This window comes from Furipterus horrens, unplaced genomic scaffold (assembly GCF_987537825.1).
Source record: "Furipterus horrens unplaced genomic scaffold, mFurHor1.1.pri manual_scaffold_3, whole genome shotgun sequence".
Lineage (NCBI taxonomy): Eukaryota > Metazoa > Chordata > Mammalia > Chiroptera > Furipteridae > Furipterus > Furipterus horrens.
The window spans coordinates 168,214,882-168,734,462 of NW_028327173.1; the positions used below are offsets into that span (position 1 = coordinate 168,214,882).

The 519,581-nt window shown below is 45.3% G+C and overlaps 3 protein-coding genes, 1 non-coding gene and 3 pseudogenes across 4 annotated transcripts in view; 3 read left to right on the forward strand and 4 right to left on the reverse strand.

Moving 5' to 3' along the window:
* Positions 1-4,289, reverse strand: part of DENND4A (DENN domain containing 4A) — an 85,571-nt gene extending 81,282 nt beyond the window's left edge. Inside the window, exon 1 of the mRNA XM_090270798.1 lies at positions 4,215-4,289. The gene's annotated coding sequence lies outside the window, so the exon portion shown is untranslated. The remainder of the gene's footprint in view (positions 1-4,214) is intronic.
* Positions 4,290-68,205: 63,916 nt separating this feature from the next.
* On the reverse strand, positions 68,206-68,726 carry LOC150016662 (ferritin light chain-like; annotated as a pseudogene).
* A 5,283-nt stretch (positions 68,727-74,009) lies between these two features.
* On the forward strand, positions 74,010-74,508 carry LOC150016663 (myosin regulatory light chain 12B pseudogene; annotated as a pseudogene).
* Positions 74,509-107,409: 32,901 nt separating this feature from the next.
* TRNAQ-CUG (transfer RNA glutamine (anticodon CUG)) lies at positions 107,410-107,481 on the reverse strand. The gene has a single exon. It is a non-coding gene; the product is annotated as a tRNA-Gln (tRNA).
* A 294-nt stretch (positions 107,482-107,775) lies between these two features.
* Positions 107,776-130,042, forward strand: RAB11A (RAB11A, member RAS oncogene family). Its single transcript, XM_090270799.1, has 5 exons — positions 107,776-107,964; positions 117,053-117,248; positions 117,530-117,723; positions 118,587-118,667; positions 128,313-130,042. Exons 1-5 carry the CDS (start codon positions 107,925-107,927, stop codon positions 128,450-128,452), a joined length of 651 nt encoding a protein of 216 aa, XP_090126925.1. The 5' UTR covers positions 107,776-107,924; the 3' UTR covers positions 128,453-130,042.
* Positions 130,043-137,205: 7,163 nt separating this feature from the next.
* Positions 137,206-361,205, reverse strand: MEGF11 (multiple EGF like domains 11). Its single transcript, XM_090268354.1, has 25 exons — positions 361,106-361,205; positions 356,752-356,853; positions 352,616-352,716; positions 308,109-308,201; positions 212,408-212,654; positions 210,919-211,039; positions 203,283-203,419; positions 198,350-198,562; positions 191,250-191,424; positions 168,352-168,472; positions 167,345-167,508; positions 166,332-166,434; positions 162,158-162,304; positions 161,680-161,814; positions 156,239-156,367; positions 155,128-155,256; positions 154,502-154,630; positions 153,891-154,019; positions 152,182-152,418; positions 150,573-150,691; positions 148,241-148,307; positions 147,533-147,634; positions 145,090-145,146; positions 138,014-138,220; positions 137,206-137,366 (listed from the first exon to the last, which is right to left on the reverse strand). Exons 1-25 carry the CDS (start codon positions 361,201-361,203, stop codon positions 137,206-137,208), a joined length of 3,423 nt encoding a protein of 1,140 aa, XP_090124480.1. The 5' UTR covers positions 361,204-361,205.
* On the forward strand, positions 339,795-340,251 carry LOC150016667 (eukaryotic translation initiation factor 4E pseudogene; annotated as a pseudogene).
* Positions 361,206-519,581: the final 158,376 nt, after the last annotated feature.

Sequence of the window (519,581 nt, forward strand, 5' to 3'; positions counted from 1 at the left end):
TTTGTTCTAGGTCTGTGAAATATGTCACTGGTATTTTAGTAGGGGGTGCGTTGAATCTTTAAATTGCTTTGGGTAGTATGGACATTTTAATGATGTTGATTCTTCCCATCCATGAACATGGTATATGCTTCCATTTATTTGTATCTTCCTTAATTTCTTTCTCAGTGTTATGTAGTTTTCCAAGTACAGGTCTTTTATCTCTGGTTAAGTTTATCCCTAGGTACTTTATTTTTCTTGTTGCTATAGTAAATGGGATTTTTTTTTTTCTAGTTTCTATCTCTGATATTTTATTGCCTTCAATTTCTGAATATTGATTTTGTAACCTGCTATTTTGCCAAATTCACTTATTATTATGTGTATTTTCATTTAAACTTTATGGATAGCACAAAAGAACAGAAACAAAAAGAAATTCAACAATCCCATACACAATAAAAATATGGTTTATATTTGACAATGTTTCCTAGTTTCCTTAGAGAGCAGAAAATATCTTTATCTTCATGCAGTTATAACATAAAATATAAATACTTATCTTTTTATTCATTTAATAAGCATTTTTCCAAATGGCTATGGTATTCATAATTATACTAAATGACTACATAATATTCCATCAAATAGAAATAGTATACACTATAAACAGCGCCCCATTCTTCCATTCCCAGTTAGTCCCGAAGTATGCTAGATAGATGCTTAAAAATATATTTATTAAATGAATGAACAGTTCACTTTATAATCTTTTTCAAGCACGTTATAGTAAACATGACTTTTTTTCTATAATTCAGAATCAATTTTCTGAACTTGGATTTTTTTTTTCAGACACTTCTTTTTTTTTTTTTTGAGCAGCAAAGTGAGGCCTTTATTCACGAGTCTGCAGAGCCAGGCGCATCCTCACAGCCAGGAGAATGTGCGCTCAGACACTTCTTTTGAACCATTTCAGATCTTTTTTTTAAAGTACTGTATATTTTACTGATTATGCTATTACAGTTATTCCAGTTTTTTTCCCTTTGCCTCCCTCTGCCCTCCAGCAATCCCTGCCTTAGTTAATGTCCATGGGTCCTGCACATAAGTTCTTAATTACTGTACCTTTTACTCAATTCTCACCCTTCCCCCTCCCAGCTGATAACCCTCCATATCTATGACTCTATTCCTGTTCTAGTTATTTACTTTGTTTTCATTTTTGTTTTTGGTTTTTTAGATTCAGTTGTTCATAGTTGTGAGTTTGTTGTCATTTTAATGTTCATAGTTTTGATCTTCTTTTCCTTAACTAAGTCCCTTTAACATTTCATATAATACTGGCTTGGTGATCATGAACACCTTTAGCTTTACCTTGTCTGGGAAGCACTTTATCTGCCCTTCCATTCTAAATGATAGCTTTGCTGGATAGAGTAATCTTGGTTGTAAGTCCTCAATTTTCATCACTTTGAATACTTCTTGCCAGTCCCTTCTTGACTGCAAAGTTTCTTTTGAGAAACTAGTTGATAGTCTTATAGCAACTCTTTTGTAGGGAACTGTTTACTCTTCTCTTGCTGTTTTTAAGATTCCCCCTTTATCTTTAACCTTTGGAATTTTAATTGTGATGTATCTTGGTGTGGACCTCTTTTGGTCCAACTTGTTTGGGACTCTCTGTGCTTCCTGGACTTGTATGTCTATTTCCTTTGCCAAATTTGGGAAGCTTTCTTTCACTATTTTTTCAAATAAGTTTTCAATTTCTTGTTCTTCCTCTTCTCCTTCTGTCTTCCCTATGATTCGAATGTTGGCCCATTTGGAGATGCCCCAGAATCTTCTTTTTCTCTCCTCATTTTTTTGAATTCTTATACTGGTTGACTGTTTATTTATTCCTTATGTTCCAAATCATTGATTTGAACCCTGGCTTATTTCCCTTCACTATTGGTTCTCTGTGAATTTTTCTCCATTTCACTTACTGTAGCCTTCATTTCTTCCCTTATGTGTTTGCCATACTCAATGAGTTCTCTAAGCATCCTTATCAGCAATGTTTTGAACTCTGCAGCTCACAGGTTGGCTATGTCTGTTTCACCTCTTTTTCTAGAGCTTTGATTTGCACTTTCTTTTGGGTCATATTTCTTTGTCTCCTCAATTTGGCAGCCTCCCTGAATTTGTTTCTGTCTATTAGGTAGAGCTTCTTTGACTCACTGTCTTGGTGCACCTGTTAAGTTTCATGGGGTAGAACCTTAGGTACTTGCCAAGGAGGGGCAACTAGTTTTACCGGTTTGTGGCTTGTATGTGGGGGAGGGGTCAGAGAGGGAACAATGCTGTGTGCTGGGCCCTCATCCTGTTTCCAGTCACTTCACCTACTTTCTGTATGCGACTGGTGCCTTTCTAGCTGTTGCCTTGGTAGTAGTCCCAGAGTGGGTGGGTTTGTGTATGTTCTAGGACCATGGGGGCCTTCTAAACAGATTCTCCTAAGAGATAAGCAGTTTATTCCGTTGCCCCAACCCCACTGGTTTTCACAACTAGAAGCTACAAGGCTTTATTTTCCCAGCGCTGGAACCTTAGGCTGTGCAGTCTGGCTTGGGGCTGGAATTGCTCCCCAGATGTCCCTCCCAGCTTTTATCTACCACACATGAATGTAGGATTTCCCGTTCCACTGCCTGCTGCTACTGCTGCTGTCCTACCACTGCTGTCTCACTGCCACCATACCATGTCCTCTATGCCCAGCTCCCTACCTCTGCCTCTCCTACCCATCTAGATGAATATTTCTTCTTTAAATCTTTGGTTGTTGCACTTCCATACAGTTCAATTTTCTGGCAGTTCTGGTTGGTTTTCTTTTGAGGTTAGTTGTGATCCTTCTTATGATTGTGCAAAGAGGCAAAATGTGTGTACCTATGCCTCCATCTTGGCTAGAAGTCTGATTATTTTAAATACTGTAGTTGTTTAATGTAGAATAGACATAGAGAAACTAGATGATGTGAATCTAGTAACCAAAAACAAAAACCATCAGGACCTTAGGCAAAATCAGAAACTTATTCAAGAAGTAATTGATTCATTCATTGAATTAATTCTCAGAAATACTTAGTAAGATCTGACACTATTCTAGGAGCCAGTGATGATACACATGAAAGCAACAGCCTTTGCCTTCAAGGAGTTTCTTATTTAGTTCTATTTTTCCACATCTCTTTCTATACTTTTATTCCACCTCTAGCCATCTTTTCCCCTATCTCCCTTCCTGATTCCAAAAGTTTCCCTCCAAAGCCCCACATGCACAAATGTGATGATTCCAATTTAACATCCCTTTCTCGGTCTCCATTCTATGGAAATTTTGAAAAGAAAGAAATCTTGTTTGTATATCATATTTAAGAGTAGGTTAACTTTCTTATTTATTTATTTATTTATTTCAGGGTGGGGTATTAAGGAGGTAGGAAGATGGAGATGGGTGGAGAGAGAGAGAGAGAGAGAGAGAGAGAGAGACTGATTTGTTATTCTACTTATTTATGCATTCATTCATTAATTCTTCTATGTGCCCTGACTGGGGATCAAAACAGCAACCCTGGACAATCAGGATGATGCTCTAACCAACTTAGCTATGTGGCCAGGGCAAGAATAGGTTAAGTCTGTTTTGAAAATGTTAAACCAACACAAGGCAAACTTGACTTTGTGGAAAAAAGTAAGTTTTATTAACCCAAATTGATGGACTATGTGGAGCAAACTTCTGAGCAAGGGAGGTTTACCTGTCTTCTAATATACTTTGAAAGCATCTCCTCTCTCAATACCTACTCCCAAGCAAAACCAACAACAAAAAAAATCAAAACGTAACTGTGTAATTTGACAGCACCCTTGTGAAAGATCATCAACACTCGATTTTTAAAAAAAGTTAAGCAAGGAATAATGGACATTTAGAGGGGAAGAGATCTTCTTATTAGTCATAGTTTAAACCTTCATTTTATAGTCAAAGCAAAAAAGGTGGCTTACCTAAGGATACCTACCTATTTAGTGGCAGCCTGGGCAAAAACTCAAGTCTCTTAACTCAGTGTTCTTTACATTTGAGGATGTTTTTTCTAATAAATAGTTATTAATTCCAATCAAGGGCACATCTAAAACATCTTTCAGTAAGTTCTATTGTGTCACTTGTTACTCATAATCATTATGTGGCAAATATATGCCAAATTCTGATTAAGAAATCTGGTAGATTAAACTTTCAATGTTTAATACAGAAAACAGCTAACAGAAATAAGTCAAAATGAAAAACAAAAACTACTTACACATTACTGCAGGTCTTTCTCTGAAAAGAATGCCAGATCACAATTTGTGAATTCTGTAAGCCTCAGAGTTTGAGAAATACTGTATTGAAAAGAAGAATTGAACTTAAATTAATTCCAATCAAATATTTCCCCCTATGATGTCTTAAAGTTCTATTAACAATAATTTTCAAACAAAATGCTTACCTATATTGTTTTCATGTGGTTAAGCACCAATAAGTAATTTTCAAACACAAGCTGTTCCAGAAAACACTTTTCATTCAAGAATAGATGCACACACAGACATCAAACTACACTACAAAGCCACTGTGATCAAAACAATCTGGTACTGGCATAAAAACAGACATATAGATCAATGGAACAGAATAGAGAGCCCAGCAATAAACCCAGGTCTATATGGTCAACTAATATTCGACAAAGGAGGAAGGGACATAAAATGGATTGAGAAAAGCCTCCTCAACAAATGGTGCTGGGAGAACTGGACAGCGACATGCAAAAAAATGAAACTAGATCACCAACTTACACCACACACCAGAATAAACTCAAGATGGATCAAAGACTTAAATGTAAGCCGTGACACCATAAAATGTAGGGAACCACTCCTTGTGGTTTAGGGAATTGTAGCCCCAGTCTGAACATGACTGCTGCTGGCATTCTGGCCATGCCTGTCTTTAAGTCTCAACATAAGGCTGTGTGTGATACATGACTGAAAACCACCCAGAGGGTTTCTGCGGGAATTGGATTTTAAAAAATGGTTATTATGCTTTAGAACTTGCTCTGCTTTCTTTATCATTGATGTAACATAAACAATCTCTAGCAAGGAATGTATGAAACCTTGCACCTACTGCCAGTGTGGCATCAAGATGTTTGATAGACCCTGACACAGACTAGTCACTGTACCCTCTGTACTAGTACATGTAATCTGTTACTGTCAACTGTAATCCTAACACCTCCAAACTACTGATGATTCATGAATCTTGACCTTGTATCTCTCATGTGGATCTTCCTCAATAAAAGGCATGAGGAAAGAAGGTCTAATGGCTGTTCTCCACTAGAGAGAGCAGTCACCTTCCTTCCCCCAGACATAATAAAGTGTCCTGGGTAAAAGTTTGTTCCACCGTGGTCACGAAGCCTCTGCTGGACAGAGCAACTTCCAACCGAGCCTAGGGTGTGTGAGGCACCACCGCCATAATAAAAGTCCTAGAGGAAAACATAGGTAGGAAAATTTCACATATCCCAGGTAGCAATATTTTCACTGATACATCTCCTAAGGCAAGGGAAATAAAGGAAAAAATAAACAAATGGGACTACATCAAACTAAAACAGTTTCTGCTCAGCAAAACATCAGCAAGATGAAAAGGGAAACAACCACATGGGAAAACATATTTGCCAATGATAACTCAGACAAGGGATTGATCTCCAAAATACATAAAGAACTTACACATCTCAACACCAAGAAGACAGACAGCCCAATTAAAAAATGGGCAAAGGACCTGAACAAATACTTCTCCAAGGAGGATACACAGAGCATCCATAGACACATGAAAGAATGCTCAACATCACTAACCATCAGGGAGATGCAAATAAAAACCACAATGAGATACCACTTTACACCTGTCAGAACGGCCATCATCAACAAATCAACAAACAAGTGCTGGCAAGGATGTGGAGACACGGGAACCCTAGTGCACTGTTGGTGGGAATGCAGACTGGTGCAGCTGCCATGGGAAACAGTATGGAATTTCCTCAAAAAACTAAAAATGGAACTGCCTTTTGAACCAGCGATTCCACTGCTAGGATTATACCCAAAGAATCCTGAAACCCCAATTCAAAAGAACTTATGCACCCCTATGTTCACAGCAGTGCTGTTTATAATATCCAAGTGCTGGAAACAGCCTAAGTGCCCATCTGTAGATGAGTGGGTCAAAAAACTGTGGCACATTTATACAATGGAGTACTATGTAGCAGAAAGAAAGAAGGAACTCCTGCCATTTGCGACAACATGGATGGAACTAGAAAGAATTATGCTTAGTGAAATAAGCCAGGCAATGAAAGAAAAATATCACATGATATCACCTAATATAGGAGACTAACGAACAACACAAACAAATAAACTAAATTGAACAAGGAACAGAATAACTGCTATCGGGGGGAGGGGGAGGGAGAGAAGGGGGATAAGTAAGGGAAGGGTTTAGTCAAAGAACATGTATAAATGACTCATAGACATGGACAATGGGGTGGGAATGACTGTGGGAGAAGGGGTGGTCTGGGTGGGGGGGAGCAATGGGGGGAAAATGGGACAACTGTAATAAAAAAGCAATTAAAAAAAGAATAGATGCACACACATAGAAGATAATGGGGAGGAAAACGGAAAATAAATGAATAATGATATAAACAAGTAAAGATACAGAAACAAGGTATGTGAGAAAGAATAATATTCTACTACTGGGGCATTATATATAGTATCTTATTCCTAGAGGAAAAACATATACATTTAAGACTAAATCTAATAAACTCAAGTAATTTTAATATACTTAACAAGTTTCGAAGAAGTCAACACCCGAAGTATTTTCCCTTTATTACCAATTACTTATATTAAAATTGAATCACTATATCAAATCCTTAATATGGCTACAATTTCATCAAGGAACCCAGGTCTTCTATCCAAGATAAGTGATGTTGTATTATGGGATTCAATAAGCCATTATCATATTTTTCTTAAAGTTGAGTAATTTAGTGAGTTGTAGTTATAAATAATTTTAATACCAAATGGAAAGATGATGCCACTGACAAAGTCTTAGAGCAGCAATTTTCAACCTTTTTCATCTCGTGGCCCACAGAAACTAATTACTAAAATTCTGCAGCACACCAAAAACAATTTTTTGTAGATCTGACAAAAACAATAGGTATAATTTTGATTCATTCATACCAGATGGCTATTGTTGTATTAGCTGTTGTCATTGTATTATCTGACAATCAAAGGGAAAAGAGGTCAGTGCCCCTGGCTAAATAGTCAGGTATTGCATGTTTTAAAAATTCTCAAGGCACAACAGCTGAAAATTGCTGTTTTAGAGTATAACGAATTCAACTGTATTGCATGAAATCACTGTGGGTTAGCTTTATAATGCTGAAGACACACATGTAGGAGTTTCAGCAAAAGTTAAAAGCTTTTGCAGGAAAGCAAGTTGAAATGCAGTAATCACAAGCACATCAAGAAGAAGAAACCACAGCTTTAACCAATATGTACTATCTACTAATGACAAGGAAACAGCAGCAGCAACAGACATCAGATTTACCTAACTTGGTTGGTCCTTGAAATGTGTTTGTGAAAAGGAGAAGAGAAGGATGGAAAGGGCCAAAATTATTTGAGTCAAAATTTGACAAAGTGCCACCCTGACCAGTGTGGCTCAGCTGGTTGGACACATCCTGCAAAGCTAGAGGTCTGATTCCTGATCAGGGCACAGGCCTGGGTTGCAGGTTCAGTCCCTGTTCCAGGCACCTATGCGAGGCAACCGATAGATGTTTGTCTCTCATAATGATGTTTCTCTCCCTCTTTTTCTCCCTCCCTTACCCTCGCTCTAAAAGTAAATAAGTAAAATCTTTAAAAACAAAATTTGATAGAGAAAGTGTCTTGGAATGGAATGGAAGGTGAAAAGAATGAGAAATAAAGTTAAATACAATCTTGTTACATTTGGACCACTAAAACTGGTCAGAATGAATATGACTTAAACACTAGAATGCCACTCTACCTCAGAGTCATGGAAAAACTTCAGTCAATATAGATGGAGTGGTGTACCTATATATATAGTAATCTGCTGAAACATTTAAATTCAACACCATATTATCACACAAATTTTACAGTTGAAATACTCTATATAAAAGTACTTCTAAATTTTCAAAATTACAACTCTTGTTTTATTGGTAACTATCAGGCTTATTTAGATGCAATTATGAACCATGATTATGCTATAATAAATTCCACATACATTTTCTGCTACATGAGTTTCTTAATATAGTAAGAACATTTTGGGGTTAATAATTCTTTTGATCCACAAAAGTTAATCTTCATTACTCAAAAAACAAATAGTATTTTCTTCAAAGTTGATATTTTAGATTAATTTACAGTAGCATTTGCAATATCAAATATTTTACCTTTGACAGAATAAACTTGATTCCATGAATTGTATGAACAAAAATAACCCATTATTAGAATTAACAGATTTTCTATTACACAGAAAATGAGACATAGACAATTGGCATCATTTAAGTGTTTATCTAAAGTTCTACTAATTAAGACAATGCATCACAACTACTTCTTCACTTTCCGTATATTCATAAGAAAACTTGGAATAAAAAAATGGGTAAGCTCTATTTAGTGCAGCATCCTTTGACGTAAATGGAGAGTCATGATCCACAGAGTAATATAGCAATACACTTCCTAGAGCTACGTATATTAAATTACTTTTCAGCACAGGCTTCTTTAAATTGCTTTTTACATATATACTATATTAGTTTCAGGTGTACAACATAATGCAATATTTGTATATATTGTGAAATGATCACAATAAGTATATTTACATCTGTGTCACCACAGTTACAGAATTAAATTTTTTTTCTTGTTTTGAGAACATTTAAGATCTCTCTTAGCAACTTTCATTTATGCAATACAGTATTATCAACTATAGTCACCATGCTGTACACTACATCCTCATGACTCATTTATTTCATAACTGGAAGTTTATACCTTTAACTTGCCCTTCAGGCATTTTGCCCATTCCATATCCCCTACTTCTGTACCACCAGTTTGTTCTCTGCATCTATGAGCTTGTTTTGTTTATGTGTTTTTGCATTCCTCATGAGTGAAATCATACAGTATTTGTCTTTCTCTGACTTATTTCATTTACCATAATGTCTTCAAGTTCCATCCATGTTGTTGCAAATGGCAAGATTTCACTCTTTTTTAAAATAGCTGAATAATATTGTACCCCCCTTCCCTCCAGCAATCCCACTCATGTCCATGGGTCATGCATATAAAATCTTTGGCTTCACCCTTTCCTCTATTATTCTTAACTTCCTCCTGTCTATTTTGTACCAACTGATTATGCTACTTACTCCCTGCACCATATCCCCATTTATCCCCCTCCCCTCTCCTAACTGATAGTCCTCCAAATGATCCCCATACCGATGATTCTGTTCCTATTCTGGTTTGCTTACTTGGATTTTGTTTTTATTTCTTAGATTCAGTTGTTGATAGTTGTGAGTTTGTTGTTATTTTAGTGCTCAGAGTTTTGATCTTCTTTTTCTTAAGTAAGTCCCTTTGACATTTCATAATAATGGCTTGGTGATGATGAACTCCTTTAGCTTTACCTTGTCTGGGAAGCACTTCATCTCCTCTTCCATTCCAAATGGTAGCTTTGCTGGATAGAGTAATCCTGGCTGCAGATTGCCTTTCATCATATTGAATACTGCTTGCCAGTCCCTTCTTGTCTGCAAAGTGTCCTCTGAGAAATCAGCTGATAGTCCTGTAGGCACCCCCCTGTAGGCAACTCTCCGCCTCTCTCTTGCTGCCCTCAGGACTCTCTCTTTATCTTTCACCTTTGGCATCTCAATCGTGATCCATCCTGGTGTGGTCTCCTCTATGTCCAGCTCGCCCGGGACCCTCTGTGCTTCCCAGACCTGTATGTTCATCTCCTTCGCAAAATTTGGGAAGTTTTCCTCATTTTTTTTCAATTCTTGCTTCCTCATTCTGCACTGGGTGACTGTTTTTTTCTTCCTTATCTTCCAAATCATTGATTTGAACACTGGTTTCCTTCCCTTCACCATTGGTTTTGTGTGGATTTTCCTTCATTTCCCTTAGCATAGCCTTCACTTCTTCTCTTTTGCGTCTGCCATACTCAAACATATCTGTCAAGGCTGTGAACATCTTTATCACCAGTGTTTTGAATTCTGTGTCTGTTAGGTTGTCTATCTCCTCGTCGCTTAGTTCTCCCACTGGAACCTTGATCCGTTCCCCTTTTTGGGCCATACTTCTCTGTCTCCTCAATTTGACAGGCTCCTGTGTTTGCTTGCCTCTGCGTCCCAGGGAGAGCTGTCACTCCTGTTACATTGTAAGGGGCGGAGCCTTAGGGTTTTGTCAGTATAGGGCGACCTGTTTCACCACGTTGTGGCGCTGTATGTGTGGGAGGGGTCTGAGAGGGAACAATGCCACCTGCCCAGCACTCGCCCCTTTTCCAAGCAACTCCCCACTTCTGTATGGAACTGGCACCCCTCTAGCTGCTTCTCTGGCTGTCGTTCCCAGAGTGGGTGGGTCTGCAGACATTCTAGGACCATGGAGGCCCTTTAAGCAAGCGGACTCTGCTGAGAGACTGGCAGTTTCTGCCTCCACCCCAACCTCCACTGGTCTGCACAGTCAGAAGCAATGAGGTTTGATTTTCCCCGGTGCTGGAGCCGTGAGCTGCGAGGTCTAGTGAGGAGCTGGAAACGTTCCCCAGGTGTCCCTCCTGACTTTTTAAAACATGTGACTGTGCTTTTCTGCTGGCCTGCTGCTGCCACCGCTGCCCCCGCCACCACACCGCATCCTCTCCGCCCTTCCTATCTGTCTGGATGAGTATTTCTTCCTTATATCTTTGTTTGCTGGACTTCCATGCAGTATTACTTTCTGGAACTTCTGGTTGTGTCTAGTTTTGAGGTAGTTGTATTCCTTCTTTGTTGTGGAGGGAGACGTGCCTGTCTACGCCTCCATGTTGGCCGGAAGTCTGTTCTTTGATTTCTTTGATCAGTGTCTTATAGTTTATTTTTCTACCTTATAACTTTTTAAAATTTTTATATTATTTTTCTTTTTTTATTGTTGTTCAATTATAGTTGTCACCATTTTTCCCTCATTGCTCTTCTCTGCCCCGCCTCCCGACTCCCATAGTCAATCTCCACCTTGTTGTTCATGTCCATGGGTCCTTTACACCTGTTCCTTGATCAGACCCTTCTACTTTCCCCCATTATCCTCCTCTACCCTCCCCTCTGGTAGCTGTCAGTTTATTGTCTTAGTTTTCAGTGTACAGGTCTTTCACCTCCTCTGGTAAAATTTTTTTTAAGTATGTTATCTTCTTGACACAATTGTAACTGGGAATGTCTTCTTAATTTCTCTTTCAGACAGTTTGTTACTAGTATATAGGAACACAACACATTTCTGAACATTGATTTTGTATCCTTCAATTTTACTAAATTTATATTCACATAGTGATATGTCAATGTGCTCCCTGTGGCTACATATGTTAAATTATCTTCAGGAAGACTTCTTTAAATAACAATTATTTTTAATTGAAACTTTTTAAAGATAATTGTAGGTTCACATTCAGTTGAAAAAATAAGAGATCTGGTATACCTTTTATCCACTCTCTCTCAGTGGTAACATCTCACAAAACAATACCACAGTTGAATATTGTATTGATGCAATTTACCTATCTTATTTTAATTTCCCCAGTGTTACTTGTATTCATTTGCATGTTTGTGTGTGTATTTAGTTCTGTGTAATTTTATCATGAGTAGTTTCATGTATTCATCAGCAAAGTCAAGATACAAAACAGTTCCATCACAAGGATCCCCTAGTGTTGACATTTTATAAGTCCTGTCCCCTCCCCACTACTGTCCCTAATCCCTGTGGAGTAGTATGTATATATGTACACACACACACACATATTTATTTTATTTTATTTTTTTGCTAGAGGACACATGTAGCCTACAAAAGGAAAATATTTCTCCAAAAGCAACAGGCCCTTACAAAATAGATACAAAACCAAAATGTCTCCAAAAGCAATAGCCCTTTACAAAATAGGTATAAAAACAAATCAAAGAAAAAATATAAGCATATATAGTGTGGAAAGACTTGTTAAGTCACATTTAATCAGCCATCTGGAATATTATATATGAACATGAATATACAAACATATAAATTCACAGACATATGTATGCACACAAAAGATAAGAAAAACAGTGAGTGATCATCTACTAAATCACAATGAAGAGCAATCTCTTTAGCTGTGAGATAAATTTTTCTATCATGGTTAAATTCTGACTGAATCAAGTGAACAACATAAAATAATGCTACAGAACAACTACAGTGATGATCCCTAGATGTATAAGAACATAAAAAGGCGTCTTTTACTGTGTTCAGGGACAAGCCTGCCACTCATGGAGAAATTAAGTTGGAACTAGAGTAGTTGGTTGTCCCTTGGGAATATGGATCTGGTCTGGACTGAACTGAAACAAATTGGAAATAACAAATTGTTAACATACAGATACCTCTTGTCTGTACAGGTAGACTATAAATAACTGAAAGGCAGAAACTCTGTCTTTTGTTTCTTTTGATTCCATCACATAAATTATAGAAGTTAAGAGCACATGGTAGGTATATAAATATTTATTAAATGAATAAGGTCAGCATAGTGAAAAAATGGGAATGTTAAGACACCACAAAATAAAAGGGTTTTAGAGCTAGAAGAGTAGATGGATACTTAGTTTCAATTCTTTTTATAATGGAAGAAATCGAGGCATATAAGTTAAACATCTTGCCTAAGATGAAATACATCAATTAGCAGCTCAATGCTCATCTGATTTGGAGTTCTATTATACCATACTTCAAGAATGAAAGAGAAGAAAGCAATTCTCTGGGAAGACCTCTGTGTTAATTAGTGTACATGGGCTTTGACAAAGAAAATTTACAGGTAACTGGGAGACGTGAAACAGGTTGAACTGAGTGGTGCAATTAACAAGTAAGAAAAAGAATGGATGACCAGACTTCTGGTCAAGATGGAAGCGTAGGTAGATATGCTGCATCTCCCTCCACAACTAAGAAGGAATACAACTATCTCAAAACTGGACACAACCAGAAGTTCCAGAAAACTGAGCTGTAAGGAAGTCTAAAAAAAGGAAACAAAGAAGAAATACTCATCCAGACAGGTAGGAGGAGCAGAGCCGGGGCTGAGAGGACATGATGTGGAGGCAGCAGTGGCAACAGTGGCTGTGGCCAGCCAGCAGAAAGTGCAGTCATACATTATGAAAAGTATGGAGGCACACTTCGGGAGTGCTCCCAGCACCAGACCAGACCGCGCAGCTCATGGTTCCTGCACTAGGGAAATAAAGCCTCATTGCTTATGACTGTGAAAACCAGTGGGGATTGGGGCATTGGAAGAAACTGCCAGTCTCTTAAGAGAGTCCGTTTGTTTAGAGGGCCCCCACAGTCCTGTAACACCCACAGACCCACCCACTCTGGGAACCATGACCAAGGCAACAAACAGTCCCATATGGGAAGTGGGAGAAGTGCCTGGAAAAGGAGCGAGTGCTGAGCAAGTAGCACTGTTCCTGTTCAGGCCCCTCCCCCACATAGAGAACCACAGCATGGTGAAATGGGTTGCTCTGTACTGATGAATACCTAAGGCTCTGCCCCTTACAGTGTAACAGGTGTGACAGCTCTACCTAAGACACAGAGGCAAACACAGGAGACTGGCAAGTTGAGGAGACAGAGAAGTATGGCCCAAAACTGGGAGCAGATCAAGGTTCCAGTGGGAGAACTAAGTGAAGAGGAGATAAGCAACCTAACAGACACAGAGTTCAAAACACTGGTGATAAGGATGCTCACAGACTTGACAGATATGCTTGAGTGCGGCAAATGCAGAAAGGAAGAAGTGAAGGCTATGCTAAGTGAAACGAGGAAAATCCACACAAAACCAATGGTGAGGGGAAGGAACCCAAGGTTCAAATCAATGATTTGGAACATAAGGAAGAAAAAAACAGTCAACCAGTACAGAATGAAGAAACAAGAATTGAAAAAAATGAGGAGAGGCTTAGGAACCTCTGGAACAACTTTAAGCGTGCCAACATCCGAATCATAGGGCTGCCAAAAGAAGAGGAAGAGCAAGAAATTGAAAGTTTATGTGAAAAAATAAAGAAGGAAAAGTTCCCAAATTTAGCAAAGGAAATATACATACAAGTCCAGGAAGCACAGAGAGTCCCAAACAAGCTAGACCCAAAGAGGACCACACCAAGACATATCATAATTAAATTGCCAAAGGTTAAGGATAAAGAGAGAATCTTAAAAGCAGCAAGAGAAAAAGCAGAGTTACCTACAAAGGGGTCCCTGTAAGACTATCAACTGATTTCTCAAAAGAAACTTTGTAGGCAAGAAGGGACTGGCGAGAAGTATTCAAAGTGATGAAAAGCAAGGACGTACAACCAAGATTACTCTATCCAGCAAAGCTATCATTTCAAATGGAAGGGCAGATAAAGTGCTTCCCAGACAAGGTAAAGCTAAATGAGTTCATCATCACCAAGCCATTATTATATAAAATGTTAAAAGGGACTTATTTAAGGAAAAGAAGATCAAAACTATGAATGTTAAAATGACAAACTCACAATTATCAACAACTGAATCTAAAAAATAAAAACAAAAACAAACTAAGCAAACAACCAGAATAGAATAGGAACAATATCACAGGTATGGAGATTATTTGTATGGTTATCAGCTGGGAGGGGGAAAGGGGAGAAATGGGGAAATGGTTCAGGGATTAAGAAGCATAACTGGTAGGTACAAAATAAACAGGGGCCTGGCTGCTGTGGCTCAGTGGATTGAGCATTGGCCTGGGAACCAAGTGTCGCTGGTTTGATTCCCAATCAGGGCACATGACTAGGTTGCACGCCAGGTCCCCAGTTGGGGGTGTGTGAGAGGCAACCGCACATTGATGTTTCACTCCTTCTCTTTCTCCTTTCCCCTCTCTCTAAAAACAGATAAATAAAATAAAAATGACAACAAATTTACAGTATTAAAAAAAAAGTTTTAAAAAATAAATAAATAAAATAAATGGAGGAGTTAAGAATAATATAGGGGAGGGTGAAGCCAAAGAACTTATATGCACAACCCATGGACATGAACTAAGGGGAATGGAATTGCTGGAGGGAAGTGGGGTACTGGGTGGAGGAGAGCAAAGGGAAAAAATATTGGGACAGCTGTAACAGCATAATCAATAAAATATACTTTAAAAAATTTTTAAAAAGGGATGACCAAAAATAACAGAAAAGAATAAAATAGAAAAGGAAGAAAGTTAAACAAAGAGATACAGTAAGAAAACAAATGAAAAAGACAGGGGTATAAAAGTAAAAACAGTGCAGAAATGGGAAAAAGTGTGAAGTAATTAAAGAGGGATGGGGAAATGGTATCTGGAGAATTTTTAAAAATCCTCACCTGTTGATATGTTTATCGATTTTACAGAGGGAGGAAGGGAGAGACAAACGTATGTGCCCCAACAGGGAGTGGAACCTGCAACCTAGGTATATGCCTTGACTGAGAATTGAGCTCAGATCCTTTTGGTGCACAGGACGATGCTTCAAACAACTGAGACACCCAGCCATGGCAGTATCTGGAGAATTTTTAATGCTATTTACATTCTTTTAAAATAAAGAAACTATGTGATTTACCATTCCTACAGTGAAATCAGATTCCATATCAACTAACATTAACAACAAAAATCAATGATCAATCTTGTACTGAAAATCCGTTCATATTCAGCACTGTATAAGAAATGCAAATACAAGGTGCTTACCAGTCTAGAGTGAAAAGGAAGTCCAGTTTTAAATTTTCTCTCTTGCACCATCTTTTTCTTACTTAATTTCCCATATATATATACACCACTCCCACATAGCAAAGTTCTTACTTCCTCTTTGAATTATCATAAGCATTTGTTCTGGTATCTAGAATGAATTGCTGCCTCCACCGGAATCATCCCAAAACTTTCTCTCAAACACACAATATCTGGTTTTTCTGCTGTATTTCACAGTCATACATATAAGGTACTTGAAATAGTATTCATGAGGTAATTTAAAATATATTTATATAAGACAAGTAATCTAAAATTCAGCTATACTAATATATAATAAAAATGAGATACACTGGTTAAAAATATCTTTTTTAAAAAGTAGATATATAAGATTTATAGTTCTGTTATTTGATTAATGCTTAACATTTCAATTTCTTAATTTCACCACCTATTTAAAGATACTTTACACCTTTTAAAAAACCCCTTTCCACTTTTCCCCACAAACTGTAACAAATAACAAATGTATTTGTTAATAAGCACCTGAAAAGGACTTTGAGAATTAATAAATAATTGAAAACAACTTTAAGAACTGTAATTCTTCCAGTTAATAATGATAGATGTAATTTTTTTATTTGTAGGACTCACTAGATGATCAAAGACTACAAAGTTCATACACAAGGAAACCCAAATATTAACATGCTTGGAAGAATTGTTAACCTTGCAAATAATTTTTAAAAATAAAACTTGAGGTATTTCATCATATCCAGTAAATTAACAAATATGAATAATAAAATCATTAAGCCTAATGCTGGTCGGTGGTGCTGTAAGAAAAATAACACATTTAAAAACTGTTAATGACACTGTGAATTAAAACAGTTTTTTTGAAAAGTAATCCAGCAATTACTTAAAACCAGTTGTACTCTTATCAACAACTTGTTCAGCAAGAATAATATATATTTTTAAAATCAAACTGTTGGTCTAAATTATTTATAACTGTACCCTCTTTAAAATTCACAGAATTTTAGAGAAGAAAAGGACCTTAAAAATCTTTTGATTCAATCTAATCCTTTTGCTGATGAGTAAATTCACATGTGGAAAGGCAAATATGATTTGCCCAGTCCAAAGTAACACAGCCCATCAGTACAAGAGTGGGGCCTGAAACTCCTTACCCCAGATCTCTGGCTACTAGACCATGTAGCACATTCCACAGAAGCCTGAAACAATAACCCAGAATTGGCAATAACCTTGATTAGCTTAGTGAAGCCAGATGACACATGGCTCTTTCTAAACCTTCTGATAGCCAGGACCAGCCCAAGACAAAGCATAACTTCTATTCTTTAAACTCCCATAACCTACTTTTAGCAATGAAACCAGCCTCAATGATCATCCCTTTCTTAATATTCTGCCCCCCCCGCCGCCAAAAAATGTGTTAATCCTACTAACTGCTCTCACTTTTGAATTTATATCACCAACCATGACTCTCTATTGAGATCCAAAAGGCCTACTTGATAACTGTTATCTGTATATCAAATCGTCAAAATAGAACTACTTCTTTGGCAAATCTCCATCTTTAAACCCACTTCTAAACCCACTTCTCAGCCACACAAACACTTACACTACAAAAATCCACCAGGAAGGGCATAAATTTGAACCTGGGATTTTGCTGTACATATTATCAATCAAGGCAGTTGATATTCTCAAGAGAATATGGGTTCCAGGAAAGAAAAAATAAACACTGCAGGAGTTCAAGTGAGGGGGGGGCAGGGTTGGAAGAAGTCCATGAACAGAACCACCAAAGCAAACAGAATTTAGGGTCCGCACAGAACATATTGCTTAAATAAGCATTACAAACATCCTCAGAAAACTAAAACAGGATACTCAGAAGACAATAAGGAGTCATGAAGAACCAACTAGAGATCTTGAGTATTAAAAATATAATTGAATTTATTTATTTATTTATTGACATGTATCCTGACTGGGAATCAAACCAGCAGCTTCTGGCTTTGTGGGAAGATGCCCAACCAACTGAGCCACCCTGGTCAGGGCAATAACTGAAAAACTTTAAATCAGGTAGGTTAAATAACAAAATAAATGTCATTAAAAATAAAATCAAGGAGTAGATGATCAGAATGAGATTTTAAGAAAGCATAAAGAAACTGAAAAAATATATATTATAAAAATAGTTTTAAAATATGGAGACTTACGATAATGAGAAGACAACACACAGACTGGGAAGAAATACAGTATTTGCAAAAACACATACCTGATATAGGACTATTATCCAAAATACAGGGAAAGGCAAAGGTAGGTTTACAGCTGTTCATAAGAAAAATAAGACAGTAATTAATAAATACAAGAATAAACTCTTGTGTTTTGCATACTCACAACTGTAAACCTACTTTTGCCCCACCCTGTGTATGGCATTTTGGAAAAGGCAAAACCAAAAGGTAAAAAAATCAAAGGTTGCCTGTGATTAGGGAGGAGGGATAAATATGATGAGCACAAAGGATTTTTAGGGGAGTGAAACTATTGTGGATATGTGCCATTACACATTTGTTAAAACCCACAGAATGTAGAACACAGAGTGATCCCTAATGGAAACTATGACTTTGGATGATAACACTGTATCAATGTAGGTTCATGGACTGTAACAAATGTACCCTCTGGTGGGGGAAACTGATTGTGAGGGAGGTTGTGTCTGTCTGGAGCAGGAGTACATGGGAACTCTCTGTCCTTTCTGCTCAGTTTTGCTGTGAGTCTGAAACCGCTCTAAAAAATAAAGTGTATTTAAAAGGGGAAAAAAATTAGCTCTGCACCCTCCCCAAATATGAGGGCTAGAAAAATTAATCAATATCTAACTAACAGAACTTCCAGGGGTAAGGAAAAAAACAAGTGGAGATAAATACTCGAGAAATAATCACCAATAATTCCCAAGAATTCAAATAATTTTATTTAAAATTTAACAATCAGGTATTAAAAAAAAAAAGAACTTTGATGATTTTGCTTATCTTTTGCTTATTTTGTGGTTTGGAATTGATTTTCTTTTAGATTACAGAAGAGGCCCCATAATCACTTCAATGCTTGATAATGTAAAGGGTTAGAGGCAGAAAATTACAACTGATTTTCTCATTCATTCATGTAATAAATATTTATTGAATGTTTTATTTTCTCATTCATTGACCTAATATTTATCTAATGTTTTTTGAAAAGCATATGTGTCAGTTTTTTGTTTATTTGTTTTTTACTAACATCTGAATTCGCTTCCTACATTTCGAGAATCTGCCACTATGTGTATTCTGGAACGATACTGGCTGGGCCTTAGAGTCAACCATGGGAGCCAAAAAGACCAGATACTTGCTTCCTAATTTAAGGACCAGGCACATAGGTTAGTCAATGACATACTTTCATACAGAATTTGAATCGAGCTAAAGATGCAAAGACAATTTAAAATTCATTCTTACGACAGTGACATACAGCACCCATATCAGTGTTCCAACAACAGCATCCTGTGTCTTACAGAGGAGCAATAGTATCTTAAACAGGAAAAGGATAGTTCTGTGGCATAACTTTTGTTATGGTCTAGCAGAGAGGATGGCTGGTTGGTTCGTTTCCTACTTGTTCTCAGAATCTGGTTCTCTATAGTCTTCAAGTCATTTCTGTAAGCTGACTAATAACCTTCCAATAAATTCCTTTTCTTTCGCTTCAGTTAACGAGAATTGATTTTTGTTGTTTGCAACCAAAAATCCTGAAATGGTAACCTCAACATGTGTCAGGCGCTATACCAGGCACTGGAAACACAGTAACAAATAAGGTATGGCCCTGCCTTATAGGAGTATAATGGAGAATGCAGATAAGTGAACAAGTTACAATAAATGATAAGTCTTTATAATGTGAGTGGTCACAGAAAGTCACACAGTTTAGGCTTGAGGAGTCAGAAAAGAAAAGGATATCATCTATAACTTGAACTATGAGTAGAATAATAAGAGAGATAGAAGGGCATTCCGAAACAAAAGGACGGACAAGTAAAAGGCCTATAAACTTTTCTGTGTTCATTACCTCCTTCTTACACAGTGTATCAAAAGCATATTTGAAGGACAAAAGTGATGCAGACTGACAGGTTTGTAGAAGGGGGTGAGAAAGGGTCACAATTTGTGACCTGAGTAACAATGGTGGTATTTTTGAGCTTGCTATATGCTCACCCACCACCATTACTGCTGCAGCCGCAAAGCTGGCCACAACTGCCTCCCTTTTTCTCTCCTCTCACCTACCTTCAGTCACTTCTCAAAACAGTCAACTATGGAGCTCTGGGTTTTAGGGAGTTTTTTCACTTGGTTGGTTGGTTATTTGTGCATTGTAGGAATCATGAATGAGTGGTTAAAGAAATTGAAAAGAGAAGTAAAGGTGTTAATCAACTGATCAGAATCATGAAGCACAGAGTTTTCTGCCAGTTGCTTAACACTAATTTTCTTTAAAGGCAGGTACCATTTTCTAGGAGAAGAAAAAAAAAAAAAAAAACTGATGTAAAATAATATTTTACAAAAGTGTGTGTGTATGCTCTTTCCTCTAAAATTATAAAATTTCAGTATTTACATAGATTATCTCTAGACATTTGTATGTTAAAATTACATTAGGCTTATACTACATACTGTTTTCATTGTTTATTTTTATAAAAACTTGGATCTTCATAAGTTTTATAAGTTCTAGCATTTTCAGTCAACCCCTTATGAAGTAGTCTATGGCTGAACAGGAAAAATTACCATAAAAGTAAATTAACAATCAACCAAGCAACCAATCACTATTTGAAAAATTTCATAAAGGAGATCGAAAGCAAATGATCAGTAACAACTTGTTCTCAAAATGACATCAATATTAAAGAACAAAATTATTTGAGCAGTCTAAAATCTACAACCCTTTGGAAAAAAAATAGTGTTCACTATCACGTGAAGGACAGATATGAAAAAATAAGTTTTCATTTCAGTTTCATTAAATTGAATGGTGAAAAGTTTACTTCAGTCATACCAAACTCCACAACACCTTTGCAAATTCAGTTCTGTGAGAATGCCCCTGTGTAATCTTTGAGACCTGCTTTTTGAAACCTTCTCTAACCTCTTACCCCAGGACAGGCTGTCATTCTCTTGTCTTACACTTCAACAGTAACCTATACATATTTATATTATGATTATCACATTAATACTGTACTCATTTCTGTGAACATCTACTCTTTGAAACTAGATTAGGAATTCTTTGAGAGTAGACAACATTACATTTCTAGCTCTATAAATATCTGTTTTAGCATAAGTACCTAGCAGGGTAAATGCCAGCAGTCAGTAAATGCTTCTTGAATAGAGAATGACATGATGTATTAATAATGATATTAACATAAGATTACATGTATTCATACAATACCATGATTCAAACTTCAGATTCTGTATGTAGAAGCTAAAAAATCGGCTCTACTGTTTTTTATTTGAAAAGGGGAGATATTTTTACAACTTTCACAATAATCACCTATGAATTGGGGATGAAATAATTTAAGTTCTTTACTACTATACAAAGGCCATTAAGTGGTCTCTTCTTTTTTTCCTGAAAAATATCATAATTTTATTTCATATTATTTAGTATTCCTTTGTAATCACCACCTTTTCGGGTATTTATTTGGCTACATACCTCTCCCTCTGAGAGTTAGTTGTATGCTCTGCATTCACTCTTCCACCATAAAAATGGAGCCTGAAATGTTCTATGAGACCTTAGCTTCATCAGCTATAGCTGACTGAACCAGACATAGACACTTGCCTCAAATTGAATTTTCTCCCAGCGGTTTAAATGGGATCATAGAACCATGAGCGAATATATGAATTTAAGAGTTAGAAGACTTGTTCAGCCATGCACAGTGGTAAAAGACAACATGCAGAGAGAGAACAATGAAGTGGGCAAATAGGGAGAAGCAGAGAGACCACGCTGCCCCAAGGTGGTGAGAAAATAGCAGCCTGAGTTACTGATAAGTTTCCAGTTCCTGGTTCCCCTCCCCCTCGTGAAGCCTGGCTGTTATTTCTATCTTTAGGTACTGTAAAATCCCCAGAATCCTTGCCATTAACTTTAATTCCCTATTTTTTTTTAAGTTGGTTTGAATGTGGTTTTTAGTACTTAAAAACCAAAGAGATTTGATTTTAAAAACCTCAAAAAAGAAAAGGTCATGTAGGAATATCAAAATGTCAGTAAATCAAAGGAGGGGAAAAAAGCCTTGTTAAAAAACGGCTGGTATTTTGGTATCTTCAGGTATTCCTCAGCATAAGAAAATGAAAAATAATCACCACCCATAACAGGTTCAAACAACATCCTATAAATCCAACTTCAGCATAGTGTGAGTCAGTATGAATAAACTTCTATTTCAAAGTTCAGAAACAAATGAGAGATTAAGGGATAGTGAATCTCTTAGAGCTTTTTAGAACAAATTATTATGTTTTTACCATTGTTTTAGATATTTTATTTCTTTATTGTTGACACTATTACAGATGTTCCCCATTTCCCCCTCTTTTGCCTGCCTCCACCTAGAATAAATAATATTACTTACTATAATCTTGACCAAAAAGGGATTGGGGAAATGTTTTTATCTAGTAATAATAGCCAGTCCTAACAAACAAGCCTAAATCCCATTGCACAGTTTTTCCCACCCATCTACATCATTTCTCTTAAAAATATGCCACTTCAGAGTCCTCAACTAAAAGACTCAGAGGCAGAAGACAGTGACCTATACGAGTAAAATAGTGGCCAATAGAATAGTCATTACATGACATTAGCTTCTAAAACAAGACTGATATATTAGGTTTTCTATTTTACTTGGATAATTTTTAAGAAGTTTCCTTTTTCAACTCAAACTATAAAAACTGTTTCTTTAGTAAGCTTTCAAATGACTAGTCCAGAAGAATGAATACCAGTAACTTGTACAGCTCCTTCATTCAATACAAGGCAAGCTTACATTTATAAGAAAAACTGACTAGTTTGTTTCACATAATAAAAATTAGGAAGACCAGGAAAATCTAGTAACAGCAAACTCAGAGACTGAAAAAAAAAAGTACCTCTATCAAATTCTGGTATTCAAAAAAAGGGGGCAGACATTAAATTTAGGGTAAAAGGAAAGGTTTCTGAAAAATTAAATAGTGCCATAAAAAACATTTTGTTGTTATTTTCATTGATTTTAGAGAGTGGGTAGGAGAGAGTAACATCAATAGCTGACCACACCCCCTTATGTGCCCTGACCAGGGATTGAACCCACAACCTAGGCGAGTGCTCTGACTAGGAATCAAACCCACAACCTTTTGATGTATGAGATGACACTCCAACCAAGCTACCAAGCCAGGGCTATAAAAAAGATTTTAAGTAAACAAGTCTCAACTGTTTATAATAATGAAAGAAGGTAGACGGACTGATAATTTTTAATGACTTATACTGCCCCTAGAATGTTTACTGAAATTACGTTTGATTATGAGTGTCTAATATTCTGAGAATTTTACTTATTTATTCATTTTTACCTTTTATGATTATTTTAGTTTATTTTTATTTGTCAATTACAGCTGAAATAAAATATTATTTTTATATTAGTTTTAGGTGTCCAGCATAGTGGTTAGGCATTTATATAATTTACAAAGTAACCCCCCCAATAAGTCTAGTACCCATCTAGCTCCAAACATATTTATTACAATATTACTGATTACATTCCCTATGCTGTACTTTACACGCCTGTGGCTATTTTGTAACTACCAAGCTGTACTTCGTAATACCTTTACTCTTTTTACCCATTCCTCCAACCCATCTTCTAAGAATTTATTTTAAACCAAAGTGAAAGGGTACTGTGCAGGTTTGGCTCAGACGGAGTTGGTAAGTTTTCCAATTTCCCCATTCTGTCCCCTTGTTCAATCTTTCTCTACAACATGCTTCATTCAGTTTACCTCCCAAATTAATAAAAAGTATAATCTTCACAGAGCTATCACCACTCACACTAATACAAAATAGGAAAGACTGGTTAAATGCTATAGTACAGGCTATGTGAAGATTAAAAATAAATGAAGGGCATCCCTAGAGTTTAAACAGTGCTATTAATAAGAAAATTGTGCTGAAATTTAAGTAACTGATTAAGAAATGCTAATCACCATTAATACCAATTTCAAATTTGTGACAGAACACCAAAAGTTGGACCTACTACAGAGAAAGTTAAATGGTCAACTTGCCATGACAGCCTCAAAAGTTAGGACTGACCCTGGCTGGTGTGGCTTAGTTGGTTGGAATGTCATCCCATACACCAAAAGGCTGGGGATTTGATTCCAGTCAAGGCACATACCTAGGTTTTGGGTTTGATCCCCAGTTGGGGCATGTATGGGAGGCAACCAATTGATGTTTCTCTCTCTCTCTCTCCTCCTCTTCTTCTTTCTCTAAAATCAATAAATATATTAAAAAAAATTTTTTTTTTAAAGCTAGGAATGTATCTTTCATTTTAAAACCCGAAGTTAGCCCTGGCTTCTGTGGTTCAGTGGGTTGAGTGCTGGCCTACAAACCAAAAGGTTGCTGGTTCTATTCCCTGTCAGGGCACATGCCTGGGTTGTGGATTATGTCCTGTGAAAGGCAACCATTTTCTCTTGTACACTGATGTTTCTTTCTCTCTTTTTCCCATGCCCTTCCTATCTAAAAAAAAAAAAAAAAAATCTTTAAAACCCAGAGTAGTTGGTTTGTTCATTCATTCATTCATTTTGAACTAGCAGGCAGGGGACACAAATACATAAATTAAAACATTCTAAGGGCAATAATAGCTATTATAGGTTACTTACTGAACATTTACTACGTTGTCAGTCACTGTTTTAAGCGCTTTACTTGCATTAACAAATTTAAGCTTCATAAGAATCTTATGAAAACATAACAACAAAACTAGATTTCAATCCCAGACAGTCTGATGAGAGCCAGGTTTCTCACTTTTGGAGAGAGGGGTAAGGCTAAAAGGAAACATGTGGTACTGAAGTAAGAGTCAAAGATATCAGTATGAACTCATGTTTAGCTTCATATAAAGATGGATAAACAGAAAAGGTTGTATGTTTGAATATATGAGTTAGTATATATTTCCTAAATTTGTACACTGAGAGGGCCTAGAATCAATGATACCCCAGCAGCAATCCACCAGTGCCCAGATCTTGGTTTCTAGTGTCATTCTCTAATGAAAGTAACCAGGGATCTTTGGAGAAATGGTTGTAGGGCTGAAGTAGGAAATATACCAGATGAGCCTGGAGCATCTTGTAGTACCAAAAAGTAAGGAAGTGCTCAGAAAGCAAATAACTAGTTATGGTCAGAGGATGCCAGCATGAAAGATGTGGAACAATTTGAACAACAAAATATTGGATAAATAAAATAGTATAGGATTATAACCCAAAGTTATAAAATGAATATCCATGAGTCCATACTGATAATAAATAAATGATTTAATAAATAAATGAGAAGAGAAAAATCTCTCTTACAGAAATTCTCTCACAGTGGGTGTTTCTTGTCCTTTCTCCCTCCCTTACTCTCTCTCTAAAAATAAATTAATGACATCTTTTAGAAAGAAAGAAAGAATTCAGAAGAACCCAAATTGAGGGACATTCTACAAAATATCCGACCTATACTCCTCAAAACTGTCAAAGTCATCAAAACAAGGAAAATCTGAGAAGCTGTCATAGCCCAGAGGAGCCAAAGGAAACATGACAACTAAATATACGGTGGTATTTTGGATGGGATCCTGCAACCCAAAAAAGACATTAGGTAAAAACTAATGAAATTCAAATTAAGTATGGACTTCAGTTAATAGCAGTGTTCCAGTGTTGGTCGCTTGGTTGTGACAAATGTAACATAGAAATGTCAGATGTTGCCCTGGCTGGTGTTGCTCAGTGGATTGAGCACTGGCCTGTGAACCAAACGATCACCAGTTCCATTCCCAGTCATATGTCTACATTTTTATTCCTTAGTTGGTAAGCACTTTAGGAGCAAAAAAATTCTCCTCTAGCAGGAGGCGACTCAAATTTTGTACTAAAACAAAATTGTGGTACTAATTACATTAATAAAAATTCCACCTGGTTTTTGAGTACACAAAGTTTAAGTAGTTTTAGGTAAAATATATTTACAGTACATTACTGAACATATCCTCATAGTTTCAGGAGAGATATGTAACTATATATATCCTAAGAAAGTACACTGGGAAGTATACTAATGAGGAAGACCTGGCTGGTTTGGCTCAGTGGATTGAGCGTCGGCCTGCGAGCTAAGTGTCGCTGGTTCGATCTTCCAGTCAGGGCACATCAGAGAAGGAAAACTCTGACTCCAAAAAACCTCCGCTGCCTTGCGGCATACCTCTTCAGGGGAAAGGCTAAGGGAGTAAACCCCGACAGAAAATCCGGAGCCGGAGTCCCTAAGGCGGTTTGACGTTGTAGTCAACACCGGCAACTCCTGCGGCGCACCTGAAGCCAAGCTGTATTGACTCCGTCTTTCCCTTGGGCCCTTCAGCTGCGAAGAGAGGGGGGGTCTGCTGCATGGGCAACAGCAGACCCTCCATATCACCCTGCCCAGGCTCTGTAGCTTCAGCTTCACTGGAGAGGACACTCCAGCGTCATCGCAAGATGTCGATTCAACACGGGAGGAGACAGATACCGTGTCACTCCCGAGTCGGACTGCACAAACATTCTCGGCGGTGCAGATAGACTCTTAAGAAGCTACACCATCGTCTCTCGAGACGGACGGCTGCCGACGACGACACTGGGAAGTTCACTAATAACAATATACTATAGTGGAAAATGCACAATAACTTGGTCCATAATGGTCATTGTTCAAGAGATATGGAAACTTCAAAAAACAAATAAAACAAACTTCACTAACATTTGTAACTATCTTGAATGTATTTAAGAAACAAACAGAAAACCTCTTGTAACACAGCGAAATGCTTGGACTCTCTAACTCTATCATGTTGAAGCCAGTTTTGTTCCCATAGCCATCAGGTTAATAGCTTCTTGTATATGAACATGCTAATCATTAGAGGAATTCCACTTGCAGCTCGAGTTTTACAAAAACATCCCTTTACCAGAAAGTGCCTCTTCCTAGGGGAAAAGGGAAGTATATATATTGTTTGTCAAAGATTAACAGGAACCTCATAACCAGACTCACATCAGCTAGGATCAACAGACTAAGCACAATTTCCTCGGACCCCTGATAGGTGCCCAGATATCTGTGGTAGTCAATTACCTCTTGCCCCTCCCACTTCCCCTTTCCCTGAACATAAAAGAAGCCTGAACTCTGTACTTGGTTGAGATGGATTTGAGGTACCACTAAGTCTCCCATTTTCTCAGTTGGCACCTTCTTGATCAATAAACCTTTCCTACTCCAAACCCTGACATTTTGAGTTTTGGCCTTTCAAAGTGTGGAGCACACAGACTTCTTACAAATCATAAGAAAAAGACAGCCCAATAAAAATGTAAAGAGGAAAAGTATAGTCAAATCACTGAAGAGATAACAAAAATGCCCATACATAAGAGAAGATGAAGGGAAATAAAACAGAAATAAAACGCCATTTCATACCTATCAGATCAGGAAAAAAACAAAGAGTCTGACAACACTAATTGGTAAAGATAAGAAGAAACAGAACTTGTTTGTCAATATCCTATAAATACCTTGTAAAAGAAAAAAATGCTTATATCCTAGAATGCAAAAATTTGACAATAAGTATATGACCTGGAAAAACTCTGGCATGTTGCTTCAAGGGATACAAGGATGTTCATAAAACACTGTTTATAACAAATAAGAAATAAAAACAATCTAAATGCTCATCAACAGAGGAAATAATAAATTGCAGTATATTCAGTGAATGGAACATTACACACCAGTCAAATGAATGAACTAGACCCATAGGGACAAAAAATTGGGTGGGGGTGGGAGTGGGTGGGAGGGCAGAGTAAAATTTAAAAAGCAAGTTACAAAATATGTATACCATGACACAATCAAATTAATAGCTACTTAAATTTACCAGTACATTTTTTTAAGTTCCTGGCATAGTTTTAAACTAATTTACTTTTTACAACAACCTTTTGAGGTAGACACTTTCATTATCCCTGTTTAATAGATGAGGACATGAAGGCATGGAAATATTTAACTACTTTCCTAAGGTCAAAGAACTGTTAAGCAATAGAATAAAGATTTAAACCAAGAGAGTAAGGCTCCAAAACCACACTTTTCAAAAGCATCCAAAGAAATGTCATGTACTGTTTATATACATAGTTTATTAAAAGGTAAACTGTAAGGATACACATCAAATTTATCATAACAATTTCCTCTGGGAGAAATTATGAGGGAGGAAGGAGAGAAGGTGATATGAGGGAGAACAAAAGAACAAAAGGGACTTTAACTTGATCAGCCAATGTTCAAGTGAAGTATAAAGTTATATACAGCTCTTTTAGAATTTATGTGACAACCATAATATATATATTTCTTTTACATTACACATCTATCTGAATCAAAAATGAAAAATGTTAACACTTTGCATGGTGTGTATGTGCACATTCACTATTTTTATAATTTTCTATATCTTTAAAACTTTTCAAAAATAGTCTTATCTATAAAGAATATTACAAAACTAAAAAATTTCTTATTAAAATTAAATTTATTGAAATGACACTGGATAATGAGATCATATAGTTTTTTTAAGTATATTTTATTGATTATGCTTTACAGTTGTCCCAAATTTATTTCCTTTTGTTCCGTTCCGCCCAGTAACCCCATTCCCTCCAGCAATCCCATACCTCTTAGTTCACATCCATGGGTCATACATGTAAGTTCTTTGGCTTCACCCTATCCTAAACTATTCTTAACTTCCCCTTGTCTATTTTTAACCTACCAATTACACTTCTTAATCCCTGAACCATTTCCCCATTTCTCTCTCTTCCCCCTCCCAGCTGATAACCCTCCAAATGATCCCCATACCTATGATATTGTTCCTATTCTGGTTGTTTACTTAGTTTGTATTTATTTTTATTTTTTAGATTCTGTAGTTGATAGTTGTGAGTTTGTTGTCATTTTAATGTTCATAGTTTTAATCTTCTTTTCCTTAAATAAGTCCCTTTAACATGTCATATAATAATGGGCTGGTGATGGTGAACTCCATTAGCTTTTCTTTGGGAAGCTCTTTACATGATATCTTACCATTCTAAATAATATCCTTGCTAGATAGAGTAATCTTGGTTGTAGGTCCTTGCTTTTCATCACTTTGAATACTTGTTGCCAGTCCCTTCTTGCCTGCAAAGTTTCTTTTGAGAAATCAGCTGATAGTCTTATAGGAACCCCTTTGTAGGTAACTGCTTTTCTCTTGCTTTTAAGATTCTCTCTTTATCTTTAACCTTTCGCAATTTAATGATGACGTGTCTTGGTGTGGTCCTCTTTGGGTCTAGCTTGTTTGGGACTCTCTGTGCTTCCTGGACTTGTATGTCTATTTCCTTCACCAAATTAGGGAAATTTTCCTTCTTTATTTTTTTGTATTAAGGTTTCAATTTCTCGCTCTTCCTCTTCTCCTTCTGGCCCCTGATTCAGATGTTGGTATGTTTAAAGTTGTCCCAGAGGTTCCTAAGCTTCTCCTTGTTTTTTTTCAATTCTTGTTTCTTCATTCTGTACTGGTTGACTGTTTTTTTCTTCCTTATGTTCCAAATCATTGATTTGAACTCTGGTTTTCTTCCCTTCACCATTAGTTTAATGTGGATTTTCCTTCAATTCACTTTGCACAGCCTTCACTTCCTCCCTTACGTATGTGCCATACTCAAGCATGTCTGTCAAGTCTCTGAGCATCATTATCACCCATGCTTTGAACTCTGCATCTGTTAGGTTGGCTACCTCCTTGTCAGTTCTGACTGGAACCTTGATCCATTCCTGCTTTTGGGCCATACTTCTCTGTCTCCTCATCTTGTTTGCCTCTTTGTCTTAGGTAGAGCTGTTGCATCTGTTACACTGTAAGGGACAGAGCCTTAGTTATCATTAGTGCAGGGGTGAACCATTTCACCACACTGTGGCACTATATGTGGGAGAGGGATCTGAGAGGGAACAGTGCTGCTTGCTCAGCACTCGCCCCTTTTCCAAGCACCTCTCCCACTTCCCATATGGGACTGGCACCCTTCTAGCTGTCGCCTTGGTTGTGGTTCCCAGTGGGTGGATTTGTGGATGTTCTGAGACCATGGGGGCCCTCTTAACAAATGGACTCTGCTGAGACGCTGGCAGTTTCTTCCACTGCCCCAACCCCCAATGGCTTTCACAGTCAGAAGCAATGAGGCTTTATTTTCCCTGGCACTGGAACTATGAGCTGTGTGGTCTGGTCTAGGGCTGGGATTGCTCCCAGGTGTCCCTCCAGGCTTTTATAATGTGTGGCTGCCCTTTCTGCCCCAGCTCCACCTCTCCTACCTGTCTGGATGACTATTACTTCTTTATATCTTTGTTGGACTTCCATGCAGTTCAGTTTTCTGGTAGTTCTGGTTGTTTTTAGTTTTGAGGTAGCTGTATTTCTTCTTATGGTTGTGGAGGGGGGCAAAGCATCTCTACCCACGCCTCCATCTTGGCCAGAAATTTGAACTTTTTTTTAGATCGAATACATTTCTATGATACATAAATAAAAAGAAATTTAAGAAATTTCCAATTTCCATACGTCAGCTTTTATTTGGAAATGAAAATAGCTAACCTGTGAGTTTATGTATGTATATACATTAACATACATATAGAAAATGTATTTTTACATGGATCTAAAGAGATACTAAAACTATAACAGAAACATTATCTCTTATACATTTTGATGACACTATTCTCAGTGAAAATAGTATGAGCAGGAAAACTCCCTGATATGTTTCTACCTCATTTTTCTTGATAGTTTGTCTCTGCTCTGTTCTCTCTACTTGTTTGCTTTTCAAAAGAGGAAGCAAAAAGAAGGTACCAAGAAACTGTCAAACACTTTAAAAATAACAATAATATCTACAGATGAACACATATGCAACCTCTGAGAATATAAAATTCCATAACATACAATCATGCAATGTTCCCAAATGTACTTATAAATTGGTTGTCTGGAACTCAAAACATATTTTCCAATTAAAAAAAGTTAAAAAGGGATATATAAACACCAGGAGAAAGATACTGCCTGAAGTGCCAGGCCATGAGCAGTGAAACAGGAAAAGCAGAATACATAATATGGCCTGACAGTCCAAAGGAAAAAAAGTGTTTTCAACCACTATTTGAGGACATAAATGATGTCTCATTCATCTTTGTATCCTCAGTTACTCACAAAGTACAGCTGACTCTTGAACAATACAGGTGTGAACTTTATGGGTCCATTTATACACATATTTTTTTCAGTACATACTGTGAATGTATTTTCTCTGCCTTATGGTTGTCTTAATAGCATGCTTTTACTATATTGTAAGAACACAGTGTATCATGCATATAATATACAAAATATGTGTTAATTGACTATGTAATTGATAAGGCTTCTGGTCAACAATAGGCTATTAGTAGTTAAGTTTTGAGAATCAAAAGATATACACGGATTTTTGATTGCACAGGGGATCTGAGTCCCTAACCCCCATGTGTTCAGGAGTCAACTGTACCTGGCACCTCATTACACCGTCCACCAATAGGTGGCACTATCAACACAGAACAGTCTGGATGTAAGACCCAAACAGAAAAGAGGTTGGAATATAACAATGTGCATTAATGCCAGCATCCACACACTTAAAGCTATTACCAGGTTGGTGCTATTAACTAGGAGAATGCCTTCACCTAAATTATTAGCTGTTTTCATCATTATATACTGCATAAGCACCATATCTTGAGTAATTTTCGCTGATATGAATCATAAAACAGTTTCTCCGTTGGAGCAGTGGTCATGTGGAATTTTTAGGATTTCCTCCTATGACCCCAAAAATATTTTAATGTCATTTTTGAGGTTATTAGGGTAATATTATTTAAAAGACAGAGCACATAAAATAATAAACAGTACAATAAAAATTACCTGTAATCCTATCATCCAGAGATAATATGTTAACATTTTATATATTTTCTGCCATTCATTTAGTCATATGTGGTATTTTATAAATAATAACACAGTATATATTTCCTTATATTCTAATTTTTTTCTCAACATATTGGACTTTCTCATGTTAGTAAATACTTCTCAATATACGACTTAATAACTGCATTCATCACATGGATTATCATTAATTTCACTATCCCTCTACTATATGGCATTTTGACTGTACAAGCTTTTTGCTTCTATAGTAACACACTATATAAATTAATCCTTTCCTATGTATAAAGTTCTACACTCCTGTTTTAGAATTCAAAGTGGTAATTATGGTATACAGTAATGAAGTGTGGGGCGCTTGACTTTTCTCCAACCCACAAATTCTACTGAGCAATAACCTGTGACATTAAGAAAACAAAGAAACAAGAAAGGAAGAAATTTTTGTCAACTTTTCTTCAGTCACTCTCTTCTTCCGCATCTGGGAGGAAAAAAGAAAGTCCCACAAAGTCTCTGACATCAGAGTGGACAAGTAGAACAAGTCAGTTGTCCTGCTAGAGCCACTTCTGCTTTCCACTCAGAATAATAAACCATCAATTTAAACAGGAATAGAACAGATTTGCAATAGTATATAAAATTCTCTATCTGTATCAGTCTTAAATCTAGGCTTTCATAGTAAGCAGACTTCTTAGAAAAAAAATTTGCAAACAAAAAAGATAATGAAACTAATATCACTTAATAAGAAAATAATTTTTCTTTTACAATTCTGCTATGATTTTTGTTGTTTGAATAAACTAATATCATAAACTATATATCTTCCTTCTAATAGCCTTCTAATTATTCCAAATATTAAACTTGCCATAAATAGGCCAACAGCTCCAGAAGCTTAAGAATCAATAACTATTTAAGCCAGTGGTAATTCATGTAGAAAAATTCAGAAAAATCAGCATCAGCTTCCTGTCTCTCATGCACAAACAGAAAATTTATATCACTTCACCAATTTTCAAAAGTATGAACTTGTGTACATAAATTCAAAACTCAGGTCAAAATGGACTTATATTTGTTTCCAGTAATGGGATTGTGTCAAGATCAATTAACTTCCCTAATAAGTACATTCTTATAAAATTCCACAATGAAGTAGGTCTGTTTAATCATTCAGAAAAAGAAAATTATGTAACAGTATATATAATGATGATGATATATGCTATTCTGAACTCCTACTGAGAGCTTCAGTTTGAAGGGAAATTGTGAAAATAATGTAAAAGTTGCTCAAAATGTTTAATTCCAGTAAACAAACAAACAAACCCCAAAACACCGAAGTTCTTATAAAAGAAGCCAAATACAATCTTGTGTTTCATTATAAGTTCAAACTGGGTTCAAATGGCTTAGAAATTCTGTATACTTAAGTTTCAAAAACTGAATCCCAGAACTATCTACTCTAAACATAAATTGAGTAATTTGCTCAATAGTCCTTACTTATTACCTAATCTGAGGTCTCCCAGAGACTACTTTTTACAATAATCTCAAATGTACTACAATAGATTAGTGTAACCTGGACTACACTGTTTACAGGTGTCTCTGCCTCTTTCCACTAAGAGAAGAGTAGACTAGGGCAATCAGAAAATAGAAGGAGACTATAAGCACCAAACAATAGCTTGTAATCTTGTAAAACTGCTTTTTTGACATTTGGGCTACTATTTTCGTTAATATATAACACTTTTTCAAGAATAATATATTCACGGAGTAATACAATTTCTGCCTTCACGGGTCTCTAGATGACTGACACGCGTTTTCTCCCTAAATAAATACAAGCCTGTTGACTGATGCCTTTCCTGCTGCTGCAAACAAGAAATAACTGTCCAGTAAAACAAAAACCCTTCTCTACGGCTCCAGGCGTAACCATACATTTGCATTAAAAGCACAGAAACAATAACAAAAATCTTCCCGCACATCCGTCATTTAAAAGCACGATAATGAAAAGCTGTCGCCGTGACCCAGTTTTTGGTCTGAAGGTTTTTTTCTTTCTCCTCCCCCCAGAATGCGATAAACTTCAAAGGGAATGGTGACGACCAGAAATTGTTTCACTCCCCCCACCCCACAAAAAAAACAAGACTAGGAGGTAGGAAACTGGCCAACTTAGACGCTGACCTAGCTCACTCTGGCCGGGGTAGACTAAGCAGACCCCCGGGAGGGAAATTGGGCCTCTAGGTCCCCGCCAAGCTCCCGCTGCAGCCGTTTTAAAATACCAAGCAGGTGGGATTCCGAGAGGCCACCTCCGTCTTACGTAACGGGCATGTCAAAATCCCAGCTACAGGATCTCCTCTCTCACTGCCCCGGTCCCCACCCCCACCTCCCAACAACAAGAGCCCCAGGCCAGCCTGGAATAGAAAATCCAAATGAAAAAACTGGAGCCCCCGCACGCGTCCGACGCAGAGGCGCGGGTGCTACTCTCAGCCCTGCCGTGCCATCCCGAAGCCGACCGAGTCCGCGGAGGACTGCCGGGCTCTGGGAACCCCCAGGGAGAGATCGCGGCCATCCACGCCACCTCTCCGAGCCCCGCCGGTCCCGCTCCCGCACCCACGGCTGTCACCGCTCTGGGCTGTGACAGCTCCATATGCCACCGCTGTCTGCGCTGCCGCCCCCGCACTCACCTCACCACTGGCTCCCTCGCGAGCAGCGGGTTGAGTTTGGAGAGCGGTGCACGGTTCTTTTACGAGGGGCGGCGGGACACGAGGGGCTGAATGCAGCGGCGATCTGAGTCTGCTTAGCTCATCCCCAGCCCAGCGCTCCGCCCTGCGCGGCACCCCCGCCCGCGCAGGCCTGCCGTCTCAGTCAGACGGGACTCCCCCTCCCCTTGCGGCTGTTGCTGCCTCCGCCTCCTTCTCTGACTCCAGCCACCGACGCCGCTGCGGCTGTGACCAGCGCCATCTTGGCAGTGACGGAAGAGACCGGGGCGGTGATCGCAGTCCTCAAAGGCCAATCGTGGACCAGGTCTGGCCATAGGGGGCGGGGTCGTAGCTCCTGAAACTGATTGCGTGAGAAAGTAGGCGGGGCTCAGCTGGTGATGCGCTGTGTTGTTGGGAAAATACGCTGTGCTTCCCCTGGAGTCGGGAGATCCCCAGCTTGAGGCAGGCGTGGGCGAGACACACCTTCCCTTCTCCTTTCACCTCCGTGAGGCTCCGGGATCCGTCTTGGGCAGACTGACCTGTTTCCTCCCTTCTCCGCAGAAGCCCGGGGAGTTCTGACAGTATCTAGCCAGAGCTCCGTGCGTCTGTCAGAGAGGCCGCTCCTCCACCAAGTGCACTCAAATTCCCCAAGAAACCCCTTAAGGGGTTAGCAACCACCTAGTAAGTTTCAGGCCCAAGGTACTGAAGGTCAGGTAAAATGGGGGATTCTCAGTGGGGTTCTCTGAAAAGTGTGCAGATAAAACACCTATTGTTGACCGAAGGGGTATAGATTACATTGAATTAATGGGATATGGCCTATTTAAACCTAGCTATGGCTCCACCATAAGTGGCTTTTGGCAAGTTGCCTCTGCAAAAATTAGCAAAATAAAGGTTGATTACCGCTACAGTGTGCTCCGAGGATTAAATTCTATAATACAGGTGAAGTGCTTGGCATAGTGCCGAAAGTACGCAATGAACGTCAGATATTATTCCATGGACAAATGAGGGAAGAAATAGGACCCTAAAAATCCCTCTGGTTTCAAGTCAGTTTTCCTAAATTGCACAAAATAGGCATTAATCTCTTTCACTAACCAAGTTTATAGCTCGATTTCTTATTTTTATAACTTCCATTGCGGTCATGCAGTCAGCTCACCAACATCCATTGAAGTAAACACTGAGGGGACACAGTGGTAAGAGAAACAGAGAAAGCCTACCTTCATGGAGCTGACAGTCTAGTGGGAAAAAGAGGGACAACACATGCTTATCACATTTTGGGGGGAAACATGGTACAGAAGTTATAGACAGAATCTGGGCAGTCAAATAACAAGGGAGCTTTTTTTAAATTTAAAAATATATATTTTAATGGAGAGAATGTAGGGAAAGAATTTTTAAAAGCACACTATATGTAATCTCAGAAAACTGGGTATTAAGAAAAGGCACTGATAGGCTTTATCTGTTCTTGCTTTTGTCTTTCATGCTGGAGGGCCTGGTTTGGTTTGGCACTTTTCTCCATCTCCTTCCTTGCCAAAATAGCTTAGCCAGAGGCAATGAACCTTACGCTAAAGCAGGTGGGTGTCAGCTCAGGAGGAGGTTCAAGGGGTGAGAGTCAATGCACAGGAATGGGCATGTCAAAGACAACCACACAGGTTGGAGTCTGCCTGTTTATACTTTAATATAACTGGTATTCTGAAGCCTTGAGTTTTCTTTATCTCAGTTTTAAGGGTTGTTGATCCTGGGCTCAAGCGGAGGGAAGGAAGAGAGGACTAGAGACGCTTGGGAAGAATTTGGGGTGGTGGCTTTGAGGGGAGAACTGGGGTAGCAGCCGACTGGTTCCCAGTGCTGACTCAATCCCTGTGCTGCAGGGAGACCATTCCCCTCCAAGTCAACGAGAGCTTTAAAAAAAAAAAGTGGTGAGGAAAGGACCATCTGAAGGATGAGAAGGAGCCAGTCATTTGAAAAATGAAGAGGGAATATTTAAGGCAGTGGGGGATGGCTGTGCAAAGGACCTGTGGTAGGAAGGAATGTGGCTATTGACATGGAGTGCAGTCCATGGTGCCTGGGAATGCATAGTGCAAAGAAGGACTTGGCACTGGACTGGAGAGGTGAGTCAGGATCCATGCCCACAGGGCCTAGGAAGACATGGAAGAAATAAGATTGGATTTTATTGTAATTGCAACTGAAAGCCGTTGAAAGGTAGGGAGTGACTAGTAGAGCAAGAGAGTTGAGAACAGTGATATTTGCAGTCTGACAAAGCAAACAACAACAACAGAAAAACACCTGGTGTTGAGCCTCTTCAATACTAAGTTGGTCAAGTTATATGTGCTGATCTTCAGTTACCTTGTTAAAAAAATGTGTGTGTATCACATAAGACTGTACAGAAGAATACTACTGTCAATAAAAATTGTTAAATAATGTAAGTTGTTTCTAAGTATTTTGTATGTTTTGTTAATGTTGTGTATAGTTGCCTGATCAATGCTATTTGATATGTACATTTTTTATTGATTACAAGTAGTAATCCAAATCAGTTATTTTTACTGCTTTTTGCACAATGTGCTACTAGGGAAGAGAATAGGAACTGTTATAGATGTGTAGTTTCCTTTTTATTTATTTTTATTTTATATTTATCTTATTCATTTTATTGAACTTATTGGGATGACAGTGGTTAGCAAAATTTTTTTAAAGAATCTTTTAAAAAAATTAATTAATTTGTTTGCTTATTTATTTATTTTTAGAGAGAGGGGAAAGGAGAAAGAGAGGGAGAGAAACATCACTGTGAGGTTGCCTCTCACTCGTGCCCCCAACTGGGGACCTGACATGCAGTCTAGTCATGTGCCCTTACTGAGAATCAAACCAGCGACACTTGATTCGCAGGCCGAAGCTTAATCCACTGAGCCACAGCAGCCAGGGCAGCAAAATTTTACATGTTTCAGGTGCACAATTTCACAATACATCGTCTGCACACTGTATTGTGTGTTCACCAAACAAATTAAAATCTCCTTGCATCATCATTTACTACCCTACACTCTCCTCCCCTCCTCACCCCCCAATTACCACACTGCACCAAGCTCCCCAAAATGTTAAATGGCCTTGGTGATTAATAGAACTATTTGCTCCCATTGAAGGATTCAATGGACCATACCATATAAGTTTGAAACCACCACCAAGAAATAAGTATTAGTGTAAGTGTTTAGCTTGGATGGCTAACACATCATCCGAATATAGGATCAATTAATTTTTAGCACTTAAAAACTGTGTTCCATGACAATAAAATGTGCTCTATGGTCATGTAAATGTATACTCCAAAATGGCCCAGACAACTTGTTCCTCTATTTATGTACAATTACTCTAAAGGCATATCTTTTTAATGCTATTAATTTTCATTTAAAAGTAAGTGATTTCAGCCCTGGCTGGGTGGCTCAGTTGGTTGGAGCATTGTTCTGTACACCAAATGTTGTGGGTTCAATTCCCAGTCAGGGTATGTGCACAGGTTGCAGGTTGAATCCCCAGTCAGGGCATGTAAGGGAGGCAACCAATTGATGTTTCTCTCTCACATCGATGTTTCTCTCATTCTCTCTTTCTCTCTCTCTCCCTTCCTCTCTCTAAAATCAATAAAACATATTATTGGAAAAGGATTTTAAAATAATAATAATAAGTGATTTCACCTTTGGGTAAATTTTAAAAATTACTCTTTTGTGAACAATAAAATATAAAGGGACAAGAAAGAAGAAAGCATGTTTTTTCACCACATTCCAGATAACCAAGCATTCCATAAAGTTTTGAGGTTCGAAGGATCAAGATTTTGACCTGAAAATACTAAGTTGATAATTTTTTTTTTTTTTTAAATACATTCTAGATGCCATATTTTAACTCCAAACAAACTTTTTTTTTCAGGCTTGACTCTTCTTCCCCTTTTGCCCATGTCATCCACAGTGTTGGACATGGCCATAGTCAGTGAGAGATTGCAAGGGATGGGTGATGGCCTAAAAGGGCATAAAGCAACGTTTGGGGATGAAGGATATGTCCACTTTCTTGTGCTGATGGTTTCACTGGTATGTAGATATATCCAACTTATCAAGCTGCGTACTTTGCATATGTGTGGTCCTCTGGATGTCAGTTATATCTCTACAAAGCTGTAAAAAAAGTATTAAAAGTCCAGTTGGGAACCTCCCATTCCTTCCCCATTGGATGCAGATTTAGCCTTTCACTGGTTTTAGTTGTTGGAATACCTACCAGATCAATTCCTCTTTGAGAAGTAGCTTGGTAAATCAAAACATTTGACCAGCAACAAAAAACACACTCTTTGAATTGGCCAACAAATTCAAATATTTTCATCTACATTACAACATAAAAATTAAAAGACTGTAAACATAGTTGCAAGCATAGTTTACAGGATGGGATACTAAAAAGTTTCAGAAGTTGCAAAAGTTTGAAGTTTTTTTTTTATCTTAAACACTTCTGGGGGGTGGGGGGACATTGAAAAGCAGTAGAAAACAGTAAGCAGTACCTGACTGCCTGCTCAGGAAGTGCCAGTAAGTACCTCTGAGTAACTTAACAGTCATTTTGTGAGTTCTCTCAGCATCCAGGCATATGTCAGTATAGTCCCAGTTAAACACACTTAAAATCGTAGTGAGATTTGGGCAAGGGAGTCTAATAATGCAGATATGGGCCTTAGAAATTTGGGCTCCATGCCATTTTTGAAAGTATGTCATCTTTTACACCTGGAACTCTATATGGCTATTTCCTAGACGTTATTCTTAAATACTGAGGTTTGAACAATGCATGAAGGAAAATGTATGAAACCGGTAACATTTTAATGTACTGGAAGCTCGAGCTGTTGTGCAGCCTAATCCTCTCCACCTGTTAAATCTAGTCACCTTAATTGCTATGCCAGAAGTTTCCCAGATCTTTAAATAAAAACCAGGAGCCTTCTATAAAGCAGTTTTTGATATCCATACTATGGGTCTTCCTTATGGGTGAGAAAGCCTTCTACCAGGCATTTCAGGTCCTTTAGAAATTCTTTGAATGTGTACCAAGGCAGAAGACACGTTGCCAAATTCTATTCATTGTGAAATAGTATTAGAATGTCATTCCAAAGTATTTAACCAACAAACTGAAATTTGTTGACAGTGCTGTCAAATTATCAATTTATTTCTTCACACAAATCTGATGAAATACTTTTGAAAGACAGATTATCTGAACAACTTGCAAGAATGATAGTGAGAAATGTCATGTTGCAAGTGATAAACTCTAAACCAGATACTTGAGAGGAGTATCCAGGGGCAGAGGGGCTGCAGCAGTGTGAGTCACTGCTGTCTATTGTTTTGGTGGCCGGTTGAGGAGTCATATCTTTGAGCACTTTTTCACAAATTTGGAAATTATCACATCTCAACATCCTTCTCGAGTGACTCCTTTTACCTCTCTCAACAATTCCTTCTAAATTCAATTTTTAGTTTTTAAATGATCTGAAAAAGAAAATTATTTTTACATAGTGTATCTTTTTAACTATCATTGATCATAATCAAGTTATGCCCCTTGGGTTTTAAAAAAAATGATGGGACAAATTTTATAACTTTTAACAAATTCACTTCAGTCAGTATTTACACAAAGTACTATGCTGAGCAAAGAAGGAGAACAAAGGCAAGCACCAGGCATGTAACTAATAAAAATAAGACTATTAAGTTCTACTGTGGATGAATGAATTTGTTGCTGGGGAGCCTTGGGGAGCTGAGTGATTAATTCTGATTGTGTAGATTGAAGGTGACAAAAAGATGAAATCTGAACCAGTCCTGAGAGAACCTAGACTTTTTATGAAAGGTCAGCATGCCATTTCTTGGAGTATGGTGGTGGTACAAGACAGTAGCAGCTCTGGCTGGTGTGGTTCAGTGGATTGAGTGCCGGTCTGTGAACCAAAGGGTCACCGGTTTGATACCCAGTCAGGGCACATGCCTGGTCCCCAGTTGGGGGTGTGCGAGAGGCAACCACACATTGATATTTCTCTCCTACTCTTTCTCCCTCCCTTCCCCTCTCTCTAAAAATAAGTAAAATCTTCTTTTACAAAGGCAGTAGCAACTTTTCTTTCTTCTTTTTTACTCTGAATCTTTATAACAGTCATATTAGAATTCTTCTCAACAAATGAAAGAGATGCTTCTAAATTCTTTCAGCACTTTCACTCTCTTTGGGAGTGGCAAAAAATTCAAGTAACTTGGAAGGATGGATATCTGTGCTGACTTGCAGGAAATATGAGTCAGCTTTTCTCATGTACTCATTACTGTTACTATAGCTAGGATATTTGGAAACATTAAGCTGAACAAATCAGACACCATAAGTCTTTTCTTTTAATGTATTGATTTGAGAGAGAGAGGAAAGGAGAGGAAAGGAGAGGGGAGAGAGTGAGAAACATTAATTTATTGTTCCGCTATTTTTATTGGTTGATTCTTGTATGTGCCCTGATCAGGGATTGAATCCACAACCTTTGCCTATCAGGACAGTGCTCTAACAAATTTAGCTGCCTGTCCAGGGCCTAAGTCTCCTCTTTTTATTAATTGTCCCAGATATGCATCCTGCAAGGGTAGAAAGGCCTTTTTATTGTCAGTGCTTAAGGAAACCTGCTGGCAATGGGAAATACCTGCAATCGAAAAACAAAAACAAAAACACTTCAAAATAAAATACTTCTGTTTTCTATATAATCCTTCAGAGTAGGAGACAGACACATTTTTGGTCCATACCTCCTTCTACATTTGCTTCAGGGTTGTATATTCAGCTGCCTCCAGACATCTTAGTACCAAGTGAAGCTGAAACTCAACATTTTTAAAGACAAAATCATTATGTTTACTCCAAACCTGTTTCTCTCATATTCTCTAATTTCTTGACCATGCACTGGTCACAAACATCAAAATAACAAACTATTAGTAATAGAGTTTTAAAATGAAAAACAAGGAAAGATCTTCAAAGCTGCTCCTAAGGCTATTTTAGGCTCTCTGGTGTCAGCATCACTTTACTATCTCCTAGAAACAGATATCCTTCCTCTACATTCTCTGCTTATAACCTTGCATGTTTTCATATTTTGTTGTAATTATGTTAACAGCATTTTTAAAATTTCATAAACATCACCTTATTGATTCAATAGAATTTAGATCTTGTAATAGTAACTACAGAGTTTAAATTTATGCTAAAAGGGAAGCAGAAGGAAGTTGATATGAAGCTTTTATCTGAATGTATTGGAACTGAAATGGAAGAAAAGCTTTTAGAGATAGCACAGTAGGGCCGTGCTGGCAAGCTCCTGTCTGCCTATGCAATCCTGTCTGGAAGGCAGCGCAGGGTACACTGGAGAAAGGAGATCCATAGACTGCTTGATGTTGGATTGAAGAGAGTATGTAATGATACAGCTCATATTAAATAAACTATATGATGAAAGAGAATTAGTGAAGTTATGAAAAGAGACAAGAAACATATTCTTCTATTTCACATTCTCCTGATGATCACACAGTGTAAGGCTCCATTTGCTACAAGGTTAGGAGCAAGAATTGAAATACTAAAAGTAGTAAAAATGGTTGTTGGGTGCAAAGGAAAATCTCAAGGGTGGAGTTCAGATAACATGTAGGGAAATTGGATAAGGGTAGGGCTAAATGGATGGGATTATAGAGCAATTTAGGTGGGGCAGGCAATTAGAAATGGCTTTAAAATGTATCTTCTGACCAACATCATGATGACTTTATGGGAATGACACTTTCGTAAACTTGTCTTTATGTTTCTCTGACCTACAACAAAGAGTTTTTGAGCAGGAAAGAAACTTAGAGATCATCTGGTAACCATTTCATTTTCTCATAAGTGATCATTTGCCTACTTGTGATTTTTCTGAGGTCATATGCATCCAATAGTGGTAGGAGAATTAGGACTGGAATCCAGCTCTCTAGATTCCCAGTTCTTTGATTTCTACACTACATAAATACATATCAGTTTCAATAACTCAGTATTCCGAAGTTCCCATGAAATATGCCAGACATCTTTATTTTTGAAATGAAGGAACTAAGGATCACAAAGATGGAGTGAAAAATAGTCAATGATATTGTAATAATATGTATGGTGCCAGGTGGGTACTGGAAACATCAGGGGGAACATTTTATAAAGTGTAGAATTAATTGTCTAACCACTATGCTGTACGTCTGCAATGAATACAAAATAATATTGAATGTAAACTGTAACTGAAAAAAACTTCTTAATGAAAAAAAAGGAAAGGTGGAGTGAATTTACCAAATCACATGGGTGGAGTAGAACAGAGCCCAGACCTCACAATTCCTGGGCCAGTAGGCTTCTACCAAAGCACACTGCCTCAGAGACTCAAAACAGGTGAAATCTTCAATGCCACGGGCCTAATGCACATTTTCTCCTTCAACCTACAGATACTTTACTTTGTACTGTTATATGTTATACACTGTGCTAGGTGGTCCAGCAAAGATTACAAGACTGAAAGATTTATTTTGTCAGACTAGATTTCTATTTTACAAGACTAAAATTGAACGTCACCTAATTATCAGGGAAATGCACATGCCTTTTGGTGGTTGATAAGCTAGCTGGGAGTAAGTCTTGGTGTACTACAATATTGGGAAGGTTTCACTTTCACCAAAGGATGGGTTTCAGACTCTATACTGTATTAGCCCAGTAATACATCTATCAGATGGTAAAACACTCAAAAGCCTGACATGACCAACAGTTATTGAGAGTGTAGATAATCTGAAGTCCTGGCTGGTTTGGCTCAGTGGATTGAGCGTCGGCCTGCGAGCTAAGTGTCGCTGGTTCGATCTTCCAGTCAGGGGACATCAGAGAAGGAAAACTCTGACTCCAAAAAACCTCCACTGCCTTGCGGCATACCTCTTCAGGGGAAAGGCTAAGGGAGTAAACCCCGACAGAAAATCCGGAGCCGGAGTCCCTAAGGCGGTTTGACGTTGTAGTCAACACCGGCAACTCCTGCGGCGCACCTGAACCCAAGCTGTATTGACTCCGTCTTTCCCTTGGACCCTTCAGCTGCGAAGAGAGGGGGGGTCTGCTGCATGGGCAACAGCAGACCCTCCATATCACCCTGCCCAGGCTCTGTAGAGGACACTGGAGAGGACACTCCAGCGTCATCGCAAGATGTCGATTTAACATGGGAGGAGACAGATACCATGTCACTCCCAAGTCGGACTGCACAGCCATTCTCGGCGGTGCAGATAGACTCTTAAGAAGCTACACCATCGTCTCTCGAGACGGACGGCTGCCGACGAGATAATCTGAATTCTCATGCTCTGCTAGTGGAAATGTCAAAGGACCCAACCCTTTTGGAAAGCAGTTTGGCAGTATTTAATAACATTGAAAATGCATATACCCTATAATCCAGCAATTCCATTTCTGACTACATACTATAAAGCAGTTTTTTTTTTGAAACTGATTCATGACCCATCAGTGGATTATTAAATCAATGTAAGGGTTACAACAAATATTTTTTTAATCCTTACCTGAGGATAATGTTTATTGATTTTAGAGTCAGAGGAAGGGAGAAACAGAGAAAGAGAAACATCGATGTGAGAGAAAAACAGATGTTGGTACAAGCCCTGACCAAGGATCCAACTTGCAGCCTCGGTGTGTACACTGACTGGGAATCAAACCTGCAACCTTTTTGGTGTACAGGACAACTCTCCACTAACTGAACCACCTGGCCAGGATAACAAACATTTTAAAAAAATGAAATAGCACTGAAAATATCAGAGCAGGGATCGTTTTGTGAACTTTTGTGTGCCACTTAGATTCTCCCTCTCTAGGACTGAGGTGTTAATTCACCCAGATTCTAGATTTGGCTACCAACAACCTTTAGCTGATTCCCTCTCCAGAAAGAGAGCTACTTGCTGAAGGTCAGACCCTCTTCCTGGCTCAGCTGTATCAGTGCAGGTATATAAAGGCCTGGTCCCCTTGCCCCAATTCGAAATTACTCTGAGGGATCCCCACAGCCAATGCAGGATCATCATCTGAAACCTTTGTACTCACTTCATTAGATCCCAAACTCCCTCTGCCCATTTCTGCTTCCTTCACTCCCCCACAGGTACAGCTCTTGGTACACTCCCTAATAAACATCCCACACACTAATTTTTGTCTTAGACCTGCTTCCCAGGCAACTCAGCCTATGATGATATATGCATATATGCATGTATAGGACCTGAATGTAAAATTACTTCTCACCATGCATATTGGCCATAAAACCTTGAAAACTCCTGCACCTAGAGAAAATCTTGCACATATGCACCAGAAGACACTATATTTTACCTCTGGAGAAGGAGCTTGGGAAAGAGGATGAAGTTGGGACTTCAACTGTAGCATTGTATTGCTTTTTAAGAAACATCTAAAAAAAAGGCAAAATACAGCGTTTGTTAAATTTATACACAGTGGGGCAAAAGTAGGTTTACAATTCATATGGGCAATAATTAAATAATATTATAAAAATAAACTGTTTTGCATACTCATAACTGTGAACCTACTTTTATTGTACCCTGTATGAGTACATGGGTTTCTTTTTTCACTTTTCTATATGTTTAAAGTATTTTAAAATTAAATTTTATTCAATGAATTATAATTGCAGTAAATCTATACACAAAGCAAAGTATTTTTACTTCATTTTACTATCAGGAAGTAGTGAAAGGACAGTTAACAAGGTCACTTCCTCTTATACACAAAATTTGGCCAAAATGTAATGGCTCATGAAATACAGACATACCAGTTAAAACTGTGTTGTTGATTTATTGTAAGTTGTGTGTTTTTTCTTTTTCTTCCCCTATTTTCATTGCTACTAATTTCCATGTAATAAGAACAATACTAGAATCTTTCAAGAGTTCATCAAATTCTATGGACATTCTCCTTTAAGAGTTTTGCAATAAGTGAGTATGAGGAAATACAAATTCCTAGGTACAAGGGGCAAGGATAGTCTTCATGATTTTCCAACATTTTCATAAAGATTTTTTGTGTAATTTTTGTAAAAGAATAAAGATAAAATTTACACACAGTGCAATAAGTTCTTCTAAACTGTACAGTTTGTTGAGTTTTGGCAAATGCACACAGCTGTGAACCACCACTATCAAAATATAGAACATTTCCATCACTCTAAAAAGTTCCCTCATGCCCCTCAGTAGTCAATCTCCCCATCCTAGACCTTGGGAAACACTGATTGGATTTTCATGCCCATAATATTGCCTTTTCCTAGAGGAAAAAATAACAGAATCATTCAATATGCAGAGTTGGGCAAAAGTACCCTGCACCTAGAGAAACACAGTTGTATGTGAAACACAAAACTTAATCATTCTATAATTTTCCATGCAAACAACTGTGAACCTACTTTTGACCCCACCCCCACCCCCTGTCACACACACACCATATAATCTTTTGGGTTTTATTTTTCACTTAGCATAATGCATTTGGGATTTGCCTGTGTTGTGTGTTGCATACATCAATGGCTTCTTCTTTTGCATTGCTGAATAGTATTCCAACCACAATTTGTTTATTCATTCTCTAGTTGAGGGACATCTGGGCTATTTCCAGCTTTTGGTCATTATAAATAAAGCCTCTATAACATTTGTACACAGGTTTTTGTATAGACATATACCTTAATTTTTCTTTGGTAATACCTAGGAAGGGGGTTTGCTACGTCTTATACTGAACATGTTTATAAGAAACTGTTAAACTGTTCCTCAGTGTGGCTATATCCTATAGCATTTCTACTAGTAAAGCAATATGAGAGTTAAGTTGCTCCTAGGTATTGTCAGGTTTTGATTTATTTGGTGGTTTGGTTTTTTTAAGCCATTCTAATTGGTTTAAATGGTATAATGGTAACTCATTGTAGTTTAAGTAAGCTTTCATAAAGTTTTTACTAAGTCATCTTTTCCACACTGGAAATGATAGAGGAAAGGTTCTGTCAACTTCTCAGCTCTAAAACTGTTGTATTCTGTAAAGCCACACACACACACACACACACACGCACACAAAGGTTGTATTACAAAACAAAACAAGCAGGGGTATATAATTGACTATATATACCATTACATTCATAGATCTTCAGGACATTGTCTTTTGTACATATGGGGCACTTAGAGTCCAAAAGAAATTGGACAACTTACATTAGAAACAGGAATTCAGTAGTAGTCAGTGTAATTATCCAAAAGCATATATAAGGGACAGATCTAAGGAAGAAACTAAAAAAAGTAAGCAAAATAAAAGGGTGGCCAGTAATGAAACTCTAAATTAGGGTAAGAAGTGGTTGTGGCTTTGGGAGAGTCTTTGCTGGATTGTTGAGTTTACCCTGTATTTTACTTACTTAGGTTGAATTTTATCTTTCTACAGAACATGTGCAAAGTGATCAAAAAATTTAATTCAGAAGCTTTATTAATGTATCAACTAATGCATATATTTAAGGAAAAACAAATTTTAGAATATTAGTGTGTTGTTGTTGTGTTGGCAGCCGTCCGTCTCGAGAGACGATGGTGTAGCTTCTTAAGAGTCTATCTGCACCGCCGAGAATGGCTGTGCAGTCCGACTCGGGAGTGACACGGTATCTGTCTCCTCCCGTGTTGAATCGACATCTTGCGATGACGCTGGAGTGTCCTCTCCAGTGAAGCTGAAGCTACAGAGCCTGGGCAGGGTGATATGGAGGGTCTGCTGTTGCCCATGCAGCAGACCCCCCCTCTCTTCGCAGCTGAAGGGTCCAAGGGAAAGACGGAGTCAATACAGCTTGGCTTCAGGTGCGCCGCAGGAGTTGCCGGTGTTGACTACAACGTCAAACCGCCTTAGGGACTCCGGCTCCGGATTTTCTGTCGGGGTTTACTCCCCTAGCCTTTCCCCTGAAGAGGTATGCCGCAAGGCAGCGGAGGTTTTTTGGAGTCAGAGTTTTCCTTCTCTGATGTACCCTGACTGGAAGATCGAACCAGTAAATCCCACATATAAAAACAATTAATAGAAAACAAATCTTCATACCTAGAGATGAGAACACAATGAGTCTATTTGTAAGGAACTTCAATACTGAAAAATAGAGTCTAAATAATGATATGTAGGAATTTCCAAAACCAGAGAGAAGTTGAAACAAGCACATTTGAGGGTTAAAGTCTATGAGAAATAGCTGCAGATAAAAATTTAAGGAAGAATTGCTTATGCCCACCTCAGTTCTCAGAACTAAGAAATTTGAATATCTAGACCGGAAGCTGATTCAGAATATCATCTAGACCAGCAATTTTCAACTGGTGTGCCAATAAGAATTTTTAAAACATGCATTACCTGACTATTTAGTCCAGGGCACTGACCCCTTTTCCCTTAGATTGTCAAATAAAAAAAATGACAACAGCCAACACAACAATAGCCATCCAATGTGAATGAAATAAAAATCATACCTATTTTTTTGTCAGAGTGGCAAAATATATTTTTAGTGTGCTGCAGAATTTTAGTAATTAGTTTATGTGTGCTGAGATTTTTAAAAAGTTGAAAATCACTGATCTAGTCTGAACATATCTACACTGCTAACTAGAGTGAGTCAGAAAATATCTTCCAAAATAACTTACTCTCGTCACTGCTTCGAATTGTCAGAAAAAGATTTATGAGTTGAGTGAGTACACTATGAAACAAGGTTTGTTCTGGATGTTAAGCACATGTAGAGTGAGATACAGTATGTCACTTTCTGGAACTAGAACAGAAAAGATGTCTGTGATACGTTTTGTTTGTGAAAAGACTCTGACTTTGGATAGTAATTATTAGCTTATAGTTCTAGGGAAACTTCATATCCAGGGCCTAAGAAACCTCACTCAATATTTTTCTTTTTGGCCTAGTTAAGTTCCTTAGAATGGGCAGTTATAGTGCTAATTTTTTCAAGAATTGTGAAGATGCCTCTGAGAAACTTTTGTTAAGGTTCTTTTTAAAAAAATCTATAACTTTACAGGGACCAGGAAAGGCATTTTTGTGTAGGATAGGACTAGAATAGGAGCCCCAGGCATAAAGATATCAGCAAATCCTAGCCCATTTGGGGAATACTGGGGGAAAAATCCTGACCTTTAATTTTCAATTAACTACCTCCCTTCCATTCCAAGTACAACCCCAACTGCATCTTAATCATTTCTTCCTTTTGTATATTTTATTATCATGGCTATAATTGTTTGGACCTCTCAGATCTTTCATCACATTGCCTATCATTCATTTTGTGAATATATGTTGTCCCATTTATTAATTATATAGCTTATAACAATCTATGTATTTGAATAGAATGATTGTTAATTATCATCATTATTGAAAACATTCAGGTGTCTCTTCACACAAGTAGACATTTACGAAAGAAATTCCACAGACATATTCCCTTTCCTCCATCAGCGAAAAATAACCTTAACACAAGATAATTATTTCATATGATGAATTTTTGATCACCCACTTTTGTCCCTAAGCCCCATCTCAAACCCTGAAACTTCAAAAGATGAATTAAATAGAAGTACATACCTTTTCAGTACTTGATAAATGATGATCAACTGTTGTTATTGTATTGATCTTCATAATCCTCATAAAGATGACATTTATTTAGATGATTAATTGTCCTTAATCCGGTTTTGTCCTAAACTTTATAGAGTCTCTGCAGGAATCACCTTAAACGTTAGCAGAAACAGGATTCATTCAGGGTAGAAGCTTAGAGAATTTAGAATTTTTTGTTTTAAAAATCAGTTACCTACTATAAGACTTTCAAGTGAAAAGTTATATGGAGTATCCTTTCCTTTCCTTTTTTTTTTTTTTCTGACCTCTGTGGTTTACAACAGACAGAGCTATGTTAAAACCACACAGCAAAGTTTTGCAATAGAATGGCCTTGAAATAGAATACTGCCCAGTTGAAAACTTAGGCAATCAAAATGGAATAAATGAAACCACGTCTGCTAGGCTTCAAATGGTGCTTCTTATTAGGAAAGCTTCCACCTTTTCCAGAGAATATTATTCTTTAAGTGACCCTGTACCCTGTCTATATTATTCTCAATTGCTATAATATTTAGTATAGAACTGTATCTAAGACATAACCCTGTTATCTGCAAATGCTGCTTTAGTCACCAAAATGCATCTTCTGAAAATAAGTGCTACTACGTGATAACTACCATAGTGTTTCTCATTTCTCATAAAAATTGGTAAAATCACTGATATAAACCCTTTAAAACTTTACTGTAAATGTCTATGTGCTTGAGCTGCAAGAGCAAATGAATTAAACAGCTGCAAAAATGCTCTGAAACCAAAGCCTGCTTCTCAAAAATGTGTTAGTCTCTCTCTCCCCCATTTTGTTTTGTTTTAGTTTTCTTTTTTTTTTTTTTTCAAGAGGCCTCATTACTTTGGCCATAAATGACTTGCTTGGGTTTCAAAGTTTTCTTTTCTTTCTATTTCATTTCTGATATGAAATTGAAGTGACAACTAGCAACATGTGGACCACTCTGATAGACTGAAAATTCTCCTTAGGCTACATATGGCTCATGATAACCGTGCGATATGCTGTCATTAGAACTGCTTATCTGACCATCTCAAAACATTTCATAAACATGGTGTGTCTACTCGAAGTCAGTCGAATAAGAGTGACTTTTCCACATTTTTCCCCATTCCTACACACATAAGATCATTTTTAATGTGGAAACATGGAGAAAGGTTTAAATTTTTTTTTCTCCGTGTTCGTGGGTAAATTGTGAGGCTTCTTACAAATGTCACAAGCCAGTGGCCAACAATTCGGTAATATGGTTTCCTAACCACAGAAAGCTATGTTCAGCAAGTCAGTGATCTCATGGTCTATCTAACAGTTTTACTGTGTTACATGGAGCATTATTTTATGATAATTAGATGGTGCAAAAGCCTCAGAAAAAGCATGACTCTAGGACAATATAAAACACCTTTGGTCTTTTATTTTTTTCTATAGAAGTTTCTTGGGTTCTTGGCTGACTAAGATAACTTACTTTATTTTTTTAAATATATTTTATTGATTATGCTATTAGAGTTGTCCCAGTTTTTCCCACTTTGCTCCCCTCTGCCCAGTACCCCCTTCCCTCCAGCAATACCCCCCCCCACCCACTTAGATCATGTCCTTGGGCTGTGCATGTAAGTTCTTTGGCTTCTCCATTTCCTGTGCTATTCTTAACTTCCCCATGTCTACTTCGTACATACCGATTATGCTTCCTAATCCCTGAACCATTTCCCCATTCTCCCCCTTCCCCCGCCCAGCTGATAACGCTCCAAATGATCTCCATATCTATGCTTCTGTTCCTGTTCTGGTTGTTTGCTTAGTTTAGTTTTGTTTTAGATCCAGTTGTTGATAGTTTGAATTTATTGCCTTTATAATGTTCATGGTTTTGATCTTTTTCTTAAATAAGTCCGTTTAACATTTCATATAATAATGACTTGGTGGTGATGAACTCCTTTATGTTAACCTTGTCTGGGAAACACTTTATCTGCCCTTCCATTCTAAATGATAGCTTTGCTAGATAGATTAATCTTGGTTGCAGGTCCTTGCTTTTCATCACATTGGATATTTCTTGCCAGTCCCATCTTGCCTGCAAAGTTTCTTTTGAGAAATCAGCTGATAGTCTTATAAGCACCCCTTTGTAGGTAACTCCGCTTTTTCTCTTGCTGCTTTTAAGATTCTCTCTTTATCTTGAACCTTTGGCATTTTAATGATGATGTGTCTTGGTGTGGTCCTCTTTGGGTCCAACTTGTTTGGGACTCTCTGTGCTTCCTGGACTTGTATGTCTATTTTCTTCACCAAATTAGGGAAGTTTTCTTTCATTATTTCTTCAAGTTTTCAGTTTCTTGTCCTTCCTCTTCTCCTTTCGGCAGCCCTATGATTAGGATGTTGACACATTTGGAGATGTCCCAGAGGTTCCTAAGCCTATCCTTGTTTTTTGTTTTATAAGTTTTGTTGCTTCTTTTTGTTCTGGTTGAATGTTTAACTCTTCCTTATGTGCCAAATTATTGGTTTGAATCCTGGCTTTCTTCCCTTCTCTATTGGTCTCCTGGGGATTATCCTTTTTTTCCACTTAGTGTAACCTTCGTTTCTTTCTTTATATTTTTGCCATACGTGGTGAGATCTCTGAGTATCCTGATCATCAGTGTTTTGAACTCTGCATCTGATATGTTGGCTATCTTTGTTTTGTTTAGTTCTTTTTCTGGAGTTTTGTTCTGTTCTTTCATTTGGGCCATCTCTCTTTGTCTCCTCAATTTAGCAGCCTCCCTGTGTTTGTTTCTGTTATTAGGTAGAGCCTACTTTTACTCCCTGTGTTAGTAACATGGTCTATGTAGAAAAGGCACCTGCAAATTGTGTGGGGCGGAACCTTCGGTAATTGCCAAGGTGGGGCAACCTACTTCACCGCTTTGTGGCTGTGTGGGGTTCCTGGTTGTATTCTTTTTATGGTTGCATGAGGAGGTGAAGCATGTCTACCTACACGCCAATCTTTACTGGAAGTCCTGGAATAAGTTACTTTAGATCAGGGGCCCCCAACCCCAGGCCATGGACTAGTACCAGTCCTTAACCTGTTAGGAACCTGGCTGCACAGCAGGAGGTGAGAGGCAGGAGAGCAAAGCTTTGAAGCTTCATGTTACCGCTTGAGCTCTGCCTCCTGTCTCTGGTACCAAAAAGGTTGGGAACCACTGCTCTAGATGACCTTGGGGTTGATTGAATTATTCTATAAATTAAGATGTTTTTTAAAAAGTAGCTTAATGGAAACTCATTACTGAATAAGCTATTATCAACACTTAAATCCTTCCTCATACAGCACTTGGACCTGTGAGAAGTTACACAAAATTATCTTCTCTTAATCTATTTTGTTTCATAATTAATAAGTGAAAAGTCATTGTTCACCTGTGTAACAGGATGAAAAAGGTGGCCTAATTTTAACCTAAACAGTGAAGAATCTTTTGCATTTGTGGCCATGTCTGCATGATACAATGAAAAGTAGTGATTTTGGTCTGCAGTCAGTTCTAGTTATTTTGAGAAATGGGGAAAACTGGTATGGACTTTGTGGATAAAAGTATTTGGTTTGGGTCAGACTTGTTGGGTTTGACTCCCTACATTAAAAAAAAAAATTGCTAAAAAAAAAAACCCCAAAAGAAACAAAAAACAACCTTGTGGCAATGTGTTCCACGTTGCTGACAATTTCTGTCAGAAAAAGAAAGCAAGGGAAGCAGCTATTACAGTCTTTGGCAACAGTCCGCAAGCATATCCTTCTCATATGCATTACAAAACAAATGTAATCATTCAGCTTTCAGGGAAGAGGAATCCATCACACACTATGATTTTCATACTGTTTTTTATGGATTGAGAAAACTTTATTTGCAACTTAATTTTAATTTTACAATCCATTAATATTAGGAAGCTGGAATTCAACTCTTGTAGAAACTATGATTCTTTAGCTAAAAGTTTTGTGGCTTAGCCTTAGGTTTATGGTTCAGACCATTCTCAGGCTGCTGACTTGGTTCAGAAAACCAAGTGCCCTGTACAACTCTGAGTTAGAAGTCTCAAAAAAAACAAAACAAAACACAACCCTACTTTTTGTAATTACACTATATTTTATAAGAAGATTACTCTTTCTAAAATTAGCTCTCTGATGGCAAAACAGCTGGATGAAAAGTGAAAATGTCAAGGACTTAATTTGCTGTTTCAGATGATGCCTTTTAAAACAAATAGAATACAAAGTGGAAAACATTTATTCAAAACAAAAGACTGTAGACAGTAACCAAGCAGATTTTAAAAAATTAGAACTTCTAGAAATGAAACATATTAACTGAAATCAATAACATAGTGGCCAAAAAGATTCTTGATTCTTAGTTTCCATATGTTTTGCAGTTGTATAAGATACACAAAACTATGGTACATTAAAGTATATTTAACTCTGATGTGTATTGGTTTTTATTTCCTGCTTAGATGTTAGCAATCTAAAAATAGAAATACTGTTCACTTTTTAATGAGGTCTGGTACATATCTCATAGGAGTTTTCAGAATGAGAACTGAACTTTTTTTGTGAACAAAGTTTGCCCTTGGCCAACAGAGACTGTAAGACCCTACATTTTTACCCAGTCTGACAATCTTTTCTTTCTTTTTAAGTTTTTAACATATAATAAGTTTTGGCAAATGTATAGAGTGGTAAAGCTACCATTACAAACAAGATATGGAACACAACCCCCCAAATTTCCCTGTAATACCCCTTTGTGATCAAACCATCATCTCCCCTTTAACCCTAGGCACCCCACCAATCTGTAATCTGTTCCTATAGTTCTGCCTTTTCTAGAATATCACATAAATGTAATCATGTAATATGTAGTCTTTTGAGTCTGACTTCTTTCACGAAGCAAAATGTTATTGGGATTCATTCATGTTCTTGTATGTATCAAGAGTTTATTCCATCCTGGCTGGTATGGTTCAGTGGATTGAGTGCTGGCCTGTGAACCAAAAAATCACAGGTTCAATTCCCAGTCAGAGCATATGCCTGGGTTGTAGGCTAGGTGCCCAATTGAGGGTGTGTGAGAGGCAACCAATCAATGTTTCCCTCTCTTTCTCCTTCTCTTCCCCTCTCTCTAAAAATAAATACATAAAATCTTTTTTTTTAAAGAGTTTATTCCTTCTTTATTTCTGAGTAGTATTCCATTTTATGGATGTATTATAGTTTATGGACATATGGGCTGTTTCCAACTTTTGGTTATTATAAATAAAACTACTATAAACATTTGTGTTCAGGTTTTTTAGTGAACACAAGTTTTAACTTCATTCTGATAAATACTTAAGAGTGAGATTGTTGTGTCTGTGGTAATTCTGTTTAACTTTATAAAAACTGCCAAACTCTTTTCTAGAGTGGCTGTACCATTGTGCATTGGCTACCAGCAATGCATCAGAAGGTATGAGAGAATTCAGTTGCTCCATGTTCTTGTCAGCTCTTGTTATTGTAAGGTTGTTTTATTTTAGCCACTCTAACAAGTGTATGGTAGTGTCTCATATGGTTTTAATTTACATTTCTCTAATGACTGATGATGTTGAACAACTCTTAATGAAGAGTTGGATGGCTTATTTGCCATCCATGCCTCTTTGGTGAAGTATACTGTATACTCAAATCTTTTTTCCCATTGTGTTTTGGTTTCTTCTATGGTATTTTCTATAGCTTCTTGTTTTGAATAGGTGTTTTTCACTTTGTATTTTTTTTAAATAAAAATGTAGTTATTTCACTTTCTGTGTCTGATAATTCAAATATCTGAAGTCTTTGTGATAATTCTCTTCTGTTTCTATTGGATCTTGTTTCTACTGATTCTCACCCATAGTAACTTATTATTTGGGTGCTTAGGGTTTATTACTGTGAGCTAGTCATTTTCCTTGAAAAATAACTTGTGGATTATTGTGGTATATTCCTGAAGAGAAGACTTACATTTATTTCTTCCGTATACCTGGGGTCTCTTTAATTTATAGTAATGGCTTGAGGCTTTTTGTCTGGGGGTGCGGGTGGGGGGTCGGGATCTGTTTCAGCTCTAGATTATGATAAAATTGCATTCTTTCAGAGACAGAATTTTTTGGCCCTCAGTTTTGCTTAGCACCACAGAAATTTTCCTCGCAGTTGTCTGAGGATGAATGGGTATGTGGGTTTTTTATACTCACCTCAAGTGTCCAAACTTTATTGAGAGGAAGGTCACCTATAGGATTATTCAAGTGTCAGGCTTTTTCTTCCGTTGCACCCCTCACCCCTAATGAAGCCAAAGCTGAAGTTCACCAGTGTGAACAAAATGACCTCAGGGTCATAGGATTAATCAACTGCAATGGCATCATTTAGGTGCATAGACTGTAAATGGAGTCTCCTGGTGGTATACACCCGGAAAAGGTTGTCTGGCTTCCTACTTCTTGTTGAGCTGATAACTCCTTGCTTTCAAGTCCATGCTTTAATGCTTTTAAAAGGTTTAGGAATTAAGAAAAAACATCTAGCCTTGTTAAATAATAGTTTCCAGGGGGAAGGGCAATCTAAATGCCCAGCCTGCCATACACCTGGAAATAAATTCTCAAAACTCAAATTTATATACCCTGCAATTTATAAAGTATCTGATAGCCTAATTTATTTAAATAAAAATCCCTTTTTTCTGGCACTAAAGCTTTAATTAGGAATTGTTCAATGAAATTATAAAGAATCCATAGTCCCTGTACTTAATTATTTCCTCATGAATTTTACTAAACCATGTATTACATTTGCGTTGAAGTACCAAGGTAGCTCAAAGGTTAAATCATAACCACATTTTAAAATATTTCTCAGGAAATGAGTATATTAAGCCAGAATGATGTGTTTCAGTTGCATAGAGAGAGTTGCATCCCCATAGTTACATTAAACATAACACGGGAAATGTCTTTTGTTGGTTGATAAGCTGAAAGGAAGTGAGTCTTGTACTACAATATTAAGACTGTTTTGGAACTTTCATTTAAGAATGGAAGGTTTCAGATCCTCCTGTATTACCCCTTGCTCAAACATATGTAAATGTAGTTATGGAAAAAACACATGTGTGGTCAATGCTAAGACTCAGTGGATTGATATGTAGGGAAAAAAAAAACATGATGCAGAGATCCTTTTGTGTGGTTTATTTCTCTCTGTTATTTATAGTATTTGCTCTGAAATATGATTCAGTAGTTATAGTAATTAAAGGAAAGGGGAATCAGTCTTAGTCCAATATTATATTAGCCCTACTTCCCAAATGTAAAAAAATTATTTTATAACACATACCAAATCAACCTGGGAGACCACAGAGTCCATTTGTGCCTGGCATGTAGTAGATATTCAATAAATGTTTAGTCAATTAATTAATGGACAATATGTAATGGGCTGTTGTAAGGAAAGCATGCAGTGGTTAAAATGTTGTTTTGATCAAATTATGGGAAAAACATTAAAGAAGGAAGATGCCTGGGATTCAATCCCCTTTCTAGGGCTACCCTAGTGCTATAGCCTTGGGTAATCCACAAGCACTTTGGGCCCCAATTTCTTCATCACTTACCCTACTCTTGGGTCAGACTGCCCTGCCGCTCTTTGTATGTGCTGCATGATTTCCCAATTCAATGTCCTTGTCCTCACCGTTATCTAAAATGCCTTCCTCTCACTGCGTGACTAAACCTACCTAGCCATGGCATCCTACTTCTTAGTAATCCTCCCAATACAAATACTCACCTACCAAACCTTTTACACCACCCCAGCCAGAAACTACCTTTCCCTCTGATCTCACAGAACATTTTTTCTCTTTTAACTCAATTGTGCTATTTAATACTTTATAGCTTATTTCATGAGCTTTTGTGTAGATATTTGTACTGCGCTGCTTCTCTGCTAGGCTGGAAATTCATGAGGGTAGGACTCATGCTTGCTATATTTTTGTAGTTACCCTTTCATAATACCTAGAAAAACACATTAACAATTATGTGTTTAGTAAATATCTGCTGAATCTGAAAATAGGTGATAATAGTGCTTTCCTTGCTGATGAGAGAGGTATGTGACAGATGATAGCTTGAGGTCATTTCCAGCTTTTAAACCAATGATTGTAGAACACTGATGGGGAATGATAGATATAAATAAGTAAAAAAATATTATAAGTTATTTATCCTTTAATGGAAAAGGAAAAGAGAATACTTGGATGGATCAGAGCCCATGTAAAAGCAGAAATGAAGAGGAAAATTGATGATGCAAGAGTGGAAAGTGACAGGAGCAGTATAGATTATTCTATTCTAGTCATTTTAAAAAGTTCTTTTCCCCACTGCATTTTTTTTTAAACTACTTGTACCTGCCTACAGCTGGTATACAAGCCAGAAAGTGAATTGCATTTTTAGGACATAATTGACAATCTCACAGACATAATGTTGAATTAAAAAAAAACCAAAAACCCAACAATCCATTCTCTATGATTCTATTAATATGAAGTTCAAAAACAGAATTACAGTATTTGAACTTCAAACTATTTTCTGGTGATAGATGTTAACATAGTAGTTACCCTTAGAGAAGGCTACTGGTATGGACACAAGTGATGGTCAGATGTGCTGGTAATTCTCTGTATCTTGATCTAGGTGGCGGTTACATGGTATATGCACATGTACACATGTTTCTAGTTAATATAATTAAGATCTGTGCACTTTATGGTATGTAAGTTGTACCTCAGTTTTTTTTTTTAAAATGCAGTTAACAAATCTGGTTGCCCCATGTTATAACTAATGAGCAGGTCAAGGATAGATCCAAGCTATGCAGTGTGTTTCCTAGAAAAATGCAGCATCTTTTAAAATTCCAGAGTTTCCCCTTCAAACCTGTTACCAGATGGCTCTCATAAATAATGCATCAAAATATGGTTAGAACTAGAAGAATTTGTGATGTGTGATAAAATGACAACAACCAGTGATTGTATGGTTTACTGACTTTGACTTTCATTGTGACTTTCTGGAAGAGTCAGGATCAATAAATTGCCATGCAGTAAGAAGGGAATAAGTACTATATGAGGAGACCTGCTAGCTGTGAAACCTTGAATAAGTGACAGGCTTTCTGGGCATCAGATGCTTCCTGTTAAGTGGAACATATTTTATCTGTTCAAAGATAGTGATCTCTTAAGACTTCTTCCAGCTCTTAAAACCTTTGGCTTATAGAAGTTGAAACTAAAAGGGAAAACTCTGGTTAAAGCTTTTATACTATTGTAATTAAAATGGGAAAATGAGTCACTTTAAAAATCTGTAATAATAGGCAATAAAAAAATGTAGGTGGAATTTGGGTCATGCCAAGTAGTAAGAGATCCAGGCAGAAAACACATTTTCAGATATAGCCAGGTACTTGAAATAATTTGGTGGTGTTCCCTGGAGATATTTCCCTAGCCTTCAGCAAGAAGTTTACCTAATAGTGCTAGAGAGAGAGAGAGAGAGAGAGAGAGAGAGAGAGAGAGAGAGAGAGAGAGAGAAAGGGAGGAAGGGAGGAAGAAAGAGATGAAACACTTTTAGACTTCAGTCAAAGAACGTGTTGTATGGTTAAGTTTTTAAGTTTTTCCTTTTGGGGTTCATATTTGAGAAGAATAAATCCACTGCAGAGAATTGTATTTCATAAAATGTATGAGCAGAGAAGAAGCACTAGTCTAAGTTTAGCTTAAATAAAATCTCACGCCTATGAGGAACTGTAGGCATCATCTCTTCTTTCAATATTAGTGTGAACATCGTATTTATTTTTCTAAAGAGGCAACTGAGGGCCCCTTGAGGCTAAATGACTTGCCTAGGCTCAGGGAGCTGGGAGGAGCACAAAGTAGACAAAAAGCCAGTTGTCAGCCTTCTAGCTGATTGTGTCTTCAGCTACACCAGGCTGCCCCCTGTGGTCCCTTTTGGATGACTTGAACTCCGGGTAAAAGACTGGGAGGACTTCTACTGTCCATCGTTTTAAAAGCAGTTGAGAAAGTGGAAAGAAAGCTAATGGAACTGGGAGTCAGGAGACCTGAGCCCTTCCACTTATAACTGGCTATGTGACTCTGCAAAACCATTTAACTTTCTCTGAGCCTCAATTTTCTCACTGAAGTAGCACCTCACAATGTCACTGAGGCAGAGATCAGTTGAATTAACCTATGGGAAAGGGTTGTAAAAATTGCAAACCAAAATGTGATTATTAAAATGGGAAATTAAGGAGTTAGTAATTGCAAAACAACAATACCTGGTAACAATGCTCTGGGTGAATATATGTTAACAGCAGGGCTCTATTAGCATGTATAAAAATTAGCAGTCCTATATTTATTTATTGTAGTCTAGTGTAGTCACTTTTAATAAGTCTCCTTTCCTAATGTGTAGATGCTGGTTGTAAAAAGAACCTTTATATGAGGACACATGTCTCTAACCTCCTCCATACTTTACATTATCAATCTTTTAAAATTTTGAACCCTAAATGGTAAATATGGTATCCTATTGTTATTTTAATTTGTATTTTTCTGATTATTAGTGAGGCTTGGCATCTTTTCATCTTTTTATTGGAATTGTAAATTGATAAAGCTTTATGGAAGGCTGCTAGACAGTAAAACTTTAAGTGCACATATCCTTCAAACCTGAAATTCCATTTTTCAATAGTTCTCTTAGAGAAACAATGCTCACATACACGTACATAGAAGCATGCACAAGATTTTTCACTGTAGCATTGTCTGAAATAGCAAATAATAAAAACAACCTAAATAACCATCAACAGGAGGAGCAGTCAGATAAATTGTGGAATATTCAAATCATGAAAAACTATGTAACCATTGAAAAAGAATAAAGTGGACCTTCAGCATGAGAAAAAAGCAAGTTGCAGAATAATATATGTATAATAAAACATCATTTACTTAGAAAATAAAAATGAAACTATATATTTCTATATGCATGTAAATGATAAGCAAATGTCTTTAGTTACAGAACAAACTGAAAATAGGTTACCTATGAGGAGGAGACCAAGTGTGAACAGGGAAACTTTTGTATTTGTATTGCTTTGAATCTTTAAAACAAGAATGGCCTGGCTGGTGTGGCTCAGTGGATTGAGTGCTGGCCTGAGAACCAAAAGGTCTCTGGTTCGACTTCTAATCAGGGCACATGCCTGGGTTGTGGGCCAGGTCCCCATTTGGGGGTGTGGGAGAGAGAGCTGATGGATGTTTCTCTCCCGCTCTTCCTCCTGTCTAAAAATAAATTTAAAAAATTTAAATATAAAAATAAAATGAGAATCTATTTGTAATACACCAATAGAGTTTAAAAATTATACTGAACACTGAACTATAAAATGTAAAAGAAAGAACATTATTATTTTATCATTTGGTTTATTAAAATTTCTTGGTTTTCCAGAGTTGCAAGATAAGGATAAGTCCAACTAAAGCTGAGTTAATATGATACCTGTTATTCAGGTGAAGAGTATAAAGTGTTATCAAAAATCAAAATAATTAATCTATAGATATTTGATGTTACATAGAAATGGGCTGATTTTTCTTTCACTTTCTGCCTAAATATCAAAGAGACACAGATTGAGGTTTATCCTTCATGTCACTGGTTTTAATTTACTAAACAATTGTTGTGTTCCTCATTAATATTTTAAATTGAGCAGAGTGAGAAATGAGATCTCCTTTTTGGCATTGACTTTTTCCTCTGATCACAAAAGTATCATATGCTTAATTTATTATTAAAGAAAAATGAAGAACACTGAAAGTTAGGAAGAAAAAAAATGTAGTCCCATCATCAAAAAGAAGTGTTTTAACTTTTTAGGCATTTTCCCCTTTCATATAAGTGTTTGTGGAATTGAATTAATATTGTGTATACAGTTTTGTGTCTTTTTTTTAAATTAGCATTTTATTGTAAGCACTTCTACATATTATAACAGATTCTTCAAAAATGTTTATAATGGCATAATGATATTACAAAGTATGGATACACTATAATTTATCAACCTATTCTATTATAGGATATTTAGCTTGTTTTCATTTTTTTCCCTCTCATACTTAACTCTATGAAGAACATCTTGCATAATTATTTGTTTTCATCTTTGATTATGTCCCTGGGATATATTCCTAGAAATGTTATTATAGGATTGTGCTGGTTATTTGCCATTGCTAACCTCACCCCTTCTCTACTTTTCTTCATTCTGTTTTTATAGATTGCATCTTCAGGATCCCTTGCCCTTTGGGATTTGAGGGGTGCCGCCAGGAAGAGATTAGAGGCCTGAAAGAAAGTGAAGTCTGGGTCTTCCCGCTTTGAGACAGTGGCTACATGCCTCTCCCCATCTCCTGTCCAGCCTCCTTTCTTGGTGGTTCCTCCTCCATCAGTCCAGCTCTTACTGGATTCCATAAGATTATTTTCAACCTTTTTCCATTTACCTCTAGGAATGGTAACAGCTTCCCACTGTTCTTCTCTAGGTGCCTCAACATCCCTTGTTTACTCACTTAAACTGGCCTACCCATCTGTAAGTAGTTCTTTTATTGGTCTCTTCATTTGAACCATCCTGCGTGAAATCTCTTTCCTTTTGGGATCCTGACAGACATAAACTTTTAAAAGCATTCTTGATAGACACTGCCAAATTGCACTGCAGAAAAGTTATATCCATTTATACTCCCATTAGTAGCCTGATGAGATGAGCTCTTAAAGTTGCCATAGATTTTTTAAGGCATCAGTCTCCTGTTTATTATCTGGTGCCTTCCTCTCTGATGTTGCTCATAGGCAGGGAGTTCTGCCATAGGCCATCTAAAGAAAACTCATGCATGATAAAGATGAAAATATTGGGATAAGCAGTTGTGTATCACTTACAAACCTGAAATTCACTATGTAAGAAAAGACCTTCGATTGTATTATGGAAATGACCCCTTTGACTGACACCTATGACTAAAGAGGAACACATTCTGCTTGGGCACACAGATAGCATATGGTGCAGCTTGGGGATGTCAGCTCACATGCAGACAACAGCTAAACACTAGGCCAGGAAACCAGTGGGGATTCAGTGCTGCTGCCTATAAGGTCTTAGTACCCATTTTGTGGAAGAATTCCTACTTGGTCTTCCTAGCTCTGACTTTCATAAGAGAGAAGTCTGCAGATACATGGATTCTGAGGAGAACAATCCACAAAGACATCTTCTCCCCTTACCAAGTAAGAGGCAGCTACGCTACTGGCGTTTTACACAATGGTTGCTCGAAACTGGATGAGATTTTGGCCTATCTGACTCATGACACAGGTGGAAACGTGCTTTTCAATTTTATTGCAAAACAATGAGACACCTAGTGGGCACAACATAAACATGTCTTTATGGGAAATGGTGAGTCAATTTCTAGGTAAATGACATTCAATAACTGCCCCAATGCTTAATTCTACAAAAATAACCTTATTAGAGAAATACCTGGAGCCAGGAATCAGACCAACTATTGACTCATATTCTATAATCAAGATACATTATTATTATATATTTTGTAGTACTCAGTGGTTCTCAAAATCTTTTAAGTGTATCATTTCTTTCCATAACAGACTAATAGTCTCTACCACCAGGCTGTGGGCTCCCTAAAGGCAGGGGCCACACCGGTTTCTTCCCAACACTAGCTCAGTCTCTAATGTACAAGAAACAGGGGCTTGGTGAAAGTTTGATGAACTGAACTCACCTGACTGACCACCCGAAGAAGTGGGATAGTTTCTAATTTTTTTTCTAGGTGAGGATACAAAAAAATCAAAGACTGGAGACAGTGCCCTGCAGTTTGTTAAGTAGAAGAGCCAGCCATGAATCACATCCTGTACTCCTTGACTTTGCCCATGCCTAAACAGACCATGAGGGAAGGACCCCTTGCTTACATAAATGCCTGCTGGTCCTCCCTTCTGATTTAATTAGCAGTATCCACCTTTATTCCATTGCTAGGGATCCTTTTGGAAGGTCTAAGTATTTAAATCAGGGATGGTCAATCCATGACCCAAGTGAGGCCTGGATGGGAGGCCTTCATCAGAGAATTTTCCACATTAGGTTACCTGGTATGAACCTCCTTTTTCATCTCATTATGGGGCTTATGCATTTCTGTCTTCACAGATCACATGTTTAATCAACTACCTGGAGTGTAGATGGAGTAATTAGCTTTTGTTACCAAGGTTTAGTCAAGGGACTTGTAAATCCCAAGGTGTTCCTGGCCAGGCTTTGTCTTTGTAAAGCATTTTAGGAAAAGTTCTCACCACACAACATGTAAAAGAGTAACAAATCCTGGGAGATGATCTGTGCCAATGTTTCTCAAACCAGCGTTCATGGACACTTGGAAGTTCCACTGGGGTTTAGGAATTATCTATGAATATTTTTAATCTTAGGTATTCTTCTATGATCATCTAAAGTTAACATAAATGCCTTCTGGAACACCTGGCTAGCCACCTCATAAGTGAATCTGGCACTCACTGCCCCACATAAAATGTTTATCCTGGTACCCAGTAATCAACTAACATAATATCATATAACTTTAAAAAGTACAACCAAAATGTCCTTTGCTAGAGGACTGGATAAAGGAGATGTGGTATATATATACTATGGAATAATACTCACCCATAAAAACAGATGAAATCCTGCCATTTTGCCAGCATAGATGGACCTTGACAATGTTATGCTAAGCAAAATAAGTCACTCGAAAAAGCCTAAGAGCCATGTGATTTCACTCATATGTGGGATATAAAACTGACAGTCACAGACACAGACCACAGCATGGTGGTTACCAGAGGGAAGGGAATGGGGGAGTAGTAAAGGGTAAAGGGGGCCAAATATATGGTGATGGAAGATGATTTGACTTTGCATGGTGGGCACACAACACAACATACAGATCACATATCATAGAAATGTTTACTTGAAACCTACATGATCGTATTAACCAATGAACCAATGTCACCCAATAAATTTAATTAAAAAAAAAAAGCACATTACCCACTCAACACTACTTAACCTGCAGCCTTTCAAAATAGCAATATAATTTTGCATAGTACTTGCAGGTTTCAAAATGGCTTTACTAGTACTGAGCTTACTTTAAGATTTTTGTTAAGGAAACCTGAAAATAAAAATCATGGCTTAAAAGTCTTCCAAGGAGATTTTTTTTTTTTTTGTCTATGCTAGTGAGAATGGAGCTAAGAAGATAAACATTTAGTAGGCACTTGCAAAAGTTCAGGTGAGAGATCAGAGGGCTCAAACTAGGGCAATGTTAATAATGGTCATCGGGTCTCAAAGAAGAGGAGATATTTAAGTAGGAAGACTTGGTGGTGTTGGGTGATAATTCAATAAAGGGAATGAGGGAGAGGGGCAGGAATCTAGAATAAAGCCAAGGTTTTCAACTGGTGGCTGATGTTCTTATGCCTTATTATTAGTTACTCCCCCATGCTTACAGTTTCATGAACCACAAAGAAGTATTTTTTGCAACCCACATGTACCAAGTCCCAAAGCAGGGGGCAGAATCTCATGGATGGAAGTGAGGAAGTTCAGACCACACTGATGGAGCAGGACCACACAAGTAGTTAGGAGCAGTTTTTCCTCTCAATCATTCTGCCACTTCTTTGGGGGTATACTTTGCTGGCCTCAGCTCTAAGCCCCTACCCAGAAATCTGCACCATTCCACCATTCTAACGGTGGCTGCTGAAACCTGCATCAGTACTCCAGAGGGCCTCATTTACCTCTCACTTGGTGGTTTAGACTTCTAATTAGAACACCATTCCATTTCTGCCTTGGTCAAAGAAAAACAGTGACGTCCAATAGCCTGCTCAGAGTAACAACCCTAAGGAAAACTGGTACCATCCCAGGTATGCCATCCCCACTTTCACCATAGAATATATGAGCCTTTATACTAAAGCACAACCCAAGTCCTCTTTGAAGGGGACTTCAGGGAGGATCTGCTCAGCAGCTTGCTAGTGGTCACGTCTTCTTAAGTTAGTGCCATCCAAGTCAGTGAAGGAAGGGGTAATGTGCAAATAGCAGGGAGAGCTATTCCATTTCAACCTGACCTGTTGTTTTAAGCTCTCCTCCTCATAGGAGTTCATCGTATCAAGCCCTGAATGTTGATGGTTTTTAAATTTTGATCGTCAGCAATCGTGTGTGTAACGAGGGTTAAGAACAAGCTAAAATGACACCCTTTCTTTCCCATTAGAACGGAGTGAAATTCTTGTGATTACAGGTAATTTTGAATTCTCTTTATATTAAAATTGTTGACACACACACAAAATTGAAATATAATTCAAATACCATAAAATCATCACAAGGTTGATGATTCATAACCATCATAACTATATAATGCCAGAACATTTTCATCAGTCCCCCAAAGTCCCAATGCCCATTAGCAGTCTTTACCTATTCCCCTCTCCCCCTAGCCCTGGCAACTACTAATCTACTTTCAGTCTCTGGATTTTCCTTATTCTGGACATTTTATATAAGTGGAATAATACATCATGTGGCCTTTTGTGTCTGGCTTCTTTCATGTAGCATGTTTCCAAGGTTCATCCATGTTGAAGCATGTATCAGTGTAAGAACAGTGGCGCTCAGAGAACCATGAGGGCGCAGCGAGCAGAAGAAAAGAAGTTTATTTGAGGGAATTAGCAAGCGAGGTGGAAGCTGTGCCTCGAATGGCCCGACTCCGGGGTCCTAGGGAAGGAGGGGCTGTTTTATAGGGGGAAGAAAAAAAGAAACTATTGAACTCAGTCTTCATCTCTCAGCTGTGAGTCTGAGAGCTGACCAAGGCCAAACGGAGCTCAGGCTGATGCACCCCACTATCACGGGAAACTCCCAGGGAGCTGCAAGTAGGCAGGGGGAGGGGGGACCGGGTGGGAACTAAGGCTGTCAATCAGCACTTCATTTCTTTTTTATGGCTGAATATTTCTTCCAGTGTATACCATTGTTTATCCATTCATCAGTTAATGGACATCTGGTTTGTTTTCACTTTCTGGTCATTATGAATAATGATGCTATGAGAAACTTTTAAGTCTAAGTTATAAGATTTAAGTCTGTAAGTTTTCAGATGTGATCTTGGCATCTGTGACTTTACAAATTTGAAAAATACTGACCCAACCCAGTGTGACGCTATTGCTTAATAAATAAAGAAATTGATCAGGTCACACTTACAGAGCTAATGAAAGTTTCTGTGACTAGATTCAGAGCACAAGCTTATTGTCCTATGTGTAAGAGGTGGACTTCTTGGTTTGGGATCTTCCCAAGTCATCTGTTCCATTCTCAAATGGTGAGAGGCACCATCAGCAGTGTGGTTAACACTTAACTCATAACACCGGTGTATGTTGATCCAGCCCAGATGCTGGGCAGCTTTTAATTTTCCAAACCTGGCCTGAATGCTGATAATATTTCCTCAGGCTAAAAGCCAGCAAAAAGAATCACCTGGTCAAACATCCCCATCAGCCACTTTTCTTAGAGTGGCCTCCCAGAGGAGCTCTCTGGACAAACAAAGCTTGGCCCAGTTTGAAGTCCTGGAAAATTATCATGTGAGTCGCTGGGACAACAGAGCAAAGTGCTCGAATCTTGAGAAACTATAAGCACAGGCTTCCAGTGTCATTTGTGTCCCAATAGGGTAGGACTGGGATGCCCTAGGAGGCCTGCCACTTTTCACCCAGCTGCTCCTCCAAATGGTTTCCAAGTTCTCTCTATGTGGTGCCACAGAGGCCCATTTCTGTTTTCCTCCCAGGGGCTTTGCCTACAGCAGTTCAGAGAGTAAGGACAGCTCAGCTGTAGGAAACCAAAACAAAGCTGGATACTCAACATTTAGTGTTGTTTGGAGCAAAGCCCCGGACTTTCAATAGGAAGAAAGTGCTGAAGTAGCTACAAAAGTTTCAAATTAAAGACCAAGAATCCAGAGGCAGTATTTTAAAATAATACTCAAATGAGTGAGGCCAAGCCTTGCAAAAGAGCACCTCCATATTACTTAAGGAGTGTTTGATAATGTTCTGAAAATGCTATTTCCTAAATTATGCAAGGAGCTAGAGAAACGTAGCCAGAGAAGCAATGCCATGAAACTTGTTACATTTTGATGGGGTGAAAAGTTTGTGGCTTAGATGGTATGGTGTCAGCAAGAGTGCCAAAATCTTTACCAGTCCTCAGACAACTTTCCCAGGGGTATAAAGGATTTCTGGGGAAGAGTGAGTACCAAGGTGAGGACACAGGGATAGGTGTTGACAGAAACAGGTGAAATGAGAATCATCCATGGCATTCTTTTTTTTTTTTTAAGCATCCCCTCATTCTAACACTAATTCTAGGGTCTTTGTCATTAGGCGAATGTAATTTTAACACATAATTTGATCCAAGATTATATAAATTCATGTTTGATGGGTGTTTTAAGAGAGTGAGCTACTATTAAGTTTCTCTCACTACAGGAATGACACATGAAGTCTCTCTCCTTCATGGGTTTTATTTTCCTTCATGGTTTTGAAGGCCAAACTTTTGTGCCTGGAAGAACTAGCAGAGGACAATTAGATCACCAAGTTTTTAGTGACTATTACTACTTTCTTCCCCTCACGACATTTCTTACTTTCTCCGTTTATCCTTTCTGTTTCTGTCTACTGGTGACAGATCTGACAAAAATACAGCAGATTTGCAGAAACAGGCTGTTCACTTCCTGCACTGGTCCTGTAGTTGCTTCAGAGCAGCTGTCTCCAGGGCTTGGGCAGTGTTGCTATCAGCCTTTGTCTTCACAGTCCTGCCGTCTGCCCTGTGTGCTGGGTGCCCCACGGAGCCAGGACACCAGTCCCAAACCTGTCCTCTGGATGCTCGGGTAGAAGGCTGAAGGGGTACTAGAGAGAACACTCGGAATTAGGCAATAATGATAAAAGAGGGACCGACCAGGTAAAGGTAAGCATTTCATCTTCCTAACTGTATCTTCCCAATGCATGAGAGTCATATGCTAGCAGCACTGTCCATTAGAACTTCCTGTAATGGTGGAAATATTCTACATCTGTGCTGTCCAATGTGGTAGCAACACATGGTTATTGAGCACTTCATATGTGACTAGCGAGGAAATGGTTTTTATTTAGTTTTATTTTAATTAATTTAATTTAAAGTCACATGTGACTAATGACTACTGCAGCAATACTAGTGTGTTTTTTAAATTATTTTTCCGCTGCAAAAAGCTTTATCGCTTCCATTTGGTCCATAGCATGGGAGAGGACTCCAGGGTTATTAAAAGACTGCCTAGTGGCTGCAGGCAGAGGCACAGGCACGATCTGACACCAGGGAATGCAGAAGGGACCCTCAAAGGCCTCTGGATTCCAAAGACTCCAGGTCATGCTTGAGGGTGAGCCTTTCGAAAAGATACTCACCCAGCCTGGGGACCAGTCTGCAGAGGTTGTCAGGTGATTGCCCATCTTCTTGATGAAGTGGTTCTCCAGAAAGCTGCAGAGATGGGGGTCCACATGGGCAGAACCCAGAGCATACAGATCCGAAAGGGTTGGGTTCAGATTCTTCTCCATGGTCATAGCAGCTTCCATTCTGTTGTGGGGTTTACCCTACTCATCTTGGGATAACTTCTGCAAGTCTTGGAAGAGGATGTGGCCACCATGCTGGTTTTGCATCTTCAAGAGACACTGGGCACCCTTACGCATCTTTTTGGCCAACTCAGGGAAGAAGTGGCCCACACACTCCAGGGCCACATAGTCACAGTTGAAATAGCCCAGAGAGAGGTAGGTGTAAGAGGCCCATAGGTGCAGGTTGACCAAGTAGTTGACAGCGGCCTCCAAGTGAGTGGAAAAATTCTGAGGCGCCTGGGAGCTCATGATTGCCAGGCAATTGGAGTTAAGCTCAAAAAAATGGTGTTGGATGGTCCTGGAGGCAGAAGATGGCTAAGTGATTCCAAAGGTTACAACTGGAAAAGAGGTTAGAAGGTGGTGGGAGGCTGGAAGAAGGGGCGTCCCTGGGTCTGTTTAGTTCAAACACTGTTGAAGCAAGAGATAGATCTACAGGACTGCTGAGGGCACTGCTGGCATACTAGCATTTTAAAAGCAGAGGAAAGTAGGCCAGCCATTAGTGACATTAGTGTTTGAGTCCTGGGTTCAAATCCCAACTCTCCTGTGTTATTAGCTTATAACCCAAGGAGAGACACTTAAGTTTGTTGTCTCTTTTTACACAGCTGCAAGATGGGCTAAGAATGTCATGGTGTTGTTATGATAGGTAATGTGGGTGGAGCCTTGGGTGAGAGGAAGGAGTCATTTATCAGTGCTCTCAATCAGCAAAACTGGCCACAAGTACCTGGGAAAGGCAGAGGAGGTCCAGGGGACACCACCTGTGTTGCCGAATTGCTGCAGTTGCATTTAGATCTCACATTTATAGTTCCGTTTACATTTGCAATGCTTTCATTAGAATCTTTCGCTTTTATTCTGAAAAGCAGACAAGGCAAAGACTATTAATTTGGTTTTGCAGATGAGAAAACAGAGAAAAGAAAAGAAATTAATTGCCTCAAAATATTACGCTGAGGAGTTAACAGAGGAGAGGACAGTGGCCTCAGCGGGTCAGGGACCAGGGCTTACCCTGTCCCAGGCTGCAGAAAAGTCCTCAAACCTGCACGTGGTGCAAAAAGCCTCTTCTCTATTCTGTTCCCTTCACCTTTCCAATCAGCGGTTAGTGTGATATCTGTCCTGGCGTTGACCTATTCACAAAACTGGGTAACAAAACTGTTCTCTGGAAGGCAGCAACTGTAATCTTTGCCATCAGAGAATCCCTTACTTGCCTCCCACATGACTGTGAAGAAATGCTTTTGTTCTTCTGCTATTTCATCCTTTCTTTGGCTCGGTTTTTAAAAGCTTGCTCCTCAGGCACTGAGAATATTTCAGCAGCTCTGGGCTTTACTCTAACCTTGGCACACCCATTTGTCCGTATCTTCATGCCTATAATTATTTAATTGTTTTCTTTTAATGCCTGTAAATAAGAACTCTGTCATCTGAGAAAGGATTAAGAGAAACAGAACCATAAAACTAAAACACAGGAATACCATTTTCCATCTCCTGGTGTACAACCCCGCCCCCTATTGACTGAAGCATGACAGTTTAAAACCACACACAAAAAATTCTTTACAGCTTCAATGAGGAATAATTGATGTATCATAAATTGCACTATTTAAAGCATACAATTTGATGTGTGTTAACATGTGTATATGCCTTTGAAACCACTACAGTCAAGATAACGAACATTTACATCACAGACGACTTTTCCATTTTAGGATCAAACAGGGTGAATGCTCCTAGTTGAAAACTATATGGTGGTACTGACCCCTGCAGGGCCATCTTTATTCCGATCTCTGTTTTCATTGGAGAGGCAGCTCTCCCTTTGACCTCTACGTGGCTTTTCCTCCTTTCCCACAGTTACAACATTCCTCATTCTATTTAAGGCCAACTCTTTCCCGGTGCTCTGTTTTTCATTCCATCCCCACTTGCCAGACACTTCCACTATGGAGCAAGTATCCCCTTTCCCTGCTGAATCGTCCACTTCTTATCTGCAGGCTCTTTTCAATCTTAAAAATAAATAAAAACAAGAACAAACAAAAAATCGAATGCCCTTTTCTGCCTCCCCATTTCTTTCTTCAGTCACTCATTGCTCTATGTCCCTCCCGTCTTCTGCTTATGGCTAAACTTCCAGAAATAGGTGTCCAAACTCACTCTCTCCACTTCTTCACTTCCTCTCTCTCTTTTAGGCCAATCTCCTGCCCCCACCAGGCAGACACTGTTTTTGAGCAGGTCACTGACTAACAACCTCCCTGTCCTTATCATACTGGGACACAGTTGACCACTGTATCCTTCACAAAATAGCCTGGTTGTTTTTACAAAAATAATTGATGCTTTTTTTTTTTTTAAAGAATCAAACAATAAATGAAAGCAGGAGGTTCCTCCTAGACTCGCCCTCTCTCACTGTGGCAAGAACCTTCACTGCTAGACAGCCACCCCATGCAGCTGCACAATGCACAGAGCAGCCTCAGGAAGTCCCAGAAATCAGTCACTGTAGACTTTTAACTTGGGGGAAATCCCTTAGTTGCTCTTATAGATACCATAGAAGCCAAGAGATTGTTATAAACAAATGCATAAGCAGAGAAGGGCCTGCATCCAGTAACTCTTCCATTCCTTTCCTAAGAGTTGCTTTAACTACCCTCCTAGAGATGACATGGTGGCTGGTTCTACATGACTAGTCCCTGTTGGCCTCTCCAGGCAGGAAGCCTGCCTGGTATTACTTTCCTGATAGCCACCTATTGTTTTCTCCTTCCTAAGGCTTATAACTGGAAGAATGACAGAAATGAAGCATATCAGCTGACCCACTGGCTTTACTGTTTTCTAAAAAATTATTATTCAATTTTGAGAGAGAGAGAGAAACATTGATTTGTTGTTCTACCCATTCCTGCTTTCACTGGCTCTTTCTTGTATGTGCTCCAACAGGTGACTGAACCCAACTGAGCTCCCTAGGCAAGGCCTGACCCAGTGGCCTTAAAGGCATACAGGTTTTTAGACACATACGCACAAAATTGTTCTCATGACCAATGTTTTTACCCAAGATAAAGTACAAAACAGGAAATAAAAATCACCGCTAAAATCCCACCACCCCGAGCAAGAGCCATAACAATTTTGGTGAGCATCCTTTAGACATCTCTATGCAGTATAGACACATAGAGGTGTATATATACAGTTTCACATACATGGGATTATAATTTACATGCTCTTCTATAATGGCTTTTTTTTCACTCAGAATATGCAATGGATGGATATCCAAGTTAATAACTATAGACTAACATCATGATTGTTCATGTTTGCCAACCATCCTGATGATTTACTCAATCAGTTTCCTATTGTTGGGCATTTAGGTTGTTTGTATTCTTTTTACCATAAACTACACTATGATAACCATCCTGTGTTCAGCTTTCTGTGTCTGTGCAACATTCTCCTCAGGCTAGTTTCTAGGGTGGACTAGCTCAATTCAGTGAAGTGTACATTTTACATTTTGATATAATTAGGCTTACTTCCTCCAGAAACATTATACCAATTTATTTTCCTAGGAAGCTTTGCCCCATTATCTCTAATATTGGGCTTTATCAATTCCTGGGTTTAGATGTGGTTTTGTAGATGGATTCAGTTTGTTGGATCAATGTAAATATTTTTATTTAATTAAGTTCATCTCATTCATATTTATTATTTTAATTATTGTGTATAGTTTTAGATCTGTAAGCTTATTTTCTTTTCTATTTTTATGCTTCCTTGGCACCGCTTCATTTTTTTCTCTCTTTCAGTAGATTTTCTGTATTTTCTTTGGATTTTTTTTCTTTCTGATAATTTTGAGGGTATTTTGCCTGTTTTTAGTTCTATAATTGGGCATTTGTACCTTTCATTAGATATACCTTTCTCAAAGAATACAGTATTTACTGATCTTGAATAATAAGCTAATCTTTATTTTAGGTTTACTTTGCCCTTATAACAACCCTATAGTAAGTAGGGTGTTTTCTTTCCTTCCTCCAACTAGCTCATACCTCCAGGCCTGGGTCATCTCATCTGAGTAATATGTGTACCCTTAAAATTCCTTTGGAAAGAAAAATCATACCCTGGTTCAACCTGAGCTCAGAGAACTCCCCCTGTCCAATTAGGCAATACTGATTATTTTTGTTTGAAACCATTAAATGTCCCTCTCTCAACTGACAGTATCCCAAAGGCATTATTTTGTAACCAGTCCAAGCTGCTCTGGTATATAGACCACATTTTCACATAGGTGATCCCATTATGTCCTCAGAACAAGCCTGTAAAAAGGCCTCTGATCTCTTACATTCATGACAAGAAAACTGAGGTTTAAGAAAAGAGCATGTGTGATTTGTTTTTGTGATCAGTACTCTGTGGGAGCTCTCAGCTGGTGTCCTTTGACTGATAGTCTCATTTTTAAAAAAAGGAAAGAAAGAAAAACAGCCCTGGCTGGTATGGCTCAGTGGATTGAGCTCCAGCCTGCGAACCAAAGGGTTGCTGGTTCGATTCCCAGTCAGGAAACATGCCTGTGCTGCAGGCCAGTTGGGGGCATGAAAGAGGCAACCACACATTGATGTTTCTCTTCCTCTCTTTCTCCCTCCCCTCCCCTCTCTCTAGAAATAAAATAAATATAAAAATTTCCTTTAAAAGTCAGAAGCAAGACGATCCAAAACACCAAACTGAAATTCTTTAGGCCTTGGTCAAAGAATATACTTTTAACTGGGTGCTAGTTAACTCATCTCTCTATTAAAAGTGGTTATATTTATGGAAAATTGTTTGAAGTATATAGAAGTCCATCTATCTCTCTAGATTAGCATTTTCTAAAGTGGGTCATTTGGACTTTATGCAGGATGTTAATAAGTGTTATGTAAAAAATGGGTATGGTCAACTAATGAGGGAAAACACTAAGTTAAAGTTGCTCCCAGAAATAGCTCAAAGGGTTGCTTTTAAAAGACTAATGTGCAGCATGAATCTATAAGAAGATATCATATGCAAACTTATTTGACTTCTATTAATAGCTAATAGGATACTAGTGTTCTGCGGAACATAATTTGGGAAATAATGATAGGTGAGAAATGGTTTTGCATCAAAACCCCACTAATTATTAATGGATGAAAGTAAGTTCAGGTATGCTAAGTATAAAGCAAAGTTTTTGAAATAAATAGAAAATATTTTATTTATTTGCTTTCAAAATTAAGAACAAAGATCATAAAACTCTATTTGAATGAGAAGGTGAATGGGTGTTTATTGATACTTACTCAATGTTGGCTATTTCATACACTTTATCTCAGGAACCAGACAAGCCTAGGGTAGGCTTCATTTCTCCACTTCACAGGTGAGGAAACTGAAGCTTAGAAAGGATAATAATTTGCTCAAGGTCCACAGTACTTGGAAATGATAAACTAGGACTTGAATCCCTGTCTGTGTGATCTGAAGCCTATATTCTTTCCTTTCTATCACTTTTCAAATAGATTATTTAAAAGTGTTTTTCACGTCACGGCACAGTCCACTGCTCATGGGAGTCCCTCATCATGTCCTGTAGGGCAGCCTGGGTTCTGGTGTCTGGTGGTGAATTAAACAGCCACCATGTCAAGCAAAAAGGCAAGGACCAAGCAACCAAGAAGCGCCCCCAGCAGGCAACATCTAATGTGTTCGCCATGTTTGACCTGTCACAGATTCTGGAGTTTAAAGAGGCCTTCAACATGATTGATCAGAACAGAGAAGGTTTCATTGACAAGAAGATTTGTGTGATATGCTTGCTTCTCTAGGGAAGAATCTAACAGATTTGTGATGCCATAATGAATGCAGCTCCAGGGCCCATACATTTCACCTCATAATGTTTGATGAGAAGTTAAATGGCACAGATCCAGGCGATGTCATTAGAAATGCTTTTGCTTGCTTTGATGAAGAACCAACTGGCACCATTCAGGAAGATTACCTGAGAGAACTGATGACAACAATGGGAGGTGGTTTACAGACAAGAGAGTGAATGAGCTGTACAGAGAAGCACCTATTGACAAAAACGGAAATTTCAATTACATTGAGTTCACGAGCTAAAGATAAAGATGATTGAAAGAACTTTAGCTAAAACCTTCCCATTACTTTGTCTTATTCTGTTTTATTTCCCCAACACATCCCCCACTCTCATAGACCTGTTGCATTTGACTTAGTTTCTTGCACAGCTTTGCCTCTTTATTTCGATGTATTTATTCTAGACTTTCTGCCACTTAGCACTTCTATAATGAGAATGAGGATGAGGTTGTAAATTGTGTTGAAAAAGAAATTGCAAGTAAAAATCAACAATGTGAAAAAATGATTGGAAAGTTAAGGAAAAGAAATAGAGAGACGATAAGGAAACAAAATGAGGGAAGAAAGAAAAAGAGAAAGAGCAAAAAAAGGGAAAAGAAGAAGAGGAACCAAGAAAGAATGCCTTGGTTGGTTTGCTTTAAGACAGAGACATGGAGTGTACAAAGCAAAAAGGTACAGAAATAGATGTAGATTTTAAAATTCAAACACAATTTCTAGAGTTTTACACACACAGATACACAGAAGCTGATTTTTGCACTGAGATATTCATTCCTATTTTCAAAATGTAGGCCTCTGAGGAGTGGTGAGAAATATTCAAAGTGATGAAAAGAAAAGACCTATAACCAAAATTAATCTACTCAGAAAAGCTATCATTTAGAATCAAAGGACATATAAAGAGCTTCCCAGGCAAGAAATAGCTACAGGAGTTCATCATCACCAAATCAATATTATGTGAAATGTTAAAGGGTCTTTAAAAAGAAGAATGGGAAAAAAAGGTTTAAAATATGAACAATAAAATTACAATAAATACATATCTATCAACAATTGAATCTAAAAAACAAAATAAACAGGCAGAACAGAAACAGACTTATAGGTATGAAGAACATTTTGACTATTGTCAGATGAGAGGTGGGTTGGGGGGATGGGTGAAATAGGTGAAGGGGTTAAGAGGTACTAATTGGAGCCCTGGCTAGGTAGCTAAATTGGTTAGAGCATTTATCATCCCCATATGCCAAGCTTGTGGGTTTGATCTCTGGTCAGGCACATACAAGAAGCAACCAATGAATACATGAATAAGTGGAACAACGAATTGATGTTTCTCTCTCTCTAAAATATCAATAGTTGTTTTTTTTTTAAAAGTATAAATTGATTGTTACAGAATAGTCGTGGGGATATAGAGTACAGCGTTGGGAATATAGTCAATAATATTCTAATAACTATGTATGGTGTCAGATGGGTACAAGATTCATCAGGATGATCATCTAGTAAGTTATATAGTATCTAAACACTAAAGTATGTACCTGAAGCTAATATAATATTGTATTTATGTCAACTCTAATTGAAAAATAAGCGATTTTTTAAAACTGAAAAAAAATGTATGCCTTTGAGTTACTAATCTCAAAAGTAAACATAGCTAAAAATTATCAGTTAAAATATTTTTATTCCTATCTCAATTTGGGAACTACAGATGTTCTTCAAATCATATATTCCTGAATTTGGGTTAGAAAAATCTCTACTGTTATTCTTGGAAAATAGAAAATGTAACATCCCATGGGAGAAAATCATTTCTGCCCTGACCAATGTGGCTCAGTTGGTTGGGCATCATCCTGCAAAGTGAAATGTCGCCAGTTTGATTCCCAGTCAGGGCTCCTGCCTGGGTTGCAGGTTCAGTCTCTGGTGGGGCGTGTACTCTCCATGCTTCTCTCTCATATCGCTGTTTCTCTCCCTTTCTTTCTCCCTCTTTAGCCCTCTCTCTAAAAATAAATAAATAAATTTTTTTTAAAAAGAAAGAAAATCATTCTCATCTTGAGGGTTTTTATGATATCACTAATAAAGACTTTTAAAACCAGGTGCTATTATTTAGATTATAAATCATGATAACTCATCTGATATTTGCTCTGTATATTAGATGGAATTAGGAGCCAAATCTGGCCTGAGAGTGGAAAGAAATTCTTTTTTCCTTTCCTAAAATATTAGGATTATACCTAGATAATATGCTTTGTGCAGCACCCAGAATGGTATTTAAACTTTAGTTTTTCAAAATGAGACTGTTGATTTTTGTTGTGGAGCTAGTGGATGATACCTAGTGATTTGGCTAAAGACACGTTAAAACAAAAAATTTGATAGAAAATCATTTTATTAAAATGAAGAATTAATGAAAATGATATCTTCTCATTTGTTTATGTATTTGTAACTTCTTAGGCACCATGGGGTGATTTTACAATATTTGCCTCTTTTCTTTTAAAATTTTAATTCCTGCTATAATTTCAACTAATTATTCTTTTAAAACTATTTGCAGGTTTGACAATGTTTATTAGTTCTCTTGTTCACCATTGCTTTTGGCACCAACTGCTTCCTTCAGATTTCATTTCTTTCTTCCTGAGTATATCCTTTAATAGCTCTTTCAGTAAGAACCTACAGAAAGTAAATTCTTAGTCTTTGTCTGTTTGTCTGGAAATATCTTGACTGAGAGAGTAGAAGTGTCTGATATTCTAGTCCAGTGACTTTCAACCTTTTCCATCTCATGGCACACATAAACTAATTACTAATTACTAAAATTCTGCAGCACACCAAAATTACATATTTTGCTGATCTGACAAAAAATAGATATAATTTTGATTCATTCACTCCAGATGGCTATTGTTGTGTTGGCTGTTGTCATTTTTTATTTAGCAATCTAAGGGAAAATAGGTAAGTTCCTCCTGCCTAGTCAGGTATTGCATGTTTTAAAAATTCTTGCAGCACACCAGTTGAACATCACTGTTCTAGGTCATTGTCCCTCAGCACTTTGGAGATGATATTCCAGTCTTCTGGAACCTATTGTTGCTCATGAGAAGTCTGCTGTAAGTCTAATAAACAGTCATTCCTTCAAAGGTAAGCTTTATCATCTCTCTGGTAGTGTTAAGATTTTTCTCTTTGATTTTGATCCTCCATAGTTTCTCTCCAACATGTCTAGGTGAGGGTATACAGTATTCCCTCACTTACCGCAGGTATTACATTCTAGAACCCCTGTGATAGATGAAAATCCACGAAGTAGGAACCTTACATTTATTTTAGTATTTATATACATTTTAAGGCTTTATAAACCCTTCCCCCACACTTACAAACCGTTCCCAGCCCCTTATTAACCTTTCCCACTCCCTTATTAACCTTTCCCACTCCCTTATTAATGTTTTCTACACTTTTATAAACACTACTTATGTTCTTAAACATATTCTACACTCTTAAACCTACGTAACTTTAACAACATACGTATACAGTACCACAAAATCCCGCGATATAATGAAAAATCTACGATAAATAATTAAATATAATATTTGTAAAAATCCCGCAATACAGTGAGGCTGAGATAAGTGAACCGTGATATAGAGAGGGACTACTGTATTGTTATTTTTCCTGCTTGACTGGTGGGTTTCTTCAATTAAAAAAAACAACAGATCTTTAAAATTTCACCCATATATCTCCAAATACTGTCTCTCCCCCAGTTTCTTTGTTTGTAACTCCTATTGAATGTATATGGGATCTTCTCATTCTATCCTTCATGCCTCTGACTTATTTTTAAATGTTCAAATCTCTTTATCTGTTTGAGATGTATTTTTGATGATTTTTTTATATATAGTTTTCAATTCATTAATTTCTTTCCAGTTATGTCTGATATACTGTGTAATCTGTGTATTAAGTGTTTTTCCACAATGGCTATATTTCCTGTTTCTGAAATTTCTAATTGATCCTTTTATCCTATTGTTATTTTTATATATTGTCCTGTTTTCCTATAAGGTATCTATTCCTGAAAAATTTTAAAGAAAGTTATTTTAAAATCTCTTTAGATTGTTCTGTTATCTTGAGTTTTGGAGGTACATTTTTCCTGTTTGTTGTTTCTGCTTCTCCCTGTTTTAATCTCCCTCTTAGTGGTTTATTTCCTTATGTGATATGTACATTTTGACTTTGAGCTTATCTGCAGCAGGGTGGTTTCTCATGGAGCTGTGTGCTGTGAATTTTGAAGATGTTTTCAACAGGTCAGTGTTACAGTTTGCTGCTGCAAGCCCTGCAGGTTTCACTAATTGTGGGAGAGTTTTTATGTTGAATTTTTAGTTCAAGATTTCTGGATCGGATGCCAAATTGTGTGTGGGTGTGTGTGGTTTCCGCCTAAGGATATATGAATAAATTAGTTCTTTTTTTTGTTTGGTGTTATATAGGCACAGAATTAGTAGAATGGACTTCAAGGTTTTAAAATACGTCTCATTTTTCTTAAAGCTGCTTTCAGTTCCGTATTTCAATTTTGTTTCGAAGCAGTAAAAATTGAGCACTTACCTTCATTCACTTATGTTGTTGTAAAAGGTAGAGTGTGTTGTTTTAAGTTAAATCAACAGTTCAATACTACAGGAGATTTTTTCATGCCTCTCTATTCGCTGTTGCTTTTTTCTCCTCCAGGGTGGAAGGCACTGAGAATTGAAGGATAGACTTCTTGTCTGTAATTTACAGACTTGATTAGACAGCACTGTGAATTATCCTTGCCTTGAATAAATCTTAATGATTCATTGCTTGTCCGGGAATTAGAAACTATTGATTCATGTTCTGTCCCAAGAGATGTTGCTTCTCTCTGCTAAAGGTGTATTATAAGGCTGGGTTGGGCTTCCCACTCTGCCAACAGGCAGCTCATTGCCCACTTTTTAATCTAGGGTGAAGGGAAATCTTCTTCAGTTCTGGTAGGTAAAGTTTTTATAAAGAGTTACATATATTTCCACATTGTTCTTTCAGATGTTACCCAATTAGACCAAACTTCCCAGAGATGTGAGAAATTTCTCTGTTATAAGAGAATATGTTCAATCCCTGGCTGGTGTGGCTCAGTGGATTGAGCACCAGCCTGTGAACCAAAGGGTTGCCAGTTTGATCCCCAGTCAGGGCACATGCCTGGGTTGTAGGCCAGGTCCCCTGTTGGAGGTGTGCAAGAGGCAACCATACACTGATGTTTCTCTCCCTTTCTTTCTCCCTTCCTTCCCTTCTCTAAAAATAAATAAATACAATCTTTTTTGAAAAAAAGTGCCTCCCGTTAACAAAAATGTGGCTAACTAGAAATTTTAAAATTAGTTTTGTGGCTGGCATTATATTCCTATTGAACAGCGCTGCTATAGAGTCCTGTGAATGGAGAAACCTGTAAGCACTCTAATAAGAACTTTTTTCAGTTTGTTGTTTTTCTCTGTACTTTCATCTATCTTTTTTTTCTTCAATGTCCTGATTTTTGGTATGAGTTAATGCTGTGCCACCACAGTGCACCCAAATGTAAAGGGGGTTGTATCTCACATGGGTGAGGTTTTAAGGACAGCATAAAAGGTGAAAATTGAATATAGTCAAAATTACCCTTGAAAATCCTTTAGGAAGGTCTCAAGCTGTCCCTGATACGCCATCTTTTATTAAGTCCTACCCAATTTTTTTCCAATATTAAGACAGATCACTGTTTCTTCAGGGAGACCAGTTGACGTAGTTGGTTTGTCTTTGGTGCCATGTTATAGCAAAATGCAAATCTTAAAGCCACAGTCACCCTCAGCAAAAGAGCTGCCTGCCTGGGAGAGGTGGCAGGAAATTGGGGTCCCTGCGGGAGTAGCAGATTTACACCTCTTCCTCACTTGCTATGGGTGGGGGGTGACATGCCTGCTTTATTTATTTTTCTCTCACCCCCCATCCATCTTTCTCTATTTCTCATGATTTGTTAAGTGCTTATAGCTGAATGTGCATACCTTAGCATGTAAAGATCTCTCTCTTCTCCAGTTCTAATATTCTGTGGACCCATGATTCTAAAGGTTCATAAAAAGCCAAAATGAGCTTGTACAACAATGTGAATGTAATTAATGCTACTAAAGTGTACTCTTAAAATGGTTAAAGCAGTAAATTTTATGTTATATGTAATTACCACAATCAAAGAAAAAAGTCATAATGAAGTATAATTACATTTGGTGGGTGGGGTAAAAATGTGGGACTTTGGAGTCAGGCAGAATTGGCAAGCAGAGATGTCAAAAGTTGGGTTCTCTGGAAAGCAGCCTCTGAGACTGAGGTTAGCATTTAGGACATTTAATTTTTTTTTAATGCTCTTGGTGTCAAGACCTATGGGAGGGGTAGGTGGAGTGCAGAAGTAGGTGCAGGGAGAAGTTGGGCTGTGCTGCAGGCTTGTGAACAGTCTCAGTCAGCCTCACAGGGAGCCCTGGAGCAAAGATGACCCTAGAGAATTGCTGAGCAGGAAATTAAAAAGGTCAGGCCTTAACACCCCTACTTCAATGGTGTAGGCTGTCCTGAGAAGGGTATAACCGTGGACGATGTGGCTCTCTGCTGCCAAGGCAGTTGCTGAAAGGCTGACAGCTAACAGCTATCTCCAAACAACACTACCACAGGTGGGGCAACAAGTTCTTCCTTGAAGGGAGATTCGCACAGTGCGTTCCAGATGTCACCACAGAATAGTTGTTTTTTTTACCCCCCAGCATCCGTTTCACCCTTCAAAACTGCAGCTGAATTCTGAGGAATTACTCCTTTTACAGCATAACGTTTTTCTATGGGATAGTAAATTACATGCCCTGCCCTCCTTCTGAAGTTAAAGGTCAACTGAAGTCTCTTTCCATGGACTTTGAATTTTAAACAATATGAAAGGATGAAAAAAAAATTCACACTTTCTGGACTACAGGATGGAATCTTTCTTGTTGCCTTGGTTCTAGCTGTTTTCTCTAACATTGTATGCATTCTGTGAGTTGCTCAATATCCCTCTAATTAATGTTTCTCTTTATTAAAATTTTTATTTATTGATTTAGAGAGAGAGAGGAAGGAAGACAGAGAGATCAATTTGTTGTTTCACTTAACGATGCATTCAGTGGTTGCTCCTTGTATGTGCCCTGACTGGGGATCAAAACCTCAACCTTGTCGTATCAAGACAACACTCTAAACAACTGAGCTACCGGCCAGGGCCAGTGCCCCCCTTTTATTGATGAACTTAGCTAATTTCTTTTGTTTGCAACTAAATAACCCCAATTGATACTGGCTCCACCACATTGAAGTGTTTGTTCTTGAGCAAGTCTCTCTGAGTCTCGGTTTTCACACCTTCAAATTTAGTACAATAAAGTCTATTTTGCAGGGTAAGGGATAGTATATTGGACCAGAATTGTAAATGATAATCTAAGGGGTTATAAAACTAATGCCGGCAGTTTCTGGCCCTCTAGTCTACACTGCAAGTTTCTCTACTCAAATGTCAAATGCCATACATGGTAAATATGGGAATAATGAGACTATCTTGTTTGCCAGGTTTCTTTTTTGGGCTGAGTTTCACGTTTCCTCCTCTATAGTGCTCTTCCCTAAAGGTCTGAGGGGTGACACTATTCATGATACTGCAGCATAACTTAATGGAACGAGGGAAGGAGACAGTAATCTGTCTTTCAATGAATGTTGGAACAATGGATAATCAAATGGAAAGCTTAAAAAAAAAAAATGTCCAAAAGGGTTTATAATAAAATCCTTTAAGAAAGCTAATATTGGAGAAGATGACTAATAACTGCCACAGGATTTAGTTGTGTTAAATAAAATTTGTTTTGATGGATATCTTTCAAGTGTAGAGACACCATGATTCAGTCCATGTTATATGTGATTCAATGTGTATATGGTAGCATAAGTTCTATTGTACTTTATGACAAAAAGGATGGGTTAAAAAATGAAAAGATTGTTTAATAAGTTCTTCAGATTCTGTAGCTTTTAGACACTCCTCCCTTACCCCTCTCAATCAGTCCTCACTGCGAATACCAGAACACAAATAATTTTTTAGTTTAATTATTTATATCTTTGTCTTTCTTAGATTACAAGTCAAAAAAAAACCAAAATGAAACATTAAATGATTACTACTGAAATGTAAGAGGAGCGACAGCTCTACCTAAGACACAGAGGCAAACACACACAAGAGACTTATGGCTAAAATGAAGGCCTAGACTGACACTCTCCATCTCCCTCCACAACTAAGGAGGACTACAACTACTGCAAAACCAGAAATAACCAGAAGTTCCAGAAAATAAGTGGAAGTCCAACATATGAAGTTATTAAGAAGTGGTGCTCATCCAAACAGGTAGGAGGGGCAAAGCCATGGCAGAGAGATCAAGCTGTGCTGGCGGCAGCAGCAGTGGCAATGGCGGTGGGACAGCAGTAAGCACAGACACCCATATTTAAAGGGAAGTGAGAAGCACCTGGGGGGCACCCCTGACTACAGATCAGACCCGTCAGCTTGCAATTCCAATGCCGGGGAAGGCAGACCCCCATTGCCTTGGACTGTGAGTCCCGGAGTGGGTAGGGACAGAGGAGGAGGCTCCTGGTCTCTCAGTGGAGAATGAACAACAGGAATCCATCTTGGACCCCCACCCCCACAGAAAATGCCACAATGTGGTGAGAGGATTGCCCAGTTGTGATGAGTGCACGGGCTCCACCCTCTATAGCATAGGAAGTATGACAGCCCCACCTAGGAAGCAAAGGTAAACATAAAACTGTCAGGATGGCACAGATCATGATGGAGATCCCAATCACGCAGCTGACCAGACAACAAATATCTAATCTAACGAAGCAGCAGATAGGAAATCTTTCTGAGGCACAGTTCAGAGCTTTGGTTATAAAAATGCTTACAGACCTAACAGCAGATCTTAAACAAGACAGGGAAGGAATAAAGGCTAGTTCTGTTGAAATGAACAAAACACATATGAAACTAGTGGTGAGGGAAAGAAAACCAGGGATCAAATCAACAAATTGGAACATAGGGAAGGAACAGTCAACCAGTGCAAAAAGAGGAAATGAAAAGTGAGGAAAATGAGGAGGGGCTCAGAAACCTATGGGACAGCTATAAGCGGGCCAACATCCGAATCATAGGGTTGCCAGAAGGTGAAGAAAAAGAACTAGAAATCGAAAAATTATGTGAAAAAAAAAATGAAGCAGAACTTCCCTAACTTGGGGAAGGAAATAGACTTACAGGCCCAGGAAGCACAGAGAGTTCCAGATAAACTGGACCCAGGGAGAACCACACCAAGACACGTTATAATCAAAATGTCAAAAATTAAGGATAAAGAGAGAATCTTAAGAGCAGCAAAAGAGAAGAAGAGAATTATGTACAAGGGGGTCCCAATAAGACTATCAGCTGATTTTTCAAAAGAAACTCTGCAGGCAAGAAGGGACTGGCAAGAAATATTCAAAGTAATGAAAAGCAGAAACCTGCAATCATGCTTACTCTATCCAACAAAGTTGTCATTCAGAATAGAAGGGCAGAGAAAGTGCTTCCAGGACAAAGTAAAACTGAAGGAGTTCATCAGATTCAAGCCACTGTTAATGAAATGTTAAAGGGACTTGTTTAGGAGAAAGAGGATCCAAACTATGAACATTAAAATGAAAACTGTATCACAACAATCAACAACAGAAGCTAGGGAACCAAATCAAAGGCAAACTAAGTAGGCAATGAGAGTGGGAAAAGAATTATAGGTATGGGGAATATTATGGGGGGAGGTCAGCAGTGAGGCAGAAGCGGGGAAAGGGAGAGAGATGGTACAGGAATTAAGAAGCATAGTAGGAGGGAGTGGAGTAGACAGGAAGATGTTGAGAAGAACTACATGCACAACCAATGGGAATGGACTAATGGGGGGGACGACAACTGGAGGGAGGGGGATCACTGGGCGGAGGGTAACAAAGGGAAAAGAAATTGGGACAACTGTAACAGCATAATCAATAAAGCATATTAAAATTTTTTTTAAAAACTGAAAAGAATGATTACTACTGAAATATTTACAGATAGGAGGATATGATGTCTGGGATTTGTTTCAAAAAATGTGGGTTGGGGACAAGAAGCTGGTGATGTAGATAGGACAGGGTTGGCCGTAGGTTAATGTTTGGGGGGTAGCTGGGTAATAGTACATAGGGTTCATTATTTTATTCTGTTTACTTTATAAATGTTTCAAATTTGCCACAATAAAACATTTTTAAAAACTATATGATCACAACTAGTTCAAATATGTATACACAAAGCAGAGACTGGAAGAGAAGATAAAACTGAAGAGTTATGTTAGTTACTAGAATAGTTGATTTATCAATGAATTATTTTTTAAATTGTATTTAATATTATTTTAATTTTATGTTTCAATAAATGAAAACCCAAAGGAAAGTAACACACACACACACACACACACACAGCTCTTTGAAGGTAAGGAACAGTGATGTGTCAGAGCTGGCTTGTATCAGTTAGAAAGGACTGATTATTAAGATTTTAGGAATTTTGCATCCTGGTTAACATTACATGAGTATTGAAATTGACTATGGTGGGAATATTTATACCTTGGAAATCAACAAATACCAGAAATCTGTACTTCGAAGAACCAGTTGTAAATATTTACCAGTCACTGGTAAGGACTGTGTCATATACTTCCTTGCCTAGAATTATCTAAAGATCCTGAACTTAATAGGTAGGCACTTATTAATTTTTATTATTCTACACTATTTAACAAGGTCCTACCATGGGCAAGAAACTGTGTTAGGTACTTCGGGGATTCAAAGTATTATTTTAAAAAGAGGTAGATATTCTAAACTTTGTGAGATAATATATACATAAGAGATTACAACAAAAATATGGCAAAAAGTACAATGCTCAGTCAGCTGTAAGAACAGCAGCTAGCTGACAGCCTCCAACTGTTAGTGCCTTTAGGATCTACCTTAGTTTTCTAGGTGTACACTTTAATGGGTAGATTTTATGGTACATGACTTATATGTCAATAAAACTTATTTTTTTAAAAGGAAATATGACAAAGATGCCAGTCACTACTTTTATTGTTGAATGTTTTCTGGAAGGCCTAAATAATGCAGTAGAACAAAACAAATAAATAAAAGGTATAACTTTTGAAAGTTTTATGTTTTCAAAGAAAAAATAAAATTTTACTAAAATATATAAAACTTGAATAATAGACATGTTCATGAAAGGAAAAACTCAATATCAAAAATAAGTCATTTCCTCACAAATTAATCTATAATTGCACTGTGATTTCAAACAAAATCCCAATAGACTCTTTGGAATTTCTCAAATTGTTTCTAAAATTCATCCAGAAAACACAAGTGTCAGATAAGCAATACAAATTTTGAAAGAAAGGAAAGAATTGTAAGAAGCAACTGACACATGGATCAGAAAACTATCAATAGAACAAAATAGCTCTAAAGCAAATCCATGGGCTATGGAGTTTTAGTGTGCGGATTTAAGATATAAAGATGGCATTCCAAAACAGTGGGGAAAAATAGGTTATTCAATAAATGATGGAGGGACAAATGAATATTCATATGAGAAAAAAGTCATGCTAAAAAAACTTCTATATGGAAAATATTCTATTTAAAAATATAATACAAATAATAGACTGTGGGAATGGTCATAATATATCTTATTGAGAAAGACTTAATACCCCTAATTTTATAAAGAGCTTTTATGAATTATTAGGCAAACATATACCCTGGAAAACAAATGGACAAAAGATTTGAAGAGGCAATCCACCCACACACACAAAAGAAATGAAAATGGCCAATAACAACTTAAAAAATTTTAAATTTCACTTGCAAAAGAAAGCCCCTAATTACAATAAAAGTTAAATATTATATTTAAAGAATCTATGCACCCCTATCTTCATATCAGCATTATTTACAATAGCCAAGAGCTGGAAACAGCCTAAGTGCCCATCAGTGGATGAGCGGATCAAAAAACTGTGGTATATTTACACAGTGGAGTACTATGCAGCAGAAAGAAAGAAGGAACTCCTCTACCTTTCGCTACAGCATGGATGGAACTAGAGAGTATTGTGCTAAGTGAAATAAGCCAGGAAACAAAAGACAAATACCATATGATCTCACCTATAACAGGAACCTAATGAACAAAACAAGTGAGCAAAATAGAACCAGAGGCATGGAAACAAGGAACAGACTGACAGTGACCAGAGGGAGGGGGATAAACAAAGAAGGGGAAGGAACATGCAAAATGATCCATGGACATGGACAACAAAGTGGGGATTGACTGTGGGGAGGGGAGCAGGGCAGTGGAGAGCAATAGGGGAAAAATTGGGACAACTATAATAGAACAACAATAAAAAATAATAAATTTTTAAAAAATGAAAAGAAAAAATATTTTTATGTATTAGCAAAGATTAAAGTAATGGACAATACTCCATATCTTTAAGAATACAGAGAATCAGGAACTCTCATAAATTATTATCATTGAGCATAGAAATTGCTACAACCATTGGGAAGGCACTTCTAGAAATGTATTCAAAGGAAACGTGCAGAAAGGTGTTCACTACAGCATGTTTGTAATACCAAAACACTGAGAAGATCCTAATTTTTTTTCAATAGCAGATTAGTTAAATAAACTATGGTTTATATGTACAATGGAGCTCCGAAACGATTTATTTTTTAAAGTATATTTTATTGATTATATTGTTACAATAGTTCCAATTTTTTCCCCTTTGCTCCCCTCCGCCCAGCACCCCCTCCCCCAACAATCCCCCCCAAGTCCATGCCCATGGGTCGTACATACAAGCTCTCCTGCCTCACCCTTTCAGATATTCTTCTTCTTCTTTTTTCTAAATAAATAATTAACTAATTAATTATTTTAACAATAAAAAATAACAATCCTTCCCTCTCAGACTTAAGACCCTTTATAATCTTATAAAGGACAATGGGTGAAGGTCTCGAGCTCCTCTAGCTGCTTCAAGCTGGACATGGTCATCATCCTACCTACCCTTGGGTCCAGAAATCCCTAATAAGAGTGGCGATGTGGAAGGGAGGATGGCCTTCCCACATGGGGAAGGATCGTGCAAACTCCAGGTCAGTCGGCTGTCCCCGGACAACGGCATGCTTAATTTAACAGGCTGGCATCCTTGTTGTATTCTGGAGGCAACAGACTTGGCAACAGGGTTAAAGGACATCATTCAATCCATAACCATTAGATGACAAAAGACAGGTATTAATTTTTCAATGTCCCACATTAGGGAAAAGAAGGGTTTCTTTGGAGGAAGGTGTGCCAGGTACATCTCACCTGTCCAAAACCCTTTTGCCCATTATACTTAGTTTGGGCTGAGGGAAATATTTTAGGTTTCCCCCCTCTCAGGCCTCTGGGCTCTTTCTGTCCAAACCTTTAGGACAGAAAAGAGAAACCAGTTTTAAAGTGAAGCCCATAGACCACCCCATTCTTCACCAACCCAGCCACTTAGTTCAGCCAAACCATTGAGTCTCAGGAGGCAGCAATGCAGACAGGATTAAGTGAGGCCTATACGTACAGACAATCACTCAGGTAATGAGATCGTAGGCTTATACCCTTTGAAAACAGAAAACACATGTTAATTTATGTAACATAACCCACATACAAGTCTCTAAATCTGTAGGACTGTCTTATTGGAAAGACATCCAGTTGCAAGGCATTTGACATTCTTCTTGCCTGTAAATTAAACATCTTTGATAATGCCACAGACATAGTTTAACTTTCAAATGAAAACAAATTTTAAATGAAAAGAAACTTTAAAGACGGTTAGCTGCACTACTTTATAGTCTACCACTGGGCATTGTGATTTTCCTTGAATTGCGATTTTTCTCCCTAAGATTACCCTCCTTGTCATTAAAGGGACTGCATTAAGTCCATTTTTAATTTATCCTGTTCATTTGCATAAACACAACAAGAGCAGCAAATGATCACCTATGATCTTTAGTTCTGCTTTGCTGGAACTTACGCAAGGAACATTCAGGGTGACCTTCAGGCTGCCCTTCAAGGCACAGAACCACATACCTGGCATTCAGCCTTGCCTGTAAACATCTGTCTTTTCCAAGTCCTTCAGGTTTTCCATTGTGCCTTAAGGTCCCATCTAGCCATCTTTCAGGAAAACAACCTTCATTCCTTCCCTGGAAAGATTGCCATGGACCCTGCATCTATCCAAGGTACCAGGCCTTTTATCTCGTGGTTTTTTATTACCTTTGAAAGTCAATCCCAGTTCCTCAGGGCTCTTTGGTAACAACCAAAGCCCAAGCGTGTCTCCTTTAGGCATGACATTCCAGTCAAAGTCTTAGTTAAAAAAAAACACAAAAAACCTCTATTAACAACTGGTCTTATTAGTTTTATGCAAAGAAACTTATGTCATTACTTACTTCTTTAGAATGCTAAACTCTGGAAGGATCAGATAGGGAGAAAAATATACAATGTGAAGGAAAATCCTTGTCCTTCCAATATTCACTGAACTTGCATTTCCATTCTTTATATTTTTATTTTTTCCCCCACTAAAAATTTTTTTGTTTGTTTTTCCATTACAGTTGTCCCACTTCCATCTTTTCTTTTCTTTTCCATCTTCAGTTTTTCTTAAAGTGTTTTTCATATTTCTGACTCAGTTGTGTTAAATCTTGTTTTCTATTTACTCCCCCTTCCAGTTTCCCTTCTTTGTAGGCATCATTATCTTCCTCTTCTTCTCCTTCTTCTTCTTGTACTTTATATCATAATATTATTTTTATTGGGATCTCGTTGTTCTTTGGTTACTGTGTGAAACATAAACTATATATCCCTTTCTCTTATGAAATCTGCCAGGCCAGACTTCTTTTCTGAACTACTTAAACTAGTTTTAATTTGGTTAAGATGGAAAAATGAGTGTTTTCTGAAAAAGAAAGATGACAGCTGCAACATTTTGTTTTTATAAACACAAGTTTTCATCAAAGTATAGCAAGCATACAAGCAAGTACACCAGTCATAAGTTAGAGGTTGATTCATTTTCACATAATAAAAAACACCCATGTGACTTACATGCAGGGGAAGAAATTTAATATCTTTAGAAATGATGGGACATTAATTGGAATTATATTGAATCTGTGACTCAGTGTGCATAAAAACATTATACTGTTCCAATTGTTCCTGTCTCCATTAACATTTCTGAACAATTTCCCAGTTTGCTGTGTACAGATCTTGTACATCTTTCATTAAACTTATACTTCGGAGTGTGATTTTTCTGATGTTGTTGTAAATGGCATTTTCATAGTAATGTAATTTTTTAAATTACTTGTTTGTGGTATCTTGCATTATGCCTGATTTTTTTTCTTGAGCTTGCACCCAGTAATCTTTGTATCAATATGATAAAATACGTTTTGGCAACAATCTACCCAAGCAGCAAAACTTTTCTGTCCTTATTCGTTTAATGCACTCCAATTAAATTTTTTTTATTGATTGTCTAAATGTTTTTCCAGTTTCCAACAAGAGTCAGATATGGATTATGTGGTAGAGGTACATTATTGAGGTATAGCCTAGTGAAAAACAAACAAGTAAATATGAAGTACATTGTAGGTGATATGTTCTGCAGCAATAGTAATCAGTGTTAATTATGCCGCTTTACGTTCCTTCTTTCTTTCTGCTGCATAATATTCCATTGTGTAAATGTACCACAGTTTTTTAATCCCTTCATCTACTGATGGGCACTTAGGCTTTTTCCAGCACCTGGCTGTTGTAAATACTGCTGCTATGAACATAAATTCTTTTGAATTGGTGTTTCAGGGTTCTTCAGGTATAATTCTAGCAATGGAATTGCTGGTTTAAAAGGTAGTTCCATTTTTAGTTTTTTGAGGGAATTCCATGCTGTTTTCCATAATGGCTGCACCAGTCTGCACTCCCACCAACAGTGTACTAAGCTTCCCATTTTTCTGCATCCTTGCCAGCACTTGTTGTTTGTAAAAATAATTTTATCATTAAACTTTATTTGACTTGTTTAGTGTGACTACTAGAAAATTAAAGAATATATACATGGTGCACATTAGGTCTTTATTGGACATTGCCATTCTCGAATAATTGTCAAGAAAAGAGAAAATTCACAAAAGAAGAAATAAAAATGGTCAATAAGTCATGAAAAATAGATCTACCTCACTTATAATCTAAGAAATATAAAGTAAAACAAGATACTATTATTTTCTATGAAACTGACAAAATTGAAAAGAGAAACTCACGGTTGGCAAGGACCCCATTGAATGGGCATTCTCATACCATGCTGATGGGAGTATAAAACTGATTCGACCTCACGGTTGGCAAGGGCCCCATTGAATGGGCATTCTCATACCATGCTGATGGGAGTATAAAACTGATTCAACCTTTCTGGAAAGCCATTTAGCAATGTAAATCAAAGCCTTAAAACCACATATTTTTTGACTTAGTATCTCTGTTTCTACCCCCTGGCTGGTTTGGCTCAGTGGATTGAGCATCGGCCTGCGAGCTAAGTGTCGCTGGTTCGATCTTCCAGTCAGGGCACATCAGAGAAGGAAAACTCTGATTCCAAAAAACCTCCGCTGCCTTGCGGCATACCTCTTCAGGGGAAAGGCTAAGGAGAAGGGAAACTCTGACTCCAAACCTCCTCTGCCTTGCGGCATACCTCCTCAGGGGAAAGGCTAAGGGAGTAAACCCCGACAGAAAATCCGGAGCCGGAGTCCCTAAGGCGGTTTGACGTTGTAGTCAACACCGGCAACTCCTGCGGCGCACCTGAAGCCAAGCTGTATTGACTCTGTCTTTCCCCTTGGATCCTTGAGCTGCGAAGAGAGGGGGGGTCTGCTGCATGGGCAACAGCTGGCCCTCCATATCACCCTGCCCAGGCTTTGTAGCTTCACTGGAGAGGACACTCCAGCGTCATCGCAAGATGTCGACTTAACACGGGAGGAGACAGTTACCGGTTATAAGCTCATCCGATTGGCGAAGGAAACGAGCGCCAGGGGTCTCCTCTGACGGTGGGAGAGGTCATCGCACCTCACTGGACAGCTATCGCCCGCCTCAAGCTGGGCAGCCCCCAGCCAATTAGGTGCCGTCTCGCCATGGCTCACCTGCCCCACTGGGTGCATGGGGATCAGAGAGGCGTCTCTTGAAAAGTGGGCCACAAAACACTCGCACCAGGCAATTCCAAGCAAACAACAAGAAAGAAGCCTCCAGCTCTTCGCCTCGCTAGCTGGAACATCAGGACCATGTGTCCCGGACTTACTGCAGACCTTCCGTGGATCAATGGTGCCAGGAAAACCGCCGTCATCGACAGGGAACTGGCACGACTAAACATCGACATTGCGGCTCTACAGGAGACCCGGTTGGCCGACAATGGAACTATCAGAGAAACCAACTACACCTTCTACTGGCAAGGGAAGTCTCCGGACCAACCAAGACAGCATGGTGTTGGGTTCACTGTGAAGAACACGCTTGTTAACTCCATAGAGCCACCCACAGGAGGCACAGAGAGATTACTTACCCTCCGATTGTCAACAACTTTCGGCCCAGTCAGCATTCTTAGCGCGTATGCCCCAACCCTCTGCGCCACCACTGAAGAGAAAGAACAGTTCTACCATGCACTGGACGAAGCGTTATCCAAGATCCCCAGAAGTAACGCTCTTTATCTCCTTGGAGACTTCAACGCAAGAGTAGGAGCCGACCACATGGCCTGGCCCGGAAACTTTGGGAGAGGAAAGATCAATGAGAATGGTCAGCGACTGCTTGAGCTTTTGTGTCACCACGGCCTGTGCGTGACAAACACATTCTTCAAGTGCAAAGAGATCCACCAGGTGTCATGGAGGCACCCCCACTCCCGCCACTGGCACCAGCTTGACCTCGTCATCACCAGAAGAACGGATATTGGCAGCACCCTCCTCACCCGCAGCTACCACAGTGCAGACTGCGACACGGACCATGCCCTCGTGGTAAGCAAGGTGCGCATAATGCCGAAGAGGTTGCACCACTCCAAGATGAAGGGTCGCCCACGCATCAACACCAGTTGTGCCAGCAACCCAGTTAAGACCCAGCAATTCATCAACAGGATGGAAGATGCACTCGGCGAGGGAATGGCGGCAGACGACATTATTGAATCCAATTGGTCACGTCTCCGCGACGCCTTATACAACTCCGCCATTATTGCTTACGGGAAGAAAGAGCGGAAGAACGCTGACTGGTAGGAGGCTCACTGGGAAGAAATGGAACCCGTGATCGAGGCTAAGAGGAAGGCCCTACTGGCTTACAAGGCCACGCCCACTCCCAGTACACTTCAAGCTCTACGGGCTGCCAGGAACAAAGTCCAGAAGACCGCCCGCCACTGTGCCAACACCTATTGGCTAACCCTGTGCAGAACCATCCAGGAAGCCGCCGATATAGGCAACGCACGAGGAATGTATGAGGGTATCAAGAAGGCAACAGGCCCAATCCCCTCCAAGATCGCCCCCCTTAAGTCCAAGACAGGTGAGGTCATCACTGACCAGGAACAGCAAATGCGGCGGTGGACCGAGCACTACCTCGAGCTGTACGCAACGAGGAACACCGTAACAGACACTGCTCTTAACGCCATCCCAGACCTACCAGTCATGGAGGAGCTAGACACCCCACCTACTGCGGCAGAGCTCGGCAAAGCCATCGACCGCCTCGCTTGCGGGAAAGCACCAGGAAGCGACGGAATCCCTCCAGAAATCCTAAAGAGCGGGAAACCAGTCCTGCTACAGCCGCTCCACCATCTACTCTGTCTCTGCTGGAAGGAGGGTTACATCCCCCAGGATATGAGAGACGCCAACATTATCACCATGTACAAGAACAAAGGAGACCACAGCGACTGCAACAACTACCGGGGCATCTCTCTCCTCAGCGTCGTCGGCAAAGTATTCGCCCGGGTCGCTCTTGCCCGCCTGCAGACCCTTGCTTCCCGCGTCTACCCAGAGTCCCAGTGTGGCTTCAGAGCTGGCCGATCAACAGTGGACATGATCTTCTCCCTACGCCAGCTGCAGGAGAAGTGTCACGAGCAGCATAAACCACTCTACCTCGCCTTTATCGACCTCACAAAGGCGTTTGATCTGGTCAGTCGAAGCGGACTCTTCAGCTTGCTACGGAAGATTGGCTGTCCACCACATCTGCTTGCTGTGGTCATGTCCTTTCATGACAACATGCACAGCACGGTGTCCTACAACGGCGCAACCTCTGAGGCCTTCCCAGTCAGCAGCGGAGTAAAGCAGGGCTGCGTCCTCGCGCCTACGCTGTTCGGAATCTTCTTCTCCATGCTCCTCCAATACGCCTTTAAGGACTGCAGCGAGGGTGTCTTCATTCACACCAGATCCGATGGCAAGCTCTACAACCTGGCCCGTCTACGAGCCAAGACCAAAGTCAAAGAGGTGCTCATCCGTGAGATGCTCTTCGCCGACGACGCAGCCTTGACATCACACTCCGAAGAGGGACTCCAGCAGCTAGTCTCTTGCCTTTCCCACGCATGCAAGGAGTTCGGACTAGCCATCAGCCTGACGAAGACGAATGTTATGGCTCAAGGCACGGGGACTCCCCCATGCATCACCATCGACGGATACACCCTGGAAGTTGTCAACGATTTCACTTACCTCGAGTCCACCATCTCAAGCTCTCTGTCAGTCGACTTGGAGGTCAACCGGAGAATCGCCAGGGCAGCCACAGTTATGGCCAAACTGAACCAGCGAGTGTGGAACAATTCCAGCCTCACTGAGAAAACCAGACTGCGCATCTACCAAGCCTGCGTACTCAGCCCTCTCCTCTATGGCAGCGAGACGTGGACCACCTACGCAAGGCACGAAAGGAAACTCAACAGCTTCCACATGAGGTGCCTGTGACGCGTCCTGCATGTCGCCTGACAGGATAAGGTCCCCAACACCGAGGTGCTGAAGCGAGCCAACATGAGCAGTTTGCATGCAGTTCTTAGTGAGAGACGCCTCAGGTGGCTCGGCCATGTCAAAAGAATGGATTCAGGCCGTATTCCCAAAGACCTCCTCTACGGCGAGCTAGCAGAAGGCCAGAGGATGACAGGGCGCCCAAAACTGCGGTTCAAAGACATCTGCAAAAAGGACATGACACAATGATCCATCAATCTCAACACATGGGAAGTTCAAGCAGACGACCGCCTAGCCTGGAGGCTCGCGGTCAGGCAAGGTACGTCACGCGCGGAGGCTGCGCGCAACGAGGAGGCGGTCCAGAAAAGATCGAGGCGGAAGCAGCATCAACAGCAGCAACAACAGCCATCTGCCTTCACCTGTAACAAGTGCGGCAGGGATTGTCACTCCCGAGTCGGACTGCACAGCCATTCTCGGCGGTGCAGATAGACTCTCAAGAAGCTACGCCATCGTCTCTCGAGACGGACGGCTGCCGATGATGATGTCCCACTTCCCCCCCCTTGCTTCCCTGCCTCCTGCCCCCGCTTCTCCCACATTCAGTCCCCACTCATTTGCCCATGTCCGTGGGTCATTTATACATGTTCTTTGACTAGACCCTTCCCCTTCTTACCACTTCTCTCCCTCCCATCTCCCCGTTTGTTACTGTTAGTTTATTCCTTGTTTACATACCTCTGGTTCAATTTTGCTCATTTGTTTGTGTTGTTCATTAGTTTCCTGTAACAGGTGATAGCGTAAGGTAATTTTCTTTTGTTGCCTGGCTTATTTCGCTAAGCATAATTCTCTCTAGTTCCAACCATGTTGTTGCAAATGGTAGAAGTTCCTTCTTTCTTTCAGTACTTATGCATTGTCATTTTCCCCCTTTGTACTCGTGTTCCTCTCTGTCTCTCTCTGTTTCTTCATCTTCTTAAAGCAGACCCTTTAGCATTTCTTGCAATGCTGGTTTGGTGGAGATGTATTCTTTTAGCCTTCTATTGTCTTGGAAACTCCTGATTTCACCTTCCATTTTGAATGAGAGTCTTGCTGGGTAGAGTATTCTTGGCTGTAGGCCTTTGTTTTTCATTGCTTGGAATATTTTTTGCCATTCCCTTCTGGCTTTTAGTGTTTCTGCTGAGAAATGTGATGAAAGCCTTATTGGAGTTCCCTTGTATGTTATTAGTTGTTTCCCTCTTGCCTCCTTTAGGATTCTCTCTTTGTCTTTGAATGTTGCCATTTTAATTATGATGTGTCTTAAAGTGGGCCTTTTGGGGTTCATCTTCATTGGAACCCTCTGTGCTTCCTGGACTTGCATGACTCTTTCCTCATGTTAGGGAAGTTTTCTGTCATTAGTTTTTCAAAGAGGTTTTCTATCCCTTGCTCTTCTTCTTCTCCTTCTGGAATTCCTATGATATGGATATTATTATGTTTCATGTTGTCCTGCAGCTGTCTTAGATCCTCTTCAGTCTTGTTCAATCTTTTTTCATTTTGTTGTACTATCTGGGAGTTTTTGTCTACATTGTCTTCCAGCTCACTGATCCGATCTTCTGCTTCCTCTAGCCTGCTTTTAATTCCTTCTACTGTGTTCTTCAATTCAGAGATCGTATTCTTCATTTCCTCCTGGCTCTTATTGATAGCTTCTATGTCTTTTTTCATGCTGGTGTAATTCTCAGTAAGTTCCTTGTAGTTTTTCTGGAGTTCCTTGTAGTTTCCGCTGAACTCATTGAGCTTCTCCATAATCCATGCTTTCAATTCCATATCTGATAGTTGGCTCCCCGCTATTTCATTTAGCACTCTTTCTGGGGATTCTACCTTTCCTTTCGATGGGGGGTTGTTTCTCTGTCTCCCCATTTTTGTGACTCCTATTGTTTATTGGTGCTTCTTAGAATGATCTGCACTTCCTGAATCTGCCCCTGGTGGCGTCAGATCCTGTACCAGTCTGGGCCTAGGCAGCCTGTTGGAGACTTCCAGGGATCTACTGCCTTTGTTTGTCTTCTTTAGTTGTTAATCTTTTCAATCTGTGACTAGCCGTCAGGTTTAAGGACCGTGGGTGTGGCAGCTTAATTCCTGTAGGCAGGGCTTTTTCTTCCCTTCAGGCTGACGCCACTTGGAGGGGAATGGTCTGCCTGCAGTACTGGGAATGAGTCAGCACGGGGACCCAGTCGGCTGCTTCCCCAGTTCTCCCCTCAAAGCCACCACACCAAACTCCCCAAGCGTCTCTAGTCCTTTCTGCCTTCCCTCTGCTTGAGCCCAGGGTAAGTGGGGGCAAAATATTTTTGTATGTGATCCTCTTAAGCGCTCTTTTTCTCCAGCTGTTTCTTTCCGGCTAGCAAGAAACCCTGTGGCTTTTCGCTTTTCTCAGCTGGATACTATTTTACTTTCCACTCTGTTGCTGGGAAGCTCAGCTGGGGGTTTAGACCCTGCCCTTCTCAGGGGGAATCCCTGGCTGCTGAGCTGTTTCTCAGTCCCTTCAGCTGCCACTCGTGTGAGCCAAGCCAGCCCTTCTGCGTCTCCGCACTCCCTACTGGTCACGTTGTGATGTAGCGGCCTTTTCTGTCTCTCCGTGGTTATAAGACTTCTCTCTAGCTAGTGTTCGGTTGGTTATCCCAGATGATTTCTCCAAAATTAAGTTGTAAATCTAGACTAGTTCTGGGAGGAGGTTAGTGTAGCTTCCACTTACTCCTCCACCATCTTGTTTCTCCTGAAACAATTTAAGTGAGATCTATATTAATATTGAAAGTTGTTAGAGGAAAAATTAGGTTGTGTCATGGTTCCCCTGGTGAAGTATCGAGACTTGGACCCCTGGGCAGGCCAGGCAAAGGATACAAAGCCTGTAAGACCTGACTGGAAAACCGGGAAAGCTGGGTGCATACGTGCCTCGATGCTATAGCCAGCAGGCCCTGGTGGGAATCAGGCCATGAGAAAATGCTTTATGTCCTTTGAAGCTTGTCCTGTTCTTTTACCTCGCTTGATCACTTTATCATACCAGCAGCAGAGGTTTTAACTTTAATTCAAAATGAACTCACCCTCCTTATTTTACAGCCATCTGAAGTCTTTGTGTCCAACACACCCTGACCTGAGGGAGATCTCAAGTTCCTTCAATTGTTAACCCTGACCAATATCTGTTTTCTGTAATCAACACCGTTTAACATTGGTTGATGAGCTTTACGTGGGTGCTATATGCCCTTAAGCTTACTGCACTCAATAAAAGACCTTGGAGGAAGGTAACCTAGGCATCTGTCTCTCAGACATTTGCCGGCCTTCTCTCCCCTAGCACAAGCTGCCTGGGAAGTCTTCATTTCATCTGTGACACCAGGGGATCTCTGTGGGTTGGGGATCCCCAACAATGTCACTTAACAGTATATATGATTTCACTTAGGTAAAAATAAAATACACATTTTTACGTGTACATTAAAGAGTCTAAAAGGTGATCCACCAAACTGTTAATACTACAATATTTGAGGATAGAAGAAGAGGGTATCAGTTATTGTGTTTCAGCTGCAAGTAATAAAAGTTAGACATAAATATTCCCAAATAATAAGTGGACTATATCGGCCAAGTGACCAAAATGCTGAGAGGTAAAGTATGCTTTGGTGAAGAGCTGATGGCAGGGGTTTAATCATGTCATTCAACTGCCGGCTTTTCCTTCGTCTTGCCCTTTGCCTTTAAAGGTAAAAGCTTCTTGAAGACATTACGTCAAGTGAAATAAGCCAGACACAAAAGGACAAATACTGTAATGATTCCACTTATATGAGGTATTTGAAGTGGTCAAGCTCATAGAGACAAAGTAGAATGGTGGTTGCCAAGCACTTGGGGAGGAGGAGAAGGGGTTTTGTGGTTTAATGGTTATAGAGTTTCTTTATACATGATGAAAAGAATTCTGCATATTGGTGCATTATAATGTGAATGTACACTCAAAATGGTTAAAATGATAAGTTTTACATATTTTATCGCAATTTGAAAAAATAATTACATTTAAAAAAGGTAAAATCCTCATCTCAAGGCTGGCTCCCCCTGGTGGTAAAAGGGCTGCTGGCGCATTTGGGCCTATGGACTTCACTGGGGCCCAGCGGCTGGGTGGTGTCCAGGTCTTCTCTCTGATTGGACCACAATAGTATGGTCATGTGCCTGTTCCTGACTTATGCTTTATGCTGGCACCACATTCTAGGGACCTCTCTGTAAATTTAGGGTTGTAACAGTGATCGGGCCTTTAGAGATTGTGGGCCAGAGCTCATTCGATTTCTGATAATGTACAGGATAGTCCAATACATTACATAATTTTCTTACATCTTGAGTGACTTTTAATGTCCCACTCGACATTAATGTAGATTTATAAAACCTGTTTATAATAATCTGAACCTAGCCCCTAACTCAATTTTATATATAAACATGAACTATTTTTGTATGATCTTAATAGAACTAAATATAAAGATGTGAAAATCATGAGTGAATTGAGATAAAATAGTATTTTGTTTCACTTGGAACTTTACCAAGAATTGTTCACTGTTTCAGAAGATCATGTTTTCAACAACCAGCACCATTTGTGGTATTTGAGTCACCAGTTCAGCCCTGCATATTGCAATTCACACTGAATAGCGCAATTGACACTCATATCTTATCTCTGAAATAAGGATGTATCCTACAATCAAGGACATCTTAGATTCTATGGATAACAGTTTGTACTTGTAGCTGTTACACTCATTTTTCGCCTGGTTCTTGTAACAACCTCCCAACTGGTCTCCCTGCTCTCACCCTACAATCTATTCTCAACACAGCAGCCAGATTTTCTTTTAAAATGTAGGTCAGTTCATGTCACACTCTTTTCCTCAAAACCATCTAATGTTGCACTATTTTACTTGGAGTACAAGCATTATGATGTTCTATGAAGGCTCGGTGCAATCTGGCTCTGTTACCTCACAGACCAATGTCCTACTGCTTTTTCTTATACCACTCACTCCAATCAACGTTGCTGGCCATTTACAGCCCAACACTCAGCATAGGAGCTTCCACTTCAGGACCTTTGTAGTGGCTATTCCCTCTGCCCGGATACTTTCCCACTAAATGTCTACATGTTTCAATCCTTTATCTCCTTCAAATATTTGCTCAAATGTTACCTTCTAGCAAGGCCTGCTTTGACCACTCCGAAGCTGCAGCCTACTACCCGCTTCCCTACTGTTCTGAACTCTGGTTTGCACTTACCCTGTTGTACTTTCCCCTTCCCAACACTTATCACCTTCTAATGTGACATATCATTTACTGATATATTATGTTGATTGTTTGTTGTCTATATCTCACCACTGTATTAGTTGTAACCTCCATGAGATAGGGATTTCTGTCTGTAGCCCCACTAATAGAACAGTGCCCAACACATAGTGTTCAAAACTATTTACTGAAAGGTAATTCTGCAATTATCCAACTACTTCATTATGATTTCTATAATAATTGTGCCCAAGCACATATCATTTTAAAAATTATTTTCTTATTATTTCTCCACAGATTATAGTTAGAGCTTTGTATCATAATATAAGATACTGTGTTTTATAAGTCAGGATAGGAAGGCAGTGTTATGAAATGTCTGTTACAATATCTGGGTTTGGTTGTTAGGTTTGAAAGTCACTGGTTTAGACCATTCCAGAACCTACTCTTGAAGCTGTGGGTAGAGATAATCGCACCCAAACTGCCTGGCTGCTTCCTGGATGAGAGGAGTGTGGTGGATATTGGGGAGGCATCCAGAGTGTTGGTGACAAGAAGGAAATAAGCTTCACTTTGCAATTTTATTATGCTCTTATATTATTTATATTATTTGAATATTTTACCATGAGTATTCATGCCTTTTGTAATAAGCAGAACAAATAAGATATTTTATTTAAAAACTACCACAAAATATAGAAAATAGATAAGCAAAAGAAAAAATTACCTGTAATCCTACTCCCCAAGGATAACCACTGCTAACATTTTATTTTATAGCCTTTTGTTTTCAGACATGGGTGTAGATATAGAGATTTTCCAGTGAGGGCTCAGGATAATAGGAGTCATGTAATTGTAGGTATCCTTTGTCAAGATTATTCTGGCAGCCACCTGCCTGTTGGATTAAGCATAGAACTAGGATGTTACCTAACAATGGTGAAGGGGGATTTAGACCAGACCAGTGGGAACAGAAAGGGACACCGCTCAGAGATACAGTAAAGGAAACATGGAGTGACTTAATGTGTGCGAAAGCAGCAATGTTTTGTTTTTTTTTAAATCTGTGTATTCCAATCTTGCATTCAAGAATATTGGAGATATTCAGGGAGGACCTTTTGTCTGCTGTTTGCTCTCTGTCTCTCTTCCTTCTGTGCTCTCTCTCTCTTTTTTTTAATGCAGATTTAAAGTGTGAAATTTGACGTTTTGATATAAGTATACACTTGTGAAATCATCTCCACAAACAACATAACAAACATATCCATCAATCCCGCAAATGTCCTCATACCTTTTCATTCCTCTCTACCTTTTCCATTCTGTCTTTAGACAACTGACAACTGATCTTCTTCTTGTCACTATAGGTCAGTTTGCGTTTTTGTAGAATTTTATACAAATATATTCATACAATATGTGTTCTTTTTTCTCTGGTGGCTTTCACTCAGCATAATTATTCTGAGATTCACCCAGTTTGCTGTGTGTATCAGTATTCCATTACTTTTTATTGCTGAGTAGTTTTTCATTGTGTAGATATATCAAAATTTGCTTATCCATTTTCTGTAGGTGGACATCTGGACTATTTCCAGGGTGTTGTTTTGGGTTTGTTTGTTTGTTTTGCTATTACAAACAATTCTGTTATAAACATTCATATGCAGGTTTTTGTATGGATATACGCTTTCATGTCTTTCAGATAAATACCCAGGATTGGATTGACTGGGTCACACAGTAATTATTCCTCTATTCTAACCTCTGGCTCTATGTCTAATAGTGTCACCTTCATCTTCTTTTTGCTCATCCTGACCAATTTAGTATTGTGGTATTTTATTTTTAAATTATTAAAAGGTCTACTTTTTTCTCAAATAAACACCTGAGGGGAAAAAATCATGGTCTGCTAGGTTTTTCTTCTCTTATAAATAACCATACATGTGGGAAATTGCAAGGACTTGATTACCAAAGTCAATTCACTCATATAGGAGGCAGTAGTAAACACACAACCACACCTAGAAGTGCAGGGTAGGAGTGTGGGGAGAAAAGAGGGCTGGTAATCAGTACTTATCCAAAGAAATGACTTGGTAATGGTGGACTTTCAGAGGCAAAATCAGGTGTCATTTCTGGGCTGGATGTAAGTGAAAATGAAGAAGCTAACTTTGGTCTAGAAAGCAAGCCATCCCACAGAAATTCTGAGACGCTTTCGGGAAAGAAGCAAACAGCCCCAGAATGACAGGGCTCCTGGGAAGACAGTCTTGTGCCATTATCTATTCTTTTATCCTGACCTTCTGTTTCCTGTTTTTATCCATTTGAAAAATAACTGAAACTAAGATCCAGTTTCTTTTAGTTTTGTGTGTGCATTAAGATATACATAACATAAAATTTACCATCTTAGCCATTTTAAGTGGTTCAGTCGCATAAAATACATTGATATTGTTGTGCAACCATCACCACTGTCCATCTGCAGAATGTTTTCATCATTCCAAACAGAAAACTCTGTACCCGTTAAACAATAGCTCTCCATTCCCTCTGTACTTTCTGCCTCTAAGAATTTACTCATCCTAGGTACCTCATATAAATAGAATTATACAGTATTTGTCCATTTGTGCCAGGCTTATTTCACTTAGCAGAATGTTTTCAAGATTCACACATGTTGTAGCAGAAGTTCATTCCTTTTTAAGACTGACTGATATTCCATTTTATGTATATACCACATTTTTTTATTCATTCTTCTGTTGACGGAACTTGTACTTTTCCCACCTTTTGGCTATTTATTTCATTTCTTTATGAGACTGACGCGCTGCCTACTGCGCTAAGAGGGCACCTTTATTTTCAATTCTTTAAACAAGTATTTTTAATGATTAGTAATTAAACCTTAATCAAAAGCACAATGTGAATCTTTCTGGAACTTAATGTGTTTGCTTTACGGTTTATCTGAAAAAGAAAGTCAAAGTTTAGAAAGAAGAAACAGTGAATGAGAATCGCCATATTGAGTTTCACTTATCAAATACATATGGCTCCTACTGTGTGTAAGGCACTAGTCTAAACACTATACACATATTTATTAATTTAGTAATGTTAGCGAGTAAACAGTCCGTTGTAGTGCCAGGGGGTCTCCCAAAACAGCCAAGATGGTTGCAGGGGGAGCCATGCAAAAAGCTAGCAAGATAATTGGATAGGAAAAAGCCCTCCCCCCTTTCCAGTACCTGATAGGGGGTGGGACCAGGGGAAGGCCGGCACAAGCGCCAGGGAAGTCAAAATGGTACAGGGGGTGGTGTTTGACCAAAGAGGCCTCTCAGTCTAGCCTGGGGAAACACAGGATTGGTTGGGAGGTGGACCCATCCAGAGTGTGTGAAAGTTTGGGAAGTTACCCACAACTGGTCATTTTGAGAAAATATGTGGCCCACCTGATACCCAACCCAAGATAATGCTGGGGAACAAAGTGGCTCTGGCTTGTGGCTCACTTGTTTGCCACGTGCACCCACACGGTGCATTTGCTGTTTTCTCCATGGGTCATGTGGCTTTAACATCCATGTGGCTCATGGCCTCCAGGAGGGAGCCTCTCACTTTCTCTTGGCCACTTGGTGATGCATTAGCCCGTGTATTTGTGTCCTTTTTCACGTAGGAGAACATGACCACGTGGTCCAGGCAGCTACATGGCCCATGGCTGTGTAGGCTCCACATGTAGGCTCCAGGAGGGGCCCTGAAATGAACAGCAGCTGGAAACAAACTAAGCTACCTGGATGGAGTCTATGACTGCTTAGCAGCCACCTGCAGGCTCCAAAAGACTACTACTTTAAATTGGAGAAGGAACTCTGGACACTGGCTTTTTCTTGGCCTTGCTGGGGAGATGGGCTTTGAGATGGGAGTGTGCCATTTTTCCAGATTATGCAGCACTTGAATAAAACCTCTTTTTTTTTTTTTTTCACCAGTATCCGCCTCACAGGTTTGGCTATTGTGGTGACAGGCAGCTGACCCTTCATTTTTTTTGTATGGTTACAGTACCACTCATGAGACATCAATGGAAAGGTGGGCAAAAGAAGGCTTACAGTTGTTTAGGAGAAGACATGCAGATTATGATTATTACAATAGCTTTATTAACTCAAAAGAATGTCACAATGCAGCTGTAAACCTATTTTTGCCTGCCCTGTGTATAGTAATTAAAGCGGTGTGATGTCAACATAAAAATAGAAAACTTGGCCAAGGGGACTGTTTCAGGGTCAGGCCCTCCGGAAGCGGACACGAGATGAATTAGAAGTGTAAGACATTGGTTTGAGGAAAATGCCTGTGAAGGCCAAAACGAAGAAATAGGGCCCTCGGATCACAATTTAGGTTCAATATCTATGCAAGGAGAGAGGGAAGGAAGGAGGATTGGTTAGAAAGAGCCCAAGACTTAATGCAATAATGAGAACATCTCATCCAGGCCAATGGAGAGCTCCAAAGCAAAGACTGACCATTGGAAAAGCCCTATTTTGGACAGAACTGGTTCAGCTCTACTACCCTCACTGTGCTCAGTCATTGTCAGGGAATAGTCAGAGGGAGCATGGCTTCAGCATAAACATTGCAGTGGATCTTGGAGGTGTGGCAGCTGGAGACTGTCAACCAACTTTATTTCTCACAATAGGCTTTCTCCGGAAGGGACATCTGAGCAGTGCTCAGGTGCAGCTACTGTGCCCTGAGGGGTCTGGAAAAAGGAGATTACCCTGACATTCCAGCGGTATGTTATTATAGATGCTGAAAGACAATAGGCTCCACTGAGGTAAAGACTGACCTTTATCAAGGAAGATACTGGTCTAGGACATGAATAACTGCCATGATTTGACCTTAGTTAGGAAGTTTAATTTCATATCATCCTATGTGGTTAGTTTAGGTCCCTGAGTTTGTACGGCTTGATATATAGGCCTCCCTTGGGCTTGTCAGCTTTAGTATGTGGCCCCTTTCTTGTCCACATAAGGGAATTTTTAAGGGTGTGTGTGTGGGGTGGGGGCAGGGTGTAGTTCTCAATTTATTTGACCATGCAATCTTTCTTTTGAGGAAGACTACTGACCACCTCAGAACACACATTGAGAAACAATGACTTAAGGGAAAAAGTTTATAATTATACTTCTGGCATGAATGGCCTTGCTCAACATGTTCTTATCATCTAATTTCCTTCATTTCCCAAAATGAGTCCTTCCTTGCTTCTTCCTTCAGGGGTCAATGCTAGTTCTTCCTCTTCCAGAGAGTTCTTTCTAACTTCCATTATTTACTTTTTTTAGAACTGTCTAGTTATTGATATTCTTCTTGGGCCCATCTTGTGTACCCACCTGAGTAGTGCTAGGACTGTGTCTTATAAATAATCAGTCGTGCAAATATTTGGCTGCTTGTATAATATTGCACTTTTTTTTGAGGGGTAGGGGCTTGGATTATAATTAGATTAAAAATGGGTGAGGGGGTTACTTTTGTGTGGTCCTTGGGGTGTTAGGGTGTTGTAGCAGAGGCTGCCGTTTGCTCCAATGTTATCTTCTGCCTGTGGCTATAGGAGCTGTTGGTCACGTTCTGTTCTCGATTTTCAGTCCGACTGCTGGTCGTGAAGGTGGGTGAGGAGGAGGCTGTCCAGAGTCCAAGAGACGGAGCAGGTTTAGAATCCTCTCTCCAAACCTCACAGGACAGGGTTAGGAGGTTAACCTGGGTTGAGCTTCCACTGGCCTTGCTCCCTCCCCTAGTCTCAAGTCTCAGGAGGCTGGAGGAGAGGGAGAAATAGAGAATGTCCCCTTACACATCAACAGAATATTAGGGTGGTCTGTGATGCAGGCTGTGAAAGAAGTCACAAAGAGAATAAAGTGTAAAGTTTTTATTCACTCTCCAAGAAAGGAGAGGGTCATGGTGTGGAGAGATACACCAGCCTATTGTGTTTCTTTTTTAACGTGGATAATGTTCACCCTTGCACAAGGCAGTATCTAGACCTTAGCTAAACCTATTGCTTTATATTGTCACAGAAAACACTGAAAATGGTACTGTATTAGCTGTCTATTGGGGCTGAAACAAATTACCATAAACTTGGTGATGTGGTTCTCACTGAGCTAAAATCAAGGGTGGTGTTCCTTCTGAAGGTCTTAGGGAAAAATTCATTTCCTTGCTTTTTCCATCTTCTAGAAGACTTTGCATTTCTAGGCTCCTGGGCCCCTTCCTCCACTTTCAAAGCCACAAGTGCAGGTTGAGACTGTTAAAAAACGAAATTCAAGTGAGTAAATTTGAAGATCTGATTGGCTCTTTTAAAGCAATTCATGAATAAAGCAGCATCTCATCTAGCAACTAGAAGGGAGCTCTAAGGGGTTGTTCAAAATGAAAGACTTCTATAGGCAGAAGGGGTGTTATAAACAAAATAAAAAGGATTATTTTAAGGACACCTCACGTTCTTTTGGGAGAAGGAAATGGCAGGGGGTTTATCATGCAGATAAACTAGTATTGATCAGGATATTCCATACTGATTGGTTAAGAATTCTACTCCTGGGACAGGCAGAAACTGAAATTAGGTTAGTTATTAAGGTTTGGTAGGATCCCTCCATTTTGGCCTGTTGTTTCTTTTTTTAACAAGGCTGTTAACCTAAAAATAAAAGGCCAAAGTGAGAGGCAACAGGCCTTTATTTGAGATCCAAAAGCACAGATATTAGGGAAGGGCTGATTCAGGAAGAAACACAAATAGGGCTTTGATTAAGAGGTGAAGGCAAGGAATATTTATGAGAAAGGGAAGGGGAATAATTATATAAATAGAAGGAAGGAATTTCTATAGTGCAGCTAATTCTAAAGATTATCTTTAATTTCCAGTCCAGTGTTCATGTCTGCTAACCTGTTAGCTTTGCAAACAATTGTTTTGAGTACAACGATGTTTTAGGCCCAGTCCAAAGGTTATTTTGCCCAGTTTTAACATCCCCAGGGTTTGAGTAGTAAGGCATGCAAGGTAGTTCCTCTGGGACGGCAGCTCTGATTCCATTTTGAAGTGGTTCTGTTTATTATTTTTTACAAGATCACCTCACAAATTACTCTGACCTCTTCTGTCTTCCTTTTTTAGTTTAAAAACCCTTGTGACAACATTAGGCCCACCTGGAGAATCAGGATAATCTCCCTCTTTTAAAATCAATTGATTTGCAACCTTAATTTCCCTTTGATTTGCCACCAATGTAACAATGTCACAGTTCCCAGGGATTGGGAAGTGGACATCTTTGAGGGAGCCATCATTCTACTTATTACAGACACCTTGCTCAAAAGTCTAAATTGAGGGTTTGCAATAGGTGATGGGGGTAGCAATAAATGGGAAAAGCTTTTTGGAATAACGACTCTCTTTAAATACAGAGAGGTCCTGCTGCGTGATCTTAGTATCCATGTTTCAGCTAAAATGGAAACTGTCATCTTTGCTGTGTATTATACGAAATAATTATGAAAACGAGTTTAGCTTAGAGCTGTGATTTTCAACCTTTTTCATCTCATGGCACACATAACCTAATTACTAAAATTCTGCGGCATGCCAAAAAAATACATTTTTTGCCAATCTGACCAAAAAAATAGGTATAATTTTGATTCATTCACACTCCACAACGCTGTCGTGTTAGCTATAGGCATTTAAAAAATAATTGATAATCTAAGGGGAAAGACGTCAGTTTTCTTGACTAAATGGTCAGGTATATGTTTTAAAAGTTCTTGCAGCACACCAATTGAAAATTGCTGGCTTAAAGGATGAAAAATGCGGTTCAAGAAGTTCTTGATGAATCTTGATGAGGAGGGTGGGAAAATTCTCTGAATGACATCTGGAAATAAAGAGGAGAGAGTGAAAAGTGCCTGTCCTTGAATGAAGCTGGAGGTTGAAAATTCTAGCAAAAGAAATCAAGTTTCATCTAGGCATTTCAAATAAGGTTTAAGGACCCAGGTTAAACGGAGATGTGAAGAGGCTGCTTAGGAAACACCCAGGTGACAGAAAGTACAGGATTGAAGGGGTAAATTTGTGAGGTCTTTGTAGACAAAGGTTAAAATTTTATGATATTCCTTCCCTACTTAGTTCAAGGCCATACATACTGTAGTCGTTTGACAATCACATCGTGAATAAATAAAGAATTTAAATTGTTGGTTGGGAAAAGTGAGATTTTTTTAAAGACACAGGTTCCACCGAGATTTGAACTCGGATCGCTGGATTCAGAGTCCAGAGTGCTAACCATTACACCATGGAACCACCTCGCGTAAGTGCTCTTTTCGGCTGCCTAATTACTCCGCCCCCATCCACAGCCCATCACTGAGAAGCAGAGTTGGTTAGTTGCAGGATGGGGTGCGGGGAGTGAGGGAGAGGCCACTACGAATTTCCTGAGCGGTGCTAATAATGTGATGAGCTCGGATTCCAGAGCTGCTTCTCCTTTGAGCCTTTAGGAAGGGGTGAGACTTTGGAGACCCACGCGGTACTTCCTCAGACCGCCTTTCTGGCCTCGGGGGCGGAGGAGCCACCTCCCCGGAAGCACTTCCCCTTCGGGGCTGCAGTCCGCCGGAAGTGGCGTAGGTTAGGGAGGGGTTCTTCACCCGGTCTAGCAGCTGAAGCTCCGCGCTCAGGTTACCCCTGCAGCGACGCCCCCTGGTCCCACCGTTACCACTGCTGCTCCCGCCCCTTCACTCATCGGCCGCGCAATGGGCACCCGCGACGACGAGTACGACTACCTCTTCAAAGGTGAGGTCATGGGCTCCCTCACTCTCCTCCGAGTCCCGCTCGGGGGCCCGGGACACTCCCCGGGGCCCGTGTCGGGCTACCCCTGTGCTGAAATTGGTCTTCCTCTCTGTGTGGTCAGTACTGCGGTCTTCAGCTCAGCTCCTTTTCCTCCCCTCAAAAAGGCGGGGAGTCCTCGCCCTACACCGATCTCCTAGAGACCTCCCTGTAGGCCCTCAGAGCTCCTCACCAAGTGTCCTTACGGCAGACTGTCTTCTCCGATCATCTTCCTTCCCCGGGTTTTAGGGCCCCTTCGGAGGGGTCGCCCCTCCCACCATCTAGCTTTCGTAGTTGGCGCCCCCTCCCCCTCAGTATGCACCCGGTCGGGCTCACTCCCCTTCCTGTACCCCTTTGACCCGCCCTTCGTTTCGCTCCTCACCTGGCCTGGAGCAGACTACCTCTAGAAGTCTTTTTATCTGCTCCCCTTTCCCCTCAGGCGAGCCGCTCCGCTGAGTGCCCCCCCCCCGCCCCCCCAGCTCTGCTAGCCGTCTTCCATCCTGGGGCCAGGCCCTCATTAAAGTCTGAGCGGGCCGGTGGGATTGGAAGCTCTTTCTCTACTTTCCCCCCTAAGTAGTTTAGAGCTCTCGCAGGTCTTCTGAGCGACCCCGAGGGTGGGGGAGGGGGGTTAGGGCAAGAGGGATCGGCCGTGCCCCGCGCGCGCACTTGTCGCAGTGACCCGGCAGACTGATGTGATTTCCCACCTAGCCTTTTATCTCCTACTTTCCCCACCCAGCGGCCACCAGCCCGGGATAACTCTTGACTCAGCTCGAGAGCAGGGGTTGCGGATGGGTGGTGGCTGTTATCCTTGCCAGACCTGAAGGCCCAGTTCCTGAGCAGGAAAGGTTGTGCGCTGCACAAATACTAGCTCGCTTTATCACTGTGGACTGGTTGCTTCCTGCTGCAGCGCTGGGAGGATCCAGCCTTTCAGTGTTTTTAGAACAGGAAGGGAAGAGCCCTAGTGGGCTGCATACCTTTCCCAAAAGGTGGGGAGCGGGGAGAAATTATGTGCTCTTTGGTCAAATGAAATATCGCAAGACTGGGAAACATGTAGTGCCCTAGGACAAAACATATTGGAAGGTGGAGAGTGGATAGAAAGAATGCCTTATTGGTTAGTCCGGAAAGAATCCACAGAGATAAAGGGTCCAGTTTCCAATGAGAAGAGAGCCCAGTAAATGCTTTTTTTGTTCAGGAATGGGCTCTCACTCTGATGCTGTTTTCATTGCTCCTGAATTAGGAGGGCAGCCATCAGTGATGTGTTGAACAAAGATCATTACCAGGGAGGAAGAAGGCATTGCTATTAAAGATTTCCAGTTGGAGGGTGGAGTGTTTTTAGAAAAGAGTGGTAAGCATGGTGACAGTTTCTGACTTTGCCTTTGGGTGCTAAGAATGATTGACCAAATAAGGCAGGTCACATTTTTCTTTACTAATACTTGGCAAATCTGGGCATACTAGCTGATGATATACCCTTGTCACCACTTACTCCCCTGGGCCAGGATGTTCTGTTATACAGGGAGAATACCTTCATTATCCACCCCCACCCCCAATGAGGAAAGTCATTTCCGAGAAGAAGGTACTTAATGCATTTTACATATTGTTTGCTGAAGTCATCTGAGGTCAGGTGAAATTACTTAGTGAGACCTTGGAGACTGGGGTTTAACTATTAAAGGGATTTTTTTTTTTTTTAAGTGAGATGCAGTGGAAGTGGGCAGCTAACTATCTTTAGCTACCTTTGAAGTAATTTAGAACAAGATAGCAACTTTCAACCCTTTGGCACAAATAAATTAATTACTAAAATTCTGCAGCACACCAAAAAATATTTTCTGCCAATCTGACAAGAAAAAATAGGTATAATTTTGATTCATTCACACTGCTCAGCTGTTGTGTTGACTGTTGTCATTTTTTAATTTGACAGTCTAAGGGAAAAGAGGTCAGTGCTCATGAGTTAATAGTCAGGTATTGCATGTTTTAAAAATCCCTGTGGCACACTGGTTGAAAGTCACTCAGATAGACTGTCAGAGTATTTCTCCTGTTTGTTTTGGAACTTAAATATTGGTTATAGAAGCTATTTTTTTCACTAAGAATATTATCCTCAATTGGCTTAAGGAATTTTAAGATTAGAACATCCCACTAATAATAATGATTGAGAGCACAAGGCTTTGTAATCACACAGACTAATTCAAATCCTGACTCAGGTCTTAAATTTGCTTTGTGACCTTGAGAAAGTTAACTTTTTTGAGCTCTAGTTCCCTCATTTATATAAAAAAAATATGTACCTTGCAGGACTGTTGTGAAAATTAAGTGGGAGTGGTTGTAAAATTTTAGTTTTTGTGAGGACTCCATAAATGGTAATAATGTGAAAGAAGTTATTGTGATATTGTCAGACTTATTTATTTACTGACTGATCTCTCTCTCTCTCTCTCTCTGTCTCACTCCCCCCGCTCCTTTCCCCTCAACTTGTCGCTCCACTTGCTTATGCATTCATTGGTTATTGTATGTACCCTGACTGGGATCGAACCTGCAACCTTATAGGGACAGTGCTCTGACCATCTGAGCTACCTGGCCAGGGATGGAATGGTCCAAATGGGACTACAGTGTGGACAGAACAGGACAGTTACTCTACATTATGTAATTGTTCTTAAACATTAATCTTTAGTTTAACATTGAGACTTTTGGTGTTATTTTTATTTAAATAAATATTTATTTATTTTTAAAAAGTAGATTTTTTTCCCCCTTGCCAGTGTGGTTCAGTTGGTTGGAGTGCAGTCCAGTAAACCAAAGGGGTGTGGGTTCAATTCCTGGCTGGGTCACATGCCTGGGTTGCGGGTTTGGTCCTGGTTAGGGTGGATAGGAAAGGCAATCAATAGATGTTTCTCTCTCATATTGATGTTTATCTCCCTTCCTTCCCCTTTCTCTAAAATCAAGGAACATGTCCTCCGAGGAGGATCAAAACAAAACCTTGACTTTTTATTTTAAACACTTTTATTTTACAAGTATTTACCCACACACTGTGGTTAAGGCCCTGTGGGACACAATCAATCATAGTTCCTACTTACAGATGTTGTGGTAGACACCAAACCAGTCGGTTGCATTTTCTGAAAATACCTGGATACTTAGTCTACACCACTTTCTTTTTAATCTCATTGAAGATCAGTAGTAATTAACTATCAGCTGGTTGTCTGTGGAAATGATCATATGAATTTTGCTGTCTTGCATCTTGGTAGTTTTTCTTTCACAACTTTTGCTTGAGCAACTTAGATTCTGCTGAGTCTGGAAAAACATACCTAGACTTAAGCCTTATTTTAAATGCATTTTACTTTAAAGAGTCTATTGGAGATGTACTATGAATATATAGGGTGAGGCAAAAGTAGGTTTACAGTTGTTTGAATGGAAAATAATACAATAATTAATAAATGATAATACAAGAATAAACTGGCTTACTCACAACTGTAAACCTACTTTTGCCCCATTCTGTAGGTGAAAGAATAGAAAGATCTACATGTTTGTTTATAAAAACTAGTATGAAAATTATCAATTATTCCTTCAGGTAATAACTTATAGGTCTGATGTACTACGATTGATTGATTTATTGACTTATGTTTTTATTTTTTTTGAAGATTTTATTTATTTACTTTTAGACAGAGGGAAAGAGAGGGAGAAAGAGAGGGAGAGAAACATCAATGAGATTGAGTCTCACTCGCCCCCAACTGAGGACCTGGCTGGCAACCCAAGCATGTGCCCTGACTGGGAATCAAACCAGTGACCTGTCGGTTTGCAGTCCAGCACTAATCCACTGAGCCACACCAGCCAGGGCAAGTTTTAATCTAGTATATTAGTTTGCAAGGGAGTGTATAAAACTAAATGTGGTTGAATAGGTGCAAATTTTAATGAAATAACATAATATGTATATTGTTTTAATGGCATTTAGGAACCTAATATTTGATATATATTGAACCAAATTTAGTAAGAGGGGTTAGAGATGATACTTAAAATTCAGCAGATAAGGTTAACGAAATGGTAATAAATACTCTAAGGTTATTTTAGAAATGCTGTAGCTGTTTTCATATATAGATGCCGTTATTTATGTTTATATATTTTATATAGATGGCTATAATTATAAAATGTTCAAAGTTCTTTTTTCCTAACATACTAGTATGGAAAATAGAAAAGTCACTGCAAATTCCTTTCTTGAACTGTAGGATGTGATCATATAGTTTGTCATATTTAAAAAATACAATTAAATATTATCATCTTAATGAGAAACTGATTAGAAATTAAGTTTGTTTCCTTGGTTGGTTTTTTAAATTATAGCCAGTAAATTCTCTTCTGTAGCTTAGGTTATTTAATCTATTCTAGTTTGTTTATCTTTTTAGTGAGCCTAAATGTTTACTTCTTGGTTTGGTTTTTCATTTGACGACTGAATAGAAGCAGCTTTCCTTAGTGTGTCATTTCTCAGCATCATCTTGGCAACACTATTTCTTTTTCTTAAAGGTTAATGGGATAAGTTGCAGTCATGAGAAGATTTTCCTATTACTATTTAAAAAAAATTAATTTACTTATTTTTAGAAAGAGGGGAAGAGAGAGGGAGAGAAACACCAATCTGTGGTTGCCTCTCACGTGCCCTCAATTGGAGACCTGGCCCACAATCCAGGCATGTGCCCTGACTGGGAATCGAACCAGCGACCTTTTTGTTTGCAGGCCTGTGCTCAATCCACCGAGCCACACCAGCCAGGGCAACTTTTTTTCCTTTTTTTTTTTTTTTTTTGAATCCTCACCTGAGGATATGTTTTATTGACTTGAGAGAGAGAGAGAGAGAGAGATACAGAAAGAGAAATAGATGAGAGAGAGACATATGGATCAGTTGCCTCCTGTATGCACCCTGATTGGAAATCAAACCTGTAACCTTTTCCTGCACAGGATGATCAACTGAGCCACCTAGGCAGGGTGCAGCACCATTCTTAACCGTTATCTTATGTTTAATTTAAGATATACCCCTTTAACAAGTTGCTAGTCTTAATTCTGGCAATCTTGCCTATGTCTGGTTGAAGTAACTGTTTATATTGTATAAAGCATTCATGAGTCTTGAATTATTTTCTGCTAAAGGTGCTATTTTTTATAATGTTAAAATTAATTGGTTATATTGAAGAGAAAAAAAATGCCCTCACTAACTTACTTTATGATGGCTTAAAGATTGAGGATGAGGAGACAGTGAAGATAATTACTAGTGAAAGTGGAGCTCAAAAGGCAAGAAACCAAAAACTTGAAAGGGTTAGAGTTTTTGTGGGAGGGAGAAGGTATTATTTTATTTTCTAAAGGCATTGTCATGCTAGATGTCTTGCTCTTTGGCTCCTGAACTATTACTGATATCTGAGTGCCTATGAATAGAAACTTCAGTTTTTTTCTTCTTTCCTATTCCTGCTTCAAGTGAGGCTCTTATACCTCAGTGCTAGTGTGGCACTAGAAATGATTCAAAGGCTATTTCCTCAGCAGAACGTTCATTCATTCTCTTGCACTACGAGGCAGTAGTAAGTATCCTGTTAAGATGGTTAGATTCTATTACTGAAAACTGGGATTTGACCTCACGTTCAGAGTAGTGGACCTTGGAAACTGACACATCAACCAACTTTTCTATAAAATTGGAAGTAGATAATAAGGTCTGTCCAGAAAAACTCCAATCATTGTTAATAGAAGGAGAACAGTTAGTGCAACATCGGTGTAACCTGGCAGCCAAGGAGAGTGCACTGGAATGCAATGCACATGTGTGAAAAATGATGACATCACTGTACTAGTCAGTGGGGGTAGTAAATGCCGTTGAGTGAGCATGTGTACTGTGTGAGTAGAGCAATGAATTAGCATCACATTTTATGTTAAGCTTGAATACTCCTCTGTAGAAACTATTCAGATGGTTCAGAAGGCCACAACTATGGGCAACTGGTGACTGGCAGCGTCATCACGACAACGTGGCTGCTTATGCATCCACATCCCATGCAGTTTTTTGTCAAAACATCAAATCACCTAGGTGATTCAGCCCCTCTACAGCCCAGATTTGGGGTTCGGTGACTTCTGGCTTTTCCAAAATTAAAATCACCTTCAAAAGGGAACAGAGTTCAGACCTTCGATGAAATTCAGGAAAACACAACAGAGCAGATGATGGCAAGTGGGAGAACTGTGTGAGGTCCCAAGGTGCCTACTTTGAAGGGGACTGAGGCGTCATTGTCCTATGTACAATGTTTCTTGTATCTTCTTCAATAAATGACTGTTTTTTATATTATATGGCTGGATACCTTCTGGACAGACCTAGTATTCTTTTTGTATATTACTTTTATAACCTAAATATATTCTTCCTTGGTATCTAAGTTAAAACATTTATTATAATATCTGTGTTTGCCATGATACCTCTAATTGACTAGATAGCCAGAAATAACTACTCATTGTGCTGCATGGAATCACTGCTCCCCGGATGAAACCTTGCTGAATCAGCTGACAGAGGAAACCAGAAAGAAACACATTGATAATATACTCCCTCTCAGACTGTCCAGAGGCCAGCTTAAATCCGCTCTTGTGGCAAGGAAGGAATGCATAATAGATTCTCTTTGCCCTCTAAGCAGAATGCAGTGAACTCTCAGTTTTACCTCCCTCCCCACTCCCCCTTTTCCCCAAATCCCAATTTCTTTACTAAGGCATGGTCTTAATTCTTTGGTGTTACTCTTACATATTTGATTTTCTAGTCCTGGTGTCTATATCAATTAACTAGTAAGAAGTAAGAAGAAGCATTAGTAGTTCACAGTAGGAATATGTACAATATTTTCTGAAATACCTATAAAATTTTTACAAAGAAAAAATGTGTTACCAAGCTCAGATCCTATAAACTGGTGAACTCATTTAATTTTTTAAATTTAGATAGACATGATTTAAAATAAGTTAACTACCAATTTCCCCATTGTTTTTCAAATTTATTTTAAAGAATAACAATTATCTTTATTTTGTCCCATATAACCAATTTTGTTTGTCATCTTTGCCAGTATTTTCATGAAGCCAGTTATTCCTTAGTGCTTTATAAATCTTTGTTTACTTGAAACATATAACCTGTTTAGACACCTGTAATTTACAGTAAGTCAGAGTCTTTTTCATGAACCTATCTAGAGATATATTTGCAAATAAATGCATTAGAGTAAAACAGTGACTGTTTATAAATGACCAAATTTAAAATGACATGCTTATAGATTTGATTAAAATGCAATTGATAAAGAACTTTGCTTCTTTGTACAATATATTTCAATATGACGATTTCTTGATAAGTAATAATTACTATGAAATGACATAAATGAACAATATGAAGCCCAAATTTTTAGATTTAACATAGAATCTTAATATATATAAAGGCCAACCAGTATGCAAGGTTTTAAAACACTGTACAGGACTTATTGGAAGTGTGTGTTGAGCATTGGAAACAATTCTTATATTCCCAATGTGTGAGTTACAAATACCCAGAGTACCACTGCTTGATGTCCCCATAGGGAACCATAACTCGTGGCTTGTTTTGTGTCATTGACAGGACACCTGTTACCCTTGAGAGCTTCCTGTTTCAACTTGATTCTGAATCTTTGCAAGTTCTTCCATGGGGCAGGTTGAAATTTCAGTTGTTGGCTGTGAAGATGGGTGAGGAGGAGGCTGTCTGCAGAGTCTGGAGAGACAGAGAAGGATTAGTCCTCTCTCCAAACCTCAGGGACAGGGTTAGGGGGTTACCCTAGGTTGAGCTTCCGCTGCCTGCTATTCCCCAAGTCACAAGTCTCAGGAGGCCAGAGGAGAGGGAGAAATAGAGGAAATAGAGAAATGTCCCCGTTCAGGCCACCAAAATGGTAGGGTGGCTGGTGACGTGAGCTGTGAAGAAATTCATAAAGAGAAGAAAGTGTAGAGAATAAAGATTTTATTCACTCTCCAAGAAAGGCAAAGGGGCATGGTGTGGAGAGATACACCAACCTGAAATTCTTAAGTTTAGTATTGCCTTGGGTGAAAAAGAATCCTCATGTATTTAGTTAGTAAATAAACTGCCTTCTAATAGTAATTATAGGAAATAAATTCATCTAATCATAAACTGTCTTAAGGCCCTGGCTGGGCAGCTCAGTTGGTTAGTATTGCCCCCAGTACTCCAAGGATGTGGATTTGCTCTCCAGTCCAGGCACATATAAGAAGCAACCAATGAGTGCATAAATAAGTGGAATAGCAGATCAGTGTCCCACCTCTCCTCTCTCTTGCTCTCTCTCTCTCTCCTTCTCTCCTTTCTTCCCTCACCCGTCTTTCTAATATCAATTTTAAAAAGTTTTTAAAAAATTCATAAAATAGTAAGTGAGAGTATATGTTTGCTGATGGCTCTGAATTACTAGCTTTCTAGGGCCCCTGTAAAACTTAGTGGGTGGAGTGTTTGTTTTTGGAGGGGTCTCTAGGTTCCTACCACTCTGAGAAATGCATCTATTAAAGGGTCATTGTAATTTCTGTGATCTGGGTGACAGTTTATAAACCTGATTGATGCCTCATATTTTAAATATGTTTCATTCTGCCTAGGTGTAAGTCCTAAGATCAGACCCAGTCTTTGATGAGACTAAGTAGAACACAGTATTCATTTTTTTTTCTCTTTCCACCACCCACTAACATCCTTTGTTGTTTTCATGTCAGATACAAGTTAATATCACAGATTGTTCATTTGATTTATGATTTATTTTTCAAGGTATTACCTCCTAAGGCAGCGATTTTCTACCTTTTTCATCTCATGGCACATAAATTAATTACTAAAATTATGCAGCATACCAAAAAATAGTATTTTGCTGATCCAGCACCAAAAAAATAGTTATAATTTTGAATCACTCGCACCAGACAGCTATTGTTATGTTGTTAATTTTTTAATTTGACAATCTAAGGGAAAAGAGGTTAGTGCTCCTGCCTAAGTAGTCAGGTATTGCATGTTTTAAAAATTCTTGTGGCACATTGCTTGAAAATCACTGTTCTAAAGTAGTGTGTTTGTCTCATTCAACTGACATAAAGTTCTTTGTCTTTTCAGTTGTCCTTATCGGAGATTCTGGTGTTGGAAAGAGTAATCTCCTGTCTCGATTTACTCGAAATGAGTTTAATCTTGAAAGCAAGAGCACCATTGGAGTGGAGTTTGCAACAAGAAGCATCCAGGTTGATGGGAAAACAATAAAGGCACAGATATGGGATACGGCTGGGCAAGAGCGATATCGAGCTATAACATCAGCGTAAGTCTCAACACTTTTTAGGTTCCGTGAAATAGGCTGCCCTCAAGTGAATTAGCTGACTTTTGGTATTGGAAAAGTTACTGGTTTTTTCCTCCCGTTTCAGAAATCCAGTATTAGGATTTTGAAATTTACTTATAAATGTGTTTTTAAATATATAACATACACACACACACACATATGTATGTGTGTGTGTGTGTATAAATATGTATATTTAGTTCTTCCTGGCATTCCCTCCAGTTTTGTGGTTGTCTTTTAATAGTTACATACATTTCTGTTTTCAGATACTATCGTGGAGCTGTAGGTGCCTTATTGGTTTATGACATTGCTAAACATCTCACATATGAAAACGTAGAGCGATGGCTGAAAGAACTGAGAGATCATGCTGATAGTAACATTGTTATCATGCTTGTGGGCAATAAGAGTGATCTGCGTCATCTCAGGGCAGTTCCTACAGATGAAGCAAGAGCTTTTGCAGGTTAGTGATATAGATTTCATGTTACTACAGTGATTCTGTTTTTCTTACTGTTGTATCTTGCAGTTTTGATAACTCTTCCAGTGTAGATAATCCGTTACGGTAATTTCGGAAAGGTAAACATGAATGTAGAATGCTCAGCAAGGATTGTTTTGAAAGTGTGTGATGGCTGTAGGGGGCTCTTTTGCTTAATTTTGAGTCATTAAAACACTGTAGTATTTTGAATTTTTGCTGCTAAAAATTGAACATAAGTACCGTTGTCTTTTCTTTCCCGGGAAAGGGTAGCTGAAATAGTCCTATAACCAAAAGGCATTTGCTGCTGAGGAGTTAAAACTTTTTTAGCTTTGTAGGGGGTCCACCTATCTTTTGCCACTGCTCTGGAGGGGCATCCTGCCAGAAGGCAACATTGTCTTGGCTAGTGAATGTTGTGACTCTCCACTAGTGACTGTGCCATTGTCTATGACAGTTCTTTAGTTTTCCAGGCAAGAAGCTTTATTTCAAATAATATAGTTACGGAATTCTACGAATCACGTTTACTCATTCTTGTTCATACCATAGCTGTGTGGTTGAAGGGATAGTAAGGGATGGAAGTAGATGGGTAGTTGATAAGTTTAATACATTTTGAGTAGTGTTATTCATTCTGGTGATAGTATTTAGATATAATAAATATTTAATGATCCAATAAAAAGTTTTATGGTTACTTTTTATCTACTAAAGTGTAAGCAAAATGGTATCCTTGTTGTTTAAGAAGTTGGAGAGGTTTTAGGATTAAGAAAGGTCTTTTATTTTTACCTTTGAAGGCTTGGGTATATGACATTCCTTGTATCAAAATTTGACAAAACCGAAGTTTTTGTGTCTCCCTACAGAAAAGAATGGTTTGTCATTCATTGAGACGTCAGCTCTAGACTCTACAAATGTAGAAGCTGCTTTTCAGACAATTCTGACAGGTAAGACTTGTATTTTCAGATTATACCAGTAGGATGTAAAAGTTTTAGGGAAGTTTGTTTGTTTATAGAGCAAGGGAGGGAGGGGGATGGAGAGAGAGGGGAGAGAGAGAAACATTGATTTGTTGTTCCACTTATTTATGCATTCGCTGGTTGATTCTTGTACATGCCCTGAACAGGGATCGAACCCACAACCTTGGGGTATTGGGACAATGCTCTAACCAACTGACTTACCTGGCCAGGACCTAGGGAGGTAATTTAAACAAATTAATTGGGAAAACAAACTAGCACATTATCTAAGAATCACTGTCATTTGAGAACTACTATAGCAAGAGCTATAAAATTAGTTAGGGCCGTTGCTTGCTGAGCTTGAATCATCCTAAATCATCCGGTTTATAGTTGGAGAAATACTTTAAAATTATTTATTCACTTCTATTATTACCTCAACCCATGCAGTCTATAATTCATATAATTCATGGTTACAAGCACAAAGTAATGTTTAAATATACTTTCGAAGATAAATACTGAAATCCCAGCTATGGAAAGACTTACTGAAATTCAGTAAGGTAAAGACATTCTAGGTTCTGATGTGTTAAAGAAGCAGCTAGGGAAAAATATGCTCTTAAAAAAAAAAAAAAAAGTAAAATTGTTCCATGATAATATGGTAGAAGAAGCAGGATGTCACCTGTGTAGCAAATCAGCCAGTGGTTGCATGTAGAAAAATGTAACTTTAGTATACTGTAGTGGGACAGGAACACAGTTCATGCTGTTTTGGAATGTGGATGTGCATACCAAGTCAGCCTCCGGGATAAGAAGGCATTTTACTTGTGTTGATTCAGAATTACCCTGACTTTGTTTGAAAAACCAATTTTAATCAAAATATTAGATAGGTTGTTTTAGGTATTTTAAAATTGCATGTTACTTTTGAGAACTTACTAGTCTTACCACATAGTATAATCTTGTTCTCAAAAGTCCATATGGAGAAATGGTTAAATAAATGAGTTTCTAATTATAATGTTTCATGATTTTAATTTATTCTTTGTGTGTTTATATTAGAGGTTAAACAGATTTTAACACTAAATGTTGTCTTTTATTTTACTGTAAAAATGTAGGGAATAAGCCTAAGCCTAGGATTTAAGAGTATGGACTTGGAAGCCTGACTTGGGTTCTAGTCCTGGCTCCTCCACTTATTAGTTCTCTAATCTTATGTAAGTTACTAACCTTTTTAGGCCTTAAATTTTTTGTCTGTTAAATTTAAATGTTTTGTGGAGTTCTGTTATTTTCTTTTCGGAGAGGTTCTGTATTTATAATAAAAACCTACAGTATGATTTGACTCAACTGTATGTTGTGACCTCAAGGTTTTTGTCTCTATAACCCACAGAAAAGCATTGTCAGCCACTGAGACATCTACTCTAGACTCCAAAAGGAGTACATGAATTTGTGCATGTAAAATACATGGCTATCCCTGGTACATAGTGAACATTTGATAAATTAGTAGCTAAATAGCAGGTAAGGCAGGAAAAATATCTAATTAAAAAGAAACTAAATATTGGTAATTTGCATACCTATTTTATTAGAATTCTTTCCTGTTATCAGAAAAATTGTAACTGATGAGTAACTGGTACTGGGGTTGGATAAATAGTCTTTGGAACATAGTAACTTTAATTTAGAATCTTCTCTGTGTCAGTTTCATTGCAGAGCCTTTCAAGCAGGCAAGATTTGATTAAATATGCAGTATGTCTACAAATCCTACCTTTTTTTCTTTTTCTTTATAGCCACTTGTGTGGATTTTGTTAAGTCAATATGTAGAGTACTAAATTTAGACCCAGGAGTGGTAGGCTTTTACTTTTTATCACTTTGCTTCCACCCCCTGTGTAACTGAGATCACTGAATCTTCCTGGTCCTCTGATTCATAGTGTCTTAGAGAGTAAAAGTCATCTTGATAGTGTGAGTCTCTTAAGGCCTCTAAAAATGTCACTTCCAAAACTTTATTTAGTGAATTCTTTTTGTTGTGATATTTTTTATGTCCCATCATATCTCTATTATAATTCTAGCCCATTTATTCTGTTCTCAATTTCTACGCCATTTATTCAGACATTAAGTGAAGGTGAGACTAAGTCTTCCACCTGCTGTTTGACTGTTGTATGCATCATTTGTAACATTGAATTTAGGATGTACTCAACTTTCAACTAAAAAATAAACAGTGACATATACTTAAAATTGAGCTGTTTTGTCCTTAAAGATGAAGAACATCTGATTTTCTTAAAATTCACTCTAGATTAAACTTTTGTTATCGCTTGACTAATGTTGCTTGAAAACAAAGAAGACTTGAACTTCACTTACTGCCACTTTTCCTCTTCATATTCACTATTTCCTCAGCTTCCTGCATGAATGTCAGTGTTAATCTGTGGGATCAGAGATCACTGCATATGGCAGCAGACATCTGTGCTGTTGTGCAAGTGTTGGGATGTTTGTTCTAAACTTTCTTTTTCTTTCCTTCTTTTTTTTACCAGTGGAAGAATTAGTGCATTGAAAAACACAGGAAAGAGAAAAATACTCTCATTAGGCTTAATTCACCTTGAGTGTTAACAATGTAAAGGGAGCATTTACATTGTATTTTGATGTTGCTGTGAGAAAAAATAGCTTTTTAATTTTTAAGATGCAAAATTATGTATTATGAATTTTATCTTACATTACAACTCCAAAGTTAATTGTGTTGCTTGTTTTAGAATAGAGCCATGGCATTTTTGACATTCATGAATATTTTTCTTTTTTAATTTTTTAAAGTATATTTAATTTTATATTTTTATTTTTTTAATTTAAAATTTTATTTATAATCTACTCCCTTAATTTTTTTAAAAGTATTTTTTTTATTATGTTGTTACAGTAGCCCCAATTTCTTTTCCCTTTGCTTCCCTCCGCTTAGTATCCTCCTTCCCTCCAGCAATCCCGTCCACCTTAGTTCATACAATGGGTCGTGCATATAAGTTCTTTGGCTTCACCCATTCCTATATTATTCTTAACTTCCCACTGTCTTATTTTGTACCTACCAGTTATGCTTCTTAATCCCTGCACCATTTCCCCATTTCTCCCCTTTGCCCCTCCCTGCTGATAACCCTCCAAATTATCCCCATACCTATGATTCTGCTCCTATTCTGGTTGTTTGCTTTGTTTTTGTTTTTATTTTTTAGATTCTGTAGTTGATAGTTGTGAGTTTGCTGTCATTTTCATGTCCACAGTTTTAACCTTCTTTCTCTAAACAAGTCCCTGTAACATTTCATATAATATTGGCTTGGTGAGAATGAAGTCCTTTAGCTTTACCTTATCTGGGAAGCACTTTATCTGCCCTTCCATTCTAAATAATAGCCTTGCTGGATAGAGTAATCTTGGTTGTAGGTCCTTGCTTTTCATCACTTTAAATACCTCATGCCAGTACCTTCTTGACTGCAAAGTTTCTTTTGAGAATTCAGCTGATAGTCTTATAGGAACCTCTTTTGTAGGTAACTCTACTTTTGCTGCTTTTAAGATTCTCTCTTTATCTTTCACCTTTGGCATTTTACTTATGATGTGTCTTGGTGTGGTGCTCTTTGGGTCCAACTTGTTTGGGACTCTCTCTCTATGTATGTCTATTTCCTTTGCCATTTTTGGGAAGTTTTTCTTCATTATTTTTCACATAAGTTTTCAATTTCTTCTTCTTCTGTCTTCCCTATGATTCAGATGTTGACACATTTAAAGTTGTCCAGAGGTTCCTACGCTTCTCCTTGTTTTTTTTCAATTCTTGTTTCCTCATTCTGTACTGGCTGACTGTATTTCTTCCTTATGGTTCAAATCATTGATTTGAACCCTGAGTTCTTTCCCTTCAACATTGGTTTTGTGTGGATTTTCCTTCATTTCACTTAGTTTAGCCGTCACTTCTTCCCTTATGCGTTCGCTGTACGTAAGCATATCTATCAAGCCTTTGAGCATCTTTATCACCAATGTTTTGAACTCTATTATCTGTTAGGTTGGCTATCTCCTTGTCACTTAGTTCTCCCACTGGAACTTTGATCTCTCCCCTCTTTTGGACCATACTTCTCTGTCTCCTCAACTTGACAGGCTCCTGTGTATGCCCCTGTGTCTTAGGTAGAGCTGTTGCACCTGTTACTTTGTAAGGGGCAGAGCTTTAGGTATTCGTCAGTACAGGGCAACTCGTTTCACCACGTTGTGGCGCTGTATGTGGGGGAGGGGTCAGAGATGAGCAATGCTCCTTGCTCAGCATGCACCCTTTTCCAGGCACTTCTCCCACTTCAGTATGGGACTGGCGGCCCTCTAGCTGTTGCCCTGATTGTTGTTCCCAGAGTTGGTGGGTCTGCAGACGTTCTAGGACCGTGGGTGCCCCTTAAACAAGCGGATTCTGCTGAGAGACTGGCAATTTCTTCTTCCACCTGAACCCCCACTGGTTTTCACAGTGAGAAGCAATGAGGCTTTATTTTCCTTAGCGCTGAAGCCATGTACTGTGCAGTCTGGTCTGGTGCTGGCAGCGCTCCCCAGGTGTCCCTCCCTACTTTTTAAAACATGTGACTGTGCTTTATATAGACCGCCGCTGCTGCTACCACTACCACTTCACTGCTTTCTCTCCTCCCTGGCTCTGCCCCTCCTACCTGTCTGGATGAGTATTTCTTCTTTATATCTTTGTTTGTTGGACTTGTATGCAGCTCAATTTTCTGGAACTTCGGATTGTCTCTAGTTTTGAGGTAGTTGTATTTCTTCTTAGTTGTAGAGGGAAACGTAGCATGTCTACCTATGCCTCCATCTTTGTCAGAAGTCTGATATTCATGAATTTGACAGTAATTCCATGACATAATTCTGTTGATGGTATTTTTTAGAGGTAATTAGCTAGTACATAAGTGAGCCTGATTAGATTGCCTAGCCTCTGCTTTACAGTGTAGTTTTGTTTTCTTTCATCCTCAGATTCATTAAGGAATGTTATAAAATCCATACTTTCCATAGTCAATATTATTTATTTCTCTTTGAATTTTGACAATTACTGCCTTAAAGGAAAGTTATAATAATAGCAGGAAGAATTTGAAAATATCCTTCACCCATATTTTCCAAAAGTTGATATTTTACCATATCTGCTTTATTCTTTTTTCTACTTCTCTAAATATGTACATAGTTCTGCACCATTTAAAATGATAAACATGTTGCCCTTTATACCTTAGCACTTTTTTTGTGTGTATTTCCTAAAAATAAGGACATTTTCTTTCATAAGCATAGTACAATCCTCAAAGTCAGAGACTAGCTCTAAACATTAGTATCTAACTACAGACCTTATTCAGAAATTGCCAGTTGTTCCTATTTTTAGCAAAATAAAGACTGGAACCAAACCACATGTTGTATTAAGCTGTTTTATCTCTTTAGTTTCCACTAATCTGGAACAGTTTGTCAGTCTTCTGTTTATTGAAACTTTTTGAAGGTACAGGTCAGTTATTTTGTAATGTATCTCAATTTTGGTTTTTGTCTACTGTTTCCTCATAATTATATTCAGTTTATGTATTTTCATCAGGAATTTCACAAATGTGTGCTCAGTGCATATCAGGAGGCTCATGATACTGGTTTGTTTTATTCATTACTGGTGATGATGACTTTGATAACTTGGTTAAGGTGATATCTGCCAGGTTTCTCCATGATAAGTCCAAGCCATCTTTTTAGTATAAAGACTAAATCCTTTTGTGGTTGAAAGAATTTTAATTCACTTATCTGCAGTTTTATTTTTCTCAGTTTTACTTACCTGCAGTCAACTGTGGTCCAAAAATATTAAGTTCCAGAAGTAAACAATCCATAAGTTCTAAACTGTGCCATTTTGAGTTGTGTGATGAAATTTCGTGGTCCCCACTCCATCCTGCCCAGGACATCAGTCATTTCTTTGTCCTGCATTTCCTGCTGTGTGCGCTAGCCTGCCTGTGCCTTACTCTTGGTTAGGAGATGACTTTATAGCAGTGCTTGCGTTCAGGTAACCCTCATCCGTGGTTTTAGGCATCCACTAGGGGGGTTTGACTGTGTCCCCTGCAGAATCTCTTAAATTAGTGTGGTAGCTTTGTTCTTGGCATGTGGCAACTTTTAAATACTTGTCCGTATATCAAATGGGAGCATTTTTTGACCTTTGAGAAATTTACATGGTGGGCAGTGGGTTTGAAGAAGATCTAAAAATTTCTGACCTAGGCTGTAGTAGTGGAATAACTCAGAACTCTTCCATTTTCACAATTTTTGGAGGAACTGAAGAATTTTAGGTCTTTCTGTTTCCCAATTAGGAACAGTGGCATTTAATTTCCTTAGAATTTACTTTTCAACTTGATCCGTACTTCCATTAGAGTAGAAATAGGTGTGTCTTCTTAAATTTAACTTTTATCTGGTTGTATTTAAAGCTATCTTATATTAATGTGTTACTTCATATTTAGATCTATAAGAGATTCTTATATAAGAACAATAAAGTAGAATTCCTTTTCTTTCTAACTTACCTGTTCTTTGGACACCTTAAAAAGGGACTGCATAGGATTGGTATATCATATACATTTAGCTCTAAAGGAGAACATGCCCTTGAAAAATATTTGCATCTGGTTTTAGCAAGTTACTAGTCCTGTTCCCTTCCCCAACTTAAATAATCTTTTCTAATCATGTATGAGCTAGAAAGGTACTTGCATCCTATTTTCTTATCAAAGTTCCCTCTTTTTTTAGTGACATATCTAGTCTCAAGAGACATTAAGTAAATCAGCTGTGTAGCCTCTTGGTGCCCATTGTGCCTGAAAGAAAAATTTTCTCATAATTGTCTGATTAATACTTTCCTATTTATTTATTACCTTTTAAAATTATCTTTATTAGCAGACTTCTTGGTGACTGCAGCACATGTAGCAGTAAGCCATTTCTACAATTGTAGGCAGTTATACAACACTGCTCAAATTTCTTGCTTTGTAATGAGATCTCTTTAATTATTTAACTTTCTATGTTCTTGGAGAGTTCTTCCTTTTCCTCCCTATCAGTATTTGCTTTTCATATAAGAACCTGTAAAAAATTTTTTTGTTTTGGTTCCCCTAACATAATGTTTAATACAACTTGTAGAGAAGTTGAAATTTATAGAGGGTCACATTTAACCATTTGCACCTGAAAAAAGAAGAGCTAGCTATCCAGTTTGGAATTAGAGAGAAAACATAAAGAATGAAGAATGAATGGTAGTTTTTCAGTAAGTTGATGACTGTGTTTATTCCTTAGCCACTAGCCTGATTGAATGACTGTCTTTCTCTACCCTTGACACACTCCAGCCCCATCCCTTTTCAGTGAAAATAATCTAAGTGAAGACTCCATAGCCTTCGTTGGTCTTGTTTTTTAAAATTCTAGGTAATAGTCTTTCTTTATTGTAATCTTTTTTCTCTTAATGCTTTTTAAGCTTTGAGCCACTGTGAACCTTCTCAAATGGAAACTTTAGAACCACTCCTTCTCCCTCCATCAGTAGCTGTCAGTGTTTCTTTAGTTTACATATTTAGTTGACTAGAAGTACAGTTTGCTGTTCAGCTTTAGGGAAATTAGTTTTTAATTTGGAGAAAGTGTATTAAATCAGTTTGTGTATTTCTTTTCCTTTAACTTTTCATTATGGAAAGTTTCCAACATACTAAAGGTAGGATAGGACAGTGAACTCCCATGTAGCTGTCAGCCATCAGCTCATGGCCAGGCTTTCCACCACCTAATCCCTCTGCCATTATTGAAACAAATTCAGGGTTTCACATCACTTCATTTGTAAACATCTCATGATGTATATCTGAAAGAGTAAGACTTAAACCCATAACAACAAAACCACTTAAAAATTGGCAGTAACTTCTAATTGTCATTTATTATTCAAACAATATTAAAATTTTTTTCACTTCAAATTTGAATCCAAGTGATGTTTATATTGCAGTTGGTTGACATGTTCTTGGAGCATTTTGAAAACATGATTTTACTTTCTTTTACCCTATAAATTTATTTTTTAAATTTCCAAGTATTACAGAAATAATAGTGAACACCCTATACCCTTCATCTAGAATCAGCTCATCACATTTAGTTTATTTCTACATATCTATATATACTTTTCTTCTCTCCTTCACTCGATATTTGGAAAGTAAATTGTAGACATTGTAGAACTTTGCAGCTAAATACTTAAGCATCTTCTCTCCTAAGGACAAGACATTCTCCTGAATAATCACAATACCCTATCATATCCAAGAAATTTATGTGTATACTGTATTATATAATGTGCAGTTCACATTCAGTTTTTCCCACATGTACTAGTAATGTCCTTCTAGAGAGTTGGTTTTTACATTTTAAATCTAGGATCTGCTCAGTTGCATTGATGGAATTGTCATATATGTGTGGTATCAAATAGAGTAGCCACTGGTAACGGGTTGTTACTGAGTACTTGAAATACAGCTAGTGAACTGAGGAATTCGATTTTAAATTTTATTTAGTTAATTCAGATAGGTGGCTACTGTACTGGACAGCACAGATGTAGAATATTTATCCCCACTTTAAAAATTTATTTTATGAGAACTTTTTTGAAGAGTTTTTGGAGGGTTGTCTTGTAGAGTGTCCCTCAATCTGAATATATCTAGTTGTTCCTCATGATAAACTCATTTTATACATTTTTGGCAGAAATACGTAAGTGTCTTTTGTGAGAATACATTGTATCCTTCATAGTACGTCATAATAGGAGACATGTCAATTTGTCCCGTTTATAGAATTCACTTAGCTTTTGAGGATATTTGGGGTGGGGGGAACACTGGGAGAACAAAAATAAATAAGATATATAATCTAGTCAGAGGGAACTACTCTTAGGCAATACAGTATAAGACCAAATAAAATGTGTTAAAGATACTTGCTGTAGAGAATTTAGTAATGTTTATTCATGCGGTTAGTTACTTATCAAATCCCTACTATCTGCTATATTATGGAAATACACAGCAATGAATAAGGTAGACACGGTTTTGTTTCTTCAGAGTTTACATTTTGTGGAAGGAGTAGACACTAAACAATTAGTTTTGAAAAGTCATATAAAATCTTAAGTTGCCTGTTTTGAATAATTACTTAATTACAGTTTAACTTTAGTTCAGGAGGTACTGATAAACATCTTTCCCTCCTTTTCCAAGAGTCCTTTGAGATTTTGGAATGTTATGAAGTTGGGCTTCTCCCTATATAGCCAAGAAAAATACCTTAATGTGCCTGATGGTGCAAATTTATTTTTACTTTTCAGTGGCACAATGTCAGTGTATGTAGGGTTTTTTTGTTTGTTGGGTTTTTTTTGTTTGTTTGTTTTGGTAAGGGTATATGAAAATGGTCTCATGGTTTAATTTAGATCAAAGTCCATAAACTATGAAATCTCTTTAAACAAAGATTTATTAATTGGTGAATCTGTCCCTCTGAAATGGAAAACCTTTGTTTCTCTTCTTAACCTAAGGGGAATTATTAAAGTAATGGGTTGACTAATCACAGGCTGTTTCAAAGTAAAACTTAAATTTATGATTCTGTGTTCACTTTATTTGCAGTTTTTCATGCAAATGTACTTTCTACCTCTGTGTATCCTTTATGTCAGCTATTGATGGGTCTGTTCAGCATTGATGTTTCTTTTCTTCTTTTTCCACCCAGAGATATACCGCATTGTTTCCCAGAAGCAAATGTCAGACAGACGTGAAAATGACATGTCTCCAAGCAACAATGTGGTTCCTATTCATGTTCCACCAACCACTGAAAATAAGCCAAAGGTGCAGTGCTGTCAGAACATATAAGGCGTTTCTCTTCTCCCTTAGAAGGCTGTGTATAGTCCATTTCCCAGGTCTGAGATTTAAATATATTTGTAATTCTTGTGGTCACTTTTGTGTTTTATTACTTCCTTATACTTAACAAATGTTCCATGTTTTAAGTCTTTTGATTTTAGCTTTATAAAATTATCTGTTTGTCCCGAATGACTGCAGCTTTTTTTCATGCTATGGCTTCACTAGCCTTAGTTTAATAAACTGAATGTTTGGATTCCTTAATTATTGTTTACTTTTCATCATGGAAACCTGTCACTGTAGGACATAATAGAACTTGATCACTTGAAGCTCAAACCTGTTGGTCTTGATCAAATCAAATTAAGAAGACTCTAGAAATAAGCAATCATTTTGCCACAGAGCAGCTTATAATTCATACACTCTTCTCTCAGTGCAGTGTATATTTCCACAAATCTAATAATTGCCCTGTAAACATAGCAGGATTTTGAGAGCTTGAAAATTTTTCATTATTCTGGAAGTCACTTTCTAAAATGCCTTAATAGGATTATGTAGTTCAGTAATTTTTGTTTTTAATTTTTGTAAGCATCAAAATTGATTTGAGAGGACCCTTGTTTTCTGGACAAGAATTAATAAACACAAAAGACTGTATCGTGGTTTCAGTTGTGGTGTGGATATGGGCTCTGTGTTAAATGGTGCTGCCTGGCAGGCTGGGACCTGGACAGACTGGTGGAATTCCATCTGAGGTGCCTCCGTTGTAATGATCAGGCAGCCTGAGTTCAATGATGTCATTTAATTTATCTAATTTCCCAGCAGTAGATATTGTGGCATTTTATTGCTCAGGCAGTAACTGGTTTAATGCTCTTAGTATCAAATTGTGAAGTGTTAATTTTGTCTCAAAATCTTCCATTAATTAAAATGTAACCTAGTTTTATCACCATATTCATCAACAGGCATGAATAATTATTTTAACGATGCTGATTTTTGAGTTTTGCGGTATATTATGGAATATAGTCCAGTTAAATATCTGGTTTCAGTATGTTAAAAGAATAAGTGAGAGCTTAATTTCTGCTCAAGTGGTATCACTTAAAGGCATGTATTCTTTTAGTACTTAAGATGAAATAGTACTTTGAGTTTAAATAGAATGCATTTAGGCGATTATACAGACTTTCCGCTACATTACTGAAATCAATGGAGCAACTAGTTTCTCATTCAGAAATGTGCACACTAATATTTAGTTTTACTTTCTTGTGGATAATATTAAGCATTTATTCTGCAGTGTTCTGAAAGTTGTGTCAACTGAAGTGATACTATTCAGGGTGGTGGAATATCCCCAAAATATATGTGTGTGTGGGATTGCTCAGATTACTATGTTTCATAGTTAATCTCCTGTCTTTTGCGATGCTCATGATGTGTGGGGTGCACTGAAGGCATTGCTGTGGTCGGTCATTTTGGTTTTCTTATACATTTTAGTGTATTGGTATGAAGATTATTATCTATTTGTAAATCACTACTTTGTATTCTATGCATGCTCTGTAACTTTTTTTTTTTTTAGTTACTGATTTGGAATATATTTACATTCTAATAAACAGTTATAGGGAGACTGTTCTTTATGTTGTCAGATTACATTTTCCCTTTGCTTTGGATATAGCCATGGAGTATTTGATTCTGATGAATGAGAACATATATATAGGTCCTTTCATTACAGAGTAAACATTGAATTGGAGGCACCATTGTGTGAATTCAGCTTTGATTTTAGACACATAGTTCAATGATGCTTTTCTTGGAAAAAGTACTACCAAAAATGTAAGCGAAGTAATTACTCTCTGTATTTTCATACATACATAACCATGTCACTAAACCTAAGAGCAGGCCCCATCACCACTTATTTTACTGAAAATTGGTAGTAGTCAGTTTTTCACAAAATTATTTAAGAGGAGAAACTAGATCGTGAATTGAAAATGATAGAGTAACTGAAGTTTTATCAAGTATAGACTTAATGTTGCCTTGGGGATGGTTGGATCTTGGGAGCAGTCCAGGAAACCGGAAGTAATAGAAAATGGCTTTGATTGCATTTCAACAGGTGTCTTCATTCTGAATATTATCTCAGGAGACAAACTATCTCAAGTAAGAAACATTAAATTTGTGAAAACATGACAATTTAGGGCTCAAGGCAGTTTAGTAGAAGTATTTTGCTGTTTGACCTTGTTTTTCATTTAACTTTGATTTCTTAAAAAAATTGTTATATTCTGAAAAGTTGGTTAGCCATCTTGACTTGGTAAGCTTATATGTAAATGTTCTCACGGGCTGTCTGATACCTCTCTAATAGTAGTTACTACTCTGTAGGTGTAAGTTTTCTAATTTAGCCATTGTATTGTGGATGCTAAATTCTAAGAAGGAGTTCTAGTTCATGACTTAATCCAGAGGTCTTCTAAGTTCTGGATGGTTTTGCAGAAAGTTGAACTTCTTAAGGATTTGGATTGCCCATAAAGCTAGTCATACTTATTTTATCACTGGGAAAATTAACATTTTAATTTTTGTCTTTATTGATTTGTATTTACAAAATACAGATGCACTCAGTGGTTTGAGTAATTGTTGATAGTCTCTTCCATCTACCTTAAAGAGACAAATGTACTACTTAAACAATCTGACCAGTACCAGAAGTAGAATAATTCAAGGGCTGGGTGGATGATTAAAACTTTTTCCAAATCTGTTAGGTTTCAGTTCACATAGCTCTTTTAAAAGAGGAGAAAATAGAGGTTGTTTTGATGTTTCACATGCATCAAAAGCCTGAGAAAAATTTCAAAACAAAATATCAATTTTGTATAAGGACGGTGCATGATATCCATGCCCTGTGTGAGGAAAAGAGAACAAAGACCGTGAAAGGATCCCCTCCCACCATGTCATTAAAGGGTTGGCATAACATGCTAGTGCTGAAGACAAGAGGGCTATTTCTTTTCCTTCTGGTTGGGGCTTTGCTGGTGCCATACCCTTTTTCTGGAATTTGACAGGTCACCTTTTCCACTACCTATACAATGTGCCAAATAAATGAGTTGTCATTCTAAAGTTTTAAAGAATAGTTTGTGTTTCCCCAGACTGTAGGAGGCTGATGGAAACAATAAAGCAATACAAAGTACTGTTGTCGTTGGAGAACCATTAGTCTGAGAGATCATTTTAATTGAAGTATTCATTTCCCTGAAAATTGAATCAGAAGATAAAGACTATTTAAAAGGAACTTGATGCTAGGTAGACAGTAGAAAATATGCAAACTCTGTGAGTTAAAAGAAGTGGCAGGTGTAATAGATCACTGGACTGGGTGGCAAAGAAAGGGATTCTAGTCACAGCTCTTCTAGTCATTTTATCTTTGAGCCTCACCTTCCAGTTAATGAGGGGACCAGATTACATAATTTCTGGAGGGCATCCCAGCTCTAATTCAGTAATTCTGTGAATGAACCCTTTTGCAAGCCAAATTATTATTCATTCTAACTTCAATTTAAATTTAATAGCTAAGTAAAAATCAAGAGTATATTTTGCATGATGATTTTGGTTTTATCATCACAACTTGATTAGAATGTTATCTTTATTTCCATAATAACTCCATTAAATAGGATGAAAGCTTTCAGCACAGTTGCAAAATGTCAGTATCACAGTATGATATGCATCAAAGTACCATGTGCACCAAGAGGGGAGGAGCACTTGATTGGCTGCTATGTCAACTAAATTGGGAAGTGCTTGGTTTTCTTTTTGCTTTTGCTATTAAAATTACTGGCTTTTAATATATACTTTAAAATATATTCATATCTGGGAGAGAACTTTTAAAAACATACTGTGTTTGATTTTTTTATCTCTAATTGGAATCTACTATCAATATAATTGGATTGAAGGTAGATCAATCCACAGAGCTAGCTATCCAGTAGAACCAATGATTAAATCCAAGAATATAGGTTGATGTGTATGCACATGACATTAATGGCATTATTTGGCTATTAGTGTGGTAATCTAATTACTAGTAGTCTTAAATATTTGAATTCAATTGTTTAACATTATTAAGCATAGAATTGATAGGTCCTGGCACAAATGTCATGTATAATGGCTGTTAACTGCTCTGTTACCAGTACTAGTGATGGTAGTGAAAATTAGTAGGTAACAGGATTCCTTTCCTTTGTTTAAGTCAGTGGAACTTATTAACCCTACCTCATATGCAAAATCTTCGATCTTATTTTCCCCATCCCCATAGTAAGTGTACTACTGCTTTTAGCACCCATTCCCCTACTGAAAACTTCCAGTCTCTCAGCATACCATCTTCTCAGATCTCTCTAGGAAGTGGTATGGTTCCTTATCCTTATCTTTAAGAAGTTGCTGATTATTGCACTAGCCTCTATGCTGAAGCATTTCATCATATGGGCCTAAGAAGATATTATAGAAGGTCATGCCTGAAACAGGACAGTCTGGGAAGCCCTGGGAAGCAACAGTTTCTGTAAGGCTATCTTTGATATGAAAGCAGTTCTGGAGGAGGATGTTAGGATCCTCAGATACTGATCTTGGTTTGCATTTAAGTGGATGCCTAAATAACAGTACTTTGTAAGATTTCAGGTCCCCATGTTTTCTCTTACACAAGGCTTTGGAGGACCACCATCTGCTGGGCCAAACAATGACTTGGGAGGTAGAAACTTAATGAGGAGGGACTTTGGTAACTCTAGCTACAGACCAGAGCTTCCACCTTCTGTGGGTTGGGATTGCACCACTGCTCAGAGTCTTTCTAGCTTTGCAAGTCAGGGTAGAAAATTATAATCAGCACTCCACTAACTACCGGGACCTTCCATTTAGTCTTGCCCTTTGTAATTACTGCATTGTAAGATCCACAAGGACAGGGAATTTACTTTGTTCATATTTACATTCCTACTATCTATCCCACCTACAACCTCATGTCCATCTAAAAGAGTGAAGGGGCTCCCCTTAGGTTTCATTTTAGTTTAGCTTGGGAAGCTATAGTCTGACAATTATCATTCAGGTTAAAAAATTTATTAAAAGTTATAATGTAAGTAATATATAATTATTATACAAAATTATAAATGGTAGTATAATAAATCCCTTTGTTTCCATCTATCCCTTCTAAGAAAGATTTTCCATCTCTTTTGCCGTATACTGGTTAAAGGGGCCTATCTTCCCTCTGGTTAGATGAATGGGTAACAGAATGTATCATTGAATGTTCTGTATTGAATACACAACCTGCAGCCCTTGCTTATCATTTGTGGTGTCAGGTAGTATTCTGAACCTCATAAGACATAAACTATTATTCTCAGTAAATACCCTTAGCCTTGTAACTCATCATGTCTAATCTTTCACTAAGATGTCAAGCTCTAGCCCTTGAGAGTTGTCTGTTAGGAGGAGGGTCTTTTCTGAACAAATCTTAATCTCTAACTAGCAAAAATGTATTCTTAGTTAAACATTTTAATTAAATGGACTAACTTTTGAGTATCACATAAGCCTTGTGAACTGACAAGTTGAAATGTTTTAATTTGACAAGTATGTACAAACCTGTGAAAGTCTGAAGGTGAAATTTTAAACCTAACACTATGGAATACATTTAGTAAGCTAAATGTATTTTAGAATCCGTATTTTATAACAAATTAATCCTGCTTCTTTACTACTTAGTTCATATGGTTATGTCTTAAAAGGTCCTAAAACAGATGCACCCAGAGCACTGTACTGGGCGATAACTCCTACTAGTAGAAAGCTATTCATTGCTATTATGCAAATTAAGTGACCCTTATCCTTGCCTTTATTCCATTCCATAGAACCACCTTTGTACCTCTGGAACTGAGCACAAGCTATAATAATTGCTTTTGAGTTCAGATCTTTGTGAAAGCAGAGAAATTCTCTATTTGAGTATACTGATGCTTATGAACTATTTCAATAACTTTTGAACATTACTTAAGATGTAGCTTCCATTCATTACTTTAAAGGAAGAAACTCTTGTTATAAATTTGATAGAATTTTTTTACTTTATTTTCAAGCATTGTTGGGATAATTTTCACTTTCCCAGCTGTCTAAAGTGACCACACAAAATGTAGGTTATTTCTACCTTTAAATCTAAGGTATAGATTATAGACACATTTTTAGTTTGCAACACAGCACAACAGTAGGCATTCCTATAAATTAGTTTGAGAAATTAATTTTATTTTGTACAAGGTATCCCTCTGCACAGTGAACAAATATAAATCTGGATTGTTTAAAAAAGTATTGCCATTCATAGTCTCACTTATGCTATTGTACAATAATTGTGTTTTCTTTATTCATTTGAATTATATGCAGATCATTTTGAGTGAAAACTTAGTTTCCATAAAATAATTGAACAGATCTTTCCCACTTGTCAATACAATGCACAGTGCACATGTTTAGGCTGACCGTGAACTTATTTGCGACAGTGCTTGACAGAAGTTTCTCATAGTTGCTCGGTAAGATTGTAATGTCTTTTACCAGTAACTCCTAGGTAATGTGAAGACGACTGTTGCCACCATAGATTAATCACACCCTCTGTCTTTCCCTTTTCCTGTATTGCCTGATTTAATTTGCGGTGCATTTCTTTAAAGATCAGAATGCTAGAACTGAAGGGTTTTAGGGTTCCCTTACCCCTCTGCCTCTTTTTATTTTTAAACACATGGGGGATAAAAGAGCCCAGAGACGGCAAGTAACATTCAAACCTCCTGACCCAGTGCTTTACCAATTCCACCATGCCACCTCTTGCTGAAATTTGCCCAGAAGCTAGTTGGCCAAAAAGAGGTGAATCTTGAAACTTGAGCGATGGTGCTTGTTTGCAGCTTGCCAGGCAGCAGGTACTACTGTACATGCAGGGTAAGGGAAGAAGACAAAACCTGGATGGAGATGATGTTTCTCCTTTCTGATCTGACTTCACCGTGATTCCTGGTCCTTGCTTCACAAAGATAATTGAGCACTTGCTGCCTTGAAATACTGAGGTGAGTCTCTTATCTATTCTTTCTACATATGTATGAGAAGTATTTACTTGGGTCTACAAAGTAATTTTCTAGTGTTTATATTTAATAAGGCTTTTTTGGAAAGTAAATTTGCTATTGCTGATCACTTGCTCCCATGCACACATGCAGCATTCATGTTAAGTATTAGGTATCATCCCCTAACAACATTTGCTTAAGCCTTGGGCGAAGTGGGGGAGGGGCTGTTTGCTCATCATTTTTCTTTTGCTGGTTATTGCCCAAACTAATGGGTTCCATTGGCAGACTTTCAGTCTGAATCAAGGGTTTCAGAACTCCCACACTTCCGGTAGCAGCTATTCCAGCTTTGCAGTCATGTAGTTCCTCTTCCGTATACCTTTTGGAAGTATTTTTACCAGAGAGTATAGTGGCATAGGGATGGCCATTAGTTTTCTTTGCCCTTTCGGTCCTTAATTCTTGTGAGAAGGTCCTCTTTAGGGTTCGGGAGTTGGCTCCAGCTTGACTCATCTGAGCCCCAGTTTACCTATGAACATTAGACAAGGAAGGTATGGACGCATCTGAATACTGGGATCTGGAGCATTAGCTCATTAATTCAGCTTTGGCCATCTCAGCAGCTGGCGGGTTGAAGGTAGAAGGTAGAAGTAAGTACTTCTTATCATTATACGCCGTTTACTATGAAGTTTTTACATCCTGTTGTAGCAACTGATGACAGTCCATTCTTTGATCATTTCGATTTAGTTGCACCAAAAAGCATAATGTACTTTAAGTAATTTAAACTTGATATATCCTCTTTGTCTAATTTCCTCTACACTTTCAGGTTTCATATTACATCAAGCTCAAGATTTCTGAAGAAATGCTTGAGAGCACATACTCTTCCGAGTCAGTCAAGTAATGCCAACCAAATAAGTTTGAGAGGCCAAATAGCCATTTTTTAGGGATACTTAATTCTTATTAGCCTGTGACTGCTTGTTTACAGCATCATCTCAGAGTTTTATGTCCCATGGAATGGCAGGTGTTGGGTGGATGACAAGGCCAAGGGTACTTGCAATGTTCTGGAATATTGAATTGGTAAGATTTGGTAAAAAGCTGGCCTAGAAATACTGTCATAGACTGAAAGAGGCTGATGAGCTTTGAAAACTTTTTTTTTTTTTCCTACTACCAGCAGGGGCAGGAGAAGGGAAATTAATTTCTATTTATTTAAGCCTTATTTAAAAAAATTGAAGTTGTTAGCATTAGACTACATAATAAACTCTGTAATCTTGGCCATTGTAATTTGATGGACCATATACATATGATATTAACACAGTTTGTGTCGATGTACTAATTAGGTAATCGAACAGGTGTTGATGGTAACAGCAATCAGAAGTCCATATACATTTTAGGTGTTTTAAATTAATCCTCTGTCCTCCCCCCTTCCCCTCCCCCCCAGAAAGTTTTGTAAAGCCTATTCTACATGCTTTTTAAGCATCATGTTTCAGATAATTAAATATATAAATAAATATATTTAGCTATATTTAGCTGATGTTGATGAGTAGCTGCATCCTAAATGTTTTAAAAGATCGTATAATCCAGGGCCTTTGGGGTTGGGGTTGTGTGGGTGACAGGATTTGCCTTTGTGAACAGACCTTTTGAACAATTACCCCAGTCCCACTTGGAAGCTCTTCTTTAGTTTCAGGTGAAAATAATAACTAGCACACAGCTGGAGTCAGTCTGTACCGTGATTTCAAGTCAAGGGATTGTCTTCTTTCAGAGTCAGAGAATATTCAGCAGAGTACATTGCAAGAGAGAAGCTTATGCCTCTTAAGACTGCTTGTCCTGGGAGGGCTCAGTGGCGGGGCTCTGTCTTACTGGGAGGAGGTCATAATGACCAGGAATATGGCTGTTCCTAGGTAGGTCGTATGGATTCTGGATATAGCTGGAGTTATGACCACGGCCTTCTTGGACCACATTGACTGTGGGCTCTAAGGAATATAGCGAAAAATGAGTTCAGAGAACAGATTAGCTTCGGTTGTCTTGTCAGGGGAAGCGAGTTCTATTTAACTGGGTGGGGAGAGAAGCCAGGGATTTATAAATCTGTGATAAATACATGAGGGTTAGGACTGAGGCTTGCTCAGGAGATGGGAAACATCAGTGAGCATGCGCTCAGAATCCCAGGCTCTGGTCAAAACCAAGAGATGTAGACTGTCTTAGAAGTAGGGGTCTTACAAATGAGCCTAGGGACATGGGTTAAACTTGGAGATAGTAGAAGTTGGTGACTTAGAACGTTAATAAATGTTCTGTTCTGATTATTTTCTTTTTTAAACTGAGATTTGTATCAACAACCAGTTGAATTTTGTATGTGTGTGTTACCCACTCCCTACCCCCAATATTTCTGCTTCATACTAGTCTTGGTTTGTTTGTTTTTTAAAGCAGAGTTGGCACAAGAATTTACTTTCCTACATAAGAGAGGAGGGCAGTCCTGGGAAAGGCAGTGCACCTTGGATTCCTTAAAAAGCAACAAAAGAAAAGGTGTCTTTTCAAGACAGGGTGAGTGGACAGGGCTTGTTTTTTACTTCAGGTGCTGCACTATTGCCCTGATTTCACTAAGGTACTTATTTGAGACACCTACCAACTTCATATATATTTTTATTAGATGTCGACAAGGATGGCACATCTGTGTACGGAGACCCCCTGTGCACAGGCGACTTCATTTCTACATAGCTGCTTTCTGGAAGCTTGCAGGTGAGGATGGGTGGGTCCTTAATTGTGGCGTAAGGGTTTTCACTGCTATTCAAGGAACAAGTGCTAGAACTGCACACAGATTCTTTCATGTAATCTGCAAGGCAAGAGAGATTTCTTAGGACAAACAAGGATGTACCACTTAATTTAAATACCAGAGACGGATTGCAGTCAAGTTCACGTGCTTTCGGGATCCTGGAGCTGTAAAAGCTTGTGATAGTCCAAGATTTACTAATTAAATATGTTGAGTGTTTTCCTAGGTAGGCAGGAGTTTTTTTTTCCCCCCTTAAAAAGTCTTATGTTTTTGGAGGGATAGAAAGATACATGTTTTCAGTACTCAGGTGTAACACCAGAAAGAGATTAATTCAAGATATTCATAATCTACTTTTACATCTTTTATTACATTTTTAACAAAATTTTTCAAGGACAGTTAATACTTTGCATTGTAAAGGATGAAGGCCCAGAGAGATGAAGTGACTTGGCTAAGGTCACACAGCTCATAAATGGCAGTGCCAAGACTTGAATCTATGCCTCGGGACTCCTTGGCCTGTGCATTTCCTGTAATACCACTCTTTCGATTTTTTTTTTTTTTTTAATGACTAAGCGGCTTAGGTATAGAAGAAGTAGAGTGTGTATGTGTGTGTTTCGGCACAGGTGTCAGTAATTTGGCTTCAGCGAACTGGCTGCACCCCTGCTCTCTGAGAAGCTGGTGGTCAGAGGTGGGGCAGACGGAAGTGTAATTGAGGTATCAAAAGCACCTGGTCTCAAGCTAGCCTTTGGAAAGTTCCTGTTTTCTAGCAAGTCTGCAATGTATCCCCTGGGGTCATTTACCTCAGTTCTTGTGACTGCTAAAAGAAACCTATTTCAGTAGTAACTTTCTTTGACACTAGAACTCCACTTCCTCTCCTGCTGCCTCTCAGGCATGCATGATCCCTAAGACTTCAGGGCATGTTAGGGTAAAGAGATGCAAGCTACTTTCCAGATATGAAGCCAGGTAACTAGCTCCACTAGAGGAAGGAGGTTTTCTTGGTGACTGGCAGTCACAGGAGGAAAGGGGAGCCTTCCTCCAACCTCTGCTGCTTCCTGTAGATTATCTCTAGTGCGTCAGGACTTGCCTACCCTTACGCTCTGTAGCCTGGCAGCTGTGGTCCTCATCTGTCTGGGGCTCTGCCAGCCGGGGGTCTAGAAACAAGCACTGACTTGGAGGGGCTTGAGAGTCCAGAGTGATCTAAGTGGCCTCTCAGCTCTAAATTTCTACAAGTGGTAGCAGATGGTGATTCTTGGATGACCTTTCTCTAGAACTACCACAAGTTACATTTGTGCTGCTGTTTATCTATGCTTTCAGACTCCGACTTGTGAAATTAATGGAAATGTAAAAAAGTGAAAGTGAAATGTAACTCAAAGGGTGACTAAGGTAGCTGTACCTTGGTCCAGTGAGAGCAGAACAGAATGCTCCATGTGGCAGAAGTAGTTGGGGTGTGTGTGTGGGGTGTGTGTTACCTACCACAGGTAGTTTTTTACCCTAAGGGGGTGGTGGTGGTGGTGTGTGTGTGTGAGAGAGAGAGAGGTCTACTGCAGGTACATTTTTACCCTAAGAGATGGTTGGGAGGGGATTTACTTTTCTGTTGGTGTAGAGTTGCTGATGCCTGTTTCAGCAAGTGACATTTCCTCAATCTTGTGCAAAGGTACATTGACCCATTAGTTCCCTCAGGTGTTCATAACACCATGTGGTGTAGGTAAGAGCAGTACCCCCCCCCCATTGCTATGAGGAAATTGAGGCTTAGCATGGGGAGGTGACTTCCCCAGGGTCATACTGCTGGTCAGTAGCAAAGCAAGCTCCAGAACCAGGCTCAGAGCACTTTTTCATCACAGCTTAGCCCACAGTGGAGAGGAATACTGGCTTGGTTTCGTCTTAGATGATGGCCTCTTTCTAGCATAGAACCTTAGACAGAAGGAGGAGAAAACATTCTTGCTAGACAATGAGCAGTCCCTGCGAGGACTCTGGGACTAAAGGGAGGCTGGATTGGCCCAGTGGCTATTGAGGCTCAGTGGGGAAAGGCGGCTGCAGGTCCTGGGCCACATATATTTGCCTCTAGTGAATCTTTGTTTCTTAGAACAATCGTCGGCAGCCGTCCGTCTCGAGAGACGATGGTGTAGCTTCTTAAGTGTCTATCTGCACCGCCGAGAATGGCTGTGCAGTCCGACTCGGGAGTGACACGGCATCTGTCTCCTCCCGTGTTGAATCGACATCTTGCGATGACGCTGGAGTGTCCTCTCCAGTGGAGCTGAAGCTACAGAGCCTGGGCAGGGTGATATGGAGGGTCCGCTGTTGCCCATGCAGCAGACCCCCCCTCTCTTCGCAGCTGAAGGGTCCAAGGGAAAGACGGAGTCGATACAGCTTGGCTTCAGGTGCGCCGCAGGAGTTGCCGGTGTTGACTACAACGTCAAACCGCCTTAGGGACTCCGGCTCCGGATTTTCTGTCGGGGTTTACTCCCTTAGCCTTTCCCCTGAAGAGGTATGCCGCAAGGCAGCGGAGGTTTTTTGGAGTCAGAGTTTTCCTTCTCTGATGTAAGTCCAGGACCCCTGGCAGCATGGCTCACTGGTTCCACTTTGGGTGTTCTGAACTTACCAGCCAGGGAGTAAGGCAGTATGACTCAGTGGCTTGTTTATAAGCTAAGGACTGGAATTATTTAAAGAAGAGCTGTCTCCTGAGAAAAGTCCTAACGCTTCTCCTCGCCTCCCCTCCCAGATGCATCCTTTTACTTTGATTGGCAGCTGCCTCAGTTGTGTATTTTCTAGAACTTAAGGAATAGCTCTGTTTGTGTGGCACTTAAAACTAGTGTTTCGGGTGAGTGTTTGAAACTTGTTTCATCTGTGAAGGAGGCTGGGCAGGAAGGACTAGTATTACTACTTTAGAAATGAGGAAACTGAAGCTCATAAAGTTTGCTTAATGTTAGTAAGTAGTTAGGACTTAAGTCCTGTCTTCTCTGATAACCAATCAAGGTGTTTTTTCCTCCCATTAGTTTCCCTGTGCTCCTCGTGCTCCTCTGGTATCTAAATGCAAAGGCTATCTGCACCAGCTTCACCTTACCTTCAAGAGGAACAGTTCTACCTAAGGTTTTTTGTGGATGCCCCTGACTGAGTCAGTTACGCAGTGGGAGAGCCTTGGAGCTCTAGCTCAATACTTAAAAGAGCCTCAGGCAGGCAATAGTGCCCCTCTTTTCATTTCCACCAGAAAAGTCAGGGCTACTTCCAAGCTTGGGGTAATAAATTGTTTGCTCTGCAGCAGGGGATGCACCTAAATGGATAAAAGAGAAGTTGGGGTTATAGGGGGAGGAGATTAGTGTCAGGGAGAAGCTGTATCTTCCATGAAGGGGCCAGTGGTGAAGACAAAGAATGGAGAGGTGAGTGCGTGAGTGTGTGTGTGTGTGTGTGTGTGTGTGTGTGTGTGTGTGTTGGTGGGGGGAGGGTGTGGAGTTACGGAATAATCTGGATTCCTCTTTGGGAACTGGAAGCTGGGGGAGGGCTAGGCAAGCTGGGAAACTTCTGGAAGCTACTCTTTTTCTCCAGCTGATTCATCTACCTGCCTGCCCAAAGGGAAGGAGGACAAGGAGGGCGTAATCAGGGGAAGAACAGCCAGCTGCTCTAAGATACTTCCTCATCCTTTTAGAACCCCCCCCCCCCAATCTGCCCCTCCCACCCCCAGGCCAGTCCCTGCACTTAAGGGCATTTTGCAAAGAAAGGGGAAGCATCAGCCTAGGCTACCCAAACTCTGAGGAGTCTTTCCTCCAAGGCCTGTAATTAGCATTAGTACTCAAGGTTTAGCCCTGTAGTGCCCTGGTATTTGCTCTAGTTCAGATCTCCCAGAAATCATAGGTAGCCATATGCTGTGGGAGGCAGATGGGGCCTCTGAAGTGAGCTTGTAAACAAGCTGAAGTGAGGTTGTAAACAACCTCATTTTATGAAAGGAAGCAGCAAATGCAGAGGGAAGTGACCTTCCAAGGCCACCTTGTGAGTGGCATCTGCATTTACCAGGACTTTAGGTTCAACTGTCTAGTTAGGGCCAATATTATACTGCTGGGAAAAACCCAGGCATTGCAGTTCCATCTTAGGTGACTGTTATTATCAGAAGGCCACACTGCTTTTTCTCTTCCTGGGCCTACGTTAGCATCCTTCTCTTGGCCAAGAAACAAGGATATGGGGAGAGGAAAGGGTCGATCTCAGTCAGAAAGACAACTACATTAGCTGAAAAGTATTTCAGTGTCAGTGAGCTCCTAACCAGCTACCTTGGGACCCAAGGCGACAACAAGGAGAGACTTGGTAAATTACCAAGGGGCTTAATGTGGGGAAAGTGGCAGCCACAGTGGAATGCAGGATTTTAGGATCATAAAGGTGATGGAGAATATTAGGGAAGATTTCTTCTATAGAAGTTTGGAATGCCTGACAGGGAGTTGAACAGGAGGTTGTTTGTAGTTTGTTGCAGAATCATTGTGCTGAGCAGGGAGAAGCAGAATGAACAAGGAAAGGTGTTTAAGAGGTAACATGAGGTTAGCATAGCATGTGGTCTCACGTGACCTCCAGAATGACTGAGGGGAGGTCTTCAGTAAATAGTAACGGGAAAGGGGGAGTATTGACTGAATTAATGACTTTTAGAATATCAAACTGGAAAGGGCCCCAGAGATGGCGTTTGTACAACCCTGTCCTCCTAGTAGAGGGATGGACCTAGACCCAGAAAACAGCACTGTGACCATGTGAGCACTGCACAACACAGCACAAACTAGGACTAGAACCCAAGTCTTAACTCCCAGACCAGGGCTCTTTCCCACTGAGTTTAGAGAAGGCTTAAAACTCTTCATTCACTCTTAACAGTTTGTCCAGTAGCTTCAGGGAATAATTTCATTCCTGGTACAAACTAGTTTATTAAGTGTTTATTTTCCCAAATCAAGTTCAGCCAGTTAGTGTGGGTTCATTCCATGTCTTTCATAAGTACTGCTATAAAGTTTTGAACTGTCACATTCCATTTTCCTCCTTTTGAGTTCTCTTATTCAGCTGTGCTGGTCCTCAATAACTGCTGGTACATTTGCCTACACAGCCCCCTTCTCTAATTTAAAGGATGATTGTAGCCAGAGTAGTGAAGCAGAATCTGCACTCAGAGGCTCAAATACAGGTACATGACCCCACAAAACAGGAATGAATGATGCTGAGACAGAGACTGTGCTCTCCTTAGTTTTTGTTTTACATTCGGTTGCAAGACTGAAAGGAGCTACTCTGATCGCAATGCACAGGACAGGGAAGTGCATAGGGAAGTTGTGTGCTCATTTGTTGAGGTGTCTGGGCCTGTCTGAACTTACTCGCGATTGAGTCGTGCATATTCTCAGAGCTGGAAAGCCCTTAACAATATTTCTGCCCAATCCTTATACCTCTTTGAGAAAGAAACCAAGGTCCCAGCTCACAATGCTAAAGCAGTAGAGCTGTCTTTTCTGTATTGAGCCTTACCTGCTGTAATGGTGCTTGCCTTCATTGGGATGGTTTAAGTCAAAACTCACAGAAAATTGCCAGAATGATGCTCCCAAGGGAGTCGCGTCCTTTGGCTGGCCAGGAGCCTAGGGATGACCTCCTGTCCTCAGACCATTCTCTCGATCAGTGTGCATCCTAGCATGTGCTAATGGAGCCTTGCCCTTCCTGTTTTGCTCAGAGCATAATTCTCACCACCACCACCCAACCCTGGCTTACCCCATTTCTAACAGCCACCCTATCAAGGGCTATAGATGACTAGCTCTCCTTGGTTAGGAAATGGTTGTGTTTGTGTCTAAGGTTGAGTCTGAAAGACCAGAACAGTAATCTGGGAAATCTGGGTCAGTCTAAACCAGTGTTTACTAAATGTTAGTTGGGTGATAGCTGCATACGGACTCCCTGAGGTGCTCTGTGGAAGTGCAGTTCCAGGGCCCCACTCTAGATCTACTACATCAGAATCTTGGGGAGATGGGATGTGAACATCTGTAGTTGTAGCGAGCTTTTCAGGGGATTCTGGTGCGCAGCTAGATTTAGGGTATCCACTGGGACCTCTGCTGTCAGTCATCTCTCACTCATTTTGGCTGAGACTCTTTAAATAGACCTCAGAGACAGGACAGCCCGTTTACATTAATGCAGTCCCTTACAATATGCAAGAACACTTCCTACCTGTGATTTTATTGAATACTCTTGACAGTCTTGTTAGACAACAGGACAGGCATAATTATCCCAAGTTTGCAGATGAGGAAACTAGGCCTTGGAGAGCTCACAGTCTAAGGTCTCAGTTAATAAGTGACAGAGTAATGAGTGTCATGGTTCCATAGCTGCCTGTTTCATATATTCTGTCATTTAGACCTAGGGACTAAGCCCAGGGGCGGGACCTGACCTTTCATCTTGGCTTCACCCTTAGACTTCCTAGAAGGATGATCTGACTTAAGAGTTCCCATGTGTTGGGATTAGTCCTGGCATCCCTGTTCCTGGGGGCAGAGATCTTTTGTGGGTGGAGTGCCATATGATATTAGGGTATCATTTTCATGCCTTGTTCCCCAGAAGGCCAGCAGGTGCAGGGTGGCATTCCTTAGCAGTGAAATGACAGGAGGCCTCTGGGGCAGGTAGATTGACTTTATTTCAGATTTTTAAATCAATTTAACTCGTACTAATTGGTTAGATAATGACGTTCTACATTTCCGAAGATATTTAGTTGGCATCTATAAAAAACCCACAGCGTTTGCTAAGCAGGTGCAACTGAAATCGAAAGATGAATTCATTATTATGGTTGCTCCTCCTGGGCAGAGCTACCCAGCAGCCTCAGGTCCTGTGGCCTTTTAACTTTTGGGGGGGCTTGGGGGAAGAGGTGCACAGTTTCTCTCTGGTAGGATTTCTGGCCATTTCAGATCTGTACTCCTTATCTTGCTAAGCCCTTTCTAACGGGACGTCAGGATTGGATACTCTACCTTTGAAGCCTTTGTCCATAATGTATGTGTTTTGACGTCTATCCATTCCACAAGCACCTGCAGAAAGAGCACAAGAAAACAAGTATGGGGTGAGTGAGGTTTACTTGGACTGCATGTGTTGGCTTCAGGTTTTTTGTTTGTTTGTTTGCCTTTTTCTCCTTCTCTCCTACCCAGAAAATAAATAGTTCTTTAATACTAGAAAATTATTCTGAGTTTACTGTACTCTAGACCCTTTTGACCATATAGGACATTCTCAGAAGGCTCATAAGCATTCGTGGTGAGCTGCAGTGCCCCCTGGCACCTTCCGCTTGCCTTCTCTTTAACCCTCACTCTGAGGGGCGTGTTTTCCAGGAGGTGATCCAGGGCAGTTGTGGTGCCACCTGCAGTCACTATAGAGGAAAGTTCCAGGCTCCAAAGGTGTAGGATAAGGAATGAGTCAGAACCGTTTCTTAGCTTGGGACGGATGCATGACATTCCAAATCCCAGTTCTGTTGGATTTTAGGATAAGGTTGAAGACTCTTTCTTACCTCTCAGCTCTGGTCTTGCCTCTCCTCCCCCCTGGATTGGAAGCTTGACTGAGGGGACCCAGAGAGGGAGGTGGACAGGTGACTGAGGGCTTGATTAAACATCTTCACAGGATGTACAGTCATCCACATCCACAGTCAGCTTTCTTAGTTATTCTTTTTTGGGTGGGCCATTTATACCTAATTGAGAGCTGTCTTTGAAAAGTATTACCATTCTTTTTCAATCCCAGGGATTTGTTTTCTCCCTTTTAGCTATCACAGTAAACTGTGCATTGTCCTGAGCTCCAGCCACAGGCAGGACACACAGCTTCAGGAACCACGCTCAGGTTCTTTGCTGTTGTTGATCCCAGAAAAGAAAGAGTCTGGCATTTTTAGTTTGGGGCAATCATGACACTGGCTCAGAGTCAAAGCCTTTTTTTCTCTCTCAGGTTTTCACTGAGGACACAATACCAGGCAAGGCATGCAGCAAGTGCTTACTGAAGTATAGTTTGGCTCCTCTCGACTCTCATTAGTTTCTGATACTGAAAACCAACCTGTTGCTATTTAGATACCTCCCCATACCCTCTCCACATAAGAGTTCCGAAGCTGAGTTTATAGGAGTCTACTCCTGTCTGCCTGCCTTCCAGTGAGTGATAGGGCAGAGCCAGGTCTCAGACTTTGTCAAGTTTGCTCTTCTAATGGCTTATAGGTCACCTGTGCCCTTCAGAAACATGACAGCAGCACTGTGTCTCCCTGGCGTTAGTTCAGCACTTTATACAAGACAAGGGCTTCGTTTGCCCTCCCCGAGGGACAGAGGCTGGACTGTTAACCTTTCCCCTTTTCATCTAACAGGAAATAGAGGCCCTGAGAGGGGCAGTGACCTGTCTGAGAGCACACTAGCAAGTGAGAAGTTGAGTTGCAACTAGATCTCCCCAAGTATTCTGTCACCAGCCTGCGTGAGTGTAAGCCAGAAAAGGGCTGTGTGGTGGTGCTGGCTACACTGGTTGAAGAGTGAGGGCTCAGAGCAAGGAGAAGTCTGGGCTGCGCCCAGAGGATGCTCTGGTGTGGAGAGAGAGAGGGGATGGTGGTAGTGTGTGTGTGTTGGGGGGTAGTTGTTTTCGGTGGGGTTATTGAATGCTCTGCACACTGCCCAGGGGCCCCATAGCCAAGAACACAGCCTCCTGGGTGCAGACCCAGAGTCTTCGCAGCCATGCCTACTTCACCAGATGAATTTAGAACCTTCACTCTTAGTGTTATTGGACCCAGAGACCTGCAGTGTTTCTGGAACTATTTCCCTTGAGCTCTAGAAACCAACTAGAGCCTGAGCTTAGGCCTAGGTTGTCCAGTGTGCTAAGGTCCTGGCCTAAAGGGGCCACATCCTGTGTTCATTCATAACACTCACGCCTGTGACACCTGTAGCTTCTACCCACCATCTCTCATTGCAGGGCTGACTTTATGCATTTTGTCCAGGCCACCAAATTGGAACCTAATACATGAGTGCAGAGGATGTTGGTTGACACATCCTGTCCCAACTTACCCAGCTCCCTACACAATAACCCTATCCTAGGACCTGGGAAAGCTTAGCCGAGGCTGCTGGTGGGTTTGGGGAATACTGGGCTTTTGGGCCAGAGAGCCAACTGTTTGCCATCCATGCCCAGAGGGCCCAAAGAACCTCAGTGGTTTCGGGTTGTATTCTGTGGACTGTAGGGATTACAGTTACATTGTGTCCCCTTCACCTAACACCATAGTTTGTCCACATCCACTGACCCTGATAGGAGGAGGAGGGGTGAAGGGATCCAGACAGGTTTCATTCATTAGGGGACTGGGTTTGTAGACTAATCATGTTGGGAGGAAGGGGGTGTTCAATAGAGAGAGTTCTGGAACCCGTGGGGGTGGGTCAAGCAAGGGGCGGGAATGAGGGTAGGGCTGGGGGGTCTAACCTGGTGAGTGTGGCTCAGCGGGGTGGCTGAGGTGTCTAAGTTCAATGTAGAAGTCCTCGGGCGGGTACCTGGGCTCCAGGGCACTGATCTGGAAATGGGAGTCTATTGAGAGGAATGACAGGGAGGAGCCATTATTCCCAGGGCCCTGGTATGGCAGGGGAGGGGATGGGGGTGTGAGCGTCAGGGAAGGGCAGAGTAGGAGGAATTAGGGCCCCAATGTATAGCATCTAAAGGGGCTGCGGCCAGCAGGGCCATGGGGACGTGCTAGAACTGAGGTCATTGGCTTTGCTTCCCCACACCACCTACCCCCGACCCTTATAGGAATTGGTGCCCACCAGGGCAGTGGGAAGAAACCCTTGAAAGGGGGACTTTGGCAGGGCCTAGGTCAGACAGGGGTTCCTCTTCTAGATGGTGAGTGCCTCTTTTGCTTCCATCTGGGATTCCCGTACCTGGGGCCTAGTCATCTCCCTTGTCCCTGCCACCCTCTCCCTGTCCCCTAATATAGGAATGAAGAGGGTTCTGGGCTTCATTTGCTTATAAATCTGAAACAGGCACTTGGGTTTCTTCCCCACACCCCTTCTCCCTGGGGGAAACCACGGGCAGATTCACCTGCTAGCCCTCTCTGTTAGAGCTGTGACATGGCCCCTCTCAGTGCAGAGGAGAAGAGTGGGACACGGTTGCAGGGACCACACTCAAATCGCTACTGACCTAACACGTTCACATAGCTGTAAGGGGTCCAGCCTGCTGTCTCTCTGTCAAGGGACTTGTTACTGAGCTGTTCGGAGAGTAGGAGAGCCAGTTAATACCTAGTGCCCCAGAGGTGCCCCTGCCCAGACTTTGCTCTGCCCATCCTTGTGCACCCGCCTCTGATGATCCTGACCCGCCTAGGTCCTAGACTGTTGAGGGAAAGGGAGAACTAGGTGTTCATGATAGGCCACCATGGTGTGGCTGATTCCAGCAGCAGCAGAACATACCCCATATAAGCAGTCTGGCTAAAGCTGTAGGGTTCCCAGGCCTTTGGGGCAAAGGAGGGCAGGGGAAGGTCCTCCCAAGGGCCAAGAACTGACCTGAGCCTCTCTGGTCCTGATGGCATAGGTCCTGATAGGGGACAGGCTCGGCAGTGGCTCACCTGCAGCATAAGGCTATCTCCCGCACAGAGGGAAGTGCTGAGGCTGCCTGCAAGATCACTGTCCCCTCTGCCACTTGACCTGTACTTGAGTGAGTCTCCCTTTTAGATGCCCAAGGGAAAGCTGCAGGGTAGGACGTCCTTAGGATATAACCTTTCTTTTCCTGCATGCTCACATGTATGAAGCAAGGATGGTCGTCCGCATTTCACAGATGGGGACCTGAGTCCTGCTTGTGGGTCCTGCTCTTGGTTACACAAGGAATCTGGCAGAGCTGTGTCTACAGCTCAGGTCTCGGCTCCCAGACTCATCACAGCTGCCTGCCTTTGCCACAGGTGCCCTTTGCTGCATCTGCCAGTCCGAGCAGTCTTGGACCACACAGAGCCCCTTTGGGCCCCTGGGGTGAGGGGAGCCAGAGGGTTGCCAAGTGAGCTGCTCCACAGTAACTGCAGCACTTAACTGAAAGAGGGTGGCTGACGTTTTCCTATCAGAAGGAGACCAAGAATGACAAGGCCACAAAGGACCTTTGCCTCTCATCCCTGGCATCCTTTGACCTGCTGGAGCCTTGATAACGTGGCTCTAGTTAATCAAGGGCCTTCTGCTGAGAAACTTGATGCCTTTGCCTCAGCCTCCAGCTCCTCAGACAAGCCTAGAGCTGAAGCTGGGAATGGGGTTCTGAGCTGAGGAGATGAGAGGAGGGATCAGAACTGTAGGTCTGTGTGTGGGGCTAATGGCCGCAGACCTTGCTTCGAGGCCTCAAGGCCTCTTGTGTGTAGCACTCCCACTTGGAAAACCTGAGGTGCGTGGCCTTTGGGTGTGGACTTGACAGCGGTTGTCCTTGGAGTTGTACCGTGTCTGTTGTTGTTAGAGGGGTCACACTGCATTGCCATCAGTTCTGCGGCAGCAGGCATGGTCTGTGGGCCGATGGACATTTTCTGTGGGGCAGACAGGGAGCAAGGTGTCCCTGAGCTCTAGGGCAGAGGCCTGGAATATGACAACTTGCTCTGTCCATGTTCCTGGCCCAGGACGGATGTGACAGGGAGCCAGGAGTGTGGGCCTGCTATTGTGTATGCATACATGCTTAGGCGGGTGTCAGGAGGTATGTGCAGCATGGGCCTGTCAGACCGTGTGTCCCTTGAGGCTGTTCTTCCTCATTTCTGAACCTCCCACTCTGCCAGGTACAGGTCCTGGCACACCGGCCGGGCTCACTACCCGTGTGTTCTGAGACATCTCTTGCCCAAGGGCCTGTAAGAGGACATCTTGCCAACAGCCCAGGGTTGTGCTCGGAGCTGTGAGGGAAGGCTGGTGGGACTCGCTGTCAGTGAGAACACTGGTTGTGGCTGATGTTTGGGTTCCATGCCCCTTGCATTGGTTCTGATCACAACAGGTGGTTGTGGGTGTATATTGATGACAGATGGTATGTCCAGGTACAAGACATCGGGTGGTTATCTGAGTAATAGTGGTTACTCCATAATGTACTGGTTGCATACGTGGTAATAGTAACCTACTGCAGTGATTGATGGCACGTGGTGTAGTGCTTTGATTACATGTGCTAACGTGGCAAAAGTGGCTGCATGTGTACATGGTTCTGTGACAGGAATGCTACACATTATTACATGACCACATGACTTGGTGCCAACTGGCTACAGGATGTGGGGATATGTGTTACATTGAGAGGTGCTGTGAGCTGGTTAAGTGTGATGCTTGTTGGCTCCATGTAACCTGCAGGCTCCCTCTTACATGCTTCACAGAATGTTTACATGTCCCATGGACCACAGAGCTGTGTTTAATGTATTGGCAGTTGGTTCCACATGGACTCTCCAGGTGGGGGGCGGGGGGGCAGGCCCTTCCTGGGCGGAGGTGAGGGCTGAATGAGAGGACAGTGGGTAGGGACTGGGGAGTCAGGGGCCCGGTACCTTGGTGGGGCTGTTCCTGTCCAGAGTGCTGGCCTGGCTGGTGGCAGGCCCCCCACACGCCAGTGCGTGGTAGCTGGAATTGGAAAAGCACTGGGCATAGCTGCTACTTTGAGACAAATCTGGGAAGAGAACAAGGTGCCACATACCATTACACTCCTGCCCCGGCGTGCGATGCCCCAGTACTAATGCTTGGACTGGGCAGCCTTGAGAGGGCTCTGCAAAGAGAGACAGCCAATCCCCCAAGCTTCTTGGCATCCACTACCCCAACAGAAAGTTGTGGGGCCTGACTCGCCCCTTCCCTCATCGTGGCCCTCCCTGCAGCATGCAGGGTGCACGTTAGTCTTGCCAGTGTAGAGGGTGCCACCGGCAGCTGGAACATGGATGAGGGATTGTCGACTTTGACAGCCTCAGGTGTCCCTGAGTCACGTCTTGGGGCTGTGCTGACCCTCCCCTGCCTCCCCCCAAGGTTAGATCCAGTCGTGAGGCCCCAGACCTGCCCCCCTGTCCTGTGGATTTTAGGACCTCTCAACAGGAATTCCAGTGGAATGGCATGGGAAAACCTGGCCAGCCTTGCTCGTTACAGTCATTGAAGAAAGCCCCTAGATCTCTGTGGGCCTGGGCTTTCAGAGGACATGTGTTTTGGTTGAAACCTGGGGTGGGGTGAGTGGGGGATTTCAGGCCAGGAACTCTGAAGGTAAGATCTGCATCTGGGCCGCCTGTCTGTCCTGTAGCACCTGGCATGGAGCTGGGCACACAGCAGGCACCATGTAGCAGGAGTGGGCTAACGTGATGTTGGTTGGTAAGTACAAGGGTGTGGGAGGCTTCAGGTCAGCCATGGAGCCCGCTGGAGTGAGCTTCATCCTTGTGCTCACCCAGACAGGTCCAGCCTCCTGTGGTCCAGGGCTAGGGGCAATTTCAGAGCATTGCGACCTCTTCCATTGAACTAAATATGAAGCAGAAAGCCTTCCTTACTTCTATGGCAGCAGTCCAGGGCTCAGGGGAGAGGAAGGATCTGTCCCACAGCCCCACCCTTACTGCTCAGACTCCCAGACAAGGCCCATTGCAATCACCACCTCATTTGTGGACAGACTGGGTTCCGGCAGGCCTGGCCAGGTCTCCCCCAAGTCAGGCACCATCCCCTCCCACTGCTAACAGGGCCCTCCTAACTCTGAGAACTGGGAAGGGAGGGTTACTCTGAGACCCTCACCCAAGGAAGCAAAGTTGGGACAGGATCTGGACACTGGGCCCCAAGGCCAATCTCCTGAGGCATCACAGGCATCAGTCTGGGGAGTTTAGGAGAGTGACTGCTTAGTCTCAGGTGCTCTGTGGCTGAAGGACGGGAAGGTCTGGGGAAGTGGAAGGAGGCACCTAACCACAGGCCCTCAGTGCTGGGGGCCCAGGAAGTGACACCCCATGGAACTCCATCTACCTTTCCCAAGTAGGTGTCTGCTCTCCACCCCCATCATCTCTGGGGCAGTCAGCACCCAGCCACCACCCTGCAGGCATGGCCATCCACCTTCAGCAGTGCACTCGAGCGTTCCCACGGATACTGTGTGGCTCTTCCTGCGTTGTGTGTGTGAGGAGGGGATGCGGGAGGCAGAGCCCTTACCTGAGAGGGAGTAGTCAGTGCTGGTCATCCTCATGGCAGGTGTGTAGGAGACGCGGGGGGCCAGGTCACGGCCTTTCTCCTTCTGCCGGCGCCGGCGCCAGGCGAACAGGCCCAGCAGCACCGCCATGAGGAACAACAGGAGGATGATGCCTGTGACAGCGCCCACCGAGTGCCGCTCCGCACCCAGTGCTGGGCTGATCTTGGTGTAGGGATTCAACTCCTCCATCATGAGGGCAGCTGTGGGCGGAGAGAGGGCCTGAGCGGGTGAGGGTGGGGAGGGCGGCCCGCTGGCTTTCCCATCTCCTCTGTGGGACCTAGACCCCTAACATTAGGAGACCTGGGTTCTGGTCTTGGCCCTGTTCTTCAGTTTCTGTGATCCCAGCCCTCTCTGTGCCTTTCTGCAACTGCCTAAAGGGGGTGACATCCTAGGGGACTCCTAAGGAACAAATGAGATTGTGGGTGGGAAACAATGTTTATCAAGTATTTTACTCTGTTCTGAAAATGAGTTAACTCATTTAACGCTCCCAGCAATCTTATGAAATAAGAATTACAGTATTCCCTCACTTATTGCGGGTATTACGTTCCAGACCCCTCCCCCCCACGAAGCAGGAACCTTACATTTATTCTACACTCTTAAACCTACGTAACTCTTAACAACATACATATATACAGTACTGCAAAATCCCACGATAAATAATTAAATATAATATTTTAAAAAATCCCATGATACAGTGAGGCTGCGATAAGTGAATCACAATATAGAGAGGGACTACTGCATTTAATTATTTCTTTTTCACAACTGAGTCACTGAAGGGTTAGGTAACTTGCCCAAGATCAGACAACAAGTAATTGGTGAGGTCAGTTTTCTTAGGAACTGGGAAAAATTGGACCCAGCCCCCAAGCCCCACCCCCAGCTTACCAGTTAGGTTTCTTAGATGTGACTTAGTTCTCAGTTGATTCATTTGTAACATGGGGACAGTCCCACAGACTGGCAGTGAAATCTGAGTGCTGTTCCAGTGTGCCCACTCAGTGTGTGTGTGGACTGACCCCCGTCAGTGCAATGCACGGGGCTCTGGCCCCTGTTCTGTCGTGTGGATACCTGAGCCCATTCTTATCTCCTATCTCCTAGTACCAAGGGCAGTATAACCCCTTGCACGTTGGCAGCACTTTAAAAAGGGCTGTTATGCATACAAAACCGCTTATTAAATGCTCACAGGATCTCACCTTGGTATTCACCACTGCCCTGTGGGGTGTCCTCTGGCTAGACTTGGAACCAAGGTTGAGTCCCTTTGGGCTCCCTGGCTCCACCAGAACCTCGTGCCACAGCTGAAGACAAGGATCAGTCTACTCCTTCCACTTGGCGTGTGGGTTAACAGGCCCAGCAAAAAGAAATGACCTGCTCAAGGACACCTAGCAGGCTGGCAGAACCGGCATTTGGCAGATCTTCAGACGGGCTGGTGACCCTCCCACGCGCTAGCTTCGGTTCCCCTTGCTTGGCTCACAGGAAGCCGTGACCGAGGCTGCCAGCTGCCTCTCCAGCGCCTGGGCCCTCCTCCCGCCTTCCGCAGCCCACCCCACTCTTGCTCTCCTGCCAGAATGAAGTCACAGTGTCCTTATACAAGCCAGTTGTTTGCGCTGGGATCTCCCTGCTCTGCTCCATGGGGCCCTCTCCACAGCCCCTGCCTGAGGACGCTGCCACTGTGTGTTACCTTGGTCACATCTGATTCCTTTGAATCCAGAGCTGCAATAACAAGTACCGGTGACGTGGTCACAGGTGGCATTGTTCATGCACTCACATAGCTGCTGACACCCATAGCCGAAGGTCCCTGGGGCGCATCCTGTGAAACAAAGGAGAGCTGGGGTAGACAGGTAAGTGCAGTCCCACCCGCCCCTCCCAGCCCCTGTGTGGACACTGCCTCACAGTGAAACCCATTTCCCGGTAGCTCCCGTGGTGCCCTGACTTGGGGGACACCCGCCTCTATTTCCTCTTCACTTGGCACATGTATACAGCATCTTCCACATGCCAGGTCCTGAGCTGGGTGCCACAGGGGCTTCAAAGGTCTCCCTCCCTTTACTCCCTCAGGACCCACTCAGGCCTCTGCTGTGCCTCAGCAGTATCCCATGTCCACCTACTGGGAGGAAGAAACTCCAGACACCACTGCGGGCATGACCTTGAGCCCTTTTCCTTGGCAGTTTCTCCAGCAGTCAAGGGAGCAGGGTGTGCCGAGCCCTGAATGGGTGCATGTGGAAGGGGAAGGCGTCCCCTGTAGGAGGCGGAGGCCTGGCCCTGAGCCCAGGGTCAGGGACCTGGACAGCTTACTCTGCTCGCAGTGTCGCCCGGTGAAGCCCGTGCGGCAGGTGCACTTGCCGCTGATGTGGTCACAGCTGGCACCGTTCTGACACTGGCACACGCGCCCACAGTCCTTCCCATAGAACGCTGCTGGGCAGCCTGGAGAAAGGGAGGGGGGTGGGCAACTGCGGAGGTGCGGCCCGGGCCAAACCGGTCTTCCGCCACCCCCTCCAAGCATGAGGTGAGAACTAGTGAGAACGTGCGCCCAGGCCATGTCCACGCTCTGAACCCTCACCCGAGGGGGTGGGGAGGCCTTTGGACAAAGGTGCCTTGGAACCAGAAGCCAGGCTGGTGTCTTCTGGCTGTGTAGTAACAGGCCACTTGTCTTCGCTCTGGGCGCCACTGTCCAGGGGGTGGGGGTGGGGGTCTGGCCTTCATGATTGCTGGGGAAACGTAGAGCCCTGACCACCCAGAGCTTTGGGCTCCTCAACCCCTGATGAGGCAAGCTCAATCCTAGAGGTTAGGGGTGGGGGGCTCCCACCCCTGGGGCCCCGCCTCCTCCCTCCCTGGGCTGCAGCCCTAGACAATGCCCAAGGCAGCCAGTAGGCTGCAGCATGGGATTCTGAATAGCTGGGAGGCCAGGAGGTGGAGCTTACGCTGCGTGCAGAAGAGTCCAGTCCAGCCAGGGGTGCAGTGGCAGGCCCCATCCTCGGCGCTGCAACGTGCCCCGTTGTGGCAGCTGCATGTGTGGAAGCAGGCAGGGCCCCAGAACCCAGGTGGGCAAGCTGGGGGTAGATGGGGTGCAGAGGGTGAGGGCAAGGCAGAGAGGAGCAGACAGAAAGGGAGGAAGAGGAAGGGAGGGTACATGTCAGAGCCAAGATGCCAGGTGGCATTTCCTGGCTTTCAGGGGGTTTACCATATTATTCCCAGAATTTCTCCATTCATTTCTTGGCCCAGTCTCCCAGGATTCCCATTAGGCCCAGATCTTTGGCCACTCTCCCAGCTCTGGGGGCTCCTGAACCTTCCCACCCAGAGGACTGACTCATTTGGAATGTGTAGGTGTGTGTGGTTCACATTGCAGTTTACTGTGTGAACGCTGTGTTAACTTCCCCATGAGGATGAAAACTTTCCCAGGGTAGGGACTCTGCTCTTCTGGCTGGTGGGCTCCCTGAGGATGGCACCTGTGTCTTCATCAGAATGGAAGTCCCCTCAGGCCAGACCATCCAACTGGGACCTCCTGAAGGGGTACCTGCTGGGTCTCACCCTCAGCCAGGAGGCTACACAGGGCAGAGTGTGGGTCTTCACCCTTAGATTGGGGGTCTCTGTTACCTCCGTGCTATATCATCCAGGCTTATGGTGTCCAGGACATCATTCACATGGGCCACCCAGAAGATGCCCCCGTTCTTCTAAGGTGACTGCCCTCACCTCACTTCCCTACTCCCAAGCTCCAGCATGCCAGCCCCTGCCCCCTCTTCCTCTCCATCCAAACCTAGGGGCTACTCTTCTCAGGTGCAGATGGAGTATTATCAGTATTAATATTAATGGTATTACCAGTGATATCAATACATTGATACTGGCAGTTAATAATGCCAGTGATCAATCCTAATAATCCATCATGTTAGCTAGAGAGCTAAGTGGGGCTCAGGTGGACATGCCTATCGGCATAAGATTTCAGCCTTGGGAGGTAGAGGTACTAGGGGCAAGGAATGGGGTGTTTTGGAGCCCTACCCTGGGATTGGGGGGCAATCCCAGGAGACAGCAGCTTACCCTGTGAGCAGTCCTTGCCAATCCATCCAGGGAAGCACTGGCAGGAGCCATCGATGGGGCTGCAGGTCCCATTGTTGGCACAGGAGCAGAGCTGGGCACAGTCCTGCCCAAAGTGCCCTCCAGCACACACTGTGGGCACAGGACAGCCTGGCACCTACCCTCTCCCCAGTACTTAGACCACCACCTACAGCTGCATTCCCAGAAGTTCCCAGGCCAAAGCTGTGACCACCCTGGGGTCGAGGATCAGCTTAGGAGCTGCCCACCTTCTCCATTTGCACATGAGTGAGGTCCCCTCTTGTGCCCACAGCTGCACTCCTCAGAAGGCTCTATTAATGATCCCCTCTGACGGAGGAACAGATGGAGGCCCATGGGGTAGAATCCCTTGGCTGAGGTCTCACAGACACAAGTGGAGAGGCTGGGAGTCCCACCGCTGCACTCAGTCCAGCGCTCCCTGCAGTGCTCCGCAGCCTCTGCTTTCCGTTACCACACTCTTGCTGGCATCCCTGACCCCATAGCCATAAAGAAGAGAGTTGTTTGTAGCTGGAAGGAGGGGGACAAATGCCGGTGGCAGGTCTGTCTGCCGTTTACTGGAGGACTGGCCCCCAATGTCCACCGCTCCCCACCTGTTTCCTCTGTCTGCAGATCTGACTTGTTCTCAAGCCTCAGCTCGACCCCGACCCCGTCCTCAAGAGGGCCCCCCTGAGTCCACAGGGAGCCTCTTTCACTGAGCTTCCATGGTATTTGCACTTTGAGTCACTTGCAGGACTTTGGTCTCAGCCCCTCCTAGAGGAGTTACTCCTTGGGCCGTGGAGGAAGGGCTGGTTTCCTCAGCTGGGCTGCAAGCAACTTTAGGACTAGGGCTGAGTCTTAACTGAGCTCCTACCTTTCATTTCCCCTGCACTCCATCCTCCCCCTTCATATAGCTTCAGCACTCTAAAGCACTCCCTTGCCCTGCCTGGCATCCTCAGTGGCTCCCCATTGCCCCAGAATAAAATCTGGGTCCTAGAGATGAGTCCTTAATCCACCTCATCCACACACACGAGCTGCTGGTTCACACCCCACTTTCCAAACACCCCATGCCTCTATTTGCTCCAGCCGCTCCCTGACCCTCATGTCCAGCTGCAGAAATCCTACCCTGCCTATAGGACTCATCTTAAATGTCATCCCCTGCATGATCCTTCTGTAGGAGGTGGCTGGTCCTTCAATATTCTCTTCTTCCTTAGTCAAGTCATGAGTTTTAGTTGGGCCTGTGGCCACACGGAATAAAGACTTCATCTCTTGGGCTTCTGCATAGCTTGGTATGGGCATGTGACTACATTCTGGCCAATGGTAAGTGGAAATGCACGTCTCTCTGCCTGTCCTTGTTGAAGGACAATGTGGATTATGGATAAGAATTGTGGGTGACATGGCTAGAGCTTAAGGAGTTGTCTTTCATCAGACGTGGAAGCCATGTGTTAAGGATGGCTTAACAACCAGACACAAGGAACCTGGGTCTCTGACATCTTTGTAATCTGCCCTACCATTCCTAGTGGCCTACTTCTGGATCTACTCCCTGTAGGTCCAGATATTTTGAGTTTTTATGTCACCTCTAGCTGAACTTTATCTTACCTGATTCACCTCTCTTCTCTGTTCTGAGGGGCTATTTGTCCCTGTTTGAGCTTCTAGAACACTCTTTGAGTTTCTTCCCTGGCCTTCTGTTACTATAAGCCTGTTTCAGGCCAGGCCTGAGTTCCACCCATGTTCGTGTCCCCCAAAATGCCTGGTAGAACAACAGGCACTCAAGGTATGGTGGCTGATGTGTGGAAATACATTGGCCACCCCTTCCCCCCAACTTGGCTCTCAAGTTATTCTGGGAAAGACTGAGCTCAGAATTTCCCCCTCCAGACTAGAGGCTTGTAGGCAGCTTCCCAGCATGGTTTTGGGAATTGTAGCCGCCGCAAGCTAACCAACCTCTCCGCCGCCATCCTGCCCTAAGTGGCCGATAAGTCTTGACTGGAAGACCAGGAAGGCTGGAGGGAGGCATGACCCAAAAGCCCATTCAGGGGTTCCTGTGGGAATTGGGTTTAAAGAATGCAGATTCTGCTTTGAAGCATGCTCTGTTTTTCTCATCTCTTAAGTTAGCTATGGACCCTGTGTGATATCAAATACCTGGAAGGGGTATAAAGCTTTGCACCTGATGTCCCCATAGTGCCAGATTGTCTTAACAGACTGTGATGCAGAATGCTCACTCTGTTCCTTACATTGTTATCAGTAATCAGTGATTGTTAACAGTAATCCAAGTGTTTGAAATTGATTGATGATTTGTGTATCCTGACTATATCCCCTGGATACCCTCCTCAATAAAAGGAGCTTGGAAGGCATGATCGGGGCTCTTTTCCCCTAGAGAAATCAGCCACCTTTCCTCCTCCCAGACAAAATACAGTGTTTGGGGTACTCATTGTTTCTCATCTGCGATCCTGAGACCACTGCTGGCCAGTGAGTTCCTACCAAGCCGAGGACATTGGGGGTGATCCACCACAGAGGCTTTGTGTGGGCAGGGGACCTGGCTGTCCTGTTCTTTGTTGGGTCTGAGTGCCCAGCACAGTGCCTGGCATACAGCCAATACTCAGAAAATGTTGCAAAGTGGCCAGAATAGACCCTAGGAGCAGCGACCTTCCAGGGGGTTCCGCTGGAAACTCTTGTCCCTTTGAGTACCTCTCAGTTCCACATGCTCTCCTCAAAGCTCAGTTCCATCCAACTCTACTCCTCCAAGAAGGCCTCCTTGCATTCCTGGTACGGGGGAGGAGCTCCTGAATTCCTGAGGCCCTCAGTTAGTTGAGCCACAGGGAGAAGCATGGGGAGGTCTTGATTCTTGGAGAGAAGCAACTTCCCCAGGGCCCAGGTCTCTCAAACCTTGGGCTTCACTGTCCTTTATGCACCACTGCCTGGCACTCATACTGCCAGCCCTTCCCCAACCAGACTGCAGGCACCTGGTGCCTCAGTTCTGTGTCCACTCCTCTCAATTCGTGGTTGGGACAAATAATAAAGGCAGCGTGGTATACCAAGCTCTCCAGCTGAAAGCCTCAGGTTTGGGTCATAGTTTTACTTTTGTTCAAAGAACACTTTCATTGCACTTCTGTGCACCAGACCCTACTCAAAGTGCTTCATAAGTACGAGTTCAATTACACTTGTAATACTCATTATATATTTTCATTATTATGTACTCCCTTTTATTAACTCGACTTCAGATGAGGAAACTGAGGTTCTGAGAGGTTAAGTAACTTGACCAAGGTCACACAAGTGGGAAGTTCTGCCTCTTATTGGCTAAGTACCTTTGTGCAAACTACATCACTCCTCCCAGTGATCCCTCATCTTTGAAATGGGGGTGATAAGCCTCAATCACTGACTTCAAGCTGTGCATTAATAGCTATGGGCTGGCTGGGGTCTGTGCTCCTGGCAAAACCCCCAGCTTCTTCCAGGGCAGGTCCGCTGCCAGGAGGATGACACACATCTCACCTGTTTGAAACATAGGCTCTGGCTTCAGCTTCCTGAAAAGCATGTAGCACCACCTCTTCTGGGAGGTGCTTGATTTGGGGAACCCATCCCTGAGTCCTGACCAGAGCCTCTCCATCTACTCCCATCTCCAAAACCAACTCAGCTTCTCTTACAAGGCAGTCTCATCTTCGAAGTCTTTCTCACGTACACAAGACTGACAAATTCACCCACAGAGCTGTTAATGCGATCAGTCTAATACATTAATTGGTCGACTTCTTAGCTGAATCAAGAGTGAGGCGAAGAGAGGGGTGATGGAGAGAAGGGGGGCTGGTGAAAAGAAAACATCTGGTTGTATTTAATCTACGTTTAATGATTCTGCATAAGCAATGCCTGTAATTTGTAACTCGCTGGAAAGCTGGTCATTAGAAAGTGTCAGTTCAATTTTTTACAAGGTTTGAGACTTAACCAGGGCAGTTGCCATTAATAGCAAACTGTATTAGATCTATATGTGGAAAATACTCATTAGGCCAGCGGGTGATAAATCAGACATCACAGGATCTGAGAGTTACTCCTCGGGCTGCTTAGGTCTTAATTTAGATCCAGCCTATCTGTATTGATGGCCGGGTCTCTGATGTTTAATAAGTAAACCTCCATGTGTCAGGTTGTGATTAAACTGTCCTAGGAGGGCTGCAAGCAAATGAAACTGTCACATATGCTTCCCTGGGGCCCAAACTTCTCATGACCTCAAAGCATCATGGAGTAAACTTTTCACTCATACATATTAACGGCCCATGCACTTAGAAAAATAGCCCAGCTCAGTGGTGCTTACTTATCAAAAGAATCTCTTCTCTGGGAAGTAGTGAGCTCTCAGTAGAAATATTTAAGCAGAGGCCAGATGAGATTCTTGCACAGGTGACCCTGAAGTTGCTTTTAGCTTTAAGTTTACCTTTGTCTAAGGTAAACTTACAGGTTGGAGTGCAAATTCTGCAACCTTGAGTCCAAAGCTGTTCTGCAGGCCCTGACTACCTTCTCAGTCCCTTTCCCACCTCCAGCTCCTCCATCCCTCAGCTGTCCCTACTGCTGGACCGTCGTGTGTCCACTCGCCTGTGCATGGCCCAGCCTGCTTCCTCTACTCGAATGCCTTTCTTCCTTCTTTGCCTTTCAAGCTAAGACCCAGTGAAGTCCTGCACAGAATGGAGCCGTACCCCCAAACGCACATTGTCCTGGTCTAAGTAAGCAATGAGCAATGGTCTGTGCTGGAGCCAGCTTCTACCTTTGCGCTGTTGTTAGATATTCAGGATTTCTGTAACCAGCGTTAAACCACTGGAACCTTGGAATCAGCCACAGGTGGGAATATTGTATCATGGAAATTTGCAAATGTTACAGATCGGGCCTCTCCCCCACAGAGGGCCAGGTTAGCAGCACGCCAAAGCTAATAAGCTTCCTCTACCTTTTCAACTCCTGCTGAGTGGGAGAGGTTGGGAGTTGGTGTAGGACTCTGCAGCTGAGACAGGAAAGCGGAGGGTGTGGGATTAGTGGGTGACTTTGGAAGGCCTGGAAAGTTGCCAGTTCCCGCTGAAGCCAGAGCCCACTCCTCTGAGCTCCCACAGCATTCTCTGTCTTTACCACTTGGCCCCCACATAAGCCACGTGGACCCCACCTACACTTATTTCACGTTTCATCCATTTAGCGTGGGCTTTGGAGTCAGAATTTGTTTCTCGCCCGGCCACTTGCTAGCTGTAAGACCATGGAGAGATGATTTAACCTCTGTGAGCCTGTGCCTTTAACTGCATCACGGTTTTGTCTCATGCGCTTTGGTGCCCGGGTCTTAGAAAGGCAAGCCCAGGCCCTGAAGAGGCAAGGAGCTGTCTCTGTAGAGTATGAGGAGTTCCCCAAACCCTTCCTTCCTGCCACTCCCCTCCCAGGTTACCTCGCCTCCCCTGCCCCGTCCTGCCCTGAGACGGTACCTTGGTTGCAGAGAGCTCCAGAGAATCCAGGGAGGCACTCACAGGTACCGCTGGCGTGGTGGCAGGGCCCACTGCTGTGCACACAGAGGGGGCATGGCTGGGCGCAGCCGTGGCCATAGAACCCAGGGGGACAGACTGAGGGTGAAGCAGAGATGTGGTCAGAAGCCCAAGGGGCACCAGCCAGCCTGGGCACCACCACGGTCCCACACAGTGTTGAAGGAAAGCTCCTCAAAAATATAGGAGAGCCACGCCCACCCTGCTCCTTGGAGGGCCTCTTTCTGCAGAGAGGAGCTGTGATCTGAACCCTGAACTTGGGGACAGAAAGCTAGGGGGAGAGGGGTCTCGAGGGAGGTATTTGATGGGGGCCGACTCTGAGAACCCAACCTCTCTCAGGTCAGAACTAGTTCCAGCTGGGAAGGGGTGGGGAGGACGAGCCATTTGAGGTCTGGAGGATGGGGGTAGAGGGGCTCAGCCTTACTTCTCTGGCATAAAGGTCCTCGGAAGCCAGGGGTACACTCGCAGCTTCCATCCTCTGGGGAGCAGGAGCCACCATTCTCACAGTTGCAGGAGATAGAGCAATTAGGGCCCCAGCGACCAGGTGGGCACGTGCTGTCACAGCGGATGCCTGTGGGCCAGAGGCAGGCTCAGATCAGTGGTAAGAGGGGCGAGGGCAAAAGGAAGGACAGTGGGCAGCATGAAGAGGTGGAGGCAAACAGTGTATGTGGGAATGTGGAAGGAAAATCCCAGCCAAGGTGTGGCCTATCAGGGAGGGCTTCCAGGAAGAGGCGATGCTGAAACTGAGTCCTGAGGGCTAAAGGGAAACTGAGCAGATAAAGGAAACCTTCCATGCAGAGAATAGGAGGCAGGAGGGAGAATCATGCCTTGAAAGAAAAAAAGACTGCCCATGGGGCTGCACTGTAAAGTGTAAAGGTGAGATACAGCAAGCGATGAGATTGTGGGAATAAGGGACCAGTTCATGGAGGGCCCCCTTCATTTTTGACATATTAGCTGGTATCCAAGGTTAGGCTTGGGAGAAACCAACTGGAACAAGTGAGTGCTGCTAATTGGGGGAGGGGGGGTTGTTCCCCAAGCTAGGAGTGAGCTACATGCCTGTTCACGTTAGCCCAGGAGCCACTGGTTCTTGCTAGGTCACAGACAGCCAGCTCCTGGGCAGGGCCCAGAGAGTGGGTGGTATCTTTCCAGGTTCTTTGGACCACAGTCTTCAGTGCAGTATGTACTTTATATCATAAGTGCACATATATGCATAATAGAAACCAAGTCTTTGAAAAATAACTTACTGTGTATGATGCACTCTGATATTTTCTCTGCACTGTGATATATTCTATTCATTTAAAAGAAAGAAAGAAAGAAAAGCTAGTAGTGACCCAACAAATGGATTTAATGACCCTCAGTTTGCCAAAGGGCAGCCTATAGGGAATGGATGGAATTTCTCAATAAGAAAGAGGAGCAAGGCCTACACATTCTTTTTGAGCTGAGAGAGAGGAAGAATGTGTTAAGGGTGATTACCTCCAAAGGCTAAGAAGGAATTTTAAAAGGCCTGAGGCAGGAGGCCCCAGCACTGGAGTGGGGTTTGCTCCCAGGCAGAAAGGCTTCTAGTCTCAAATGTATTAATTAGGTGAATGGACTGGGTGGGCCCTGGAGACCTGTGTGGCTTTGGAAGGTGAATATCAGAAGCTCAGAGAGGAGCAGAATTAGTATAAAAATCATGCCTGCCTTGTTATAAGGACAGGGATTTTGAGAGAAAGAAAAAGGTAGGAAGACACTCAGGTCCCATGAACAGTGCTAGTCCTAGCAGCAGTGGGAGAATGGAGTGACCAATTAAAGAGGGAGGCTGGAATCATACAAGCCCATCCAGGCTGGTGGGGAAACGGCTGGAGAGGCGAGAGAGGAAGGGGAGGCAACAGGCTTCACTCATCCTCCAGTGCCTCACCCTAGCCCAGCACCCCACTCCCTCCCTGTCAACGCTCCAGTCCACGGCAGGCTTCGGGCCTCAGATGCTCCTCTCCAGGAACTAGGTCTCTATGTGGAAGGCAAGGGTGGGGGCTTCTCCTCAGGTTATGGGCTGTTTCCCCAGTGAGAATCTGGCAGCCCCATTTCACCCCTTGATGGAGGTCTCTCCCAGTGGAGTGTCAGGTGCACAAGCAGTGCATCTTGGATGAGCACCATCGGTTGACTGGACAGGAGCCTGGACGGGGAAACCACGAAGCTGTGCAGAACCAGAAGCCATGATCTGTCCCAAGGAACACTTTTGCCTATGGTTGTTGAAAACCCAGAATTCAGATTGCAGGCTGAGGGACACTGCTGTTCCTGAGAGGGCACATGGGACTAAGGTGGACTCCACCCACCTGCATATCCAGCATTCTTTGCCAGCTGACCAAGCTTGTGGATCACACGTAGACCCAGCTCTCCCCCAGAACTATATGCAGATGTTACTATGATTAATAAAACACACTGCTTGCAAAGCACCCTGCATAAAACACCCTGAATTTATGGCAGTGATTTGTTATTGTTTCCCCCTAAATGGTGTATATTAAAAGTACAGCTATTCTCATATGTGGGGTCCTTAGAATGTTTTCATGTCAGAAAAGGGTCCTCGTCTTGGAGATTAAAACCACAGGGACAAGGTGGTTACGCCCAGTTTGCAGGTGACTGCAAAGGCTCAATGGGTTATAGGATTTGGCAATTATTCTATTCTAGGCCTGGTTCTGTGGGAGTGGGGCTCACGTTTGAGCTTCTTTTATATCCTAAGAGCTACCTGGAAAATAAGACATTGGGACCTAAGCAGGGAGAAGGGCTTAGGGTTCCCACTGTGTGGCGTGCCCAATTCTAGAAGGGGACTTATTAATGTGGTCAAAGGGGCTGACCTTGGCCTGGGGCTAGGCTCTCAAACTACAGCTGATGAAGACACATAGCTTCATCAGCTACCTTCTCTAGGCCCTGTTTTCCCTATAGTTGAAGGTGGATAATAAGGTCCCTCCCTTCTAATCCCTAGGAACCCTCCACGCATTTATATTGGTGGGCTAAGAATCCACATATTGTGACCTCTAGTTCATGCCACAAGGCCAGCAGCAACTCAGCAGCCCCTTATCCTTCAGGACTTGCTTAGGACCCGCCTTCTCCAGAAAGCCTTCCTGGATGTCTTCCCAGGGATTCAAGCATCTAATTTACAATCACCAGCATACAGCTTTGTCCCCCACTATTATCTGAATGTTTCATACATGAGTCCTGTCTCCCCTGCTGGCAACCTGAAGACAGGGACTATGGTTTCCTAACACATTTGACCCTCCTTTTTTGGTGCTTATAATGGACAGGGATACGAGCTTGGTCCTTTTTGCATCTCTAGTGCTCAGCACAATGTCTGGTACATAATAGGTGCTCAGGGACTACTGCTGTGTGTGAGTTTTGCCGGGTCTGACACAGTGCTGGGCACATGGTAGGTACCAAATAAAGACTTGGTGACTGCTTGAGTCAGGAAATGCTAATTCAGTGAATAAAAGGCTCCCCCTGAAAATGCAATCCTGTGTCTTCCATCCCTTGTCACAAATTTCCTGAGAACTTGGGCACCTCCCTTTTCTTATCTGTCACGTAAACAGATTGAAGTAGATCATGTTCAAGGTCTCCTTAACTTTGGGAGGAAAAACCATATACAGTATATGGTTATAGGCCAGCTTATTTCAATTTATCTCAGTAAGTGTGTAGTAAGCACCTACTGTGTGCAGGGCAAGATGAATTAGACATGATACCAGTCATCAAGAAGCCTGTGGGGGCGGGGGGGGAGAAGAAGCCTGTTGTTCACGGGGACAAGGGGTAAAGACACGCACACACTGGGCCCAGGAAAACTGGTGTCATGCAAAGGTACAAGCAGTGTGCTGGGGGCTGGGGAGTTGGGGGCTGGGGGGTGGGGAGGACTCACTGGGAGGGAGGCTGGGGCTTGTACCCCATCCTCTCCCTACCTCTCCTTGGTGTCCTTCTGCATGATAAACCTCATGTCATCAATCGCTCCTTTGAAATGACTTCAGAACCATGTTTGGGGAAATTAGCTTTAGAACAGCAGAGGCTTTGCTGAAAGGTTGTCCATCAAAGACAGAATTTCTCAAGTACCAGATGTCATTAAAATCTTATCGGCTCACTTGAAATTAAGGCAATGAAAAATTAAAGTGGATTTCTATGTGGCTCCAGCTAAGCGTCTAGGGTGCCAGTGTACCAGAGGGCAGGGCAAGGGGGGCCAGGTTGAAGATGCTGCAGAGGAAGCTGTGTGCCTGGCCTTGAGCTGCTCAGAAACTTCCTGCTTGTGGAGAACAAAGGCTGCAGCCCGGCTAAGGAGGAAGTTCCTTGTCCCTCCACCATATCTTCCACAAATACCTACAGCCACCAGGTGTCAGCATCTGTTTGACTCTTTACCAGCGTGCCCCTACCCTGTAGAAGACAGCCTGCAAATAGGTGTTCAATAAATATGTGTTTTCTCGAATGGGATGGAATGGAGAAGTGAAGCCCAGGAAATAAAGGGGAAGGTGCCTATTTAAGGGAGCAAGAAGAAGAAGTAGTGATGGAGGGAGCAGTCAAGAGAAGAAGGAGAATACCAAGAGCCCAGTTTCCCAGGTCCTGGCTGGTGGGGATGCAGAAGGGGTTACCTGTCCATCCGGCCAGACAGCAGCAGTGGCCTGTGACAGGATCACAGCCATCAGCATGGCTGCAGTCACAGCGCTCACTGCAGTTTGGCCCAAATGTGCCATCCTGTGGACAGAGGGGAGAGAAATGATCAGATCTGGACCTCCAGAGCTTCACACACTTCTGTTGGATTTTGAAGACAAAACAGCCACTGCCCCACAAGGATGCAGGATGACTCGGGCTGGGACACAGTGAGAGCACTTTTTATAGTGGGACCAGCATGGCCGTGAATAATTTGCTGGCTACATTAACAAGAACATGGGATTTGGAAGGAGGGAGGTGATGCCCCTGCCCTGCTTCTCACGGGTGAGACTCAGAAGGCTATAATGGCCATTAATTAAAATTGTAAGTGAAAATGTGCTTTGCAAACTGCAACATATTGATCACATGTGAGGAATGAATGATTTATTCTTTGTTACTGTGGAAGAAGGTGGTACTCATGCAGCAATATCACATCAGTTGGTTTAACTTATTTGTATCTTAGACTGAGATCCAGTCATTAAGTCTAGGTGGTTATTGCCGAGTAGTACTTGGTTTAGTCCTCCCACACCCTGATCATAAAATTATAGACACTGGAACCAGAAAGAAGCTTGGACATGATCTGCCAAGGCATGGCAATTCTGATGATTAGTAAGGGCTGTCCTGTAGCACTGTGTCGTGAAGGATTCTGAAGCTGCACTTGGGCTCAGGTAAATGTGCCAAGTCAGCTCTCGGTCCTTTTCTGAGAGCTGCAAGGGGATAGGGCTGCCACACGGCCACATCACCCTATCTGCCAAGTATCTGCCACTTTATAGATGAGAGGGCTGAGGCCCGCAGGAGGAAAGTGACCGCAGAGAGGGGAGAACTGGGGCTGAGGCCTGAGCCGAGGTTTCCACACGGGCTCTTCTCTGTACGCCTCTGTGGACCAAGTAACCACAGGGAAAGGGGATGAGGGGACTCTGGGCCCACAAGGTCCTCTCCAGCCCTGGACACTCACCGGGCAGGGCAGCTCGCAGGCGTCTCCCAGCCAGCCGGGGGTGCAGGAGCAAGAGCCGTCTGTGGGGCTGCAGGCCGCCCCATTGGCACAGGTGCAGCTCTCATTGCAGTTCAGGCCCCACGTCCCGCTGGGACATGGCAGGGTGCAGTCGAGGCCCTGCCACCCTGAGGGGAGGGCAGGAGGCTGTCAGCTCTCCATTCAGGCCCAGCATAGCTTTCTGCTCACTCCCCCCAAACCCACATTTCTCCGATCGCTGGGTTAGGACCCACATACCACATAGAGTCCACTCAGAAACATGCGCGGCTGTTAAGGGGGCTGGAGCCAGAATGCGGGTCTCCTGCCTCCCAGTTCTCACTGCTTTTGCTGTGGGCTGATGACCCTACCTGGGACAGGGAATCAGCCCAGGTGCGGAGGGCTATCTCAGCCCAGGGTGCAGTCAGCCCGCTTCTCTCAGGGCCTTTGCTTTGGGGACAGCCTCCTTTCCCACCCCTGAGGCCAGCCACTGGCCTGTTTGCCCTCAGATCCATTTTTCCCCTTCCCCTGCCCTGTCTGTGTCCCAGGGGGCGGAGCCCAGCGGCTGCATGCCTGAGCTCCCCATCCCCAGCTCCCCGGTGGGCTCGTCAATGGGAGAGCTGGCCCACAGACTGGAGGGCATGAGCAGGACAGACACCAGGTTCCTTGTCTTCTTTCTCTGCCTCGGGCAGGGCCTCAGTGGCGGCTGAGTCTCCTTCCTGCACCAGCACTATGGTGCTGTCCCTCTGCCCATGTCCCCGCTCCCACCAGCTGGCCCTCACTCCTCCCATAGCTGCATTCTGAGTTCTCACCTACCCTTGTAGGCTCCTTCAGCCCTTCTCACACCATGGTAACAAATCCCCTTGGTAACAAGTCCCCAGCATGGGTTTCCTTGGCTGGAACCTGACATACAGGCCCCCTGTCCCCTCAACTGGTGGCCCCCAGGGCAGTGTGCACATCTGAGGGGTTTGGGGTAGGGAAAGAAGGCGCATTACCTTCCTTGCAGGTACAGGAGCCATCTACTGGGGAGCAGGTACCACCATTGTTACAGCTACAAACGGATGAACAGTTGGGGCCGTAGGTCCCTGCTGCACAGGGAACTGCACAGACCTCCCCCTGGAAAAGGAGGAAGTGAATTTTGGATCAGAGGTTGCCCCATGCTGGGCAGCTGTGATAGGCAGAATGATGAGCCCTACCTTCTCCTTACCCAAGACGTCCATGTTCTAATCCCTGAAATCTGTGAGTGTGTTACCTTACATGGCAAAGGGGATTTTGCAGAAATGATTAAGGACTTTGAAATGGAGAAGCTTGGATTATGCCGGTGGGCCCAATCTAATCTTACACAAGGCTTTAGAAGTAAACAATAACCGAAAAGGTAGCCTTGAGATGTCCTCCACCTGCCTGCGTTGACTTTGAGGAAGGCAGCGGCTTCTAGAAGTTAGGACCCACTCTCGTTTTACAGCCAGCAAGAAGAGGGGGACCAGGGTCCGACAACCCTAGTCACTGAATTCTGCCAACAACCTGAACGAGCAGGTAATAGATTCTCCCCTAGAACCCCCAGAAAGGAACACAGCCTGCCAACATCTTGACTTTAGTCCTAGGAGACCCACAGTAGACTTCTGACCTACAGAAATGTAAGATAATAAATTTGGTTTGTTTTAAGCCAGTAGATTGTGCTAATTTGTTACAGCAGTAGTAGGAAACCAATATAGTGATCCTCATCAGTTGAGGGAGGGTCAGGCTTCCAGACCACAGCTCGAGGATGGGCAAAGCCCCCAGGGAACTTGACCCCTGAATCTGTATTAGGCCATAGCAGCACAGAATTTAATCCTTTGCCTTTCAATTTTATTTGATTGTCACCAGCAACCCCATGATACAGAAACTAATTTCCTATCCCTATTTACCCGAATCTCAGAGAAGTAAACATAAGTAATAGTAGCTAATGCTTATTAAGTGCTTTCTCAATATCAGGCACCATGCATACATCATCTCATTTAATCCTTGCAAGACCCTCAGGAGATAGAAACTATTGCCTCAGCTTTATTCCTACTCAGTAGAACAACTTTATAGAGCAGTTACGTAACTCAGCCCAGGTCATAGAGCTAAAATGGTTGGCCTCTATTTGAACCCAGGCTGGCTGTTGAACCCTTCTGTTACCAGGTGTCATAAACCATCTTACCTGGGATTGAGGTTAGCGAGCCCTTGAGAATACCTGCTGTGAGGGCCAAGAGAAGCAGGACTGGGCGGAGGGAGAAACTGAACTGAGGTTCAGTTGCAACAAGGGCCTTAGCTGATTTGTGAGGAAGCTCTGGAGCTGGAATGGCCCTTGGAATTGTCCCACAAGGGGGAAGGGAGGGAGAGCCAAGCAGCCCCACCCACTGGCCCGGGAAGGGGCACAGCTTCCGGCCAATCTCTGGCTGAGGGCCATTTCTGGAGAGGGGCTCAGCCTGGAGCCTCTAAGTTCCCTGCAGCTGGGAGGAAGGAGTGCCTCCATCCTAAATTGTGACCTTGGGTGGTCCACCCCAGCACCCATCATGCCAGGCATTTTTGGGCAGGCTATTAGCTCCAGTAGGGAGTTCAGAGTGAGGGTGTTACAGAGCAGGGGAACCAGGGCAGGGACTTCAGAAGGCTTGAGGTGGGGGATGGGGGAGCCTTCAGTTAATCAGAGGAGAGTGCGGTCCAGGCCAACCGGGTGACAAGTGTGGACAAGAGTGCAGAGGAGTGTGAGAACTGAGGATGTCCTAGGGGCACCTGGAGGCAGGTGTTTTGTGTAGTAAGGGAGAGGGAGATATTTAAACTGGGAGTTGGAAGCCTTGAAGGTCAGGTAAGGGCTTTGTTCTCCGAGTCCCCCGGGACATGCTTCCCCACCCAGAACCCACTTTGGAGCTGCCCGTGCTAGTGCCCATGGTCACTGGATGTGGAATGCCCACTGCCTTCCCCTAGGGAGCATCTCCAGCCAGCTGCTCAGGTCTGACACAGAGGCTTACTGTGGGAATGCTGATGCTGATTGGACCCCAGACCAGAGCTTGTCTGAGCCTCAACTGGCTGTGTGACATTGGAGAGGTTACCGCCACTCTGAGCCTCAGTTCCAGCACCTGTGAAATGACTGACTTGGAGTAGAGGAGCTCACCTCCCAACTCTAAGGGTCCCACAGCTGGCCTCACCTCCCATTTAGGCCACAGAGAGACCCAAGTTTACAGGCCCTTGGCAGAGGAAGGCTCCTCTCCAGCTCTTTCCTCCTCCTGCCTCACTGGCGCTGGTTGGGTCAGGGAGGAGAGACTGGGGTGCAGAGTCCTGCAGCAGAAACCTCCATGGTTCCCACTCTCTCCCCTGCCAGGCCCTGGCAGGCCCTGACCAGCTGGAGTCTTGCCAGTGCTCCCATTACCCAGACAATTTTAATTTCTCCCAGACTATAAATAGCCCATAAGAATATATTTAAGCCCTGAGCGCCTTGGCCCAGGTGCAAACTGCATGCACAGTTTATGCTTTTCTCTGCCTGAGTTTACATTGAGGGCAGTTTCCCTCCTGGAGCCCTCATTTGTGTCCCCAGTCCCGGTCCTCCTGGGAGGCCCCAAGGGGCCTGTGTGCCCAGCTGAGGATCTGCCAGAGGGGCTCAGAGAGGACTCTCCACCCTAGGCCTGCTTCAGCCTGCTCCCCAGGATGCTTTACCTGGGCCCCCTTTTCTCCCAACACAGCCCATGCAAGGACATGGACTGTCAGCTTGGTCTTCTAACAGCGCTGGGAGGCAACCAGGTGGAAAGGACTTTCTGCTTCCCAGAGAAAGAAGCGGAGGCTCAGAGAAGGGCAGTGGCTTGTCCAGGGTCCCACAGTGTATTAGTGAGGGTGAAGGAGAAAAACCACACCTTCCTTCCAGATGGGGGCAGAGCCCATTGGTTAGAGAACGGACTCTGGTGCCATCCTCCTGTGTCACCTTGTGCAATTGACTAAACCACTTGGGGACTCAGTTCCTCCATCTGTAAAATGAGAATAACAACATCCCTACTTCATAGGATTGTTAAGATTAAATTAGTCATCATATGTGAAGCAGATGGAGCAGTGCCTGGCAGTCAGAAAACACTAGAGCTATTATTACTGCAAAGAAATAGTATCTCTTAGGAAAAGAAAACACAGAGTAATCCAAAGTTTCAGCAGAAGGCAGCTCTGGAGAAGGGATCCAACTCTCATTCAATGAACAAATTACTGGACCCTTTGCAGGAGAGGAGGTTCATCTTCCTGCCACTTCCTTGGCTCCCTGGTTCCTCTCCTCATAGATGAACAGGCTGGAACTTTTACCACCACACACCAAGGGCATGGTCTTGTGGGGACAGAATCAGGGGCTACCACGTGCAAACACTTTCTATTTGCTTGCTCCTAATAGCAAAACAAGTTCAAATGGGGAAGCAAGCAGTTTCTAAAGTGCACAGTGTGCCCTGCAGGAATGTGAGCCCAGGTCTGAGCACGCCCATTTTCACCTTGCTGTTCTGACCCTGACCTGGTTCAAACTCCTCAATAAACACAAGAACTATCAGTTAAACATTTTGTCAAATTCCCCACCTTCTGGCCTCTGATCTGAGGGCCAGGCCTGGTGTGCAGTTGATTGGCCATCTCTGTTAAGTGCCATGTCAAACAAGCCAATAATCAGCCTAACTGCTCGGGCTTAAACAAACAGCTCTGCCCACCTCAGGTGTCTCCCAACCTAGGTCTGGTGATTCCCAGGGTGCCTGTACCAACTCTCCAATACACAGGTCCTTGTTCACCCATACACCTCCCCAGTTTGGGGAACCACTAGCAGGCCTTAGTCACAATGTGGCATCGAGTCTACTGGGGTCATTATTTATGTCTACACATGCTTAGGTAATCAGTGTACACACCTGTGAGATGCAGTGTGTTCATTTCTGGGGGTAACTGTTTATACATCTGTGTAGATTCAGGTATAAATTTGTGACTCCTTCCTCGTCCTTCCCTCTTGGTGTGTTCCCTCCCCAGCCTCCCAGTCCTGCCCTGGTGGGAACTGGGTGCACACACAGCCACCGTGGTCCTAGCACACTGGGGTCCTGGTTGGCTGACCTGCCTGCCTTCATTCTGGGCTGTGAGCTCAGGAGGACAGGGATCTGATTTTATTCACATCTAGAGTCCCAGGGCTTGGAATCCTGCTCATACATGAAGGGCCCTCGATAAGTGTTGATTAATTGAAATGAGATGCTTGTGTGCACACACTGTCTTCTACTGTGGTCAGAACCAGAAGGACTGGGCACTGTCCTTGTGCCTTCTCTCTCATGCCACATAATTCAACAAATGTTTGCCGACTGGGGGCCAGCTCTGAGCCAGCCCTGGCCGTGGGTTCCAGGGGCGCACTGGAGCCTGAGACTTGTCTCTGTCTTTGGCAACTCCCGAGGCAATGCCCACAGCCACACACGTGCCTGCCTCCCAATGTGTTTATCTGTCCACTTATTTGCCATCTCCCTAGTTCAACTAGAAGCTTCACAAGAACAGGGCTCTCACCTGTCTGGGGTGCCCTGTAACTCTACTCAGAGTGGAGGTCCTCTATAAATAGTGCTGAACACATGAGTGGGGGGCCCGGAGGGCTGGGATTCTATGGCTCCTGCCACGCACAGGAAGCAGAATGTTATCTGGTCTAAGGATGGGTCCCATGCTTCCACACAGATGCTAGGCCTCCCTGCAGGCTCTTGTCAAAGAGAAAAGCCAGGCCCGACCCTGGTCTATGGTCCCACGCTGCACCCTGCCACCTCCTGCCCAAACCCTGCCGACAGGCTGAGTGTCGGAAGTACAGCCAGAAAACCACCCTGTTGGCCTCCAGTGTATCCACTCAGAGAGACAGGACCCTGGAGCCGAGCAGGATCTCAGAGATGATCAAATCCATCTCCTGCATGAGGAGATGGAAAGTCAGTGGGCGGAGCTGGGCCTTGCGAGCCAGTGCTCCTCTGAGGGCTGGCTGCAGGTACAGTGTCCTATCCGCCCCCTCCCCCAGCCCACACCAGCCCTGAATTCGTATCTGCTGATCTTTTCACACTCCTGAAAAAGGACAAGATGAGAGCCCAGGACTGTGAGCTCAGATCAGAGACCTCACATGCTTCACGTAGCTCAGCACCTCTGCCTATTCCCTTGGCCAGGAGTGTACCCAAAGGCTCTTTATTGAAGCTGTTCCCCAAGATTTCTATCCAGAATTTCTGTACATCTTACTGCTGGAAAACAGACTTCTCTTCTGGTAGACCCATGCTCATGCTCAGTAATAGGCCTTGGTGTTCCTATCAATTATATGTGGATGTTGAAATCAATTAGTCTCCCCAGCTTTCACCACCAAGAACCATTGTTAGTACCCACCCTCTCGATTTGAAAGACACTGCTGTCACTCTTTGGTGTCTACGGCCAGTCAAATTTTGAACAGGTGCAATTTGGTCAGTAACCACACGCCATGTGACTGATGGCAGCATCCTGTCTACCAACCATGACCTAGAAATGCCCATGATGTCACCTACAACCAATCAGAACTTCTGATCAGGGCACACTCACCTGGAATATCACACAGAGTTAATTTAATTCTAATTAAAAAGAAAACAGAACAACCTTGGTGTTTTAGTTAGCTTCATCACAGGTAATAGAAGTTTGCCCATATGCTTTGTGAAATGTTCAGAACAAGCCCCGGCCCCAATTAAAAAAAAAAAATCAAATATCCAAATTTATTGAGAGGAAAGGAACGTCATAATTATGTTTGCAGCCCAGCTCTGCTTCCTCCTAACTGTGTAATCCTGGCAACCTGCTGCAGCCTTTGCAGGTGTCTAACTGGGAACCATAGGCAGGCTCATCTCTAAGGACCCTTCAGCTCAGACTCTGAGCATCTTCTTGCCTGTAGTAGGGGTCTTAACCCAAAGGAGTGAGGAATCATGGGAATGCAAGCCTACATGTAGGAGCCCTCCTGGGCCTCTAAGAATCACACCAGCTGGGTGGCCACCTACTCTGCTAATGTACACCTGGGACTGGCTACACTCCCATTCCTAATGGTGGGGGAACAGCCCGTCGTGCCAGAGCTAGAAAGGATGGTGGGAATGACTTGGTTTACCTGCCTTGCTTTACATGTGAGAAGACTGAGGCCATGAGAGGGAAAACAACTTGCCCAGATCACACAGCCAATACTAGGCCGAGGTGGGTTTGGAACTCAAATCTCCTGGCTCTCATTTCAAGCACAGAATAGGGAGGGCCCAGATGTGGTGAAACTCTGGGCTAGCCCAAGCTGCCCTGTTTGTATTAGCAGCACATACCCCACCTACGCACACAACGAACGTCCAGACGACATGGCTTTGACCTTGAGGAAGGGCCGCCTGCCAAGGCCCAAATGCTTTGGCCCTCTCTCAATTCCATCTCACCTACACAGTGAGCGCACACCTCCAGCCCAGGAAAGGGAGCCCTCCACTTCCCACTTCTCACTGGGGAAAGCTTGCCAGTCCTGCTCCGTGTCTTCATTCTGTGAATGGAGGATGGATGTGAACTCTCCCTCCCATCCAAAGTCCTGTTAATTATAGACGCAGCATTGGCTATTAACATCCTGAACTTGATTTGAAAGAGCTACTGGCAGAATGGAACCCCCAGTGCTACTCCTGCTAACGAGATGCAAATCTCCCCTCCACCTTCCACCAGCTTCCTTGCACAACGTCCAGCCGCCAGTGGACAATGAGTTATATGTTCTATTAAATTTGTTTCAAATGCTGTTTATTGAATTTTCTCCCCTGCAATATGCTGCTTTGTAGTCTGGCCCTGTTTGGGAAAATTAATCAACAGCTGGGTTTCTTGTGTTGATCATCTATTTTCCTTGCAATGGGCAGGAGGTTAATGAGTATTTTTTGGAGTGGAAGGAGGAGGAAAATGGAAAGTGGCTGACCCCCCCTCACAGCAAAGCGGGAGGCAATTGTGCAAGTTTGTCTCTGGGTCCCCTTAAATATGTTCTATGGGTGGGAGGCAGTGGGACTGGAGTGGAACTGGGTTTTTCTAGATCCAGGCCAAGGTGGTGGGCGTTCTCCTGCCAGCCTGTGCGAGCTCAGCAGCGAGGACTCTGTGACAAGAGCCGGGAGGTCGCCCTAGCCCATGCTTCCTCTTGTTGGAGGAGCAGGGATGGTTTAGAGCACACGGGTGTGAGTTAAGCCAGCGCCCCGGCTCAAGGGGACTTGTCCTCACACGAGCACCTGTTCAGTGCACATCTGTGGAGCATCTACTACAGGCCGAGTACCGCGACAGTCTCTAGACTGGATGAGACCCCAGGTCCCTTTCAGCTGCCATATTCCTCAACTTGCTCCCTGACCTACCATGTCCAGAGCCTGTTTCCCTGTTACGTGTCCCTTTATGGCACTTACCACAATGGTACTGAATTTTAAAAAGTCAGCTCTCATCCCCTGGATTGTAAGTTCCATGAGGGTATGGAACTGGGTCTGTTTCATTCAGTCCTGCGGCCCTGGCCCTGCACAGCACCTCCCCGCCCACAGTCAGTGCTCAGTGCGTACGTAATAAATTAACTCGGTTGTTCAGCAAATGCTGTTTCGGCACTAGTACGGTCAGACACCATGCGAGGCCAGGTGGTGAGCAGAGCAGAGCCTGTCCTACCCTCACAGACTTCACTGTCTAGTGGTTGAGGGGCTGGGGCATGAGAGGGGCATAGGCTAGTCCCCTCCCAACTTCCAGGTGATCTACAGGCAGCCTTCAGTGGCCTTCTGGAACCCTCTGGTTGCTCCTGTTCCCCTCTCTCCCCTGCTATTCCTGGAGTTCCAGGGCCACCAATGCAGGCGGATTTCTGGTTCCAATGCCACCTCGATGCCAGCAGCGCACATGTGGAGTGTGCTTTACTGTTGCCAAAGCCCCACGCCAGGCAAGTGTCTGCTCGGCCACACAGAGGGCCAGCGCTGGGTCACTGCACTCCTCCCGCCCACCCTTCTCTGTCACCCCCATTGCCCAGCTCCAAGGGCTCAGGCAGTGGGATTCCCAGGAGGGGAGCCTCACTGTGGTTTTCCAGGGAGAAAGTGACACGGGATCCACAGGAGAACAGCCTGGACAGAGCGCCAGCTGCAGAGGCCTCTCAGTGCAGAGCAAACCTCGCCAGCCCTAATTAGTGTGTCACTGGTAAGGCAGCCACTGACCACGGATGCACAGTGCAGAAGGGAAACCACAGGAGGCAGGAGCAGCAGAGGGCAGAGAGCTGAGCGGGAGAGGGAAGGAGGCCACTTGTCACAGCCATCCCTGCTTCTTCCTCCCTGTGCTGAGGGGAAATGCCCTGGGCTTTTGTGTCTGAGCTGTTCCTTCTGGCTCCCATGGGGGAGGGCGGAGAAGGGCGGAGGGTTAGGCCTGGGACCCCTAGCTCTGCACAGAATCAGTGGGCTCTCAGGGACCTGAGGCTGCTCTGTACGGTGGTGCAGGCTGTGCACTGCACAACTCCGAAGGTGCCACTCATATGACAGCCTGGTTTGACGTGTGAGAGTGGGTTTGGTATCTGGGGTGTGACAACTGTGGGGTAAGCTTAGCATCTGCGTGCTGGACATTTGGGCTGATGCTGGCCATAGAGCCCCAACGGTGTTTTGATCATGATGGTTTTGCATGTGGCGTGCATGCGGGTGGATGTTGTGGGGGTTGGCTGTATGGGGGTATATATGCATGAGTATCTGTACTGCAGAACCCAGATCCTCTGGGGTGGTGGCTGGGTGGTGTGGGCCCAGGGCAGCAGCTGCAGAGTCAGCCAGTCTGACTACAGTGATGGTGACAATGTCCCAAATGGGAACCAGATTGTGAAGGAGAGGGTTCTGTGCAGGCCAGTGGGGTTGCTTACTGAGGTCCAAGCAAAATGTGGCACATGCACAAGTGAGGGTGTTACAGAGTGGGGGTCTTCAAAAATCCCCAGAGCCTGTGTGTTGGGGGATGGGGAAAAGGGAACAGCTTTTAAGATACCTTTGCATGACTATGGCTAGTAGCTAGTGTCTCAGTTATGCAAATATTTTTGGTTCTTCCAAGGCCCCAAGGAGATGGGAGGGAATTTGACTATGAAATGGTGCGGAAAGAGCACCCAGAGTCTCTGTGAATTTCTGTTAATGGTCAGAAGTGGTTGCCACGCCCACTGCGTCACAGGAGCAGTCAGGGATTTAAAAATAAGGTGGCAACCATTTTAGAGAGAGGAAGAGAAGATATCCACATGGTTTGCAGGAAGGAGAGAATACTATGCAGGTTTGAAAGGAAAGGGAGAACTCCATGCTGCTTTGAAAGGGAGGATACCACGCGGCTTTGAAAAGGACAGAGAGAACCTGCGTGATCCAGTGCAACATGGCACATGCTTTCCTGGACTGTTATACGGAGGCTGATGACATCGTACCCCAGATCCTGAAGGAGAGAGCTGACAGATAAGGGATGGGGAACTTCTGGGCATGTTTTTGGCTTCTAGCCTTTTGGGGAGCAAGGGAAGTGATGGGTCCCGTGGGAGAACAGGGCTCTGAGCTGAAGTGCTCACTGCCCTCTCCAGGTTGGAATGTTGTAAATAAAGACCTGTTTTCCTCAACACTAGTTGTTGGGTTTTACACCCAGGTGCCACGTGAAAGAACCCCCTTTCGCTCTGTTAGAAACAAGGTCATAGTGACTCCCAAACCAGTAGCAAAGTCATTGGTAACAAAGGGCAAATGTAATTAAAGGGTCTCTGAGAAGGGAGTGGACAGCATTAGCATATTCACAAATCACAACAGGGGCATTTAGATAATCGGGTTAGATTGTACCTCCGGAGTATCCAGTCATGGAGAAACGGGGAAGAAGGAGAGGGGAGGGGAAGCTAATCGCTCTCACTTTAGGGTGGAGAAAATAATCACTTTAGGGTGGCAATTTCAGGGTGGGGAAGCTAAGACTATAAAACCAGGTTCCTTTATCTATTTGGGGCGCACATTCTCCTGGCTATGAGGGTGCGCCCGGCTCTGCAGACTCGTGAATAAAGGCCTCGCTTTACTGCTCAAGTCCTGTGTCCCAGTTTTTATTGTGAGCGTTTCTCACAGCTCTGTAACAGTTTTGGCAACCCCAGATGGGACTAATGGGACCTGTAGCCAGGTTCCCTCTGTAACAAGAGGACTCTGCTAAACTCCCTGTCAATGAACACTTAGGTCACACTTTGTGCAGGAGACTGTACCAGGCCTGGGACTGGGTGGGGGTCAGGAAGGTGGAAGGATGGGGAAAAGGGTAGGGATGCAGGGATGGATCAGACAGACTTTCTGTTTCATAAAGCCCACAGTGTGCCACCAGAGTGGGTTGAGGGGCAGCAGGGGCACGGGAGCATGGAGTCACAATGGCCCAGCCAGGAAGACCAGGAATGCCAAGCTTCAAACTTTGCCCTTAAGACAATGGTGCTCCTGAAGAGTAGGCAAGTGTGTAGCCTATTTTAGGAAACCTCTTCTCCAAAGGCAGGAACCTTTCTGTTTTTGAGGCTGGGAGCCCAGATTCGAGCAACTCCAATCAGGATTGATTATGGAATCATTAAAAAAAAAAAAAAAATCATAGACTGAATACAAAGAAACCTCCAAAGCTGAAACCTGCGAGGCTGTCCCCAGGGAACAAAGAAGGAGTGAGAGAGGCAATGGTTGCCCCCACTGTCCACAGGGTCCCTCCCTTCCCTCCCGCAATTCCTGTCAATTATCTAAGTCTTCATAAAGCTGGCTTCCTTTGGATTCTTTGGGCTCCTGGAGGTTTCTCAGCCAAGTTCTCATAGAATGCTTTGCCACACATAATGGGGGCCTGGAAAGTGCTCCCAACTTAAGGCTCAGAGTCCTCAGAGGGGCTGGTTGGAAGGGAGCTTTGTTCATATCAGACCTCCCTGCAGCAAGGAACGTGGTGGCCTCCAGCCTGGAGCAGAGCCTGTCTTGGGGCAGATGGGGCGGGAGGAGTTCTTCCAGCATCATTTGCCTGGAGAGCGGCTCAGGGCTGGGCTGGAGCGTGGGGAGGGCGTGCTCAGAGCTGTGTAACATTGCTGAGCCTGTTTTCCTTGAGCATAAAAAGGCAACAGTGGCATCTGACCACAGAGGGCTGTGATGGGAATGAGAGCATTTTGTGTCATGGTACAGACGGCAGTCCTGGTGACCACTAGGTGCTCCCCCCCACACCATGGCCTGGGCTACCTGCCAGTTCAGCTCTGGTGACTGGAGCACCCTTGCAGCTGTGGCTAAGGTTTCATCCCAGTAATGGGCAGTGGGGATCACTCTGGGTGTGACCACAGAAGGGGCAGGTCACAGACAGGTGGCAGAAGAGCCTGTCAAGCCCAGGGACCCTGTAACCTGACTATTGGGTGCAGGTCCTGGCTCTGACACTTATGGGACCATGGGCAACTTATTTTATATTTTTCCAGCTTTATTGGGGTATAACTGACAAACTTTGGCGAGCTATTAAACTCTCTGTTTCAGTTTCCCTCTCTGGCATTATAGCAGTACTTTTCTCCAAGGGTAGTGGTGAAGATTGAGTAGGTTGCTATATTCTTAGAATAGTGCCTGGCCCAGAGGAGGTACTATACATGCTTTAGGCATTTTGAATACGGTATTACACACAGCCCAATAAGGGCCTAGACTCCCTGCAGGTATAAGAAAAGTGACTAAGATTTACCTGCTCTGGGCCACTTTTGTAGTGCTTGCCCTGTTTCACCCTCACAACTATCCTGTTCGGAGTTCTCCGGGAGAGGTGAGGGGTTCAGAGGTGACCTTCCCTCAGTAGCCCAGTTGGCACGCGGCAGGGCTGAGATTCAAACTCGGGTTTCCCTGACTCGAAGCCTTCCCAGAGCTCTCCCCACTCTGCCACGGGGAGCAATGGAAACCAGCATCTACTGAGCACCTACTGCATGCTGGGCTCTTAGGCTGTGATGCCAGCATCTCCCTGCACAGGTCAAATGCAGCAGCATTTTGTCACGCCCCTGCTCAAGACTGCGAGTGCTCCCTCTGGCCTGCAGAATTCGGCACGAGCCCCCAGCCTGGCGTGCAGGGCCAAGGCTGCTTTGCTTCCACTGTTTTCCTCCGCAGCCCTGCTCATCTGGGCCAGAAGCCTGGGGAGCCCTGGCCTGGGTTCCCTGTACCTGTCTCAGGAAACTGGCACCCCTCTTCAGAACTTTTAGGGCACACGGGAACAATTACTTAGTAGTGTTCTTGGAGGGAAATCTTGAGAGGATTTTGTTTTTTTAATTTACTCTATTGTTAGTTTTCTTATTAGTCCTACCTTGAAATAATTTATTCATGACCTTTTTTGAAACATCTTTCATTTTCCAGCATAATCACATCTTCTGGCAGGAATCCCTCCCCTCCTGAGGTCCGTAATTACTCCTACAGATGGGATTATTGGTGCTAATGACTCAGGGGGGAGGGGGCTGGGAGGGGCCATGCTGGAGTGGGGGTCTTGGAGCTTGAGTGGGGGGGGGTTAGCAGGAGGGGAGCAGGTTCTCCCTTTGTTCTAGACCTTCAGCCATGGTTGGGGGGGGGGGGGCTGGTCTTTGGCCCCTCATGCCTCTGGGTGCACACACCCTGGCACTTCTTTCCGTCCTTCTCAACTAGTTCCAGCTCAGCTTTACATCAGCCCCAGGACATGGGAGCAGGGTTTGGACCCCCATTCTGCAGAAGATAAAGTTTAACCACAGAGAGGTAAACTGACTTGGGCAAAAGCAAACAGCAAGCTGGTGCAGAGTCAGGGCTGACTCCCAGGTCTGACTCCTGCTGGCCCTCCCCCCTCTCTGCATCACTGTCCTGAGGGGAGTCTGGCCTTGGGCCCATAAGCCCTGGGTTGTGGGCCCAGCTCGATCACCTTAGACAAGACTTGTAACCACTCTGAACATCGTTTACCTCCTCTGCAATACAGCTAACAAGACTCAGCCTGCTTTCTTCGCAGGAAAGCTCTGAGGACTGACAGGCTCTCGTGTGAGATTGTTGAGCCCCAAAGTAAGAAGGGACATTGAGGATCCCAGCTTCCGCGCCCCTCAGAGACAAAGGTCAGGAGGTCAGTAGGCTCCAGATGAGAAAAGAGGTTGCCAGAGCTGCCCCTGCTAGGATGAGGCCTGAGGGAGCATCAAAGCCCGTTATTTACCATGTTCCACAGCCCTCTCCTCTCCAGGCATTTTGGTTAGTGACTAAGAGTACAGGCTCTGGCTTCACACAGCTACAGGCTCAGCTCCTGTGGCCACTTACCAACTTGGAAGGCTACTTCACTTCTCTGAGCCTCAGTTTCCTCATCTGCAAAATGGGGATCCCAACAGCCCTCACCTACAGGGTTGCTGTGAAGATTAAGTAAAACTGTGGAGAGCCCAGTGCCCAGCCCAGCGCCTGCTGCAGGGACTCGGTGCTCCAAGTGTGTGCCACCATCACACCAACCTGGCTGTCCCCTTCCTCCAGACATTTCAGGGAGGCCCCTTTGACTCACGGCCCCACTCTCTGGCATCTGTGGGGTGGCCAGAACTGGGCGCCGGTAGGGGCAGAAACACTGTCAACACCAGAGACTTGGACAAAAAGGAACTGGGAGCGTTTAAAGCATGGACGCTTCAGACCTGCGCAGACAGCTGCTTCTGCTGCAGGGAGACCGGTGCAGGCACCAGGACCACGGTCAAAGCCTCAGATTCGGGCCAGTAGGGCGGTGCTGATCAGGACAGGAGGAGAGCAGGGGAGGGTGTCATGACACGGGGCACATTTATATTTTAGAACAGAAGAGTCAGCAGTTTTCCCTAATAAATCCACAAACTGCAGGGTCCCAGAGGGGGAAGGCTGGACTCAGCCTAGAGACATAAAGCCAATTTTCCCTACTTTGCTCTGTGGATTAATTGCCAAAATGAGTTAACACCCTAGGGACCCCTCACCCCGACCCCATTCCTCTCTGCCCTGGGAAAACTGGTCGGGGTTTGCTCTGGGGTTGGCCACTCAGACGGAGGTGAAGGTGGAAAATGCATCTGACTGAGAGTGATGCCACCTGCTTTCCACGCCAATTCTTCCAGTGATTTGCTGTGTGACCTGAGAGATGTCACATTCCCTCTCTGGATCTCAGTTTCCTCCTTTGTAAAATGAGAGTATGCATGAGGGAAGGGGCTGAACTTTCTTCCAACTCTGCCATTATGAAGAATAACTCCTGTTTTGTGCTCACATCAAACCTGAAGGGCAGGCATTATTAACTCATTTTATGGATGGGAAACGAGATCAGAGAGGCTAAGCATGTTGTCTAAGGTCACACAGCTACTGAGCAACAGACTTGGGATTCTAATCCTAGCATGTCTGACCCCAGAGTCCATGCCCTTTGCCTTCAGTGTGTTGTCTTTACACAACTACATGAGGAACCTTGACAACCATTTATTGAGCATTCGCTACATGGCAGACTTTGTTCTAAACATTATACCTACTTTATCTAATTCAATCCTAAGAATAACAGTCTCACATAGTACCACTATTTACTCTGCTTTATAGGTGAAAAATTAAGACTTGAGAAGCTTAAGTAACTGGGCCATGGCCACCCAGCAGGTGATGGCAGAGCCGGGCTTTGGGTATAGGAGTCTGTGCGCGTGTGTGTGTATATTTTGGAGTGATTTCTGCTACTTTGCACTGCCTGTGGTCCTCTGCTCACATGGGCATGGCAGCTAGAGGGTGAATTCCTCATCCCCAGCACTGTATCCAGGAAAATCTTTTAGTATAATAATTAGGAAGCTACTCAATGGTGGGGAGGGGGAAGAGAAGTTGGTTTTCTACTCATAGGGTTAGTAGTCAGCAGACCGCACTTTGATGAACAAAACAATTAGAACAGGAAATGCACACACAGGATATACATGTCACCTGGCGATAATTTTCAGTCCACAGTCTCTTCTGGCCTCGCAGCTGTCCTGGATCCCTAGTTCCAGCTTAGGAGCCATGCAAGAGGCAGACACGCACTCTGCCCAGCTTGAGGGAGTGGAGATGGGCTTGGGGAGGGTAACGTCTTTAAAGGGCATCAGAAACCTTAGAGGAAAATTCAATCACCGCTCCACTGATCTGGATTTTTCTAATGCTCACCCCCTCCCACCTTCCCCAGCCAGAGCAGCGGAGGTTTGCGTGTGACCTGCCGACAGCATGAAGAAAGGGGAGAAAAATGTGGAAACGAGTTTGTTCATTTGGGTGATGGAGTGCCTGCTCCCCTCGCCAGCATGCAGGGTTCAATAACAGCAGACAGGGCTTCAAAAAATTGCAGCATAAATAGATGAGCCCTTTAAGGTAATAGAAATTCTGTCATCCAGGGGAGAAATATAGGCCCTGAGTCCCAGGGGAGGGGACACCAGGCCCCTCTCCTCCACCTCCCATGCTCGTCATCCCCATTATAGCCAGAGCTGAAAGGCAGCATCTGTGCTGAGGAATGACCAGAGGGCCCCTTATCTCCCGGCCACACAGGCTCCATGTGAGGAGGTGGAGGCTGGGAACAGCTCTGGCAGTGGCCTCACGGGCTGTTGACTCCAGGTGCCAAGGTGGCGGCGATTAGTCCCAGGGCAGCACAGGAGCTTCATCAGGCTGGCCGCCTGCGTGAGGCCTAATTAAGGAGAGACAGTCAGTGGAGGGGTGCGGTGGAGGGCTGAGAAACTGGTGTTCTCCCTGCAGTGATGCGAAGTCCATTTGTGATTCTGTGGCTGCCCTTGGGGACCCTGCAGCTCCCAGCCAGGAAGGAGTTTCAACTAACTCTGCACACTTTCTCTCACCCCCATTTCTACCTGTACCCTCAAACAGGGCACCTGGGCCAGGGCCGGTCAGCCTCTCCTGGTGGGAACCCTTGGGGTAAATAACAACAACAATAGCAGTGGCAGCACCAACGCAATAATGATAATAATAGCTCACACTTGTGTAAAGACTACCAACATGCCAGGCATTCTAAGTATTTCACAGTAGTAATTGATTTAATCAGCTCAATAATTGGATGGACTTCTTTATTATTTCCCTTTCACATGTGAGAAAACAGAGGCACAGAGAGGTAAAGCATCCTGCCCAAGGCCTCACAGCTAATAAGTGGCAAAGCCAGTATTTGAAGGCAGGGAATCTTGCTCCTGAGTCTCTTCAAAACCACTACATAGGACTGCTTAAGGCAGAACCCAGGGCTGATGGGAGACAGCTGCTCCAGCCCCACTGCAGCTGCCTGCTTATCTGAACTGCAGGGCCCACTGAGAAATGCCGTAAGTTTCTTTCCTATAAAGGTCAATTCTGGAAACTTCCGCTTTAAGGGCATTGCTCTTCCCAAGAATTTAATTTATTTTTAAAAATATTGAAAATGACAACAAACTCACAACTATCAACAAATGACTCTAAAAAACAAAACAAAAAAAAACCTAAGCAAACAACTAGAACAGGAACAGAACCATAGGTGTGGAGATCATATGGAGGGTTATCAGTGAGGAGAGGGTAGGGGGAGGATGGGGGAAGAGGTACAGGGATTAAGAAGCATAATTGGTAGGAACAAAATAAACAGGGGGATGTTAAGAATAGTAAAGTAAATGGAGAAGCCAAAGAATTTATTGCATGATCCATGAACATGAACCAAGGCGGGGATTGCTGGAGGGAAGAGAGGTACCGGGCAGAGGGAGGCAAAGGGGAAAAATTGGGACAACTGTAATAGAATAATCAATAAAATATACTTAAAAAGTATTGAGTGAGATTTTCACATGGCAGGCATGGAGGGAGAGGGGCAGGTGCAGAGTTGGAGGGAGACAGACTCTGAGTATGTACCATGTTCTGTGGGAAGAGAGAAGAGGGAAGGGTTAATTTTGAAGAGAGGAGTATTCAGGAAAGACTTCATAGATGAGGCAGCCTTTACTCTTAACCTGAAAGGTGGAGGAGGATTCTCATAGCCTGAGATAAGAATAGTGGGAGTGGGCTTTCTAGGAAGAGCACAAAGCTTGAGAAAAGGTGCAGCTGAAGCGTGGAAACAGACAGTGTATTTAGGGAAAAGTGCGTTATGTGTGGCTACAGCAGAGGTTTGTAGCAGGACTTAGCAAGAGATGAGGTTCAGCTGAACTCACTAGTTTTTTGTTTTTAATCCTCACTGGAGGACATTTTTTTGTAGCTTTTTAGAGAGAGAAGAAGGGAGAGAGGGAGAGAAACATAGATGCAAGAGAGAAACATTAATTCCACCACTGCCCCACCCTGTACGTGCCCAGACCAAGGACCAGACCCGCAACCCATGCGTGTGCCCCAACTGGGAATCAAACTTGCAACCTTTTGGTTACCAGGATGATGCTCCAACTAACTGAGCCACACCAACCTGGGCTAAACTCACTTGTTTTGAGGGCGAGTTACAAATGATCTGGGGTTTGAGCTTTATTTGGTGGATATGAGAAGCTGTGGAAGGGGTGGTGGGACTGTAATTGCCACAAGTCAGCTACTCCCTAGGTGGATGGGAAGAAGGGTCCTCACTTTCTGGATCATTCCTCACATGGACACTCCCAGGACTCTACCAGCCAGAGTCCCCTGGCACCCTCAGTCTCTCCCCAACCCCTCTCACCTCAGTTCACCCTGGTATTCTGACCAGGTGAGGACTCCAGGGTCTAACCCAGCCTAAGCAACCTGTCCAAGGTTCCGAAACAATGCCAGGGCTCTTTTCTGCTACCAGGCAGCCCCAATATAGTTCAGCACTGCATGCCCCGAGTGATCCCTCTTGTGCTGCCGCGCTAACACGTAAAACGCCCAGAATCTCTCCCACCTCCAAGTCTATGTCCATTTCCTCCAACACTGACAGGCATGTCCAACCCACAGCACCTCCTGAGCCCGACCATTTAGGGTGCTGCGGTAGATCTGCCTAGGACAGTGTCTGTGCGTGTTCATGGCTTTGCTCCAGGGGGACCCCTGGGTGTTGCTCATCCTCATCATCGTCGTCGTCGGCAGCCGTCCGTCTTGAGAGACGATGGCGTAGCTTCTTGAGAGTCTATCTGCACCGCCGAGAATGGCTGTGCAGTCCGACTCGGGAGTGACAATCCCTGCCGCACTTGTTACAGGTGAAGGCAGATGGCTGTTGTTGCTGCTGTTGACGCTGCTTCCGCCTCGATCTTTTCTGGACCGCCTCCTCGTTGCGCGCAGCCTCTGCACGTGACATACCTTGCCTGACCGCGAGCCTCCAGGCTAGGCGGTCCTCTGCTTGAACTTCCCATGTGTTGAGATTGATGGAGCATTGTGTCATGTCCTTTTTGCAGATGTCTTTGAACCGCAGTTTTGGGCGCCCTGTCATCCTCTGGCCTTCTGCTAGCTCGCCGTAGAGGAGGTCTTTGGGAATACGGCCTGCATCCATTCTTTTGACATGGCCGAGCCACCTGAGGCGTCTCTCACTAAGAACTGCATGCAAACTGCTCATGTTGGCTCGCTTCAGCACTTCGGTGTTGGGGACCTTATCCTGCCAGGCGACATGCAGGACGCGTCGCAGGCACCTCATGTGGAAGCTGTTGAGTTTCCTTTCGTGCCTTGCGTAGGTGGTCCACGTCTCGCTGCCATAGAGGAGAGTGCTGAGTACACAGGCTTGGTAGATGCGCAGTCTGGTTTTCTCAGTGAGGCTGGAATTGTTCCACACTCGCCGGTTCAGTTTGGCCATAACTGTGGCTGCCCTGGCGATTCTCCAGTTGACCTCCAAGTCGACTGACAGAGAGCTCAAGATGGTGGACCCGAGGTAAGTGAAGTCGTTGACAACCTCCAGGGTGTATCCGTCGATGGTGATGCATGGGGGAGTCCCCGTGCCTTGAGCCATAACGTTCGTCTTCGTCAGGCTGATGGCTAGTCCGAACTCCTTGCATGCGTGGGAAAGGCATCCTCATACTCACCTGGAAAAGGGTGTTGGGCTTGGGGAAGCCATGCTCCCCACTACACTCATCGTCGGCAGCCGTCCGTCTCGAGAGACGATGGTGTAGCTTCTTAAGAGTCTATCTGCACCGCCGAGAATGGCTGTGCAGTCCGACTCGGGAGTGACACGGTATCTGTCTCCTCCCGTGTTGAATCGACATCTTGCGATGACGCTGGAGTGTCCTCTCCAGTGAAGCTGAAGCTACAGAGCCTGGGCAAGGTGATATGGAGGGTCTGCTGTTGCCCATGCAGCAGACCCCCCCTCTCTTCGCAGCTGAAGGGTCCAAGGGAAAGACGGAGTCAATACAGCTTGGCTTCAGGTGCGCCGCAGGAGTTGCCGGTGTTGACTACAACGTCAAACCGCCTTAGGGACTCCGGCTCCAGATTTTCTGTCGGGGTTTACTCCCTTAGCCTTTCCCCTGAAGAGGTATGCCGCAAGGCAGCGGAGGTTTTTTGGAGTCAGAGTTTTCCTTCTCTGACTATACTCATAGTTCACTAATAATTACCATCGTTTTTACAGAGTATCTACTGTGTGCCAGGCACTGAGCTATAAACTTTCCGAATGAAGTTTTTCACTCTCATGGCCAAGTCTCCTCTCAATAGATGAGGAAATTCAGGCTTCAGCAGGATAAGGGACTTGCCTGCAGGCAGGGCGGGAACTGGAGGGCCAGAATATGAACTCAGACTCGTGTGGCTCCATAGGGACCTGTCAATCAAAGCCACGCATCTAACATTTGATAGTTCAGTGGCTCTCACCATTGCTGGCTTCGTGATCCTGTGCCAGGTGGGACTTGCTGCTGCTCTATATTCTTACGGGCTCAGGGGTGGGAGCAGGCGTGGCACTTGGCCGGCTCCAAGGGGCGGCTTTGCACTACTTCATCAGCACTTCTCACATTTATGTTGAGCCTGAGACCATTCTCAGTCTTCAGAGACTCTGTTTTCATTGAGCTACCCTAATAGCCTCCTTACAGAGCCCTTGGCAGAGAGCGCTCTGGTGGGGGGTGGGGGGGAGAGCTGAGGATGTGGCCTCACATCCATTACCATGTTGGCTGCTCACATCCCAGAGCAGGCAGGGCTGATGTGACTGCCATCTTATGGTGAGGAACTGAGGCCCAGCAAGGTGAAGTGACATGTCCAAGGTTGCAGAGCCTAGAATCAAGGTCTCCAAACACTCAGAAAAGGACTCTTTGTAGTTAGTTTTCTAATTAATTGCCCATCCTAAAAATCTTTTAAGGAAAAAGGCAGGCACATATATTCACAAACCAAACAGTAAATAAAGGCATTGGTCATTATTATTGACTGTGGACATTTAGGGGAGGGTCTCAGCCAAGTCTGCTCTGCTGATTGCCCCGATCCCCCACCCTCACCAGAGCCAGCTAATTGCAGGAAGTCCCATTCATTTGGAAGCTGGGGTGAGGGTGACAGTAATGACGCCCCCCCTTAGAGGATGGTGCGTGCAAGAATGAGTCACACTGGGTGAGAACAACCGACTCTTCCGTAATCACCTCCAGCATCTCCTGCTCCACACCTGACAGGGCCCAGAAAAGCCTTTCTGCGTATAATGAGGCTGGGCAGGAGGAGATGGATGGAAATTTGTAGGGCTCACCAGGGAAGGTTGGCTCACAATCTATCTTAGCCCCAAGCCCCAGGCAGGGGGAACTCCAGAGCTAGATGATTTCTATAAGTGCCAAGTCCCCCATAATTCAAGAGCAGGGAGTCATTTGCATCCAGTGGGATAGAAGCGAGGCAGTAGCCTGGCCTCCATACTGCTGGAGCTCCAGCCTGGGGACAGTGGGCACACAGACTCCTTAGGCTCTCCCAGCATCCCGACTTCCCCTGCTGAGGAGCAGTGACCAGGTAAATAGCTGGAGGTAAAGAAGGGGGGACAGGCCCATAGACAGTGTACGCAATCAGACCATAATAACCTCAATGACCACCCCCACTCCCACCCCCGCCCCGCAACATTCACCCACACATACACACCTCCTTGCTTCTATTTTACCTCATTTCCACCAGAAGGGTGTGTCTCCTGACTTGGAGTCTGCATAGGAGACCATCTTAGAAGTCAGTTCATCTCCCTCTATAAACTCATCATTTACAGATGGAGGAATCGGGGCCATGAATGTGCCCAAAGCCATAGAACTACCCCAGTAGCCAAGCTGTACAGGGGTCAAGATGTCCACTAGCAGTCTGGTGTGGTCAGTTCACTTCAGCTTCAGTCACCTAAGCTATGTGAGATTTCAACTCCAAACAACTCTTACCCAAATCCCAAACATGGGCCACTTCATTTTTCAATGGAAGTTATGGAAAAAGCTCACATTAATAAAGGTAAGTTACATTCAAAACCTGCAGGAGAAACAGACTTTTCTCTTTTGAAGATGCCACTGGAGCTAATTTTCACCCAGTTTATCTGCATTGGGGAGGAGGAAGAGGGAGTGGAACAGAGTTTTGTTCTATAGACCAGGGGCAACCTGCCCACAAGACACTGTCATCAAACCCACACTCCTACAGTGACAACGGCATCCTTTACTGGATATCCACCTCGGCAGCACACTGGCCTCAAACAGACCACACCCAGGCCAACTACATCTGCATCTCTGAGAGCAGGGGCCCGGGTATCAGTGTCTGTGATGCTCCCCAGGTGATTCCAATGGGCAGCTCAGGTTGAGCACCATCCCCTTCTTACAAAAGTGAGGCGACCGACCAGCAGCATTGGCTTCACCTGGGAGCTCATGAGACATGCAGAACCTCAGGCTGCTCCCGGATCAACAGAATTAGAACCTTCACTTTAACAAATCCCACCAGGGATTTCTAAGTTAACTGAATTCTGAGAGGAGTTGAGGCAAGATCCTTTATCCCATCTCTACACCTGACAGCAACTTTGCAAGGCAGGTGTCCAATTCCATAGGTAAAGACACTGATTCTGAAAGAGATTAACTTGTTGGCCCAAGGTCACACTGTCGGTAAGCAGGACAGCCAGGATATGACCCTGGTCTGGTTCCAAAGACCATACTTTCTGCTGCACAGACCACTTCCTACAGCATAATTAAAAAAATGGCCATAGGGGACCCTTGAGTTTTTGGGTCCTGAGGCCCACTGGGCACACTCCACCTTTGAACAGGATTTCACTTCCAGTGTCAAGTTCCCTCGAATCAAACTTCATAAAGACCAGCATAACTCATGAGGAAATGCAACTAGTAAACAAACACGTGATGAAAACGTTCACTCTCCTTAGTAATCAAAGCAATGCAAATTAGAGCAACATTGAGGAGCCATTTTCTACTTATATAATTAGCAAAAAAAGAAAAAAAGTTAGCACCGTTGTTTTGAAATAGGTACATTCACACACAGCTGGTGGCAGCCTAGATTGATATAACCCTTGAGGAAAGTATAGGGCAACATCCATCAAGAGCCATGAATAATTATGCCCACTGACCCTGGGAAGTTGCCCTAAGGAAATAATTCAATAGGAGGGAAGAAACCGTTTGTAGGGAGATGCTCATTGCGACATTGCTTGGAACACTGGACACAAGCCAGTATTTGTCAGGTAGGGAATGGCTGAGTAAACTGGGGGCACGGCAGCTCCTGCGATGTTATGCAGCCATATAAAGTGATAATTAAGAAGCCCAAGCAGCAAAAGTGGGTGAAAAAAAGCAGAATACTAAACTGCCCATGTGCACTGTGGTTATTGTGATGTAAAACTACAGGTGTTCCTTGACTTACGGTGGGGTGATGTCTTGATAAGCCCACTGTAAATGGAAAATAATGTAAGCCAAAAACGCACTTAACACCCATAACCTGCTGAACATCATAGCTTCAGCTGGCCTACCTTAAATGTGCTCAGAATGCTCACAATGGCCGACAGTTGGCCAAAATCATCTCACTATCATGGCAGGGTATCATATAGCATATCACTAGTCCAGGGAAAGATCAAAATTCGAAAAAGTACAGTTTCTACTAAATGCGTATCACTTTTACACCATTGTAAAGTCAGAAAGTTGTTCCACCAGGAAGCAGTAGGAGCTGGTCCCTCCTCTCCTGTGTGGGAGTGGGGGCACAGGAGCCACGGGAGATCCTTCCCATCTTACCATGAAGCCTGGGGCACAAGTGCAGCTCCCTGTTATACTGTGGCAGTCGGCTCCGTTCTGACAGGTGCACGGCAGCTGGCAGCCATCGCCATAGTAGCCAGCAGGGCAGGACTCGTTGCAATGGTGGCCTGACCAGCCCGGCTGGCAGGTGCAAGCTCCAGTTACTGGGTGGCAGCTGAGCAGATGAGAAGATGAGAGGAAAGTCTGGTCAGGAATGTGGGCATGCCTCACCCTGTACCCGTACCAAGTCTTAACGCCCCATTTGTTTATTAGATGGTCCCAAGGCCATGCGGTCTTATTAACCCCAGGAAACCAAGGCTCATGGTGGTTATATAATTTGCGTTAAGTCACATAGCAAGAAAATGATAAAATTGGGATTAGAATACAGGTTTCTGGACTCCCAAACAAGTGTTCTTTATAATAAAAATACACAGAGACCAAAACAGAAGTTAGCCTCTTCCGTTCCTTCCCTTATGGATTATGGGGTCTGGAGTGTCACCTACTCTGCACCCAAGACAGATGCCTGGTGGGGGGATAAGCATAAGAGAGTTGTCGTGAGACCCAGAGGCATATTGAGGGAACTCAGTGAACATTTGCTGAGTTAAAATGAGAGCTCAGGGTGGATGGGCTGCCCCCCTGTGGCACTGTCTGCATTGGAGGGGTACCCTCTATCTGTGTTTTGCCAGGGCTCCTTAAGAGTGATGGACATTGTCTCCATCCCCTATCTTTCTAGGTCAGAGAAAGGACCACTTGGATGCAGGCAGGAGCTGCCTGCTATGGCCTCTGGAGAGTGGGGCTGGCAGAGGTCTGATGCAACAAGCAATATCCACTCAGGATCAGAGGGGATGCAGGATGCCGTGACTGTCTTTCTCAGGGCTTCTGCAGGTGTGTAATTGACCGATGGCCCCAGCTATTGTGTCTGAAACCCATCACTGCGTTTGCTCAGAGGCCACACTTTCCCTGGCCTGTTTCCAGCCAGAGCACAGCAGGGAGAGTAAGGTCAGAGCACATTCTTAGAAGATCTGGGACTCCTCTGATGGGCAACTTTGGTTTAAAGACGTCCCACCTTACCAAACTTTCTTAGAACTGTGCTGCAGTCCAGGACTTTCCACCCAGTCTTCCTCCATTCCTTCTCTCCTTCACAGGGGTCAGAATTGCATTGCTGTCTGATGCTCCCTCAGTCTACCCTGTCCCCTCCCTATGACCCCTCACAGCTGTCTCCCTGGCAAATCTCTTGTACTTGGCAACTCCTTCTGGGAGGCCCGAGAAGATGCCGGATGGTAGAGACGAGCCTCTTAGGTTCCCCGTGTCACCTGCTTCCCTGCACCGGAGTCACCTACAAGGATATGGCTGACAGGAACCTGCTCTGGGCTGGCAGGAGGAGCCTGCGTACAAGTCTCAGTTCTGCTAAGTTCCACAAGGACGTGGGATTTGTCTCTCTAGGTCGCTGGTGGACCTCCAGTGCCTGGCTCATATTCACGGCCCCATAAATACTTGGGAATGAATAGTGCATTTACTATAATTATTTTCTGTGTCACCAGGTGACAGCTCCATGGGGGAGAGTCTTTTGTCTATTTCACCTCTGTATTGTACCCCAGCGCCCAGCAGGGCCCCTGGCGCACTGGAGATGCTCACTACACATTTGGCGGATGAGATAATGAACAAACTAATTGTGTGAAGCCCAGCCAAGCTATTTCTCTTCTGGGAGCCCTGGTTTTCTCACAGAAAATGAGGAATGGACAGGAGCAGACAGTTCCTGAATAGAAAGTATAAATGGCTAATAATCATTTTGTAAAATGTTGGATTATTAACTAGTTTCATTAATCATCAAATCAAAATAACAATTAGATATCACTCCTTCTCTATCATAACAATAAAAAAAAATTGTTTTAAAGGAGCAATATTCAATGCTGGTCAAGGTTTCTGGAAAATAACCTGGGCTATGTATCAGGAATCCTGCTAAAAATACTGAGACCCTTTGGTTTTGTGATTCTATTTCTAAGACTTTATGCAAAGGAAATAATCATAGTTGTAGGGAAAGATTTATGTACACATAAGTTCCCTGAAGCATTATTTATAACAGCGGAAAATGGAAGCAATTTAAATAATAAATAATATGTGACTAGGCTGTTAAAGCACCAGGCACTTTACACATATCTAATCATCACATAAACCTGTGGTTTAGGCCTTAGAGCCTCTGTTTTACAGATGGCACTTGGAGGTTACGTGACTTACCCAAGGTCACACAGCTAAATCAGGAGCAGCTGGGATTCAAACCCAGGTCTGTGCGACCGTGATCAGTCCACTGCCTCATGCTGCCTCTGACAACACGATACTGGTGAAGTGAATTATGACAATCCATAGGAAGGAATGTTAAAGAAGCATTCAAATGCTTTCCAAGTTACTTAATGCCATGAGGTTAAGTGAAATAAGCAAATTATATGTGAAGTCATGATCTAAAATATGCAAAAAAGTGATATAGACCCATACGGACATGGATGATGAATGAACAAATTACAACAAAATGGTTTTTGTGCTCCCCTCTGGGTTGAGAAATTGTAAGTGATCCTGAGTTTTTGTTTTTTTTTTTCCTTTAAATTTCTTTGTGTTCTCTGACATTCTCAAACTGAGCATTTATTATATTTATAAACACGGAAAGCAATAGAAGTTATATATATGTAAAAAAGAAGGAGTCATGTAAGAGATGAGTGTTTGAACACTTCCTGACCTGGAAATACTTCTGAAAGTATCCAGAAAAATTCCTCTCTGAGCCCCACACTGCAAGGGTAGAAAGGTGGTTGACATGGATGCCGTGGGACAGGACGCCCCGTCTGGTGGCTCCGACCCTCAGCCAGACGGGGTGGGGCACTCCTCTTTGTCCTAACACTGAGCAAAGCCTTCAGGCATGGCCTCCCTCAGTTCCAACCTTCCAGGGGCCTCCTCTGAGGTCTTGGTTCAGAGGGACTGGCTCAGTCACTGTGGTGGAGGCAGAGACCCTTGGACCCAAGAAATGACCGAGGCGGCAGTGCTGGCTGCAGTGATCGGCTCTCCCCACCCCGGGAGATTCTCAAGGGTCTCGGGCATCCTTCTGCCCTTCCTATGAATAGACCCTCTTATTGCAGTCCTTGCTCTTGTGGGAACACCCCCCTATAAAAGGCATGCTAGAAACCCAGTGAGCCAGCAAGTGTGGACGTCTAAGCACTGCTGTGTTCCCCCTTTTCCATCCATCACAGCTGTCAGTGTTTTGGCTGCTCAAGGGTGTGTCTTGGCATCAGTTTTACTTTTTACTCAGAGCCAGAGCGCTCCAACCCAAACCTGGAATTATTTCTTTCTCTCTCACGCCCCTAAAACTTTTATTTAAAAAGACCAAGACCTCTATTTTCTTAATTTGGTCACTTGTCATGTTTTATAAAAACTCCAAAATCTCTTTGAAAAGGTCGGGAGGGGGTGGTGGTGACCGCTGACTGTGACTGAGAACCATGATCACTGTGTTCTCGGCACCTTCTTCACAGGTTCCTCCCTTGTAACGCAGTGGGCAAGTGCCTGTCGGTTAGGCTCAGGCCAAAGTCACGAACCCTGGTGTAGGTTTGCTCTGTTTCTTCTTCCTCGTCTTTCTCCCGTTTTCCCCAGACATAGATTAATCACAAGTTAATGGGAGCCGAAAGCTGAACAATATAGGCATCTTTTCAGGGTGCATTTTTCTGCCTCTTTTTCTGGCTGCTCTGAGATTACTATCAATGCTGCATCTGTTGGCTAAATCCAATCTTTCAGAGGTAATACGTGATCACAGCTGCTAGAATTCGTCTATGACAATCCAATTGTGGAGGGGACCTGGAAGAGGCCCAGCACACAAGCACTCTCCCTCAAGGTCATTCTTTTATGAAGGAGATGGCTTCTTTTGTGTGCGCTACACAAAGGGAATGAAGGGATGGGGAATCTTTGCAGCCTCTTCCTTCCTGGCCACGTGGACACGACTTCCCTGAAGCAGCCTCTCTAGAGGGGCACAGAGCAGACAGGCTGGGGCTGGACTGATGAGCAGGGTTTGCTCTCGTTGGGGACTGCTAGTACTCGTCTTCCTAGTAAAGGTACTCAAGTCCTCACAAGCCGGCTTGGTGGGGCTCTGTCACCAGCTCTTACAACAGGAGGAAGCAGAAGCCAGAGGGGAATGAGACAAGACTTCTGGGGGCCCCGCGCTCCCTCCATCTCTCAGGAGTTGGATGGAAGCTTCATTTTCAAAGACCACAAGAGACCTTTGACCGCCACTGGGCTGATGAAAGGTGATGGACAGATTGGGAAACGGAGACAGGGAGAGGAGAAGCGCACACATCAGGACATTTGCTCAGACAGAGGGAGCTCTGAGGTCGGGACTCAGGGGCCCTGGACCCCCCCAGAACCTGCAGCTGACCTGCTTTGGGATTAGGAGTTACAGAGTTGTCCCTCTGCTTTTCTTGGAACCCAAGAGAAGGCTCTCTAATGGGACAAAGGTTCATGGGAAGAGAGAAGTGACCTGTGTGCACACAGAGGAAGAGAGCTGTTCTCTGTGTCCCCGAGAACAAAGCCAGCACAGCATGAGAGTTCAGTTAGATCAGAGGCTCTAACTGAGCCTCAATTTTGCCTGCCCTCATCCTACCCAGGAAACACATCTGGTTTTCAGAACTCGGGGGCAGGGTGCTGCTACTGGCACCGTGTGGGCAGAGGCCAGGGATACTGCTCAACATGCTAAAATGGTCAACAAAGTATTATCTAGCCCCAGATGCCAATAGTGGTGAGGCTGTGAAACCCTGAGTTAGACTGAACTTTGTGTGTTGGGGGCTCAGTCGCTGGGGCAGTGTGCCAAGAGAAAGAAGTGAAATGTTTTAAAATATAGGGCTGACATCAGTTCAAGGGCAGAACCACCTGCTCTGTGCCAGGCACTGTGCGCCGCTGAGGCTGCGGAGGAGATGCACTAGCCAGGTACTCCTGCCTTCAAGGAGCCCAGGCTGTGAGGGGCTGGTCATGCAGCCTCTGAGGAGCCCAGCCTTGGGGGTTGGCTGCCAGGTGCTCTCAGAGCCGCCACCCCCCCCCCCCCCCCCCCCCCCCCCCCCGCCAAGCAACGCTACTGCCTCCCAGTCTCTGAAACATGACACTCATTAAAGACAAAGCAAATAACCATCAATATTGGATGGGCTGAGATTAGCGACTGAGAGGAGGAAGTCCTTTCAGATTAATAATGCATTGAGGACTCCTTCAGAGAAAGGATAAATTATGCAGGGCATGGCTGCTCAGGCATGGGAGGAAAACAATATCCCTTTAATTTGGGGGTTGGTTGGATCTCTGTGGCAGGGACTAGCCCTGCACTGGACCTCAGAAGCAGCCTTGCTTCCTGTCCCAGACAGGGTCCTTTCTTGGCTTCCCAGCAGGGATGGGGGTTCCTGGTGCTGTCCCATGTGGGACCCCCCATGTTTAAAGCTTTGGAACTCTCACCCTGCCTTCCAGCCCAGATGCCACCTCCTCTAGGAAGCCTTCCCTAACCAGCATCGTAGTCTCCAGTGGGGCTTTCTGCACCCAGCCCTGGGTCACAGTGACTTGAGCATAATGTGGGCTAGACATATATATTCCACTCATTCTAAGATGCACTTTCTCCCACATTTCCACATTGCTGATATTGAGTGTATTATACAATCAATGGCACATCATGGTTCGGTTGATAGTGTTTTCCTTTTTCAGGAGTTCATAAAATAAAGCTGTGTCTCACGACTGGTTTTAAAGAAACGTAGTAGAAGGGGCTCAGTGTGTGTGACTGCTGCAGATCTGAGTACCGGGGGGCTGGACTAGTGGTGAGAGACCCTTTATTTCTTCCTTGCGGTCCAGCCCTGCAGGCATTCAGTGTTTGTTGAGTGAATGACGGAGGGAATGAGGGCTCAGCTCATATACAGGCCAACTCTGTTGGCTCCAGGGCCCCTGCAGTAGTCTGCATCCCAGCACTCTACGCTTGTAGCAGCACCACACCGGCTGCTCAGTGCCAGGGACTGAGGACTGAAGACGGATTTCATCTAAGCCATAACACTCCCTAAGATGCCTCTGCTTGCAGTAGCCAGAGGCTCTCGGGTGATTTGTGAAGAACCAAAAGCTGGGAATGAAGAGGGGCCAAGGCTAAGTCCTGGCGGTCCCAGACACAGGGCTGTAGAGCAGAGGAGTCTCTAGTCTGCAAACAGTCCCCACAGGCACTGCCAGTCCTCCCTGGAGCTGTCCTGCAGGTCCAACAGAAGACTCTCCCCACCCTTTACCACCCAGAAAAAAGGCAGCCACCTAAATGGCTGCAGAGGCATTTGCCTGGGTGGGGGTCAGCCTCATTTATTACCAGAGGGCGGTACCAGCTGCCGTGAAGGGAGCTGGAAGAGGGGGCCCAGGGCAGCTGTGGTTTCCCAGATTCAGGCTCCTTTGGAAGCAGGGGTGAAGCCAGCTTCTGTCCAGGTGTCCCCAAGTCCCAAAGGACACAGATTGCAGGAGAGGCCTAACAAAGGGCCTGCGCCCTGTCCCTCCTGTCCCTCTACCCTAGCTAAGGCCTGCTGGAACAGCCCTCTCCAGGCCCAAGGGAGGCCACACTGGTTTGTAAGATCCCATCTGGCACTGGCCTTCTGTGGCTCCTTCTTCTGCCCCAGCAGTCCTGTCTCTGGGCCCCTTGGGATTGGGGAAGCATTTGGTTAAATGCAGAGTATGTAGAGGTGAAATGTTCTCCAGGCCAATGCCCTCAGAACCTATGGCATCTGGAGCTGGCCATCCTGGCCCCACAGGACTGTGTGAGCTTACCCACCCCCAGCCCACTCCCCTGAAGGTCACCAGGCTCCCTTCTGGCTTCTGAGTGTTGGGGTCTCAGGTTAGCCCTTTTTCAATGCCGACAGCCTAGTATGGTAGACAGAGGCAGATGACCTGGGTCCTGGTCCCAGCTCCCGTGTGGCCTGGGGCTTTCCCTTCCTTTCATCCAAGTGGTCAGCAAAGATGGTTGCTGAGGCCCCAGCTCTTTCACTGTCCTGTCTGGATGACTGGGCTGGAGGTGGGGGTCTGTGCCCTGAGAAGCCTCTCTCCACCAGGGCCCACCCCACCCCTACCCCAGCTCATACCTGATGGTGTTGTCGGCATCGCAGGGGCAGGGCAAGGTGCAGCTTGGGCCGTGCAGGCCCTCGGGGCACAGCCGCTCCTGGCAGCGCGGGCCTTTGTAGCCAGGCTCACATGCACAGGCGCCGGTAGTGGGTGAACACTGGCCTCCGTTGTGGCAGTCACAGCGCTGGGAGCACTGGAAGCCGAAGGTCCCGAAGGGGCATTCCTCCTGGCACCTGCAGGGAGGTAGAATGGGGCTGAGACTGTGCCCCTCGTCTGCCCTTCCTGATCCATCCAGCAGGCACTCCCAGCTTCCAGGACTGGACCTGGTGGGCTGCACCCCCTCATAGCCTCCCCCACTTTCCCTCTTGTCTGGAAAGTATTCAGTGCCACAATCACCCTAGTCTGTTTCCCTGTTTGTGCCAGGTCCCCTCAGTCTCCCAGCACTGAGTTTGTACTATCATATTTCATTGACTATAGGTCTTTTTTTTTTTTCTTCCTTTTTTGATGGCAGGAAAATAAGTGTCACATGAAATTGACCATTTTGACCATTTTAAGTGTACAGTTCAGTGGCATTATGTACATTCATGTTGTCACACAACCATCACCACCCTATCCATCTCTAGGACAGTTTCCTCTTTCCAAAGCGAAGCTTCTGTCATCTATCAAACACTAAATCTTATCTTTTAAAAATATTTTTAACATCTCTAAAATCAGTTAAATCTTATAACTGGTGGTGTGTCATAATGTAATTATCAGTGTTTTTCATTCTTAGCAGAATATAAAATAATAATGCATCTTAGCAATCGGTGGCATCTCAGATTTGATGACATGGGGTAATTTCATTTTTATTCACTCTCTCTGTTGTTTCTGAGTCTTTTGGGCAGGTGTAGGCTCCTGTTCTCACACTGCCAGTGTGGAGTTCCCCCATGAGTACAAGAGGCATCCCTCCCCCATCAGACTGGAGAATTCCTCTTCCTTGGACTGGAGGTCCCCCCAAGGCAGGGGCTGAGCCTCTCCCATTACCTAGTGAGCCTCCTCAGAAGAACTAGGCCCTCTTTGTGTCCTGCCTCTGCTCAGGCCTGGTACTTGGAACTCCCAGAATCAAGGTAATTATTTGACTCAGACTCACAAACACTGGTTGTGGGTCCTCTGTGGGAGGGTGTGACCCCTGCTGCCAACTGCCTCATTTCTTGGACTTGCTGGCACCCCCACCCCATGCTAGGGCTACTTCCCATGGGACACAAATTCATTGTCCTAGCAACTGGATCTTGACAAGTTAGGGCAGTGGGTGAGGAATTGGGGGACCTGGGAGCCTTTGGAGTAAAAGAGGTGGCTGACTCCTGTGTCCCAGAGACGAGGAGAAAGAGCGTCTGAGGTTTTGGATGACCCCTGTCCTAGCTCTCCTTCAATGGCATGGAGAAGGGAGAACCTACAGCTCTGACCTCTGCATCCTCATCACAAAATGCGATGATAAGAACTGAGCCTCACCAGGTTGTGTGAGGGTTAAATGAGATAATGTGTGTAAATATTTAGAAAGGTGCCCCATGCATGGTCAGGGCTCAGTGAGAAAGGTTAGTTATTATTATTACTCTTGTAAATATTGTTTTTTTGTAGTTCTCCTAACGAAACCCATCTGACTTTCTGCCTCAGATTCTGGTGTAAAAGAAGCTCAAAGGGAAGAATTCCCGATGTTAGCAATGGGGTGGACTTAGGGAATTTGAACTGTTTTAATTGTCAGCTTCTCCACTTCCCAGGCTTTCTACAATAATGAAGGAGTGTTGGTGAGGGAAGGTAGAAATAAAAGATGTTTAAAAAACATAGCCCTGGTTTCTTGATTAAGCTTGGAGAGTACTGAGTTGGAATCAGTGCTTTCCACAACAGGGCCTGTGTCTGGGCGGCCTTGGTTGCCTGTTGTGAGGGTGGGCGGCCAGACCCCAGTGCGCGGTCAGGCCAGCCAGCAGGTGGCAGGAAGACGGAGCAGCCAGGGTGCTGGGCACAGGTGTTGGCAGCGTCACACTGGGGTGCCTCTGCCTGCCGTCTTCTTCCCTGTTGCCTTGAGTCCGAAATGGCAAGGAGAGGAGATGGTAACTGGGGTCAAGCCTTCAGGACTTCCCTCACGGGAGGATGCTACCCATTCTCACCTCTCAGAGCCACTGTGGCAAAAGGAGGACTCAGGCAGAATGGAGGGGGCAACAGGGGTAATAATGACTACAGCCCCGGGCATCAGATAGAGAGGTGCTTCCAATTGCTTGGGCCCCAGGGCCTGTCCCCAGCCCCCAGCACAGCAGATATTCCCATCACCCTCACTTTGGAGTTGAAGAGCATGGGACCCGGGCAGGTGAACTGGCTGTTCCAACCTCATAAAACCAGCAGGTGGCTGAGATGACCCTAGATCACGTTCCTGAAAATCTTGCTGCATTTAGCCAGTCTGAGGCCTTATGAAGGGAAATAGGACAGGAAAAGAGGGAGGAAGAGGAAGAAAGAGGGGATATCTGGAGAGGAATTGGAAGGTGGGAGACAGGGAGGCGGTGGGGAGGCCGGAAGCAGGAGGCAAGGAGGGAAATTGAGACAGAAGAGGACGCAGAGTGCTGAAGAGCTGAAAAACATCACTGTCTGAATTGCCTGCCCCTGTTCGGCCTCAGGATGGATTTTTCCAGGACTCACTGAGCTTGGCTCCCCTCAGATGTCTCAGACATCAGGGGAAGGAATGCAAGCCAGGAGACACCTCCTGACCCTTCTTTCCTTTCACTGGAACATTCCTGCTTCCTCTCATCCAGCACACAGGGCAGACCCCTGGACAGTGAGCTTCCTCTGAAGGGCACTTCCCCACCCAGCCATATTTATGAAGTGACTGACTCCATAGCCCCAGAAAAAGAAGCTGCAAATAAAATATTGACAACCTAATCCATTTACATAATCAGCCTCTTTTTTTTCCTACTCACAATTTAAATAACTTATTTATTTAGAGATCAAGCAACGACTGCTAATGAATTTTACACAAAGCACACTAATAACGAGGACTGTGGAACAGAAGGGTAATCACAGCAAGAATTAGTTTTCTACTTAAACATCCTTCCTTTGCAACATATCAATCTAATGTGTCTGATATTGCCATTAACAACCAGATACATTGCTCAATTAAATTACAAAATGAGCTGCAAAGCCCTCGTTACATTTCATGTTTAATTTGCACTGGATTCTGCCTATCCGGGGAGGCCTGCGTTATTACACCCACTCAACTTTAATATGCTCGTGATGATTTGGGGCGGGTTAATGCAGCTGTCACCTACAAAATTCATGGAGGCAATCTTACAAAGTAGTAAACACCAGGCAGCCCCTTTAGGTGGGAAACCCAAATGCTGCCTGGCCCTTCTATTGAATTCTTCTCTGTAGCTTGATTGGCAAAGCTTGCTGGAGGACCCCGAGGCTTTCAGGATTTCTCTCTGCTCCAGGATCACGGGCTGGGCCCAACAGGAAGAAGGATTAGGGTTGCTTCTCCGTTTGGGACACCCTGGCCTGAAAATCGAGAGTTTCCATGAGGCTGGGTCGCCTGGCATTGAATCCCGCCAGTGGGAGCCCTGGGTCTCCTCCTCTGCTGAAAATGGGCTACATTCCCCCCTCCCATGTGAAAGCGGCCTGAAACAAAGGGGTCTATCCTGGTCCTGGCTCTTCAGTCTCTTACCACTGCTGGCTCATCCTGAGCGTCTCCTTATTGGGGGAGTTGGTGAGGACAGGAAGGTGGGCTCAGTGCTTCAGTCATTCCTCCCCTACTTCCCCTAGAGATGCGGTCTCTCTGACAGAGACCAGGGAGGGAGGGATGCCCAGCTGCCACACCCCGTGTTCTGGAGGGCATCCACCCCACACTCATGGAGATGAATCCTGGCTCCCAATGACATCAGGTCTGGCATGAAGCCTTCACGTTGGGGGAAAGCACCCTGACAGCTGACAATGGAAAAGCTCTTTCCTGAACATCCATAAGGATTTGGGGCTGACTCCAGCGAGAGTTGGAGGAGCCCAGTTATATCAGTCAGAGGCCGGAGGACTCTCTGGTTGATTCGGCCCCAGTTTCTGTTTCCTAATGTTACCTGGACAGGGGAGGCAGAGGAATGGCAAACAAATGTCCCTCTCACCCCATCTTGTCTGGGCAGAGTAACCAAATCCAGGGCCAGAGATGAAACATGGGTCCCACGGAACCAGGCATGGAATGTAGGAGCCTCCTCTTGAGTGCCCCTCTCTCTGCTCACAGAGACATGTGGCTCACAGAGCAAGGCAGAAGGCGTGGTCCTGGTCATGTGGGCAAATGTCCTCTTCCAGCTCTGAGTTCATTCACCACCGGACACATTGGCTGCGGTTCTCATTCTACTCTATCATCATGGCATCCTTCCTATGCTGGGAAATGTGCCCACATGGTTATTCCTTAGTTACGTGCTTTGTGGAATATCCACTCTGCAAGGCTGGTTTGATCCCAGGACACTGGTGTCCTTGTTCAGTCTGCTCTCAGACAGGAGGCCTTCAGGGGATGCACACTGATGTCAGTATCCATTTGGTAGAACCCACATTAGGAATAAAAATCCACTTCTAGAAGAAATGGTGCAAAATGTGTGAAGTGAGTTGGCATTCTTGGCTTCTTTGGATTATTGGTGTCATTGCCTCCCTGCAGGAGGGCAGAAAGTAGAGAGTGGGTGGTAGGTGCTCACCTGCTTCCCCAGGGGAGGCAATGCAAGTTCAGGGCTCAGGCCACAGACTGGGGGCAGAGGATACATTCAGCAGTCCAAGGGTGAGGGAGGGTGAGCTGATAAATCTCCCTGGCAGGACTCAGAATGCTCTCTGAGAAAGGAATGGGAAAGCTGGCAGGAGAATGCTGTGGGCCAGTAAACCTCAGCTGTTCTCTGCAAGGCTGCTGTGCAAATAAGCAATATGAACTGTAAGGACAATAGTTAACAGCATCCTTACCTGTCCCCCATGTATCCCGCGGTGCAGTGACACTGCCCAGTCACATGGTCACACTGTCCACCATGGTGGCAAGGACAGTCCTGGCTGCAGTTCTGGCCAAACGTCCCTGGTGGGCAGGGCTGGGCACACACTGCTCCCTGAAACAGAGGAGGAAAGACATGCATAGGTGGTCCTTCCGAGATGCAATCCTAAAGCCACTCTCTCCTAGAAGTGGCACAGCTGCTCTGGTCTAAGGAACCACTCCGTTCCCTCAGTGTAACTTTCTCCACAATCATGGAAGCATAGAAAGTCAGACATCATGTCTCCAAAGCCCCACTTCAGAGATGGGGAGACTAAGGTCAATTTGTTTATCCAGTTATTCAGGACACATTTATTGAGTGCCTGTTGTATTCCAGGCATTCTCTTAGACATTAAGGATATAAAAATAGGAGTAAGACTCAATTCCAGTCCTCTCAGTCTGTTAAGAAGACAAGAAAACAGGTAACTAAAGCACCAGGTGCTAAGTGCTCTCACGTTAGTATGGAAAAACAGAGACCATGATTAAACATGGTGGTCTGGAAGCATACATTTATCTCCACTTCTTTCCTAAACCCAGCTAACATGAAAGGGGGGGGGGGTGTATAAAACTACAAGGACAAAAGGAATAGGAGAGGAGACCATAGAGGACAAGAGATGTCACCTGTTGGAAGATGGAAGAGCAGATGGAGGAACTAACTGCTGAGGTTTCTGCTTTCCCAGCAATGCTAAGTGGCTGCAAAGGGAGTGTGGGGAGACATCAGATTGCCTTGTAACCTCAGAAAAGCTCAGGAATCAGAGACACCAGGAACTTTGGAAAGCCAAGGTGCAGGTGTGATGAAACAGAGAACTGTTGGAAAACTTATAACACAGGGAATTAGGCCCGCAGATTTTCATTCTCTTTTTACAAAGCCAGATGGTTTCCCAAGACTGGCAGTTCACTTTTAGAGAGGTTGATCCACATAGGCTTTGGATACCGGGATACCAAGCTGCGGGTGGGGGTTCCATGAGAGATGGAGATCCTGCATGATTCAGCTTGTTCAATCATCAGACCCTCTGCTCTCTTCCCCAGTCAGCTCCTAGAATGCAGACTCCTGGACTATACTCTCTAGCATAGCATTCTGGGGGATTCCCTTCCGGGGACACTGAGAGCTCACAAGGAAAGACCTACAGATACTGGTATTTGAGGATCCTATCAGTCTGCAAACATGCCTCCAGGCTTCCACCCAGCTTTTCTGAGGCTTATGGTGAAATATAAACAGGTGGCCAAGGAGCACCAGATATTTGAAATGAGACTCTAGCATGAGAGGAGACTCTAACAAGAAGGCTCGAACACAAAAGAAGACCAAAGCCGACAAACAGATGAAAGGAACAATGCAGGGAGCAAATTAAACAGAACAAGAAGCCTCTGTTATAATGAAAGTGAATATCGTTATGCAGTTATATGAAGATATTTGTATCCATGAAAAAACAGAGGGCTTAAAAGGGGATATCTAAAGAACAGAAAAGAGTTCTTAAAAAGTAAAAATAAGATGACAGAAATTTTTAAAAATTGCCTAGAATAGCTGGAAGATAAAGAAATGTCCTACAAAGTAGAGGGGAAAATGGGGGCAGAGAGAGAGAGAGAGGAGAGAGAGAGAGAAAGAGAGAATATGAGAGACAGAATTAGAATATAATAAAATTGGTGGATCAGTCCAAGAGTTCTGACGTCTAATTAACAGGGGTTCCAGACAACAGGACAGAAAAATGGAGGTAAGTAAATTAAGTGAGAAATACAAAACAAGAAAATTTCCCAGAACAGAAGGATGGAAAGCACTGATTTCTGAATTGAAAGTGCCTATAGAGTATCCAATACAAAGAGTGAAAAGAGATTGACATTAGGTGTATCAGTGTAAAATTTTACATTTCTACGAATAAAGTCACCTACAAAAGAACAGACATCAAAATGTATTAGACTTCTTAACTGGAAACCAGGAGCCAATGGAACCATGCCTTAAAAATCTGGAGGAAAATAATTTCCAACCTAGAATTCTACACCCAGCTAAATGAACACTCAGATGGGGGATTCAGTAAGACACTTTCAGATGTGAACACCTTTAAAAAATTAAATTTCCACGAACACTTTCTCAGGAAGCTACTGGAGGGTTTTCTTTCTTTTTCATAAAAAAGAATTACCCAAGAAAAAGAAAGACATGTGCTCCTGGAAATAGGGAATCCAACGGAAGAGAGGGGAAAGGAGCTCCAGGGTGGGGTTGGAAGTCCTAGGGTGACGCTGTGCAGCAGGAGCAGAAGCACGCAGGGCACCGTGAGTGTGGCCTTCAAACTACGCCAAGCCAGGAGACTGCTGATGTGTCCGACCTCATTGAGAGCATTTTAGAGTTCTGCGGAGTTTTAGGGGACGTTAGTAACAGTACGAATGTGGTCATACGTACCTAAACATGAAAAGGTGCTTTGACCAAAAATGGTAATAAAATGCCTTCCAGAGAGTGGGAGAAAGGGGTGTGTGTGTGTGTGTGTGTGTGTGTGTGTGTGTGTGTGTGTGTGTGTGTGTGTGTGTGTGTGTGTGTGTGTGTGTGTGTGTGTGTGTGTGTGTGTGTGTGTGTGTGTGTGTGTGTGTGTGTGTGTGTGTGTGTGTGTGTGTGTGTGTGTGTGTGTGTGTGTGTGTGTGTGTGTGTGTGTGTGTGTGTGTTAGAGTGACATTTTATTCTGCATTAGGAAGTCAAAAGATTCGATAAATGTCTACATTGGAAAAAGGAAATGGCAGTAAAGCATGTTATAAAGAATTATGGAGGAAAGTACCAGAAGAAACTAAAAAATTTGAGTGTGGTTGCCTTTTGGGTATGGGATTTATGAGTCGTGCAGGGGATGACTTTCCCCTCCTTCTAGTATTAGCCTTGTGGTATGAGACAACTTTTGAATTATACTATGAATCTTACGTCTTTATCAAACAGAAATCATAACCTGCTCTTGTCTCTTGCTGCCTTTTCAGCTTCTCTCCCACAAGAGCTAGTTATAGCTCCTATGGAGATCAAGTAGTCTCCCACAATTAATTAATCAATTAGTTCAACACACAAGTATTAAGCACCAATAACAGCCACGCCCGAGGAAGCTAGTTTAGTCAGGAAAATCCTGCTGACCAGAGACATCTTTCAATATTGTTCAATTTACTTGTAATGAATTAAGTGGGAGGCCTTTTAGCTTAGACATCTCCTCCACACATAAGTCAGACAGCGAGGATCTGGGGGGGGGGGCTTGGGGTGGCGGAGAAAAGGGACAGTGAGATGAGTGTGTGTGTGAGGAGAGTGGCAGTGAACAGCTACTCAGAGGAGAGGCCCCTCTTCCTCCTGGAGGTGGTGCCCCAGGTGTGGCAGGGGCCAGCATTTCTCACCGCACCCTAAAAGCTTAGGCATTCTTGAGGGGGGAGAGGAGTCTCTGGCTATCCTCTGAGTCAGTCCTCTGCAGTCCTGGGGTAGACAAGGATACTCTGACACTAAAATACCATTTTCAGCCTTGTTGGGGGACTGTGCTTGAACCTCCTACCTCCCTATCGTGGAGCATGGTGGGACCCTCATGTACGCGTGCGTGCACACACACACACACACAACACACGCACACAACCAAGGCCCCTCGAGAACACCAGTAGCAGAGTTTGGTGCACAGAATGCTTCCTTCCAACACTTCCTGGGGAAATCGGGTGTTCCTGAGACTTCTCGTATTCCCCAACTGCAGCCAATCCAGGTCTCTAAACCCCTAGGTTCCTCCTTGAGTTTGAGCTCCTGGGGCCTTAAAGAATCTGATACCTTGTAAGGCCTGCTGCCTGGTGTGGTGGGAAGAACACTGGGCTCAAAGTCAGGATTTGGGTTCAAATCCCAGTTCCGCTTCGTCCCAGGTGGCTGAGCTAGGGCAAGTTATATGATTGTTTTAAGTCTCAGTTTCCTCACCTATAGAATAAGAGTGGTAACCCTGGTCTCCCAGGTGCTTGTAAAGATTAAGGGAGATTAGAGAGGTGTCTTAAAGAGCAGGCCTTTAATTACTATTACTTCCACTGAAGTGGACATGGGATGAGGTGGCATATGATAGGAGCCCAGTATAAGCCGGGACCGAGGAGAGTGGAAGAGAATCACATAGCCAGACCATTACTGCTGGTAAGAAGAACAGCCTTTTGCGGGGAGGCAGGGGGCGAGAGCAGGCAGGAGTGTCAGCTTAAGAGCGGGCTGTGACCTTATGGTTTCTCTCCAGCTATTATGAGCTGAATTGTGTTCACCCAGATCCATATATCCAAAATCCCAGCACTTCAGAATGTGACTGTATCTGGCGATTTGGCCTTTATAGAGGTAATAAAATTAAAATGAGATTAATAGGGTGGGTCCTAGTCCGTGACTAATGTCCTCACACAAAGAGGAGATTAGGACACAGACAGGGACAGAGGGAAGACCATGTGAAGAGAGCCACCTACAAGCCAAGGAGAGAAGCGTGGGAAGGAACCACACCTGCCAACACATTGCTCTCAGACTTCCGGCCTCCAGAAATGTGAGAAAGTAAGTCTCTGGTGTTTCGGCCACTCCATCTGTGCTCCTTTGTTCTGACAGCCCTAACACATCCGCCCTATGGGCAACTGAGTGTGTGCCTCCAATCATAGAGGGAGCTCAAGCTGTGTGGCTCTAGGAGGCTGAAGATGAGGCCAAAGCAATAGTCCTGCTCCTCTCAGACTGGTTAGACCTGTTAATTGGTTTTATCAAAATCTGGATACCAGCTTCAAAGAGGACCGTGGCTATATGGAGTATTAACAGTTGGGGGCTGAGATGCTGAAAGGGCTCAAGGCCATGCCAATGAGACAGCTCAGCCTCTCCACGCATCTGAAGGCATTACTAATTATCCCTGTGGTCTCAGGCGGCAGAGATGCCCTCAGTGTGCAGTGAACAGCGGGTGGTGTGGCCACTGTGGAAACGATCCAGGCCACAGGCCTGGCGTGGAGCTATAGGAATCATCCTTCTCAGACCTGAGCTTCTCTGGTCCTGCAGCCTCAGATCCAAACACCTCTCTTTGGCCCTCCATGCTAATTGATGCTCCTTCTCAGCTCTCCAGGCCTGTTGCTTCCACAAGTGTGAGTCTGTCTGTGCGTGAGTCCAGCACACACAGTATCAGGCCTCCACCATCAGACTGGGGACCCCTAAGGGGGGTGATCACACCTCCTCCTCCCTCCATGGCTATCTGCAGTGCCTGACTCATCAAGCTACTCACACCTGGTTTCCCGCCTCTCAAAGAAAAAAAGAAAATAATTCCCCAGGCTCTTTGCAAAGCCTCCCACTGGAGTGGGCTCAGCACAGCTGGGCAAGTGGTGTGTCCTGTGGGCATACTCAGGGCCTGGTGGCCAGGGATATAGGGAGGGGCCTGGAGGGCCAAGGTCCTGGCGGCTCCTTTCCAGCTCTGTACAACGCCTCGGTTCTTTGCAGAGCTGCTCTGTGCAGTTAGCAGTTGTGGCCTTTAGACCTCTGACCATGGCTGAAGCCACCTGGGCCAACAGGAAAGCGAGGCCATGGAGGATGGTAAAGGCAGGACCTTCCTGCCCAGCACCCTCTCCTTGGCCCCATCCTGCCTTGGGAGGGACCCCAGGCCTGAGCTGCAGCTTCATGACACTGGGGCTCTGCATGCATGAGGGGTATTAATAATTCATACAAATCTGCAAGTTAAATGCTGTATCAAAAATAGAAATGCAATTGTCTACAATAAAATTAAAAACATAAAGTCCCTAAATCCAAAGCTTCTATTGACAGAGTTTCCTGTCTTCTGGAGGAACAAACCTCTCACTGTGCTGGGGAGAAAAACAAATGTCTCCATGTGTTGGCTTCCTCCCTTCCCCCTGCTTCGATCCCCATGTGTTGGCTTCCTCCCTTCCCCCCGCTTCGATCCCCAGCCTCCGTCAGCCTCTCTAGAGAGACCTTTACAGGCACAGGGCCTGCCTGTGGCCTGTTCTCCTAGCCATGTCCCGATTGTCCTGATCTGACCTCACTGCCTGACATCACTTCCTGTCACCGGGCCTCTGAGCGCCCTGTCGGACAGTGCTGGGTTTCTGGAAGCCGGCTGCAGATGAGAAGGCCTTTTCAGAGCGTGGGTTAGGGTGGAGGAGTGGGCAGGTGTGGGAGAGGCTGCAGTAGCCCCTTTGTCCTTCTCATAAGAGACAGATAGATGGACAGCCAGCCAGAAAGGGTTGGGATTCAGGAGTCACTACAGCTGAATTCTAGCTTCACTTCCCTCTTAACCAGCAGTGTGCCCTTGGCCAGGTAGGTCACTTAGTCTCAGCTTCCTCATCTGAGAAAGGAAGATATTAATAGACCAGTGGTGTTCAACCTTTTAAAGCTGGGAGACACTGTTTTTATGTGAAATCTTTCCTAGACTTTCAATAGACAAAGTATGGGTAGATTAAAAGGGAGAAGTGGGAGCGTTTGGGAGCCAGAGTCTTAATTATTAGGCTTCCCACCCCCATTCTCACCCCCAAGAAACCCAAGGGCTCTGTGAAACACAGAAGGAAATCCTATGGTCTCAGTCAATTATTTCGAAATGCAGGCCTGCACTGCAGACACAGTTGGCTGCCTCAGAATCATCTGGGGAGCTTATTAAAAATAGAGATCTCTGGGCCCCAGAAGGTCTCCGTTCAGCCTGGGAATCTGTATTTAACCCAGCCTCCCATGGCTCTGGTGTGCAGCCAGGTTTGGGTGCTGCTGAACCAGATGATCCCGCAGGTCCTCTCCTGTCCTAAAAAGTTTTGGCGAATCTGTGCCTGTGTCAATGGGCCCTGCAGATGTCCCTCCTCCTGAGATATCCCGCTCCAGCTCAGCAGCCCTGTCCTTGGCTTTGCAAAGCTTCAGGCCCCAGGGTAAGGCAGCCAGCTGTCACTGGGCTTCCCCTGGACAGGAAAGTGAGTGACTCGCTGCTTCTGCGGAGTTGGGCCTGTGGACAGTGAGGAGGGGCACCGACAGGTGGGGCAAGCTGGCTAAAAGGAGGCTTGTGGATAGTCTGTGGCACCCAGGTGACAGGAACAACTGTAGAGCACTTGAGTTTTCAAGGCGCTTTGGACATGCACTGCCTCACCTGAGCCTTCTGTCAACCATGGCAGCTAAGAGGGGCAGGGCAGCTAAGAAGAAACACTTGTTAAAATACAGATTCTGGGGCCCACAGAATCAGAATGTGTATATGTGAATGTCAGGGGTGGAGGCTGGGTTCTGAAGTTCTACAAATGCAGGTGATCCATAACCTGCTGTCTCCCCATGTCCCCCCATCCTTACACCACGCCCCTTCTGCCACTTCTGGCCCAGAGCTTATGGCAGCTCAAGTGAGTACCTATGCCTAATCTATGAGAAGAATGCAACGACTTTGCACACGAGGGACCACAGGCTCAGAGAGGTTAAGTAACTTGCCTCCGGTGACACAGCACTTAGGTGGCAGACCTGGGCTTCAAAGCTGTGTCTGTGGCACCTCTGGCAGTGTCTAATGATGCCCATGACCATAAACAGGAGGGAGGGAATTCAGGGTGGGAGAGGAATTTAGCCCTCTAGCATGTGTGTGAGCGAGTGATGCTCAGACCTCTTACAGTGCCCCTCTCAGATCCATCAGGCCCACCTACCGTCCAGCCTGGGGGGCAGGCACACTCGCCAGTGATGTGGTGACAGGTGCCTCCATTCTGGCAGGGGCAGCGCAGCTCACAGTGAGCCCCGTGGCTCCCAGGCGGGCACAGCTCCTCGCAGCTGCATGGGGAAGCAGAGGTGTTAGATGTATCAGCACTCAGATCAGGTGGCAGGGCCCCAGAGCTGCCAGTTGCAACATTCCAGGGCTCCCCAGGAATTAGTGAGTTCACAGGGAATGTGAACTGTGTTGGGCACAAGGTCAGCTGAGACGCAGTCCTGCTTCCTGCCAGGAGGGGGAAGCAGGGCTCGGATATCATGAACTGGAAGGTGTGCTTGGGTCAGTACTTGTGGAATGACTTACATGCTTTTAGTGTAAAGACAGTGTTCTTCTAGGGAGCGACGCTTCCCCAAGAGGGAGACGTTTTACTTGAGTCTTGAAGTTGAAGTTAGCCTCACCAGGGAAATGGGAGGAAGGGTGTGCCAGGCAGAAGGACCAGCATGGGCAGACACACTGAGTAGTGGCCATGGATCTTGCCTTTAAGAATCTGTCCAGATTCAGAGAGAGGGAGAATCTGGGGCATCGCCCCCACCCCAGGCTCTGGAAGGCTCTCAATTTCCATGATAGGCTCATGTATAGGAATAGGCATGGCGCCTTGGCCTTGGGCTTAGTCCAATGGTCCTGGCTTCTAGCTGGAGCTAGCCTTGCAGCTGGCCAGACATGGGGACAGGGAACACCCTTCCTTAGTCAAGGATGTATCTGTGGCTAGAGTTCTTGGGTGCCCTCCCAGGATCTGGGGCTGCTGGGGAGGCCACTGAGCCGTTTGCGAGAGAGAGAGAGAGAGAGAGAGAGAGAGAGAGAGAGAGAGAGAGAGAGAGAGAGTGTGTGTGTGAGACTTCAATCTTGCCTCAGAGGGGATCTCAACAAAGCAGTGTTAGAAGTCCCCTGTTAATACAAACCCTTCAGGGAACTGGATTGAGGGGCTGTTTGGGGTCTTAGAAGAGGTGGTAAGGGAGAGGAATAGGCAGAGTAAACTACCCAAATCTGTTCATCATATCTTGCCAGGCTCTCCCTGCACCTCCCACCTCTCTCCCCCATCTCCCACACTCTGTTTTAAATAGCCTAGAAGGGCCAGGACTCAGGTGAGCAGAGGCCTTTGGGTTATGATCAGAAGAGAATTACAAGCTAAGGTCTGAGCTCTGACCAGGAAGGAACTCCTGGGAGGACTTTAATGAACTCCTCTGGCCCCGGGAGTGCCCATCTACACACAATCTCAGCTTGCACCAGTCACCCCGGGGCCTGGGCAAGGTCTGGGCATTTAGCCTCTGCCGAAGTTAGGGTCAGAGAGCATATTTTACAGCCAGGACCATCCTGACCTCCATCTGTTACCACCGCCCTCCCCACCTGCAAGGGGTGGTTGGGGACCATGCAGCTGCCAAGAGGTCAGCGGGACCCGCCCCCCACTCCGTGCCCGCAGCCACCTCACTCACTAGACACCGGTGTAGCCAGGTGCGCAGAGGCACTCGCCGGTGCGGGGGTCACAGCTGGCGCCGTGGTGGCACTGGCACGGTAGCTGGCAGCCCTTGCCGTGGGTGCCGGGAGCGCAGAGCTCTTCGCAGCGCCAGCCGCGGAAGCCAGCAGCACACACGCAGGCGCCGGTGATGGGGTTGCACAGGGCGCCGTTCTGGCACTGGCACCGGCTGCTGCAGTGGGGGCCCCAGTGGTCGCTGTCGCAGCCTGCAGGAGAGGGGCAGGTCAGGGCCGAGGGGCCTTGTGGGCTCTCCTTGGGATGGACACGGGGAATCTAAGCCCAAGCTGCCTTCCAGCTCTGCACTGCTCTTCCCCAGAGGGGGCAGCAAGGGGTGTCCAGGTGGAAGCTTTGGGGCCTCCTAACTTCCACCAGCTCTTCCCCAAACTACCGGAATAATCAACATACAAGATAAGAAACACGTTTCTGCAAGGCATCTCCCAGTCGGGGCCATTCCATTCCAGCCAATGCCTCCCGAAGCCCCCTCTCCTGTGCTGAAATTCTGAAACTGCCAGCTGTTCACCTCCCTCTGCCTTTGCTGAGCTCTTCTCGGCTGGCTGTCTGCCACATCTCTTCTCCACGGCCCTCCTCCTCCTCTGGGTGCCTCCCAGCCCGGCCCAGCCCAGCCTCCATCTCTATCTTTCCTGACCTTTTCCTCTTTACCAGACTAATTTGTTTTCTCACCTCTTGCATCCCACTCTCCATGAACATGTCTTCTAAGTCCCTGCCTCTCCCTGGGCTCCATCTTTTTGTCACCCTTCCTGTCTCTCTCTCCTGCTGCTTTTCCCTTTCATTAATGCCTACACCCCTGGTTGCTTCATCTTCAGTTCAATTTCATTACTTTTCAAGCAGCCAACTTCAGAAGGAACAGGAAAAAGAAATGTTTCCCTGGGAGGGGACAGATAGCCTTCAAGATCTTTATATGTAATGAAATGTTTCGAAGAGTGATATCTGAGCCAGCTTTGCAGAAATTCACTCTATAGCTGTCGGAAGTGACTGAATGGCAGAGCCAGTCTGCTGCCACCCCACACTCTAGTCCTCACCTCGTGTATATAGGACATTTAACAACAAGATGTCCTCGAACTCTGGCCTCATTCACTCAAATCCTGGAATAGGGTCAAATGTGGAGTTCAGGCATGGACAGGCACAAATAATGTTCTAGGAGACGTCCAATAGACAGAAAGATTGCTCCTAGCTAAGGAGAGCAGGCAAGACTTCCTAGAGAAGAAGGCACCTGAAGTGAGCTGTAAAAGATGTCTCACTTGTCTGCCTATCACGGTGAACACTGTCCCAGTTTCAGCACTGAAAGTGCCATATTCTGAGAAATCCCTCCATCCTGAGCAAATCTGTATGGCTGGTCACCCTACTGCCTGAAGACAATGAGATGATTATTTGACTTCTGTGGTTCAGTGAGTTTAGGGTTGAGACACTCAGAGAGAAAGAGGACAGGTGAGTGAGATTGGGAAGGGGTCATTGGGGAAGGCTCAGCATGAGCAAAGAGACAATGGCACTCAAGTGTTGGTCATGGACAAGAGCATAAGGTTCACCCTGGCCAGGTGGCTCAGTTTGTTGGAGCGTTGTCCCATACACCAAAAGGTTTTGGATTTGATTCCTGGTCAGGGCACATACCTGGGTTACAGGTTTGATCCCCGATCGGGGCGTGTACAGGAGGCAACCAGTTGATGTTTCTATCTCTCTGTTTTAAGGATAAAAAAGCAAAACAAACAAACAAAAAACAAGGGCACAAGGTTCTAGTCAAGCCAGTGAGTGGATCTTTGGGGACTACCAAGCCCCCTGCATGTACCTTCCATTTGCTGACTAGGGTCAAGTGATCAATGTCATGGAGCCTGTCCATCATCCTTTGGTAGATGGAACCATCCTAGGCCTAGAATCCTAATCACCCTATCATGCTTCATCCCTTCCTTATCCATGCCCCAAATATTCACGCATAAAAACTGAGCTGCCAAATTAGGAGGTTCACTTGGCATCTTCCACCTGGTACTACTGTGAGTAAGGCACAAACGAAGTCCAGTAGCCAAAGGAATTTTGAGAAAGAACAGAGCTGGAGACATTATGCTTCCTGATTTCAAACTGCATTACAAAGCTCTAGTAATCCCAACAGTACAGTATTGCATAAAAGCAGACACATAGGTGAGCAGAACAGAATAGAGAGCCCAGAAACAAACCCATACATATATGGTCAACTAATTTACAACAAAGGAGCTGAGAATATACAATGGAGGAAGAACAGTCTCTTCAACAAATGGTGTTGGAAAAATTGCTACATGCAAAAAATGAAACTAGACTACTATCTTATACCATATACAAAAATTAACTCAAAATGGATTAAAGATTTGAATGTAAGACTTAAAACAATAAAACTCCTAGAAGAAAGCATGGGTAAGCAGCTTTGACATCAGTCTTGATGATGACTTTTTTTGGATTTGATACTAAAAGCAAATGCAACAAAAGCAAAAAATAAATGAACGAGGGACTGCATTGCTTTAAAAAACTTCTGCACAGTAAAAAAAACAAACAACAAAAAAATAAAAGCAAAAAACATCAATACAATGAAAAGACAACCTACAAATGGGAGAAGCTATTTGTAAATCATATCTGAGAAGGTTTATATCCAAATTTATATAAAGAACTTATACAACTCAGTAGCAAAAAAGCTGACAATCTAATTAAAAAATGAAAACAGAATCTCAATAGACATTTTCAAAAGAGGAGATACAGATAAATAACAGGTACATGAAAATATGCTCAACATCATGAATCATTAGGGAAATACAAATCAAAACCACAGTGAGCTATCACTTCACCTCTATTAAAATGACTATCATCAAAACGACAAATAATAAGTGTTGGTGAAGATGTGGAGAAAAGGGAACCCTTGTGCACTGTTGGTGGGAATGTAAAATAGTACAAATACTACGGAAAACAGTACAGAGGTTCCTCAAAAACTTGAAAAATAGAACTACCATATGATCCAACAATTTAACTTCTGGGTATTTATCTGAAAGAAACAAAAACACTAACTTGAAAAGATACCCGCACCACTGCAGCATTAGTTACAATAGCCAAAATATGGATGCAATGTAAGTGTTCATTGATGGATGAATGGATACAGAAAATGTTCTATATTTACATATGATGTGGCTCACTGTAACAATAATAAGAGCAACCATATTTAAATGCTCACTTGTGACATTTAAAACCCTGTGAATTCAGTTTGTTATTTCTCATTTTATAGATAGGGAAATAAAGAGTCAGAGAGGTTAAGGGATTGCCTGGGGTTATAGTCAAGGGTAGGCTCAGATCTTCTGGCTCCAGCTCTCTCCACTGAAGGTAAATGAGACACTTTCTGAATGATGACTCTGAAGAGAGAAACTTAGAGGTACCATTGGGGACATGCGGCAGCTGCAAAGCACAAGGACAGGGACACTACAGAAACTAGCCACACCCTCTCCGCTCATCACTGTGAACAGCCCCAGGATCCAGAACCAGGGATTCCCCTTGTTGTGAGGGCCATGACTATATTAGACCTGAGCTTGACTCTATATTAGACTTTTGGAGTCCAAAGCCAGATTGTCCTTGGTGTATCCCAGGGCATACAGTTATGCTTTACTTAACAGCTGAAACCCCATGGGAAGCAGAACTATGCCCCTGATAGGGAGCTGGAGCATTGCCATGAAGCCCATGCACTAACACTTGGGTGCTTTCATTCTTCTCCTTGACCTTTCAACACATATTTACCAAGCACCTGCCAGTGCCAGAAAGTGTCCTGCCCTCTTGGAGTGTATACGTGTATAGTCTAGGGGGGACAGAACAGCATTTAAGGCACATGGTAAAAGGGCTCTAATAGGGGTCTTTTGGGGCATTGGAGGAAGACACAGGCGGGTCTGAGCCCAGACTGAGAGGTTTAGGAGGATGTCCTCACAGAAGCGGACTGAGGGAGGAGTGAGTGTAGGTGGGGAATGGATCTAGGCAGAGGAAATAAGAGATGTAAAAGCTTGGAGGTGGGATAAAGTATGACATGAGAGAAAATGAGAAAAGAAGGTACGTGTGTCTGGAGTGTAAGGTTTAAGGGAGAGCAACGTACAAGGTAAGGCAGATTCCTGGGCAGGGTACCAGGCCCACGGGGTTTGTGAGCCATGCTCATGGTGGGGGCTTCATACTTGGGCCAGGAAGCTCTGAGTACGTTCTAAGCAGAGGATGGATGAGAACAGATTTGGGGCCATGAGTGACGGAGTGGGAATGGCATCAGGGAAACCAGCTGTTACAATAAGGAAACAGATGGTGGTGGCCTTGACTAAGGTAGTAGCATTTGGGGTGGACAGAAGGGGACAAGATTCTAGCTGCATTTATGATGTAGAAGCAGCAAGGACTTGGTGATTGACAGGCTGCTGAGGGAAGGAGGAAGAGGGGCAGTGTTCCAGCTCTGGTTTAGACTGCTGGGTGGATATTGGTATCACACTCTTTGTAGGAAACACAAGGGGAAGAGGAAATATTGGGGGAAAGAGAATGAGGTTAATTATGGTCGAAGGGACGTCCACAGTGGCATTCAAAACCCATTCACTGAGCACTGACTGGTGTACTAACACTTGTGTGCTCTCATTCACAAACATTTAGCAGGTGCCCGCTAGTGGCTCTTTGGAGTGTCCAGTCAGGCCGGGACCGAGCCACTGTGCAGCACCTAAGGTAAATGGTGGGAGTGCAATCACAAGGGCAGTGCGGGCGTTTGACAAGCTTATGTAAACACCGTCCTATTCAGCCTGCCAACAGGGGTTCTCAGACCACAGGTGGGTGTGTGAGGGCGTGTGCACATGCACACGTATGTTTGTGTCCTCAGGCACACGTGCGTGTGTTTTATGGGGTCCCTAAAATTAGGTAGCAAGAGTGCTATGTCACAGTAGGAAACCTAGGAAACACACAAAACATTTGTATACTAAAGCGCAAAGCAACTTGCAGCCATAAATATAGGGGCAAACAGCCTCTTGTATCCAATTTAAACTATTCTAATTAAGGAAGCAGGTAAGTGTGTAATCCATTCCCCGCCCAGCATCCCCAGAGTGATTAAATGAAAAAAGAAAAAAAAAAAAAATTCACAGGAATAAGCTTCAGTTATCTAGAATCCACTTAAAAACACCTCATTCCCCAGCAATGACAGAAATGAGGCAGGGCTACAGTGAGTCAATTATCAGCCCTATTGAAGGGGAATAAAAACTATCATCATTGAAATTACAACAGAATTTTGCCTTCTTTCACAGATAATTACAAACTCTTCCCAATCTGGCCTTGAAATGTCACCCCCTCATGCGTTTTTTTTTTTTTTCCTGTCTCAGATGCTCCTTCCTAATTATACTTGGTTTTGGCTGATGTTCCAAGTAGGTGTATCTTCTTTGAGCAGCCTGTGAGGGCTTTAGTGGCACCTGGAAGTGTGCAGCCTGGCTTGTTCCATTCCCAGCCAGGGAATCTCCCTGTGGACCCTGTCAGACTTTGGGGCCCAGGCCTAGTGTGCTCTGGGATCCCCACAAAGGGGAGTGGCTTCCCCACTTCCTTCTCCACAGACATGCTTTTGAATTTGTGACTACAGTTGATGGAGCAATTAAAATGTGCCCGGCCGTGAGATAAAGGTGTAAAATAAATTTTCTCATTTAATTTTCACAACAACCCATTTGCCGGGGTGCCATTATTATGCCCATTTTGCAGATCAGGAAACAGAGGCCCAGTGAAATTAAATAGCTTATCGAAGGTTACACAGCTAGGCAGTGACTGGGTGTCTGGGTTCCTAACCCCTGCTTCCTCCTGGGCATCCTCTGGTGTTGATGGAGGAGGGATCCTGGCAGCCAGCTGGGATTCAGCAGCCACGTCGGATAATTCACAAAGAGATGAGAAAGCAGAGAGACTTGTTTTTTCAGGGATTGGTTTATGTGTGAATGGTGGTCATAGGTCCCACGTGGTCCACGACTGGCCCAATTTCACATTGTTTTATTTTCTTCAGTTAAAATAATTTATTTATTTGGAACACTTTCTCTGTGATAAAATATATGTAACATACATTTTGTCATTTTGATCATTTTTAAGTGTATGATTAATTCAGTGGCTTTCATTACATTCACAGTGTTGTGCAACTATCACCACTATTTCCAAAACTTTTCCATCATCCCAAATAGGAACTCTGGAACAATTAAGCAATAACTCCCCATTCCCTCCTCTCTTCTGGTTACCCCTAATCTACTTCTGTCTCTATGAATTTGCCTAGTATAGATATTTCAATAAGTGGAATCATGTTAGCCTTTTGGGTCTGGCTTCTTTCACTAAGCATAATGTTTCCAAGGTTTATCATGTTGTAGTACGTACACTTTATTCCTTTCGTGGTTGAATAGTATTCCATTGTATAAATATGCCATACTTTGTTTATCTATTCATCTCCTGATGATCATTTGGGTTGTTTCTACCTTTTTTGGCTATGGAAAACAATGCTGCTATGAACATTCGCGTACAGGTATCTTTTTGAGTCCCTGAAGGTCATTTATAAAAGGCACAACTGTTTTTATGCCTTTATTGACTTTCTCGATTAGGAACAACAACGTGGCTGACCACTTTTTTTTCCCACCACTTCAATTTAAGCAGGTTTCAGTACCTTGCGGGAGCTCTCCTCCATTAGCCTTGGAGTCGCTGTGGGTTGCAATGGGGGAGCTGGAGTGTGTTCTGGTTTGTAGCTGCCCCTGTCCGCCCACACGATGCCTCACCCAATGTCCCGCCCAGAACTGGGCACAGGGAGAGCTGTCAGCAGTGACCAGAGAGCCTCCTCCCTGCTGCTGCTGAGGATTTACTCCCTCAGACAGTGGTTCTCAGCCTAGCAGCTCATTAGCATCGCCCTGGAGGTTATAAAAAGTACTCATGCCTGGGCTTCACCCCTGGACCTTCTGATTTAATTATTCTGGGGTGGTGGGGCCCATTATAGGCCCTTTGGAAAAAACCTCAGCAGACAAGGACCATCATCCTTCTGGTAAGCTGTGCTCTCACTGGTCCCTGCAGGGGGATGAGCAGGAAGATGCTGGGCCTGAGGCTGGGGCAGGAGAGATAGGTGGTTCCTTCCATTACACAGATGGGCATCCTGAGACTTGGGGAGAGGGGGGAGGAGGAGGAGGAGGAGGAGGAGGAGGAGGAGGAGGAGGAGGAGGAGGAGCCGTTGAAGAGAAGGCCAAGGGTTAGGAAATTCTCTGGAATCCTCTGACCCTGAGCTGCCGCAGACTGTACTAGAGCCTGGGCCAAGCCCCCCACAGCCACCCTTTAGCAATGGAAAGGCTTGATGCAGTCTGAGCACCTCCCAGGAATGGCCCATGGCCCCTGAGCCTGCTCCCCACACCCCCATCCACACCAAGAGGAAGAAGAAAGAAATAGGGGAGGTGATAGGTCATGGAATTGCTCCTGAGTTTACAAAGCACCAGGCATGGGGGCAGAGATGGAGCAGCAGCCTCCAGAAACCATTCCAGCTGATAAAAAAAGTGACTATCCAGTGAATGAGACAATTTGTCAACTGCCTGGCCCCCCAAAAAGCACAGGCAAATTCTCAGAGGTTGAGCCTCTCTGCTCTTTCCAGACCCAAGTTGCAATTCTGATGGAGAATGGAAGGGTGGGTACCAGCCAGTGCTGTGCAACCTCGGGCAGCCTTCTTCCCAGGCTGGGCCTCTGTTTTCATATCTGTAAAATGGGGGAAGCGGTTATTAGCTTGTCAAAAATGATCAGGGACAGTCCTGCACCATGGAGACCTATGCTCTCCAGGTGCCAGTGGTTTCCTCATTAAGAAACACCAGCCAGTAATAGAATACTGCACAGAAGAAAGAAAGAACTCCTACCGTTTGCAACAGCATGGATGGAACTTAAGAGTATTATGCTAAGTGAAATAAGCCAGGCGGCAAAAGAGAAACACCATGTGATCTCACCTAATACAGGAAACTAATGAACAAAACAAACAAGCAAAACAGAACCAGAGGCATGGAAACAGAGAACAGACTGACAGGGGCCAGAGGGGAGGAGGGAGGGGGAGAAGGGGGGAAAGAAGAGGAAGGGTCTAGTCAAAGCATTAGTATAAATGACCCAAGGACATGGACAAGTAAATGGGGATTGACTGTGGGAGAAAGGGGGAGGGGGCAAGGCAGGGGAGAGCAACGGGAAAAATGGGACAACTGTAATAGAAAAACAATTAAAAATAAAATAAAAGGGAATCAAATGTACAAACATTTGAAAAGATGTTTAATTTCATTTATAATAAAAAGTGTTAAAAAGAAAAGAAAAGAAAAAGAAACAGCAGTAGGTAAATACTGGGGTTTCTCCCTATTCTGATTGTTTGTAGCCTATGTTCCGTTGCTAAATGCCCCCACTTGAGAAACAGGTGTGGGGGGGATGGGGTAGGAGGTGTGTTTGTCCTTGTGTAGAAAAATTTGAGGTGGTTACTCAGGCTCTGAGTTGAGCCATTGCTCAGCTCCCTATCTTTCTAAATATTAATTAAATATTAATAGGCCAAAGTGCTGTAGAGTAAAACCCGAATCTCTTGACACAGTACCTAGGCCTAGAAGATGCTGACAGCACAGGATTATAATGATGTATCATGAGCTCTTAGTGATCTATTTATTACACTTATTACTTCCCCTGTGTTGTTTAAGCACATTATCTGTATCTCCCTTTGAGCTCTGAAGGGAGGTGGGATTCACAGGGGCTACATGGAATTCGGGATGCCCCTCCCCGGCCCACTGTCTCTCAGCGGGGCAGGGGTGGAGGAGTCCACACCCGCCTGCACGAAGAACCCCCAACTCTGCAAGCTGTGGTCTCACCTGGGTTATTTCATTTAGTTCTCTCACTAACCCTGTGCCATTTATTCATACCTTGCCTTGTTCCAAAGACAGTTTGAGGCAAACCATCTGAGGTGGATGATTATCCCATTTGTCAACTGAGAGAACTAATGTTTGGAGACATTGAAGAGCTAAATAGGGTTTCTCAACCTTGGCAGAACTGGCATTTTGGGATAGAAAATTCTTTGCTGTGGGGCTGTCCTGTGCACTGAAGACTTTTTAGCAGCATCCCTGGCCTCCACCCACCTACTAGATGCCAGTAGCACCTCCTCCTCAAGTTACAACCAAAAAATGTCTCTAGATATTGACAAATGTTCCCTTGGGGACAAAACTGCCCTGATCACAAAAGGGAGAGTTGAAAGTCAGAGACTGGTTTTCTTACTCCTGGGCTTTAGAGCGCATCCCATAGAGCTACCACCCCATACACACAGTACAGCTCAGGAAAGTGGCTCTGAGAGGCTGAGTGACCTGCCTGTGGTCACCCAGCTAGCGCACTGGACAGCTAGATTTGAAACCAGTTGGCTGTGTCCATCTAAGGCTCTTTCCATTCCACCCCACCAGCGTTTGGGAGATGAGTTAGGCTCATTTACTCACCTGCCAAACAATTATGAGCACCTCCTATGTTCTGGGAGCCGGAAAGTCCACAGCCAGTTTGAGAAATACAAACAAATGGGAGGTATCGACCCATCAGAAGCTCGGATGATTGGAGGGGTGCTGGGCCGCTGCGGCTAGGAAGAGCGCCCCACTGCCAGGTTAGGGGCCAGGAGACCTGGGAGTGCGCAAGGTCTCAGGGTAACAGGGCTGGAGGAGGGAACGAAGCCAGTAGGTACATCAAAATGCTCTGAACAAAGTCAGTCACATCAGCTCATTATGTTCCTCATCTCCATTGCTGTGGCCTTGACTGTAGCTCCAGGCAACCAAGTCCATTTTAGCCAGACCTGACGTCATCAAACTATCAGGAGGGAGTGGGAGACTCTGTAACCACTTTATCAGAGCCCTGCACCTCTGTGTGGATGCAGGTCTCTGAGCCTGCCTGCCATCCCACCTTCAGGACTGCATTCCTCAGGGTCTGCAGGACCCCCTATTACAACGGACATCATCCCAGGCTTGTGTAGGTGTACATTTGTGCCTGTGTGTGTGTGTGGCGGGGGGGTATCAGTCACATTATATGAGGCATTATCAGTCATTAATACCCCAGTTACCTGTTAATACCCGAGCAGCAATGAGCAGACCTAGGAGCCAGGTTGGGGGTGGGAGGGAGAGAGAGAGAGAGAGAATAGCTGCTTTTGGAGAGAGGAGATGGGAAGGTGTGAAAGGTGAAATCAACTTCACAGGGACTGTCCTGGATATAAAATGCCACCGTAATGTGTGGACAGATGAGGGGAGGAAAACTAGGTGTTAATTGCTTTGCAGTACCTGACTTGTTCAAGTCAAGCCTGGGTGCCTCAGGGAGCTCTAGCTACCCTCATTTTACAGGGGAAGAAACCAAGGTCAGGTGTGGTTAGGTGACTGAGCCATGGCCTCACAGCCAGTGTGGCTTCTGGCCTGTCTCTCAGCCAGGGGTACGTAACAACAGAGCCTCAAACCACAGCGATCAGGTCAGAGCTAAACACTGGCATTCTTCACACCCACACTGTCCTTGTACAGAGGATATCGAGGCCCAGAGAGGGAAGGGACTGCCCAGGTGACCAGTGAGAGGCAGGAGAGGGTGAGACTCTGGGACCCCAGAGCAGAGGGCTGGTGTGCACTCCACGGCTGTCTGCCCTTCTAGGGACCAGGCCGGAACCTATCACTAGCCCCCCATGCTCAACAGCTCCGCCTCTGCTGCTCCCGCCTCCAGGAGCGATGTACCTCACTGCTGTCTCACACACTTCAGCTGTGGGGTCAGCGAGGCCCAGGGTGAGGGACAAGCGGGGGCCTGCCCCGGATGGACCGGGGGTTGGCCAGCGCTAGCCTGTCCTCAGCTCTGCTCAACCCTCTCCCCCACGCAGGCTTTTAACGAGGGCCCGGCTCCAGGCTGCCGAGCTCCCTCTGATCTGCCCACATCACCGCCTTTGAAACTTCCCAGCCCCAAAGACCATTTATCTCCACAATTTGCTTAGAAAGCCTCATAAATCATGTCTGTGCACAAAGGAATCACCTTTTTGGAAGAGCCTTTCAAAGGCAGCCAGCAGAGACACCGCCGACTTGCCAGGGCGCCTGCCCAATCGGCCCTGCCCGGTCTCCAGCGTGGCCCACTCCTCACTTTCCCATCAAAACCCCTGAGCAAACCCCAGGCTGGGGATGGGGAGGAGAAGGGGCCGGGATCAAAGGGCACGGGTGGGGCTCTGCAGTGTGGAAGTGAGACCCCCTGGTGTGGGCTCTGAGGGAAATGAACTCACAGTCCAAGTGGGAAAGGACATAGGAAGGTCACGGGGTCCAAGCCCATTTCCTGTGAGGAGTGAAGGCATTTCACAGCCTTGTGCACCAGTTTCCCAGCATTCCAATCCCCTCTGACTTTCCTCTAACAGTGAAGTCTGTTCTGGTGAAAAGAGCCTGTTTCTGGCTCTGTCATCGGCTTTGGGCAAGGTACCACCCTTCCAGGCCTCGGTGTCCCCTTGGCAAAGAGACAGGTTTAGCCCAGATAAGTGACCGTTTTAAATTCTGACTCACGGAGTCCAAAGACATCCTATGCCTTGTTGGGGGTTAGGGCCATGACAGGGGCTCCGGAGCCCCCTTTCCCCCAATTTTCACAGCTCCAGACCTGCTGAGTTTTCTGCTGAGTTCTCACATAAAAACAAAGAATTAAGCAGCTAAAACTGGGGTGTGTGCATGTGTGAAAACCAATTTCTAGGACCCTTTCTGCCTTTAAAAGTTTCTGTGTAATTCCTCTCGCACTCAGGAAGTTCTTCCATACGTGCACCTGAGGAATTTCTTGCTGCAATTTAAAGTAATTTCCTGTCCTTCACTTGCTCACTCTCTGCCAGGCCACTTCAGGGCCCAGCACCCAGTGGATGGTCCTTGGGGAAGCAAGGTGGGGCTCAGGGTCCCTGTCCTCAAGGAACTTCCTGCCTGGGACTGTGGCCAATCCACCACAGGGAATACTCAGAAGCAGAGAGAAGCAGTAAAAGCGGAGGTCACGTAGAAGGGGTCCCAAGAGCAGTTTTGAACTCAGTCCTGGCTCACCTGTTGCCCTGTTCATGGTGGAGCTGGGGCCTTTCTCTCAGCTGGGAGGGAGGAGAGAGGGAGGTGAGGGTTGCGTTGAAGCTGCTCCTATAGCTCATTTAGCAGCTCACCAGCACCAGGGCGGGGTGAAGCAAGTCCAGGAAGTTTGGGCCAGGGCAGCCTGAAGAGTCATGTGTAGAGTCAGTCAGAAGAAGGGTGTGAGCCAGCGGCAGGATGGGCCCAGAACCCTGTGCCTCAGAGGCCTGGTGGAAGGCTGTTCTCTCCGGCAGACACACCGGCTCCTCTGGCCATCCCAACGAAAGGGATTCACACCTGAGCCACTTTTTCTTTTGGCAAAGGCAGTAAGTACCTGGAGCTGAACGGTGCTCCTGGTGCTTTGGATCAGCTCAGCTGACATTTATTGAGAACCGACTGGATGTAAAGACCAGACTGGGGGTGGTGCTGAAAGAGGGTGGGAGGGCCTGGTGGGTCCTCAGGGGCCACAGAGTGATCAAAATCAGGCGCAGGTGTGGCCTCTGTGGGTCAAATGAGAGACTGGGAGATGCGCTTGCTCTAGGAGGAAGCGCACCGGGAGGTTGGGGTGCAGTGGGGAAGGGGTTAACCTGCCCAGGAGGGCTAGGATTTCAACAGATGGGAAAGCAAGGGGAGGTCAGTTTGGGTGGACTGGACAGCAAAGGCAAGGGAGGGAGAACTCCAGCTGGAGGGCAGCCTGGAAGGAAGGTCCATACAGCCCTGGCTGCAGAGGCCTGGGAGGCAGGCTGAGGGGTGTGACTCATTGAAGGGAGGCTAGGCCACTGCTTCTCAAACTATCCAAGGGGAAGGGCCACGTTTTTTATTTTGTTTGTTTTCCATCCCAACAGTGACAGATACTTGGTCGTGACTGAGCGTGACTCGTATGCAGGTCACACCGTGTGGCACTCACCACAGGGCCCTGACAACACCCCCGCTAGGCTGTGCCCTGTTCAGCAGAGGAGTCCACCAACCATGGGCTTGGCTGTCTGCAGTGTCAGAACTGTCAGAGGCCAGGACTCAGGCATGTGGAGACCAGCAGATCCAAAGGAGGAAGCAAAGAGTTGAATCTCAGAGCACAAGTGTGTGCCCTGAATTTCTGCTCGCAGGCACCATTGAATTATAGGCACAAACAGAATTTTCACAACAAAACAACAGATGCAGGCTTGCTGCACTTCATACAACCATTCTTCCAAGTTCCTGCACAATTAGCTTGACGTTGGCTACAATCCTGTTTATCTGTATACGTTTGACCTTCCAAAGTACCTCTGTGCTTATAGGTCATTAAAACAAAAATGGGTATTCCCATAGCTTAGATGGATAGACTGAGGCCCAGAGAAGTGAAGCAGCTTGCCCAAGGCCACTGTCAAGTTAGTAAGAGAGTTGAGACTCTAGGGATCAGGCTCTGATCCCACTCACCATTCTCCATGGCACTGCTTCCCCAGTGGGGTCACTTAACACAGGGCTCGCCTTTCAGCAGGAAGCTGTATCTCTTTGATATTTGGGGTCTCATGCTCAACTCTGTCCTGCTATTTGTGTCATTTGTATAATGGTCCATTTATCTCTTCACAGGGAGGGACTTTGAGAGCAGCTTCTAGCTGAACCTGCCAGTCAGAGGACACTCTATCCATCACTGCTGGGAGAGGACTTCTGATTTCCCTGGAGAGAGGAGGCCTCCAGGCAAGTGACAAATGGCCTTCCCATCTATTAAGAGTTATTTTCAAAGAACGAGGAGCTGCTGCTCCTGGAATCTGCGAAGGATGGAGCCAAGGAAAGACACTTGTGCTGCGGCAGTAGGATGTCTGATTAGCTGTCCATTTGTTCATTTGCTCCATAAAACTTTACTGAATGCCTATGATGAGCCAGTTACTGTGGAACAGTTGGGGAATAAAGGTAACAGCTCAACAGCATAGACAATAAGCAAAGGAAGACCTTGACTCTGGCCTCTGCTCAAATGGTACCTCCTCAGAACCTTCTTGGGCCACCTTTCCTAAGTTCTCTCTCCCATCCCCTGGCTTTACTTTTCCTTTCTAGAGCTTATTCTATCTGATATCATATAGTCACTGTATTGTATATGTATATTCATCTTATTACAATTTTTTTATTTTTATTTTTAGAAAGAAAGGGAGAGAGAGAGAGAAGAGAAAGATTGATTTTTTGTTCCATTTATTTATGCATTCATTGGTTGATTCTTGTATATGCCCTGACCAGGGATTGAATCCTCAACCTTGGGATGATGCTCTCACCAACTGAGCTACTGAGCCAAGACCATCTTTTTCTTTATTGACTGGGACTCACACTAACATGTCAGCTCCACAAAGGCAGGGGCTTTGTTTTATTCACTGATAAACCCTCAATGCCCAGACTAGTGTTTTGCATATAGTAGATGCTCAATAAATGTTTGCTGAACAAGTGAATAAAGTAAGAAGTAAATATATAAATTGCAGTAAGGGCATGAAGGTGCAAATAAGTGCTTGATAGAAAACAAGGAGAGGGGCTTCTTTTCAGCTGGGAAGTCAAGAAAGGCCTCTCTGAGGTGGTGATGTTTATGCTGAGAGATGAAGGATGAGAAGGAGACAGCTACGGGAAGAGCAGGAAGTAAGAGCAAGAGTGCGGGCAGACACCTTGAGGAAGGGAAACACTGGCAGAGTCGAGGCACTGAAGGGGGCAGAGAACTGGGACATCATGAGAGCAACGAGAGGGAAAGGGCTCTAGGTGAGGGAGACGGGGGCAGATCACATGCAGCTGGGGCAGGGAGCTGGGATTTTTTAAGAGCAATGGAAAACTCTTGAAAGTTTCTATCATGACTTGATGAAAGTTAGTGGGTAGGACTTACAAACCTGGACGAGGAGGTACAGAGTTCCCCTCTGCAGCCCTTCATCATCCTGGGGAGACCAGAACATCCCAGCTTAGAAGGGGCTACAGCGAGAGAGAGAGCCCTTCCACTGCTCAGAGCATGGCCTGGTGCCAGAGAGAAGTCCTTCCCCTCTCCCGTGCCAGGTGGGACACAGCTGGGGACGGGCATGCAGGGGGAGGAGAACCAGATGGGGCAGCTCAGCTCAGTGCATGTCGGCATCCAGGTGAGTCAGAAAATGTGCTGACAGTTGTACATAAGCTGAGATCTCATAAATTACCTGCCTCCTCAAGGAGAGGTAGAAGCCTGGCCAGTTATGTTCCCCTTATTGTTATTTACATATCTGGGTGCCAAGCAGCAGCTCCTGAAGCCTGTCTCACCCGTCCCTAAATGTGGGTGATGCATTTGCCAGAAGCTGGAGAGTTGAGAGGACCAGTCACAGCAGCTGAGAACCAGGGCCGGTCACAGCAGCTGAGAACCCTGAGAAGGAGACTTGGGGTGTGGGGAAAGCCAGGGCCCTTCTGGGAGTGGATTACTCAGTGAGTTACCCAGCTAAGAACATGACTAGCAGAGGAGTAAACAGGACAGGGTTGATGACCCTTAGGATTTCTGATGACCACAGCCGTGGCCTGCAGCGGGCAGCAGCAGGCAGCTTCATTGAGCAGGACATCCACATTTTATGTTCTGGGACACCCCTTGAGCTCTTAGGGGCTTGGGACTTCAGAGAGAATCTAATGAGCTTCACTCAGCAGAAGCAGCCCAGCCTCAGCACCCCTCCTTCTGCTGGGGGCACACAGCCTCCTCCAGAGCTATCCTTTTCCTCCATGTGGGAGTCACTCCTAAGGCCCTACAGACCCCATACAGGGGAGGGGCTTCTCCGGCTCCTGAAGCCTCCCTTATTTGTTAAGGCTCAGATTAAATGCCTCCTTCTTAGGGATTCTTTCAGGAACCTTCCTGCTCCTGCTTCATTCTAAATTCATTGTGCCTACTTTTTTTTTTTTTTTTTTTACCTTGCATTAAGGTGGATGCTAACCAATCAGGTCCCCAAGCTTTGGAATCATACAGACCTGCTTCAACTCCACTTCTGCCCCCTGCCACCTATGTGATCTTGGGCATGCTACTTCACCCCCTGAGATTTAGCTTCCCCATCTCACCTATAAAATGGGGCTCTTTTGTGCCTTAGAGGGTTGTCCTCAGCACACAATGCAAAAGTATCTGATTCAGTGACTCTCAAGTATGAGGTACTCAGTACTATTCAACAAGCCATTGAAGAAAATGTAGAGAGAAATCAATGCATAAACAAACCCATCAATCTAGGTATCATGCTATGTGCAAGGGTAAACTCATTAGGTAGCTGAATTATTAGCTGGATTAATAAGAAGTCATATCATCATCACCTGGCTATAAACTTCAGGGAGGGACTTGGTGCGAACTTCCCCAGAAGCAGACCCTGAGGTGGTTCCACAGGTAAAGGAAGGAGATTCAGGCTGCCTGGAGCTTAGTGCACCGGGACCTCTGAGAGACAGGAAGAGCACCGCCTCCAGCTTTCCCAACCCAGGGGCCCGGGGGCCAGGGCCCGTGTCCACCCACCTCTCGGTTCTGGCCCTGGCTGAGGGCTCTGGGGAGGGCATTCGCTAGTTATGCTCCCCCTGCACACTGTGCCCATGGCAGAGTCACAGGTGGCCTTTGGGGCATAGAAGTGAGGCCTGAGCAGTCTGGGGAATCAACAGCATCTGCTATAGGGACCAAGTCTGTTCTGCTCCCCACTGTGCCTAACATGCTGTCTGCTGCGTATTTGATGCTCAATATTAATGCTTGTTGATTCAATGAATAATTCAACAATGAACTCTACATAAGAAATAGAGTGGCTGGGGATAAAAAGATGATGTGGCTCCTACCCTCAGGTATTCAAGACCTGGCGATGAGGATGGAAGGGGCACAATGACACCTGAAAAAGACAAAGGAAAAGTCACACTAAGAGCCAAGGAACTAATGTCCAGGGAAGGGGTGAAGGCACTGTGACTTGAAGTACACAGAGGAGGCAGAGCCCCTGGAGCTGAAAAGGCTTTAAGGAGGAGATGGGACTTGCTAGGCCTAAAGGAAGAGTGAGTGGACTTAGGCCTAAGGGAGAGGAGTGCCAGAGGCTTGAAAGAACAGCACAAGCAAAGGCCCGGAGGCAGGAATGTCACACAGGTGAGTAGTAGAGTTTCTGGTTAGAGTGTCTCCAGTCTCTCTAACCTTGTCAGGGTTAGAGTTGAGGGGTGGGGACAGAAATCTGGCCTCAGAGAGCTCATAAGAGAAGGGACCTGAGGGTATGTCTAGGAAAAGTCAGGACTGGGAAAAGCTTCTGGGCAGTATGTACAGGTGATTGTGAGTAGGAGAGGAACCTCTGGGACCACAGGTGCCACACCCACCCACAAGCCCCCATAAAACTTCCTCGGTGTCTACTCTGTGAAGCACACAATCTGAACATCTGTACACAGCAGTCTGGTCTGTCTGGTATCAGTGAGGAGAGGGATAAGAGGTGCTTAGACACTGAGGAAGCAGGGACAATTCCCCAGGCTGGAATGATTGGGACCTTGTCAGACCTCATGCCACGCCACTCCAGAGCCCAGCAGAGGATGCTGTCCATCCCAAGAATCAGGTTCCCTGGAACCTGAATACCACCAAGGTGGTCCTCATTGGGCAGCTCAGCCTACTCTGGAAGGATAGAGGATTGGGAGGGTAGCGGCTGCTTCCAGAAGTCTCTCCGTCCCTCTGTCTCTCTGTCCCTCCAACCCTCCATCCCTCCCTACCTGCCTCATTTTCCATTGTTACTGCCTCTCTCCACTCTCACCCCCTTTTCCTCTGCCCTACCTTTCTTTCTCTCTCATCTCTTTCCCTCAGTGGCTGGGACCCAAGGGGGCTGGGGTGGGAGGACTGGGACGCTGCCCGCCAGGATGTGCTAGGAGGTGTGGGAGGGTGGCCGGGAAGCCCTCTGAACTGGATGTTTGAACCAAAGGGGTCCCAGTGGGCCTCCCCAATGTGTAAGGTTTTCTTCTCTTATTCTTTTAAAGCATCTCACTTTCAAAGGAAGCTAGGCCCAGGTGAAGGGAGGAGGATAAACTCAGGCACACAATCAAAATGCTTTTGAACCTGGGCTGAGAGCCCGGCGGTTCTCTCCTGTTCAGGGTCAGGGGCTGGCAGGGGGCTGATGACTCCTTGATGCCTAATTGGCAGCTAATTCAATACTGGGAGGGGGGAGTGGAAAGGGGACTGAAAACAAGTTGTTTGGGATTGGTTGAGTGCAGCTCTTTTCAACTCAATGTATCATAAAAAGCAGGTCTGTTCAGGGTTTTCTTGCCTGCATCTAGGTGGTGGGGAGACAGGTTTCTGTTGCTTAATGAGCCCATGGCTCAAACTGTCTCCAGCTGGGGAGCTCACGAAGGATTTCAAAGCAAAGTTTACACTGTAGTTAGTTCTAACTGGCTACCTGTCATCATTCAGGCTCAGGGGAGAGAGATGATCTTATTAATATGAGCAAACAGGAGGCAGGCTCCTTAGCAGAGAGCTCTACCTGGAGTGGGGGGTGGTGTGTGTGGTTGGGGTCTGGTCACTCACAAAGAGAGCTCCAGGCAAGTTTTCCCTTTTATGGTTCAGTGTGGGCCAAGGAGAACTTAGAAGGCGCTGCTATGGGGTCCTGGCCTGGGCCTGAGATGGGCATTAAGGTATAAGAATTCAGAGTATGGCTGTGAAGGCCTGGGTTCAAATCCTGTTCTACAGGGTTACCTTGGGCAAGTTACAATACAACTAAAAGTTTTGGTGCCCCTGTTTCCCCATCTGTAAAGTGAAAATGATAGCACCTACCTAGGAGGTTAGTTGTAGTCATTAAATACTATTACACAGTGCTTAGCACAGTGCTAAGCACGTGACAGATGGACAATGAATAACAGCAATTATGATTATGAAGGACCAGGGCTGAGTAGACCATCTGCAGAACTCAGAGTTAAGAATCCCACAGGGAGTGAAGAGGACCACATAATTACAAAGTATTAGAACTGCAGACAGCTTAGCATTCAGCTAGTCCAGTTCTCCCCTTTTGTAGGTGAACTATCAGAAGCCCAGAGAGGGAAAGTGATTTGTTCAAGGTCACAGGATGAACTAGGGGTGATGCTGAGCCCAGAACAGGTCCCCGGAAGCCCAGGGCTTCTACAACATCACCCGAGCTGAACTGCAGATGAAAGCCAGAAGTGAATAGTGCAAAGCTCTCCCCTTTGCTTGCCTTTCCCCTGTCACATGAGAGCTGGTTATGGTGGTTTCCCTTATTTTCCATAGTCTCCTCATGTCTCATAAAAATGAATTTTCTATTACTGGTAGTGGCTGAATTGGAGGGTGGGGAGGAGAAGGGTGTATGGGTTGTCTGTTATCTGCCAAATAACCCCATAGCAGCAGGAGAAAGAGCAGCTGTGAGTGGCTGTAGTTTGTTGTAACAAATGTCCAAAGCAGCGCCCCAGTACTCATGTTTTTCCCCACCCACCTCTGCCTAACTTCCAGAGTGATCTTCCTAAACCACCAATCTGATGTGGTCACTGTGCTGTGTAGAGCTCTTCCACGGCTCCTCAGTGACCCGAGTTTCAAGTCCAGATGATTGGGGGCCTGGCATTCAAAGCCCTCCACATGCAGGCCCCATCTTCCCCCTTCCCAGTCCCTCTAGGCACCCTATTCATGCCCAGGTTCCCAGTAGACCCTGCCTTTGAGTGCCCCACACTTTGCCAAAGCTACTCCCCCTGTTCCATTACCCAGAGCCTGCTCCACTCAATCCCATTCTCAAGTCCCATAGGCAAGTCAATTCAATTTACCTTATTATTCAGTTATCTTTACCATGACTCAAATTTCTCATATGGGAAACAAGGGGCAAGCCAAGGAATTCATCCACATGCAACAGAGGGTGACTTGACTGAGTTGAGATGGAGAGCTAAAAAGGCAGTTGAACAACCCAAAGACCTATAAAATGGATATACTGATTCATATCCCCCTCCACATCAAAAACTGGGATGGAAGTAAAGAGAAGGTCATGGCCATGAAAGGGCTTAGGACCATCACTGAGATTTTAAGTTCTCTATCCAGGTCTTGGTTTCTCATCTGCTAAATAAGGGGTCAGAAATGGAGGTCTCCAGGAACCTGGATCCAACATAACGTTCCGGATTGCAAGGTCTTAACAGTCATACAGACAACCCCTAGGGGGAGAGGGAGGGAGAAAGAAAATTAGATCAGGGAGAGGCAAAAAGAAGAGGACTTCAAATATTTCTGTATTTTTTTTCCTTTAAAAAATGACCAATGGAAATGGACAAAAGGGTGGGGATTGACTGTGGGAGAGGGGGGAGGTGGGCAGGGCAGGGGAGATCAATGGGGGGAAAAATGGGACAACTGTAATAGAACAACAACAAAAAAGGGGAAAAAATTATCCAAGGCAGATACAATGAATGTTAAGATTTTTTTCAGTCTAAGTGGTGGGTATTTTCAATATTATTTTATTTTTCTATATGTTACAAATATTTAATGATTTAAAAAGAATTTGGTGATTCTCTTCCCAGCTGTAACCATTTCCCTGACTTCCTCCACTGGCAATAGGAGGCACCATCTCCAAGTGCAAACCATACACCAATGAAAAGGACTGAATTGGGAGTGGTGAGACCCCCTACTGCAGGAGGTATTCAAGCATGGGTCAGACTGTCTCTAAATATTGGAAGTGGTTTGTACAGAGGGTGAAGATTAGATTCTGCGACCTCAGAGGACCCTGCTAATTCTCAGGTCTTTTTATAGCAGGGCTCTGGGGCCAGAGGCGCTGTCCTTGGTGCTGAACCCCATACCAATTATCTTCTGAACACCCCATGGAAAGCAGAACAGCAGAACAGTAATTCCTTCCATTCCCGTCACTCTTAGACGCAAATTAATATTTCTACTTCTAGGGAATTCTGGTGATCAAAATGACAGTAAGAAGCCCTTCTTATAGGGGTTTCTGGCATTTGCTCTCTTAAAACTTCTCCTCCCACCCACGCCTTCTGCTAATTTTTGCTTCTTTCCCAACCCTATACTAGAAAGCACAGCCCTGGGAACCAGGAAGTTTGGGATTGAGTTCTAGCACAGCCACTGACAGGCTGCAGGACCCAGGGAAAATCCCTTCACTACAGTGAGCCTCTGCTTCTTCACCTGTCAAGTGGAGATAATTGCACCAGGTGACAGAATGCTTGAAAACATGTTTGCAAAAACACTTGAGTGCAATGTGATCCCTAATTGGTAATACTATTATGATTCCTGCTCCAATAACTATAAATTGGAACTACCTTTCAGGGTGGGAAGCAGAGAAGGCAGTGAGTGTGGGAGTTGAGTTAAGCTGAGAGAACTATTCAGAAAGTTTTGAGAAAAAACTGTCCTGTTGGCTTCCCTGAGGGTAAATTAAAACCTTTTCAGATGGTACCTGGTGACATTTGCAAACATCACAGAATTTCAGAGTGAAGGTGGGCAGTGCAGCATCTCTAAGTGGAAAGGACAGTGTGTTGTCATTCATACCCACAGAGCTGAGGGCAGACTCACTGGGTAGGGGAATGGGGTCCTCCTGGGACAAGATCAAGGGTTGAAGGGCTGAGTGTCAGGACCCACATTCTAGTCCTGGCTCTGCCACTACTCTGTTCAAGCAGTGGAGTGCAGCTGGGCTCAGATCCAACTTACCCACCGACTCACTGTGTGACCTTGGGGAAGTCACTTCACTTGTCCAACCCTCAGTTTTCCCAGGTGGAAAATGGGTATACTAACATCTGTCCACTGGGATAGGATGGCTATAAGAGTAAAATGAAGTCTTGGGATGACAAAGAGCTCACGAACCTATAGCACTGTATGGTGGGCGGTATTTAACCTTTCTGAACCTCATGGTTCATCTGCAGAATGGAGACAATAAGGCCTGGCCTTGTAAGTGGAATAAGGATGAGGAGAAGAGTCACACACCCACATACCCATTTTATCATTTTGAGGAAAGAAAGGAGGTGGGATGGGGCAGAGGAGAGATGCAGAGCTGAAAGGCAAGAGATTGGGGCTTTCTAGTCTCTGCTGAACCACTATTTAAATGCATGATCTCAGCTTCCACATCTCTAAAATGAAGGATGGGGCTTGGTCCCTGTCAGCTAAAATGTCCTACACACCCAAGCACTGGGATTCCCCCTGGGTTCTCTGAGCCCACAGAGCTAGAGCCATGCTGGCCTAGAGCTCGCTGAGGGAGATGAGGAGGGGCCAAGCCAACCACTTTCATTTCCTTTCCATCGCAGATTGGAAGGGCCATGCATCAAAGTCCAGAGAGTAAACAGACTTCCCTTCCCCTCTGCTCCACATGTGGCTGAGCTTCCAGGTGGGAATGGCTTGTATTTGATGGGCCCTGGACACTCCAGGCAGAGACTGAGCTATGAATTCAAAATCTCGGTGTTCTGCTGAGCTCGCCGACTCTGGCCTGGCGCTCTCCCCGCTGCTGGCATCTTCGACAGGAAAATTAATTGCTGTTGTCATCCTGCTTTTTGTTCTAGTCTATATCCCAGGAATAAGACATCTGAATGACATTAAGTAACCTGTATATAAAAGCCCGTTCTAAAGGCCAGAGCAGTAAGCATGGAGACGGGAGAAAGCCCACAGGAAGCCTGTCCAGTCTCTAAGAAAGGGGAGCCTGTGCGTGTGGACACACAATGGGAAAGGGCCCTTCCTGCTTTCCCTGGGAAGCGGAGGAGGTAGAGCCTGGCCATCCAGCTTTGAGAACAAACACAGGCCCCTCCCCCTTCTCACCCGGGGGTGCACCTCACCACATTCCTTCTGCTATCTACTACTACAGGCATACCTCAAAGATTGATATTGAGGGTTTGGTTTCAGATCACTCCAATAAAGTGAGTACTGGAATAAAGCAAGTACTTCAATAAAGCAAGTTGTTATCTTTTTGCTAGTGGTGGGTCTTGCCTTCAATTTGTAAAACATGCAACATCTGTGAAGCGCAGCAAAGCAAAGAGCAATAAAATGAGGTGTGCTTTATCTAGTACTATTCTTCCCTCTTGGCTCAGTGGCTTGTCCATGAGGCTAATTTAGGTTCCAATTCAGGGGCTGCACAGTGCTGAGTTGCCTGGGGCTGAGGGGTCCACACTGGCAGCACTGAGTGAGTTGATTTAGGAAGGCTCATGGGTTAGTAGCACATGTGAGTCACCAGGCATTTCTGCCAGCCCTGGCTACCCCCTCACACTGATGGCAGAGTTAACATGTGTCATTAGCAGCATGAGGCTTATGCAAAGTTTACCTTTGAATATCTAAGCCCATACTTGGGACAACTTTAGGAAAATAAAGTCACACACAGACACATGCATGATCACTGCCCCACAGGGCTTACAGACTGGTCTAACTCCCTTCTTTTATGGGTGAGGATGCTCCTGCCCAGGGAGGGACAGTGACTTGCCCAAGATAAGTTACAGTAGCTAAAAATTAGGCCTCTGGACTCCCAGTCCAGTGCTCTTTCTGCCACATCATCCTGCCCTAACAACATCCCCTCTTCTAAAACCCATGCAATAGGAAAACCTGAAATCCTGCCCCATCCTGGCCTGCCAGGTGGGCTGGGAGGCTGGTGGAAAGGACAGAAATGTACCCTGAAGTTCAGAAGAGCTTTCACTCACATTCTGGGAGAAAATTCCTGGTTCTTCGGAGTCTGTCTACTTATGGTCTTAATTACTTGCATGTATGAGATCTTGCAATCTGTGCCTGGGGACTCTTCGAATTGCAGATTAATATTCAACTAGCTGGAACGATCTTCAGAAGGAGGCTTGTGGTAATTAAGTTGGTTAGAGAACACTTCAAACTAACTTTTTATAGAACACAAGTGTTGTAAATTACTGGCAGAGAGAAGACCAGTCCCTTAAGTGTACTTTATGGGAGCCATAGGAGGCCATGCACCTTATTCTGAGAAGAGGAGGGGGGTCCTTGGGGACCCTTCCTAGGGATTTTGGGATTGGGGGTTGTGGGGGTGGGAAGAAAGGAAGAGAAGTAAAGATGTGAACTGGGCTGGGAGGTTTTTGTCAGGCAGATTCACATTTGGGACTCAAGATTATCTTTCCCAAGACCCAGTAACTCTGTCCCCGAGGAAGGGTGTCAGAGTGAAAGAAAGTGACAGAGGGTGGGCATTTCAAGAGCAGAATCTTGCAGGTGAAAATACTGGTTCATATTTGGTCTTTAAAGCAAAATGGGAGAAAAGGACCCTTGGAAGACTGTCTAAAGCTACAAGTATTTTAGGAAATATTTTTTGATACCAGTGCAAGTTAATCTATGTATTTTAGAATAGGTGCTCTTGCTGCTGTCTCATGCATGACAAACTAACATAACACAATAGAGTGTGACATTTGTCACAAGTGATTTGCTACTCATGTAGTACAAAGCTGGTGAATCATTTATTTTTCATACTAAATAACAGAACTGCCAGGACTGTGAGTGCATGATAACTTCCCTCTGTATCATTTGTGTTCCTAGATGTTTTCTTAAATGGGAGAGGAAGGGCAGGGCTCCACCAACAGAAGTCACTGTAATTGTCCAGAGCTCAGAGCCAGCTTCTCTTGGTCCTAGCCCACGTGAACAGCATATGTCACTACATCTTGGTGGCATAAAGACTGAGCAGACCACTCACGAGGACATGGTAAGTGGCCCCCTCCTGTAGGTGGGGAGCCATTAGGTGTCAGTGGGGGTTGGGCAGCAAGTAGAGGGAGGGGATTCCCCAAATACAGTGCTAGGGTCCCCCATGGTTCTCTCTGTGGCAGGATGTGGGGTGAGCTTAAAGCAGCCTGCTAGGAGCAGTCACAAGTGGCAACTGTCCCAAAGCTGGAATAGGAATGCCTAGATGCATCAGAAGTTGCCCTGTCTGTCCCTCCAGCAGCTTCAGCTTCAGCCTCTGCAGTCAGTTGAGGACAGACATTCTCAGGGATTGCTCTGCCAAGATTTGGCAACCATGAGATTTCAAAGGACCCTGAGGGAACAATGATGAGGGAGGGGACCGAGGAGAAGGGTGGCCTGGGGAATAGGGAGTAACTGAATCCTGACCAGGGAGGCAGGAGGCCTAGCTCCCTTCTTTAAATTGCCATTGCCCAGCTGTGGGACTTGGACCAAATTTCTTCAGACCCCTGCTTCCTTGTCTGTCAAAATGGTATTTGGAGAAGGAAGAAAGCAAGATGTGGGGAATGGTGTGTGAGAATATAGAGGAATTGGGGGCAGGACAGCACTGTGCTCAAGAACTCTCAGTTCTTACAAGTCCCACCTCCCAAAAGCCTCATGTGACCTTGGGCAAGCCACTTAGACAAGTCCCTTAACTCCTGAGTCTCAGTTTCACCATCTATAAAATGGGGATGATAAGAATACCTACTTCATAGGATTGTGGTGAGGATCAGACAAAGCAATGCAGGGAAAGCCCATGGTGCAGCTGTGAATGGGCCCCCAATGGTTTTAGCTATTGTTATTAAACAACTCAAATGGCCCACAACAGGGGAATGATTAGGCAAATTATGGTACATCCATGGGGTATTACGCAGCCATTCAAAATGACAGTTATGTGGAAAATGGAAGTGTTAGAGCATGGTTTTGAGAGAGGAGAACATACCACACACCATATGTATACATTATGATGATACATAATGTATGCATGTGAACAAAGAATACAAAATAAGTTAAAATGAGGATGTTTTCTTCCTGGAGTTCTTTTTCTCAATATTAAAAAATAAGGGTAGCCATGGCTGGTGTGGCTCAGTGGATTGAGCACCGGACTGTGTAACAAAGGGTCGCTGGTTCGATTCCCAGTCAGAGCACATGACTGGGTTGTGGGCCAGGTCCCCAGCTGGGGGTGTGCAAGAGGCAACCAGACATTGATGTTCTCTCCCTCTCTTTCTCCCTCCCTTCCCTCTCTCTAAAAATAAATAAATAACATCTTTAAAAGTTTAAAAAATAAAAAGTAAGGGTGGTGGGTGAGATGCTCCTGAGGAGCCTCCAGTTCTGGTGTCCGGAGGCCTAGGAGCTCACCCTGTACCCTTGTTGGCTCAAGGCCTGGAGGCTGGACTCTCACAATCCAAGGAAGTCTGGGGGTCACATGGGTTGCCAGACCCCAAAGCTAGAGCCAAGCATGAAATGTTCTCAAGCACCTGCCCAAGTAATGTCGAAGTGGCCCAACTGACTCCTCTTTTGCTTAATTTGCATCAATTGATTTCCTATTTTTAATTAATAATTCTAATTATGATGCAGCAAATTTATCCAATGGCCATGACTGAATTAATCAGGGCTTATTGATTGGGGCTGCAGAGTTATCCCACAGTTTCTGACATCATCGATTTCCTGTTGGGAACAAATAAGGAAAACACATGGAGGGCAGAAGTGGCTGTCATCTCTCTTGTGCCCTAAACTAGGCCTAAAACGCCTGCCCTGTCCCCACCCCCCAGTAGCCACAGCTGCCAAGGCCAGCAAGCAGCAGAGCTTCCCTTAGGAGCCCTGGGGAGGCCCTCCCAGCCCTTGTTAGCTTCCCTAAAGAAGCAGGGGAGGTGACAGGCCAGTCTTGCTGAGGCACAAGATCTGGGCTTTGTTTAGAATCTGTTTAGAATTCTGCTGCTGTATTAATGGGTAGAGAGTAACTTCCATCCCACTCTCTCTTTTGTAGTAAGAACCCTGGAGACTCTCCTCTCTTGCCCTGACATTTTATAGATGAGGAAATCAAAGACCATGGAGCAGCAGGATCTTGCCCAAGAGGGCCCACTGAGTCATTGCACAGTTGGGGCTGGAACTCAAGTCTTTGGTCTCCAAGTGTGCTCAGCTGAGCAGGGACAGATATTGTCATGTGTCTCCTTTTCCTACCATGGGGCCTGTCATCAGGCAGGGAAGCTTGGTACCCCGTGTGGCCTTGGTGAGCCAGCCCTGTCTGTTCTTGATCTCCCACTCCCACTCTGGCTCTGTGCTTGGCTCCTGTCACAAACCTCCTGGGCCTTGAGAACTCAGGCCTCCCACCCCCACCCAGGTCTCTAGACTCCACACCTGCTCTTCATATCAACATGGTGACTTATGTTACACCTCTGCAATCCAAAGTCCTTGGGGATCCAGGTGAACCCCCGTATCTGAAGTGCCTTCTCTGTGCTGGGCACCTGACACACATGATCTGATTTAATCTCTACAACTCACTGAAGAACAGATGTGTAAGGAAACTGAGGCTTAGAGAAAGTAATTTGGCATACTCCCACAGCAAATAAGGGACAAAAATGTGAACCTGGAACTATTTTTTTCCAAAGCCACCATGATTGATTTGCAGGAGAGAAAAAGGAAAGGGGTGAAAAACAGCAGAGACCATATAGAATATACTGTGTGGTCCTCAGAACAACACAGTGAAGAGTTTCAGAGAAGACACCCAGTCAATAAACAGAAAAGTGAATTTTGACCATGGCAAGGATAGGGAAGTATGGGGAATAAACAAGAGTAGTTTGATTTAGATACAGGAGGGCTTAGGGCAAGCGAATGGGCAAAGGGGGGATGAGACTGGGAAATGTGGGGACCAGATCACGGAGGACTTATGAATTCCAGGAGAAGAAGCTGGACTTCCTTTTTGTGAGGGGCCAGCGAGAGTAGCTGCTGGCTTTGAACAGAGGAGATTTGTGGTCCAGGTGGTGGTTCAGGGACCCTGATCTGATCAGGAGGGGTATGGGTGGTGAGAGACCAGATGAAGCAGAGACCGTTAACAAGTTACCTCATCGGTCCAGGCACAAGCCAAGGAGACCTGGAACCCAGGCAGTATCGGCAGGGATGGGGAAAACAGCAACACCAAGACTCAACTAGGGTTGTAGCACCTCAATGGTTTAAATGTGGGGATCCCTAGACTGCATCTGGGTGACTGGCATGTCAGTATGATCTCATCTTGATTACATCTGCAAAGACCCTTATTTCCAAATAAATTCACATTTACAGGCTTCATGTGGATGCAAATTTGGGGGGACACCATTCAGTGCAGTACACGGTGAAACAATACATCTGCCTCATTGGGTGATTCCTTCCTAGGGCTATTAAGAGATACCATTAGGTGAAACAACTACCTATATGAGATATCTCTTTGTGAAACAATCGCCTGACTTGCATTCTTCTTCCTCCAGGCACGTTTTGTCCAGAATCCCCAACCAGAAAGTCCTAAAAAGACTATTTAGAAGGACAAATCCAGGAGGGAGAATAATAGTCACAAAAAACTGCCTTGAGACTCCCTGGACACCCCAGGAACAAGAACTGGGGTTGCCAATCATGCCTCAAGTACCTGGGGAACCACCCTCCCCAACATGGAGCTACCACATTCTTTAAGAGGCAAGAGAATTAAAGCAGTTGAGAGGTCTCTTCTTTTATCTTCATGCACTTCCTGTCAGCACCATAGCACAGGCAGCATTTGTAGCAAGTGGCAGAAATTAACTTGAGGACTCATAGCTCTCCCCAGAGAAAATCACCACATGGAGCTATGTACCTCATGTTCACTTTCCACTAGAAGCTTCCTGTTAACAGCTATACCCTAGTCAGTGGGGAGGTCCGAAGTGCTTAATAACCAGGTCTGCAGAGAAAAACAAACAAATTAGCTCCTGCCAGTCCCCATGGTGTAAATGCCCCTACAATGGCGGACTGCAAGCGACCAACATGAAACAACAGAACATGGAGGAGATGCACACAATCAGCTGTCGTGAGCTAGTGTGAGTCAGCTCCAGCACACACGGCACAGTTACCCGGGGACCTGGGAGCCTGAGAAGGGGTCTACACATACAATTCCCCTCCCCACCAGCCAACACCCTTTTGGATTTTTCACCTCTGCAATGATTATCAGCCAATTGATATGAATTTAGAATTTGCAAAACTCTTATTAACCGAGGAGGTTGTGTATTAGTTGGACAGCCGTCGTGTTGCGAAAGGTGCTCTGGGTCAGCTCTGAATCTCAGTTCTGCCACTTACTAGCTGTGTAACTGGGGTAAGCCATATAAACTCTTGTTGAATAATGAATTGTTAATGAATGAATCATTCATTCATTCAACAATTACTGAATCTTCAATGTGATAGGATAATGGGGGGAAAAAAGATGAAAAATAAAATAGCCCCTAGATCAAGCAGCTCACCGTTTGGTGGAGAAGAGAGCCACAAAAACAATAATATCATGGGGTAGGTGTTGATGGCTTCAGCCATGGGGTACGGGGTCTACTCCGGAAGATGGAATGAGAACACACAGAGAAAGCTCCCAACACAGTACTTGGAACAGAGTTAAGAGCTCAGGAAATGTTTGTTAAATTTAGGCAAACAAATCTGCAGCAGAAAATAGTCAAATGGATGGCTCTAGTGAGGTGCTATGCAGGAAGTCCCGGGAACTGTGAAGACGGCCACTGGCTATAGCCTGGGAGGACAGTGAGAAGGTCTCCTTTCCCCGCTGGCCCTGAATCTCCATTCATCCAGTGGGCCTCTTCTTTCTCTATGCTGCTAAGGGGGTTAGGGGGTGTGGGAGGGTGGGTGTCTGGGCAGGAGATCACTGTCTTTGTGACAGGAGACAGATTCTTTGACATTTCTAGGCCTCAAATCATAGAATGAGATAGGACAAAGAATATGCTACTTATTTAGAAAACTATCTTTTCCGTCTATTTAGTTATTCAAAAAAACCCACTTTTTCTCAGCTTCAGTAATCATCAGCATATGGCCAACCTTTCAGCTTATCAATTCTCCTATATCCCTGTCCCCTGTTTTTTTCTTTCAATGATCAATTGGGATCAGTTGAGTTTTTGCTGCTACCCCTGTTTCTCCAGGTCTGCAAAATACTCTAAGTGCTTTCCCTACAATACTCCTGTGCTGCCACCAGAGAGCAGCAGGCCATCTCATTTACGTGGCTCAAAGGGTTTTACCTGAGCTCAGAATCACAAAGCGGAATTTTCCGATACACACACACGATTTGTCATTCTATTCTTTTTTAAAAAAGGAACTCTTTCCTATGCATCCTCAATTTTTTTTTCTAGAAGCAAGGAGTTAAACAAAATTTAAACACAGTCACTCCTCTTAGCAACGCCCTTGACAACCTGAAACATTGACAAATTGTCTCTGATCCAAACTGTCTTTTCTTTTAACAAAGCTTCCAGCTACAAATCCAAGTTGACAGCTGAATATCACCTTCAAAGCACAAGTTAAATGAGTTATTATTTGTAAAGGGTTTAGAAGAGTGTCTAGTACATAGGAAATGCTATACAAGTATTTGAGGTTTTATTTATTTTCAAATTTCTAATTCTTTTTTTTTTTCCATTACACAGGAATGTAAATTCATTTTAGCACTGCAGGCATTAGCAACGAATGAGTCTTCATTACTCTGGTTTAATTATCCAGCTCCCTGTGAATGGGGAAAGGGATGCCTATGGGGACAGGAAGTTGTCCCAAAGGTAGCCTAGCTGGGGCCCAGGCTGATTTCTCTCCCTCTCTGACACCTCCCACGGGGCAGACTGTGGCTCCCTTTGGTTCACTCATGGTAAACTGACTCAGGGCCGAGCCAAATCCCTCCTAATTACAGGGATGTTGGACAGGGGTTATATATTTTTTTCTTTTCCTATCTGAACTAAGCCAAGAAGAGCTGCTGGAGAAGCACGATCAATTAAATTACCATAAACAGCAGGGGGGGGGCTGGAGGAGGGGAGACCTCACAAGCCAGGTCCATCAGTACCGCAATGGAGCTGTCATCTGCCAACAGACAGCACCGTCAGGCCTGGCAGAGATGGTCACAGGGACGGGAGGCCTTGGTGCTAATGGTGGTGACAATAGTGACCACTGTTAACTGTGCTCCTTCTGTGTGCCACTGCTTCCTACTTTAGCACCTAAACGAGTGGTACTACACCCATTTTCCAGAAAGGGAAACCAACACTCAGAAATGCTGGGTCACACAGCTAGGAAACCGAAGAAGCTGGAATAGGGCCATGTCTGTCTGGCCACCATGTTCCCTCTCAGAAAAAGATGTTTTTTTTATACCCTTACCACCCTTGGGTCCTGACCCTGCTGGCTGGACCCATCCTTTCTCTGCTTCTCAGAGTGCCTCCCCCGATGAGGCGCTTGCTTGTTCCCTGGTTCCTGAGGGGCACCCTTTTCCTCAGTATCCACAGGGTCCACAAGCCCGTGCAGTGAGCCTTGGAGCCTCAACCAGGGAGTGACTGGACCTAAAGCCCAGGAAGAAAGAGGGATGAGACAGGCCCTTGGAGACAAGATTTGAGAGGGTTTCCAGGAAGGAAAAGAGCCTGACTTTCAGACTTCTCTGGTGAGGGGCCTGTTGGGGTTGAAACAAAAAACAGTTGAGTCAGTGGAGGTGAGAGGAAGGGCACCAGGGCGCCAGGATGTGTGTGATGGAGGGGGGCGGGAGGGACGCGCTGGACGAGACCAGGGATAAGGAAGCAGCAGCCCAGGAGCTACACCCATGTACAGTGCCCAGCAGGGCCTTCAGACCTGAGTCAGGTCCCCAGGCCTCAGAGAGTTGAGCTTCCTGCAGGACATGGATGAGTGGGTCCCAGGGGCAATAGTCAGGGACGGACAGAGAGGAAAGCCACGCTCTGCTCGCTCTGCTCACAGGAACATTTCCGTTGGGTGCTTGACTGTCTAGTCTTGGGCACATGAAGCCCCCAGCACAGCTCAGGGTCTGCCCCTCCATCTCATTCCAGTGACTGAACAGGACGTGGACCACCCAGGAGACACTGCACAGCCAGGAGTGCCTTCCACCTCATCTAACTGCCCCTGCAGGGCAGGTAACATCTTCTTGGCTCTTCCCCCAGACCCTGTGAATGAGAGGGTGGCCTACAGGTCGCCCAAGGCTGGGCTGGCCTCAGAGCCACCCCGTGGTTGTGGTGGGGTGAATGCAGAGCAGTGGGTGAACCCCTAATGCCCCCCGGGGCAGGGAGTAGAGACAGATAGCCCTCGTTGTATCTGCTGAGTCAGCCAGCAGCCTGAGACCGCGTGGCAGTGTGAGAGAGGGTGTGAGTGTGGAACGAGGAGAGGATAACAGTGAGTGCTTGTGTGTAGCAGCGTATAGACAGGGTGGGCACAAGTAGGCTTACACCTGTGAATATGCAAAACACAGTTTATTCTTCTATTAATATTTATTGTTTTATTTTCTATATGGATAATTATAAACCGACTTTTGCCCCACCTTGTATATGTTTGCAAAACTGTGGGCATAAACGTTTCAGAGTGAGACTCATATGTGTGGTTGTGGAACAGTTCTAAAGGTGAGGGTAGAGAAACGCAGAGACGTTTACAGAGTTGGGCAGACACACAGAGCCAAAGAGATGCCGAGACCAAGAAACATTTGAGACAGAGGCTCTAGAGGGAGGCTGAGAACTACAATAAAAAGGAATGAAGATTGGTGAAAATGAAGAGAAGAGAAAGAAACTGAGAGAAAAGTTGAGAAAGAGCATGAAAAAGATAACTGTTTCACAGAGAAGGCAGAGAGTCAGCTGTCCCCCAAATGGCATCCCTCTAAGATGGAGTTGGAGGGTCAGCTTGGCAGTAAGACCCATCACCACTGCTCCAAGCCTGTGGGACTCTCTGGTTCCAAGTCTTGGCCTTGGCCCTTATAATTATCGAAGGGAAGGGAGGAGGCTGAGGAAGGGGAGAAAGTATACGTGCTTGTGAACATGTGGGTGGCTTTGGTGGATAGGGCCTGTGTATGAACCAGGAGCACTCCCTGCAAAGGGGCCTTGACCAGTTGCCTCCCCACCCTCATATCCACATCCTCCCACCCCTCGGTAGTCCTGGAGGCCTCCTCCAAACCCCCTAGCATGCTCCTCTTTTGCCAAACACCAATCCTGGCGTGACATGCTTATTCTGCTGACCTAAGTCTAATTTACTTGGGGGGAAAAAGTCTTCCCTGGAACCCAAATCAAATCACTCAGGGAAGGAAGGGGGTTGAAAGGAACCAGGGGAAATAAATGTATTCAGCAAGTGTATTTTTATTCCAATAAAACTTGATTCAATAACCACCATGAATATTTCATTTGCAAGAGGCTGCCCCCTCCTCCTGCAGCCTGCACTGGTCTCAGGCCAATTTTACCCTCCCTCCCTCTGGGTAGCACAGGCTGCTGCTCAGTGCCCTGGGCAGCTCTTGGACTAGATGAGGAATGGCAGGTCCCCTCTGTTTCCCAGCCAACACCAGGCTGGCTCCTCAGGTGGCCTGGCTGGGTTTCAGGAATAGGGCGATGCTGAGAGCTCAGGATGGAGAGCTAGGTTCGAGTACTCACACTAGCACTGACTTGCTGTGTGACCTTGGTCATGTTATCTCACTCTTTGAGCCTCAGTTTCCTCTCCCTAACCTAACAACATTCTTATGAGGAAAAATAAAGGTATAATAGATACGAAGAACTTCATATTCAACAGTTATTATCCCTCTTGGGGACTGAGAGCCAAGGTAGGGGTTATCCAGAAAATGTTATCCCCCACAAAAGCCAACCCCCTTCTGGAACCATGCTTTTAAGCCATTTCCACTGCTATCCCTCTCCTCTAATCCTTTACCCTCCATCCAGGCCGTGCCACCTCCCATAAGCAGATCTAAGCAGGACTGGGAGGTGAGAAACAGGGAAGGGGGCAACAGGCATCTGCTTTCACAGCACAAAAGCACCACTCCTTTCTTGGGCTCAGGTCATGTGGAATGGGTGGGGCTGATTCCACCCCTGGCCTCAGAAAAAGGGCACATGACCAAAGCCTGGCCAATCAGAACATTCCACTCCCTGGTCACAGCGATTGCTTCTGGGATGGGCATGCGACCCAACCAGGCCAATGAGTCTCAATTCTGGGACTTGGGCTGGAACAATTGGGTTAAAACGGGCTCTCTCTTCACTGGGGATGTTAGGCTGAGAGACTGGACCTGGGTCTGCTGGTGTCCATCTTAATAGCTTGAGAATTCCTTGAGAAGAGAACATTTGAGAATGAGGTCAACACCAAGGAAAACAGAGCCAAGGTGGAAACAGATTCCTGACATCATCTGAGCCCCATGATGCAGTTGTGCCTAAAGCACCAACCACTTCCTGTTCTTTCAAGTTACAAGAGGCAATATATCCCCTTTTCTGCCTACACCCCCTTAAGTTGGGTTTCTGTCACTTGCAGTAAAAAAGTACTGGTTAATGCCTGGAATCTGAAGCATGTCTTTTTATTTCACTAATTAGAGCCTTCTTTCTCCCCAGGAAAATGAGGAAAGTGGGACATCAGATTGAAAGAAATGGTGGGACTTCACTCTGGCTGGTCCCTGTCTCCTTACCCCTGAGGTGCCTTTAAGAATTCAAATGCAATCAGCAATCAGAGGCTGTAGTGCTGGCTGTCCTGAGAAATTCCCAGCATCCCTCAGGAAATTGGCATAGGGTTCTGCAGGGGTCACCCCACGCCTGCCTCCCCTGGGGCTCTTGCTTCTCAGTATTGTTATTAATCAATCAATCAATCGATCAACCAATCGTCAAAGGTATAGTGGCAGGGTGAGCTCAGGATCATGAAGCCTTGGGCAGGTTAGATGTCCTTCTGAGCCTGTTTCCCTGCCAGCGAGATGAGGGGGTTAGACAAGATGAATTCCAGCCCAGCTCTAACATCATTCATAGTTGGGAGTTTTTACTATGTATTAAACACTTGGGGTAATAAAAACAAAGAAGGGATTCTGTCATTAACCTCACAACTTCTTTGAGAATTTAAATAAAGCAAAAAACAAACAAACAAACAAAAAAACCCTCAATAATGATGTCCTCCAGGCGAAGTCTAAAGTAGAGGAGAACTGGCTGAGTGCCCTGCAGGCTCCTTCCTGCCCCGATAACCCCTGAGAAGGAAAGAGGCCATGTCTCAAGGAGACAGACTCAGCAGCCAGCTCTCGGGGTCTGAAGCCTGAATGGTTTTCTCTGGGCAATTCTGGGCACCAGAGGAGTTTCCCACGTGCCCCTGCCTTTCCAAACTGGTTCGGCCAAGTGTGGAACCAAGACCAGGTGAACTAGTGTGAAAACTCCGGAGGAGGAGGGGGGAAGAGAGGACAGGGAGAGCACAGGTGAGGGCAGGTGAGGGGCTCCTTTCTACCATCTGTTCACTATTTCTTCCATTTGCAAGAGTTTGCAAATTTCAAAGTGGCTTCTGGCAAGAGAGAAAAATGTCTCTCCAGAGTCAGAGCATGCAATGAGGTTGGAGTAGAGGGAGGGAAGGTCCAGGAAAGGGCTGCCACTGGGGAAGACAGGTGTGGGAGGCTCTTCCATCACCTGGGCATTAAGGGCATGGGGCAAATGAGGAGGCCAGGGCTATCCAGGCAGGTGGGTGGGTCTGGAGGGTCCATCAAGGTTCAGGATCAGGGACAAGCAACAGGTCAGATATAAAGACCCCTGCAACCAGAACAGAGTGCCAGCCAATTTGCAAAATCTCCTCTTCCCTGTCTCATCTCAGTACTACCTAGCTGGGCCCTGACTCCCAAATCCATTAGAAACCATTTTAGATACTCTCCTCCTCCCTCCTCTCTAGAACTAATTGGTCACCAAGTTCAGTTGATCCTCCTTCCCCCAAACTCCTTGGTGTCCCCTTTTGCACGCCCATTCACCTTTGTCCAGGCCCCACCATTTTACAACAAACTAAATGTCTCTTCCGTCCTGTGGGTTCCTGGACTTGGCTTCCTGCCCACTTGATTCACCTGTGAAGCATGAGGCTTGGCCGGGGGTGACTTCTAAGCTCCCATCTAGTGCTGATGTTCACGACCAATGGTCTAGGGCAGCTATGCTTTGACCGCATTGCTAGGTCTCAGAGCCTTTTAAGAATCTAATGAAAGCTGTGGACTCTCCCTATCAAAATGCACATGTATACATACAATTTTGTCCTGGCTGGTTTGGCTCAGTGGATTGAGCGTCGGCCTGCAAGCTAAGTGTCGCTGGTTCGATCTTCCAGTCAGGGCACATCAGAGAAGGAAAACTCTGACTCCAAAAAACCTCCGCTGCCTTGCGGCATACCTCTTCAGGGGAAAGGCTAAGGGAGTAAACCCCGACAGAAAATCCGGAGCCGGAGTCCCTAAGGCGGTTTGACGTTGTAGTCAACACCGGCAACTCCTGCGGCGCACCTGAAGCCAAGCTGTATTGACTCCGTCTTTCCCTTGGACCCTTCAGCTGCGAAGAGAGGGGGGGTCTGCTGCATGGGCAACAGCAGACCCTCCATATCACCCTGCCCAGGCTCTGTAGCTTCAGCTTCACAGGAGAGGACACTCCAGCGTCATCGCAAGATGTCGATTCAACACGGGAGGAGACAGATACCGTGTCACTCCCGAGTCGGACTGCACAACCATTCTCGGCGGTGCAGATAGACTCTTAAGAAGCTACACCATCGTCTCTCGAGACGGATGGCTGCCGACGACATACAATTTTGCACATACAGGCATACCTTGTTTTATTGCACTTCATAGATGTTGCATTTTTCACAAATTGAAGGCAAAACCCTTCACCAGCAAAAAGTTTATGACTTACTTTATTGTGATACTCAACTTTATTGTAGTGGTCTGGAACCGAACCCGCAATATCTCTGAGGTAAGCCTATAATTTCAAGGAGTTTATGGTTTTGTGGGGGCCCAGGTCCACAGACTTCAGGTTAAGAATCTCTATTTGAATTTCTCGGGAGCCTGTGCTCAGAGAAAAGCCCAGATGGAGAGCCTATTTTTTCATCGTCCTCTGGACAGACCCCAGGGGCAGCTGCTTTTTGCCTTGAATTCCAGGTTGCAGTCAACTGCCCAGTGCCCATCAGCTCAGATCCTGGGCCTGGCACCTGCCTGGAAGAAGCGGGCTTGTATCCACGAGAGCCATTAAACGTGGCTCTGCAGGGTGACCCCGATTGTAGGAGGCCCAGCTGGAGCTGGGGAATGCAACCATGTGCCTCGGTCACATGCAGACCCTGTTAAAAGGCAGATTAATGGGTGGTCAGGTGTGAGGAAGTCAGCCAAGGTGCCATGCTGAGGAACACAAGGCATTTGTTTGGGTCTGTAAGGCACTTTATAAATCCCTCCTTGCTGGCCTTTCTGAATGGAGAAGCCTCCCAAACACTCGCAGCCCCAGTTGCGAAAAGGCCCCTCTGTCTTTGCTCCCTGCACAGTTCACAGAAATCCAAGTGGGGTCGGCATGCCCGGGAGCGTGTGCAGAAGAAGAAAAGCGACTGAATCAATGGGCTGGATTACAGACCCTGCCACAGCAGGCAGATAATAGCAGCGAAGCACCAGTTGCTCAGACCAAATGTCCTTCCCCTGCACTGTAAGAAAGTGCCAATCACAGGGGATTAAAACCAGCTGGGGGCACCCTCCCCCCCCTAAAGGCCCAAGGCTGGGCTAGCAGCCAAGAACGGGGCTGGGGATGTGAGGATGGCAGGGTGGGCAGATGGGCAGGTGGGGGTCTAGCCTGGAGGCCCTGGGGGAGGCGGTACAGGCTGCCCTCGGTTGGCCTGAGAATGGAGGAGGCTGGGTTGAGACCAGGGCAGGAAAAGGCTGAGACGCAGGGATGGAGGCCACTAAAACAAGTAAGGAGGACGGCAAGGCTCCAGGTGGGGTTGGGTATTCCTGGGGGTGGGGGTCTGTGAGCAGAGTTGGGAGCCAGACTCTGAATCCCGCTGACCCAGACCTGTACTTCCGGAACCCAAGTCGAACGGTGAGAATTCTTTTAAGAGCCACAACATCTCCCAAAGCCCCAGACTTCCATTAGAGCTTAGGTGCCTAGGAGCACATGGCTGCCCATTAGAAATCTCTTCAAGGGGGCAGTCCCGCCCTCTTGAGATTCTGAGCCTGCACCTCTGGGGCTCCTGACCCCCACCGTGAGCCCAGGGGGTGGGGCTGTTACCACTGGGTCCTCACAAGGGAGGACACCAAGGCATGGAAAGAAGTGACTTTCCTAGTCACAGAGCTGGTAGGGGCGCCTCCATGAGCCCCAGTTTCCTTGTTTCTGAAACACGGACGGCAATATCTGCCTCATAGAAATGGCATGAGTGCTGGCGTTTCCTACATGCCAGGCTCTGTGCTAAGCCCTTAAAGTGGCTTACATCGTGGATTTGTTTCAATACCACTATAGGCTGGTGTTACTACCCATTTTGCAGATGAGAGTAACTTGCCCAAGGTCACAGAGTGTGCCAGTGGACAAGCCAGGATTTGAACCTGGTGGGTGTGGCCTTGGAACTTGTGAAAATCAAATGTGAAGGGCTTTTGTAAAGAGCTTTGTGGATGTCAGTTATTGGTGTTGGTACTGGGCAGGGGGTTCTGTGGAGCAGAGAGAGGAAGAAGCCAGGACCTCCATCCCCCTCAGCTTAGCTAAGCGAGGCCAGAGAGGAACTGGGTCTTGCAGGAGGTAACCCGGTGACTATCCCAGTGGAATGGGGCTAAGGGGTATATGTGAGTTGGTGGTGGTAGGGGTGGGTTGTGGCAGGTCCCTCCCTGTAATTCAGCCTCCCATCACTCCTGCTCATGGCCTTCGGGGAAAATCATCTCCAAGAGGGGATTTTCTGCTGCTCTGAGATCAAAGCCTGGCAGGGAGTAAGCCCCCTCACTGGATAATGAAGATGAATCCCAGCCAGGTCTGCCCAGAAAGAACGTTAACTAAATGAAGACGGCAGTTCAGTGACTGTGGAGTTTGTATCAGGGCCAAATTGAGCTCTCTCTTCCAGCATGTAGATGCGAAACTTGGGCCTCTGCCCAAGAAAGGGGGAACACTCTCTCTCTCTCTCTCTCTCATTCTTCCTCTCCCCCATCCCTGTCTGCTGGCAGCCAACTGAGGGAGTGGCTGGTCTCATGCTGACTCCAGGTGGGGGCCTCCTCCTGACCCACTCTAGCTAGGCTGATGGAAACTGATTCTAAGCCCCTCACTTAACCTAGAGGTGAGAGAAGAGGGGAGAGGTGGTGGGACTGGGATAGAGAAAGGTCAAATGTGAAGGGTTTGATGCAATGCGGGTGGGGGAGCATAGGTCTACTGTCTTTAATCTGACGACAATGGTAGCATGGTAGAGTCAGCCTGGGTTCAAGTCTACCTCTTAGAAGCTGAAGTGACCTTGAACTAAAAATCTAAAAATCTCCAGGCCTCAAGTTCTTAACCTCTACAGTGGGAATGATAACAAAACCTGACCCAGATCCAAGCTGGGCAGTGCTGTGTGAATTGTTAAGTGGTGGACACCCTTTTGCCTTCAGGCCTCCCCGAGCTTTCCCCTGTCCCTGAGACCCAGACTGGGCTTGCAGGCCTAAGCTGTTGTGAACTTCCGACCGAAGCACTTCCTTCCCAGGCTCTGGGATCAACCTCTCCACACCCACTATGATCGGGAATTCCTAGCCCACCTATTCCCTGAAATAACTAACAACAATGATCCCAACAGCATAGCACCTTACACTAAATAGTTGGAGAAAACGAAGCAGGGGTGGGGGAGGGGGAAATTGTGTCACGTGAGAGAGGCCTGACCACAATTGGTTAGGATGTCCAGGACAAATTTCCTCACCTTGGTGGCACATCAAAATCACCTGGGGAACTTCTATAACTCAATGCCAAGGTCCAGCCAAAGTCAGAACTTGATTCAGATGTCTAGTGTAGGGTGTGGGCAGGGGATTTTTTTTTTTTCTCCAAAGCTTCCCAAATGATGCTAATGTGCAGGCAGCATGCAGAACCTCTGTCTAGAGACCAGGCTTTTTGAGCTTTCATGTGTGTGAGAATTACCTGGGGATCGTGTTAAAATGCAGATTCTGACTTAGGAGTTCTGTGAGGAGCCTGAGATTCTATATTTCTAACAAGCTCTGGTGATACTGGTGCTGCAGGTGCAGCGGCCACATTTTGAGTAGCACTGCCCTGATGAAGACCCTGTGGCTTTATTATCTTTACTCCTTGACACCCCTGAGATACTTCCGCACAGTGTGCGCTCTCAGCCAACCCCTGTGGAATGTAATACACCGTAATTGAGTCAGCAATAAATTTGGAGCCTGATGGTCTGTATTGGAATCCTAGCTTTATTGTTCCAGCCCTGTGGATCAGGCCAAGGCTCTTATCAACCACAGGCCTCAGTATTTGCATCTGTAAAATAGGTATGCTGTTAGTGTCCCATGAACCTATAGGATCAGTGGGACAATAAAATGACTTATGTATATGAAACATAAATGGATATCAGTATTCTTGTTTATTCTTCTTTTACCTGCCACTGAAGGACATCCAGGGTACACGTCCCACCCTCAGTGTCTTCTGAGTGCCTCTATTCTGGCTAATCATCTCTGGCAACCCTCATGCACCAGCACTCTTACATGCTAGCTATGCAGACCCTTCTGAGCCTCCCTACCCAGCTCCAAAGCCCTGGTCAGGCCAGAAAGCTCACTCAGAAATAAGCACCCTTTCAGATTTATAAACCCGCAAAAAAAAACTCAAGAGGACCTGGGTTCAAATCCAGACTTTGCCTCTTCTAGCTGCAGCTGAGCCCACATTTGGGCTCCCAGTAACCCTCATAAGCAACCAGCCTCCTATCAGCCTCTTCTGAGGTAGCCCTGGGCTGTGGTGCCTGCACACCAGTGTCTCTTCCAGCTGACCCTGCCTGCAGACAGGCAGGATGGCGGGGCAGGTGGAAAACGCATGGCACCGCAAGGCCGCCACCTCCTTCTCCATCGCTCTGAATCACAACCATTTGCTAAGAAAATGGGGGTCACTCGTTCTCCCCCATTCACAGTGGCAGAGCCTCAACTCCAGCTTCTTCCCCACTGGGGGCCCACCCCCAACTCTGTCACACCTTATCTCAGTGGGCCACAGCCTCAGCAGCGCCACAGCACCACGGTTCAGAGTGAGCAGGTCTTGGGGGGGGGGGGGGCGGCAAAAATCTACCTTTTTTTTAAGTTCCTAATGGTGCTGACCCATGGTCATGGCTAAGGACCACTGCCCTCCATACTATCCTCTCCCCATGCTGATGCCCATTAGGAAGTACTGAGTTTAGAATTAGAAATGCCAGGTTCAAGTTATGGCCCTGCACCTCAAACTGTGAACTAATAGGGTCACTCAGCAGAGCTGGGACACTCATCTGCAAAATATGGTGAAGCCAATGGTCTTGGAGGAATATTCAAGGTCAAAAAAGATCACGAGCATGGAAACACTGTGGAAAGATGGATTACCATGTGAGCGCAAGGTGCTCTGAGAGGTGCAAATCTGTATCTGATGGAGTCCCTGCCTCAAAACTGCCCCAGACCCAGCCATCCAGGGTCACCAAGGTCTCTCTCAGGGTCCCTGGCCTGACAGTGCAGGCTTCCCCTGCTGGCTGCACATCATCTTTGCAGCTCACTCTCTTCCCACCCCCCACCTGAGTTCCCAGTACACACACTTCCATGCCTTTGCTCAAGCTGAAACCTCTGCAGGGGTTGCTCTTCATCTCTTCTCAGGTCCAAAGCTTGGCCATCCTTCCAGAGCCACCTCAATGGCATCTTCTCCAGGAAGACATCTCATCCTATGCTCAGTCTCCTCTTCCTGGCAACCATTTGCATATAAATCTGTACTGGACTATGAGGTCCCTGAGGACAGGGACCTTGTCTTAGCATCTTTGTAGTCCCTGCAGCACCTAACACAGATGCTGGCACATAGTAAGTATCCAGTAAGCGTCTTTTGTAACACAGAAAATGTGTACCTTGGCTAGAAAGCCAATAAATGCAAATTAATGCAACACGGAGGTCCTATTTTATACTTCCCAAATTAGCAATTTAGGGAAAAAATGATAACATGCACCACTGACAATGTTATGTTGAAACTGGTATACACATCACTGATAATGTAAATTGGAATGACCATTTTGGAAAGCAATATGGCAATATATAATCAAGGGTTATAAAAATGTTCATTCACTTTGACCCAGTAATCCCACTCTTAATGCTGTATACAAAGGCAATCATTCAAAAGAATAACAAGTGTTATAAATGCATGAAGATATTCATTGCAACATTATCTATAATAGCCCCGAACGGAAAACAACCTAAATGTTCAACAATAAGGGAACTGTTAAGTAAATTATGGTATATAAACTCAACAAACTATTCCTCAGCCATTTAAAATATTTATAAAACTATGTAACATGGAAAACTGCTTATGGTAAAATGTGAAATAGAAAAACACAGAATGTAAGATTATATGCACATTATAACTATGTAATAAAAATGTAGGCATGCTGACAAGGATCAGAAGGAACTAAGCAAAATGAAATTAATTATTGTGTTAAGGTGGTAGGACTAGAGCTGATTTATTTTTATTATTTTTAAACATTTCCTGTAAGATTGTTATAATGCCATTTTCACTATGCAAAAGTTATGTAGCTGAGTAATACATGTTTGTCAAATGAATGCAAGAAGAGGGAGATGAGGGTGGGTGGTATGGTGTAGGGAGCAGCTCTGGACCCAGCTTTGTTTCTCTTCCAGAGTGTCTTGGGCCAGTTCTCTGTGGTCCAAATAAACAGTGCGATTCTGGATGGAGCTGAGCCTTTGAGAAGCGTGGCCAGGTGAACACAGAATTACCCTGCCTTTTTGGATGTTCCTAAATTATTTGAGGTACCTTCTGGGGAAGGTTAGATTTTCTCAGTCTCCCAGAATCCCTTGCTGCCCTGCAGTGTACCTATGGGGACTGGGCCAGAGGGCTTCAGAGGATGTTAAAGTTCAAGGGGTTGATGGCAAATGTGATCTCCCTGTCATGGCCTCACCTGCAGGAGACAGGCTGAGCCTTGAGAATCTACATCTTGTGTGATTGGGAAAGTTTCAGTTTCACCTGCTGTCCTGGCATAGTTATTAATAGCTTCTTTGAGTCTCCAAAGTGTCCCAACTGAGACATGGTCACATTACCCCAACTGCATTAAGGCAGGTAAAATAGGGGTGGAAAAGTTGCTTCTGTGACTGATGAACGGGGTGGAGTGTGTCTTTCTCCTGGGAAGCTCAGATAAGAAATGTTTTAAGTGGGCCCTGGTTCCCTATTTCATAGCTCCCATAAGCTGTCTCTGTCCTAAGCACTTGTGGGGGACCCCATGCCTTCATTCTCCCCTCCAGGAGCATCCTCTGTCTGCATCTCTCCCTCAACACTAACATCCTCTTGGGGCTTCCTGCTTCCAATGACTGTGGCTCTCCCTCCTGCATTCCTCTAGGCTGAGCTGTCCCCTTCCTTCCTCTGGACCTCTTCCTCCTACTAATAGAGATTTTTTGTTTTAATCAGGTATACTTTCCTGTCTCCCCAGCTCATCCTCTGCTGAGCCCATTGAATCTCTTTTTCTATTTCTGAGGAGATTTTTCATCTGTCCTTTCTGCAACCAATGTTATCTCAGTGCTAAACGGGATCATAATTCTGCCCAATGTCATGGGAATTCTTAGCAATCCATTGTTTCTGACAGTGACAAAGTCCTTCAGGCTCAGATAAGTGAGCATACACTCACAGATAGATTTGGGCACTCCTTTTCACGTCTGCAATTCGTATTACATACACACCATATGCAAAATTGCAGGCATTCGTACTACACGTCCAGCAGACCCCACATTCCCACATAATATACACTACATATATATCACAAAGTTAGCATGTAATGCCCACCCTTCAAAGACTCATACTATGCAAACACACATGACATATCCCACACATGCCGAGTACATGCCTCAGACCACACATCCATGACACATGCACACATCGCGCACACGCGCGCACACACACACACACACCCCCCTCGGTGAAGGCTTTGGGGCTCCTGCAGTGTTAAGATTCTGCTCAGGGAAAAATGCTCAATTCTTGCCACAGAGGCCACGTCCTCCACCAAGCTGCACAAGGACTTCAGTGAAGAACGTTCATTACTGTTAATGAACGTTATATGCCTAATTAATTCCCAGGCTGGGTTTGAGGATTGGACCTAGGGTCTGATTTCCATTCAGAGAAAAAAAATGGAGAGCTAAAGGGCGCATGTGCTGGATTAGTAGGACTTAGGGCCCACTTGTATTTGCCCCTCCTGTCCCCAAACCCACACCACTGGGATGATCAGCCTGATAGGAGAACAGCAGACCTCATCCAAGTGGAGGAAAGCTGGGTTTCTTTCCTGACTGCCTTTCTGAAGCATCAAGACCAAATCCTCAAAGTTATGAGCATCTTTTGATGGGTTCCATGTTCTATCCAAGCGAGAAGAGCCCCTTCTGGGCATGCATTCACACCTGATACTCCCTGTGCATGATTCCATCTGTGCGCACTCAGGACCTTGTATGCCCAGGCTGCTTTCCCACCCTCGGGTGTAGCAGGGGAGGGGAGGCCTGGGTGCAGGGTTAGCAGACACAAGACTGTCTTGGCAAACACTGCTTTCTGATCACCACACCGTCCGCTGGGCCTGGACTGAGGTTCTCCCTCAACCCACCGCTGCACCACCAACAGATCAGAGGTGGCGTGAAGGATGCAAAGTTCATGCCATTCCAAGAGAAGGGCTGGCACCACATTCAGCAGTGTACTGGGGGCAGGGGAGAGGTCCACGCGCAAATCGTGCAAAGGCAGGAAGGAAAGGGTGGTAGAGAAATTGAGCTTTGGCACAAAGCTAACCTGGATTCAAATCCACATTCTGCCACTCATTCAACATTTGTCTTGGACAACCGCTTATCTTCTCTGGACCTCAGTTTCCAGCTATGTAAAATGGGACAATAATAGTAAATTTCTCGGGATTGTTGCTGTGCAGTTCGAGTGAACCAATGCCTGCAGAGTGTGTAACAAAGTGCTTGACACAGAGTGAGAACTTGTTAAGTAATACAAAGTTCTTTTATAATTACTACATTTATTATTATTATTATTTCCACTGCTGCTGCTCCTGCTCCTGACACGCTGATGCTCCTGGGGTGGAGTTTAAACCCCTCAGCACAGCACTGAACACCCTCTGCAACGTGGCCTCTCCCTGAATGTTTAACCTTTAGCTCCCAACACAACTGTTTCTCTCAATGGAACTGGGCTGGTCTCCCATGCTCACACCCACCTCTGAGAATTGCTTATGAGGTCCCCTGGCCGGGGAGGCCCTTCCTCCATTATTTGGCCAAATTTTAGTGCTCCCTCAAAGCCAAAGCTCTTGCCCAACTTCCATCATGAACCATCCCCTCTCATCACTCACATTGAGGTTCTTCGAGCTGCATTTCTATGGTGTTTACTATTATGATATTTTTTAAATAAACAAAAAGTAATGAAATAAATATCCATATGCCCCCTACTTAGCTTGAAAAAGAAGACAAATCACAGATGCCACCGCAGCCTCCCAGTTCCCTCCTGATTGTGATCCACGTTTTCTTACCAGATGTAACGGCCTCCTGAAAGTGATGCTCATCAATGTCAGGAGTGTCTGCAGGTCTTACCACAATCTATCTCCCCATCAATATAAGTTGTCATTGTGCATGTTTTTAAGCTTGACACACATGTATGGAGTCTGTAGCGGGCTCCCTGATACTTGGCACCACATGCCCATAGCCCCCCTGCTTTCAGCATGGCCGTGGGGACCATGCTGGCACCCTGCCACCTCCCATGGCAGCCCCGTCGCCTCAGCTGTCATGACTCAAGGCTTTCTCCCCAGACCTGGAGGGCTGCTAAGCCTGTGCAGACACAGCTGGAGGGACCACAGGCTAGCACCTGGGAAAGAAGCCCAACCAATGGGGGACAAGAGTTAGTGGGCTCAACACCCAGTTCCCTCATCAGAGGCCATATCCCATGTGTGTGCAATCTGGTTCCTCAGAGGGCCCACAGCTGCCCCACAGTGATCTGCTCAGTAATCTGTACAGCCCTCCCTTAAATTTTCTTTTTCTTTCAATTTTATTTGCATTGGTTTCAGGTGTACAGCCCAGTGGTTAGATAATCATATACAGTACTTTACATCATGTTTTATTCCATATTTCCAGTAACCAACTGGCACCATACATGGTGATGCAACATTATTGACCATATTCCCTATGCTCTGCTTCATATCCCCATGACTGTTTTTTTAATTAAAATTTTTTTATTGAATTTATTGGGGTGACATTGGTTAATAAACTTATATAGGTTTCAAGTGTACAATTCTATAATACATCAGCTATATATATTGTATTGTGTTCACCATCCCAAGTCAAGTCTCCTTCCATAACCATTTATACTCCCTTTACCCTCTTCCACCTACCGCCCCTGGAGATTTTGTAACTACCAATTTGTTCTTCTTAATCCCTTCATCTCTTTCACCCAGTCCCCTAATCACCGACCACCGCCCCCCCCCGCCCACTGGCAACTTTGCTCTCTGTGTCTGTGAGTCTGTTTCAGTTTTCTTCATTTGTTTATTTTGTTCTTTAGATTTCACACATAACTGAAATCACATGGTATTTGTCTTTCTCTGACTGACTTATTTCACTTAGCATAATAATCTCCAGGTCCATCCATGCTGTTACAAAAGGTAAGATTTCTTTTTTATGGCCAAGTAGTATTCCATTGTCTAATTATACCACAGCTTTTTAATCCACTTGTCTATTGCTGGGCACTTGGGTTGCTTCCATATCTTGGCTATTGTAAATAACACTGCAGCAAACATAGGAGTGTATTTATTCTTTCAAATTAGTGTTTTGGGTTTCTTTGGATAAATCCCCAGAAGTGGAATCACTGGGTAATAAGAGTTTTGTTTTTGATTTTTTGAGAAAATGCCATACTGGTTTCCATAGTGGCTGTATTCACCAATAGTGCACAAGGATTTCCTTTTCTCCACATCCTCGCCAACACTTGTCATTTGTGGATTTATCGATGATATCTATTCTAACAAGTGTGAGGTGATATCTCATTGTTGTTTTAAACATATACCATGTTTGTGGATAAGAATTAACATAATTGAAATGTCCATACGACCCAAAGCAATCCATAAATTCAATGCAATTCCTTCAAAATACCAATGGTCTATTTCACAGAACTAGAACAAAAATCCAAAAATTTATATGGAACCACACACACACACAAACATACACACTATATATATATATGGCCCCAGCAATATTGAGAAAAAAGAACAAAGTTGAAAGTGTCATGCTACTTGATATCAAATTATACTGCAAGGCCATAGTTATCAAAACAGCATGGTACTGGCATAAAAACAAACATACATATCAATGGATAGAATAGAGAGCCCAGAAATAAACCTATGTCTACATGGTCAATTAATATTTGACAAAGGAGGCAAAAACATACAATGGGATAAAGACAGTCTATTCAATAAATAGTGCTGGGAAAATTGGACAGATACATGCAAAAAAGTGAAACTAACTGCTTCCTTATACCATGTACAAGAATAAATTAAAAATGGATTGAAGACTTAAATGTAAGAATCAAAACCATAACAATCCTAGAAGAAAACATAGGCACTAAAATCTCAGACATCTGTCTTAGCACTATTTTTTGTGCTCTATCTTTTCAGACAAGGGAAACAAAAGAAAAATAAACAAATGAGACTACATCAAACTAACATGTTTTGCATAGCAAAGGAGACCATCAACAAAATGAAAAGACAACCTAGTAAATGGGAGAACATATTTACTAATGATATATCCAATAAGGGGTAAATATCTGAAACTTATAAGGAATTCATACTATCAACACCAAAAACCATACAATCCAATTAAAAAATGGGCAGAGGTCCTGAATAGACAATTCTCCAAAGAGGATATACAGATGGTCAATAGACATGAAAAGATGCTCAACGTCACTAATCATCAGAGTAATCCCTTGTTAACTGGCTTTCTCATCCCTGTGCCTGCCTCCTACTTCCTCCTGGCAAAGCTCCCAAAGCAACTCCCTGCATGCAGGCTCTGCTTTTGCAGAACCCAAACTAAGACAAGACAGTCAGGCCCTCTGTACCTGCAGGTTTCACATCTATGGATTCAACTAACTGTGGATTAAAAATATATATATATAAAAAAGAAAAGTAAAACTTGTATTTATCATGCACCAAGCACAACGGTGAATCCACGCAAATAAAGTGACATGTAGGCATACCCTACTGTAGCCTATATGCAAATATAAGCCATATGCAACTACTATGCCGTTTTTTATAACAGACTTGAGCATCCACAGATTTTGCTGTCTGCAGGGTCCTGGAACCAAACCCCAGTGAAGAGTGAGGGACAACTGTATTGCTTTTGCTCTCAACATGCCTTTAGAGAATAACCCGTGTTGTTACATACAGCTCTAGTTCATTCATGTTAACAGCTGCACAGTATTCCACAGAATGAACAGGTCTGAATATACAGCCTCTCTCCTGTTGCTGGATACTTGTGTGGTCTGCAGTGTTTTGCTGCTGCAGTGTGCCTTGCTGCCCATGTTTCCTGACAGCCCTTGTGGCTTCTACCAGGCTCACTGACCCCCAGTCACATTCTACCTCACACTGCCGTTCAGCTCTTTGGAGTCCACATCTTCCTACCTAAAAGGAAACCAGTACAGGGCCGAGAAAAAAAGGTGTGGGGAAGGAAACTAATTCACCAGATAAACTCAGGGAGGAGCTGGTGAACTTCAACCCAAGCTGAATCCAGCTTGGTACCCAGCTGGATATCACCACCTACCCTCAAATGATCATTCATTCATTCATATAGTATTTCTGTCCTGGGCACATTAAATGAAATAACAGGCCTCCATCAACTTCCCCTCCACTTTTCTCTAATTTCTCCCTATATTTCATTTTTCTCACTTCCTTTCTCCCTCTTCTTTTCTTTCCTGCATCTCCAGGGGTTCCCCCAGGCCCGGGACCATCCTGCAGAAGTACAGAGGCAAAGGCTGCCTGAGCCCCCTCCCTGGCCAGTACAGGTGGGCCTGCCAGCATCACCAGCAATAACCTGTGCTATTTCTTAGAACATCATTCTGGTAATGATAGTCCATGGCCTGCTAACCTGTGTGCAGATGGCCCGCCAACAGCAATTCCAAGTTCTTGCTACTTGTCGGACCTGGCTCACTCCGCTGGGTGGGTGAACAAGACATAGTCCCAGCAGCCTCCAGCCCTCTAGACAAAACCCATGTGTTCTGGGAAGGCTTTCCTGACTCTTCCAGACACCAAATGCTGTAGCACTTAGCATTTCTATCTCATATTTGCCATGAGTCAGTGACTCAATAAGCATTTATTAAGCACCTACTATAGTCAGGAGATAAATGAACTCTATACCTGACAAAATTAGTCTGCCAGTTTTCATACCTGAGCCTTGCTGCCTTTTTGGTGGCTGGCTTCAGACAGGTGACTTAACTTCTCCATGCCCCGGTTTCCTCAGGGATAATCCCCACCTCACAGAGTTGTTGGGAGGACAAAATGAGTTCTGTGTAAGTGCCGAGGCCAGTGCCTGACATGCAGTTAGTGCTCCTTGAGGGTTAGCTATTACAGCCTGGCATTCACCCACTGCCAAAGCAGCGTGGGGGAGGAGTGGAGAAGAGAGCCGCTCTCACACTCAGGAAAGAGATCTTCCACGAGAGCAGTGGATAAACACCCAGTTCCTCTCAGGCCTCTCCCGTCATGCTGGGAGTCCTCTGAAGTCAGGGACTGAATTTCCCTATAAGGTGGAGAAAAGCAGGGTCATCTCCCTCAGCAGATGGAGGGTGTCCGGGGGTGGGAACAAGGTCCTCACCAGCCTCACTGCAGCCCCCGGGGTCTGGCCCAGGGCTGCCTCCCTAGGGTCAGTTCTTCCCTGAGGGGCAGGTGTCAGGGACATGGACAGGAGGCACCCTCAGCCTGACACCCACATGGCCACACCACACCAGGAGGTTCAAGCTGTTAATAGGGTGCAACATTCAAAAAAATTCTTTTATTTCCAGCTAATGGCAGCATTTACCAAAGGAGTTTTACATGTAATAAAACTTTTTTATTATCTTAGTCTTGGCTTGGAGAGGCAGAAAAGATGACAAACCCAGACCAGGGATAGAAAGAAAGAAGTAATTAACAAGATTAATAATGAAAACTTCCTAAGAGGGTCAGGGATGATAGATTGAGGCACGCATCTGGTTTCTCTTCAGAGATGGGGTGATAGGGAGAGGTGGAACTTCTAGGCGCAGGTTCGGGGAATTGTTTAAACTCTGGGATGAAGAAAAGAGCAGGGCCCAGGGGAAAGCTGGATTCTTCTCCTGGTTTTGCTCTTTGACTGTGGGCATGTCACTTCCCTGCCTCTGAGCCTCAGTTTTCTTCTCTGTAAAATGGCAAGATGTTTGAGGGGAAAAGCCCCCAAAGTCCCTTCTGAGGCTAAGACTTTGCATATTTGAGTTAAAATTCATTTTTCAGTCTTTCCTCTTCTTTCACACTGGAGACAATATTATAGTTTTGTTTGGCACTTTTGTTTAACCAAGCCATTTCAAGCACATCATATCAGAACATGGGAGATGTGCCAGGAGAACATTATTGTCTCCATTTTACAGATGGGAAAACTGAGGACCAGATGAGCTAAGTCACTACTGCATCAATTACAACTACTAACAGGTCACTGTCACAATGACTATGGAACTGATCCCAGGCTGACCCGAGATTCTGCCTCCAAGCCTGTGTTCTCTCCACCATATGATGCAGTTTCTCAGAGCAGATGATGGGGGATCAGGCCAAGTTCACTAATCCTGTCACCTGGGTTTCACTGGCACCTGTGCTGAGCAGCTCCTGGATCCAAAACAGAAGGGCAAAAATAGAAATGGGAGTAGCAAGGAAGGCTTCCTTTAACCCTTCAGCACCTATGGGGCTCAACAGCTCATTCATGCATTTACTCCTGCTGGTGCAGTCAGGCCAGGGCAAGGGTTCTCAGAGTGTGGTCCCCAGGTAGCAGCGCTGGTATGGGTCTCTCCTATAAGCTCATCGGAAATGCAAAGTCTCAGGTTCCACCTCCGACCTACTGACTCGGAAATGAATGATAAATGGGTCCGCTTTATACAAGGTAATGAGGTGGCTACCTATGTGATATAATTTTAAGAATTAATTTTAGGAATGAATATCACTCATTACGCCACTGAAAAACATCTGCCTTGGGCAGATGTGAGGAGGGTAGAAGAGAAAGAGAAGCTTTCATTCCACAGTGAGGAAGCCAGCAGGATAAACGTCCCAGGAGCGAGATGCCAGTAACACACCAGCTTGGAGGCGTGGTGGAGAGGCTTTGCTCAGAGCAGGTACGGGCAGCTGCGGGAAGCGGGTGAAGGGAGTTTGGTATCTCTTGTATGCCACCCGACTCCAGCCTGTGAGTCAAATCTCCTGACCAGAGGAAGAGGGAAGAGGATGGACATGTGTAGTGGCTAAACACCGAGCTAGCCATTTTACTTCCCTTTAGTTCACACAAATGAAAGGTAGGTGGCATTATCCCTATTTTATGGATGGGGAAAGGTGCCCAGTGAGCTTGTACAGACCGCCCAAGTGGCTCTGTAGGGTTTGAATTTACACCCAGGTGTCCATGATTTCAAAACCCCTACCCTGCTCTCTCTGCTGAATTTCAGGGGCTAGGATGCCAGCTCTGCCCCAAAGCCTGCTACCTGCAGAGAGGGCACAGCTGAGCCATCTGGCTGAGGGTCCTGAGCTGCGTCAGGTGGACACGAGGTGAGAGCCAGCTCTCTCCAATCTCTACTTCTTTAGCAAATCCTCCCAAATTTCAGCGAAGGTGTTGGAGCTGCTGGCCTTTTAATGTTCACTAAGGCTTAACAGAGGATAATGCCAAATGTGGGATCAGAGGGACTTAGAGTCCAACTGGGGAGACAAATGTAACCCCATTGAAACAGTTTCTAACACCAGACAGAACGTGGTTAAATACCAACACGAATGGCTTAGCAATTCAGGGACAGGAGAGAGCGATGAATGTGACCTGGAGCAGTTGGGCGTGGTGGCTGCAGAAAGCCTGGCACTTCCTACTGGCTCTCCATCAGGCCTCTGACCCAATTCCAGATGTTCCACTGATGTTTCCCCGACCTCTTTCTCATATCATAATTATCTTTTAATGGCACACATTAATGCAAATTGGTTACATCGGGAAGTATGTTTCACAGCGGACATGCAGTGGGTCCTCCAAGTAGTGCCCCCTCCAAGCCCTGCAAGGTGAGGCTGGTGCTCTACAGTGGGGGTGGCAATGGGGGTCTAGGCTGAGGGCTGGGTATGTGGGCAGAGAGGTGGCAGCTCCAAAGGGGAGTCTGAAGCTGGCAGATGGGGAGAGGAGTTGAGGGCATCCTAGAGCATCTTACTTATCTCTCTTTTGGAGCATTCCTACTGCTGCTATAATTACTCACTTCCCGGCCTCAAAACTCGTCAAGACTGAAGCTCCAGAGAACAAGGAAACAGGACCACCATGTATGGCTGCGTGACTTGTGCGCTGCTCAAGGAGCCTGGCCAGGAGAGAAGTGAGCTGAGATCCGGTCTGCCCTCAACTTGCCACTGAGGCTGTGTCCACGCAGAGGAAGGGCCACCTTTTTGCAGTTTCACGAAGGGTCCATTTAGGCTGGTGGTGTCCCTGCCTGATACCGTACCTCTTTGTTCCCAGCTGCATCCCCAGCGCAGTACTGGGCACATATTAGATCCTCTCTATATGTTCGTTGCATCAATACTTGCATGAAAATAAGCAAAACTCTGAGAATGACTGCATGGGAGAAAGAACAACTCTGAGATGGGGCAGGTTTGCTCTTCCATTTCACAAAAAAGAAGCCAGCTTTCAGAAAACTGGGGAAGGAACTGTGGCTTACAATTGTCTTGAGTATTTCCCTGCTTTCCCAGTTCTCCCTCTCTAAGCTAAACACAGCTCTGAGCACACAACACGGCTTTGGTAAATTGGTCGACTGGGATAGATACAAACAGTGTCTGTTAGGACACACCGTGAGCTGGGTGAGTGAGCACGCACATGCTACTGAAAAGAAGACACAAGCTTCCTACAGAGGAAGATGATACCTTCTCTGGACCTGAGTTCCCTTGTCTGTAAAGTGGGAAGTCCCACAATCCCTATCTCATAGGGTTTCTGGACAGTAAATGAAATTATGTATAAGAATGGATTTTGTAACTTCTGAAGTGCTCCACAATAGTAGCTCCCATGTATGGCGGGCACCTTTATGCCACATTATGGGCTACATGCTTCTGACCATGGTCCATGGGCCAAATCTGGCCCACCACCTGTTTTTGTAAATAAAGTTTTATTGAATCATAGCCATGCCATTCATTTGTATATTGGCTGTGGCTGCTTTTGCTCTACAATGGCAGAATTGAGTATTTGTGATAGAAACCTGTGTGGCTCACAAAGCCTAAAATACTATCTGGCCCTTCATAGAAAAAGTTTGCCAATCCCTGTATTAACTCATTTAAGGCTTCTAAATACTCTATAAGGTAAGTAGTAATATTATCACCCCCGTTTTATAGATGAGAAAACTGAAACATGGAGCAATTAAGTAACTTGTCCAGGGCCACACAGCAGGGAAGTGGCAGAATTGGGATTCAAACCATGGTGAGCAGGGACCTGTGTCCATGCTCTGTAAGACAAAATCATCTCTCCCCTCTTGTCACTAAAGCAGGGGTCAATTTACAAGGTTCTGGGCCTCCAGGATAAAGAGACTCAAGGCAACAGTGTAAAGCCAAATAGAAGAATCCTTGCTTCTGAACGAATGCACAGATATCACTGCCCAGGGGAGCTGGTCAGGGCTAAAACGGAAAATGAGGCCAGAAAGGTTCAGATAAATTTCTGGGGAACAGACTCTTTTCCAGGAATGCACGGAGCTCTAAGGGCATTTATCAGTTTCCTGGGGCTGCTGTAACAAATTACCACAAACCAGGTGGCTTAAAACAACAGAAATATATCCTTTCACAGTTCTGGAGGTCAGTACTCCGAAATCAACATGTTGTTGAGGCCATGCTTCCTCTGAAACATGCAGAGGAACACTTCCTTGCCTTTTTCTGGCTTCTGGGGGTTTGCTGCTGGTCTTAAACGGTCCTTGGTCAGCAGCTACAGTGTTTGGACCTCTGGATTCATCATCACATGGCACTCTCCCTGTGTGTGCTTCTCTTCACAGGGCCACCTTCTTACAAGAAGACTGGTCATGTTGAGTGAGGGGCCCAGCCTACTGTAGTAATTACATCTGCAATGACCCTATTTCCAAGTAAGGTCACACTCTGAGGTAGGGGGTTAGGACTAAACATTTTTTTTTTCTTTTTGGTGGGGAATACAATTCAGCCCATAACGAGAAATGTCTCAAAACTCTGAGGGGGCTGTTCCAACTTTGAGTCAGGGAGCCAGCCAGAGACAGAGAGAGGGACAGAGGCCTTCAGGCAACCAGGGAAGGATGAATTCATGGCTATTTCCAAAGCAAATGTTCTCTTCTAGAACTTTTCTTGTTCCCACAGATTAAGAGCTGCTTGAGGCTGGGTGTCCAACAGTAGCTGGCAACCCAAGATTAAACTGCCTCTAAATGTGTCTATTGGAAAAGGGGCTACAGGGCCACAAGGGTGACTGGCTCTGTGGCTCCTGTTGGGCTGAAGTCAGATACAAGTAAACTAGGCATTTCCAGGCCAGCTGGGAGGCTGGGGGCCTCCCGGGGTAGGAAGGCCCTGAACGGGCCCCAACTGCTGTCCTGGCAGGGCTTTTGAGGGATGTCTGGGAAGAGACTACACCAATGCCAAATGACAGGCAGCCCAGTGGCCCTTCGCCTGCGTGTTTGCACAGATAATGTAATTATGCCTGCAGGATGTTGACATAAAAGGAGCCATATTTGAGAAGGTCTTATCAGCTATGCCAAAAGTCCCAGATTATTGCAACAGAAAGATGCTCACACACAATCTAAGGAGCGTTCCATCTAGAAGTGGTGGCTGCAGGGCTGGCCCTGCTGAGAAACAGGACCCTTTAGGAGCTGATTTGGAGGAAGTAAGATGCACAAGGTACCTAAAATTGTCCCACACAGAACTCAGTCATTTATTCACTCAACAAACACATCCCGAACAGTTTCTAGTCAACCAAACAGTAGGGATTTAAGGATGAAAAAGTCCCTAATAGCAGACTGAGAGAGGGAAAGATATGCAGAAATAGGTAACCCTATGCTGAAATATTTACAGATAAACTAAGAGGATACTAGACAAAGGGAAGTAGGTGGGGCTGTAAACTGAAACAAGACTGGCCAGCAGTGGATACCTGTTGAAGCTCAGGATTGGTTACATGAAAGTCATTATGTTATTCTTCTACTTTTGTATATATTTGAAATATTCCGTAAGAAAAGCTTTAAGAGATAAAAATTAAAAGAAAAGATGCAAGGGGTGCTTGGTGCAGTGGGGGTAGGGTGGAGAAAGAGTATGATGAATAATTCCCAGAGGAGGCAGTAATCTGGGCCTGAGAAAGGACAAGAGCCATCTACACTTGAGGAGCTTACACAAAGCAAACAGACATCTCTGTTATGGAAGATGATGTAGAGGGAAGATGGTTCCCAGCATGAGTTCAAATCCTACTTGTAAATTTGGGAAAATAATACTTACAGAACAATCGTTGACATTAAGGAAGATAATGGACAAGAAGGGGCCTTGTACTAAATCAGTGATAATTTCATCCATCTCTCTACCCATTGATGTATCCATCTATCATCAGTCCTTCCATCCACCCACTAATCCATCCATTATCCATCCATCTTCATCCATTCATCACCCATTCATCCTCCATCCATCATCCATCTATCCATCCATCCACCTGTCTATCATCCATATACCCACACATCCGCCCACCCATTCATCCACCCACTCATCCATCCATCGTAACTACTGCATTCTCTCTGTGCTGCACTCTTCACTGTGAACTCCCTCAAGGCAGAAAGGGATAGTGTACATCTTCATATCACTGATGCCACACACAGGGCCAGTGTCCTAGAAAGTGTCCCATGATTTTCTTCACAAGAGTAAATGGGCGAAGGAAAGTTCTCTATGTCTGTATTAGAGGGCTACTTGTTTTTAGACATTAAACTGGAAGATGAAGAGAATGGAGTGGTGGTGTATCAACTGAGAGACTTGTGTCCATATAATGTGGCCCTGGAGTAAATTCTTAACAGCAGTACTCTGCAGAAGGAATAGTCTCAATTGTGAAGCCCATACAGTACAAGATGAGAAAGCATATTCGTCAGGATAGTCTGGGTCATGACGCTATAACAAACAACTCCCAAATCTTAGAGGATCAACATAACAAAGATTCATATTTTGCTCAGATTCTATGTTGGGTCCAGGCAGGTTTCCAGGGTGGCTGGCCTCCTTGCAGTCAGCAATCCAGGAACCTCCACCATCTCAACACAAGGCTTCCGTGTCTACTGCAGGGGAGAGCACATTGCCCCCAATACCTTCCCCCTCTCTTATCCATGCCTGGAATCCTGGGGCTGCAGAACCCAGCAGGGCTTTTGTATAAGGGTCTTGTGTCACAAGACTCCAGGCATGGCAGGAGAGAGTGGAAGGATGGGGAGCCTGCTGCTACCTACTTGTCACTCAAGCACTTTCCCAGGGGTCACCTTCCTATCCTATGACTTGAAACTCCCTCTGCATCTGGATAAGCTTCCTCTGATTCAGGGCCCTTTAATTCACTGGGCATCTCAGCTCAACCATTTGCAGCAGAGATATTAGTGCCCATCCAATGTCCATGTGCTCTGCCATATTTACTAGGAGCCAGGAGGGGCCATGAGACTAGTCTCGGCCAGTGGGCTATAGGGGGGGTGACGTGTGTCACCTCTGACTGGAGCATAGCAGGGCACATGTGATTCTGGCACATATTCTGGCTCCCTTGTTCTCTAACAATAGTGCTTCATGTGGGCACAGTGCTTTATAGTTTGCAAAGCACTTTCCCCACCATGATTTCATTTGAGCCTGACCACAAGCTTGTGCTAGAGGGATTTTTCACAGTTATGGCAACCAAGGCTCAGAGAGATGAAGTGACCGCTCCAGGTAACAGAGCAGCTAAGTACCAGGGAGCTATCTCTCCACTCTCTTTTTTGCCTTATTTTGGTTTTTCCCTTCCCTCCAGCTTGCCTCCTATCCCCTCACCCTTAGATACATACCCACCATCCCAAATAACCAAATATCCCAGACTGCCTTTGGACGTTCCCAATTTCACGGAGGGGGTCCCACCCACGCTAAGTACTACTTCCAGAAGGTGGGCATGGGTCTCACCATGGGCTTGGCAGTCAGGCTTTCTTGAGAGCTCCACTGAAGCAGATCTGGGAGGACAGCCGAGCTCTTCAGATGGCCATTGCTAAGCATCCTGCAGATTATCTGCAGCTGCTGTGGGCAGAGGGTCTCTGCTTTTGGCTAAGACTTCTCACAGGGACTTTAGTTTAAGTGTTGGGGTGGTGGGGCTTCCTTGTTTGTTTTCCTCCTAAGGGACTTGTTCATTTGTAGTGCACACCATGCTCATGCCTAAAGAGAAAGCCAGGAGCAGCAGGGAAGAGAAAAGCTAGCAGGCAGCCCTTCACCCAATCCACCCGCCTAGGTTGGTTTTGCCAACACATGCCTTAGGCATTTGCTGGCCTCCATATCTTTGCCTGGGCTGTTCCCTCTTCCAGAAATACTCTGCCCAGAGCTCACCTATATACAATCATCCAGTTAACTCGATGCCCACTCCCTACTGTCACCTGTCAGGAGTAGAAAACACAAGGCAGGTCCAAAGGGAGCCCCTCAGAGTATTGGGCTGACCCTGTCCCCTTCGAGAGAGGGACCTGGGGGGCAAAACCCCTGCCCACACAGGAAGGATCCAGTTAGGTCCTCTCCAAATGCCTGCTGTTTAGAAGAGGCATTGAAACAGCTGTTGTGCAGTTGTTTCTAACATGGCATAATGGAGTCTTTTATTTTTTCAACAGAGTTGGGTTTGAATCCCAGCTCTGCACTTCACTAGCTATATGACCTTGAGTCAGCTACTGTACATCTCTGAGCCTATTTCTTCCACCATTTGCTAGCCAGACAAGCTATTTATCTTCTCTGAGTTTTGGTTTCCTCATCTGCAAAATGGAACTGATCCTACCCTCCTCATGGGCTGGTTTTAAGGGTCGAGTGAAATCTGAGCACACATGCATGCACACACACACAGCACTGGGACATAATGAATACTGGTTCCCCTGTCTTTATTATGACATATTAATGGCCTACTTTACTCCACAAAGAATAATATCCAGTATCTAGAATAGACACCTTCAGTTCCTTCCACACCTTCTTTGCTGGCCCCTGACTCCATCCAAACTACCAGTGAAGCTGTTAGAAAAGATGAGAAGAAAGGAGCTGAGAGCAGGTGGGAAACCGAGGGGGTCTGGGCAGAGCAGGACGCACGAGGTACCTGCAGGTCATTTCAGGACTGAGGCTGAGATGGCTCCTCTGCCTACAAGCTCTCCAGTGGGGCAGCAGAGACCTGAAGTAGCTGATGCCACAATGAGCCAAGGGTGGGATGGTTAGAGCTTGAGGAAACATTAACTAATCTCCACAGGAGGAGTGTTTGTTTTCCTGCATGTCCATGGAGCAGCCTTAGAGGAGAGGGGGTCAGGGGGCCAAGAGGGAGTTTTGGGGCTCTAAGCTTCCAGATTGTGCATGATGCCACCAAGGGGGTGCCCTTTTCTGGGAAGTTAAAAGAAAAAGAGACACAGTCATCTGTGGATTTTATCAAGACAGAGATGGTTTTTCTCTGCATCCCCGGGCTCTGCTAGGCGTAGCAGCCATGGGACTGTGGTCAAGTCTACTTCTGAGACTCAGCACCCGACCTCCCGACCCCATAACACCTGCCTCCCAGTTCACTGTGACGATCAAGGGAGACGATCCATGGAAACATCTGTGGGCTGGACCACTGATGCCCAGCCCCTGGCCTATGCTGCCTGCCTGACTGAACTTCCTGCCCACCCTGCCGCCTGATGGGAGGCACAGAGGGAGGGGAAGGCCTGGCCATGCGGGGCCCCAGATGGGTAAGTGAGACCGCAGGAGGCTAACTTGCCCCACAAGTGGTATTGTAAGTTCTACACGGCACCAGAAATGACAGACCAAGTCCTAATACTGTCACCTATGAAACCTTGCTGGGGCTCTGGGCTGAGCTTTCTATAGGTCTTACCCACTTTGGACCTCAAAACAGCCCAGCCAGGAACCCTGCTCATTACCCCATTGGGCAGTCAGGAAAACCAAGGTGCTGTCTCCTCTCAGACAAGATAAGGGATTTTCTCATACCAGGAAAGAAGAGCTACAGAAAAGAGCTGAGGGTCAGGTGGGTGGGGGTGGATTTCAGGGGCAGGCAGCCACGGTGCCTGGAACTGCATGCTCTACTCTCCACACACTCACCCCCCAAAACAGGGGCATAAGCCAGAGTCCCCCCTCCCTTTGGAACTGGTAAGCACTGACTTCTGGACAAGTTGTTATTTTTCCTAGACTGGCCACAAATCACACCAAGATCCACTTATTTTGAGCAAGGTGGAAATTTATTCCCTATTATCTTCCTTATCATAGAAGATGAGAGTACTCTAGGTCCCAACTCTGGGTTTTAAATCGTGTCGTCCCTGGGACCCTTGGGCCAGGGAATGGGTCAAGGTTGGGGGAGAGGTGACAAGGGAAAAGGGATGGTGTGTTCATAGTGCTAATTGACCAACGACAATTAGCCTCCTAAGACGGCTAACCTTTCAACCTTCTGCCTGCCTTCACTGGGGGAGCTATTGACATTTAGAATCTGCAATCCAAGTGCTGCAGTGGGAGAGGCAATGTTTTTTTAATGGGGACTCAGAGCCTCTGGATGTGTCCCCCTCACCCTGTGTCATTTGAATACTTTATAGGGTATAGGTCAAGCCGCATTTGAACAGGTTTGGTTACCCTGGGAATTATTATGCATGAGGTTTCGAAATGTAGCTGTTTTTGCATCCTTCCACCCTCTCTCTGCTCTGGTTCCTGCCAGGAAGAGTAGGTGGAGAGGATGGCTCAGGTCTGGGGTGGGCCCGAAGGCTTCACTCTCTCACAGTCTAAGGAGCTAAAAGATGGGGGTCCTTTCCCTGCCTGCCTTCTGGCCAAGAACCCACCTTCCCCCCAGAGTAGACTGTGCCTTCCAGTGGTTATTATGTCCAGCTTATTGCCTCTGGACAGTGTGATGGGCTTCCTTGAGCCCAGCTAGGGACCTCTCTGCTTCTTTAATCTGTCTGTCCACCTATCTATCCATCCATCCATCTCTCCATTTATTCACTTAAGCAACTAACATTTATCAAGGACTTATATGCTGGGCATTGTTCTAGGCACTGGGGATGCAGCAGAGGACAGACCCAGCCCCATCCTTATGGAGCCTACATTTTAGTAGATAAGACAGATAATATATGAAATAAATAACTATAGTATGTAGACTAACAAATGTGCAGTGTGCTTGGGAGAAAAATACAGCAGAGGGAGAAGAGGGTGTCAGGGTGGGAGACTTGCACTTTTTATATGAAGGTCAGGAAAAGCCTCATCAAGAAGACAGTTAAGCTAAGACCTGAAGCAGTGAGGAGTGAGCCACATGGAGGCAGGGGGAATAGCCAGGACAAAGGTCCTGAGGTTCCCAAGAGCGACCTGCCACATTCAGGGGACAGCAAGGAGGTCAGTGTGGCTGGGGATGAGGGAGCGAGGTAGGGAAGGTAGGCAAGGATTATGCAGCACCTCAGCTGCCTCCAATGGGGCTTCGGAGCTCTGAGTGCCGTCGGGAGCCACCAGAGGAATGGCATGAGCTGACCAATGTTTAAAAAGGCCCACTCTGGCAGCTGTGTGGAGAGTAGATTTTAGGGGCTCAGAGAGACAGGACGGAGAGCAATTAGGAGGCTGTGGCAGTAATCCAGGTGAGGGGCCCATCCTGATCATCAGGATGTTCTCCAACATGTGCTGGGACTCAGTGCGATTTCCCAGCCATTTCAGAGGCTGGCGCTGCCTTCTTAGACTTAAAACCTATTTTGAGGTGAGAAGATGCCTATGTTAAGTGATAATTCACCTTACCCTGAAGCATTTGCTAGAGCTCTCCCCAGGGGAATCACCGAGAGCCTGCAGTTCCAAGGAGCAGGGCTCAGGCTTCTTCCCCCACCAGGCAGGGGACCTGAAGGACGGTTACTGCAGTCAGCCCTACGCCTCCCAGCACCCAGTCCTCACAAAGGCTTTCACTTGCATTATCTCATGCGCTGCTCACAAAAACCCTACAAGTCAGGTCCTATTATTTTATTATTATCATTGTTCCCACTTTGCAGATGAAGAAACTGAGGCCTCAGCAGGAGGACCAGAAAGTGAGGACAGAGAGGAGAGGCTGGGAGATGAGCCTGGAATGCGGAGGGGCCAGGCCCCGGAGGGTCCCAAGCCTGGCTGCCTTCTGTCTTCCATGCCGGTTGAACCCCTTGTCCCTATAGAGGCTGGGATGGGAAGCAAGGAAAAGGGAAGTTTTTCCTCCTGGCCACAGACCCCTGGACTCTCGGGAGATGACTCTGAGACCTGACCCATAGAAAATCTTCTAAGAGGAACTTAGACTCAACTCCATTCAGGAGGAAAAGGTGCAGGAGACAAGGGTTGCTTATTCTTTTTTATTTTTTTATTTTTAGAGAGAGGAGAAAGGAGGGAAAAAGAGAGAGAAACATCAATGTGTAGTTGCCTCTGGCATGCCCCCAACTGGGGACCTGGCCCGTAACCCAGGCATGTGCCCTGACTGGGACTCGAACCAGCAACCCTTTGGTTCGCCAGCAGCACTCAATCCACTGAGCTACACCAGCAAGGGCGGGTTGCTCATTCTTAACCAGCCTTCTCACAAAGGGTTCTTCATGCCTGGTCCAGCACATGAAAGTTTGGCCTGCCTTCCTCAGGTTTGCCATGTCCCAGAGTTGTGGAACGAAGGCCTAAGGGCAGCCATTCAGCCCTTAGGGGCAGGAGTCTCTGAGGCATGGCTCTGTGGCTTTCCTGCTGACCAGTGCTTAGAACTCAGAGGGAGGGAGAGAGGGAGCGACAGAGGAGGGATCATTGGTTATTTGGGGCCACCTGTGGCCCTCTCTGGCACCTGCTTGCTCAGTCACTCACTGGGACTCTGGGGAAAGGGAGGGTGCTGTGCACTCTAGTGGAACTTCCTCAGAAACTTGAGCCCACATTTATAATAGATTTATAAGAACTGTGTGGACATGTTTGCTTTTTTTTTTTTAGCCCTTCATAAGTGATGCCATTATGGCGGCCATAACTCTTATTTATTCCATCAGCAGGCTGCTGGCAACAGCACAAAAATAGGTTTGGAGAATTTATCTTATACATGCATCACGAGGAGGCAACAAAAGCGCACAGGTGAGATTTATATGGGCAGGGGTGGGGGCCGAGCATCCATCATCCCCACTTTCGCATTAATGCTGCTCTTCAAAGAGGGCCATTATCCTTCTTAATCAGAGCCAAGTAATTGTTTAAACTTCCTGCCTGCAACAGGCTCATCTCTTTTCATTGTTCTCCAGGCAAGCTATGCAGAGGGTCTTGGGGACAGGATGAGTGCTCAGAGAACAGCAGAAACCATGGTCAGTCAGGGGTTCTTGTCCTTTTCCCCAAAGGGAAGGTGTGAGCCAGAGTTGGGGTGTTCCACAGAGGGGATGCTTGGTTGTTTGGGAAGAGGTAGGTTTTGTGCATTGAAAGATGGGAGAGGTTCCCATCTCTAAACACATTGTGCTCGCTCCTGGCCCACACCATTGGCTGTGCTGTCACTCCTACTCAAAGTGTTTTTCCTTCCTCCTGTCTATGCTAAGCCTGCCCATTCTTCAAAGCCTAGCTTAAATCATGCCTCCTTCTTGACACTTCCCTTGACTGCCAGCAGAGAGGGGTAGGAAAAGGTACCCTGAGCTGGTGAGGGGCCAAGTCCTGACTTCATACTAACCAGGCCTCTTCTGCCTAGAACTGGGGTTCCTCATCCTTAAAAGGGGAGGCTGCCCTGGAGGCTCCTAGGACCTTCCCAGCCTGAGGTTTAGTGACTGTCCCAGTCCTCACTGGCCCCCCCACCTTTGAACTGCTAACCCACTTTAGCGGGTCCTCATCTCTGGTTACATATTAGAATCCCTAAGGAACTTAAAAAAAAAAAGCCCACAAAATAAATCAGAATCTGGGGAGGGGGCACTGTGTATCAGTGTTTTTTTAATGCCCACACAATTCTAATGTCCAGCCAGTGTTGGGACAAGCACTTAAGATCTGGGTAACCCAATTTATAATTATTGTAACAAATGCTAAATAGATAGATACATAGGTAGACGATGGGTAGACGGGTAGGTAAGTGGATGGATAGATGGATGGATAGTAGCCGAAGAAATGGATGGAGGATGGATGAATCAATGGATGGCTGAAGGGAAAAATGCGTAAATGGATGGGTGAAGGGAAAAATGCGTAAATGGATGGGTGAATGGGTAGATGAGTAGATAGATGAGTGCATAGATGGTAGGTGAATGGGTGGACAGGTGATGGGTGGAAGAATGGTGAGTACACGGGTGAATTGGGTGAATGATAAATGGATACTTCCTTGCACTTGTTTGCTACTTTCATTGGGATGATCTTGTGTTTTCCTCAAGACAATGAGCTTCCTCAGGGCAAGGATTTTTCATATCCTTTATATTCCCCTACAAGGCACTCAGCAAAGAGCCAGACAGAACAAGCACTCAAAGGAATCCTTGCATGAAAAAAAAACAAAACACTAGACTAGGAGAAGACAGGGTTTAAATATTGCATTCTTCATTTATTTTGACTTTAGTCAAGTCAACCTGCTTTAGATTTCCCATAGTGTTAGTAACAACAACAATAATAACAGTAATAATAACAACTTTTGACCCCTGCTGAGGTCAAGTGACTTAAAGTGTAGTATACATGGGAAATGCTTAGGTCCCCAACTCAACAGCAGTGTCCGCAACTTCTTTTGTATTGCTGGTGGTCAGTGGCCATACTGCCTTTGGTGGCATTTTATTGGCTACCCTCAGAGCCGAGGCCCCCACTAATGGAGATATAGGCCCAGATATTCTGGGAGCCTTTCAAACCTAACACTGACCCCTTTCCATTCTCAGCAGGGAAGGAAGAGGGGCAAGGACTCAGCTACCCTGGCATCTGCTTTCCCACAAGCCCTTTGCCTTTTTCTCACCAGTTTTCCCCTTCTGGCCAGTGGCCATTCCCCTTGGGTCCTCAACTCCTACCTCTACTCAGTTCCCAGCAGTGCCACCCAGCCTGGGCCCTATCTGCAAAGGGCCTGCCGGATGGGCTAATGCAGCAGCCCCTACCCAGTCCCTGTCCACCAGACCATGGTACATGCTGGCTCTAGCCATCATGGATCCTGAACACACAAAGATGAACAGGTCCCCTACTGGTTTAAAATCTTCTTTGGGCTCCTTCATGATGGTCCCTTATAACCCTAATGCTTTCAGGCACCTCCAGCTCCCACTCCTGACCTCCACCAAGCCCACGCTGCCTCTACACGGACTATTCATTTCCCAGAGGGGCTGGGTCCTTTTCTACCTCCAGGCCTTTGCATGTGCTGTTCCCATCGCCTGGAATGTCCTTTCCCACTCCAGCCTCTTCACTTGACAAACTTGAAATGAGTCCTTAAGAGGCAGCTCAAGGGCCACCTAGACGAAGATTTTCTCTATTGGCCTGGGCAGTGGGGAGTGAGCGAACAAATGAACACGTGTGCTTCAAGAGTGTTCTTTAAAAATCTCAGCACAAGAAAATACAAATAATTAGGGCTTCACTATACTTTATAAAAGTCTTCATTTTAAACACAGAGTCATTGAGGGGTGCTCTTAAATAAAGAGCTTCCTTAGGAGATTTGATGCAGGCCTCCAACTTGAAGCATAGCCAGGTTTATAGGGGTGGGTAAGCGGAAGATGGAAAGAAGGAAAGAAGGGAGGGAGACAAGGAGGGCAGAAGGAAGGAAGGAAGGAAAAAAGAGAAGAGGATAAGATATAAAAGAATGGAATAGTCTGGCAAGTATGTCTGCATCTTGAGATTATATAAGCAGCTAGTCTCCAGAAGCAGGTAATAGAAGCAGATGACATTACTGGTGAAGACAGAGAATCTGGATAACTACCCCTCTTGTACTGAACCACACAAGAACGAGTAAATTCCACCAACGCAGTCTTGATAAAATTCACCCAAAATTTCAACATGAAAAGCCCACTGCCTCTGGACAGGATTCATGCTCAAACTGTGACAATGTTCCTCTGATGGGTTGCAGACCCCTGAAGCTTTAGATTATTTCATGAAACGTGATGATGCTCTCTCTGTCCATTAATTCAATAAAATTATCGAGATTCCCAGGCCAAGAATAAAGCTCATATAAAGTTCATATTCTTTGGCTAATGCAGCTTTCAATTATGCTCACCCATTTTAAACTGTAAAAGATGTAATGTTAATCAAACATTTAATTTGCAAGTGTTTTCCTTCGTAAATGTCATGTACAAGGAGATGTTCAGACGTGATCCACAACATAATTGCACGCGGTGCCTCATCGGGTAGTATGTCTGCGCTGGTGCCTGAGAGCAGGGATGAAAGCAGCAGCCTCTTCCAAATTTCTCTTCTCATTTCAGAATATGGAGCATTTGGAAAACAAACTGGTACTGCTTATAATGTTTAGTAACATTCCTGTCTCAACTCAATTTTCACAGTAAATATCTTGCCCCTGAAGCAAGCTCTGTGATTCAAGGGCCAAGTAAATGTAAGGGACCGATTTGTTGTTCAATTGCTAGTTATTAAATCACTGTGGTGGGAGGCCTCACATGGCCATATTGCTTAGGTTTTAAATACAGAACAGCTTCACTATGATTCGGGAGGCTCTTCGGGAGGGGGGTTGGTTTCTACCTCTTTCCTAGAGACTGCTCATGATTAAAAAGGAGCCCCAAACCTCAGACACAGGGGAATGGATTTTATGGTCACTAGAAGGCATTGCCAGTTGCAAGAGTGTGTGATTGCATGACACAGGGTCACAGGCTTCTGGAAAGCATGGAGGCATAGGGCTCTGATAGGGTGATCCAGGCCCTTACTACTCAAAACGTGGCCCTAGATCAGCAGCATCGGCCCCACACATGAGCTTGTTAGAAATGCAGGATTTCAGGCCCCAAAGTCCACCCCCTTCCCAGCTACTAAATCAGAACCTGCACTTTAACAAGCTCCCCAGGGGATTCATGGGCACATTATAATGTGAGAAGCACTGGTCTAGTTACTGACCCACTGAACCTCTTAATTGTTGCAAGTCTCTGACCATTTCACTTTTTGCTCTTGTGGGTGGGAGGAAAAGAGCGAGGAGCTGTGGACTGGGTGGGGTGGGTGATGGGAAGAGGCAGCAGAACCTAACCTCTGACTCAGGGTCGTTGTGAAGGTCATAATGTGGATTTAGTGTCCAGCCCTGTGCCTAACACATAGTAAGTGCTCAGTAGATATTAGTTCTCTGCCTACATGAACTCCACATACCCTGCCTGCCCTGATCTTGAGCACTGGGCCTATAACTCCTGATTCAGGCAAAGAAGGCTTCATTTCCTAAGAAGAAGGAAAGTAAAAGCCAGAGAAATATAACAGACTGATGCTATAAGGCTGCAGGTTCCAATGACACAGAAAGTTAAGTTCCCCAAGGAGATATCACTTACCAATAAGGGGAACAGATTAAAGAACCAGCCAGGACTTAGGAAACGGGCTGCAGACCTCACACAGCCAGCAACTTCCTGGGCGATGGGGGCCTCAGTGTCCCTGCTTGTGCCATGGAGATTCCTCTTAACGCTGTCATTCTCTGATTCTGCTCGGAGATGCAGGGAACAGCTCTTGCCAAGCTGCATGCAGACTTTGCTCACTGGGAAAATTAATTCAGTCCTCAATGTTGCAGTCTATAAATTACTGGCCAATCTGCTTCAGAAATATTAAGGGAACATTTATAAATTGAATCTTCTATTCAATGCTGCAGAGTAAAGATCTTGGGGCCTTCGGATTTTTATCTTGCTTAAAGCCCCAGCTAGAATCAATCTCCCCCAGCCTTCACAGGTGAGAACGACATCACTTGGCGGGGGTGTGGGGGTGTGGAGACTGTATATCAGGCTGTCTCTCCCCTCTCCCTCATGCCCTGATCTTGAGAATTCCCTTCCCCAAATTCAAACTGGAGACTTTGGGTGCAGCAAAGTGAGGTTGGTGGTGACAGGAGACTGGAACGGTCACATTCTCCTGATCAGCTCTCACAGGGCAGAGGGTAGCCCTGCTGGCCGCGGGGCCCTGAGAACAGGCCGAGAAGTTAAGCTGTCTTCTGCAGTAATTGATTTTGACAGCATAACAAGTTAATTCGTCACTGTTTTGCAACTTATTTGAGAATTCATGGGTAAGCAGGGTCCCACAGGACAGCTTGTAATCACTTGAACACTCAGATTAGGTCTCCCAGTTAAATAATGTTGATACCAGGTGGAGCTAGGCTCCTACCAATGGACTGCAAATGTGCTGCTTTCACCTTCTCTATTACATCAAGGACATGCTCCGTGGAGAGGTGATGCAAGCAGATGAAGGCCAGGTTATAGGCAACATAATTACAGAGCGATCATGCTAATTGGAAATACCTTTATGGGAGGGATGAAAGGCAGACCATTCCCCTGCCCCTTAAATACACTATTTTTGTCTTCTCCTTGGTTACTATGATTATGTTTAGGCTCATTGATGTGTCATCATGAAAAATGGGGTAAAAAGGATAAAAAGACTTGCTCCAGGCCCAGCTCCTTGAGTAGAATTAATACCTGAACTAAACCCCCTTCCAGCTGGGTCTTCCCAATACTTTATTACAATAGTTTATCAGGAATAGTTATTTTAATACCAGGCCATAAAGTGATATCAGGTGGCAGCTTTATTTCCCAGGAGTTAAATATTAATTGCCACACAAAAGGAATATAAAAATGACATGGGGAACAAATATTCCAGCTTCCTGCAAAGTGAAAAGAATTCTTTAATATGAGCATCTCCACAATAGGGTGCACACTGAGGCTTAATTAAAATGCACAATTATTCCACAACATTTTTTTCTTCTTGGTGGCTTCAGTGGATGGGCTCACAGATGGAAGCCGAGGCCACATCCCTCTGCAAGACAGGCTGACAGCTCACAATAAAGCACCGCCTCTGAGCAATATAATAAGGTGACCACAATAAACAGATAATATTGGAATACAGGCTGTGAGGAAGAAGGCAAACGCAACTTTACCTAAGAGCCTTAAAATGCTTTAACTACCATTTCAATCAAGCCTGGAAGTTTGAAATGTGGCACTAAGCACACATCTTTGAGAAGCTGTTTTCTTTCCACTCCCAGAACTAATAAATCCAGAAGGCCCACTTAGGCTAAGACAAGCAGGAGCTGAGGAAGCAGTTTTGGGAGACACTGGAAAGATCTCTCCACAGGGTGGAGAGGCAGCTTTGGGCTGGGGTCTGGGGACCCCATGTGCCACGAGGCAGAGGCAGGTTTGGGGCACAGTTTGCAAGGCTGGGACACTCCACTTACGTACATGCTCCAAACTCCCCTACACCTTCCCCAGTCCCAGAAGCCCAGAGGCAGGGATAAAGTGCCTCTGGGTACCCTAGCCACATACCCTCTCTGCAGGATGGAAGTGTCAAGAGGTCACTGCATCCTGTCCCTTCCTTCTGGAGTGGCCCTATTCTATTTCAAAGCAAGTCCCCCCCACCCAGTCCCCTGCCCAACCCTTTCAGGAAAGAGAAAGTAGTGCTGCCTCCTTTGATTACATGCAATGCTGTTAATCGGCTGGTATGCATGAGTCTGCCTGTTCCGATGACTAAAATCCTGAATTAGTTCCATACTTGTTGGTAAAGAGTCATTGCCCTGAGCCCTGAGTCCCTCTCCCACTGCCCCAGGCATCCCAACCTCTTCACTGGGACTCCCTCCCCCCACCCCTCCAGGACTTCTAACCACCCAGCAGATAAAGGGTTAATTCTGGTCTCAGCTTGGGGTCTGGGAGTGGGTAGGTCAGTACTCCTCATCACATACACATATATTTGCAACATAACCCTAGTAACCTTGGAGGAGCCTGCTCTAGACCTGGTCCCACTTAGGCCCATCTGTCTAAGCCCCTAACTCACAAGGAGGACCAGGGGGAGGGAGTAAATTGGTGGCACAGTCAGGGTGAACACAAGCCAGTGCTCCAACTCCGCACCCCCAGCCCCATGCTCGCCACGCAGAGGCCCTCCCCCAGCTCTATCCCTAGTCTTCATGGCTCCCAGGCACCACCTTCTCCGGCTCAGTCCTGACAGCCTCATTAGAACCCCGCTGCCCCTTCGCCCAGATCCTGGCATTCCTGCAGAGGAGGAAGGGTGCTCTGCTCGGCAGGCCCTCTTCCTGCTAATTGGGTTTTAATGGTCCTGGGCAGAGGGAGCAGGGGCTCATTGGCCTCCATGTTTGGCCCCCATCCAGGCGGGAACGTCAGAAAAGCAGGAGTTCGGCTTAATGAGCAACACCTGCAGCCCTCACGGGCCCCTTGCTCCGGCTCAGCAGAGCCCCTCACCTTCCCACCCTGCCCAGGCCCGGGGACCTTCACAGGACTAGCAGACCACTTGCTCCCGGCTCCTAAAGTCAGAGAAACGTGAGTTGTGCAGGCTCAGGAAGGGCAGAGATTTGTCAAGACCAGGTGAGGACCAGCAGGCTGGCCAGCCTTTGAGAAATGCTAGGGACACATCCCAGACCTCCAGGGACTCCCTGGCCTGCATTGTGTGTGTGTGTGTGTCAGAGCAGCTCCTAGAAGCTGGGCTCCTGAGCAGGAAGCTAATGTGCTGATTTATTTACCCAATTACAGTAAAACAAACAAGCTGGAAAGTGAGGCGGATCTATGCTCTTGTTGAGAATGCAACCACACCTCCCTGCTTGGGCTCTTGAGGACTGGACAGCCTGGATAGGCAAGGATCCCAGTGGGGACCTGGGAAGAGACAGATGGAGGTACAGGTACTCATTAAGGACCCAAGGCAACCACAATTTCTTGCCTTGTAGACTCATCTTGATGCCTAATGTGCATGCTCCTTAAAACTGTCCCCAGCTCCTGAATGACCCGAAGCAGCCCACTTCCACACCTTTGCTGATGCAGAACCCTCCACCACCTTCTCCCTTCTATAGCACCTGTGGAAACTGATTCCCCACTCCATCCATTTCACTTGGCGCTTCCTCGTGCACTGTGTCCTCCAGGCAAACCACCCTCTGTCCTCTAGGGCCCCAACGCACTCCCTGCCCACAAGCTTTGGCCTGTTGGTTATTTGCGTATGTCTTTCCCTCTAGAATGTGAGCTCCCTGAGGAAAGGCCATAGCTATCCATTCACCTTAGTGTCCTTGGTGCCTAGCACATTGAGTAAATGGTAAAGATTTGTGGAATAGAATGTGGACAAAACTTAGGTATTATGAGAGAGAGACTATTAACAGTTACACAGAGACAATAGCTCAGAGCACAGAGAGCCCCTGGGGCCCAGGCCCTTTGGCAAGAAGCAGCTGGCTTGCACCTGGCTTGGAGAAGCCCACCTGTTGGTGCCCAGGGCCTATGGCACTAGTTTCCAGTCCCCCTGGAGGAGGTGAGTGCTGGACAGGAGTTGGGAGGAAGCACAGAGAGTCCCAGACAAGGTAAAGCTAAAGGAATTCATCATTATCAAGCCATTATTACATGAAATGTTAAAGAGGCTTACTTAAGAAAAAGAAGAATATCAAAACTATGAACATTAAAATGGCAACAAATTCACAACCAGCAACAACTAAATCTAAAAAACAAACAAAGCAAACAACCAGAACAGGAACAGAATCATAGATATGGAGATCATTTAGAGGGTTATCAGCTGGGAGGGGAAAGGGGAGGGAAAGGTACAGGCATTAAGAAGCATAATTAGTAGAAACAAAATAGACAGGGGGAAGTTAAGAATAGTATAGGAAATGGAGAAGCCAAAGAACTTATATGTCCGACCCATGGACATGAACTAATGTGGGGGATTGCTGGAGGGAAGGAGGGTACCAGGTGGAGGGGGGCAAAGGGGGAAAAACTGATACAACTGTAATAGCATAATCAATAAAATATATTTTAAAAAATAATACAATCTACAAAACAACTAGGACAGATATATGTATTCAGAGCGATTAAGATCATAGTTAGGGTGGTAAAAAGGTGGGCAATCACTACCCCTAAATTTTACTTTTATTCAAATGCTAACAAGTTATATAATTTCAAACCAATAGCTTTGCACCTCAATAAATTGATGCTTTATTTGGAAACACTCTAGGACATACTCAAAACTTTAAATATCATTTCTAAGTAGCTTCTGCAGGTTTTAAGCAAAGAGGGACCTGATCTGACTCCTGTTCCAAAGTCCACGCCGGCTGCTGGCTGAGGAACAGACTGCAGCGGGGAGAGGGTGGTCTCGGGGCCCAGATGGGAGGCAGCTACACTTGGCTTGGAAAGCAATGAGAGGTGTTGCTGCTGTTCCCTTTCTACCAGTCAGCCCTGGCCAGGCTGGTGGTCCCTGGGGCGGCCTCCAGACACTGGGGAAATGACACAGCCTGGTCCCCATCCTTGGGCAACAGAAACTCCAGGCCACAGCTTCAGCCCTAAACCAGGCTGTAGGCCCTCAGGGCTGTGCAAACACCTACTGTGTGCCAGGCCCATGCCAGGTGCCACGATTTCTCATTTTGGCTTTTCTGTCTGGGTTTCCAGGTTAGGAGGATCCCAGGCTGGGCCTGGGAGAGACACTGAGCTTTCTTTGGGAGTTTTTCTTGATTAATTCCCCCAAACTTGAAGTATTCCTCAGCCTGCAAGCTCTCTCCACACTTGGGAGTGCTCCATTAAGGTTGCATTAGTCAGATTAAAACACAGAGGAAAGGGATATAAAGAGTAAAACAAACATTTTGTAAGAATTCGCTACTTGCCAGACACTATGCTGGGAGCATTTATTTCCTAAGTGAACCATGTGATCAGTGTGACTGTCTGCATTTTCTCTTTCCTGAGGAAACAAGCTCAAAAGTCAAGTAACAGGCCCAATATTGCACAGAAATTCAACTCTGCAGCTGAGATTTAAACCCCATATGACTCCAAAGTCTGTGTTCAGAACCTGCCACCATGCCAGCCACCTAGCACTCTGATGAAGTGCCACTGCCAGAGAACAGAACTCTGTACGAAACAGTGCCAAACACGCCAAACAACCTGCTTTTGCCAAGCAATACTGCGCGCAACAGCATTCCAGTACAATTAATGAATTGGAACCATGTCTTGAGAGGGTATAGGTTTGTGAAATGACACATATTTTCTTAAGTGCTATTACTCCATTGTCTTACAGACAGGGTGTAGACACCTCCATCTGCCTGGGAGCTCTGTGAGTTAGCACCAACCTGGGAGCTACTGGAGGTACCAGGGCTCCTTCTAAGGCCCCTTCCCCCTGGACCACTCATCAGCCCTGCCTACCAGGCCCCATCCACAAGCCCCTGCTCACTGGGCCCTTGTGTCCGTATGGACCCCGCAGGTTTTGAAGCTGATATGGGCAAGAAGAGAAGCAAATGCAGCCATGGGTGAGGCAGGAGGGGGACAGATGTGCCCACCATCAGAGCACCTCAACACTCCACCATGGTACCCAACATGTTTTGGGGAATTATTGCAAAAGGATTTAAAAATGAAACTTTGCAGTATGCCAAATAAGCTAGGAGATTACGGAACATAATCTACGAGTCTATTCTGTGATGGTAGGGGGGAAAAGTTGAGTTTCTCACCTGGACTGAGCAGAAAAACAAAGGGGAAAATGGCCAATACCCACTCCCAGCAGCCTGGCTGTGCCCTCCCTCTTACTGTCATCCTTGGCTCTGCAGGTTTGGATCCCAAGGCCCCTCACATTAGGGTCCACACTGGGGTCAGAGGATTGATTAATTCATTTCCAAGTGTTTGCCTCAAGAGCCTCAGACTGGCTACCCTAAGAAGGCTGCCCTGGGGCAGGTTGTGTGTAGGTGGTGAGCCGCCCTTGAAGTTCACTCCTCAACAGACAGGTCCGGGGCGAGGCCAGGAGGACGCTGCCAAGTGTAGCTTAATGGCCTCCCTCTGCTCTTTGCATTATTGATTGTAATACCTGCTTAGAAGCTTGAAAATGAGATTTTTTTCCTTCTATTGATTTTCCTGTCTTTTCCACTTGGCAAACAGCAAGATTTCCCCTGACTTGTCACTGCTGAGGGTACTTGAGGAGGGCAAGGTGAGGTGGGGAGTAGTTGGGGTTCCCCTCAACTCCTTCTAAGGAACACAAGAAACCTGCACCCAGATGCCCTGGTGCAGAGGGGCTGGGGCCTGGGGTCAGGAATATATATACCTCAGGGTTGGGGTGAACAATTTGCCCTTGCATTTTACAAAGAGACACCTCAAGTTAACAGGATTCGGGGGTGGAAAAGCCATTCTGTCCATCTCCCCATTCCAGGCGGTTCTGAACAGGGAGCCAAGAGGACAGTAAACCTGAGGGAAGGCACCAGACAGCTCTGGGGGACCTGGCTTCTGCCTAAGAACTTCCAGCCCTGAGAAAGGAAGGGCTTAATTTAGGGAGCCTGCAAAGTAGGGTTTCTGACAGCTCAGGAACAGGACATCTCCCTGAGAACAGAAGCAGGGCAGGAGAAAGGATGCAGTGAGATGCCAGGATGTGGGGCCAGAACATGGATCTTAGGGTTCCAGCACCAATACCAGAGCCTGCCGGACCCTCTCCCTGGTCACTGGCCCTCCCTCCCTTCCCCGGGCCTCCTCACCCACAGAGGTGCTGGCGTTCATCACGGTCATGTTTCTGTAGTATTGTTGGAGTCCCAGAAGAAATCTACAGGAATTAAAATTTTTATGTGACTATTTCAATGATAATTTTTAAAAAATAAATAAACATCAGCATGTTGTGCAAGCCCTGGCTGACCACATCATAATCCAGCATCAAGCTGCCCTCTGTGGTCTCCAGCCCTCTATCTATCTGTGGTGGGGCCCCACTCTGCTACTCTCCTAGTCTGCTCCCAAGCCGAGACCTTTGTCCCCTATGGGTCCCTGTCCAAGACAAGCCAGCTGCATTGTCCTCACACCAAGCTCCAGTTACAGAAACTGCCCAGACCTCTAGGCCCCCGTGAGGCAAGGCTCTGTCATATCCTTGCCAGGCCCCTGGAGGGGCTGAGATGTGTCCTCTGGACGCCAGCCAGTGGGCTGGCCTTGCCTATTGAAGGCACTGCTCTGGGTCAGCCCACTGTGCCATGAACTGAAGCTTGGACTTATTCCACTTTCCAGGAAAAGTCAAATCCCACAAAACCAAACCAGTGGGCTACCATTTCCCTGAAGGGGTTGGGGTCAGGGGGCGGGGAGGGACTGAGGTCATGTGATGCCCTGTGGCATTCAGCAATCAGGAGGCAGTGGAAGGGCAAGGAAGGAGAGGTGCCTTCTGTCTGCCATCCTGCAATAGACTCCAGTTCTCATCTGTGTATGAGGGTGGAGCCAGCCTGCCTGCAACCAGCTAGGTGACCTTGATACCTCTCTGGGCTTCAGTTGCCCTCATCTGTAGAATGGGGATAACATCCATTCCGAACTTAGAGATTTGATGTGAGGATTAAATGGGTTAACACAGATAAAGTGCTTAGAAGTGTTTGGCACATAGTAAGTTTGTGATGAATGGAAACTATTACCTATACAGTGGAGAAGGTGAACCAGGTAGATCAATAAAGCTACACCCAGCTCCAGTGTTTGATTAAATTTCAGAGAGCCTTGTATATTGCTTCTGCAGCTGCTATCACTCCTATGACCACCACCATCAATAACAATGCTTAGCTCTGTAAAATATGTCATGTCCACTGTACACATGTCACCACGTTAGGGCATCAGAACAGCCCTGTGAGACAAACATAATATCTCCATTTCACAGAAGAAGAAACTGAGGGCCAGGGCAATGACAGGGCTTGCTGGAGGCCTGTGGCTGCCAGCATCCAGCTCTCCTGGGGAAACCCCATGCTCTTTCTTGTCACCCCCACAGCATCCTACCAGTGGCAGGTGGAAGTACTTGCCTGTCATACCTGAGCTCCTTTCCCACTTACTGAGGCTTCTGCTGCTGTCATAGGGAGGGCTGCCATATCAAATAGCCTTTTATGGCTCCCATAACTGCATAACAAATGTCTTTCCAGCAGCAGTGGCTGGGAGCAGATTAATGTCTCCATGGCCCCAACACTTCTCCAGCCCCCTTTGCCTGTCAGGTCATTACCGTCTAGTTTATAGTCAGAAGGCCCTCCGTGTTCCAGTTCGCTAAACGGTTTGCATAATAAAGAGACAACAGGGCCCAAGCATTCCAGGCTGCCTGTCTTCCAGGTCTTTGCTGGCAGGGGACCTGTCCTCTTTCCCATTGTTCTCAGGCAGTGGAAGGCGTATATGGTTAGAAGCATGGATTCTAGAGTAAAAATGCCCGTGACAGCGCTCACTAACTGTGTGGCCTAAGTTTCTTTACTTCATTGAGCCTCGGTTTCTTCATCTGTAAAATGGGAGTAGGTGTTTTTTTGAAGATCAGGAGTCAAAGTTTATGTAGAGAACTCAGTAATATAATGTGTACTCAGCCAGTATGAACTCTTATTATCATTATCCTTACCATCCATGGCCCCTGAGAGGGCAGGGGTTCTGTCTTGTTCACTGCCTGGCATATAATATGTACCTGATCAATTCATCTTTGGGGAACAAATGAAGGGTGGAATTTTAGACCCAGAAGAGCCCTGGTAGATTGTTTATTGTAGGGTTTCTCTACAGAGGCACTATCAACATTTTTGATGTGATAATTTTTTTGTTGTGGGGTATCCTGTATGCTGTAGGCTGCTTAGTAGCACCCCTGGCGTCTACCCACTAGATAGCGGTAGCGCCCTCCCCAACTGTGACAACCAAAAATGTCTCCAGATACCACAAAATGCCCCCTGAAGGGCAACCCATACCTCCCCATTAAGAACCACTGATCCAGTGAACTCTAATGCCCTTATTTGAAAAATGAGGAAATTGAGGCTCAGAGAGGAAAAGTAACTTCCAAAAGTCACACAGAACATTAGCGGTGGGGCTAGGATTCAAACCCATTGCCCTAATTCTAAATCCAGTGCTCCTTTCACTTCACCCTCATCTTCCATGGCTCATTGTCAGAGTCTCTCCCAACAGGCCATAGTCATGGGCTCCAAACTGGAGGTGGCTAGTTGCTGCTCTGCAGCTGGTTGCTGTGATGGGGGTGATGGTCATGAGCCTGTGGTCAGCCTGTTCTTACAGTGTTTCTTACTCCTGAATTTACTCATCAAGCAAGGGCACCTACTATGAGGGACCACCAGGGACTCAGCTGGCTAAGAGTCACCAGGGAGTGGGAGGTGCTTGGCTGTGGAGTGCTCTGGGGTCAGACAGCCTGGATTGAACCCTACCTTTCCATGGCCCCTTACCCAGTCTCAGCATCAACTTCTGCATCTATAATTTGAGAACAGTAATGATACCAACTTAAAGATCACAAGTATACAAGTGTCCCCCACCATCCAAGTCTAGCTGAATTCAGAAAGGACATTGTCTAGTGAATGATTAGTCCAAAACTTTCTTTTCTGAATTTAGACAGCAAGGCTTTGGATAGGCAGGGCCATGTTGGTGCCAATGATAAGTGATTTGCCATGAGGATTACATGAGTAAACTAGCATTTAGTGAATACTGTCAAGGCGTGTCTAAGTACTTTACATATAATACCTTATTCAACCCACATGACAACTCCCAAAGTAGCTCCCACTTTACAAGAAGAAATAAAGGTCCTATAGCTTATCCAAGTTCCCGCGAACAGCATGCTTCACAGTCTGGGCTCTTAGCCTGCACAGGGTAAGCATTAAAGCCAGCCCTGCTACAGATACTATTATTATTGTTATAGTATTATCCAGGCCAGAGAAGGAAAACTCTGATTCCAAAAAACCTCCGCTGCCTTGCGGCATACCTCTTCAGGGGAAAGGCTAAGGGAGTAAACCCTGACAGAAAATCCGGAGCTGGAGTCCCTAAGGCGGTTTGACGTTGTAGTCAACACCGGCAACTCCTGCGGCGCACCTGAAGCCAAGCTGTATTGACTCCGTCTTTCCCTTGGACCCTTCAGCTGCGAAGAGAGGGGGGGTCTGCTGCATGGGCAACAGCAGACCCTCCATATCACCCTGCCCAGGCTCTGTAGCTTCATCACAAGATGTCGATTCAACACGGGAGGAGACAGATACCATGTCACTCCCGAGTCGGACTGCACAGCCATTCTCGGCGGTGCAGATAGACTCTTAAGAAGCTACACCATCGTCTCTCGAGATGGACGGCTGCCGCCGCCGCCACCGACGATTATCCAGGCAATGAAAAGGTTTGGTGATCTGTCTTTAAGGTACTTAATACTTTTCATGGCGTAAACACACTAAAAAGTTCTGATGTTCTAACAGAGAAGTTAGTAAAGATTTCTGTAAAGGGCAGACAGTAAATATTTTTTGCTTTGAGGGTAAGACAGTCCCCTCTCACAACTATTCAGCTTTGCCAGTGTGGTAAGAAAGTAATCATAGACATCCAGAAACAAATGAGCATGGCTGTGTCCCAATAAACCTTTATTCACAAAAGTGGTCTATGGAATAGACACGGGTCAGGGGCTGTTATTTGCTGACCCCTGTTTTAAGAGAATTGCTATAATTCTCCTAAATTCTGTTTTTCTCAACCCAAGGAAAATGACCCCAGTGGTCTAGAGAAGACATTCTGCAAAGACTGGAATAAAGGTCACTTGTCTGCTCTGGGGCAGGGGACAGCTCATTGGAGAGGCAGCCCCGAGGTTGCCCCCACAGGCAGTGAGGGCTTAGGAAGCCCAGCTTTGGCAAAAGTTCTTAGAGCCCGGGAGCTGTGGGAACTGTGTCTGGCTTGCCTGTCCCTTCCATCAGAAGTGCAGTGAGGAGTCAGAGAGCTGGGCTCCGGAAACCTGAAAGGCACACCCGCCCGGGATGGTACCTGCTACACTGAATCGCTGTGACCAAGATTCAACTACCCAAACTCACCCTGGCTGGGACATGGATGTCTGACATGACAATGACATCCACTTTGACAGGAAACAAAGAACCCTCAGGATTATGGGATTACCACTGAGCAAAAGTGGTGTTCGACAATCTTTGGTTAAGACATCTGTAACCCAGTATTCGAGCAGAGGCTGGCTCCAGTGTGGGGGTGTCTTTGTAGCTAACTAGATAATTCTGGGCTAATGCAAATATTGTCTTCCACAGACATAGCCCTCCACATCAGTCTGCCTCTGCCTGACAACTCTGCCTCTCAGTTCCCTCTGATTTGCCAGGCTGTCGGGAGGGTGCGATGAGACTAATGCTTGTGGGTGCCCAGCCCAGAGCCCACCACGCTGCCGGTGCTTAGTAATGTTTCATTCCTGTTTCTAGATTTTTGTGCAGTCAAGCAGCGGTAGAAACCAACGGTTATAGGAAGATTTTAAAACCAAACAAAGAAACATAGAATTGACAGAAAACTATGCATTAGCTTGATCTCTCCACTTCCCCAAGAACTAGGAAAAGATGCCTAGTGGCATCTCAGTAAAATTTAGTGGCCACGGTATCTCACATTGCTTGTTCTATTCTGTGTCAAGCACTGCACGGGCACAGAGTGGGGGCGATACCTCCCCAAAGGTCCACCTTATGGAGTTGCCCCTCCACCCCTCCTTTCCTGTCCACAGGCGTAAGAGAGCCAGTCCCACAACTGTCATGCTGATCGACTCACCTGTCTCCCTCTACTAGACTCTGTGCTCCTTAAGGAAGGGGGCTGCATTACTGCCTTGTCTACCACTGCCAGCCTGGACCTGCCCCCTAGGAGTTGCCACAGTGAGATGCAGGGCTGACCTTTGAAGACATCAGCCAATCAGCTTCCAAGCTGCATGGAAAGTCACTGCCTTTCTTGGTTGTCTTCTGATCGTTCTGGCTGTGACCGATGTCCAGAGATGTTGTGAGCTGAGACCAAATGTAGAGGAATCTGTCCCGCTCATCTTTATTTGCTGAGCAAATTGTATTGACTTACGAAAGAGAGTTGCTCATATGGTTTGTGCTCTCTCCCAGAGAAACCCTGAGCTGTATGGGAGACCTGTCATTTCCTGAGATCTGCACCATCCAGGGCTCCTGGCTCCCAGTCAGGGCTGTGAGCCGGAGCCGAGAGACAGGCAATGCAGAAATGAGGGGACACCTCAGTAATTTGCTTTGGCAGCAGCAACAGCAAGGAAAAAATAATCCACATCACTCATCCTGCTGCCAATTATTAAAAGACAGATGATTCCAACTCCAGGTTTCTCCCTGCCCTGGCTCACTCAGTAATTAATAGGACACGCGCGCCCACTCAGGACCTGCACCTGAGGGGATAAATGAGCACTCTCCCGGCCCAGCGCTGCTCACGGAGCCCACGTCCTGCCACATGACTCCCTGTAGGTGCTCTGCCCTCCAAGAGGCCTCCCCTGCTCCTCCCAGCTGGAAGGCACTTGCGTCTTCTTTTAGCTTTCAGTACAATGCTGTGGTCCTACCCAATGCTCTCTGCCCTATAGTTCCTGGGGTAACGGGCTGATCACACATACTAGACTGAGGCATTGTGTGGGCATGAACCTGCCTATTCATTTACAAATCCTCAACAGAGCCTGGCTTAGCAATTGTCTTCCATGCATCAAGCGAATTCTGTTCTGCTGAGTCAAAAATTTACTAAGTACTTATAAAGTTTACCAACAAACCAACTCTCTGGTGTGTTGTTTTTTATCTTTTAGGCCTTGGCTCACATGTCCCTGCCTCAGGGAGGCCTTCGCTGACCACCCGCCCTTGCTCAATACTCTGTTTTACTGTCTTCATACCAACATCTGAAAGTACCGCGTTTATTTCTGTGCTTGTTAACTGTCTCCCACACCAGCAGGCAAGCTCCTTGCACTGTCTTTTCTACTGCTGTCTACCCAGCACCCAGAACAGGCACGCAGTAGGCATCCCACACAAATGGGTTCAATAAGTGAAATGGACTCATAGATGAGTGAATGAATGAAGGGTAAATTCCATCAGTGTTAGGAGCCCACTTTCCCTCAGCCTTCTTCCTGCTGGCTTTTTGGAAACCGTAGGAAGGGGCTCACCTCTGAGCTTCTGCCTGGCAGCCTTTTTAAGTCATGCCGAGTTAGATAACTATGTCCTTAGGCCCCCCCAAGGCAAGCTGCCGACCTGGGAGGGTCCCCCGCTCACCCCAGCAGTAGGACTAGACCCTCATTTTCCTCACTTGCTGTCTCCCCACTGTCTCCAGCTCCTCGGTCTCTCCCTTGTCCTATTGGCTCTTTGATTTAAGGTGGTAACTTTTCCCGGGAAACAGCAGAACCTTAATAAGAAACCGGTTAGGGCTGATGGATATCACAAAGTTGGCATCAGCCTCAAGGTCAGAGGGAATTATTTTAAACTACTTGAATTTACTAGAAGGGGAGCAAGTCAGGAGGATTTAGGGGCTTGCCTCTTGGCAAGACATGTGGCCATGTCCCTGAGCAATCTCAGACAGCCACCTCCTGTGCAGTCCACCCACACCGCTGCCCGCCACCCGAGATGGATAGTGAGGCCTCTGGTGTGAGGAATTTATTGGGAGCGGGTCAAATAAATTTGAAGTTTGGGATTTGAGCAAAACTTTGTTTCCTCTTCCCTTTTAGGGGCCCTCATCCAAAGGTATGTGATGGAGCAGGCTGTCCCTGAGAGGCTCTGCTTTCCTGCGGCAAGCAGGCTGTCTCCAATCTTCTACATCTCCAGGAACCCAGCTCTCCTAAGCCTGTGATGAATTAGACCCACCTCTCCACTCCATTTGTCTCTCTCCTGCTGGGCACTGCGGCCAAGGGAGCATTTCCCATCTTAGCTGCAGTGCTCCATCCAGGTCAGAGGCCTGAGCTGCCCTCTCACTTCTTTCCCATGCAGACCTGGAGCTTTCAGGAGCTCAAGGTTCCTCTCCTTGCCAGAGTCTCTAACTAATCAATCCCTGTCCACCCTTCAAGGCCCGTGTCAGTGCTCACCTCCTCCAGAGAGACTTCTGTGATTCCCCAGGGAGACACAGACTCTGAACTTTGGCCCCTTGTTGTGGCACGAGTACCTGTAGGGGTGGGTATGCAGCCTGTGCCCTTGCTGAGATCCAGATGCTCACTTATAACATCCTCCCCACCTGCCTGCCTATTCCACACCTCACACCTGGCCCTGTCAGACCCACAGTTAGGTGTCCCATAAATACAGTATTTGTTGAACTGAACTGATTGGTGTGAACACCTAAGCTTAGCACAAACTAACACTTTTTTTTTCTTCGCATGAGCCTAGGTGCTGGACAGGAGGACAAAGAGGAGACAACGGCGTTTTCTTTTGCATATGGATTATTTTAAGCATATTGCAAAGTTTAGAGAAAATTAAAACATAATATATTTATCGAACATATCTTAATATTCCCAATTTTTGATACAGATGTTTTTGTTTCAGAATGAAATATCACACAGCTGAAACACCTTGCATATCCCTCCCCATGCCTTCCTCCTCCCTCCCAGGGTAACATAATCCTGAATTTAGTGTTTACCACTTCCATGTCTATTTTTATACTTTTACTGCATCCAAATGGCCCATAAACAACATAGTCATTATTTTGCATGCTTTTAAACTTTATATACATGATATTGGATGGTATGTATGTAGCCCTCTGTAACATGCTTTCTTCACTATTATATCTTTGAGATTCATCCAGGTGTACAGGTATGACACTGGTTCCTTCCTGTAAACTGCTATGGGGATTCCACTGTATGAATGTATTACAATTTATCCATTGCTCTCCTGAGGGACCTCTAGGCTACTAGCAGCCTTTTACATTACAAACAATGACAACATTGTTTGCTCAGGTCAAAGAGGCTCTCAGGAATAGAATTTTTCAAACATTAGGTTGTAACCCAGAAGAGAATCATGAAATCAATATAAAGGTCACAACTACAGTTTTTAAAAAGTTGAATAGAAAGATTTTAAAATATCAGTGCATGAATATGAATGTGCTGGAATATAATATAAAATACATTTCTTAATCTCAGTTGTGGTAGAAAGAAATGTTTGAGAAAGATATGGGGTTGGTATCATCTTCGGCTTTATTTAGAATTACCAAATTGCTCCCTAAAATGGTACTGCCAATTCACACTCTCTCCAGCAGCATATAGATGCCTCTTTGCCTGCATCCTAACCAACATTTGGTATTATTAGAATTTTTTTTTCCAATTTGATGGGTATAATATGGCAGCATCTTAGTTTTAATTTGCATTTCTTTGGTTACCAGTGAGGTCAGCATCTTTGCATAGGCTCATTGCCCCAAGATATCCTTTGTCTGTGAAGTGCTTTTTGTATTCTTTGAATTGGGTTGAACTTACTGATTTGTGAGAGTTAAAAATATATATATTGTGGATATTTAACCTTTTGTGGATTATATGTGTTGCAAATATCTTCTCCCAGTCTGTGGCTTCCCTTTTCACTTTGCTTTGCTAGGTCTGACATCCTGATTCACAATGAGGCAAGTGGGATCCCATGTCAGAGAGGCTGGCTCTGAGTACGGATGTAGGTCTACCTGCATCTGCAGAGCCCTGAACATAGCAGGCCCCTAATAAATGTTTGGTGACTATAATATAACTCACTAGATAAGTCTATCAGATTTGCCCAGCACAGAGCTGAGCGTACAGCAAGGGCTCTATGGAGACTTAATAAATTGAGTCACGGTTTTGCTGCCCTAGAAGAACAGTCTCAATGTCCAAGCAGTGAAATCAGAAGAAGGGTACCTTCACTGCAAAAAGAGCTTTTTTGAAAGGATTTCTTGCAGAGTGCCTATAAAGTATGAGTTGATTTAACTCAGAATTTAACTGACGTCTAGCGCTCCAGGAAAAAAACTTGGGTCTCTCACAGGTGGCCCATGCCTGTTGGCATCCCTGTGTGCTCACAGTGGCACAGTGATTCTTCAACCTTTACAGGTGAGCATGGAAAAAGTAAATGTCTTGTCCAGGTCACACTGAAGTCAGGGGACTGAGCGGAACTGGATCTTACATCCCCTGATCTTTGCCTGATAAAAAGTTGGAACCCAGAGCAGTGAGTGTTTTGAAGGCAGCAAATCTTTAAACTCTCAGATGTAGGCCAACAAGCTGAACCACCTTATGAAGGAGCCTATGACCTGGCTCAAGACCAGGGATAAGTCCAAATATTTACATGTACATCCCTGGAACACACAGAAAAAGATGAAAGACAAAAATCATATCTGGCAGGACCTCTGAAGAGGAACAAGAATGACAGCTTGCAACTCAAAGGTCCGCTTGCCTGGGCTTGGAGCTCCCTGGGGGCAGGAGTAGGGTCTTACCCATCTCCGCATGCCCAGAACCTAGTGGCCTGGCACATGAAAGGGGATCAAGAAATGTCTACTGAATGAATGGATGGATAAATGGGTGAACAAATGGATGTGTGCATAGATGGACAGATGATAGAGGGAAAGATAGATGCACGGACAGATGGATAAATCGATACATGGTTAGACAGATGGACGTGCGGATGAATGAATAAATGAAGAGATGGATGTTTCACATCTGGAAAAAGCCCTAGGGAAGGATTGGTCTCAACAGAACCTCTCACGTAGGCAGCCAAATCTGGAAATCATGTCTTGTTGCTACAGCTATTCATAAAAAATACCAAGTGGCATAACTGCAAGAAATAATTGCTTCTAATTGAGCTGAATTATTCTGGCCATATAGTAGACATACTTTATAACTTTATTAATTATTCAATTTGAGGCCTATTACCCAGCCTGCCAGAATGGGCTTTCCTTATTAGAGGGTGACAGATGCCCCGGTCTGGGCTGCTTCTGCTGCTGAGCACAGCTGGGCAATTGCTGCCTGCTTTGGGGCCCTGCTAGTGTCTGAGAACTAGAGGCAGAAAGCAGCGCTGCCCTGAGAGGCAGGCTGGGAGTCAGAAATCTGGGGGCCAATAGATCCAGTTCCAGGTGCTCTGCACGGGCCATCCCACTAGCCATCAGGTCTGCCTCCTCTGGTCTGGCCAGGGAGGCAGGAAGGTGTCAGGACACGTCCAACCCAGCCTCTGTGGGTCACCTCCTGCCCAGATCCATTCACCAACTCTTAATCACAGCAGTCTTCCCCATTCAATCTGCTTCCCACACAATGCCAAGGTAACCTGCCATATGTTCTTTGGTCACCTCCAGTGAGGGACAGGGGCAGGAGAGCATGGTCCAGCTGGCCTGGAGGGATGAGCCGGGACTGAAGGGTAAATCAGAGCCTGTGACATCCCTTCTCTTCCCATGCTTAGGCCCAGATCTGGTCACAGGTTAGATGGGAGAAGAAACAGGAGGTTACCCTATTAGGAAACAATGCACTTAGGTGATGCAACGTGAGCCTTCAGGGGCTCCCCAAGGCCCATGGAGTAAAGTCCAAGCTCCTCAGGCTACTGATGTAAGAGGACCATACCACCTGGCCTGGAACACCTGTGCGGCCTGGCTCCCGCTCCTTACCAGGCACCTTCTGCTTCAGCCACGTGAACCTGCTCACCATTTAGTACCTTTGCTTATGTGAGTCAGTCTGCCTGGAATGCCCTTTCTTTGCACACCTGACTACTGAAGCTTCAAGTCTCATCCTTCTCTGAGCTCTGGTTCCACTTCTTTCTTAGCATCTTTCCTGTTTTATCAGCTAGATATGATGGGAGCCTTCCTCTGAAGGACCAACCTGACTCCTAGCCTCACACTGCAATCCTTGGGACCAGTGCTCAGGCAACACTGATAGGTAAGATGCTTTGGAAGCTCAAGGGACATGGCTTTACATTCTCCCAAGCATCCACCCCGGAGCCCCCAAACTCTCCCCTAGTCTTAGACCAACACTTGCATATCAACTGAAGGTACAAGAACATGATGAAAGGGCAGAACCAATCTCCTGGATCCCACTTAGCCCTGTGTCCGCACATGCTGGGCACCAGGTGACAGAGATAAGTAAGACCTGGGTACTGCCATTGAAAAGGTCTCAGGGGCTGGGGGCTGAGAGGGCAGCAAACACGCAATCAAACAACCATTCTCCAGGGCATTGTGGGTCCTGCTGACCATGGCAAGCTCTGTGGGACTTGGAAAGCAGTGCAGCAGAGGTGGCATCTGAGCTGGGCTTTGAAGGCAAAAGAGCAAGGAGTCAGTGGACACATGAGGGCTGGGAGAGGGGATGAGGAATTGGGTGGGATGGGGAGAGAAGGCTGGAAACTAGGCAGGCATCAGACCCACAGGGGTCTTGAAGGCCTGGTCATAGAGCTGGGACACTTTGTGGCAGGTAAAGGGAAGCACGGAAGTGACAAGATCTAGTTTCTATTTTAGCTACCTCCCTACCTCCCAGGTTTGGGAGGGGCTGGAGAGTGAAGGCAGAGAGCCCTGTGAAGAGGCATTAACCAGAGTTGTAAGACAGACTGCCTGGGTTCAAACCCTGATTCTGTTTCTTACTAGCTGTGTGCCCTTGGGCCAGGTACTTAACCTCCTTGAGCCTCAGTTTTCTGATCTGAAAAATGGGGAAAATAATAATGAATAATAATGAATAATGAATAGGATACCATGTACAGTAAGTGCTGGATATAAGTTCAGAGAGAAGTCTAAGCCAACTTAGACTAAGCGAAGCCCAGACTTCCTACCTTTCAGACTCAAATGTCACCTCCTCCACAGCCCTGTATTCTGGTAGAAACACGCCTCAGTGAAAAGAGCGTCCATGCTGGAGCAGCTGAGGGAGTGACGATTGTCCCTGCCCCTCAGCCTCCTCAACTGTAAACCGGGTGGTAATCCCTACCCCATGGACAGTGGGGCAGTAGCAGGAAGAAATAAGATCTTCATGTGGTGCCCGGCACACAGCAGGCCCGAGCTGACTGGGGCTGGACTGAAAACCCGTTGGGACGGGGCAGGCCTTGGAGAGCTGGGCCTGCCCTCAGCAGGTTCCTGCTGGCTGCAGGGAGGAAGTACTTCCTCCTTCCCCTTCCCTGCAGGACTCCACGCTGCTCCAGCCTGGTGGGAGCAGTTCGTGACTTCCTTCTCTGAGGAGCTGTGTTTCCCATAGAGACCCAGCCCACGTGCCCACCCTGGAAGTAGAGGCTGTGTGCCTGTGTGTGGGGGTGGGGCACAGTGTCCTTTTTGTGCCTGAGTAGGGCCAGGGAGAGGTGTCAGCACCAGCTGCCAGCCCCACAGGATGACAATGATGCCAACTTGGCTCCTGCACCTCTGTTCTGCATTTGTCACCTTCTAGGAGGGTTCTCCTACTCTCCTCCCTCTTTGCAGTTCTTGGGGCTCCCTGTGTGTCATTTATTTATTACTTTTATTTTCAGGGAGCAGATGGCCAGAGCTGAGTTGGACAGAATGTACCTCCCTGCCCTCTCCTACAACAGCCCCTTGAACACACAGCTCATGCACTCTCCAGGCTGTCTGAATTCTGAGTTCCTCAGGTTAAAAACAAAATGGACTTTGAGGATAGACTGCACATGCTAGGGCCTTGCCAATGCAGCTCAGCAGCGACTGGGCCAGATCTCTCTCCTGGGATGAGAGGCAGAGGGGCAGAGGAGGAAGGAGTGAAGCCTTGGGAGGCTGCCCTCTCTCAAGGAGTCTGAGGGGCAGTGGCCCCACGCCCCCCTCTCCCCATAGCCTTCCTTGGTTCCTTGAACCTGGGAAGGGGGCTGAATTTCTCCTCTCCTTTCCTGATGGGCATCATCACAGAAGTAGGACGCAGTCCAGGGGTAGAGATGGGGTGGGGGACAAGCTGCCTTCAGTCCTGGGTTCTAGGGTCTCCATGGGCTGCCCCCAGCTCAGCCTTGTCCTCACCCACCCAGTGGTCTGGGCCCCCATGAGGGCAGAGCACCCCATGGCTGCTCTTTCTCACTTCTCATTTCTCCAAGGAGGCACCTTTGGAAGAAAAACTCTGGAAGAAAGGACACAAACCACTTCACAGCTTCCAGAGCATAAACAAGGCTGAGTGGTTCCAAAAAGAGGGGGGACAGGGGCTGGAGAGATGATAGCCAAGGGTGGAAAGACAGACAGAGAGGTCAGCAGATCCCTCTTCCCACTGTCCTTCCCTTGCAGCCCCAGCCCCCCGAGTCTCAGGCTGGACTGAGGTCTCTTTCAGCCTCTATCACCTGCTCCGCACAAGTGACTTGGTTTTCACACTTATCCCCCTTCCTTTGTGTCCTGTGGAGAAAGTCAGACAGACCTGCTCTGACACTCACCAGCTGTAGGACCTCAGGCATTCACTTAACCTCTTTGTGCCTCAGTTTTTCATCTAAAATGAGGCCATAACACACATCTGGCTCCTTTCTCCTCTACCCTCTCATGATGGTGTCCCTGAGCTATCCAGGTGCCCTGTCTCATAAAAGCAAGGCCTTCTCTTTGCCTAGAATCTTCCTCTTCCCTCCTCTCTGTACTAGGGGTTCTTGCTTCTGCTGAAGTTCCTGGAGGATGGGAGTTATGCCCTCCTCATCCTAATCTCCCGCTTCAGCCCTGGACCCCTGTTAGCATCTGAGAAGTACTCAGTAAATGTGCATTAAATGGAATTCAAGGGACAGAGAACATTGAGCCAACAGGGCCCATGGCCCCAGCTACTGATTCTTTTTTGTCCAACATTAGAATTCTGAGGTGAATCGCAGAGCCTCTTACGCACAGACCCTGAACGAGCATTTGCTGTTGCATCCGAAGCTTCCTTCTGTCCCCATCATGGTGACTGCGCCCAGAGTGCGTGCTGACGTGGAGCCCACCATCCGAGGAGGCCCACAGGCACAGCAGATGCCGACAGGAGGCGGCCCAGGCGGCTCTGCGAGAGCCGCAGGCTGGGCAGGGCAGCGCGCGAGGAACCGGGGAGCGGCAAGTGTAATTGCTTTGTGGTGATTCATCTGAAGTTGCTTTAACCTTGACGGCCGGCTCAGTGTAGCGAAAAAAGAACAGGAGAGAGCTGCAGCCTCCTCGTTGGCAAATGGCCCCTCTGTACACCCCCACCCTGGGCTCACCAGGAGCCCCGACATGGGGGGGTGGGGACAGAAGATATGAGTCATAAGGCTGCCCCCATCCATGACAGTCCTCACCCCACTCCTTTTCCAAGTCCCAGGAGGAAGAGAGAGAATCACAGGAGGGCTGTGCATGGTGGGCCAGGGGTTGGGGTGGGAGACTGCCCTCCCAGATGTCAGTGGGAAGGTCACCAGGGCCCTTGATGCTGGATTTTGACTTCCCAGAAACAGAGCATCATGGGAAGATGGCAGGATTGACCCCTCCCCCCACCCCGGGAAATCCCCAATCCTGGTGCCCTGGCCTGACCTGTGGTTATGACTCTGTCCTCCAGGCCAGCCCAGAGAAGGAACCAGGAGGGTTTGGAACCTTTAGGTCATCTGGATGAAAGTCTGTAGAACAGCTTGGCCTGTTTGCTTTGCTATAATGAGACCCATCTGCCTCTAAGACAACTCCAGCCTTGAACTCCAAGAGACGCAGGTGGGAGACAAAGGGAGTCAGGAGACCCAGGATTGTTACCGCTCTGTCACTACCTTGCTGGGTAACCTTGGGCAAGCAGTTTCTCTCCTCTGGATCTCAGTTTGCCCATCCGTACAATGGAAGGAATAGACCAGACAATTTCTGAGGTCCCTCCTAGCTCTTGATTTAATGGTTTCAAGTTAAATCATGAGATCTCAGTAACCGGGAATTTGGCTTTGGGATTTGAGATCATACTTCCTAGCACTCCATTCCAGGAATATGAGGAGATAGGCTTTCATATATGTGGAGAGAGCTACAGGAAAACAGAATGCCCAAGCCAGTGATATGTGGGTCTGATGGCTGTCAGCACTGAGCATTGTGGGAAAGTGCAGAGGCCCTGGGACACCCCAGACGAGGTAGTGTGGGCTGGACCAGAGCCCTTATGCCAATCCTGAGCCAAGGAGCCCAGGCACAGATAGTGAGGTACTGCACACAGCCCAGCATGCTGGAGGGAAGACAGTTCCCAAAAAGGCAGTGGGGAAAGGGCTTCAGCCCTGATCCCTCTCTAAACCATCCTTGCAAACAGTCGCCAGCTCTGGGAGATCTAATTCTGGTTATGGTCTTCCTGACTTTCCCACTGCTTCTCAAGCTTTACCCCTAAATAGCCCTGCCTCCAGGGATGCCTGATGGCATAGCAGCAAAAGGTCCGCCAAAGGCTCAAATGATCACATCTAAAAAACCCCCACCAATTCTACATTAAGGTCTATAATAAATCTGTATGTTTTAATATAACAAATAATACTTCAATTACTTATCAAGTAACTAATGTGCCATTACATGGTGAAAAATGTAAACGCCATAGTTTCAAAAATTATTAGCAAAAGGCTTTTCAACAAATGGTGCTGAGGAAACTTGCTATCCACATATAAAATAACTGAAGTTGGACCCTGTCTTATACCATATGTAAAAATTAACTCAAAATGGATCAAAGACCTAAGTGCATGAGCTTAAATGATAAAACTCTTAGACAAAAACATAAAGGGAAAGCTTCATGACATTGGATTTGGCAATAATTTCTGGATATGACACCAAAAACAATGGCAACAAATGAAAACATAAATGGGGATTTACCAAAATTAAAAATCTTTGTGCATCAAAGGACACTATTATTAACAGAGTAAAAAGGCAACCCGCACTATAGGAAGAAATATTTTCAATCATATATCTGATAAGATTAATATCCAGAACTTATAAAGAAGAACGACCAAATAACCCAGTTTTTAAAAAATGGGCAGATAAAGTGAATAAACATTTCTCCAAAGAAAATACACAAATGGCCAGTAAAGCACATGAAGAGATATATACCCAACATCACTAATCGGTAGGGAAATGTAAATCAACACCACAGTGAGATAGCACTTCACACCCACTGGAATAGCAATCAACAAAAAGTCGGAAAATAACAAATGTTGACAAAAGTGTGGAGAAATTAGAACCCTGTGCATTGCCGGTGGGAATGTAAAATGGTGTACGCACTGTGGAAAACAGTGTGGTGATTCCTTGAAAAAAAGAAACATAAAATTACTGTATAATCCAGCAATCCACTCTAGGTATATATCCAAAAGAAGTAAAAGCAGGGACTCAAAGAGATATTTTGTACACCCAGTCATAGCAGCACAATTCACAATAGTCAAAATGTAGAAGAAACTCAAGTGTTCATGGACAGATGAATGAATAAACAAAGTGTGGTATATACACGCAAGGGGATTTATTCAGCCTTAGAAAGCAAGGAGGCTCTGACACATGTTACGACACAGGTGAACTTGGAAGATATTATGCTAGCTGAAATAAGCCGGTCACAAAGTGACACCTATTGTATGATTCTTCTTATGTGTAGCACCTAGAGTAGTCAAATTTATAGATATAGAAACTACAATGGTGGTTGCTTGTGGCTGTGGAGAGAGGGAAATGGGAAGTTAGTGTTTAATGGCCATGAAGTTTCAGTTGGGGAAAATGAAAAAGTTTTGGAAATGGATGGTAATAATTGTTGCACAACAGTGTAACTGTTCTTAATGCCACAAACATGTATCCTTAAAAACAGTTAAAATAGTAATTTTATGTTATGTATATTTTACCACACGCAGAAAAAAATCTCTAGCAAACACATACCTCAGTTTGAAAAGCTTTGATCCCAGGTTAGTTTAGGAGTGTGAGCATATTTCTGAGCTGTTAAATGTTTTATTTTAATCTGCAAGGATATAGCTGGCAGCCAAGTCAGCCAGGGGTCCCACACACCATTCAAGATAAGAACACATTTGACTTGGCAGACGCTACTCTTGGTGGTGTCCCAACTTGGTTCCTGCTGCCTTCATTACTCAGGCCTGCTCTGCAGTCCTGCCTCACGCCCAGCACTGGGGGAAGGGGAAGTTTCAACAGATAGTAAGACACTGTGTGGTGAGCTTTACTGTCCTGCACTCTGCATGTAGATAAAACCAGTTTAATGAAATCTAAGAATGTGAGAGATGGTGGGGGAAATGGGGTGGGGGCGGGGGGCGGACAGGGTTTCTCTGTCTTGCTTAACCCAGTTCTCTAGGGGGGGCCTGATCCCAAAACCAACATGTTATTCTATAGCCCAGAACCCAAACTTCCAAGCACCATGGGATGGAGGCAGAGAAGCAGGACCCAAGAAATACAATAATTAAATAACACACTGAAGGCTTAAATTTCCACGTTGATTCTTCGGTAACATTTATAAAAGTTAACAGGGCATATTTAATTTAGGAATTGGCTCACGTCCTTCTCCTTACAGCTAAAACCTCATAAATGAAATATACTGGATCACTGCCCAGTGCGGAAATAAAAGTTATGAATAATGCTTCTGTCTCAATCATTGTCAGTGCTTTAATATTCCTAATTACTTTAAAAAGCTAGATATTCAATATAGGAAAACTTTTTTTCTTTTTATCTCTACTTGTGAGATTAGTGCAATTTAATAACAGTCACTCTGTAGTCTTTATTCAGGGTAGACTGACATTTCATCCTTTTACTCTTCATTATTACATAGGATGGAGGTTTATGACCAAGCATGCAGCCACTCCATTTCCTCATATTGGTTCGTCTAACATCTCAGAATTATCCACGGTAGCTGATGTGTGTCCACCTAGCAGGGAAATTAACATCACCTCACTTCCTTTAATGGAGCAGAAAGAAATTAGTCCAGGCCTTAAAGAAATTAGGCTATGGGGTTATAAATCTGTAAGAGAATGAAAAGTCCCCACCCGCACCTCAGTACTGGATACATCCCCTTCACAACTATCCACGTCATAAATCCCTTGGCAGCCACAAAGGGCAGGGCTGGGGCAGGCAGTGGGATGATGGATCTTTATAACCCTCTCTGCCACTTCCAGGAATTTATCCCGAGAAGAAATTGGGACAAGTGGGCAAAGATTTATGCACAAGAAGGATCACTGCAGTATTTTTACACAGCGCTGCAGTCCCTTTTCCACGTGTCCACCACCCAAAATCTCTAGAAAGTCCAAAAGAAAAAAAAATTTTTAAGGTTGGCACCAAAATTCATTCAGAGACAAAATCTTCATGGAACTGATTTATGGTTGTAGTCACTAGATGTGATCAGTTATATGTCACTGCGGAAGTGTTATTATATTTCATCCCAGGGTAGTGTCTAGACCCCACTGAGGGTATATGTCATATATGATATAGTCACAATATGCCTCTCTGAACTCTGAAAAAATATAAATTTTGAACCCAATAGGCCCTAAGGATCTTAGATAAAGGATGGTGGGCCTCAAATAGTGAAAAATCAACAAGAGACTGGTTAAATACTTTTGGTAATCCACAGAATGAATTTCTGTAAGTCCATTAAAAATTTGAAGGGAGATTCATGTTTTTTTGACAAGAAAATGAGTACATGACATAAGTTAAAAAGTAGGTCACAGAAAAGTACATACATTTGATCTAAATAATACAGGTTGTATCCAGATCTAACTCTAAGTGCAAATGTGTAGAGAAGTAACAGAGAGGGAAAGCACCCAAATGCCAGGAGAAGTTATCCCTGGTGTGTGGGCTTAGCCTTTTTGTCTCTAATACTGGTGCAGTTTGAATTTTGTTTTTCACATGAATAGGTATAATTTTAGAATCAGAAAACAAGAATGATGCTTTCGATTACACTCCCCTGCAGGAATGTCACATGTACAGATACGTCTATGGCCAGATCCCATTCAGAAATTTCCAGAGATACACTGCATTGACTGGGGCACCACCCCCAGGGACATGGTTCCCACAAAGACCCTAAGGCACTGCAGAGCATGTGCAGGCACACAGGTGTGAGCGGCACAACAGTTACAGCCTCAAACTGCTGGGAGTAAACCTAGTCATAACATACGTCCTGTGGCTGATTCCTCTATCTCCACAGTATCTCAGGGCCACCTCTTTCAAGTAGATCCTTCCTTCCCCTGTGAATACCTATGCGTTCTAATCAATTTCAGCCTGAGGCTCTATTAATAGAAGTTGAGCACCCAGAAGGAAGGAGAGTGCAATAAGTAAGTGTTTCGGTTTAAGACCTAGTTTTTTGCTTGACTTATCATCCCAGTCTTTCCATATCTAGCTGCATGTCTGTTGAAGGTTGTTTAGCCTCTGTGCGTCAACTTTCTTATCTGTAAAAGATGGCTACTAATAATCCCTAACAACAGAGTTGTTGTGAAGACTAAATGAGAAGATCAAGTGCCTAGTACAAAGTAAAATTCAATAAATAGTACCTATCTTTATTATCCCTTTTTCCATACAAGCCTGCAGTTGTGCACTCAGATCTAGAAATAACAGTTTAAAAGGAATAAAGGCCACGGCCAATGGAGAGAAACCAGATGGGGAAGGCAGCCCAGGCCATGTCGTGTGAGAAACAAAGGAGCCTGGAAAATAAAAACTTGGGGGAGGGAAGTGATCACTCACTGCCTTCTAATGTTTGAAGGGCTGACCCATGGAAGGGGACTCTGGTTTCTTCTATGTGGCCCCAGTGGCTATTATCAACTACTCTGAGATGACCACCTTCCCCTATACATCTGTGGCCTTGTTCACTAAGTTCCTTGGAAGAAATTCAAGGCATGGAAAGGAGGGTCACGGCTTCCCTGGCCTTTATCGTGAGTGAGAACCAACTGGTAGAAGGTAGGGATAAATTTCCACTCGAGAGAAGGGAAAACTGGCCAATGATCAGAATGTGCTTCCATAGGTGGCAGGAGCTCCTTGTTAATGGAGGAGATTCAAGCACAGGTTGAAAAGCTCATGGCAGGGCATCCAAACATTCAATGCTCTGAATGGGTCGGAGAGTGAGTCTATGAACTCCCTTCTTTCAATGTGGCTGTCCCTCAAAACAGGGCTGGTAAGGGATGTTTTCGGACTCCCTGTGGGTTTAGCAGTACATGCCTTTGTGTAGGTGACTCTTTAACCCAGAGGTTGGATTTATTGAGGAAACAGCTGTGGGTTCCTCAGCACCAAGTCTGATGACTGAATTGGGGGCAGGAAATTAGGGAGCCTGGTTTTGTAATATAAAGAAACAAGGTTGTTTCCCTACATGCTTGATAAACTCGCTCCGGAGGCAAGATTTTCTCAGAACCACCTAGTCCTGCTCATCGAGTGTCGCCTTTATTCCAGTTCTTTCTCTAAATCAGAAACCCTGAGAGACACAGACTGTGCCTGAAAGACCCTCTGGGGCCCGCCCCCCTGTCCAGCACAGTCCGGCATATCACGAGGACCAAATGCTCTAGCTCTGATTGGTGATTTACATGCACTCAGGACTCTTGGGACTCAGGCTGTATTTCAGCCTCCAACAGGCTGCCTTTGACATTATAATCCAGTAGCAGTAAGCAGACCTGTCCCAGCAGAGCTCACCTGATCCAGGTTAGCTAGTTCTTCATCAAAGATTCATTGTAAGAAAAATTACACAAAACAGAACACGGACAAGGGGGAAAAAGCTCGCAGGCATTTCAACCAACATGCTTCCTGTAGTTCAGAGACTGGTTGAGCACATTCCTTTAACTGGTATGTCCCTTCGGTTTACTTTTCATTGTCTGGAGGAGTCTCTGGCCCTGTGTCTTGGCGTAGCCCACCTCAACACAGTGAAACAGATGGAAGGAGGAGGCCACCACAGTCACCAACACATTGGAGAGAGTCTCTTGAACCCAAAGAGATCTTAGATTCCTTGGTCCAAGAAAACCATCCAGGCTCAAAACAAAACCTCTGCAATAGCCTTGCTGTGTGGGCATGTTCTCATGCACTGGGCAGACAGGGAGGCTCCAGGTAAGGCCTTTGGAAAAAAGGACCATAACTAGATATTTCCACTGCAGCAGAGAGAGAGAGGAAAAAAAAGAAGGTGGCAAAAGCACCACATCGGGCCACTGTGGACCCAACCTCGCCTCTCCAAGTTTTCATCACTATTTCAGCCATTATGGGATAGTGGCTCCCAAAGATGGGTCAATAACGGGGGCAAGACCCCTAATGGATCAGCTTAGCTATGTTTCTACTCAGGTCACAATAAAAAAGACACTCTACCCCAGCTCAAATCAGGAAGAAAGCAGGTTGCAAAACTAATCAAGACCTCTCTGAAAATCAAATAAGACCACATCTTAACCTATCCCTGATTACAAGATGTACCAATGGAAAGGGGGTCATCTGCAAGTATTTATAGGAAGTGAGCCAGAGGGGAAGGATTTGCCTTCATCTGGACTCTTTGCAGAGAACTGCCTGAGCAGCTGTCGGGAACATCTCATGCTCCCAATGGCCAGCCCCATAGTAGAGACATACCCCAGACTGCTATGATCACTTGGTCAGTCCCAAGAGCATCCACCTCACCCCATGTTTACCAGGAAGCCTTCCCTGGAGAGATGGAGGGACACAGGGACTCTCCCCTACAAGCGTCCCGTTCTCCTACCTTTGAGGACACAAGAGGCATCCCTGTGTCTACCAGTCTCATGAATCAGTCCCCTGAGCCTCTGTGAGCACCCACAAAACTAAGCCTGTGAACTAGCAAAGCTAAGAACCAGGCCTTGACCACAGTGACCTCCTGCGTCTGCACTCTTTGGTGGCATCTCAATTTCACTCCATCCCTCAAAGACCATATCTAGAGGTGTTTCATCGAAAGTCAGAGTTGTACAGATGATCCCACAATCCCCCACAACATGCAGTGCCCCACCAGACCGCCACAAACCGTTACCCCCGTGCCCCTTGAGCCCCACCCCCACCCCAAGTCCCATCATATACCAAACTGCAGGCATGCCTCTTCCCTGACGCCTCTGCTCGCCTAGGCAGCGGCAGCCTAACACAAAGAATTCAGCATGTACTCAGCATGGGCCCTCCTGAGCCAGAGCCAGGGGCCCACACAATCCCCAGAGATCCCAGACTCACCACTGGAACAGTCCGGCCCTCCCCAGCCAGGCTCACAGTGGCAGGTGTCCGGGGAAACACAGCGGCCATGCACACACTCCTCCGTACACAGGGCTACAGGGGGCCGGGAGACAGGAAAGAAGAACACGAACAGATGATGAAAACCAACCATCTGGTCAAGGAGCATAAACCACTTTATAATGACTCCCTGAGGCCTAAGGATGTGCAGAACACATCACTAGCTTTGGAGAAAAATCAAGCTACCCTAGACCTCAGTTATTTAATTAACTCCAAAATGCATTCCGCAAGAGTGTACTTCATCCCAGCCTCATTTCCTGAAATGAAACCCAAGCTGGAAAAATGGCAGCCTTAGTGGCTTTTCAAGAATATTTCCTCCAAGGCTTAACACTTGAAGATCCTCTGCAAAGCCCAACTCCTCAATTCACACTCTTGCTCTTTCCCCATCCGCTCAGGAAATGACCTGCAATGTCCATCATTTGCTTTCCCCAATTTGTTTTTTCAAAGGCCCTGAAACTTTTCAACTTGCCTGAAAAAAACAGGTTCCTTTCCCTCTCCCCCACCTTTCTGCCCTCCTCCCCAAATATCCCTATTTTGGGGCTCTCAAATGTCATCAATCAGCAAAGTGTACAAATGCTGAGGAAAAGGCAACATCTAATTATAAGAAAGTAATTAAGAAAGACATCCATGATGATGATAATTGTAATTAGGAAGTGCCTGGCAATTTCTTATCATGCAGTCAAATGCTACCGCCTCCTGAGTTGGGAGGCAACAGCAGCAAGGTTTCCATCAACTCTGCTCCGGCACCGTGAGGGCTCATTGACAGTAGTTTGAGGAAGGGAGATTATGGCTCTCCTCTGACATCCACATTTTCTCAAGGTCATCTTTGCTCCTGAGAGATCTGCCCCACCATCTAATCCATCAGTGAAGGATTACAGAAAACTCCCATTGCCACCTCTGCCGATTTTGTAAGCTTGGGAAATCAGCAGCTACCACCAACCCTGTCAATTTCTTAGGAGGGAGCTAGATGAAGTGCACTCTTCTGACAAGCAGCTAGAACCCTTCTGTCTACCTGGCACTGGCCAGGGGCAGCAGGTGGCCCCTGACAGGAAAGGCTGCCCCTGACTTCCAAACACCCCCCTGCTTATACGTCCACTGCCTGGCCTGAATGCTCACCAAGAGGTTAGACAACAGCCCATTTATGGTTGGTGTGGGTCCTCTGGTTCCTCCCAAACACAGATGCTGATCTTGAAGCTGTTGCTTAGCTTTGGCCAGGCCCCCAGGCAAGGCAGACCCAGAAGGGTCATTTCAGATGCCCCACTGGTGAGTGGTCTGTAGCCAGCCTGTCCTCTGCAAGCCATGATGTGGGGTATCTGGGGAGAAACCTGGCACCTGAGTCCTCAGTTGTACAAGTGGCTTTGGGGAGATTTCTGGTTTGTGCTGAAGACTTCCACAGCCCCTCACATGGCACTCCGGGTTCTACTGCTAAGCCACTTTTTGGGGGGAAGCAGGCTGGACTCTGATCCCAGTGACCAGCTCGTCTTAGAACTACTATAAGCTGCTCACCTGGCTGCTAACAAGACCCCAGCTGGTCATCCCTGCTGCCCTGGCTCCTGGTGTTGCCTCCAGACTTTCTAAAAAAGCTCAAATGAGGCAATGTTCCCAGTATACCCTGGACACCAGGTGTCCCTCCCCATCCTGTGGCTGGGCCCAACCAGCTCCCAGCTCTGGCCTCAGCTGTTCCCTCTTCCCTCCATCTCACACCCCACCCCCCAGGTTGAGGTCCCAGCATGCTCTACAGCTGGGCCCATCTGTCTTCCCGCAGACCTTTCCCATCAGCCTGTCAGATTAGCTTGACACTTCCACCTGCTTTTTGATCTCAGAGAGCAACTCCTTGATCCCTGGGGATTCTACAGGGTGGGGGTGGAGTAGAGAGAGCAGTGACCTGTGAACCTGCCAAGTGTCAGAGAAAATTGTGTCCAACCCCTTCACTTTATACATGGAGAAACTAAGGCCCAAGTCCGCTGGACTTTGTGGACAGTATGTGGCCTCTTGGCCAGGGAGGAAGGAGCTTGGGGATGAAACTCCTGGAAACAGAGGCTTCTGAAGGTAGAGGGAGGTGAGAGGTACCCAAGACCATGGGGCCTTCACAGGTCACCCAGGTGGAGGGTCCTCTTCTGCTCAGATGGCTCAGGGGCTAGGAGAGCCAGTCCAGAAGGAACGATGTAGGGGTGCTGTGGTTGACCCCTGGGGGGTGAGAGCTGGAGAGAGAGGCCAGAGAAGTGCCCTACAGGGTGAGGGGCTCAAGGCAGCTCAAGGGGGAGTGGGGGGAGAAGCAAGACCCCCAGTACCCTGCCAACCCTCACCTTTCTCTGACCCTTCTGACCCCAGAGACCTGACCACTGATCTACCTCCTGCACCCTCTCCCTAGCTGGACGGGGAGGGCCTTCAGGTGCACCGAGCAGGCTCCACACTGCCTTTTCCCCAGCTCAGCTCTGTATCCAGCACACTGGCTCCCTGTCACCTTACACACAGAGGACCGTTGTCCCACAAACCCTTGGCCTGACTCCAGGGATGTGGTTGCTGTCCCTGTGGTCCCTTCAGACCTCATTATTCAGACCTCCCCTCCTATTGCCCTGGTATTATGCCTGGACTATTTGCTTGTCAAAACCTCAACCCATTCATATTTCATAGGTATTGCTTAGACAGTGTTGTTTGAGGCATGAAATATTGATAGCAAATACCCAGGGCTCACATGGCCGTATTTGACATTTGGGCCACTGCGTGTTTGTGTACCTAGTGGGGAGGCAATGGGACAGGGGTGCTGCAGGGAGAGTCTCCTGAGGAGGGCTGAATGGAGGTGAGGCCCATGCTCCTCCCTGGGGCTGGGTGGCTGTCTCCTGCTCCAGGACCCCAGTGCTGCCCTGCAGGGGCAGCCCCTCTACAGAAGGCAGGGGTTTATACAGCAACTGTTCCCAGAGCGTTCTCTTTGACCTCAGCCCCCCAGCCCTACCCACTGACCCCCTAGGAGGGCCTGAGTTACGGTGCCACCACCCTGACCTCCCTCTTCTCTGGCTCCTGCAACTAGAAATGGGTGCATTTTGTTGAGCCTTCTGCTGTTGGTGACAGGGGAGCCGAGGCTGGCCCTGATAGGTTGCGTGACTGAGGGCCAGGCCTTCTCCCGGCTGCACTGCGAAACTTAAACAACTGCTCTCTTAGCTTCTCCCGATCTGCTGTCCTCCCTTGGTCCGGCTTCTAACATCCCAGGCACCAGAGGCATGTTTACCGAGAAGCAGCCTGTGCTGTGGTAAGCATGCAGAAAGCCAGTCTGCACCCAGCGATACTGCCTGGTAACTCTAGACCTTGGGCTAATTACTACCATCTCTGCGTCAGTTCCCATCTCTTCAATGGGGACAGTGACAGGAGGGGCCTTTGGCTGTGAGGATGAAATGACCCAGAGTGGCGCCTGATGTGTATCTAATAAATGCTGTATGACTCTTGCTATTATTATCTATAGGGTGTCCTCAGACCCGGGGGAGGGCCCCTGCGATGACTGAGCCTCATTTATCCTTCACACATAGGCCATCTCTCTCACTCTCCTTTCACCGAGGTCTTGGACACACTGGGTGGGCTGTACGCACCTGCTGACAGACCACTGGTTGGGGACAGTGTGCTGGAGGGCAGCTCCACCTCCACTCCTAGTGGAGAGGCCGGGATAGTACATAATGTGATGAGCTAAGTTACAGTTACAATTAAAGGACAATAAGCAAGTATTTAACCTTCCATGCCTCAGTTTCTTCATCTGTAGAATGGGGACAATATACAGTCATACATCGCTTAGTAAGGTTTCAGTCAATGGCAGACTGCATATACCATGGTGGTCCCATAGATTATACAGTGAAGGGTTTAGCAGAAGCTTTTGCCAACTTCAACAGGCTTCTTTAAAAGTTTGAGAAGATGGTACCCAGCACCGAAAGGTTTTCATTCATAGAGAGAAATGTTTATGATTCATTATCTTCTTACAAGCAAAACTATGATGAAAAAAAAAGTAAGAAACCAAGCAAACCATCATGGACAAGTTTCTAAAAAGAGTGACACCTTCTCAACAAGCGCCTCAGGCTCCAGAAGGCGGCGTTGTCATCACCAGAGATGACAGCTCCACGGGGGTTACTGTCCCTGAGGACCTTCCGGTGGGATGAGGTGTGGATGTGGATGACAGCGATATTGATGATACTGACCCTGTGCAGGCCTAGGTTAATGTGCATGTTTGTGTCTTGGTCTTTAACAGAGAAGTTTGAAAAGTAAAAAAAAAAAAAAATTTAAGTAGAAAAAAACTGTATAAAGATATAATGAAATAAAATATTTTGTACAGCTGTACAATGTTTTTGTGTTCTAAGCTGTTATTACGAAAATTGAAATGTTAAAAAATGTAAAAGTTTATAAAGTAAAAAGTTACAGTAAGCTAAGGTCAATTTATTATTGAAGAGAGGAAAGTATTTCTTATAAATTTCGTGTAGCCTAAGTGTGCAGTGATGTCCTAGGCCTTCACACTCACTGCCCGCTCACACGCTGACTCACCCAGAGCAACTTCCTGTCCTGCAAGCGCCATTCATTGTAAGTGTCCTGTCCAAGTGTACCAGTTTTTAATCTTTTGTACTGTATGCTTATTGTACTTTTTTTCTATATTTAGGTATATTTAGATACCTAAATCTTTTTGTTTCAATGACCTACAGTATTCAGCATAGTGACATGGTGCACAGGCTTGTGGCCTAGGAGCAATAGGCTCTTCCAAATAGCCCAGGTGTGTAGTAGGTTATACCATCTAAGTCTGCGTAGGTGCACTCTGTGATGTTCACACAACGATGACACATTTCTCAGAATGTATCCCGATCGTTAAGTGACATATGACTATACCTAACTCACAGTTGCTTGCAAAGATTTAATGAAACAATACACATAAAGTGCTTAGACCAGTGCTAGGTGCCCAGTAAGTGCTCAATAAGCATGAGCTGCTATTATTACTTCTCTCCTTCCCCCACCCTGACACATTCTCTCTCACTATAGGGTCAGGACGTGATGTCTAAGACCGCTGACACCTGCTACCACTTATCTCAGCTTCCTGTGCACTACCATTTCTGAGCACCTACTATGTGCCAGGCCTTGGGGCTTTCACACATGCTTCCTCCACCTCCATCATAGGCCACTCCAGGACACTTAGGAGTTAGATGTGTCAGCACCTGTCTCTGCTTTGCAGATCTCCAGCCACTGGGGGACAGAGGCCTTTTTAAGCCCTCATGCTTCCTGGTACACAGTAGGTACTCAATACTTATGGGTTGAAAGGAGAGAGCTACCTTCTCCAGGAGGAAGCATCAAAATGCATGTGAAGAGGGTGTGGTTGTCTTTCCCGAGCTCAGGTTCAGAGCTCAGTCACAGAGAAGTCAGCACATCTCCAGACCCTGCGCCGTGGCTCAGACTGTTCCTCGTTATGGAACCAGGTGATGGGGAACTTGCGGGATGGTGGTGTGGGCCCAGCAGAACAAGCTCAGCTATGGCGTGAAGAGACCTGGGTTTGCATCTTCCAGCATAGAGCTCAACGATATCAAGCACCTCCTTTCCCTCTCTGGGCCCTGTGACTTCACTATAAATCAAGATTAAACCAGATGAGGTCTGAAGTCTCACTCAGCTAAGAATCCCACCTACCCCTCCAGAAAATGCCTAGATTGTCACTACTGCTTTAGTCTCACTTCCGGACTCCCAAACCCCATCCCCTCTGTATAGCCTAGTAAACCTCTACTCTGGACATCACAGGGACTCCTGGTTTCTGCCTTCCATTCCTTTGGAAGTGGCGCTGGATTAGGAGTCAGGAAAACCGAGTGTGAATTCAGGCTCTGTGCTACCTGACATACACGACGCTGGGCAGGGGCTTCCTTTCTCTCTCGACTGTAAAACAAGGGCTTTGGAACACATCACCCTTAAGGTTCCTTTTACTGCTTCGAAGGCTTCTCTGGCTCCACCATGTCCCCTTATGGCAGCTGGAAGCTTGAAACACTTCCACTAGGCTCCCCAGCCTGGGCCACTTGAGTCACCAAGGCCAGGTATAGCCTCCGTAACTCATCACCACCAAGAAGTTAGAAGGGCTCAATGACCCTAGTTTGCACATTTGTGGAAAGTGAAATATTTTCCAACCGGAACATCCTGATCCACATGAGGTTCGCCCTGACTAGTCAGACCCACAGAAACTTCTTCATTCTTTGAATCCCATGGACTCTCTGAGAGATTGATCCTTTGGAGGTACAAAGCACACTTACTCTGCCACTTCCCCCATTAGCATGGGTTCATCTGTTCTCTCCAATCAGACTGTAAGCTCCCTGGGGATAAATCCAGAATCTTCCACATCCCCCATCTCCTCATGAGCCATGACTTACAGATACTGCACGCGAGACTGCTGAGTACCTATGCTTTGACAAGCTAGAGGAGAAGGGACAGGAGGCAGACGGTGCGGACACATGACCTGTGAGGGTCATGTAAAGACTGGGACTTGGGGGATGCTGTGTAGCCTGAAGAAAGTGTTGGGTCAGGGGCAGGTCACAGTTAGCAGAAAGGCTGAGAGGCTGCTCAAGCGACGTGGAAGCCACTCTGTCCCATACACGTCAAAGGAGGCAGATTTCAGTCTAACCCAAGGCAAGACTTTCTTACACCTGAATGGGTTCAGCAGTTCAAAGGGCTGATTCTATAGGTAGGGAGCAACCCATCCCTGGGAGTACTGAAGTGGAGGACTGAGGGCTGGAGGCTGGAGGCTGGGCAGAGGTCGGCAGGCAAACCACCGACTCTCAGGCCAAATCCCTCAAGCTGTCTGTTTCTATAAATAAGTTTTGTTGGAGCACAGCCAGGCCCACTCATTTACATAGTGTGCGTGGCTGTTTTTGCGCTAGAAGGAGAGAGCTGAATTGTTGCCACACAGACTGCTGGTCGGCAAGGCGTGAAATATTTACTATCTGATAGGAAGGGAGGCGGCCCTCCTGCTCCAGAAGCTTCTTGACTTGATGAAAAATTGGACTACGGGACTTCTAAGATCCCTTCTCTCCTTCTATTCATCTATCATTTACTCACTACCCGTTATTATCAGAAGCTCAAAAGGTACTTAGGAAATCCCGGATGAGGCCAGCCTCCTTTCAAAAGTGGTACTCTGGTTCACCTGAAGGGACAGGGCCCGTCAGGCTGGGAGGCATAACCTTCAGCAGCCACAAATGCCCACTTGGCACTTTATTTCAGTTCTCTCTTTCCCCCTGGGGCTGGGGACAAGAAATATGGATGATTTAATGACCACTGGTGTTACAACTGATGGCCTTGCTCAATGGACGCTAGCAAAAAAGTGTGTGAAAAAGAGATCGAATGATACGTCCTTTCTTCTGACTCGGCAGAGTATCCACTGCCCGTTTCATCCTTGAGGCAGGTAGTACTACTCCACTGACAGTGAGTGAGGAATCTCCACCACAGAAAGGGCTAAACACCTGTGCAAACTCTCACAGCGGCCAAGAGGCTGTGCTAGATCTGTGTTTCTCAAGTCATTTTCATGATGACCTCCCCATCCCCAACCAGGAGCTATTTTAAACCATCTTTTCTTAATCACCACCTCCCATGAAATTCTACTACCACAGATACACTGTGTATCCGTGTATGTACTGTGTGTATGTCTGTGCTTTATGTATAAACAGACTAAGAACCAATTTTTACATCTTAAGAAAATACGTGCTGGGTTTTCTCCATTTGCTCCCCCAAGTCACTCCATACCATTCTTCACCCTTGTTTGTGCCCAGAGAGGCGGATCTCCAGGGACCACAGTAAGAATCTTCCTTGACCTCTGGCTGCTGGATGGGTTTGGCCAATGGCGAATACCAGCAAGAGATGGGAGGCTGGGCCATGAATTGCTGGCCTGGTGGTGCTCTCCCCTACATCTCAAGGTTGGGGGAGGCATGTGAGTAGAGGGACTGGTTCTTCTGGCCCAGGAATAGAGTGGCTCTTCTTTGTGGCTAGCCATAAATGCTGCACCCTCTCTTACTGGTTTCCCTTATCCCTCCCATGCCCTAATAAATTGTTTTATTAAACTCTCCTCAGTTAGCATGCCATCTGTTTCTTGCTGGGATCCTGATTCAGTGGCCAAGATGAGAATTAAACCCACATCTGTGTGATGCTACAAGGCCTGCTCTTAACCACGTGTTCCACCACCACCTGGACCACAGGCTGAGATAAGTAAGTTCCAGCGCCAGATCTGTCACCGACTTGTCATCTCCTGTGGGTCTCAGTTTCTCTGTGTGTGATATGAAGAGGTTGAATGACATGACACAATCCAAATGTTCCTTCCAGGTCTGGGAAACTAGGGCTCTACTGTAGCATCTTTAAAATGGGGACAATGGTCCTCTACCTCATAAGTTGGTTGCTAAGGCACTACCTCACTGATGCAAGCCAAGTTTGAGAAGCATCTGTCCCACAAATGCAGGCACAGAGCTTGGCATGGGAACAAATGTGCTCTGAGGTACAGACACAAGGTGAGAGCGTCAGTCCTGGGACAGGGGGCGAGCCTGCATTAGTAGCCCAGAATGCAGTATGAGGATCTTGGCACTGAGCACTGGGCCAGGTCAGACTTGAGGTCTCCTCTGCAAACTGCTGAGAAAACACCGGCCCTTCCCTGACCAAGGTACCCAGTCTGCTGTTTGTGGTGAGCTCTCAACCCTTGATCTTATTAGCATTCCATGCAAGATGACCCACAAACCCCTGAGGTGCTCATGGTAATATATTTTGCCTGACCATTTGCAAATGGTCTTACTAGTTAATGGAACCATAAAAATTACACAAAAAGGTCAAGAAAAATAAAAACAACTTCCATACTCCCTAGACTGATATCCAGCAAGGACAAAAGAAGGCTGGGAAACCAGGGAAAGGAGACGTGGCCTCCCAGAATTCTACAGCATATGGTTTCTGGGGCTTCCCCTGAACCCAGTTTCTCCAGTGCGCATTAATCAGTCCTCCATTAGCATTCTTGGCAGGAGCCTCAGATTAGGCTGTCATATGATTCCGCTTGGAAAGAAAATGACCTACATCTAAGTGAACCCAAGTGCCAATTCCAAAGTGACAAGAGTTAGCATGAGCAATTCTGCCATGCCCAAGGTCACACGGAACATGGCTGGGGAGGGGGCAGTATGTGGGTGTATGTGTGTCCATGTCAGGGAATCACTAAGGAGAATTCTAAAACAATTCATCAGATGTGTATTATTTATTCCTTTATAATTGCCAACCCTGAGTCCCCTCCACAGCCAGGAACAGCCAAGACTGCAAGCCTCTCAGCACATCAAGAGTTGGCTTTTAATTGCTGTGGTCATATCTGGTTCTACAACATGAATAGTCCTTTTTTCTTTTTTTAAGCAGCATTTCACCTGCAGGGCTGATAAGATGGAAGGATATTAAGAGTCAAACACTCTCCTGCTCTCCTGGTCTGGGGCCTGTGGGCCTGCAGGTTCCCCTTTTTCCTAATGGGGGTGGTCCTGGGAGGCACACACAAGATTCTGGGATTTGGGTGATCAGGGATCTGCCACCCCCACCTTACCTGCTGAGCTGGCCCAAAGCCACTCACCATGATTAGTAATTTGGTGGGACCCTTGCTGAGTTTTATGCCTTGGCAGTCCAGCATTATCTAAATGCCTGGGTCCCTGTTCTGCCACTTACAGCTGCACATCCTTGAGCAACCTGTCTTGTCTTCAGTTTTCTCATCTATAAAATGGCTATGGACTTAGAGCATTATTACAAAAAATGTGCCTGGCACATGGGAACCCAGCTATTATTTTTTTTCAAGTTCATTTATGCAAAGCACCTAGAACCAGAGGTTAGTTATAATTGTTACTGGTTGCTTCTTATGCTATTGTTATTAATATTCCTCTTCCCAGGGCCATGGCCTGAGATGCAGCCCACCCAAGATGACCTCCAAGTCTCATTTATAGCTCAAAGGATGACAAGAGAATGATCTGAGTTAGATCTGTAAAGGATTCCCTGTTCACTGGGAATACTGGAGATGAGGGGGTTGGGGACAGGGTAGGAGGGGACTGTCTAGGTTCAGCTCATTGGTGAATCATAAGTTACCGAGGAGAGTGCTGTGTATGTCCCTTTCCTGCTCCATTTCTAAAAGGAGCATGGAGTAAAGGAGGCCACAGTCTGGCTTCCCAGCCCTTTCTCTCATGGAGAACCAATGGTTGTGCTTCTGCAAGGGGACGTGAACTTGGAGCTGGGTACCTACAGCCTAGGTCCTTTCTGCTGCCATATACCCTTTGCTTATTCATGCAAAAACTCACCCACACATGCATTCACTCACAAGTCTGCTGTGTGCAGGGCTCCCTGGGCAGGGCTTATAGAGAGGAGTCCAAAAGATAGAAATGGCCAGGCCTTGCTTTGCTCTTGGGACTCTCAGACTGAGTCCTCCTCCTGCCTGCTCCTCTCCTCTTCTTCCCAAAGAGCCCTTGAGAGCCTGGGATGCACAGAGAAATGAGAGCTACGCTCTGATGCCCATAGGCTAGGACAGTGGGAGATCAGAGAATGGACTTGGGAGCTAGTCTGTCTGGACTCAAGTTTTGGTTCTGCCTCTTTCTAATTGTATGACATCAGGGAAGTTACTTTACCTCTCTGGGCCTCAGTTTTCTCATTTTTAAAATGGGGACAGTGGTTCTTTACCTCATAGGTTGGTTGCTAAGTTAAATCATCAATACATGTAAACTGCTTACAGCAGTGCCTGGCACATGGGAACCCAGTTATTATTTTTTTTCAAGGCCATCTATTCCATCCCCCTGCCTCTGAGCACTCTCTCAAAAACATTTATTAAGCACCTACTATGTGCCAGACACTGCACTAGGTGCTAGGACTAATGTAAGCAAAAAGCCGCAGTGAGAATTCTCGTCATTTCTAAAAGGCATTTAAATATCCCGGTACGCAACGTGTTAACAGTGAGAAAGGGAGTCAGCACCTGAGTAGGCCTGGAGGTAGGCATCAGGTGGGTTGGAGGGCTGGTGGGTGAGCCAGTGGGCAAGGGCACTAAAATGTTCCTAGTGCTGAAGTCCCAGCCAGTTCAGAGTACAGGTTGAACTCCAAGAGAAGGGAGGCAATTCTTTTGTTACGTTGGCAGACAGGGGAAGGATGTCACAAAGGGGATGCGCAACTTGACATCCATTCATAGTACATTAATTGAGCACCTACCATGTGCCAGAAACTGTATTAGCCTTCCCCACGTTCACACACCATGGAAATGGTGCCCCAGGGTTTTCTGCAGGAAGAAAACTTCCTTTACCTTCCTTTTCCCAGCCCTGTCATTTCTCCAGCCTCCCTCCTGCTGCCCTCTCCTCTATGGCACATGGGATGCCTTCTGGTTCTGAATGGGCCCCAACCCTCCCTATCCTGGGCCTTCAAACAGCCTGGAACACCATCCAAAACTCAGCTCTCCAGCTCTCTCACCCTTACTTCTGCTTATCCTTCACATTAACTTAGATGCCACTTCTTCCAGGAAGCCTTCCCTGACTGCCCTGCCCCCAGGCTAGGTTGGGTCCCCTCCTTCCTCCCACAGCACCCAGTTTGTCCCAGAGGCCACAGTACTGACTTCTCTGCACCACTTGTCTCCCCTCAACTCCCGAAGGCAAAGAATGGGCTTGTGTAGTTATCTTTATGTCCTAGCACAGGACCTGGCACATGGCAGGTATTCTTTTAATGTATGCTGAATGATTAAGTATCTGAATCTTCAAAAAATCTCTCTCCCTTTCCTTCACCCAGAGCCCTGTCTCTAATGCAGGTCATATAAGTCTGGTTGGGATTGAAAATGTAATTCAGCTAAGATACCAGGGCAATCTACAGACCTGAGTTCAAGTTCCAAATGCCCCAATGGTGTGACAGTGAAACGCTCTTGAGAAAAATTCCAGTGACTCTCCAGCTAATAAATAAGGGTTGTTTCCAGCAAAATCCAACAAGAAGAATTTCAGTCTGAGGTCTGGGCCTCCCCATTCCAGCCTGGAGCCCAGGGGGCCATCAATCATGAAGACCAGTGTCAGATCACAGACTGCCCTGGGGACCTCTACCAATTACCCCAAGATATTAGCCTGCCTTTCATGGTTCATCTCAACATGGCTTAACTGTTAATAACTGTTTATCAATTAAAATTGCAGCTTGTCAGAACATCTCTATTGGGTTCCTGCGTAAAACAAGCACATCCAACCATGGGTCTGATAAAAGCTGGTGTTGCAGTCAATTCTCTTGATGGATGCTGGGGGCCCCAGATCTGCCTGTGGACGCTGGTGGTACCCTTGGCTTTCCTTGTCTTGTGAAGGATTTTCTTCACTGAGCTGTTTGAACCACCAGTCCTGCATTCCTACAAGGAGCAACAGCTTTTCAACTTGCTAATGATGTTGGCGCATACAGCCTGAGTCAGCAACCCCCAGCACACGGCCCAAGAAAATCTTTATCTGGTTCTTTTTTTTCCCCCCTCACTTGACAGATGCCAGATTTTCTCCAGAAAGACACATTCCAACCGATTGATTTTTTTTCTTTGGGAAATTGATCCTCACCACCTATGAGGAAAGCAAAACATGAGGCTTGTCGAGCATTTTTTTTTTAATGCTCTGATTTAAAAACTGGTCCCCTGGTTCTGCCTTGTGACTTGCCTTCCCCAAGGAAGGAGCTGGTCTTTTCTCATAGCAACACATGACAGAGTCCCCAAGGAGGTGATACAGGGAGGAGGGACAGACATAGGAGGCCCCAGCAGAGGATGTGATTAAGCTCATGGGCATCAGGTTGGACAGACCTGGGTTTAGGTCCTGATTTTTCCACTTAGTTGGCTGTGTGTCCTTCAGTCAATTAAAATGACCTAACAACCCAAAGCCTCAGGTTCTCCATCTGTAAAACTGGGCCAATTGCATTACCTAATGTCATGAGGGGCTAAATAAGATAATGCCTACAAAGTGGTTGGTGGGGTGGACTCTTAGCAAGGGCCCCACAAATCCCAATTCTTACTATCATGGTTGGTTTTGGAGAAGGCAGCCCACACATGACACTGGAAAATGTGGAACTCAGGGACTTTAGCAGGCACTCAGAACCACAGTATCTCAGAGCAGAAGGGGCCAAGGAACTACAGTGTCCCCTTTCACTGCTTTAGCTAGTGCTTAGGAGTCTCTCGCCTACATCCTGTGCCAAACTTCCACTAAGATGCTTCTCCTAGCAGGGAACAAAGTCACTCTGCTCCAGTCTCACTCAGTTTTATCACATCCTCAAGTGAGGAAGACTCTCTCCAACCTCTGGGCCTTTGCACATGCTCTCCTCACTCCCAGAGACACTCTTCGGCCTCCTCTTCCCCCGGCTAATTCATCTCTCAGGGCTCACATTAAATATTGCCTACTTTAGGAAGCTGTCTCTAGCCACCCTCTTGATAGGTTAAGGTGTTCCTGATACATGCTCCCATAGCACCCACCCTTCTCCAACAAAGCACAGGTCACATATTACTGTTTTGCTTGTTTGACTGTTTTCAATGCTGGACCAGGAGCCTCTGAAAGAAAGATGCTCTCTTTCTCTCTCTCACCATCGGGTCCAGCACAGTGCTGGCACAGAACAGAGGCTTAATAAACATCTGTTGAATGTATGAATGAATCAATGAATCCCCTTTGATTTATTAACAGATCTGATTACTTGGAAGCTTTTTGCTTCACTGAGCTGAAATCTGGCTCCTCGGAACTTGTCCATATTGGTGCTGAGTCTGTCCTTTCCTGCTCTCCAGCCCACATCTCGTCCTGATTCCATATGACAAGCCTTCAGGAGGCTTTTTTTCTGCTGGGACTGAAGCAGATGAGACAGAGTGACAGAAACCCACAGCTTCTAAGGAGGGTGTGGATGGGACAAATGGTGCCCAACAGTGGAGAAGTGTCCTTCCTTTCTTCAAAGTTAGTCTTTTGTCTTGGGTACTCCTGCGATGCTGCCACCAACCAGCAGGATGAAGCCCATTCCAGGTTTATGAGTGTCACTGCTTCATGTCCCAGTGGGAGCAGCCTGTGTCCTGCTGGGTTTAAATCTCATTGCTATGGAGAAGCTAAATCAGGAGCTACTTAGCACCACTGATTTAGGGCTTTAATAACAATAATGCAAAGTGGAAGGGAAAGGCTGCTGTGAAGGTCACTGTCAGCCACCCCTCCCATCCTGCCTCTGCTTTCTTGTTACCATCTTTTTCTAGACTGGAGATGCCTAAATTCCCTTGACTTCAACACATGGGAGTTTGTGTTTTTATGAATTCGTCTTCATCACAATCACATCTCTTGACAGCCTAGGCTGTATTTGTTTCTCACCGACTTGTGTTTAGGAGTCTCCTCCCCTCTTTGAAAAGACCTGGTATCTGCCTGGCCTGAGAGCCTAGAAGCCTCTGACTCTGCCTCGACATGTGGACCACTCCCACCCTCGGCCTGAACACGCAGGAGATGGCAGGACAGACAGGCACTCTCAGAGCCTCTCCAGCCTGATGTTCTATAAGCAGGAAATTTGCCATCCCCCCCTGCCTGGAGTTTGGAGAAGACTTCCATCCTCCTGACCCAAACTATCCCTGACCTAAGGTCAAGCCCAAAGTATTTCTTTACATTTCAAATAAGTCTATGTATTTGAACATTTAATGTCATAATAATTAGGTGGAAAAAAATTTTTTAAATAACCTTTTTCTTTTTTTAAATTGCCATCGCTTGTCCCACAGTTTCTAAGTGGCGGACCAAGATTCGAGTCCAGGGTTCCATAGGCCCAGAGCTGGCACCCCTCCCTGCTCTCCCAGTTAGCAGACCTAAGCCTGCAGGCGGCTGGATATGGAGCAATGGTGGCACACAGGCTGGGTGAACAGGGAAGGTTTCTTAATGGAGGAGAAAACCCCAGTGGGGTGACATGAAGCACCTCACTTGGGCAGACCGAGCTCTTAGAAACAGTCCCAATCAGCTCTCTACTCTGACTTCAGTGGTCAGAGCAGAGTCACCTGCCTCTTACTGTTCCAGGACAAAGAACTTGCCAACATCTGGCTCCAGCGACATCCTGTCATGTCCTGTCCTGTCTTTCCCACCTAGGCTTACTCTGCAGGATGGCCCTCTCTCTCCCCACCTCCCTGCTCCCCTAATCCACCCTGCCCTGGAGCAGCCCTATAGCTATGCAGAGAAACAGCTGAGATGAGAATAGGCAGGCAGTCTGTTCTCTCCTGAATAGCTTACCCACAGGTCTGGCTCTGTGTGTTTAGGGAACAGCACCACCTCAGTATACTTGTACTTGAGAAAATGACAAATGTTTGTGGCATTCACTGCAGCACTGTCTATGGTGGAAATAGGTTGACATAACCTAAATGTCTATCCACAAGGGAAAGGGTGAATAAATTCTGACATGGCCACGTGGTGGAATACTATGCAGCCATAAAAAAGGAAGAGAAAGCTCTGTGTATGAGAACATACACAAAGCTAGAGCGAAAGTGAAAAAAGTAAAGGCAGAGTTAAGAATATGCTAACTTTTGTGTAAAAAGTTAAAAGTGTAGACAAAAGTTTATCCATTCAACAAATGAATGGATAAAGAAAATGTGGCATGTATAGGTGTTCCTTGACCTACCACAGGGTTACAGTCTGATAAACACATTGTAAGTTGAAAATACTTTAAGTGGAAAATGCGTGTAATACACTTAACCTACTGAACATCATACCTTAGCCTAGCCTACCTTAAATGTGCTAAGAACACAATATACAAAAATTGCTGACAACACAATACACTCTGGTGATTGCAAGCCTCACTGGAAGCTACGGCTCGCTGCTGCTGCCCAACATAATGTGAGTATCTTATCGCATTATCACTAGCCTGGGAAAAGATCAAAATTCAAAATTCAAAGTATACTTTCTCATCATTATAAAATCCCAAATCCCAAGTTGAAGTATATTATAAGTCAGGGACCATCTCTATACAACGGAACACTATTCAGCCATAAAAAGAAGGCAATCCTGCCATTTGCCACAGGATAGAATGAAACTTGAGGACATTATACTAAGTGAAATAAGTCAGACAGAGAAAGGCAAATACCGTATGATCTCATTTGTATGTGGAATCTAAAAAAAAAAAAAAAAAAAAAAAAATCAAACTCATAGAAAAAGAGAGCACATATGTGGTTACCAGAGGTGGAAAGATGGGGGTTCAGGAACCTGGAGGAAGGAAGTCAAAGGTACAGGCTTCCAGTTACTGCATAAGATAAATAAATACTGGGGGTGTGATGTACAACCTGGTGACTATACTTAGCATTGCTGTGTGATATATTTCCAAGTTGCTAAGGGAGTGAATCCTGAAAGTCCTCATCACAAAGAAAAAACATTTATTTTTCCTTTTTTTTTTTTTTTGTATCTGTATGAGATGAGGGATGTTAACTTCTTGTGGTAATGATTTCTCAATATACGTAAGTCAAGTCATGCTATACACCTTAAACTTATACAGTGCTGTATGTCAATTACATCTCAATAAAATGGAAAAACAAAATATAGGGAAAGAATGCATAAACATATTTCCTTATATGTGCATAAACTATCTCCGGAAATACATACAAAAAGCTGGTAATACTGGTTTCCTCCAGGAAGGGGGAACTGGGATATTGCATCCCTTTTGTTGTATACTAAACCAGAGGAATGTGTTATCTGTGCAGAAAATAAATACGATTAAAACTGTACAAAATAAGGCACACTCTGCAAAGGGCCTCTGTTAACATTCAGAAGAATCTTGTGGGAGAGGAAACACATTAGTGTCAAATTTATTAATCCCATGGGAGAGTAATTATTATCACAGCAGGGCCCCGAGGGTATAAGACTCCTGACTGATAAGTTTTGAGGAATGTTTATTCCATTCAAGGGTCAACCTTGGCCACTGCCTGAAGGCCCTTTGTTTTACTGCTGAGTGAGGGCCTGAGGAGTCACCCCAGCCCAGGCCAGCTGGGACAACAGCAGGTTCCCCAGGGCCTCCGCCCCCAGCACCTGGGAGAGGGGTGAGGCCGGCAGAGCACCAACTTCCCAGCAGCCACTGGGCTCAGCACAACACCGGGAGACCCCATAAAGCATAATCACACGGATTCCCCGAGGTGACGTTTATTCCCTATCACACTGAGAGGAGTATTGATTTTTTTCTAATGAGACCCTCGTTCCCCCTCATTCCAACTTTCATCAGCCTAATCTCGCACGATGCCTCCCTTCTTCCTTTCCCTTCTTTCTCCATGCCTCCTTCTTGTGATTTTTCCTTCTTTCCCACTCTTCTCATTAACTGCCCCACCTTCCTTTCCTCCATTTTCTTTCTTCATTAATTAATTAATTAATGTTCAGCCCTGCTCTGAGCATCCCTGCAGGCCTGGGCTCAGAAGATACAGATTCCTTCTTCCATCCATCTCAGTTCTGGGCTCATCCCCCAGGCCAGTCACTCAGACCCTTTGAGTGGGAATGGGTTGGAGCCAAAGGAAGGAGGAGGAGAAATGGGAAGGCAGAGGCTGCCGCATGTGCCGGGCTGGCTCTGTCACTTTAGGTCACAGACCTCCAGGAGAGCCTGATGGGATGCCACATGGGTCAGCATCAGCTCTTGAGAGGGCACTGCATTCCAGACAACACAGCAGCATGCCGGCACACGAGCACCTTCTCTGGGTCCCTGCACCCCGCCATACAGCAAACTCCCTCTGGGAATGCTGGAGTGTCCTTCCTCTCCTGCTGTCCATCCGCCTTCCCACCTTTCCTTCAAGGCTCAGCCCATGCCCCTGCTCTTGATGCATCCTGCCAGGAGTCCCAGCTGGCAGGGAGGTGGCCCACTCTACTTTGTATGACAGTTCTGGTGGCATCTGGCTCCTAACTATTTCCAACTCTTTAAAAGATGGACCCAAAACCTGACCTGTCACTGAGCACAGTATTCACAAAGGGAAGAAATTTGGCAGGCATTTATAGAAATGAAGGAGGAAAAGGATGAAAGGAAGGGAAAAAAAAAAAGAGGAAGGGAGGGAGGAATTGAAGAAAGACAAAACTGACTTCTGTCTCTGAAATTTTCAAGCATGTAAGTTACTATTCATCTGACACATTATAAGTTCTAAAGCACCTTTATGTTTGTCATTCGTTTGTTTTCCCAACTTCCCTAAAATGTAGACAAGACTAGTCTGTCATTAACTCACTTCACCAATGGGAGCAGTGAGGCTCAAAGATGTGAAGTTACTTGCCCAAGGTCACCCATACCTGTGCTGGCGAGAACTCAGACCTCCCAGCTCCATGCCTCTGGCACTTGGCACAGCCTCTCTCATTACCTGTAGCATCCTCTTGGCCTGCCTCCTAGAGCAGCTGGCACGATTAATTATTATTGCCTCATTTGTGGGTGCTCATCTTGCAGGCTGGTCTCTCAGCTGCTGGAGGGCAGAGACCCTTGTCTGATGCTCCTTCCAGTGCATACACACAGAGCCTGGCATTGCACAGTGGCCAGGGGACACTTGCTGGTCTCTGAGGACCATAATGCAGGCCTTGCTGCAAGGCCCAGGCGGGGATCCCAGGCCTCAAACAGCTGGGAGCGAGCGCACCACACTGCTGGCTCTCCTGATGCTTCCAGAACCCAGAAAGCCTGTAAAGTCGGGACACTTATTTACCCCTGGAGGCAGAAAAGTACAGAAAGAGACAAGTAATTCAGCCCTTTAAGCACAAATAGCATTGCTTCTTCTATCCCCTGTCCCAGAGCACCTACAGAGGGCACAAAAGGCATGTATTCAACAAAATATTTTACCAAAACAACAAGAAACAAAATCAGGCCCAGAAGCTGGCATGTGAGTTGCCGTGGAGTCTGAGGAGCCCTGGGAAGTCAGCAGTCAGGGCTGCAGCCCGTGTGCTTCCTTGGCCCCTACAGACCCACACGCAAACACAGCCTGCAGGGTCCCACTCCACCTTTCTCCAGGCTCATGTTAAGGCTGCCAGGAAGGCAAGATCACCCAATGCAGAGTCAGATAGGGCTGTGTGACCTTGGGTGGACACTTGTTGGTGCCCCAATTTTCTTGACTGGAAATTGAGGATGACTTCTTCCTTGCCACAAGGAACATAAAATAACAAGTCGTCGGCAGCCGTCCGTCTCGAGAGACGATGGTGTAGCTTCTTCAGAGTCTATCTGCACCGCCAAGAATGGCTGTGCAGTCCGACTCGGGAGTGACATGGTATCTGTCTCCTCCCGTGTTGAATCGACATCTTGCGATGACGCTGAAGCTACAGAGCCTGGGCAGGGTAATATGGAGGGTCTGCTGTTGCCCATGCAGCAGACCCCCCCTCTCTTCGCAGCTGAAGGGTCCAAGGGAAAGACGGAGTCGATACAGCTTGGGTTCAGGTGCGCCGCAGGAGTTGCCGGTGTTGACTACAACGTCAAACCGCCTTAGGGACTCCGGCTCCGGATTTTCTGTCGGGGTTTACTCCCTTAGCCTTTCCCCTGAAGAGGTATGCCGCAAGGCAGCGGAGGTTTTTTGGAGTCAGAGTTTTCCTTCTCTGATGTACCCTGACTGGAAGATCGAACCAGCGACACTTAGCTCGCAGGCCGACGCTCAATCCACTGAGCTAAACCAGCCAGGGCTGGTACTCTGCAGGAAATACAAGGGTGATAGGACCACCTAGTGGTTAGATTGTGGGCCCTGAAGCTGGGGTTCCTGCATTCAAATTTCAACTCAACCACTTACCAGCGAGGCAACTAGTTAGTAAGGCAGCTCACTTAACTGCTGACTGCCTTGCTTCCCCACCTGCCTGTAAGAACAGTTGGCAGGTACTTTAGGTAGAGGTGGCCTCCGCAAAGGGAGGAGAAGGGAAGGAAGTGAGATAACCTGAGGGCAGGTCTTGGTTACCAGAGCAACTTTACATCTTCCAGCACTTTACAGTTTGCAAAGACCCTTCTTCCCCAGATCTCCCATGCTTTTCTATTTCCCTCCCTACTTGCGGTTCAGAGCCAGGATTACTTGTCAGTAGATGGATGAGAATCCCGAGCAACTCAGAGGAGGGAGGTAACTTGGCCAAGTTTGCATCAGAACTCAGTCCAGCAAAAACTGCTTTATTTAGCTAGGCCCCATGCTGGGCACAGGGGTACCAGAATACTCTGGAAAAGTCACATCTAGAGAGAGAGCCAGAGGTCAATGGGCCATCACCCACGGCATGCATCCTATTCCTTTGTGGTGAGCCCCAGGAGAGTGCAGAGCTGCCACTTCTCCCCAGCCCAGACGTCCTGTCAGCTCCAGGGCAGGGCATTCCTGTCTGCAGCCACAATGACTTCTCCCCAGCCCCACCCCCAAGACTCTTGCCCACAAAGGTGCTAGTCTAGCTGGTAATGCCAAGGCCAGGGGTTCTATTCCCTGGGGAGCCCGAAGGGACCTGGCTCTGCCCAACTTTTCTCTCTCATGCCCTGCCCACCTCCTCCCCCAGGTCTCTGCCCTCTCCCCTCCATCATCTTCCAATTTCTTAGATGCATAAAGTGAGGTGCCCTCTCAGGTCTTCACCCAAGAAATTTCCCCTGCTAGGAGCTCCCACCCCATCCCCAGGATTCACTATTCACCCTTCAGGCCTCAGCTCTAAATCCTTTCCCCTTATTTCCTATCCTCCCATCTGAAGGAGGTCTCCCTAGTATTTATTGCCTCCCATTACCCATGTACTTTTCCTTCATGGCAACCATCTAAAATGTCATTCTTTTTTATTTATTTTATTTATTTTATTTTTAGAGAGAGGGGAAAGGAGAAAGAGAGGGAGAGAAACATCACTGTGTGGTTGCCTCTCACTCACACCCCCAGCTGGGGTCCTGACGTGCAACCTAGTCATGTGCCCTGACTGGGAATTGAACCAAAAATGTCATTCTTGATCTATTTGGGGGATGACTGTTGAAAATCTACCCCTCACTAGGATACTAGCTTCATCCAACATCCACCTGCCTGACCCCAGCACTGAGTACAATAAGCACTCAGTATGTGCTGCCTGAATAAAAAGTGAATGAATGCATTGTTCAGCCACCTGAGCAGGCACGCAGCAAACGTCTGTTAAAGGAATGACCCTCTTTCTGAATAGGTGCAGTAATCACTGTCATAATAAAAACTTTTCCTGCCCCCTTATACCCCCATGGGATTGGATGAAAATAACCCCTTGTATTTGTGTATAACAAAGTAAAAGTCCAATTCATGTCGGATTCCGCACTTGCGCGGTAGGTAGGCAAATGCTGCTATCCTCAGGATGGTGCCCAGGGAGCCTAAGTGATTTCCCCTGCTTCACACAGAGATTAACAGAAGTATGGAGAGCAAGCAGGACTGCCAGCTCTACCCTGATCACACCAGACCTGTAGCCCTTCCTACATTCAAGAGGAGGGTAGAGAAGTCTGGGGTTGATGCCTTGCTGAGCTGTGAGCTCCCTGTGTGAATTGATTCCTGTTTCTCCATCACCTAGCCCAGAGCTTGGCACATCAGAGGTATTTGAAAATCAATTGCTAAATTAACAAATGATATTTTGCCTGGAAAAGAAAATAGGGGAAGGAACAAGGAGAGACAGTTTCTTAAATGTCTAAAAAGTTGTTACATGAAAAAGAGAGATCTGTTATGGGATATCTTTGTGCCACTGAGAGCAGTCCACACCCACCGGGGCTTCCTTATGAAAGAGTGAGTTCCCTGTCAACCAAGGTCATCAAACTGAGCCTGAACAACCATCTCTGTGGCTGTGAGAGCAGCAGGGCCTCCGTGTTACACAGATTCCTGCGGCTCTATTGACATATTCACACACATCAGGAGTGTGAATGAGGGCCCAGAGGCCCAGGTGCAGATTAGTATTCAGAGAGGTGTATCTAGGGTCAGCAGCCTGCAGGGTCCTACCTAACCCTGAGAATGTGTGATTCCCTCATCTAGATGTAGAGAAGGACCACTATCCACCCCACGTCTTCAGGTTCACAGCCCCCGCCCCCTCCATGGGACACGAGGCCAGGGGTTCTGGATCAGAGGGTCTCACAACTCAGCTCTGAGCCTCAGCTACTACATCTCACTTTTGGCCCTTGCTCTCCCAACATGACCTTGCTGGGGATCAGAACATTGAACCTCCACCCCTAAGTGTGGGTTTCCTGATACCCCTTGTCCCCTTGGTGCATCTTCCCTGCCTTTTACCATCTGTGAGCAGTCTCACTCACACACACACACCCAGAAGCCTGGCCTGGGGTGCTGGGGGGCTACCTCCCTGAAAGTCGTCTCCCAGGCAACCAAAAGAAAATGCCCACTGAAGGCTTGGATTGGACCTCCTGCTGCAGCAGATTAGTGGGCAAGGCCCCCAGTCCCTTTTGGGAGAGGCAATTTTGACTTCCCCAAAGTTTCTCCTGGCAGACACTAAAGAGTCAGAAATGCTTCTAACTGCCTCTTAGACCCATGGAGACATTTAGACCCAAACCTGCCTTGCAGACCTTCAGGACCACTCCCCAAGGGGGTCAAGGGAAGGGGAACTGGTGTCAATGACATAAAGACATAACATAGCAGGTAGAACAGCAGGGCACTCAGGGCGTGGGCTTCTAAGGAGAGCAGTCCTTCCAGCTGGGAAGAGTGGGTCTTAAAGGCTGTGTCCCTCCCACTCCCACAAGCTAGGGAGTGAGGGATGTGGAGGGGGCCACAGGCTATGCTCCCTCCCTGCTGGGATGTCCTGGCAATGGACTTGGGCAATCAACCTAAGGCCAACTCACTTAGATCAACTGTTCTGTCTCTGTGTGGAGACTCAAGTTGGGGTTTCCTCCTAACAAGAAGTATAGGGTATCAAGATAGGGGGGAGAGCTGGCCCACATCTCCTGTACCCTGTCACCTGCACCAACCTTCCTCCATCCTGGGAGCATGGAGATTAACACGTTACCTCCTCAGTTAACAGAGTTATAGGTTAGCAGGAACCTTTTGGAGACTAGGCAATCACCCAGAAGACTCTCTCTAACATAAAAATTCCTGGCATGTCAGTGGGACGGATATTGGGAGGCTCTAAGACAGCAATTTTCATGATGCCATTTTCCTAAAAACACATCCTCAACGAACACCATGTGGACAGATCTGCCTGTATTCAGTTCTGCAGTTTTCAGGAAGGAGCCTTGGCTCTGGAGTCAGACAGACCTAAGTCTGAATTCTCTCTTCTGGTTCCTAGCTTGAGGACCTCTGGCTAGTTACTTGACCTCTGTGCTTCTGCATCACCACCTGTGAACTGGGAGTAACACGACCCACCACAAAACGCTGGTGGAAGATGGAAGGGAGCACCCATCACGGGCTGGCACGCTGCGGGCCCTTAGTCATTCTCCTGCTCGCCTGGGTGTGCAGCACAAGCAGAGGCAAAGGGCTTGTTTGGAATGAGAACACACCGGAATACATTCATCATTCCAACCAGCTGGAGAGCTGGGGAGAGGGGAAGGGTATTAAAGATTCCAGCTAACCAGAAGTCCCTCATCACCTTTAATTCTCCCAGAGGGAGCCTGTCCAGCCTGAGTTATCTTCTGTGGGAAAGAAAAGCAGCTCTGGCCCTTTTAACCTAACACGGATCATAGAGCAGAGAAAATATAACAGCCCCAAACCACTAAGCACTCTTCAACTAGATTTGCCCAGCCCTGCCAAAGAGGCAAGCAGCAGCCACAGTTAGAGGAATGATATGTATATTTTCTGGAGGAAGTGGAAAGCCCACCCGCCTGAGATACAGTAGGGCTACCAGGGGAGCTGACAGGGCATCGGCCTATGACCTTAGGGGCAGGCCCAGGCCAGGCAGCCTGGCAAGGAGGTGGCCGCTGAGTCAGGGTTTCTGGCCATGAATGGCCATGCAATGGGCCAGGGCACAGAGCACGGGGAGAGTCCACCGCTCTCCATCACCCACCCCTTGACGGCTGTGTTGGTGGGTTGCCGCAACATGCGCACAAAAACTGCAAGTCTTGTAATTCACCCAGATGGTGGAAGCTGCCGAATTGCTCCTTCTCGAGAGACAGCTGTTCCACCGCTGGGCCATATGGCTCCCCTTGCTCTGCACCCTGCTCTGGGAAATGAACCACTTTCCACAGGCAGCTCCCCAGATCTTAGAACAGCCTTGTGTTCTTAGCAGGTAATTAAGACCTCCAGCGGAGACGTCTGCACTGCTCCATGCATGGTTTGTACACATGTCAGGGCGGTGTTTGAAAGCTCCTTCAAGGTAAATACAGGTGCGCAAAGCACGCCGGCTCTGCCTTCTACTCAAGGGGAGTGTCTGCCATCACAGAGAGAGACTGTCCTGAAACCAGCTCCCCATTCCTCTGCCCACCCCATCCAGACGTGCCCCAGAATTCTAGGCTGGAAGTGACCTTCAGAACCCGGACTGTCTACCCTGGACAGAGGCACATGCCAGCACAGGTGGGGACAGATAAATCCTACACATTTCACCACAAGTTGTAAAGTTATTAACAAAGACCTTTAAGACTAGCTTGTGATTTAGGAATGTGTTGACCTCCTTAATGGCAACTTACTAGCACCAGAGGGAGAGATTCTTCCTGCCCCTGGCAGGTGGGCCTGACCCTCTTTGGAGGGCCCCTCTCTGCAGTGTGAGTCATGGTTTCTCTGGGACACCCTGGGGCCCTGATGATGCAGATGTCTACATTGTGTCTTAGCTCTTCAGGTGGAAATGATGCCATCTATACACCCTCCTGGAGCAAACAGAGCCACAGCTGGTGCCTAACAATTTACAAAGCTCAATATTCATTTGCTATTCCTTTCTGACAGTTTCAGGCATTTAAAAAAATAATTTGTTTATTTTATTTTTAGAGAGAGGGGAAAGGAGAAAGAGAGGGAGAGAAACATCACTGTGTGGTTGCCTCTCACTTGTGCCCTCAACTGGGGACCTGACGTGCAACCTAGTCATGTGCCCTGACTGGGAATCAAACCAGCGACACTTGGCTCGCAGGCTGACGCTCAATCCACTGAGCCACAGCAGCCAGGGCTCTCAGGGATTTTCTTAAGGAAGTCAGGGGAGGGGGTCTGTGTGCCCCACCTCCCAACCCTTGTCTCCTTCCATTCCTTTGCCCTTGACCTAGCAGGGAAGCTTTCTCTGCATTACCCTGCTATCCTGCAGAACAAGAGCTGATGCTTATTGAGCACTTACTCTGTGCCAGGCACTGTTCCAAGCATTTTACATGAATTTATTCACTAATCCTCACAAGCCTGAGTTGAAGGTACTCTTATCGTCCCCACCACCCAGATGAGGAAAGTGGGGGACAGAGAGGATAAATAGCAGGGTTCCCAGGCCAGGCTTCATCCTGGCAGGAAATGGGGACTAGAATGGAAAGGGAGGACAAATGGCCAGAGTGCGGGTTGGGGTGACCACATTCTGCAGTGGTCTGATAGGCAGCTACAGCTGATATACAGTCAGCTGAGCTCTACCTGCCTTCAACATGCAGAAGTATCAGGGCCAGAGTCTTCCAGAGGTGGCCTAGCAGCAGCTGAGCCCACAGGCACTGGCTCTAACAGAAAGGCCAAGAGCATGGAACTGACCCCAGATGCCTGGGTTTGACTTCTGACTGTATCGCTTCACGGCTGTGCAACCTTGGGCGAGTTATGTAACTGTCCTGTGTCTCTGTTTCTTCCTCTATAAAATGAGAATGTCAATAGGACCTACTTAACAGGGTTGCTGTGAGGATTAAATTGGCTAATACAGAAATGAGGCCTAGCACAGAGTTTGTGCAATGAAAGTGTTAGTTAAGACAAGGGTAGAGGTGGGAGGCAGGAGAAGAATATTGTTTCTACTGCTCTGGAATAGGCAGGGACCAGCAAGGGCTGGTGATTACAAAGCCCCATAATACTGTTTTGTGGGACAGGGTTGGTGCTAGTCATAGACAAGGTAAAAGAAACTCCGAGAGGGCAAGGGCGTGTTTGAGTCAACTCAGCTAGTCAAAGCAGGGCTGCAACCCAGGCCCCTGACCTCTACCAGAGCTGGACGCACCACTGCACAGAGCCCTAGCACTGATGACAAGGAGATCCCCAGCCAGGGATGGGACCCCATTCTTCTAAACTTAAGGTCCCTATGGACTCCTCAGCCCCTGGCTTCCTCCACATCAGTGCATGGGAAACCTGGCTCCACCACTTACCAGCTGTGGGCCTTTGGGCAAAGCAGTTAACTTCTCGGAGTCCCAGTTTTCCATGTAGAAAGAGGAAAATAGTTCCTGGAAAGTCATCTTGAGGATAAAGTGAGGTAACATATGTGAAGGCCTGGCACCAAAAATGTGAGGTTTTGCTTTTTTTTTTTTTAGTCTCTCTTCGTGGAGGTGAGTGTCCTCCAGAGGCGTTGTGATCTAGGATGTGTTCCAAATGGGCTCAATGTGCCTTAAGTTCCTCGACCGTGTCTGTGGCCACTGCCAGCTCCTCCCTCCCTGTCCCCACTCTGGCAAGTAGCCAGGCCCTTAAAGAGAAACTGTGAGGACATGAGCCTCCCTTTTACAGACACAGGCCAGGAAGAAGGGGTCCTGCCCTTGGGAAGTTTATGAACTCCTCATTTACCACCTTAAGACAAACCAAACAGAATTTCCAAAGATCTCTGCGACTCTGTTTCATGATTCTCTGCCAATCACATTGCCTCTATTTGATTCTCCTTCCGATTCATTTCAGTAAGAACTGCATGTGTTTGTTTTAAACCACACCTCTAGTCTCTTAACTTTGCCCATTGGCTTTGGAAGGAGGAAAACCTCTGCCCCAGTCAATAGACCCTGTATTTCCTACAAGTTCAGAGTTGGTAGGTCTTCTGACACCGCAGGTGAGGCAGCTGAGGCCCAGAGAAGTGGGGCCCTGCACCCGGTCACACAGCACGGCGGTAGCTGAGGGTGATGAGGACACTCCTCTGACAGCCAATCCAGGGCTCACAACTGACAGCGTCCCGGTGGCCTCAGGTCTCAAGAGGGTGACTCCCTGCTAGAGGCAGAACCCAAGTCCTCTCAACCAGAGTTCAGTGACTTCCTCCTCAGAGCCAGAAGCCAGCATCGGAGAGGACTCTCAGACAACAAATGCTGCTTAGTGCCCCGGGAATGTGGAGCCCCTCCAACCAAAACCATCCCATCAGGCACCAGATGGCACTGGACGTTGGGGCTGAGGACCTCAGCTAGATTCAAACCCAGCGGCCCACAGACAATGCAGCCCCCAACCTGGATCTTGCCTCTGGTGTTTCCATGCAGAGAGGCAATTAAAAAGGAGGAGGGTATGCTCTGATTAGAAAAAGACAAGGGCAGCTGCCTCCACAAAGCCACAGAGTTTGTCCTGGGACTTGTGCCTGCCCATGGATACAGACAGCCCAAGAGAGGGACAGGAAAAGCAAGGCGAGGGGGAAGGTCGAGGCAGACAGAGAAGGGAAAGCAGGTCCTGCTCAATCTCCCTATGCAAGGCCTGGCCAGGCCCTTCTTGCCTCCACAGAATCAAACCAGCTGGTAGTGCTTTATGTAAGTCCATTGTACAAAAACAAGATTAAAAGGGACAGGCAGAACAAAGCATCAGTCTTCCTAACAAAGGCTTCCCCACTTAGTAAATTAGGAGCTCTTTCTACCTGACACACTTTTAAAGGGAAATCTTCAATTACCATGCGCTGCTGGGTAGAGCAACAAAAGGTCTGTCCTGTGACTTCATTCTCAAAGCCCTGAGAAGGCATTGAAATGGTTTTATGTAATAGAGATACTAATCTAGTCCATATAATTTTGAGAATCCTTTATGGAGGACTGAAGGGCGTTTGAGCCCTGCGGCTCTTTCAAAGAGATTTTCTGCAGCTTATGCATTTACCTTGCCAAAAGCTTAGCTGAGCAAACAGGCAGAGTCCTCTAAATCACACTCACTGCTGATTTACTATCAGGCCTCTGCAGTTTGTTTGGTGGATAGAACCTGGGGATAAACAGAGTCCAAGGCCGTGGTCCCTCTGCCTGGCCACACCAAAGAGATGGGGGCTGCTTTTAAATTGGGTCACCTCTGGCTCCCAGATTTGGCACTTCCCCTTTCGTTCCTACCTGGCTCAGCCCAGGGGGCTAGAGGGGCAGTTCTTTGTCTGGTCAGGGGCAGGGGGAGGCCTCCAGCTTTTGCCCTTGGTTCCAGTCTGCCTCCATCTGGGGCATGAGATTGATGGTGTCACGGCTCCCCCTTTCCTCCCATCCAGAGCAGAGATGTGGTTCTGGCTCCCCTGCTGACAGTTTGGTACCACTGGCTGCTTGAAAGAGTAGTGGGAAAGGATGATGAGGAAGGTGACTTGGGAGAACTGGGGGAGACGTAAACACACAAAATAAGCACATAGCCTGAAGATATACACTCAGCGCATGGGTTATGGCAACCCTTTTCATCGGCAGACATTTAACCTACACATACAGCAAGTATACACACAGAGAACACACATGTATACACACAACATATAAGAGGGTGTTCTTCACACATAGCAAAACCTAGCAGTCATAAGCATACCTGTGCATATGTAATAATAAAAGCCGACAGTTCCACAGCACTTACCATGTGCTTGGTTTACATACACTCACCTATTCAATCCTCCCAACAACCCCACAAGGACAGTATGGTTGCCAACCCATTTTCCAGGTGAGTAAACTAAGGCACAGAGAATCTAAGGAATGTTCTGACAGTCACACAGGCAGTAAGCACCAGCCTGGCTCAAGGGGTATGCTCTTGACCTTCACGTTGTCTGGCACAACATGCTACACAGACACCCCTTGTGTCGGTAAGGAGCAGACATGCGAACTCATGATGCCATCCACATCCAAGCATACACACAGCCAGGTGCTCAGGCTGAGATGCCCCTTCCTTGGAGGTCCAGATTAAATGAGACCCAGGTGCTCCAGTTCAGGCCAAGACTAGGACTAGGGAGAAGGGCACTATTAAATGTTAAAATACTAAAATACTTCTGTTCTGCCCCTTTCCTAGCACCTACAGGGTTAAGCCCTAGCTCCACAGAGGCCTCCAGGGTCTTATTTTGTTCTAATCTACTGATAGGAGTGCCATACCTATAATAGTTAAATATTTTCATTCTTACCCCCCAGGTATAGACAAGGTGGGGACAGTGGGATGTGTATATGCAACAAGGTGAGGGGACCTGACTCTCAGGCCCTCCATGAATCTTAGCCAATGTCTGGCCAGCATGGTATGGGGGTCTCCATTGTTTTTATGGGCAGCTGATCAGAGCTCTTCAAAGATAAGGACACTGAAGTGGCCATTGGGAGGCAGAGGCGGCTCTGAGTCATTATTTTCACCCTCACTAAAGCCACTTGGCTTCCCTTAGTCAAAGAGCATGCATTAGAGCAGATTTGGCAACCGGAGTGTTCATCATCTGCAAAGCCCCATTAATAGCCACATTTTGAAACCTATCTGCTAAAACAGCCAGGAGCCCGACAAACCCGGAGGCATTGCGTGGGAATGTCACTGTCTTGGCTCAGCTTTGAGCCAGAGGGCAGTGGTATCAGTCCCCTCAGATGCCCAAAGCAGGGTCCCCAGACTCTTCACACACATGTGACATGGGGTACAGACACTAGAACTCTGGGAGGGGCTCTGGGAACCCAAGGTACAGGGGAGAGTGGGGACGAGGGTCCTACCCAAGGCAGGCCACCCTCCATTCTAGGGTCTCAGTGCCTGCCCAGAGACCACTCCTTTCGGTGTCCTTTGAGGCTACCCAGGAAAACCCAGCCCACATGTCTTCCTAGTCAACAAGGCTGCACAGAGCATGTGTCCCTGCTGTGCCCTGCGCCAGCTCTAGAGATGCAGAATGTCCTGTAGCCTGGACCCTTAAGCGGCTCACTGTCCAGGGAGAGAGAGTAAAGAAGCTGATGGTTATAAGGGTGACAGAGGTGAAAGGGACTAAGATGAGGACTCGGAGGGGAAGAGGGAAGGGCTGGGTGGGCTTCCTGTGTGCTGAGGTGGGAATGCGAGGCACATGCAGAAAGAGCAAGGAGGCCAGCATGAGAGAGGAAGACTGGGAGGAGGTGAGTCAAAGAGTTAGCTGGGCCAGGCCATGTGGGGGCTTGCAGCACAGTGAGAACATGAGAAAAGCAGCAAACACCCAATAAGGACCAGAAATCAGAAGAGGTATTATTACACAGATGTTGAGGGAATTCAGGAGTTTCTATAAAGAAATGGGGAGTTAGGCTGGGGACAGGCCAGCTCCTTCACCTGGCTCAGGACACCTAGCAAGGGGACTTACATAAGGCCTGACTGTCTGACACTCATAAAGGCTTCCCCTCAGAGGCGGCCCAGTGCAGAGAGCGGAAGTTTAATTACAACTGCAGCTGGTAATTAAGAAGCAGCACCTAGATTCTTCCACAGCTGTGTCAGCACCCAGGACCCTGCTGGCATTCTCTGCAGATGGGGGAAGGCCTAGCCTGGAAGTTTAGGGCTGGGCCAGAGAACGCAGCCAGATAGACCCCAGGTCTCCTCTCTCCCCTTGACCAAGGGGCCTGAGCACGGATGTCCATAGCTCACCCATTGCTGCACACACCTCTGAACTTGTCCTTCAGCCCTTCATGGTCCTCCATGCTGCTGCGCCCAGAGCAACGGCTCTCAGACAGCACCATGAGCATGTCACTGGCTGCTGAAACCCTTCAATAACCTCATGAGATTTTCCAGGCTCCTTAATGTGGTGCTCAGGGTTCAGCCCCAACCCAATTCCTTCTTTCCCACACTTTCTCTGCCATTTTTCCTGTACTCCAGCCACAGTGGCCTGCTGGCTGTGTCCTGCATCCTGCCTGCTCTTTCCCACCTCTCTATGCTCATACTGTCCCCTCTGCCAGAAAATGCCCTCCCTCACCCTGGCCAGGTGGCTCAGTTGATTGGCGCATCATCCTGTATGCAAAAAGGCTGCAGGTTCCATCTCCGAACAGGGCACATACCTGGGTTGTGGGTTTGATCCCCAGTTGGGATGTATGTGGAAAGCAGCACCACTCCCTTCCTCTCTCTCTAAAATCAAAGGATATATCTTTGGGTGAGGATGAGGAAGGAAGGAAGGAAGGAAGGAAGAAAGGAAGAAAGGAAGGAAGGAAGGAAGGAAGGAAGGAAGGAAGGGAGGAAGGAAGGAAGGAGGGAAGGAAGGAGGGAAGGAGGGAAGGAAGGAAGGAAGGAAGGAGGGAGGGAAGGAGAGAAGTAAGGAAGGAGGGAGGGAAGGAAGGAAGGAAGGGAGGGAGGAAGGGGAGGGGAGGGGAGGGGAGGGGAGGGGAGGGGAGGGAGAAAGAAGAAAGAAAGAAAGAAAGAAAGAAAGAAAGAAAGAAAGGAAGGAAGGAAGGAAGGAAGGAAGGAAGGAAGGAAGGAAGGAAGGAAGAAAGGAAGGAAGAAAGAAAAGAGAAAGAAAGAAAGAAAGAAAAGGCCCTCGCTCACAAAAATAATATGAACAGCAGTGGCCAACAGTAGCCAAATTCTTACTATGTGCCAGGCCCTGTACCAAACGCTTTCTCTGTGGTAACACATGAGAGCCCAAAGGGGTAGGTACTCAATACAGCCCCATCTTATTTTACAGATGAGAAAGTTGAGGTAGAGAGAGGTGAAATAACATGCTCAGGGTCACACAGGGAAGCGGGGCCTTCACATCAGTGCTCTGTCTTAGCCACTGTCCTTCCCTTGTCCTTCTTGCAAGCTCCAGCTCACCATTTAGACTCAGCTCAAAAGTAACCTTCAGTGAGTATTCTTCAATTCCCCCTAAGATGGCAACTGTGGAACCCCAAACCACCCCCACTCCTAATCCCTCTCTACAGAAGAAAACAGAATCTAACTAGGTCGCTAATCCAGAACACTACATTAAACATCCTTTATAGAACAGATGGTCATTCTGTTTTTTTAAAAATGATAAAAGCAAAACTTGGCAAGCAAAACCATTGGCTGATATCTGAATCTGATACTGTTGAAGACTTTCGGCTACCATATCCAGCTGTCTAGAATTTAATAGCTATGACTACTCGCTTTTTAAGGATGGTATTAAGCCTATGTGGGAAGATGAGAAAAATAAATGAGGAGGATGCTGGCTAATTATTTGGCTAAAGACAGTAAAAAAAAGTATATAAGGAAAGGTTAGGACTTCCTCCAAGGATAATGATTGGTTATCAGTCCCATGCAGACACAGCTATGAGCCACTCCACCACTAAAAAGAGGTTTGTTGTTTAAGAAGACACCTGAGTATTCTCACAGGAGAATGCTTTGAGCAATCGAGATTTAGAAGCTGAATCAAAGCCTCTTCAAAAGCAAAGTGAACTGCCTTTAAATTTGATTTCCATCTAAATGTTGCTAAGATAGAAGTCTCGAGACTTCCGGTTAAGATGGCAGAGTAGATAAACACAGTACTCACCTTCTCCCACAACCACATCAGAATTACAACTAAACTATAGAACAACCATCATTCAGAACTGCCTGAAATCTGGTTGAATGGAGGTCCTACAACTAGGAAATTAAAAACGCAGCCACCTTGAGAGTGGTAGAAGGGGCAGAGACTCAACAGGCTGTTCCCACACCCATGTGTGGCAGATAAAAATTGGGATGGATATCTTGGCTGTGGAGGTACCCTGTAAGGTGTTAGGTGTCCCACATCAGGCCCCCCAGTCCAGCGTTCCAGTGCTAGGAAGAGAAGGTCCCATAACTTCTGGGCCCACACATGGACTTACTCAGGCTCACTCCCTCTGAGCTCCAGCACTGGGCAGCAACTTGAAAGGTACAAGGGGCATATGTGGAAGGATTGAATTGTCCAGCAGCAAGGCAAGAGCTGGGGGTGGGGGGTGCCAGCTTTCTCTCAGACAGAGGTATTGGCAGAGGCCATTGTTCCTTTTCTGAGACCTTCCCTCACAGAGCTGGCAGGCAGGCACCATATCTCAGTCTCCATCAACCTGGCTCACTCTGTTTGTCCTGCCCTGGTGATTCCCTAAGGCCCCACCCCACCCAACTTTCAGGCTCACCCAAACAGTTTCCAGTGGCTTTTCCATATGAATGGCCTGTTGCAGCTCATGCTTCAGATTTTCTGACAATCTCTCAAACAAGCAGCATCTGGCTTCAGCATGCTAAGTGACCCCACCCCAGTACTAGCAGCAGCTGGCCGTGGTTTGCAGCTGGGCCTTGCCTGGACACCTCCAAGCCCAGCACAACTAGTAGCTCATGCAGAGCACAGGCAGTGGATGACATAGGCCTGTACCTCCCAGGAGGAAAGCTTCAGGCCACACAGAACCACCACCCTAACCACCTCCACAAGCAACACACTCAAGAGGTAGACTCAGTGGGCATCAGAGCCCTGCTGAAGTATGTCCTGCTCTGTGGAGTGGGCTCCTGCACAGCTGATCCTCCATGGTGGTCAGATGCCTGGCAGTAAATCCGTCTCATCTACATGCCAACAGCAATAAAGGCTCAACTACAAGAGTAGGGTGTACAAAGCTCACACATGGGGCCCACCTCGAGTGCCCAGCTTGGGCTGTGCCACTGGGCCCTACAGAATACCTACTACATTAGGCAACACTACCAAGCCTGGGAAACATAGCAGCTCCACCTAATATTTGGAGGCTGCTAAAAAAGAAGACAAAGAAACATCCCAAATGAAAGAGCAGAACAAAACTCCAGAGAAAGAACTAAATAAAATAGAGACAAGTGATCTACTCTCTGCTGAGTTCAAAACACTGGTTATAGGGTTGCTCAATGAACTTAGTGAGAACACCAACAGCATAAAAAAGGACAAGTCAGAAATGGAGGACACATTAACTGAAATAAAGAATAGTTTACAGGGAATCAACAGTAGAGTTGATGAAGCCAAGGATAAAATCAGCAATTTGGAATATAAAGAAGCAAAAACAATCAATCAGAACAGCAAGAAGAAAAAGAATTTGAAAAATGAAGATAATGTAAGGGCCTCTAAGACAAGTTAGAGTATACCAACAACCGAATCATAAAGATGCCAGAAGGAGAAGAGAGAGAACAAGAAATTGAAAGCCTTTTTGAAAAAATGACAGAATATTTCCCTAACCTAGTGGAGGAAATAGACACATAAGTCCAGGAGACACAGAGTCCCAAACTAGATGAGCCCAAAGAGGTCCACAGCAAGACACATCATAATTAACATGCAAAAGGTTAAAGACAAAGAGAGAATCTTAAAAGCAGCAAGAAAAAGCAGTTAGTTACCTACCAAGGAGCTCCCATAAGACGGTAAGCTGATTTCTCAACAGAAACTTCGCAGGCCAAAAGGAAGTGGCAAGAAGTATTCAAAGTGATGAAAAACAAGGACCTGCAACCAATATTACTCTATCTACTAAAGCTATCATTTAGAATGGAAGGACATGTAAAGAGCTTCCCAGACAAAGAAAAGCTAAAGGAGTTCATCATCACCAAACCAGTATTATATGAAATGTTAAGGGGTCTACTTTAAGAAAAATAAGATAAAAAATATGAACAATAAAATGGCAATAAATACATATCTATCAATATTTGAATCTAAAAAACAAAATAAATGGACAAGCAGAACAGAAACAGACTCATAGACACAGAGAACATTTTGACAGTTGCCAGATGAGAGAGGGATTTGTTTGGTGGATGGGTGAAAAGGTGAAGGGATGAAGTACAAATTGGTAGTTACAGAATAGTCATGGGGATATAAAGTACAGCCTAGGGAATAATATTCTAAAACTTTGCTTAGTGCTGGATGGGTGTAAGATTTATCAGGATGATCATCTAGCAAGTTATCTAATCACTGGAGTATACAACTGAAACTAATATAATGATGTATGTGAACTGTAATTGAAAAATGAACGTGATTTTTTTAAAAAAGAGAAGTCTCATTTGCCTTTGTCTTGTATTTCTGTGGGTTTTTTTTTTTTTTTTTTGGTTAAAATGTCCACTTAAAATCAAAGAATTACAGTGTTCATTGTCCCCAGAATCCACGAATGTGTTCCTGGACCACTCTGTAATAGCTTAGAAGCATTACCATTACAAACACATTTTACTCATCCACAATGTGAAAAAAGAACCTAAATTTCTATACCTCACAGGAAAAGAATTCTGTTTATGTTCCATTGTGTGCAGGAACAGATTTTGCTGCTTTGAAAGAATATGATGCATACAGTTTTCTAGCAATTTTCTTTGTTTCTTTTACAGCATTGTCTTTGTTGTAGTCTTCCTGATGGCTGCTAGATTTTAATTTATTTGTTTCCCTGCTTGATAACATTAATGACCCTGATTTCACTTTTTTATTTGTTTTGCTTTTGTTTTTTTCCTCATGTAACAATGGTGAAAGATCCAGGAATATGACACAAAGGTGGAATACTTGTAAATGTTAATTTGGGGCATTCTTTGGCAATTTTTGTTGTTTTTTTTTTGTAACTACAAAGTTTTGCTACAGATGTATGTATTTCATTCAGTGATCTACGTGTGATTTCCTAAACATAATTGTGGGTTATAAAAAATGTAACATTATAATTACATTCCTAATTAGAATTAGTATGTCTGTTTTTGTATCTTTATACTGTATTTTAACACTTTGTATGACTTAGTTTATTTTCTTTGGTTAAAAAAATTACTCAAGTAGAAAAGTTGTCCCCTTCATATTAAGACAGTGCACAAAATTGTAAATAAAATGTGTACAGCAAAAAGTTTAAAAACCCACATTTTCCCCTGTAGACCAAGTGCTTTTTATTCATCTATCCCCAGGACTCGGCAGTGCCTTCAAGGCACAGTCATCTAATAAATGTTGATGAATGGACGGTCAGAGAGAAGAATGGATGTTGTTCTAGGCAGCAAAGCTCAGCAGCAGGTGCTGGTGACCCAAGGGACAGCATCAGCACTGTTTCTGGTGATGTCAGCAGGCAAGATTCCCTGGGGACCCCCTAGACAAAACCCACAGCTCTGCTCAACACATACACACAGAGCAATCTCCCACTTGCTACCTTGATCCTGGCACCTATAGGGACCTAGCTTAGTGACATTTTGGAATCAAACCAGTTTGTCTTCAGTTCCTTCCTCTCCCTACAGACCTCTGCATCTGCCTGCTTGTCTCACCCCACTTCTCTCTTCTGGCCACCAGTTCCTCCTACTGAGAGGAAACCCACTGTAGGAGGGGAAAGTACAGGAAGGGAAGTTGCTCTGGTCTCAATTCCTGGACTGCACCTACCCATGTGGACAAGTCACTTATCCTCACCTGCTTCTGAGTCCTATGCTGCCCAAGACAGTACTACTAATACCACTTCTCCAGTCTGTGAAGAGCAAGTGATATACAGTATGGGAAAGTGCTGGGTAAACCACCAGACGTCATACTATTGTTTTATTATTGTTGGAAGTTAGCAATCAGTCCAAGAAAGCACTGAAATTGATGTCACAGGATCTGATTATAAAGTTTCCCACTCCACCACTCATTATAAAACAGGGGCAGCTCCAGTGACATGTGCTAACATAGATCCCACCTACTACAAAAATGCCCCCAAAAATATAATAGATATTTTTTAAATATATAGTTGAGCTCCAATGAGAGAAAGGGAAATCCCTAGTGGGTTCCTAGGAGTTACAGAAGGTCAGATGCTGAAGCAAATGTGGTCCAGGCAACAACAGACCTGGCTAGTGTCTGCCCTTCGCCTTCCCCTCCCCAGGCTTGGCGCCCAGGGTTTAACACCCCCATAAGGGGTAGATTTGGCCTTGGAAGTTACCAGCTCCAAGTTGAGGAAATTTGAAAATGATGCCCACCAGCTAGGGAAGAAACAAGGGATTCTGGATGAGGAAAAAAGTCTCCCACAAGGAACAAAAAACCAGCAATGGGGGACAGAAAGTGACTGCTTAATGGTGATAAAAATGTTTTAGAACTAGATAGAGGTCATGGTTGCACAACACTGTGCGCTAAATGTCACTAAATTGTACACTCAAAATGGTTCCTATTATGTTATGTGAATTTCACTTAATTTTTTTTTAGAAGAAAAAAACCCTAGGCCTTCATTACACACAGCAGGGACTCCCAAACCAAGTTAGCAAAGCAAAGACTGGTAATGAGCCAGTGAAAACCATTAGTGTGCCTAATAAGAAAATGCAAAACTAGTGTGTGAATTGGGCTCTTGCTCAACCCAGGACATGGGGGCCAGTGGGGGCAGGGTGGAGAAGACTAAAGAGTTCACAGGGAAAAAGAAATTACAACCTAGATGAGGGAACAATCCACAGTAAAGGAGAATCAGCAGTCCCCACAAACAGGAAAATGAATACTCTAGGAACTTGAGCTACTAGAACTATATAACTCAAGATAGAACTGTCTGAAAGAGACTATAAAGAAATACGTATAAAATAATTAAAGCAATAAAAGGATTAGAATTCATAATGAAAGAATAGGACATTATAGAAAACAACATGCAGATCTGATAAAGAACCAATAGAACTCCTAGAAACAAAACATATCACTGAAATTAAGACCTCAGCAGACAGGTTCATTAGCAGAGCTAAAAGATTTGAAAAATGGATTGGAGGACGATGTCTGTGATGCAACACAGAGATAAAGAGATGAAAAATGAGAGCCGAGGTGAGACAGAGGATAGAGTAAGAAGAGCCCAACATTTTGGAGCTCCAAGAGGAGAGAATTGAGAGGGTGACGGAAAGAAGCCATTTGAAGAGACAGGGCTGAGAATTTTCCAAGTGATAAAGGACATGAATCCTTAGCTTGAGGAAGACATGTGCCTCTGAAGAGCAAGCACTGTGAATAAAAATAACTCCACTTGCAGATACATCCTAGAGAAACTGCAGAGCACTTCAATGACAAAGTCCACACAATGGAAAAACATGCTCAAACTGCTCAAAGAAAATGACCGAAAAGCTAGAATTTCATAGGCAGCTCAACCCGCATTTAAGAGTAGGGCAAAATAAAGGCATTTTCATACAAGTGAAGCATAAGAGAGTGGTTGCCTGTAGACTCTCCTGGAAAAAACTACTAAAGAGACCCTTCAAGAAGAAAGCAGCCAAACTGAGAAGGAAGAAGCGAGGCGTGAGAAGAGATGAGGAGCAAAGAAATCAGTAAACATGTGAGTTAAATGTAAATTGAAGTGATAACTGACTGTATAAAATGACCACGACAGTAAAACAGGATTTCCTAACCCCCAAAATGGTGTGAGGCATTTAATGGAGTTAGATCTTACCACCCCCTCAGGTTCCCCCACTGCAGCCAGTCCCTCGGGTCTTCAGTTGCTGACCGCCCTCAGCCGGCCCCGTGCAGACTGACCCCACTGGGCCAGAGCAGTCCGTCTTCCCAGCCAACCTGACCAGGTACCCAAGTATGCTGAGCGCCCCCTGCTCCCCCAGCTCCCCCGTAGACCAAAGCCACAGCCCAGTCAGGCCCATCAGCCATGTACCTGAAGCTTCTGGCTAATCTCCCACTTCTGGGTTTGGATGAAAACTACACCGCAGGAGGTACGTGCTGGCATTCCAAGCTGCCACTGAAAGGGCTAGAAGACACCCTGGGGGAACGCTGACTACGGGGAACAGGACAGGAGGTCTGGGCAGGCAAATTCTCCTCCTTGCTGGTTACTCTGAGACCTGCTTGCTCCCTGTTGCTCATCAGGAGAAGCCCTGAATACCAAGGGGATGCACCTGTTAAGCAACCTGCTAAGCTGTTTGCAATTTACTTGGTCAGCACAGGAACCCTGCCTTTGATTAAGGAGAACCAGTGGTTTTCAAAGTGTGGTTCCCAGTCCCACAGGCATGAGCATCACCTGGGAACTTGTTAGAAATGCAAATTCGCCAGCCCCAACCCCAAATCTTCTGAACTGAGACTCTGAGGCTGGGGCCTAGGACTCTGTGTTAGAACAAGTCTTCCCAATATTAGGTTTTCAGGTGTTCAGTAAAACGTTTGAATGGATTGTGATTTGTGATACTGTGGTGTTTGTGTGGAACTTGTGATAAGCATTACTACTGCTTACTAAATACTCTGGCCCTCTGCCTTCAGCACAGGCCAGAGCCCTCTTCTCTCTGCCATGGCAACAAGCAAAACTGCAGAGAGTTGCTGCTCCATTAGCCTGGGTCCTGGGGTGAGAGAGATAAGGAGCAGGCCATGGCTAGTCCACAATGGACACATAATATGAAAAAGAAACAAAACTTTACTGTTTTAAGCCACTGGGGGTTGGGTGCTGTCTGTTACTGCAGTATAACCCAGTCCCATTCAGTCTGATATGGGCTAATATTTTCTTTCTTTCTTTCTTTTTCAATCCTCACCAGAGGATATGTTTATTGATTTTGGAGAGAGAGCAAGGGAAGGAGAGATGAGAGAGGGAGGGAGAGAAATATCAATGTGAGAGAGAAACATTGATTCATTGCCTCTTATATGTACCCCAAATGGGGATCAACCCACAACTTTTGGTGCATGGGACAATGCTCCAACCAACTGAGCCACCCAGCCAGGGTTGGGCTAATATTGTCAAACAATAGAGCTTTGCAAAATGCCTCAAACCCCTACCATGTGACTTAAAATGAGCTCTGTCTGCAGAGGTAAAGATGCCCACTTCCCTATCTCACAAGAAAGGAGAAAGAAAGAAGGAAATGTGCTTGTGCCCAGTGAGCCTCAGCAAATATCCGATGCCTGGGCAACCAAGGAGGAACAGAACTCGGCTTATCTGTAGATAATGGGAGGGTGTGGGCAGCTCTGGTGTAGATGGTTCTAGAAGGGCTGCTGAGGGTGGCAGTTCTGGGGCAGAGGAAATGGTACAAAGAAAAATAGTGCCACCTGCATCTGCATCAAGCTTTATGCTTTCCAGGACACTGTCATTCATTGTTTCATCTTTCTTCCCTCCGCACACAGAGATGATCCATTCTATACCCAGTGGGACCAGAGAGGCAAAGGGACTTACCCAAGATTGCACAGCGAGTTACTGGTAGAGTTAGCCAAAGCTTTCACTCCATGGCCAGAGTCCTACCATAAGCTGAGAAACAAGGCTCCAGGAAGGTGGCTTTGGAAGGAGGTCGATGTCCCCATGCCCCTTCTCAGAGCACAGGTGATGTTTTTGTGTAGGGTCCTGAGGTCTCTCAACACTGGATGAGTTCTCACCAGGTTCTGGTGAACTTGGAGGTCCTCTGGCCTCTGGACAGTGGAGAGGGAGGGGTGGAGGGGCAGAGGCTGCAGGGCTTCGGCTCCTGAATGCTCCCAGGTTTACGAGCTTCTCATCTGGCTCCAGCATCCTGGGCATGACCCTTCACACTCTCACTACCATTTCTCCCTCTGTCGAGTGCCGCAACCCTGGGTCTCCATTCTCTCAGACAGATGCCAAAGCCCACACCGGGCTGACACCAATTTGTTATGGATTGAACTGTGTCCTCCCCAAACTCACATGTGGAATTCCTAACTAACCCCTGGGACCCCCAAATGAGACCTTATTTGGAGATACGTCTCACAGAGGTAATCAAGTTCAAATGAGGTCATTAGGCTGAGCCCTAATCCAATATGACTGGTATCCTTATAAAAAAGGAAAGTTTGGGGACTGACACCCACAGGGGGGGAATGCCATGTGGAGAACAGAGTTACACTGCCACAAGCCACAGAACCCCCAGAAGCTAGGACAGAGGCCTGAACAGAGCTGTCATAGCCCCCAGAAGGAACCAACCCTGCCTAAACTGTATCTCAGGCGTCTAGCCTCCAGAGCCGAGACAATAAATCCCTGCTGTTTAAGCCACCTGGGCTTCGAGCTTCAGTGCTTTGTAAGAGCAGCCCTAAGAAATTAATAATTGCCCCACCCAGCCAGCCTCACCTCCCCTTCTCCCTGCCCAGACCTGCTCACCATGGCCAGGCCAGCCACCTCTCTCCCCTCCATGCTCAGGCCCAGCTCCACGTCTTTGCTGATGGGGTTCCCTCTCCCACCCACCCCAAAATGCCCAAGATTGCACAGCGAGTTACTGGTAGAGTTAGCCAAGGCTTTCACTCCATGGCCAGAGTCCTTCTGCCATAAGCTGAGAAACAAGGCTCCAGGAAGGTGGCTTTGGAGGGAGGTCAATGTCCCCATGCCCCTTCCCAGAGCACAGGTGATGTTTTTGTGTAAGGTCCTGAGGTCTCTCAACACTGGATGAGTTCTCACCAGATTCTGGATGCCCTTCCATCCAGCTCAAACCCCATGAAGTCCCCCACCCCCACCCCCACCCCCAACCAACCCCCGCCAAAGGACTGCAGGTCATTCTCTCCTGCCTGAGTTGGTCCGTTCTGTCTAGCGTTTCTCACGGTCCCCCGCCGGCTGTTATCTAATGGCCTCCTGTGTGACAGACTTGCCTTCCAAACAAGACTGTAGGTTCCATGAGGGCAGGCGCTATTGCTGACACTTCTATCCAGCAGCAGGGCTGTGGCCGGGCGACAGTAGGCCTGTAATAACTACTGGGTTGAAACACCCTTCCAGGGCATCCCCCTTCATCCTTCCGTGTGTAGCTGATTCTCATTAACATTTGGTAAGTGGGTGTGGCTAAAAAGATAGCCTCTCCTCTTTGCCCTACCCTACTTTATAAAGATGCCTGCCAGGCAGGGAAAGACAAATACCATATGATCTCACCTACAAGAGGAACCTAATGAACAAAACAAACAAATGAGCAAAATAGAACCAGAGACATGGAAACAAGGACCAGACTGACAGTGACCAGAGGGGAGGGGGGAGGGGGAAAAGAAGGGGAAGGGTCTAGTCAAGGAACTAATATAAATGACCCAGGGACATGGACAACAGGGTGGGGATTGACTCTGTAGGAGAGGAGGTATGTGGGGCAGGGGAGAGCAAGGGTGGGGACGGATTGGGACAACTGTGAAAGAACAACAATAAAAGAAGGCAAAAATAGAAATAGAATTAAAATAATAAAAGATGCCTATCAAAACAACTACAACACTCTGTTGCAGGTATTTCTGTACCAGACCACCTCTTTCCCCTAGGCTGCAAGCTCCTCCAGGCAGCAACCACCTCTCCTTTGCATGTACATCCCCTGCATTTGCCTAATAGTAAGCAACCAGTGTAAGCTGGATGGGTGAACACGAGCATATGGCAGAAGCTACTTACCATGGGTCCAAAGACCCAGTAAGGGTTTCAAAGGACCCATGAACCCCCCAAATTGTGTGCAAAGGGCCATGTGTATGTGTAGGTTTATACATGCAGTGTGCATTTCTCCAGGGAGAGGGTCTGTGGATCTCTGAGAAATTAAAATAAGAGCTAAGACTAAAAAAATGTTATGACCCAAAAGTGAGGGAAAAGGGAGCTGAAATTTACTAGGCCCCTATTCTGTGCCTGGTGATTTAGGTACTACTATCCTGATTTTATATGAGTGGAAACTGAGGTTCAGAGAGGTGATATCATGCCTATTCTAAGTGATTCAGAGCAGACTCTGGAAGTAGACAGTCTGGGTTCAAATTCCAGTTCTGGCTGAGCTACAGAGTGATTAAGTATATTGACCAAAATCACACAGCTAAAAAGTGGTGATCTTGGTCAAGTTACTTAAATGCTCCATGACTCAGTTTCCCTACCTGTAAATGGGGAGAAAGCAGGGTCCCTACCCCATAGGATGTTGTGAGGAGCTGATGTGATGATGGATGTAAAGGGGTTAGAGTGGTGCCTGGCATGGGGTGTGGCCTCTGCAGATGACAATGAGGACACAGAGGAAGACGCTGGGAGTGGCAGAGTTGAGGTCCACCCTGGGACTCTGGCCTTTCTCTGTCTTCACCACCAGCACCCAGCAGGCCACAGGCCCCATTTCACTGCGGAATCTCTCCTGTTCCCTCCTTGGAAAAGCCTTCTGTCCTGAAAGCGGCTTTCCGAGCTTGGCTTCCTGGGTGGACGGGCCTGTGGCCACCAGCCTGGCGGGCAGTGTCTGGTGGTTATGTAAGGAGGAGGTGGCTGGTTATGAGCTGCCTTCCCAGTCAGCAAGACCAGGCCTGTGCAATCAGGACACATAGCACTTTGCCCTGTTCTTCATTTTCCAAGAGCTGGACCAACCCCCACTAATGGAAATTAGAAGGGGAAGGTGCTCATCGGTCCCTGAAGCCCCATGCTGTTGTTCAGACTCCCTTTATAATTTCCCTGAGCCTGTCACTCCCTTTATAATTGAACTCTGAGCTCAAAAGGGCTGCTCACATCTATCCTGCTTGGGCTTTATGACTCCCGCGTCCCTCTGCCAGCCTGACCCTCACTCCACTCCAGGCAAACAGAGCATTAGCAGTAAAGCCTTGGTCCTGACCTTGCTTCTACATGTGGGTCCCCATAGTAACCCCATCCCTGGCAAGGCGCTGACCAAGGCTTTGGCCCAGCCCAATCCTCTGCATTGCTTTTTGAGTTTGCTTTGGGTGAATATCTTTGTATTTTTCCTGCAAAACCATCATTATTGACCCCATTTGCTGGAGCATTTTTCATTCATTCCTGTAATGCAATTAGAATTGAATTTCTCCAGCATTAGGAGAGATGTAACAACAATAGGGGAAAATTGTCATTTCATTCCCAACATCAACACTCCCACTCTGCCCAAATTCTCTCTCTGGTGCTACTTTGCTCTACCCACCCAGACTGCAAGGAGAATACTAACAAGAAAAATCAGCCTTGAAATCTGCTTCCAAACACAGAGACAGAAGCTGTGGGGGCAGATTCTTCTCTCAGTAATTAAACGGGGGCCTCCCAGCTTCTCTGGCAGTCTCCTGCAGTTGAGGGAATGAATCTTCTAATGCCCGCTGGAAAGCCCCAGCCTGGCGCCATCCACCAGTCAGAGGTGAGTGGGGAAAGAGTTCCTAAGCCAGTCTCCCAGAGAGGTTCGGTGACTTGCCTGACACCACGAGCCTGGGGAGCTAAGACCAAAAACCTGATCTGCAGGATCTTACTCCTGGGTGTCTCCCACTGTACCACAGTGCCACCACGCAGAGGGCCTGCAGCCTCCAGTAACTCAGCCCCTGTCTCTGGGCACACTAAGGCTTCAGTCTTCTGAGCCACTTTGGACAAAAAGGAAAGAGGTAACAAGTGTCTTTCATGAATCCACTTTTTCTTCAGTGTGTTCCAATCCTTTTTTAAAAATGCTCCCATTTCCTGGAACAGGTCCCTTGTGGTGTCTTACTCTTGCCATTCTCCTTCTAGGTTCCATGATCTTGCCACGTAATAATCCAGCCTGCCTTCCTTCTTCTCATCCATCTATCCATCCACCTCTCCATTCATTTATCCATTCAGCTCCCCTCCCATCCAGCAAAGCCTTCTTGAGCACCTACTATGGTCTTACCTCTGTGTCAAGCACTCAGCCCTTCTTCCCACTGTCCCCCAGGGCACCTGCTCCACAGTGTTGACTTCTCTCCTGACCCTTTCAGAGCCTAGACCCGACTTGCTTCCATCAACCCTCTTAGGAGGTTGATCTCATAGACAAGTATGTGCTAATGTATTTATATAAGACCCATTGTTCCCTCCAAGCTGGCAGAAGGCAAGGACTTCTGGAGTCTGTGGGTCAGCTGAGACCTGTGACCCAAGGCCTGGAATGACAGCTCTACCTCTTTTCCTCTCATTCCCCTCCCTGCCTTCCCATCCCCACTGAGGCCAGAAGAGAGGCAACCCCTACGTACGTATGCAGAAGTCTCCATTCTCGTAGTAGCCAGGGCAGCACTGGGACCTCCGCCGGTACATGGTCCGGAGGCCGCGCCGATACGCTGTCTTATAGCTGATCCTGAGGCACAAGGGAGAGAGCCACTTGAAAGTATTGAAAATCAATCACTCCTGTTAGAATGATATTTCTGTTAAGCTATATCGAGGATGCTATTCAATAATTACTTTAAAATGTGTGGTGGCTTCGAATATGAAGGAACACAATAAAGAATAATCAATGGCAGAATCTGTGCTGTTATACCTGCTGACTTTTTCCCAATCTCTTCAGAGTGATATTAGAAGGGTTACAGAAGATACTGTCTGGAGTGACACTGGAGGGTAACCAGGGACTTCTTAAAACTTCCAGACCTTGGACTGGAGGGGCCCAAGGGGTGACTTGGGTGGGGCAGGGGCTCTTAGAGTTTCTATGCCCACTGCCACCACTCCAACAAGCAGACTGCTTATGAGCACCATGGAAATCAGTCCACCCACTTGGAGAACTGAAGCACAGTCATCAAAAGGACCCTCTGAGTCTGACTCAGTCCCAGAGGCAGGTTAATCTCTCCCACACCAAAATTAACGCCTCCTGGGGACAAACTTTGCATGTCATCCCTGGGAGGGCTCCAGCCAAACTGTGGTCTGCAAAGGAGTAAGCTAGGGCCCAGAGAGTAGAGGAAGTTCTGGACTGGGAGTCAGAGACCTGGGTTCCAGTTCTTACTGGACGTGGGTGTCAGAGCGACTGATAGGGAAAATCTCATTCCATTCCCTTCTTGAGGCAGGTAGCTGCTTCGTTATGCCCCTTCATTTTATTTCTTTTTTAGAATTTCTATTGTTACTTAATTTTATGTACCCCTGCCCCATTTTGTTCTATGGATGAGAAAACTAAGATTCAAAGAAGTTGATGACTTGCTCGAGGTCACACAGCTAAACAGATTTAGAGCCAGGATTCAAATCCAAGTCAGTCTAATTTCAAAACTACTACGTTTAACCTGTGTGCCAGTTCCCACAGAGTGGCTTGCTGGGTATATGGGAAGGCCGTAATAACAAAGCAAGGAAAGGGAAATGGATGGTGTGAGGGTTGAGTCTACAAAGGGAATCAACATGGGATATTAATAGGCAAAGTCCCTTCTGCACACATAGGGTTAAAATGGGGGTGATCTGAAGTGGCCGTTAAGGACTAGAGAGAGAAAGTAACTTCTCAAGGTCATGTCTTGTAACTAGGACTCAACCCCAAGTCTTCGGGCCTTGAAGCCAGAGCTCTCTTACCCCATCCCAGCACCTTGGGGTAGCCTGCCCTGCAGACCCCTGCTCTGCGAACAGAGCAGCAGGGATGGGTCATGGGAGATGCCGACAGCCTGCTTTCCACGGGGGGCCAGGCCAACTAGGGAAGGGAGTCCCACCATACAGGTGCCCAATCCTTAAAGCTCTCGCTTTATGACAAATGACAGTGTGGGACTCTGGGGAAATCTGTGATATTTGGGAATGTTGTAAAGTAAGGTCATTCTACTTTGTCAAAAGCCATAATAAAAGGTAAGCCGACTTCAAAGTGAAGCTACTCTCCCGGCATAGGCAGGCAGCTCCTGGCAATTTCAGGGGTGGTGTTAGCCTCTCAGATAAAGAACAACTTGGGGTTGACTCAGAAGTCATCCTTGCACCAAACAGGGTTCTCCCCTAGCACTCCAATGGGGTGGTGGTCTTGACATCATTACAGCCTCACAGAAGAGAGATATACCCACTGCTTCTGGGTTTCTCATCCCTGCTTGTTCCCAGTGCTGGGGTGGGAAGCAGGAGAGGGAAGGAGCCGGGGGCCAGGCTGCATTCCACACCGAGGCAGACTGATGGTGCAGCTGTCAGCATGCACACTCCAGGTCATCAGGAAGGCTGCAAGGTGACTCAATAATTTAGCAAAATAATTCATGTTCCAGGAATGCAGTCTATTTTAATAAGCATCCACTCACTCACCCTTCCCCAGCAGTGATAGACGGCAGCCCCAGCCTCCAAGTACCCAAAAAGCCACGTCTCAGAGCAAACTTGGCTCTGGCACAGAGGCTGACAGGCTCATGGAGGGAGCGGGACTTCTATTTCTGACTCTGCCTTTGACCAGGGCCATAGGCAGCTAGCTTGGCACAACTTGGGGGGTTGGAAGGGGGCATTTGGTCCCACCTCCTTATTTCACAGCCAAGGGCTAGAGAAAGGGGATGCAGTAATGGCTGCATAGCTCTTGTTGGACCAACCCTCCTGCAAAGAGTTATACAATCTGGGGAAAATATAAAAAACAACTACCTGAAGGCACTAGAGAGAGGACAAAGGTGGACACTGGAGGGGAGTAGACACTTGGAAGAAGGGAATGACATCAGGCCAAGTTAGTCCAAGGGCAGACACCAGTCAACAATAAATACTCCAGGTGGCTAAAATTCAGATAGAAGACACACGGCCTTACTGTCTTGAAGAACCAGAGAACAAGTCCAGGGTGGACCCAGCAACTACAAAGGGAAAAGAGAAACCCCAGAAAGAAGAGAGCTACAAAAAGGAAGCCCGTATTCTTGGTGAAATCTCTGCTCAATCTTCTGGCCTTTGAATAACATGTGTGGAGAGAAGGTTCCAAGCAGTCCAGGTAAGGCTAAAAATATTGGACTTTCAGAGTTTGGAAATTCAATTCAGCCAAGTTAACTGACTGCTAAAACAAACAAACAAACAAACAAACCAGCAACAACAAACGATTCCTCTCTGGAGGAATAAAAAAGAATTAAGTCTCTGCTCTCTCCATTGTTCACGATGTCTAGCATACAATTCTAAATTACTAGACATATAAAGATACTAGAAAATATTACCTACATAAGAGTAAAGACAACCAATGAAGACCAACCCTGAGATGACTCAGATGCTGGATTAACAGGCAAGAATTTTTAAGTGGTTATTATATATATGCTCTTGTCTTACAGGAAGTTACCAGCAAAACCTCAAACAATACCAGGACTTTGGTTTTTCTGTATAGAGCAAATCTCCCCATCCACATGTTATGCACCATGATTCCTGCATAAATCCCAAAGAGGGAGTAGGCCCACAAGGAGGAAGCAAAAGAAATCTGGAACCAACACAGATGCTCAGCAACTGGGAAATGAGCCTTCTAGATGGCCTCTTACTCATTCCCTCACTTAACACTTTGTCTGCTGGTCTTTCAAACCCTCAAGTAACAATGCCACCTTGTCTGGGTCTAACACCTCACTTTCCTCCATTATCCTGTGCACTTTTCAAAGTACTTTCATACTCCTGACCTCAATGGACCCTGTACGTAGGTAAGGCAAGGATCATTCTATGTTTGATGAGTACATGGGGATCTCAAAATAAAGTGATTTGCCCAAGGTCATCCAGCAAAACATGTCCTTTCTTCCTTCATGTCCTGTCTCCCCCAGTACATGGGAGCATGTCATGATTTACAGGAGGCTGAGACAAGGGAGCAGGATACCCATGTGCGGTCGTTTAGATGCTGAGAGGGTCCTGACTTCTAGCCTGCACACTGTTCTCCAAGCCAGATACCCTGGCATGAGGCTACATCTGCTCTGAGTAGGGGTGGGGTGGGGGTTGTCCTAGGTTGTATCCCCCCCACCCCCCCAGAAGCAGACCTGAGACAAGAATTCAAGGACAAGTAGTTTAATTTAGGAGGTAATCCTAGGAAGCACTAGGAGGGAAATGGGAAAGTGAGACAGGGAAATTAAGGCAGCCAGTTTAGGGTATGCTATTGCGCAGGCTACTGCTACAGGTAACTGAGGACATCTGGGATACAGTGTAGAACACACTCAGAGATGGCCCCTCTATTCTCAGGGAAAGAAAGCTGGGGTATTTACCTACAAACTCCCTGCCTGTTACTGGCTGAGTAATGTCCCTAAGGGGCATTAATTCTCTGGCATTTCTGGCCTGCCCTGCCTGTAAGCTCCTCTGGTCAGAAAGAAGCCCCGATCAGAGCATCTCAGGGATTCAGTGTGAAGAGGGAGTACCAAGGGGATATAGGCAGTGCCCTGACCACATATGCTATAGGGGCCTTTTACTAACTGGCAAAAAGGCAAACCCTGAGGGCCCGGCACCCTTTCCTGCCCGGTCATCTGTGAGAGGTACTCACCGGTGCCTGGTGCACTTGAACCAGTTGAGGATGTCTGTGCATCGTGTGTAGTAGATCTGGTCAAAGGGGTGTGCATATGATTCTTGGACAGTCACGGCATAGCTGAGAACCAGACAAGAGATAGAAGCTACAGTCAGCACTTGGGAGGCTGAGCTGATATTCAGGATGGGGTCTCCCTCCCCAGGGAAGCCAGGCCATAGACAAGTGTCGAGGGGCTCCAACACCCTCTCTCCCTACCGCCCCACTCTTTTCCTCCTGCTGTTGGCATTAAAACCTGCCTGATCCACGGTTGGATCCAGGACACATGCCTTGTTACCCTTTAGCCCGGCTCATTTTCTGAAATTCTAGTTCATTTGTTCAATTAACAGAGAAAGAATAAAGGAGGGTTTAGGTTTATTCTCTGTCGCTTTGGAAAGTAGAGCCAACAAATTTTAAAACAGTTGTTCATACCTTTATGGTTTTCAGAGCACCTGCATGGAAGTTAATCTTTGTAGCAACTGTGTGAAGTAAGTGGTCCCATTTTACAGTGAAGAGACTAGGGCTCAGAGAGAGGGGACTTGCCCAGGTCACACAGCTGGTAGCTATAACTGCCAATACATAGTAAGTGCCCTGCCTTAACTGTTTTAAACCCTTTTAATCCTCACACAATCTTATAAGGTAGGTGACATTGCTATATCCTCATTTCACAGATGACAAAACTGAGCATCAGAGAGGGTAAGGGACTCCCCTAAAGTCACCAGTTACCTTTGCCCTATTATGTCTCTTGTGTAGCTGTGGGTACATCGAGGACATGCCCCAGGCCTGCCGATCAAAGTGGTAGCTCATCTTCCTGCCTGTTAGCTGTAAACCTGGACCAATGAGTGGAAGGCACAGGGAAGCAGGTTTCAATGTCGTGAAAGCAAGCCTTCGCACCTACCCATCCCTGGCGGGACTTGTATGAAAAGGCAGCCAAGCCGGGACATAAAGCAAACACTCACACTTCCTGTGAAGGCTGGGAGAGGATGTCAGCTGAGATCTCAGGAATTAATTTTTATGTATGTTGGTACTATTCAGTGTTTTTCTCCCAGAAGGCTCATTGACCTGGGCCAGATGGCCAGGTCCAGGCTATAAAAGCCCGTCTGCTTTGCCAGAGGAAACTGCTGGTTTACTTGCAAGAGGGCTGAGCAGGCCAGCTCCCTGACTGTGTCCATAGCAGGCCCTCTGACGCCAGAAATGTCAAAGGTCTAGAATTCAGAGGGAGGCCAGGATCAGTCAGCCATGCCTAGGAGGGAGTCAGGGTGGTGGGACATTCTGTTTCTCTGATGCCCTGAGGCTGTAGGAGGGCCTTCGGTGAGCCTCCACCCAGCCAAGTGTGCCGGAGGCACACATCTGTGCAGTAGTGGCCCAAAGCTTTGTTTGATCTCCAGGCTTGGAGAAATGGGGGCAACCCTACACACACCCTAGCTTCCCAAGGCCCCTTCCAACTCCAACATCCCATGACCCCGTGCTCTGACACTTCACTTAGCGGCAGGAGAATGAGTGGATAAGAGTGCATGGGCTCTGGGCCAAAGCTTACCCCTGTCACTTGTTAGCAGCGTCTCCTTATGCTTATAACACTCCTACAAGCCTCCTTTTCCTCACCTGTGAATCTGTGCTAAATGTTACCAGGGACTTGTAGTTATTGTGAGGATTAAGGAGGATAATAACAGTATCTGTGTCTCAGCGTGGTGGGAAGATAATACACGTAAAATGATTAACAGGTGCATAGGAAATGTCTAATAGATACTGGCCATCATTATTACAAGACTGGCAATAATTTACTTCCTGTGCTAGGCACTGAGGAATATTTCCTCCTAGATCATGGTAGGGGAGACAGAGCAAGACCCCCACACAGAATGGACTCCTTGCCTTTGTTGAGGGTTCAGGCACCCCCAGAATTGAGGGGTCAGTGAGTGCTCAGAAAAAAGGCATCGCCCTAACAGAAGGGGCATGGTGGGTGTCACGGGGAACAGAGCTGGCTCTGCAGGAATGCCCTGAGCCCAGCAGGTCTGGCAACAAGACCCTGAACCAACTCCAAGTGTCTGGGGTGAAGTGTGTGCCCCTGGTTTCATAGCTGGATGGTTTAACATGCTCATTTGCCAAAATGCTAATGAGGGGCCAGATTAATCTTACAGAGCTGGGCTTTACTAGCCAGGGGAGGTCTTTCCACTGGATTTTTATGGTGGAGGAGTATAATTAATGAGGAGCTGCCAGAAGCACTAATCCAATTGGGAAATTCTCCCTAAGCGGTCTCCAGGGACTGGGGTGTGTTTCTGGAATGACACAGACTAGATCCATCTATGTGCAACCGGCTCAGCTGGAAAGGCCAAGAAAAAGCAGGTTCTTGCTATCACAGAGGTGTCATTGCAGAGTCTACTCCCTAGGGGTTAAAGAAACCCAGGGGATCCCCAGACCCCATTTTAGCTGTTAGGGTCACTCTTTGTTCTCTCATCAAAGCTAATATTCAGCTGATAGCCTCGTCAACCTGAAATGCCAGCTCCATGCAGGCTGGATTCAGAATATTTTCACATTCCAAATTTATTCACATTGGACAGGTTTAGAAACTTAAGAAAGCTTGGTTTAAGTTTGATCCACTGGTGCAAATGGGACCCAGAGAAGAGGGAAGTCAGGGTGGGCTTCCTAGAGGAGAGGGACCTGGCTGGAGGCAGTGGGAAAGGCAGAGGTAGGCAGAAGGGAAAGAGGCATGCTTGGGGCTGGGATACAGCAGAGACATGGGCAGGTGGCAACTGTGTCTCAACTGGGACAGGTGGACAAGACAGGGTTGATGAGACTAGAGTCCCAAAACCAGAGACTAATATAGAATTCCACCCGATCTCTTTCTTTCTCTCTCTTTGAAATAAAGGTTTAAGTTTACAACAAGAAGACCAAGGGCCCTGAATCACCTCACAATCACATGGTAAGCTTATGAAAAATACACATTCCTGGACTCTACCCTAGACCTATGGAATCAGTCTTGTGGGCTAGGACCCAGGAGACTCAGTGTTTCATTCACATTTCCAGGGAGCCTGGTGTACATTAAAATTTGCGATAACCATTTCCTCCAAAGCCAGAGTTGTCAACAAGAAAAGGCAATAACTGAGCACTTTGGTGAAACTGGTTCCCTGACCTTCCAATAAGCCTGAGAAGCAGAGGTTATTATCCCTCAACTTTACAGAGGTGGAAGTAGGCTCAGAGTGGTTCAGAGACATTCCCCAAATCATAGAGTTAATCATTGAAAAACTCTAGACTGGAATGAACCAAAGTCTACTCATCATAGATCTTGTATTCTTCCCACATCACCTGAAAGGGGCACACTGCCTCCTGCTCCAGCCTCAACTCTGTAGGGACTCCTCATAGAGCCCAGTCACTAAAAGTCACTCTGGTGCAGGCACTGTCCCTCTCCCCCATCACCCAGTTCCTCCAGGGCCCTGGGTGAAGTGCCCTTCCCTGTGATGGGGCTGGGACATTCACTCTCACAGGCATGGAGCATGGACACCCCCTCCTCATCGCCTGTTCTCCTCCACCATCTGCTTCCCCCATTGGGCCCTCATGTTAATTTTATTCATTTGATTTATTAGCATCTAAGTGGCAGAGTTGTCCTGGTCAGCATGGCCAATGAATTCCAGGGTTTAATTTGGTTTTTCCTGATTGGGTCTCTGGTCACTGTCGTTCTGCTCACCCAAATCAATACTTTAACCTTGTGCTTCAAAGTCAGGCTGCCTGCAGGGCCCCGGCCTGTTCCCCCAGGACCTAGTGCCACCGCTGGCTCATCTGCCTCTGCCCTCAGCTGCCCTTTCCCTGGCAGTCCTCCGACCACCGCTAGATCCGAAGCAGCAGGGCCCTCACCCTCCACCCATCTCCACAGGGCAGGCTGCTGACTATTCACGTGTCCAAGATGCTGCATTGTCTCCAGTCCTGGGAGACCAGGAAAGATATCACAGCATCAGAGAACAGCACATCTGGACCGGAACAACTCAGTGCACCCCACCTGGCTATGGATGGGCATTGAGCCCCGCTGGACCTCTACTTCCTCGTCTGTGAAATGGCTAGGAAGTGGGAATGCAGGGAGGAGCATGAGTATGTTGTCAACTATCAGACTGCATCATTTAAGTTGCCTGTCACTCAGCCCCCTGCACCCTGACCTCCCACTACACTGAGTCTCAGACAGAACCTACATGGCTTTATCCTGTCTTTCAGCATCTGGGCTGCCTCTCCCACTGGACTGCAGGCCCTTGGTGGACAGCTTCTGTACCTCTTGCCTCTGCTTTTGTACCAACAGTGCGAAGCCCAGGTGAGGTACCCAGGAGTCCCTGGCCATCTGAGACCCATATCTTACCTCTCCCAGTGGCTGCACACATTGGGGTCCTCAGGGTTCAAAGAGAGGACAGCTTGCAGGAGGGAGAAGACAATGAGTCCTGTCACTGAGAGTGCCATCCCAGGCCCTGTGCAGGAGAACAAAGAGGCAGCGTCATTAATCAGCCTGGCTTCCCAGGCATCTGTTTGGCGCTGAGACTTCTCACATGAATTGGCTAAGCAGACTGGCTAAGCAGACGAAGTTTCCCATCATTGTCATGTAATGAGCATTTGATATTTTTACACTTGCAGTCTTTGACTAACATGGTAACACTTCACGGGTTCTGCGTAAGCAGGGAGGAGGAAGCCTGACTCAGGGAAAAGTCACAATTCTAAGCTAGGGCTTCTAAAAGTTTTCTGGCTCACGGACTACTTTGAGAATCTAATGAAAGTGGAGATCTCCTTCCCAGAAAAATGCCCCCATATGCAACATGTGGCTATGACTTCAGGGTGCCCTTAGGCCGCTGAGTACATCCTTGGACCAAGAACCCTTTACTCAACTACTTTAAAGGCAAGGCCCTCTCTCTGTTCTGTGCTTTGCCCATTTACTTCCTCTCCCTACACACCCCCTGCCATGAAGAAAGAGACATAAGGTGTCTGGTGTGGCCCTGGGGGAGCCAAGCTGAGAAAACCCTTCCAGGCAGCTCTGATCATGCAAGCCACCCAGGAAGTGCACCTTGCTTCTCTTGCTCCTATGGGATAGAGTCACTGACAGCCAGAGTGACGTAAATCTCTGCATGGCGTTCCCACCATGGGTAGCCTGGTAGAGGGGCTTTAAGGAGGCAGCTTGTTGAGTTTGATCCAGGCCCTTGAAGTGACAGCCTCTGCCAGGTAGGTGTTAAGTGTGCCTGCAAAGAATGCCAACCCCCTTGGTCCCCTACACTGAGGATTTCCCTACAAAGGGCTCTTCAGAGAAGAGTGGCTGAAATGACCCCTGAGGCTCCTTCCTGCCCTCGTATCCCAGGACTCCATGGTCCTACAGCCTTAGAGAACTGCCCAAGGGTTCCCACCTAGTGAAGGTGCAGGGGACCCCAGAGCCACCTCTGGGGACCTGGAATTCCTGTATGCTCATACATTGGCTATACTGAATGGACACTATGACTCAGAAAGATGGCACTATTTTTCATGTGTACATAGATGCCATTGTGATTTGATTGAAAGCTTTACAGAATTCAAAGCAGCTTTTCTTTTCAATCAGCCACACTAAAAAAGAAAAAAAAATTTTTTTAAAGCAACCTCTTGCTTTGGCGGGGTGGCTCAATTGGTTGAAACATCAACCTATGCACTGAAAAGGTTGTGGGTTTGATTCTCCGTCAGGGCACATATCGAGGTTGCAGGTTTGATCCCCAGTCAAGCCATGTATGGGAGGCAACTAATGGATGTTTCTTTCTCACACGGATGTTTATCTCTCTGTCTCTCTCTTTTTCTGTCTCTCTCTGAAATCAATAAACATATCCCTGGGTGAGAATTTTTTTTAAAAAGCAATTTCTATTACTTGGGGGTGGGGATGGTATTGAAAATATCATTGGAAAGGGGTCCCCAGCGTGAAATGAGGCTGAGGAGTTCTAGTTCATTGACCCTGAGTTCACAGGTGAGGAAGCGCTCACCCTCCTGGGGACAGAGAAGAATACCATGGATGTCGCACATGCCCTCTTTGGTACCCAGATGGAAGCTAAATGGAGCTCCTGTCTTCATGAGACGTTAGCCGTTCTCCTCCCCATCCCCAATAATTTCCTTGTTAAACTCTTTCTTAGCATCTCCTTCAAAGATAAACAAATGTCACCAATTCTGTAAAGCCATGGGGGTCCAAATTAATGAATAATGGGGTTTTTCTACTTGAAATCTGGAAATAATCTGGCTAAATGTACTCTGAAAATTGGTTAGGAGAGAGGAAAGCAATCCTGGTGTTTCTGCTTAATTTGCAGAGTCCAGGAGTGGGCAAGCCACAGCCATACCTACCTCTCCCACCTGCTCACACCCCACGCCCAGCCCTTGGAGACCTGATGCCACCTCCACAGAGTACCTTTCACAACCTGGAGTCACACAGGCTGCAGGTCATTTCAACCCATTCTCCCCAAAGAGGAGGAGATACCGCCAGGACCAGGAAGAGCCTGCCCAGGCTGCAGCACTGAGTTTTGGCAATGAGCATATTCTTCCAGGTGGGATTTGGGCTGATTAGACATCAAATAAAAATAAAATAAAATAAAATAAAATAAACAAAGGAACACCGCACTCTGAAAGGCAAGGAGTCTGAATGCCATCTGCAGAGAATGCCTTGCCTTGGTTCTCTCTATGGCCCGTCTCATTACTTTGGTCGCTCCTAGAATCTCCAGCATTCTCCTGAAAGGAACCCCCAACTGCATCTTCAAACATCAAAGTATGAGGCTACCTGGACAAGAGGACATTGTTCCTCTGGCCCCTTTTGATCTCTGGTGACAGGGAAGGGATGGGAGATGGAGGTAACTTGGATCATTGCTATAATTGGTAAGATCTTTCTATAGTAAATCTTCATAAAAACCTTTTTCTTTCAGAATCAGGCCTGGACTCTTAAGACAGTTTAGCTGACACCCACTGGCAGCAAGATATGGAGCACAGAGAGGGTGACTGGTGTTTGGATGAGCACACAGGAAGTGGAGATGGACAGGGGAACACGAGGACATAGACAGCTAGGTGGCATTTAGACCAACAGCTTAAATGTGTTAAAGCCTACAGGGTGGGGGGCTCCCCAGGATTCACACCCTCACTTGAACAGCCTCATTCCCAGCATTTGCCAAGCTCCCCATCTGAGGCTGAGACCGCCTCTGTAGTAGTGTGGCGGGGGAGGGGGTGTTGGGGGGAGAAGGACACCCAGGCTGAGGGTGAAAGAGATGACTCCTCTCTGAGACCCCCCCAGCCCCCAGACTTTTTCTCTGGACCTGGCCCAAACTACAGTCTTATCAACAGCTTTCCTTCCTGGGCTGGCTGCGCTGGTCTTCCCTCCTGCTCTTTCTCTGCCCCACCCACTACCCCCAACCTTGCTCACACTATTGGGGGAATGCCCTCAATCCCCTTCTTCCTTGACTCCGCATATCCAAATACCATCCATAGGAGGTCCAGCTCAGGCCTGGACCCTCCCTCCCCTTGTAGGGCTTGGCACCTACTGGGTGCCAGGTACATGTCACTCCCGAAGCACACAGCCCAGCCAGCGCTTATCACTCCCTGTCTTGCACTGACATCTTTCTCGCATGTTTACTTAATCTTTCCGATGTGTGTAAGCGTCTTGAAGGTGGGGTTCGGGTCCTAAGCTGAACTAGTCAATTCCTTTCGGGAACTGATTTTAGAAAAAGTGTTTCTACTTGTCTCAGACATGTCACTGAGGCAGAGTGAAGAGCAGACAAGGAGGAGTTATTCCCATACGGGGGCAACTCATGGCCATTAACTTTCATGGGGCTTCCCTGGGCTCTTTCAGAGGATGGATCCCAGAGACATATGCTTATGCAATGACTGAGGGAAAATCAATCCTGCCATAGTGTATATTAGGCCAACTCCATTCGGAGTGACAGAGGTTAACGTATCAGGCAACATCTGATTTAGGACATTAATAATTAAATAAGAAAATGCCCCTGGTTTTACTGCAGAGGAAGTGAACATGTAAATAGATGAGGGGTTCCCTTCCCTCTTGGCCATGCTCCCTGCATATTAAGAAGCAGAGGAAGGGAGTAAAGTTCCAGAGCTGGAAACATTTCTTTCCCCACTGAGGATTATGTGTGCTTTACACCTGATGAACTGGCATGGGGGTTGAAGAGGAGAGAAGGTGGCCAGGAGGCGTCACTCACATCTGCCCACAGGTGTAGCCAGTCTGCACAGCTGCCACGGCCTGAACTGATCACCTGAAGACTCCTGAAGTGCCACCTGCCTGACCAGGGCCATGCTGCGGAGGACACAAAGAAATAACTTGTGCCAGCTGCAGTCTGTTTGAGGAGACTGAAGCAGCTAGTGGATAAGTCACAGTGTGGGGCCTCTGGAAGACTTTGTGGAGTGGATGGGATTTAAGATGGAAAGAATACAGAAAGGTAGAGGGCAAAAAGAAGGGCATTTCCGGGGCCGGCATAGCACAAGCAAGCACAGGGAGGCAGGAACGGGCAGGTGGTGTTGGAAGGACGGGGCAGCAGAGGGCTTGCACTGCACAGCGGTATCGGGAAACATGGGCAACTATGGGAGGCGTTTCCAGAATTAGGCTCTGCGGAACACTCGTCCCATGAGACACTGATAGACGTCTCCCAGCAAAGTGTCCATGAGAGAATAAGCTCAGGAAACGCTGCATGCTCTGTTCTCATCCCAAATACCCACAGTGTATCTTAGCATACACTAGAAGACTTGAAGTAAAGAGACATCTTTTACTTTGTTTCACCCCATTTCCCATAGAGTTCTCTCTAGTGACCACTCTAGGAGCAGAGGGCCGCATCAAGCTCAAGCCTGAAGTAAGACCTGGTCCTGCCAATCTGCATCCCTTAGAGTTTACTGTCACTTGTTTGTTCTAACATTTGAGGGCCTTCTGTGCCTAGCAGGTGGTGTTAAGTGGAATCTGCCACTGGGTAGTGAAGAGACACTGACTTCATAGCAAAGAATTGCTCCTCTCTGCCTGGGCCTTGGTTCTGGCCTGGGCAGCTCTGCAAGCTGAGAGATCTTAGAGATGGTGGCATCCTCTGGAGGGCCTTGCCTTCTGCTGGGACCCCACCATCACCAGCACCTGTAGAGTCCAGCCTGTCTCTCTGGTGGCAGCACACACCTGGCCAGACACCAGCTGCTCATATTAGCCAAGATGCATAAAACTGGGGCAGAGGGCAGACAGACAAACAGATGGCCTCTGCCCTGGGATCCATTGTTATGACCTCACGGTCCATCTGTGCAAAAATCCTCTCCTACCTGCTTCACTTCCACCACCTGCCTAATCCTACTGACTCTGTCAAAATCTTGGACACTGAAGCCTGGTCTGCACACCTGGAACCTGCTCTCTCTTCATCCCAGTCTTGTCCAGGGAGCCCTTCCTTCTCAACAAATTTGTACTAGTGGCCATGACCAGCACTATTTTATGGGCCCTGGGAGGTTTGCCCTCGCACAACACTGGGGATCAGTTGGTAATGACTGCTTGGAGTGCTATGCTGAGAAATGGGTGGCGTGGGAAAGTGTGCCATGGTGGATTAGTAATGCCTGCCATGGGCACTGGAGGGGTGGGGGGCACACAGGTGCTATGCACTTGTTGTCCCTGTCCTACCTTGCTAAACAGTTGTTCCTAACTTTGGAAATTGTTTCTCTCCTATATGAACCAATTAGCTGTGGCCTCAGCTCACCTGGCCAGGCTTACAAGCTACATGTCATTTTCCTTCCCTTGGTACCACTCTGCTAGAACACACTTCACGAGGTGAGGGGTCTTGGTCTTTTGTGTTCACTGCTATCACCAGCACTCAGAGCGTTGTCTGCCACATTGCTTGTGTTTGGCCCGACAGAAGCCACCAAAGACTTGTCCCAACAGCAGGTCATACATAGCTCATACTGCTTGTGTCAGGTCAGACACAAGTAATGTTGCTGATCCTGAGGCCTGAGATGCCTCAGAGGTTGAGGAGGTAGCTGGCTATAGATGGCTTATCTAGGGGAGGGACAGTTTCCAAAGTTAGTGACAACTGCTCAGCAACATTGGACAGGGACAGCAAGTGCATGGCATCTGTGTGTCCCTCTCCATCCAGCGCCCGAGACGGGCATTACTAATCCATCATGGCACGGCGCCCATTTCTCAGCATAGCATTCCAAGCGGTCATTACCAACTGATCCCCAGTGTCGTGTGAGTGCAAACCTCCCAGGGCCCATAAAATAGTGCCTGACCACTACCACCCCTACCCTATCACTAAAGAAAATTGGTTGAGAAGGAAGGGCCAACCACCTGCTTGACCTCTCGTAGCCCAAGCCTCAGGATCAGCCACCTTGCTTGTGTGTGGCCTGACAGAGGCCACCAAAGACCTGTCCTGACAGCAGGTCATACTGCAGGGGGCATTCCACATTATGTTAACATTGCACCATGGAGACATCAATGTGTTGGCGATGGATACAGAGGGCACTGTGACATCCTGAGAGTGATTCAAAGACACGCCTGGGCCACCCCACCAGCCCTGGGGTATGTCTGCCCCAGGAACCAGCACAAGGCAAGCATTGAAGCCCACTCAATAGCTCAAGCTGCAATTCGGGGTTGGCTGGTGTTCCAACTGCCTCATGAAAAGGCGCTTTCAGGCTTGAAAAGCAACAGAGGAAAAACCCCAACTGGGACTGATAAAACAAACACCTCAAATTCCTCCCAGCATGTGAGTGTATATAGAAAGATTTTCATCTCCTATTTATAGAAGATACGCATACACACACACACACACACACACACACACCCTCTGTTTTTTTCTTTTGTTTTGGTTTTGTCTTAATAAAACAAAAAAGCCAAGTTTGCTGGTAATGGGGCAATGCCAAGGTGTTCATCCTGTCTAGCAGACCTTGCCCTTCATCTGCCCGCTGCACTTTCAACTGGCTCCCAGTCCCCAAGCCCCTTTCTGTTCGCTGGCCTTGCTGGGGTATGATTAGTGTGAGATGAAAGAGGAGCCACGATCAGCCCATAATTAAGAGGCTTTACCCTTTGCCTTGATGAAGCCTCCAGCCTCCCAGCAGTCCCACAAGGGGTTATGTTTATGTGGAACGCTTCCTAATCTCTCTGCACTTAAGGAAAAAGTTTTTAAAATAAATCCATAGCTCTTAATCTCCCGAAGAGTGATTCCCTGACCACAGGACCGCATCCCAGAGCCAAAGTAGAGGCCTGCCAGGTGCCTGCCCACTAGATAAATCAGAGGAGATTGGAGTCTCCTCCGAAGACATGGTAAATGTCCTCTTCTGAGGCTGGGCTCCACCATTCTGATAAATTCTGCTTTCTCCTTGCCTGGGGAAGCCTCGGGCTGCAAATTCTGAAAATGGCACCATGGAGGCCTGCAGCACCCATTAATTAGGGTCAAAAGACTGTCCTGTCCCCTGTGCCTGCAAGCCCTGCAGAGAACAAATGCCCAGGCCATATCCCAGGGCAGGGTAGGTGCATGGGTATAGAAACCACGGAACTAATAAAGTACCCATCTCCCTCCCCCGCTATGCACAGCCTCTGGGTTCCGAGCCATCAACCCTCCCCTTCCCAAGCAGGCAGCAGCTGCACCCCCAGCCTCCAGCCCTTCCGAAGATGAGGAGGGAAAGCTTATCTCTGTTCTTAGGCCATTCCATTTTTTGCAGAGCAATTATCTCCATCTTTCCATTTCTTTGCAAATCAGGGAACATTCAGCAGGCCTAGCCAACCCCAAGGGCCTGTTCCTCCCCGCAACCCAGCCCACTCCAGGCCTCTTCTTCCCTCTCCCACCCCTTCCCGGGGCTGCAGGGTTCTCAGACTGTGGGAGTCCCTTGTGCCCTGGCATTAAATCATGGCCATAGTCACAAAACCTCCAAAGACAAGTCAGTCACTCAGGGCCACGCAGCCCCATGGGGATTAGTCCCCAATTCTGCCCACTCTGAGCAAACATTTCTCAGAACACAAGTGCCCAATGGGAAGAGAGCTCTGGAGAACCAATCACCATCACTGCAAGGTCAAGTCTCCAACCTAGGCTGAACTGTGAGGATAATGGGCTGGATAGCAAGCCATGCAGTATCAGGGCTGACACCAGGACAGATCCGGGAGCATCAGCTGTCCAATGCTTTGTCCCACAGGAGGGGAAACTGCCCCCAGGTCACATGACATGAGATCACATGACATGTTGGTGGCAGAGCTCATGTGAAGGGAATGATGGAATCAGATTAAACTAGGCTCCAATCCTGACTTTGCCTTACTGGCTATATAACCTGGATAAAAGCATTTACCCATTCTGGAGCTGAGTGCTACACATAGAAGGTACTCAGTAAATTATTAGTTTTCTCCCAACTCACATCCTCCACCTCAAAGATCTTTCCAATGCTATAATTTTGACTTCTAGTGCTTCGAAGAAGCTGGGGGGGTGGGGTGGAGGAGCGGGGATATGGATGGAAAAATCTTCTACTAGAAAACCTAGGCATGGCTATATGGTGACTCCTGAGTTGCTCTTAACAATACAATTATGAAGACTAGTCTTGTTTTTTTCCATCCACTCAGCAAATGTTTATTGAACACTTGCCAGTCACTGTGGACACAAAGGCTATTTAGACAGGGTCCTGCCCCAAGACCACCAAACACCTGCTGGAGGGTGTGTGGGAACGCCATGAGAGGGCATAAACCCAAGATGTGGCTTATTTCAAAGCGCCAAGGCCTCTCCCCAGCAGGAAGCCTCCAGCAAGTGTGATGGGGAATCGGAACTTTGCAGGATTGATGTTTCACATACCTGCAGCCCCCCACACGTGAATCCAGCCCATCTCTATTTCAGTTGTCTCTGAACCTACCCTGGATCAGGCCATCTCCTCCAAAGACAGAGCAGCCCATTCACCAGCTCCATTCTGTCAAGACTCACAGCAGCTCTACTATCCTCCCTTGGGTCTTGCCCTCTGAGTTCCAGGTCAGCTTCCCATGGGCCCGATCCTTCCCCTCTGCCAAGTCACTAACTTGCTGGGCTACTTGGGAAAGATCACTTTCCCTCTCTGAGCTTCTCTCTCTACTTGTCCCCGAGGCTGGGGTCAGACTGCATCTTGGACCCTCCCCATTTTACAAGCTCACCTACAATGTGTCACCCTTTCCTGCCCTTCCCCTCACATTCTTTTCTCTCTTCGATCTCCTTGGTTTTGCCCCATCTCCTAGCAGTAAGAAGATAAAGCAGAAGAGGCCGGAGACCTGTATTCTAGTCTTGGGTCCTAGAGAACTCATTTCACAGCTCTGAGCCTTCTTTTCCTCTTTGACTACACGGGAGGGAGGAGAGAACAGCAGTTTCTCATGTGGCTCATGCAGCCCAGTGCTGGAAATACAGGTTATCAGTAGCATTATGACAGTTAGGACCCTTACTTAGTTCCTGCCCACCTCTCTGTCCAATCTGCAGCATCCTTTTGAAGACTGGGCTCTAGTGTTGTCCTCTATTCTAACTCAGTGTCCACAGCAGGGGAGCCTCTGTCCCATCACACCTCTGGGACCACCTCCCCTAAGCCAGGAGCTAAAGATGAGGCTGTCAGCCACAGACATGACATCATACTAGGGCACCCTCTCCAGGTTTCCTTCTGGAACCTCCAAATATATGTAGGCCAGGAGATTCTGAAGCCAGACACCAACTGTCCCAGAGCCTGAAGGGCTCTATGCCTGCGCACTGGTGCTAAAACTGTGCATTGGTGTGCTCTGGAAAGCAGCTTGGCGATACATAGCAACACATTTTAATGTATATCTTTAACCCAGCATTTCGCCTCTGCAACTTAATTTTTAAAATGAACCAAGGCCAAGCAAGGATAGATTCAAGAATGTTTGTTGCATCATTTCTTAATAAAGAGATATTTGTTGTAGCATTGAAACAACCTAAATGTCTAAGTCAGTGGGTCCTTGCTAAGTAAATTCCACCATGTCTATATAACAAAATACTATGTAAACATTGAAAGTATTGATGTGTGGAAAATAGGAAAGCCTACATATATAGCAAAACATGAATAGTGTCATCTTTGGGGGGGGGGGGGAACGATATAGACCTTGTGCTTTCTAAGTCAAACTTTTACGTTGTTATATTAGTGTTTCTTACAATGAGCATTATTAGCACTATAATCAGAAAAGCAAAGATATTTTAATATATGTTAAGTTCACTGACACAGAAAGATGACCCTGATGTATTATTATGTGAAAAACATAGGTTACAAAACATTATGATCACATTGTGCACATGTGTGTGTTGTGTTTGTGTTAAGAGAATGAGCAAGAACAGAAAGATACATGGAAGGATGTTAAAAATGTTAATACAGATATCTGGGTGATGATATTTTAGGTGACTGACTTTCTTCTCTACACTTTGTGTATATTTACATTTTCTATGATGAGCTGGTCTCAATTTTGAAATCTGAAAAACCACAATAAAGACATCTTCATTTTGAAAAGAAAACAAAAACAGTGCTCTTTGGGCGGCTCTCCCACAACTTACCCTCCTCCCAGCCCACATTCTCCCTCGCTGTTCGTTGGGGTGCATTTTCCCAAAAAGCAGATTCATTGAGCCCTAAGCCTGCTGCCTCTAAGGACACAGCTCTTAGAGCCATCAAGCTCGAGGGAAATTGCCATTATAATTGTGTGGCATGTGTCCATGCTGTGATGAAAAACATTATGTCATTTCAAAGACCCAAAATGATTGTACAACACAGAAAAATAGGTGGATAACGGACGATTTTGTCAGCTCTATTCAGTATAATAAATGAACCAGGTATTCTGATTTTAAAAGAAATCCATTGCAGCCCTTTGTCAATGACACTGATGAATTCTGGCTCGTAGCCCTGTCAGGTTGGTGTGGGGTGCTTCACCTCACTCTGATGCTCTCATTCAGCCACAGACACCCCCCACCTGCTCTGCTCCTCTAGGGGTAACAAGCACCTGAAGTCTGGACTCTGTTTCTGGGTCCTAATCCAGGCCAATCTCTTACCAGTTGTGTAACCTTGGATGGGTCACTTAACCCCTGGAAGTCCCAGCTTCCTCCTCTGTAATGTGGGAATAATAAGAAAACCTAACTCCCACAGGGTCCTGAGAATCCAAAGAGATAAGGATTATGAGAAGGGCCTGTAAACAGTAAACCGCCAGTGAAATATGGTCATTGCCCTCTTGCTGGGGGCTGGGGATGGGGAGGCTAAGGTACAAATACTCCTGAGGGAGTTGTTGTACAGAGAGCCAACAAGTTTATTAGGATCCTCCAGTAAGGACTGCCTCCTTGGGGTGGGACAAGTATGTCAAAACAGAGAGAAAGGGACTGAAGACCAATTTTAATAAGTCTGAGATTTAGCCTAGCTGACCCACAGGCCCAGCTGGAGATGGTTCCAAGTCTGGAACTAGAGCACAATTTGGCTGCGTTTTTGGCCTGGGCTGTGTCTGACAACCACCTCCACAGCCACATGCGTTTGTAGTAAGACAATTCCTCTGAACTCTGTTTCCTGCAAGATGCTCAGTCACCTTCCAGAACTTCAGCACCCCTCGCCCCCACCCCCAAAGGAAGGAGCCACTAAAGCAGCACTGTGGCAGATAAAATCTGACCCTCATCTCCCCAAGGTTTAATTTGCAGAATGGCACACAACTCCTAGATTCATCGTGTTCCTGGCCTGATTATTCATTGTTTATTTCAGTATTTTCCAGGAAATTGTTCATTAAGGATGAAAGCACCTGCTTACTGTAAGGGAACATTACACAAAGACTCTGGCATGGGGGCTTGGGAAGAACATTAATTAATGAAGTAAAACCGAACAAACATACTATAAATTAAAGATCTAAAAAGAAATAGCTGCATTTAGTGGATTACGATAGAGGGCTGAAATAAAACGTCATATTTTAAGACCACAGTGGTGTTAACAACAACAAAAAAAAAAGAAGAAGAAGAAAGAAAAAATGGGAGGGAAAAAAATTACAAAAGGTGGTAGAGGTAACAATCTATTTCTGGAGCAACTAAAGCCTGTGCTTCCATTAAGAGAATTATAAATCAATTCTGTTTTGTCTGGGGGCATAGGCGCACTGTGTGTGCTAAATTAAAAAGCTTAGCGTGTCAGAGCAGCTCCTTCTGAGGGTTGGTTGCATGGAGCAGCTGGCTGAGGGCTTTAGGTCTGAGAGGGGCATGGCCAGTTCTGAGGAGGAAGTGATGAGGGTTTGAGTCACGTCCCAGAGGTAGGCCCAGCTGGGCAGAGGTCATCCTGAGCACCAGTGTCCAAGTAAAAATGTAACCAAATCTCAATGAACTGGAATGCCATCCAACCAGCTGGCCACACTTACGGTGCCGGTCAGGCTTGGTTCTCATTTGGTGTTTTCCACCCCTGAACCAGTGAGATTTCTGTTTTCCCTCTCGAAAAAGCAGTTTTCAGGGCCAGCTTCTTTTCTGATAATTTACTCAGTTTCATTTCCCTCACTTCATACCCCCTTCTGAACAAGGACAAGGTCTTTAGCAGTGATGGCCCTGAAATCAGGCAAAATCCTTATAAACCCAGGGAGTTTTGATCCCACTTATCATAATCCATTTACCAAAGCAGGAAAGGAAAAGAGCACAGTCGCAAAACAGTTTTGGTAGCAGGCGTTGGAATCATAGAAAGCTCTTCCCGCTTCACTCCCAACTCTACAGGAAATTCAGAAACCTGAACATCCCATTCCTCAAGGCGAAATGGAGGCAGGCAGCTTCTGCCTCTCACTCCAGAGTCTCCCGGTTGTGCCCTGCCCTTTCCCCAGGCAGGCTGGATGGATGAGGCACTAGCCTTGGTTATGCTGAATCACCAATAGGTGGAAAACGGGAAGCTTGTGCCAAGTCTAAACCATGCCTTCCCAACATTCTAATTATGTGGTATGCCCACAGATTTCTAAATCTGCCATAACACATACAGGGACTCAATGGGGTAGGAAGAATAGGAGGCAGGCCAGAAGCTTGCTAAACCATGTCCAACCTCTGACACACAGAATTTTTGGCTGTGCCAAGAGTGGGGGAAGAAAGAAAAGGGGAGTGAGGCTGGCACTGAAAGTTTGAGCTCCAGGGAGCATGGGGCACTAATGCTACATTCGGTATCCTGGGAGCACGTATGAAGAATACTCTGTTAATGTGCCTTGTTGGATGAGGACCTGGTTGGAGACTGAGTCAAACAGTGAACGTTTAGTTCCCTCACAGACCAGGGAGCAGCTCCCTGAGCACCAGAAGGAAGCAGGAACTGAGTGGCTTGCGAGGGCCTGCCCTGTGCCAGGCACCTAGCCCATCTCACTCAGTCTTCACAGGGGCTCTGTGAAGTAGGTGTTATGATCCCCATCTGCAGGTGACGAAACGGAAGTGGATAAACTAGATCTGAACTCAGGACTACCTGCTTGTCCAGCACTCTGTGTCCAGGTGTGTCTTTGCCCTTCAGAGTCAAGAGCTGATATGTGCGTGCGCATGCACGTGGCGTATATGGTGTGCTGGGGAGGGATAGTGTCATCTCTTTCCATCGGAGCTTCCTACATGCTCACTATATTTGAGCGAGGAAGCGAAGACATTATGCTATGGTGAGAAAAGGACTGGCTTCAGCTAGCTGTGTGACCTTGGGCAAGCCTCCTACCTCCTCGGTGTTTCATTGTCCTCTGTTAGCTGAGAGGAAACCTTTCTTAGTCAGCATTCCTCATCTGAACCACAGAACCCAGAAAATAGTTCAGTGACTATTTTCTCAACTCTTCCAAGGATGATACATAATTTGTACCATCCTAGATGCACAGGAGAAAAGCCAGTCCATCACATACTGTGGACAGCATAGGGCATTAGGACTGAATTCTCTCTTGAACCTGGCTGAGTCCTTAAGGTCTCTATTGGCTCTGACATCAGGAGGTGGATGGAGATAACTGGGTGGGGTGATACGCCTGATCACAGCCAAGGTTGCAGATGAGGATGCCAGAGTCCTGGACCAGAGGATCTAAGTGTACAGTGTCTTCTATATTCATTTCCCTGTGTCATCCCTTAGCCTAACTACCACCTTTAAATGTGCCAATGTTGCCCTGGCTGGTGTGGCTCAGTGGATTGAGCACTGGCCTGAGAACCAAAGGGTAGCCAGTTTGATTCCCAGTCAGGGCACAGGCCTGGGTTGCGGGCCAGGTCCCCAGCTAGGGGCATGTGAGAGGCAACCACACATTGATGTTTCTCTTCCTCTCTTCCTCTCTCCTCCTCTCTCTAAAAATAAATAAATAAAAACCTTAAAAAAAAAAAAAGCCAACCTTGCCTCAGCTGAGCTTTGAGGAATCAAGGGAGAACTTGGGGACAGACTTTTAAGGGGATAAGCCCTCCCCCTCACTCTACCCTTAGGGCTTGCTGGAGAGTGGGGAGGGGGCATGGGGGGGATGCCTCAATAAGTGTTAAGAGATCTGAATGGGATCAATAATTAAGCACAACCACCACCACCACCACCCCCCCACACACACGCACCTTCCCTGTCCTTAGAGGATGTGGAGTTTCTTTTATTACAGAAGGGGCCAGCTCCCCAGCAAGACAGAGCAGTGGTATGTGCCCTAGGCATGAGCAGAGCCCACCTCATTCTGGGTCTCATCCAGAAAATAGTCTAATACCTTAAAAAGTAAGAGCACTCCCAGTCCCTCCTCACCTTCAATTCTGCTCAGGAGCCCCAGGTGTGGGGTTGGGTCTGAGGCAACTGGGAAGGTGCAGTGCATTGCAAAATTCTACAGCCACCTCCCCATAGTTCTCAAGAAACATCACGCTCAGCAGTAGCCCTGGCAACATCTTTGCATCAAAAAGGACATATCTAGACAGGACAGGCACATGCCAGATTCTGTATCACTACATAATGTGGAGATGAGGCTAAAATCACCCTGAAAGAGGAAGGCAGAGGAGACATTTATTTCAACCCAATTTCACCCACTGTGGAGCAATCACTAAAGCCAAACAGTAGAGCTGTGCGTCTCTGTGTCTCAGAGTATAAATGTGGGAAGAGCGAGTGAGCGCGTGCAGCCCCCAGCCTGGCACAGCTGCTGTGAGGGGACAGAATCTGCTGACGGGGCTGCCGTGACTCTGAGGACAGCCTGGGCTGAGTGCCCTGAACAGGCTAGGGACAGAAACAGGTCTCTCACCCCAGGTCTGCCAATAATCGGCCGTGACCCTAAATGAGTCACTGCACCTTTCTGGGCTGATAAGGAGGAGCTAGAATCATTTCTTAAGTGGCTGGTCTCACCTGAGGACAGGGTATGGGCTTAAAGGCCTGAGTTTGAGCTTTCTAGCATCACCCACCAGTAATAGGACCTTGGGAAGACTCCTAGCTTCTCTGAGCCTCTGTTTCCCCATCTATAAAAGGACACTGACTGACAGTCCTGTTCTTTCAGAGCCAAACTTAGATTTTAGCCAAGGTCCCTCACAGCTCTTCTGAGTTCTACAGTGGTCTTGGCAGCAACAGCAGATGGCAGGGAGAGGGGCTCCTTCTCAGGGATCCTAGCAGCTGGCACCAAGCCAACAATTGACTCAATGAGCAGGTCTCTGTTCCTGCATGAGAGATATGCGGTTGGGAGGAAAGAGACCTACCCAAGGTCACACAGGTAGCTGAGAGCAGACAGAAGAGACCTGCCCAAGGTCACACAGCTGAGAGCAGACAGAGGTGCCTTCAAATCCAGTTCTTTGGGCCCCCAAATCCAGTGCCCCTCCCAGTACCGTAGTGCCTCTCTATATCGCGGTTCACTTATCACGGCCTCGTATCACGGGATTTTAAAAAATATTATATTTAATTATTTATCACGGATTTTTCGCTATATTGCGGGATTTCGCAGTACTGTATATGTATGTTGTTAAAGTTACGTAGGTTTAAGAGTGTAGAATAAATCTAAGGTTCCTACGTCGTGGGGGGGCCTGGAATGTAACACCCGCAATAAGCGAGGGAATACTGTACACCATGCTTTCGGGAAAGGGAAGGGAGGCCCTTGAGCAGAGCCTCCACAGGGAAAGTCAAGGGGACAAAGGGGTGGTGAGATCCACCTGGGGACATACTGGATGCTAGGCTAGGCACCTTGATTCTACAAGTCCCTCAGTCAAACCCAGTGTCTGTTGCCTTTCCAGCCCTGTCCTAAGGGAAACTTCCTGTCTCCGGGTGCAGAGAGAAAGACTGCTGGTGGCCTGCCAAGGTTTCTCCCAGTCACCTGCTGAAAGCTTCTGAAATTTAACTTTCTCTGCTGGGGAAGCACAGATGGCCTGATCTCACTCTTTTCTCCCTGCCCTGCTCTTCAGGCCCTCAGAAACTACTGTCCCCAACCCCCTCTCCCCAGGACTGATGGGGCAGCTTCTGCAGAGCCTCCCCAATCTTAACAAGCCCTCACCTTCTTGTGGGCTTTTTACAAAGTAGATCCTTATCCACAGTCTCATTGGATCCTAGAAGAGCCAGGCAGAGATGAGGACTCTGAGGTGGAACTTGGGCTGGGGTGAGGAAGGGCCCAAAGTTTCAGTAGCAGGGTGGGAACAGGGTGGAACAGGGACAGAAGGCTGACACTTGTCCAGAGGTGGCAATAGGTGCCTCACCCTTTCCTCTGGCACCTCCTCTGTCTCTAGGAAGCTGAAAAGGCAGAAATCACAGTGCGAATCAGAGAGCTAGGGTAGGGGCTGCAACTCCACAGGGGGGTGGCAGGTGGGGGAGGTCACTCCTCCCAGCAGGACATCTAGCTGCCCCTCCCAAAATGTACATACACTAAGCAGTGGTATCCACCCTGTAGCACATGAGAATCACCTAGGAACACTGAAGAACATCCATGCTTGCACACTTACTCCAGGCTGATCAGAACCAAATTTCTGTGCGTGGAGCTTGGACATGAGTTTTTTTTAAACCTCCACATTGACTTGAACAAGCAGCCAGGGTTGAGAAGCATCCACTAGGACTCCCTGTCAGCACAGGTGGGGACCCTGATGGAGATAAAGCCTACCCAAGGAGTAAGCTTATTTTCTATTTTTATTTTTATTTTTTGTCCTTTTCTCCCTTCTCACTCCAGCACACAGGTAATCAGCCTGGGCACCCCCTTTGTGACAACAGCCTGGTTTTGCCCTGGACTCCCATCCCATCAACCTGTCATTGAGTGGCAAGAACAGGGGTCTGCTAAGCTGTTAGTGAAGTTGCTTGCCACCTCTAAGAAGCCAGCCAGGCCCAGGTGAAAGGAGAGGGCAAAGAAGAAGGCCCGTTGACCTCTCCCCATAGCACATCTCTATGGCAACAGACAGAGAACAGAGGGCCTTATAGGTCCCCTACCCACCCACCCCAGAGCTGGCACATGTGTCCTGGGTACCAATCGACACCACCGGAGCCCAACCACAGGTAATGAATGAGCAAACCTTTACCGGCACCCCACAGGCACCCACTGCCAATCCCGTTCGTGGGTAAACCCTGTCATTCTTCTTCTATCTACTCCACCATTGTTTTCTGAGGCCCCTGATGTGTCAGGCACTGAGAGGACAGCAGTGAACAAAGCAGACACCTTTTCTCCCCGCAGAGCTTAGCCACGTGGGAGGTACCATAGTCCCCATTGTACAGGTTGGGGGGGGGGTAGGCGGGGACTGAGGCTCAATAAAGAATGATGGCCTGCCCATCACCGGGCAGTGGCTGAGCCAACCCAGGTCCTTCGGCATGGCGAGCCCTGCTGTATGACCACCCATGTTCCTTTTGTCCAATCCCACAGTGCAAAGCAGCAGGAACCCTTCTGCATCGGTGGGGAAGCAGAGATCACTTAAAGGAGGCTGGAGCTGAGCACAGGCCCAGGTCCCGGAGCCTGAGGTCCCACACCTACCTGTGTCTTGCCCTCCCTCCCACTCTCTTTTCTAATGAAAATTCTGAGAGCTGCAATGAAATTCACTTTAATAACGCTCATTAGAAATATGCTAATGGAAGGAAGCTGATATCATATGCCTTGAAACCCCAAAGGGAGAAGGCAAAAAATTCAATATTGAGTTTTGTCTCATTTCAAAGCCACTTTTAAAGTGGCTATAAATCTTCCAAGTGACATGACATAACAAAGAGCTGTCAGTAGCTTGGGTGTTAAAAATTAGCAGTTGCTAGGTGCTGAACTGAATGCATTTGACTTCAAGTCCTCACTACACGGAGAGGGAAGAGGCAAACAAGGTCCAAGGAGAGGCTGACCCAGCTGTCCAATCCGCCCACCTGTGGGCCCTGAGGCCAACTTGTGGCTGTGAGAGGCTGCAGAATGTGCGAGATGAATGAGGGTCAGGAATCAGGTTCACCTTGAACCCATGCTGAAATGGGGTTGAACTCTACCAGGTTTGTGGCTCTGGGACAACTCCCTAGCGTGACCTAGCCTCAGGGTCCAGCGGTGAGATTGGCGAGAGCGTGTGTACCCCTGAGGAGGATCGTGTGTGGGTGTTGCCTGGCTTATGGTGCGGTGGTGTAGAAAACGTGCGCTAGAGTCAGCAGGTCTAAATCAAGAACGGGCTCTGTTAATTACTGGCTGAGTGACTTTGGATAAATGACTTAATCTCACAGAGGCTCTGTTTCCTCATCCGCAAATGGAGATGGTAATTGTATCCATTGTGAAAATTAAATGAGGTAATTACACACAGTATCGGATACACTGTAAAAACTCATCAAATATAGCTGCTATCACTATTGGGCACACAGTAAACAGTAGCTACTGTTTATACGGCTGTCTCCTTCAGTTCCCCTAACCCTTTTTCACTGCCACGGATGAAAACCCCGGGTGTTGTCTCATATCCCTTTTTGTTTTCAATTTGCTGGGTAACTTTGGGAAACTGACTTCACCTCTCTGATTCTCAAATGTCTACACTACAAAGTGAGGGTGATGATTTCTGCTTTGATTTACCTAGAGTAGTGATTTTCAACCAGTGTGCCACAGAATTTTTAAAGCATGCAGTACCTGCCTGTTTAGTCAGGGACACTGACCTCTTTTCCCTTAGAATGTCAAATTAAAAAAAAAAAAAAAAAAAAAAATGACAGCAGCCAACACAATAGCCATCTGTTGTGGATGAATAAAAAAAATCACACTTTTTTTTTTTTTTTGTCAGGTTGGCAAAAAGTATATTTTTGGGTGTGCTGCAGAATTTTAGTAATTAGCTTATGTGTGCCATGAGATTAAAAAAGGTTGAAAATCGCTGATCTAGAGGGCGGTTATAAAAATAAAAAAGATAATGCAAGTGAAAGTGCTTTGAAATGTGTAATAAATGGCATAGGTGTGAGGGATTATCAACACTGACCTCCGGCAGGAAGGCTGTTCTAGATACCAAGGTTGGCTTCCCCTATCCAGGCAGCAAGGGACAGCCTCTAGGAAGACCTCAAAGGAAAAGTACATTTTCCCCCAACAACAGTGACAGCAAATTACAACTTTTAATTCCTACAGATGTCTAACTGAGGTCCCTCCTACTGGCTGCTGAGAGGATGTGTGTCTTCATGCTCTGTCCTCAGGAAAGATGGAGACAAGCCAGTGGTCGCTTTTGGGTTGGAAGTTACTTGCAGTCTAAAATGGTTGGTTTTTATTTACAATATACATGGACTGCTATGTGGCCCTTCAGGGCACAACTTCACTGGGCTCGTGCCAAGTCTGCCTTGCCACTTCCACCTCCTGCACTGGCTCCGCCCTGTCCAATGAGAGGAATCCCCTGACTATCAATGTCAAGTTGCTATCGAGTTTCTAGCACTTTTTCTCAGTTCTGAACTACTCACTACAGACCTGACAGCTTGTGGACTGGCATCATCCACAGAGTATACTTTGAGTAGTTGGAAGTCACGTGATATGCCAGGACACAGAGGGGCTATCGGCAGGGATCCCCAGAGGAGTGGGCAGGATGAAGGGCATGATGCAAGGGAAAGCGCAGGAGGGGGGCAAGTAAGAGGAAGGTTTTAAAAGAGTGGGCAAAAAAAAAGAAAGTAGGACACGATCCTGCTTATATGAAGTTATTCATGTGGAGACCTTTGGGTCTCAGCTTATCTGCCCCATCCTGTGGCCAGTGCCCCTTCATGGGCTCCCTTGGCAGTGGCCCCAGAATGTAAAAAGGAAAGTAAGCAACCTCCCTCTGGCTGACATATGGAGAGAAGGGACCACACGGAGCAGGGCAGTGGCAGGTAGCTGGTGAGGAGGCTGCTACAGTGGGCCTGGGGCACCATGTTTCTCTGTGGTCAGTCTCCAGACCACACCAACTGACCTGACCCCTTTAATCACGGTGTCCCCCACCTCACTCTGCCTACCCAGCCCCCCACCCTACTCAGCAGCCTGGCAACCCCTCCACACCTCTCCTGTCCAAGCTGTTGGTGGGGGTGAGATTGGAGGTCTGCTGCCAGGCCCCTGGTCACCGTCCCTCCCCGAGGGTGTCGGGATCTGAGGGTCCCTGTCAGGACAGAGGCTGCTTGCGGCAGGAACCACTCTCCCACTGCTTCACTCCCCCAGGGAGCTCAGTGGTTCCTGGACAAGGCCATTCAGGGCCTGCTGAGCTGTAAGGAGATGCTGAGAAGCCCAGGCAGAAGAAGAAAGAGCAGGTGCCCAGGGTAGGAGGGAGCCCAGTGCCTGTGCCAATGGCAGGAACTCTCAGCTGCCTCCTCTCGCCTCTGCCCTGGGCTCTCCCCATGGATCCTTTCTGGCCCCCTCACCTCCCTTCCGCAAACAACCACAACCACAGATGCAGGGCCTGTGGGGCTTCCCTGACAGGGGCATCAGAAACTCTCCAAAACTGCCCCAGAAGCCACTTAGAGAAAACCCTCCATGGCATGGCAATTGTAACACCAGGCAGTCTAGATGGGCTTGATTCCTGATTCTGCCTGGCCATGTGACCTGGGCAGTCACCTGATCTCTCTGATCCTATTAATAAGTCCTACTTCAAGGAGTTGTTGTAAGGGCTGAACTAATCAGTGCAGCCTGGCGAGGCACTGTTTTAAATAACTATCAGTGGTGATGTCCATGATCTCCTCAGGCCAAATCTATCTTCACACACTGTCCCCATGCCCAGGTAGGTACCTTCCCAAGCTGGACAGACCACATCTCCTATCAGCATCACTCAGAATGCAGCCCACTAGGGTTCAGACAAGACTTATCAAGCACAGAGCCGACTGTCATATAATTACAAAAGTTAATTGCAGAATTCAACCAGAGGGAGGAAGTTTGGCTTACTCATAAATACAGTATTCCCTCACTTATCACGGGTATTACGTTCTAGACCCCCCACGATAGGTGAAAATCCACAAAGTAGGAACCTTACATTTATTTTAGTATTTATATATATTTTAAGGCTTTATAAACCCTTCCCACACACTTATAAACCGTTCCCAGTCCCTTAGTAACCTTTCCCACACTTTTATAAACACTACTTATGTTCTTAACCATATTCTACAGCCTTAAACCTACGTAACTTTAACAATATACATATACAGTACCACAAAATCCTGCAATATAGCAAAAAATCTGCGATAAATAATTATATATTTTTTAAATCCCGCGATACAGTGAGGCCGCGATAAGTGAACCGCGATATAGAGAGGGACCACTGTATAGCCTATTAAGAAACAAGTATCATTTTGTAATTATGCCACCAATAGAAATCCACCATCCCATTTAGCAGTTTTAGAGCCAGGTGGGGAGCCCCCAACCCCAGGGGCTTCCCCATTCCCACCAGGCCTTGGGAGTAGCACCCAATTCTTGAGAACCAGTGGGTGGCCTTGGACCTAGAAAAATGCCTCTTCCACTGCTCCCTAGAAGTAGTGCTCACAGGAGTTCCCAAGAAGTCAATTAACAGCATCTGGCTAATGAAAGTAAGAGGTTACATTTCACTCAGTCCCAACCAGTTTCCCGTTTCATGTGGCTCTGGGGAGACAAAGCTGCTCTGATCCCTTTGAAAGCTGAGGTCCTACCAGCCCCACAGCGGGGGGGCCGGGCCACGTGGGGGAGGACAGCAGTTCAAAGCCAGCCTGGCAGGCATGGTGGGGTCCAGTTGGGATCAAGAATAATTAGGACATTCCAGACCATGAGAATCAATAACATAATTAACAAATATTGTGCTATTCCTCAGAATCTTGCTACAAATTATGCTGCCTTTGATCATACAATGTTCCCTGACTGTTAATGACATGTAATGTTAATTACCAGAGAAAGGGAACTGCTCAGAATGAAGACTTCCTTGGAGAGTAATTAATATTCTTTGAGGAGGTACAGAGCCTGTGAGAGGGACTCCTCACCCCCCATTGTGGTGACTTAGTAACCTCAGGAAATCCACCCTCCTTGCCCGTGGTGGGCAGGCCTATCCCTTAGGAAGAAAGTAGCTAACACATCATAGGCCTGCTATAAAGACTTATTCACTGAATGAAAGACTAGGTGAGTGAATAAAGAGGTTCACCTGGGAATCCATTAGAATCTTAGGATTTGAGGGGGAAAAAACACTTTGAATCGTAATCTAGTCCCTTGTTTTCAAAGAGGGGAACTGAGGCTCAAAGAAAGGAAGAAACTTTCTAAAGCCGTGCCCCTTGTTAGTGATTAAGTTGGGATGAAAACTCAGGGGTCAAACGATCAGTCCCTTCACCTTCCACCACCACCACCCTGCTTAGTTTGGGTGGATGTTAGGAAAGACTCAAGGGACAAAGAAGGAATGCCTTGGGCATTGGGAGGCACCTTTTTGCCTTGAAATGTTTCGGGAATATTTTGGGAGTGTCCAGCCTCATTCCTTTGACCTACTTGGAATTCCGTGAATAGGGATGGAATGTCCTGATCAGCTGAGAAAGCCCCCCAAACACAGGATGCATGCCAGGAAACCGCAGAGTTTGACTGACATCCCCAGAGCAAGGTCTCCTGCCCCTCAGGCTCCTCCCAAGTGAGGAGGGAAAACAGAAAAGAGAGGATCCAGAACCTCCCTCCTTGGCACCCACAAACCATCACTGTCTTCTCCCTGCACGGCTGGGGACTGAGCCCTCTTCGAGAACTGAGGCCTCGCTGCCCAGACTGATCTCTGCTAGAGGGAAGGCAAGGACTCAGGGCAGAGAGCCTGGACCAGGGGTCAGGATGCTGACTTCAGGTCCTGCCCTGCCACTAATCACAGGCAGATCACTCCCTTCTCTGAACCTGGGTTTCTTATTAGGTCAAGAGGGGTCACCACCACAGAGAGTCATTTCCTTCCAGATTGATATATCTGACTGCTAAAATGATGAAAGAAATCTCAGCTTCCTAGTTGTCTGAGGAGTCCTTGGTTTCCCCTCCTGCTCCATCAGGAGTCCCTTACTTCCTATAGCAAATGCCTCTCCCAGAGAGACCAGGTCATTAGGTCTGGTGGAGCCCCAGTTTCCAGCAGAGTCAGCCCCAGATCAGAGTGCCCCTACCCCACATCCCCGTCTCCCTGGGGGTCAGGAGCAGAGCTCCCACATCTGTTGACAGCAGGGAAAGAGCAGGTTCTGGGAGGATAGGGAAAGAAGGGAAATAGGGGTCAGCCACTTCTCCAACACATGCTGCCAGATGTTCTTCAGTGCCTGGCTCCCATCCCAAAAGTAATCACAGGCATTGAGCGGCACAATGCCCTGACTCAGGACAGGGGTGGGGTGAGGAGTGTTCGGGCAGATGCTGCTGCATGACACCCTTCACTCCTCCCAGCTACAGATTCCAAGCTCAGCCTTGGCAGCCCCCTGACTGCTTCCTGGGTACTCCAGAAGGCCCAGCTTTGCAGTACCACCTGACCCACCTGCCCCTCCAGATCCCAGCCTTGGTCACGAGGTCCCCTGGGAATCATGGGCCTGTCACCGGCGATGGTGAGGTAGTGACAGTGAGCATGTTCCTGTGCCTTAGGTTTCCCTTTTGTGCAAAAACAACCCACTTTGGTTTCAACTCACACCTTCCCCTCCATTTCAACGCTTTCCCAGGGTAGGAAGAGCTGGAAAGAGGGTCCCTATTTTTCAGAGACAAAAATAAAGAAACAAAGAACATGAGCAGTTCAAAAGAGGGGCCAGAACTGGAACCCACAATTCACCTTCCTCCCCACCCTACCTCCAACTGATCCAGGACTTCTCTTTGCTGTATAAGTCACCTCCCAGCATCACTTTTCAAGGCAGAAAACTAGAAATTATCCTGCAATTTGGTTACCCAGAGCCCGGGCTGACCCCTCACATCTGACCCCTGACATCTGAAGGGCCCTGCCTAGGATGCTCTGAGGACAGGGTAGGGCTCATCCTCCCATAACCCTTGCTTCATGCCTAGTGGCAGCCTGGCCTTGCTTCTCCCTGGACCATTCCTGTGTTTGAAGTCTCCCCAAAGAGAACCACTGGCTTCTGGAAATATCCCCTGTCTTCACAGGGGAATGCAGACTGAAGGGGCACATCCTGGTCATAAGGGCACCACACAACTGTCCTCCCCTGGGAACCTTGTCAGTGCACATGGCCCTCGGGGCAGCAGGTGGCCACCACACAGACTGCCTGCCCCCATGCAGATGGCAAAGGTGACCAGCATGCATCCCAGCGGCCAGCATGCACCATTGGTAGCAGTGACCCAGGGTCCAGGGCATGAGTCCCCCAAGTCCTGGGCTGTGGCAGGGGGACTCTGGGCCTCAAAGGAAGCTGCTCCCCACAACGGAAGCCTCTGCCCCCTCACAGGCACATCCTCTATGTGTGTGCACACAATACCCCGTGACAACCCCCTGCCCCAGTACCCTCTCACCACTCCTCTCCTCCTTCTTTGGCCCTCAGCCCCCTTCACTCCTTTCTCAGTCCTCTAGTGGAGAACCCCTAACATCCCCGGCTGCCCTTTCACACTGTTCCTTGTCACTTCCCACCCAGGCTCTCAGCTCTTCAGGGGAAAGGACACAGGTTTCCGTGACTTCCACACTCCACCCCCAGTACTGATGTCTCACTTGGAGCCAAATCCCCTGATGGATAAAAGCTCTTTAGTGGGTGGACTTATGAAAAGAATAAGGTAGATTCCCCTTGGCTTACTCAAATGCTCAGGAAAGAAACCAGCTCTGACTCACAGTATGATCCAAAGAAATACTTCCTGTTCCCTTAGGCCATTGAGTCAGACTCCCAGGCTGTCCCAGGTACAGAGGAGCTACTTCTCACCTCCCTCTTGAGGAGGCATCTGAAAGATGGCGATGTCATGGGCCCGGGGCTTAGATATCATGGGAGTGGGCTGAAGCTCTGGTTCCACCCCCCTGTTGTGCTCCCTGAGCGATCTGCCCCTTTTTTCCAAGCCTCAGTCACCTCACCTGGCAGCATGGCCGACAGGGTCACAGGAGCTCATGCACATTTAGCACCAGGCACATGGCCTGGCCTACCAGGCCATTCCCTACATGCCAAGTCCCCACATCCTCCCACTGGGTGCCTCTGGGTTCCAATCCAGACCCTGGTGACGGGTATCAGCAGCTTGGAGAGCAATGCACAGGGTCCTGCCAACCCCAGGTCCCCAGGGATGGCCACCCCTGGAGCCCCACCAGCAGCCTGCTTCTCCAAAGACAGGTGAAAAGCCCCGCTCTGACACCGGGCAGTGAGCAGCTCTGCTGCGTGAGACAGTCAGCCGGGCAGCGCCAGCAGGCGTGGCTGAAGTAAATGATAGCGTAACCCTTGCTGCCCGAAACAACAACATCATAACTGTCGGAGCAATTTTCCACCTCAGTGGTTTAACACCTGAACTGTTGCTGCACTCCTCCCTCTCCCCCCCCACACTCACTCGTGGTGGCTTTCTCTCTCTATCTCACTGCACTGGAGTCAGCCCGCTGTGAGCTATCTCTCCTGGAATCCGTGGCAAACAGGATGTGCCTCCAAGAGCCACAGGGCTGCAGGATTAATCGGCACACAGGGTCTTCTGAAAAGAGGAAAGGAAAAGCCCACAGGCTCACATAGCCAGTCCAGCATCTGTCAACATCTGGGCTACAAATAATCCAGGGATTTAACAGGAATCCCAACGTTAGATGCGCTCTGGCTCCTTGTCACAAAGATGCAGTTATTATTTTCTAATGACTGGGGGCATATTTATTTTCCTAGAATGAGAAACGAAGTACTAGAGGGATGTGAGAGACAGAGGCACCTTTAAAATGCCACCTGTGTTTGTTCCTGCCAAAGAAAGACACACACTTGGGGTGATAGGCAAAATCTGTAACTGGTGGGGCAGAGGAGCCGACCAGTTGCCCTCCTGTTGAGCCACTGTACCCCTTCAAGTTGATGGATCTTGGTGTGGCCTCAGTAGGGTGGGTCCCAGAGGAGAGCCTGGGGTGGCAGAAAGCAGCCCTCAGTGGGCCCGGGGAAGCAGCTCAGCTTCAATATGTTTAATGTTTTTAACAACCATTACACACACACACACACACACCTTCATCCCTGGTTACTCCAGCAGAAACTCCCTGTCTTTCCCTAGGAAACCAAGTTCTCTCACAGCCAGCAGATGCCCCTCAGGGCAAACCAAGGGCCAGATTAGAATCGCAGAGGCAGGATGCCAGAGTTGGAAAGGGTCACTAAGGATCTTGTCCAACCCTTGGGCTAGCCAATGTGGAAACTGAGGCTGCTCCTGGGACTTAAGGGCAGGACCTTTAGGGGACCCTGGCCCACTCAGTGCTCACTGTGAAGACCCTGTCACCAGAGCCAAGCCCCAGGGTCACAGGGCACCACACTGTGCAGTAATCAGTGATGCCCACCAGGGCAGGACCAAAGAGGGAAGGTGCTTCAGCAGAGGAATTTGCCGGTGTCTGCCCCAGGGTGAGGGCAGGGAGAGTGCGGGCAGGAAGTGGGCTGGGCAGACCCTAAGACACTGGCATCTGCGAGCCTTGGAAGAAAACATACCCCGAATTCAGGATGTGGTGCAAACAGAGGTTACGGGGTCAGGAATCAGATGTTCACACCATTGCTGATGTCCTCCAGTCTCATGGCACCTATTAGACACAAATCACTCCCAAATTTGGGATTTTAGCCTGAGCTTTGCCCATGAATTCCAGACGTGTGCTTCCACATTTCCTCTCAACCTCTTGACATGGATGTCTAATAGACATCTCAAATTCAGCATGCCCTAAACCTGATCTCCCCACAAAAGTCTGCCCCTCCCACAGCCTTCCTCATTTCAGTGACTCTGGCCAAGAAACTTAAGTCATTCTTGGTTTTTCCTCTCATCCCCCTCATCCCATCTCTTAGCAAATTCTGTTGGCTCATCATTCCAAATGTATCCTGAATCGGATTTCTTCTCCCTGCCTCCACTGCCCCAACCCCAGTCCCAGGCACATTGTCTCTCACCTGACAATAGCCTCCTCACTGTCTCCCTGTTCCCACGCCTGCCCTTGGCTTGGTGACTTGATTCCATGGTGATCACAGCCTTTCCAAACAAATGATAGAAGAGGGTGATGGCACCCCAGAATGGTACCCACCAACTGAGCCAGGACTTGCTTCCGTCCAATGGGGACTCTATAGGGAAGCTGCTGGGTCAGTGGCCAGGGAAGGCTGTGTTCATGGATCAGGTGGTCTTGATGCCTACCCCTGAATTTAGGGACACATCTGGTCCCCTCAACATACATGACCTGGACTCCCAATGTCTCCCCACTGGAGGGAGCACAGAGGCCCTGAACTGACCTGCCACCAGCATGTGGATCTTCTCACAGCAGCCCTGGAAGGGAGGCCGCAGCCTCTGCACAGACACTGCCACTGCCAGGATCACCCACATCTCGGCCTATTCTGGTTGCTCCCAGATCCTGCCACTCATTGGGTCCCGGTACTCCAGTACTCCATGGGCTGTTCGTGACTGAACATCAGGCCCCTTCTCACCAGCACAGCGTCCACAGAGGGTCTCATGCTGCAGAATCAGAGCTGCCAGCACCCTCTCCCTACACCTTGGGAGTCACGGTTGCATTGTCCTCTTCAGGGAGCCTCACCTTGCATGTCCCAGGACTCTCTCGGAGACAGACACAGTTGGTGGCTCAAGCTGTGCCCCTGTGCTCCGCCACCTCTCCGTGTGTTAGACCAGGGCAGAGCCTGACCCCTAGTGAAGAGAGAAGATACCTCTCTGGGCATCGAGGTTCCTGCCGGTCCCTGTTTGGGAGCTTTCTGCTTCTATGGCAGTGCACCCCAGTCCCTGTCTCCTTCCTGTTCCCTTGTTTAACCTACTAACTAAAACAGGAAATTTCTGTCCTCTCTATCTGAGGAGCTCACAGCTGACGTAACAGCCCAGTGACCTGAGCCCAAGCCCACCTTTATCCAAGTCGGGGCATCGCAGACATGAGCAGTGTCCAAACCGAGAGGGCCTTTCCATTTCTACCCAATTCCCTCTGTACCCAGAGAAGAGTGCTCAGCCAAAGGTCACAGAGCCAGGGTGAAAAGCCCCTGAGCCCAGCCCTATCCCTTCCCCAAGGCCTCTGGAGTCCTGGGTCAGATGCTTCCAGCGCAGCTCCCACACACAGGGCCCCATCCCTGTTCACAGGCAGCACTTCGAGCGAAGATAGACTCTGGTATTTACATATCATACATAGACAAGGAATTTACATCATATACAGTGACATCTCCATGGGCAAACATTGCCACCCACCCTCCTCACTCCCGAGGGAATCACCCTATCCACTCTCCACTTTCCTGATCACAACTGGAAGAATAATATTAACCTTTGACTGAAAAAGCAAAACCAACCCGGCTTAATCAGTCAAAGCGAGTGAAGAAGCACAAGTGTCCTGTCCCACCAACACCACTTCACACACCCAGTGCCAAAGCAGAGGCAAGACCCTTCCACTGGATCACACCAGTCGGGCCACAGAGAATCAACAACTTGGGGGGAGACCCCAACTCGAGGGGCCACCAACTACACCAAGGCTTGGGGCCAGGAATTGTCTGCAGCCCCAACAGCATCCCCACCCATGGCCTACAGCAGCAGCCCTGGCTCCAGAACCCCCTGCTGTCTTTGACCCGTCCCCTGCACTAATGTCACTAAGAGAGGACATTATTGGAAGCACTTACGCAGGCCTCCCAGCCCCCTAGCACCTGTCCTGCAGATGCCTGACAGAGGAAGATAAATACATTTGTAATATACAGCAAAGTGAATAACAAAGAATTTATATAGTTGTCTCTGACAAAGCTGACAAGCCAGGGCTGGCAACTTTAATCAGTTCCCAGCTGAGCCCAGGAAATCTACAGGAGCACAGTTCTGACCTTTTGGGCCATTTTCTAAAGGGAAGGTTAAAGTTTTGCTGCAAAGTTTTTTTTTTTTTTTAATTTAAATGAAAGAGGGGTGTGAGGTTGTATATACACGCCAGCCTCCGAGGTGGTAATGGAACATGGGAACAGGATTTTATTTTAAATTACTCCCCGGATGTCCCTCCCACTGTGGCCATCTGAGGTATTTGCCTCTGTGCATGAGGCACGGTGGTTCCCATCTGTCAGATGAAATGCTTGCTCGCGGGAAATGCTCGTTTGCAAATGGGCTGAAAATGCATGTGGCTGCAGATTTCAAAGATTCATTTTTGATAAATATGTTGCCAGAAAAGAGGACTAAATATTTAAAATGTCACTTTTAAGCCCTGAATCATTTCGTCCCCTAACCAGAAGGAATGTTGGGAACAGCCACCATGAATTGGTGTCACCCGTGGATACTCCTCTTCTCCTGCTCAGAACCAATAGCCAGATGCTTTCTACAGAAAGCTAGAGAAATTTGGTTTAACTGCAGCCAACCATTTCAAGTCCTTCTCTAAAGGAGGGCTTCACAGAAACGCGGCCCCCTCTTCCCATCAGATGGAACCATCTGGACCCTGCCTCAGAGCAGCTTCTCAGAGCCTGCCCACTCTATGCCTGAGCTGAGAAGAGCACTGGGGTGGCAGGTTCCAGCAACAGCTCCTGGCCCTGAGCACAGACAGCCCTCTGCACCCACCTCTGGGTCAGGGTCCCAAACTACACATCAGCATCACCTATAATGTGTGTGATAGGTGGGTACTACATCTAACAAGGCGATCACTTCATAAGCCATATAAATGTCTAATCACTATGTTGTATACCTGAAGCTAACATATTATATGTCAACTGTCCTTGAAAAAATAATATAAAATTAGTATTTTTACAAAGGAATCACCTGTGGTAGCATGGGGGAAAGGAGATTTTGGAAAATGAAAGTTCCTGGGCCCCCACCCAGCCCTGCTGCTGGGTCTCTCCACAGGTAGAGCCTAAGAAGCCTGATTTCTGAAAGCTTCTCTGAGACCCTAGTAAGCAGGGTCTGGAAGCAAGGGCCTCTTAGCCCCGATGAGGAAAACAGTGAAAAATATCCCTGCTCTTCAAATATGTCCTCTAGCTTCTGGTGCATGAAACTTTCCCTTCAGAGAGAGGCCCATTTCTACAGCACTCCCCACTCAGGCATGAACCAAATTTTAAAACAGGCCAGACAACCAGCTCCAGTTTCTACTAAAATATTCCTAAGTCCTCTACCCTGTGACTCTGAACTCCGCATTTTTCAGACAATCCTTGAAAGTCCTTAATAGAATGGGAGAAAATATTTGCCAACCACCCATCTGATAAGGGGATAATATTCAAAATATAAGTAACTCATACAATTCAAAAGCAAAGATAAAAATAAAAATCTGATATAATAATGGGCAAAGGACCTGAATAAGCACTTTCCCAAAGAAGATATACAAATGGCCAACAGGTACATGAAAATGTGTTCTGTATTATTAATCATCAGGAAAATGCAAATCAAAGCCACAATGAGATATCACCTCACACCTGTTAGAATGGCTGTTTTCAAAAAGACAAGAAATAATTGTTGGTGAGGATGAAGAAAAGGAAACACTTATGCACTATTGGTGGGGATATAAATTGGTGTAGCCACTATGGAAAACAGTATGGAATTTCCTCAAAAAAATTAAAAATATAACTATCATATGATTCAACAATTCCATTTCTGCATATGTTTCTGAAGGAAATGAAATCAGTATCTCAAAGAGATGTCTGTACTCCCATGTCCATTGCAGCACTATTTACAATAGCTAAGACATGAAGCAATCTAAGTGACCATTGATGGATGAATGGATAAAGAAAATGTGATCTATATCTTTATATAATGAAATATTATTTAGCCACAAAAAGAACAAATCCTGTTATTTGCATCAGTATGGAAGGACCTTCAGAATGACAAATATTATACAACCTCACTTATATGTGAAATCTAAAAAAGTGAAACTCATAGAAACAGAGTGGAACAGTGGTTGCCAGGGACTGATGGAGGTGGTGGGGGTGGGAAATGGGGAGATATTGGTAAAAATAGTACAAACTTCCAATTATAAGATGGATAAGTTCTGGGGAAGTAATGTACAGCATGGCGACTATAGTTAACAATAGTGTATTATTATTTGAAAGTTGCAAAGAGACTCAATATTAAATGTTCTCAACACACACACACACACACACACACACAGTAATTATGTGAGGTGATGGAGAAGTTAACTAACCTTATTGTGGTGATCATTTTGCAACATAAGATCACATTGTACCTCTTAAACTTACACAATGTTACATGTCAATTATGTCTCAATGAAAAATTTTAATGCCCTTACTCTCAAGGGACATTTTAAGCTGTTGTTTACACCGAAGAATGAATGAGGTTCAAATTTCGTCTTTGAGAGTTGATTTTCTCACAGACTTTCCATGTGCCTGAACTTAGCTTAAGTAATAATGATTCTAAATCTATTAGGCTTATGAATTATTTTCATGGCCATGATCTCATTTTATTTCAAACAACCCTCTCACAGTTGTTAGTACCTCCACTTTCTAGATGAGAAAACGGAGTTTAAAAGATTTGCTCCAAGACCTGGGACCAGTGGCCCTATGGTCCTTCCACAGCAAGAAACATTGCTCCCCAGATGTAGGAACCTACCCTACAACACTCTGCCCCAGTGGTTGTGGAGTGATAGGCAACTCATTACTTCCAGGGGCTGGTCCAACCCACCCACTCTCAGGTGGTAGACTGCTGTGTAAGACAAGGAGCCAGGAGAGCACCAGCTTGGAGGTAGCAGTAATGAAAGTAGCAGGGGCTGGTGAATTATTGACACACCCCATGGCCAGTGGGTCTTGCCTTCTACCTGATGGCTGATGCCAGGCTGTACTGACACCGTTTGTACCCATCTTTCTTCCCATCCTCCATCCCAGAGCTGTGTCCAAGAGCCCAAGATCCCAGGGAAGGATCAAGAACCCTCAGAAATGAATGACCTATCCCCAGGTCTAAGGTTGAGGCCATTTAAGGCGCTGTGAACCCATTGGTTTGGAGTTTGGAGGGGAAAATCTTTCAGATTTTTTAGTATCCTGACCTGGCCCACAACTGTGGTCACTCTAGACACACTATGTATCTGCACAACCCACCAACATCCTGCACCACAGCTGGACCCTCAGTGACCCACAGCATATGGAAGAGGAGAATGGAAAGATCAGGCTTGAGCACCGATGCCAGAGGGACCAAAATGACACTTACCACAGACTGTGGGGATAGACCTTGGGGCACAGGTTTGGGGCATAGCACCTGGGGGTGCCTGTTGAGTGGCATGCAGAGGAGGTGGGAGAGACCTGTAGTGGGAAGGGTTATCAGGACCTTACACCTGGGCTGGACTCCTAAGGCTTAGCGGAGGGAGGCCAGTGAGGCCGTAGAAGACAGAGCAGTGGCTACCAGGACCTTGCTCAGGCGCCCTGGGAATGAGGCAAGTCAGACATAACCACAATTCTTCCAGAATAGAAAAAGGCAGAATACAGCATGATGGGTCTTCTGAAAGACTTTCTCTATCCCTCATGATGCAGCCCTTCCTGGTCCCCCTTTTCCTTTGCTAGTGGAACTCCAATTTGTTTATGTGACACATTATGACCTTTCACCTCAGGAACACCAGACCCAAAGGCTGAGTTAGAACTGGCGATCTCAGCCCCCGTGGCTAGTGATTGATGTTAGAGCAAGCATATGACACTGTTCTGGTAATAAACTGTATCAAGAAATCAGCTAGAGAACTCTTTCCTAAACAGAAGGGCAAAGCCTCCTGAAGAACAGCCCTCCTTCTCTCCCCACATCCTGCCTTGAACACAAATGTGATACTTGAGGGAATAGTAGCCACTTTGTAACCATGAGGCAACAGCCAACATGCAAAGGATACATAGTCAAAGAAGATAAAAAAAAACCTAGTTCTTCAATGACATTGTGCTATTACTTTGCCAGTTTCAGATACCCAACCTCCAGAAATCTTGCTATGTAAGAAATAAATCTTTGTTTGTTTAAAGCACTCTAACTGGTAGGCTTTCCCCCCCCCCCTTACTTACAGTTAAATTCTCTATTATATAATATAGCCCTGTGGGCAAGATAGAATTATAATTACTAATGTAATTCATCATTCATTCCACATGTATTTGTTGAGTTTCTACTATATATTAGGCACTGTCATAGGCACCAAAAGTTCACACATATGCAGTCCTACCCTAGAGGCACCTACATTCTAGTGGGGAGGAAAAGAAAGAGGTGATTAAGAAAATAAATAAGTAAATGATGCAATAGTATATGTTATGCAGGGATAAGTGCTATGGCGAAACATAAAGCAAGAAGAGGGGGCATGGAATGCCAGAGCTTGGAGAGGGGGTTGCAGTTTGAAAAGGAATGGTCTGAAAGACCTCACTGAACAGGTAATATCTGAGCCCAGATTTGAAGGAGGCAAGAATAAGCCATGCAGGTGGGTATTAGGGGAGGAGTGTTCCAGATAGAGAAAGGAGAAACCTGTGCATGCTGATGAAGAGAGCACTGCCTTCCAGGACACCAGGACACAGGGCTTTCCCTCTGCCAAAGGTTCTTCATCTTATTTCTCAGTGACTTGGACAAATTTCTAGAGAACAGCTCAGAAGACCCTTGAATAATAAGAAGTCCAATAGAATAGAATAAGGCTGATAGGCTGAGCAATGGACTGAATGGGAGAAGATGAAATGTAATGGGGAACCCTGGCCAGCAGGGCTCAGTTGATTGAGTGTCGTCCCACAAAGCCAAAGGTTGCCGGTTAGATTCCCAGTCAGGGAGCATGCCTGGGTTGCAGGCCACGTACCCAGTTGGGACATGTGCAAGAGGCACTGATCAATATATCTCCCACACATCAATGTTTCTCTCCCTCTCTTTCTCCCTACCTCCCACTCTCTAAAATAAATAAGCAAAATCTTTTTTTTTTAAGGAATGTAATAGGGACAAAAGTCAGGGGCTATGCTTTCCACCCAAAACACCAACAGCACAGCCCTAGATGAGGAAAGACATGGCAGCCACGTGAGTGAAGAAAGCCCAGGGTTGTTCCATGGCAGGGAATTCAACAGAAGGATGGTCACTAAAAAAGTTAACAATACAGCCTCCATCTTCTTCTTAATGGACATGTTTCAAATGAGGGTGCCATCCCCATTCTCTCTGCAGAGGTCAGAATAGATGTCACTGGAGGCCAGAGTTCAAGCCAAAAAGACACAGACAAGCTGGAATCCACTCAGGGGTGTGAGGCTGGGCTAGGAGCCCTGCGATGGCCTCTCTGAGGAAGGAGCTAGGAAGCTGGAGGAGCGGGCACTTAGAAGGACACACACCCATTCTCTTACTTGCAGACATCCAGTGAGCACTTATTATGTGCCAATCGCTTTGTTGGTTCTGGAAATACCGAAGTGTCATTATAGATCATCCAAACAGCAGTTATCCCACCAGTGGCTGTCACACTTTTGAAAACAACCTGCAATAAAAAGTACGCTTGACACCATGACCTGCTAGATGCAAATATGTATATGGGCAGTTGCTCTTCGAGCCTGCCAGCTCTTTTCTTCTCTGAGAACATACTTTCACTTTAATAAATCTTGCCACTGCCACTTGAAAAAATATACGAGGTATGTCCAGAAGGTAACTAACCATGTAATATAAAAAAGAGACATTTATTGAAGAAGACACAAGATACAAGACACACTGTACATAGGACAGTGACACCTCAGTCCCCTTCAAAGGAGACACCTTAAGACCTTACACAGTTCTTTCAATTGCCATCAGCTGCCCTGTCATATTTTCTGGAATCTCATTGATGGTCTGAAATCTCTTTCCTTACAAAGGTGATTTTAGTTTGGGGAAAAGCCAGAAGTCACAGGGTGCCAAATCAGGGCTGTAGTGGGCTGAGTCACCTGGGTGATTTGATGTTTCGCAAAAAGACTCTTTATGAGATGTGATGCATGAGCGGGTGTGTTGTCTTGATGAAGCTGCCAATCACCAATTGCCCATAGCTGCAGCCTCTGAATCATCTGAATAGTTTCCACAGAGAAATGTTCATGCTTAATGCAAAATTTGATGCATATCCATTGCTCTAGTCGCTCAGTAATTTTGAACACAATGGCCACACAGTACACACGCTCACTCAGTGGCATCTGCTGCCCCCACTGACTAGTACAGTGAAGGCATCACTGTTCACACATGCACATTCCAGTCCACTCTCCTTGGCTGCCAGGTTACATCCATGTTGCATGAACTGTTCTCATTATATAACAATGGCTGGACTTTTTTCCAGACAGACCGCATATATATGTATGCAAATGGAAACAGAGTTCCACAAAACTCTATTTACCTATACTACATGAGGCAATCAAAAATTTTGTTTTCCTGCCCTGACTGGTGTGGCTCAGTGGACTGGGCATCGTTCTGCAAACAAAAAGGTTGTCGGTTTGACCCCCAGTGAGGGTACATGCCTGGGTTGCTGGCTATGTCCCCAGTTGGGGGCGTGCAAGAGGCAACCCACCAATGTTTCTTTCCCTCTCTTTCTCCCTCCCTTCCCTTCTCTCTAAAAATAAGTAAATAACATCTTCTTTTTTAAAACTTTGTTTTCCTAGTTTTAAAATATTAGTTGAGGCCCACTGAACTGATTCAATGACTTGCCACCACCACCAGCAACATGGAAAACACTGAGCTACACCGTGATAAGTGTCACAATGTGGAACAAGCAGGTGCTAGGGCAGCAAAGACCAGAGGTCCGGGCTGACCACCCTGAGAAGTAAGGTTTGAGACCAGAGGAGGGGCCAGAAGACAATCAGACATTTTTAAAAAGAGAATGGCCTGACGCTGGTGATGGCTGCACAGCAACGTGAATGCACTTATTGCCACTAAACCGTGCACTTAAAAATGGTTCAAGTGGTAAGGTTTTTGTAATGTATACTTTATGACCACAAAAAATTTTAGACTTAAAAAAGAAAAAAGGAGAGACTGGCCCACAAGCACTGCCTTTACATAGTGTAACGGGTGTGCCTCAGGAAGACTCTGCAGCACTGTCAGAGAAGGAGCCACTGCCGCACACAGCAACGGGGCATCAAGCGGAGCTCAAGGAGACAGACACAGAGTGCTGACTATGTGATTCTATTTATATGGGGTTCAAGAACAGGCAAGGCCAATATGTGGCAATAAAAGCAAAAAATGAGAGTCACTTCTGGGAGGGGAAATGGTACTGACTGGAAGGAGCATGAGTAACCATCCAGGGTGATAAAAATGTTCTACATCTTGGCCTGGGTGGAAGCCACCTAGGATTATCCATTTGAAAAAATTCATCGAGCTGGACATTTAAGATTTATGCACTGTACTGTTTGTAGGTTATGCCTCAATAGGAAAGGAAAGAAAGTATATTTTTAAGGAAAGGAAATTTTTAAAAAAGAAACATGATCAAATCATTTCTTGGGTGGAGGTTTAATTCAATAGTCATCAAGTAAGGGAAAGATTGCATAGTCCAATTTTCCTTGCAATCTCTTAATTCACCCAGGAAGATTCACATATATGAGTATATACAACCCTATAACATAAAGTTTGAAAAACGTTATATTTGACAAAGGCTAGAATAAAGGAATGTTGAGGCATGGATGCTAGAGTCAGTAGCCACCTGTCTTTACAGTAACTGTCACATCGGGTTGGGTAGCAGGAGAGGAAGGAAGAAATCTAAAGGGCTCTGCCCACTCATCCAGGCTTGCTTCATTGTGCTTTAATATTAAGCCATTACACCATGTTTTATTATAAAATTAATTTGTTCATTGTAGAGAGAATGAAATGAGCTGCGTTCTGAAGCTAGCGGAGAAATTAAACGCAGCCATTACTCTATCTTTAGGTTCCTTTTGTTGGGCCCAAGGAAGAGAAATAAGATGGAAACACTAGGAAGAAGGATTCCTGATCAAGAGAAGAAAGAGCTTAGAACTAAAGTGGAGGAGGTCTCCAAAGACAGATGGGCTGGTAGATAGTGATTTCCCAGTCAGCAGAGGGAATGCTAAGCTGAATTCTTGTTGGACTGGGTGACCTTTAGAGGCCTCTTCTCTCCTGGAGCTTCGGAGTTGGCCAGATCTCCTGGCTTCCTGTCCTGGGCACATCCCTGCAGCCCACAGCTGCCTTGACAATGAGATGTGGAGCTGGGGAGAGGTACCTGCCAGCAAGTCCAGGTGGCTGTCCTACCAGAGGATTACTCTGCTGCCCCTGAAAATTTACAGCCTCCCTCCTGAGTTATGGGAGGGCGGGTGGAGCCTATAAAAAGGAGGCGTCCAGGCTGTGTGGTGCACAGGACATCAGTCAGCCACCACCTGACCACTGGAGCAGAGGGAAGATCAGTCTGCTGGTTTCTCACCTATAAATTCTCTGTCCTGCACAGGACAAGCAGATGTGTCATATTTAAGAGGAGCTTATACCACAGTTTTAATCCCAGGGGTGCATGTGGTGAGTGGGGGAGAATGAGGAGGAAACAGACCTAAATGCAGCCTTCAGCAGTCCTCGCCTCCCATCAGGGCCCCCAAACCCACCTCCCTCCAGTCCCACCCCTAAGCAAATGTGCTGAGTGAGCAGATGAGAAAGGAACACACACCTTGGAGCAGGGCAGTTTACTGAGGTAGGGGACCCAGTGCGACCTGAACAGGGCTAAAAATACCAAGGTGGAGCCATCATACCTTCTCTGGAGGCTGGGAGAGGATGCCCTGCCTACATCTTCTATTATAGTGCCAGGAAGGACAGGTAGGAGAGCGATGGTTGGACCACGAAGGACCAGACTGCCCTGGACTCGGTCGCTGCAGTGCAAAGCTCTGCGGGCACCTTTCACAGCACTGCCAATGCCAATGGAGTTGTGCAGTGCACCCCAAATGGCTGCACGTAGCAGTCCTGCGGGACTCACATCAGAGGCCCTTCTTCTTGAGGATGGGGTGGTGGAGAGAACACTGAACCAAGAGTTGGGGGACCTGCATTCAAGTTCTAGGTTCGTCTCTGACTTGCCAAGGGCACCACTTCTCTGAGCCTTATTTTCCTCGCCGGTAAAAGGGGGACATTAATTCCTATCCTGCTGGACCTTTCTCAACAGGTCTGGCATATCCCCTGTGGGCTTTGTGGAGTTTGGATAGAGGGCAACTTCTATAGATAAGCCTTTCAGAATCCATTCAGACCCCAGTCTCAGTTCTTAACCAGTGTCTGCCCATATGCCTTTCCAGGGGCCATGCCTTTCTGGGACAGAAACCACAAGAAGCAACAGGATTTACAGCCATGCATAAGGTGCTCCATAATTTCTGAACTAAAAAACAGTACATTTGTGTGTACACTTGAAATTGGAACTGTCCCAGAAAGCCAGGGGCATCTGTCATTAATCCCAGGCAGGCGGCTGCAGCTGCCCACTCAGGAGACGGTCTGGGTGCAGGAGGAGTATCAGAGCACAGGCAAGTTTTCCTGGCAAACTCTCTCCAACTGCTGGGGGACTCCAGGAGAGCTGACTGCCCTCACAGCAATTTATTTTCTTTTATTTTTTAATATTTTATTTATTTATTTTTTGAGAGAGGGGAAGAGAGGGAGAAAGAGAGGGAGAGAAACATCAATGTGTGGTTGCCTCTCGCATACTCCCACCTGGGGACCTGGCCCACAATCCAGGCATGTGCCCTGACTGGGAATCAAACCTGGGACACTTTGCGTCACAGGGCAGCACTCAGTCCACTGAGTCATTCCAGCCAGGGCCTCACAGCACTTTAGAAACAATATTTTCAAAAAAGTCATAATTTTTCAAGAATTTGGGATTAGCTACTGTGAACAATAAACCAAAAGTGGGGGCAGGGTGGCACAGGGGCATGGACTTGGCATCCAGCAGCTGTAGGTTGAATCTCCCCTGCCCCCGACACACACACACCTAGTAACCCTGTGATCTTGGGCAGACCCTGTAAACTTTCTGAACTTCAAGTCTGTCATCTGTGAAATGGAGGGGATGCTACCTATTTGCACGGTGGTGTGGAGCTGGGAGAGAAGGCCAAGTTCCTGGCATAAGGTGGGCGTCCACAGGGCAGCTGACCTTGTCTAAAAGCTTCAGACCACTTTACTTATGAAATTAGAGATGGTATTCACTTCCCAGGGAGAAAAAGGGAACCAGCCACCAACACGAAGACCAGAGAAAGAAAGAAACATCTTTTTTGTTTGTTCTTTAACTCTCTTGGTCCTTCCCTCCCCATTTCCAGTTACCTCTGTTCTCCCCCAGCTGGCTCTGGTTGTCCTCTGGCCCCTGTTTCCAAGCCTCAGAGCAACAGGGGATGAATGGAGACAGAACCTGAAGAAAAGCGCCCAGCTCCCCACTGGGAAGCACAGGGGGGTGCTCAGAAGATGTCCACCTTCCTCATTCTGCCAGGCCAGAGACACCTTGCTCAGCTCCCATCGGTAGTGGCCAGAGACCCCTGCACCAGGGAGAAGTGACATGCTGGAACCCAGGACAGGGCCCTCAGCAAAAATGTCCTAGGTGGCAAGGGTGACTCTGCCTGGCAGAGCGAGAGGAGGGTGCCATGAAGTCTCTCCAGTTCTCCATGTATCTATTCCCTGAGTGATCTCGTCTAACACCATCGGTACAGGGACAGCACTCAGATTTATAGTAGCAGGGCCCTCGTCCCTGAGCTCCAGATCCACACCACCAACTGCCTGCTTGACATCTTTCCTTGGATGGCTAACAGGTTTCTCAAACTCAACATCAACAAAATGGAACTTGGTCCTCCTGTGCCCCAGGGTTGGACACCTCAGGGAGGATACCACCATTCATAATGACGCTGGAGTCATGCTGATCCTGATCTCTTCTCCAACATCCCATCCATCAGCAAACTCTGCTGGCTCTGCCTCCAAAGTGTGTCCAGAATCCCACCACTGCCGCCAGCCTGATCCATGCACCAGCATCTTCACCTGCAGGAGCTTCCCGACCGCCCCCATTCACTCTACTCTCTAACCAGCAGCCAGGGAGAATGTCTAAAAATACAAATCAGATCACACTGCTCCCAGAGGTGGATTTAATGGTGAGCGCCCCAGGCATGTGCCCTGGGCCCCAACCTCTGAAGGGCCCCGCAAAACCGCAAGTTTACACTTTTTTCTAATGATACCAAGTTTGGTTTCACATGTGCAAATTTAATTATGTACAAGTTTACAATCAGCGGTAAAACCTGATAGTATGTTTATATTCGCTTATTTTCATTATTTCATTACTACACTGCATACTATGCACATACTACACTGCATAGGCCCTGCGTGGCTGCACTACCGCTCATCAGAGCAATAGAATCATATTTGCTACTTTGTACTTACAAAGATTCTCCTGCAGTGCAGCCTTATGATATACGCAAATACTCTGGGATGTAAATTAGTTTGTGGATATGTACTTGTTTCATTTACAATTTTATTTGTTTGTTTATTTTTAGAGAGAGGGGAAGGAGAAAGAGAGGGAGAGAAACATCACTGTGTGGTTACCTCTCACTCGCGTCCCCAACTGGGGTCTTGACGTGCTACCTAGTCATGTGCCCTGACTGGGAATCAAACCAGCGACACTTGGCTCGCAGGCCGACGCTCAATCTACTGAGCCCCAGCAGCCAGGGCCTTCATTTACGATTTTAAAAATAGTTTTCCGTGAGTATAAATAAGTATTTTTATTTTCCCTGTCTTTTTTTTTTTTTTTAAGGGACCCAATATTTTCTTCTGCGCCAGGGGCCTCAGTCGACCTTAATCCTCCTCTGACTGCTCCTCTGGCATCTTCTGTTCACAATCAGAATAAAATCCAATCTCTTGCTAGGCCGAGGAGACCCTTCATGATCCAGCTCCTGACCATTTCTCTGGCTTCATCTCATATCACCCCCTTCTTGTACTCTTGGCTCAAGCCTGATGCACCTTCAGTCTGTTCCTCCAGCAAACCAGGCTCCTTCCCATGTCAGGGCCTTTGCATGTGCAGTCCTTCCTTCCTGGTGAGCTCTTTCCCCAAACCTCCCCATGTCTGCCTCCTTCTCGTCGTTCAAGCCATCTCCTCTGAGGCGCTTTCCTGACCCTGTCCACACTCGCCCAGCAGCTCCAGAGTCCGGCATGCCGCCATGCACAGAGCAATCCTGGACAAACATCTGCTTAATGAATGTTAGTGAAAGAAGTTGTGGGCTCTCAGAGCTGCAGGGCAGAGAGCACGGCAGAGGCAGTCAAAACTGCTCCTCAGGATGCGGCTCTCTGACTCCCCGCCTTCCTCTCCCCCCTCCCTTGGAATCATTGAGCTTGGTCACTGCCGCAGTGGCTGCACCCAGTGCAGAGGCCTGGGGGTACACTCTGTCCTCATATGGACGCTGCCTCACTGCCCCAGCCCTGCCTCCCACAGCCACATGGGCAGAGCCACCGTAGAGTTGGGAACCTTGACAGGTGCAAACAGCTCCAGGATGACAGGCTACAACACCCACCCCTGGGGAGGCAAGAAACTGGCCAAGTCCAGGGCCAGCCAGAACAACAGAGGTCTTGCCACAAAACAACTCAGAGAGGGACCTTATCCTACTGTGATGAAGTTTCAGAGGCCCTTATTCCACATACTCTTATCCCACTTTGTTTTACAGCTAAAGAAGGACCCTGAAGGGAAAGAGATCTGGCTGATGTTGTGCAGCCAGAAAGTGAAGCTGAAATACCCATCTGGAGCCCTAACCTCCAGGCATGACGAATTACAGTGATTTGCTCCAAACATGATGTTTCTCAGCCTGTTTCTGGAAGCGGGGAGAGGAGAGGGCAACAGCCCTCACAGGCCCATGGCTGGCCTGACCTCTGGGATGAAGCCTCTTGCCCCCTGAAGCCCCCTTTTGCAGGGAGCAGGCTATGATGGCTGCCTGATGGACCTCCTACATCCCCTGAGCCAGGTTCCTCCCAGCAGCCACAGTGAGCTGCAGAAAATGAAGCTCTGATCCTCTGTCACTCCCTGCTCACGCCTCCCCAGCTCCCTTCTCACCATAAGACCAACATCCTCAGGTTGCCTATAAGGCCCTGCAAACCCCTGCCTGCCCTGGCAGCCCAGCCTCCCCTGTTCTTCCCCTTGCTCACCCCCACATCATCTTTGTACATGCAGTTCCCTCTGTCTGCAATGCTTTTCCCTTCACCCCCTCACCTTGGTATCTGCTGCCTGTCCTTCAGACTGCAGCTCAAATGGTTATTTCTCTGATGTCTCTGGCCCCTGCCTGATTATTATGCCCACCTGCTGGACACTTGTGAACCTCTCCTTTGCAGCACTCACCACATTGTGTGCATGCATGCATATGTGTGTGTAATTAATTATGATCTGATCCTGCACCATCCAATAACTAGCCACTGGCCACAAGTGCTACTGAGCACTTGAAATTCAACTAGTACAAGTTGAGATGTGATATAAGCATAAAATACCTCATTAAGAATTTTTATATAACATGTTGAGATGATGATATTTTAGGTATACTGGGTTAAATGATATATTATTAAAATTAATGTCACCTGTTCTTGCCTTTTCAATCAGGCTACTGGGGAAATTTTACTTACATACGTGACCGGCATTGTGTATCTATTAAACTCTCACTGGTCTGGTCAATGCCTGCCTCCATCACTCTGTGCCCTTCCTGTTCACCACCATGCATGCTCATGGAGGTGCCCAGGCCCCCAGCACCTGGCATGGTGTCATGCCCCTTACAGGTGCTCAAGAAACATTTGCTGAGTGACTAAACATCAGGGTGCCTATCCCAATTTCAGTAAAGGGGAGTGATGCAAATAAGCCACCTGATCTCTCTGGCTTTACTCTCATCCTCTCATCACCCACCACCCCCTGGGTGGACTCTAGAGGCTTGGTCAGGACCAGCAGGGCCAAGGTGCAAGGAGAGAAGAGGGCAGCCCCAGCACTCGGTGAGGGTGAACAAATCTCTCTCTTTCTCTGAAATACCATTTCTCACAGTCTGGAATGAACCCATTATTCCCAATTAACCTGCTGTGAACCCACAGTACTTGCTGGCTTGCCCATAATTATTCATCCATAGTAATAGCTAAAGTAAATTCTGGCACTCTCAGTGAACGCTGACATTGCTTTTGGGAAAACTTTCAAAAAGGCCACGTCCTTGATTCCTTATCTAAAGCTTTCCTGCCCCATTTTTGTTTCATATTTGTGGTTCATGCTTGAGAAGGCGGCACCCAGACCAGAACAGCTCCAACCTGACACTGGTCACTGGGCGAGACTCTGGCAGGGCTATCCTGTACCTTCCCACCCACAGGCAGACGGGAGGGAGTCAGATGGGCAGCATCCTGACCATCCGGGTAAGTCACACACACATAATTTTTGCAATCAGCCAGTCTTTCTCAAGGCTCCCTTCACCCTGCCATCTTGGCAGCTGAGCTCCACAAGTCCACAGAAAGCATAAATCTCAGGCACAATTTATTTTGGGGTGTCAGATGTAATTTACTAAGAGACCATGTGTCAAAAAAAAAAAAAAATCCAGAAGGAAATCTAACTTGTCATTTTAAATTAAGTGTGGCTCCTTTTACTCATCTTTCTACAACTTACAACAGTGCATCAAAGATGCAGTGGTGCCTTGGCTGGTGTGGTTCAATGAATTGAGCATCAGCCTGTGAACTGAAAGGTGGCTGGTTCAATTCCCAGTCAGGACACATGCTGCATTGTGGGACAGGTCCCCAGTTGGGGGTGTGCAAGAGACAACTAGTTGATGGTTTCTTGCATATCAATGTTTCTTTCCCTCTCTTTCTCCTTCCCTCCCCTCTCTCTAAAAATAACTAAATAAAATCCTAAAAAAAAAAAAAAAAAAAAAAAAAGATGCAGTGGCCTTTTCCTATAATCACAATAATAACTAAGGCTTAAGTCAAGAACTGGAATGGGCAATAGGGAGAGATGGGGCTGATGGAGGCAAGCCTGGGGAGAGAAAGGGTGCTGATAATGCCTCCTTCCTCTGGGCCTCGGGTGGTGGGCAGGGGTGTCTTGTTCAAAGGAGGAAAGCTTCCTGTGTGTTGCAGAGGAGACTGGCTAAGCAGGCAGTAGGTGGGGTGGGAAGAAATCTGTGCAAGACACTAACAACATGCTCTACTTAGGGTCATTTCTTCCTCCTGTTAAGAGAACAGGGCCCCTAACAGGGAAAGCCTCAACGGCGGACAATCTGAACTGAATCGACACAGTGACTCCAGGGGCACAGGTCCCAGCCTCCTTGCCTGCTAGAAGGGTGATCTTTGGGCTTCAGCTTCCTGTCTGTAAAATGCACGTCAAATCTTTCTTGCAAAGTGAGTTGAGTTAATTTTTTGAAAGCATCCAGTAGCTTGTGAAGGTTCCAATTATCCCTGTAGAATAAAGGGGCTGCCACAGGGCTCTGAAAAGCCTGTGCAGTGGACTCTCCAGTGCCCCTGCCCCATGTGCTGTGAGCGTGGGCTGCTGAAGGCTCACTGCTCCCCACCTCCCAAGGGCCCAGAACTGCCCTGGGCTGACTACAGTCACTGTCCAGGTTATAAATTCCCCTTCCTGACTGTTCCCAGTCAATGAGTGACTGGCACAAATGGCTGGCCCACTCTCATCTAGGGATCACTCTGAGATCTGGTTCAGGCTCCAGAACCTTCCCCCGCAGGACAGGCCAAGGCTAGGCTTTACCTGAGGCCACATCCTTGCTCAGCTCCTTCCTCTTCCCCACTCAGTCTCCTGCCCTCCTCCTCAGGTTTCTTTCTGACAAGCCCCCCAAGAATAAACCACATGCTCTGAATCCTTGTCTCAGGCTCTGCCTTCTGAAGAGGCCGCTCAAGAAGCCTCCTTCAAAGAGAAAGCCCCTTGCACTACTGTGGCTGCTGTTGGAGTCAAGAGGACCACAGCTCCCAGGAAGGAGAGGCTGGTTCGGGAAGGGGAAGACAGCCACGCTTTTTGCCAGACCCCTCAAACCGATGTCCGCTTAGCTCAGAAGAGGCTGAAAAGACGTGAAGCGTGAAGTGTGAGAAAAGTGAGAAGAGGGCAAAAGCCAGAGCTGGCAGGACAGCTGGGCTCTCACCAATGTGGGGGACAAGGCCCTGGCCTCTGGCCCCTGGACCTGCTCCTGCAACAATGGAGCTGCTGCAGGATGGTGGGAAAGTCCCCCCCCAAAGCCCCTTGAGATTCCAAGGGTGGAGAGGACTGTGGGTCCCTCACCTGAAATGGGGCTGGGATCTGTCCGGGATGCAGGGACCCTAACCCTCGCTGCCAAATGCTCTGCACATGGGGTGGGGTCCCTGGAAAAGATGGAGAGGCAGGAGGAGGAGGGCCGGCGCTGGGTTCTGACTCAGCTGTTCGAGTCCACACCCTCTCTCCATCAAGTCTCTTTTTCTAACCCGCACTGAGACCACCTCCATGGGGCTCCCCAAACCCAATCTGGAAGCAGGGTCGTCACTATTTGTGGATTCACCACCGTTTTCTTTCTTCCAGTCCCCCCACCGGATGCCTCCGTCTCCCAGCTTCACGCCCTTTGTCAATAGCTCCTTTCACAAGGTCATCATTACCCACTAATTGTCCAAAATCTCATTCCCTCATCCTTCTTGGTTAAGGATTGATTTAAGGAACGAATTCAATATCCCTGACGTCTCCAAGTGCTTATTAACTCCCTGTGCCTCCAGCTCCCTGTGCAGAGCCCCATTCACCTCACACAGCCTTGCCCCGCACTGATTGGTAAAACCCTAGCTTTGGGGCCTGCAGAATGGGAGGCCTAATGTGCACTAATCTATCATTACTTCTCTGGCTGGCAGAGTGACGGATGGCAGTGGTGAACGGTGGATGGCGGAGAGGGGGCCAGCCCTCCGCCTCCTCCAGGAGTTGGAAGTTGGCTCAGCGGGAGAGTGACGTCCACCTTTGTCTGGACAGGCAGGGGAGGCATTGTCTTGCAAGTGCAGAGACCCAAGACTTCAGCAGAAATTAATAAATGTCTGTCCCCCACCCCAACTCTGCCTCCCTCTGAGAGTCTACCCCGGAGCAGGAAGGCCACTTCGACTGTTCCCTCAGCTGCTGGATGTTGCCCATCCATGAACCACCTACCCTTTCACCTCTGGTAAGTTCAGTCAATCAGGAGCCTAGTAGCAAGTGGGCAGAAAGAGAGTGAGGTCAGGTGTTTATTAGACTGGCCCCCTTTTTGCAGGGCTATCTGGGGCTGGCTGTGTCCTAAAGGTCCCAGCTCCTGTCGGGTAACCTCTCTCTGTTCCCCCCATTCTCTCCTTTCTAATGCTCCCTTCCTCACCCCTTCAGGTCTAGGGCTGGAAGCAGCCCCCCTCTCACTCACCCCAGGTGCTGCACATCCCTATGCTCTGCCCACAACTCTGTAAGCAGTGCCCCCATTCAACTCTCCCCCAATTACTCAACCTGAGGGTGCCACATTTCCTGCGGGAACCCTGTTAGAAACCCTAACTGTTACAGAACGGGGGTGTCCGGGGGTCACTGGAGCCTGCAGGCTGGGGGATGGGGAAAAGGAAGCAGCTTCAGTATGCCTTTGCATGCCTGGGGCTAGTGGCTAGTGTCTTTGTCATGCAAATGGCTTTGATACTTCCAAGGCCCAAGAAGATGGGAGGGGTCTTGGATGGGGGGGGGTGGGGGGGATGGTATAGAAAGAGCACACAGAGCCTGCCTGAGGTTCTGTGAATGGTCAGAATTCGGTACTCCATGCGGTTTTAAAAAGGAAAGTACTCCATAGGTTTTGAGAAGGGAGAACTCCATGCAATTTACAAGGATGCTGGGAAATCCACGCGGTTCTGGATTAAAAACTGGCAAGCACCAGAACACAGAAAAGTCTCCCCAATCAGAATAAAATGATTGGCAGCTACCGGTAAAGCTGAACTGTGCCTAGGGAGTAGGGAAACGGTATCTCTAACTTTTCTAAAACTAGCCTGGTTTGGTAGGGGGAGGCAAGAATATGTGTTTGTGGGTGTTTTAAGGAACATAAGACTTAAGGGCAGAAATTCGCAAATAATCTAAATCTATATAACTATTAAATAAACAATTCTTTTTCTTTTCACTAAACTCTGGTATTGAGAGCTATAATTCTGGCAGCGGGCAATCGGGCCCCTAACAAAACAGCCTGTGGGTTCTGTTTCAATGGGAGAGCGCAGGGGTTCTGTTACATAACCAGTACGTCTTCTTTTACTAATGAGGAAACTGAGGTTTGGAGAGGACCAGGGCTTACCCTAGGTCACACAATGAGTTTACGGTAGCGCTGGCTCCAGAACTCAGGCCTCCTGACTGTCTAATAAGATTTTGCCTGTCTGACTTTCTGTATTCTTCTTCTGTCCCTGCCTAGCCACACTACACATCTCTTCTTATTGGTGCCACTGAGGCTCATAGGACTCTCCCTTTCTCAGCACCTTCCAGATGGTGGGGCATCCCCCTCCAGGCCACTCTGTGGTCTGGGACACTTTTCCTTTACACATATATCTGCTCCTCAGGCAACAGTGCACCTGTTATTGAAAATGCTGAGGCCCAGGCCACCTGCTACCATAATCAAACCCAAACCAAATTGAGGGTTTAAATTCCCACCAAAAGCCTCTCTTTTTATGTAAGTCTTTCATTACAGAAGGTGATTATTTAGTCAATAAATTTCTATTCCAGCTTCTCCTATGGGCCAGGGACTAGGCCCAGCAGTGGAGTTTGTCTAGTAGGGGATGTAAACAGCCAACGGTCAACCACAGCTAAGGGCATTATGATATAAGATCTACAAAGCTGAGGATAAATGACTGACTCCTCTTTCCCCCTCCCTTCTTCCCCACCCCCAAGGTGGCCATTGAGGTCCAGAGGGACAACTCCAAGCCCTGTGAGCTGCTCAGGACCCCTGTGGGTTTCTGCTGAGACCCATAGAAGCGCTTGCACTGCAAGGGGCGGTCCCTGGCCACATGCTTCTTGCAGAGACTACCTCTGGACACATTGCCACAAATCAAGAGCCCACCCCAGCAGATCAAGTCAGCATTCCCTTTGATGCCAGGGGCCTCTCCTCCAGAACAGTCCCAGAAGGGGCTGACCACAGGCTCTCCCTTGGCCTGAGACACTTGCATTCATGCGTACACACACTTCCTGAGACAAGATCCTCTCCCTGGGCTTCTGGACATTTGATGGATCACCTGCCTAGGGCTTTGGGGTCTATTCATGGCACATTGTTCTATTCCACAGGATTGGGAACCCAAGGAAACTGCCAAGTCCACATTTACCTGGCCTGAATCCAAGTCATTGGCAAAATCTATTTCCACTGCCACCTTGAGATGGAATAGGCAATCACCCAAAAAGGCTCCTCAAAGGTCAGAATGAGGCCAGGAACTGGAAAGGGGCTGAGGGGAAAGGGATAGCGTTGCTCTGTTGGAGACCTCTAGGAACTGCCCTATCCTACCTATTCCAAGAGGGGACTAAAACATGGGCCCGGGGCAAACAGAAGGAAAAAACTGGCCCTGGCCAGGTGGCTCAGTTGGTCCCAGCATCATACCGTGCACCAGAAGGTTACAGGGGCACATATGGGAGGTAAGATGTTTCTCTCTCACATGGATCTCTCTCTCTCTTCCTTCCTCTCTCTCTAAAATCAATAAAAAAACATATTTTCAGGTGAGAGAGAGAGAGAGAGAGAGAGAGAAAGAGAAACCAGCTCCAGTATTTGAGTAAACCTCTGGGGTTGGGGATTAAAAGGCGTGGATCTCTACCCAAGCTTGCCACTGCGCCCTCCCCCGTTCTTCTGTAAAAGGAGAGGTTGGATCAGATGAGCCTTAGTGCTCTAAGTGATATGACTGCATTTTTCCGGGGAAAAGGAAGAGCAGTGGCCTACACCCTGGGCTCCATCCAGGTTCACTTAGACCACCACCAATTCTCTGGTGCTGCCCTGCAGACAACAAGAATTCCATAATGCCTTTCCTTAAACAGAGCCCCAAGGAAGAAACCCAGCCCCGCCCAGCCACCCCTGGGCTTGTCTCACTGTGGGAAGAAGCTGCTCTGAGGAGCTGGCCCAGCTCATCCCAGAAGGAATCAAGATTCCCAATACCTGGCAGATGCCTCTTCTCCCAGCCTCCCCATCCTTCTCCAGGCCGTTCTCTTTTGAGCCTGAATTATCTAGAACTACACTGTTCAATCTGGTAGCTCCATGTGGCTATTTAAACCTCAGTTAATCAAAATCAAGTAAAATGTAAAACTCAGATTCTCAGTTACAGTAGTCACATTTTATGTACTCAATGGCCACACATGGCCAGCAGCCACTGTATTCGACAGAGCAGATACAGAACATTTCCATCACTGCAGAAAGTTCTTTTGGACACTGCTAGTCTAGAAGCTAACCTTTGTCTCTGCAAAGTGCTTCCTCCTACAGAGTTAAGTCCACTTTCTCCGGTCCACAGGGTGGGGGTTCCTTCCTACCTGAGAGATGGCCCTGGACACTTTGGCCACCCACCAGAACTTGAGGAGGACACAATCAAGCTAATGACCAGCCAGCACCTGAAAGAAATTACTAACAGCCATTAAGTTTCAAGAAATGACAATGTTCACTGACCATCCCTTAGCCAGCCACCTTCTCCTTCTTCAATTGATCTGTCCCTTGCTAATTCCCATTCTTCAAGGATGCTAAACATTGGGAGGGGGCAGGGGAGAGCCAGAGGACGTTTGTGGGGCCCCAGGATTTGGGGAGATTTCTACTGGTGTGACTAGAGAAAGCTCAGAAAACCCCAGCAATCATTTGGGAGTCCTCCATCTTCCCAGAAATTATTCATGTAAATGGCTGGGAAAATCCCCACAAGGGGTTAAAAACCAATAAAATACCTTCTCTGATAGCACAGAAGCCTGGCAGGGGTGGGGCGGGGTAGTAGAAACCAGACAGCTAAATGGGTTATCCAGAAATTACAAGAAGCTTTTAAAAGTAGGAAACTTAGCATATGTCAAGCTTATAATGTATAGACAATAATTATTTTTCACTGAATTTTTTTGTATTTAATTTTGTGGTGACTAGCTCCTTTTACATCATGTATTCAGCAATCACTCTTCTTGCTTAATATGCACAGTAATCTTTCTCCTCCTATGTCACATATTCAATAATTCCTCTCCTCCGGTTCCAGGGGCGTAAGATGAGGGGAATGTCACATTTTAAATTAGTAACAGCTGTGTTTTTGTTTTTCCATTCCACCTTCACCAATGCCCTATAAATATCATGAGCTCCAAAAAGCAACATGGGGTACCCTGTCTGTTCTGGTCCTCAACTCAGAGGCTTTTTGAGGGTTTTCTCTGAGGACAGGAGGTGCCCCAGGAACCTCACAGGCCAGAGAAGGGAGCATGAGTGACTGGCCAGTCCCATTCCCACCAGTGGAGGACAAAAGGTGCTTCCTGTTAACACCTCTTGGGGGTGGGCTCCACCCAGGTTCATTTAGACCACACGCATTCCCTGTTCGTATCCATGAGCCTCTGTGCCTGAGCTCCCAGATGCTGTCTTTGCTTCTCCCTAGGATGTAAAGGAGTGGACAGCAATCAGGAAAACAAGGCCAGGACCTGGGTGAGGTAAGTGAGGCACCTAAGGGATAAAAAGTTAAGGAGCTGCTGGTTGGAGCATCGTCCCATACACCAAAAGGCTGCAGGTTTGATCCCCGGTCAGGGCACATACCTAGGTTGCGTGTTGGGAGGCAACCAACCGATGTTTCTCTCACATCGCTGTTGCACTCGTTCTCATTCTCACTCTCTCTCTCTCTCTCTCTCTCTCTCTCTCTCTCTCTCTTTCTCTCATATCAATACATGTCCTCAGGTAAGGATTTAAAAAAAAAGTTAAGGAGGCCTGGCTCTCTGGTGCCACCCTGCACTTGCAGACCCTGAGAGCCAGTGCCTCCTTAATTTTTCCAGCCCTCAGTACTTTTCTTGCCTCATCCAGGCCCTTCAGAAGGACCAACCCCTTGCAGGTCTGTGAGTCAGAACCCCTGAAAGAGATGAGAGGTGGGGGGACTCAACACCAAGAAGAACAAGTGACTCAGGAAGGGAGTTCATTAAAATGCTTCAAGGGACTCTGAGCTGCCAGAGTGTTTTTGTTTTGTTTTTTTTTTAAGAGAAGAATTTAGCAAGAAATCAATCAACACACATGCTGATAACTTATTCCTTGACAAAAAAGGAAACAAAAACCACATAAATTTTTGCAGCCTTTGGGTAGCCAGTGCCTAATGCCCCTAATTAATTTTCCTGAACTTTCATTCTCCAGATATCTCAAAACATGGTCTATCTGTCAGGCCCAGGAGGCATTGCCAACACCTGCTGTCGGGACTAGGTGATTCTGGAACCTGCACCATACAGGGGAGGAGGGGAGCAGAGGCACATACAGCAAGCTCTGGGAGCTTCAGTGCCAGCCACCCCATCCTGACCTGCTCTGGTACCATAGCCCTGTGCCTGTTCCAGCCAAGAGGAACAGCACTTGAGAACACAGAACAGTGTGTGCAACAGGAATGGACATGAACACACACACACCTCCTGCCTCAGTTTTCCAAAATGCAAAATAAAAAGATTGTACTCAATCCAGTTCAGATTCCTGAACGCATGCACATTACCCTGCTGAGCATTAAAGCCCTGTGGGTCCTTACCTAGTCTGTAGAATCCTCAAGGGCAAGGATTGAGTCTTATTCATTCTGCCCCCTGCCCCCATTCCCCAAAGCACAGTGTCTATCCTCTTACACAAAACATGCTCAGTAAAGGTCTGCTAGTGTGCACTGCAGCCTCCTCTTCTCCCAACCCCAGCCTGTCTGCCATCCCCAGACCCTTGCTCCTGAGAGTCTCTTCCGCCTGCCAACTGTTCAAGCTCATTAGCAGCTCCCCAAAGGAGAAAATAAAAATATGAGACTTGCACCTGTAAAGTTAGCTCCATAGGTGAAAACTCCAGATCAAAACCCAAGAGTCTCTAGGTTGCAGACATCTTCTATAACCTGAGCTCCTCAGGAACAAGCAAGCTAGTGTCAGCCAGGACAACTCCCCTGACCTGATTATTCTGAGAAGGTGTGAAGGAACTAGAACATTCCCCAAGATTCTAGAACAAAGCAGCCAGCGGGGAAGTCCCAGGCAGCAGCACCCCTGGTCCAGACCTGAGGTTTGACTCACCTTCTTTGGAAAGTGACTTAATGGGGGTAGACCCTCCATGTCCCTTCTTGCAGCACCAGAGCCCCGCCCCCTCACCCCTCCCCAAAGGCCACAGAGTGGGATGGGGGTGCTTTTGTCCTTCAGGTGAGGCCTCACTCACTCCACAGGCAGGGAGGCCACAGCTCATCTTGCTACTCAGCATGGCTTATAGTTTCCTTTTATATTTATTTATATTTTTTTTCTGTTTCCTCAAACAGTATGTGCCTAGAATAAATGCCGGCTCTCTGGCAGAAAAAAAGGCAGTGTGGAGGGGAAATGTGAGAGCAGTAATCCATTGTAACACTTTAGAAGAAACTGCAAGCAATTTCCATTCTATTGATCCTCCCTGGGCATCAGAGCCACACTGAGTTTATTTGGAAAATTAAATTCAGGAGCATGTAGCACGAGGGGCCTCTAGTTAAGTTGTCTAGCTCTATGGCCACAATTTAATTACAATCTCACTCTGACTCTCAATTTAAATACAGTAGAGGACCTGGGCCCTGCAGAGGCTCCCTGGTCCCAGGCCCTGCTTGGCAGCGGCTCTTGGCCCTGACCCCTTGACCACAGCAAATAGCCCCGTCAATCTCAATTACCCTCAGCTGACCACTCATCCGCTCCTCATGCTGCTGTTCACTTACATTTTAACATATGTGATTTGTAAGAGAATATATTCATTAAAATGTTTACTAAATGAACCTAATATGTGGAGTTGCTCCTGTCCAAAGGTAAGGCTTTGATCATAACAAACACTGTTCTTATCAGAAACAAAGTACACAAATTGGTACAATGTGTTAGATGCAGTAAATCCTCACTTAAACGGGTGTGTTTAGGTTCTGCAACTTGAAGTGAAAGGAAACCAGTTTTACCATGGGCTAATTGATATAAGCAAGAGTTAAGTTCCTACAGCATCTCAGAAACATTATGATGAAAGGACATTATTCTAGGACCTACTTTTCATTTGGGGGAGAACCTAAGAATCAAAGACTCTCTGATTCCAGTGTTGTGTGTGGTTTGTGGGCTTTGGTGGTTCACAGGCAAGTGAAATTCATGCACAGTGGTGCACACTCGCATGCACACTTGCATGCACAGGTGCACACACATATCCATTGAGGGCTTGGCAGAGATTTGCCAACATTTTATTTAACCACCTAAGGACTTTGTCATCTTCTTTTATCTTCTGTTATTGTCCCAATATTATGAGCACCTACAGGGGTGTAGGGTGAAAGTCTTAGAATAAAGAATAAGTCCTTAACAGTGCATACATTTAGCTTCATGAAGAATTCACTACGTTATTCTCACTTTCCCGACCTCATCTGTGAAAACCTGGTCCCAGTCCAACACAGGTCCACAGATCACCTTGGGAACCACATGCATTGACTGGTTTTTTCTTCATTAAATTTTTATTTAGGGCTGATGCTGGGAGCGGTGTGGTCTCCGCTGGCTGCTCATCAGCCCAGGTCACTGAGAGCAGAGGTCACTTGCACAGTGGTCAAGAGGAACTGACCTCGCACGCTTTGGGTTCCTCCGGTGCTGACATATCTGCCCCCAAACAAGGTGGACTTCCACAGAAGTTCTGCTGGAGGACTTAGGCAACAAGCCAGGCCTTCTCCCCTAAGCCCCACAAAACCAGAACAGAGCCTGACACATGGTAGAGTCTCACTTAACAGCTGTTAAATTCCATTGAAAAGTCACTGGACAGTCCCCTCACCCACAGGGGAACCCCCTACCCCCAATATTCCCTAGCCTCCTCTTCTGCAAGGCAGCCCATCTAAGGACAGTCAGCATACAGAATAGGGAGGGAGGTAGTCGTGTCTTTCAATGATGTCAGAACCAAAGGCAAATAGAGCCTGCCATTCCTCATCCATCCCTACACCGGCTCCACTGGGTTTCTCCCCAGACTCTCACAGGTCTTCTGAAAGAGGTTCCTTTGAAAGAAGGGACTTTCCCCACCTACTGTAGGTGCCAGGGGTGAGAAGGAATGGCAGATAGAGCCTCAGTGCTTGATCCTTCAGGCCCACTCCAGAGGGAATGTCAGCTGTATTTGACAAGCTGACCAGCTCTCCCAGGAACAGAACTGCCATTAAGTCAAGTGGGAAATCATTACCTGATCTATAAATGATTATACAGAAGTAGGAACTGTCACTGCCTTCTGAGGAGATCGCAGAATTGGGATTTTAAACAGACTTGCAAACTGGTGCAACACTCAGCTCCCTGGAGCAGCTGGTGTATTATTCACAGGGGAATAAAAGGCAGAAGTTAAGGCACTTTGTGAGCCCATGGGAAAAGAGAAGGTCTCAGGGACTCTGGCGATCAAAGAATTTCAGACCGTCCACCATGTCAGCCAGAAACTTAACTCAAAGTAAAATGTAACTAACTATTTAGATCTCCTGCCTGACAGTTTGGAGGCCTGCAACTGGATGAGGTCTTTCCACTGGCCAAATAAGCGACCTGAGTCAGAGCTGCAGGCAACTCGGGTCATTTAATCAAACATTTCTTTCACACAGACAGAGACTCAATTCAGCCTACTTGGCTGAAGCTATTGTGGTAGAGAGGAGCTGGTGACACTGGTGGGCGCCCCTGGCCATCGTGGGGGTGGGGGGAATGATGAGCAAGAAGCGGTGAGAACACACCACAGAGAATTCGGCATCAGCAAGAAACCATGTACTTGGATGCACCTCGAGCAGTACAGTAGCCCCAAGCCATGGTGCCGAGTGAGAAGAGTTGGGAATGGAAGGTTTGTCACACACTAACGTGTACGTAAATTAAAAACACAGACACAGGATGACACTATATACTTTATAGTGATACATGCATATCTTAGAACATATTCCAAACACATTAGAATGGATGAGCATGGGGGAAGTATTAAGAGTCAGGGTGGGGAAAGGGGGAAAAAAAACACCAATAAAGGCCATACAAAACTGGATGGTGACAATGAGCTAATAACTGAGTGTAATTAACACAACTCCCTGCACCTGCAGTTCACAAACAAGGAAAAGAAAGAAACAGAGGTCCAGAGAGCTGAAGACAGGGCTTCTCAAACTTTAATATGCATGCAAATGTCCTGAGGATCTTGTTAAGATGCGGGTTCTGAGTCATGGGGCTGCAGTGGGACCTGCATTGCTAACAGAGCTGGGGTAGGGGGAGACATAAGCTCCAGGAGGAGGTGCCGTGGACCTCCCTTTGAGCTTCAAGGGTTTAAAAGATTTACCCAAGATCAAAAATGAGCAGCAAAGTCCAAGTAAGAGCCTACAAATCCAATATGGATAAATTTCAAAATAATTATGCTGCATGAAAGCAGACAGACAAAAAGGCGTAATTATCATAATGTATGCTTTCATTTATATAAACTTCAAGAACATGCATCCTAATTCATAATGACAAAAGGCAGATCAGTGGCTGCCTGGACATGAAACTGGAAGGGTGGATGGATTACAAAGGACACTTTTGGGGAGAATAGATATATTCCCCACCTTGATTATGGTGACAGTTTTTCCAGGTGTATACATATGTCAACTCATCAGACTATACGCTTCAAATGTGCACAGTTCACTGTGCATCAGTGATACCTCAACAAAACTGAAAACGGACAAAAAAGGATCTGTGTCTTACCTCCCCACCCACACCACACCAGTGACACCCTGTCTGCACTGCAAGCTGAGCAAAACAGTTTTAGCTGGAAAACTCTCTCCGTGGCTAGAAGCCTCCCCTTTGTCTCCTCCAAAGCTGCCATCTTAGGCCAGGGACCAGCACCCCACCCCAGGCCCACTTAGGAACCTGTGCCCCAGTTCCACCCTCGTCCACCTTCTCATGCATTCATCTCCCAACTGCAATAGTTTAAAACACTTCAAGACAAAGAGCATGAAGACCAAAAGGATCACCCTGGCCTGGGTGCCTCCCGCCTGCTCCCCCACCCCCTCTTAGCACCCGCACCACACTCACTTCCTTCTGCTTCTCCCAAAGCCCTACCTTTCCACCCACTTGGGATCTGTCTGTGACGCTCATCCCCTGCTCCCACCACTCTTGCCTGGAGAACTCCTACACATCCTCCAGGCCCAGCTCAGGTGTCCCTTCCTCACAGTCTACCCTGATCTTCCCCCGGCCCAGGCTCCTTTGCTCTACACTTTCCGAAAACCATGTTCCTTTCCTTCCAAGCATGTACTCCAATCTATCGCCACTCATTGACCAGCATGAGTTTGTCTCTTCTCCTGCACCATAAGCTCCAGGAGGGGGTGCCACGTCTTTCTTGCTTACCTCATTCCCAGAACCTCACACAGTGCCTGACACACAGGAGGTGCTCCATAAATACTCAGTTGTTGAAAGTCCATCAGGAACGTAGGTCATCTTAAATTTCTCCCCTACACCCAACCTGATCCTTAACCTTCCTGTAGGAGCACACTTTGCACAATGTAAACAGCATGTTTGCCTTTGTGGGCTTTTTTCTTCCCACAATTTCAGCACCATTCTGTTTGGATATAGCCAGTTCCTTTCTCGGCTTGTATCCCAAACTGGCAGTGCCAGTGAGAGTAGGAAGATACATTTCAGAGGACGATCTGGACCTAAACAAAAGTCCTCTCAGGTGAGGCTGCCAAGCCTTGGGACTTGCTCCCAGCCCAGATCAAAGACTCTGGGACCAGAGGGGCCACCCCAAAGGAGGTGGGCTAGAGGGGAGGGGTCAGGAGAGAAATGGGTGCATCGCAGGGAGCAAAGGAAAGAGGGCAGTGGGTCCGATGCCTGGTTAGCAGACAGGTGCCTGGTAGGCCAGCTCATCAGAAGCAGAGCCAGGCAGGCTCAAATGGTTGGGCAAACACCCAGGCATCTGGAGGCCCAGAGGGTCTAGATTAACTGCAAGCAGCCCTGTCTACCCCACCGCCACCCCCTCCCGGAACTGCCAGCACTCCTGCTCTTCTCTCTGCCATAGCACCCCCCCCCCCACCAATAGTACCCCTGTCATGTCTCTTCCCAGGTCCTAGCCAGATGTGAAGACCACCTCAGTAGCTCCCAGGAGGACATAGAGGGTAGCCCTCTGGGTATTTCTTCATAAGTTCAGCTACACCTAGCCAGATGGGGGCATGGACATGGTGAGGGGTCTCCCTGACACATCCTGTAATTCTCAGGCTTCTCCATTGCTTGAGATGACACAGGGGAAGGGAAGGAATTTCACAGCAAAGACCATCTGGAAGGCAGAGAGAGATTCATGGTGAGCTGTCCCTGAGGTCCAGGGTGTGACCCTGGAGCCCAGAGTTTTTTAAGAGGGGCAGCTGACACCCGGGCAGCCAGTTCTGGCTTCTGTCCACTCTATCCCTGGACTGCCAAGAGGCTCTCTCTCTCCCAAGCTAATTCCTGAAGACCAGGAGGGTGGCTATGCTGTGGGCATTCCTTCTCTGCCACAAGCCATCAGAATTGGCCTCCATGATGACAAAGCTGGCATCATTCTCTGAAGGCTTACAGGTCACCCAAGGTGACTTCCAGAAAGAAGGCTAGAGGACAGGGAGCAGACCAGGTAGCTACACATAGTGAGAGATCATCCTCAAGCAAAGGCATGGACCACCTGACATGGGTCTGGTTCTGGTGTACTCTTCTGTCTCCCTCACTAAGGAGCTGGGCTGTGTGTCACCGAGGGGTTCTGGCCCTGCTAAGCCAATTACCATGCTGAGTCTCTCTCTACCCACTCACCCCGCGGGTAGGGAATGAAACAAAACATTAACTGATGAACAGTTTATAAATCACTTTCTCTCTGTCCTACTTGGCAGCTAGGACAGACATGATTATCACCCTTCTGTGAAAGAAGAAACCAGGGCTTAGAGAGGTTTAGAAACTTGCTCAAGGACATAGAGTTAGTGGTGGCTAGGCCAGGGCTTAAACCAGAGGCAACAGCAACTTTGAAGTAAATCCCATCTACCTTATTATCCCAGCTCTGCCACCTGCCAGCTGTGTGATGTTGGGAGAGTTACTTAACCTCTCTGAACCCATTTCCTCTCTCTTTTTTTAAAATAAATAGTGTCTGTCTTTTCTTTTAAATTAATTAATTAATTTGTTTGTTTGTTTGTTTATTTATAGAAAGAGGGGAAAGGAGAAAGAGAGGGAGAGAAACATCACTGTGTCGTTGCCTCTCATTCTCGCCCCCAACTGGGGACCTGATGTGCAACCTAGTCATGTGCCCTGACTGGGAATCGAACCAGCAACACTTGGCTCGCAGGCCAACGCTCGATCCACTGAGCCACAGCAGCCAGGACTCCTCTCTTAATGAATGCATCAATTACTATCTATCTCACAAGGTACAAGGGGAAATAAAACAAGATATAATATATAAAAATGATATTACATAGAGAGCAGTTAATAAATGTTTGTTTCTCCTTTCCAATTCCAAATCATAAAATATAGTGTTTTGGGACAACTCCAAAATGGAGGTAACAGAGAACTTTGCAGTGAAAAAGGAAGCACGTTCTTGAGAAAGTGGAATTTAGGGACACGTCTGGCCAAGCACTTCTCTGTCTTCAGCCATCTGGGTGCTACAGCTCCATCTTTAGACCCCCTCCCTGTCGCCCCCTTCCAAATGCATGGAAGCTCATTCATTGTCCAATAAGGGCAATCACCAACCCCAAGACTGGCCACAACTGGAGTTTTATAACCAGTGACCAGCCAAAAGGGAGGCTTTTCTTACATCCCAATCTCCAATTCCCACGGGAAGGCTCCAAGTGGCTAGTGACATTGGAGCAGTCTTGTGTGCTCATGTGCAGAGCACTTCCTCTCCCATCTACTACTCATTTCACCTCACCCGCCCCTGGCAGAGGGGCAGTGAAGCTGTTGTCAGCCCCATAGAAGATTGTCCAGCGTCATGGGGCTTGATCTCAACAGGCCAGAGCCAAATTTCTGTCCACTTCTATATCCTGTTGCTGTGCCCTTCACACGGAGTCCCACGTGTTCCCTGAGGGCCCCCAGCTGGCATCAAACCTAAGCCTCCCTATGTCAATGTCAATTCCACGACACTTTGATAACTGAGCTATAGTTATACAAGAGAATGACCTTGCTTTTAGGAAACAGACATTGAAATATTTACGGGTAAAGGAGCATCATGTCTCAATTATCAAACAGTTCAGATACACACACACACACACACACACACACAGAGCAGGGTTACTCAGCCTTGGCAGTACTGATATTTGGGGCTGGAAAATTCAGTACTGGGGGGAGGGGGAGTGTCCTGTGCACCCTAGAGTATTTAGCAGCATCCCTGGTCCCTACCCACTAGATGCCAGTAGCACCCATCCCCTCACTCAAGTATCACAACAAAATTGTCTCCAGGTATTGTCAAATGGGGGCAAAATCAGTTACTAGTGATGAACCAGAAAGACAAGAGAGAAAGTGCAAATGTCAAATGTTAACCTTAATTTTTGTAATTTTCCTGTAAGTCTGAAATAATTTCCAAATAAAAAGTTAAAAAATAAATTCTATGAGTACTTACAATCTAAGGAGGGAAGGAAGTGAGGGAGGGAGGGAGGAAGGAAGAAGACATTGCCAGGTTACCAGCTCCTGATCTCGGCCCGAAGGCCCTAAATCCCTTTGCTCACAGGTTATGGCTCCCACAGCTGCCAGCATTGGCATGTGTCAGAGCCTGCTAGACCTCCCAAACACTTGTGCTCAATGAAGCCTCAGCCCTGATGAAGGTGCTGGAATGTCCACCGGACAGAAGGGGAACACATGGCTGCAAGAGAGGTGCTGAGGTGCCCCAGGACTTGAGCACAGTGGGCAGACTCCAGGTCCTGCTCCCCACCTCTGCCGACCTGCCCCTTGGCTCCCCAGTGAGCACAGAGTGGGCACTGGGCTCTCCCAGCCTCCACTGTCCTTTGCAAAAAAAAAGTTAATCGCATGTGCATTTTTTCTTTATCCTCCTTTCCCAAGGGGCATTGCTGGGCTGGGCAGAGCTGCCTTTCAGACGTTTCCAAGTCAGCAGATTTTGCCTCCTGCCTTCACCTTACGATCTGTGATTATTCTGAGTCAAACTGGCTAGCTGCCCTGGGGAGCAAATTGGTTATCCAGGGGAAAAATACCCCAAACTTTCAAATTAATAAATAAACAAAGAAATAAACAAGACAAGGAAGGCGGTGGGGGAGAAGAAATGGGGAGAAAGGAAAAGTAAATTGCACAAATGCAAATTAGAATTATTTAAAAATTAAAAGTTACTCTAAATTATTTAATCTAATTACCTCCCAGCTCTCTTAGGGCGACAGTTGCTTGTGTTCTGTGGAGCAGAGAGGATTAAGCAGAATCCTGGGGCACCAGCGAGGGGAGGCCAAGAGAATCAAAACACCTGTGTGTTGGGGGCTGAGAGAGGGGGGCTGTGGCACAAGCGACAGTGAGAAGGGGAAGCATGAGAAACATAATCAATGTAAGTATCACATTTCCTGGTTCACAACACACTGTCTCATTTTTATTTAATCCTCACACCCACCTAAAGGCCCACGTTGCTACTCCCATTGTACATGTGAGACACTAAGGTCCACGGTCACAAAGCTGGTAAGCAGTAAGCCCAGGCTGCTTCCACACAAAGGCCTGGGAGGCCCTCCCCTCTCCCTGCTCTGCAGGACCAGCCTCCAAGAGGACAGTGCAAGGGGACAGCAGGAGCAGGGGACCTCTGGAGTCAGACCCACCTGGTTCTGATCCTGCTTTGCTGCTTCCCTGCTGAGTCATCTAGTGAAAGAAACCTCACCTTCCCATCTCCCACCCTAGCCTATTTCCTCGTGGGGAAGAGGGGATTGATACTTATATCTCATCTCCCGGGACTGTTAAGAGGATTTCAGGAGACATGTATGTAAGGCACTTGACACTTAGCAGGTGTTCAATGAATGGAGCCCTTATAGCTCCAAGGAGCAACTGGGGGAGACCAAGGCATTAAATCACCAACTACCCCTGAACTGGTAGGCCCAACCAGGCTGCACACTGGAATCATCAGGAACTTTTAAAATTCCCGAAGCCCAGCCATGGCCAGTGTGGCTTAGTTGGTTGGCCGTCATCCTGCAGAGCAAAAGGTCGCAGGTTCGATCAATTCCTGGTAAGGGCACCTGCCTGGGTTGTGAGTTCAGTCCCTGGTTGGGGCGCATAGGAGAGGCAATCGATCGATGTTTCTCTCCCTCTCCTTCTCCCTCCCTTTCTCTCTCTCTAAAAATAAATTAATAAAATCTTTTAAAAAATTTCCCAAAGCCAATTCTGTGTCACAGAGCAATCAAATCAGAATCTCAGAGGTCTAAGGATTTCTGGGTGAGGCCGATGTGCAGTCACAGTCGAGGACCTTTATGCTGGCAGGATTCAGAGTAGACACTAAGCGGAGCTTTTCTCAAGCGCCCTAGAAGGGAATATGTAGAATGTTCCTTTTTATGACTAGGAGGGAAGCAGGAAGAGTCTGGGAAGCTTTCTAGAGGCCCTCCCCCAACATGTATGTGAACAAACCAAGCAAGGTCCCTGGTCAGCAGAGTGGGCGAGGAGTGTGGTAAGAGGGACGGTGGGTGACAATGAGACAGCATCTTCAAAATGCCAGACAAAGACCTGTCAGACACCCTTGCCCTCCTGAGACCCTCAGAGGAACACTCCAGATGACCCCACAGCCCCATGCCCCTCTGGACTGTAGGACATGACTCCATTACCCAGCTCACAAGGCACACTGAGATTCACAATACACCCTCACAGGCCCTGGGCACCACTGAGAGCGTCAATTTCCTTCCTATTAATCCAGGAAGGGTCTGATTTGCATGTCGTTTGCATAAATTTGCTTGTTTCAATTCAAGAAAGACTGCAGCACCAAGCAGGTGAGATAAAATAAATTGGTTTATTTATTGTCCCTCCTGCTGCAATTGTATTCCAACCTAACATCAGGGTGTTCACAGGGGAGACTAACACTGTAGCAGAGAGGACCTGGAGTGGAGGGGTGCAGGGGTGGGGGAGGGAGTGGGGAGGTGAAGACTCATCCTGGCTGGACTTCCAGGGACAGAGGAAAAGTAGTTTTCTCCCCTCAAATCAGACCAGGAGTAAGATGAAGGGCTGCCTCAGATGGAGGGCCACAGCAGCTTCACTGTTTTAACTACACCGCCGAACATAAAACCCTGTTCTGCTGTCCTGTCCTGCAGCAGGGACCACAGTCCTGTCTGCCCAGACTGGAGGGAAGGCCTGCTCTTCAGATCAGTCATTTAATTCATACAGACACACTGTCAAGGCCAACGCACAAAGGATGCAGCTTTTAAGGTCCCTCATGACTCTAAGCTCTTACATCGGGGTTTCATCTGGTGCTTTGCATCATAGTTCAGTAGAAAAGTCCATTATGTTAGCAGCTGGCTCCAGAATTCCTTTTAGGGAGTGAATTGTTGCTAGGGGAAGAAAAGCCTGTGCTATGCTGTTCCTGAGATGTGGACCCTGCGAACAACCCCAGATGGGGCACCGCAGAGAGGGTGCCATGAGCAGACACTTGAAGAGGGTGCCACAGAAGTGGCTCCATAGAGAGGGAGACACAGGGAGGGCGACTGTCTGCTTTTCTCTGAGAGGAGAGAAAGGCAAGATGGAATGAAGCCCAGGAATGAGGAGGATAAGAGTCCCGGATACCAAGATGGCTTCAGACTGAGCCATCGGCCCAGTGCAGATGACCTCTATACCACTGCCCATTCACAGAAATCTTGAGCTTATCAAAGTATTTCCAGTGATCTCAGTGGGCAACCCTAACCCCCCACCCTGGGGCAGCAGTGCTTCTCTTAGAAGGCCATTCCTCCTCGGAGTGACCACAACCCTAACCTCTCTCCCCTAGGAGCAGAGAACGCTGTCTGCCTCAAGGGCACCTGTGCTCCTGCAAGCCCTGCCTGCGCCCATGCCCTGCGCACTGAGCTGTCCTGGAGCCCAGTCATAGCTCCCTGCCTTCCAGGATGCTAAGCTCATTTTTTCCTCTACTTCTTCATCCAAAGAAAGACCTGAAGGCTGCTTCTGGAAACAATTAAATGGTTCACAGCTTCCCTCACCTCGAGAAGAGCTAGCTTTGGAAGTGAACATCTCTGTTTTTCACATCCCAATGAAAGGACAGCGGCACAAATCAGTAACCAGCACCATCAACTTGGTCTTTTTCACAAAGGAGACAGCCTTGCCTTGCCAGACACTCCAGACTGACGAGAGGACGCAGCCCCTGCTGCCAGGGAGCTTCCCTGTCTGATGTAGGACATGCATCTCCTGCCCTGCGGGAGCATTCTGCCAGACAGGAATACCCAGTCCTTGCCTAAGAGACCCAGAGGTACTTTTGGTTATGGTAAAAATTCAGGTTTTTGTTTACTCCAAAGCCATTGTGATTCTACATGTTTGTGACCACATGCTCCCCCAGCTGTTCATGGTTTCAGACTGAAGCAGATTCGTGTGTGTTTCTATGTTTGTCCCTGTTGTGTACACAATGACTCCTTTAGTCCTTTCAATGACTTCCCACTTCATTCACTCATTAATGTAACAAAAATCAGTTAAGCACCTACTATGTGTCAGGCACTAACTTAAGCACAAGTGCACAATATTAAGCAAAGTAGGTATAGACCCTAAATTCATGGAGCTTATAGTCCTCTTGAAGAGAGATATTAATAGAATAATCACTTAAGTATATAAATACTAACCACAATATAGTTTTATTAGTTTGCTAGGGCTTCTGTAACAAATGCCACAGATTGGGTGCCTTCAACAACAGAAATGTATTTCTTTATGGTTCTGGAAGCCAGAAATCCAAGATCAAGGTACTGGCAGAGATGGTTTCTTCCGGGACCTCTCTCCTTGGCTTATAGATTACCATCTTCTAGCTGTGTCTTTACTCCATGTGCTAAGCTCCTCTTCTTATAAGGATACTAGTCAGGTTTGATTTGGACTCACCTATATGACCTCATTTTATTTCAATCACTTCTTTAAAGGCCCTATGTCCAAATACAGGCATTCTGAAGTACTGGGGGTTAGAATATCAACATATAAATTTAAGGGGAATATAATTCATCTCATAACAATATTCTATGAAATAAAAGTTCAGAGGCATATAATAGTGAGAGCAGATAACATGAACCTAGGAGGTCATGGTAGGCCTTCCTGGTAAAGTGACATTTGAGTTGTATCTTAGCCTGGGTTCCCCCAAAAGTAGACCCTTAGGCAAAGGCATGCATGCAGGTAGTTTATCTGTGAGGTGATCTCAGAGGGCAAGAGACAGGGACAGGTGGAGAGACAGCCAACACAAAGATGCATTGTTGAGTGGGCCAATGCTATAGGCAATTGGGCTCATTCTGCTAGGACTCCTAAGGAGCATCCCAGAAGTATCCATCCGTGAAATGAAATGGAGAAGCCTTTATCCACCTCTGCGATTCCCATTGGTTAGGGTTGGCCACACTAATGTTAACTCTCCTGGACTCAGTGTCAGCAAAGTCCTGAGACAGGAAGTGAGAGGCAGGGGGCATGGACCAAGGTGAGACCTGTCAGATCACAACTGGGCAAAACTGGATAAAGCCTGTAGGGAACTGGCCACCACATCAGCGGCTGGAGTAAGATGTGGGGATGTAAGGCTATGAAGTGAGGCCCAAGAGGTATCAGTACAAGCTGTGAGCTGCAGGATGAGTAGCAGTTAACCAGAGAAGGTAAGTGGCAGGAACGGCTTTCCAAGCAGAGGAAACAGTACAACATGCAAAGACCCGGGGCAGAAGGGAACACAGAACATTCAGGAGAGAAGTAATGGTGGGAGATGAGGCTGGGAAGGCAAGCGGATGCCAGACAATACCAGGCCATACTGAGGATTAGGAACATTATCCTAAGAGGGATGGGATCTATTGAGAGTTTTTAAGGAGGGGTAGGGAGAGCCCCATAACAAATTTGTGCTTTAAAAGTTTACCTACTTGCTGGACACAGGTTTGGGGTGAGAAGCATGGCTGTTTTGTGACTTTACTGAAGGATAGCATTCATCCCACCTACTTTCGACCAGGAACAAAGGTGACTAAAACCAGAAACCACTGAACTATTTCCTGTGGCAACTGTTGGTGTATCATGGTTTGAAATGATTTCCTGAGAAGGAAGTGAGTTAAGGAGGAGAACAGGGAGCCTCCTGGGAAAGGAAGATGATAGTCAGATCTCCTAGTGAACACGCCCATGACAGATCTCTCGCAATAAATGAATGAAGTTTGCTAACAGGGAGCCCTAATCTATGGAGTGCTTTCAGCGGATGTACCTGGTTTACCTGGTGTTTAGGATGGCTTATGGTAAGTAAATATGGAATCTATGAATTTATGGTGCATGCATCCCTTTTGTCACTAGGTAACTATCTGAGTATAAAGCACATTGTCTCTGCCTTTTGGACCATTGTCTCTCACAGAGCAGATGTTTTTAGATCCCAGCTATATCTACAGTCTCCAAAATTCCTTTGTCCTTGACTGTGTCCTAATGCAGCAACTTTCAACCATTTTCATCTCATGGCACACATAAACTAATTACTAAAATTCTGCGGCACACCAAGAGCTATATTGTAAAAATAGGTATATTTTTTATTCATTCACACCAGATGGCTGTTGCTGTGTTGGCTGTTGTCTTTTTTTTTTTTTAACAGTCTAAGAGAAAAGAGGTCAGTGCTCCTAACTAAACAGTCAGGTATTGCATGTTCTAAAAATTCTTGCAGCAACACTGGTTGAAAAATCGCTGTCCTAATGCATAGCTCAGAGTCTCACATCCTATCAGCCCAGCAGGAGTTGAACATTTGCTCCGGAAGGGACCCCTTTATTAATTCTCCCTGAGCCCCTCCCCTCAATAAGGCCTCTGGGTTTCAAGAGATCTTGCTCACAGAACTCAAGTTACATTTACCAAGAAAAGATTAAAATAGTTTTTCCAACTTTAAATTAATCAAAGATATTCATAACTACCATTCAAAAGCTTTTGACCAGCGTGAAACTACCTACCATGTGAACTTGAGAGCATTTCAGATAAAAGCAGAGAAAAGTGGCCTCTTAACATTGATAAATGTTCAATGGGCGGAAGGAGGGGAATTCTTTTTCGAATTTTGGAAACACTTCCAAAATTGGACCCCAGGTTGGAAACCACTGCTCTATCTATTCCTTTATTCTCATGCCCTCTGTCCCTCATCTACCATTTCTCTGACCGATCAAAAGCGCTTCAATTTTCCCTGGCTGTTTACTTGCTCCTACCTTAGTACTTTACCACCCACAGTGATCTTAATGTTTGAAGCTCACCATGAATATTGACTTTCAAATCCCATGTAAAAATGTTAAATAATCATCTTAGAAGCAGCCCCCTGGGTGAGACTCTGCACCCACCCACACGCGCTTTGCCCTCCCCCAGCTGTCCTCCTGACGGCCTGGCCAGCAGCCCTGGCCCTCTGCCCCAGGTGTCCTCCCAAGGGGAGTGAGCAAAGGGAGCTGTGGCTTGCCAGGGGGGGAATTAAATCTCCTATTTGTATTACTTGTTGTAAAAGGAGAAAATCATTTTTAGTAAATACTAAGTGTGTACTAACAAGCAGTACATGTATTACTATATTAATACACTTAACTATATTCAAGTGGAGCTCAAAACTATTTTTCAAAAGCAGTGGACAATCCAAAAAATGTAAATGCCACTGCTGAAAGTACTCCTCCAGCCCCTTCACCCTTTTCTATCCATCCTTTCCTCCCACCAGCAGCTCTACTGCATAGATGTTTTCCTAGCTGCCTCCTTTCTCAAATCTCTGCTCTGCTGCTATGTGCTTCAGCCCCCTGGCTTGCTTACCACCCAGGCTCCTGGACTTAGTGTTTCAGAGGCTGACCAGCCATCAGATGGGTCTGGCCTCTGCTCCCCAGGCTGGCCCCAGAGACTACCCCACACACCAGGCTGCTACTTATAGAGGTAATCGTGTAGTCAAGACATATCAATAATATAAAAATGTCCCGTAAATGTTATATATATAGTCAAAACTAAAAACAGTCTGAATACCTACCAGTGGGGTTTTGAGGAGAAATAAAACTTAGAGTATATCTATAAGATGTGCTATTATGCAGCCATTAAAAATTATATTCTCCAGAAACTTCTAATAGCATGGAACATTTTCAATCTGCAACATCAAGTGCAAAGGCAGGCCTCAAAACCTATAAGTGTAATCTCAACTATGAAATTGTAAATTTGCATAGGAAAACAAGCCTGGAAGGAAATGTACCCAAGTGTTACTAGAGACGTTCTCTGCCTTCATTCAGTGATTGAACAAGTATTTGTTGTCTGGCACTGAGCTAGGCCCTGAGTTATGAAATCATGACTGACTTTGGTTTTCCACATTACACCTTTCTGGGCTTCTTTAGTTTTCTACAAAGAGCAAGTTTTACTTTTACATTTTTAAAAATAAAGGAGAACCAAATAGTATTTTTCTTGTAAAAAGCTTATACTGTGAATCCAAAGACTGTTTTTGAAAATCTGAATTGTATGATTTTTGCTAGCTTACCACTTTTCATTTTGTTTTGTTTTTTTGCCCTTGTAAAAGTCTCTAGTGGGTAATTGGATACTATTTCTTCTAGAGAAAGGGTGGTGCTTTTCCTGGGTAGTTATGTTCCCTAGAAATCCAGGGATCTTCCCTCCCATCATTAGGTACCTCCCCTACCCCAGGGCCAGATGTCCCGAACATTAGTGACTGAACTCAAATTAGCAAAGGGGCTATGACACATCAGCCACCCCCACTCCACTGCCTCCAGACACACAGAGTGGTTATAACTCCTACAGGAAGGAATGAAGTTAGACATAAGGCAGAATTTCCTTTCAGCATGGTGGTTACCCCATGAAATGGGGAAGCTCCCTTCTCCATGAGACTCAGGAGTGGGCTGAGTAAGAGCAGGCCCACTTGGAGCCTCCTTCCACTCCAAAAATCCCAGTGTGCCTCTACAGAGTCCTGTCTCTAGGGGTTACTGCTGCTGAGACCAAAGCATCCCTCAACCTCCGCTCTGACAAACAGAAGTGTTTAGAACGAACCTGAGGCCAGCTGGCGAGGCTGCCCTGACATGCACACCTCAGCCAGGAGGGGCTATGCTCAGGACCAGGTGGCCTCCGGGCCACTCAAGGCCAGAAGGGTTTCAGATGCCCAATGACAGACATGGAACAGAAGCCCTCATACCTTGGCTAATCAGCACTCAAAACTCATCGGACCCCAATGAGGTCCACACTTACCTCTCCTCCCACCCCAGTCCCAGTTCACCCAGCCTCCCTCACCCTGGTCCCTCAGTAACACAGCCCCCTCCCCAGTCTCATGGCTCCCTTGTTCCCTCCTCTTCCTCCAGGCTGGATGTGGGCTTAGAGAGGCTATTCCAAGGCCGAGGAGGAAGCCCCACCCTATAGCTACTCAGAATGGCGTGGGGGAGAGGACAAACCCAGAGAAGGTAGGAGACCAGAAAAAAATGGGCAAGTGAAGGCACAGGTGCAGAGTGGGCTAGGCTGAGCAGAGCTTCACAGGAGTGTGTACAAGATGAGAGCGTGGTGTGCTGAGCTGTGAAAACCACAGAAAAACAAGGAGTGCAAGAGGTCTACAAAGAACTAATATCATCCTGCAATGTATGTGAACACTCTCTGCCCAAGCATTGTTTTTCCAAATCATGTCTTTAACAACCTGAAAGGTTTATGTGGTTAAAAACCTGCATCCAGATCTCGCCTCTTAAATGCCAGTGGGTGGGGTGGCTTTCCCAGTGTCCACAAATGTGGCATACATGCCAGACACATATACACATACATGTGCCCCCTCACAGCCATTAGAGCAATCAAAGCCCAGTGCCAGCTTGGTAGCCCATTTGGACCCCTGTGTTTTCACAATGAACTATTTAATGGCAGTGGAGAGCAATCATGCCCACGGTGAGTGGGCACTATGGCCCTCCACGCTAAGGTCAAGTTCCATTCTTCTCAGTAACAGCCACTCAGCCAGAGTGAAAAGGCGGGGGGAGGGGGGGCTCCTCCTGTCCCTTCAAAGCAGGGAGAGCACACTGAAGCCTGCCCAACAGACTGCTACCCAATCTCCCAGCATCCTCTAGAAGCCCCTGCTCCACCTGCCCCTGCCCCCAGTCTCCCGCACAGAGCCTATCCACCCACCCTATTTCTTCCCCCTGTCCCTAACTGTTACCCCAACACAGACTTCTGAGGAAGTCCTTCCCTCCCTGGAAGCTTCCCTTTGTTCTTGTGTTTGGGTTTCCTCCAGGACTGGCTACCAGGCAGGGCCATGCTCCCCTCTCCTGGCGCTCTGGACCCCAAGGGGAGGGGAAGATCCTGTCTGAAGGAGACGGCTCAACCCAGCTGGTGCTAAAGCAGGTGTATGAAGAACATGTGAACAGTGACAAAGAAAGACACCTAAAGGAACTGACCAGATGCATCCAGCTACATGAGACAGCTGCTCTTCCCCACCCCCATGCCAGCCCACACCTCTCCTGACTGGAGTAAGCCCCTTCCTCAGTTCACATCGCAGTCAGAGGGGCTCCCAGAGCTTTAACTCCCAAACATCAGCCCCAGTTCCCTGCCTCTCTGCCCATGCCCAGCAACCCCAAAGTGCCTTCTGCAATCCCACCCACCTGAGCCTCCCCAGGTGGGGCAGCAGCTGAGACCTTTGCAGAGATCAGAGCATCGATCCACACATGCAGGTCACTATGCAGCAGTCATGGAGCATGATAAATCCACTGTGGCAGAAGGGAAAGTCACTTTGAATTTTATCCACCACCCTTGTCTGGTTTCTCAAGAGGCAGCATGAGCCAACTTTTGTTCTTTCATTTGGAACTGGCATTTGAGAGGAGGTGGGACTCTTGGGCATTCTGGTTGGACTCTGGGTCCCAGTGAAGGAATTAGGGCACAAAGCCTAAGTTGTCCTGAACACAGACTGTGAGTACATGAGGGGTGACCTTTCACACCCCCTTTCTGTGCCACAACTTGCCTATTGACAAGAAGCATATGATTCCAAGGAGAATTTTTATCTCAGAGGGAAACTGAGTCAGGGGGTCTGAGTTTTGACCCCAGGCACTTCTGCTCTTTCTTCCCCACTTCACCAAAATTAACCAAAACAAAACGTTAGAAATAATCACCCAGATTAAATAAAACAGAGACCAAACAAGCAATGCGATGATGGGTGATTCTTAATTGGAGCTTGGTTTGTTGGGGGGAAAGAAGCTATAAGAGATTTTGGGGGACAATAGAGAAAACTTTATTATTAACCGGGTATTAGAAGATATTAGGACATTGTTAATTTTGTTAGTTGTGGTAACATTCTTGTGATTATGTTAAAAATGCATTTATGTTTTGCAGACGTACACTGACATGGTTAGTAGATATCATGATGTAATTTACTTTAAAATGGTTCGCGGAAAAGAAAATAGGTGAAGCAAATATAGAACAATGTTAACAATTGTTGAATGTTAGTGGTGGTATATGGACTTTAATTGTACTATTGTTTTCACTTTTATATGGCTTGGAAGAATTTCATAATAAAAAGTTAAAACAAAACAAGCAAATAAAAAACAAACAAACGACTTCCAGCCAAGATGGAGGTGTAAACAGACACGCTGTGTCTCTCTCCACAACTAAGAAGGAATACAACTACCGCAAAACCAGAAACAACCAAAAGCTTCATAAAATCAAACTGCATGGAAGTCCAGCAAACAAAGGTATAAAGAAGAAATACTCATCCAGACAGGTAGGAGGGGCGGAGCTGGAGCAGAGAGGACGTGGTGTGGTGGTGGCAGTGCAGGCCTGCAGATAGCAGCAGTCACACGTTTTAAAAAGTCAGGAGGCACACCTGGGGAGCATTCCCAGCTCCTCATCAGACCTCGCAGTTCACTGTCCCAGGACCGGGGAAAATCAAGCCTCATTGCTTCTGACTGTGCAGACCAGTGGGGGCTGGGATGGAGGCAGAAACTGCCTGTCTCTCACCAGAGTCTGCTTGTTCAAAGGGCCCTCATGGTCCTAGAACATCCGCAGACCCACCACTCTGGGAACGATGTCCAGGGCAGCAGTTAGAGGGGCTCCAGTCCAGTGCAAAAGTGGGAGAGGTACTGGGCAGGTGGCACTGTTCCCTCTCGGAATCCTTCTCCACATACAGTGCCACAACTTGGTGAAACAGGTCATCCTGTACTGACGAATCCCTAAGGCTCCACCCCTTACAACATAATGGGAGTGACAGCTCTACCTGGGACACGGAGGCAAACAAACACAGGAACATGTCAGAATGAGGAGACAGAGAAGTATGGCCCAGAAGTGGGACTGGATCAAGGTTCCAGTGGGAGAACTAAGCGACGAGGAGATAGCCAACCTAACAGATGAGGAGATAGACAACCTAACAGATGCAGAATTCAAAATACTGGTGATAAAGATGCTCACAGGCTTGACAGATATGCTTGAGTATGGCAAACGCATAAGAGAAGAAGTGAAGGCTATGCTAAGGGAAATGAAGGAAAATCCACACAAAACCAATGGTGAAGGGAAGGAAACCAGGGTTCAAATCAATGATTTGGAACATAAGGAAGAAAAAAGTCAACCAGTACAGAATGAGGAAGCAAGAATTGAAAAAAATTAAGGAAAACTTCTCAAATTTTGCGAAGGAGATGGACATACAGGTCTGGGAATCACGGAGGATCTCAGGTGAGCTGGACCCAGAGGGGACCATACCAGGACACATCATGTTTGAGATGCCAAAGGTGAAAGATAAAGACAGAGTCCTGGGGGCAGCAAGAGAGAGGCGGAGAGCTGCCTACAGGGGGGGTGCCTATAGGACTATCAGCTGATTTCTCAGAGGACACTTTGCAGGCAGGAAGGGACTAGCAAGCAGTATTCAATGTGATGAAAGGCAACCTGCAACCAGGATTACTCTATCCAGCAAGGCTATCATTTGGAATGGAAGGGCAGATGAAGTGCTTCCCAGACAAAGTAAAGCTAAAGGAGTTCATCATCACCAAGCCATTACATGAAATGTCAAAGGGACTTACTTAAGAAAAAGAAGATCAAAACTATGAACACTAAAATGACAACAAATTCACAATTATCAACAACTGAATCTAAAAAATAAAAACAAAATCCAACTAAGCAAACCAGAATAGGAACAGAATCATAGGTATGGGGATCATTTGGAGGGTTATCAGCTGGGAGAGGAGGTGGGGAGAAATGGGGATATGGTGTAGGGATTAAGAAGCATAATCAGTTGGTACAAAATAGACAGGGGGAAGTTAAGAATAATATAGGAAAGGGTGAAGGCAAAGAACTTATATGCATGACCCATGGACATGAACTAAGGGGGGGTGGGATTGCTGGAGGGAAGGGGGGGGTACTGGGCAGAGGGGAGCAAAGGGGGAAAAATGGAACTACTATAACAACATAATCAATAAAATATACTTAAAACAACAACAACAATAAACAAACACTTTTACAAGAAGGAAGAAGAACTTCGTGGTGCCAGTGGCAAACTCAGATTTTAGCTGCTGAGTGACTTCTAGTAGAAAGGGCATATGCACTGAAGTCAGGGAACCTGAGTCCAAGCCCAGCCCAGCTCCTCCTATTTGCCTAAACTTTCTTTGAGCCTCAGGTTTTTTTCCTATTTGTAAAGCAGGAATAGTAAAACCATCCCCACCAAGTTGTGAGAAGTCAATGAACTCTTACAAGTGGAAGCACATAATACCCTTTCTCTGCATTTCCCCTACTTAGTAAGAAGGTCAGTCATTTAATGTGAGGCAACTAAAAGCAAAATCTAAGAATTTCCACTTCCCAGAAGATTAAAGTAAATGCACTTTCCCCTATTCCTCCTGCTAAGTGTAACTAGACACCCTGTATTATATGTAAAACAAACAAGAAGACTGTGAAAGGTGGAAGGAAGAAGCAGACCAAATAGGGACCTCAAGACTTTCCATGATGATGGATTTTTTAAAAAACAGTTTAAACTTACTTTTTTTGTAATTTTTTTTTGCTCCTATGTGATTTAAAAGTCAACTGCAAAAAGCAATAATTAAAAATCTGTGTTGATGGTCACACAATGTGTAAATATGTGATACGTATGGCAAATAAGAGCACAAAAGAGAGGCAGGGCTGGAGCTATATAGGAGCAAAGCTTTGTATAATATTGACAGTAAGTTGGTGTTAAATATATTATAAATGGAAAGGTTTTAGGAATGTAAAGGGAAGTAAGATTTCCATACTTCACTCAAACTGTAAAATAATGACACCAGAACACTGTGATAAGATATATATATAATGAAATACCTAGAGTAACCACTGAAAAGGATATACAAAGAGATACATGTGAAAACCCTACATATAAATCAAAATGGATTTCTAAAAAGTGTTTAAGTAACCCTAAGAAGGCAGGAAAAAGAAAACAGAGAAATTAAAAACAGAAAGAACAAAAACAAAGCGGCAGACTTAAGAGCTACCACATCAATAATTACACTAAATATAAATGGCTTAAATACATCAATTAAAAGAGAGATTGAAAAGAAAAGGTGCCCTGCCAGGTGTGACTCAGTGGATTGAGCACTGCCTGGAAACCAAAAGGTCACCAGTTCGATTCCCAGTCAGGGCACATGCCTGGGTTGCTGGCCAGGTCACCAGTCAGGGGCATGTGAGAAGCAACCGATTGATGTATCTCTCACACATGGATGTTTCTCTTCCTCTTTCTCCCTCCCTTTCCCTCTCTCTAAAAATAAATTTAAAAAATATTTTTTTAAAAAAGGTGAGGGGATTGAGATTGGCAGAGTGGTTTAAAAAACATGCTCCAATCAGAGTGGCTAAAATAAAAATAGTGACAATACCAAATGCTGGCAAGGATGCAGAGAAACTATATCATTTGTGCATTGCTGGTGGGAATATAAAAGGGTACAGCCACTCTAGGAAACAGTTTGACAGTTTCTTTAAATACTAAATATGCAACTACCATATGACCTGACCCAGGAACTGCACTCCTGAGCATTTATCACAGATAAATGAAGATTTATATGTCCACACAAAAAAAACCTATATAAGAATGTTTACAACACATTTAGTTGTAATAACCCCAAACTGTAAACAACCCATATGTCCTTCGGTGGGTGAGTAGTGAAACAAAATATGTTACAGCCATACCAGAAAATATTACTAAACAATAAAAAAGAGCAAACTATGGTCCTGGCTGGTGCAGTTGAGTGGATTGAGTGCCAGACAGAGAATCAAAGGGTGGCTGGTTTGATTCCCAGCCAGGGCACATGCCTGGGTTGTAGGCCAGGTCCCTAGTTGGGGGCACACAAGAGGCAGCCACACATTGATGTTTATTTCCCTCTCTTTCTCCCTTTCTTTCTCTCTCCCTGAAAACAAAAATAAATAAAATCTTAAAAATAAATAAATAAATAAAGAGCAAACTAAGGATAAATGCAACAATCTGGGTGAACCTCCAGAGAATTATGCAAAGTGAAAAAAATCAATCACAAAAGGTTACATACTGTATGAGTCCATTTATAACATTCTTGAAATGACAAAATTATGGAAATAGAGAACAGATTAGTGGTTGCCTGGGGTTATTGGGGGGGGGCAGTGGGAGTAAGAAAGGAGTGGGTGTGGCTATAAAAGAACAACATGAGGGAATCTTTGCAGTGATGGAAATGCTCTGTATTTGACTACAGCAATGTCAACATCCTAGCTGTGATAGTATACTATAGTTTTGCAAAATGTTACCATTGGAGGAAACTGACTAAGTGATATTATTTCTTACAACTATATGTGAATCTACAAGTATGTCAAAATAGAAATTTAATTCAAAAAAATTTAAGATGCTCGCTCTCAGGATTGTGCAGGTGCAATGTTGGCACCTGGGAGTGAGTGCCTCCTTAAGTGTAGACCCTAAGTATGCTATTTGCCTTACTCTAGTACCAGCCCTGACTCAGAATTATGTCTTCTTGGGCCCACTTGGAGAGTTCTAGAACCCGAGAACCAGGGTTTGATCCCTAAGAGGGCCAGGAATCATCACGATGTTTTACCACCACCCACCTCCCAGCCACCCCAGTCTAAGTACCTGCAACATACCACCTTGGCTGATGGGGAATCTCCGGTAAGGACATATGACTGAGATCATCTGCTACACTCAAGGGGAACTAGGTACATTACACAGAGACAAATTTTTAAAGAGGGAGTTGCAAGATCAACTGATTTTATACATGGAGAAGCTGAGGCCAAGAGGAGAGACGTCGCTCTCCCAAGGCCACACAGCTAGATTCTTGCCTGGGATTCTCATCACAACACCACACCCTCCTCTCATGAGCAGAAAGCACATTAGAATGAAAGGGACACATGGCAACATCTCTGCTTTCCAAATAATTCCTAACAATACACAGTCCCAGGGCCTTTGACTCCCGAAAGAACTAGACTTGAACCACCAGGACAAGGCCGGTCACCGGCAGCAAGAAAGAAGTGGTAGTCAGAGATGACTTTGGAGTACAATGTGAGCTCTGCCACCACCATTCCAATTTCTAGCATGGTCTGGACCCAGTCACCCTCCTAGGGAGCCAGTAGCCTATCTCCCAGAAATAAGAAGCAATGGGCCTTGGCGATCCTAAAGGCCACTCCAAGATGTGCCTCACGGGATACCTCCTGGGCATCTATCTCTCCCACGCCACCATCCATTGCCCTGGAGGTTTTACACACATTCATTTGCTCTCTTTAAATTGTTTTTCTCTAAGACAAGCCTTTATCATTGGGCCACAGGAAATGAAATCACCCATGTGACCTGCTCTCTAGGAGTCTGGGGTCTCTCAGCTGGCCAGCGTTTCCTCTCAGCAGGAACACATCCAGGTGGGATGTGGGACATAAGGCTGATGAGACCTCCTTTGCATCAGACACCTCTAATCACCTCTTCAGTGCCTCCTGACATCACCTGTCTTCCCAGCTCTCGGCCAGATGCTGCACCTCAGCCAACGCCAGTTCTGTGTGCGCTCTGCCCTGCCCCCTCTGACCTCAGGTGGGCAGAACCTCCAGCCATTGGCCTCATGCCCCTGTCACGAGCCCCCTCCTGGGGCTTCCCTGGGGTCACTGAGGTGTGAGATACCACAGGGACCACTCAGCACCCACTCTTAGGAAACCCAGAAGTGTGGGAAGGCGATGCCCGGATGCCGGAGAACATCCTCTCTTCGGAAAAGATGGAGCCCACTAAGCTCATGATCAGCGGTGCCCACTCCATAATGCATCACCTTGTCTTTTCTCTCCTTCCTTTCCGGTCTTCTTTTTAACCTCCCTCCTGCTTCCCTGGGACTACACTCTTCCATAAACTATCAATAAGTTGTTACCTCAGATTCTGTTTTCTAGGAACCAGGACTAAAATGCCCTCTTTGAGGGATTTAGAAAAATCGGCTAAATTGAGAGAAGAAAGGTCTCTTTGAGGCACTGAGCAACCTTGGGCTTTCTCTCTGCATATGCCAAACCTGGTGACCCTAGACCCCAGTGTTTCTCCTTGGGCACACCCTTCCCTGTGAACTTTATAACTGGACCAATGAAAGCAGCATCTTGCCAAGTGTGTGACTCAGCCCCACTTCACAGGAAAGAATACAAAGCGGAGACATCGTCCAGGACTGGTCACCAGCAGTTGACACCGATCTAGCCCCAGCAATTGTGTTAAGGCCAGTGTCCATTCTGAACCCTGTCAGGAGCCTGTTCCCATGGGTCAATGCCTCTTCCTGATTCTTCAGTGCTACCATGTACTAATTGTTAAATATTTTGACTACAACACTGGGTGAGACACTCTCCTGACCCACATGGTTCACAAGGGAGTCTTGTGGAAGTAGCTCCTTGCCCTCCTCTGGGTATGTTCAAAATGCCAGGCTGTGTCCCTTCCCCACATAACTCCCCCTGCCAGAGAAGTCAGAGAAAAGCATACTGGTTTGCTACCCTAAGGACCTAAATCATCAATACACACCCATGGCAAAGATGTAGAGAAACAAAGTTGAATATCCCAAAATGTGCATAGACTCAATGGGACCATCAGAATTCCACTCAAAAGTATTTAACTGAGCAGAGTTTACTAAAGGGGACTATTTACAGGGATGTGGGAAGGATTAAGGGAATCCACAGGAATGTTAAAATACTTAGAGATTTGCAATGCTGGGAAGACCCTAAGTCCTGAGAGGGCCAAGTGAAGGATCAGGCCGGCAGGAGCCAGTGGAGAGATGGAGCTGAGAACCACAGAGCTATAGTTGCAGGGAACTGAGGCAACCACTGCCAGAAAGAAGTCCAACCTCTCTCCTCCCGCCATCTCTTTTCCAACTCATGCCTCTGTTTGATCAGACCCAACTGGAAGGCAGAAAGCCAGGGGGCCCATGCAAAAGTGAGCTTCTCTGGGCACAGAAGGGCAGAGATGGGTGTGAGGAGCATAAGTGGCAATCCAAGAGGCACTGAGAGACAATCAGAGGCCCAAAGGGACAGAAGACACCTGTCACACATAGTCACTTACATGTCAAAAACCAGAACCACCCACCCTCACCTCACAGCTAGCCTCTGATTTTCCTGTTCCCGTTGACACAGGCTTGGTGTGTCCTGGGAGAACTGCCTGCCAAGGGGAAGCCAGGATAGCCTCCTGCTTCTGGCCTTGCCCTAGGTCCCCAGGAAAGAGTGATGGTAAAGGGGAGGTTCTCCTCCTAATAGGGCCAGACCTTCAGCCCTCAGAGCTGAACTGACCCATCGCTCTGCCAGAAGTCCAGGACTCAAGGCAATGACATTTCTTGTCCTCCCCTTGGCACACTGCCCCAACAGCACAGGGGTGTACTCCCCCCATTCCCCACTGCCAGCTCTTTGCCTGGTCTCCACCTGCAAACTCAGCACCCTATGGCACTGAGGCCACAGCCAGCAGAGTCCCCACTGCCAGGGAATCCCAGCCAGGACTCCCCTGGGCCCACATGGGGAACACTAGCAGTGGGGACTCAAGTCAAGGGCTGAGCAGGTTACCTCAAGATGCAGAACACAGGAGGTGTCCAAGGGGTAAAGGGATGCAGGCTCTGGACAGCTGCTCAGGACCAGCTTGGTAAGCAGTCAGCTAGCTCCCTGCTGTCCTTGCGGGCTTCCAGGCACAGCGGGGAAGGCCAAGAAGCTGTTTGGTGATACCAGGAAGTTGTAGCACCAGGAAGGGCAGGAAGGAACAGCCACAGGAGACAAAGCTTGCAAATCCCTGTGTTGAGGAAGGGCTGGAGAGCTACAGTTCACTCAGACCTCAGATTAAAAATCAAACTTGCCCCTTGTCTCCCTCTGTTCTCTCTGACCCCTCCTTGTGAATGAAGTAAGTGGAATCAGCCAACTAGATACTTAAGATCATAGCCTATGCAAGCTGAAAGGGAACTCAGAGATGAGACCAATCCTTTAATTTATGAAGGAAGAGACCCAGAGAGGAGAAGCAACATGTCCAAGTTCACAAAGCCAGACAGTGGCAGCACGAGGGCCGGAACTCCCCAAATCTCTAAATACTGAGCACCTACTATGTACTGGGGACTCTTCTAGATGGTGGGGATACAGCAATGAACAAAACAGACACGAATTAATAGTCCAGATCAACACTACCCAATGGAACTTTCTGCAGTGATAGAAATGTACTACACCTTGTAGTCTACTGCCCACAGATGGCTTTTGAGAACTTGAAATGTCACTGGTGTGACCGAAGAACAACGTTTTGCAGCTCTGTTCTTTGGTCTTCATGATAGACTGACCCTGTCGCCATTATGTAATACCCCTCTGTCCCTGGTAATTTTCTTTACTCTGAAGTGGACTTTGTCTGCTACCAATAAAGCCACTCATGCTTTCTGCTGGCTAATGTTTGCATGGTATATGTTTTCTCACCCAGGAACTAAATTTTTTATTTAATTTATTTTTAATTAATTTTAATTTAATTAACCACATGTAGCTAATAGCTATAATATTTCGACAAAGCCATTTTAGAGAACTCAGTTAAATAAGTACTGTCTCATCTCTGCCAATAGCTAAGCAGACCATGTACTCCCCCCAGGGAATTACTACCAGTTACTGTCCCATGGAACTCAGAGGCCTTAAAGTCATTCCCCAGCCAGGGGAACGAGGCCATCACTGTTCAAGAGGGAGAAAATGGCCCTGATCCACTCCTTTTCCAGAGTCTTGGAAGCAATTGGAAACATCCAGGAGGCAGAGACTGGCTAGTTCTGAGGGTAAAACTTTGTCTCTGGTCTTGCTTCAGGCAAGTTCTCCCTCCACGTAAGGGTGGCCTGACCCCTCCCAGTTCTGGTCCTCACACTGTAGGGGGAAAGCATTCTTCTACTGTGTTCTGGAACCTTCTGGGAGGTCTTGTGCGAGGAGCAGGCCTTTGCTTTTCTGGGTTGGCCTAGGCCTATTGAACAGCAGCTGGAAATGACCCAGTACAAGGAAAGGGGGCAGGCCTTGGGGAGAAGGCAGAGGCAGCTTGGTTAATTGAGATTACTTATATAAAGCCAGCCAAGTAGAACCCACTGCTGCCAAGGACTCCTCAGTCAGAGTGACCTCCTCTCTCTTCCAAGCTCCCACACACCCTCCTCCTGGCTACACTGTGTTGCGTCTGTTTATTTACCATCTTGCCCCCACACCTGACATCCCCCAAAAAGAGCTCAGCAGTTCTCTCTCTTTATTTCTATTTCTATCCCTATCTCTTTCTGTGTTTCTATTTCTCTGTCTCTGTCTCCCTGTTCCCCAAACCCGCCCCTCTGCATTAACAGTATAACGCTAAGCCTGAGGTTCCAGTCTCAATGCATCTTGACTCTGTAGCTGCTTGTCCCTTGATATATCCCAGCATCTTTACCTCCCCCAAGCATGGCTTTGTGTCCTTGCCTTGGTCTCTTTCCTGAGCTTAGAGGGCAGAAGAGCTGGGAGCCAAATGCAGGGAGTAGGGGAGAATGAAAATACCGCAGCAGGGGCACCTGAGCCCCTAGAACCTCCACATTACACCCAGCACACCTCCACTTTAATTTACACAACTTATTTCTTTTTCTTACCAAATAAACTGTCATAATAATACAGGAGCTGATTCAATTCAAGCAGAGCTGCACAGATCACATCAGAAAATGACTGATAGTCTTGATGCGGAAATTGCATTTATCATCCAGGCAAATAAAGTGGGAAGACATACACTCAGGATAAAGGTTTTGTCAGCACTGGAGTGCACAATTGACCTGGGGCCCCACAAATGAGGCACCAGCACAGGTTTAAGACAAGACTGAAATGGGGGTGTGTGGTAGGCTCTGCAGGATCAGGGGATGGCGAAGGCCAGCGGGTTGGGGTACATGGGGCTCAGTCAGCACTGGGAGCAGGTGCTCTCCATTCACATGATGCCAGAGCACCCACCTGCACCAAGGAGGGAATGATGGGAAGGGGGGGGGGGGCGCTGCCACCCAAGAGGATCTGGAATCACTCCACATTGGAAATTCATGGCAAATTGCTCCCATAATTTACTGGTCCAGCTGGAGAGATGCATCTTTGAACTGCAGAGAGAGACTTTGAAAATCACTCTCAACCCTGGCTCTCCAAACCCTGTCTGAGATGAATGAAAGGGAATTATGCACATAAACCCCTGATCAAGGGGACACCCACTCTCCTTCAACTGCCTGCAAGCTGATTAGGCAGAGTTCACAGCAGAACAGGCACCCAGGCTGGAAAAATAAAATAAATTTAAAATGCAGAGATTGATGGCTTCTGCCATGAAGTCTCTCCAAAACCACAGTCTGTAAATTAGAATTTCCATCGATGCTAAGGCGTGGTGGCAGCTCAGTGGCAGCTGAGAGTCTAGTGGGGTCTTTATCGAAGGACTCCAGGGCGCCTTGGAAATCCACCCACTGTCCAGTGTAGGGGGTCCACATCCCAAGGGAATCACTTTGGTTCTAAAGGACACCCTACTGCCCCAAGAAGGAGACACTGAGGCACAGAACAGTCAGGTCACACTCAGCCCACGCACCTCCTGCAGCAGCTCCCAGGGCCTGGCACCTCGCTGGGACTCAGTGACAATTGTGGGAGAGCAGACCTGAGAGGGCAGGGCCTGCCGAGAAAACCCACTCCAACCTCACCTTTCTGTGGCACAGCACAGGTCCCAGGAGAGGCCCAGAGAAGAGGGGGCAGAGAAGTAAGTCCTAGAACTCAGTTCTACTCAGACCTTAGTCCAAGCCAGAGAGCTGGCAGTCAGGAGTATAAAAATTTCCACCCGAGAGACTGATATATCTCAGGTCAGGTGACCTAGAGAGGGAGGCTGGATGGGGGGGATGTGTTGCAGGCTATGATGGGCCACCCGGATTCCCCCTTTCGGGACTGAGACATTCATTTCCAAGTCCCTCTCTGTGAACTGCCTTCAGGCAGAAAGCTGCCTGGCTCTAGGTCATGTCCCAAAACTGGGGGCAGCTGCCTCTAATGCCTGGTTAGTTGGCCAAAGGGAGGGTGGTGATAAAGGCCTGGCCCCCCTGCCTCCAGGTGGGACAACTCTGCAGGCTGTCCCTGCTGCACAGTTCACCACAGGAGGGCAAAGCCTTTGGGGTGACTACAGCCCAGCCCAACATCTCCTTCTGCCCCACATTGTTGCTTCACCCCCATAGATGCTGATACTGAGGGGACAAGGACAGCAAGCCCTGATGTGTCAGGTGCCACAGAAGTGGAGGTAACACGAGATGCCTTGTCTAGTCTAGTCCTTCATGTCAGAGCCAAGGGGACCCAGAGAGGGGAAGAGACTTGCCTCTGTCTACATGGCCTGTCCCTGGCAGAGAACTCAGACCTCCTGACTCCATGCCTCTCTAGAAACCCTCCAGAAAGGCAAGGCCCTAAGCATCCCTCCCAAGAAGGAGGCTGGGCCCAGATGAGTAGTTGAGAAAGGTCACTCCCCAGCCGTACTTGCCCCAGCTTTAACTCAGTCGTTTTGTGGGTTCTTAAGCAAAAAAGCACACTCTGTGGTCTCTCAGAATCTCTTGGCGCATCTCACCAGCATCCTTCTCAGAACAGGGCAAAAATCACTGTAAGATTTTTATGAGATTTATTGGGAGCCTTTTCCAACTAAGGAAAGATATTTTCATCGTTCTCAGATAGGTTATTACAGTTGACAATCACAACCGCCTACCTATGTGTCCCCCAAATTTTTAAATGGAAAAAAAACCAAAAACACCAGAGTTACAAATTACCCAACATTTACATTGATTCGGTTAATCCCTAGAGGAAAATACAATTAAACAGAAGGAACGAAATGAAAGCTGACTGATGAGTTGCCATTTTAAGACATTCGGTTCAATTAAGCTAAAAGCCTGCTCTCAGAACTGTAGTGATCGTTCCCAAACACTGCATGCTAGCTCTCCAAGTCAGGGCGCCCCACCAAGAGTCAGGATGCTCTCAAAGCCAAGGAGGAGGGAATCCCTGCAATCAGCACCTGAACTCAGCTTTCCCATTTAGGACCAACTTCTCAGATCACTGCATGCAGCCGTTCACCCCATCCTGCTGGGTGAGCCTCAGTAGGGGACAAGGATGGAGGACAGGGTCACAGGTTCTAACCAAAATGTTGAACTTCTTGTTTTTAATTCTTTTTGCTTGCCTGTCTGCTTGATTTATATAAGGGGGCCCCAGTGGGAAGCCAGGGCCTTTTGTGTTACTAACTAGCTTCATTTTTCTCTTTAAAGTGGGGACGTCCTTGAACCAGGGAAACCCAGATGATAGCTCCCACTCTGTTGATAACTTACAGGGTAACTTCAAATTAGTCCTTCATCCTCTCTGGTTTCAGCTTCCTCTGCAGTAAAGTCAGACTAAAGTACCTGTTTAGGATACTACCACACTGAAGCCTAAAATTGTTGAGACATAAAAAACAGCCTTTAAACATGTGGTATCAGGACAATGGAGAAGGACTGACCAAAGCCTTATCTAGATATATAGATATAGGTATAGGTATGTCTTTATAGACAGATATAAAGATACTAAATATTTTTAACTAAAAATTGATAGACTTAAATGTAGAACCTAAAACCTTTTAGAAGAAAACAAAGGAGAAAATTTCCTAGAGCAATAAGTTATTAAATGTAACTCCCAAAGCACAATCCATAAATTAGACCTCATTAAAGTTAAAACCTTTTGCTCTGCAAAAGATGGTGTCAAAAGAATGAAAAGAATGTTAGAGTGGGAGAAAATATTTCCAAATCACACATCAGACAAAGAACTTGTATCAAGAATATATAAACAAGTCTCTAAACTCAACAGTAAAAGATCAACAATCCAATTTAAAAATGGATAAATACTTGAACTTGAAATACTTCGCCAAAGAGGATCTACAAACGGAAAATAAGTGCATAATAAGATACTCAACATCATGAGCCATTAGGGGAATGAAAATTAAAACCACAATGAGATATCACTGAGAATCTCATATCAGAAAGGCTAAAATAAAAACTAGTGACAACAAATACTGGCAAGGATGGAGGGAAACTGGATTGCTCACGCATTGCTGGTGGGAATGTAAAATAGCACAGACCCTCTGGAAAACAGTTTGGCAGTTTCCTTACAAACTAAACATACAACTACCATATGACCCAGCAGTTGCACCCTTGAATGTTTGTCTCAGAGAAATAAAAACTAGCATTCACACAAAAACTTGCACAAGAATGCGGATAGCAGCTTTATTTGTAATAGCCCAAACCTGGAAACAACCCAGAAGTCCTTCAATGAGTGAATGGTTAAACATACTGGAGGACACCTATAACTTGTGTACACCAGGTTGAACAGTGTCCCCCCAAATCCATGTCCACGCAGAACCTCAGAATGCAAATATATTTGGACATAGGGTCTTTGCAGATATAACTGGTTAAGGTGAGGTCTTACTGATTAAGGTAGGCCCTAAATCCAAAGACTGGTGTCCTTTAGAGAATGCGATATGATGGTGGAGACAGAGATTGGAGTGATGCACCTACAAGCCAGGAACACCAGGGTTTCTGGCAGCCAGCAGAATCTGGACTCAAGGGAAGGATGTTTTTTCCTAGTGTCTTCCAAAGGAGCACAGCCCTGTTGACACCTTGCTTTCAGACTTCTAGCCCACAGAACCATGAGGAAAAAAAATTTGTTTTAAGCCATCCGGTTTGTGCTACTTTGTTGCAGCAGCCCTAGATTCTAATACACCATGGGACACTACTCAGCGATATAAAGGAACAAACTGATACACGCAGCAACGTGGATGAATCTCCAGAGAATTATGTGCAGTGAAAAAAGCCGGTCTCAAAAGGTTGCATGCTATGTGACTCCATTTATATGGCAATCTCAAAATGACAAATTGGAGAGATGAAACCCAGATGAGTGGTCCCCAGGGGAGTGTGGAAGGAAGGGTAGGACTATGAAGGGGGAGCATGAGGGAGTTTTGGGGGGTGATTGAACAATTCTGTATCCTGACTGTGGTAGTGGTTCTATGAATCTTTACATATAACAAAATTCACAGAGATACATACACATGTAAAAATTGATAAAATCCAAATTCGATCTGTAGTTTAGTTAATAGCACGGTGCCACATCAGTTCCTGGTTTTCCTAATTACACTACAATTATGTAAAATGTTATTGGGGAAAGCTGGGTGAAGAGTAACTTGAGAACTCTCCACTATTTTTGCAACTTCTGTGTAAGCCTGAAATGATTTTAAAACAAAAGCTTTAAAAAGAAGTGTTTGGAGGACTGAATGTTTTATAAGTGCAAAGAAAAAAAATGTTCTTACTGGTCAGCATTGACTTACAGAAGGCTCTGGAGACAGACCCAGGCTAGCATTTCCACTTCACCATTTACTAACTCTGTAGCTTTGGAAAAGATCACTTCACTTCTCTGAACCCCAGGTTCCTCGCACGTAAATTCTCATACAGGAACAATGACACACAACGCACATATTACAGATGACATGGTACGTGAAAACATTAGACGTCACAACTAAACATGGATGGTTGCTAAGTAAATCTTAGTTCCCTTCTTCATCCCAACTGGCGCAGCTCCTCCAATTTGTTTCCTGAAACTGCCAATGCACCTGATTCCACCCTTCAAGGTCAAGCAAGGTTCTCCTGAACTGAGGTTCCTCTAGAATACAGGGCTTCCAGATCTCCTCACCCAGGCCCACTTAGGGCAGAGTTGTACCTGAAGGTTAGACCTCCCTGGAAACAATAACCCCTCTGGTAGCTCCAGCCAGTTTTCCTGCGTTTTGGCCCTCAGGGTGAGTAGTACTCTGAGATCCCACTTACCAACACTTCTTTCCTCCCCTCCATCTTTACCCTAGCTACTATTCCAAATGGTCTTGCAGAAACAAGCATTGCTCCTTTATGGTTGCAAAATATAGTGTACAAAGTACTTTTTACATATGTGTTATACCTCCTTAGAGCCCTGATGACCTCAGCTGGAGGCAGAACAGGTGTAAGAACCCGTTTTCCAAGTGGAAAGAGCTGCACATTGGGGAGGTGGGTGAGGAACAGGAAGGAGAGAAGGGAGTTCATGTGATTAACCACCTAATGTGTGCCAGGCACTTGATTGTCTTTGATTTGATTATTACAACAAGATTATGACATAAGTATTATTAAAATCTCCATTTTGCAGACAAAAAAGAAAAAAGAAAAAGCCTCAGTTCAGAAAGGCTAAGTAATATATCCAACAACACACAGCCAGTAGGGCAGAATAGGGACCAAACCCAAGCCTGCCTGAACTCCAAAGCAGGGGTCTTTTCTTTCCATCAGACACAAAGCCCATTATGCTCTCATCCATCCATTCTTTATTTTTTTCATCTTTATCAAGAAGCAGTTGGAAATCCTTTCTCTCTGTGAGGATTTCCACAATTGACCAGACCCATGAGTGCTCTGGCCCCTGCATGTGAGGACCTTCAGGTGTTCCTCTTTACATCCCCCAAAGTCTCAACCCTTTCCTATCTTGTCACATTTCCTCCCTGGGAATCCCCTGGAGCACCCTTTGCCTACCTAAGGCAATTCCACCACCACTCCTTCACCCCTGAAGCCTCTCCCACAGCTCCCCCAACTCTACAGAGAGTCAGGGCCTTATCCATATCCCACAGCGTCCAGGCTGGAAGGACCGCAGAAAGCATTCAAGGTGACTCTGAGATCCACAGAGGGGAAGGTGCCTGCCTTAAGTCCCACTATGAGACAGTGGCAGGGCCAGGACTAGCTCTCAGGCCTCCCAGCTCGTGTCCAGCCCTCTCGGCATGGGTCCATGCTCTGTGACTGCTGAGACCTCTGCCTGCCTTCCTCCTGGCCCCTTTCTGCAGGAGAGGGCTGGCTGGGTCAGGGGCTCACAGTAGCTCCAGTGCTCCCTCCTCCCTTCTTCACTCCTGAATCCTGTCCATCCTCCCAGCCCCACTCACTCCTGCTTCTCCCTTGAAAGCTTTCCAGAGTATTCTCACCCTAAGACTCTCTACCTCCCGTCCCCCCTAATACCTCCAGATCTCACATGATAACCACCATGAACCTTATAGTTCGACCTTCCCAGCTAGACCACTGCCCTCCCCACACTCTTGGCATAGCTGAGTGAATAAAAAGCAAAAAGGGGGTTGGGGTGGGGGCAGGACCATCTTTGAGTATTTGTCCACATATCAGTCTTATTTATGGGGACTCTGTCTTATCTTTTCCCAACATATGGAATTTGTCATTTTTCCCCAAAGAACAATCTAGAAGAGCCCTCTTCCTATTACAATATTGCCTAATAATCTACACAAAATTAAAATTTTGGATAAAATTTCGCTTTTAAGTTGAGACTTGCCCCCAACCCCCATGACTGATTGGGACGCCAGAATGGATGTCTTCCCTCCGTTAAAGCCACATAAAACCTGTTCCTGCAAACAGCACTTTCCCGGTTTGCTCAAGCCAGCCTGCAATAAGTATTCCTAATTGTGCTTGTTAAAAAGTGGATTTATGAATCCCAATTAGGCCACTTACACTTACACAGCAGCAGTTTTCAATACCACCAAACCTTCCTTCTTCCTGGGATGAAATTATTTTTGGTAGGTGACAGGATAATCACTAAAACATAAAAGAACCCACTTGATACTGCAGCAGCAGCTTCAGCAATTCTGTTAGGAGGGCTTGAGGACAAGTGGGTTTGGCCGGCATATTTTAACCCATGGTAGTTTCTCCCACTCCATACTCCTCAGCCATGTAGGCACTTCTCTTGGTTCCTTCTCTTTGGATCCAAAACCCTCCTCTAAATGCCTAACCCCAACCTGCCTTGCCCTTCCCCCTATTCCCCCTACCCTTTATTTCCCGGCTGCCCCCCAACTAAACCTGTGCCTTCTCCTCCCTGAGCTAGTTCTTCCACCTGAGCAGCCTTTCCTCATTCTTGCTCTCCCAACGACCATCACCCTTGAAGACCCAACTCAAAGGGTTCCTCCTCCAGGAAGCCTTCCTTCCTTAACCCAGCCTCTTGCACCTCTTATTGCTTAAGCACTGACTCCTCAGTTGTGTGTTTGTCTCCAGCTCTGGGCCACGAGCTCCCTGAGGGCAAGAACTGGGTCTTATGCATCTTGACATCCCCAGTGTCTGACATGTGGAAGGCTGGCTAACTTACTCCTTCATTCTTTCCTTCAATAAATTTCTTGGAACCCAATTTAAAAATAAGCAAGGGATATGAAGAGACATTTCTCCAAAGACAATACACAATGGCCAATAACCACATGAAAAGATGCTCAACATCACTAATCACCAGGGAAGTGCAAATCTAAGTCAATGCAATCAAATGGCCACTATCAAAAGAATACAAAATAACAAGTGTTGACAAGGATGCAGAGAAACTGGAATCCTCATACACTAATTTTGGGAATGTAAAATGGTGCAATCATTTTGGAAAACAGTCTAGCAGTTCCTCAAATGACCTAGCAATTTCACTCATGTGTATATATCCAACGTAAATGAAAGCAAATCTATGCAAAACCTTGTACACAGAAATAGTAGCATTGTTCATTGCAATTGAAAAAGTAGAAACAACCCAAGTATCCATCGACTAATTAATGAATAAATAAATTATGGCATATCCACACAGTGGAATATTATTCAGCCGTAAAAAAAGAATAAAGTACTAGTTCATGTTCCAATATGGATTGAACCTTGAAAATACTATGCTAAATGAAAGAAGCCAGTCACAAAAAAACCACATATTATATGATGCCATTTATATGAAATGTCCTGAATAGGAAAATCCAGAGACAGAAAGTAGATTAGTCGCTTCCAGGGCCTGGAGGCAGGAGATGGATAGTAACTATAAACGGGTGTGGGGTTTATCTGGGGGGTGATTGTGGTAATGGTAGCCCAACTCTGAATATGCTGAAAACCATTTAATTGTATGCTTTTAAATAGTGAAATGTATGGTGTGTGGGTTGTATTTCAATAATGCTGTTACCAAACTTTTTTTATTTTTAAAAATAATTTGTTGGATAGTTACTATGTGGAGGACAGGGGAGCGCTGGAAGGACTAAGCCTGAGTCCCTGGACACACCTCTACACAGTGTGGTTGAGTGTGGAGCATCCTTTCCCCCCCCCAAGATATCAGTTCCCTGCTTGGCCCAACAAGGACAGTGACTGACCCCTTTCTTTGAATCAGTTTGCAAGGGGAAAACTGAATCAACAACAGGACAACTTGCTACTTCAAGACTTAATATAGTGTAGCAGTTAAGAGCAGTCTCCAAAATGAGACCACTTAATATCAAATCCCAGCTCTGTCTGTTACCAGCTGTGTGACCTTGGACAAGGTACTTCACCTCTCTGGTCCTTATTTTTGTCAGCTATAAAATGAAGAAATAGGGCTATTGTGTGAATAAAATAAATTAATACATATATAGTACTTCTTATAGTATAAGTGCTAAACAACGATAAGCTAGAATATTTCCCAAGATTGAGGAGTGAATCTCATTAATTGGCTTAGTGGTGGACCAAATCTTACAAAATTCATTTTCATCCCAGTCAACACTTCCAAATCCCCATCCCTGAATTACACAGCTCTTCCCCCAGCCCTGTCTCCCTTCAGCCCTCTCCTCCCCATGGGAAAGGGTCTTGGCTCATTTGAGTACTCAAGGATGTGGATGTAAGAAAGAACAGAGCAGCAAACTCTGGCCATCCTTAGGACTCTGAAACAAGGAGGCAGGAGTGCAAGAGAAAGAGGCCCAGGACAGCAGAGCAGCCAGCCAGAAGAGCCTGGCCCTGCCATCTGCTCTCCTGCCTGAGGTGTATGGCCTGGCATGGACTCACACTTGATCACAGCCCAGCACATCTACCAAGTGGCCATCTGGGAGCAGTGCCAAGGCCCAGCCATGTCCCATCATAGGGGAGAAGTGAGCAGCCCTGCCCAAAAGAGGCCTCTAACAGTGTGCTTGCCCAAGGTCCACACTCCATTTGCTTAAGAATGGCAATAAAAACCAGCTCTCTCCCCAGGAAGGTGATGGCTGAGGGAGATGTTCAGTAGGCAACACAGCTTTTCTGAGACTCCATGCGGTGGTGGGAGACCAGTCCTCAGTGAGTGATGCCACGCTGCACCCTACCCGGCTCCGCCATCAGGTATGGATAATTAAAATGCTGCCCAAACAACTGCCCTTTGGAGGCAGGGACCCAGTGGGCCTGACCCATCTGGTCACATCTGGTATACACACACTCACATACAGGCATATATCACAAGCATACTCTCACATAAGATACACACACACTCCCATAAACAGCTGTCACACATACACAGACATGCACATACCACACATACTCATGCACATACACATGTGTGCACACACACATTCACACAATATATAGACTGATATGAACACACATATATATTCACACATAGGCATATATTTTCAAGCACACACACATATGGTCTCACGCATATGTGCACATAAACAGCTTATATACATATATGATCAAATAAAAGCACACCCCCATACACACACTCATGCACATGAAAAAATATCTGCACACATTCATTCCATACACATTCATACCCCCCTCACCCTCACACATAAATACACATGCATATACTAACACTCATCCATGCATTGTCATGAACATATGTGAACACACACACACTTACACATCAACATGTTCTCACAATACACACTCATATGTACCCTCAGCCCTCCAGGGCTCTGTGCTTTCCTGGGAGCAAAGGATCAGAGCTCAGTAGTTAAGTCAGAAGATTGCTTTCCCATCTGAAGGTTCTTTTCCTCCTTCAGAAAAATATTCCCTGGACAGGATTCCTGGGGAGGTAGCATGAGGAGTGGAGAACACACAGGTCCATAGAGACCTGAAAACCCCCCTCCTGGAAGAAGTCCCCAAGGATCTCCACAGACTGTGGAGAATGGTGTTGATGGTTGTGGGCTATCTTACTTCTGCTTAGGTCCACAGAAATCACATCAGGGTTTTGCAGTTTATGGGGAATGTCCTCCTACACCTATCAAATCTCTGCTGTGCTGCTAACCTGCCGAGTCATCTTGAGCCTCAGTTTCCTCGTGGAGTTGCTTTGAGGATTAAATGAGATAATGCATGGAAATTGTGGAGCCCAGTGCCTGCCACATAGTAAGCTTCAATAAACGATAGCTTTTTATCCTCAGTATTATCATCAATATGGATATTAATAACAATAAATCCTACAGCAATCCTTAGGGTATTACTTTCCTCATGTTGTATAAATGAAAACAAAAGCCCAGCACTTTAGATGCCATGTGGCAAAGCTGGACTCAGGCCTTCTTCCTCCGGGGAATTCCCTCTTCTTCTCTGTGCCCACTGCCCACCCCAAGCCTGCTTCTTCCTGCTTGGCCCCACATTTTGAGCTTCTTACATATCCCTGCAGAGTGCAGAGGGAAGAGGGGAGAAGCAGGAATGGACAATGTGTTCCTTCCCCAGTTCATCCCATAGATGTGGGCTGGGCTCTGCTGCCTGGGGCTTGCTCTGAAATGGTTCTGTCTTATATATATATTTCTTCATCTCTATTCTGCCTGAGGCCCCCAGGAAAGGGCTAACCTTGGTTCAATTCAGCAGGATATCCCTTTGTGCTTCAGATCCCGCTCTCCTAAGGCCACCTGGGCCAGCCATTCAGCCCTTGGACTGTCCCTGCCTTCCTGTCAGATTCTCACCCCAAAACACCACCTGGAGAAACTGGGGCAGAGGCACGAGACCCCAAGCCCAGGAGCTAGTGCAGGTTCCTGTTCCTGCTCCAGCCCTAAATCACCCTGTGACCTTGGGCCGGTCACTTTCCCTCTCTGGGCCTCAGTTTGCTCTCTGCCAAATAAGAGAATGAGAAGGTTCTTCAAGACGTGACTTTCTCTGAGGCTGGGAAGCTGCACAGAATCTCAAAAGGAAGACAATTTGGGGTGAAGGAGCTTTGTAAATCATGTCACACCTGGTAGGCTCCTCAGAAGATGCCACACACAGCCCTGTGTTCTCTGTTAGAGTTACTTGTGTAAGTCTATGGAGCTCCAGAGAAAGGGGTAGCTGGCAGTAGAAGGGGTGGGTAGTACTCATCCACCCAGACAGATGCTGGAGAGGAGCCAGACCCGACAGGACAGAAAGCCAAGCCAGGCAAATCTGCAAGGAAGGAGGTCCTCAGCCCCCACCTTGCTGAGGGGTCTGCTCCCCGTCTTCAGGTCAGCTTCCCCACGTGGACAACCACCTCCTGCACAGCTGGCTGAGGGACTGCGATTTGTCGACTTAGTGAAACATTGCCTGTACTGGATATTTTTCACTTGTTCCTGTAAACCTTCTCTCCACACATCTCGCCTTTGCTCTGGGCCCCAGGAAGCTGACTGGTATGGATCGTCTAATAGTCTCCTTTGATCTCTGGCTTCCAGTTGTGGCGGCGAATGAAGCAGCAGCAGGAAACCACAGAGCTGGAGGAGAGGGAGCCAGAGCACTGCCATTTGCAGACATCCCTTCTGGGAGACCTCATCCTGTCAGGCAGCCCTCTCCGCCCAGTGCCCTCTCCGAGCCCTGCACTCAGGGCTGCTAACTGTTCCCCATCGTTGCCAGCTTCAGGGTGCAGTGCTGCCCTCTGTCAGTTTTCCTAAACTGCCCTCACCTTTATAAACACTCCCTTTTTTACCCTCTCATCAATTATCCAGCTGGACTGTGCCACTGGTTTCCTGCCAGGACCCCAATGTATCACTCAGGGAGAGTGTTCTTAGCCAAATAATGATGACAAAATCACCATGACCAGAAACAAGAAAGTCAGGGAGAAATAGCTTTGGGGTTACCTGGCCTTGTGGCTTCTCAGTGCAATGTAGCTCTGTGGCGGGATCCCCAACCCAAATTCCCACATAGTCAGGAATTTCAATGAGTGTAAAACTCTAGGGGGTCATGGCAGCTCAGACAGCACAGGCCCCAGCTAAACAGAAGGCCACCACTCAGCTCCCTCCACTGTTGCCAAGCCCGAATGCAGGCCTGGGATTACAGATCTAATTATTTAAAGGAAATTGAAAATACATATTTTTATGTGAAATTTTCTCTTGGCTTATGTGTTTTAAAAGGGAACTGCAAGCCAAATGCACCTACTGGCAAAAGAGAATTGTTTGTTCCTCCCTGAATCACCCTCTCATGCTGAAGTTCCCTCTTCTACACAGACAATTCAGAGGGATGGCAGCTTGGTGTTCCTAACAAGGCTGCATACCCCAATCTGTGAGTCTCTGCCCTGCAGAAGGAAGAGGGCTGGCAACGGTCCTCCAGGGAAAGAGGGTCTTTGGCAAAGCCCTGACCATGTGGAGAGACGGGCAGCAGTTGGCAGTGAGGCCAATGGCCCCACCTCAGGGACCCGGAGCCGGCCAAGATGGGAAACTGGCCAAGGTGGTTCGAAGCAGAGGACCCACTGGACAATGAGCTGGCCTCAGAAAGGTTTGGGTTATTTTGTTTGTTTCCCATCTCTGTTTGTTTTACGGTTGCACCAAGTTCTATCTGAAAGTTGCAGCAGTATGTGCTCCCCATCCTGGTGGGGAAGGTGATAGCGGCCCCTTTAGCTGTGAGAAGAGAGGAAAATTAGTGTCATTCACAAAGGCTCAGCATCTGTCTGCCTTCAAGACCATCAGATCATTTGGGGCTTAGGTGGCTATGTCCCCAAAACAGCATTTTATCCCTCCAGCTGTCTCCAGGCCCAGTCAAGCTCCCAAATTCACCAGGCAGGGAAAAACCTCTCCAATGAGGAAAAGCCTCAGCTGGCCATTCTTCAGCCCCCTGCTCCCTTCCTTCCCTGCAATGCTCCAGAGTTGCTGACTTCCTCACCACTGCCGGCCACCACCAGCTATTGCAAAGCTGCTTTTCGGATCTTCCATCTTACCTCCCCATTAGACTGTGAGCCCCCTTGGCAGCAGGACCGGATTTTAAGCTTCATGCCCCTCAGGGCTCAGATCAGCTTCCTACAAATGGAGGTGCATAAATATACACATTGTTGGACATTCTTCATCATGTAACTAGGTAGTAATAAGAAATGATAAGCAAAATAATAATGATGACAGATGACTTACATTTATGCAGAACTTTGAACTTTAGGAATAAGAAATAATAAACCTAATAATAGTAATGATAGATGTCTTATATTTGTATAGCACTTTGAAGTTTGCAAAGCACTTTCACGGACTTAATGTCATATCATCTTCAAATCATTCTTATAAACAGGGGAGATGAAAAGAGATAGGCAAAATGCAAATTACTGCTGACACAGGATGATGTAGACATGGGAAGGCACTATACTGTTCTATTGGGGGATCGGTATGAAATATTCCATTGTAAAGAGTTGTTTTTTTTTTAAGAAAACTCTTGTGTGTAAGTAAAGGAAGAGGCATTATCATTGCCAGTATTACTTTAAAACTGAAGAAAATGAAGTGCAGAGATGGGGTTTGGCTTGCCCCACTCCTTGGCAAGTGCTTGCTTTCCTCCATCACTTTTGCCCAAAGTGGGTCCCACAAATACCATTGCCTTGGAATGTTAAAAAGGGTTCTACAGAAACTAAGATCCCATGGTTAAATACGTTTAACAAAAGGTTAAACAAGGCAATCAGGTCCATTTTGTGTGACTTGTCAGCAGCTTTAGAGAGCATTCTGTAGAACTAGTGTTCTCTAGAACACAGTTGGAAAACACCAGGCTCCATCAGACCCACAGACGCAGGAGCCCTTTCCTGTATGCACTCCGACCCCCACCAACCCTCAGAGCTTCCTGACCTTTTCCAGAGACCAGAACCCTGGTAGAGGGAATACCCTATGGAAGGGTGTGCTGAAGATTAGCTCTGCTGGGTGTGTGCCAAGTGTTGGGTGACAGAAGTAGGACAACTTCAGGGGGATTGGAGACTATTATGGGGTGGGATAAGACCTCTAGATAATGGCTGGGTCAAGACAAGATTGTCAACAAGGTACATGAGGCTGTCCCTGGACCTGGCCTTCCAGGATCCCACGTGTCAGGGCCCTAGGAAGCTTCATTTTGGAGGAGGGAGAGAGGCTATTTTTCCTGCATGGGCTGCTCCTGAGCACTCTACAGGAACAGATGCTCCAACCCTCTCCTGAGTCATGAACTGAGTTGCTGATTCAAGCTTCCTCCACACTCTTCCTTGCTAATCCTCCACCCCTGGACCCTTCTGGGCTCGCACCAGCTTCTTTGGCAGTTTCACAGGCCCTTTGGGCAGCTATACTGATGCTTAATCACTATTGAAACTCGGCTTTTCCCATCTTCCTCTTCACCCTTCTCCCCGTCAGTAGTGAGATGTTGGGCCATAGAAGAGCAAGAAAAAGAAAACATGACTTACTTTGTGAAAGCTGGAAATGTTTATCATCCTCAAATAACAACAACTAATCCTTACTGAGCACTTGCTATCTGCCAGGCCTTGTGCTGGGTGTTTACCCACTTACAATCCCAACAGCCCTAGGAGGTAAGTCATATGGGCAAACTTGGGCACGCAGAGGTGAAGGGATTTGATCAATATCACTCAAATAATGAGTGATAGAGCTGAGCTTTGACCTAGGCAGGAGGATCTACAACCATATTACCCTGAATGCCCCTGATCTCTGATCTAGGAAGTTAAGCAGGGTCAGGTCTGGTTGGTACTTGAACCCACACAGGGGATTCCAAAAACCTTGCTCAGAACCACCTCCATCTGACAATCCCTGGTCAGGAGCCTGCAGACCTGAACTTGAGAGTCAAGGATGGCTCAGGGGCAGCCCGTTTGGATTAATAAGACCCCCCAGACTGTAGACACCATCTCCACCAACCCCAGCAATTTTTCAGGCCCACTGTCTTATCTGTTTGCCTTTGTCACCACCCCCATCCCCAGGCCTGGTCACCTGCCGTTGGGGGGTCTTTACCTTCAGCTGGACCAATCCCAGTCAAGGCAGACAGTGGGGGTTAGAATTAGCTGTGCTATCAGAGAATCAGCATCTAAAGTTTCCAGGGAGCTCTGGGTAACCTCATGCCATCTGAGCTCTGGTTTGCCCTTTGACCATGGTCTTTTGGCCCTCTCTAAAATACTGGGCCTCTGATATGTTTTCTCATGGGCACCCCAGTCCCTTAGAAACCTGAACTCTAAATAATATAGCCCGCTTCACCTTACCTCACCAAAGGGAGTGGACCCTCCACTCTCTGGTTAGGGTCTTGCTCCAAATGAAATGAGCATGTGTTCAAGTTCCCAGGATAGGAAAGGAAGTGTAGGGAGTTTTAGTAAAGCCTGTTATGTGCCAGGCCCCTATGCCCACTAGGAACCAATAATTTCTGTCTCATTTACTTAACCCACCCAACTACTTTATGAGGTGAGTAATAGTATCACCATTTTATAGATGAGGAAACTGAGGCTCAGAGAGGTTAACTAACATTGTTAAGGCTATACTACAGGTGAGTGGAGGACCCCAGCCTGATTCAAAAGTCAATGCTGCTAACAACAATGCTATAGTGTTAGGACCATAATAATACCTCTGCCTCTGTTTAAAAAGACAGGCGTGACCCTGGAGGAGATAATACCATCTTTGTCTTACACAGCGCTGCCACCCACACAAGGTAAACAGTGTGTTCAAGTTCATATGCTATTATTAACACCTAATTAGCACATACTACGTGCCAGGAGCCTTGTTAACAACTTACGATGAATTATCACATTTAATCCTCATAACACTATAAGAAAAGTACTATTATTATTATTCTAACTTTACAGATGGGGAAACTAAGCTTAGAGAGCAAAAACCAATTACCCAAAGTCACTGAAGTAAATGCCTGCCCTGCAGCCATGCCCTGTGCTTCATCCCCAGAGTGCCCCCACTTTTGTCCAGGTGCCCACTCCTCTCCAACATGACAAAGGGAAGCATAACCCAAGTGAATCTTCATCGCTTGAGTCAATCGTGGTAACCCTTTCACCATGCCAGTAATTGGTTTAGGAAAGACCATGTGACCAAGTTCTGGCCAAGAAGATATGAGGAAAGCCTTCTGAAGGGCTGCTGGGTAAAGTTGTGTAAAAGGAGATGCCAAGAAGATCTGGCTACCCCCATCTTCCACAGGACATTGTCATTTCTGAATGTAATGACTGGAACTGCAGCAGCCATCTCACCTCCCTGAGGCACTAGCACAAGGAAGAGCCAACATGCTAAGGAGATCAGTCACAAACATGGAAATGACCTGGGTTCTTATTGTTTAAGCCCATGACACCATGTTTTTTAGTTGCTTGCAGCCCAACTGATGTAGCCAACAGGAATATGAACTTCCATCTCTCTAGTTCTAGACTCAAAAGTAGATTGCTTGACGTAGTAACATCTGCATCATAGGGGTCCAGAAGGAGAAAAGAGAGAGCAGGAGATCAAGAACCTATTTGAAGAATAATGACCAAAAGTTTCCCTAACCTGGTAAAGAAAAAAGACACACAAGTCCAGAAGAGTTTCCAGTCAAGATGGAGGCATGGGTGGACATGCTTCGCCTCCTTGCTCAACCATAAGAAGAATCACAACTAATCTCAAAACAAACAAACAAATACCCAGAATTGCCAGAAAATTGAACTGTACAGAAATCTGACAACCAAGGATTTAAAGAAGCCAATTTCATCCAGATGGGTAGGAGGGGCAGAGACGAGGAGCAGGGACATAGAGAATGCTGTGTGGTGGTGGAAATGAAGCAGCAGCAGCAGCAGTCTGAAGAATGGGTGGTCCCACATTCACGTGTGGTAGATAAAAATTGGGAGGGACACCAGGGGAACAAGCATTCCCAGCTCCAGGCCAGACCGCACAGCCCAGGGTTCCAGCGCTGGGAAAATAAAGCCTCATAACTTCTGGCTATAAAAACCAGTAGAGGTTGGGGTGGCAGAAGAAACTGCCAGTCTCTCAAGAGAGTCCATTTAAAGGGCCCACACAGTCCTAGAATGTACGCAAATCTACCCACTCTGGGAACCACCACCAGGGCAGTAGCTAGAGGGGCACCAGACTCAAATGGGAAGTGGATGAAGTAACTGGAAGCAGGGCAAGTGCCAAGCAAGCCTCCAGAAGACAGACATCAGCACTGTCCCCTCTCCAACCCCTCCCCCACATACAGAGCTAATAAGTGGTGAAGCAGATTGCCCTGCCCTGGAGATTACCTAAGGCTCCACCCCATACAATGTAACAGGTGCACAAATACCTCATAATTAAAATGGCAAAGGTTAAAGACAGAATCTTAAAAGCAGCAAGAGAAGACCATTTTCTACAAGGAAGCTCCCATAAGACTGTCCCCTGATTTCTCAATAGAAACATTTCAGGCCTAAAAGGATTGGCAAGAAATATTCAAAGTGATGAAAAGCAAGGACCTACAACCAGGACTACTTCACCCAGCAAAACTATCATTTAAAATTGAAGGAGAAATACAGAGATTCCCAGACAAGAAAAAGCAAAAGGAGTTTGTTACCACAGAACCAGTATTATAAGAAATGTTAAAGGGCCTTCTTTAGAACAAGAAGAGGATGAAGAAGAAGAAGAAGGAAGGGGAGGAGGGGGAAAACAGAGGAACATAGATAAAAGAAGAAAATGGCAACAAGTATGTACCTCTCAATAATCACTTTATTTTTCAGCCAAAGACATTTTTCATTGCCTTTGGAGAGTGAGGAAGGGAAAGGTGAAGAGGAGGAGAGAAAAACATCAATATGAGACAGAAGCAATGATTGGTTGCATCCTGTACTGGCCCTGACAAAGGATTAGCACCAGGACGAGGTATCCGTACCTCTAGACCAGGGATTGCACACACCCACACCTGGATGAGGGATCAAACCACAACTAAGGTATGTGCCCTCACCAGGAATTGAACCAGCAACTTTTCAGTTATGTAATTATGCTTCAACCAATTGAGCCCCACCAACCAGGGTTCAATAATCTCTTTAAATGTAAATGACTTAAATGTTCTGATCAAAAGATATAGCATAGCTTAATGGATAAGAAAATAAGACCCATAATTATGTTGTCTACAAGAGACTCACGTCAGAACTAAAGATACACACAGCCTAAACGTAAAGGGATGGAAAAAGATATTTCATGCAAATGGAAAGAGAAAAAAACTGGGATAGCAATTCTTATACCTGACAAAATAGACTTTAAAACCAAGGCTATAGGAAGAGACAAAGAAGAACACTACATAATGATAAAGGGAGCAAGCCAACAAGAGGATGTAACCTTGTAAACATATGTACCCAACACAGGAGACCTAAGTATCTAAAGCAAATCTTGATGGACATAAAGGGAGAGATTGACAGTAATACAGTCATAGTAGGAGATTTTACTGCCCCATTGATATCAATGGATAGATCTTCCAGACAGAAAATCAATAAGGAAATGGTAGTCTTAAATGATACACTAGATCAGAGTATTTTACCCCAAAGCAGAAGAATGTACATTCTTTCAAGTGCACATAGAACATTTTCTAGGACAGACAACATGTTAGGACACAAAACAAGTCTTAATAAATTTAAGAAGATTGAAATCATATCAAGCATCTTCTCTGACCATGCTGGTATTAAACTAGAAATCAACCACAGGAAAAAAAACCTGAAAAACATTAAAAGATATGAAGGCAAATAACATGTTACTAAACAATGAATGAATTAAAAATAAGATCAAGGAAGAAATAAAAAATTTACCTAGAAACAAATGAAAATGAACAGACAATACAAAACCTATGGGACACAGTGAAAGCAGTTCTAAGAGAGAAATTCATAGCATCACAGGCCTACCTCAAGAAACAAGAAAAATCTCAAATAAACAATCTAACTTTACACATAAAGGAATTTGAAAAAGAAAAACAGGAAAATTCCAAAGTGAGTAGAAGAAAAGAAATAACGAAGATAAGAGTAGAGATTAATGAAATACAGTCTAAAAAACAATACAAAATATCAATGAAACCAAGAACTGGTTCTTTGAAAAGATAAACAAGATTGACAAACCTTTAACAAGACTCATCAAGAAAAAAAGAGAGAGGACCTAATAAACAAAATCAGAAACAAAAGAGGAGAAGTAACTGACATCAAAAAATACAAAAAAAATTTTTAAATATTACAAACAACTATATGCCAACAACTTAGACAACCTGGAAGAAATGGACAAATTCCTAGAAACATACTGAAGTGGAAAGAATCAGAGAATCTGGACAGATTACACCTAGTGAAATTGAAGCAGTAATAAAAAACTCCCAGCAAACTAAAGTCCTGTATCAGAGGGCTTCATGGGTGAATTTTACCAAACACCTATTTTTCTCAAACTATTTCAAAAAAATTCAAGAGGAAGGAAGTCTCCCAAGCTCATTTTACAAGGCCAACATTATCCTAATTCCAAAACCGGATAAAGACACTACAAAGAAAGAAAGGTATAGGGCAATATTGCTGATGAACATAGATGCTAAAATCTTCAACAAAATATTAGCAAACAGGGTCTAGCAATACATTAAAAAGGTCACACACCATGATCAAGTGGAATTTATTCCAGGGATGCAAGGTTGGTACAATATTTGCAAATCAAAAAATGTGATACACCACAAAATGAAGGATAAAAACCATATGATCATATCAATACATGCAAAAAAAAAAAAAACCAACTCATTTGATAAAATCCAGCATCCATTTATTATAAAAACTCTCAGCAAAGTGGAATAGAGGGAAGAACATGCTTCAACATAATAAAGACCATATATAACAAACCAACAGCCAACATCATACTCAATGGACAAAAACTACAACCATTTCCCTTAAGATCAGAAACAAGATAGGGATGTCCACTTTCACCACTCTTATTCAACATAGCACTGGAAGTTCTAGCCACAGCAATCAGACAAGAAAAAGAAATAAAAGGCATCCAAATTGGAAAGGAAGAAGTAAAAGCGTCATTATTTGCATATGACATGATACTGTATATAGAGAACCCTAAAGACAACACCAAAAAAACTACTAGAACGATAAATGAATTCAGTAAAGTAGCAGAATACAAAATAAATATCTAGAAATCAATTTTATTTTTATACACCAATAATGAACTATCAGAAAGAGAAACTAAGAAAACAATCTCATATACAATTTTATCAAAAAATATAAAATACTTAAGAATAAATTTAACCAAGGATGTAAAAGACCTAAACTCAGAAAATTATAAGACACTGAAGAAAGAAACTGAAGACACAATTAAGTAGAAGCATATAAGGTCTGTCCGGAGAAAGTCCTACCATCATTAATATAGCCAGAATGATTTGCACGATATTGATGTAACCTGACAGCCAAGGAGGGGAATCGAATGTGCATACAAGAACAATGATTTCACTGTACTAGTCAGTTGGGGTGGTAGATGCTGTTGAGTGAGCATGTGTACTGTGTGGCCAACACATTCAAAATGACTGAGCTAGTTAGAGCAAAAAATCTGCATAAAATTTTGCGTTAAGCTTGAACATTCCTCTGTGGAAACTACTTTGATGATTCAGAAGGCCACTGGTGATTGGGAACTTTACCACAACAATGGACCCACTCATGCATCACATCTTATGCAGAATTTTTTAGTGAAACATCAAATGATCCAGGTGACTCAATGCCCTCTACAGCCCAGATTTGGAACCCTACAACTTCTGGCTTTTCTCAAAACTAAAATCACCTTTGAAAGGGAAGAGATTTCAGACCATCAATGAGATTCAGGAAAATATGATGAGGCAGCTGATGGTGATTGATAGAACTGTGTGAGGTCCCAAGGTGCCTACTTTGAAGATGACTGAGACATCATTGTCCTGTGTACAATGTTTCTTGTATCTTGTATCTTTTTCAATAAACGTCTCTATTTTTCATATTACGTGGCTGGATACTTTCTGGATAGATCTTGTGTACTATATTCACAGATGGGAAGAATTAACATAATTAAAATGCCCATATTAACCAAAGCAAGCTATAGATTCAATGTAATTCCTGTCAAGATACCAATGAAATATTTCATAGAACTAGAATATTCCAAAAATTTATATGGAACCAAAAAAGACTCTGAATAACCTCAGCAATCTAGAGAAAGAAGAACAAAGTTGGAGGAATCATGCTACCTGATATCGAACTACACAACAAGGCCATAGTAATCAAAAGAGTATGGTACTGGCATAAAAACAGACACATAGATCAACGAAACAGAATAAAGAGCTCAAAGGTAAACCCATGGTCAATTAAAATTTGACAAAGGAGGCAAAAACATACAATGGGGTAAAGATAGTCTATTCAATAAACGGTGTTGAAAAAATGGGACAAATACATGCAAAAAAAGTGAAACCAGACCTCCTTCTTACACCACACAAGAAGCTCAAAATGGATTAAAGACTTAAATATTAGACTCAAAACCATAGAAGTTCTGTAAGAAAGCATAGGCAGTAAAATCGCAGACATTTTTTGTAGCAATATTTTTTTCTGACACATCGCCTCAAGCAAGGGAAACAAAAGAAAAAATAAACAAATGGGACTACATCAAACTAAAAAGCTTTTACACAGCAAAGAAAACCATCAACAAAATGAACACACAATCCACTGAATGGGAGAACATATTCACCAATAATACATCTGATAAGGGGTTAATATCTAAAATTTAATAAGAACTGATAAAACTCAACATCAAAAAAACAAACAATCCAGTTTAAAAATGGGCAAAGGACCTAAACAGTTCTTCATAGAGGACATACAGGTGGCCAACAGACATATGAAAATATGCTCAACATCACTAATCATCAGAGAAATGCACACTAAAACCACAATGAGATATCTATCACTTCATACCTGTCAGAATGGCTATCATCAATAAATCAACAAACAAGAGTTAGTGAGGATGTGAAGAAAAGGGACCCCGTGCACTGTTGGTAGGAATGCAGTTTATGCAGCCACTGTGGAAAGCACTGTGGAGTTACCTCCAAAAATTACAGATGGAACTGCCTTATCACTAGATATATCCAAAGAAATCTGAAACACTCATTCAAAAGAATATATGCCCCACTATGTTCATTGCAATGTTATTTACAATAGCCAAGATTTGGAAGCAGCCGAAGTGCTCATCAGTAGAAGAGTGGCTAAAAAGTAGTGGTACATTTATACAATGGAATACTGCTTAGCTGTAAAAAAAGAATGAAATCTTAACTTTTGCAACAGCATGGATGGACCTGGAAAGTATTATGCTAAGTGAAATAAGCCAGTCAGAAAAAAACAAGTACCATATGATTTTACTTATATGTAGAATCTAATGAACAAAATAAATAAACAAAATAAAAACAGAGTCATAGATACAGAGAACAGGCTGATAGCTGTCAGGGGAGAGGGGTTTGAGGGGCTGAGTGAAAAAGGCAAAGGGATTAAGCAAAGGAAAAAAACTCATAGAGGCAGACAACAGTATGGTGATTACCAGAGGGAAAGGGGGGAGAGGGGAGGTAGGAGAAGGTAAGGCGGGGATAAATGGTGATGGAAGGAGACTTGGCTTGGGGTGGTGAACACACAATACAATATACAGATTATGTATTACAGAATTGTACACCTAAAATCTATATAATTTTACTAACCAATGTCACTCCAATAAATTCAACAAAAAGTGAAAAAGTAATAAGAATAGAATACAATTAAAAAATAAAATATTCCCTAGTGGGTGTAGCTCAGTGGATTGAGAGCCAGCCTGCAAGCCAAAGGGTCCCTGGTTCAATTCCCAGTCAGGGCATGTGCCTGGGTTGTGGGCTGGGTCCCCAGTTGGGGGTACAAGAGAGGCAACTACACATCGATGTTTCTCTCCTTCTCTTTCGCCCTCCCTTCCTCTCTCTCTATAAATAAATAAATAAATAAATAAATAAATAAATAAATAAATAAATAAAATCTTTTAAAAAGTGAAAAAATAAAAAATAAAATGTCAGAATAAATAGTTAAAAAAGAAAAGAAAAAGGAGATCTCTGAGTCCAAGCCCAGAACTTGTAGCTAGCTGTGTGCTTCTCTAAAGGCTGAATATCAAACTGTCAACCTAGACGGGCACAGGGATGGTTCCACCTCCTCAACCTTGGGCCTGCCTGTTTCACAAACACAGGCCAGGGCACGTGCCCAGCCAGGCTCCCCAACCATGACTGCAAGCCCTAGAAGCACAAGGAGCCCAGCAGGGGCCTTCAGCAGACCCGGGGAAGGGAAGGTCCTGGAGCCTGTCTTTTGGGAACCAAGTCTCGTTTCAGTCTCCATCTCTACTGCCTTCCTCTGCCACTGCCCCATAAATCTCCAGTTTATTAATCCTTTACATGAAGCAGTAGGTGCAGGATCCTGATTTACTCCCTGTTCATAAAATGCTGAGAAATTAAAGGTAGAAATTACACAAAAGGACACTGAGCCTAAGCTGGGGAGACCAGAGCACTTCCTGGCCCTGAACCAGGCCCTCTCTGCCCCTCCCATGTATGAAGCTCAGGATCAGGTGATGTCATTGCATTGTCCTGCCCTACAACCCAGAAGCAAGGGGCTCTTCCATGGGCTTACACACCTCTGACCCCTAGTCAGCACAAAGCAGGAAAGGAGGTGCCACTGTCTCCCTCAGAACCCATTTCAGAGTCTCCTACTTCCTCTTCTTAAATCTCTTTTGCTACTCAGGGGGGGGCGGGAGGGCAGCGGTGGATCAAGCTGAAGACAGAAAGTAGGGAGCTGATTAAAGCAATTCAAATGCAAAAATATGTAACAAACCCAGAGACACTACCAAGAGGGAAAATGGATACTTTATATTAAATGATTTGACCCACCCAGGTGGCTCAACTGCTGAGGAGGGCACCTCAACATCACTCCCACACTCCCCAATACCCTCCAGGCACTCAGAACGCTGTTGGTCTCCAAAAGCCATCAAAGCTTGGATCCTCCTAATGAAACCCTGTATGGGTCTCAAGGCTGCTGGGGTTCCCACACCTCACAGTCCACCCCAAAACTGGCTGCCAAATCCCAGTTCTTCCCCACAGGGTCAGGAAGAGCCACCCAAGGCATCAAGTCTCACATGAAGGGCAAGAACTATTCTTGTTCACTACAACAAGTTATCTTTCTTCAACTATGGGCCAGGGATAGCTTTGAGTACTGGGTCCCTCTTTGGCCAGGTCCCTCCTCCTGGTGGTTCTCATTGTAGTTTTGAAGTTATAAGACTGTAATAAGCAGAGTGCAGAGGGGCAGAAACAGCGGAAGGAGGGAAGTTCAAGGATAGCTTCCTAGAGGAGGTGGTATCTGGGTTGGATTGTGAAGGATAATTAAGAGTCAACTAGACTGTGGAAATAGCGAAGGGCACTGCAAGTCAGAAAACAGCATGAGCAAAGGCACAGAACTCTGACCCACCCAGCATGTGAGCCCTGGGGAAGGAGGGACCAGAAGCAGGTTGGTGTTGCCACAGCATAAAGTACGGGGTAGATGATGGAGAGAACATGGAGAGAGGCAGCTGGGCCTTGACTGCTATGCTAATAAGTTCTGACTTTCTCCCAAGAGCAATGGGGAGCTATTAAAGGGTTTCCAACAGGACAAGGACATGGTCCAGTTTGCACTTTAGAAACAGCCCTCTGCCTGCCGTGGGGAGTATGGACTGAGGAGAGACAAAAAGGGAGGAGGGAGGTATCAGGCAAAAGATGAAGAAGGTTGGTTCAAGGCAAGGCAGAGGGCTGCTGAGCAAGGAACAGTTCTTTGGTCCAGGAGCACAAGCTGTGTCTGCCCTCAGTATGGATTCAAGGCTATGAATGGGGTCTGGATGGGACAAGAAAGAGTGAGAGGCAGCTTGGGGGCTCCATTGGGCATAGAAAGGGCTGCCCTAGAGGTAAAGAAAGCAACTTGAACCCCAGTCTTTTGGCCCATGAGGGGTCACTGTGAGCTCCCACACCCACGTGGCCACAGTGACTTTGCAGGCAGCCTCCCTGTCACCCCCAAGACTGCTCAGCCTCCAACTTCTCTACTTACCTGGGTCGGGAAGGAAGTTCTGCTCAACCACCATCCATTTCCCCCACATGAGAACAGAGGTGCAGAGGGGCCAAGCCAAGGTGGGCAGCCCACCCCAAACCCAGGGAAAGGCTGGACTGCTGTCCACACCATCGCACACTCAAATTTCACCTCAATCCCATTCTCAGGGTCCTCCGGGTGCCAGGCACGGGCCTCGCCCCATCCAACAGTCCCTTCCTTTGTCCACTAGTGACACTATGTGGGTGCCCCTGCTGTTGGGGTCATGGGGCCTCTGTGCTGACCTCCATCATGCCTTGTCACACTGATTATTGAGACTTCATTTCCACTGGACATGGGGCCTCAAGGACAGAACCCTTGTTTCCTTTGTTCCTAAGGCTGGTGCTACTCAAAGCCTAATGGCAGAAACTCCCCGTGTGAACACTGCGACGTGTTTTCTCCTCATGGTGCCCATCTGCCCAAAGAAGCTATGTTTCCTGACAACTTGGGGCCAACTTCTGTCTCCTTCCAAATCACGCCCTCCAGTGTCCCTGCCAAAGAAGACAACTAGCGGCCAAAACAATACCCTCAAAAATGATGTTCTCACCATTTCACCTCCAAATAAGGAAATTAATAAGCATGTTTTCAGTGCCTAGTGTTTACCATTATCTCTAATTCTCATAGTCCTCATGAGTAGCAACGGCTTGCTACCATTTTTCAGATTAAGAAATTGAGATTCAGAGAAGCTAAGCCACTTGCCTGATTCACACAGTTCACAGTCCCAGCCTGGACCACCAAACTCTCCTACAAAGTTCACCAGCCTGCAAAAGAGGCCCAAGTATGACCTGGCTTGTGTCAGCCCTCTGGCTTCAGTTTCTTCCTCTGGAGACTGGGATCACAGGAGGACCTCCCTCCCTCACAGGGTGGTTTGAAAGAACTGAATGAGACAATCCACGAAGAAGAGAGCATAAGGTATCCTCCCACGCACAGCCATCGTCCTGTGTAGCTCAATGCTATCTAGAGGGCAGGCTGCCACCCAGCATTTCCATGGAATCTACGCCCCTTTCTGGGGCTGGTGGGGAGAGGCACACTCCTGAATGATAAGTGAACCAATAAACCAATCTTTCTGCCTCGGTGGGTATAAATCATAGCAGGAAGCTTTTGGAGTTGGTGTCTTCTGTGGCATTAGAAGTATCATTAATTATGTATTAAGTGTTTGAAAGGAAAAGACATCAGTAGCCTATAGGATGTATTTGCATAGTAATAGAGGATTGATTAGATGCAATATCTATACTGAGGGCTACTGGGATTCAGGTCCCTGGGCTTCACAGTGGTGGTAAATTACAGTCACAAAAATCTCTGCGACAGTAAATAATGGCATCATAGTTGCTGAGGGGACTCTTAGTGCCTGCTGATGAGAGATGGGCAGCCATCGGCCAGGAGAGGAAAGCAGAGTAGGGCCCCACATTGCCACTGTGGGAGTCTCGTTTTCTGGGTAGCTGACCCCTCCCCCACACCGAGCCCTGAGCTTAGCCAGAGACCCCTGCTCACCTCAGTCTGCAGATGCTCCAGAAAAAAGGCTTAAAGTTGCTTCCTAAAACGTGGATTTTGCTAAATCTCTTCCGCGATTCCCTCTGGGGGTTAGATGCCCAAGTCAAAAGAAAACGCATGTGTTGTTTCTCAAACTACAGGTTGTGTGTTCCCTTTAGTGAAGAGATGGTGAGCATTGGAGGAGAGCTGCTCCCACTCCTGGTGAGACAAAGGCTGCCAAAACCCCTATAGTTTGGAGCCCAGGCATGCCTCCCAGAGGCTCAGGACAAGCTCCTACCTAAGTGTCAGTGACAATAATAACAGGCAGCATTAATGAGTGCTTTCTGTGTGCCCAACCAGATCTAAGCCCCCTACATGCATTAACTCAACCCTCAAAGCAGCTCTATGCAGTAGATGTTGTCATAACCCCATTGTCTGGCAAGGAAACTGAGGCATGAAGAGATGTCCCCTAGATATCAGCATTGCTGACCCCCTCACCTCCCTTGGGCTGTTATTGAAATGTCTCCCCTAATTATTAAGATCCTCCCTGACCACTCTATTTAAAACTGCAACCCCACCCCTATCCCATTACTCCCAGGCCACATTTCCCGTTTTTTTGTTGTTGTTGTTGTTGTTGTTGTTTTTAACCAAATCACTTGTCACCTTCAAATATGCCCTGTCATCTACTGAGTTATTTTGTTTGTAGTTTAGTTCTCTCCACAAGAAGGTAAGCTCCACAAGGGCAGACATTTCAACCTGTTTGTCTTATATCATTCACTGCTGTAGCCTCAATAGCTAGAACTGGTCTGGCACACAACAAGTGCTCAATAAACAGGAGTAGAGGTTGAGTCACCTGCCCAAGCTCACACAGCTTTTAAATGGCAGAGTTGGGGTTGAAACCCAGGCACTCTGATCCCTGACCAGTGCTCTGCTCTGAATCAGTACCCTTCACCCAGGACGGACATCCTCCTCTCTGATGAAGACATGTGCAGGTGGTATAGGCAAACCCAGCCTCACCACTGATGAATGAAACTTCATGGGCAATGGTGATCCCTGAGCCTTTCCTGCATCCCTGAACTGAGCTGGGAATGCTAGGGCTTCTGAAAACATGCCCTCTCTGAATAACCCCTGTGTTATGGGCTGAATGTTTCTGTCCCCCCAAAATCATATGTTGAAGCCCCAACCCCCAGTGTGGTTGTATCTGGAATGAATTAAGGTTAAATGAAGTTAGTAATTAAGGGGGCCCTGATCCAATAGGATTATCAACTTCATACAAAAATACACCAGAGATCTCTTCCCTCCAACTCTAACCCTCCATTCCCTCCCTGTGAGCACCTACAGAGGAAAGGCCATGTGAGCACACAGTGAGGAGGCTGCTGTCTGAAAGCCATGCAGAGTCCTCACCAGAAACTAAACTGACAACAATCTTGACCTTGGACTTCCAGCCTCCAGAACCATGAGAATACGAATTTCTGTTGATTGAGTCACCCAGTCCATAGCTTTGTGTTATGGCAGCCCCAGCAGACTAATATATCCTGTCACTGCTGAGTGTTGAGTAGGTCTCTCCCCTGCAAAAGAATGTTGATGGCTCCCCACTGCCTACAGGGTAAGGGCCACACTCAAGTACCTGGTCCCAACTGTAGCTTACTTAACTGAGTAATGGTGGCTGAATCAGACCCTCCAGACGTGCCTTCCCAGATGCGCTCGTTCCCACCTGCCCCCCAGACTGTCAGCTACTCTCTATGGACAACCAGGCCACCACCTCTGCATGGGCTCATCTAACACCACCAGCTGTCTCAGCCTCCCCTGGGGTGATGGCCAGGCTCTGGCACAACCTCCACTGTACCCGCCACAGAAGCCATAGCCGCTCCAGTACCCGGGTTCAACCCCCTGGACCTACAGTGGCTGTTCTCACCACCCCTGCACTCAGCTGAGGTTCCATACCACAGGGCATAGATTCGGCTTCTCCAGTGGCTGCCCAGAGGGACCAAGTGGTGTGACCCAAAGTACAAGGGAGTTAATGTCCATGGGGAGAACTTGGACCAATGTGAGACCAAGATGCTGGCAGATAAACCCTCTCCCTCAACCCTCAACATTTATTCTGAGTCACAGTGGTTCCACTTAGCTTACCCACAGACATCCCTTGTGACTGAGCAAACAGTGTTCTTTTCTCACATAGCTGTGGCAGGCTGGCACTTGGTTTTCCTCACTCCCCCTTTCCTCTCTCCTTGTCCTGAGACTGCAGCCCTACTCCCAGTGAAGCACTAGCACCTGTTTTGCCTCAAGCTCTTTATTCTGGGAACCCCAAATCTGCTCAGCTGGGGATGGCCCTTGGTGCCCAGCAGGGCCTTGCTCAGAGTAAAGACACACAAGAGCTGATGAATTATTTGACTTTGAAAAGGAAATGAGATACTGCTGACCCTCTGATGGGGGGAGAGTGGCAGCCTGAATCCTTGGAGACCCAGACAAGGACACTCCTACTTCCTGCACAGCAAATGCTTCCACCCATGGTAAGACAACACAGGTTCTCTGGGGACTCGCCTTCCTGAAAGGCTGAAGGGATTCAGCCCTATTGCCAGTCTGACGGGTGTCTGATGAACAATTTATGCTAGGGTACAAAGGCATATTATGGAACCTCTGTTTTCTAATGGAGCCATGGGGACTGGCGATGCTAACATTTACTTAGTCTTGACTATGTTTCAGGCACCAAGCTAAGCACTTTACTTACCTTGTACATTTAATCTTCACAACACCCTATATACTATTATTAGTATTAAGTACTATTATTAATTACCCCTTTTACAGATGAGAAAATGGGTGCTCAAATAGGTTAGGTAATTTGCCATAAACCAAGCAGCCAGGACTCGAACCCCTATCTAAAGAGGAAATGCTGAGCACAGTGATGGCCCATAAAGAAGAGACTTTTGGTGTACACCTGTCCTAGGGAAGATTTTTGGGTTAGTATTTTCTGTGGCATTAGAAATATCATTAATTATGTACTAGGTATTTGAAAGGAAAAGACATCCTTTGCTTCTTTGTTTCCTGTAAGGCCAGCCCTGGCCTTAAGGTCCCTACCCAGACAGGAATAGATACAGAGGTGCTGAAACATCCAATGTGGGCCTTCCTTTTCATCCCCTGGGGTAAGTCAGTGGGGGCTAGGGGAGCAAGCAACAGGGCACAGGCTGTGGCATGACAGAGTTGGCTCTGGTCAGAAGCAACAACCCATTCAATAAGAAAATCTTCTCCCCTCAAGGCCTCCACCCATGGAACCGCTCAACAGAGGGGAAAAACAGGCTTCTGGGGTTTCCATCCTCCCCTAGCCCCCCAATTCTGGAAGGGACTGCTGGACTAGAAAGAATAAAAGAAAAAGCCACTATTTTTAATATAAGGACCTTCAAGAGAGCAACTACGTTTTACCTTGAAAACTGCAGAACTGAAAGCAGAGTCTATGTAGACAGTGAGAATGATATGCATGTGATATGCAAACACAAATGCAAATGGACCAGGGGTCTCAGCCCAGTGTGCCTCTAGAGGGAAGTAGAGGAACATGGACAGACAGCAATTAGGGCTCCAGAGACCTGGGGTCAGGGACTGGACTTGGTGAGTGTTCTGGGTGGGAGCGCCTTAGAGAGGACCCCAGGTCCAAGGCTCTTTCTGCACTGTGATCCTTCCCTACCCCATGGAACATTCTGAGCACATCAGTCCTGCATTATATACATGTGTGCATACACACTCACACACAAACGTCATCACCACATGGATACACACATTAAAGCACACACTCAAAGAAACACACACTAACACTTATGCTGTCATGGAAACAGACACTCAGCAACTAACAAACACAAAACTACCATTTCCACACAAAGACACAGACTCACTCACATATTTCCCTACATCACCACTCAAAAACAAACACATGGATGAAAGCAGACACATACAAACACACACAGAAACACACCAACACAGACAAAAAGAGACCCACACAGAGATATAAACACAGATACTACGCACACATCCATACCAACTCAGTGCGGCCAGTCAGAAATCTTATCTGGAAAAGAAAGAAATCTGGATGTATTTGAGTACCTACTTTGTGCCAGGCATGGTGCAGGAACTTTAAATCTTCATTTAATCTTCACAAAGAGATGTTAAGAAGTGGGATGATTATCCCAATATTCACTGACAAGAATAAGGAGGCCCAAAGGGCAACTGCCAGGATTACCCAGTAAGCAGCGGGAAAGAAAGAAGCCCAGCTTTCTATGATACTGACACTGCAACATTCCCCTCACCCATCGGAGCCTTCCCTGTACATAGCGGGACACAGAAATTACTGCCAATTACTTTTCCACCTCGTGGTCCTCCCCAGCCAGTTGTTAACCCCATCTGGCTTCCTCAGAGACACTCTCACTCTTCTCTTCCTGTCTTTTCCTCACATTGGCTGGGATGTGCTCTACAATGCAACCTCAGGTTAATTCTGGCCTATGTATAATCTAATTTGGAAATCTACTGGAAGAAGAAAATCATTTATTTAAACTCAAATGGGATACAAGGCTGGATTTTCAGTCACTGCCTGTCCTGAGTGAAGGTTCACACTAGAAGGGTGACTCTTTCCCCCAAAGTATACAAACTTTAAATGCCACCCTGCCCACCCCTTCCTACACACACACACACACACACGCACGCACTTAAAAATGTACTTTTCAGCACAAAGAATGAATAAGATAATCACAGGGATGTAAAGTACAGCACAGGGAATGTCGTCAGTAATACCATAACTATGTATGGTGTCAGATGGGCACTAGATTTATCAGGATGATCACTTCATAAATTATATAAATGTTTAATCACTATGTTGTACACCTAAAACTAATATAATATTGTAATTGAAAAATAAATTTTAAAAAAAGAATTAATAACAATTCTTGCTTCCTGTCATTAAGTCACCATATCACCTTGGGCAAGTCACCCACTGTTCCAGGGTCTCAGTTTCCTCATTTGCCTGTGACTGGTAAGACAAGCTAATTCCCCAGACCCCTTCCCTCTCCCACCTTTCATCTCCCTGACAGTACAAGAGCCTGAGGCTCAGTTGCCCTGCATTATTCCACAGAACTGTCCCCTGGCCTTGGAGACTCACTGCTAATGCTGGGATCTAAAGAGGATCCAAAGCCTGGACCCTCGCCAGGGAAGGACAAGGTCAGCCAGAGCCCCAGAGTCAGGATTCAGCCATCATCCACCAGCCTCTGGCCCACTGACCTGAGACACTGTCTCCCTGGTAACCTTGAGAGGTTCAGAAGAGAAGTAAGCTGGGAGCAGGGGAACCTTAAAATATAATAAGACCATGAATCTCAAAGCAGATTTGAGGAGTTTCAAAATGCCACATTGTTGGTTTTGAGTGTATTTTAGGGCCTCAGACTCTCTTTCCAAATTAATATTCATGGAGACTGGCATGCCATTTATTTGCATGTGTAGATTATTGCTCATCCACTGCAGGATAAAAACATTTTAGGGTGTTTTTATTTATTGTATTTATTTTAAGCTTAGATGATAAACCAGGCAAGTCAGGCAGGGGAAGGGCAACTTACAAGGGCAGGAGTGGGTTTTAAATAATTTTTGCTGTGAGGAAAGGTAGGTCCTAGGTACACAGAAATAAGTCACCCCTACTGTGATCCACAGAATCAATTCCAGGATAGTCCTTCCAAGGTCATCCCATTGAATCCCCACATCAGGAAGCCTGGCCACTTCATGTCACCCTACGGAAGCCTCTGGAAAACCAAGCCCACCACTGTCACTCAAAGTCACTGTCGAGAGGCACACACCAGGTATGAAGTGTTACTTTGGACCAGTCACCTGAGCCCCTGTTTCTGAGGATGATAACCTGCTTTGCAAAGCTGTTGTAAAATACACACTAGAGAGTTATGGAGACAGATAGAAGAGATAGTAATACAACATTAATACATGTATTTAATACCACTTTACCCTCTTCTACCTCCCCCCACCCCACCCCTTTCACTCTGTTAATCATCATACTGTTGTCTGTGCCTATGAGTTTATTTATTTATTTTGCTCGTGTCTTCATTTCGGTAACTAAGCAGTGATGCTCACTCTCAAGGCCCAGCTTTGTTGGCGGGGATCCGCTGTTGCACTGGAATTAAACAGTGCTCCTTCAACTGCGGTGGGCTAATGAGGAAAAAGTGACCACCTGATGTACAAATGTTTTTGTGCCAAGTGCCAGCCGAAGGACCCCACCACAGGTTGTAGGAACAAAGCTGAGAAAAATCGCTCCAGTTGAGAAAAGTGGTGGGAGAGCTGAGTCACCACGGGTGCACGGTGGAGGAAGCAGTCAAAATGCTTCACGCAGCCAAAACCACAATCGTGTTGCAAAGAGTGATTTAGTCTTAGTGGAACAACAGTGTCTATCATGTTAAGTTAATATTGTTAATCTAAATGTTGTTGGCTTTGCATTTTAATTTATAAATTTGTGTGGGATTTAAGGTTTCATAAAAGTTATAAGATAAGGCTTATGCCTAGTTTTGTGTTTATATATATTTAAATATACAGTGGGGCAAAAATAGGTTTATGGTTGTGATTACATGAAACAGAGAGTTTATCCTTGTATTATTACTTATCCTTGTATTACTTGCCATACACACAACTGTAAATCTACTTTTGTCCCACACTATATTATATTAATAATTTAAGATAATATTGGAGATCTATGGGAAGGTTTCCCCCCTTTTAAAATGGAACCATCTAGGACTCCTGGTCAAGATGGCAGTGTAGGCAGTCATGGCTCACCTCCTTGCACAACCACATCAAAATTACAACTAAAATATAGAACAACTATCACTCAGGACAGTCAGAAATCAAGTTGATTGGAAGTCTAACAACTGAGGAATTAAAGAAGCCACATCCATCCAGACAGGTAGGAGGGGAGCAGATGTAGAATGGTTGGATAAAAGTTTGGGAGGGTTATCTCGGGACTGAGGAGTCCTAGCCTCACACCAGGCCCCCCAGCCCAGGGTTCCAGTGCCAGGAAGGTAAGTCCCCACAACTTCTGGCTGCAAAAACCAGCAGGGATTGAGTCAGTGGAATAAACTACTGGAGCCCCAAGCAGTTCCTCTTAAAGAACCCACACACGGACTCACCCACTCACTCACTCCCTCTGAGCTCCAGCACCAGGGTGGCAGCTTGAAAGGTACCAGTGGGATATTGGGAGAAAATGAAGTGTCTGGCATCAAGGCAAGCAGAGGCCACTGTCTCTTTTCTAAAGCCTCCCCCCACAGAACCAGTAAGCTGGTGCCATATCTGAGACTTTATCAATTTGGCTAACACTGTTTGACCTGCCTTGGAGACCCCCATAGACTCTGCCCCACCCAACTTATGGGCCCAGGCAAGCTTCTTTTCCATACGAATGGCTGATCTTGGCTCATGCTTTACAACTTCCTAAATCCTATAAACAAGCAACAGCTGGCTTCAGTGAGCTCCAGGATCAGCGCTAGCAGCAGTCAGCTTAGATTCACAGCCTGGGAATCTCCAAGCCCAGCACAAGTAGCAGCCATCTCAGATTGCTTTATAGCTTAGGCAGGGTGACCCTGGGTAAAACATAGGTGGGGGCTGACCTTGGCCTGCAACACCCAGGAAACCTCAGGGCCAGCACACCCAGTGGACAGCTACAGACCATGTCAGATCACCACCACTCTGCCCCTGCACAGCTGATCTTCCATAGAGGGTAGAGGTTGGTGGTAAATGGTCACAGCCAGTCCTTACAGCTGACTGGTCTGGCCAAATATGTCCCATTGATCTTCCAACAGCAACCAAGGCTAAACTATAAGAGAAAGGTGTACTCAGCCCACATGAAGGGCACACCTCAAGTACCCAGCTTGGGTGATAGGGAAGGCTATACCACTGGACCCTACAGGACACCTACTACATTAGGCCACACTACCAAGACATGGAGTCAAAGCAGCTCTACCTAATACATAGAAACAGATACAAGGAAGCTGCCAACATGAGGAGACAGAGAAACATGACCCAAATGAAAACACATCAAAACTCCAGAAAAAGAACTAAACAAAATGAAGATAAGCAATCTATCAGATGCAGAGTTCAAAACACTGGTTATCAGGATGCTCAGGAAACTTAGGACCTCAGGAGCATTAAAAAAAGACCCAGTCAGAAACAAAGGCTACACTAATTAAAATATAGAACAATTTACAGGGAAACAACAGTAGAGTGGATGAAACCAAGAATCAAATCAATGATATGGAATATAATGAAGCAAAAAACAACCAATCAGAACAATAAGAAGGAAAAAGAATCCAAAAAAATGAGAATAGAATAAGAAGCCTCTGGGACAACTTCAAGAGGTCCAACATTCTCATCATAGGAGTGCCAGAATAAGAGAAAGAATAAGAAATTGAAAATCTATTTGAAAAAATAGTGAAAGAAAACTTCCCTAATTTGGTGTAGGAAATAGACATGTAAATCCATGAAACACAGAGAGTGCCAAACAAAATGGATGCAAAGATGCCTCCTCCAAGACACATCATAATTAAAATGCCAAAGGTTAAAGATAAAGAGAGAATCTTAAAAGCAGTAAGAGATATGCAGGTAGTTACCTACAGGGGAGTTCCCATAAGACTGCCAGCTGATTTCTCAAAAGAAACTTTGCAGGCTAGAAGGGGTTAGCAAGAAATATTAGAAGTTATTAAAAGCATGGACCTACAGCTAAGATTGCTCTCCCTGGAAAAGCTATCATTTAGAATCGAAGGGCAGATAAAGAGCTTCCCAGACAAGAAAAAACTAAAGGAGTTCATCATCACCAAACATTAGTATATGAAATGTTAAAGAGACTTACTTAAGAAAAAGGAGATCAAAACTATGAACAATAAATAGAAAAAAATACATATCTATCAACAACTAGTTCTAAAAACAAACAAAGCAAACAAGAAGAACAAAGACAGAATCATGGATATGGAGAACGTTTTGATGGCTGCCAGATAGGAGGCAGTGGTAGAGGGTGGGTGAAGAGGTAAGGGGATTAAGAAGTACAAATAGATAGTTATGGAATAGTCATGGGGATATAAAGTCGGCGGCGGCGGCGGCAGCAGCCGTCCGTCTCGAGAGACGATGGTGTAGCTTCTTAATAGTCTATCTGCACCGCCGAGAATGGCTGTGCAGTCCGACTCGGGAGTGACACGGTATCTGTCTCCTCCCGTGTTGAATCGACATCTTACGATGACGCTGAAGTGTCCTCTCCAGTGAAGCTGAAGCTACAGAGCCTGGGCAGGGTGATATGGAGGGTCTGCTGTTGCCCATGCAGCAGACCCCCCCTTCTCTTCGCAGCTGAAGGGTCCAAGGGAAAGAGGAGTCAATACAGCTTGGCTTCAGGTGCGCCGCAGGAGTTGCCGGTGTTGACTACAACGTCAAACCGCCTTAGGGACTCCGGCTCCGGATTTTCTGTCGGGGTTTACTCCCTTAGCCTTTCCCCTGAAGAGGTATGCCGCAAGGCAGCGGAGGTTTTTTGGAGTCAGAGTTTTCCTTCTCTGATGTGCCCTGACTGGAAGATCGAACCAGCGACACTTAGTTCGCAGGCCGACGCTCAATCCACTGAGCCAAACCAGCCAGGGCTGTGGGGATATAAAGTAGTGTATAGGAAATGGACTAGCCAAAGAATTTATATGCATGATCCATGGATGTGAACAATGATGGGGGGATTGCCTTAGAGAGTGGGGGGTGCTGGGTGGAGGTGAACAAAAAGGAAAAATCAGGACAACTCTAATAGAATAATCAATAAAATATAATTTAAAAATAAATAAATCCAATTATGAACTGAAAAAAAAATAGCACCACCTGTATAGCCTCAAGTTTTAAAACCATTGGCCTAAAAATTAGTGCAAAGACCAACCTGGGGAATAGCTAGAATCCTTAAAAACCAGACTTAGTGTTTATTTTCTTCTACAGTGGATGGGAAGAGGGGAGGTCTAGCTGAGAAGAAACTGCAATAGAATAGGCAAAGGTTAAGTAACTTGCCCAAGGTCACTCACAGTTCAACCTCCCCACCTAGACTTTCCTGCCTTGGATGGGAGAGGGGTGTCCAGAATCTTGGGGGACTTCCTTCCACATTTGCTCCTGAAACACCTTATTCCTCCTTGACTGAGAAATAAAAGCTAATAAAAAAGTGGCTTCCTCCACATCCCATCTCCTCTCTCTCCCCAATCAGAACCAAAGTTGCATACAAGTCCTGGGGAAAGATGGATTCCTCCTCCCAGCTCCACACAGAGACCCCCAGAGGCTCCTAGTTCAAAGTGACGTGAGAATGCCCAGAATAAAAGATTTTCTGTCCATTGTGAAGGGACTATGGACATAGCATAAAGAAGGTTCCACCCACAGATCTCTGCAGGGCCTACCTTCTTCCCAACTCTGACACCAATACCACCAATACACTGAATTCAGCTCTCTGCTGGGTCCTGGGGAGGAGGAATAAACCAGGTTCAAGAAACTGGGTCATTAGATAGGTAAGACTTAACACAGGCCAGGCCAAGCCTACAGGAAGGAAAATTAGTCAGCAAGTAATCAAGGGCTCAGTTGTACAGTGGAGAAGAGAAAGCTGTAAGAATTCAGAGGAGAGATAAACCAATGAGAGATGGCAAAGATGGAAGCCCGCTCAAAGGTGGGGGACCAGAGCTGAGCTGTGAAGGTCTAATGGTACCTGGCAAAGTGGAAAGAAGTGGCTATTTCAGCCAGCAGTAACAGCTGTGAGAAGGGTGACTCTTTCCGAGACAGTAAAGGGGCTAACAACGAAGAGCCCTCACCTCCTACCAAGCTGTTCTTCTCTCCACTGCTGCCTTCTTGCTGATCCTCAGACTTAGCAGTGAATTCTCACCTCAGGCCCTTTGCACTTACTATTCCCTCTGCTTGGTGCTCTCTGCCCCCAGATATACACATGGCATCCTTTCTCTCAGTTTCTGCTCAAATGTCACCATCAGAGAAGCCTTCCCTGTGTAAAAACAGCAGCATCCCGTCATCATACATACCCCTTTACCTTGCTATTTTTCTTCATTATAACCTCATAAAGTATATTATATACTATTTTTGTTTTGTTTTTTTTACCATTTGTCTCCCTCACTTCAAGGCCAGTTCCATGAAGCTAAGCACTTGTTATATTGAGCATGTGGTCAATGTTCAGTATTTACAGAACGAATGAATAAATGAATGAACGAAGGGAAGAAGAATGTCATAGAAGATGGAAGAATGTCATTCATAGCTTCTGGAGCTGAAGAGATCTCCAACTGACCACCTTCCTGTTGATAAGTCAGCAGTGTCTTCCTCCCACAGGTAAGATACCTGAGACACAGAACCGAAGTGGTGGCAGGTTGAGGGTAGATGAATATGAAGGGTCAGATAAGGGAAAAGGAAGGGAAAAGGAGTTCAGAAAACCTGGCTCAGACCCAGCTTGATTCTACTAGCAGAATGTTTTATGCTCTAAAAGGAATCTCTTGCCCAAGCTTGAGGGTGACAGGAAACACAGTCAAGGTAAAAAGGTGAGTGATCAATAGGAGCCTACCAGGAGAGGAAGGTCCTCAGGAAAGATGTACAGTAACTGTCAGAATTGAAAAAGCCCACAAACACACTATCAGGACAAAAGGAGATCTGATGCTTGTCAGAGAGAGGAAACAGGAAGAGACAGGGAGACACAGCAGATAGGGAAAAAGAGACCAGAGAAGAGGGCACCCATGGGGTCAGGAGAACCTCAAGTAGATGTATGAAACAGAACACAGAGGAAAGAACTTGACCTTGCCCCTCACTCTGCCTCCCGATGGCTGAGTGAGTTGGCAAGCCATTAACCTCTCTCAGCCTCCACTTACTTATCTGTAAAAGGATGACAATAATCCTGACCTCACAGGGTTGTTACAAGGCCGAGTTAAAATAGTTCCTAAAAAATCACCTAAAATAGTGCCCAACATAGAGCAGGTATTCATCAAATTTAGTTCTTTCTAAAAACTGAGGTTAAAGGGAAAAAAAGGTGATGATTAACTGGCTTTTCAGGTAAATAATCTTACTCTCCCCTATTACTGCGATTTATTAATTCAATAAATACTCATCAAAGGGCCATGTGGTTGCTGGCCACAATGTTGGGTTCAAAAGAAGATCTACCCCCCTTCGTATTAGACTTCCATGGTCTTCTATCCAGTTGGGAAGATAAAGACTATTCCAAGAAAACACTAAAGAATGACACCAGCAGCACATTATTAAGTACTGGATTTGTGGTGTAGGCAATAATTGCTACAGAAGTTCAGGGAAGGAAAGATCGATGCTTCAAGATCTCTGTGGGCTCCAGTGGTCAGGGAAGGTCTAATGAGGATGCAGCTCTAACACTGGCCTTGAAAGAAAGAGTGGTTTGGGTTCAACACAGAGAAGAGCAGACCTTGAAGCAGAGTTGGCGGTGGAGGTGAGTCCTAGCAGGTGAAGATGGGAAGACAGGATACAGGCTGGTTGTGGAGTCTTTCAATGTCTCTTTGAGGAGTTTGGGCTTCATCCAGTGAGTAGTATGGAAAAGAATGTAAGGTAATGAGTGGATAAAAGCAATGTTTTAGGATGACTTGAAGGAAGGAAAGATGGGAAGTTGGAAAATGGCACTCCAAGCAACATAATGGGTCTGCAGCCATGGATTCCAGCCAGACTCACTGCCACCCCTGCACTCGAAATTACAAACTATGCTATTTGCAGAGCCCCATAGACTGCTCCTGAAGACATACATCCCCATGACTTCCATGCACTACCCTGAGGATGGGAGGTCCGAGCAGGAGGCTAGACAAAGCAGATGTCTCAATGTCAGAAAGAAGGACTTAAATTCAAGAAATATAATGAAGACTGAAAAATAGTTGGTGCTTAAATACTGGAAATAGAGGAAGGTGGCAGGCATCAAAAGTATTGCTAAGGTTTCAAGCCCTACATCTGGGAAAATGGTGCTTCCAACAACAAAAATGAAGAATTCAGAAGGGCAGGTGGCTTAAAGGATGGGAAAACATTAGATTTCATTTTAAGCATATGGATTTTACTATGGCAGCCAGACATCTAAATAATAATAAAATAATAATAATATCTGATAAGCAAGTAAAATGTAGTATGAGAGGTGGAGCTTAATGGGTCATCCAGAAGTGGGAACATAAATCCAAAACTGGCAAGGAAGTCACTGTGACCTGCCTCCCAGAACCACAATTGGCCATATTAGGACTGGCTATCAAAGACACCGTGATTGTTGAGATGAAGTCTAATCTTGGCCTAATGGTCCCATTTACCACTGACAAAGAGGAAGCAAGTTTGGCAGAAGGAGCTCATAACCCATCCATATCTAAATATTGGTGTTCCCGTATGCACCATGAACCTTTTCCTCCAGGAAGTCTTCCCTAACTACTGTGCTTCCCCCTGATGTCACTGAACTCCTTCTACCATAGTTGGTCTGCAAATCATAATTATTTACAATCTGGTTCTGTTCTCTGGTTATTTGACAGTCTACATGGCCTAGGCCTCACTAGATTATAATTCTTGGATGTCAGAGATCAAGTCTTCAAATAATCTTCTACTTCTCTTATACCAATCAAGTGTATTTATTGGGTTAATTCAGGTTTATCTTCCCAATAAATTCCTGTTAAACTGAGGCATAAAGAAGCAAAATATGCCCTGCCTGGTGTGGCTCAGTGGACTGAGCACTGGCCTGCAAACCGAAAGGTCACCATTTGGATTCCCATGCCTGGGTCGCAGGCCAGGACCCTAGTTGGGGGCGTGCAAGAGGCAACCAATTTATGTTTCTCTCACACATTGATGTTTGTCTCCCTTTCTCTCCCTCTCTCTAAAAATAAATAAATAAAATCTTTTTTAAAAAAAAGAAGCAAAATACTTGGCCCAGGGTCACAGGACTAAAAAGGAGCAGAGAGAATTCAAACCCAGATCTTAAACTCCGTAGCAAGCACTGTTGGTTGCTTCTTTCTCCCTTCCAAAAGCATTCTAATGTTGTTCCTCCTTGAGGTTCAACATACACATCAAGATTATTCTAGGCCAATTATGATTGTCTCCTTCCCTTGCCTGCGATTGTATAATGCATGGACATGTGATTCACAATTCTAGCCGATGAGAAAAGGTAATATCTGCTGAGGCTTCTGGGAAAAGTTTCTTCCTGACTTTCTGCCTCTGCACATCACTGTAAGGGTGTAACACCTAGCACTACTGCAGCCATTGTGTGACCTTGAGAACAAGGAAAGATGAAAAGAATCGGATCTTTCATGATGCTGTTAAATCAGTGAAAGAACCAAGCTTCAGGCAGACGTCGCCTAGACCTCTAGTTATGGGAGATACTAAGTTCCTTATTGTTTCAGCCAGGTTCAAGTTTTCTGCTTCTGGCAGCCCTGATACTGACTCCATTCAAGGGCTCTTGTCACTATAGATACCAGAGCCAAGCATTATGGGAAATATATAATAGGGAAAAGTCCTGGTCCCTTTCCTCACTATTTCAAGATTAGACATTCAATAACTATTCAATCTATATTTGATTAACTGATTCTCTCCTTGCTCACCAGTTACAGGGGATATATTCCCTGAAGGCATCTGTCTTCCCTTTATTAAGCCTCACTGAGTTTCAGCCTAATATTTTGACTGTGGTCACAACACTACAGGCCAGGTATTTCCCCAGTGCCTCCCCCTACTTCTGAGGATCAAGCTAAAAGCAAGGTTCTTGCAGTTGGCCCAGAGAGTCCATCATTGAAACTCCGTATTCCTAAATATTTATTCTTTGAGATGTCTTTCTCAATTAGATCTCATCCAAATGTTTGAGAGTCAGGCTGAATTCCAACCTCCTGCTCCAGAACAGACATGTTGAGCCTGCATAATTACTGCAGCCAGCTTTATTTGCCATAAAAACATGGATTTTTTTTCTCCTTCTCAACTGTAAAATAATCAATAAATAGAATCCAGATGAAAAATGCCAGCATTTAGGAGAACACCTCTTTTATGGTTCTTTTCTTTTGGGTCTAATTAACACATTGGGGATAAAGTGTGCTGTTACATTCACCCAACCAGCTAAGTCAGTAAGTCGGAACACAGACTCTCCTTTCCTCCTGCTGAGATACAGTGTAAAGTCAAAACATAGGTGAAACAGACAGGGTTTCAAAACAAGGTGACATGTTCAACAAACAGATCTGTAAACCTGTGATGTGGATAGACTTTCTCCAGCCTCTTTCTGTTCACAATGGCTGTTCAATTTCCTTCTCCCTCCCCTAAGAACACATTGCATGGTTACTGTCAAATGAAACACAGATAGTGCCATTAGCAGGAGAAGCAATCTCTCTGCCTTTATTTATTTTAAATGAAAAAGGCATGCCTTTTTGGACAAGGACCACCCAGGCCATGAAAATTTCATGAGGGGCTTTCAGAGTGGATGACACCTTTTCAATTATAACACTGCCATAATAAGCCCCCACAGAGGCACGTGGCGTGGAGTCTACATCCAACACACAACACCTATTTATTCCCTAATTATATTGCAATATATTCTCTCTGTGTGTGCTGATGAAGATAAAATATTCTTTTAATTCTATGGCCTCCTGGGGGGTAAGGGAGAGGGGATTATACATAGGCAAGTTCTGGGAGTTTCTGGAGTGATATCACAGGCATTGTTCCAGGGTCCCTCATTGCATAAATCTCAAGAAAATAACTCACTTTTCCTTGTTCCACCACAGTGGTTCTCTAAATACGGTCCCTAGACCAAGAGTATCAGCATCACCTGGGGACTTATTAAGATGTGCAAATTACTGGGCCCACTCTAGAGCCACTGAATCAGAAATGTTGAAGGTGGAACCCAGCAATTAGTGTTTTAACAAGCCTTCTACACTGAAGTCTGAGAGCTACTGGTCTACAAAATAGGAAGAGTATCATTTTAAGGTGAATAGGAGATCAGAGATACCTGGACTATATAGGGACTGGGCTCCTCTTTCTGCATAGCTGTCTCAATCTGCAGAGGCAGGGCTTCATTTACTCATCTATACAATGGGGCTACAGAATTCACCAATAGCTGTGAATGCTGGAATTTAAAAGGCACATGGTTACCTGGCACCAGTCTCTATGGATACCTAGCAAGACCACAGTTGCCAACACTCGCCAGCTCCCTCCTGCCATGCCGTGACTGGCGACTGCAGGAGCTCTGCAGAGCAGCTCTCCATTGCCAGATCTTTCATCATGCAGCTGCCTCTGGGTTACCCTTGGCAACCAGGAGCTGGGGTCATGGAAGCCCACAGAATCTCCAAGTCTCCAAATCTTATAGCCAACAACTTCAAGTCTTTTCACCTCGGAGCCTTGAACTACAAAAGGCTAGGTTTAGGATTCTCTGTGTTATATTGTTCCACTTCAGCACTTCTTCAACTATTTTTCAAGAATTTGCTTCCACTCTCTAACTAGACTTCAAGCTTGTGAAGGACTGAAGCCTAGAATGTCAGTATCATGAGGCATGGAGCTCTGCCTGTTCAGTTCACTGCTGTATCCCAACACCAGTGTCTAGCACAAAGTAGGAGCTCAAGAATTACTTGCTGACTAAATATTCCTGTTGTAGTAAATGCTCTGGCCATAGTAGATTGAATAGTAGGTCCCAAACACTCAAGTATTTAAATTCTAAAAGTTATGGTTGGGAAGGGGCAAAGAAACTCAGTTGGTTCTTAAACAACACAGGCTTGAATTTCATGGGTCCACTAATATTCAGAGTTTTTTCAATCAATATACAATCTGCCTGCTGTATCCACAAGTTTGGCATCCATGGATTCAACCAACTGCAGAGAGAAAACATTATTTCCTATTTGTGACAGGGAATCTGCAGGTGCAGAGGGATGAGTGTATATACTGTTTTATGCCATTTTATATAAGGGACTCGAGCTTCCACAGATTTTGGAACAACTGAAGTTCGGGGGAGTCAAAAGTTATATGCAGATTTTTGACTAGAAGATGGCACTCCTAACCACTGCCCCTTCGCAAATTGTTCAAGGGTCAACTGTATTTGAAACCCTGGAAAGAAGAGAAAGGGGATAAGGAGAAGCAAAAGCCTGACTATTTCCCAAAGGGCAGCCACAGCCCTTGGCTCACAAAATGCTGACTTCCCAGCCTCACGCTCACCCTAGATGTAGAACTAGAAGACCTCTGGGGCCAGGTTGTGAGCTTGAGTTCAGGGCAGCTGGCTCTTCTAGCTGCCCTGGGGCTTCTCACTCAAAGGTCTTGACCCTGCTGTCCTTCGACAATCAATTTAATTTGTGAGCTTTCCTGTTTCTCTCTTAGTACTCAAGGCTTATGCTCCATATTACTCTTCCCCAAACTGGAAATCTGCCCAAGGCTTCATTCCAAACCTTCCCTTTTCCAGGGACTATCCCTAATCCTGCCCCCTCCAAAATCAATTTCACCTGAGAAGCCTATACTGGCTTCCTTTGCTACAAAACAATGTCTGCTCTTCCCCTGTGGACTGCGCTGGGGGTGGGGGTGGGGGTGTCTAAGGACTCCCTTTACCTCCAGACTTAAATTCCAGGGCACAGGACAGGTGCACAACAAACTGTCACTTAAGTGATTTATCTTGAGAGATGATAACACAGGACCTAATGATAGTCCAGAGAGCAGTCCTCTGACTCTAACCTCACACACACCCAGTCCCCAAGGACTTGCTGTGGCCTGACTGGGAACACTTGCCCTGTGCTAAGAACATGATAAGGGCAGCACAGAGTACTAGAAAAAGCCCTGAACTAAAAATCAGGGGACCTACCTGGTTTACAGCTCCATCCGCACACACACCCTTAACTAACTCTAAAGGAGTCCCTTCACTTCTCTGGACCTTGGTTTGCTGATCTGTGAGATGGGAGGAATCAGTGGAGACTGCAGTGGTGGACCTTGACTTTCTAGCGGCTGAAACAATGTGAGCAACTGAGAGACTTGGTGCGTTGTGTGTACCAGGGAAAATCCACCAAACGAGCTGAGGATGGAGTGCTCCTGGTGGTCAGTTCAATGTACTAGGGGTTACGGGGCAACCTGCAGGGAAGGACAGCTGAGGGACCCTATCCGCAAAGCCCTGAGCTTTCAGTCCCACTAATCCTGCTCTAAACCTTTCAAACAGAATCTATTCAATAGCACTCCTACAGAGAGGACGGAGAAGCCGGGGCTCGGCTGGCTCCGAGGAAGCCGCACTGGGCGGCGAATCCGGCCTCCGGGACTCCGGGAGCGATAGGACCCGCGCCCCGGGCAGGCTCCGACAGCCCAGGCCAGCCTCCGCACGCAGCCACCTGGTCCGGGCATTTAACCCCTATTCTCCAGGCAGAGCTCGGGAGGGGCGCTGATGCCTGGGCACGAGTCCCCTTGCCAGAGCGAGCCGAGATGACCGGGAGCCCAAAACACCGAAAGGCTTCCTCCCGCCGACCGTGGCCGTGCTCTCTGCGTTCCCTGGGGGGCAGTGGGAGATGCTGAAGCCGAGCCAGTTTGAAATATTTTTCTAGAGAACATGACCATGCGTGAGGGAGTTAGATCAGCCTCGTAGCGCGGGCTAACAGGGACAGATCCTGAAAAGAGGCTACCGTAGGATGGAGCCGGGAGTCCAAGTCTGGAAGAAAGCAGCCAAGGCTCGGGAACCCCGAGAATGGTCAAGCCGAGGCTACGCGCTCCCTAGTTCCGGACGGGTGAAGGCTTCGTCCCACTCACGGACCTTGACGCCCACAACGAACGATTTTGCATATTTTAAGTCGTATTTTTTTCTAACAGATTAAGAAAATAAACCAAGTCTGGGAGGAAGACGGCTGCGCTCTGCGGCTCCAAGCGGCTGCCACCACCACCCATTTCTCCACTTCCCACCCTACCGCCCACGGCTGTGCGAGAAGTTGGGAACTTCCGCACCGCGCTCTAGGCGCGCACTGGGAGTGACTCGCTTCTCTTCACTTGCGGAGCAGGGGTCGCAGCCTATGGCACGAGGGACGTCCGGGGTGTCAACCCAAAAGTCGGGCGTTCCGGACTTTCCCGAAGAGTGTCGGGGCGACGGGAAGAGAAAGAAATGAAGGGGGTATATGCTCCGTTTAGCGGTTCCAAAAAGCAGAAGCGCACATGGCATGGGCTGGGGCTTGGCGGTTGCGAGGCGCACCGCTGGCCCAGGCGGAGATCTGGCCGCGCCCCGCAGGCTCTGAGCCCGGACCCGGGCAGGGAGTGCACCGGTTGCACTGCGCTCAGCGGGAGTTTCCCGGGGGCGGCTCGGGGTGGGGGTCCCCAGACTCCGACGGGAGGGCAGGCGCCCTGCCTGGTACAGCCACGCCGCGCTGCTGAGCTCCAGTCTTCCCCCACCGCGCGCGCTGCGTCCGGACTGCGGCCGGAGGGCAGGCGCCTTCCTACTCCAGGGCCATCCCCCCAAACATCCTGCCCGGACCCCCTTGCATTCTCCAAACCCCGGCATCTACCCGTCTCCCCGCGCCAAACTCGGCTTCCTCAGCGCGGACCCGGGCAGGGCAGCGGGGAACCACGGAACCGGTGGAAAGTTAGTCTCGAGGCTGCAAAGCCCCCTCCCCGACCACCATACCCCCGCATCTGCGGCTGTCCGAAGCTCCGCGTCCTCTCTGTCCCCGCCCAGCCACCTACCTGCCTCCGCGGCCCGCCCAGGGCTCGGCAGGCCAGTCCCTCAGTCCTGTCCTCCGGAGCCCGAGCCACGCCGGAGCGCCGGGCCAGAAGCCGGAGCTGCCGGCAGCTCAGAGCCGGGCGGCGGGCACTGCGAGCGAATGATCTAGCGGGCGGGCGGGCGGGCGGGCGGGCTGCTGGAGCTGCGCTGCTGCTGCTGAGCCAGCCCCCACCCCCTTCGTCCCTCGGTCCCTCCCTCTCTCCTTCCCCACCAGCAGCCCTCCTCCCTGCTCACGGCTCCCTCCCTCTCCCTCCTTTTTTTCTCTCTCTTTCTCCTTCTTCGGTCCTTTCAGATCCTACTGGCTCTTTTTCCTATCTTTTAGTCTCCCTCTCCAGCTTCCCCTGGATTCTTTTTTTCTCTGGTACAACCTTTTCCAGCACCCCCTCCCCTCCACTTTGCGTTCTTTTGCTCGTTTCTCTCGATCCTTCTTTTCTCTCTCTACCCTCTATCTCTCTTTGCTATTTTCTCCTCCTTTTAACCTTTTCAGGTCTCTACTCTCTCTTCTCGTCCCTACTACCCCTTTCCCTCCGGGTGGGTCAGAATGGCTTGCACACCACCTCCTTCTAACTACTCCTAATGGGGGGAGCAGGGAGCGAGGCCGGGGAGCCTCCAGTCATGCTGGTCTGAGGGCAGAGAGGGACCTGCCGGGCTGGAGGCTGGGACCGCCGAGGAGGGTGTGAAAAACATCTGGACGGGAAAGGGGCAAAGAGGCAAAGAACCCAGAATGTCAAGCCCCTAGGTACGCCAGGATGAGCCGCGCCTGGGAAGATGAGGAAACTGAGGCCCAGAGAGTAGAGAGCACAGACCTTACCTTGCCTAGATCAACTTCTGAGGCAGGGTCTAGTCCACCATTGCTCCTGGAAGCCAGGACAGGGCTCCGCCGCTGACCCGGGACTGGCGGTGCAGAGGCGATCCAATCCCTCCAGCCTCTGCCTGCGGCAAGCCCCCAAGTCCCAGCCACCAACCTCCAGTGCTACTGGGAGCAACCTTGGGGCACCTCACTGCCCCACAACCCTCCTAGGGAGCCTAGCTCGGTGAAGGGGAGGACATGGATCTGATGTGCCTCAGGGAACTCTTCTCCCCATCTGGACCACTCTCCAAGAAATGTGGGACTTACCATCTTGCTCCTGCTTATCAGGGATGGAATAGCTGTAGCAGGGTGCTTTGCTTGTATGGTTCATCTCCTTTTCTCCTTGAGCTACAACAAGAGCAGGAAGGCCCAGTCTTGAGAAAAAGGTGCTGTACACATCTCAGGGAGGTATTTTATTTTATTTTTTAAAATAAAACACACATTATCTGAGGCTTTGGGAAAATGTGAGTCTGTACATGTGTCTGAGCACCTAGCCCTCTTGCTTCAACAATTGATAATGGACTTCATTCTGATCAGGGAAGTTCCACCCCTGGAAGATTCTCCTGGCACTTCCCCATTTCAGCCTAGTGGTTTCCAGAGGAGAGATGGAGAGTTCCGGTTTTCATGGACCTAATTCTGCCATCCTGCTTTGTCAAGACAGAATCATGATTCTCCTAGTTTTGTGCCTAATTGCTAGGACCAGATTTGGTCCCCCTTCAGTACTGTCCCTTCCATGGTAGCAACCAGAAGTAGACTCTCCATTCATCCCCTGGGTAGAAACCTACCTGGGATATCGACAAAACTCCACACAAATATCCTTTCAGTTTCTTGTCTTGGGACATCAAATCAAATAAATAAACCCATGCCTGGGCCACTGTTGTCACACCACAAAACCAGAAGAAGCATCTGGTCAAGGCTGGGACTAGTGTGAGGCAAGTAAGGCACCTATGACACCAAATTTAAAGAAGCAGTCACTCTCAGGGTTGTGCATGTGCAGGTTTGGCATCTGAGAGAGAATGCCTCCTTAAATGCTGCAAGCTAGGGCCTTCCTGCCTCACCCTAATCGTGGGCCCTGCAGTCAAGCCTGAGGGCTATCACTCACCAGCTATATGACCCTGGTGCATCACTGCGATCCTCTGGCCTTCTGTTTCCCCACCTGACAATGAGGCTGAAATAGATGTTCTCTAAGGGTTTCTCCAACTCAGAGGTGCTGTAGTTTGTGGAGAGTAGAGATGCCGAAGGCAAAGAGAGTGGGTTCTAACTTTCTGGGTGTGTGTTCCTGCTCTGTCAGTTATTGACACTTAACCTCTCTGACCTCAGTTTCTCTATCAGTTAAGTTGGAATAAACAAAATAATACTCACAATGGCACTTGATAACTGTTGGAAATCAATATTACATAAGGTAGGTTTTGCATATCTTTTCTTCATCCTCACATTTCTTTTTGAATTATGAGTTACAGCTCCCACACACACCACCCCCTCACCTCTGTATGGTAGCTGTCCATTTATAACTCTCAAACCTTAGTTCTAACAGGTTTTGGAAGGTGGGCAGTTCTTCCTGGAAAGTCATTCCACCCCATCTCAACAAGCAAATGCATAGGAAGCCACCTACTCCCCCATCTCTCTCTCATATGCTGAGGGGTGCTGGCCCCTTCCATGCTGGGCTGCGGATTGCCTGGTTTTCTGCCATACTCTAAAAAGCCACACGGATCTATAAAGCTGCACCTTCTCTACACATCTGGCAGGCCTCCAAGGACTCATGTCCCGACAGAGCCAGGAATACTTTTAGCAAATGTCTCTGAGGGTCAGCTCGAGGTCACATTGGAGCCTGTGATCCATCATTCATTTGCCAGTCCCTGAGAGCCTGCTTATGAAAGGCACATTTTTCGCATCCTATTGTTGTCTATATGTTTAACCCAGCTGCAACAAGTTTATTTTGGAAGTTATGACAATGGCTAAGACCCCACTACTCATCTAAATGCATAATCTGAGATGAAATCCACTATTCTGAACTATAAGCCTTGCTCTCAAAAAACTTACACTCTGACTGGGTCAAGAAGACAGTAAAACAGCTGAGTTGAGTGAGGTGATGGAAAGCAGGAGCCCTAGAAACAGATGCCTGAGTTCAAACCCTGGCTCTATCACTCAGCTATGTGGCCACAAGTGTGTCCATCTCTCTATGCCTCAGTGTTCTCATCTGCAAAATGGGAATGATAGTGAGATAAACACTGCTATGATCTCCATCTTATAAAGGAGGAAACTGAGGCTCAGAGAAAAGAATTGCCTGGCTCCAGGATACTCAGAAAGTAAGCAGAGCCCAAGCAGAATTCACTTCATAGCCTTTGCCCCGAGCCTCCACCTTCTCCCCTCAGCCTCTCTAATGCTTCATCCTACAGGGATTACAAGTGTCTCTTCTCCAGTGAAATGGCATCTGAAACCCATTTCCATGTCTATCCTCTCTACACACTTCAGTCTGGATGAGGATTAGAGATGAGGAGGCCAAGGTGATGGTGACCAAGGTGGGAAGACTTCTTCCTTCTTAGAAATAGATTATCAAAAGGCTAGGACACTAGAGAGACTGTCCAGGGCTCAGACCATGATGGTTCACACCTTCTTTCACTCACTTGTACTAGAAATTCCCTTTGCTTTCCTTCCCTCACCCTCTTTTCTTTGTTGGGGATCACCCTTCCCCTTCCTCTTCCTGCAGAGTTCTGGCTCCAAGCCCCAGGGACGAACATGCAGCACACCCAGGGGTAACTAGAATCTATTGAGTGATGGGAAGATTTCAGAACTTATAGGATCTTTTAAACCCCTCAAGTGAAACCTGACACATAAGGGTGCTTGATAAAATGTTTATCTTCCCACCAGACTATAAGGTATATGCTTGGGGTCTTATTTACCTTCATGTGTATTACAAAGCCTAGCATAGTGTCTTGCTACAAGAATAAATATCTACAAGTTATCAGTAAGGTATACACATGGTTTCTTTGAAACCTTCCAACAATTCCACACAGCAGGCATTATTATCCCCTCCACCTTCACAGAGGAGGGAACTGGGGTGTCTAAGAGAATAAATTACCCAAGACCACATAGTGACAGAACCCAAACTTGAATTCAAGACTGTTTGGAGCTCTTTCTTCAATGCTATGGTGTCCTGCATTTATATAGGGCTGGACTAGGGTAAAGTAATCAAAGAGCCCAGGGCCAAAACTTAAGAAGGCACTCACTCTCTGGTGTTATCTATACTTGCACAACCCTGAGAAAAAACAACCATTGGATACTCTCCCCCCAAAATTATAGAGTACTGTGGGATCCCTGTGTCCTAGCCATTGACAAAGTGTAGAGAAGAATCCATTGAGCAGCCAGGATCTAAGGTAACTCATCAGTGTTACATCTGCTCACATAATGCGCACTGACAGAATACATGCCAGCACAGCCTCAGGTATCTCCACACACCACAATCCTGCCCAATGCATAAATTGCTGAGAGATAACAACCCAACACAACAATGTATTGTGCACACCAACAGAACCCCCAATGCCTACACATGCATATAGGACAATTCCTGCAGTCACTTAAAAATAGGAGGGAAGTGAAATGACCCTTCAAACGCTTTTTTAAAAAAATCCACAACCACCAATCGAAGTCTTGATTAACTTGGTTGTACTTATTAAATTGTATTCAATATTTAATAACTTTGACTATAGATTGAATATTTAATGAGATCTATTTACATATAAACATCAGAAGTGCCAATTGCTTGGAATTGAGAATTGAGTTTGTGACTCATTCTTAGGAGCTAGTGCTGTAGATCTCTCCAATCTACGTTTTCACAGATTTATTTAAATTATAGGTTATTGCCATGACATTATTATTCTATCATTTGTTATGATGCTCCACTATTATAACAGGTTACTACACAGTCCCAGGAAATGTGGCATTTGGACACTGAATTTCCTTGCATCTAGACAAACTGGGACTGAGTCTCTTGTTCTCATTCCTCCGTGTTTACCAGGAAAAGGCACCAAACATGACACTGTGAAATGCATCTTGTCTTAAGACCTTAGTCCTCCCACAGGTACAAAATGATCTGGAAGCAATTTATGTGGTAGACTTTGTTTAAGACCAATTTGTCCAAGAGAAGCAACTCTGCTTTGTGGACTGGTGACAAGCAACACAAATTTCTGAATCATTTTTTACAAAAATCAGAGAATCAGATTCAAATGCAGCCTTCAGAGGCATCATGGAGAAACGTGAAAGTCCTTGGAGGATCTGAGATTCCAGTAATTAATTAATGAACTTAGCCTATCCACATATGCAGATATCACATAACTTACAGTCATATTAACAGGTAATTATTTATTACTCTCTGGGTAATAAGTAATTTAAAAATGTGGTTTTTTAGGGGCCAAAGTTAAATCATTGGAAATAGTCTGTATGCCACAGCAGACTGCAGCCCAGCAGTACATAAGCTGCTTACTCACAAAAGAGAGCAAATGCATTCTCCATCAAATAACTCAGCTCACGGACACACCTTTGTCAGATTCTGATTTGCTTTGATTTGGGGTCTAAAGCAAATGTAAATGATGTTGCCAAAAGAACAGTAATGACGATGGCACCATTCGGTGGAGAGTGAGCCTTCTGAAACAAGTCGATGTAATCAGACTTCTTAGACACTATTTTTATTTTATTTGTGTCAGATAATTGGAAAAAGTATATATCTAAAACTTCCTTCCCCCTCTTCCCATCTTCAATAATCTGTCAACTCAACATCCTACCTGATAGGCTCATGAGTTTAATTTCATACCTTGAATTTGACATAAAGTTCTGGGCGCCCTGATTTTATTTATGCTGTTCTCAGAACCTTAATATCCTTCCTTTACTCTTTCAAGTTTGGCAGACTCCAGTCTCATCCTTCAAAACTGCTCATTGATAAGGTCTTCCTTGGTTCCCTCACTATCCCTGTTTACCTACCTCCATTAGCACTTTTTCCACAGCTGTTTGATGTTTTACAGGTCTATCTGCCCCCATTGGATTGTGAATTCCATAAAGTCACTTCAATATCTCCAGTGTCTTGCACAATGCCCCGCCTAATATTGGATGAATGCTTAAACTTGGAAATAAAGGCGCATGGGTTTTACTTCTGGCTTTTTATCCTTTGACTTGAGCTGAGGGAGATGTTGGTGTGGGAGCCATCTTTTCTCCAGGAAGCTTATAATGCCACTCATTTGTAGACTTGAGTCAATGTTCAAAGGTATTAGCATTTCTTCATTTTGCAGAAAAAATCATTACCTTCATATTTGTTTGTTTTTTTTTTAAGATTTTTATTTATTTTTAAAGAGAGGGGAAGGGAGGGAGAAAAAGAGGGAGAAAAACATTGATGTGCAAGAGAAACATCGATTGGTTGCCTCTTGCATGCCCCCAACTAGGGACCTGGTCCACAACCCAGACATGTGCCCTACTGGGAATCGAATCGGTGATCATTCAGTTCGCAGGCTGGTGCTCAATCCACTGAACCACACCAGCCAGGGCACCCTCATGTTTTCATTGGACAAACAGTTATGAAGTTCTTAATGTGCCAGGCTCTCCACTCACTGGCTTAAGTCATAACCCAAACTACTGAATCAACCCAAGAGATTTCCAGGAGCACACAGGGTCAAGGAGCAGCCTCTTTTCTTTAGCACTAACAGCATTCTCCCTGCAGCAGCCAAGAGACTGGAAAAAGTGGGGTGGGGTGGGAGGTTGGGCTCCTGTCCAGTGGTAGCTTGATTTGGTAAATCCTTAGCTTTTTATAAGTGCCTTACTCCTCTGTGGAAATACATAAGAGTATCAACTCAACTTTTACACAGAACAAACTGCTGCCCTCCTCTCCAGCTTCCTCTGCCACCACTCGCTGCTCCGCAGTTGATTCTCCAGCAATGTTGAAAGGCTTGTGGGCCGTATGTCCATTAGAACACAAGCTCCATGAGGAAAGGGAATCTGGTTTGTTTGCCTCCATATACAGAGTATGGAACATAGTAGGCCATCAATGAATGTTTCTTTATGAATTAATTAATGATATGTCATACCTTTGTCTTTGCTAGTGATGTGTCCTGTATTTGGAATGCTCTTCCATCTTTCTTCAACCTAACCCTTCCTAATCCAGAAGACAGCTTAGGCATATTCTCCCCTAGGAAGTCTTCATTCAAGCCCTGAGCTGGACAGAACACCCTTCTTCTGGGGTTCTTGGCACCCTATGCATAGGCCTCTCTTATCACTAACCACAGCATACTGCATTTATCTGTTATGTGTCTGCTTCCCACACAGGACTTTGAGATCCTGAAGACAGGAGCCATAAGCTAGCTATTCATCTTCATACCCTCAGCTCCTTGACAAAATGTCTGGAGCATCGAAAGCACGCTACAAAGATTTATCAGGTTGAACTAAACAACCCCAAGTGGATACAGATTGGGTCATACCAAATGTGATTGCTAATTCATTTGGTCATTTGGAAAATACTGATTGAGCCCCTATGATGTGCCAAGCACTGTTCTAGGTACCAGAGAGCCAAACAGACAAAAATAATAATAATGATAGTGCTTGTCAATTAAACATGACCCAGATATTTTACCAAGTTAGTGAAGTGCTGCATAGAGTCAGTATGAAGACTATTTTAAACTTCAGCATTAAGCATAATATTATTTAAGTTAGGCAGGAAATTCAGGGTCCAATAACTCAGTGGACTCTCTTTCCTGGACTTTAGTGTCACAACCTATATAATGGACATGTATTATAGTCTCCTATGAGATATTTTGATATATGTTTATATGAGGTCCTCCGATATTCCTTGCATGTTTTTAAATCTCAATAATTTGCCTAGAAATGCTTTGCAAATAGCATTAAGTTTTTCAAGGCTTAGAAAACACTTCACAATTACGCAAAATGCATTTGTATTTAAGATCCCATGATAAATAAAAAATAGAAGCCCAATCAGCTTTCAATTCAGTTGAAATTCAATTTGCCCTTAAATGCCATTCGTAGATTTTTTTGATCATACCCACCACCTATGTAACATTAATAAGACATGATCTTGACCTTTACAGAGCCCCCAGTTTAAAGCGACTGAAGCATGCCTATCTACTATATAACATGTGAAACTGAGAGATGCTGCAACCCAGACATACACAGGTGCTATGGGATCACAAAAAACATACTCATTTTGCTTGGGAAGATATCAGGGAAGGCTTGACAGAAATGGTGATACCTGAGCCAAGCCTAAATCTGTAAGTAAAGTTTGACAAACAATGAAAAGAGAGAAGACAGGCTAGAAAGGGAAGTGACGCAAGCAGCTGGAGCAAATGTAACCTCAGGGAAAGGGAGGGAAAAAGGTTTGAAAAGTGAACTGGATTCTGATACTGACTGACAACAACTTAGAATTTTATTCTGGAGATAATGGAGAATATTATTAAATCTTAAAGGTTTTAAAATTATATAATGCATTTATGTACATATTATACACATTATAAGGACAAATGTTATAATACTGTCAAATATATATATACCAAAATTTTCACACACAAAAGAAGGTTAATATTGTCTGCCTTTTATGGGGGAGAGGGGTTGCACTGTGCTAAGTACCTGATAGGCATTGTCACATTTTATCTTCACTACAATGCTGAAATGTAACATGATACCCATTTACAGGTGTGACAATGGAGGTTTCAAGTGGTTCAATCCCCCAGGTACTTTCACCTGGAACTTGAACTCAGATGGGTCTGACTACAAAACCCATTATTTTAACCTCTAGGCTCTGCCTACAACTTGTGTAAATAATTAACAACTGACGAATGAGGGGTGTACATAAAATTCTCTTTTTAGCCTTAGTATATTAAAAGTCTTAAATTTTTTATGCTCTTTAACTTAGTAATGAGACTTCTAGAAACAAATCTTTAAAAAATTATAAGAAATTCACCCCAAAAATGTATGCACTAAGATAATTATTACAATATTATTTATAACAGAGAAAAGCTAAAGCATCCTAAGTGCCCAACATTAGACAAATAGTTCATTATAAAATGATGGAGTACTATATAATCATTAAAATTATGATTGCAGACTTCTGGTCAAGATGGAGGCGTAGGTAGACATGCTTTGTCTCCTCGTGCAGCCATTGAAAGAATTACAACCAGATCTCAAAAACAAATAACAATGAGAACTGTCAGAAAATCAACCTATGTGGAAGTCTGACAACCAAGCATTTAAAGAAGCCACATTCATCCAGGCAGGTAGGAGGGGTGGAATTGAGGAGACAAGGCAGAGAGGTGGTGTGGCTCAGAGAAGTGGCGGTGGCAGCAGAACAGACATTCCCACACTCACGTGTGGCGGACAAAAATCAGGAGAAATACCCTGGGAGTGAGTGAGCCTAGGCCCAGGTCAGACCACACAGCCCAGGTTCCAACACCGGGAAGTTAAATCCTTGTTACCTCTGGCTGTAAAAAGCAGTGGGGGTTGGGGAGGCAGAAGATACTGCTGATTTTCAACACTTAAAGGGCCCACATGGGGGCCGTGGAAGAAACTGCCGGATTTTCACCACTTAAAGGGCCTGCATAGTCTTAGAATGTATGCAAACCCTAGGGCAGAAATGGGAAGGGTGCCAATTGCATAAAGAAAGTGGCTGAAGTGACTGGAAATGGGGTGAGTGCCAGGCAAATCGCCAGAAGCCAGGCAGTGGCATTGTCCCCTCTCTAAAACCCCCACCACAAACAGAGCCACAAACCAGTGAAGTGGGTTGCCCTGCCCTGGCAATTACCTAAGGCTCCACCCTACACTACTTACAGGTGCCTTTGCTACAATAGACCACACTACTAAGACAGGGAGTCAAAGCAGGCAGCTCTACCTAATACACAGAAACAAACACAGGGAGGATGCCAAATTGAGAAGGCAAAGAAACATGGTCCAAATGAAAGAACAGATCAAAACTCTAGAAAAAGAACTAAGCAAAATGGAGATAGCCAACCTATCAGATGCAGAGTTCAAAACACTGGTGATCAGGATGCTCAGAGAAATGACTGACTACCACCACAAAATAAAGGAAGAAGTGAAGGTTACACAAAGTGAAATAAAGAAAAGTCCACAGGAAACCAGCAGTGATGGGGAGGAAGCCAGTATTCAAATCAAAGATTTGGAACATAAAGAAAAAGTAAACATTCACCCAGAACAGAAAGAAAAAATAAGAATTGAAAAAAATGAGGAGAGGCTTAGGAACCTCTGGAACAACTTTAAACATACCAACACCCAAATCATAAGGATGCCAGAAGGAGAAAAGAAAGAACAAGAAATTGAAACCTTATTTGAAAAAAAAAAAAATCCCTAATTTGTTTAAGAAAATAGACATACAAGTCCAGAAAACACAGAGAGTCCCAAACAAGTTGGGCCCAAAGAGGACCACATCAAGACACAGCATAATTAAATGCCAAAGATTAAAGATAAAGAGAGAATCTTAAAAACAGCAAGAGAAAAGAAAAGAGTTACCTACAAACGAGTTTCCATAAGACTATCAGCAGATTTCTCAAAAGAAACTTTGCAGGCAAGAAGGAACTGACAAGAAGTATTCAAAGTGATGAAAAGCAAGGACCTACAACTAAGATTACTCCATCCAGCAAAGCCATCATTTAGAATGGAAGGGCAGACAAAGTGCTTCCCGGACAAGGTAAAACTAAAGGAGTTCATCATCACCAAGCCCTTATTATATGAAATGTTAAAGGGACTTATTTAAGAAAAAGAAGATCAAAACCATGAACAGTAAAACGACAACAAACTCACAACTATCAACACCTGAATCTAAAAAAATAAAGACAAAAAACAAACTAAGCAAACAACCAGAATAGGAACAGAATCATAGGTATAGGGATCATTTTGGAGGGTTATCAGTGGGGCAAAGAAGGGGGAGAAGGGGAGAAGTGGTGCAGGGATTAAGAAGCATAATTGGTAGGAACAAAATAGACAGGGGGATTTTAAGAATAGTATAGGAGCCCTGGCTGGTGTGGCTCAGTGGATTGAGCTATAACCTGTGAACTGAAAGGTCACCAATGCTATTCCCAGTCAGGGCACATGCCTGGGTTGTGGGCCAGGTCCCCAGTTGAGGGCATGCATGACGCAACCATACATTGATGTTTCTCTCCCGCTCTTTCTCCCTTCCTTCCCCTCTCTCTATAAATAAATAAAATATTTTTTAAAAAAGAAGAATAGTATAGGAAAGGGTAAAGCCAAAAAACTTACATGCATGACTCATGGACATGAACTAAGTCGGGGGGGGGCAGATTGCTGGAGGGAAATGGGTACCAGGTGGAGGGGGCAAGGGGAAAATAAATGGGACAACTATAACAACATAATCAATAAAATAGACTTAAAAATTGATTAATTAATTAATTAAAAAAATAAAAACACAACAGGGCAATTAAACCTTAACCCATATTGAGCATATGAAGGTGATATTCTACTTCCTTTAGACCTAACACTCATTCATTAAAAAATGCACACACACACACATACACACACACGCGCGCGCGCACACACACACACACACACACACACATATATATAATTTATATATATATACATAAATTGCTAGAACATTGCAATTTGTTTAATTAACACCTCAGTTAAACACTACCATGTTTTTCATTAACTCGACAGTGTTAATTCTTCAGAGGAGGTAGGGGGAAGGAGAAGAAAGAGCAAATCTAGAACTTTGGGACCCAACCTGGGAAACCAATTGTCTGGTTAAGTGCTGAAACTTACCATAAGATTGGTGGGTCCTCCCAGAGAAATTAGAGTTAAAGTTAATAACCCAATTTGGAATAATTTAAAGCTCTTTTTAGGGAAGCTTTTGACTCAATTGGGCTCATTATATATGGGTTTAATGTGTAACAATTTGTTCTTGAAAGCTAACGTTATTGTTGGCAATAAAGATAGGAAGTGGAAATAAGTTTCCAATATGTAAAGCAGATTTATTTCTCATTTCATATGGACTTGTTCCGGGTCTCTGCTTATGAATCACAGCGTGCTCCCCACCATAAGATGCTGTCCATGCAGTTGGTTATGATGAATGGCCTGTAATTGTGAATTTGATATTGGTTTTCAATATTAAATTTATCATTCTGTCCTCTTAACAGATATTAAATACTTTTAAGAATGTATACATTTGCCTGATCCATCTGTGATTTTTCAATATGTAAAATTTATTAGTTTCCTAGTTTTTTGAGATTTTAACAGCCGACAACATCATTAATAACACTGAGTAATGGAGCTGACCTCTTTTAAACCTCGTTCCCTTCCACTAATTCAGAACATCCAAATTGAATAAAAATGTATTCAATTTAGGGACCCAAAAAGAAACCCATCAGTAGGGTACCTGATTGAAATGCAGCTCCGGTAGGCTGTTCATCCTTTCACCTTTACACCTCTGAGTCCCTGGCAGAGGCAGCCAGGTTGAGGATGTCTCCTCCCATTGGATCAATCAGCTTGGGCATTCCTCCACTCCCTCAGTTGCCTCAGTTTCTTAACTGCAAAGTGATTGATGATAATAATAATGCTGCTTGTCTGGCTCCCCCATGGAGTGCACTTTGTGAATTAATGGAAGCGTGCATGCTGTGCACTTGAAGAGCCCCCTCCCCAAAAGTTTCCTTGCTGCCATGGAACACTATTCAAGCTTAGCTGGGAGGGATTCGTGCCTTTCCCTGTTGGAACAGTGCAAAGGAAAGCTGGAAGAAATCAGGTTGGGTGAAAGAGAAACAAGGCTGTGTGAAACACCAACAAAGCAGGACTTACCCTGCCCCCTAGTCCTGTGTGTTTAAGGCCACCACTGCACTAGAACAGCATGCAGCTAGCTCAGGGTCAGAGTTTAGGACTGTGCCTTTGCTGGGTTTTGTCGTGGCTCAGTTTTGTAGCCCACAAGGCTACATCTCATGGTTCCTATAGCGTCCGCTGTGTTAAGTCAACACTGAGAAGCACAAAGGCCTATGGAACTGAGCTCCCAACATCAGGGATCATGATGGCCATCGGTGGCAGGAATCCCTCAGCCAAAGAGCCACAAGGGGATGGACCCAGGGCTGTGTGCACAGGCCCTGTGCCTCATGACAGACCAGGGGATAAACAGAGGATAGCCAGCAAGGGAACCAGCTGAGGTTCCTGGTCACACTTAGGGAACCAGAGGGTCACCTTCACAAGGCAACTCCAGATAAGCAGCCCCACTGCAGCCTCTGACCTGTGGATAATTGAAAAGTAACAGCCTTTTCTTCCCCTGAGGCCTGATTTCATATTCTTGCAGCAGCCCAATTGACTTTCAGTCCAACGCAAATTGGCTTCTTTGGAAGTTTTATCTATTTAAGGATTATGGGCTGAGATCAGACCTATGAGAAGAAACTAGGAGCTGTCAATAAGGTCACTGAGAGGTGAAAAGTTTCTAAAGGGCCTCTGAGTCAAGAGAAAACTACTTTTTTTTTTTTAAACAAAAAGCTAGAGGGCCACCAGGTTCCCAGACCTGTCCTACTTGCCTATATCAGATAAATTGACCCAGTTGAGACCAGAAGTCAAATCTCCAAACTCCCTATGCAGCGCTTTTCTGCTCTGCCAGAACACGACTCACAAACTGTTATAAAGGATGATAGATCTTCCCCAAAGCCTAGGCATTTCAGAATCTTTTGTAGACTCAGCTTTTACTCCCCAGGCCTCTTGCTATACTTCCAATATAAATGGCTAACCATCCCTCAAACCCATCCCTCAAAGCTTAAGGTAATTTTAATCTGACAAATGTTTATTGAGTATCTATTGAGTATCTAGATGCTTAGCACTGGGCCAACTGCTATGGAAAAAAAAATTTAAATACAGTCTCTGCCCTCAGGTAGGACTAGTGATGGCACTGCATTTAATAATCAATTATTAAACATTCACTGCATGCCTGGCACTGTGCTGGATGCTGCAAAGACACAGGAAAAAGAATCATGCTTAGTGATTGCCTTATTAGAGAGAGGATCTTCACATACAAATCATGACAGTCTATAGTAACATATAAAGTTGTGTGCTTGAGACAATAAGTCCAAAAGAGCTGGGCAGGATCCATGTAGGCTGGAAATAATCAGAGTAAACCTCATGGGGGAGTGGGCAGTGGAAGGGGCCATGAGAAACAAATGGGATGGGATGAGGACAGGCAGAGAGGACAAGATAGACATCGTGTGTGTGTGTGTGTGTGTGTGTGTGTGTGTGTGTGTGTGTGTGTTCTCAGGAATTACTCTATTTTTCAGCCCCTCAGATATCTGCCCACCCTTCCAGGTACTCACCCACACCTATCTCACAAGGGAAAGGGGCAATAAACATTAATGGGGCACCTACTTCATGCCAGGAGGCATTATTCACTTAGTATTCATTACCATATACATCCTTCTCAACTACCCCACCAAGTAGATATCATGATCCCCTTTTATGAGAGAAGACCTCAGGGCTCACTGGGAAAATCATTTACTCAATATGACATCACCAGTATTAGCCAGGCTGCGATTTAAACCTCGGTCTTGGCATCAGTGCTCATAATCTTTTACCACTGAATCACATGGATGCCAACAAGCAGAGAGTGGCACTTCTCCAAGAAGGCCATGCTAGATGAGAATCTAGAAGGAAGAGGAGAGGAAGGAAAATGGCTCAATGGCTGTCCTTCTAAGCATGGCCAGGCCAGGTGCTATGGATGGCAGGGAAAAGCAACTAGCAGAGCATTTACTCACCTTTAGAGACAGCTCCTGCACTATTACCTGGAACATTTCCTGAAGCTGACATCCCAACTCTGACTTCTCACCACGATGGTGGCTCCTTATGGCAAAATGCCAGTCCTGCTGAGGATGCACGGCTCTCTCCTGCAGCAGATGGAGTTCCTATGGAGTCTCCCTGTCCTTCATCTAAGGCAAGGCAAGCGTAGTTAGGTTTGGTGCTCACAGAAAGGCCATCTCTCAGCTATGTCCTCTTCTAAGGGGTGTGGGAGGGAAAAATAAAACCTCACTGAACTAGAAACTACATACTGTCTTAGCCAAGATCAATGTAATTAAAATTATAAGAAAATAAGACCAAAGGATACCCCCTCACACACCATCCTTAATTAGGAGAAGATAAGAAAGAAGAAACTCTGGTGTATCTTATTTAAAAGACACAATCCTGGAGTGGAACCAACAAAGAGAATAATTAAAATGAAGGTATCATTATTGGTTTTTTTTAGAGGGTTTCAGTGGGCTCTGGCTAGGTAGCTCAGTTGGTTAGAGCATCATCCCAATATGCCAAGGTTGCAGATTCGATCCCCAGTTGGGGCACATACAAGAATCAACCAATAAATGCATAAATAGGTGAAACAACAAACCAATGTCTCTCTCAAATCAATAAAAATGGGGGGATCTCAGTGGACAGAGGCATCTGATTGGCAGACAAGACACACGAGGGGCATGTGCTCTTTCTCAGAGTGACTATTCTAAAAATGACTATGCGGGAAGCTCTGGTCTCTGGGACCCCTTTCCTACCTCTCCCAAGATGGGAGAACAGGAAAAATACCAGGGTATCAGGATCTGTGGACAAGGAACCCTACCCTTGATACATTAACATCAAATAAAAGAAGTAGTTAAATCTCTTAAACTCTCTTGGCATGCAGGAGGCGGGGTTACCACATTATTATTGTCCTCATCATTATTACTGCTATTATTAACTTTCATCCAGGGCCAACATTATACTCAGCACAGTACAGAGCGTAAAGGAAGATGCAGCTCCTGCTTTGAAAATAAACACCTGGCCTCCCCTACTGCATTGTGCCCTAGCAGGGGGACCCAGCTTTCAGCAGTATGGGAATACTGCACCCTCCCTTCGCCCCATAACACTGTTTCTTTGTTTTTCCCTGAGCAACTTCAGGTCTTCTGAAATCTGCTCAGCACTCTGGGGTCCTGTCTAGGTTGCTTAGCACTGCACTGGCCTCTGTGGCCAAAGTCGAGGCTTGAAGAATGGGCTGAGGACGGAGGCAGATGTGGACAACCAGGACTGAGATGGAGCCAGAACAGACAGGGAGCATGGAGGAAAGAAGGTACACTGTTTCTCATTACTGGCGTGTGAATCAAATGAACGCTTCACCTAAGGTCAGCATCCTACTGCTCCAGTCTTTCATTTGTCTTACCACTTCATTCTGCAGTCTAGTGCTTTACAAATCCTCCTACACACTTTAAAAATCAAGACCCACACCATAGTAAATTTTACACTTACAAGACTTTGGAACACAAAAGCACTGACAAGTGTCCATGGCCATCTAAGAAATGTACAAATATTATATATACACATCAGTTCCTCAAGCAAAAGTCCCACTTTCCATTGCCAAATGTTATTTTTTACAGCAGGTCTGCCAGATGAATGAAGGCATAAATTTCACCAGTGAGCCCCTTTTTATAGAGTGGAGGGGAAAAAAAAAAAGCCCCAAACACTTTTATTGGTTTTTAACCAACAGGATTTCTGAATGCAAATGAATGAATCACCTTTGTAACGATTGGCTGCCTGAGTTTCCTTGTCACACACAGAGCAGGCTCAGTGAATGTGACTTATATCCTCATGAGTCCAGGGAAAGATAAAAGACTGACACTGCTACCAGTGAATTATGAGATTTGTCTTTATCAGTGAAAATAAGGTCATAACTGAGCCCAGCCACTGCCTATTATATGTGTGTTCCATCTACTTTTCTGTATAATGTAATCCAAGCGCGCCAGGGTAAGCTGGAGTAGTCCAGTGTATAAATTAGCCATTTTGTAAAGTTGCATTAAGTCTTTAAGGCCATCACAGTACCTTTTAATGCATTCATGCCATTCTTCAATAGATGCTGGTCTTCTTTTCTTCTGACCTGCATTTTGATGACAATCTGATGAAAAGGGGTAGCTAGAAGAAATTTCCTATATATATTTAAAGCTAGAGAGAAAAAATAATATGGAAAGCAATTGAGAGCCTTTTAAAAATATATATACAAATAAGCCATTCATTCATTCACTCACTTACCCAACACATTTTATTGCAAATCTAATACCAGATATTGTCATAAGCACTGGGGGACAGTGAACAAAACAACGTTCCTGTTTTTGTGCAGCTTACACCCAATGGGAGAGACAGACAATAACATGCAAATACATGATATATACATATTTTACACATATATATTTCTAATGAGGTGAGTATAATAGCAGATTCTGGATCCCAACTGCCTTGATTCAATCCTACCTCCATCAATTACTAGTTGCAGAACCTTAGGGAAGATATTTGGCCTCTGGTGTCTCCATTTTCTCATCTGTAAAATGAAGATAATAATAATACCTAATTCACAAAGTTACTCTTCAGATCAGCTTTGTCAATACAGGTGAAGTGTTTAGAGTGCCAGTCACACAGAATTATACATGTGTGCCATCAATATAAATTTCCTACTGATCAGGTATAGATAAACAACGGATTGAAAATAGAGACATAGCAATGATAAGGGTACTATTTTAAATTGGGTGGTCAAGGGGAGGCCTCTCAGAAGGAGGGGACATTTAAACTGAGATGTGAATGAGGTGAGGGTGCAAACCATGTTAGTTACCAAGGAAGGGCATTTTAGGCAGAGAGAATGGCAAGTGCAAAATCCCCGTGGTAGGACAATGCTTGGGGTGACAAGGAGCAATAAGATGCTGAGAATGGCTAAAGCAGAGGAGGGAGAAAAGGGCAGGAGATGAGACTGGTGATGTGGTCAGGGACTGATTCCTTATAGGCCACAAACTTGTCTTGAATATTATCCTAAAAGTCATAAGAAGCCAATGGAGGGTTTTGCAAGGAGAGTGACAAAATTTGTTTGAAAATCTTCTGTGTATGGAGGGTCCCTCAGAAAGTTAAAAATCATAAGTACTAGACTTATCAGGTTGATCACTTTGTAAGTTACATAAATGTCTAATCACTATGTTGTAGACTTGAAATGAATATAATACTACAGGTCATCTATAAATTTTTTTAAAAAATTAAGAACATTTAATTAAAAATAGAATTACCATATGATACAGTAATTCCATTTCTCATCATACATCCAAAAGAATTGAAAGCAGGGTTTCAAGAAGATATGTGTATACCTGTGTTCATAGCAGCACTATTAACAATAGCCCAAAGCTAAAAGCCACCCAAGGAAGGAAATTCTGACACATGCCACAACAGGGATGAACCTTGAAAACATTATGGTAAGTAGAATAAGCCAGTAAGAAAAGGACAAGTACTGTATGATTTCACTTACATGAGGAACCTGGAAGGGTCAACTTCATAGAAACAGAACAAACAGTGGTTGCTAGAGGCTGGAGGGAGGGGGATATGGGGAGTTGTTTCAGTTTTACAACATGAAAAGTATTCTGGAGATTTCACAACAATGTGAATTTAACATTACTTAACACTACTGAACTGTACACTTAAAAATAGTTAAGATGGTGAGTTTTATGTTATGTTTATTTTACCACAATTAAAAAATAAAAATCTCCTGTGTAGAAAATAGAATGGTGGCAAGTAATACTGGAAGCAAGAGAGGCCCCTAGGTGTTTCAGTTATCTGTTGCTACATAATAAATGAACCCCAAACTTAGTAGTTGGAAACAACACCCATTTCATTATCTCTCATGATTCTATGGGTCCACTGGGCTCAGCTGGGCTTCTGCTCCATGTGACACTAGTTTGGGCTGCAGCCCTATGAACGTACAACTGGCTGAAATGTCCATGATGCTCACTCACGTATCTGTCACCTTTATGGGACAGTGAAAAGGCTTGCTGAGCTGGGACACTGACTGCTGGGCCTCTCTCACCCCAAGCAGTCTCAGGGCCTCTCCCTCTTCACATGACCTCTCCACGTGGCCTCTTTTCTCAGTCTCCCCAGAAAAGTAGCTGGCCTTCTTATAGGTGGCTCAGGGTTCGCAGAAGTGCAAAAGCCTTCTTGATGCTTAGGACAGAAATGCAAAGAATCACATCTTCCACATTCTACTAATTAAAACAAGTCACAGACCAGCTGAGATTCAATGTTGTAGAACCATGTGACTCCAGGAGGCCTGGTTCATAGAGGACCATCTTTGGGGACTGGCTCTATAAGATTGTTGCAGCAATTCGGGAGAGAAAAGCAAAGGCTTAGACCAGGATAACAGCAGTGGAGGTAGTGAGAAATGGTTGCTCTGGAATATATTTTGAAGAGAGACTCAGTAAGATTTGCTGATGGATTAGATATAGGGTAAGAGAGAAAAAGGAAGTCAGGGATAAGTCTAGCAAAACATCACTCAGAGTTTGGGGATCATATCCTTTCTCTTTGGTTTATCACCATATTATCTTAGTAACTTATTTTCTCTGGGCTTCTACTTCCCAATCTGGAAGATGTAAACAATAATACCTGCTCACCCTATTTTGTAAGGTCATTACGGGATCAAATGAAATTTTGTACAAGTGGGGAAAAAGCAGGTTTACAATTATTCATATGGAAAATAATACAAAAATTAATAATAATACAAGAATAAACCCTGTTTCACATACAACTATAAACAGACTTTTGCCCAGCCATGTATGTAAAAGCAATTGCCTTGAGTGTGTTACAAATGCAGTGGCCGGAGGAAAACCATGAACCTTGAAATCCAGATATCTGGTCCCAGTTTCAGGTCCATTTTAGATTTGCTGTAAGAACTTGCTTTGTCTGTTTCCTTATAAAATCAGGCCAGAAGATCTGTTCTGCCTGTAGCAAAAACATTTTTGGAGAATCAATCGCAAGAACATGTAAAGCATTTTTGAAAAGGTGTAATATAGCAAATGAAATGTATTATTATTGTATCACTAATTACAGATCAAATCTCAAAGCAACAATAGGGTGGAGTCTATAAAGTCCTCCATTTCTCATGTGACCCAGGGGTTCCAGGCTTGGCTTAAGGAACAGCCAGGGGAGAATACCATTCAGAGCTGCTGTAAAACACAACACATAATTGCAAGTCAATCATACACACAGCAATGGAGTTGTGAGTTATTCATAATAATGGAATACAGATAACAAGCTTACATTGGTAGCACTTTGACTCTGAGGCAAACTCTTTTGTTACTTGAATTTTTTAATGCACTGGAAAACTATGGGGTGAAAGCAGCAGGTCACATCACGGAAGCAAAGGAAACAGCAGAACCTGAAGGAAGAAAGGCCCAAATAAATATCCCCTTTCAAAGGTGAGGGTGTGACATCTGGGACCAAGCCAGTTCTGGAACCCAAACCAAGGACAGCCAGACAAGAACTCCAATGTCCCCAGTGGCCACAGAGAGCCTCTGGGTTTTAAGGTCTCATCTGAAAGACACCCACACACTGAATCGCCTGGTATTCAATTTATTCTCTGCAGAAGAATAAAAGACCAAGTCAATGCTGCAAGGATAGGAACTTGGGTTTTGAGGAAGTCAGTACAGATGGTTTAAACACAAACCCAACCCCTTCAGGCAAGGAAGCACAAATATACTGAAGGACAGGAAAAGCAGTCTTCACTTCTTAAAATGAGTATTTCTGTTTTCATTATTAGTTAAGGCTGTAGTCTGTGTTGAATGATAATAAGAAACAGGCATAGGGGGAAAAAAACACCCAACTCACAGACATACACAATAAAAATGCTATTATAGACTTTTGTGAATATAAATAGTTTTTTAAATGAGGCTCCTAAGACTGGCATCTCAGATGCTACCTGAAAAAGAGTCATGTTTATATATTCCAGCAGTTGCACCAGTTGCCAGACTCAGCTTTTGACCACAAAATGGACTGGGTAATTTTGGGGGAATGAATATCAGTGAGGACTGGTTGTGGTTGGCAAAGAAAGGAGATGCAGATCAAAGTGAAGGGAGCACAAAGGGCAGAGAAAAGGCACTTGATGCTCAACAGGGCAAAATTGAAGAGGACAAAGGAACAGAAAGAATAAAAAGGAATAAGGACGGCTTTACTCAGAATCCTGTTAAACAATTCATCCTCAGTTGTACTTAAACACAGGCTTCACTTGGTGATTTTTGTCTTTGCATTTAGCAACAATCCCAAACAGGTTGGGTGCCAATTTCTTTGCTTTCCTCCATTCTGGTGAAGGCATTGCAGTAATTAATAAGTACTCAACAGAAACACAATAATGTCACTACTAGCATTTCTTGTAACAGAGTTACTCCATACACACATGAGCTCATAAATTTCAAGGGGACTAGTTGAAAAGAGGGGCATATTATAACTCCATTGTGAAGCTTAATTTGAACAATGTAAAATAAGCATAAGGAAGGACTTCAATGGTGGAGAGTGGTAAACCCTGAAAGCATAGTCAAAGAGCTTGTGGAATTTCAAAGGTGTGGACCTTCTTGAAGATGGAGATATAGGATAAAGTAATACTGCACGTCTTTCAAGTCGTTCAGGTATAAAACCCTTACTTAATCAGGCAAGGATGTGTGGTGGGTGATCTCCCAGACCTGATACTACTAACCACCAGCTGGAGGAGACATGGAGGTGGGTCTTGCAGCTCTACCAAGTGAGTGTCAGCATCCACAATAGGTCCTAACCACTTACTGGTGCAGTTAGAATACACCATGGGTCGGTTAAGATTGTGGCACCAGAGCTAGAGTACTACATCTGGGGGCCCCATTAAGGCCTCAAAGCAGGACTCAAATCAATCAACTCTTCTTGTTATCTCCAATAGAGCTCCCAATAGGGCTCTTTTTCCCATGGTACCACTGTCATCCTAGTTTCCAGCCCAAACCTCGGGTTATCCCTTCACCATGCTGTTGCTCCTCCTCCTGCTCTCCCCTTCATTACAATCTGTCTGCCCCCAAGTCATTTAAGTCCCCAATCTATCCCTTCTTCTCAAACCTCTCTGACTTTCCAAGGTTACACTATTTCTGCTCTACTAGAACATGCCTCCCAGTGTTCCTTCTGCTCTCATTTCCCTCTTCTTCCAAACCACCCTGACATCACCTCCTGATTGATCTTCCAATACACTACTTGGATCATAACATTCCTCTGCTCAAAAACTTTCCACGTTCCCCACTGCCTATCCAACAAAGCCCAGGATTGAGTATTCTGTCATTCAAGACCCTCCACAATTCTGTGGCCTTAACCTTTCTGTCATAGACAAAGCCACCTTCCATTTTCCCACTGCCAAGTGTCTTCTTGGCAGTTCATCTGTTCTGATTAAATTTATTTCACCCACTACCTCTGCTGAGTGGTCATCCCTGGCCTGAAATTATATTTCTCTTCCCTGAAGGTATAAATTGTAAACTTAGAGTCTCTAAGTGTATTTGGCAATACACTTCCAAATACACATCCATTTAGCAAATCGTGGCTCATTACCTGTGGCATCTCATGTTTTACATAACATTGTGCACTCATTTAATGTTTCACCTCTTTGTGTCTTTCTGATTAGACTGAAAGTATCATCCATGTCTTAATTTTTTTGGGTGTCCTAGCCTAGTGCTCTGAACAGAGTAAGTACTCATTAAATACTTGTCAATTTAGGAAGGAAAAACCTTAAAAACATTCTTCTACACAGAGACTTTGAAAGTCAGCCACCTGTTCTGGAAATTACAGGAAGGGACTGCCTTCCCAAAGGCTCCCACCCCAGCTGAGGCAACAGTCCCTATGATCCACTTCCTCTCACCTCCACAGCTCAACTAAGATTAAAAATTCAAGAGCTTCACTGGGAACACCCACCAGGAATCCACAGAGATACCTGTGGGGAAATTCTATAGAAGTCTCCAGGTTTTTTTTGTTTTGTTTTGTTTTGTTTTTTAACTATTTATTTATTGATTTGAGAGAGAGAGAGAAAGAGAAATCAACTTGTTGTTCCACTTATTCACGCATTCATTGATTGATTCTTGCATGTGCCCATAATCTTGGCATATGAGGATGATGCTCTAAACAACTGAGCTACCCCTCCAGGGCCAGAGGTTCCTGGTTCTAACCCAGAAATAATGAGGCTAATTTCGGCTCATGACATATTAATCCCCCCAGTTGGGGTTAAGAGGACAGGCTCTAGGACCAAGTGGAGTGAAAACATGCTTCGTGTTCCTGTGGGTATACATATGCCCGTCTGCACACAGATTCAGACAGACATAATCATCCTCAGCAGAATTCTGAGTCTTCATTCCCAAATAGCCTGTGGAATTGAATTTCTGATATGAGTGCATATATGGATATGCATTTTCCATTACTTGTTTAGGCAGACCATAAAACATCACTGTAGAGGAGTCACCGATTTATGAACTGGTTGCATGCTTCAGGTTCATTTGTTGGCTATTTGGAAGTTAGAATGCATTTTTTCCTGGAAGCAAGAGTGTGCATAAGCCACTTAACCCCTAATGTACTGCACTATGATACCACAAAGTGATTTTTATTCTATTCATCAGGAGTTTGCAAACTCACACGCCTATAGTGGCCAGGTGGACAATGCAAATGAGGAGAGTCAGGTCAGGAAAATACAAAACGATAGAGACTGTGCTGCACATGTGCTGTTCATCGAACGGGAATAGCTACTTCCCAGCTCCAGCAGATGGCTGCCACGGGAGAACGCAGAACCAATGCGGCAGATCAGGAAAGCCAAAAAACAAAATTTTATGTGAAAATAGTTGGTAACTAATTTGAAAAAAATTTACACACAGTGCAGATGAAATAAGACTGAAGCCCATGCTTGTAACCTCTGCTCAATAATGTTGCTTCTTTGGAAAAAAGCATTTTAATTTCTACAAATCAACACGAGGGAAATATTTCCTCTATTCTGGCACAGTAAGATACTCTTCCTGGGCTCTAGTTCCAGGTGAAGCTTCTATCTTACATGAGAGAAGGCTAATGTCTCTAGGGTTCTGTCTAAGAACCCAAGGCTGATGCAAGGCCCCTGGCCTAAATCTAAGCCCCTGACCTGGCCCTGTCACTGAGTTGAGGGCATGACCTTTGCACTCTGTTTTGAGTGTCAGAGTCACCTGTCAATAGAGTATGTGTAAATCAGGGCTTGCTCATGTTTTGCTTTTGTTACCAGGCCTGTTATTATTACTCTATTATTTTTTCTGGTTTTTTTTTTTCTGATTATTAATGTTATATAGGTTACCTATAGAAAATTTGGAAATTTTTCCCTCCTAGAATTTATCATTATTAATAATGATTTCTTTTTTCCAATCTTTTTCTTTCTAATTTTCTCACATTACACAAGTGTAATGGGTTGAATGATGCCCCCGCCCCCACCAACACCATAAAACAATGTATGTCCATGTCCTAATCCCTGAAACCTGTGAATGGAATTTTATTTGGAAAAAGAGTCTTAAGGACCTTGAGATGAGAAAATCATCATGCATTATCCAGGTGTGTCCTAAATCCAATGACAAATGTTCTTAGAAGAGACACACAAGAAGGGACACAGAAAAGTAGGAAGCAATGTGACCATGGAGGCAGAGATTGAAGTGATGTGGCTACAAGTTAAGGAACGCCAAAGCCACCAGCAACTAGAGGAGGCAAGGAATGGATTCGCCCCTGGAGCCTTCAAGGGGCCTGGTCATGGCAGATTTTGTCTCTGGCCTACAGAACTGTGAAAGAGTAAATTTCTGTTTTACCAAGTATGTAAGGAAACCCTGAAAAACTAATACAAGTAATATATAAATAAATTGTTATAATTAATTCAAACAATACAGGATTATGTAAAGTAAAAAGGATTATAGCCCCTACATGCCACACAAATGCCTCTGTATTCCCCATGAATAATATCTGTTTAGTAATAAACCATCTAGGCCTTTTCCTATGCACTTGACACACACACACACACACTCAAACACACACCTATGCACATAAATATATTTACATATTTTGTATCTCTTAAGTAAGATCATGGTATTCTGCTGCTTGCTTTTTAAAAATTCAGTATTCCTGGGGACATGTGCATATCTGTACATAAAAATCTGCCTTATCCTCACTGACCGTAATATATTTTATGAACATAGCCTATGTCATTGTTTTCACTGATTCTAAACTTATTGATATAACAATATTATAATAATAAATCAAAGCTGATTCTCTTCATCACCTGAAGTTATTTCCCCATTTCCAATCTTCACATTAAAATGTACGTGTTTGTGCCCTGGCTGGTGTGGCTTAGTGCATTGAGCACTAGACTGAAAATCAAAATGTCACTGGTTCAATTCCTAGTCAGGGCACATGCCTGGGTTGTGGGCCAGGTCCCCAGTTGGGGGCGTGCCAGGGGCAACCAACTGATGTTTCTCTCACACATCCATGCTCTCTCCCTCTCTTTCTCCCTCCCTTCCCCTCTCTCTAAAAATAAATAAAAATAAGATATTTGTTTTAATTTAAAAAATAAAATGTGTGTATGTGATGAGTTCTGTTCACCAAATATTTCTGGCTCTCTATCTCTGCCCTTGAAACTGGTGTGACCAAGTGATTAGCTTTGGCTAGTGGTATGTGAGCAGAAGTCACTGATGTCATGGAGGCTTTAAGAATGAGTACACAATTTGTCTCATTCTTTTCCCCTGCCAAGCAATTGCAGAAGCACTGACAGGGACCCTCCATCAGGCTAGGTCTCTTGGTAAGGATGACACAGAGCAGAGGGACATATGGCGTGAGCAAGAAGTAAGTCTTCATTCTTTTAAACCACTGAGATTTGAGGGCTGTTTATTACTGCAGCATAACCCAGCCAACCATAAGTAATTTTACATATATGTGATGTATATATTGTGTATAAGGTATCTGTCTCATATACATATAAATATGTATATGCCCTATTCTTCTGAAGTTGAAGAAAGCCTAAAACAAGCGGCTTGAAAGATAAAAGTGTGGTTTATTACAGCCTGCTCAGTATTAATCAACAATCTGATTAACAATATAATTTTACTTCCTGTTTAAGAATTTATCCTTTTTACATTTTCACTAAGATGATGAACCTAATGCCAGTAGAAATGAAACACCATGTTTTCAATATCACGAATATCACGCTAGTAATAAATAAATAAACAAATACGTTTGGTGTGTATGTTGGTCCATGGCCTTGATATTAAGTCTATAAACGACTCCGTGCTCTGTATCTGTCAATGAGGCAATGGGTTTCAGGTTATTTTCTATGGTTTCCAGTACATTTGAAATAATGGTGGTCTGTGGGCTCAAAGAACAGCCCTCATCTCTTACTTCCTGATAGGGAGATGGGCAGGTGCTGCTTGAGGGAGGAAGGAAATCCTTTTCTCTGATCAACAGTGATGCTGCAAGCTGATTAAAGAATATTGTTTGTATAACTAGACGAGGATCAAAATGCCTTCAGTTCTCCAAGTCAGAAAAGATGAGACCTTGAAGACTAAAATGGCAAACATAACAAGAGTCTTATTGTTTCAATGAAAGATATCAAAGATCCAAGCCTTTTCTCTCCTGGGCAGAAGAATGTTTTTAAATACCACTTAAAATGTCAGATTGAATAGAAAAAAAAAAAAGTAAAGAAAACCCTCCTTCTTCTCCCCGCCCAAGCACTGCAATCAGAGAAGGTTCCTTAAACACAGCTCTGACCACATCATGTTTCTACATGAAAGATAGGTAGCAAGTATCAGCAGCCTAACCACTCTCCTGGGTTTGATGATGGCAGCCAGCCATACAATAAAGGACGTCTATGATGATGACATTTTATACTTAAAATTCACATCATCAGAAAATGCCAGGGACTCCTATCACCTATCACAGTGGGGTTTTGAAAAAAGAATTCTAATTGGTGGATATAACATCACTCTTCTTAGGTAGAAACTGAGGGGTAAAACAGAAGAAGATGGTTCTTACTCATAAGACACTCCAGACACCCCATCTCCAAGTTGATCCTGTGTTAGCAAAAGGGGCTGGACTCTGCATTGATTCCTAAGTGAAGTCTGAGCCCAGTGCAGATCACTGCTACTTAAGATGAACAGAATGTGGGTTTTTATTGGTGGACTTTTCTCCCCCTTAGCTTGAACTAACCAAGGCGGCATTACCTATCATTCATTTACTTTTGCTATAGCATCTGGATTACTAGCTTAGTTCTAGCATTTCTTTTTAAGAACATCATTTATGATGTTCTTAGATACTTGATAAGTTATTATGGTTGCGCTATGGTCTGAATCTTTGTGTTTCCCCGAAATTCATATGTTGAAATCTTAAACCTCACAAAGGTGATGGTATTAGTAGGTGGGGTCTTTGGGAGATGCTTAAGACATGAGGGTGGAACCCTCACGAACAGGATTAGTGCCTAGAAAAAAGCTCCAAAGAGATCCAGAGCCCCTTCTCCCATATAAAGATACAATAAGAAGTCTGCAACCTAAAAGCAGGCCCTCATCCAATCATGCTGTCACCCTGACCTCAGACTTTCAGACTCCAGAACTGTGAGAAATAAATTTCTGTTTTTATAAGCTACCCAGACTGTGGTATTTTGTTAAAGCAGCCTGAACAGGCTAAGAGAGGTAGGCAGAATTCTGAGATGGCTCCCAAGATTCCTGTGCCCTGGTATACACATATCTTCTTCAGGTTGAACACTAATCTTGATTCTGCTGTGAAGGAATTTTGCAGATGCAATTAAGTTCCCAAATCAGTTGACCTTGAAACAGAAGATTATCCTCAGTGGTCCTGACCTAATCAGGGGAGCCATTAAAGGGACTGGATTCTTCTGATAAAAGTATGAGAAGGAATATGGAGGGGGGTCACAGGACAAGGGACTGCAGGTGGTCTCTAGGAGACTAGAGTTGCCCCTGCCTAACAGCCAGCAAGAGAACAGGGGCCTCAGTCCTTCAGTTGCAAGGAACTGAATTCTGCCAACAACCCCGTGAGCTTGAAAAGAGACCCCAAGTTCCAGAAAGGAACCAGCCAAGCCAACACCTTGATTTCAGACTTCTAAGACCCTGAGTAGAAAATGTAATTTGGCCACACCCAGACTTCTGACCTGCAGAAACTGAGTTAATAAATGAGTGTGTTTTAAGCTGCTAAGTTTGTAATAATTTGTTATGCAGCAATCAAAATCTATTACAAGCAGATATAATGTACTTAATCTGGCCTAAATTGTAAAGAAAGTTAAGTGTAATTTTAACTTTTAGACCTCATTCTCCTACTTTTAGAACCAGATACAAAAATATAGTTTAATGTGCCTTTTATTCACTAAATAAAAGTTAAATTGCAAAGTTTAATACTTTGTTTATATTAATCCAAAACCTGAAAGTAAAGCTATCTGCCTCCAATGCCCCGGCTCGGTTGGAAACTCCCTGTCCAGCAGAGGCTTCAGGATCACAGCTGAGAAAACATTTATCCAGGATACTGTATTTTGTCTGGAGGAACGGGAGGCGGCAAATCTCTCTAGGGTAGAAGTATGCTGCTTGTGAGGAGGGCTCCCAAGGGTGTCGTCCACCCCTTGGTCATCCCTGCCTCTCTTACGTGCCTTGGTTTCTCTCCCAGTTGTCTAAAACAACTGGAAGGGCTTGGAGTGCTGAATGACCAATTCTTATTTTGCACCTCCCTAGACGAGCCAAGAATTATATTACCATGAATGGAGTTCCCTATGAGGCCCCTGCACGTCTCAGGGATTGACCCCAGACACCTCTGCTAGGTCCCAACTCACACAGGGACACCCGAGAAATCGGGCCTGAGGGAGGAAGTGCCTCTTATCTTCAGAGCTTGGTCATTGCCAGAGCCCTCATCGAAATTCTATTCCTGGCTTAAAGCTTCTCTTGCTCTTACAAAATCCTATTGGGGGGAGACACCACAGGAGTTGGGCGGTGAATGCTTGTGACTGTGTTCCTGATGTTGTACCGACTTTGACTTGGGCTGGCAGGAGCCTAATGCTCTAACCCGGTCCATGAACCAGCTTAATCCCTTCATGGGAGACTTTCAGTGGCAAGCGCCCTATCAGCTTTTTAAGTGTTTGACCCCTGCCCGCAAAATTGTGGTGATTTACTGAACAAGAGAAGCCAAAATGGTTCTTTAGTGGGCAAGAGGAGACAAATGCAAAACCAAAACCCCCATCAAGGAGCGCAGCTGAAAGAAGAAAGATCCTCCCTACCCTATCTTAACCACACCAGGAGCCTTTACCAGAAAAAGCCTGGGGGGCTGCTATCCCTTACCATGGGCTGAGGAGCGCCAAAATTCCCATCCATTTCAGTGCGGTTGTCCATGATCATGGGTCATAGCCCTGTAACTGGTTCGGGCGTTAATTCTCTTGAGTGCCCTGTGTTCGGGCACCAGATAAGGCTGTCTGCCTCCAATGCCCCAGCTCGTTTGGAAACTCCCTGTCCAGCAGAGGCTTCAGAATTACGGCTGAGAGAACAAATTTATCCAGGACACTGTATTGTGTCTGGAGGGATGAGAAGTGCGCCGAACTTCCATCTCCTGTGCCTTTTATTGAGGAAGAGATTCAGGAGATACAAGGTCAAGACTTATGAATCATCAATAAGCTTTCAGATGCTTGGGTTACAGCTGACAATTACTGATTACAGTTATCAATATAGAGAACACAGTGACCAGTCTGTGTCAGGGTCTGCTAAACATTCCGACACCATGGTGACACCAGGTGCAAGGCTTCATACATTTTTAGCTACAGATTGTTTATAGTTAATACGAGATAAGAAAAGGAGAGCAAGCTCTAAAGCATAATATGCATTCTTTAAATCCAATTCCCATGGAAACCGTCTAAGTCGCCTTCGGTCCTGTGTGCCTTTTAGCCTTCTGGTTTTTCATTGACTCTTAAATGGAACTGGGGGAGGCCTGGTTCATGGCTTGGGCTACAATTTCTGAAACCACAAGGAATGGTCCCCTACATGGAAGGTTTCTTAGAAGTTAGGATCATTGCTAATTACTCCTTATTCTTCATTCTATTTTTTCGCAACTTTTCTAGTGTAATTATAAGATTTCAGAATTCATAGGCTATCTTTATAAGACATAAAATGTAATTCACTTTCCCAAATTCAAACATATGCAGTAATAATATATTAAAATGAACAGAAAAATTCCTTGTAACACATTCATTCAATACAATAACTATATACTATGACTGGTATTTCACTGGCAACAATAACCCTACAAGATGAATGAAAACTTAATTTCATCAAATAATATCAATATGAAAAAATTAAATGACAAATAGTAATGTTTCTGTTTTTTATTTCTAAGTGGCTGTTCATATAACTGAATTTTCTTCTAGTCTGATTCAAGATTTAGAAGATTTTATTTTCCTTTTCTGTATTAATCAATAAAGCTTAGTTTCTAATTAATTTTGGAGCATCTGAAACTTGGAGCACCTGGATAAATGTATTGCCTAATACTAAGGTTTTTTGTTTGTTTCTTCATTTGTCTCAAATAATTGGATGTGTTTTAATGGCAGTATGTGAAAGACCAAGTTTCATCTAGTCAGATACCCACACAGAAAGGACTTCCGCTAAAGCCCTCTCCCACTCCACCAAAAAAAAAAAAAAAAAAAAAAAAAAAGTGTATCTATCGATGAACAGCGCCCCTTAGTGGGAGAAGAACAAAATTATTGGTAGGTTAACAGCACAGTAAAAATCTTGTTGAGATAAATTGATAAGTACAAAATAATTTTCTCTTTAAAAAAATTAGAAAGAGTTAAGCAGAACATTTTAGAGTAATCATTGCAAAGTGGATTATGGGAATTCGCAAGGTTTTTAGAAAGCCAAAAGGGAGCCATTATATCTGCTGGGAAAAATGAAAATCTAGGATTAACAGCCTTTAACAGATATGAAATTAAATTATCCCTAATACAAGTAGCAGAGTAATCTCAACAGCCGTTTGTCCTCCCATGACTCTCCCACTGAGATGATGCACAACTAAAAGTAAGCTGATTCTTCAGATAAATGGGAAATTTTAGACACTTACATGACCCTTTAGAATCACTGATTAATACAGCCAGTAGCATCTGTCCTGCTAGCTGTATTTTATAGTTAAAATCACTAAGGCTCAAGGAAGTTAGGAAAGTAGTAGGGTCAATATATGAATGGCATTGTTTCCAGTTCTGAGCCCTAAAATTACGGGGTTTATCCATGATCCACTATATAGAATATACCCCATTCTGTAACTCACCGTTTACTAGCTGAAAGGTGTAATGGCTGGGCTCTACAGCCAAACTGCTTGGGGTCGAAGTCTAAATTTGCCATATATTCAGTATGTGGCCTGTGTCCCAATCAACCTGTACTTCAGTCTTCCCTCCTGTAAAATGTATTTGGTAACACTACTGCAGTCAAGGCATTGGTTTGAGGATCAAATGAAAAACAAAAGTGCTTAGAGCAGTTCCTGGCACCTGGTGAAGCTTGAGAAATGCTAGGTGTAATTAGCTGATACTGCATAGATTGACAAGCTCTTCAAAAAGTTGCAAATGTGGGGGTTATATTTAAAGCTGTCTAGAATGCATACTATCAACAATGGTAGATTACTTGGAGGAAGTACTTTTGATGCAAGCAGAACTTCAATGTTTTTACTTGGCATATTTCAGTATTGTTGGAATGTGTTGTAACAAGCATGTTGTACCATTGTAATTTTAAATAGATAAATCAAGACAGACTGTTTCAAAGCCTGCTTCAGTAGTAATCCACTCTAGTCCTTAGAGCTCAACTTCCAGAATTTCTTTAATACATTTAACCTCCTTGTCCTCTTAGCCCTTTGTAAAGATGTCCCACCCTCTCTAGGCTAACCTTTTGATGAAACCTTTTGATTATAATCCAGTGGTTGCTGATGTCTGCACTTCCAGAGAGCATCTGCAAAAGGCATGCAAATGCTAGACTCCTGCAGTGTAAGCACACTGGTGCTCAGCCTGAAGAGGACTGCAGTCATGCACCAGGGAAGCCGAACCACCATTGAGATTTCCATCAGCAACAGAGTGCTGAAAGCTGTCACAGCATTCTGCTAGCTGGGCAGCAGGCTGTCTATCTGCACTTGGATTGACAGGAAAGGGAAAAATTATCGTATCGGCAGCCGTCCATCTCGAGAGACGATGGTGTAGCTTCTTAAGAGTCTATCTGCACCGCCGAGAATGGCTGTGCAGTCCGACTCGGGAGTGACACGGTATCTGTCTCCTCCCGTGTTGAATCGACATCTTGCGATGACGCTGGAGTGTCCTCTCCAGTGAAGCTGAAGCTACAGAGCCTGGGCAGGGTGATATGGAGGGTCTGCTGTTGCCCATGCAGCAGACCCCCACTCTCTTCGCAGC

Bases quoted from the DNA above. Each gene is read 5' to 3' on its own strand.
- MEGF11 (XM_090268354.1), bottom strand. From the start codon at position 361,203: ATGGCACTCTCAGTGACAGGACTCATTGTCTTCTCCCTCCTGCAAGCT. The intron at 167,509-168,351 runs GTAATGCGCCTT...CCCTCCCCTCAG, and splicing joins CTCCTGTACCTGCAAGGAAG to GGTGGCAGGGCCTCGACTGC. The intron at 137,367-138,013 runs GTAGGTGTCTCA...TATATTCCTTAG, and splicing joins TAAAAATATATATGAAGTTG to AGCCCACAGTCAATGTGGTC.
- RAB11A (XM_090270799.1), top strand. From the start codon at position 107,925: ATGGGCACCCGCGACGACGAGTACGACTACCTCTTCAAAG. The intron at 107,965-117,052 runs GTGAGGTCATGG...TTGTCTTTTCAG, and splicing joins GTACGACTACCTCTTCAAAG to TTGTCCTTATCGGAGATTCT. The intron at 117,724-118,586 runs GTTAGTGATATA...GTCTCCCTACAG, and splicing joins TGAAGCAAGAGCTTTTGCAG to AAAAGAATGGTTTGTCATTC.